Source organism: Crotalus tigris, unplaced genomic scaffold, assembly GCF_016545835.1.
Source record: "Crotalus tigris isolate CLP2741 ecotype Arizona unplaced genomic scaffold, ASM1654583v1 scf7180000017623.1712378, whole genome shotgun sequence".
In the NCBI taxonomy this organism is placed as follows: Eukaryota; Metazoa; Chordata; class Lepidosauria; order Squamata; family Viperidae; genus Crotalus; species Crotalus tigris.
The window spans coordinates 354,673-883,475 of NW_024096518.1; the positions used below are offsets into that span (position 1 = coordinate 354,673).

At 41.0% G+C, this 528,803-nt stretch overlaps 2 protein-coding genes across 10 annotated transcripts; one reads left to right on the forward strand and one right to left on the reverse strand.

Annotated features, from left to right (window-relative positions):
• Nucleotides 1-7,933: 7,933 nt before the first annotated feature.
• Nucleotides 7,934-252,802, forward strand: FRRS1L (ferric chelate reductase 1 like). 7 transcript variants are annotated; one of them, XR_005555308.1, is made up of 7 exons: nt 7,934-8,432; nt 73,137-73,221; nt 124,717-124,855; nt 132,521-132,767; nt 145,541-145,590; nt 246,313-246,433; nt 246,648-247,299. XR_005555308.1 is itself a non-coding variant. In XM_039332048.1 (6 exons), the coding sequence occupies exons 1-6, from the start codon at nt 8,189-8,191 to the stop codon at nt 251,744-251,746; spliced, it is 870 nt and encodes a 289-aa protein (XP_039187982.1). In that variant the 5' UTR covers nt 7,934-8,188; the 3' UTR covers nt 251,747-252,802. The 7 variants fall into 7 exon arrangements, 6 of the variants coding, with proteins under 6 accessions (XP_039187982.1, XP_039188009.1, XP_039187992.1 ...); XM_039332048.1 differs by lacking the exons at nt 246,313-246,433; nt 246,648-247,299 and adding an exon at nt 251,642-252,802; XM_039332075.1 differs by having other exon boundaries at nt 246,313-247,299.
• MOCOS (molybdenum cofactor sulfurase) lies at nt 196,471-448,703 on the reverse strand. 3 transcript variants are annotated; one of them, XM_039332014.1, is made up of 15 exons: nt 448,486-448,702; nt 395,609-395,698; nt 378,629-378,695; nt 365,186-365,824; nt 362,643-362,719; nt 324,180-324,379; nt 296,872-296,988; nt 288,860-289,315; nt 252,812-252,974; nt 222,929-223,010; nt 212,030-212,151; nt 211,474-211,579; nt 201,623-201,749; nt 198,004-198,108; nt 196,471-196,739 (listed from the first exon to the last, which is right to left on the reverse strand). In XM_039332014.1, exons 1-15 carry the CDS (start codon nt 448,616-448,618, stop codon nt 196,602-196,604), a joined length of 2,622 nt encoding a protein of 873 aa, XP_039187948.1. In that variant the 5' UTR covers nt 448,619-448,702; the 3' UTR covers nt 196,471-196,601. The 3 variants fall into 3 exon arrangements, with proteins under 3 accessions (XP_039187948.1, XP_039187955.1, XP_039187965.1); XM_039332021.1 differs by lacking the exon at nt 395,609-395,698 and having other exon boundaries at nt 448,486-448,703; XM_039332031.1 differs by lacking the exons at nt 288,860-289,315; nt 296,872-296,988 and having other exon boundaries at nt 448,486-448,703.
• Between the last annotated feature and the right edge of the window lie 80,100 nt (nt 448,704-528,803).

Genomic DNA, 528,803 nt, shown 5'->3' on the forward strand with positions numbered 1-528,803 from the left:
TAAACCCAAATAAACCTTAAACCAATATCATTACACTCAATAAACAAATTATGACATACTTTAACTCCATTATATATAAAAAACAGAAAGGAAAATAAAATAAAAAAAGATAAAAAAATTAAAGAATAATAATAATTACACTTCTACATAAATATCTTAAACTTTAAATATAAATTATTCAAAAGCTAGATGGTATTTTCTTATATCATACTTATATTGTATAAAATTTATCCATCTTTTCCACACCAAGAGGTACTTCTCTTGCGATTGATCTTTCAAGAAAGCTGAAATTTTTGCCATTTCCGCTAGATAAGATACTTTAAAAAACCATTCTTGCAAAGTAGGCAAAAATTCCTTCTTCCAATATTGCCCTATTAACAGCCTAGCCGCAGTAATTAAATTTAACATTAAAATAATCTCTTTATCATCACAATCCGAAACAATACCCAACAAAAACAGTTGTGGAGTAAATTTTATCCTTCTTTTAAAAATTCTTTGAATATTCCACCATATCTTAATCCAAAAAGCTTTTATACTTTTACATGACCACCAAATATGATAATAAGTGGCATCCAAGCAACCACATCTCCAACATTTAGGCTGCAGGTTTGAATACATACGAGACATTTTTTGTGGATCAAGGTGCCATCTATAAAACATTTTATAAAAATTTTCCCGTAAATTTTGGGCTTGTGTAAATTTGACATTCCTCACCCAAATAATCTCCCATGTGTCTAATAGAATCGGTTCATCAAAATTTTGTGCCCACTTAACCATACAGTCTTTAACTAGCTCTGCTTCTGAATCCAATTCCACTAACACACCATAAATTCTTTTAATATGAGTTCGACTTTGATCTCTGATTTGTTTTAACAAATTCTCATCCTCTCTAAACAAGGCCACCTTATAATCTATCTTCCACCTTTCCGATAGTTGTCTATACTGAAACCAAAAATAGATAATATTTTCTTGTACTAATTCATCCATAGATTTTAATTGCCAATTTTTACCATCCCACTTAAGTAATTGTGTATAAGAAATAGTATCCATCTTAACTCCTCTCCTTATTCCTTCTATTGCATGCCATGGAATAGCCCATAATGGAATTCTTGAGTCTTCTATAATATTTCTTCCAAACCCGAAGTAAAGAAATTCTTAAAATATGAGATTTAAAAACCCTATCGACCTTTTTATTATAAATTAAATAGGCATGCCATCCAAACAGTAAATCCCATCCCTCCAGAAGGAGTATATCTGCATTTGTTAAGTTAACCCAATCACTAATTAATGTCAAAACCACAGCGTCATAATACAATTTCAGATTCGGTACCTTGAGTCCACCTCTCTCTCGTATATCTTGTATAATTTTAAGTTTTACTCTTGGTTTTTTCCCTGCCCAGATAAATTTATTGATGCCTTTCTGCCACTCATCTAAATTTGCTTCTTTCTTTAAAATAGGTATCATTTGAAATGAGAAAAGAAATTTTGGCAAAACATTCATTTTAATCGCTGCTATTCTCCCCAAGAGGGACAATTGCAGCTTTTTCCAATTATCCAAATCCTTTTGTATTTTAACCCACAAGATTTCATAATTATTTTTGTACAGTTTTACATTAGAAGCTGATAAAATAACCCCCAAATATTTTACCTTATTAACAACCTCAAAACCTGTCAATCTAACCAAGGTCTCCTTATCCAAGTTGGTCATATTCTTAGGCAATATTTTAGTCTTATCATTATTAATTTTAAAACCTGAAACTTGTCCATATTGATTTATCAATTGTAACAACTCCATTACAGAATAAATTGGTTGAGATAATGTAACTAGATCATCTGCAAAAGCCCTTAATTTATATTCTTTTTTATTAATTTCTATTCCTTTTATCTTCGATGATTCCCGAATTTTGATCAATAAAATTTCCAAGGTTAAAACAAACAGCAATGGGGACAATGGACAGCCCTGTCTAGTCCCCTTTTCAATTGGGAATACCTCTGATAAACCTCCATTTACTGTAAGTTGTGCCGTTTGTTTTTGATAAATGGCTCGAAGGGCCTGTAAAATTTTATCTCCAAAATTCATCTCCTCGACCAATCTTAACATAAATTGCCAATTTAATTGATCAAAAACTTTTTCAGCATCTGAAAATATCAGTCCTGCAGAAATTTGATTATTCTTATCCAGATATTCTATTAAATTAATAATTTGTCTAACATTATTTTTCATATACCTTCCAGTTATAAAACCAGTTTGGTCCATGTGTATTAATTGATTCAACACAATCATAAGTCTATTAGCTAAAATTTTTGAAAAAATCTTATAATCTACATTCAAAAGAGATATAGGTCTATAATTCTTTGGAAGCGTAAGATCTTGGTCTTCTTTTGGGATCAAAGATATAAAAGCTCTGCCCCAAGACGAGGGGGTCTCTAAACCCTGTAATATATTATTAAAAAGTTCCCTTAGAGATTCTATCAACTCATCTATCAAAGTCTTATAATAAATTGATGTCAGTCCATCAGTACCAGGTGCTTTACCTAACTTTAATTCTTTAATTGCTTTCACAATTTCTTCTATAGTAATCAATCCATTAATTTCTTGTTTCTGAACTTCTGTTAGTTTAGGAAAATGAGCATCTTGTAAATATTTATATATATCTAAAGCCTGTACTTTCCTACCCATATATAATTTTTATAATAATCTAAAAAAGATTTCTTAATCAATTCCTTCTGAAATACCAATTTACCTTTATAATTTATTTTGTCTATAATTCTCAACTTTTGTTTCTTTCGCAATTGATAACCCAGCCATCTCCCTGGCTTATTAGCATTACAAAATGTGTTCTGTTTCATATACAATAAGTTAGTTGCAGTCTGATCTGCCATTAACATATTAAATTGCGATTTAAGCAGTTTTATAGATTCCTTAATCTTCTCATCTGTAGGATTCAAAATTAAAACTTTTTCTTTTAATTTAATCTCATCTTCCAACTCATTATGTTTCTGCACCTGTTTCTGTCTATGAATCTTATTCATTTGCATCAAAACCCCACGCATATAAGCTTTACCTGCATCCCATACCATTGACATTGAAGTACCCTTATGCATATTTAAAACAAAATATTCCTTTAAATGCTCTTTAAGTTTCTGAACATTCATTTCTTGCCTAAACAAATTTTCATTCAACCTCCAAGATCTTCTCTCCTCTTTTTCAGTAACCAGTTCCATCCATACTGGACTATGATATGTCAATGTCCTTGGAAATATCTTTACATTCTTTACCCTAAAATATAAATCCATTGTAATAAAAAAAAGTCAATTCTTGAAAAAGATTGATGTCTATCCAAAAAAAAAGTGAAGTCTCTCTCTTCCAAATTATGTTCTCGCCAATAATCTTGCAACTCCCAGTCCTCTTTCAAATCAAAAAAGGCCTTAGGTAATTTAGCCTGTTTAAAGGAAGTAGAAAGTCCTTTTTTATCTCTACATGTATCTAAAACTCCATTCCAATCTCCCATTAATATAACAGATCTATAATCCAATAAAATCAATTTTTGATGTAACAACCTATAAAATTGTTCCTGTTGTTGATTTGGTGCATACAAACCTACTATAAGTATTTTCTTACCATACAGTCCCACTTCAATCATAACATATCTCCCTTGAGGGTCAGAATCTACTAAACGAGCTGATAAATTTTGCTTAACATAAATGACTACACCCCCTTTCTTCCCAAGAGCAGAAGATACAAAATGAGATCCCAATCGAGCATTAACTAAATATTTTTGATCCTTAGAGATAATATGCGTTTCCTGCAAACAAATAATGTCATTATTATGTTGCTTCAAATAGTGAAATATTTTCTTTCTCTTTTGAGGGGAATTAAGGCCATTAGCATTCCATGTCCCTCATCCAAAAGCCTAGAGAAGACTGCTTGAAGATCTGCCATTGAAGATTGTACCGAAGATCTCTTAGGTCTTGCTCCTCCCACAGGCTCAGAAACAAATTCTTGTGAAACTTCTTTGATGTCTTTCTTCTGTTGTTCCTTTTCCTTATGTCTATGCGCTGCCCAAGTCATTCTTTGCTCTTTCATCTCAGCTTGTTGAAACCACTCAGCCTGTGATTTTCCAGCTTTCATCAATACAACTTCTTCAGACTGTTGCTCAACCTCCTTCCCATCCAAGACTTTAAACATTACAGGTGGTGATGAGCATGCTCCCAGGACCGAAGTATAGAACTCCTTTGCTTTAAAAACAGTATTAAGTCTATAACGTGTCCCCGCATGGCTCACCACTATTCCAGTCGGAATATCCCATCTGAATGGCATTTGCCTTTTTTTAAGTTCATCTGTTAAAAAAGCAAACTCTTTTCTTCTTCTTAAAATTTTAGATTTAGGATCTCCTTTAAAATTATAACATCTTGTGCAGCAATCTGGAACCTCTTATTATAAAAGGCTTGTATGATTTCATTGCGTAGAGATCTTTTCCCAAAATAGATTACCACATCTCTTGGCAGGTTTCTTTGCTTTGCAACCCAGGAGTTGACTCTAAATATTTTTTCAATTTCTCTAGATATTTCGTCTTTTTCTCTGTCCAAAATCACAGCAAAATCATTTACTACCATCTCTTTCAGGTCTTGTTGCATATCCTCTCTCAGGCCCCTGATTCTTAAAGCAAATTCCATCTCTCTATATTGGGACATAACAATTTCATCTTGTGAAATTTCCACCTTTTTTCCATTCCTTCAAACTTTTCCTCCAAGACCTCCACCTTGTCTGCAACTTCTTCAACTCGAGAATCCAATTTTTCAACCACAGAGGCAAGTCCTTTTAAAGCCAAAACTATATCTTGCCTCAAAATGCTATTGTTCTCCACTAAAAGCTCTTTCATTTCACCTCTAATTTGAGATATAGCATTTCCCATTATATCTTGCATATCTTTTACCATTATTGGTTGCAGAGGAGAAGATAGTGGTGTGGGTTTAGGTTGTTGTGCTGGTAATATCGCAGGAGAAGAAGCCACCTTAGGTACTGTAGAAGTTGCTTGATGCTTTGAAGCCATCTTCAAAAATTTATTCCTTCTTTCCTCCTTCTTAAAAAAAAAATACAAAAGATACAAAAAAAATCCCTTAAAAAAAAGTTAAGCAGAGAGGGAAAATAATCCTCCTAGAACCCAAGTCCACTTTCAAAAAATCATTATAAGTAATCAAATCCGTTCCGTTCCATTCCGATCACTTAAAAAAAAAAGCCTGCCGATCACCATTTTACTTTCCCTTTCAGCAAAAAAAGGGAATAAAAATAAACCTTTAAACTAAAAGTCCAAATAAAATCAAAGAAAAATAAAATCCTCTATTCAGCTCTGTCCGCTTTTAAGATAATTCACCAGATCACTTTAATCGCGGAGGTGGGAGCGGCGTCTTGCTTTGTCCCTAGAGACAAAGACAGCTGAGAAGCGGAGACAATCTGAACTCCGTGGGAGCACTCTTTTCACCCCCCAAAAAAATTTCTTTGGGGGATTTCAGAGGCTCTACCACTATTCAGATGACACCCCCCTCCCTCCCTTTGCCCGGGAAGGAGGTTTGAACCGCAGAACAGCTGATGCCTGCTGTTCTTAGCGGTTCTAACACTTTCTCAGGAGGACGGCTACAAGGTAGCCGCCATCGCCAGCGCTAATCCACCAGATTAATTAATCCACCATCTGTTATTATTGTTGAAATTATGGATCAATTTGTGGGTGTGAAATACCATGTAAAAATTAAGAGGGGTGGATTCTACTTCTAATATTACTGAATACAACACACCAGAACAGCCTGGGAAATAAAATTTGTTTGTGGGAGTTAAAGGTAGATGACAATCATGAAGCAGTGATGGACATTGCAAAAGGAATCAGGAATGTGGCCAAAGCTCCTGAACAAAAGTATGAAAATATGTGGGGTGATTGGAGTTGGTTAACAAATTGGCTTCCCAATTTTGGGTGGTTAAAACAAATATTTATAGGACTAGTGTTTATAGTTGTGATAGGTATTATGTGTTGTGTCTGTCTCCAATGTTTACCCTGCTGTATTTCATTTTGCACCAAAACATTGGGGTCAGTAGCGAAAAACATCTCTGGAGAAGATGTACAGATTCAATTTATGTTATCTAATATAAATAAAAATGAAGATTCATCAGAGTATACAGAAGTACAGGGGGGATTGATAAATATACATCAATATGATAAATCTTCAGAGACAGTTAAACCTACAATACAATGGAAACTAACTGAATAAGAAAAATACAGATGGTGAGAGTCAGGAAGAGATTAAGGAAGTAAGATAAACCATATAGGCAAAAATAGTTGGGTCTGAGAAAGGAAGAAGAGAAGCTATAAAAATATATAGGAAATGGCTAGCCAAGAAGGTTGAATGGAGAATAGGAAAATAAGCTGAATAAGATAAAAAGAGAGGCACACTGAATTGAAAAGCAGGAAAAGAACTTATTGTTTAAAATGGAGACATAAATATATACTGAGTTTAAAATAACTATTTACATGTCTAATTTTTCTTATTCTTATTGTATATGTAAATATGATTTAGTATGTTATCAGGAAATGTGTATAGGCGGACGGAAAGAGTGTAACCTCATACTACCTCAGCCAATGGGGAAAGAGGAGGGCTGTAGCGGCCGGTGATAGGGATGAATAAAAGAAGGAGATATTTTGGGTTTAAACCTTGGAGAGAACCAAGCTTTGATAGCTTCTCTCCCCGCTTATTGCAATAAACGAAACAAAAGGCCTTCGCTGTGTCTTGGCTGGTTATTGGTCAGGCGAGCTTGCTTCTGGTCATGAAGGAAAGTAGCCAGGAGCACATAACAGTTATGAGAGGAAGAATTTTTGTATTTTAAGATTTAGGATGTTAAAAATAAGGAATTACAAAATTTATTTATTTTATTAAGGTTAATATATAGATATTTCTGATATGTGTTAAGCTGATGAAGGAGTTTTTGGGAGGAGACAAAATGATTAATTTGTAGATTTTTAATATAGATTTGTTTTGTTTTAATAGCTCTGCTATTTTTCTTGACAAAACTAAATTGACAAAGCTTTGAAGAGTTGCTTAAAGATATGGGAAGAATAGGTTTTTTCTTGTATTTTTTTAAAAAAGTTACTGGGTTGAAAGGAAAGGAATATGAAATTGATTTATTTAAGGTTAAATTATATATGTTCTTATTTCTGGTAACCATTAATAGACTTTTGCTGATTAAGACAATGATGAGGCTTTACACAGTAATTTGTTTATAGGTAAGAGATAAAAGAAGAATAGATGTTCGAAATATTAGCAAACTTTTCATTTTCATAATTTTCTTTGTATTAGTTATCTTTGCAATTTTAAACTTTAATAAATTTTATTTAAAAAACAGTTTGAACAAAAATATGATTGAGCAAAACTGAAACAAATTGCCAATGCTCCTGAATTCAAATATTCAATGGATTAAAAACAGAGATAGCACTGGACTCTCAGTCTTTCTTGATATAAGACATTAGTACACATTGTTAAAATTTAGAATGTTTTATTCCTAATCTATATTTTTCCCCTTTCTTGACTATCTACAAATGTCTTAAGCACATAAATAAATATGATTAAAAATAGAAAAATGAAGAACCTTTTAGGATTAAAAACTCTACTGGTAAAAATATGTTTCTTTTCAAGATTGTGTGTGTGTGTTAAAATTTTTTTTAAAGTGCATTATCTTAAAAAGATTGGGGGAGCTTGAGCTAATAAATAGCTTATTAATAAATTTACTATCATTATGCACAAAACTATATACTGTACTTGGCTGCTTCTCATGGAATATAGATAGGTGTAATTCAGTATCATTGTTAGCGTTCCAGTTCTGTGCCTGCTATTCTCCCCCCCCCCCCCATGGAAGCATGGTTTCAATCTCAAATATGTCTTCCTCGGCTGTTCATTTGGTTGCACTACAGATGACTAATCATCTCGACTACCAATAAGTATATAGCCATTCATACTCATGTAGATATTCAAGCAACAATTAGGAAGTGGTTTGCAAAAAAAAAAAAAGGCTGAAGCCTGGTTATGATAATAAGATCTGAAGCTAATACAGTAGTTCGGCTGAAGTCTTGCAAAGGGTGGAGTAGAAGCCCAGAAGAGGCGGTGGCGACGCGCAAGTGCTCTATCGGACTTAAGAATTGCCGCCATGGCCGCATTTGCAGCAATCTTGTCCTGGCTGCATTGGTGCAGCTTGTGGATGCTGCTTGGGGCCGCTTCCACTGCTTCCTCTTGGGCCATCATCGCGGATGAGAACACCGGCAATGAAAGAAGATCTGTACAAGGCCGCGATGCAAAAGGGAATCAGCCTGATGAGAAGCATCAATCTCACGATTCCTCATATGGCACTTTCGCCAGCGAGTTTTACGATACGCGCTTCCTCTCCGACGAGGGTGAGAAGTTATCCAAATAGAGAGAGAGGTAGAAGCACTTCAGAAGGAAGGTAGAAGGGAAAAATTGAGGTTATCTAATTTTACTGGATGCAACGTGCTACGTCTCTGTTGCTGTTGAAAAGGGAATTGTGGTATTGTCAGCCACCGGCTGCCGTGGGGGAAGGGCATTCCGTATATGATCATAATTCTGTCTTGCCTTTTGGAAAGGCAAGGTTTCAGCGGAGGGGTGAGATAAAATGGGATAGATACATTCGATTCAGTATATAAGGGACAATATATAATAGAAAGGTTGCAACAAAATGATTTTCTCACAGTTAATCTACCCGATTCCTTTCCCCAGATGCTCAATTTCTAATGGTTACCATGGAAACAGGTAGTTGGAATGTTGGCATAATGTTATCCTAAGAATATTTTCTGAATCTGAAAATCTAGGGTAGGTTAATAGAACCATTTTGTCAGAGTAGCATACATCCAATAAAAATGTTAAAATATGAAATGTATGCAGAGTATAAATTATAAGGATTAGGTGAAACTAGTCATGTTTGCTGTGCATGATTTGAGTGCATGATTTCTGTTCCTGCTTCAGTATGATTCTGAAGAATTTAAGTTAGTTTGCTCTAAACATAAAGAAAGCCAGTATGCTTAAGTTATTGATAATTGTAATATACCTGGGGTGAAAGAGATTTAATGAGGATATTCTTTTTGACCAATTAGATACAGAATTCTTTTACATTCATAAGTCCAAAAGGAAAGTGATAAAAATTGGGCTACCTTGCCAAATAGGAAAACCTTTGCCAATTATTGGTTAAGTTTGAGTAGATTCTACTATAAATGTATCTTCTACTGATATAGTATAGGCAACAGTACAGGTAGTCCTTGCTTTACAATCACAATTGAGCCTAAAATTTCTGTTGGTAAGAGACATTGTGAATTTTGCCTCATTTTATAACTTTTCTTGCCACGTTTATTACCTCAATTCCTGCACTTGTTAAAATTAGTAACATGGTTAAGTGAATCTGGCTTCCCCATTGATTTAACTTGCCAGAATGTTATGTTGAAAAAAATAATAATAATCAGGTCCAGTCCAAGCCAGGAATAAATAAAATGGAGAGTCCTTAGGAAAGAAAGTTCTGTTCATTGAAGAACAGAACCAACAGCATGTGGTTCTTGGAAAGCTGACAAAAATGGAACTGGGAATGGTGGGTTTTATACCTTCTTTGAGCTTTGTATTTAAGGTTCTTCCTGTTCCTGTGGCTTTGTATTTGAGGCTCTTCCTGTTCCTGTGCCATGTATTTTGACCTGAGCTTGAGTGTGCCCTTTTGGTATTCTAACGGTGGTGGGTTAATCCTATTATATCTTAAAGATCATGTCCTGTTTCTGTGGGGCTGTTCCTGAAGACATTTTGCTTAAGAATAGGTGGCGCCAAATCTGTATTTCTAAAAGCTGGTCTGCTTGGTGGAAGGAGATTGGGGAGGGGTTTCTGTCTTAAGATTTTTCTCCATTATTCCTTTGGGGAAATATAATATTCTACCTTTTTAAATATTCTCCAAAACATTTCTTTCTCTAGGAGGGTGTGTGTATGTGTGTGTGTGTGTGTGTGTGTGTGTGGGTGTGTGTGTGCTGACTTCCAACAATCCCACTTTGTGCCATATAAGTGTGGCTAACGCACTTTTACTGGCACAAGATTAAGAATTGATCTGGTCAGGGAGACTTAATGGGTGCTTATATGGGGGGGGGGGCTTCCAGGATGTGGAGAAATAAGCTTTTAAACTGTTAATGCAAAGGGGAAGTTACTGATAGAGGCAGCAGAAAAGGATTCCTGCAGGGCCTCCCAAAAGGGGAGCTTTCAAACCATGAAGGTTTAGAAGCCAAGACAAAAGTTCAGTTAAGTAGAAAAGAAATTTATAGTGTTCAATATTCTGTGCCAATTCTTTTAGATGTTTGATGTCACTTCCTCTGAGTTTCCAGTGAGGTTTGCCCCAAAATTGTTCACAGCCATGTTTTGCCTTATTAAATAATTACTGCCAGCTCATTTTCAAGGGTTGCTTACTGAGCCTGCCTTAGCTCTTAGTTTAGTGCATACAGGTTTGTGATGTCCAATTAACGTTAGCCAGTGTGCAAGCTTGGCTATTAATATTTCTTAAATTGCACACAGTAAGCCTTAGGACTCCCACTATGAGTCCACCAGTGCAACATATTCAGGACTTGGGTTTATTTATTTATTTATTTATGAGACTTATATACCGCTTTAAGTGCGAGCACTCTCTAAGCGGTGTACATCAGTAAGCAATGTATATATATATTTACATTGCCCCCAACAATCTGGGTCCTCATTTTACCTACCCCGGAAGGATGGAAGGCTGAGTCAACCTTGAGCCGGTGAGATTTGAACCGCTGACCTGCTGAACACAGTCAGCTAAAGTGGCCTGCAGTACTGCACTCCTGCTACCTCCTCATTAAGGGCATATGAATTGTAAATTGCCTAAGGGGGCATGGTTCCCTCCCCCATGGAATTTGCAGGAAGGTATGCATGCAAAGAGTGCCACAGAGCAAAAACCAGGGAGCTTTATGTGGAGGTAGGTGAGGGGGATAGTCTCAGTGTGATTCTAAATGGTGTGTGTGTGTATGTGTGTCTCTCTCTGTGTGTGTGTCTCTGTGTGTGCAGCTACTTCTACAAGACTTGCAATACAAACATCCTGGACAAATTTTCCCTCCCATCAGACAGAAATCCAAGGTGTTCAAAACTTGTTGTGCCAATCACTTCCAAATGCCATCCCTCCATGAGTCCATTTAACTGGCTGATTACATTAAGGTAAATGAGGAAAGAAAAAAGTTTATAATGAGTTTCTGCCCTCCCCCCATAGTCTTTACAGTTGTCTTCTGAGGCTTCATGTGGGGGCCAATAGATCCAGGAGTCCTTTCTTTTTCTGCAGCTTTCACAGGCATCTGGGCGATATAGGATTTGGGAAGATTTGTTCCACTCTGCTTGCGTGGTGACTTTCTAGTGGATGGCTGGATCCAAACCCAATTCCCTGGCTCAAATGAATGGAGGATCTCCTCTGCAGACAATGTCTGTGTCAGTGTACTCTGCTTCCAAAGGCTGTAGAGTTATCTGTGCAGGCTGAAAGATATGAGAACAGGCCCCCTCCCCCCTTTGTGGGTGACTCTCCAGAAGAGGCATTGCTGGTCAGACATGAGGAATGGAGAACAGAGGATAAGAATTGGAGAAGTGGAATTGGGGGTGTGTGTGAATAGCTTGAGGGCACACTTTGAAAAGATATTAAAGTTAACTTTACAGATGTTAAATAGACAGATGAAATCCACTTACACACATACAGTAAATGCAAGAATGAAACTTTTCATGTAAATAGAATAGAGCTGGAAGGGACCTTGGAGATCTTCTAGTCCAGCCCCCTGCTCAAGCAGGAGAACCTATACCATTTCAGACAGGTGACCGTGTAGCCTCTTCTTAAAAATCTCCACTGATGGAGCGCCCACGATTTATGGTGGCAAGCTGTTCCACTGGTTAATTGTCCTCACTGTCAGGAAGTTTCTCCTTAATTCTAGGATGCTTCTCTTTGTTCAGTTTCCAAGCATTGTTTCTTGTCCTGCCCTCTTGATGTTTTGGTGAATAACATGACCCCCTCTTCTTTGTGGCAGCTCCTCAAATACAGGAATATTGCTATCATGTCTCCCACGTTTCTTTTTTTTTTTAGACTAGCTAAACCCAAGTGCTGCAGCCGCTCTTTGTATGTTTTAGTCTCCAGGCCTTTGATCATTTTTTTTTGTAAAAAGTTTTTATTTCAATTTTCAATATAATTAATACTTTCAATACATTATATATGAAAAAAAAATAAAAAAGAAATATACCTTTAAAATAAGACCTTAGGTGTCGCTCGTCTATCTCCCCCCGACTGCATCCACCCTCTCAACCTTCCTTCCTACTTCCCTACTCCTTCTCTCCTCTCATCTCGTCTCTCCCCTCATCTCTTCCTCCCATCCAACTTCCTTCCATCCCTTCCTCCTCCCTCTCATCCCTCTTTGGATACAGTTCAGGGGAAATACCCAAGCGGAACCACCCTCTGAATTACTCTATTTTATACATTAATATTTCTATATATCTGACCTACTTAATCCCACCCATCCCCTCCCGCCCTACCCCCCCGCCTCTCGGAGCAAAATACAGGGTTATTGTAAACAAAACAAACACAAGCTATAACTTTTAAAACAAAAAATGTATACAATAAACAAATTCATACTTAACCCTTAACTCTCTCTAAACTTTAAAAATAATAATATAAACATAATATATAATACTATCAATCGAATATTATAAAATTCTATAAATAATAATTATTACATCAAGAAAAAGTTAATCATAAAATAAATGGAACTTTAAAGTTCCATATTTATTCTGAATATAATCTATCCACCTTCTCCACACTATAATAAATTTTTCTTGTGTATGGTCTTTTAAATAAGCAGAAATCTTTGCCATTTCCGCTAAAGTAGAAACCTTAAGTATCCATTCTTCTAAAGTAGGCAGCGAATCCTTCTTCCAATATAAACCCACAAGTAACCTTGCTGCAGTTATTAGATTCAACATTAAAATAGTTTCATTAAAATCTAAATCCATAAAAATACTCAATAAAAATAATTGAGGAGTAAACTTTATCTTCTTTTTAAAAATCTTTTTGAATGTTCCACCAAATCATTATCCAAAAAGCTTTAACCTTCTTACAGGTCCACCAAACATGAAAGTAAGTTGCATCAGTACTACCACACCTCCAACATTTGGGCTGTAAGTTAGGATACATACAAGACAATTTTTTGGGATCCAAATGCCACCTATAAAACATTTTGTAAAAATTTTCCCTCAAATTTTGGGCCTGTGTAAATTTAACATTTCTAATCCAAATATTCTCCCATTGATCCAATAAAATCGGTTCCTGGATATTCTGAGCCCATTTAATCATACAATCTTTTATTAACTCTGTTTCCGAATCCAATTTTATTAACTCATCGTAGATTCTTTTAATATGAGCATGATTCTGATCTTTAATCTGAATAATCAAGTTTTCATCTCCTAATGTTATTCCAATTTTCTTATCTACTGTCCACCTATCCACAATTTGTATGTATTGAAACCATGAGTATAAAGTATTTTCTTGTCTTAATACATCTAAAGATTTTAGCTGCCAATTGTTACCTGACCAAATTAATAACTCCTTATACGAAATTTTATCGAAATTCATTCCCTTAGAGACTCCCTCAATTACATGTCCAGGAATCCCCCAAATAGGTATTTTATAATTTAACCTATAATAAAACTTCTTCCAAACTTGAAGAAAAGCATTCCTTAAAATATGTGATTTAAAAGCCCGATCTACTTTCTTATTAAAAATCAAATATGCATGCCAACCATACAATAGAAAGAACATCTTTATTTGTTAAATTAAGCCAATCGCTTATCAAAGGTGGCTGCATCATAATATAATTTCAAATTGTGTGTTTTAAGCCCACCTTTTTCTTGGGCATCCTGCAAAATTTTAAACTTTACCCTTGGTTTTTTCCCAGCCCAGATAAATTTATTAATACCCTTTTGCCACTTGTCCAAATTTGCATCTTTTTTTAGAATAGGTAACATTTGAAACAAAAAAAGAAACTTTGATAGAACATTCATTTTTACCACTGATATTCTCCCCAACAACGACAATTGCAACTTTTTCCAGTCATTTAAATCCTTTTGAATTTTTGTCCATAATAATTCATAATTATTCTTATATAATTTACCATTAGAAGCTGTTTTATATATACTCCCAAATATTTAACCTTTTTCACCATCTGAAAACCTGTAAGTTTAACTAAAATTTCATTTTCCTTATTAGACATATTTTTAGATAACATTTTAGTTTTATTATTATTTATTTTAAAACCAGAAACTTTTCCATACTGAGATATAATTTCCAACAAGTGACCAGCTACTTGAGTAGGTTGTACTAAAGTTAAACGATCATCTGCAAAACCTCTCAATTTATAATCATTCCTGTTTACTTTTATTCCCTTAATTACCGTTGACTCTCTAATCTGAATTAACAAAACCTCCATCGTTAAAACAAATAACAGTGGAGATAATGGACATCCTTGTCTTGTTCCCTTTTCAATATTAAAAGTCTCAGTCAGACCCCCATTGATAATAATTTGAGCAGACTGTTGCTGATATTTAGCCTTAATAACATGTAAAAACTTATCTCCAAAATTCATTTTCTCTATCAATAAAAATAAAAATTTCCAATCTAGTTGATCAAAAGCTTTCTCAGCATCTAAAAATATAAAAGCCGCAGGGATCTGATTATTCTTATCCAAATACTCTATTAAGTTAAGAATTTGCCTTACATTATATTTCATATATCTTCCTGTTATAAATCCTGATTGGTCACAATGAATCAAATCCTTCATTATCTCCATTAATCTATTTGCCAAATTTTTTGAGAAAATCTTGTAATCCACATTTAAAAGAGATATAGGTCTATAATTCCTAGGTTCAGTAAGATCTTGATCCTCCTTCGGGATCAATGATATAAATGCACTTCTCCATGAAGGGGGAACTTGAGCTCCCAACAAAATACTATTAAAAAGCTCCTTTAATGGCTCCATCATTTCCTCAGATAAAATTTTATAATACATTGTCGTCAATCCATCTGTACCTGGAGACTTTCCCACTTTTAACTGCTTAATAGCAAAACCAATTTCCTCTGAGGTAATTGAACAATTCATCATAATTTGTTGTTCATTAGAAAGTTTAGGAAAATGCGCTGATTGTAAATACTTTTCTACTTCTTCAACATGTATATTATCACTAGCATATAATTTTGTATAAAAATCTAAAAAACTCTTTTTAATCAAATTATATTGAAAAACCTCAGTACCTTTATATTTTACTTTCTCTATAATTCTTGCTTTCTGTTTCTTACGTAATTGATAAGCTAACCACTTCCCAGGCTTATTTGCATTACAAAAAGTATTATGTTTCATATAACGTAAATTTGTCGCCACCTGATCTGCCATCAACATATTAAATTGTGCCCTAAGCGTATTTATAGCAACCTTTAACCTATTATCTGTCGGATTCAAATCAAAGGCTTCTTCTTTTAATTTAATCTCTCCTTCTAATTCTTTATGTTTTTGTGTCAAGTTACCCCTAAAAACATTATTCATGTGAATCAAAATTCCCCGCATATAAGCTTTACTAGCATCCCACACCATAGACGTTGATGTTCCCTTGTTCATATTTAAACAAAAAATTCCTTCAAATGTTCTTTACATTTTTGTACAAACTCCTCCTGAGTGAACAAATTCTCATTCAATCTCCAGGATCTTCTATTCCCATCTTCCACAAATAATTCCAGCCACACAGGGCTATGATCCGAAAATGTCCTAGGAAAAATCTTAACCTTCTTGACCCTAGAAAAAAGATCATTGGAAATTAAAATAAAATCAATCCTTGAAAATGATTGATGTCTGTCCTAATAGAAAGTGTAATCTCTGTCATTTATATTCCTTTCACGCCAAATATCAATAAGTTCCAACTCATCTCTCATATCAAAAAATGCTTTAGGTAACTTAGATTGAGTAAGAGTTTTGAAAGTACCCTTTTTATCCTTTCTTGAATCCAAAACTCCATTCCAATCTCCCATCATAATTACAGATTTGTAATCCAACTGAGTTATTTTTCCATGCAAAAACTTATAGAATTGCTTCTGTTGTTGATTAGGGGCATATAATCCAACAATAAGAAATTTTTTGCCTCGTAGTAGTAAATCTATAAAAACATATCTTCCTTGAGGATCAGATTCTATTAATTCAGCCAATAAATTTTTCTTCACATAAATTACAACATCCCCCTTTTTCCCTGGAGCTGGAGCCATAAAATGTGATCCCAAATGAGAATTAGTCAAATATTTAGAATCCTTTAAAGTTATATGAGTTTCTTGCAAACATATTATGTCATTGTTATGTTGCTTCAGGTAATGAAAAGCTTTTTTTCCTTTTCTGCGGTGAGTTCAAGCCATTAACATTCCATGTCAGGAGCTTTGCCATCCCTACCAACCTGAAGCTTGAAGATCAATTGTTGAAGATTTTTTTGGTCTTGCTCCTCCCACAGGCTCTGTAGTAGTAGTAGTAGTAGTAGTAGTAGTAGTAGTAGTAGTAGTAGTAGTAGTACTTACTGTTTTTTCACTATTCTTCTGCTGCTTCTCTCTACGTTTATATGCAGCTCTTGTCATCCTTTGTTCTTTTATCTCCAAATTCTGTGCAGCAAGTTGACCTTGTACTTCTCTAACAATCAGTGAAGTTGCTCCTCCAATTATCTGCTCTTCTTCAATTTTACTAGCTTATAAAGATGAGGAGGAACTTGCCTTCAAAACAGAATTATAAAATTCTTCTGCCTTTGAAACTGTAGTTAATCTATAACACTTTTCTTCATAAATCCCAGCTATTCCAGTTGGAATCTCCCATCTAAACTGAATTTGACGACGTTTGAACTCCTCAGATAGAAAAGCAAAATCTTTACTTCTTCTTAAAATTTTTGGAGGTATCTCTTTTAAAATCATAACATCTTGAGCTGCAATCTGGAACCTCTGTTTATAAAAAGCCTGTAAAATTTCATTACGTATAGATCTTTTTGAAAAGTAGATAACCACATCTCAGGGTAAATTTCTTTGTCTGGCAACTCATGAATTAACTCTGAAGATTTTTTCTATCTCATTCCGAATTTCCTTCGGTTTCCAACCCAGATTAAAAGCGATACCTTTAATAATTACCTCCTTTAAATCTTCTTGCTGATTTTCTTTCATCCCTCTAATACGCAGCGCAAATTCCATGTCTCTATACTGTGAAATAATTAATTCATCTTGTGTCATATCTATCTTGTTCTCAGCTTCTTCAACTCTACTTTCCAATCTTGCTGCATTTTCAGTCACCTCTTCCATTTTGTCATCAATTCTCTCAATATGCATGGCTAAACCTTGAAATGCTAAAATTATATTTTCCATCAATTCTTTACTTTTTTCCTCCAATAGTTCTGCCATAACAGCCCTCTGTGAAGCCATTTTACAATCCAAAAGATCATCTACCTCCTCTTTAATATCCAAAGCATTCTTTTTTAAAGCTTCTTGTAAATTTTTAAGTGAAATTGCAGGTGGGGGAAAAGGAGGAGGTGTCTTTGGCTTAGGCTGAGAGGCAGTCTGAGTCTGAATCAATGGAGAGGAAATAGAGGCTTTAGGCACCAAAGAAGCCAAACGTTCTGAAGCCATCCTTATAACTTTACAATCTTAGGATTCTTGCCTCTATATACAAACTGTAACAATTTCAATAGGCTAAGTCCATTACTCTGAAGAAACTTTGTTGCAAAAGTCAGAGAAAGTGAAAGTCTTCAAACAAAGACAGAGAATTCTTCCGCCATTTTTTTCCTTTTTTCTTCCCCTTCCACACTCTTCTTGTTAAAATACTAATTAGGGAAGATATTAATTCTTGAGTTAAGGTTGAAATACGAAATCAAAATACTATTTCTCCTGTACTGCTCCGTCTGCTTCTGAGTTTACTCACAATTCCTCTTGATTTAGCAGAGATGTAGGCAGGGTCTTGCTCCGTTCTCCCATCCGGAGAACAAAGGCGTCCCAGGATGCGGAGTAGTCCCAGACTCCGAAGGAGCTCTCACTCTTCGTCTCTCAGAAAAAATTCTAAGAGACCAGAGGAGTTCAACTTCTATCTGGTGAGAGCCACAAAACAGCTGATTGTCATTGTTCTGCAGGCTCTTACACATACTGACGGGCGGCTTAGAGAAAAGCCACCATCACCGCGGCACTAAACACTGGAAAAGCCAGGCCTTTGATCATTTTCTTTGTTCAGTTTCCAAGCATTGTTTCTTGTCCTGCCCTCTTGATGTTTTGGTGAATAACATGACCCTCTCTTCTTTGTGGCAGCCCCTCAAATACAGGAATATTGCTATCATGTTTCTTTTTTTCTTTAGACTAGCTAAACCCAAGTGCTGCAGCCGCTCTTTGTATGTTTTAGTCTCAAGGCCTTTGGTCATTTTAATTGCTCTTCTTTGAATTTTTTTTCCAAAGTCTCAACATCTTTTTTGTGATATGGTGACCAAAATTGGCTTCAGTATTCCAGGTGTGGTCTTACTAGGGTTTTATAAAGTGGTACTTATACCTTGAGTGATCTTGATTCTATGCTTTGTTTATGCAACCCAGGATTGTATTGGCTTTTTTGGTTGTTGCTGCACATTGCTGGCTCATGGTTAAGTGATCGTCCACTAGGACTCCAAGGTCCCTCTCACAGTTATGGTTTTTAAGCCAGGTCTTGGCCAATCTGTACTTCTACCTTTGATTTTTCCTGCCTAAATGTAAAACTTTGCTTTTCTCCACATTGAAACTCATTTTGTTGGATAGGGCTCATTGTTCAAGTTTGTCAAGATCATTTTGGGTCCTGAGTTTGTCTTCTGGGGTGTTGGCTATTCCTGCCAGTTTGGTGTCATCTGCAAATTTGATGAGTTACCCTTCAATTCTCTTATCTAAATCATTTATGAAGATATTGAAGAGTACTGGGCCTAAGACAGAACCTTGTGGTACCTCATTGCTTACTTCTCTCCATGTGGATATAGTGCTTTTGAGGACTACTCTTTGAGTACGGTTTGTCAGCCAGCTGTAGATCCATCTGGTGGTGATGATGTCTATTCCAGTTTTTTCTGACAACTTTGAGCTTTTCTTAAAAGCACAGAGTGGATGAAAAAAGGGAACACAGTTCTGTTCATACTGTTTTGCTGGCCAAGCAAACTAGGGTGAAGGTATTTGTTAGAGAATTTTAATTTCTCTATTGGTGAAAAAATAAAACAGAAGCTCTCACAGTTGACTGCATTTAGCTGATTCAAATAACTTTATATTTATATAAAAATATTTATAATACCATCCTTCTTTACAACAACATAGCTTAATGAAGACTTCTTACAGAGAGATACAGAGACAAAACTGAGACTGAAAATCCAGCTCCTAACTCAATACTCTTTTTTGCACTGACTCAGTAGCACTTTCTTCACATTGGCTGACTGAGTTACCACATGACTCTTCCTGTTCATGAATATTCCAACAATATTTTTCTTTCCTTTGTTTATTTTAACATTATTTTCTAACAGATTTTAAAATCCTTGTCTGTTTGGATTAGAGACATTTAACAGTTACATTTACCTAACATACAAAGACTTTGACATAAAGACAAGGGAAGGAGAACAGAAAAGGGAAACAGAACTCTTAGATTTTCAAGTTCTGGTCATTGCTACCATAAATCTCAGTTTAGGGAAGGCAAAAATCTTAGAAACATATCACGTGGTTGCATAGAAGAGAGAGAGGAAGGAAAAAAAAACCCGATACTCACACATATATATTTTTCCTTTTAAGTACTTTTATTTAGCCAAATTGGTTTCTCAGCAAAGCCCTGAGCAAAGCCCATTTCATACCTCCCTTGCTCATTTCTCTTTCATATTGGCTAGGACAGGTACTCGTTTCTCATCCCACATCTCAAGCAAGTCTCCTGGGTGGGGGGGATCTGGACCTGATCCTCGAGTTACAGCTTCCCATGTTTCCCTTCCGATGTGGGGTTCAGTTGGCTTAGCTGGGTCTTCCCTTGTGGCCAAAATCTGCAGCTCTGCCTGTCAGTTTTCAGACAAAAAAATGAAGTCAGGGAGGACTCTGGTTCTTCACGGAGTATGGGCACCTCCTTTCAAGGGAACATCACCTTAAGTTTTTGGACCAAGAAGGGGTCCAGGTGGACTGCTGCCCCCTACGCATTGTGTACAGGCACCCCCTTCCACTGCCTTCAATTTTCAGACTCAGGAGAGTTTGGGAGGACTTGCTGTATGGGCACCTCCTAATCTGGGTTTTGCTCATTGATTTCCCAGCTGGTTGCCCAAATCCAACTTTCTCATTTTTCCTTCCATTTTTACACAACCTGTCCGTTTTCCTTAACAAAAGATCCTGTGCTCTGGCCAAACCTGCATGCTTTCCAGGATCTGTCACTTGAACAGATCCTTTTTGCGGTTAGACAGGCCAGAGAGACAGGATCCAGCTATGATTGGGAGAAGGGTCCTCTCACACAGACAGGCATACACACATTTCCCTCACTTCCTGGGCTTTAAAGTTAAAATTTAGAGGTACTCATCTTCTATCCAAAGCAACCCTTGAGCTCAAACTCAAAACTCCCTTTACTACCCTTACTTGCTTCAGATGGGCAGGTCTGGGAAACCCACCCACAGACACAAGGAGTCTGCTGCTGGCAAGGTGGACTCTTACCCAGGCCCAGTACATTGGTGAGGTTAACTTGAAGTCCCATCCTGGGTGGCAAATTGTGGAAACAGAAATCACTGATCTAAAGCCTCCCATCAGCTTGCAAACATTTTGTGCGGAGACTGGAAGCTTCTGGGCATCATTATCTTATGCAGCAGAGATGCTGGAAAAGAGACAGCTGGAGAGGATTTGGGCAAGATCTGTTAGATCTTAGCAAGATAAGTGACCTGGTGCGGCAGGATGGGGGGGGAAGCAATTGTGAGGACAATGAGGTATTTTAGTTGGTCAGGGGAGGCCTTGGGTGGTCTGAAGCAGGTAGCCTGTTCCATTGCTAGGCCCCCCCATGGCCTTCCCCACCCTGAGATACGTCATGTGTACTTAATGAATTGCACATTCGATTAAAGAGGGAGTGATTATGTTCAAGCTACACCATTCACTACTACAAATCCTCAAGTTACAAATGGAATGGGCAGGATCCATTACATTTATAATTCGAGGACTACCTGTAAAAGTTTCATTTTGAGCTATCTCAGTGTGCCAGTTTGAACAACTACTGTAGGATTCCACAGACAAAAATTCCTGAGCAGCGAATTTAAACTTCTCAAAAAGAAACTGTTTTCATGTGGCCCTAAGCAAAACAGTTAATATAATAAAGAGGTGGCAACCTGAGTAAGAAAAAAATATAGTTAGGGAGTGCTTGGCTACCTGTTTAAGACTCCAGAATTAGATCAATTATATCTGAGAGTCTTGAAGAAATTTCATTTTTTTTCTTTTCAAGTGACCAGTTTAATTGAGCATAGGAATGTGGTAGACATGGCAAACATGATACCGCAGTGTCAGTCTTTCAAGGTGGGCATATCAAGGAATGTTACTTCATTGCCAACGCATATTGTCAGAACCCCTATTTTTCCCTCCCTATTATTATTTCCCCTATTATTCTTTCTCCTCATTTTCAGGTTCTGCCATTCTAATGGGGGGAAGGGGACCCACAATGTACCCAGATTAAAAGCGATATCTTGAATAATTACCTCCTTTAAATCTTCTTGCTGATTTTCTTTCATCCCTCTAATATGCAGCGCAAATTCCATGTCTCTATACTGTGAAATAATTAATTCATCTTGTGTCATATCTATCGTATTCTCAGCTTCTTCAACTCTACTTTCCAATCTTGCTGTGTTTTCAGTCACCTCTTCCATTTTGTCATCAATTCTCTCAATATGCATGGCTAAACCTTGAAATGCTAAAATTATATCTTCTAACACTAGAAATATGGTTTTATCACTTTTTCAGACAAAGAGAGATAGGTAGAGTTTTGAAGGGATTATTCAGGCGGTCTTGAAAAAGTGGAACAATATATAGAAACCAGAACAATTATTTCAGTGAGAAAAGATGTATTATCTATTATCTATTTAGAAAACAATGATGAATGTCATTATAAGAAGGTGAGGAGAGTATATTTTATTTATATCCCACCTTTATTAGTTTTACAAATAACTCTGGGTGGCAAACATATGTAACAGATCTTCCTCCTATTTTCCCACAACAATAATCCAGTGAGGTGAATTGGGCTGAGAGAAGTCACCCAACTGGCTTTCATAGCTATAATGCTAGGTAGCAACTGCAGTAGATTGCTGGCCCATACTCAAGTGATGGTCCACTAGAACATTTAGATGGGTCTAGGACAATTGGCCATAGCCACCTGGCCCTATCCACTTCACTCTGGCTCCCCCACTCTAACTCAGGGCTTTTCAACCTTTTCACCTATTGTACCACTTTTAGGATATGGCAACATCTGAGTACCATCAGTCGCCTAGCAAGGTGTCAAAAACTTGATGACAAAAAAAGGAAAAAAGTAATAAAAGTACAGGTAGTCCTCAACTTACATCAGTTTGCTTAGTGACTCTTCAAAGTTACAATGGAATTGAAAAAAGTGCCCCCCCAAGCCACAGCCGAGCAAGACACCTGTCTGCTCACCTGGCAGCGCTCTTCCTCCTGTCCAAGGTTTTCATTGCTGTGAGTATTTCTATTGAGAATTGGCAGTGGGGGTGGGGTGGGGGGTATTTGGTTTTTATCCCCCCCCATCTGCTGGGTGGTTGCAGCAGGTTTTGGTCACTTTACATGACTCTGGGACACTGTGACCATCATAAATATGAAACCGTTGCCAAGCATCTGAATGTAAATCACAAGACCCTGGAGATGCTGCAACATTCCTGCTGATCAGCATTTCTTCTGGGCTCAGCAGAAGCGTCAGGATTAGTACTGCTTTCCAGCTGATTGGTGCTTCTTCAGGGCTCAGCAGAAGCACCAGGATCAGCACCAAGCTCCAGCTGATCCTGGTGCTTCCATTGAGCTCTGACAGCCCCGAAGAAGCAGCGATCAGCTGGAAAGCGGCACTGATCCTGGCGCTTCCACTGAGCCCTGACAGCCCTGCAGCTCCAGCCATCTCTCGCTCAGGCTTGTGCGGTGCTGCCACTAGTTCAGCTCATTCCCCTCCCCCACTACCACTTTTCTAGGATGGTTGCGTACCACCTGCCAGGTGCGAATGTACCACAGATGGTACCCATACCACTGGTTGAAAAGCCCTGCTCTAACTTATTCAACATGGGCATTCATCCCCAGCTGCTCCTTTCCTCTCTCCTTGCAGGCCCAAGTGCCTTCTGGCCTGGTATGGCAAGCTCTCCCCAGGGAGAACTAGTGCTGCCTCCCTGTGCTCCTCGTTTTCATGCGCTAGACCCTCCTTCAGCCCATGGCCTTGGCTTCTTTGATAAGAAGCCCAGCCACCCTCCAAACTCTGCCTCCTCAAGAGCCATGCACCTTGTTGCCTGGGGCTCCTCAGCTGAGAGTGCCAAGTTTCACTTGTGTGGGGAAGCAGCTCTTGCTGGAGCTGCTACTTTTCCCAAAAAAGGGAGATGAATGTGCCTTTAGGACGCTCATACTCTCTTCCAGGCACACTGACTACAGGATTGAGGGAGAAGTGAGTCAGAAAACATTTCCTGCAGGTGTCTCCTCTAGCCCTAACACTCTTCCTCAGCTCCTCTGCATATCCAGCCCCTTCCAGGCCACTCTCTGAGGCTTCCCAAAGGCTTCAAGGGCCAACTGAGCCCAGCTGTTCCCAAATTTTGTCCCAGCTACTGCAAAGGCCACCAAAGGATCAAGATGTGGCTGCCTTGGTCAGTCCACTGGAGTGGTAGGAGGCTGAAACAGTTAGGCAGCCGAGGTTTGGGAAAGCAGTAGGGCGTTTGCTGACTTGCATGATTGTCCGCACAATCTGACAACCATTCTGCAAGCAAGCAGTGTGTCTGCAGTTTGGTATCAGTCCCTTGGACAGGAAAGTCCTGGGAGAGCCTGCTCTGTGGCTTGCTGCCAGCTTTGCTCGCCAAATAGGGTGGCAGGCCCATTTGTAAGGGCTGCTTTCAGCCATGTCAGTTTGCCTGTATTTCGAAAACCATCTCAGCCTGCCCAAGGAGCCTAATTCCCTGCTTCTTTAGGAGGGGTTTCACAAGCCAAAGAGGGGCCTAGAGATCAAAGCCTTCCCTGGGGATGAAGACTGCAGTGGAGGTATCTGGAAAGAAGGCGGGTGACTGCAGCAGGTAGAAGACCCCGGGCAGCGCAAAAGTGGATGGGTGAGGTTGTCTCTCCCCACTGCCTTAACCAGAGTTCTAAGGGTTAAAGAGCTTTGGAAACACTGGACTTTGGGGCCTTAGGAGACAGCGGCTTCCCACTGTGATCCCCAAGGGTCCCTGCATGATAGCGAGGAGGAGCAGCTGGGGTGGAATGCCCACAGTGAGTCAGCTGGGGCAGGGGGCTAGGGTGAAGTCGGTGGGGCTGGGAGGCTGCAGCCAATTGTCCCATTCCTTAGCTCTCTCACAGTTACTGTTGTTGAGCTAGGTGCTGCCTATTCTGTAACTATGCATTTGATTTTTTTTCTGCCTAAGTGCAGGATCTTATTTTTCTCACCACTGAGTGGCATCTTGTTGGATAGGCCCAATGCTCAAGTCTGTTAGGATCCTTCTGAATCTTGAATGTCTTCCAAGCTTCTGCAATCCCTCCAGCTTGGTGTTATTTGCAAAATTGATAAGTTCCCATTCTATCCCTTCTAGATCGTTTATGGATGTTGAAAAGTACTGGGCCTAAGAAAGAACCTTGAGGTATCCCAATGCATGTAGTTGTAATTTCATTGAGGGTTACACACTAGTGCATTAGTCAGCCAATTGCAAATCCATCTGCTGATGGTAATGTCTATCCAAATTGTTCTATTTTAACAAGAAGTAGGCTGTGGCTTACTTTGTCAAATGCCTTATTGAGGTCCAAATATATTATATCCATAGCATGTTGCAGGTCCATTAATTTAGTCACTTTATCAAAGAAGGCAATAAAGTTTGGTATGATTTGTTTTTAACAAAACCATACTGATCGTGTTTATTTGTTAAATTTATTTGCTGCCTATCTTAGTAATCACGTTCATTTCCAGTATTTTCCAAGGAATTGATGTCAAGCTGATTGGTGCATAACTTCCTGGATACACCCCCCTTTTTTGTATCACATCAGCTCTTTCAATCCTTTAGTATTTCCCCTGTGCTATAGAAGCTTTTTAATATTATATTTAGTGTCTCCAATATTACACTTTCAAAGCCCTGGGATGTAAGCTATCTGGTTTAGGTGATTTGCATTCATTCAGGCTAGAGAGTTATTTTCTTACTACATCCTTGCCTATTTTGGCTTGTATACCTGTTCTATATCCCTCAGATACTTCACTTGAATGTATCTTGGATGCTTTCTTCATGTTGTTGGTAGAAATTCTAGCCCACTGAATAACACCAAACAGCAAGTTGAAATTAGACAGAGATTTATTGGCTACAACGGTTTGCAAAGCGTGGTGGACTCCAAATAAATATTTGAGCCACACCTAGTCACAGCTAAAACACACATTATATACATTCTATCCCGACGCCTTGGCCCCTCCTCTGAGGTTACAATCTTATCAGGATCGCCTAAACAAAATACATTATCCCTGCCCCTTACTATTTTGCTTCACCTATTCCCTTATATGTACTTTATCATGAAATCCTATAGCTCAGTGTGGAAATCCTATAGCCTACATGCAGAACTCTTACAAGGTACGTGTACATGTAGAAATTGTGTAGAAATCTTGCAGTCTACGTGTAGAAATTTTATGTAGAAATCTTTCTGTCTGCGTTTAGAAATTTTACAGAGTACGTGTCACTTAACTTTACTTTTTATTCTAAAATTTTATTCCTAACAGATCCACCCTTTTTCTTTTCATACTTAATAAAATTTTAGAATCTTTTTAAATTCATTTCAATTTCTTCTTTGTGTTTATTCTCTATTATGTCTGCGTTGTCGTTGATTTCCTTAAAGGCTAACAGTGTCTGTATCTTTTCCTCCCGTTTGATGCCATTCATTATATTTGTTATAGTTGTATGGACTAAATTTTTAATCATAGGAATTAGGCAGGGCAAACACATTAGTCCTAATAATATTATGCCCACCATGAATAATGCTTGTTTCCAATTGTGAAAGATTCCTCCCAAAAATCCCCCTTCATCTAAAAGACCATTCCAAGTTTGGACTGGAACATGTACAAGTTGTCTCATTTCAGTGGTTAATTGCTTCACCACTGCACCTGTTTCATCTATTTGTAGGCAACAATTTGTTAATTTAAACTTCCCACATACCCTCCTTCTTTAGCTAATATATCTTTTCTTTCTTTATAGTGATATAAGTTAATGGATCTGTTCCTGTTCCATCTATCCCAAATCCATAACTTACTATATCAGAATGGTTCTTAGTGATTTCTAACTCCATCGTATTAGTTCCATATATTCTTTTAAATTTGGTAAACCATTACATCCTGGATAACCTCCTCCAGTGTAATCACACACACACAACTCCACCCTGAACATTTAATAGATCCCCCACAAAGTAACCATTGATTGGGGTTTCCATTTGCAAAGTTCAAATTGGTGGGACATATATTTATGATTTTGTTTATATGCTGAGATCCAACTAGAGTCTCCACACTTTGTGGCGAGATAAGATAAACTTAATACTGTGCATGCATCAAATTGTATCAAAGCCTTTTCTGTCCCTTTTTCTAATATTTTAGTAGAATTAACGTGTATTAATCTTTCTTCACCTTCAGGTCTCTGTCTCACTCCTACTTTAGCTAAACCCACATATATACTGAAATTCAAATATGTTGGCATTGATGGATCATAGCATTGTATCTTTTTGTCTCTTCCCTTACAAACTGAATATTGTGTTTTATTTAATTGACATATAGATTGAAATATACACCCCTTTGGTGGCATTGGTAATGCAGGCTTCACATCCTTCTGCTTCTGTTGCTCTTCTATATCACTCCCTAGAGAGGGAGAGATATACAGCCAGGGACAAATGTTCACATTTTATATTAATTTATATTAATTATATTTTATATTAATCTTCTTCTAAACTGTGATATTTTATGAAGGCTTCTCGTTGTTCTTCCTGGACTAATTGGATTGAAGAAATATCTTTTAGAATATATCTTACCACTCCAGTCAATATCTCACTATATTCCTCAAAAGGTTTCAATTTCTTTTCAATGAGTACTATATTGTATGGTCCAAAATGTTCTTCACATCCAGTACATCTTACACAGTCAATACAATACAATGGAAACAACAACAATCAACATGGCATTTACAGCACAGTACCAACACATTTAAACAGGAATTTTACAAAGTATCAATTTAAATGAGTCGTCACCCGGAACACAGGTCCACTGTCCTTTTGGTTCAGCTACTGGTCCCATCACTTGCATATAATGAGTCCACCCTTTTTCTTTCATCCAAACTGCAGTTTCAGAGGTCAGCAACACATGGAATGGTCCTTCCCACTTAGGTTGCAATTTCTCCTCCTTCCACATTCGGATCAGGATCCACTGTCCCACCTCAAACTTGTGGACAGGAAATTCCAAAGGGGGTATTTGGATCAGCAAGCCTTGTTTCCTGCAATGATCAAGATACTGCGACAGTTTATGCACATAATGTCTTATTACTTTATCCCTTGTTACTAAAGAGTCCATGGAAATGTTTCCAGGCATAAATGACACACCATACAACTCATAAGGAGACAATCCTAAATCTTTCTGTGGTTGTGTTCTTATTCACAACAATACTAAAGGTAAACATTTTATCCAAGTCATTTGAGTTTCATATTGTGGAATTTCCCACTTGAGGTAATTTAAAATCAACTTGAATACATTGAAATAGCCTCACCATTAGATGTTATAGAACATTATATATATTTGTCTACATATCATACTTATCGTATAACCAACCATATATTAATCATAGAAAAGTATCAATTATCCCTCCCCTAGCCATTCCTTTGTCCGTATGTATTTACAAACAGATTACTTAGTAAAGAGCCAACAAAGGAGCGCTCACCAAACTCTGCTTGAGTTTATTTGCATACAAATCTTTATTCAAAACAACATAGCTCATTTATAATCCCAATTTTTTTTCTCAACTCCTTCATTTTAAACAAGATTGAATTATAATTCCTTCAATTCTCTTAGGTATTATTATTTATTTATTTTTATCAGTGTGTCCTGCACAGAGATAAAAACATTAAAAAAATAAAAATAAAACAACAACAACAAAAAGCAACTCCACAAAATAAATAAATAAACAAGCTTAATGAAATATTCTGAGTTACTGAAATAGTTTTGTATCAAACTCTAGTATCAACTCTTTGGTTTTAATATAAAGTTAGTCAAATTCCAATTTAATCAGATTCCATTCAGATGGAAACAAATTTCCATTAAATAGGTTAAATCATTTATAAATCTAAACAAATCAATTCAAAGTCATTTCTATTGGTTAATGGTTATATAGGTGTATTCCAGTTCTTCTCATATTTCATTTATTTAAAAAAAATATAACCTTATTTCTTACTGCAAGAATGGGTATTAAATTTCATATCCAGCTCACCTTCCTCAAACTAGAATTCTAAGCAGGAAAAAAAAGTTAAAAAGATCAGACCCCCTTTTCTTTTCTGTCTTTCTTGCTCTTAAAGCAACACAGCCGGCTGGGGGTAGGGGGAAAGAGACAGGAAAAGAAGAAGAAATTATGCAACAATTTCACCACTAACAAAATAGTTTTCTCTTCACATGCATTTTCCATTTCACTTTTACAGTAACAAAAAAAATCTGCAGCTTACTGTTTCTTCTGGGGGAGAAACTCACGCACACACACACACACACACACACACACAGGATCAGCATATCCACACATTCACTTCCATTCAAACTGCTTGTATAAACACTTTCACATACAGATATTTCATTTCATACTTTCTCCTGGCAAATAAATAACTATTATTGTAATTTTAAGGAACTGTTCAAAAGCCAATGAGCTCCTTTCCTCTCCCAATTTCCTTTGCTCTTAGAGCTTGCCTATTAACTTTCTTGCAAAATGAGACATCCGGCCGTTATTTGTTTCCCAACAGTGAAAACTCTCCAGTAGCCATACCTTTCAGAAACACGTCTTCTAAAACCCTCATGGAGTGTTTGGATTACTTCACGTGTTATGGCTTTATTCAACACCTGCTATCCATCAGGTAATATCCATTTTCCTTCTGTATTCTTTTCCTTTTGTTTTATTACTTGGTTTATTGTGGCAACCATCATTTTATTCTGTTGCCTAAATTTCTCTACATATACCTTTTGTGCTGCCTTTAACAAGTCATCTATACTTTTCCCTGTCCATCCCTCCAATTTTTGTAGGTTTTTTTGCTTATATCCAGCCAGGATTTTATCACAAATTGTATTTTTACCAGAAGAGTATTTGCTGGGTCATCTGGATCAGTTCCAGAATACTTCCTCATTCCGTCTTTCAGTCTTTGGAGGAATGTAGCTGGAGATTCTTCTTTTTCTTGTTCTATCATTAAAGTTTTACTCATGTTCTGTGCTTTTGGGACAGCTTCTTTTATTCCTCTTATCAATAATACTCTCATATCTTCCATGTTTTGTCTATCTGCAGCATTATTATTATCCCAATTTGGTCTTACTAAAGGGAACTTTGCATCTGCCAAAATTGCCCCCTGTGCTTGGGGGTTATGTTCCCTTGTCCAAATGTCTCTTGCTGCTCTTTGAATTAACTGTCTCTCTTCTGCTGTAAATAACGTGCTTTGTATCACTCCTAATTCATCCCATGTGTATATGTTTGCTCCTAATAACAGATCCAGTTGCTCTGCTACCCCTATTGGATCTTCTATCATGCTTTTCATTTCTTTCTTGAAGGCACGTAATTCAGATGCCTTTAAAGGCTCATGTACAAAACTGATACGAGCCTGTCTTTGACCATCTACTCCATTGGGTACTTCTCTTCAAGGAAAAGCCTGTAGTGGTTTATCCTTAAAGGGAAAATTTTTTATATCTTTCTTCAATTGTTCCAATTCTTTTACTAATACCTTATAGGGTCCACCTCTCACAGCTCCCTGGGCTTGTGTTACAGGAGCTGGTAGGGGTGGTGGAATAGGTATTTGTACATTTGTTGGTTGTGGTAGATTAGGATTATAAAGTGGGGGTAAATATTTCATGGATTTTTCATCATCTTCTTCCTCTATTTCATTCTTCTCTTCTTCTTGTAAATATATTGAGGTTATTTTATGAGGGCTAGGGCCACTCATAGTCAAGGTGACCCATTTACCTGGGTTCCAAATTAAAACATAGTCTAACTCATTGACTAATGATTTACATGTTTTCCTTGACACATACTCATATAAATTCTGACAAGCAAAATAGTCATTTGTTCCTAATCTAGTCCACTCTACTTTTTCATCTTCCCACCAGACAAAACAACACAAATTAACCATATCTTCCTTGGTTATGTCTAATTTACTAATTATTTCATTATACGGAGGTTTTCCCCAATTACTCAACAAAATCCCTAATGGACTTTCTTTATCTATATTCAATTTGGGGTTCCTTCTTACTTTTTTCAAACACTTCTTTCCTGGAGTACTCCCTGTGTTGCCCATACTGGTTTACCGTCCTGTGTATTCTAATTGAGACTTCACGTAAATTCCTTAATTCACTTCCCCCTGATCCCCCTAGATATGCACTCGCATATCAGAGGTCCACTTTCGCTAAGTGGATACTTGGGATGTCACACACACACTGTCTCAAATTCACACAGGCCTACCCAGTCTTCCCACCGACTGCCTAGGCAGTGTATACTGGCCACCCCAGAACACTTACCTAGGTCCGTGCACGGAGTTGCCCAGTTCCCAGAAGCCAGCAACACACACACCGGTTCAATTCGTATCTCTGTCTAATATCAACTCTATGGATTCGCCGAGGAAAGTGTTGCTGCTCCTTTACCAACAAGATGAGATAGACTGTCGAAATCAACAGGGCATGCCTTCCACATCACCTTCTGGATCTGGTGCAGACAAACGATCCCGGTCTCGAGCCCCACGTTAGGCGCCAAAACTGTTGGTAGAAATTCTAGCCCACTGAATAACACCAAACAGCAAGTTGAAATTAGACAGAGATTTATTGGCTACAACGGTTTGCAAAGCGTGGTGGACTCCAAATAAATATTTGAGCCACACCTAGTCACAGCTAAAACACACATTATATACATTCTATCCCGACGCCTTGGCCCCTCCTCTGAGGTTACAATCTTATCAGGATCGCCTAAACAAAATACATTATCCCTGCCCCTTACTATTTTGCTTCACCTATTCCCTTATATGTACTTTATCATGAAATCCTATAGCTCAGTGTGGAAATCCTATAGCCTAAGTGCAGAACTCTTACAAGGTACGTGTACATGTAGAAATTGTGTAGAAATCTTGCAGTCTACGTGTAGAAATTTTATGTAGAAATCTTTCTGTCTGCGTTTAGAAATTTTACAGAGTACGTGTCACTTAACTTTACTTTTTATTCTAAAATTTTATTCCTAACAATGTTGACAAAGAACCTTTATAAGATACAATTGTCAGCCAGCTGCAAATAATCTGGTAATAGGATTTTGGAAAGAAAAATCTTCCATCAGGGTCCAGTTCAAGCCAGGAATAAACAAAATGGAGACTGCTTTAGAAAAAGGTTGTAATTTATTGAAGAGCAGAGCCAGACAGAAACATGTGAAAACTGACCACATGTTGCTGGGAGTGGTGTTTTTTATACTTTCTGTGGTTTTTGAGGTTGTTTCCTGTTCCTGTTTGAGGCTTTGTATTTCCTGTGTCATGTACTTCGACCTGAGTCTAAGTGTGCCCTTTTGGTATTGATGGGTTAATTCTATTATGTTTCCTGTCCTTAGAGTTTGGGTGGGGTATGTTTATTTTAGGGGTCTGTCTTCCTAATCTCATCAGCTTCTAGCTTCCTGGCTCCAATCTTCCTGAATGGATTATTACATCTGCATTTCTAAAAGCTGGTTTTTGCTGAGTTTCTGCTTGAGGCTATTAAGAAAAACTGGCCTTGCTTTTCTGCCTTTAAACTCTTTTGGGGAAATATATTCTGCCTTTTTAATATTCCCCCAAATATTTCTTTCTCTGGATTCATCCCACAATCCCCCCTTTGTGCCATAAGAGTATGGATGACATACTTTTACTAGCACAAGATTAAAAATTGATCTAGTCAGGGAAACTTGATAAACAACCTTTAAACTGTTCATGCAAAAAGAGGAAGACCCTAATAGAGGCAGCAGAAAAAGATCCCTGTAGTAACTCCCAAAAGGGGGAGCTTCCAACCCATGGAGATCTTAAAGTCAGGGCAAAAGTCCTTTTAGGTGGAAAAGAAATTTATATTGTCCAATATTCTGTGCCAGTTATTTTAGATATTTGATACCACTTTGAGCTTTCCAATCAGATCCAAAATTCTTCACAGCCATGTTTTTCCTCAGTACATAACCACTGGCTGCCCATTTTCAAGGGTTGCTTACTTCCAGAACCTGCCTTAGCTCTTAGTTTCGTGCATCCAGAGTTTGTGATGTCCAATTGAGGTAAGCCAGTGTGCAAGCCAGGCTATTAAATTGCACACAGTGAGCCCTAGGATTCCCACTCTGAGTCCACCAGTGCACATTCAAGGCTTAGGTTTTGGAGATCTCTTTCCTGCTACCTTTACAGTGAGTGCATATGAATTGCAAATCTCTTGAGGAGGCCTGATTATTCCCTCCCTCTTGGAATTTGCAGGAAGTTGTGCATGCAAAACTTTAGTGGCACAGAGCAAGAACCAGCCTAAAGAGCTTTACTGAAGGTAGGTGAAGGTGATAGACTCAGTGTGATTCTGAATGGTGTATGAGCATGTGTGCGTGCATCTACTTCTACAAAACAGGTAATACAAGCATCCTGGATAATTTTTCCCTCCCACCAGACAGAAGTCCAAGTTGTTCAATACTTGCTGTGCCAACCATTCCAAATGCCATCCCTTCATGAATCCATTCAACTGCTTAATTACAATACAAATGAGGCAAGGAAGAAAACCTTACAATGAGTTTCTACCCTCCCCCCATAGTCTTCCTGTTGTCTTCTGAGGATTCACTTGAGGGCCAATGGCTCAAAGAATCCTTCCTCTGCAGCTTTCACAGGCATCTGATTGATGTAGGACTTGGGAAAATCTGTTCCATTCTGGTAGCATGGTGGCTTTCTAATGGATGGCTGGATTCAAACCCAATTCCATGGCTCAAATGAATGGAGATAGCATCTGGGTCTGAGTCAGTGAGCTCTGCTTCCAAAGGTTGCTGAGGTCATCTATGCAGAACTGAAAGACATGAGAACAAGGTCTCTTCCCCCTTTTCTTGTTGACTCACCCAGGAGAGGCATTGCTGATCAGACTTAGGCAAGGGAGAATAGAGGATAAAAAATGGAGAAACGAAATGGGGGGGGGATAACTTGCAGGCAGAGTTTGAAAAGGCATTAATACTGTAGATAAGCAGACAAAATGGGGACACCACAGATGAGGAGAAAGGAGAGGCTGGATTCTGGTAAGAGAACAACAAAAAAATGAAAGGTTTAACTTCTAAAATTGAACATTCGTAACATGTTTAAAAGGACTTAAGGTCAACAGGTATGGGCACCTCCTTCACCCGCCATCAATTTTCAGACCCAGGGGAGGTCTGGGAGGACCTCTGTTTTGTGCAGTGGTATGGGCACCTTCCTTAAAATGGGCTTTACTGACAGGGCCTTACCAGCTGGTTGCCCAAATCTGATTCTCTCACTTACTTTTCCATTCCATTTTCACACAGCCTCTCCCTTTTCTCTAACAAAAGGTCCTGTGCTCTGGCCAAACCCCCATGCTTTTCAGGGTCTGCCACTTGAACAGATCCTTTCGATGGTTAGGAAAGGCCAGAGGGAGCAAAATCCAACTGTGATTGGGAAAAGAGTCTTCTCATTCACACACACAGACATACACACATTTCCCTCACTCCCCTGGGCTTTATAGTTAAAATTTAAAGGTACTCACCTTCTTTCCAATTTGAGCCCCTGAGCTCAAATTCTGGGAAACCCATCCACAGACACAAGGGGTCTGCTGCTGGCAAAATGGGGCTTACCAGTCTCAGTGCATTGGAGAGGCTAGCTTGAAGTCCCATCTAGGGCGCCAAATTTGAAAAGAAAAATATTCATCAGGGTCCAGTCCAAGCTGGGAATAATTAAAATGGAGACTGCTTTAGAAAGAAGGTTGTAGTTTATTGAAGAGCAGAGCCAGACAGAAACATGGCTCTGGGAAAGCTGACCACATGTTGCTGGGAGTGGTGTGTTTTTATACCTTCTAGGGCTTTTGAGGTTGTTTCCTGTTCCTGTTTGAGGCTTTGTATTTCCTGTGTCATGTACTTTGACCTGAGTCTGAGTGTCCCCTTTTGGTATTGGCTCTGACCTTCCTGAATGGATTATTACATCTGCGTTTCTAAAAGCTGGTTTCTGTTTAGTTTCTGCTTGGGGCTATTAAGAAAAACTGGCCTTGAGACTTCTGGTTTTCCACCTGCAGTGCATGGCTGTGCAAGAGCGGACCTCCGCTCCCCTCGGCTAATTTCTTCCTGCTTGGGGGACCCTAGATGGGTTCAAAGCTGCCCCAGAGAGGTGACCATGAAGGAGGGGCACCCCGTTGATCACGAAGCAATGGCAATCTCTTCATTTGATCTGGGGAAAGCCCTCCGAACCCGACAGGAGAAAGGCTAGTGTGAGATCAGCATGTAGCCCAGGCTGCTTGCAGTCAAAGTCCCAGAGCATGAACCTAAACATCGGTGAACAGCATGCTAGGAATTGATGAGAGTACTGATCTGCTTTCTTCTATCTACTATCTAAATCCTTGAAAAGATCTCCAAATGAGAAAACCTCCAGAAGTGAAGGGAGGAGACTATATCCCCATTCCCTTACAGACGGAAGCAGCGAATTAATATTAAAGGAGGGAAGAAATATATTAAAATTTGATTTAAAATACTTCAGTCTGGACAAATTTAGGAACTAAAAAACTGTCAAGATTATACCCTAATTTTTTTTTGATGGAATTATAAAAATATATAACAAAAATAACTTTTTGGTTGAAAGAAAAACTGAAAAAAGAAATAACTTCTGACATCTACTGGAGAATCAGAGAAGAGAACACTTAGTAGATTGACTAGAAACAGAAAAAGTTGTTCCTTTGAATTGCAAATAGCCTTGAAGACAACTGGCAACAAAGGAAGAGCCAGCTGTAAGATTAAAAAGTGTTTGAAAGAAAAAAAACAAAACAAAAAGAAACACACCTGGACTGTTGCTTAAATCTAAGAACTGCTTATGGAAAAGAAAAACCTTGGCTTTTTGGCTAATCTTTTAGAGAAGAATCTGTAGGAAGGATTTAAAATGGTTTAACATACTGAACCGTAATTTTGACTGACTGATTAAATTTTTTTTTATTGAAAGTTTATAAAATTTTACAATAAAATACTCCCCCCTCCCAACCCCCCAACCCCCTCCCCCGTACTTCCCAGAGCTGAATACAGGGTTAAAAACAAGAAAAAACATAGAACTTAAATGAACATTAAACAATTATACATACATCCAAAAAACAAAATTTTAAACACTTTAACTCCAGTACATAAAAACAAAAATTACCATCCTTAAACATAAGTTATTCAAAAGCTTACCCTTAAATATACATTATTCAAAAGCTAAATAGTACTTTCTGATATCATATTTATTCTGTATAAAATTCACCCATCTTTTCCACACCGAAGTATATCTCTCTTGCGACTGGTCTTTCAGATAAGCCGAAATTTTTGCCATTTCAGATAGATAAGAAACTTTAAGAAACCATTCTTCTAAAGTAGGCAAAAAATCCTTCTTCCAATATTGCCCAATCAGCAACCTTGCTGCTGTAATTAAATTCAACATTAAAATAATCTCTTTACCATCACAATCATCAATAATACCTAACAAAAACAATTGTGGTGTAAATTTTATCCTTCTATTAAAAATCTTCTGAATATTCCACCAAATCTTGATCCAAAAAGCCTTTATATTTCTACATGACCACCAAATATGATAATACGTTGCATCCAAACAACCACATCTCCAACATTTGGGCTGCACATTTGGATACATACGAGACATCTTTTGTGGATCAAGGTGCTATCTATAAAACATTTTGTAAAAATTTTCTCGTAAATTTTGAGCTTGAGTAAATTTAACATTCCTCACCCAAATCATCTCCCATGTGTCTAATAAAATCGGCAATCAAAATTTTGAGCCCATTAAACCATACAATCTTTAACTAATTCTGTTTCTGAATCCCATTCCACTAATACACTATAAACTCTTTTTATATGAAATCGACTTTGATCTTTAATTTGTTTCATCAAATTCACATCCTCCCTAATAAAACCCACTTTTTGATCTATTCTCCACCTTTCCAATAATTGCCTGTACTGAAAGCAAGAATAATTAATATTTTCTTGCGCTAATTCATCCATAGATTTTAATTTCCAATTATTCCCATCCCAATTAAGGACTGACTGATTAAATTTTGACTTTTGAATTAAAGCATTGATGAAAGATTATTTGAAGGGGGAGACAACATGGATATCACATATATATCAAAAAATGACAGGATGCCACATTTAATATTTTCTCCTGAAGGATGTACCCTGGAAAATAAAGGGCCTCCAGAAGCAATATTTCAAGGCAAGATAAATGCTTTCCAGGAGGAAATATATGTAATGTTAGGGCAAATACAAATGACAATAGACTCAGACAATGAGAAAATCTGAAAGAACTTTGATGATTTAAATAAGCATATTTTTAATCTGTAATTAAAAAACACCCAGGAAATAACAACAAAGGCACAAATAAAAAAGACAGCAGACTACAAATTAGAAGAGTATGATCAAATTGATGAAACAACAAAGAAAAAGAATTACAATTTGACACAAACAGGAAAAAATCTTCAAGGTTCTGATACAACAAGAAAAATGGAATTATCAGGAGAACCATCAAAGTTTGGGAGACAGAAAGTATTTATCTTATTTTCTTCATCTTTTGTATTCCCAACAACATTTGTAAAAATACAGGAACTTCTGGGTAAGCGGTTTACATCAACTTGGAAAATTACTCAGCAAAAGAAGAAGACCAGAGACAGATACAAAAGATTTGACTCGCCTTACATGAATAAATATTTGTTTGAATATGGCTAGAAGAACAGAGAATTTTGAACACAAAGGGGCCTTATAACAAGAAGGATAAGAGATTTAAGTAATATAGTATGTTTATAATATATGAAATGTTAAAATAGTAGGTTGATGTAATTTTTATTAATATATAAGTGAAATATAAACTGATTAAAAAGGATGTTATATTTAGACATTATAAGATAGATAAAAGGTATAATATTTTTATAACTCATGATATAAAATATTGGGAGGATGTACCTAAATGGGGAAATTGGGACAGTTAGATAACTAATATGAAGAAATTATGACTGATAAGAATTGGATTGAATATAAGGGAATTTAAGCGAGCAAAATTTATAAAAATAGGATGTATGCTGAACTAATGAGATGATGGTTATGAGAATAATATAAGCTGAAAAAAATGTTATATATAGAGATTATTATTATTTGTATAAATATAAAAAAATGCCTATATCTAATCATTTATACATTGAAAATATTAAGAATTAAATTTTGCCTAAGGTTGAAGATGGAGAATATAAATGGGAGAAGGGAAGAACAAAGAAATGTATCATTAATTAATATATTAATTATGGAATTATCAAATTTAATTATTGATTGTTAATTAATTATTATTCTTTTTTTCTTGTTAAAATATAAACCAAGACAACACACTGTACACCAGGCATGGAGATTGTTATAGTTAAAAACTAATAAAATATCTAAAAAAAAAAACTGGGCTTGCTTTTCTGCCTTTAAGATCCTTTGGGGAAATATATTCTGCCTTTTTAATATCCCCCCAAATATTTCTTTCTCTGGATTCTTCCCACGGGATCATTTATCTCACATTATTCAATTTTATCAGGAATGTCAACTTTATCAAATGCCTTACTGAAATCTAAATATATCAACAATGGTCTCTTGGTCTAGTAATCTACTCATTTTGTAAAAATGAAAAACAAAACAATTTGTTTGCCACAACATATTCTCCAGCATGCAGATGTAGGTGGGTTATTTCAGCCTTCCTGCTCAGAGAGACTAAGTTCGAAGTTCAGCCACGCCTCCTTGGGGCTGTCCTTCCCCAGCTTTAACTTAGTCTTTTGCTCAGAGCAGACACAATTTTGGGTAGCTCCTCTGCTAGTCAAGAGTTAATTATTTTATTTTATTTTATTTTATTGATTATGTAGATAGTTATTTTTTGTTGTTTGTTTATTACTGTTAGCAGTTAGAATTGAAGGTGTTTAACCAGGCAGAGCTTTTAGCCAGCAGAGGCTCATGGACCTCTGGAGGCGATCGCTCCAACTCCGTCGGAACTACGAAGAGCGCTGAACAGCTGTTCAGCGCTAAAACGGAGCCTGAATTTGGCGCTTAGGAGCGGTTTGCTTTCTAGTCGATTCCAGCGAAGTGCGGCTCAGTTGGGAGGCTTTATTCTTCCCTCGTGGCCACGAGGCTCCAGCAGGTGCAAGCCTGGATCCGGATCACAGCGGAGGCTGCGCAACAACCACAAGTGTTTTCTGCCTTATATATAAAGAAGGGGAAGGAGCAAGTGTTGCAGGATTCCCCAGTATTGTTGTTATCCGGTGATTTTGGACGTTGGGGAAGTTCTCCCTGGGGTGTTGCCATTTTGCAAGTCACGAGGCTTGCGGCCGCCATTTTGAATTCCGCCTTGGGCATGGTAACCATTGTAGGCCTCATCCCAGGCCTGAGTTTCCTACTATACCTACTGTGCTAGTCTCCTAAGGGGGAAAATTACACTGTATCTTATTGGATTACCTTATTACTCCGAATGTAGGAGGAGTGAAATCAGAACATATACACATAATACACTGTTATAATTAAGGGACTATTAGCATTACCTGTTCCTATAGCTCATAGGCGCTGTTGTCAGCAGGGCCTAACCAGGCAGTTCTAGTGGACTGTCTGGCTGTTTGCCATTGCTGTTGTTCGGAGCGTGGGAACTTCCCTCTCTGACAACCAGATCTGCTTATTTTTTCCCCCATTCCTGGATATCTCCTACTCGGAATATCTTGAGAGCGATGGCAGACAGTGAAACTTCTCAGACATCGCAGGATTCTGGAATCCCCCCACACAACCAAAGCGCAGATCTTCCGAATTGAATGTGGGGGGAAAGAATAAGGCTAAAACCAAGCATTTAACTACCAAGGAACCCTCCAAACTGCTGAGAGAGAGGCCTCGAGGAGACATCAGGCACTAGAAAAGGAATTTTCCAGAATAGAAAGGCTCAGGTCCAGTGAGGCTGAAGTGATTCCCCCTGTTTCACTGGACCGGTCCCCATTTGAGCCTGCAGGTGTGCCTTCTTATGATGCCCCCAGGGCTTGGTCTCCTCAAGGGGAAACTGAACAAGTTAGTCTCTATTCCTCTCCTTCTCATCCTCCTTCTCCTCCACCTCCTTCTGTTTCTTCTGCTTCCATCACATAGCCAGTTCCAATGGCCACACATTCCCCCACAGCAGTTGGTGCTCGTTCCACAGATCAGGCCATGTGGGCAGAACAGTTCCAGAGCTATATGCATCAGGCATTCAACCAATTTATGGCTTCTTCAATGTCAAGGGTTTCCCCAGGCACCACCGCCTCCGCCCATACCTGTATCACAGATGGGGCGTGTTCAGATACCAGGTTCTGGTGTATCTGAAGCATCATCTCAATTAGAGAAGGTGAATCGGTGGACCTGGAATCGGTGGATATTCCCATGTCAGAGGATGAGGAGGCGGCCCCAGACCTGACTCCTACAACGGTCTTTTTGATCCATCCCTGTTCAGATTTTTACTTCTGAAGGCCTGTACCATGGCCAATTTGGCCATGGAGCAGGAACCCAAACCATCTACCTCTGCTACACAGGAGTCTAATCCCTTATTTGTGGAAAAGGTAGTAGAGGATAAACAGATTCCTTGTCTGGCCATATTCCTTACTACTGTGGAAAAGCAGTGGGCCTCATTGGCCACTTTGCCTTCTCCCAATAGCACAGATAAGAAACTTTTTAATGTCTCTTCCTCCTTTGACTCTCTTCTAGAGGTGCCTACAGTGGACACTCAGCTCACTTCTCTGTTCTCCACATCCACAATCCCTGGAGACATGGCAGAGAATCTGAAGGCAGAGGATAAAAGGTTTGAATTTTCCTTCCACAGAGCTCACCAAGACTCGGCATGGGCAATTAAGGCAGCAACGTCCTCGTCCTTTTTCGCATTATGTGGCTTCGTGAGTTACAAGCTCTGATTCTCCCTGAACAGGTGCATACTCACCAGACATTAGGGAAACTGGTAGCAGCGTCAGAATATATGGCTGACTCTTCCCTACAGTCTGCCAAGTTCTCTGCTAGGTCCATTGCGGCCACGGTTTCTTCACGCAGACTCCTGTGGCTCACACTCTGGAAGACAGACTTGAAATCAAAGTGGCGCCTATCAACGGACACTTATAGTGGGAAGCAGCTATTTGGTCCAGTTCTTGAACTGCTCCTGATAGAAGGGAAGGATAAGCGCAAGGTTCTGGCGCACCCCTCTAAGAAGGTGGATAGAAGGCCTCAGCAGGAATTTCGCAGACAGGCCTTCCATGCAGGGGGTTCTTGGGAGCCCAGGCAGCCCTTTCGGAGCGGGCAAACCTGGGATTGGTCCAGGAGCTCTCGCTTCTTCTCCCCCAGGCAGGATCGGCAACAGGACTGCCAGGGTTCTGGAAATAAGGCCCAGTTCCAGTCCAAACGTCCCTTTCAAGGGGCTGGGGGTTGCCCCTTCAGGAAATCCAAGTGATGTTCAGCGACACTTGGGAGGTCACCACCAACGACACCTGGGTGCGGGAGACCATAAGATACGGTCTTGCTTTAGAGTTCCTCTCCATTCCATCAGACCACTTCATTCAGTGCCCCACCTCAAGAAACGCTCAAAAGTCCGAACTAGTGTCCAAGGCCATATCTCATCTACTAGACATAGAGGCCATAGAACCGGTACCACGGGGTGAGATAGGAAAGGGGTACTACTCCATCCTATTCATAGTTCCAAAGGCCTTGGGAGGTTGGAGGGCGATTCTAGACCTAAAGGGGCTAAATTACTTCCTAGCCTACAGGAGATTCAGAATGCAGTTCCTCAAATCAATTCTGGCCAGCATCAGAAAAGAGGATTTTCTCTCCTCCATAGATTTGACCGAAGCGTATCTTCACATTCCCATCCTCCCACAACACTGCAAATTCCTCTGGTTTTGTTATGCACACTGGCATTACCAATACAGAGCACTACCCTTCGACCTCTCTTCGGCTCCTCAGGTATTCACAAAAATATTGGCAGTGATAGCAGCCCACCTCAGATTGGTGCCGGTGCACGTACAATGTTACCTGGATGATATAATCATCCTATCCAGATCTTTCCATTCCACCCAATCGGACCTACAGATCACGATAGAGACACTGCAGGAACATGGATTCTCGATAAACTTCAAAAAGAGTCACATAGTCCCTTCCACTCGAATCCTCCACCTAGGGACTATAATAGATTCCGTCCTGTACAAGGTTTATCTCTCTCAGGAATGCAAGGACAGCATCAGGTCGCTCGTCCAAGGGATCCGGAGAGAGAAGGTAGTCTCACTTGTCCAGTTGTCTCAGCTGTTGGGCAAGATGGTGTCCTGTCTGGGCATTGTTCCATGGGCCAGACTGCACTCCAGAGGCCTCCAGTGGTTCCTTCTATCCTTCCAGAGACGGAACGTGAGTGCCTCAACAAGGAAGGTGAGAGTGCCACACCACATCCTTCGTCCCTCCTATAGTGGACATCGTTGGCATTGAACAGGGGGTCCCTATTCAAGGAACCTCCCAGACTCAAGCTGACCATGGACGCCAGCCTATTCGGCTGAGGGGCACATCTCCAGACACACATGGCACAGGGTCAATTGTCTCAGTCAGATCTCACACACAATATAAATTGGCTAGAGTTGAGAGCAATACATCTAGCCCCCCATCACTTTTCCGAGATTGTGGCGGGGAACCATGTCCTGATAATGACGGACAACGTAGCAGCCAAGGCACACGTCAACAGACAGGGAGGGACCCGGTCATGGTCCCTCATGCAGGAAGCACTGGATCTGGGGCTGTGGGCAGAGTCCAACCTGAAGTCCATCTGTGCGGAGCACATATCAGGAGAGGCAAATTGCCAAGCCAATTCACTGAGCAGAGCAACAGTCGACCACTCAGAGTGGAGGCTGGACCCGGCTCTGTTCCTGGAAATTTCAAAGCGGTTCGGACAACCACAAGTGGATTTGTTTGCCTCGGAGGCAAATTCCCATCTTCCAAGGTATTTCACCAGGTTCCTGTCGCCGGGGGTGGAGGGAACAGATGCCCTCTGCAGCAAGTGGCCGAAGGAACTGCTTTACGCCTTTTCCCCGCTTCCACTCATTCAGGCTACCATCCGCAAGGTCCTTCTGGAACAGGCGGAGTAATCTTGGTGGTCCCACACTAGCCAAGACGGCCGTGGTTTGTGGACCTCGTGGACATGTCGATATCTCCTCCGTGGAGGATTCCGCCGAGCTGCATAGCATTCAGTCAAGGGAATCTCCAACATCCGGATCCGCAGTGGCTCCAACTAGCCACTTGGCAGGAGAGTTTAGACAGACAGTCCTATTCATTGGAGATCATATTCATGATACAAGCCTCAAGGAGACCCTCCACTAATAGAATTTATGACGCCACGTGAAGGAATTTTTGTAAATGATGTATCACCCATAGTCTTAGATCTTTAAAGGTTACTATTCCTGACATCTTAGAATACCTTTTAGAGGGGTTGAATAATAATAACATAGTACTATCTGCAGACAGATTGCGGCCCTGTCAACAGTCCTCACGTGTGACAACTTTCATTCCCTGTCTCAACACCTAGCAGTTGCTGCTTTCCTAAAAGGGGCAATTAACACTAGGCCCCCAATGGTGCACCGATATCCTTCATGGGATTTACCAAAGGTGTTACAAGCCCTCTCAATGACACTGTTCGAGCCCATAGGGTCTTGCTCACTTTATTTCCTCTCTTTGAAGGTTGCCTTTCTGGTAGCTATCACGTCGGCTAGGCGTATCTCGGAACTGGCTGCTCTCTCGGTCAGAAGTGATCTGTGTATGTTTCTGGATGACAGAGTGGTCCTTAGATTGGACCCTTCTTTCGTTCCAAAAGTCAATACATGGTTCCATAGGTCCCAGAACTTGGTCCTTCCTAGCTTTTGCCCAAATCCAACCCATCGTCTGGAGAGACAATGGCATAAATTGGACGTGCGCAGGGCCTTGCAACATTACGTCAAGTGGACTGCCACTTTTCACAAATTGGAGGCTCTGTTTGTGTCTTTCCAATCCTCTTCCATGGGAAAGAAGGTCTCATCCTCAACCATAGGGAGGTGGATTAGGGCATGTATTTCCCACGCATATAGATCCCAATCCCTGCCTGTACCGAAACATATCACAGCCGTTCCACATGCAGCGCGGCCACATCAGCGGCCTGGTCTACGCAAGCTTCGGTTGAAGAAATTTGTAGGGCAGTGACTTGGTCTTCTCCCTCTTCATTTATAAAGCATTACAAACGTGATAGATTTGCTGCTGCGGAAGCCTCATTTGGCAGAAGGGTATTGCCTAGACTGTCCCTCCCGGCAGGGACATGGGTAGCTTTGGTATGTCCCACCGGTGGATGCTACATCTGCATGCTGGAGAAGGGGCGTTGTCTTACCTGAACGCCTTTTCTCAGCATGTAGATGTAGCATCCACACCCACCCTTAACAGTCAGTCTAGGCAGGTGTGATTGCGTCTGATTTGCTTCGCCTCGTTAAAACTGGGGAAGGACAGCCCCAAGGAAGCATAGCTGAACTTCGAACTTAGTCTCTCTGAGCAGGAAGGCTGAAATAACCCACCGGTGGTTGCTATATCTACATGCTGAGAAAAGGCGTTCAGGTAAGACAACGCCCTTTTTAACAAATTCTTACTAGCTTCTAGTAATTACCATACTTTTGCAAATAAATTGGATGGATGGATGAATTAATTAATGAATTATTGAATGAAAACTCAAAGGCCTGATCCTTTCTAGGAATTTTCCAGGTATTAATGAAAAGCTGATTGTTCTTTAGTGTTCCTAGATCCATTTTTTCCTTTTAAAAAGATAATTATGGTATTAGCTTTTCTCCAGTTTTCTGGCACTTCTTTGGCATTCAGGGAGTTTTCAAAGATTACAGTAAGTCATTCTGAGATTATATCTCAGTTCCTTATACACACAGGGATTTAATCTGGCCTTGATGACTTGAATTCATTCAAAGTTGCTCTCATCTACTTCCTTGCTTACTTTGAATGCGAAATAGGAATTAAGCAGTTCAGTCTTCTCCTTATTTCCCATAACCATCTCACCACTTTTCTTTAATTAATAGACCAACAGTTTTTATTCTTCTCCTGTTCTACATATACCAAAAGAAACATTTTAGAGTTTTTTTGGGTATTCATTGCAAGACTCAGATTATTCTGAGTCAAAGATTCCTCACCTTATCCTTACAGGTTTGGCCTATTCAAAAATGCTCTTGTCTTGCTATATGCTATTCGTGCCATTGCACTCTACACCAGTTGGAGCTTTTGAGTGCTTTTCATTGGTAGCCTCATGTAGAGCGCATTACAGTACTCCAGATGTGAAACAACTAGGGCTTGAATGACTGAGCACAGGGACTCCTGATCCAGGAAAAGCTGCAATGTTGCACAAAGGCTCTTCTAGCTGTGGCTACCACCCATTCTTCGAGCAGGAGTCATGAGTCCAGGAGAACCCCCAGATTGTGGACCAGATCTGTCTGGGATAGCGCCATCCAATTCAAAACTAAGGATGTTGAAGACCCAGATCTTGAAGGTCCATGCACCTAAAGCTATTTGGTCTTGCCAGGGTTCAGCTGAAGCCTGTTGTCCCTCATCCAGGGTACCACAGTCTCCAAGCACCACAAGAGGACAGAGACATCACTTGGCTAATGGTATGGAGAAATAAAGCTGAATATCGTTAGCATACTGATATCTCAACCCATGATGACAGATAATCTCACCCAGTGGTTTCATATAGATGTTAAAAAGGAGCAGAGAGAATACTGAGCCCTGCAGCACACCACAAAAGAGCATCCATGAGCTGGATCTCTCATTCCCTATCAACAATGATTGGAATCAGCTTTGGAGAAATGAGCCAAACCAACATAGCCCCAGATTCTGGATCCAAAAGGCTATCATGGTGAATGGTATTAAAGGCTGCTAAGAGGTCAAGGAGAGCAAGGATGGTTGCAATACCCTTATCCAGGTCTTGCCAGAGATCATTCACAAACATGACCAATGCCATTTCCAAAAACTGGGCCTGAATGGTGACTGAAAGGGTCTTAAAAGAGGTTTCATCCAGAATGCTCTGAAGCTGCTAAGCAAACATATTTTTTACTATCTTCCCTAAAAAGAGAAGATAGGAAACTGGACGAATATTGTCTAGATAGGTGGGATCAAGCAACAGTTTTTAAGGAGGGAGTGACAATAGTTAACTAGATCTTAATTATTGTCTGTAAAATGCCGAGGACATTTTCCTCAAGTATTGCTGAACTCTGTGCCTCCTATGCCACCTGCACATGTTCCCTGGCAATTTGCACACTCTCTTTTACGTAGCAACAACCGCTTCAAATCTCTCTGGACTTGTGCTTTGGTGGCCACCTGTACACGTTCTCTGGCCACTTATGCAACCTGTTGAGCCTTGCTTAGCTTATTCTGCACTTCCCCAGCTATTGTGGACCTTTTCTGACCATTCATATACCCTGAGGCAATATCTCTCACTTCGCAGCACCTGTGTCAAGTTGCCATACTGTGTCCCATTGTCCATACTTCTTCACATACTCTTCCTGATTTTCACTGATATTCATTGCACTCAGGCCATGCAATTCATGCATCTTTCCTGGCTACTCATCCACTTTCATGCACTTCTCGCACTTAGTTGCAGCCTCCCCAAGCCTCAGCTTGCTTACACTGTGCTTATTCGGCCAGCTGCACAATCTTCACCAACCAACAACATCTACTTACTTACACTCCCTGCCAGTCTGCTTGCAAGCCTCCTGAAACTTGGACTTTACTGATGGCTTCCCATTTACTTTGTTTGTTGGAAGCTGGTAGGAAGTTGCAAGGAGATCTTGATTAACATGATGATCCTTGCTTTAATGATAGCAATGGGACAGTACAAATTACCTTTGTTAAGTGATATGGTAACGTGTTGCCATTATTTATAACCAGAAATCCTGACTCTTGAATGTACAGTATATAATTTCACAAAAATTAACAGCACTGATTTCTGCTTACTTCCAATACAACAGTGTAATATGGGCCACTATTACACTGTATTAAGTACAATATTAAGTACATTTGTGGCTTCAACATTTTGCATTATGTTTAGTTATTACAATCCATTTCTATAACACCACAATTATTAACTCTTCAAACTAAAATTTAAATTCCATTTTTTTTCTATTTTGAGCATAAAAATCAGAACTGATTCCCTAATAGAAGAGGACTAAGTACACTCTCTTTGTTTGAAATGATCTTGTCATCTGAGCCAAATCCATTTTCCCATTGTGAGAAATAATATATCATTCTATTATACTTATTAGATTTTCTGCAGTATCATCTATAACAACAGAATTCATAGTATTCTTTCAAGGTTTTTGATCAAATTTTTAAAAACTCTAAACATTTCTTTAAAAATGTCTTTACAGTTACAATTACGTCTAATACATCATTTAAAAAAGAAGGGTTTTTTCTCTCAAATTATAATTCATTATTATTTCCCCATTGCTCAAATGTTATAGAGAACAAAAAAAATCAATCTTTTTTCTTTGCTTCTTCCTCTTAAACATAAATATTTCTGAAATCAGTTTCAATAATATTTTATAAACTTTAACAATAATTTACTCATCCATTTTCAAACCCACTTTTTAAAGTACAAAGCAATGAGTTAGATCTTTCTTTTAATTATATATATTGAACTGATAAGAAACCCATCTTGACATCAATTAGCCTTTTGAATTTTAGTCAGTCTCCCCAGCAAGTGCTTATGAAAGCTTTCTTCTTCAGAATGCCCATTGTATTGAATATAATTTTTTTTTCTCAATAGATTCTCAGATAATGGATTTTAAAACAGATATATCAGCATTGTCAATCTCCCTTTAAATTTTGAAGTAGAAAACCAAAATGTGTTCTCTTGTAGCTTGTAGACTTAATTGCAATTCTTCTTTCAGCTGCACAGGGAGAGTTGTAATTAAACCATCTTCACAGTAGAAACTGTTACTATCAGATCGATAGTAAAAAAAAAATTGAACCCCTTATGATATCAAATACTTACGTAGTAACCTCAGTAGTTTGATAACTTTCCACACCTGATTGTACTTCTGAATTATCAATCTTTTTTCCAATTACTGGAGTATTTTGTTCCTCTTTTGGAACAAAGTTTAGATTATATAGACATAGTCTGTCTATAAAATGAATTATTTTGTTACAGTATTCCTCCAAGATATTTTAAATTCTTTTGACATTATTTTGTTTGTTTTTGGTTTGGTTGTTTGTTACTAGTCTTTGACTCACTGCATGGCTGCAGCCATTTTCCCTACTCATTTTCAGTTGACACATAGCACGGAGGGAGGGGGGTTTACCAGGTGCTTCACTAGATAAAACAGACTTTCTCCCTTGGGAACCAAGGTCATCAGCTACTCTTGGGACTGCAGGCTAGGGGTTTCATTCAGCCAGTCAAATCACCCGTGGCCACTCAAGTGCTTTTCAAGGAAAAGAAAGATGGCTCTCTTAGATTATGAATTGATTTCAGGTCTCTCAACGTTGTCAGTATGGAAAATATAGATGTGGAGGTTCTTAAAAAAACCCTGCAAACTATCCCCGAAGCAAATTCAGTGGGCTCAATACTTCAACAGTTTTAATTTCATTTTAAAATATTTTCCTGGAGGCAAGAACTTTTTGGCTGATGCCTTGTCTAGAATGCCCCAGTTCAAGAGCAATCGAGAGGAAATAATTCCTCTGCCACAGTCCGCTTCCCAAATTATAACCAGATCACACACACAGAGATCCCCTGCTGGTCCTGATGATCGATCGCTAAAAGAATTGAAGGAGAATTTAGAGACTGATGCCTGGCTTAAAGATAACAAATCTATATTGACTTTAAGGGGGGATTAGCTTAGAAAGGTTCTAAGTTATACCTCCCTGAAGGCCTCAGACTCCAGGTATTGCAACAGAGTCATGATGTTAAGCAAGCGGATCACTTTGGATTTATAAAAACATTGCAACTAGTGTGCAGGCAGTTCTGGTGGCTGAGAATGAAAAAGGACATTGAGAGTTATGTAAAAGGTTGTGCCTGTAAGGACCCCACTTTACATCTTAAGAAGACAGAACTCTTGGAATATCTTTTCCAACAGGCATCTTTATTAAGAGTAGATGGTTGCAGGCATTCTAGACAGGATCTGAGGGGCCAACCCCTACCATTCAATGTTTTAAATGTTCCCAAGCAGCCCCCACCCCACCGTCCTTCCAGCAACGATCCCAGGCATTACATTTCCACCCCTTTTTCTTCACTGCCGGCAGAAGGGAGACTTCAGAGAGAGAGTAGATGAAAGGCTATGGCCATATTGTTATGGTCAGTCCTCTTGATAAGAATCATATCCAATCCTTTGTAGTTTAAATGAAGGAAGTAAGAGTTATAAACCCCCTTGTTCCCTCCTCTCCTTTCGTAATATGATAGAATCCACAAAGAGTAAGAAATGGGTCTTTTTTCAGAGTAGGTAGCTAGAAATGAAATATAATTGGATTCTGACAGTACCACTTGTGTTACCATGAAGAAGCATCCTGGAAAACCACCAGGTTTATTACAGCAAGTGGCCGACCCCTCTCAGCCTTGGGAGGAGATAGCCATGGATTTTATAGTAAAATTACCTGAGAACCAGGGAAACACTGTGATATGGACTGTGATTGATCCATTTTCCAAACAGGCACATTTCATCACTTGCTCAGGACTTCTCTCTGTCCAGAAGCTAACCAAACTGTTTTTGAAGCACATATACTGACTCCATGGTACCTCAAAGAGGATTATTTCTGATAGAGGGGTCCAGTTTACTGCAAAGTTCTAGGGGGAGTTTGTTAAACTGATTGGGTCCTCCCAGGGGCTTTCATTTTTTTTTTTCATCTGAATACTAATGGAATTGCTGAAAAAGCTAACACACTGATGGAACAATACATCAGATGTTATGTAAATTATCAGCAATCTAATTGGGCTGACTTTTTACCTTTTGCAGAAGTAGCCTACAATAATACTGTGCAAAGTAGCACTGGTCTCCCCCCTTTCAAAATAGTGACAGATTGAGATTTTGTGCCCATGCCTGAGTTCCCACAGGAGCCTCCTACTTCCCAGACTTTGGACCAATGGGTGACATCTTTCCAGGGGGTTTGGTTGAACATGAAGAAGGCATTGACCAAAGCTACCAAGGTTTACAATAGAGCAAGTAGACAAATGACATTCCCCTTTCAAAACCCTTTTTATGTTGGACAATTGTTTTATCTTTCAACAAAATATCTATGGTTAAAGTTGACTTTGGACCAATGGGTGACATCTTTCCAGGGGGTTTGGTTGAACATGAAGAAGGCATTGACCAAAGCTACCAAGGTTTACAAAGAGCAAGTAGACAAATGACATTCCCCTCAAAACCCTTTTTATGTTGGACAATTGTTTTATCTTTCAACAAAATATCTATGGTTAAAGTTGCCCAGCAAAAAATTGGGACCAAAATTCCTTGGTCCTTTCCCCATTATCAGGACCATAAACTCTGTGGCGGTGGAATTAAAACTTCCAGATTGTTGGGGAAAGTTCACCCAGTGTTTAATCGCAGTCTTTTGAAACCTGTGTCAGAATCCACTTTAAGACCTATTCCAAAAGAGCCACCTGGTCCAATAGTGGTAAAGGGAGAGATGCTTTATGAGATGAAACGTATTCTGGATTCTAGGCTGTACAAGGGAAAGTTCAATACCTTGTCCAGTGGAAAGATTATCCCCTTTCAGAGATTACATGGGTGAAATGTATAAATGTGAAGGCAGATAGATTGATAAAAATGTCTTATTATAAATACCCTCACAAGTCCCAAGGGGATGCCTAACCTGATTTTTGTTTCCCCTGCAGGGGACTCTTTCTTTCTAAAGAAGAGCCAACTGTCAACTTTGAAAATGAGCATGGCTGCAGCTATTTTCCCTACTCATTTTCGGTTGACACATAGCATGGAGGGAGGGGGGTTTACCAGGTACTTTGCTAGACAAAACAGATTTTTTTTCCCATGGGAACCAAGGTCATTGGCTGCTCCCGGGTCTGCAGGCTGGGTGTTTCATAAAAAGCCCACCAAGAAGTTGTATTGGGGAACGTAGTAGCATGCATAGCTTTAGGAGTGGGATTTCTTAATTTTGTATTGTGGATTTTTATGTGTCTAATCAGACTTGGTTACACTTTTGACGTGCTGATACTTTGTATCAGTAAACATGTTCCTTGAGAAACTTGCAATCCTCAGAGTTCTGCTTTATTTGTCTCTGTCTGTCAGAACCATGACACCCTCTTGTGCTCAAGGAATAACTCTTTAAAATAAAATATATGTCATCAGGTATATTTTGGGCAGTTTCAGTTAAAATGAAGTGGAAGATTTTAATCTCTCACAACAAACAATTCAGAGTTGCAAAATATAAATCCCAATGGGAATGGCAAATTCATAAAAAGACAATATTAAACCACAATTTAAATTTTTTATATTTCTCCAACAAAGTTAGAAAAAAAGTATTCCCTGCTTCCTTATTTTAGCTCACCACTGGCAGCCCTTCTCATTTAGCAATAATGATTCCCTAAAATATGACAAATCTTCAAAAAAGACAAGCAGACTACGACTGCATCTGTACTTCATTTGTACTTCCAACAAAAAGTCAATATTCAACGAGGAAACAGGATTTTAGAAATAAAACACAGGCTTTAGGGAAGGTGAAGTTGAGAGAACAGATTCCTAGACCACAGTTCATTACCTATATGAAGGGCTTCTGGCAGAGAATGGGCTGCAGCTCATAAGAAACGGGAAGAATGCATTTGGAAAACAACTCAGTCAGCTTATCGAAAGGGCTTTAAATTAAAACTGAGGAGAGAGGGTGACCAATCTTTAGGATCTTTAGGACCTAATCACAAGCATAAACCCAAGACAACCAGTTAAATGAGATAGAGAACAGTGGGAAGGAATGAAAACTCAGATACAAAACAGAAGATATAGAAACAAATCCGGGGTCAGCCATAAAGGACATACACTAACACTCAGATTTTGAAGAATAAATAGGATGAACTTGAAGTACTAGTACACAAGAGCAGATATGATATAGCTGTTATTATTAAAACTTGATGATATCAAACTCATGACTAGAATGTACTGCTAGAAAGATACAAACTGTTCAAAAGAAACAGGCCTAACAAAAGAGGAGGGGGGCTGCATTATATGTAAGTATTCATATAATACTTTGTTGTTGTTGTTGTTAATTGCGAAGTCGTGTCCAACCCATCGCGACCCAATGGACAACGTTCCTCCAGTTCTAAGTATAAGTATAATAAGTATAATACTTAGAAATATATAAAACCAAGAATGAAATCTCTGTAGAAATATATAAAACCAAGAATGAAAGCCATGTTAAATACATATGGGTTAATATTAAAGGAAAAAATAAAGAATGACATTCCCATAGGTATATAGTACAGGCCACCCAATCGAGCAGGAGAAATAGATGAACTTTTTGCTAATCAGTTAACTTATGTGTGCAGGAAACATACCATAGTAATAATGGGAGACTTTAACTACACTGACATCAGTTGGGAGAAAAACTCTGCACCAAGTGGGAAAGTTGAAGAGACCCAAGGGCTAATTCTGATTGCACAAGACCAAATCTTAAGAACAAATGCATACAAAGCCAGAAGTGACAAGATAGCAACAGACAGCAAGCTAGACTAGTTAGATACTGCAAGTAGATTGCATAGATTGACTACAAGCAACGGCATGACAAAGCAGCAACAATTGGAAGATTGGAAGATCTGCAAGAATTATCATTTAGTCAAGCAAGAACTAGTAAGACCATTAAATATAGAAAATCATAGAAAATGAAGAAGGTAAATTGTTCTGGGACTTCAGAATTCAAATAGTCAGGCACCTGCCACATAAAACTCCAGACTTAATCATTGTCAATAAGAAAAACAAAAAAGGCTGAATAGTGGATGTGGCAGTACCTGGAGACAACAGAAGAGAAGAGAAAGAACTGGAGAAGATAACAGAATATAAATACCTCCAAATAGAAATAGAATGACTGTGGCAGAAGAAAGCAAAGGTAGTACTAGTAATAATAATAGATGCCTTGACTGGTATCCCAAAACAATTGGAACACCACTTGAACACTATCAGCATTGACAAATTCACCATTAAAAGACAGTTTTATTTGGAACAGTGTACATCTGCAATGATATCTGTAACACCATCAAACATCCACATTTACCTATTCAGATCCTTGAGGACTTGATAGGTAGACAAAATGCCAAATCCAATCTGAAAATCTGACTGACTATACACCATAATAGTAATAATAATAGTAATAATCCAAAGAAATAAAACAAGAACATATCTTGGTTAAAGAAGGTGAATAAGAATAAACAAGAAGATGAAATGAAATAACTTGTATGAACAGCAAAAATGGTCGGGAAAAAGCAAGGAAGATCAAGAATTGGTCAGCATCAGGTGAAGATGAATTGCATGGATTTTGATAGAAATGCCTGATTAGAGTGTGCCAAGCAGTTTAACAATACACTGCAAGAAGGTAAAATTGTGGAGTGGCTAATATCTGGCAAAAACTACCTGATAGTGAAAGATCCAGCAAAAAGGGCAGCACCAGGAAACTAAAGGCCAATTATCTGTTTACCAACAATTTTCAAATTACTTAACTGGTGTGGTAGCTGATGCAATCCAACAGCATCTAATTGAAAAAAAGCTCTTTCCACCTGAGCAGAAAGGAAACTGCCCAAACAACAGAGGAGCAAAAGATCAACTTGTAATTACTATTAGCACTGATGATGGTATCTAGTTTGGATAATGAAACATCTGCAAGAAAACTACCAAGCTTAGAGAGCACGAAGGACCCCTCAAGTCCTTACTGACAAGATGATTGGAAAACCTCCGGAGAAGGAAGATGAACTTGAATGTAGCATGGATTGATTAGAAGAAGGCATTTGACTTCCTGCCAATGATTGGAATAATTCAGTGCCTAGAAATGACAAGAGTTGGTAGAAATATCAGAGAGTTTGCACAAAGATCAGTGGCACAATGGAAGATACTGTTGCTGGTCAATGGTGATGATGTTGTTAGTTGCGAAGTCGTGTCCAACCCATCGTGACCCCATGGACAACGTTCCTCCAGGTCTTCCTCCAGGTCTTCACTGCTTCAGTGACTCCATCTAGCCACCTCATTCTCTGTTGTTCCATTCTTCTATTGCCCTCAATCTTTCCCGGCATCACACTCTTCTCCAGTGAGTCCCTCCTTCTCATTAGGTGGCCAAAGTATTTGAGTTCCAACTTCAGGATCTGGCCTTCTAAAGAGCAGTTAGGGTTGATCTCTTCTAGGACTGACTGGTGTGAATGCCTTGCAGTCCAAGGGATTCGCAAGAGTCTTCTCCAGCACCATAGTTCAAAGGCCTCAATTCTTTTGCACTCAGCCTTTCGTATGGTCCAACTTTCACAACCATACATTGCAACTTGGAAAACCATGGCCTTGACTATACGCACTTTTGTTGGCAGGGTGATGTCTCTGCTTTTTAGTATGCTGTCTAGATTTGCCATAGCTTTCCTTCCAAGGAGTAAGCGTCTTTTAATTTCTTGGCTGCAGTCCCCATCTGCGGTGATGTTGGAGCCCAGGAAAATAAAATCTGTCACTACCCCCATTTCTTCCCCATCTATTTGCCAGGAATTGAGAGGGCCAGATGTCATAATTTTGGTTTTCTTAATGTTGAATTTCAAGCCAACCTTTGCACTCTCCTTCTTCACCCCACATCAAGAGGCTCTTTAGTTCCTCTTCATTTTCTGTCATTACAGTGGTATCATCTGCATATCTTAGATTGTTGATATTTCTCCCGGCAATCTTAATTCCAATTTTTGATTCATCTAGCCCTGCCTTTCTCATGATGTGCTCTACATATAAGTTAAATAGGTAGGGTGACAGTATACAGCCTTGCCGGACTCCTTTCCCAATTTTGAACCAATCAGTGGTTCTGTGTCCAGTTCTCACTGTTGCTTCTTGACCTGCATACAGGTTTCTCAAGAGACAAATAAGATGGTCTGGTACTCCCATCTCTTTAAGAACTTGCTACAATTTATCGTGATCCACACAATCAAAGGCTTTAGCATAGTCAATGAAGCAACTGTAGATGTTTTTCTTGAACTACCTAGCTTTCTCCATGATCCAGTGTATTTTGGCAATTTGATCTCTAGTTCCTCTGCCTCTTCGAAATCTTCCCTGTACTTCTGGTAGTTCTTGATCCACATACTGCTGGAGTCTAGCTTGTAGGATTTTAAGCATAGTTTTACTAGGATGTGAAATGAGTGCAATAGCTCAGCTGGAATACTGTCACCTCCACTAGCTTTGTTGTTACTCAGCTTTCCTAAGGCCCATTTCACTTCACATTTTAGGATGTCTGGCTTGAGGCCAATGACCACCCCATCATGGTTATCTGGGACATTAAGCTTGTTCTTGTATAGTTCTTCAATGTAGTTTTGCCACCTCTTTTTAATCTCTTCTGCCTCTGTTAAGTCCCTGCCATTTGGTCCTTTATCATGCCCATCTTTGCATTAAACGTTCCCTTCATATCTCCAATTTTCTTGAAGAGATCTCTGGTCCTCCCTATTCTATTGTCTTCTTCTATGTCTTTGCACTGTTCATTTAAGAAGGCATTCTTATCTTTTCTAGCTATTCTCTGGAATTCTGCATTCATTTGGGCACATCTTTCTCCTTCTCCTTTGCCTTTCGCTTCCGTTCTTTCCTCGGCTATTTGCAAAGCTTCCTCAGACAGCCATTTTGCTTTCTTGCATTTCTTTTTCTTTGGGATGGTTTTAGTTGTACAGTGTTACGAACCTTCGTCCATAGTTCTTCAGGCACTCTGTCTATCAGCTCTAATTCCCTAAATATATTTGTCACCTCTATTATATATGGTTTAGTTCATACCTGAGTGGCCTAATGCTTTCCCCTATTTTCTTCAATATAAGTCTACATTTTGCAACGAGAAGCTCATGATCTGTACTGACTGTATAGAGCTTCTCCATCTTTGGCTGCAGAGCACATAGTCAATCTGATTTCTGTGTTGACCGTCTGGTGATGTCCATGTGTAGAGCCATCTCTTGGATTGGAAAACGGTATTTGCTATGACCATTGTATTCTCTTGATAAAATTCTATCAGCCTGTGCCCTGCTTCATTTTGTTCTTTAAGGCCAAACTTGCCTGTTATTCTGGTTATCTTTTGGCTTCCTACTTTAGCATTCCAATCTCCCATGATGATAAGGACATCATTTTGGGTGTTAATTCTATAAGGTGCTGTAGGGCTTCATAGAACCGGTCAATTTCATCCTCTTCAGCACCAGTGGTTGGGGCATAGACCTGGACTACTGCGATATTGAATGGTTTGCCTTGGATTCGAACTGAGATCATTCTGTCATTTGGGGGATTGTATGCCAGTATTGCTTTTCCTACTCTTTTATTGACTATGAAGGCTACTCCATTTCTTCTGAGGGATTCTTGCCCGTAGTATATTTGATGGTCATCTGAGTTAAATTCACCCATTCCTGTCCACTTTAGTTCACTGATTCCTAAGATGTTGATGTTCAGTCTTGTCATCTCTTGTTTGACCACATCCAGCTTGCCTTGATTCATGGATCTTACATTCCAGGTTCCTATGGAGAAAAGATCTTTACAGCATCAGACTTTCCTTTGACCACCAGATGCATCCACACCTGAGCATCCTTTCGGCTTTGGCCCAGTTGCTTCATTCTTTCTGGTGCTATTAGTACTAGCCTTCTGCTCTTCTCCAGTAGCATATTGGACACCTTCTGACCTGAGGGGCTCATCCTCCAGCGTCATATCTTTTTGCCTTTTGATACTGTCCATGGAGTTTTCATGGCAAAGATATTTGAGTGGGTTGCCATTTCCTTCTCCAGTAGATCACATTTTGTCAGAACTCTCTGCTATGACCTGTCCATCTTGGGTGACCCTGCACGGCATAGTTCATAGCTTCATTGAATTACACAAGCCCCTTTGTCATGACAAGACAGTAATCCATGAAAGATCAGTGGTGATAGATTATGAGAATTTAATATTAAGAGAAGAATTTTCCAAGAGCTCTCTATTGGCACTATTGTTTGTCATCACACTGATTTTTCTGTCAACAATAAGGAATAATTCAGGCCATGGCTATCAAACATCAAAAACATCTGTCAGGCCATCCAACCTCCTTTACATGGATGAATTGAAATTATATGGAAAAATATCATCTGAAATAAAGTAATTCCTCAATATTGTCATATATAGTGCCATGATATTGCAGTGGAGTTTGAACTGGACAAATGTGCCATGCTTATCATCAAATGGAGAAAAATAAATGAAAAGTGAGGGAATTAAGATGCCCTATGGAAATCATATCAAGAGTGTATGAAGATGATAGCTACAAACACCTGGGCATCCTTCAAGCTGACAACATCAAAACACTGAAGTCAAGAAAAGGGTTACAAGAGAGTGAAAAAAATCTTAAAGTCCAAACTCAATGAAGAAAATACCATCAAGGCAATTAATATTGGGCAATTCCAGTCATTAGATATAAAGCTGGAATAGTACCCTGGACTCAAGCAGAACTAAAAGTGGCTCAGAGTCACCATGTAGGGACAAAGACTGTAAAAAGAATTGTAAGGACCCACTTCAACCCACATCTTAAGAAAGCAGAACTCTTGGGAACAATTTCTTCCAACAAGAACTTTTATTAAGAGTAGTTGATAGCAGGCATAATAGACAGGATCTAAGGGATTCCCCTACAGATCAACATTTTAAAGTGTCTCTAAGCAAACCCCACCCCACAGTTCATCCGGTGGTTCAGATCGGCAAATCCCCAGGTGTTAATTCCATCGATGGGAATGGAAAGATAACATCAATTTGGCTCCGTTCATGCATGATCATTCCACAGCTCTTCACACCTTATTCTGAGGACGGAGAAATAAACCAAGTCCCAGAGGTTTGTATCTCTCCCCCCTTTTTTCCTAGCTGCCCAGAAGGGAGGAGAAGTTCAGAGGAGTGCATAGTATAGGAGACATTTGTTACATTGTAATGGTTAGTAGAAATGAAGGTGAATAAACAAAAGGTTACTTTGTAGTGAATAGAGGAAGTGAAAATAATAAACCCGCATGCATATCCCCCCTCCCCCTTGGAAGTATGGCAGAATCCAGAGAAGACTGAGAATTGGTTTTAGATCAGAGGAGATAGATAAAAAGGAGATATAACTGGATTCTGACATGAATGAATGAATGAATGCCCTAAATAGGAAGACTAGAAAAATAATGACAATGAATCATGCCCTTCATCTTCAGAGTGACGTTGACAGACTCTACATATCAAGGAAAATATGTGAGTATAATAAGTTGCAGGTGTTTGATGGTTGAAAAAGAAAAAAGAGAATTGGAAGAATATTTGAAGGACAGTGAAGAAGATGCACTGAAAGTAATATACCAAGAGTACTTAATGAACACTGGAGACCAAAATGGTCCACAAGACCAAATGAAGAACAGAAAAGAGGCATGGGAAGATAAACTGTTACATGGTCAGTACATTAAAAACATGACAGGTAATGTAGATAAGGTGGACAAAAATGCCAAATCCAGTCTGAACATCTGGTTGACTGTGTATCAAAATTCAAACTATTAAGCCCTATAAATGCTAAAATAAAATACCAAAATATTTAAATACTTGACACTAGTTGGTTAAATTATAAAATTATTTTTAGTAGATTAGTAATTCAGTATGGTAATGTATGTATGTAAATATGCTTGTAAGTTTGTGTGTGTGCATATGATCCATGTCAAAAGAATATAATATAAAACAATGTAGAAGCATAGAATATTTTCTATAGTTAAAATTAGGGGAGACTTCCAGTTTTGTGTCGTAGTGATACAAATGCAGGGAAGCAGGGCTCTGCCTCCCGCGCCTGATTTTGTCCTGCTGGGGCCCTGAAAAGGGCCTAAAGTCGCCCTGGAGACGCAATGAAGAAGGAGGGGACCCTCATAGATCACTGAGAGATGGCAGTCAATCTGTTTGATCTGAGGAAGCCCTCTGAACCTGCAGGGGAAAGACTGGCTGCAGTCCGGTGGCCAGTCTGAAGCTACCAACAACCAGGGAAAAAAGCACTAACCAGCAAATTGTGAGCAACATGTTTCGAACTGAGTGAGAGTATTTTTCTTTCCTCTACTATTTTAAAAACTTTCCCTGGAAAAAGAAATCCCAAAAGCAAGGAAGCTCCCAGACGCAAGAGGGAGGGGTTTTTTTACTCCTTCCCTTAGAAGAAAAGTGGCAGTTTAACATCTTTTTGGGGGAAAATAGACAGATTATAAAATTAATTTGGAAACAACATAAAGAAGTAACGCTGAAAAAATTTGGGGACTTAAAATATCTTGAAAATCCTATTTTCTTTGAAATACCGGACTGAATTTTTGAGAAATAAGTCCTGGTTGAAAGCTTGAAAGATAGACATTCTAGTGGGTGAAAAAAGGAACAGCATTTATTTCTGTCTGGAACTTGGCCTGAAGCCCAGACAAGATAGTAAGCTAGGCTTTTTGATGTTCCTGAATTTCTCAGCCTTGCAGACTGCAGCTGGAAAAGAAGAAAAACTCTTTCGGCTATTTTTCTGCATGATGGATTACAACTAAAACTACTTTGAAGCCAGCTGGCTTTCTTGGATTATAAACATTGCTTGGTTTGTAGCTTTAAGAACTACTTAGAGACAGAGGAAAGCTGATTCTTGGTTCTTCCCTTTGGGAGAGGTCCTATGGATTGTCAATTTTGAATAGTAAGACCTTCAGGATTCCGGCTGACTGTAGACCTTGGACTTTTGGATAATCGCTTGGGGTTGTGTTGAAAGACAAAAGTGGATTATAAATATTTTCCTCCTCCCTTCCCTTTCTTTTTATGGGGAGTTTACTGGATTATAGATCTTCAGTTTCAAAAATTATTAGAGATAGAGGAAATCTGATTTTTGATGGTTCCCTCTGGGGGAGGCCCTATGGATCATTAACTCTATACAGTAAGACCTTCTGGATTACAAATTTGGGCTAATTGATAACTCTAGACTTTTAGATAATTGCTTGGAGTTGGTATTGAAAGACAGAAGTGGATTACAATTTTTTCTTCCTCTCTTCCTCTTTTTGGGGAGCTTATTGGATTATAGAGACTATAGATGAAGATCACAAGAACTATTTGAGATGAACTTAAATGATATATTGTGATATTGATTATAAGATTGCTGGTTTTGCATAAGGCTGGTATTTGGGAAATATACTAGAGTTGAGAAGGTTTGGAGGATGGGAATAAAAATGAGTGTTTCTGATTTAGCTAAAACTATCAAAAAAAAAGAAAACCCCACCCTCAGCTCCATCTTCTACTGTCTCCATCCTGTGTATCAGAGATAAATTGAATCAATGCTTCAGCACAAAAAAAACCCCACAACTTCCAGAAGGAAATGCAAGCCACACTATAATTAATTCAAGAGGCAATTACCTCACATAAAGAAGATACAAAGAGAAACCATGAGGAGACAAAAGGCAATCTGGATAAAATGAATGAACAAATCCATAACTTAAATTCCCAGTTAGAAAACTTTCAGCAGATGATTACAAAGAATGAGCAAAGGATCCAGTTTCAGTAGAAACTGGCCAAAAGATGGAAGAAATAAAATACGAAAACCAAAGATTGATGCAGGCAAATAAAGAACTGGAGGATTCAGTGGCAGTTTTGGAAATAGAAGAGACATCTATTTTTTAAGATTTCAGAACATAATATAAGGAAGATAACAGAGCTGTTGGCTGGAGTGTTGGAAATCAGGAAACAGGAAATGGAAGGAGAGATTGATCAGTCATTTAGAGTCAATTCAAGTTATGCAAGGAGAAACAAAGTCCCTAGAGAGGTACATGTTAAACTTGTTTTAAAAAATCAATAAGAGATGAGATATTGAGAAGAGTAAGAGATGATCCATTGCAATATAAAGAAAAGGAAATTGTAGTTCTTTTTTTATTAAAAGTTTTAAAAATTTTATACAATATATATCCCAAATCCCTCCCATCCCTCCACCCCCCTCCACTTCCCAGAGCTGATTATAGGGTTACAAATCAACAATCATAATCTAACTAACATTACCCAACTATACAAACAATCAATTCCATAACATACTTTAACTCCTTTTCAAAATAAATATTAACAAATTAAAAACAAAAATAATAATATAATTAAACGATAATACTAAAACAAATATAAATTCAACCATATTAAACTATTAATAATCATCTAAAATTTACTCATACTGTAAGCTAGATAATACTTTTTAGTCTCATATTTATTCTGAATATAATCTATCCATCTTCTCCAAACCGAGATATATCTTTCTTGTGAATAGTCCTTCAAATAAGTGGAAATTTTTGCCATTTCTGCTAAATTAGACACCTTAAGTATCCATTCTTCCATAGTAGGCAAATAATCTTTCTTCCAATATTGCCCCACCAATAATCTTGCAGCTGTTATAAGATTCAACATCAAATTAATTTCTTTAACATCAAAATCTACAATAACACCTAACAAAAATAATTGTGACATAAACTTTATCTTTTTTTAAAAAATCTTTTGAATGTTCCACCAAATCATAATCCAAAAAGCTTTTATATTTCTACAAGTCCACCAAATATGAAAATAAGTTGCATCTAAGCTTCCACACCTCCAACATTTGGGCTGTAAGTTAGGATACATACAGGACAGCTTTTGAGGATCCAAATGCCACCTATAAAACATTTTATAAAAATTTTCTCTTAAATTTTGAGCTTGAGTAAATTTTACATTTCTAACCCAAATTGTCTCCCATGTGTCCAATAGAATCGGCTCTTGAATATTTTGAGCCCATTTTACCATATAGTCTTTAACTAACTCCGTTTCAGAATCCAATTCTATTAAAACATTATAAATTCTCTTTATATGGGCTCGAGTTTGATCTTTAATCTGTTTTACCAAATTCACGTCCCCTAAAATAATACCAACCTTTTGATCTAAACTCCACCTAACTAACGATTATACTGAAACCAAGAGTGTACAATATTTTCTTGCTTCAACTCAGTTAAAGATTTTAATTGCCAATCCTTCCCTACCAAACTAAGTAATTCCTTATAAGAAATCCTATCCAAATTCACAGCCTTAGATACTCCCCCATCGCGCGTCCAGGAATCCCCCAAATTGGAATTTTATAGTTTAACCTATAATGATACTTCTTCCAGACATGTAATAAAGCGTTTCTTAAAATATGAGGTTTAAAAACCTGATCTATTTTTTTATTATAGATTAAATATGCATGCCATCCATATAATAAATCCCATCCTTCAAGAAGGAGTATATTTTTATTTGTTAAGTTAAGCCAATCGCTAATCAATGTTAAAGCCACTGCATCATAATACAATTTTAAATTAGGCGCCTTAAGTCCACCTCTTTCCCGTGCATCTTGTATAACCTTAAACTTAACTCTTGGTTTTTTTCATGCCCAAATATACTTATTAATACCCTTCTGCCATTCTTCCAAATTGGCATCTTTTTTCAAAATAGGTATCATTTGAAACAAAAAAAAGAAACTTTGGAAGAACATTCATTTTAACCGCTGAGATTCTCCCCAGCAAAGATAACTGTAGTTTTTTCCAATCATTTAAATCCTTTTGCACTTTTACCTATAATGTCTCATAATTATTTTTGTACAATTTAACATTAGAAGCTGTAATGTATACTCCCAAATATTAAACCTTTTTCACTATTTCAAAACCTGTTAATTTAGCTAACATATCCTTTTCCTTCATAGACATATTTTTCGGTAACATTTTATTGTTATTTACCTTAAAACCAGAGACTTTCCCATACTGGGTTATGATTTCCACCAAATCCCTTACCGAATCTGTCGGTTGAGTTAATGTCACAACCAAATCATTGGCAAAAGCTCTCAACCTATAATCATTCTTATTTATTTTTATTCCCTTTATTGTAGATGATTCTCGAATTTTAATAAGTAAAATCTCCATTGTTAAAACAAATAACAATGGGGATAATGGACATCCTTGTCTTGTACCCTTTTCAATTTTAAATGTTTCTGTTAATCCCCCATTAATTATAATTTGTGCCAATTGTTGTTGATATATAAGAGCATACAAAAATTTATCTCCAAAATTTATTTTCTTTACAACTCTCAATAAAAATTGCCAATTTAACTGATCAAAAGCTTTTTCAGCATCCAAAAATATCAAAGCCGCAGGGATTTGATTGTTCTTGTCCAAATACTCAATTAGGTTAACAATTTGTCTCACATTATATTTCATATATCTCCCAATTATAAATCCAGATTGATCACTATGGATCAATTGCTTCAAAACATGCATTAATCTATTTGCCAATATTTTTGAAAAAAATCTTATAATCTGTATTCAAAAGAGATATAGGTCTATAATTCTTAGGCTGGGTAAGATCTTGATCCTCCTTTGGGATCAATGATATAAAAGCCCTTCTCCAAGACGGAGGTACCTCTGCTCCCAATAAAATACTATTAAAAAGTTCCTTTAATGGTTCTATCATTTCTTCAGATAACATTTTATAATAGATTGCTGTTAATCCATCTGTATTAGGAGCCTTACCAACCTTTAACTGTTTAATTGCCCAAATAATTTCCTCAGAAGCAATTAAACAATTCATCTCATCTCGTTGATCATTTGAAAGTCTAGGAAAATGTGCTGCCTGTAGATACTTTTCTATATCTGAACCTTGTATGCTTTCACTAGCATATAACTTTGAATAAAAATCTAAAATACTCCTTTTAATCAAATTTTGTTGATAAACCTCTTTAGTTTTATAATCTATTTTCTCTACAATCCTTGACTTCTGTTTCTTCCATAATTGATAAGCCAACCACTTACCAGGCTTATTTGCATTACAAAATGTATTATGTTTCATATAACTTAAATTAATTGCAGTCTGATCAGCCATTAACATGTTAAAGTTTCTATATTTATAGAAACCTTTAACCCATTATCCAATGGATTCAAAATAAAAGCCTTCTTTTTCACTTTGATCTCTTCTTCCAACTCTTCATGTTTTTTCGCCTGTTTGTGCCTATGTTCATTATTCATATGGATCAGAACCCCTCTCATATAAGCTTTGCTAGCATCCGAAACAATAGCCATTGAGGTACCCTTATGCATATTCAAAACAAAAAAAATCCTTCAAATATTCTCTACATTTCTGCGAAATCCCCTCATATCTAAATAAGTTCTCATTCAACCTCCAAGATCTTCTATTCCCTTCTTCAGCAAATAACTGCAACCATACAGGACTGTGATCCGACAATGTCCTAGGAAAAATCTTGACATTCTTGACCCTAGAAAAGAAATCAGTAGTAATTTAAAAAAAATGAATTCTAGAAAATGATTGATGCCTATCCAAAGAAAAGTAAAATCTCTGTCCTCCATGTTCCGTTCTCTCCAGATATCTCTGAGTTCCAAAGCATCCTTCAAATAAAAAAAAACTTTAGGTAATTTAGCGTGATTGGAAGATTTAGAAGATCCTCTCTTGTCCTTACTTGCATCTATAACTCCATTCCAATCACCCATCATATTAACAGATTTATAATCCAGATGAGTTAGTTTCTGATGTATCAACTTATTAAACTGTTTTTGTTATTGATTAGGGGCGTATAGTCCAATGATAAGAAATCCCTTACCATATAATAATAGATCAATAATAACATATCTTCCTTGTGGATCAGAATCAATTAATTTCGCCGATAAATCTTTCCTCACGTAGATAATTACACCCCCCTTTTTTTCCAGAGCAGAGGCTATAAAATGTAATCCCAACTGGGAGTTAATCAAATACTTTTGGTCCTTTGAAGTAATATGAGTCTCTTGCAAACATACAACATCACTCTTATGTTGTTTCAAATAGTGAAATACTTTCTTTTCTGTGGTGAATTCAGACCATTAACATTCCATGTCAGAAACTTTGCCATCTTTAGTGGCCTGAAGCCTCCGGAACACTACTTGAAGATCAGCTGTCAATGATCTCTTCGGTCTTCTCCCTCCCACGGGCTCTGAAGTAGTCGAGTGTGTTGTAGATTCAACATCCACTTTTTGCTGTTCTTTTTCTTTACATCTATGAGCTACACGAGTCATTCTCTTTTCCTTTGGATCATTTTTTTGTCTCCAAACACTGTTGCATAGATTCAGCCTGTAAATCTCCTACAACTAATGATATTGCACCTTCAACCAACTGTTCTTCCAGCTTTTCTTCAATTCGCTTAGGTCGTGGAAATGGTGGTGAGCCTGCCTTCAGGACAGAGGTATAAAAATCTCTCGCTTTTAAAATTGTATTAAGTCTATAACGTGTTCCAGCATAGTTCACCACTATTCCAACAGGTAACTCCCATCTGAACTGAACCTGTTGTTTTTTTAAGCTCCTCAGCCAAAAAAGCAAAGTCCTTTCTTTTTCTAAGAATTTTTGGCGGTATTTCTTTTAAAATTATAACATCTTGAGCTGCAGTTTGAAATCTCTGCTTATAAAAAGCCTGTATAATTTCATTACAAAGTGATCTTCTGGAAAAATAAATAACCACATCTCTTGGTAAATTTCTCTGCCTCGCAATCCATGAATTAACCCTAAAAATTGTATCTATCTCTCTCAAAGTTTCTTCAGGTTCACATCCCAAGATGGAAGCTAAATCTGCTGCTATTTCCTCTCTCAGGTTCTCTTGCAAATTCTCCTTTAGCCCTCTTATTCGCAAAGCAAATTCCATGTCTCTGTATTGTGACATAATAATTTCATCCTGTGTTATATCAACCTTATTTTTAACTTTACCAACTCTGTCTTCTAATCTTTCAGCATTTTCTACCACATCATCCACATGCTCATCTAGATGCTCTATATGGGCTGCCAACCCTTGAAGTGCAAGCACTATGTCCTCCCTCATTTCCCTATTTTTATCCTGAAAAAGCTCTGCCATGTCTTCTTTAATCTGTCGTGCTGTTTTTCCCAAAGCATCCTGTATATCTTTAAGTATAAATGCCGGCGGTGGGGGAGAAGGTGGGGGAGACTTAGGCTTGGTTTGCTGTACAGTCTGAGTTACCGGAGAGGAAATTGAGCCTTTAGGAAGAACGGAAATTTCGAGGCGTTTTGAAGCCATTTTCAAACTGTTTAGAACCACTTCTTATAAGTCTTGTATGATCTTATAAAACCAACAATTACAAAAAAAGAAAAAAAAGAAGAAAGGGGAGAGTAAAAACAAATCCCCCCAAATAAGAAAAGAAGCTTGCTTTTTAAATGAACAACCAAAATCCGTTACATTGTTTAAACTTTGTTGCCAGGTAAAAGTCTTTCTTAACAATGTCCTATCAGACAAAGAAACAGCATTCCTACGCCATTTTTCTCTTCTTCCTTTTATTAAAATTAATTGGTGGAGAAGATTCTTTAATTATTTTCTGAGTTAAAGTCCCAAATTCTCACAAATCTGATCCCTCCTGATCAGCTCTGTCTGCTTTTAATTTTACTCACAGATCTCTCTAAAATGCAGATGTGGAAGCAGCATCTAGCTTTGTTCCTAAAAACAAAGGCGTCCTGGGATGCAGAGAAAACCTCGGACTCCGAGGGAGTTCTCAGCCTTCGACCTCCAAAGAAAAGATTTATGGATGTCCTGGGGAACTCAACCTCTATCCAGGAAAACTCACCACCTCTTCTTCTCCCGGGGAGAGAGGCTCCAAGCCGCGAAACAGCTGCTGTTCGCCATCTCTGCAGGCTTTAACACATTCCCAGGGCAGACGGCTAAAGAAAAGCCGCCATCGGCACGGCGATCACCACCGGAAGCTCAAGGAAATTGTAGTTCTGAAGCAGATACCAAGGAGGATAAGGGACTCACAAAGAGAATATCAGTTTCTGACCAAAAAATTAATTGAAAAATGAGTGCACTTCAGATAGCTGATGCTGGAGGGGATCCTAATCAATTGGGACACAAAAAGATACAGATTGGACTCTGTTTTCAAAGCAATGGAATTTCATGAGAGACATAGAAAAGAAAAAAGTTCGGAATTCCAAACACAGTGGGAATCTAGAAAACAGGAAGAGATAGCAATAGAACAGGTGGCTAAAGAAAGAGAAGAAGAAGAAATAGAAAACAAATCAAGAAGAGGGGGCAAAGGGAAGAGAATAGAGACAGATAAGAATAACTAGAAGAATAAAATCTAAATATAATTGAAGAAGATGGAGAAGGATAATGGGATTCTCTCAATGAATATAAATGGATTGAACTCCCCCTCAAAAAGGAAAAAAAATTACACAACTACAAAAACTAAAAATGGACATAGTCTGTCTCCAAGAAACTCATATTAAGAGACAACATTATAAATTTTTGGAATGTCCAAAAATTGGGAAGCTTTATTTTTCATCATCACAATAAAAGAAAAGAAGAATAGCTTTATATATTAAAGAAACAATGAATCCTAAACAAATTTATTCAGATGAAAAAAGAAAAATACTAATAGTGGAAATTATGATAGATCAAAACAGATATTGATGGTAGTAATTTATGCACTGAATAATAAACAAGAAGAATTCTACCAAAAACTACATAAGAAAATGGTGGAAACAGAATATCAAAATATTTGCCTAGGAGATTTCAACGCAATTGTAGATAGAAAGATAGATTATAAAAGTAGTAAAATAGGGGGGAAAGGAAGGAATATTTTACCTAAGGCTTTTTTTAAAATGGCAGAAGAAGGATATGTGGAGAGAAAAGAACCCTCCAAAATCTCAATATACATTTTACTCAAATAGACATAAATCATGGTCTAGAATTGATATGATATGGATATCTCCTAAAATGGGTAGACAACCCAAAACACTCAAAGAGCCACTTGGACATGTTTCCCACCGAAAACAAAACACTGGGAGCCGCAAAACCTTTTTAGTATCTAAAATGAAGATAACACTGCATATATCCTTTTTTTACCTTTAATGTATCTGTGTTTGTGTATTATATATAAAATAAAGGTAAACAAGGATATATGAAGTGTTATCTTTATTTTAGATGTCAAAACGGTCTCTCTCTGTCTCTTTCTTCTCTTTCCTTTCTCTTTCCTCTCTCCCCCTCCCTCTTTTCTCTCTCTCTCCTCCCTCTCTCTTTCCTGTTTTCTCTTTCCTCTTCCTCTCTCTCTCTTTCCTCTCCCCCTCTTTCTCTTTTCTTTCCTCTTCATCTTTCCTTTTTCCCTCTTTCCTCTTTCTCTCTTTCCTCCCCCTCTTTCTCTCTTACCTCTCCCCTTCTTTCTCTTTTTCCTCTCTCTTTCTCTCTTTCTCTCTGTTTCCTCTCTCTTTCCTCTCTTTCCTCTTTCTCTGTTTCCTCTTTTTCTCTCTCTTTCCTCTCTCTTTTCCTTTGTTTCTCCTCTCTCTCTCTCTTACGGCAGCATTGTGGGAATCCCCACTGCCCCGGCCTCCACGCGTGCTCAGCCAAATGGGCAGGGAGGGGGAGCAATATGGGAGGCAGTGGCTCCAGTGGCGGTGGCGACCTGGCTGCATTGTCAGGGGTCCCTGCCACCCCCGGCCCAGCCGCCGCCCCCACCAGGACACCACGCTGCCCAGCCTCGCCCTTCGCATATCGATGGAGCCGCAGTGGGGACAGTGCCCACCTGAGCCGCCAGGGTGGCAGCAGGAGAAAGAAGGGGAGGAGGAGGGTGAGGAAGCAGCCACCACTGCCCCAGCTGAGACTCCACACTGCCCGGCCTCACCCCCCGTCCACTGATGGAGCCGCGGTGGGGGCTGGTGCTGCACGGCCCCTGCCAGCCCCTCTGCCAGCCTGGCTGCTCCCTCCCAGGCATCCCTCTTGCTCCAGCACCTGCCTGAGCCACCTGGGGGCAGCAGGAAGAAGAAGAGGAGGAAGGCGAGGAAACTGCCACTGCCACCCCAGCCAGGACTCCGTGCTGCCCTTCGCCCATCCGATAGAGCCGCAGTGGGGGTTCGTGCCGCACGGCCCTGCCAGCCCCTCTGCCAGTCCGGCTCCTCCCCCCAGGCACCCCTCTTGTCCCGGTGCCCGCTCGAGCCGCTTGGGGGGCAGCAGGAGGAAGAGGAGGAGGACGAGGAAGCAGCTGCCACCGCTCCAGCCGGGACTCTGCGCTGCCTGGCCTCACCCTCCATCTATCAATGGAGCTGCGGTGAGAGCTAGTGCCACGCGGCCCCTGCCAGCCCCTCTGCCAGCCCCTCTGCCAGCCTGGCTGCTCCCCCCAGGCAGCTCTCTTGTCCCGGCGCCTGCCTGAGTTGCTTGGGGGTAGCAGGAGGAAGAAGAGGAGGAGGGCGAGGAAGCAGCCACCACCGCCCCATCCAGGACTCCATGCTGCCCAGCCTCACCCTCTGTCCATCAATGGAGCAGCGGTGGGGTTTGGTGCCACGCAGCCCCTGCCAGCCTGGCTGCCCCCCCAGGCACTCCTCTTGCCCCGGTGCCCACTCAAGCTGCCCAGGGGGCAGCAGGAGGAAAGAGAGGAGGAGGGCGAGGAAACTGCCGCCGCCGCCTCAGCTGGGATTCCCAGCTGCCCGGCCTTGCCCTCCACCCATTCGATGGAGCCACGGTAGGGGCTAGTTCTGCGCGGCCCCTGCCAGCCCCTCCACCAGCCCGGCTGCTCCCCCCAGGCACCCCTCTTGTCCCAGCGCCTGCCTGAGCTGCTTCGGGGCAGCAGGAGGAAGAAAGAGAGGAGGGGGGGTGAGGAAACCACCGCCCCAGCCGAGCCTCCGTGCTGCCCTCCCTCCCCCTCCGCCCATCTGATGGAGCCACGGTGGGGCTGGTGCTGCGCAGCACCTGCCAGCACCTCCGCCAGCCCCGCTGCTCCCCCCAGGCACCCCTCTTGTCCCGGCGCCTGCCCGAGCCACCTGTAGGGCAGCAGGAGGAAGAAGGGGAGGAGGAAGAGGAGGGCCAGGAAGCCGCCGCCAGCGCCAGGCCCCAGGATAAGGCTCTCCTACCATTGCTGCATCTCCTTCTTTCTTCCCGGCAGCCTAGACTCCAGCGCACCTTCCCGGCCAGCAGGGCCAATGGTCAGGCTGGCTGGGGATCGCAGGGGCTGGTCTCCCTTGGGCCGCGGCTTGAGGGAGGGCTGGCCCGCTCAGTGAAGCCTCCAGCGGACCGTTCCCAGCAGGAATCCCAGGGCTTCCCCGAGCGGCTCCAAGGCCATGAGGCCCTGGCTGCGCTTCTCTCAGGGGGTGGGGCACCTGGGTGCAGGGCCAATCAGGAGCCCTGCAGGAGGTAAGTCCGCCTGAGAGAGAGAGAGAGAAAAAGAGAAGGGAAGCAAAAGTGCCTCTGTGTGTCTCTCTCTCTCTGTAAATGGCAGAGGAGGCTCTGAAGCCACAGGTGATGGCTCAAAGAGCCACATGCGGCTCCGGAGCCATGGGTTGCCGACCTGTGTTCTAAACTAAGAATAAACATACAAGAGATTGAGATAGAAACCAATGTATGGGCAGATCATAATCCGACAAAGAAAAAAATTTAGATGGTCAATGTAATGTATTGAGTTAAATTGATGAAACAGGTTGCTGGGAGCTGTGTAGGAACAATTAGCAGACCATGTGGTCTGCCAGCCAGACTTTATGTCTACAGACTAGTTAGTATGCATTTAAGCGGGAGAATACTTTAATCTGATTGGTTGCCGCCTCCTGAGCTGAGTGTATAAAAAAGGGTGGAGCATGAGCTTTTCAGTTTAGGTTTTACCTTTGCAATAAAGAAAGTTCTGTTTCACCTGCTGCCTCTTCAATGCCGCAACGAACAGAAAACACAACAGTCACTGAATCAATCTTTACTGAAAGAGAAACAATTTATACAAATAGCAGCAAATTTATTTATTTTATTTATTTATTTATGAGACTTATATGCTGCTTTAAGTGCAAGCACTCTCTAAGAGGTGTACACCAGTAAGCAATGTATATATATATTTACATTGCCCCCAACAATCTGGGTCCTCATTTTACCTACCTCGGAAGGATGGAAGGCTGAGTCAACCTTGAGCCGGTGAGATTTGAACCACTGACCTGCTGAACACAGTCAGCTAAAGTGGCCTGCAGTACTGCACTCTACTGCACTCTAACTGCTTCTTTAAAGAAAATAAGAAAGAAGAAAGAAAATCTATATAAAATGTTTTACAGATGGCATTTACCACTCGTGAGGTTAGCAGAAATGTTTAAAAACATGTCTAGCAATTGTTGGAAATGTAGGCAAAAGCCAGGCACGTACTACCACCTTTGGTGGACATGCCCCCAAGCAGCGGTTCTCAACCTGTGGGTCGCGACCCCATTTGGGGTCGAACAACCATTTCATGGGGATCGCCAAACAACGCAGTTTGCCATTTTTTCCCCTTTTCCTTAGCTGTGCTACTCCCTTTTATTCTATCGACTTTTGAAAGCCAATAGAATAGATTCTCTTGAATAGAATCTAATTCTATTGGCTTTCAAAAGCCAATAGGAATTGTCCAGGTTGTCTCTGCCCTGCTTGAGCCCGCCAAAAGTCCCATTCTGCAAATGGTGCTGCAAGTTGTCTGTAGCCAAGGCGAGCTGTCTGGAAGTTTCCACCCTTCCCTGCTGAGCAATTACTAAAAATGTAAGTAAAAGAAGGCCAGAGGTGGGAGGTGGGAGGCCGGTGGGCACAGGGAGGATTGCTGGCGCGTGTCGGGCCCCGTGGGTGCCTTACCTCCCTTGGGCTGGGCCAGCTGGTGGCCTAGCTGGTGATCAGCCTGCTCCATCTCTGCTGCTTGCCAGCTACGCCTTGGCCAGCGCAGGGGGCAGCACCGCGCATGCGTGATGCTCCCAGGCAGGGAAAGTCATCGACTTACGACTGGTTGTGTAGTCCTCGACTTACGACTGGTTGGGGGTCGTGGCATTAAAAAGGTTGAAAACCACTGCCCCAAAGCAAAAAAAAAAAAAAAAAAATCTGGTCAAAAATACATATGTGGTTAGAGAAAATGTTAAGAAAACAGCTAGATTTTAAGCCAGAATTATTTCTTTTACGTATAACTCAGAAAATTATGATAAAGAATGTATATGTGTATATTTAATGTTACATGTATTAACAGCAGCGAGAATTGTATTTGCACAGCATTAGAAAAATGAAGAAATACCAGCTGAAGAAGAAATAATTAAGAAAATTTTGGACTGCGGAAATGGATAGGCTTACATTGAAAATGAAAGGGAAAGAAGATATAGAATACTTTCAAACATGGGATGTATTTTACCAATGGCTAGAAAAATGGAGAGAGAATAGGAATTTGAGATGCATTATCAAGTTAAATATGTGGACTCAGACAACACATTGTTTGCTAAGCACTAAAGATTTGTAATTATAAAAAATTAATAAAATATTTTTTTTAAAAAAAAATTAGAATGCTTTCCACAGTTTTCAGCATGAAGCAATGACAATGAAAGAAAAATTTTCAATTTTCCTGGCAATGTAAGGATTGTAGTCTGACTGTAAAAATCAAATTATATTATTCTCAGAATTTCTATATACAAGCACATTTAAGAGAGAACAGTGCTGTTTGTGTAAAAAGGACATCAAAGGAATATATGCCTAGAATCTCAGATTCCTCCAGATCATAGGGACAGATCCACTTTGCACAAGGCATAATATTATATCTTCCCCTCAGTATTACAGATGGTAAGTCATTAAAACAAGCAAAGAAAAAGGCTAGTGGCAGGTAATAGTGAATAGCCAATTTCCTGGTATAAAGGGTCTCTTGCTAATAATCTGTCAAGATTGATATACATAATTCACTCTGCTCTATCCTGAGACCTAGGCCAAACACCTTCTGTGGGTGTGTAGCTCTAATTCTTAAGCTCTAATTCTTAATGGCATTAAAAGCACATTGGCAAAAACATTTCTGAATTCTGGCTTTCTAAAAATACATAATCTGACCAGGAAGAATGTGGTTTGCAGGAAATTGATGGAAAAATGATGTATGAACAGAAATAGAAAGGCCTTAGATCTGAGGGGAATATGAGATGGTTTATTGGTTGTGTACAAAAAGACAGTGAACATATTTCATAACAACTTTAATTTAGATCCTTTAGTTTAGACCAGAGGATTGGATGATGACTTTAAAGTCTTTTCCAATTATCATTCAATGGTTCTTTCATGTAGATTATGAAGAAATGAGAACACTTTTTATTTTAACATCTGACTATGACTCTTTGCAGGGTGATTGCTGACTCCAGTAAGAAACAAAATGTGGGATATAAATTTGATGACTTTATAAAATACAAATTAACATTTAGTATTAAATTAAAATGCATTGTATTAAATAATTAATATGTTGATTCTGATTCTTAAAGGTTATCCATTTCCTACTGCTCCTCCAGTAGATCCATTTGCAAAAATTCGAGCGGATGATTGTGGAAAAACAAAAGGATGCTTTAGGTCAGTATGGTACAATGAAAATTTGTTAATTGTTTCTTTTTTAAAGAAACCAATCTGACCTATGAACAAGGTCACTGTATGAATTGCTGTATCCTATTAGCAATGACTTATCGTAACTGAGCCCATGTGCAGTTTTCCAGTTGTGGTTCATTTATTTAGACAACTGAAATGTAGAGTTCTGCATAGATTAAAAAACTTTCTAAGAACAGAACTATATTTAAGAACAGAACACCTTTGCATTGTATTTTGATAACCACAAAACTTGAAATTTTGAGTGTTTTTCCATAGGGAACAATAGGAACAAGGCCGTTGCTACCTTGATGTGTGTCCTAAGTTCACAAAGGTTGAGTAAAATTTTAAAATATCTACATAAATTAAACAATTTTTGGTAACTTGTCTATCTACAGAACTAAAGCACTTAGCTCAGCAGTGGTTTCATTTCAGTAGAGCTATGAACTACAAAATACCAATAATTGTGGATTTGTTAAAGCTTCTCCCCTGTTTCCATTTGGCGAACTGATTGTAAAGTTCAACAAACAAATAAAGTAACATTGTGTTTGAATTTGATAATCTGAAAACTCACCATCATAGAAACAGTAGTTGCAAAGCCCATGCACAGTTTATATTTTGCTTTGTATAACCTGGCTTGAAAAGAATACTGCATCCATTTTGATCACCATGATAAAAAAGGATGTTGAGACTTTAAAAGGAGTGCAGAGAAGGCAACAAAGATAATTAAGGGAGTGAGGCTAAAGAATATGATGAATGGTTATAGGAACTGGGTATATCTAATCTAACGAAGAGAAGAATTAGCGGTGACGTAGTGATCTTCCAATATTTGAGGGGCTGTCACAGAGAAGAGGGGGTTGACTTATTCTCTAAACACCTGAGGCAAGACAAAAAGTAACTGATGGAAAACTATCAAAAAGAGAGGTCCAATCTAGAATTAAGGCAAATTTTCTGACAGTGAGAACAATTAATCAGGCCTCTAGAAACTGGGTGCTCCATCACTGGAGATTTTGAAGAAGAGGTTGAACAGCCATTTGTCTAGAATGGTATGGGCTCTTCTGCTTGGGCAGGGTCTTAGACTAAAAGAACCTCAAGTTTTTTCCTTCCAACTTTGTTATTCTGTATTCATCTGAAGACATCTGGAGAATTCAAGAGTTCCTGATAATATATAATTTTATGGAATGAAACTCCTGCTTTTGGCCCCATCTTGGAACAATGCTTCATTGAAATGTTTTATCCTGAAATTGAAATACTGAAAATGGCCATGTTAAGGTCAGAATATGTTTTGTACATCCTCACTAAAATGGTCTAGGATCAATAATTATTCCTCACTAAAATGGTCTAGGATCAATAATTACTTCTCACTTAAGATGGACTTGAAAGCTTGTTCTGAAAATCTTATTGTTTCCTGTCACCTTACAGAAATGGCTTTTTTCGATCATATCATTATAGAATTAAATTCCACTGCAAACTATAGTTGTCCTGATCTCTGTTGTTCACTTTTAAGCCAATATTCAACTATATTATTTTGGCATGTGTTTAAACTTAATTTTCTTTTCATTGTTTTCTCTTTATTCTTATTTATTTATAGTCTGAATATTAAATGTTATTGTGTTTTATCTTGAGTGGGACATTCTCTGTCATAAATTAGGAAATATCTAATGGTTACGATAAAGAACACTATTAAGGACCAGCAAGACCAACAGCTTAAGGCTGTTCTTTACAAGAATTTTCATAACACAGTAAATTTTATAGAATTTTTAACTAAAAATTTGAGACATGGAGCAACTGTAGTTAAATATAACTAGGACTATTATACCTGAATTGTAAATTTCCCAATAGCTATTAGGTTGTCAACCGAGATATTTATGTATTTCTTCCTAACTGGTCATTATCTGGATCATTGCAGCCCCACAGATGATAAAGTTTATGAAAGAATATATTGGTTGTGTAATTACTGATCTCTGTATAGTATGATCAAACTAATTAATTAGACATACTCCAATGAGGAAAAAAACCTGCTTTGGATTTGTGACTTTAAAGTACATTTGTTTGCTATAGGTACACTGACAGTTTTTATACACAAATATAATGATACACTACCAGCATGGCAGCTGTCCCCCATCTTGTGTAGATGGAATACACTGAATCTCTTTTATTATTATCTCCTTTATTAAAACTATGCTCCTGATATATGCAGGAACTTTAAACAATCCTTGACTGTCTAAGAGATTACATCAGGTAGTACATGAGGTCATATAAACATGAAATATGTATATTATAAATCACATGGTATATCATATGTCATGCCAATTGGAGCTCACAAAAGGAAACTAATGGCTGAGGAAATAATGGAGAAAAGTTTATATAAAACAGTCTATTCTAATGTCCCCCTTTATGGATTACTGCCTTGTTGTGGCGAAGGGGCTTGCGTAATTCAATGAAGCTATAAGCTATGCCGTGCAGGGCCACCCAAGATGGACAGGTTATAGCAGAGAGTTCTGACAAAATGTGATCCACTGGAGAAGGAAATGGCAAACCACTCCAGTATCTTTGCCATGAAAACCCCATGGACAGTACTAAAAGGTAAAAAGATATGACGCTGGAAGATGAGCCCCTCAGGTCGGAAGGTGTCCAATATGCTACTGGGGAAGAGCAGAGGGCTAGTACTAGTAGCGCCAGAAAGAATGAAGCGACTGGGCCAAAGCCGAAAGGACGCTCAGCTGTGGATATATCTGGTGGTGAAAGGAAAGTCCGATGCTGTAAAGATTTTTTCTCCATAGGAACCTGGAATGTAAGATCCATGAATCAAGGCAAGCTAGACGTAGTCAAAAAAGAGATGACAAGACTGAACATCGACATCTTAGGAATCAGCGAACTAAAATGGACAGGAATGGGTGAATTTAACTCAGATGACCATCAGGTATACTACTGTGGGCAAGAATCCCTCAGAAGAAATGGAGTAGCCTTCATAGTCAATAAAAGAATAGGAAAAGCAATACTGGGATACAATCCCCAAAATGACAGAATGATCTCAATTCGAATCCAAGGCAAACCATTCAATATCACAATAGTCCAAATCTATGCCCCAACCACTGGTGCTGAAGAGGATGAAATTGACCGGTTCTATGAAGCCCTACAGCACCTTATAGAATTAACACCAAAAATGATGTCCTTATCATCATGGGGGATTGGAATGCTAAGGTAGGAAGCCAAAAGATAACCGGAATAACAGGCAAGTTTGGCCTTGGAGTACAAAATGAAGCAGGGCACAGGCTAATAGAATTTTGTCAAGAGAATACGATGGTCATAACAAACACTCTTTTCCAACAACCCAAGAGACGGCTCTACACATGGACATCACCAGACGGTCAACATAGAAATCAGATTGACTATGTGCTCTGCAGCCAAAGATGGAGAAGCTGTATACAGTCAGTAAAAACAAGACCAGGAGCTGACTGTGGCTCAGATCATGAGCTTCTCGTTGCAAAATTTAGGCTTAAATTGAAAAAAGTAGGGAAAAGCACTAGGCCACTCAGGTATGAACTAAATCATATTCCTGATGAATATACAGTAGAGGTGACAAATAGATTTAAGGAATTAGATCTGATAGACAGAGTGCCTGAAGAACTATGGATGGAAGTTCGCAACATTGTACAAGAGGTAGCAACTAAAACCATCCCAAAGAAAAAAAAATGCAAGAAAGCAAAATGGCTGTCTGAGGAAGCTTTGCAAATAGCTGAGGAAAGAAGGGAAGCGAAAGGCAAAGGAGAAAGAGAAAGATACACCCAATTGAATGCAGAATTCCAGAGAGTAGCTAGAAGAGATAAGAATGCCTTCTTAAATGAACAGTGCAAAGAAATAGAAGAAAACAACAGAATAGGGAGGACCAGAGATCTCTTCAAGAAAATTGGAGATATGAAGGGAACGTTTCATGCAAAGATGGGCATGATAAAGGACCAAAATGGCAGAGACCTAACAGAGGCAGAAGAGATTAAGAAGAGATGGCAAAACTACACAGAAGAACTATACAAGAATGAGCTTAACATCCCAGATAACCACAATGAGATGGTCACTGACCTCGAACCAGACATCCTAGAATGTGAAGTGAAATGGGCCTTAGAAAATCTGAGCAACAACAAAGCTAGTGGAGGTGACAGTATTCCAGCTGAGCTATTCAAAATCTTAAAAGAAGATGCAGTAAAAGTGCTACACTCAATTTGCCAGCAAATTTGGAAAACTCAACAGTGGCCACAGGATTGGAAAAGGTCAGTTTACATTCCAATTCCAAAGAAAGGCAATGCCAAAGAATGTTCAAACTATCGCACCATTGCACTCATTTCACATGCTAGTAAAGTTATGCTTAAAATCCTACAAGCTAGACTCCAGCAGTATGTGGATCGAGAACTACCAGAAGTACAGGCAGGATTTCGAAGGGCAGAGGAACTAGAGATCAAATTGCCAACATACGCTGGATCATGGAGAAAGCTAGGGAGTTCCAGAAAAACATCTACTTCTGCTTCATTGACTATGCAAAAGCCTTTGATTGTGTGGATCACAACAAATTGTGGCAAGTTCTTAAAGAGATGGGAGTACCAGACCATCTCATTTGTCTCTTGAGAAACCTATATGCGGGTCAAGAAGCAACAGTGAGAACTGGAACAGGAACCACTGATTGGTTCAAAATTGGAAAAGGAGTCCGGCAAGGCTGTATACTGTCGCCCTGCCTATTTAACTTATATGCAGAGCACATCATGAGAAAGGCAGGGCTAGATGAATCAAAAGTTGGAATTAAGATTGCCGAGAGAAATATCAACAACCTAAGATATGCAGATGATACCACTCTAATGGCAGAAAGTGAAGAGGAACTAAAGAGCCTCTTGATGCGGGTGAAGAAGGAGAGTGCAAAAGTCGGCTTGAAACTCAACATTAAGAAAACCAAAATCATGGCATCTGGCCCTCTCAATTCCTGGTAAATAGATGGGGAAGAAATGGGGGTAGTGACAGATTTTATTTTTCTGGGCTCAAAGTTCACCTCAGATGGGGACTGCAGCCAAGAAATTAAAAGACGCTTGCTCCTATGGCAAATCTAGACAGCATACTAAAAAGCAGAGACATCACCCTGCCAACAAAAGTGCGTATAGTCCAGGCCATGGTTTTCCCAGTTGCAATGTATGGCTGTGAAAGTTGGACCATACGAAAGGCTGAGCGCAAAAGAATTGAGGCCTTTGAATTATGGTGCTGGAGAAGACTCCTGCGAGTCCCTTGGACTGCAAGGCATTCAAACCAGTCAGTCCTAGAAGAGATCAACCCTGACTGCTCTTTAGAAGGCCAGATCCTGAAGTTGAAACTCAAATACTTTGGCCACCTAATGAGAAGGAAGGACTCACTGGAAAAGGGCCTAATGCTGGGAAAGATTGAGGGCAATAGAAGAAGGGGACGACAGAGAATGAGATGGCTGGATGGAGTCACTGAAGCAGTAGGTGTGAACTTAAATGGACTCCAGAAGATGGTAGAGGACAGGAAGACCTGGAGGAACGTTGTCCATGGGGTCGCGATGGGTCGGACACGACTTCGCAATTAACAACAAAATCCTAATGTCATACATGCATACATAGCTAATATTTCTGCCTGGAACCCTAACAATTACTTCACCTTGGAACTTCAGGCACCAACTTCTGCTAGACTCCAACAACTGTGGGACAGTGGGATATACCTCGTCCAGGTAAGGGAGGGAATGGGTGGAAATATGTGGTAATGCGTAAGTGCTCTCTTTACATTTTTCATTTTCTTAATTGTTGTGATCATTTTGTCTAATATTCTTTTATTTCTTAATAATGTTCTCCACGCATTGGGCAGATACTTACTTCTACAAGCAGGAAAACCCTAGTTGGAAAAACAAGTTGGTCTATACAATCTACTTCAATCCAATGTTCCTGAACATATTTGTTGGATCACAGGCTGAATGCACATAGTGAAATCTATAGTTGTGGCACACAGTATTTTACTACAGTCTTCAAAGAAGAAGGAGTATGTATATTCACAATTACTATACTATTCCCCTTATTCTATAAAATAATCCATTTGGCACTCAAAACTTTTCACTTTCCAACAAGCATTTGTGCAATTATGTTCCTGCTATTGCCTCCAGCTTGTTACCTTATCAATATCTCCTTTTGTTTTCCACAGGTGCCATTTTGCACAAGATTGATTCCATACCACACCAAGGGTAGAAAAATGACCAGAAACTGTGACCAGAATGCTTCCAGCTAGTTTTTTTTAATGATTTTGTTAAACTATTTGCTCCAGAGACACTTGGTATTTTGAAAAACTCATCACAGATATTTATCCTGTAGTTGAACTATTTAAACCACAGAACTTGTACTATAGAAGGAACATTGTGCTCTTTGTCAACCCAATCATTCAGAAGATTTAGTAAAGTGACTGATTGATGGTTCCATTTGTGCCTTTTCCTTTCAGAATATTTGCCATTTTGGATGCTGATCCCCAGAGACTGACATTACTTTATTTATTGTGGTCAATAGCAGTTTGAATACTTCCAAATGGGATCTTGATTCAGCTGGCCACAGGAAGGGAGTTGTTTAAAAGGCAGAAATGTTTTGGGTTCAGGGGCCTTTTGTGGGGGAGCAGTGTTGACTTCTGGAGATTGATGGACAGGTTCCTGCAGTTTTTTTTGGCATGATTGTTTCTTAAGATTAGAGAAAATCTATCTCAAGATCACTTAGCTGGATTATACATAAGGATCAAACGGGTTTTATAACTGGAAGGTATATGAAGAATAATGTCAGACAAATTATTAACTTATTAGAATATCTAGATAAAAATAATCAAGTCTCTGCAGGATTGATATTTTTGGATGCTGAGAAAGCTTTTGACCAACTGAATTGGCAATTTATGTTAAGATTAATTGATAAGATGAACTTTGGAGAAAAAATTTTACAAGCTCTTGGTGCTATTTATCAAAAACAAACGGCACAACTTATAGTTAATAGGGGTTTGTCAGAGGTTTTTACAATAGAAAAGGGGACTAGACAGGGATGTCCATTGTCACCTTTGCTGTTTGTTTTAACTTTGGAAATATTGCTGATTAAAATTCGAGAATCTCAGCAAATAAAAGGAATAGAAGTTAATAAAAAAGAATATAAACTAAGAGCTTTTGCAGATGACTTGGTGGTTACCCTATCCCAACCTACTCACTCCGTAGTAGAGTTATTACAATTGATATACCAATATGGACGGGTTTCAGGTTTTAAAATTAATAACAATAAGACCAAAATATTACCCAAAAATATGACTAATATGGATAAGCAGACTTTGGTTAATTTGACAGATTTTGAGGTTGTTGATAAGGTAAAATATCTGGGGGTTACTTTATCTGTCTCTAATGTAAAATTGTATAAAAATAATTATGAAAGGTTGTGGGTTAGGATACAAAGAGACTTGAAAAATTGGGAGAAGTTGCAATTATCTCTTTTGGGAAGAATTGCGGCGATTAAAATGAATGTCCTGCCTAAGTTCCTTTTCTTATTTCAAATGATACCTATTTTAAAGAATGAGGTCAATTTAAATGAATGGCAGAAAGGTATCAATAAATTTATTTGGGCAGGGAAAAAACCAAGAGTAAAGCTTAAAATTATACAAGATATTCGTGAGAGAGGTGGACTCAAGGTACCAAATTTGAAATTGTATTATGATGCTGTGGTCTTAACATTAATTAGTGATTGGGTTAATTTAACAAATGTAGAAATACTCCTCTTGGAGGGTTGGGATTTACTTTTTGGATGGCATGCCTATTTAATTTTTAATAAAAAAGTTGACCGGGTTTTTAAATCTCATATTATAAGGATTTCTTTACTTCGGGTTTGGAGGAAATATTACAGAAGTGATTCTAAAATACCATTATGGGCTATACCTTGGCATGCGATAGAGGGGATAAGGAGAGGAGTCAAGATGGATAGTGTTTCTTATGCACAATTGCTTAGATGGGATGGTAAAATTTGGCAGCTAAAATCTTTGGAAGATTTAGCACAAGAAAATATTATATATTCATGGTTTCAGTACAGACAAATAGCGGACAGATGGAAGATAGATCATAATGTAGGCTTGCTTAGAGAAGATGAAAATTTTGTTAAACAAGTAAAAGATCAAAGACGAACTCATATTAAGAGAATTTATGGGTTGCTAGTAGAATTGGATTCAGAACCAGAATTAATTAAAGAATGTATGATTAAATGGGCACAAAATTTTGGGGAACCAGTTCTACTAGATACCTGGGAAATCATCTGGATGAGAAATGTTAAATTTACACAAGCCCAGAACTTAAGGGAGAATTTTTATAAAATGTTTTATAGATGGCACCTTGATCCACAAAAAATGTCTCGTATGTATCCTGACTTACAGCCCAAATGTGGGAGATGTGGTTGTTTGGACGCTACTTATTACCATATTTGGTGGTCGTGTAAAAATATAAAAGCCTTTTGGATTAAGATATGGTGGAATATTCAAAGAATTTTTAGAAGGAGGGTAAAATTTACCCCACAATTGTTTTTGTTAGGTATTGTTACCGATTGTGATACTAAGGAGTAGTATTGATGTTAAATTTAATTACAGCCGCAAGTTTGTTAGTAGGGAAATATTGGAAGAAGGAATCTTTGCCTACTTTGCAAGAGTGGTTTTCTAAAGTATCCTATCTGGCGGAAATGGCAAAGATTTTGGCTTTTTTAAAGGATCAATCGCAAGAGAAGTTCTTTGTGGTATGGGAAAAATGGATAGATTTTATACAACATAAGTTGGATATAAAAAAATATTATTTAGTTTTTCAATAACTTATATTTAAATTTTAATATTTTGTAGACTGTATTATTTTTTCTTTCTCTTTATATTTTTTATTATTATTTTACTTTCTTATATTTCTTTTCCTCTTTCTTTCTCTTTATTCTTTTTCTTTTTAACTATTTTTTTTTCTTTTCTTTAATATTTATGTTTTTTTTATATATACCGTAAATGCCGGCGTACAAGGCGACCCGGCGTATAAGACGACCCCCGTCTTTATAGCCGGGCCGCATTCCTAGAACGTCGTCTTATACGCCGGAAACTACCAGTATTTCTGGCGTATAAGACGACTTGGCGTATAAGACGACCCCCGTCTTTGGCGCCGATTTCAGCACTCGCGGAAGTCGTCTTATACGCCGGCATTTACGGTATATATATTATTGTTAATTATTCTATTAGTTGTTTAAGTAATGTATTTAGACTTATCTATGGTTTATACTTTTTTTTTTAAGAATTCAAGAAACTTTAATTAAGCCTATATTCAGCTCTGGGAAGGTTGAGGGAGGGAACGGGAGGGCTGGGGTGGGTTGGGGAGGGTTGGTTTTTTTTTCTTGTAAAAATTTTAAAGATTTTCAATTAAAAAAAAAAAGATCACTTAGCTGGTTTCTTGCCTAATGTGGATTAGAATTCATCATCTCTTGGTTTCTAGCTTGATGGTTTAATTATCATACCAATTTGGGTCTTTCAGATGATCATGGATTCATTCAAAGTGTATAATTATAGTGGCTGCTTTTGGTGTATATGGTATAGTTAGATAAGGATTGGTAAATGGATTCTTGCTAAGATACTGTAGGTATGATGGATTAACCAAAAAAGTTTTTGTGTTGCTTTGTCATGTTTTAGCTGCATGAAAAGACTAAAATAAATGGCTGGGTGTTCCTTCTGATAGGCTCAATATGAATAGATTTGAGTTATTCCTATTTTACATAAAATATTCTTGCTGGATTAGGCTAAATCCCATAGCCAGGGATTTAGTGGTTAAACACCAGGCTAGGAAGTGGGAGATTATGAGTTCTAATTTTGCCATAAGCATGAAAGCCAGTTTGATGACCTTGGTCCAGTCATTCTCTCACAGCTCAACCTACCTCACAGGTTTGTTGTTGTGAGGAAAATAGGAGGAAGAAGATGTATTAGATATGTTTGTATTCTGTGAGGCAGAATACAAACATATAAGTAAATAAAAATTTTAATTTAGCATTTTATTTCCCACAGTGATCAACTAGATCCCCTGCAATGCTTTCAAAGAGGAGACAGAGACACATTTTCATACTATTGTTCCTCTTCAGTTAATTTTTGGGGCCAAAGTCATCAACATATATTTATATTTATTAAATTCATTGGCCATCCATTTTACCACAGAGTAACTCTGGGTGGCTTACAATATTAAAATGATAAAATTATACAGAACCAATATATAATACAAGGTACAATAAATATAAAACTCAACCTTAACTAAAAATGGGGAGGGAGGGAGGGAGTAGGATGAGCAGGAGGGGAAGTGGATCTGTTATTAATTTGTCAACCATCTCCAATGTGAAGACCTCCCCATTGGAACCTTAAGTCAACTGGTAGAACCAGGTCTTAAACTCTCACAGAAGGTCAGGAAGATCACTAGGGGGGGGGGGGGACAAAATGTTCCAAAGGGCAGGAGCAATGGCAGAGAAGGCTCTTCTGGACTCCATCTACTGGAATACCCTAGCTAATAGGGCCCACAGAATGCCTCATCTACAGCATGGGTGGAGTGGCCAATCCTATTGAGATAAAACAGTCCTCCAAGTAATGTGGACCCATGTCATTAAGGGCTTTAAAAATGATTGCCAACATCTTGAATAGCACCCAAAGCAAACTGGCAGCCAGTATTACATGGGTCATTCTTGGTACCCCAAAAACTCTACAATACTACACTCTGCATCAGCTGTACCTTCTGAATGCTCTTCGAGAGTAGCCCCATGTGGAGCATGTTTCAGTAATCCAAATGCAAGATGACTAGGGCTGACATCAACTGAAAATGCCAGGTTTACAACTTACAGAACTTAGAATTAAGCACATCTGCATAAAGTGCTTTATTACAGTTGACAAATTAAGAATAGAACAGAGCTGAAAGGGACCTTGGAGGTCTTCTAGTCCAGCCCCTGCTCAAGCAGGAAAACCTATACCAGTGGTTCTCAATCTGTGGGTCGGGACCCCATTTGGGGTCGAACGACCATTTCACAGGGGTTGCCAAACAACACAGTCCGCCATATTTTTCCCCTTTTCCTTAGCTGTGCTACTCCCTTTTATTCTATTGGCTTTTGAAAGCCAATAGAATAGACTCTCTTGAATAGAGTCTAATTCTATTGGCTTTCAAAAGCCAATAGGAATTGTCCAGGCTGTCTCTGCCCTGCTGAGCCCGCCAAAAGTCCCATTCTGCAAACGGTGCTGCACCAGTTGAGTAGTCCTCGACTTACGACCGGTTGAGTAGCCCTCGACTTACAACCGGTTGAGGGTCGCGGCATTAAAAAGGTTGAGAATCACTGACCTATACCATTTCAGTCAGATGACTGTCTACTCTCTTCTTAAAAGTTTCCAGTGATGGAGCGCCCATGAATTCGGAAGGCAAGTTGTTCCATTGGTTAATTGTCCTCACTGTTAGGAAGTTTCTCCTTAATTAAAAGTTGCTTCTCTCTTTGATCAGTTTTCAATCATTGTTTCTTGTACTGCCTGCTGATGCTTTGGAGAATAATTTGACCCCCTCTTCTTTGTGGCGCCCCCTCAAATACTGGAATACTGCTACCATGTCACCCCTATATCTTCTTTTTAGACTAGCCAAACCCAATTCCTGCAGCCATTCTTCAAATGTCTCCAGGACTTTGATCATCTTAGTTGCTCTTCTCTGATTTTTTTCAAAGTCTCAACATTTGTTTGTAGTATGTTGACCAAAATTGGTTGCAGTATTCCAGATGTGCTTAACAGGGTTTTATAGAGCAGTACTAATACTTCACATGATCTTGATTCTATGCGTCTGTTTATACAACCCAGAATTGTATTAGCTTTTTTGGCTACTGCTGCATATTGCTGGCTCATATTCAAATGATCATCCAGTAGGACTCCTCTCACAGTTTCTGTTTTTGAGCCAGGTCTTGCCTAATATCTATACCTTTGATTTTTCCTGCCTAAATGTAAAACTTTGTTTTTCTTCACATTAAAGATCATTTTATTGGATAGGGCCCATTATTCAAGTTTGTCAAGATTGTTTTGGATCCTGAGTTTGTCTTCTGTGGTGTTGGCTACTTCTGCCAATTTAGTATCAAATTTGATGAGTTCCCCTTCTATTCCCTCATCTAAATCATTTATGAAGATATTAAAGAGTACTGGGCCTAAGATGGAGCCTGCTTACTTCTCTCCGTGGGGATATAGTACTATTGAGGACTACTTGTTGAGTATGGTTTATTAGCCAGCGACAAATCCACCTGATGATGATGATATCTATTCTCCCTCTTTCTAGCTTACCAAAAAGTAGCTTGTGATCTACTTTGTTATCTCATTAAGTTTAAGTCACTCCTTCCTACTTATCTTCATAGAATAAAATCTTTTTCTTGTCTAGAAGTTTTACCCAGGAGTTTCTTTTTATCATGGAATCCTCAGCCTTGTTAATGTCCTTAAAGAGAAAGTCCCAAATTTGTCTTTTTTCTCAGGCTCTTCTTTCAGTTGTGTTGTGAGCTTTATATTTACATCATAATCCTTAGTCTTGTTAATGTCCTTAAAGAGAAGGTCCCAAGTTTGTCTTTTTTCTCAGGCTCTTCTTTCAGTTGTGTTGTGAGTTTTATATTAACACCATAATAGTAAAAGTTATTATCAGGTTCTTTCAAAACTGTAATGCGCTGCTTTACATTTTCTGCCTTTTCCTCTATTTGTGAAATTGCCTTGGTAATATCATAGCACTCTCCACATGTTTGCATCTCAGTAATTTGAGAGGATTTTTTTCATCCTTAGAGCACAGCTGGTCAACAAATTGGTCAACAAATTGGCAAATTTTGTTTAAAGACCTTTCAAGAATATTTCTAATATTCTGTCCATCTTGACTTCCACTTTTAGTCAGAATCAGAAAATTTTTGTCACTCACAGCAGAGAAAATCAAGCTACATGTTAGTACAATATTAGACTAAAATCACAGCATTCATTCTTTATATGTCTCTGTCAGCTTTTTTTTTCTTTCTTCACCACGCTTTCTTATTTGGCTTGCCTTCACAGCCTTAACAGCCCCTTGTTATTTGAGACAAAGAGAAATCCTTAAAATAGCGTGAGTCTTCAAAAAGGCACAGAAGACTGTAACTAAAAAGAACCTCTTTTTAACTTGGTGTAAGGACCCACCTCACTTTACATCTTAAGAAAACAGAACTCTTGGAATATCTCTTCCAACAGGCATCTTTATTAAGAGAAAATGATTGCAGGTGTTCTAGACAGAATCTGAGGAATTCTCTCCCATCCTTCAATGTTTTAAGTGTTCCCAAGCAGCCCCCCACCCCACAGTTCTTCCGGGTGGCGATTCCCCCCCTTTTCCCTTACTGACAGCAAAAGGGAGATTTCAGAGAGCGAGTAGATGGCCATATTGTTATGGTCAGTCCTCTTGGTGAGAATCAACATCCAGTCCTTTTGAAGTTTAATGAAGGAAGTGAGAGTGATAAAACCCCCCTATTCATCCCCCTTCCCCTTTGTAGTATGACAGAATCCAGAGAGAGCAGAAATGGGTTTTTTCCATAGTAGATAACTAGAAATGAAATATAATTGGGTTCTGATATCCTGCCCCCTTAAAAATAAGAGAGATCCACCTGTAAAGAAAACAAAACAGGTATAAACGTTAGTCTGGCTTGTTAGGATACTCTGTATGAAACTTCTTTAATAGCATCAGGGCTCTGATATGACATTTATGGACCCACTCGTTTTGTGAGGTAGGGAGGTGTTTCCATGCTATTAGGTATTGAGTTGCCCCATGATATCTCCTAGAATATCTAGGATTCCCTTTATCTCGAAGTGTTGTTTGCCTTCCATCATGATTGGAGGTGGTGGTGGTGGGGATTTTTGGCCGTAAAGGTGACTGATGTTCTCTTTTCAGCAAACTGCAGTGAAAAATTGGGTGTATTTGCCTAAGATTTTTGGGTAATTCTAATTCTACTGTTACTAGGTTTACGATTCTTGTAATAGGAAAAGGCCCTATATATTTCAGTTCAAGTTTTTTACAGGGTTGTAGGGATTTTAGATACTTTGTAGATAAGTACACCATTTCTCCTATAATGAATGGTGTAGGCTCAACCCTTTTTTTATCGGCTTGTGCTTTGTTTGCCTGCCTAGCTTCATCTAGTGCTTTTCTAACTATTGGCCAGGTGTTTTGTAATTGTTCTATCCATTCTTTCAGTGATGGGATCGCCGGTTCATTTGGGGTTAGTTCTAGCATGGGGTTGAAACTTTGACCTGTAGCTATTTGAAAAGGAGTGTAACCTGTGCTGGAGTGGACTGCATTATTGTAGGCCACTTCTGCAAAGGGGAATAGGTCCGTCCAATCAGACTGTTGGAAATTAAGAAAACATCTTAAATATTGCTCAAGTACTGAGTTTGGATGTTCCACTTGTCCATTCCCCTGTGGGTGATGGCTAGATGTCAGTCCCTGAGTGGTCCCTAAAAGGTATAAAAATTCCTTCCAAAATGCAAATGTAAATTGCACTCCCCTATCAGATATGATGCGTTGGGGTGCCCCATGCAATCTGTAAATATGCTGCACAAAATGTTTCGCTAAGGCTTTTGCGGTGAGAATCTTTTGGCAAGGGATAAAGTGCACCTATTTGGAAAACAAGTCTGTGACTGTCCAGACGACAGTATTCCTATTGCTTTCTGGTAACTCCACTATAAAATCCATGGCTATTTCCCTCCAGGGGGCTGAGGGATTTGCCACTGTTTGTAACATTCTTGGCAATTTCCCTTGCAACCTCTTTGCAGTTGCACACTTTGGGCAGCTGGCCACGTAACTTTCTATGTCCTTTTTCACGGATGGCCACCAAAATTGCCGTTTACTTAAGTGTAATGTTTTTACAAATCCAAACTGCCCTGCTGATTTTGTGTCGTGGCAAAGCTGCATGAATGTGACTCTTTGGGTTGTTGGTATATATAACTTTCCCCCCACCCAAGGCAGTCCATCTTTCATTGTGCAAGCGTATTTATTTTTCTGGAACCACTTATTTGTTTCCAAACTTTTCCGGAATTCAATTCCGGTTTGGCTACCCAGCTGCGGTTTTAATTTAGCTTGGGCTCTGGTGGTTACTGGCACTGCCAGTTGTGATTCTATCATCATCTGTTTAGAGTCAGTGACTCATGTGCTGTTATATTGGGGCATGTGAGAATGAAAATTGTGGTGAAAATGCTGGGACCAGCGGGCTTGTTTGGGGTTGAGCTTCCTGGGCGCTTTCAGGGCATCCAAATTTTTGTGGACTGTCCATACCTGGAAAGGGATTTTATTGCCTTCAAGGAAGTGGCGCCACGTGAGTAATGACCAACTTAACCCATATGCCTCTTTCTCCCACACAGGCCAGCGCTGCTCCGTTTCGGTGAGTTTCTTGGATATATATGCACAGGGTTGCAATACCCCATCGTTTTATTGTAATAGTACCGCTCCCACTGCCACATCACTTGCATCCGCCTGTATTAGGAACGGTTTATCTATGTCTGGGTGCCTCAGTACTGGTTCAGCAGAAAAGAGTCTCTTCAATCTCTCAAATGCCGCTTGGCACTCCATTGTCCATGTTAGTGGCTGGCTAGATTTTACTAGCTCCCTTTGTTTTTAGTAACTTCATGAGGGGCAGGGCTATCTGGGCAAATGAGGGGGATGAATTGGCAGTAAAAGTTTGCAAACCCCAGGAAACTTTGCAGTTGCTTTCTTGTGTGAGGTGGTGCCTGTTCTAACACTGCTCTGACCTTTTCAGGGTCCATTTCAATGCCCTGCGGGGATATGCAATAACCTAGGTAGTCTATTCTTTCCTGGTGGAATTTGCATTTCGATAGTTTGGCATGTAGGTGGGCGGCTCACAGTTTCTTTAAAACCACTCTGACTAGGTTGACATGTTTCTCTTTTGATTCGGTGAAGATAAGAATGTCGTCTAAGTAAACCAGGACCCCTTTAAATAGGTGCTCCCTTAGAACGTCATTGATTAATTGCATAAATACTGCGGGCCCCCCTTGTAAACCAAATGGCAAGACTTTGAATTGGTAGCACCCAATTGGACAGTTAAATGCAGTCTTCCACTCATCCCCTTCCTTAATTCTCACACAATAGTACGCTTCCCTTGGATCTAGTTTAGTAAAAAAAAATTCTTTCGAGAGGTGTGATAACATGTCTTTCATGAGGGGTAGGGGGTTGTATTTGTATTTACAAGCCTACAATCCACGCATAAGCGTAAAGAGCCGTCCTTTTCTCTAAAGAGGACCAGAGCAGCCACTTTAGGCTTGGCAGGTTCAATGAACCCCCTTTCTAGGTTTTTCTTTATGAATCATTCCATTTCCTCCTTCTCCTTTGGGCTCATGGAGTATAATTTGAGTTTTGCTCCAGGCTTGAATTCTATGGCACAGTCTGTGGGTCGGTGGGGGGGAAGCTCATCTACCCTCTCCTCACTGAAAACTTCAGCAAGATCTCTATATTCCTCTGGTATTTCTGGTAGCCCCTTTTCCTCTCCCATGGATGCTTCTTCCATTCTTAATTTTGGTAGCTCCCCTTGGGGTTTTAAGCCCATAGGGTCCCCTTTCAGGAAGTTGATTTCTGCCATCCTTCAATTCACCCAGGGGTTCCATTTCTTTAACCATTCCATCCCTAAGATCATTGGGCATTCCATGCCTGGGGTCACTACAAACATTATGTCTTCCTCATGTTTGCCCAGTGAGAGGTGGATTGGTAAAGTGGCTAGGGTAGCTGGCACCCCCTCTGCTCTGTACCCATCTAACTGGCCAAATGAGATTGGTTGTTCCAGTCTCCTTGACGGAATGCCCAGGTTTCCCACTAGCATTGGGCTAATGAGGCAGCGGGTGCAGCCAGAGTCTATTAAGGTTTTCACCTTGACAGCTTCAGGCATGGGGGGAATTAATATAGTCACTATCTTGAAGAGGGGTGGAATGGGTCCACTTACCAGGGGTTCGCTCTCCGAGCTGTTGTCTGAGGCATCCCCCGCCCCTGTGGTGTAGGCTGGAGTTCTTTCCCCATGATGGGCAGAGGTAGGGGATTTCACAGCCTCCATCACTCTCATGGCAGGTTCTTTTGGTTTAGCTGGAGACTTCCCAGATTTGCTGGCCTGTGATCAATCTGGGTTGTGCTGGGGGGCTTTTGAGCGGCATTCTACAGCCCAATGCCCCTCTCTCCCACACTTGAAACACCCCATTTGCTTCTTGGCCATAGCCAATGGTTTCACTGGTTCACGTGTAAATTCAGGCAGTGAGTGGCTCCATTGTTTTCCTCAGTGGTGCCTCTTCAGTAGGTCGATCTCTGCTTCCTCTGCCAGGACGTACCATTCATCAAATTGGTGTGGGTCCCTTCGGGGCAGGCAAGCATCATATAGGTCGTAGTTTGGTCCATCTTTGAAATGGCTAAGGAGGATGTCTTCCGGCCAGTTCAGTTTGCTGGCAATGGCCCGGAATTCTTGCGTATATTCAGCTACCGGGCGTTTGCCTTGCCTCATCGTTTTTATCCTTTTCTGGGCTTTGCGATCAGTCAGGGGGTCCTCAAATCGCCTTCTCAGAGAGGAGATGAAATAGTTGAAGTCGTTGAGTTCTGGGGCACTGGAGTCGTGCAAATTCACCACCCAATCTGCGGCCGGTCCGTCCAAAGCAGATTGCACGATCCGGATATGGGCACATCGCTGGGGATGTGCCGCCCATATTCCTCCATGTAGCTGAGGACTTGGATTAGGAAAAACCCCAAGCGTGTTGGCTCCCCCTTGAATCTCATGTCCAGGGCGGGAGTCTTTGAATGGATCGGTGCCTTTGTTGTCGGTGGTATTGTCTTCCATCCAGATCACCATCTGTGGGTCGGCAGGGAGTGGGGACTACTAAATCAGTGGACGTCCCTGGGGCTGCAGGTTCCACTTCCCCCTCGGTGTCTCTCCAGTTGCGGCTCCAGTAGCTGGTGTGGCCGTAGGGCGCAGAATTCTCCTCTCCTAGAAGCTGAGGGTTCTCTTCATCAAGTTGATAGCTTTCTCTAGGATTCAGCTCGTGTGCGGTGCCCAACCTCCTTCCTCTTTGCTTGCGTACAGGGATTTCCCCATCTCCTGCTTCCATTCTGGTTGGTTGGCTCCCCGTCTCAGGGTCACCTTTCTTGATTTCTTTTCCTACTCGCCTTTTTTTCCAATGCCCATTGACCACCAAGATTTGTAGTTATATATCTCCACCACCTCTTCTCCTGAGGAATCTGACCTTTCAGATCCCAACATCTGGCAGGTTTTCAGTCGGGGCAATGGCTACCCCTCTGGGGGGTTTTCTCCCTTCCCTGCTCCGTCATCTGACATGGTAATTTTTGCAAAGTCCCCCGGCAAGATTCTCCCTTCCAGGTGGACTAATTTTGCAGATTCTGTCTAATGTAAGGACCCACCTCCCTTTACATCTTAAGAAAACAGAACTCTTGGAATATCTCTCCCAACAGGCATCTTTATTAAGAGAAAATGATTGCAGGTGTTCTAAACAGAATCTGAGGAATTCTCTCCCATCCTTCAATGTTTTAAGTGTTCCCAAGTAGCCCCCCACCCCACAGTTCTTCTGGGCGACGATTCCCCCCCTTTTCCCTTACTGCCGGCAAAAGGGAGACTTCAGAGAGCGAGTAGATGAAAGGCGATGGCTATATTGTTATGGTCAGTCCTCTTGGTGAGAATCAACATCCAGTCCTTTTGAAATTTAATGAAGGAAGTGAAAGCCATAAAACCCCCCTGCTCATCCCCCTTCCCCTTCGTAGTATGACAGAATCCAGAGAGAGCAGAAATAGTTTTTTTCCATAGTAGATAACTAGAAATGAAATATAATTGGATTCTGACACTTGGTTTGAAAAGAATAATAGTCTTTGAAGGTGATTAAGACGGGAAAGGCACTGAAAGGACCAACGTCAACTAGATCTTCCAAGAAAGCAAACTCTTGAAATAGGCATTGTCTCAAAAGGAACTTTTTATTGAGAGTTCGTGATGGCAAGAGAGCAAAGAAAGGTCTGAGATTTGGTGCATAAAGGATTATATCAAAAAGGCATTTCACAACTCTTCCTCTCAGTGTCCAACTGTCCAAGTGAATTCCATCCAATCCACAGGTGTCACCATGTTATGAGAAGCTGGAGTTTCAGTAAGCTTCTCAAGGTTTCTCTTGGTTTCATTTCTCAACAGTCCCAGGCTTCGTTGTCGTATTCCTGTTTTCTGTTCGTATTCCTCTCAACCAGAGGGAGGTCTCTTGCAGAGAGCAGAGCAAAGCAGATAATAGTTCACCAAGCAACCATCCCCCTCTCAATAGAATGGCAGACCCCAAAAATGGATACATAAGCAAAGCAGGGAAGGATAGGGAAATGGATGAGGTAGATGTGTAAATAGAATGCAAAAGCAAGCAAATATAATTGAGGGGTCCTGACATATGGCTCTCCTAATAGAAAGACAAATTCAACTGTAAAACAAAATGGGGAAAAAAACCACAAACATGTTAATCAGATTTGTCAGAATACTTTTTGTGAAAACATTGGAGCAATCTATAAGCTCTAACATATTTCCTATAAACCTATTAATTTTGTGACACTGGTAATCTTTCCAAGTTACTAAATATTGTGTCAATCCATGATGCTTGTGAGAATCTAAAATGTCTTTAATTTTAAAATGTTGCTCATCTTCTACCATGATAGGCAGATGGGTAGGAGAGGCAGTGGGTCGCAACTTAGAGACGACTCCAGGTTTTAACCAACTGTAGTGGAACACAGGGTGGATTTGTCTCAAACTCTGAGGGAGCTCCAACTCCACTGTGACAGGAATAATAATGTGTTTGATGGGGAAAGGACCGATGTACTTGGGACCCAATTTCTTTGATGGTTGTAATGATTGTAAAAACCTAGTGGAGATATAAACTCTATCCCCTACATGGAAATGCTTAGGCTCTATTCTCTTTTTGTAAACCTGTGCCTTATAGGCTTCTTTGGCTTTATACAAAGCTTTTCTAACTACTGGTCAGATATTCTGCAATTAATGAACTCAATCCTTAAGGGATGGGATGGTAGGTTCATTACAGGCAATTCAGGCATGGGAATAAAACATTGGCATTTGCCACTTGGAAAGGAATAAACCTGTTACTGGAGTGCACTGCATTGTTATAAGCCACTTCAGCAAACAGTAGTAAATCGGTTCAATTATCTTGCTGATAATTAATGAAAACGGAGGTATAGTTCTAGAACTGAGTTCATTCGTTTAAGGATGATGACTAGATGACAGTCCCTGGTCAGAACCCCAAAGTCCAAAAAAGCTTTGCAAAATTTAGAAGTGAACTGAACCCCCCTATCTGAGATAATGCATTTTGGAGCACCATGGAGATGATAAATATGCTGTATAAACAATTTAGCCAAAGTCTTTGCAGATGGGCTCTTCTGACATGGGATGAAATGGACTTGTTTGGCGAACAAATCAGTGAAAACCCAAATGACAGTGTTTCCTGCACTTTCAGGTAACTCCACAATAAAATCCATGGAGATTTCTCTCCAGGGTGCTGAAGGGCTCACTACCAGCTGCAGGAGGCCAGGCATTTTTCCCTGTCTCTGCAGCACAAATAGGGCAACTGGCCACAATGTCTTTTTTTAAAGAGGGCCACCAGAATTGTCTCTTGAGTAAATGAAGGGCCTTCACAAACCCAAAATGTCCTGCTAACTTTGAATTGTGGCAGGCCTGCATGATTATGAGTCTCAGCTTTGCAGGTACATACAACCCTCCTACCCAGGCTAAGCCCCTTTGCAAGGAGCAGATATTTTTATGATTGAGAAACCCCAGTGGGGTTGTAGCTCTACCCCCGCCTTTGGGTCTCAGGGTAGCTTCATGACCTCTGAGGTCTTCAGGGCCATATCTTTCGAGCACTGGCTGGATTTGCTGCTTGGCTTCCCACTGAAGGTATGATCCCATTTCCTAACTGGGATCTTGCTACAGCACTCTGAGGCATGGTGCCCTTCTTTGAAACAAGCAATAGAGTGCGGTTGGATTGTGGAGGTTTTGTTGGACTCTCCCTTTCTCTCGGGCTGGCTCCATCTCCCCAGCTTCATGGGATGGTACAGGTTCTGAGTTTGGTCAATTTTTACCTCTTCGCCCAGAAGACACCATTTGTAGAGGTGGTCAGGTGTCCTATGGGCCACACAGGCATTGTAGAGGTCATTGTTTAGCCCATCCTGGAAACAGAGTATCAGGATGTCTTCGGGCCAGTTCAGGCAGCAAGCCAAATCTCGAAATTCCTCCGCGTATTCAGCTACCAGATGATACCCCTGCTTTACGGTCTTGATATGATCCCTGGCTTTTCAATCTGCTAGGTGATCTTCAAAATGATATCTCAGCGTGATCATGAAATGGTTAAATGGTTTGGAAATTTGGGAGCATTGCAGTTGTACAAGGTTACCATCCACCTGGCCGTGGTTCCTTCCAGAGCTAGGGTGGCAACCCAGATTTTGGTGCCATCATTGGGCAGAGATCCAGGTGAGGAAATGAGCCAAGAAGAAGCCTAGCTGCTGGAGATCCCCATCGAATTTGACTGCCAACAGGACCAACTTTGGTCCTCAGGGAGAGTTCTCTCTCTCTCTGGGCAGTCATGGGATATGAGCTCTCCAGGGGGTGTGGCTCACTGCTGCACTGCTGCAATAGTCTCCACTGTCTGTAGCATCCGCAGCTCCTGCTACCATCTCCACTACCACTACATCTCCTTCTCCACTGCCGACCTCCTCTGTTTATTCTTCCTCCTTCTCTGGGCAACTCAAGAACTTGGCTTTCAGATCCTCGAAAGTTTCCACCATGTAATGCATGGCTCACTTCAGGATTGCCTCCATCGGATCTGAGTGCAGGTCCGGATCTTCCTCATTGGATGGCAGCCCCGTCTTTTTTTTAACCATCCTTAGTCTGATATCTTCTGATTGTTCAGGAATTGCTCAAAATCTTAATTTTAGTTGCTTAATGTGTGCTTCCAAAATTAATCTCTCATCCAGATTGTCTTCAAACAAAGTGTTTGTCTTCTTTAATTTGTGTTCCGTAAGATTGACTCTATCTTTCACCTGTTTGACATCTCCAGTTAGGTGTTGGATTTCCTCTGGGAATTCCTTTGCAAGAACATAAATCTTAGATTCAAGCTTTAATTCCATTGTTTTAATTAATTCATTATTAATCATCCAAAAAGGATTTTAAAATATATATATCACCTGATAATCTCTCAGGTTTTTCTGTCTTCTTGCAGGTAGCCATAATTGAAATTTAAAATTTAAAATTAAAAGTTATAGAGTTATAGATTTATAGCATAAAATCCAATGGGTTTAATAATGTTAGTTAAGGGTTAAAAGAAAAGACAGTTCAATGTTTTTTTGGCTCCCTCTTGAGGTAGATCAACCTTATTATACAAGAAAAAACAAAGCTTCTTTGCTTAGAAGCCCTGTGCTGCTAATCTAATCAGAAACCATTGAAATTGAAACTGTTTCATCACGTTCTCATGGCAAATACAAAAGAACATTCGAGCAGTTCTATTTTTTTTAAAAAAAACTTATGCAAAATCTGCTAGCAGTATAAAATCTTTTAAAGAATTTAAGTTCAAAAGTTTCCTAGGTAGTTTTCATGTTTTAGATTCTAGTAGTTTCTAGTTTCTTTGTTTTGTCTTGGATAAATCAACTCCTCCCACTTCACCATCTTAAAGTCACAAAGCTTCAGAAATGACAATAATTCCACAAAAAAGGAAACTGCAAGCTGCAACTAGAGAAAGCCTCTTTCAGCATGAAAGGTAAATATACAGAAAAACTTAGTACCTAAGAAATGGTAGCACCCTTTATTATCCATTATGAACTGGTTCTGCCACAGTGAACTTGTGTGGCTGCCCAACCCCAGTCAGGGACTCACCCCATTACTTTTTCTTCCTCAAGAAGCAGTCTGAGAGGGTCTGGCTACTTGGAGGAACAAAAGGGTTGATTTCCAAAGCCTCCTCTTTCCCAAGGAGGTTTCTTCTGGTTTAGAAAGCATTCTAAACCTAAAACTGTGGAGAATCTGTAACAGAGTCAAGAACTCTGCTACATCCAAGGGTGGCTTCTGCCGGAAGTTGATAATGATGAATTTTTCAAGACAGAGAACAAAATGTCAAGAACTGTTATAAACTGATATTTTGCAACAGGGAAAATATTTAATATTTAGACATTTTTAACTTTTTAGCAAACAAAGAAAAAAGTAATGGAAATAGAGACTGACTTGCAAAATGTGTCAAATTTTTAGCGTATGCCCAAACAATTGTTAGAAGTAAAGTCTTCATCCTGGTTCATCCAAGCCGGGAATAAATAAGCAAACATGGTGACTGCTTTGGGAAGAAGGTTACAGTTTATTGCAGAAAGATGGTTCTTCAGGAAAGTGCAGAGGAGAGAGAAGGGCTGAGCACATGGGGCAGTAGGCTTTTATACCCCCTCTAGCCTTGTTTGGAATAGTTTCCTGTTCCTGTGGCATGAACCTTGAGGCTGTTTCTGAGTGTTTGTCTAGGCCTTGATATCTGTGGTTTAATTCTATTATCATATCCTGCTTCCCAGGTGATGGGGCTGACTCCTAGAGTTTGGGTGGGGTATGCAGATCTTCTCTTTTGTCTTCTTGATTGCTCTGGCTCCAACTTTCTGATGGTTTTACATTTGCATTTGTATGGGCCTAGCTCTTGCTTGGGGCAGAGAGATAGATTTGGGGCCAGGTTTGGTTTTAAAAAGTCCTTTTGAGGAAAAATATATTTTTCTGCCCTTTTTAATATTTCCTTCTCTGGCCTAACTTTCATCAATCCCCGCTTTGTGCCTTAAGTGTGAATTTATGACACACTTATTGGCACAACATTAAAATTGATCTGGTCAGGGAGACTTGGTAGACAAGCTTTTAAACTGTTAAGCAAAAAAAAAAAAAGAGAAATAAGACATTAATGGAGGCAGCAGAAAAAGATCCCTTTAGTGGCTCCCAAAAGGGAAGCTTGCACCCATAAAGTTCTAAAAGTCAGGGCAAAATTTTGTTAGGTGGAAAAGAAACTTATAGTGTCCAATATTCTGTGCCAATCATTTTCAAATGTTGGATATCACCTTTAGCTTCCAGCCAGGTTTGCATACCCCCCAAAATTCTTCACAGCCATGGTTTTCCTCAGTACATGGCTGCCCGTTTTCAGGGGTTGTTTCCTGCCTTAGCTCTTAATTCAGTGCATCCAGGTTTGTAATGTTCAATTGAGGTTAGCCAATATGCCACGCTATTAAATTTTTCTTTAAATTGCACATAATGAGCTCTAGGAATTCCAATCTGAGCCCAACAGTGCAAGATATTCAGGGCTGAAGTTTGGGATCTCTTTTCCTGTTGCTTCCTTAGTCAGGGCATATGAATTGCAAATCACCTGAGGGGGCTTGGTTCCCTCCCCCTTGGAATCTGTTAGAAGTTGGTCCCACAAAGCTTTGGTGCAATAGAGCAAAAATCAGCCTGGGGAACTTTACTAAAGGTAGGTGGAGGGGATAGACTCAAGTGTAATTCTGAATGGTGTGTGTGTGTGTGTGCATGTATGTGCAGCTACTTTTACAAAATAGTCAATACAAACATTCTGGATCAATTTTCCCTCCCACCAGATAGAAGTCCAAGGTGTTCAGTACTTGTTCTGCCACCTATTCCCAAATGCCATCTCTCCATTAATATATTCAACTGGCTTGTTACAATACAAATGAGTTTCCACCCTCCCCCCACAGTCTAATTTTCTCTTCTGAGGCTTCACATGGCACCACCTTCCTTCTGCAGCTCTCACAGGCATCTGGGTAAATGGTAGGACTTGGGAAGATGTTCCCCACTCAGATTGCATGGTGGCTTTTTAGTGGATGGCTGGATTCAAAACTCAATTCCATGGCTCAAATGGATGGAGGCAGCATCTGGGTCTGTGTGTTCTGCTTCCAAAGGCTTGGGAGAGGGTTTCAGGGCTGAAAAATACAAGAACAAGGTCTCCCCCCGCTTTCTGGGTGGACTCTACCAGGAGAGGCAGACAAAAGGTATGGAGAACAAAGGGCAGGAAAAGAATTGGAAGGGGGGTAGCTTGCAGGCAGTTTGAAAATGCTGAAAACTCCAAATAATTTTAAAAGCCTAATATTTTAAGATGTGCAACTTGCCAAGGGTAGGAGAATCTGCCTTTAACATTTATTCTAAAATAGATCACATTATTTTAGAGATTGGAAAATGCTTATGTTTCGGAAAGTTTCATAGTAGTTTCACCAGTAAGTGATAGGATAAGAAAAGTAACTTTAAAAAATTATTTCCCCACACAAGCAGACTTGAGTTTCAAAAGGCTCTTGTAGATAGACACACATTTTTCAAGAAAAGGATAGATAAAACACATACAGTGAATGCAAGTGAAACTTTTCCAACAGATAAACTTAAAACAATCCCTCCTGGTACCTTAAGGTTGTTCTTGAGAGTACACAGAGAGAAAGAGGAAAACAAACAAACAAACAAACACAATTCTTTTTCTTCACTCTGTTTGTTGGCCAGACAAACAGAGTGAGGTTTTTCCTTTTTGTGGCTTATTTTAAGCAGAATTTCTAGCAGAATTTAAAATTCTTTTTCCTTTGGATTTGAAACAGTTAATAGTCCCATTTACCTCTCACGCAGACTTTGACAAACAAATATACACAAAGACAAGAGAACAGAAGTCTTAGTTTTACACATCCTAGTCATTCCCACCATAAATTTCAGATAACTCAAGTTAGGGAAGGCACACATTTTAAACATACCACGTGGTTGCATAGAGAAGAGAGAGAGAGAGAGAGAGAGAGAATCACTATTTCTTATTTTCCCTTTTAAGTACCTTTATTTAGCCAAATTGGTTTCCCAGCAAGGCCCTAAGCAAAGTCTGTATTTTTTTTCTTTTCCCCCATATAGTTTCTTTACCTACCTCTTTTCCATTCCGGCCTGGACAGGTAACTGGTTCCTGTCCCAGGCCACGAGCAAGCTCTCAACCGGGAAACCTACTTCCGCCCTTGAATTAGAACTTCCCATGTTTCTATAATGGGATTTCCCTACCACTAAAGGGCACGATCCGTCAGAAGTCTCCTTGTGAGACTTCTTCCTACTATCACGATTTTGTGAGTCCAAAAAAAGGGGACTCATGGAGCTTCTCTGGATCCCTCTCAGAGTTCGTGGGCTCCTCCGAGGGATCCTCCACGTTTTCAGACCAAAAAAGGATCTGCAGAGACCTTCCAGTTTCCCTCAGAAGGTACGGGCTACTCTTCCACCGGCCGGCTTTACCCCACCATTTACGGACGCCTCTAATGTCCGTGGGCACCTCCACTTGCTCTCGGAGGTAGGTGGTCGCTCCCTTCCTGAGGCTTAATTTCCTAACTTTGCTTTGCTTACAGGGCCTTACCAGCTAGTTGCCCAAATCCAATTCTTTCATTCACTCATTCCATTTCATTTTCACACAGCCTCTCCCTTTTCCCTAACAAAAGGTTCTGTGCTCTGACCAACCCCCATGCTTTCCAGGTTCTGCCAATTAAACAGATCCTTTCTGCGGCTAGGAAAGACCAGAAGCAGCAAAATCCAACTGTGATTGGGAAAAAAAGATCTTCTCACTTACCCAAACAGAAATACACACGTTTTCTTTGTTCCCCTGGGCTTTAAACTTAAAATTTAGAGGTACTCACCTTCATCTTCTTTCCAAAGCAGCCCTTGAGCTCAAACTCTCAAAACTCCCTTTACTACCCTAGTTCCACATGGGCAAGGCCTGGGAAACCCATCCACAGACACAAGGGGGTCTGCTGCCGGCAAGATGGGGCTTACCAGTCTCAATCCATTGGAGAGGTTAGCTTGGAGTCCCATCTGGGGTGCCAAATTGTTAGAAGTAAAGTCTTCATCCTGGTTCATCCAAGCCGGGAATAAATAAGCAAACATGGTGACTGCTTTGGGAAGAAGGTTACAGTTTATTGCAGAAAGATGGTTCTTCAGGAAAGTGCAGAGGAGAGAGAAGGGCTGAGCACATGGGGCAGTAGGCTTTTATACCCCCTCTAGCCTTGTTTGGAATAGTTTCCTGTTCCTGTGGCATGAACCTTGAGGTTGTTTCTGAGTGTTTGTCTAGGCCTTGATATCTGTGGTTTAATTCTATTATCATATCCTGCTTCCCAGGTGATGGGGCTGACTCCTAGAGTTTGGGTGGGGTATGCAGATCTTCTCTTTTGTCTTCTTGATTGCTCTGGCTCCAACTTTCTGATGGTTTTACATTTGCATTTGTATGGGCCTAGCTCTTGCTTGGGGCAGAGAGATAGATTTGGGGCCAGGTTTGGTTTTAAAAAGTCCTTTTGAGGAAAAATATATTTTTCTTCCCTTTTTAATATTTCCTTCTCTGGCCTAACTTTCATCACTATGTATGTATCAAACTCTAGCCACTCTGAAACTCAATGAAGAAAGCGAGAAATCCAAACCTAAACAAGAAGACTACACCAAAATAAAACACAATAGGGAGCAAATAGCTTCTAAAAAATGACCCTGTATGTGAACATAAAGAAGAAAACTAATACACCCAAACTGAACACAATAGGGAATAAATAGCTTCCGTAAAAAATGAGCCTACATATGTACCTAAAGAGCAAGACCAATGTAAATGTGTTACTTTTAGAAGAAAATAACCAAAAGCAAAGCCCCTACTATCTACCCCTAGCCCATACCAATGAACCCCCTCTGGAACTGAACCATTGCTTTCATGGCCTCCCTCTGGAAGAAAATATATAAGCACTCACAAAGGAGCATTCATCAATAGTTTCTTTTAAAAAAGCACAACGCAGTATTCCTGTGACAGGAAAAAAGTATTCCAGACTTCCCTGGGGGAAAAAAAGGTGAATATTGGTGATAGGAGATTCAGTTCTTAGGGGAACAAAAACTAGAGTCTGTAGACCTGGCAGTCAAACTAGGGAAGTATATTGTCTCTCTGGAGCAAAAATCAAAGATGTCATTGAATACCTTACTAAAATAATCAACCCCAGGATTACTACCCTTTTCTCCTAAATATGGGGACCAAAGACTGAACAATGAATCTGAAAGCAATAATGAGATTACTAACAGCTAGGGAAGAAAGTTAAAGAATTAGGTGTTTTCATCTTTGCTTCCAACAAAAGGCCAAAATCCAATGAGGAAGCAAAGGATTTTAGAAATGAATCACTGGCTTAAAAACTGGTGTCGTCAACAGAACTTCAGCTTCCTAGACCATGGTCTGCATTACTTACATGAAGGGCTACTGGCAAGGGATGGACTGCATCTCAGAAGAACTGGAAAGAATATATTTGGAAAATGACTGGCTCATCTTATCAAAAGGGCTTTAAACTAAACCATCCCAATCAAGCAAAAACACTATATAATCAATTACATAAGGAGGTAGGCAGTAAAGCGAAAAGAAATAAAAAAAACGAAGTAGAAAAGGATGGAAATCTCAGTTACGAAGTAGGAGATATAAGAAACATATGCAAGACACATAAAGGACTCAAATGCCTGTATACTGATGCTCAAAGTTTAGGGAACAGACAGGTGAACTTAAAGCATTAGTACAGAAATGTCAAACACAAGTCCTGGGGGCCAAGTGCGGCCTGCGAAGCCATCCTGGAAACAGGGAATGGCCCCCGCTGCCTTGGCCCTGGCCCAGGCCAGCCGAGAGCCAATGTACAATTTTGTGGTGACCATCTATGCTGAAATACATTCAATCTTAGCTCCACAAGGCCATCTAGAAACAGCAAGGAACCAGCCCCTGCTGTGTCAGCCTCACCCCCTGGGTGCATGCTGGGGAGGTGTCAACCTTTGTGAGGAATGAAGAAATAGACCATGCCATGGTGCTTGCCCTGGTCCCACCGCCTTCTGCCAGAGACCCTCAGATCTGTCCCACTCCTGCCCAGGCCCCCACAGGCACCCTTGACGCAAATGATGTAGAGCTGGCCATGCCCACCCAATAGGCCACACCCACTCCATCCATGCCCACCCAGTAGGCCGCATCCACCTGGGCCACATCCACCCGGCCCCCAGAAGGTAACCGCAATGCTGATGCAGCCCTCAGTGAAATTGAGTTTGACACACCTGCAATAGTACATGAAGATAGATATGATATAGTTGCCCTTACTGAAACTTGGTGGGATGAAACCGATGACTGGAATGTACTTATGGAAGAACTTCAGGCCTTTTTGGGACTCCTTAATTTTTATCACACCTTCCTCCCCCACAAGGCCACAGTGGCAGAGCCGTTACACTGGCTCTTGGACAAGAAGGCTCAGTGGAAGTGGACGAGCATCCACGAATGAAGTTTTGTAACAGTTAAATCACTGTTGTCATCAAATGCGGTGTTAACCAATTTTAATGAGCAGCTGCCAATTAGCATCACATGTGATGCATCTCCATATTGGATTGGAGCTGTGTTAAGCCATCTTAAGGCTGATGGGACACAAGTTCCCATAGCTTATTATTCTAGAACTCTCTCTTCAGCAGAACGCAATTATGCACAGATCGACATGGAGGCATTGGCCATCGTGGTGGGTATAAAAAAGTTCCATAACTATTTGTATAGCCGCCAGTTCACGGTCTTCACAGACTACAAGCCACTTTTGGGGTTGTTCACTACGAACAAGCAAATACCCCAGATTATTTCTCCTAGGATATTGAGGTGGTCAATATTTCTATCCACTTATAGTTATTGTCTGATTCATAAACCGGGCAGAGATGGGCCACAGAGACAGCCTTAGTAGGTTGCCCCTACTGCTCTTAGAGCCAGACCCTGCTCCAGCTAATCGTATCCTGGCTATCCAGGATTTGCCGGAGTCTCCCCTTAACGCAGGGGATGTAGCTGCTGAGACAGCTTCAGACAACATGCTGAGCCATGTGTTGAACTGTGTGCTCATAGGATGGCCGGAAACATGTCCGGGGCCTAACTTTCAGAGTTTTTGGAGAAGGAAGAACGAGTTATCCGCTCGTAAGGGTTGTATTTTGTGGGGCAATCGGGTTGTAATCCCAATCTCACTGAGGGCTAGAATCCTTGATTCTCTGCATGAGGGACATCTGGGAATAGTCCGGATGAAGGCACTGAAGTGAAGTTACCTTTGGTGTCCTGGGCTCAATAACGATATCGAGCCCCAGGTCGACAGCTGCCTCATTTACCAGCAGTCAAAACCAGAAATGCCATATGCCCCAGTCCACAGATTGGAAACAACACAAGCCCCATGGTCGAGAATCCATATTGATTTAGCAGGCCCCTTTCAGAGACAACTCTTCCTCATAGTCGTGAACAGCCATTCCAAGTAGTTGGAGGTCGCTCCAGTATCCACTATGACTACTGCTAGGACCATCCAGGTTCTGTACAGCATCTTTGCAGCACATGGGCTCCCTGATGTCATAGTCTCAGACAATGGGGCTCAATTTACTTCGGCAGAATCCAGTCCTTTTTAAGGGCTAATATGATTAGGCATGCCACCTCAGCTCCTTTTCACCCAGCCTCTAACGACCAAGTAGAACGCATGGTCAGAATAACCAAGGAATCCTTGAAGAGGATTGCAAGTGGCAACTGGCACCATAGGATGACAGATTTCTTACTCTGCCAATGCACAATGCTCTGCATTTCTACGGGCAGAAGCCCAGCTGAATTAAGATGGCGAGCTCATAGACTGGGAGCTAACAGCAGTTCTGAGACGATCGGAGCGGGCAAAGAGGCCACCAGAATACTTAAATGATTACATAAGATTTCTGTCATTGCAAAATTGAATGCTTATGTATTTTCTTGCAAACTTGAATGCTTATGTAATTTCTTACTACTGAAATAGTGTAATGTCATGCTCAAGTATATGCCATTTTTGCCTTTGGAACTATTTAAACGTAGTTTAATTGATCTAGGGGAAAGGGGTATAATGTATTGAGTAAAATTTGAGAATTGTGTTGTTAAGAACTGTGTAATAACGGTTAGGAGGCCACGTGGCCAACAAGCCAGACTTTCTGTCTGGTAACTAATTATTATGCATTTAAGCAGGAGAATACTGTGTTCCTATTGGCTGCCACCTTTAGATTGAGTATGTAAGTATGGGTGGAGCATTGGTTGTTCAGTTTCTGTTTTGACCTTTAATAAAGAAAGGAGTTTTTCACCCGCTGCATCTTCAATGCCGCATTGAACAGAAAAACATAACATCATGTCATTGCATTGCTTAGTGACAGCAAACCAGGCCGATCCAGTTGCTGGCGTAACTTCAAGAGATATGATTTAAGTGGGAAGCAGTGACAGTGTAAGGACCCACCCCACTTTGCATCTTAAGAAGACAGAACTCTTGGAATAGTTCTTCCAACAGGAATCCTTTATTAAGAGAAAATGGTTGCAGGCATGCTAGACAGGACTTGGGGTCCAAGCTCTCCCATTCAAGGTTTTAAGGGGTTCCCCAGTAGTCCCACCCAATCAACCCCCCTTCCCAGTGATAGTTTCAAGTATCACAATTCCACCCCGTTTCTTCTTTCTTCCGTCTGGATGGAGACTTCAGATAACTACATGAAAGGCAAATACTCTTCTTTGTTAATGCTAATGTTCTCTGGTGTTAACGCTTTGAGGTTACAATAGGTTACAATAAACACACATTCAGCATTCAGCTCTTTGAAGTCTACTGAAGGAAGTGAGGGCCATAAAGCCCCTTTGTTCTCCCCCTTCTCTCCCTCTTATGGCAGAATCCAAAGAAGGCAGAATTGGGAGTTTCTATATTTGATAATTAAAGATGAAATATGATTGGATTCTGACATCCGGCCCCTCTTAAAAATAAGAGAGATCCACCTGAAAGAAAACACAAGTATAAAATTTAGTTAGGCTTGTTAGGATACTCTGTGTGAAACTTCTTCAATAGCTTTGGGGCTCTGACGTGACGTTTATGGACCCACTCATTTTGTGAGGCAGGGAGGTGTTTCCAGGCAACTAGGTACTGAGTTGTTCCATGATATCTCCTAGAGTCAAGGATCTCTTTTATTTCGAAGTGTTGTTCCCCCTCCACCATGATTGGAGGTGGTGGGGGGGGGATTTTTGGCCGTAGAGGTGACTGATGCTCTCTTTTCAGCAAGCTGCAATGAAAAACTGGGTGTATTTGCCTGAGGTTTTTGGGTAATTCTAATTCTACTGTTACTGGATTTATGATCCTTTTAATTGGAAAAGGTCCTATATATTTTGGTCCAAGTTTTTTACAGGGCTGTAGGGACTTTAGGTATTTTGTAGATAAGTACACCATTTCTCCTATAATGAATGGTGTAGGCTCAACCCTTTTTTTATCGGCTTGTGCTTTGTATGCCCGCCTAGCTTCATCTAGTGATTTTCTGACTATTGGCCAGGTGTTTTGTAGGTTTTCCATCCATTCTTTCAGTGAAGGGATCGTTGGTTCTTTTGGGGTTAACTCTGGCATAGGGTTGAAACTTTGGCCGTTGGCTATTTGAAAAGGAGTGTAGCCTGTGCTGGAGTGGACTGCATTATTGTAGGCAACTTCTGCAAAAGGAAGTAAGTCCGTCCAATCACTCTGTTGGAAATTTAAAAAACATCTCAAATATTGCTCAAGTACCGACTGGCACCGTTCCGCTTGTCCATCTCCTTGAGGGTGGTGGCTAGATGTCAATCCCTGAGTGGTCCCTAAGAGGGATAAAAATTCCTTCCAAAATGCAGACGTAAATTGCACTCCCCTATCAGAGATGATGCGTTGGGGTGCCCCGTGCAATCTGTAAATGTGCTGGATGAAAAGTTTTGCTAAGGCCTTTGCAGTGGGAATTTTTTGGCAAGGGATAAAGTGCACCTGTTTGGAAAATAGGTCCGTGACTGTCCAGATAACAGTATTCCCATTGCTTTCAGGCAATTCCACTATAAAATCCATGGCTATTTCCCTCCAGGGGGCTGAGGGACTTGCCACTGGTTGTAACAGCCCTGGCGATTTCCCTTGCAACCTCTTTGCTGATGCACAGGTTGGGCAGCTGGCAACATAACTTTCTATGTCCTTTTTTATTGATGGCCACCAAAATTGCCGTTTAATTAAGTGTAAAGTTTTTACAAATCCAAAATGCCCTGCTGATTTTGTGTCATGGCAAAGTTGCATGAAAGTTAGTCTTTGAGTTGTTGGTATATATAACTTTTCCCCTACCCAAGGCAATCCGTCTCTCATTGTGCACACATGTTTGTTTTTCTGGAACCAATCATCTGTTTCCAAACTTTTTCTGAATTCAATCCCAGTTTGGCTGTCCAGTTGTGGTTTTAATTTGGCTTGGGTTCTTGTGGTTACTGGTGCTGCCAGTTGTGACTCTGCCATTATTGGTCTAGAGTCTGTGGTTCGTGCGCTGTTATATTGGGGCATGCGAGATAGTGCATCTGCCAGGAAGTTCTTTCTTCCTGGTAAATGTTTGAGCTTAAATTGGAATTGGTGAAAATGCTGGGACCAGCGGGCTTGTTTGGGATTGAGTTTCCTGGAAGTTTTCAGGGCTTCCAAATTTTTGTGATCAGTCCACACCTGGAAGGGGATTTTGTTGCCTTCCAGGAACTGTCGCCATGTGAGTAATGCCCAACGTATCCCATAAGCCTCCTTCTCCCATACGGGCCAGCGCTGTTCTGTTTCCGTGAGTTTCTTGGATGTATATGCACAGGGTTGCAATACTGCATCATCATTTTCTTGTAATAGCACAGCCCCCACTGCCACATCACTTGCATCTGCCTGTATTATGAAGGGCTTGTCCATGTCTGGGTGCCTTAGTACTGGTTCGGCAGAAAAAAGTCTCTTTAGTCTCTCAAACGCTGCTTGGCACTCCATTGTCCATGTTAGTGGCTGGCTAGGTTTTACTGAGGATGTTCCCTTCGTTTTTAGTAAGTTGGTGAGGGGCAAGGCTATCTGTGCAAATGAGGGGATGAATTGGCGGTAAAAATTTGCAAAGCCCAGGAAACTTTGTAGTTGCTTTCTTGTGCGGGGTGGTGCCCATTCTAATACTGCTCTGACCTTCTCTGGGTCCATTTCAATGCCCTGTGGGGATATGCGATAGCCTAGGTAGTCTATCCTTTCCTGGTGGAATTCGCATTTTGAGAGTTTGGCATATAGGTGAGCGGCTCGCAGCTTCTTTAAAACCGCTCTGACAAGTTTGACGTGTTCTTCTTTTGTTTCGGTAAAGATAAGAATGTCGTCCAAGTAAACAAGGACCCCCTTAAACAGGTGCTCCCTTAGAACGTCATTGATTAATTGCATAAAGACTGCAGGGCCCCCTTGTAATCCAAATGGCAAGACTTTGAATTGATAGCACCCCATGGGGCAGTTAAATGCAGTCTTCCATTCGTCCCCTTCCTTGATTCTCACGCGATAGTAAGCTTCCCTTAAGTCTAGTTTAGAAAAAATTTTCCCTTTCGATAGGTGTGACAGCATGTCTTTCATGAGGGGCAGCGGGTATAGGTTGCTTTCACTGATTGTGTTCAGGGCCCTATAATCCACGCATAAACGTAAAGAGCCATCCTTCTTCTCTCTAAAAAGGACCGGGGCAGCCACTTTAGGCTTAGCTGGTTCAATGAAACCTCTCTCCAGGTTTTTTTTTATAAATCTTTCCATTTCCTCCTTCTCCTTTGGGCTCATGGAGTATAATCTGGGTTTCGGGAGTTTTGCCCCAGGCTTGAATTCAATGGTACAGTCTGTGGGTCGGTGGGGGGGAAGCTCATTCGCCCTCTCCTCACTGAAGACTTCAGCAAGGTCCCTATATTCCTCTGGTATTTCTGTTAATCTTTTTTCCTCTCCTATGGATGCTTTTTCTATTCTTGATTCTGGTAGCCTCTCTTGGGGTTTTAAGTCCATAGGGTCCCCCTTCGGGAATTTGATTTCTGTCGTCCTCCAATTTACCCAGGGGTTCCATTTTTTCAACCATTCCATCCCTAGAATCATTGGGCATTCCATACCTGGGGTCACCACAAACGTTAAGTCCTCTTCATGGTTGCCCAGGGAGAGGTGTATTGGCAGAGTGGCTAGGGTAGCTGGCACCCCCCCTGCTATGGATCCATCTAGCTGGCCAAATGAGATTGGTTGTTCCAGTCTCCTGGATGGGATGCCCAGATTCCCCACTAGTGTTGGGCTAATGAGGCAGCGGGTGCAGCCAGAGTCTATTAAGGCTTTCACCTTCACAGCTTCGGGCATGGGGGGGATTAATATAGTCACTGTTTTGAAGATGGGTGTGATGCGTCCACTTACCAGGGGTTCGCCTTCCGAGCTGTCATCTGAGGCATCCACCGTCCCTGTGGTGTAGGCTGGAGTTCTTTCCCCTTGGTGAGCAGAGGTGGGGGTTTCTGCAATTTCCATCATTTTCATGGCTGTTTCTTTTGGCTTAGCTGAATACCCTCTGGGTTTGTTGATTGGGGATCTGTCTGGGTTGTGCTGGGGGGCCTTTGAGCGGCATTCTACAGCTCGATGCCCTTCTCTTCCGCACTTGAAACACCCCATCTGCTTCTTGGCTGTATCCGATGATTTCACCGGTTGGTGTGTCAGCTCAGGCGGGGGGCGGCTCCATTGTTTTCCTCGGCGATGCCTCTTCAATATGTCGATCTCTGCTTCCTCTGCCAAGACGTACCATTCCTCAAGTCGATGTGGGTCTCCTCGGGGCAGGCAAGCATCATATAGATCATAGTTTAGTCCGTCTTTGAAACGGCCAAGGAGGATGTCTTCTGGCCAATTCAGTTTGCTGGCAATGGCTCGGAATTCTTGTGTATACTCAGCCACTGGGCGTTTGCCCTGCCTCATCGTTGTTATTCTTTCACGGGCTTTGCGATCAGCCAGGGGGTCTTCAAATCGTCTTCTCAACGAGGACATGAAACGGTTGAAGTTACTGAGTTCTGGGGCATTGGAGTCATGCAGGTTCACCACCCAATCTGCAGCTGGTCCATCCAGGGCAGATTGCACGATCCGGATGCGGGCTTTGTCGCTGGGGATGTCCTGCCCATATTCCTCCATGTAGCTGAGGACTTGGGTTAGGAAAAACCCCAAGCGTGTTGGCTCCCCTTTGAATTTCACCTCCAACGGTGGACGTCTTGGAATGGATCGGTGCCTCCATTGTGGGTGGTAGTGTCTTCCGTCCAGATTTCCATCTGGGTCCGGTAGGGGGTGGGAGCTCCTGGATCAGTAAATGTCCCTGGGGTTGCAGGTTCCACGTCCCCCTCGGTGTCTCTCCCTTTGTGGCTCCAGGAACTGGGGCGGGCGTAGGGCTCAGGAATCTCCTCTCCTAGGGAGCTGAGAGTTCTCTTCATCAGGTCAATAGCTCTCTCTAGGATCCAGTCTGAGTACGGCATACAGCTTCCTCCCTCTTCACTTGCGTGCAGGGATTTCTCCATCTCCTGCTTCCATTCTGGTTGCTTGGTCCCCCGTCTCAGGGTCACTTTTCTTGATTCCTTTCCCCACTCGCTTTTCTTTCCAACGCCCATCGACCAGTGAGGCTTGTGGTCCTGTGTCTCCACCACTTCTTCTTCTGAGAAATCTGGCCTCTCGGATCCCAACGTCTGGCAAGGTTCCAACTGGGTCAGCGGCTCTCTTTCCAGGGAGTTTTCTCCCTCTCTTGCTTCGTTGTCTGACATGGTAAATTTTTGCAAAATCCCCCGGCAAGGGTCTACCTTCCAGGTGGATTAATTTTGCAAGTCCTGTCTAATGTAAGGACCCACCCCACTTTGCATCTTAAGAAGACAGAACTCTTGGAATAGTTCTTCCAACAGGAATCCTTTATTAAGAGAAAATGGTTGCAGGCATGCTAGACAGGACTTGGGGTCCAAGCTCTCCCATTCAAGGTTTTAAGGGGTTCCCCAGTAGTCCCACCCAATCAACCCCCCTTCCCAGTGATAGTTTCAAGTATCACAATTCCACCCCGTTTCTTCTTTCTTCCGTCTGGATGGAGACTTCAGATAACTACATGAAAGGCAAATACTCTTCTTTGTTAATGCTAATGTTCTCTGGTGTTAACGCTTTGAGGTTACAATAGGTTACAATAAACACACATTCAGCATTCAGCTCTTTGAAGTCTACTGAAGGAAGTGAGGGCCATAAAGCCCCTTTGTTCTCCCCCTTCTCTCCCTCTTATGGCAGAATCCAAAGAAGGCAGAATTGGGAGTTTCTATATTTGATAATTAAAGATGAAATATGATTGGATTCTGACAGACAGTTCTAGGAAAGAAGGCTAAAGAAGACTCTTGGAAGTCTGGCACAGACAGTATGTGAGTTGTGGGAGGGGTTCTGCAGTACTGTGCAAACACAGGGTGATCAAGAGAAGGAGCATGTGGGTCAGTGCAAGCACAGGAAGGATGAAGGAAGGAGGATGCAGGTCAATGGGGCTCGTGCACCAAGTTCTATCCAGTTCTGATGGACTAGTTCACCAAGTTGAAGTCCAGACCATGAAGCTACATGAGTCAGACCATGACTCAAAGACTCTCGTGAAGAGGCTTTACACCAGACCGATCACTGACTTGGTACTGCTGCTGAGGAAGACCAAACTTGAAGATTGATCCTCGATCTACGCATATCATATTTACCTTATAATTGCATTGTTTGATGTAATGCCTTTGTTTATCTCAGTTATAGTTATGCACATTTTGTATTTACCTCATAATTGCATTATCTGATGGCATATTTTTACCTATTCTAGTTAATAGTTAATAGTGAAACTTGCATTGTTTGATGCTATGTTGTTGTTTTTTGCTTATTCTAGTTCAATGGTTCTCAACCTTCCTAATGCTGCGACCCTTTAATACAGTTGCTCATGTTGTGGTGACCCCAACCATAAAATTATTTTTGTTGCTACTTCTTAAATGTAATTTTGCTACTGTTATGAATCGTAATGTAAATATCTGATATGCAGGATGTATTTTCATTGTTACAAATTGAACATACATAATTCTATTCTATTCTTCTATTCTATTTTATTCTATTCTACTCTACTCTACTCTACTCTGGTCTATATTCTATTCTATTCTGTTCTATACTATACTATACTATACTATACTATACTATACTATACTATACTATACTATACTATACTATACTCTCTTCCATATTGTCTATTCTATTGTCTCTTCCATATTGTCTATTCTATTCTACTCTACTCTACTCTACTCTACTCTACTCTGGTCTATATTCTATTCTATTCTATTCTATTCTATTCTATTCTATTCTATTCTATTCTATTCTATGACAATTTAGGATCGTCTTCTTCCTGGTTATTCGAAAAAGATTCAGTTATAGAAATGACAACTTTCTGATAATTCTCTACATCTCCCAGCTTTGCATTTGGAGTGAAATGAATCCCAAATTGCCCTTAGTATATTTTATTATTTTATTTCAAAATGGTCAGAGAGGAGGGTAATTTCCCTAAGAACCGCCCGCTGTGGCATTCGAGGAGCTCCTGTTTCTCAGCCCCGTCCCTTTCGAGGAGGAGAGTTCAGGTGGGGGGGACCAGAGGGAAAGCATTCTCTTCTCACTAAGCAATGCAATGACATGATGTTATGTTTTTCTGTTCAATGCGGCATTGAAGATGCAGCGGGTGAAAAACTCCTTTCTTTATTAAAGGTCAAAACAGAAACTGAACAACCAATGCTCCACCCATACTTACATACTTAAGCAGCATGAGAGTTGGAAGAGCAAGAGGTTCCCCTTTCCATCCTTGCTGCGGCGCTTGCAGTTTTATGGGTTGGTACTTTCACGCTCACGGATTCGAAACGTCACAATGGCTCAGAATGTTCAGAATGTTACATTCTCTCCTTCCTTCCTTCCCTCTTTGTCCCTTCCTTCCTTCCCTCCCTTCCATTGTTCCTTCCTTCCCTCTCTCATTGTCCCTTACTTCCCTCCCTCTTCGTCCCTTCCTTCCTCTCCTCCTCCGTGCCCAGGAAGGGAGAAGGGGAGGGGGACAGGCTGCCAGAGGAGAGCTCTGCCTAGCTACTTGCTCAGCTTTGCCAGAAAACATGCCGCTTGCTAAGTTAGCAGAAGCCCCAGGATCAGCGTCGGGCTACAGCTGGTTCGCGCTTCTGCTAAATTAGTAAGTGGCATATTTTCTAGCAAAGCTCGAGCATGTTTGCTGGGCAGGAGCCAAGGAGAGCTACTACAACTGACCTACTTCTTGGCTGCTCTGCAGATCAGCTGTAGGGTTCGCCCCGATCCTGAACAAGAGGGAAGGAAGGAAGGATGTAATGATCAAGGGGAAAGAGGGAGGGAAGGAGGGACAAAGAGGGAGGTGAAGGAAAGGAAGGAAGGAAGGAAGGAAGGGACAATGGGAGAGGGAGGGAAGGAGGAAGAGACCAAGAGGGAGGGAAGGAAAGGAAGTTCTAGCCAGCAGAGGCTTGTCAGCCCAGCTGCTGAGGAAAGAAGAGCGCAAAGCTAAGGAGAAGAAGGTGGTAATTTCCTCCCAAAGGGGGCTCCTTTTCTCCAGCTCTTCCCTGGGTTTGTGGGGAATTTCTCATCACCAATGCTGACAGGTGCTCCTTCAAGCTTGCCACGAGCTTTCTCGCCCCCTTTGCTTCTCCCCCCCCCACTTTCATGAGAATTGTGGCATCCTTGGAAAGCCGATCGTGCTTTGAAGCTTAGGAGAGGAGGAGGAGTCCCTTCCCTCCCTCTTTCCCTGTCAAGCCCCGGCGGGCTTGACATGAACGGGCGCAGGAGGAATCGAGGACAGGCAAGGTGGCAAAGGAGACTGGTGGCCATCGCCAGACCTCCAAGCTGACAAGCGTAAGTTCGGGGGGTCGCCAGCTGATGGGCGCAGGAGTTGGGTGCTGCACCAGAGAGGGCAGGGCCTTGCTCTGTGCCTGAGCTCTTCATGCTCCCCCTGCAGGGCACATTTGGTAGAGTTTGTGCAGACTGCTGCCAAGCAGCATATTTCCCACAAACAAGTGAGGTGGAGTGAAGGGGGGGAGAGAAGGCGGTTGATAAGCCCTGCCTAAGACCATATATCTGTTTTCTGATGGTCTTAGGCGACCCCTGTGAAAGGCTCGTGCAACCTCCAAAAGGGTCGCGACCCACAGGTTGAGAACCGCTGTTCTAGTTAGTTAATAGTGGAAGTTAATAGTATTAACTATTTCTAGTTAATACTAGAAATAGTATTTCCAAGTGGGGAGTGTGCTAGACTGGTGTGTGGCCATCTGGCCAGAGTATATATAAGTAGCATTTAAGGGGTTAAATGCTGTCTCCTTAAGAGATGGCTTCTGGGAAATGTAGTTTAGTTGTTGCATGGTTATATCTGTGTTCTAACTGGCCAATTCTATGTCTTAATTAGCCATTGGGAGGGACTTCAATGTTTATGACAGGATTTCCTGGCTACATGCCAGTATGAAAAGTTTTTGTGTAGAACAGCCACGAGACCCTTTGCTCCATACGAACATGGGGTGAATCTACCTTTAATTTTTTATACCACAAGATCGGACAGATTATGAAACGTGCCTCAGAAGAACTCTTCTTAACTGTGAGTTATTGTTTAGAGATTCCTGAAGAATAAATAATCTGAATATTAATCTGTTTTTGGAATTAATCTGTCTGTGACAAACAGGAATAAAGCAAATCTCTTGTTTGGAACAGAACAGCTTTCTTTTTTCCCGGGCTACCTCCAGTTAGCGTTGAGGGGGAAAGAGGTCTCAGACCTTGCTTTTTGGAATGCGTAAGAATTTGGTTTCCCCCTGGCTTCTGGTTTGTGATCGTGGCACCGGTGGACGCATGGAGAGACCGCTCTCTCCGCCCTGGAGAGAGGTTTCCCTCCGTCGGAAGACCGTGGAAAGGATCGAAAGTTGCTCTGGAGGGGTGACTACCACTGAGGAGGACCCTTGACATCGTGGAAGGGCGGCAGCCCTTTCATTTGATCTCAGGCAGCTTCTTTGGGCTGATGAAGAAAAGATCGGCCATTAACATGGCCAATCACCAAGCCGTTCCAGCCAAAAGCACTACTAAACACGATGAAAGCAATGTGGAGGAATTGGGTGAGACCTTACCTTACCTTTCCTGCTTCCCAACTTCTTGTTGTTAATTGCGAAGTCATGTCCGACCCATCGCGACCCCATGGACAATGTTCCTCCAGGTCTTCCTGTCCTCTACCATCTTCTGGAGTCCATTTAAGTTCACACCTACTGCTTCAGTGACTCCATCCAGCCATCTCATTCTCTGTCGTCCCCTTCTTCTATTGCCCTCAATCTTTCCCAGCATTAGGCCCTTCTCCAGTGAGTCCTTCCTTCTCATTAGATGGCCAAAGTATTTGAGTTTCAACTTCAGGATCTGGCCTTCTAAAGAGCAGTCGGGGTTGATCTCTTCTAGGACTGACCGGTTTGAACGCCTTGCAGTCCAAGGGACTCGCAGGAGTCTTCTCCAGCACCATAATTCAAAGGCCTCAATTCTTTGGCGCTCAGCCTTTCTTATGGTCCAACTTTCACAGCCATACATTGCAACTGGGAAAACCATGGCCTGGACTATACGCACTTTTGTTGGCAGGGTGATGTCTCTGCTTTTTAGTATGCTGTCTAGATTTGCCATAGCTTTCCTCCCCAGGAGCAAGCGTCTTTTAATTTCTTGGCTGCAGTCCCCATCTGAGGTGATCTTGGAGCCCAGAAAAATAAAATCTGTCACTACCTCCATTTCTTCCCCATCTATTTGCCAGGAATTGAGAGGGCCGGATGCCATGATTTTGGTTTTCTTAATGTTGAGTTTCAAGCCAACTTTTGCACTCTCCTTCTTCACCCGCATCAAGAGGCTCTTTAGTTCCTCTTCACTTTCTGCCATTAGAGTGGTATCATCTGCATATCTTAGATTGTTGATATTTCTCCCGGCAATCTTAATTCCAACTTTTGATTCATCTAGCCCTGCCTTTCTCATGATGTGCTCTGCATATAAGTTAAATAGGCAGGGCGACAGTATACAGCCTTGCCGGACTCCTTTTCCAATTTTGAACCAATCAGTGGTTCCGTGTTCGGTTCTCACTGTTGCTTCTTGACCCGCATATAGGTTTCTCAAGAGACAAATGAGATGGTCTGGTACTCCCATCTCTTTAAGAACTTGCCACAATTTGTTGTGATCCACACAATCAAAGGCTTTTGCATAGTCAATGAAGCAGAAGTAGATGTTTTTCTGGAACTCCCTAGCTTTCTCCATGATCCAGCGTATGTTGGCAATTTGATCTCTAGTTCCTCTGCCTCTTCGAAATCCTTCCTGTACTTCTGGTAGTTCTCAATCCACATACTGCTGGAGTCTAGCTTGTAGGATTTTAAGCATAACTTTACTAGCATGTGAAATGAGTGCAATGGTGCGATAGTTTGAACATTCTTTGGCATTGCCTTTCTTTGGAATTGGAATGTAAACTGACCTTTTCCAATCCTGTGGCCACTGTTGAGTTTTCCAAATTTGCTGGCAAATTGAGTGTAGCACTTTTACTGCATCGTCTTTTAAGATTTTGAATAGCTCAGCTGGAATACTGTCTCCTCCACTAGCTTTGTTGTTGCTCAGATTTTCCCAACTACTTTCCTGTAAAAGCCTTTGGAAATACTTCCCCCCCCCTCTTAATTCTGCGGCTCCTGCCTACTCTGGGAATATAAAGCTAAGGAGAAAAAAAAGAACAACTAAAGTAAATGGCTAAATATTTGGACTTGTAATTTCTGGATACCTGGATTCCCAAAAGGTTTTTAATTTTTGCTAAGGTGGAAAAAAAATTATTTCTTTCTTTCTTTTTTAAACCAGATAAAAGCTTAACTTTACATGTTACTGGGGACATCTTGTGGCAAAAATTGGTACAGCAAGTGATTTTTTTTCTGACTGGGAGACTTGTGAGACTAAGATTTGTCCTTGACACTATCAAAAAAGATAACTTGAAACAGCTGGAAATAATTCTCTGTAGTGGAGGTGGACATTTATTGACTTTTATTAAAAATAGCCTCCATTAAAGGACTATCTATAAACACCATAGAAATGGAGGAATACCACCCACAGCTTAACTACAAATTTATACTTGAAAAAATCCTAGAGGCTAGGAGCTAATAAATTCCAGACTGAAAGATAAAGGCACCACCTTAAAGTTACAAAATGCAGCCCAGACTTCAACTGATGAACTTACAACTCAAAAGGCAATAGAAGAAGAATTAACACTAAAGTGGACTTTAAAGAATACCACCTACAATCTACTCAGAAACCTTTATTTCATTTTAAAAAATCTGCAATCCTAACAGCAATAGAAACTGAAGAAAGCAATACTAAGATGGAAGGTGCTGAAAATTTACATACACAGTACACTGAAATTTTAGATAACCTAGATGACCAAATAACTACAACACTGAATATGACTTTTTATTTAAACCAGCTGAAACTAGAAGAAGAAGACCAGCCTGAACTCATGACAAATATACTAAGCCAAATATGGAGACTCAAACTATCAGGCCAACAATCTAATGACTATGAAGGGACTAGCTTCCTTGACAAGTTGATAACTGGATGGTCTCCCTTGATTCAAATGATATATGCAGGAATGAAGGGAGATCCACCCAAGGATTTAAAGGCTCTGCTATGGAAGCCTGTTTGGCACAAAAGGAAGGCCAGAGTTATACTTAAAAAATGGTTTTCTTTATGTGACCTTTAATGGAAGAGCCTAAATTTTTACTTAATGGGCTAAGGAGATTTTAAAAAACATTAATTGATTTAATATTTAGGATTTAGACCTATAAGGGAAATAAATTAGTTACTAGAATAATAGTTTTGAATTATAATATAGAAGATGGATTCAGATGATAAAGATTATTTTATTAGTAAGTGATGATATTAGGATGAGAAGTAGAATAAAGTAAGAATTTATCTGAATAAATAATAAGTGTATTTTAGATATGATAATTATTTTGTAATGAACTAAGGGAACCATGGGCTATCCAAAACCTAAATACTATGGACATTAAGCCAACTGGAATACTGTAACTGAAATAGATAAAATTTAAAAACAGGATATGGAGGCATATAAGTCAAAAGATATTGATAAATGTTTCAATTGATTGAGTTATAATAGCAATGTATTAATTTGAATGTGAGATAATAACCAAGGGAAACAGAGAGGAAATTTTTGATGATGTAAATTGACATATGTATGAAAGAGCGTGTTATTGGACTATGGATTACCCAACCACCATGTTGCTTCCTTAATACCTGAAGCTGTGTAAAATTAGAAAATTAATAAAACTTGTTTTAAAAAAATATTCAACAGAAAGGTAAAGAAATCTGCTATTTCTGAATCTAAGTCGCTATCCTTAGTTTACTTTCTGTTTTCTGCAAATATAATTGACAAATATCTTATTGTCTGCTGAACTATTCTGAAACATGACATTAAATGCAACTAATTGTACTTTTAATCTGAAAAAAAAAAGAATTTGGTTTCCCCCTCACAGTTCTGTTTAATTTCTGCATCTGGGTGTTCAACTTTGAGCATATTGATTATATCAAGTTATAAATCTCAGCTCTTGGCTAACTAAACATTGTTGCGGTGGTTTTGTTGCTTCAGAGACCTGGATGGAAAAGAGTAGACTCAGGCTTAATGCTAGCAAGACCAAGTGACCTTACATTTTGAACCATCTGGAATTGGAGACCTTCTGCCTTTGGTCCTGGTTGGGGTTGCATTATCCAGTATTTAATCTGTAGATCCTCTAGACTTATAGCTCCTGTTGGATCAACAAGTAGTGGGTATGGAGGTGTTTACCTATGGCTTTGAGACAGGAAGCAATTGCTCAGTCCTGGGAAAACAGAAGAAATAGGAAAGAGATCAGCCCTACCTTGATCCTGTTGTCTTTAAAAGGGGGTAGTGGAGGTTTGGGACGGCTTTCAAGATTCTATTAATATTTCTGATAACAATAAAGTAGCATAACTGGAATCCCTGCAATGTTTTTTTTTCTAAACAGTTTATTAAATTTTATAAGGGTAAAGGGGAAGTGGGGTCAATAAGGGTATGACAAGGGGTGACAAACAAAAAAAGGTTAGACCAGGGGAAGGGATATGTACAATAGTGGGGTTGTCCCCCACAATAAGTCAACGCTTCAGCAAGTAAACCTGTCCGGGTATACATATTCAATCATAGTAATTAATATAAAATAGCAATACTTAATATAATATTACTAATATATTCTAATTAATTATAATAACTTATAATTAATAATTATTGTTAAAATCACAAATAAAAAAAGAAGAAAAATTCATAGGAATAAACATGAAATTTAAATACAAAATATCAATTATCCCATTAAGTTTCATATCCTTTTCTCATTCTATCATATTGCTAACCATTGTAAAATTTATCCCATATTTTAAGATAGATTGAATCTTCTTTCTCTTTCATTTCTAAAGTTAATCTGTCCATTTCTGCACATTCGAGTATTTTTCTTATTATAATCTGGTCAGATGGTAGATTTTCATTTTTCCAGAATTGGGCAAATGCTATTCTCGCAGCTGTTAATACATGTAATATTAAGTACTCATTCTTAATGAGCGTAATCCATTCTTTAAGCCAAAGCAAAATAGCTGCTTGACGGGAGCCCAAAGGCCCCTCTGTCTTTAGATTCTTGTAGTAATTTAATTCTTGCTTTTTTTCCCTTGCCATATAAATCTCATTATTGTTGCATTTAAATCATCAAAAAATTTCTGGTTTAATTTGATGGGGACCGTCCGAAATAAAAAAAGTATCTTAGGTAAAATGTTCATCTTAACAGTCGCTATCCTTCCTAACAATGATAGTTGAAGGCTTTTCTACTTTTCCAATCTAGTTTTATTTGTTTCAATAATCTTTCATAGTTGTCCTCTTTTACTGTTATATATTTTGATATTAAATAGATACCTAAATATTTCACTTTTTTGGCTATCTGGAGATTTGACTTTTTAACAAGTTGAAGTTTCTGTTTCTCTGTTAGATTTTTTGTGAGTACTTTAGTTTTTTCCCTATTTATTTTCAACCCAGCCACTTCTCCAAATTTCTCTATTTTCTGCAAAAGTTTAGTGGCTGTTTCCAGTGATTCCTCTAAGATAAAAACCAAATCGTCTGCAAAAGCCTGTAATTTATATTTCTGATCTTTTATCTCCAGTCCTTTAATCTCCGAATCTTGTCTAATATTCCTAGCCAGCACTTCCAATGTAAGAATAAATAACAAAGGAGACAGAGGGAATCCCTGTCTTGCACCTTTTTAAATATCAAAACTGTCTGTATAATCTCCATTTAAAAGTATCCTTGCTGATTATTTATTATAAATTGCTTGGATTGTGTTTATAAAATTTTCACCAAAGTCCATCTCCCTCAACTGTTGAAACATAAATTGCCAATTGAGATTATCAAAAGCTTTTTGATAATAAGAGCCATCTGTTTCCCCGGATAAAGGATAAAACTCCGGGACCTGATGGTTTCCCAGCAGAATTTTATATAGCTTTACAAGATATAGTAAGCCCAATATTGAAAGATCTCTGTAATGAAACCTTTTTGGTGACAAAAATACCAAATTCCTGGACAGAAGCCAATATTTCTCTTATACCTAAAGACGATGCTGACCTCACACAAATTAAAAACTACAGACCAATATCATTAAATGTGGACTATAAAATATTCACAGCAATAATAACGGAAAAAATGAAGAAATTCTTGAATGAATTTATTTACTCAGACCAAAATGCCTTTTTGCCTAAAAGACAGATAAAGAATAATTTAAGAATCATTTTAAATGTATTGGAATATTATGAAAAGCATCCGGGGAAACAGACAGCTGTCCATGTAATTTCCACCATTAATATTCTCCCTTCTTCATCAGTGTAGATTTGTTTTGGATTCATCTTTTCTTTTATGTAAAAAGCTATCCCTTTTTTCTTTTGTAGTGCCAAAGGGAAAAAAAAAGATTGCCTATCTTTGGTTGTTCTAAAATTCTAAAATGTTGTCTTTTAATATGTGTCTCTTGAAGGGAAATTATGTCCATTTTCAGCTTTTGTAATCTATTAAATATTTTACTCCTTTTTGATGGGGAGTTAAGACCATTTATATTTATTGAAAAAATTCCAATCTCCTCCATAGTTTCAATTATATCTAGACCTCAATCTTCTAGGGGAGCTTATCTGCCTCTGGTCTTTCGATCTTACATCTTCCTCTTTTTTGGTTCTCCCTCCTCTGTTTGTTTTGGTGCTCCTGAACCCATCATTTCCTCCCGTTTCTTGGATTCAAAGTCGCCTTTTTCTAAAAAGGCTCTGTGATTGTTATAGAATTCCTCTGCTTGTATTGAAATAGCCAATCTATATCTTTTCAAGTCCCAAAAAATTAATAAGCCTTCTGACACCAGACATCTAAAATTCACTCCCTTGTTAAACAGTTTCCTTATTAAAAATTGATATTCTCTTTGAGCTTCTCTTATTCTTCTGGGAATCTGTTTAAGAACTACAAGTTCTTTGTCTTTGTATTTCACTGGTTGGTCTCTTATTGCTCTCAAGGTCTCATCACATGTAAATCTTTTAAGAAATCTTACATGAACCTCCCTAGGAACTCTATTTCTTCTTGCATAGCTTGAATTGATTCTAAAAACCTGATCTATTTCTTGTTTCATTTGATCAATTTCCATTCCAAGCAATTCCGCTAATAGCTCGCTCATCAGCTCTAACAAGTTCTCATCCTTCTATAATATTTTGAAATCTTAAAAAGTGTGCTGTGGTCTCCATCTCCATAACGGCCATGCTGTCTTCCAGTTTTGCATTAGCTTGCGCCAATCTCTGATTTTCCTCTTGCAAAGCTTCAATTTTCTGGTCAACCACCACTGACTTATCTTCTATTTTTTGCATTCTTTGTTGGGTATCTGTCATCGCCTGTGGAAAGGTTTCCATTTTTTAATCCATTTTAAGGAGATCATTTTTCAAATCTTCATAATTTTTTTCCAAATCTTTTTTTCATTTCCATTTTAGAATCTGCAATTGCTTGGAGAATGGCTTGAGTGTCCTTTTGTTGAGTTTCCTGTTGTAAAAATGTAATAATAATTTTGGGGGGGCTGGACTCACTGAGATTGAAGCGGGGGCCGAGGAGCCCTTCCTCACCCCTTTAGCTAAATTTGAAGCACTTATCTTCTAGTTGTTGTACTTAATTATAATCCATGAGGCAGCCCGATGGCTAGTTATAATCCACCAGGTGGCCCGATAGCCAATTGTAATCCAGTGTCCTCCTATTACCAGGAGACAAGGCCAAGCGAAGTTTGAACAAAAAAAATAAAACAATTCCTTTAGGGGAGTAAAAAGAAGAACTCCCATAACCATCCAAAACAGGAGCCAGAATAAAAAGAATAGAGAAAAATAGAAAAAGGAAACAAGAACAACAACAAAAATCTCCAAAAACAAAAAGGAGTGGTGATATACTTATCTCCAGAAAACAAAACAACAGAAAAGTCAGATCCTCATGAAAAAAAGAAAAAAGAGGGGAGACCCCAAAAGGAGACCTCCCCCCCAAAAAAACAGGATAAAAATTACCAGGAAAGAAAAATTAATATCCGGGTTATAGTTCAATTATATTTTATCCACATCCCAAAAAAAGGAACCCAAAAAAAGGAACCCAAAAAAAGGAGTTCCCTTCTTCTTTTATAGATTTCCTTGCTATAGGAAGTATACAGCTAGCCAACAGGTCAGATAGAAAACTAAGCAGTCTCTCTCTATATAACTTTTACAGAGAGATAAGAATGTCTAGGCATGCAGCCAAGTGTCTGGGTGTTGAGCCAAGTTTAACAGCTGAATACACTGAGAACAAAGACAAGAAAAAAAGTGCTAAAATGTAGCCACCAACGCTGTCTCTTTCAAAGTTTATTCAGAGTGAAGACACAGTTTTAAAGTTTTAAAAAGAAAAAAAGGTAGTTAGGATGGCTTTCCCAAATACAGTATCCTTTATTTTTGAATTTCTCTAATAAAAAAGAAACTTTAAAATAGTCCCAATTAAATTTCTTTCTTAATAATGGAGTCGCTTACACTGCCACCTGTGCGGGAGGGGGGAGAAAAAACCCCTCCTTCCTCCCTTCAAGTTTCCAGCTTTAGTTAAAGACAGGTTATTTATCTCAAAAGAAAATCCATTTTCCACAAAGAGCAGAAGAATAGTTTCACCTGGACTGGCTGCTTGCTTTCAAAATCAGCTGTTTTCTGCCTCTAAAGATTAGCTGCTAATGGCGACTCGCATAAATGTGATCTGCCCTTCTTTTGCTGGTTCCAGGGGCTGCTCTGGGTTCAGAGAGCTGGCTACCGTCAGCTCCTGTTCCCCAAAGGTTCACCCTTCAGCAGCTACCCCTCCAGAGTGACTTTTAGCCCAAACAGGCTCGCCAGAGAAGGAATTTTGGACCCAGGGAATGGGCGATCGTTCCCGAGGGTCTACAGTCAGCAAGATCACCGGAAGTCCCTGGAATCCCTGCAATGTTTGTTCCTTGGACTGGCCTACTCAGAGCTGACAGCAAAGATTGTATCTATTTCTGACTTGGGAGGTCTTGCTCATAATCACTCACTCATGCTTTAATCACTATACTGTCTCAACTCACTGCAATGCTGTGCTTGAAAACCACTAGGAAACTGCAGCAATGTAATGGCATCTTGGTTTTCCTTTATATTACATTTGCCCCCTATTATGTTACTACTGCTCTGTGAGCTGTACTGGTTGCCAGTGAATTTAAAGTACTGATTGTCAGCTATAAACCTCTTCATCAACCAGTTCTTTGAGCTAGCTTGTTGCATCCAATTCTGCTTGCCATGATACAAAAAAGATCTGAAAGACCTAGAAAGAATGCAGAGAAGACCAGAAAAAAGATAAGGGGTCTGGAGACTAAACTATATGAACAGTTAAAGAAACTATGAATGTCTAGCCTAACAAAGAGAAGGATTAGGAGTGACATGGTAACTGTCTTCCAGTACATGAGGGACTGTCACAGAAAAAAGGTGGTCAATTTATTCTCCATCTGAGAAAGCTATGGGTGGAAGCTGATTAAAGAGAAAAGCAACCTAGAACTAAGGAGAAATTTCCTGACAGTGAGAACAATTAATCAATGGAATAGCTTGCTTCCTGGAGTTGTGAATGCTTCATTGCTGGAGGTATTTGCTGGAGATTTTCAAGAAGAAAATGGATTTGTCCTGCCTTAGGCAGGAGGTTGGACTAGAAGACTTCCGAGGTCTCTTCCAGCCCTATGATTCTATGATAAATTGTCAAATATGTATACAAAGTATTGACAAATGCTGAGTTCAATTAGCTCAGCTCATAGACTAGTAGAAATAACAAGGCAAAACTGCCTGTAACAGTACCCTTCATGACAATGGAGACTTTCCCAAAATATTCAAAGCAAAGACATACACTTTAAAATCTACTTTAAAAAAATTTGTTGCCCAAATTTCCAGAAATAAGAGAATATGAAAATGAAATATATTCCAACGTGCAGTATTGTATGGACGTATTTAGTACAGTGTCTATTGTAAAGTCAAACTGAGGGATCAACTACTCATGCTCCCCTATTGAAACAACTAAGTTGTTTCAAATAAAAATGTTGAGCATATTAACACATGCTTAAGGGCCTGTTGCCTATTAGATACATCAGGAACCATCAAATTCATCAACAAAAGCATATTGATGGAAAATAGTTATCTTATGTGTTCTAGCACCAAGCTTTAAATTGCAAGGAGCAAAGGAAAGGCTCTGGAAAAATCAGTGTTGGGTCATTATGATTAAATAATCTCTTTATTGTTATTTGGTGTGTAACTTTTAAGGTTTTCAAAGACTGCACATCAAATAACAACAATAAGAATTCAGCCTTCTGAGTAGTTTTGTGTAACAACTTCAAAATGATATTTTAGCAAGTCAATATTTTTACTTAGTGCTGCTAATTAAAAAGGCACTGCTTCTGTTCATAATTTAAATGAAATGAGCCCCTGGGGTCTTCCAAATGATATTTGAGAAGTGATCACTATTTTATTGGAACAACTGACAAGACCACAGAAACAGAAAATAATTTGTTGTATCTATTGTTCCAATAGAGTACTATAGGATTTTACTTTTCTAGCTCTGATTCCAATACAAACTGTGATTCCAACACTTCATTGTTATTCACTATTCAAATTGAATTTAATATACCCACTATGCTTTATGTTTTCTTATCAGATACTTTGACTGATTTTATAGAAATTATATAGACTGGGCACATTTTGTCACATTTTTATTTTCTTCCCACCCTCAGGGGTCAGGATTCATTCATAAGGTAATGAATTAAGAACTGATATGTAAAGTAGTAAAAAAATAACTAAAACTATAACAAATAATTCAATAAAACCTTAAATAAATGGGAATAAAGTTAGTAGTATACTAAGTCCAATATTTCCTTGAAATATTGAAATAATTGCCAATTTAATGTTGTTTAGTTGCAAATGCAGATATAGTGCAACAGGAAAGTTCTTTGAATGGTCTCCATTTCCTTTATCACATATAGGTATGGTAAACCTGGATGCGCTGCAGATACATGCGACTATTTTCTCAGTTACCGCAGAATAGGAGCTGACATAGAGTTTGAATTGAGTGCTGAAGCTGATGGCTGGGTAGCTGTAGGATTTTCTTCAGATAAGAAAATGGTAAGAATGTGTTCTTTGCTCAAATAATGACTGATTTTTTGGGGGGAAAAAATTTCAAATTATTATTCGAATACAAATAATGACAAAATGTAGTAATTTGGTACATGTAGCATTTCTAATGATGGGACAGAATGACAGAAATGTGATAACCAGTTAAGGATGACAAACAATTTTAAGTAAATATTTTTCCTTTTATCCCTAGAAAGTGTTTCACTTAATCAATAAACCTGTTCTTATTTATAATTTTTGGCCATGGCAAATGTGGTTCTAAAATCAGTTAGAACCTTGTATATTTGCATTTTTTTATGAAAAGAATATCTAATTAGAGGGGAACCTCTACTGTTTTTCTTTCAATTTCTTGTTATTTTAACAATCACATATAAAGAACTTCCTTTCTTTATGGAATATTCCTAGGCCTGCCTTCCTTCCTTCCTTCCTTCCTTCCTTCCTTCCTTCCTTCCTTCCTTCCTTCCTTCCTTTGTTTCTATAGCTGCCAATTTCAGTAAATGACTCTGGTTAGCTTACCATTCAGAACATATATTACAATAAAAAATTAAAAAACATTTTAAAAAATAAAAACAGTTAAACCAATAAAAAATATTAAAACCAGCAACAATACTTTAAAACATCCTATTCAAGATGCACAAGTGCAAGATATTTGGTCTGTTAACAATGTAGCCAGGAAACAGGGCCGTGAGCCCATTCAATGCTCCAGGCTCGGAAACATATCCAAGTTTTTTAGGTCTTACAAAAGGCTAACAGGGTTGGGGCTATTCTAATCTCTGAAGGGAAGATGTTCCATAGAGCAGGGTACCATTGCAGAAAAAGCTTGCCCAGTCCCAAGGCATGTAGGACTTTATAGGTAACCTTGAATTGCACCTAGAAACATACTTTATTAATTTATTTATTTCTAAAATTTATATGCCGCCCAATCCCAAGGGACTCAGGGCGACGTACAAAATTAAAACAATAATCTGACAATAAAACAGTAAAATAAATACATTCTTACAGCGTGTCCGATCATATCCCGCCCCCCCCGGGGACATCAGCCCCAGGCCTGCCGGAACAGGAGAGTTTTAATGGCTTTCTTAAAGGCCGGCAGGGTGGGAGTAGTTCCAACCTCGGGGGGAAGTTGATTCCACCAGGTCGGGGCCACCACAGAAAAGACCCTTCCCCGAGGGCCTGCCAGCCGACATTGTCTGGCCGACGGGACCTGAAGGAGGCCCAATCTATGGGACCTCACCGGTCTCTGGGAACTGTGCGGCAGTATGCGGTCCTGTAAGTAACCTGGCCCTATGCCATGAAGGGCTTTAAAGGTGATAACCAACACCTTGAATTGTGTCCGGAGACCCATAGGAAGCCAGTGCAGCTCACGGAGGATAGGTGACACGTGGGCGTACCTTGGCGCGCCCACAATCGCTCTCGCAGCTGCATTCTGAACCAACTGCAGCCTCCGAATGCTCTTCAAGGGTAGCCCCATGTAGAGCACGTTACAGTAATCCAGTCTTGAGGTGACAAGGGCATGAGTGACCGTGAGTAAAGCCTCCCGGTCCAAATAAGGCCTCAACTGGTGCACCAGGCGAACCTGGGCAAAGGTCCCCCTGGCCACAGCCGATAGATGTTGTTCCAAATTTAGCTGTGAGCCCACAAGGACACCCAAGTTGCGTGCCTGCACTGAGGGAGGTAAATTTGCCCCCCCCCAGGACTAATGATGGACCATCCAGTTGACCTTTGGGAGGCAAGACCCAGAGCCACTCGGTCTTGTCAGGGTTGAGTCTAAGCCTGTTCGCCCCATCCAGACCCTCACATCTTCCAGGCACCGGCACATCACGTCGACTGCTTCACTGAAAGGACACGGGGTGGAGATATACAATTGGGTATCATCCGCGTACTGATGATACCTCACCCCGTGTCGCCGAATGATCTCACCCAGCGGTTTCATGTAGATGTCAAAAAGGAGGGGGGACAGGACCGAGCCCTGAGGCACCCCATGATCGAGGCGCCTAGGGGTCGATTTCTGTTGGCCCGCCAACACTGACTGCGACCTGTCAGAGAGGTAGGAGGAGAACCACCGCAATACGGTGCCGCCCACCCCCACCTCTCCAAGACGACGCAGAAGGATACCATGGTCGATGGTATCGAAAGCCGCTGAGAGGTCAAGAAGCACCAAGATAGAGGAATGACCCCTATCCCGGGCTTGCCAGAGGTCATCGGTCAGTGCGACCAAAGCAGTCTCAGTGCTGTAGCCGGGCCTGAAACCAGATTGAAAAGGGTCCAGATAATTAGTTTCATCCAAGGATCGCAAGAGTTGAGATGCCACCACCTTCTCTACAACCTTCCCCACAAAGGGAAGGTTGGAGACAGGACGAAAGTTCTTCAAAACAGCTGGGTCCAGGGAAGGCTTCTTGAGGAGGGGCCTCACCACCGCTTCCTTTAAAGGTTGCGGGAAAGACCCCTCCATCAAGGAGGCGTTGATTATCGCCTGGAGCCAGCCTCGTGTCACCTCCCTACTGGCAGAAACCAGCCAGGAGGGGCATGGGTCCAATAAACAGGTCGCGGCATTCATTGCCCTCACGGCCTTGTCCACTTCATCAGGGGTCACAGGCTCAAACTCGCTCCAGATAACATGACTAAGACCAGCCCCCGGCAACTCGGCTGGCACTGCCCAGTCGGAGTCCAGGTCTCTCTGAATCTGAGCGATTTTGTCCGAAAGAAACTGAACAAACTCCTCAGCTTTCCCCTGCAAGGGTTCCTCCGCCTCCTCCACTTTAAGAAGGGAGCGGGTCACCCTAAACAAGGCGGCCGGGCGAGATTCTGCGGACGCAATAAGTGCGGAAAAGTGAACACGCTTTGCCGCCCTTATCGCCACTAAATAAGTTCTAAGATAGGCTCTTAATAGTGATCGGTCAGATTCAGAGTTACTGGCCCTCCAATGTTGCTCTAGACGTCTCTTGTGGCGCTTCATCTCCTGGAGTTCCTCAGTAAACCAAGGCGCCCTCCGGGGACCACCACCACAGAGAGGTCGCAAAGGCGCAATTCGATCCAGGGCCCCGGACGCCGCCTCATTCCAGGCCGCAACAGGGACCCGGACGAGTTGTGGACAAGGGAGTCAGGTATTTCCCCAAGCTCCTCCTGGAACCGATCTGGGTCCATTAGGCGCCTGGGGCGGAACCACCTAGTCGGCTCCCTCTCCCTGCGATGGGGGAGTGATGCTCTGAAGTCCAGCCTCAATAGGAAATGATCTGTCCATGACAAGGGAGAGATCTCTATTCCCCTTAATTCCAGATCATGTCTCCATTGCCCCGAGAGAAACACAAGGTCGAGTGTGTGACCACCCCTATGAGTTGGATCCTGGATTACCTGGGTCAGGTCCTTGGTTGCCATGGAAGCCATGTACTCTTGCGCCGCCTCTGAGCGATCGCCGAGTGACGGCAGGTTAAAGTCCCCCAGTACCATAAGTCTGGGGAACACCACCGCCAACCGGCTACTGACTCCAGCAACATAGGCAGGGCTGTTGCAACGTAGCTGGGAGGTAGGTACGTCAGCAGCAAGCCTAACTGAACCTATGAACCCAACTTCAATAGGAGGGACTCACACCCAACAACCTCCGGGGCAGGAATCCCACGAGGACTCAAGGACCTCCGAGCGATGACTGCCACTCCCCCACCCCTGCCCTGATGTCAAGGCTGATGAAGCACCACAAACCCGTCCGGGCACATCTCCGAGAGGGAAACACCCCCCTAAGGGCCCAGCCAGGTTTCGGTTATACATGCCAGGTCGGCCCCACTGTCCAATATTAAATCACGGACAAGGGGGGCTTTGTTGACAATGGACCTGGATTAAGCAACAGCACCCTACAACTAGGGCCCTGTACTCCCCTGTCACCAGTACTACAGAATGGGCCTCGTTCCCCAAAGATGGCCTGCCCCTCGGCTCCCGCCATATCTGCCCATCCCAGTCATAACCGGGATGCTCCGACCTTCTCCCCTCCCCGGAGTACCCCCACCCTCACCAACCTTCTCCTTTCCTGACCGGACTAGCTTTCCATACAGACCAAGCCCAAGGGTAAGTCCTGCCCCCCCCGCTTTTGCTATTGCACTCAGCAGAGGGAGCACCAGGCTCCGCCCCCGACTCCACCATTCTCATACCCCAAACACTCAATACACATTCACACTCAATTAATATACATAAAAATAAAAATATTCACATTCATACGCCCTAAATACAATAATAAAATTTATACCTAACAGGGCCACCATTCATCTACATACATACACATATCCACAACAAACATTCTCTAAAAAATATTGCCCCTCCGTGTCCCAGGCTGGTAACCAGTGCTGCTCCTATAGGAGTGGTGTTACATGTGCTATATATTTACTTCCCATGCAGCTGCATTCTTGAAGTTTCTGGATGCTCTTCAAGGGCAGCCCCATGTAGACTGTGTTACTATAGTTTAACCTGGAGATTATAAGGGTGTGAGTTACTGTGAGTAGGATTTCCCAGTCCTGGAGGCGTGCGAAGGCCCTCCTGACTATGGCTGCCACCTACTTTTTGAGCAGGACCTGTGAATCCAGGAAGACTCCCAGATTGTGCACTGGGTCTGTTTGGGGCAGTGCAACCACATCCAGAATCAGAGATGGGGGTCCCTATACTTACAGCCACTACATCTTGCTAGAGACGAGTCAGAGTCCATTTCACTTCATCCATTTCCCAACAGCCTCCAGATACTGAAGTGGCATCACTCAAGGGTCTGGAGTAGATATATAAAGCTGGATAACTCATCCCAAACCAATGGGTCACCTCACCCAGCAGCCTCATGTAAATGTTAAATAGAAGAGAAAGCAGAGCCCTGAGTCATCCCACAAAGTAGGGGCTGCAAGCTAGATTTCTCTCCCTCTATCAACACTAACTAGAGCTGGCCATAGAGGAAGGAGAACCAGCACAATATGCCATCCACCTCTACTTCCCAGAGCTGGCTTAGAAGAATACCATGATTGATAGCATTGAATGCTTCTGAGAAGTCAAGAAGAATCAGAATGGATGCACTATCTCACTCGCACTCCTGCCAGAGGTAATCTATGAGTGCTGTTTAAGTCCCAAACCCAGGTCTAAACCTGACTGAAGGAGTTCTACATAATCTATTTCATCCAGAGTTCTCTGAAGCTCTGAAGCAATGCAACCACTATCACCACCACCTTCCCTAGAAAGGGAAGATTGAAAACTGGAGAAATCTATGCCCACTAGCTAGGTCATGCAATGATAAAGGATCTACTTAAAAGGACCATTGCATGACCTAGCTAGCGGGCATAGATTTCTCCAGTTTTCAACCTTCCCTTGCCCAGACCCACTCAGGCGTCCCCTCCAGTGAGGCCTTAATTAGCCAAGAGGGATAAGAATCTAATACACAGGTGGTGGCCAGACTAGTAACTGAGAGAGCCCTGTTCATCTCCTCCAATTCAAATTCTTCCCAGATTGGCTTGCAAGATGTAGTCCCCATCACTTTCATAGATACTGCATTGGAGTCCAGCATAGATAAGATAACTTTTATTGTCATTTTTTACTGTGGGCAGACTGGCACACATTAAAAATTAAATTCTATTGTCTGCTCTCAAAAGTGTACACTTACATACATAACACATATATAAACATACTATATACAACATATGTACACCTAAATAAAGATTAATCACTGTCTATCTTGAATACGTAATGGAAAGAGGAAGCTTGAGAGTTCACAAGCTTAATACCATATGGAACAAAACTGTGACTGAATCTGGATGTTCTGCTTTGGATACCACAAAGCCTTCTCCCAGAAGATAACAAGGAAAACAGGTCATGAAGAGGATGTGTAGTGTCCCAGATAATCCTGCGGACCCTGCTCAAGCAGCGTTTATATGAATGAATGTGATTGATTTTATCTGCCAAATGTGTCTCTAGGCTTGTTCGTATCACCATGTAATTCCAAGTCAGCTCTCCAAACCTATCCCACACCAGCATTTTTATCCACTGTCTTATAGCTGCTATTGTCCCTGCCACTGTCATCAACTGTCACATTTGAAACCTCTTTTCCTGACCAGAGTAGGACCACATTTTGGTGCTTCCCCGCTGCCTCTTCTTCACCAGATCTTGCCAGTATTTTGGCTTGGCTCAGCGTCTCTTGACTCCAAATTTCACCCTTAGAAACTTTTTGATGTTGCTGCCTCAGCTGATACAAATGCAAAAGTAAATGCAAATGCCATTGGCTTGGTTCAGCATCTCTGACCTCTGAATTACAAGTGGAGGCTTGGATTCAGCATGCCCTTGCTTGTCCCTTCTCCTTCTCCCTAGCTCTAGGCCTCAGTTCTATGACTTTAGCCTAGCTCTGATCGCTAGTTGCTGAACTCTTTACTTGTTTCAGTGTCAACCAGCATCAGGGCAACAGTTTCAGCCACCAGCCTAACCACTGGGCAACCATTGGGCAGAAAAACAAAGAGGATAGAGGCAAGGGGTAAAGGTAAAGAGGTAGGTGTGGGATATGGGAGTGCAGTCAGTCAATAGGGGTCCTTCTCACCCACTTTACAATGGGGAACCCTGCACTTCCCTTCCTTCCTTCCTTCCTTCCTTCCTTCCTTCCTTCCTTCCTTCCTTCCTTCCTTCCTTCCTTCCTTCCTTCCTTCCTTCCTTCCTTCCTCAATGAAACTAATAAACTTTATCTACAAGGAGAATATAATCAGTGATATCTTGGTCAATGTTTAACAACCAGCTCTGATGGCTCCATATCCATTGCCACACTTGCTTTCATACAGCTGATAGGTGCACTAAGCACCAGTCATGGGTACTGACATCTTTATTTGTAAGGTTACAAATAAAGATGTCAGTACCCATAGGTAGCCCTCACTCAATGACCATTCAGCAACCATTCAAAATTATTATGACATTGGAAAAATGGTAATTATGATTGGTTCTCAGAGTTACAGCAATTGCAGTACCCCAGATTATATGATCAAAATTCATGTGTTTCCCCATTTTCAACCACAACATACACTTTAATTTACTCCAACTGCCTATCTCCTCCCATCTCTGACCTTCTGACTGCCCTGAGTCTTGCTTATCTCTACTATCTATGCTTTGCTGTCTTCTTGCTCCCACTGCTGACAAGACATGTCCATCTGAGTCAGCTGTTGTCCCTTAGTTAAGCCTTTGCAAGGCCTTCATGGTGCCCACCCTCATGTCTTTTGGTTGTCCGGCAATCCACTGCCAACACCATCATCAGCTACTTCTGCTATCTCCCATTGCTCTTAATTGAACTTTGCCATCTTCTTCCTCCCTTGAAAGGGCCAGCAGCTGCCTGGGCCAGATGCACCCCAGCAGCAGCATGAGGAACAAGACAGCCAGGATCAGTCGGGGGGGGGGGCAGCAGAGGGAGGCAGTGCCACAGTGCAGGGTGGCCAAAAGGCAGAGATGGCAGAGAAGGTAGGTAGGTTGGAGGATTTGAATGAAGTAGAGTGCGGCAGGCAGGAGAAGCATGATATTCTCTCATACAATTATAACATCTCAGCAATTTGACTCTCATCTATAATCTGACTCATTCCCCAATACTGAGATCACTTATGCCAAGATTACCTATCTTCATACTTCAGTAGAAATCTTCAAGTGAAATTCTTAGTTCATTTTTCAATTTAGGGTGGAGATGATGTTATGGCCTGTGTTCATGATGATAATGGAAGAGTCAGAATACATCACTTCTACAATGTTGGTCAGTGGGCAAAAGAAATCCAAAGAAACCCTGCCAGAGATGAAGAAGGTATTTTTGAAAATAATCGTGTCACATGTCGATTTAAGCGCCCAGTGAAGGTTCCCAGGGATGAAACTATCGTAGATCTCCATCTGAGTTGGTACTATTTATTTGCTTGGGGCCCAGCAATTCAGGGTAAGTTCATTTTTTGTTTGTTTGGTTATCCTCCTCCTAGAGAAAATTTATGTGGTCTTTAAGTGTCAATAAAAATTGATGGCACTTAATCAAACCAATCAATTAATTCTTAATTTATGTATTTTTACAAAACACACAGTAGAGCATGTCAAACACAAGGCCCGGGGGCCGGATGCAGCCCTCAAAGTGGTTTCATGTGGCCCGCGAAGCCATCCTGGAAACAGTGAGGGAACGGCTCCCACTGCCTTGGCCTTGGCCCAGGCCGGCTGGGAGGGAGACAATGTACAATTTTGTGGTGGCCATCTATGCTGAAATGCATTCAGTCTTAGCTCCACATGGCCGTCTGGAAACAGTGAGGAACCAGCCCCTGCTGCGTCGGCCCCACCCCCTGGGTGCATGCTGGGGAGGTGTCACCCTTTGCGAGGAATGAAGAAAAGCACCATTGCCTGGAAGTGGCCAGCAAATGGTTCTGGCTTACTTCACATATCCGGCTTGATGGGCTCTGGGGGAGGAGTTTTGGCAGGCAGTGGGGTGCTCTCCTCACAGCGCCGAGAGGCTGAGCCGGGTGGCGCAAATCTGATGAGAAGTGCAATGCCACCTAGCCCCCAGCCTGCCCAGTTTCAGCAGGCAGCAAAGTGCAAAGCTGGCAAGCTTCGCACTGCCTGGCTCAACCTCTTGGCACTGTGAGGAGAGCGCCTTGCTGCCTGCCGAAACTGGGCAGGCTGGGGGCTGGGCAGCATTACGCAGGTAACATTGACTCTCACACTGCTCATGGCATCCCCTTCCCCAGAGCCCACCAAGCCAGATATGTGAAGTAGGTGAAGATATGTGAAGATATGTGAAGTGCTGGCCACTTCCAGGCGATGGTGCATTTCTTCATTCCTCATGAAGGGTGATACCTCCCCAGCTGCTTTTCTTGCCTGTTTTTCTCCCTCCGTCATCTCAAATATTTTCCCACCACTTTGTACTTAGGAAGGAAAGAAGGAAAGGAGAGGGAGGGTCTGAGGGAAGTCCTGCCTTAATCCTCCCTGCTGCCCTTTCACCATCCCCTTGCCCCCTCCTCCTGGCTTAACCTGGGGGTCTCCCATCCTATTGCTAAGGAAGCTTTGGTTACAAAGCTGGGTCTCCTCCCATGGAGAGGGAATGGGCCTCCCTCTGACTTTGCCTTGGTACCCATCATGAACAATCTGGTTAAGGAGAGCAAGCACAGCAGCAGCAGCCTTCAGGAGGAGGTAAGTGCAGCTGGGCGCCCCCTCGGGGAAGTGGGGCTGGGCTTGGTGCCACGGGTGCTCGAGGGCCAGGCTTGGCATTTGACCTCTGCTGCCCAGGGTTCCAGACAGCCTGCACCACCATCCAGCCTCCCCCCATAGCCTGAGAGGAACAGTGAGGCTCTTCCAGTGGACCATACATTGGCACTTGCCCTGATCCCACCCCCTTCTGCCAAAGACTCTCAGATCTGTCCCACTCCTGCCCAGGCCCCCACAGGCACCATTGTCGCAAACAATGTAGAGCTGGCCATGCCCACCCAGTAGGCCACACCCACTCCCTCCATGCCCACCCAGTAGGCCGTACCCACCTGGCCACATCCACCTGCCCCCAAAGGGCAACCGCAATGCTGATGCGGCCCTTAATGAAATTGAGTTTGACACCCCTGTAATAGGGTGTCCAATTCTTTTTTAGCAAACTCAAAACCATGGCCTTTTTTGTCTAGTTTAAATCTTTCCTTCATTTGTTGGTATGTAAACCAGTGACAAGCGTGACCTTCTAGTTCTAATTTTTCCCTAGACTTGAGGATGGGGTCTCCAGAATTGAAAGATACTATTTTATCATATATCCACCAGATCTGTTTCATCACCATTTCTTTTCTTAAAAAAGCTTCTTGGGGAGATAGCCATAGGGGCAATTTCATAAAAAAAAACACCTTGTTTTATACTTATTCCAAACTCTTAATATGGTGCGTCTAATAAAGTGATTATTAAAATGAACATTTACTTTCACTTTATTGTACCATAAATACCTATCCCATCCAAACCTTAATTCATGGCCATCCAAATCAAGCAGCTTCTTATTCTGGAGATTCACCCACTCTTTTAACCAAACCAAACAGCATGCATCAAAATACAATTTCAAATCTGGTACACCCAGACCCCCTCTTTCCTTGGCATCTTGCAATAACTTTGATTCTTGGTTTCTTTACTTGCCATATGAATTTAGAGATATCCCTCTGCCACTGTTTAAATGGAATGTCCATTGCAAGTATTGGTATTGTCTGGAACAGAAAAGCATCTTTGGTAAAATATTTATTTTAATTACTTAAATTCTGCCCAGTAATGATAAATGTAATTTGTCCCATCTTTGTAAATCCTTTTTTATATTATTCCAAAGAGGTACATAATTATTTTGAAACAATTTTGTGTTTGTATTTGTCAGCATAACCCCCAAATATCTCACCTTTTTCTCAATCTTGAAACCAGACCTTTTACTCAATATATCACCATTCTGGGAGGACATATTCTTGATCAACATTGTTGTTTTCCATTTATTTATTTTAAAATCTGCTAGAACCCCAAACATTTAATTTTCTCAACATATATTCTGTCTTATTTTTGGGGTCCTGTAGGAATATAATCAAGTCGTCAGCGAATGCCCTCAATTTGTAAACTTCTTTCTTTATATTTATACCCATTATTCTCTCATGTTGTCTAATGTCTCTATTCAAAACTTCCAACACCAAAATAAACAACAAGGGAGACAAGGGGCATCCTTATTTCATACCCTTTTGAATGGATAAGTCAAATCACCATTAATAACAATTTTTGCTTGCTGTAATGTATAAAATAGCTTTAACTCCTTGAACAAAGCTCACTCCAAAGTCCATTTCTTCCAGAACTTTAAACATGAAAGCCCAATTTAAATTGTCAAAGGCCTTCTCTGTATCTAGGAATATTAAAGCTGCCTCTTTCTCATTGTGGTATTGTAAGTATTCAGTGATATTCAGAGCAATCCTCACATTGTCCCTTAACTGTCTTTTTAGTAGAAAGCCAGATTGGTCTTCATGAACCTGTAAAATCTTCTTTAGTCTTTCTGCCAAAATTGCAGCAAACAGTTTATAGTCATTGTTCAATAGTGAAATTGGTCTATAATTCTTTGTCTTTGTAGGATCTTGACCCTCCTTCGGTAATAACACAATATTGGCTTCCTTCCATGTTTGGGGTATCCTTCCCTCCTGAAGTATATCATTCATTATGTCCTTTAGTGGCTGTAGAAGTTCCTCCTCGAAGCACTTACAGTATTGACTTGTAAGGCCATCTGGTCCTGGAACTTTACCTGGTTTCATTTTTTTAATAGCTTCTGATATTTCGAAGGCTGTTACTTGGTCATTCATTAGTTGCTCTGGAGTTGTGATAACTGAAGTAATCTTTGTCTTAAAAGATGTTCATCTATTTTAGACCTATCTAACTCCTGTTTTTTATACAAGTTAGAATAAAAATTATGGAAAATCTTTTAACAAGTTCATTATTAATTATTATCTTATCCCCTTCACAAATTTTCTCAATAATTCCATTTTTCCTTTCCTTCCTTAATTTATATGCCAACTATCTCCCTGGTTTATTTGCAAGTATGTTTCACATACTTCATTTTTGTTTCTATTTCTTGAACTGTTAACACGGAGACAATTGTTGCAACAATTTAATTTGATGTGAAATTTTTACATCCATAGGTTTCTTTTGCAACTCAATTTCTTTCGGTCTTATCTCATCTAATATTTTTTTGCATCTTTTCTAGGGATTTCTTCTTATCTAGACAATTATACTGTGTAAAATAACCCCACATAACACCCTTGCTTGCATTCCACACAGTTGTTAAAACAGTTTCTCTACCTAAATTATTATCAAAATACTCTTTTAATATCTTTTTACAATCTCCTTTTACAAAATAACTTCATTTAGTCTCCATCTATAATTCAACCTCTGGCTATCATAACACTGGTTATGTTATGATCAGAGAAGGATTTAGGTAAAACATCACTCCTTTGAGTTTATCCCAACGAAAGGGGATCTTTCTCTTCTTTAAGCTATTGATAAGAAAAGCATAGATTTGCCTTTTTCTCAAAATTCTCAACAGGATTTCCTTCAGCACAATAACATCCACACTTTCCATTCTCAGTTTTGATTTAAAATGCCAATCCAAAACAAGATTTCTTGTTCTTATAAAGTGAACTAACACATCCCTTGGTAGTTTTCTCAAGTAGCAAATCTGGAGTTTACTCTGAAACATGTTATCTATCTCTAGATTCATATTTTTTTCTTCCCAATTGGTCAGCTGAGTCAGGACTTTAACCATCCTTAATCTAATATCTTCTCCTGACTGTTTGGGAATAGCTCAAAATCTTAATTGGAACTGTTGTATCTGACATTCCAAAATTGCATTTTGGTCCAAATCAGCTTCCAGCAAATTATTTACCTTCTCCATTTCATGTTCCAAAAGGTCAGTTCTCACTTTCACCTTCTTAATCTCTCCAGTCAAATGCTAAATCTGGAGGGGAGAGAAGAGAAAATGGAAAGAAAAATTAGGAATTATTTAGGCTTGTCAGGATATTGGTTGTGGAAACTCTGAGTGAGGCGAGTGAATTTTACATGGGATCCATTTGGATTCAGAAGTAGGGAAATGCTTCCATAGAATTAGATATTGGAGCACTTTGTAAATGATCAGCCAAGAATTTTGTACGGATGACATCCAGTCGGCAAGAGAGCTATCCTAGGGGGTCTGCCATGGGAGTTTTGGTATAGCCACAAAATCTTGCCCTATCACCACATGTAATGGTGCAAATCCAGTGCTGGAGTGCATGGCATTGTTATAGGCCACCTTCTTGAAAGGGAGGAGGTCAGACAAATTGTCTTGTTGATAGCTGACATAACAACGGAGGTATTGTTCTAGGACACCATTTACAGCCTCCATTCATTTGGGGATGGTGCGAGGAACTAAGCCCTTGGGATGTTCCCAATAATTTTAAAAATTTGCTCCAAAAGCAGGATGTAAACTATATTCCTCTGTCAGAAACTATCCTCTCTGGGGCACCCTTGAGTCAGTAAACATGTTGCACAGAGTTTGGCTAAGGTTCATGCCGAGGGGAATTTTCTGACCTGGTTAAGTATATTTGCTTGGGAAAAAGCTCAGTGACCATTGGTATGACGATATTGCCTGAACTATTAGATAGTTCTATAATAAGGTCCATGGCGATTTCCTTCCAAGGAGCAGTAGGGCTAGCCACTGGCTGTAGGAGACTGTGGCATTTTGAGTTGTGATGCACACAGGGCAGCTAGCCACATTTCTATGCCCTTTTTCATTCTTGGTCACCAAAATAGGGGTCCTACTAAATGTAAGATTTTCAACCAATCAGATCAGAGTCTTTTCTGAGGGGAGGAGAAGCCAGGATGGCAGAGCAGTCCATACCAGAGCTGGACAGGGGCAGGGCCGGTGCATGTCTCGCCTTAGGCTCCACTCTTCAATCAAGCCCCATGTTGCACGCATTTTGCGGCTCCCATTTTTTTCTTTTGTGAGGGAAACAGGTTCAAATGGTTCTTTCAGTGTTTCAGGTTGCCGACCCCTACTCTATACCATTTCAGATAGATGTTTGTCCAGTGTCTTCTTAAAAACCTCCAGTGATGAAGCACCTACAGTACAATTTCTAAAGGCAAGCTGTTCCACTGGTTAATTGTCCTCACTGTTAGAAAGTTTCTCCTTAATTCCAAGTTGCTTCTCTCCTTGATTAGTTTCCATCCATTGTTTCTTGTCTTGACTTCTGATGCTTTGAAAAATAAGTTTACTTCCTGTTCTTGTGCCAATCCCTCAAATACTGGAATACTGGTATCATATCACCCCTGGTCCTTCTTTTCTCTAGACTGGCCATATCAAATTCTTACAACTGTTTATATGTTTTTTGTTTCCAGGTTCTTAATCATCTTAATTGCTCTTTGCACCTTTTCAAAACCTCAACATGTTTTTTGTAATGTGGTGACCAAAACTGGATGCAGTTTACTAAGCATTTATAAAGTGTTACTAATACTTCATGTGATTTTAATTCTATGCCTCTGTTTATACAACAGATTTATACAGCTTTTTTTGGCAACTGCTGCACACTGCTGGCTCATGTTTAAGTGATTGTCTACTAGAACGCCAAGGTCCCTCTCACAATTGCTGTTTTTGGACCAGATTTCACCTAATCTATACTTGTGCCTCTGGTTTTTCCTGTCTAGGTATAAAACCTTGCTTTTCTCCACATTCAATTTTATGTCGTTGGATAGAGCCCATTTTTCAAGTCTGTCAAGATCCTTTGGGATTCTGATCTTGTCTTTTGGGATGTTGACTATTTCTGCCAGCTTAGTGTAATCTGCAAATTTGATGAGTTCCCCTTCTATTCCCTCATCTAAGTCATTTATGAAGATATTGAAAGGTACTGGGCCTAAGATGGAACCTTGTGGTTCCCCACTGCTTACTTTCCTCCCTGTAGATGGAGTACTATTAAAGACTACTTGTTGAATACAGTTTGTCAGCCAGTTACAAATCCATCTGGTGGTGATGCTGTCTATCCATATTTTTCTAGTTTACCAAGAAGTAGGTTGTGGTCTACTTTGTCGAATGTCTTGCTAAAGTCTAAGTATCCTATGTCCACAGCATTTTGCTTGTCTATTAATTTAGTCACTTTGTCCAAGAATGAAATAAGATTGGCTTGGCATGATCTGTTTTTAACAAACCTATGATACTAGTTATACCTTTATTTGTTTCTAGGTGTGTACAGATCTGTTTTTATTTTTTCCAGTATCTTCCCAGGTATTGATGTTAGGCTGATTGGGCAGTAGTTTTCTGTGTCTGTTCCCCCCCCTTTTTTTTTTTGAAGATGGGAACTACATCAGCTCTCTTCCAATCCTCTGGTAGTTCCCCGATGCTCCAGGGTTTTTGAAAGATATTGTACTATGGTTCTGAGATAACATCTGCCAGCTCCTTCAGAACTCAAGGATATAATCCATCAGGCGCTGGTGATTTGTATTCATCAAGGTCAAACAGGTGTTCTCTTACTATTTTCTTGCTTATTTTAATTTTAATTTTTATTGTATCTTTTACAGTTAGGTTTTTGATATAGTTTCTTTTCACATAATGCAAAGAACAGGTTAAGCAGCTCTACTTTCTCTCTACTTCCTGTTATTTTCCTTGCCATTTTCTCTCTTTAGTGGACCTTAAAGTTTCCTTAACTTTTTTCTTGTTATTTATATGTTGAAAGAAATCTTTTTAAAATTATCTTTGACTTTTGTTGCACGTCTTTGTTCATTCTGAGCCTCTGGTTTCCTGACTTCATCTTTGCTGATTTGGGCTATCTGCTGATATTCTGCCTTAGTTATGTCTCCCTCTTTCCATTTTTGTACTTATCCTTTTTATCTTTCAGTTTATTAGAGAGAGAGATTTTTACAAATGCAAAGTGTCTGTCTGTCTTGGAATCATGGCAGCATTGTAGTATTAGAATTCTATAAGTTGCTGGGATGTAGAACTTGATCCCTATCCACATTAAACTGTTGCATAGTGTTGCAACATTTGAGTGAGGTAATCGGGTAGCTGGGGTTTCACCGTGTTTTCTGCCCAGGTAATCACAAGAGCTGTTGTGAAGGGATGATGGAGTTAACAACTTCTCCCTGGTTCTGTTGTATTGTGGTTGTCGAGACAATGTGTCAGCCAGGGACTATCACCATCTGGCAAATTGCACAGGGAGAAATTAAGCTAGTGAAAGTACAGCACCCACCTCATTTGTTTGGGAGAGAGAGCTTTCATGGTATTCTGAGTATCTCTAAGTTTTGTGGTTCGTCCACACCTCAAAAGAAATCTTACTATCCTTAAGTAAATGTTGTCAAATCATTAGGGCCCAGCATACAGTATAGGCTTCCTTCTCCCATACTGCTCATCTGCACTCAGCTTCCGAGAGTTTCCTAGAAGTGTAGGTGCATGGTTACAGGACCCCTTGGGTTTTTTTGGAGGAGGACAGCCCCTACAGTGACATCACTGACATCCACCTGAATGACAAAACGGCTTATCCAGGTTGGGTGTTTAAGGATGGGCTCTGCAGTGAAAAGTCTTTTGAGCTTTACAAAAGCTGTTTGGCACTTCATAGTTCTTTTGAATGATTGACTCAGTCGTGGTTTACTCGCCCCTTTGGTTTTTAGCAAATTGGTGATTGTTAATGTAACCTGGGCAAAAGCAATGATGAATTGCTTTTTGGAAACCCCAGAAAGTTTTGTAATTGTTTCCTAGTGTAAGGAGCTTCCCATTCGAATGTTGCTCACACTTTCTCTGGGTCCATCTTCATGCGAGATACGGTATCCCAAGTAGTCCAGTTGGTATAGAGATGTGCTGTGCTGCACAATTTCTGAAAGATTGTCCTAATGTACTTAACCTGCTCGTCCATGGTCTTGGTGTAAATCAGAATGTTGTCCAGATAAACTAGGACAGCCTTATATAGGTGTTCATCCAGTACTTCATTAATTAGTTCCATGAAGATGGCAGGGCTCCCTGTAGGCTGAGTGGGAAGACTTCAAATTGGAAACACTCCAGCAGGCAGTTCTCCATTCATCCCCCTCCCTGATACAAACTCTATAGTAGTTTGGGGAAGATTTTTCCTTTTGCCAACTGGTTCATCATGTCTTTCATCAACAGCAAGGGATACACATTTTCCATGCAAATTGCATTAAGCCTGCAGTAATCCTTGCACATTCTAGGAGACCAGTCTTTCTTCTCTTGAAACAGTACTGGGGTCAGGCAGCCATGCATAATTTTCCAAGTTGGATGAACCTCGGGCTAAATTCTTTTCAATGAAAGACTGGAGTTTTTCTAACTCTCTGGATGTAATCGAGTAAAGTCTGGCCTTTAGTAGTTTGGCTCTGGGTAAGATCTCTATTGCACAGTCCATGGGATGGTGGGGGGAGGGGAGCACATCCAACTCTCATCTACTAAACACATCCTCCAGTCCCTGGTATTCGCTAGGAATAGCTAATTGCCTCCTCCTGCTCTTAGTCTGAAGCTGTGCTTTTTCCTTTTGCTTTCTTAATAAGCCGCACATGGCTACATGGTTTCACTTTCTCTGTGATTTCCTGTCCTGAGGATTTTGGGTGGATTTTCAATGCTTTCCTTTTCCAGTCTATGGATGGATTCCGTTTTAGCAGCCATGCCAGTCCAAGTACCATGGTGTGGTCCATGCCCAGGATCATGATAAATCAAATAACCACTTCATGGCTCCCCATCTTTGCTTCTATCAGCATAATCATAAACATTGCTGGCCTTCCCACTTGTGAGCTGTGTGAAAGCTGCTGGGATTTTTTTGCTCCTTGAAGCTGCAGTCCAAGCTTCTCCACTACACTTGGGTTAACTAGTCCAGCAGGGCTATTATTATATCTTTGCACCCTGAGGAAGCCACTGTTAGCTCTACTTGGATCATTACTAGGATGTTGGGGCCACTTAGATTGTGTCTCTGCTGTCCTTGTCCTGATCTACTGGTGGGCCTCTGATCGTAGGATCTTTGCTATTGCTGTATGATAGAGTGAACTCTATGATCTCCACTCCTCTCAAGGCTCCCTCTCTGCCTTTAAACATTGCTTTGGCCTTCTTAGGTGCTTCTCAGGCTACGATGGGGGTCTGGCATTGTGAGGAGCAATCGACCGTTTGGTGGCCCTTCTTGCTGCACTGAAAGCACCCAGGCTGCATTGCTCTTCCCAAGCTACCCCTCCCCATTGTCCAGTCACATTTAGAAAAGATGTTTTAATAATGTTCCCTGTTGTTGTTGGTAGATGGATAAGTGCTTCATTCCATTCCCAGAACCATGGTTTTCAGACATCTCAGGACAGCATGACTATCACGTTTAGTTTTCCATATCTTGCGTGCAGGTTCCCCTTCTGATTTCCCCATGAGATCCCCTCTCCCCATAAAGTTTGACAGACTGGCATCTAAGTGAATAGAAGTGAACAAAGGATGGCAGCTCTGACACACATAGCCCATCTATTATAATTATCTCCTTGTTTGTAAAGTCCATCCATTTTCTTTTTCCTTTGATGTCAAATAATCAACATTGGCCTAAAGTTTTGGTCTAATTAATTTCATATAAATTAAAAGAACTTTTGCCAATACTAATATTTCAAAATTATACCTTTAACTGTCTCAAATATGTTTTTTTAAAAGGTAACTGGACTGTTTATTCCTTAAAGAAGAAGAAGAAAATGTTTTATGTCTCATCCAAGAAACTTCATCAATTGTGATTTATTGTCTATCTGTCCGTCTGTCTCTCTTTCTCTCTCTCTCTTATCTATCTATCTATCTATCTATCTATCTATCTATCTATCTATCTATATCTAATCTTCCACATTTCAACACTGCCCATCTCACCTAATAGACTTTGGGAGGCTTACAATTAAAAAGTGAGAAAGAAAATTTTAGCTTTCTTTGTCTTGTCAATATCAGACCCATGATAAGCCAAATGCATGGTACCAGTCATCAGTCATTTACTCAAAAAGGTGTGTATTTTTAGTTAGATTCAAAGCAGTGAAAAGATGATATTCTTTTACTGAGGAATAATTCAGATCATGAACTAAGTACTTTGTTTTGTCAGTCAATGAGTCCATGTTTTGAAGTCTACTTTTTTTAGGCAATTATATTTTCCCATCATTTATGTATTAAATTTATATGCCCATTTCACTATCAAGTGACTTTAGGCGGTTTAATATGATATGATGCACAGAATAACTGTTAGTTGCTTAATTTTTATTGTGTATATTCAGACTACCCTGCTGTTCCCCACATGATAACTATATAGGTAGTCCCCAACTTACAGCCATTCAAACTTACAACAGCACTGAAAAAAGTGATTTATGACCATTTCCCACAACTACAACTATTGCAGCATCCCCATGATCACATGATCAAACTTCAGATGGTTGGCAACTGACACATATTTATGACAGTTGCAACCTTATGATAAGTAAAGTCAATGGGGAAGCCAGATTCACTTAACAACTGTGTTACTAACATAATAACTACAGTGATACATTTAACAACTGTGATAAGAAAGGCTGTAAAATAGGCAATCCTCACAACAACTATCTTGCTTAGCAACAGAATTTTGGGCTCAATTATGGTTGTACATTGAGGACTACTTGTATTGCCATATTGATCTTAAGGTTAAGTAGCAATGAAAAACCAAGGCAGTTTAAGTGGACACAAATATTTAGGCAGTTAAGGGTTGAGTTCCAACCACTTAAGTTCAACAAGAGAATAGGCGGAGGTGCAATTTCCTGCTCAATGTAAATGCATACAAGATCAATGGAAAAAATCACAATTATAAGTAAGCAGTCTGTAGTTAACAGTTTCCATTATTTTTTTCTTTTTTAAAATATATATTTCTAGAATTATGAAAGAAAAATGGTCTACATTGGATAACAACAGTTGAATAACAAAAAGAGAAACAACTAAATATAAACAAGACTTAAATACATTCTCAGAAAACTCTCTCCCCTTTCCTTCCATTTATTTCCCTAACCACTAACCACAACTTAGATACTTAAACTTTACATTATACATTATTGTTAGTATCAATTTAAATCCTTTCATTCATTATCCTATTGATTCCACAACTTTGTTCCTAAAAGCAGGTTTTAAATATTCTAAATTTGCCATGCAATACAATGAATAGTTTGTTACTTATGGCTGAGAAACTTGAAGACTCTGAAAAAGGCAGATAGGAGAAGGGTGGGTATCTTTGAACTGTGGTGTTGGAGAGTTTTATGCATTCCAGGGACTGCAAAAATAACAAAGAAGTTCTAGACTAGCGGTCCCCAACCTTTCTGGCTCTGAGACCAGCTGTGGCAGGGGACAGAGGGGATGGTTTCACAAATGCACCTGCCACTTGCATAAATGGAGCTTTGTGTGCTTGCATGCTCGTTCACCATTTGTGCAGCTTAGTTCCCAATGAGGCACAGCCTACTACCAAGCCGCAGAGTGGAGGTTGGGGACCCCTGTCCTAGACCAAACTTTACCAAAAATACCACTTGAAGCCAAGATTGCTGTCATACTTTCGTCATATCACGAGAGCCAACTCACTCAAAAAGTCAATCATGCTGGAAAAGGGAGAAGAGGCTGCCCTAGTACTCACTGGCTGAACACTATAAAGGATGACACTGGGATGACTATAGCAGATCTAAAGGAGGCAGTGTGAGGTTGAGGGGCATGGAGATTCCTAATCCATACAGTGGCTGAGGGTTGGACATGACTGAATGGCTGATGATGATAATATATAGTATATACAGGAACCATTCTTGCTTAAATTTGGCTAGATTTCTATGATGGATGTAAACTGGCAATCTTTCCACTGCTGCATATTCTCCAGTTTTGGCATCCCAGTCTGGTATTGTCAGCAAAGTTCCTCCTTTCCAATGTTGTGCCAAATTTATTTTTGTAGCTGTTAGCATATCTTTTAATAAATTATGATATTTTTCATTTATGCTTCCTGGAATTATGCCTAATTATACCTATTTGTAGTTCCAGTTCAAAATTTGTTCTTTAGGATTTTCTTAATATTTTGAAGAATTTATTTCTAATACTTTTAAGGGATAGACAAACAGACACACACACACGCACATGTAAACCACCACATAGGGTAAAATGTTCCTTCTTTTTTATGGCATTTCCAATATTTATTGTTAATATGATTTCTTTTATATTTTCTTTTGTTTAATCTATTTTAGGTTCTATAACTCGGCATGATATAGATTCTCCACCAGTTTCGGAGCATGTGGTCAGTATTTACAAGTATGAAGATATTTTTATGCCTTCAGCTGCCTATCAGACTTTTTCATCTCCTCTTTGTTTGTTACTTATTGTTGCTCTGACATTCTATATATTGATGGGAACCCCATGACATCCCGTATAATATTATGACAGATTGAAATTATTTGTCAGATAGTGTTGGTTAAAATTCTACTCTTTTCTATTAGAATTTATATTAGAGGACAATTTAATCATTCAGATTGTGAACAATAACCCTGAGGCATAAATATGTCCCAAATAATTTCAAGATTTGAAATATGTGCCAAATAATTCCAAGATTTTGAAATCAATACAGCAAGTGTTTGTACTTAATTCTGATATATAATTAGCCTATGTTTCCAAACAGATTTTTGGAAATATAGACTAAATATATATTAGAAGTGTTCAGTAAGGTGCAAACACTTGCTGTATTGATTTTCAAATCTTGGAATTATTTTATGCTGCTTACTCGATATTACTTAGACATTTACAAATGTGTAAGTAATACTAAGTAAACAATATAAAACAAGGTAAGATTGCCTGTAATATAATGTAAATATTCATAACATTTTACTGTTTGAAAAAAAAACTACAGTATGATAATGTGATATGAGAAATATATACAATTAAATTTCCTAATGTTTAATTAGCTTTCATCCAAGGAAATATAAATAAGATGTTGGTGAAATTAGATATCATATGTTATGTTATGTTAGTTTTTTGCTTTGAGAGCCATAGTGACTACTTCCAAATAAAGTAATATTTAGGTTTATATCAGCAACCTTTTTAGTCAATGTTCTATGCTTGCTGATGTTTAAGAAATAAACAATGACTTATATTTTTGGTAGCTGAACTGAATGGTGTATGTGCTTGCTCTGATCTGCATCTGGATCTGATAAAAGGATTGACTGGTATTGCCTACTGAGCTCTTCCTAGTTGCTTGAGTGTCCTCCTTTGGAGCTCTTGGAAAGGGAGCTAGCAAAGTTTTCCTGGTTTCTGCTTTGAAGTGTGCTGGACATTTGCTGGGTATGTGCTTAGTTGATTTACAAGTTCTACATTTTGTTGCTATGTCAAATGCTTTAGTTTTCATCAGGCACAATCTAGCTATGTACCCAAGGGACTCACAGTTGTGATCTTCTTTGCTTCTCTTAACAGAGCTTTTGGTTGCTCCAATTTTTAGGGGTTCTCCTCTGTTGGATTCCATAGAAGTAATTAGAAGGGGCATGGGGGAAGAAAGGTTGTAAATTCTTTCCCCCTTACTTCTGCCTCAGTTCTTCCAATAAGGTGTCTATTATTATACAATATTGATATAGCTCTTAAGGTGTTTGAGATGTCTTGCCTCACCAGCTCATCTTTCAAAACTTTGTCCAGTTTTCTCTTAATTGATCAATTACATTAATTTGTTCCATCCTATATCACCAGTAAGTAATTTAAAATATGAATTATAGTTTATTTTCCTCTGGACAAGATTTATGACATCTTTTATGGCCTCCCTGTCCCCTCCTATGTAACATATATATGAAGCTACTGGGCATCTGATGGTTTGTGATAAGGTATCATCCATATGCTGATGATATTTAGCTTTATATGAGGGCAATTCGGAAATAACCTCCATTTGATTATCAATCAGAGACATTTGCAGATACAGAACTTTTATTATACATATTAGAAAACCATAACATTACATTACTTTTTGACATAATCGCCATTTAATTTGAGGCACTTGTCATAATGTCCTACAAGGTTTGAAATTCCTTATTAGTAGTCTCTTGGCATCAAATCTGGGCTATGAGGATGTGATCAAAAATATCCCAACGGAACTGCTTCCCCCCCCCCCGGTAGATGTTTCAGTGTGAAATTGAACTGGTGCAAATGTTGCAATCACCATGCTTGCTTAGGGGTAAGTTTCCTGGGTGTTTTTAATGCTTCCAGATTCTTGTGGTCAATCCATATTTGGAAAGGAATTTTGTTCTCTTCCAAAAAGTGTCACCATGTGGTGGAATATTTAAAAGGTTTTTAAGAGAAAGATAAAGTTTACTCCGCAATTATTTTTGTTGGGTATTATTGTAGATTTTGATGTTAAAGAAACTAGTTTGATGTTGAATCATATAACAGCTGCAAGATTATTGGTGGGGTAATATTGGAAGAAAAACTCACTGCCTACTTTGGAAGAATGGATACTTAAGGTGTCTAATTTAGCAGAAATGGCGAAAATCTCCGCCTACTTGAAGGATCAATCACAAGAAAAATATATTTTGGTTTGGAGAAGATGGATTGATTATATTCAAAAGAAATATGGAACTGATAAGTATTATCTTGCATATGTGTAGATGTTAGATAATTATTAATAGTTTTAATTATATTTTTGTTTTAATTTGTTAATATTTGTTTTGAAAAGGAGTTAAAGTGTGTTATGGTTTTGTTTGATAGTATAGTTGGTTTATGTTAGATAGATTATGTTTGTTTATTTGTTACCCTGTAATCAACTCTGGGAAGTGGGGGAGGGGGAAGGGGTGGGAGGGGTTTATATTGTAAAATTTTATAAAACTTATAATAAAAAAAAGTGTCGCCATGTGAGAAGAGCCCACCTGACTGCGTACGCCTCTTTTTCCCAGACTGCCCACCTCTGCTCTGTTTTGGTGAGTTTTCTTGATGTGTATGCACAGGGCTGTAATGCCCCTTCGTCGTTTTCTTGTAGCAGTAAAACCCCCACTTTTACATTGCTGGCATCTGCCTGAATTACAAAGGGTTTGTTGGTGTCAGGCTGCCTTAGGACTGGTTCTATGGAAAACAGCTTTTTCAGTCTCTCGAATGAGGCTTGGCATTCTATTGTCCATTTTAACGGCTGGCTTGGCTTGGGTTTTCCCTCCCCTCTGGTATTTAGTAAAGTTTGTGATAGGTAAGGCTATTTGGGCAAAAGAGGGAATAAATTGCCAATAGAAGTTGGCGAATTCCAGGAAACCCTGTAATTGCTTCCTTGTGCAGGGTGGTGCCCATTCGTGTACTGCCCGGACTTTCTTAGGGTCCACAAATGTTATAGTTTCTCTGTGGTTCCCCCAGGGTGAGCTGAATGGTAGCATTGCTAGGATGGTGGGCATCCTCCCTGCTATGGATCCATCTAATTGACCGAATGAAATCGGTTTCTTCAGCCTCCTCACTGGAAATCCTAAATTCCTCACTAATGTCGGGCCGATAAGGTAGCGCGTGCACCTGGAGTCAATTAATGCCCTAACTTCTACAGCTTCAGGCATGGAAGGGACTAGCAGAGTTACTGTCCCCTGGTGAGGGGCGCTATGGGTCCACTTACCAGGGGTTCATCCTTGGAGTTGTCATCAGATGAGTTGAACGCTCCTGCTGTGTAGGCTGGAGTTCCCTTCCCTCGCTGAGCTGAGGCAGGGAACTCAACGGTCTCTGTGCCTTTTATGGCTGTCTTCTTTGGCTTCGCTGCTGGTTTTCTGGACTTTCCAGCTGGAGTCTGGTGTGGTGTTCCAGCCGGAGTGTGGGAGTGGTTCGGTGGCATGGTGTCAAAAAGAACTCAGTGGTTCTTTTGGAGCTTGACGGCTGCTTTGCTGGCTTGCAGGTTGGCTCTGGCAACAATTTCCCCACAGTCTCCCTCCTCTGCATTGCCTCTTGCATTGCTAAGTCGATCTCGGCTTCCTCAGCTAAGATGTATCAATCTTGCAGTTGATGAGGGTCTCCACGAGGAAGGCAGGCATCGAAGAGGTTGTAGTTTAAGCCATCTTTGAAGTGACTAAGCAAGACGTCTTTTGGCCGATTCAGTTTGCTGGCCAGGGTTCAGAACTCTTGGGTGTATTCTGCCCCTGGCCATCTACCTTGCTTCACTGTGTTTATCCGTTCTCAGGCTTTCCAGTCAGCCAATGGGTCTTTGAAACTGCACCTGAGGGAGGGTTCGATGATTCCTTCAGATGGGTCTGGAACCTCAGGTTAAGACTCCCCTCCGGTTCCTATCTTGCTGCATCTGATGGATGGTGCCTCGGTAGGGTTTGGCTTTCTCCTTCTTCATGGAGTCGAGGGCTATCTTCATCATGCTGATTGCCTGTTCCAGCAGCCAGGTGGAATGCCTCGAGCGGTCCTTCTCATCCTTGCTCAGATGGAGAGATCTTTCCATCTCCTTCTTCCAACCTGGTTGATGACTACCCCATCTGAGTGCCACCTTTCTAGTTTTCTTCTCCCAGTCATCCTTCTTCCCGATGCCCATCGACCACATAGGCTTGTGGCATTGTTCTGTCACCACCTTTTCTTCCGTGGAGCTTGAGGATCCGGAACTGAACTGGGGTCTACTTGGTGGGAGGTTTCCCCCACTGTAGCTGTTCCTCTCTCTTTATTCTATTGTCTGACATGATTTGTTAGGTCCCCTGGTAAGGGCTTTCCTTCCAGGCTGACTGCAGATCCTGTCCAAAGTTAAGGCCCACTTCAAAACCTCATCCTAAGGAAGCAGAACTCATGGAAGCAGTTTCTTCCAAAAGAAACTTTTATTAGGAGAAGCTGACAGCAGGCATAATAGACAGGATCTGAGGGTTTCCCGCTCAGATCAATAGGTTAAAAGTATCCCAAGCAAACCCCACCCCAAAGTTCATTTGGTCAATTCACATGGGCCAATCCCCAGGTGCTAAGTCCATTGTGGGAAAGAGCAGATAACGCCAGGCTGTCTCAGGGTTGCAGGGATGTTTTGTCGGCTCTCCACACCTTCCCTTCTGAATGTGGAGATAAACTGGAGGCACATTCCTTTCTTCTCCCCCCTCTTTCTAGCTGACATCAAGAGGAGAGATAGTTCACAGAGGAAGTATGCAGAAACAGCAAAGAGTCACAGTGTAGCGATAAAGGAAATCAGAGCAATAACCCACAGTGCTTCCCCCCTCCCCTCCAGGGCATGGCAGAACCCAGAAGTATAGAAAGACTAGAGTATGAGTTAGATAGAAAAAAGCCCCCTTAGAATATGGGTTCTGACAACCACACTGGAAGTCAGCATGTTCCAATGCTTATTATGGATGGCTTGTCTGAGTAGACTTCTGAATTGATGGGCGAACCATGCTCCATGAATTTCACTAGCAGCAATTCTTTGGCATCTTCACATTTGGCGGGATTTTCTATGACGCCACTTCCAGTGTGGTATTGTTCATGTTAGAGAATTTTAATTTCTCTATTGCTGAAAAAATAAATCAGAAGATCTCACAGTTGACTGCATTTAGCTGATTCAAATAAATTTCTTTATATTCATATCAAAATATTTACAATACCATACATTCTTCTTTACAGCAATATAGCTCAAATGAAGACTTCTTACGGAGAGATACAGAGACAAACCTGAGACTGAAAATTCAGCTTCTAACTCAATACCCTTTTGCACAGACTCAGTAGCACTTTCTTCACATTGGCTGACTGAGTTACCACATGACTCTTCCTGCTCATGAATATTCCAACATGACCTTCATGACAGGAAGAGACATCAGACCTATTGACTTAATATATTCTCCATAGTGAACACTACCCAATGGTTTAGTCATCATATCTGCCAAATTATCCTCAGAAGAACAATGATGTAAACTAATCAATTTTCCTTTTACAGCTTCCCTGACATTACAGTACTTAATGTCTACATGTTTACTTCTGTTCTTCACCCTGTCACCAGTTGCCATTTTTATACAGGCAGCATTGTTTTCAAATACCTTTACAGATTCTTTTACACTAATATTTAAATCTTGCAACAACTGTACATACCATGTTACTTCAGAACACAATTCAGATAAAGCAATAAACTCTGCTTCCGCTGTTGAAATAGCAACAGTTGTTTGTTTTCTGGACTTCCATCCAATCAGAGTCCCTCCAAACAATATTATAATTCCAGAATTTGATTTTCTTGTGTTTATGTCATTTGCATAGTCACTATCGACATAACACTTTAATTTCAATTTCTCAGTAATCTGTATTTGAAGACCCAAATTTATGGTTCCCTTCAAATATCTGAGAACCCTTTTTACACTCATCCAATGTAACTTTGTAGGTGCAGCAGTAAAATGACTCAAAATGCTTACTGCGCAAGCTACTATATGTCTGATCTGGACCAATGTGATAGATATAACAAACTCCCTATTGCTGAGTGATATATCTCTTGATCACAGGTTTCACCTTTGTCCGCACTTAAACTATTATAAAAATCTGTACTCATGGGTGTGGGAGCAGTATTGCTATCTTTCACACTATATTTTTCCAATAACTGCTCAATTTTTCTCTTTTGACTGAGAATATAACCACCTTTTTCATTTTTCTGTATCTCTACACTGAGATATTTTTTTATTTCTCCCAAATTCGTTAATTCGAATTTCTTTCCTAATTTATCAGCAAATTCCTTGACTTGTGATGCATCCTTTGCGATGAAGCAAAGATCATCCACAAATGATAACAGTAGACAATTCCCTCCTTGTAACTGTCCAGTATATATACAATTATCAGCTTTGCAACTCTTAAATCCAAAATCCTTTAAAGCAGTAGATATTCCAGTTTCTGGCTGACTACTTCAACCCATAAATAGCCTTGTTTAATTTATACACCATGTTAGGTTTTGCAATTTCATATCCTGGTGCTTGGATCATATAAACTTCTTCCTCTAACTCAGCATTGAGGAATGTGGTTGTGATATCAAAGTGCCAGATTTTATGCTTGTATGCCGCTGCCAACATCAGTGCTAATCTTATACTCTCACTTTTCACAGTTGGCGCAAATACTTCATCATAGTGCATATTTAATTGTGAAAAACCTTGTGCCACTAACCTGGCCTTATACTGTACATCATTATTTGGCAATACCTTTTTTTTATATAATCACTTACAACCCACAGCTTTGGTTCCCTGATTTAAATACTTCATGGTCTCCCATGGATTTCATCTCGTTATCCATGCCCTCCTTCCATCTTTCTTGTTCAGCTTTTGGTAATGCCAACACCTCTTTATAACTTCTTGGCTCATACCACACATTGCAAACCTTTACCTTGCTGGCAGAATACCTGTCAGGCGGAATTCCTTTGTTACATTGCTCTGACCTATGTGGTAATAACTGCTTCTGTGTCTCAAGTCTATCTGGCTTCATGTCTTGTTCAGCCTCTTTTCCCTGAACATTGACATCTTCAATAATCATTTTTTCATCATTAGATGAGTTATTGTTGTTAAATAGATCACTGTCATTAAGTGAGAGATGTACCCAGAATTTGCATTAATTGTGTTCCAATTTTGTTCTGCAAAATTAGCAGACCTTGAAATTACAATTACAATTACAATTCTTTTACTTCCTTTTGACCCTGGCTTATAGCCCACAAACCTGAGCTTTCTTGCCTTTTGCTGTCCCTTTCTTCTGATTGCTTTCGGAATATGTACCCATGAAGTATTTCCAAAAATTCTCAAATGTGCCAGTGATGACTTTCTTCCATATAGAATGGCATATGGAGTATTATTAATGGAGGAACTCCACAGCCTGTTAACTATATAATTGGCAGTCAATATGGCTTCTCCCCAATATGACCTGCTCATACCAGAATCCTCTAATAATGAATCTTTCATTGTTTGCAAAACACCATTCCTTCTTTCAGCTACACCATTCTCTGCTGCTGTGTAAGGATTTGTACGTCTGTGTCTTATCCCCAACTGCCCCAACCATTGCTGGAATTTAGTTAACATAAATTCAGTACCTCTGTCAGTTTGCAACTGACACACTTATTGTCTGTACCTTCTCTCTACAAAACTTACCTACTTTTTGAATTGGTGTAGCGCCTCTATCTTTCCTCTAAGCAAGTAGCAAAACGAATACCTGCTATAATCATCAACAATTACCAGTGCATATCCTCCGAAACTGGCTTGCATAGGTCCCACCAGATCTGCATTGACCAGCTCTAGAGCTCTTTTTGTTTGTCTTGTGCTATATTTACTATCTGGGAATGCCTTTGACTTTGATGTTTGCACACTGCACAGTCCAAATATGTTTTGCATCCCTTCAAATTTAGCCCTTCTGCAAACTCTTACATTTGCTGCAAAACTTTAAAGCTTGCATGGCCAAGTTTTCTATGTAGAAGATGAACACACAAATCATGCTCTGCAACATTCTTAAATATATGGTAACATTGAACTTTTTGTCCCTGCAATACATATAGATTATCTTCCTTTATGCCTTCTGCACAAATATTCCCATTCTTTTTGATGAGACACTTCTCATTTACAAAAATGGTCTCAAAGCCTTGTTTGTCTAAATTAGACACACTTAACAAATTATGTTCCATCTCAGGTACACAAAGCACATTGTAAACTTTGATTCCAAATATGGAATTTTTACATTGCCTCTTCCAATGACTTTTGCTTTCTGGCCATTTGCCAAAGCCACAGCTTCTTGTGCTACCGGAACAAACCTGCAAAATAATTCAGAGTCATTAACAATTGTTTGACTTGCCCCACTATCTATTAGCCACTTGTCTCTGTTGTTGCTATAGCAAACTTTTGCAACACCAAAATGTTCCTTTTTCAAATTAGTCTTTTTTGCTTGCACAAATGTCCTTCGCTGCAAATTGTTCCTCTGCAAACAGTTCCTTTTGTGTTTGCTCCACAAAAGTAGCAATTCTTTTCTTGCTGAGCTCTCTGCTTGCAAAATCTCTCTTTTGCTGCAACTTGGTCCCATCTGCTTGTTTCTTCTCTGGAGACTTGCAGTCTGGATCCCTTCCTCAGGAATTTCACCTCCTCGTGGCTGTTCCTAAAATGTTGCTTTTCTTCTTCATTAAGCAAACATGCCTTTAAAGCCTCAAAATTTAATTCTTGCTCTTCTTTACACTCAAATATTGCAGTTTTATCTAAACTGTTCAACACCAATAAAACCTTCTGGGACTCTGGGAATTTCAACCAAATCTCCTTTGCAGTCTTTAAATTTGCAACATTTAGAAATTGTTCATCATCTAAATTCAAGATGAGATAAGCCATTGCTTGATCATGACTTTTCTGATCAGCAGCTGCAAACACTTGTGGTGGATTTTCTAAGACAGTGGTTCTCAACCTTTTTAATGCTGCGACCCCAACCGGTCGTAAGTTGAGGACTAAACTGGTTGTAAGTCGAGGACTAAACCGGTCGTAAGTTGAGGACTACCCAACCAGTCGTAAGTCGAAGATTTTCCCTGCCCGGGAGCGCTGCGCATGCATGGTGCCGCCCCCTGCGCAGGCCGAGGCGTAGCTGGCAAGCAGCAAAGACGGAGCAGGTAGACCACTGGGTGGGCCACCAGCTGGCCCAGCCCAAGGGAGGTAAGACACCTGCCAGGAAAGGGGAAAAAATGGCAGACAGTTTTGCTTGGCAACCCCAGTGAAATAGTCGATCGACCCCAAATGGGGTCGTGACCCATAGGTTGAGAACCGCTGTTCTAAGATATACCACAGCTCTTTTGCTTTGAGCAAACATTCCATTTTTGCAGCCCATATAATGTAATTCTTCTGGCTCAAATGAGGCACAGAGTTTTCCTTAAATTCCATTGCCGCCATTCTGCTAATTCTGCCCTGTTCTTATACTTTCTAAACACAGGCAATTTCTTCCAGCTTTAAATTACAATGTACTCCTTAGTATGCTCTGGGCCCATAACCTGTTAGAGAATTTTAATTTCTCTATTGGTGAAAAAATAAATCAGAAGCTCTCACAGTTGACTGCATTTAGCTGATTCAAATAAATTTCTTTATATTCATATCAAAATATTTACAATACCATACATTCTTCTTTACAGCAACATAGCTCAAATGAAGACTTCTTACAGAGAGATACAGAGACAAACCTGAGACTGAAAATTCAGCTTCTAACTCAATACCCTTTTGCACAGACTCAGTAGCACTTTCTTCACATTGGCTGACTGAGTTACCACATGACTCTTCCTGTTCATGAATATTCCAACAGATGACGATAATGCTTGCGTGCACACTGCTAGATGCACCCAAGAACTTTTGAAGCAGTTCTGTTGGGATGGTTTTTTTTAAATAATATTTTATTAATTTTCCAATTTTACATTTAAGTATTTAAAAAGCAACATGGTGGCTGGTTTAATCAATAGTTCAATAACATACAAAAATCTTTAATACGAATCTCAAGTTACAATATCAAATATTTCCTCTATTTTTCCCTTAATATCTACTATCTCATATTTAAGCTAATACAGTTCTTATTATATCAACTAAGTAAAACATCATTATTACATTTATCAATACATTTTTAGCTTATACGTATCTTAATTACTTTTACATTCAATCTTCATAGACAATCAATGTCCTATTATTGATTTTTCCCAATGTTTAGTTTCTCATCAATATCCAAATTTAACATTTGATATTTATAATTTCCAAGCTTTAGGTAACCAAAGTTTCCCTTATCTCAATTCATAACAGAATCTAATATTCAAAATACAAATCTTATCTATTTGAATATAGTCTTTTTCTATTTCCTAAAAGTTATCTATTTCCCACCATATTAAATCATTTAATTAATAATGTAGTATCCCCTTTAATAAATCAAAACCATTATATATTGTTTGGGTTATTCAATAAATCAAACATATTTATATTTTTTTCTTTTGGGTCTAATTTTTAAATATTAAACAAATAGAATCCCTATTTTCAACTAGTTTCCAAATATTTTAAATTTAATGACCAAAATTCCCCTTAACTCAACTTCTCCCTTTAACCCTCTAATTAGTAATATAAAATCCCCTCTAATAAATCAAAACCCCAATTTTCTTCAGCCTTATTCTGGCTTTCTTCCTTTGCCAACTAGCCTTCCATGTCAGTGCTTTTAAATCATCAAATAGCTCTCCCTCTATTATTATATATATTATTTGAAATAAGGGAGACCATTTAGTTGCCATTTTTGGAAGGTCTAGCCCATTTGTATTCATTAAATCATCTCCCTGTTCCCCATGATTGTCCTGATATGTTTATTTTCTTTTCAATCTGTTCTTTCGCAAATTTTTTCTGATTTATATAGAAAGTCTTTTCCATTTTCAGTGTTGTCACTCCCTTTTCTGGATTTTCCATTAACTGTATTTGTTGGACAATTGAGTCCTTTGTCTTAGTATTTGATTGTTCCACTTCTTCTGTTATCTTCTGTGTTATTAGTTCTTTGGTTGTAGTCAAAATTTCGGTTTGTGTATCTAAGCTAGCATCTTGTTCTTTTATGTTGGGTCTTATTTTGTCACAAGCTGAAAGAATGGTTTCATGTATTGCTTTCAACATGGAAAGGATCTTTTCTTGGTCTTCATCCATATTCTCTTAATAATGTGTTAAGTTGAGGACTTTAAAATCAGATGTTAAAAATAATTTTATAACTAGGTATGGGACCTTTATTTCACGTGTTTATAGGTAGTCTTTATAGTAGAAGTCGTTTGTCAAGTAACATTTTATAGTCCAAGTTATTTTATCATCTCATATAATAACCAATGTTCCTCAAATAAAGAGATAGGAAGGCAATTCCTCACATATAACTCTGAAAGTCAGTAAAGGTTTACATTCATAGTTCAAGCAGGCCAGTTATGCCTCCCAGAAGTTCTCTTTACAGCCGAGTTTCTCACTGGTGGTATTCAAGATCGAAAGAGTTTTATCTTTATACTGGGCTTCCAACCAAGTCTCTTTTAGGCAATAACAAGTTGTAATACCAAACTTTGCCACAAGATGTCACCAATGCAGTTTAAAAACTTTTATGTCCCCAATTTTTATAATAGCTTTATTATAAATTTATTTCTTTTCTTTTTAGATAAAAATCAGCATATCCAGTAGAAATAGGAATAAGAAAAAAATTTTAGGAAAACATTTTAGCCCCTAAATTTCAAAAGTATATGCATCCAGTTAGATTAAAGTTGTTTTTATAATTGCTTTGTTTCCCCTGGGTAGTCAATCACCATTATTCTTAGAGGGTGGGGCAGGAATTCCCTTCCCTCTCTCCTCACTGGGAGAAAAGTACTCAGGGCAGCTTTTTCAGGAAAGATATTTAGAGTCTTAAAGAGAAGATCAGATCTCACCCAATTTCATCTGCATTGCTTTAAAGGTGCTTGGTAGTAATTTTGACTTTGGCTGTCAGCAGCTTAGTGACGAGCCATATTGCTATGGCCGGTCTTTCCCCCGCCAGTTTGGAGAGCTGCTCTGGATCAAGTGGGAGGGCTACTCCCCTCCTGCGATCAAGTAGGGGTCCCCTCCTCACTCGTCATCTCTACGGGGTGACTTTCGACACTTTCCAGGGTCCCCCAGTGGGATGAAATTGGATGCTGAAAACGTAGTTCACCTCCACGCATCCAAAAACACCAATGGCAAACTGAAAGCCCTGTTGGGATGTTTTTGATCACCCCCTCATAGCCCAGAGGTAGCTAAAATAAAAAAGTGTGGAGTAATTTTTGTTTCTTATTTTGATGGTGAAACATGAGGATTTATAAAGTTGTGGTTTTATTTTGTCAGTTTCATGAATTTGCCACTTTTTATTTGACATTGTGAGTTTGCACTATTGGATTGTTTGTTGTGGGGGCTGAAATCTTCTAATAATAATAGATTCTGATTGGCCAAGAGATGCCACTTGATCTATAAACAGTTTTATTTAAAAAAAAATTTGACCATCACGGAGCTACAGAACAGACGAAGATGAACCAACACAGAAGGCATCTCAACTAAATAAATGCAAAAATTATTTTGAATAGTTAAACAAACAATTCACTTTGTAGATCAACTATGTTCCAACGATGTCACAAAAGAGGAGCAAGAGGAATAAATTACTTAAGTAATTGAAAGAAAGAGGAGTAATCTAAAGATACAACCAAGGGCAGAAAGTTATCAGACTACTGAGGCTACGGCACAGGTATCTGACAATTGTAATTTAACTGTAATTTTGGGATATATGTCTGACAGCAACAGTGCTTACCATGAAGATTTTCTAATTACAAGGTTTTTTTAAAAAATATATATAGAATCTCTTGAGAAAAAGAAAAGTTTTTGTTTACTTAATAAGCATTCCAAAGAAGAAAAATGTTTTATTTTATGGAGTTATAAGCTGGAGGGAGTGACCTAAATTTAGAACATAGAATAATAGAGTTGGAAAGGACAAGAAAACAAGAAAAAGTGGATTTGGGTAAGATTGTGATATAAGCTGTTTTAAACAGATCTTACTTGGTTTTATTTCTATTGGAGTATTGCTTCTGGTTTTTATGTTTAAAATAAAAAATGAAATTCAGAATTTAATTTGAAGATTTAATAATTGTGCAGTTGAAGAACTGGCTTGTAATAATTACAGAATGTAAAAAGTTGAGGTCATAATTGTTTTCATGGCTCTGTCCGATCCTAGTTCGGAGGAGGAGGAGTTAGAGCCAAGACCATTCAACAGGAATGGAACAGTCTTCGCAGAATGAGCAGAGTCCAGGGTCTTAGAATGAGGCAGTCCCAGGGCCATCCAGCAGTGTGTGTGGGGAGACAGCTGACCAGATGCAGAGCTACCTGCAGAGTGGATCACCTGCAGAGGGCCAGCAGAAATGGCAGGCTCCAGACCACCTCTGACAAGGAACAGCTGCCTTGTTGCTACCAAAATGGAGTGGAGGGAAGTACAGAGGTTGTGAAGTTGTAAGAAAGCAGCTCTGACTCTCCTCACAAGGAACACTTGGGGAAGAGTGATTTAACCGGATGCTGGGGAAAGTGTGTTTGCTTTGCTTTGATGCTTACCTTCCTGGCTTATATGAATACTGTCCTGTGAATCTTGGATTGTTTCTTGACTCTGAACTTCAGATTTCATTTGTGGATTTTGGACTTGGTTCTCTGACTTCAGATTCTTGTACTGTGCTTTGGTTTTTGGAACCCTGGACTTGTGTTGTTGACTAGTGGATATTGTGACTTCCCTTTTTCCTTGGGCAGCTAGGACTTAGTTCATGGAACCGGGGAATTTGGACTATGGGAAAACTGAGGGTTGGGGGGGGGAGCTTCATTGGCATCACTGGTGAGTCACTTGGTGCTGTGTTAAGTATGCAATAAATGGACTCAAACTCTGCCTTGCCAATGTAATTTGGGTGAAAACAATTGTAGTAGTATTTTATTGTGTTGGAAAGAGTTAGAAGTCAATACCTTTTTTCTTTTCTCCTCTATTTTTTCATCCTGTACTCCCCCCCCTTTAAAATTTTTTTATTGTATTTTATGCTATAATAAGACTGGAAGGATCCATTGCTGTCACCAATTTTTTCCAAAGCAATCTCTTTTCTGAAAGAAATATTGCTTAGTGCCTTCACTGCCTCCAGGCCTCATCAATGCTTCTGCCTCCATTGCTGCTAGCTACCAAACAGCTGATTGGTTGGCAACTATTTCTTTTTGGCCCACAATTATTGTTCATGTACTCCTTCCTAATTATTTGCTACCTATTTTCAACCTGTAGCTAAACACAGAACATTCTATTTTGTCTGACAGCTTTGATGTATTAATTTACAGATCTATTCTCCTTATGATCTCATACAAATTATCTAATATTCACTATAAATAATTTTGTTTTTCAGCCTGTGTGTAAAAGAACATCACTGTATATAAAAGAACCAAAAATCTCTAACATCATTATAAACCTTCTTTACACATTGATCTATAAATGCATTAAATGCATTCCTGTCTTTCTCTCTGTTCATTGTTTGAACCATTTGCTAAGCATTCATTTTACTCTTTGCTTAGAATGCCTTGCTTTGCTATTATATAGTGCACATATTGCAGTCAGCAAGCAATCCTCAATTCTACATTTATATAAAATATTACACCGAACTTGATTAAACAATTCTCTAAATCAATAAATATACAGTAATGTTTTTTCTTACATTTATGCATTTTTCATAAATGATATAGGAGAGCAAAATCTGTTCCTCTCAAATATTGCTCATTGTAATTTTTTAGAATAGAATAGAGCTGAAAGGGACCTTGGAGGTCTTCTAGTCCACTCTCTACTTAAGCAGGAGAACCTATACCATCTCAGACAAGTGACTGTCTAGCTTCTTCTTAAAAATCTCCAGTGATGGAACGCCCACGATTTCTGGAGCAAGCTGTTCCACTGGTTAATTGTCCTCACTGTCAGAAAGTTTCTCCTTAATTCTAGGTTGCTTCTCTTTGTTAAGTTTCCAATCATTGTTTCTTGTCCTGCCCTCTGGTGCTTTGGAGAATAATGTGACCCCCTTGTCTATATGGCAACCCCTCAAATACTGAAATACTGCTATCATGTTGTCCCTGTTTCTTCTTTTCTTTAGACTAGTCAAACCCAAGTCCTGCAGCCATTCTTCGTATGTTTTAGTCTCCAGTCCTTTGATCATCTTAGTTACTCTTTTCTGATTTTTTTCCAAACTCTCAACATCTTTTTTGTGATATGGTGACCAAAATTGGCTGCAGTATATATCTTATTGCATCTAAGGCAAATGCCTATCCAAACTTTTTTTGAAGCCCCCAGCTATGGAGCACCACAACTCTTCATGATTAATTGTTTTTATTATTAGGAAATTTCTTCTTGATTCCAGTTGATGCAGTCTAGGTCTGCACTGGCTTTTTTTTTTTTTTTTTGGCAGCTGCAGCATACTGCTGGCTCATATTTAAGTGATGGTTCACTAGAATACCAAAGTTCTATCACAGTTACCATCACTGAGCCATTACCACCTATTACATAGTTGTGCATTTGGTTTTCTTCTTAGGTGCAGGATCTTGCTTTTTTCATTACTGATCCAGTAATTTAATCACTTTATCAAAGAAGATAATGTTCATCTGCATAACCTGTTTTTAGCAAACTTGTGCTGGCTTCTAGTGATCACTTGGTTCATTTCTAGGTGCTCACAAATTTGCCGTTTTATGATCTTTTTTAGGATTTTTCTAGATATTGATGTCAAGTTGATTGGTCTGTACTTTCATGGATTCACTTTTTTCCTCTTCTTGAAGATCGGAATCACATCAGTACTTTTTCAATCCTTTTCGCAGTTCCCCATGTTCCAGGGATGTAAGATTTTGTTTAGGGTCTTCAAGGTTACATCTGCCAGCTCCTTCAGTACCTTAGGATATGAACAATCTGATCCTGGTAATCTGAACACATCCAAAGTAGATAGATATTTTTTAACCAATTTCTTATCTATTTTGATCTGCATTCTGGTTCTATCTCCCTCTGTACTGCTCTCCTTCCTGGCTGGTATTTCCCAATACTTTTTCACTTCATTTATTTTCTTCATCTAATTATCCCAAAAATCCACTCCTAACATTACAAAATAATGCATGTCTGACAATCAGAAGCACTTGCTTGTATCCTTCACACATTCACCCATCTTTCATCTTAATCAAATCAGTTGTGGTTTTGGATTCATTTTTTCCATGTGTATAAACAATGCTTAACTACAGAAGTGAAACAGATTTTTTTATATAAGCACATGATTACGAGTCACTATTCTCATTCATTCTTGGGCATATTCCTAGCCCAATGATTTTCAATGAACTGTCATTTTCTTCCCACCCATTTATCTAATAGCATGACTTAACCAAAGAATCAGTAATGCAGAATACTATTAAATTTTCTCCAAAATGCATCTCTACTTCCCTCCATACTAACACACAAACTTAAAGCCACCAAAAGTTATAAAGTAAGAGGAGGGACTAAAGCTTCAAAATGCCCAACAACGGGATATTCTGAAATACTGTAGGTGCAAGATCTCATCTCTAGAAGGGGTTCATATAACCAGTCACTGTAATATAACTCTCTCTATTCCCAAGAAAACGAAACAAAAAGAAAGATGGCACATGGGTTCCTAGGGGGGTTTCTATCCTGACCTGCATAGAGACCTAAAGCTTTTCACATGTGAATCTGGAGGACAAGGATATCCTACATCATTCTAAGTGGCTACTGGAAGGAGATGACATCTACGAAGACCTCTCAAAGTTCTTCGTTACAAAATAACGATGAGGGGATGTAACTCATAAGACAGTCTAGTTGTGATCTCTCTATTCCAAAATATTTACAGTAGCAATATTACTCTATTAATAATTATATGCTCATTGAATTGATTACTGGAAGAGAGGTGGGTGCTAAATAAAGTTGGCCCTTTATTCTCTAGTTTGTAATTGTAAGCCCACTGAGTTTTAAATACACTGGAAGAGATTCTATGGCTTGTTTTAACAAAGTAGGTAGGGAATCTAGGGTTTTTTTTAAAATTTTTATTGAATAACAGAAAAAAAATAAAAAATAAAACATTGAACATGGTAAATCAGATTTGACAAACATCTCAGTTCATATTCACAATTAATTACTAATAAAAACTCTATACAATAACATCAATCTAATCTCAATCTTAACTTATCTCATTACAATGACTTCCATATTTTTCCCCCCACCATCTATAAAATTTGTTCCAAATTTGGTAAAAATCCGTTTCATCCTGATTTTTAAGTCTTTTAGTTAACCTATCTAATTCTGCACAGTGCATAATTTTATGAATTAAGATTTCCTCACTAGGTATAGCCATAGCTTTCCAGTTTTGAGCGAATACAATTCTTGCTGCTCTAACCACATGAGTGAATAAATACATATCCTCTTCACTAACATTTTTTTCAAGAATTCCTAACAACAAGGTCTCAGGCTTATACTGAATGTTTTGCATACTCATTTCTGTTACCCATTCCCAAACCATACGCCAATATCCCTGTGCTTCCTTACATGACCACCAAACGTGAAAAAAGTGCCCCTTTCTTTTTTGCATTTCCAACACAAAGATGAGTATCCTTTGTACATTTTGACTAATCTTGCTGGAGGGAGATGCCATCTGTAAATCATCTTATACGAATTTTCTTTATATGATGACGCCAATGTAATTTTATTATTTCGCATCCATACCTGCTGCCATTGATCCAAATTAATGTTGTGTCCTAGATCTATCGCCCATGTCACCATTGTTTCTTTAACCTGTTCTTCAAATAGCCTGTACTCCAATAGGTGTTTGTAAATATTCTTTATTTGTTTTTTTTCCGGACCAAGCAGAATTTTATCTAGCCCCGTATCTTGTCTATAAATACCCCATTTATGTTTGTCTTTCAAATATCTTGCTTGGATCTGGAGGTAAGACCACCACTCTATCTCTATTCCTTGTTGTCTTAACTCTTGTTTAGATTTTAAAAGACCCTCTTCTGTCAAAATGTCTTTATACCTGATAACCTTATCTTTCCTGAGCAAATTGGGGTATATAACTGCCTCCAATGGTGATAACCAACTCGGGATCTTTATATAATATTGAGATTTGACAGTATTCCAACTTTTAATTAACCCTTGCCAGACCTTGTGTTTTAAAATATATTGATGGTTTCTACTTTGCCCCTTCCACATATGAGCATGCCATCCCTGCTGAAGATCATAACCCTCTAACTGAATACATCTTTGATTCTCTAAGGTTATCCAATCACTAATCCAAGACTGGGCCACGGCTAAGTAATATAATTCCCAACCAGGGAAGCCTAAACCACCCCTTTCCTTGGCATCTTGTAAAGCCTTTAATTTTATTCTAGCCTTCTTACCAGACCATACAAATTCTAAAGTTATTTTATTTAACTCCTTAAAAATTTTCTTATCCAAGTAAATTGGAATATTCTGAAACAAAAATATCAATTTGGGTAGGACATTCATTTTTACAGCAGCGATTCTCCTGAGTAATGAGAGGTGTAAATTTTTCCTACATTCTAGATCAGCGGTTCTCAGCCTATGGGTCGCAACCCCATTTGGGGTCGAACGACCATTTTAAGGGGGTTGCCAAACAACGCGATCCGCCATTTTCCCCCCTCAAAGGTCGCCGCCGCGCATGCGCGCTGCGCATGGGGCGCATCGGGGCGCCGCCGCACAAGCGCGGCACGTCCGTGTGACCGGGGTCGCCATATAAAAAGGTTGAGAACCGCTGTTCTAGATCAACTTTAATTTTTTGTATTAATTTAAATAATTATCTTCTTTAATTGATGAACAACATGCAGAAATGACTATTCCTAAGTATTTAAATTTAGAAACTACTTGTATACCTAATTTAACCTTGAGGGATCCTTTTTGTATATGAGTCATATTTTTAGTGATAATCTTTGTTTTATTTTTGTTTATTTTTAAACCTGCATAATCTCCGTGAACTTCTAAAATTTCAAATAATTTCTGCCCAGAGTGTTCTGGGTCTTCTAAAATAAGTGCTAGGTCATCTGCATAAGCCTGACGTTTATATATTTCTTTCTTAATCTTAAGTCCTCTAATCTGTCTTTCTTGCCTTACCGCTCTAGCAAGAATTTCTAGAGTATAGATAAACAACAATGGCGAGAGAAGGCATCCCTGTCTAGTACCTTTCTGTATGTTAAATCTATCAGTGGCCACCCCGTTTATTATGATCTGTGCATATTGTTTAGAATATATTGCAGTTATAACATTTAAAAAATTTCCTCCGGCATCCATTAATTTTAATTGTTGTATCATAAATTGCCAATTCACATTATCGAAAGCCTTCTATGCATCAAGGAACAGAAGTGCCACTTGCCGATCGTTATGTGATTCATAAAATTCTAGGATATCTAAGATTGTTCTCATATTCTGTTTAATCTGTCTGTTTGGTAAGAAGCCGTTTTGATCTATTAAATATTTTTTAAATCGCTCCGCCATTATTGGGTTTATGATCCTTTGCTTTGCTTTGATGTAGATACTTCATTGGGGCAACTGAAGATTTGTTCATCTTCTTGGATAAAACAGATGCAAACATGAACTGAAACATTCTACCTTTTCATCATTCTCCTGCTTGCTACACTTTCAAGCACTTTGTAATTTTTTTTTTACTTTCCGGGGAAGATGGCAGACTGAACACTGCTTGGCCATGGAGTGGTAGTCAGTCTGCCATCTTCCTCTGGAAGTCAAAATATTTTACAGAAGGCTTTAAAGTGTAGCAAGCAGGAAAATGGTAAAAAGATAAAATGTTTTAATTTGTGTTTTACATCTGTTTGGCTAAGCAGTTAGAAAAGAGCCAAGCCAAAGTGATTCCTACGATCTGGAACAAAGAGAGAGACATGAGGTTGCTTTAGCTGTTTCTCCTTACACTTGTTCCTCTTCCTCATGGAGAGATTGCAATACAGCGATCTCTAGCAATTGTGAGGGAAATCAGGAGATGGGGGAATTAGCCATATATGCCTGCAATAGAGCCTTTTAAATGACACAGGGTTGTCTTCCCTTATTAAATGTTACAAAGAAAAAATGTTTTTGAGATTGGAGTTAGACAAGCAATATATAATAGCAATTAAAAACATATTTGAAGAACTGTGCAGGGATCTTCATCATGGTTGATTCAATCTTATTGGCTATGTTGCATTCTCTCAGGTTACAGAACTAGATATGCAGCAAAGTTTATTTGAGGAAAATATGAATAAGAGTCTGGAAAACAAATTGGCACCAAATATAAAAAGAAATGAATGAGATCTCAGCTCAGGTTTCTATTTCTGGCCAGTCTTGAGACAGATTGCCTCACTAGCCTTGAGGAAGATTGCCTTTGCTAGCTTTCTAGTTGCACCTTGCATCAGCCAGGCCCACCTGTCAACAGTTGCAGGAAAAAGTGGACCCAGGATCCAGGGAGAAAACACAGGCCTCTCAGAAGTGACAGGAAGAAAGGAAAATGTCCATGCATTGCTGGGCCTATCTGGCTGAGATCTTCCATCCCACAGTGGATTTCTGTGTGCCAGTGGGCCTAAATGGCCAGAGCCTCCTGGATCATGGGGTGGATAATTGCAGTGCTCTTATGTTTTTAAGGGCAGGTGTGCTGTCAAAAGCCCAAATTTTGATCATGTCACCCTGAGGATGCTGCAATGCTGAGAAATTTGAGCATGGGTCGTTAGTCCCTTTGTTCAGTACCCACATAAGAGGGAGGAGCCAAGATAATGACACAATAATTACTTATTAAAAACAGCTCCTGGGTTGAAACAGGCCTTACTATTTTTGGCTTAACCTGATGCCCCCTAAATGCCACCCAGGGGCAAGAACCTGCAATAGTCTCAGCAACATTACTAGAACTCTATGGAGATTCTCAGTCATCCAGGTCATAGTTGTCGCAAGAATGCTTTTTCACAAGGCAACTAAACTTTCTTGTTTTTCTTTTTTCTTTGAAGGAATGGAAGAATTTATACTCCTTGCAGACAGCTGGTCATTTGCATTCTTTTAGAGAGTCATTGATGCCACCTGGAGGTTTATCTATGTCAATTGCATTTAAAAGAGAAAGGCTACTCTTTCGAAGACAGCAAAGTCCACATTTTGGACAGAGAGGAACGCTGGTTTGAAAGAGTGGTCAAAGAGGCCATCTATGTCAAAACTGAACGGCCCTCTCTCAACAGCAGGAGAGGAATCTGATATCATCTATCTCCAGTCTACAACACAGTCCTTTCAGCAGTTGCAAGAAGGCTCCACAACCATTTTCACTACTCAGGTGACCCTGATGACACAGATAAACCTCCAGGTGGCATCAATGACTCTCTAAAAGAAGGCAAATGACCAGCTGTCTGTAAAGAGTATAAATCCTTCCATTCCCCACCATCTAGTCAGAGCTGAAGAAGCTTCTTGGATGAGAAATGAAACATCTTCAAAGAAAAACAAAAAGTCCAGTTGTGAAAAAGCATCCTTGGGATTATTAGAACTCATAAATCTAACCAAGCAGAAAAACAGATGAGTAACAGAACACAGAATAACAGAGTTGGAAGGGACCTTACAAATCTTCTAGTCCAACCCCATCTTCAAGCAGAGACCCTATACCAGGGCTTTTCAACATTTTCATCCATTGTACCACTTTTAGGATATGGCAATATCCGAGTACCATGAGTCGCCTAGCAAGGTGTCAAAAACTTGACCCCCCAAAAAAAGGAAAAAAGGGATAAAGTACAGGTAGTCCTCGACTTACAATAGTTCGCTTAGTCAAGTGACTGTTTGAAGTTACAATGGCACTGAAAAAAGTGCCCCCCACCTGCCTGCTCACCTGGCAGCACTCTTCCTCCTGTCCGAGGTTTTCATTGTTGTGAGCATTTATGTTGAGGATTGGAACCAGTTGGGGGGGGTGGTTTTTATTCCCCCCGTCTGCTGGGCGGTTGCAGCAGGTTTTGGTCACTTTACATGACCCTGGGGCACTGTGACCATCATAAATATGAATCAGTTGCCAAGCATCTGAATGTAAATCACAAGACCCTGGAGATGCTGCAACATTCCAGCTGATGGATGCTTCTTTTGGGCTCATCAGAAGCGTCAGGATCAGTACTGAGCTCCAGCTGGAGCCTGGCAATGATCCTGGCGCTTCCTCTGAGCCCTGACAGTCCCAAAGAAGCGCTGATCCTGGTGATTCCACTGAGCCGTGACAGCCCTGCAGCTCTAGCCATCTCTCGCTCAGGCTTGTGCAGTGCTATCACCAGTTCAGCTCATTCCCCTCCCCCGCTACCACTTTTCTAGGATGGTCGCATACACCTGCCAGGTGCCAATGTACCACTGGTTGAAAAGCCCTGCCCTATACTAATTCAGACTATCCAATCTCTTGTTAAAAACCTCCAGTGATGGCATACCCACAACTTCTGGAGGCAAGCAATTCCACTGATTAATTGTTCTCACAGTTAGGAAATTTCTCCTTAGTTCTATGTTGGATCTTCCTTGATAAATTCCATCCATTACTTGATCTGCCCTCTGGCGCTTTGGAAAATAGGTTGACCCCCTTTCTTTGTGACAGCCCTTTACATACTGGAAAACTGCTAACATGTCACCCCTAGTTCCTGCAACTGTTCTTCATATTTTAGCTCCCAGTCCTATACACATTTTTCTTCTCTTTTCAGCACCGTTTGTAGAGTCTCAACATCTTTTTCTGTGTGATGGTGATCAAAACAGGCTACAATATTCCAAGTGTGGTCTTACCAAAGCATTATAAAAGCTGTATTGACTCTTCACACAATCTCAATTTTACTTCTCTGTTAATGCAGCCTAGGACTGTGTTGGATTTTTTGAGAGCCATAGCACATTGCTGCCTCATTTGTAGTAGTTGTCCACTAGGACTCCTACATCCCTCTCACAGTGAGTTATGTGCCACCTAGACCTGCAGGTTTGGTTTTTCTTGCTTAGGTGTAAAACCATACTAAATTGCATTTTGTTGCATAGGGCCCAGCATTCAAGTCTGTCAAGTTCCTTCTGGATCTTCAGTCTCCTAAAATGTTAGCTACTCCCCCCAGCTTGGTGTCATCTATAAAACTGATAAGTTCCCCTTCTATCTCATCTAAATCATTTATGAATACTGGACCTAAGACAGAACATTGGAGTGCCCCACTGCATCCTCCATGTAGATGTAGTTCCACCAAAGACTACATATATGGTGAGTGCAACTGGTCAGCCATTTATGAATCCATCTTGTGGCGATGTTGTCTAACCCACAATTTTCTAGTTTGTCAAGTAAGATAAACTCTTACCTCCGCACTGCAGAGGCAACTAAATGTGAATAATGGATCCATGGCCTCAGGCTTCCTTCATCTCCAAAGACTGTAATAAGGCAGAACTGAACCAGAACACTGGCCACCTCTTCAATTTAAATTATTTCCCAGGGCACAAAGCAAACCTCCTGGAGCATGGTCCCAGTAATGTCCCCAACAATATCAACTACACCTTTCCAACCTTGCCTGTTGTCTATAGAAACACTATTTTTATATTGCAATGATTAAATTAAATTGCACTTAAGGCTGGCAGCCTTCAACAAACCCTGGACCTACAAGTACCCCAGAACAATTAGGGATTAATATATCAACAGTCATATCAGCATTTGGCAGTTGATGTATCTAGACATCTGGAAGCAGTTAATTTAGTTAAGTCCTGCCATGTGCTCGAGTAACATCATTTCCTCCTGGATATCCATTGAAATAGCAACAGATGAAAAAATCAGAGGCTTTGTCAGAATCCAATTATATTTCATCTCTAGTTATCAACTATAGAAAACCCCATTTCTGCCTTCTCTGGATTCTGTCATACGATGAAGGGAAGGGGGTGAACAAAGGGACTTTATGGCCCTCACTTCCTTCGGTACACTTCAAAGGAACTGGATGCGGATATCACCAAAAGGACTAACCATAACAATGGGGCTATTATCTTTCATGTATTCCTCTCTGAAGTCTCCCTCCAGCCGGCAGTAAGGAAAAGGGGGTGGGAGTGTAATGCCTGAGACTGTCGCTGGAAGAAGGGGGTGATTGGGTGGGGCTATTGGGAAACCCCTTAAAACCTTGAATGGGAGAGCTTGGACCCCAAGTCCTGTCTAGAACGCCTGCAACCATTTTCTCTTAATAAAGGATGCCTGTTGGAAGAACTATTCCAAGAGTTCTGTCTTCTTAAGATGCAAAGTGGGGTGGGTCCTTACAGGCTTATCATGACTTCTCTGTATCAGTTCCTAAACCAGGGGTCTTCAAAACAATGGAGCCGCTCCCCGCCTGAGTTGACACACATGACACACTTGTGGACTTCAACTCCCAGAATTCCTCAGCCAGGCATGCTGAATGGATTTCATTGTTCATTACAATGTGAGGCTACCAATGAGTTTGGATCTTCACGTCTGATCTTGTACTTGCGTTCTTGCAATCTGGTGGTTAGCTCTTCCCTGTTTGTCCTACAGTATATAGTCACAGAGGCAATCCATGCAGGGGATCCTGTAGATTACATTAGAAGTATCTCCCACCTCCAAGCTAGCTTTACAGCCTATGGGCAGTGTGCGATGCTCACTTGCAGATCTTGGAAGCTGCATTCTACTGCTTCCAAAATGTTTTTGATGTATGCCGGGATGTGCCTTATTGACTTTCTCTTCCATCATGACATTATACTCAACCAGGAACCATGGACATTTGATGACCTATCATTACATGGATTTCATTCATACGAGCAAAACAAAGAGTAAAGCATGGAAGAGCAAAAGTTGACTTTGGGGTTCTAGTTTTTACTACAAGTAGTCCTTGACTTATGACCACAATTGAACCCAGAATTTCTATTGCTAAGCAAGACAATTGTGAGTTTTACAACCTTTATTGCCACAGTTGTTAAGTGAATTGCCGTAGTTGTTAAGTTAGTAACATGGTTGTCATGTGAATCTGGCTTCCCAATTGATTTTGCTTGTCAAAAGATCACATAAGGTGATCACATGACCTGGGATAGTGCAACCATCATAAATACATGCTAGTTGCCAAACATGAGTTTTGATCACATGACCATGGCGATGCTGCAATGATCATAAGTGTGAAAAATAGTCATAAGTCACTTTTTTCAGTGCCATTATAAATTTGAATGGCCACTAAATGAATGGCTGTAAGCTGAGGATTACCTGTACACTATGTACCATTTCAAGGCCTCTCCCTCCACTCAAGACAAATGCCATGGCGATATTAATACAATTTAACTATGGTGCCCTGCTAATAATAAATGCTTATATGCCCTCAGTGTCAGCAATCGTTTTAATATTGGAAGTGACCACAAAATGGTACAAGCTAAAGTGAAGGTTGACCATAGAAAAAAGGTGTGAAAATGACAAAGACGTCACAAAAAACAAAAATAAAGAGTGATAAGCTGTTGGGGGAAACAATTTTGAGATTAATCTATCAAATTGCTTTGCTCTATTGCAAGATTTGGAAGAGATGAACATTATGGACCAAAATGAACTAATAGTCAAAAACATTCTTAAATCTGCAACATCTATAGCACTATCAGAAAAACGCTTGGTACAGTCAAAAATCTCTGATGGAACTATTGGCTTAATGAAAGAAATGACAGGAAATGAAGAATACTGGAGGTTTCACTAATAAACTGGAGTATGTTGCACTTTGCAAGACCATAAGAAAACTGTCCAAGAAGAAACATGTCAGTTTCATGTGAAGCTTGTGAAAAAGGTAATTGAAGAAAACAAAGGGATTAATAGAGAAAATGCAAGCTTATAAATACAAGAAAGAAGGTTTTTGCAGTAAAACATGAAGATGGCTCTCTGTGTAGAACAAGATAGGAAATGTTAGAAGTAATTGGAATATTCAGAGCTATACAAAGATCAAGATCACTCAAAAGCTGAAAGCTGTTTGCCACAGTTTATACAAGTTACTAGCAAAACTATATTCGAGATGCCTCAGAGAGGAAAAAATATCCAATGCATAGAAAAATGCTGGAGTTCTTATACCCAGAAAGGGGCCCAAGATGATTTAAAGAACTATCTCCCTATAAGCCTCCTTTCACTCATTTACAAGGTTTTCACCAAGAAAATAGCAAAAAGAATATTGAGAACGTTAAATGATGCACAGCCAAAGGAGCAGGCAGGATTCAGAAGTGGCTACAGCACAATGGATCACATCCAGATTATTCAGCAAATCATTGAAAACATAACAAGTACATCGTGCCTCTGTGCATGGCTTTCATTGACTACAAAAAAGTGTTTGACTCAGTATTCTGGCAAGCAATAATTAATGCCTTGCTCAACCTAGATACAGACACTGCTTACATAAACTTTCTACAATCAATATGTGAAAAAACAATGGTGACTATTTGCCTTAATGATCTTAAAGTGAGAATCAACAGAACGAGGTACTGTATATAACAAAGCAATATAATATCACCTATCCTTTTCTCACCCTGCCTTGAAGAAGTATTTCGCAATTTAGACTGGGCAAAAGATGGAATAAAAATAAATGGCGCCTATTTAAATCACTTAAGATTTGCAGATGATGTTGTTCTCTTCTCAAAAGACCCGGAAGAGTTACAAAGACACATACAAGAGCTGCATAAAGCAGGAGAATCATTTGGCTTAAGAATAAACCTGAAAAAGAACCAGGTTATATTTAATAAATTCACTGAAGAAATTTTTTTATATATATCTGGAGAAGAACTAGACCACTACATAGGCCTTGACCAATGGATCTCAATGGAAGATGACACAATAAAGGAAATGGAATGGCGTGTTAAATGTGATTGGCAGTCAGTCAGCAAGCTAACCATAATTTTCAAGAACAACCTCCCCTTATGCCTGAAGAGCAGTGTGTGCTACCTGCATTAACATATGCCAGCGAAACATGGACACTAACCTCAGAATCGGTACAAAAGCTATAAGTGGCACAAAGAGCCATGGAAAGATACATGCTCGGCATTACAAGACAAGATAGAAAGACTTGCATATGGATTAGAGAACAAATTGAAAGTATATATTATCAAGAGAGTAAAATAATTGAAATGGAAATGGTCTAGGAAGAAGAATTGATGGCAGGTGGACCAAGGCAGTCATAGAATGGAACTCACTTGATAAAACAAGATAGACTGATGATATCAGCAAGTATTGCGGGTCCAAATGGCAAAAGAAAGCTCAGGACCAGATAGACTGGAAACATGTGGAAGAGGTCTTCATCTTGCAATGGATAGACAATGGCTAAAGTGATGATGATGATGATGATGATGATGCCCTCAGTGAGGCAGAAATTCCAGACAGAGCCTTATGAATTGAACTGGAAACATATGTTACTTATTAATGAAATTCAAATAGTCCTAGGATATAACCTCAGTGATAGATTGGACCCTAATGATCATAATCTCCATGCAAAATAGAACTGCCCTTTCTGACCTTGAAGACAATGAATTGTTTATTCAGATATTGCTCCAAGGTTTAAAAATCAAACACTGCAAGCTTCTGCCTGGCTCAAACAGCCTTTATGTTAAACATCAACATACTACTATAAATCAGGCCCTTGAAAGTGATTATCTAGCTGTACTTATCTATCTGGCTGCAGCATGAGTGCAATTGACTATATAATTGCCTTTCATGACCTTGTTCCTTGTATCAAACCTCTAGAAATCATACCTAAGTTTGATAGCAATCATTTCCCAATTTACTTTATTTAAATGTTTTCACTCAAGAAATACAATTTGAGGATGCTACTATTAATGTCAGCAGGAAAAATTAATGTCAGCAGGAAAAACTTACCAACAAGCGAAGTGGACTCTACATTTAAACCAAATGATAACTAAACTATTGGCCTGAGATCATCTACAGTGTCTACAGTTTGCCTGGTATCAGCTCAGTCTCCTCATGCACTCTTGGAGAACTATAGCATTTTTATCCAAGATCTCTACCAGCATTTAACCCATGTAATAGTGCACTGTCAAGACAACAACAGCATTACTGCACTCCAAATCATAGTTTCACAAGCACTGTGTTAATATCAAAAAATCTCCCACCAGCATTTACCAGGCCTATATATCCAATACAACAGTTGCTCAGGGCCTTCTCCAGGAAAAAAGATGTTGGCATGCAAGAAAAAGGAAACTATGAGAAACAACTGGATAGGGATTTCCAGTTTCGCATTGTATCAAGATAGATGTAGGAAAGCAGAGCTCTGCCTCCTGTGTTCAATTTCGTCCTGCTGGACCTCCAAAAAGGGCCTCAAGTCACCCCGGAGAGGTGACAAAGAAAGAGGGGACCTCGTAGATCACGGAGTGATGGCGGTCCATCCATTCAATCAATCCAAGGAAGCCCTCTAAACCAGCAGGTGAAAGATTGGCTGCTGTTTGGCAGCCACTCAGAAGCTACTGACAGCTGGGGGGGGGGGAAACCACCAACTAGCAAATTTAAGCAACTAGCGTTTCAAACTGGGAAAGAGTATTTTTTTTCCTGCTCTACTTTAAAAAAAAAAATTCCCTGGAAAAAAGAATTTCAAAAGGCAAAACTCCTAGAAGCAAGGGGGGTTCTTGTTGCCCCTCCCCCCAGAAGAATGGCGGCAGTTTACATCTTTGGGGAGAAAAATAGTCAGACTATAAAACCAAATTAGAAATAATTTAACGTTGTAACATTGAAAAATTTGGGAGACTTAAAATATCTTCGAAACTTTATTTGCTTGAAAAAATGTCAAACTGAACTCTTGAAAAATAAGTCTTGGTTGAAAGACTTTTATTGACATCTAGTGGTAGAAAAGAAGAACAACACTAAGACATTTCTTTTTTCTTTTTTGCTTTGTACGATGTTTGGAAAGAATGGCCTGAACTTTTCAGCCTTGCAGATTATATATCTCTATTCAGAGACAGAAAAAAAATGACATTTGATTATTCTCTTTGGGAGAGGTCTAATGCAGCGGTTCTCAACCTGTCGGTTGCAACCCCTTTGGGGGTCAACGGTCCTTTCACAGGGGTCGCCTAAGACCATCGGAAAACACATATTTCCGATGGTCTTAGGAACCGAGACACCGCTCCTCTATCCGTCTCCAGGCAGATAAAAACAACACAGAGAATGGTAAGACTTAAAGCATCAAAGGAGCAACTCCCCACTTCTTAGGTAGAGCTAGCAAAAGCCAACGACTCAGCCCGCCTTCTCCCAGCCTTTTCACCAATCAGAAGCCGTGGCCCGGACATTGGCGTCCATGACGTATCTTCCCGGGGAATCTGTGAAGCCGGCGGAGCTCCTCCAGATCGCGCTTGCGTGCAGGCGCTTGCGCCTCTATGGAAGAAGGAAGATGGCTACTGGGGAGTTGAGTGGGGGTGAGGCAGGAGGAGGAGGGAGGGAGGGAAGGGTTGTTAGCTGTGCAATCAGCACGCCAGAGGCCTTTGCCACGGAGTGGGTTTCTTTTGTATTTTGATTCCCTCCCTTTTGGAGGGAGCAATGGACATTTTATGATCTGGGGGAAAAAAAATCTGGTGTCTGTGAATAAAAGCGCCGGTGATCATTTTTTCTTTCCCCCAGCTCGCCTTGATGCGTTCAGTGCAATTGCTTTTTAAAATAGCGCTTTTGGATTGTATTTTTTTTTAATCTTAGCTTTTCTAAAAAAAAACAGAGGTTGGTTTCTGCCCTTGCATGGGGGGATTGCAAGCACCTTAATTGAGTCTCCCCACCCCCATCCATGGGATTTTCCTCAGGGTTGCTAGGACCTGCACTTAAACTCGGAATCGCCCGGCTGCAAGTGAAGAGAAGGGAGTTGGCGTGGGCAAGAAAGCCAGCAAGCCAGCCTGCCTGCCTGCCAGCCCGAATTGTGAGGTTCCCTTCGCCTTTTTCGTCGTGAATCAGGAGCAAGCTAACCTCGGGATTTTCCCTCCTCCCACCTTTAAACGGCTTCCTTTTATTCTGCCTCCTGCCTGGTCGGGATCCAAAGGCGAGGCTTCGATTGGGGAAGTTTATACTCCACTGCCAGAAATTGTTAGGAAAAAGGAAAAGGAGAGAGGGACTTGTCAGAAAACATTTAGATGAGAATCAAGTACGCTCAGTGGAAGGTGAAAATGTTGGAAGGAGGGAATGAAATAACTGGAATCTGGGACAGCTGTAAAATTGTATCCTTTTGTTTTGGGAAACTTCCATGAAAAAGTAGTCACGTAACCCCTTGCTTCATCCACAAAATGTTAGAGGGGTTCTGATTTTTTATTTATAACCCTTTTCCTTTCTTCCATTCTCTTGCTGTTTTTCCTTCAATTGGTCATGTGATCAAAATGTGGATGCTTGGCAACTGGCCTGTATTTATGATGGTTGCAGTGTCCCAGGGTCATGTGATTATTTTTAGCAATCTTTTGACAAGCAAAGTCAATGGGGAAGCTAGATTCATTTAACAACTGTGTTCCTAACTTAATAACTGCAGTGATTCACTTAACAACTGCAGCAAGAAAGGTTATAAAATGGGTGCAACTCATTTAACAACTGCCTTGCTTAGAAAACAGAAATATTGGGCTTAGTCGTGGTAATGAGTTGAGGACTACCTGTAGTTGTGGAATTCCTTTTGTTGGATGGTTCTATCTTCTGGAGTCTAGAGTCTGATCCTGCATATCAGATATTTACATTATGATTCATAACAGTAGCAAAATTACAGTTATGAAGTAGCAATGAAAATACTTTTATGGTTGGGGATCACCACAACATGAGGAACTGTATTAAAGGGTCGCGGCATTAGGAAGGTTGAGAACTACTGGTCTAATGGATTATTAACTTGGAATAGTAGGGCCTTGAGGATTAAAATTTTTGGCTGACTGATGATTTTGGCTTATTGGATAACTTTGATATTGGTGCTGAAAGACAAAAGCGGATTATAAATTTTTACTTTCCCCTTTTTTCTTCTTTTTATGGGGAACCTGTTGGATTATAGATCCTAATCTTCAAGAACTATCTAGAGACAAAAGAAATCTGACTCTTGGCAATTCCCTTTGGGGGAGGCCTTGTGGACTATTAATTTTACATAACAGGACCTTTTGGATTACAAATTGGATTGATAATGCTGGATTTTTGATAATTATTTGGAGTTGAGATTGAAAGACAGAATTGAACTATAAATTCTCTTTCCTCGTTTCTCCCCCTATTGGAGGAGTATATTGGATTACAAGAGATTACAGATAAAGACTACAAGAAATTTTTGAAATGAATTTAAATGACATATTGTAATATTGGCTATAAGATTGAAGGTTTGGTATAAGATTGATAACTGGGGGATATATTAGAATTGAGAAGGTCTGGAAGATGGGAATAAAAATGAGTGTTCCTAATCTAGCTGAAATTAGCAAACATCATCCTCAGCGATATCTTCTACTACCCCCAATCCTGTGTATCAGAGATCAATTGATGCAATGTTACAGCAAGAAAAAACCAACAGCTTCCAGAAGGAAATGCAAAACACATTACAACTAATCCAGGAGGCTATTACTTCATACAAAGAAGATACAAAGAGAAATCATGAAGAGACGAAAGATAATTTTGATAAAATGAAGGAAAAATTGAATTGAAATCCCAATTGAAAACTTTCAACAGAAATTCACTCCTTTGTCAATCAGTTTCCTGGTTAGAAACTGGCAATCTCTTCAACCCTCTCTTATCCTTCTGGGAATTTGCTTGAGCACTAGTACTACTTTTTCTTTGTATTTTAGCGGTTGATCTCTTACTGTTCTCAAAATCTTATCTCGTGTAAATCTTTTAAGGAATCTAACATGAACTTCCCTGGGGACTCTGTTTTTTCTGGCATAGAATTAACTCTGAAGACCTGGTATATTTCTCCTTCCATTTGGGCCTTTCCCATTCCTAAAAGGTCTGCAAGTAGCTCAATTATCAAGTCTGACATGTTCTCATCCTTATCTTCTATTATGTTTTGAAATCTTAAGAAATATGATGCTCTTTCCATTGCTATCACCACCAAAGTATCTTCTAGTTCCGCGTTTGTTTGGGCCAATCTTTGATTCTCATCTTGTAAAGATTCTAATTTTTGATCAACTTCCACTGATTTGTCTTCTATCTTTTGGATCCTTTGTTGATTGTCTGTAATTGCCTGTTGGAAGCTTTCAATTTTTTTATTCATTTTATCGAGATCCTTTTTCAAATCTTCTTAAGTTTTAGTCGAGGATGCTGCCTGAGCTGCAATTGCCTGTAGTATTGCCTGGGTGTCCTTTTGTTGCTGTCAGATTGTGGTGATTGATTTTTAGTAGACTGGATTCGTGGAGGTCGGAGCAGGAGCAGAGGATCCTTTTCTCCTAAGTTTAATCAAGTTTGACGTGCTATCTTTTAGTTGATGACTTATATTATAATCCACCAGGTGGCCCAATGGCCAATTGTAATCCAGTAAGCTCCTATTGCTAGGAGGGGAAATCACAAAAATGTTGAAAAAGAAAAAATAGATCCAGCCAGGAGAGAGAAAAAAAGCCAAAAAATATCGAGAAGAAAAAGCAAGCACAAAAGGAACAAAATCAACAATAAAAAAGGCAAAAAGAAAAAAACTTCCAATAAAAAAGAAATATTCAAGAGAAGATTCAAAAAAAAGAAAAAAGAACAAGAAAAAAAGAAATAAGCAAAAGGAAAAAAAGAGGAAGATATCTAATTTTTGATCCACCAAGTTCTGTTCAAAGGCAGGGAAAAAAGAAAAAAATCCTTGATATTCAGTTCTTCTTGGCAAGATGTTTCTAATCCAAGGAAAGAGATGACTCAAAATATCATATATCTAAACTAAATAGTCTGTGCTGCATAGCCAGGCCAAGGCAGGGGAAAAAAAACCTCCTTCAACAAGTTTCAAGGTCATAGATAAGGATGTCTGGGCATACAGCCAAGTTTCTAGTCTGAGTAAGCACCAGACAAAAGGGGGAAAAAGTTTTCAGTGTAACCACCAGGGGATACAATGTATCCATTCCCAGCCCCTTAGGTAGAAAAAAAGGAAGTCCAGAGTGAAGAAAAAAAAGTTTGTGAGATTTTTAAAGTAATAATTAGAGTGGCTTTCCGAATTAAAGCAGGGAAAAAAAGATTGTCTTTTTAAAAACAGCAAGCTTCCCAAGTTTCTATTAAGACTTAGACAGTTTTACTGTGTTGAGAGTTTATTTTTTAAAATGCAAAGTAGCTTAAACTGCCACTTGTATATAGGGGTGGGGGGAAGAAAAACTCAACCCCCTGCCTAAAGGCTTCACGCTTAAGCTAAAAACAGGCTATTTAAAAAAAGTCCACCTTCACCAGGAAAGAAGAGCATGTTCTCACCAGGCTCAGCTGCTTGCTGTCAATCTATGCTATTTCTCCGTCTCCAATGATCAGCTGTTAATGGCAGATTGCATGAATGTGGTCCGCCTTTCTTCTGCTGATTCCAGGGGCTTCTTTGGCTTCAATGAGCCAGCTATACCACTGGTCTGTGGTCCTCAAAATTTCACCCTTCAATGACCACCTCTCCCGGGGCGGCATTCAGCCCAAACGGGCCCACCAACAGAAGAAAATTGGCCCAGGGAACGGAGAGTCTTTTCCCGGGTCTAGCTTCAGTAACATCACCGGAAATCTTTTTGGCTTAATGTCATGGTTCCGACAGATGAAACTCTTCAAAGAACTTCGAGGCATTGTTTACCTTAAACAATCTTTATGGGAATAACATAGCTTCGGCACTAACATAGCTGAAGCCAAAAACTGGATTCCCCTCCCCTGACCACATATCAATTCCCTCCTCCAATTAACAGTCATAAATCATATTTTCCAATTAGTTTGAAATGCAGGCTTTCCCTCCTGTTCTGCAACCCACCAATTCTTATCATCTCTTATTTCAAGCTCTGAATTCACACACTAGTACAATCTTGTTATATCTAACTAACTCCCATCACAACATTATAAATTTCTGGAATGTCCAAAAAAGCTTTTCTTTTCATCAGTACAACAAAAGAAAAGAAGAGTAGCTTTTTACATTAAAGAAATAATGAACCCCAAACAAATTTATGCAGATGAAGAAGGAAGAATACTAATGGTGGAAATGACGCTAAACCAAAAACAGACATTAATTGTATCAATTTATGTACCAAACAACAAATAAGAAGAATTTTATCAAAAATTACATAAGAAAATAGTGGAAATGGAATATAAAAATATTTGTTTAGAAGGAGACTTCAATGCAATTGAAGTAGTAAAATAGAGAAAAAAGGTAGGAACATTTTACCTAAGGCTTTTTTTAAAATGGCAGAAGAAATCTGTATACTGGATATATGGATAGAGAAAAACCCAAAGAAATCTCAATATACATTTTACTCAAAAAGGCATAAATCATGGTCTAGAATCGATATGATATGGATATCTGCTGAACTAAGAATGAACATACAAGAGATTGAAATAGAAACTAATGTATAGGCGGATCACAATCTGATAAAGATGACATGGAGAGGAACAAACAAAAAATTTAGATGGACATTGAATCAATCTCTACTGAAAGAGAAAGCATTTATACAAAAATAGCAAAGGAAATGGATTTTTTTTTAAAGAAAATAAGAAAGAAGATACATCACTCCAAAATATTTGGGATACACCCAAAGCACATTTTAGAGGATTAGCCATAACTTAAATGGCAAAAAAGAACAAGGAAAAAACCCAAGAACAAATGAAGCTAAAGGAAGAATTGATACAATTAGAATTAGAACTACAAAGAGACCCACAAAGAAGACACTTAAAAAACAAATGGAGATAATAAAACACAAATTAAATTTAATAGAAGCTGAAGAAATGGCCCAACAAATTAAAAGAACAAAACAAAACTTTTTTGAAAATGCTAATAAGCTGGGTTAATGGTTGGTCTATAAACTGAAAAAAGATATAAAAAAAAATAAATAAATTGCAAGATGTGAGAGGCGATCTACAATACCAAAATGATATGATAAAAATAATTAAAAATTGTATAATTGAAGCCAATATTACTTTAATACCAAAAGAAGATTCAGATTTGACTCAGATAAAGAATTAGACCAATATTGTTATTAAATGTGGATTACAAATTTTTTGCCTCAATAATAGCAGAAAGACTAAAGAGATTTTTGATTGAATTTATACATCCAAACCAAAATGGATTTTTACCAAAGAGACAAATAAAGAACACCTAAGAATAATTTTAGAGACCTTGGAATATTACAAAATGCATCCAGGGAAACAAATGGCATTAATTTTTTAGATATGCAGAAAATTTTTGATAATGTCAACTGGCAATTTATGGTACAACAATTAAACTATATGGACTTTGGAGAAAACTTTATAAATATAATTAAAACAATCTACCATATACAAATGTCTAAAATAATTGTAAATGGAGATTTTACAAAGAATTTTAATATTAAAAAAGGCAGAAGACAAGGGTGTTCACTATCTCCATTATTATTTATTTTAACTCTAGAAGTACTGAATAGAAATGTTAGACAGGATCCAGAAATTAAAGATATGGAGATAAAAGATGAAAAATATAAATTACAAGCATTCACAGATGATTTGGTATTTATATTAGAAGATCCCTTGGAGACAAGGCCTAAATTATTGACAACGATTGAAGAATTTGGAGAAGTAGCAGGATTGAAAATAAAAAGAGATCAGGCTAAAGTGATAGTTAAAAACCTTACAGATAAACAAAAAAAAATCAACTATTAGAAAATTAAATATCTGGGGACGTACTTAACAGCAAGGTGTGTGACATTAAAAGAAGATAACTATTTTAAACTACTAAAACAAAATCAGATTTGGAAAGATGGAAAAATTTACAATTATCAAATCTTGGAAAGAATAGCGACAGTGAAGATGAATATTTTACCAAAAGTACTTTTCCTATTCCAAACAATACCTATAAAATTAGAGAATTTTTTTTGATGAGTTAAATGCATTGATTTTGAAATTTATCTGGTAAGGGAAAAAAGCCAGAATAAGACTTTAATTGCTACATGAAGCAAAAGAAAATGAAGGATTTGGGCTACCAGACTGGGTTCTGTACTATCAAGCAGCTGTATTAACATGGTTAAAAGAGTGGATAACCCTTAGACACAAAAGACTACTATATCTAGAGAGACTGACCTATAACTTGGGTGGCATGCTTTTCTATGGTATGAGAAAAACAAAATTCATAAATACCTTCAAAATCACTATATAAGAAATGCCTTGCTTCTGACATGGGAAAAGATAAAAATGGAAATTTATATGAAAATACCAGGATGGATCTCGACAATGGAAGCGTTTGTGCACCCAAATTTAATCAACTATGAGAAACTTGTGACATATAGAGACATTTTGAATACTGATGGGAAATTATAAACTAAACAAGAACTGGAAGAACAGGGCCTTGAGCTATCATGATGGCCATACTTGCAAATGCAAATGAGATGCTAAAACATATGGTTTTTATAAAGACTATTATACTATTGTCATCAGATGAAAAACTGATTTTAAAAGTCTATAAATTTTTGTTAAACCTGAAGATGGAAGATGAACAAGTTAAAGAAACAATGATAACTTGGGCAAAAAAAATTGGGCACAGTATAGAATTAGAAAAATAGCAAAATTTGTGGGAAAGAAACTATAAAATAACAAGGGCAGCTACTTATAAATCCATATAAAATGTTTTATAGATGGCATTTACCACCTGCAAGATTAGCAAAAATATTTAAAAACATGTCTAATAACTGTTGGAAATGTAGGCAAAAGCCAGGCACATACCTTTAGTGGACATGCCCTAAAGAAAAAAAATTCTGGTCAAAAATACACATGTGGTTACAGAAAATGTTAAGAAAGCATGTAGATTTTAAGCTAGAACTACTTCTTCTAGGTATAATTACAGAGAATTATGACAAAAATGTATATATTTAATATTACATGTATTAACAGCAGTGAAAATTACATTTGCACAATATTGGAAAAATGAGGAAACACCATTGGAAGAAGATATAATTAAGAAAATTTTGGATTGTGCGGAAAGGCTTACATTGAAAATGAAAGGGAAAGAAGATACAGAATATTTTCAAATGTGGGATAATTTTTATAAATGGCTAGAAAAACAGAATAGAGAGTAGAAATGGAAGTTGTATTACTATTAGTGTCAAATATGTGGACCTAGACAACACGTTTTTATTAAGCACTAAAGATTTATAATTATAAAAACTTAATAAAATATCTATAAAATATATCTAATAGTGTTAGACTGCCATGGAAATGAGAAGTACATTTTGGGGAACTATATATAGACACCTCTATTAAAAATGAATGATCTAAACAAATTATAGGAATTTTTTACATTTGGCCACCAGTAACAACAGACATCAAGAATCTTGTTGCTCAGCTAAGATCAGGAAAAGATCTCAGGAGAAAATCTAATCAGACCTTTGCATTTTGTGGCTTTGGGCCACATCCGGCCCTTTGGCTGTCCCTGACTAGTCCACTGAGATCAGTCAAAAATTAGAAATCAAATATAAATAAGCATATGCCATACACATAACTGAACTACTATTATTTTGAAGGCAAGTTTTTTAAAAAAAATATGTATGTTCATGCATGTTCCAGGACTGGCTGGAAAAAGAAAACATATTTGCAGAGAAATAAGCTGGTTTTAGAGAAAGCTGGCCTACCATTGATTAATGTCTAGTACTCCATCATCTCATTTAAAAAATTGCTCCTTCAATACAACCTCTTTATATGCCACTTTAATGGATTTTAAAACAGCATTTGATTCTTTATCTGTGACATCATATATCAGTTTTTGTGAGGACTTATATGTACTGACCAAAAGCCTACGCATGTACAATAACAATAAATCTTGGTTCACAGCTAAGATCAAGCAGCTACACCATGCCAAAAAGGAAGCCTACAGGAAAGGAGATAGAATGCTCTGTAATCAAGCCAGGAATGCATTAACAAGGGAGATCAGAGCAGCAAAGAGAAATTACACTGAAAAGCTGAGGAATTAGCTTTCAACAAATGAACCATCAAATGTGTGGAAAAGCTTAAAAAATATCACTGGCTACAGGAGACCCCCTCCTTACTGAAGGGAACCAGCAACTGGCAGAGGATCTGAATGTGTTCTTCTGTAGGTATGAGAGGAGACCACTGTCAAATATTGCTCGTTCTCCATCTCACATACAACAATAGCCAAGTCTCCTACTCTTGATTCCATCCCTCTGGGCCCTCCGCCTCTGATGATCCTAGAAAAAGAGGTTCGAGATCTATTTCACAGACAAAAGACTGGAAAACAGTGTACCTCTTTCTTGAAAGTCTGTGCTGGCCACCACCTTCCCCTGCATATTTAATAAATCACTGGACTGTGTTATGTCCCTCTTGCTTCAAATGCTTTACTATCATCCTGGAGCTGAATGACTACAGACCAGTTGCTCAGACACCTGTAGTCATGAAAACCTTCAAAAGGTTAGTGCTGGCCCACCTGAAAACCATCACAGATCTGCTGCTGGTCCCTTTGCAATTTGCCTACCCTATAAATAGATTGGCAGATGATGCTGTTATTATGGCACTGCACTACATCTTATATCTTAAATCCCCAAGGACGTATGTAAGGCTCCTTTTTATAGACTTCAGCTCAGCATTCAAGACCATCATTCGGAGATTGGGAGGAGGAGTGAATACGTACGACGTATTCCTTGGGAGCTCCCTAAGAATCATCGCTTTTCAGCTGTTTGGGGAGTTCTTCCTAGTCCTAGACAGACCAGAGCTGTCCTGTAGGGACAGTGAAGAAGAGAAGGATAGTTTGGCAGCACAGGAGGGATCGCAATCTCCTGGAGAGCCGAACGGAAGATCCCAGACCAGCAGCTGTCAGACAGCCATTGTGAGCTGTCACAAGCCGGGCATTTACTTCCAAGAATCAGAAAGTAAAATTGGAGGATCGCCTGGGTGAGCTGATCAAGAGATTGTAAAAAGGAGGAAAACTTTCTCTCTTAACTGCTGGAAATGCTGGGGGGTGGAATAAAAATAATTTGAAGCCGTGGAGAAAAGGAGGGGAGTGGACCCTTAAGCTGCTCCTGTTCCTCCTCTGGAATTTCAGCTGTGAAAAAAGTGGAAGGCAATAAATCAATGTAAAGACTGTGGAATTTAAAAAGCCTACTGAAAACAATTGGACTAATAGAACTGATTTGAGAGTAAATAACTGTTGGAGGTCTAGATTGTTTGCTTTTTCCTTTAAATGAGTTGCTTCTTTTTCTTCAGCTTCCTTCTTCTAGAGCAGAAGATTAAGTGGCCTTGAACAACATCTGCTGGGCTCACTAATAAGAAGTGAGACATTAATTACATTTAACACAGAAATTGTTTCTTGTTTTGGAGAACAGTAGACTGCCTTATGGAGGTTTTATTTTCGATCTTCTCCTTTTTTTCGGATTAAGACATGAAGAGCCTGAAATAAAGAAGTGTAAATTTTACTTTTTCCTGCCCTTGGACTTTTGAGGTGGGATTTTTCTCCTATTTTTGTTTCTTTCCGCCTCTTTTTGGAACATATTGGGACTATAATAGCACACTGACATTTGGATTATAACTCATTGGATAAGATGAAGAAGATCACAACACACCTAACAACAGCCCCCTCAACACTACAGAGTCCAGTGGTGCAGAAAATACTGGATTCTACAATACAACAAGATAAATTTAATATGGAACTGAAAAATATGATACAGGCATTACATACAGACTTCAAGGAAGGGTTAGGTAAATTAGAAGAGGAATTAAAAGAGGTCCAAGAATTGATGGGGAAAAGTGAACAAAGACTGCAACAAGTGGAAGGGAAAACTGAATTAATAGATAAGAGAGTAGAGGAGATGGACAATCAACTGACATTAACAATAAGAACCAGGAAAAAACAATTATCTCTCTAGAAATGGATAGAGCTGATTATTACTTAAGATTCCAAAATGTTGAAGAAGGGAGAGAATCTAGCAGACGTGATGGTGGAAATATTAGCAGAAGCACTGGAGGAAAGCAAGGAAAAGATAATTAATGATATAGATGAGATATTTAGAATACATACTAGATATGCAATGAGAAATAAGCTTCCTAGAGAGGTCCATATAAGGTTTACTAAAAAAGCATTAAGGGCAGATATATTACAGAAACTGAGAAATGTCACAATAAAATATAAAGGAAGAGAGATAGTGATATTAAAGCAGATTCCAAAAAGAGTGAGAGACTTGAGAAAGGACTATCAATTTTTGACAAAAAGGATAAATTTTAGATAGCTAATACCAGAAGGAATAATGGTAAACTGGCAAGAACAGAGACACAGACTAGATACATTAGAGAAAGCGGAGCTTTTTTATGATCACTATTTTGGACAGCAAGAAGAAGAAAGGCTGAGAGGGGAAAGAGGAATTAGACATCAAGGAAATCAGACAGAGAAACAATGGGGTGAGTATAGCAAAGAACAGGAGGAAAGGGCATTGGTAGAAGGAGCAAGGGCAAAAGAGGCAAAAGAGCAAAGAGAGATGAGAATGACGAGATCGGCTAAGACCTTAAATAAATAATCATGGAAGAAGAGATAAAAATGATTTCGATAAATATAAATGGATTAAACATGACCATAAATAGGAAAAGAACACTAAATAAACTGGGGAAACTAAAAATGGACATAAGTTGTTTACAAGAAGTTCATATTAGGAAACAACATAAAAATTTATTAGAATATCCAAAATTGGGAGAATTATACATCTCACTTGCAGACCAAAGTAAAAGAGGTGTGGAATTATATATTCAGAAAGCAATACAAACTAAATTGATATATTCAGACGAAGAAGGACGAATCTTAATGGTGGAAGTAATTATGAACTGTAAAAAATCATTATTGGTAGCGATTTATGCTCCAAATGAAAAATCAAGAGAATTTTTATCTAAAATTACATAAGAAAATAATAGAACTGGAATATGAAAGCATATGTATGATTGGAGATTTTAATGCTATTGTAAAGCCTGAGCTGGATTATAATACAACAACAACAACAACAACAACAACAACAAAAATAGACTCCAAGAAGAACACTTCCTAAATCCTTCTATAATATGGTGGATGAATTAAATATACTTGATGCTTGGAGAGAAAAATATCCGGAAAAGAAGCAATATACGTTCTATTCTAACAGATACCTGTCCTGGTCGAGAACTGATATGACATGGATGTCAACAGATTTATTTACAAATATACAAAATATATCCATAGAAACAAGCACATGGGCGGATCACAACCCAGTTACAATCATATGGAAAGAGAACAAGATGGACATTAAACCAAACTATATTGAATGAAAAGGATTTTCAGCAATATATGAAAAAAGAAGTACTTTTCTTCTTTAAGGAAAACAAAAAAGAAGATACTTCACTTCAAAATGTTTGGGATACGGCAAAAGTGTACATGACAGAACTTATTATGACTTATTTGGGGAAAAAGAACAAACAGAAAAGACAAAATAAGGGAAAACTGGAGGAAGAATATAAGACACTTGAGAAAGAATTACAGAAAGATACACAAAACAAAAAGATTAAAAATTTAATGGAACTGAACAAACATAAAATGAACTTACTAGAAAATGAAGAAGTGGCAATGAAAATAAAGGCAGCTAAGCAAACCTTTTTTGAGCATGCAAACAAACCAGGGAGATGGTTGACATATAAAATTAAAAAGGAGAAAGAGATATATTAAACAATTGGAAGATGCTGAGGGAATTTTACAACATCAAAATGAAGAAAAGAAAATAATAATTTGGGAATATTATGAGAACTTATACAAGCAACAAACAGTTTCAGATGATAGGATAAAACAATTCTTGGAAGAAACAGAGATACCTAAAATGCCGGAGAAATTTAAAAAGTTATTAGAAGGGGAAATAACAATGATGGAATTAATAGAAGCAATCAACAGACAAAAAATGGTAAAACACCAGGACCGCATGGACTACCAGCAGAGCTATATAAGACATTGCAGGAAGTATCAGGCAATGTAATGTTGGAACTTTATAATGAACTTCTTTCTGAAGCTAAGATACCAGATTTGTGGTCCGAAGCTCTTATTACTCTGATACCAAAGGAAGAAACAGAAATACAGAAAATGAAGAACTACAGGCTGATTTTCCTACTGAGTGTGGACTATAAAATATTTGCATCAATAATGGCGGAAAGACTTAAAAAGTTTTTAAATGAATTTATACAATCGGATCAAAATGGCTTCTTACCCAAAAGACAGATTAGAGACAATATGCGAATTGTATTGAACACATTAGAATACTACGAAACACACCCCAAGAAACAGATGGCATTGGTGTTCCTGGTCGCACAGAAGGCATTCGACAATGTGAACTGGCAATTCATGATAAGCCAATTTCAGACTATGGATTTTGGGGAGAAATTTATAAATGTAATCAAAACAATTTATAATAAACAATCAGCCAAAGTAATGATAAATGGAGATATGACTGAGAAGATCAACATTATGAAAGGAAGAAGACAGGGATGTCCCCTATCTCCACTGTTGTTTGTTCTGACATTAGAAGTATTAAATAGACGTATAAGACAGAATAATGACATAAAAGGGATGAAAATTAAGAGGGAAGAATATAAGCTACAAGCATTCACAGACGATTTAGTATTTATTTTGGAGGAACCATTAGAGACAGGACCTGTATTAATAGAACAAATAGAAAAATATGGTGAGGTAGCGGGGTTGAAAATTAATAAAGATAAAACCGAAATGTTAGTGAAAAATATTACTGAAAAACAAACAAAAAAAAGAACTGGTGGGAAAATTAGATATACAGATTGTAAGGAAGGTTAAATATTTAGGGATCCACCTGACAGCAAGATGCACGACAATTAAAGAGAATAATTATCATACATTGAAAAGACAAATTGAAGTAGATTTGGATAAATGGAAAAATGTACAACTATCATTAAGGGAAAGATTGTGATAATCAAAATGAATATATTACCACAATTATTTTTGTTTTCAACAATACCAATAAGATTAGATAAGAAATATTTTGAGGGGCTTAATAAAATAATCTTGAAATATATTTAGCAGGAGAAAAAAAGGCAAGGATTAAACTAAAAATGTTACAAGATACAAGATTGAGAGGTGGGTTTGGTCTACCTAATTGGGAATTGTACTATTAGGCTGCAGCATTATCATGGATGAGAGAATGGATCTTACTGAGGAATACAAGATTATTGACATTAGAAGGACATGATTTACAGATGGGATGGCATGCTTTCATATGGTATGGAAAAAACAGAATACATAGCTATTTCCAGAGACACCATATAAGGAATTCTTTATTTGTGGTCTGGGAGAAAGTAAAGAGAAAGCACTATTTGAAGATTCCAAATTGGCTCTCAACTATGGAGGCGCTAATACACCCCAATATGCTTAACATGGGAAACATGATAAGATATAAAGACTTACTAACAGATATGCGGGAGTTGAAACCAAACCACCATTAGAGCAGTGGTTCTCAACCTTTTTAATGCCGTGACCCCAACCGGTAGTAAGTCGAGGACTACCCAACCGGTAATAAGTCAAGGACTTTCCCTGCCCGGGTGCACCGCGCATGCGTGGTGCTGCTCCCTGTGCCGGCCAAGGCGTAGCTGGCAAGCGACAGAGACGGAGCAGGCCGACCACCGGCTGGGCCACCAGCTGGTCCAGCCCAAGGGAGGTAAGGCACCCACCGGGCCCCACGCGTGCCAGCAACCCTCCCTGCACCCGCCGGCCTCCCACCTCCCACCCCTGGCCCTCTTTTACTTACATTTTTAGTAGTTGCTCAGGAGGGAGGGGTGGAAACTTCCAGACAGCTTGCCTTCGCTGCAGACAACTTGCAGCACCGTTTGCAGAATGGGACTTTTGGCGGGCTCAGCAGGGCAGAGACAGCCTGGACAATTCCTATTGGCTTTTGAAAGCCAATAGAATTAGACTCTATTCCAGAGAGTCTATTCTATTGGCTTTCAAAAGCCAATAGAATAAAAGGGAGTAGCACAGCTAAAAGGAAAAAGGGAAAAAATGGCGGACTGCGTTGTTTGGCGACCCCTGTGAAATGGTCATTCGACCCCAAATGGAGTCGTGACCCACAGGTTGAGAACCGCCGAATTAGAGGAACAAGGAATAAAGATGGATTGGTACATGAGAACGCAAATACAATCTAGATATGAAAAAGATGTTAAAATAGATGGTGTTAATTTGGGGACAACAGAGTTAGATGAAATATAGGAACGGAAGAAAAATGGATTTAAAAAATGTATAGTTATCTACTACATATGGAGTTAGAGGAGGAACAAGTGAAAGAGACAATGATAAAATGGACAAGGATTTTTGGATACACAATTGAATTAGATGGCAATAGCTATGGGAAAGAAACTATAAATTGACAATGGCGACTGCGTATAAAGAAAATACGTACAAAATGTTTTACAGATGGCACGTCTCCAGAAAGATTAGCTAAAATGTTTAAGGACAGTCTATGAAATGTTGGAGATGTCATCAGATACCAGGTTCCTTCTACCATATATGGTGGATGTGTGTAGAAGCTAAAACTTATTGGAATATAATTAGAACATGGATAGAAAAGATGATACAACAACGTATAGAACTAAGACCAGAAATATTCCTGTTGGATATTCTACCATGGAAATACAATAAAGAGAAAACATATTTAATTATTGATATAATTACAGCAGCCAGGATTGTGTTTGCACAGAATTGGAAAGCACTGAAAGCCCCCCCAGAGGGAGAGGTGATTGGGAAAATACTGGAATGTGCAGAAATGAATAGACTAATAATGACGATTAAAGATAAGACAAGAGTCAGACTACTATGAAATCTGGGGAACTTTTTATGATTGGCTGAAAAGAGAATACGGTTAAAAGATAGTTAAATCAATTTAGATGGAAGAAGGAGCAGATAGGGAGGGAGACCCAGGTGACACAGAATTGAATAACTGGAGATTGTATAAATATTTATAGAAGTATATACCAAGAAGGTTAGATAAATAGAAGTATTAATGTAAGAGAAAATTAATCTTATTGTATATAATACAGATAGGGAAATTTGGAGAGAGGAGTTGCTCAGACATTATCCCTGAATTGTATCTGAAGAGGGATGAGAGGGAAGAGAGGAGAGAGAAAAGAGTAAAGGAGGGGGAAGGATGTAGGAAGGTTGGAGGAGAAGTGTGGAGAAAGGGGGGGAGAGTGGTGAAGGAAAGAGGAGAGAAAGAAGAGGGAAGTGGGGAAGAAAGAGAAGAAAGGGAGAAAGAAGGTAGAGAAGGAGTGTGGATACAGTGAAAGGGGAAATGGGCGAGCAACACCAAAAGTCATGTATATGTATTTATTTCACTTTATTAAAAGTATCTTATATATAAGAATGCAAAAAGAATGTATGTTAACATCTGATAAATATCACGGTATATATATGGGGGAGAGTTTGGAAAAAAAATTTAAAAAAGAAGAAAAAAAATACCATCATTCCAGAAATTCTTCTCTAAATTGAGTCAGCTAGCTGTGCCTGACCACACTTATAGATGGATTTTAAGTTTTCTAACAAACAGGAAGCAGCAGGTAAAGCTAGATATTACTTGTTCAAGGGGCTAATTGCTAATTGCCAGGGGTGTGTGTTCTCTCCATTATTCTTTTCTCTCTATACCAATAACTGCCTCTCAAAAAATCCCCAAAGGAATAAAGCAGGGGCAACTAAAATCTAAATGTTGGGCTTCTCTCCAAGAATTCTACTCAGCATTGCATATGATCAGGCCAAAGCTCTTATTAAATAGGATATAGAAGGCACCTAGCTCCAACTGGACCTGGCCAGGTCCCCAACCTTTATTGACAATGAATACAAAAGGTATTTTGCCTTGCCCATTATATACTTATTCAATCTTGAAGTACCGAGCCACCAGAGGGCCTTCATCCTTTCTTCTGAGCTTTTCTTGAAGGCAGATGCAGAAAAATTTTCCACCTGAAGGGGCAATACCTCTGTGACTTGGACTCTTGTGTATAGAAATAACAAAGCACACAGTGCTTATACTATAGATATTTCTACTAATCTTATCTCATCAATATAGTGTTGCTAGGTTTTTTGCAGAAGTGAAAAAAATCTGTCAAATGATGGCCTATGCCTCAAACCTGACATAATGATTTGTTAGTTGCGTGTTTTGTATTATATTGTTATCTCCCTATATAATTTTTTTTAGATTGCTGGTTTTACATATATGTTATAGTTTTTTAATTTTGTGTATTTTGTATTTTTTTAACTTTTCAAATTCTTGCTTGTTTGTATTCTACGCTTCCTATGCTGGTTTATGATCATAATAAAATTTGATTGAGTTCTATTGTTATACCAATTACTGAACGATAGGTCATAAGTTGAGGCCTTTCTACACCACAGGTGTCAAAACTCAATCACGTCACATAATGTATCGTGACGGTTTGAAATTTTTTTGCCTTTGCAAAGCCAGAGTGGGCATGGCCTCTGTGTGTCACATCTGGCCCAAAGGCCGCCAGTTTGACACCCCTGATCTACACATTAAAATATTGGGACCTTTTAATTATTTTTTTGTTATAGTTAAGAATTGTGATGTAGAAAGTTAAATTTTATACTTTATATTTATTTATTTTCAGTGTTTATATGCCGCCCAATCCCAAAGGACTCAGGGCGGCGTACAAAGTTAAAACAATGATAAAACAATAAAATAAAGCAGTCATACTGCGAGTCCGATCATATCCCGGCCCCCCGGGGACATCAGCCCCAGGCCTGCCGGAACAGGAGGGTTTTAACGGCCTTCTTAAAGGCCGGCAGGGTGGGAGTAGTTCAAACCTCGGGGGGGGAAGTTGATTCCACCAGGTCGGAGCCACCACAGAAAAGGCCCTTCCCCGAGGGCCCGCCAGCCGACATTGTCTGGCCGACGGGACCTGAAGGAGGCCCAATCTATGGGACCTCACCGGTCTCTGGGAGCTGTGCGGCAGAATGCGGTCCTGTAAGGAACCTGGCCCGATGCCATGAAGGGCTTTAAAGGTGATAACCAACACCTTGAATTGCGTCCGGAGACCCACAGGAAGCCAGTGCAGCTCGCGGAGGATAGGTGACACGTGGGCGTACCTTGGCGCGCCCACAATCATTCTCGCAGCTGCGTTCTGAACCAACTGCAGCCTCCGAACGCTCTTCAAGGGTAGCCCCATGTAGAGTGCGTTACAGTAATCCAGTCTTGAGGTGACAAGGGCATGAGTGACTGTGAGTAAAGCCTCCCGGTCCAAATAAGGCCGCAACTGGTGCACTAGGCGAACCTGTGCAAAGGTCCCCCTGGCCACAGCTGATAGATGTTGTTCCAGATTTAGCTGTGAGTCCAGGAGGACACCCAAGTTGCGTGCCTGCACTTAGGGAGGTAAATTTGCCTCCCCCAGGACTAAAGATGGACCATCCAGTTGGCCGTTGGGAGGCAAGACCCAGAGCCACTCGGTCTTGTCAGGGTTGAGTCTAAGCCTGTTCACCCCCATCCAGACCCTCACATCTTCCAGGCACTGGCACATCACGTCGACTGCTTCACTGAAAGGACACGGGGTGGAGATATATAATTGGGTATCATCCGCGTACTGATGATACTTCACCCCGTGTCGCCGAATGATCTCACCCAGCGGTTTCATGTAGATGTTAAAAAGGAGGGGGGACAGGACCGAGCCCTGAGGCACCCCATGATCGAGGCACCTAAGGGTCGATCTCTGTCTGCCCGCCAACATTGACTGCAACCTGTCAGAGAGGTAGGAGGAAAACCACTGCAATACAGTGCCGCCCACCCCCACCTCTCCGAGACGACGCAGAAGGATACCATGGTCGATGGTATCGAAAGCCGCTGAGAGGTCAAGAAGTACCAGGATAGAGGAATGACCCCTATCCCGGGCTTGCCAGAGGTCATCGGTCAGTGCGACCAAAGCAGTCTCAGTGCTGTAGCCGGGCCTGAAACCAGATTGAAAAGGGTCCAGATAATTGGTTTCATCCAAGGATCGCAAGAGTTGAGATGCCACCACCTTCTCTACAACCTTCCCACAAAGGGGAGGTTGGAGACGGGACGAAAGTTCTTCAAAACAGCTGGGTCCAGGGAAAGCTTCTTGAGGAGGGGCCTCACCACCGCTTTCTTTAAAGGTTGCGGGAAAGACCCCTCCATCAAGGAAGCATTATCGCCTGGAGCCAGCCTCGTGTCACCTCCCTACTGGCAGAAACCAGCCAGGAGGGGCACGGGTCCAATAAACAGGTGGCGGCATTCATTGCCCTCACGGCCTTGTCCACTTCATCAGGGGTCACAGGCTCAAACTCACTCTAGATAATATGACTAAGACCAGCCCCTGGCAACTCGGCTGGCACTGCCCAGTCAGAGTCCAGGTCTCTCTGAATCTGAGCGATTTTGTCCGAAAGAAACTGAACAAACTCCTCAGCTCTCGCCTGCAAGTTCCTCCGCCTCCTCCACCTTAAGAAGAGAGCAGGTCACCCTAAACAAGGTGGCCGGGCGAGATTTTGCAGACGCAATAAGTGCGGAAAAGTGAACACGCTTTGCCGCCCTTATCGCCACTAAAATCATAAGATAGGCTCTTAAAAGTGATCGTTCAGATTCAGAGTTACTGGCCCTCCAACGTAGCTCTAGACGTCTTTTGTGGCGCTTCATCTCCCGGAGCTCCTCAGTAAACCAAGGCGCCCTCCGGGGACCACCACCACAGAGAGGTCGCAAAGGCGCAATTCGATCCAGGGCCCCGGATGCTGCCTCATTCCAGGCTGCAACCAGGGACCCGGACGAGTTGTGGACAAGGGAGTCAGGTATTTCCCCAAGCTCCTCCTGGAACCGATCTGGGTCCATTAGGCGCCTGGGGCGGAACCACTTAGTCGGCTCCCTCTCCCTGCGATGGGGGAGTGATGCTCTGAAGTCCAGCCTCAATAGGAAATGATCTGTCCATGACAAGGGCGAGGTCTCTATTCCCCTTAATTCCAGATCATGTCTCCATTGCCCCGAGAGAAACACAAGGTCGAGTGTGTGACCACCCCTATGGGTCGGATCCTGAATTACCTGGGTCAGGTCCATGGTTGCCATGTAAGCCATGAACTCCTGCACCACCTCTGAGCGATCGCCAAGTGATGGTAGGTTAAAGTCCCCCAGTACCATAAGTCTGGGGAACTCCACCGCCAACCCGGCTACTGACTCCAGCAACGCAGGCAGGGCTGTTGCAACGCAGCTGGGAGGTAGATACGTCAGCAGGAAGCCCAACTGAACCCGTGAATCCAACTTCAATAGGAGGGACTCATACCCAACAACCTCCGGGGCAGGAATCCCACGAGGACTCAAGGACTTCTGAGCGATGACTGCCACTCCCCCACCCCTGCCCTGATGTCGAGGCTGATGAAGCACCACAAACCCGTCCGGGCACATCTCCGAGAGGTAAACACCCCCCTCAGGGCCCAGCCAGGTTTCGGTTATACATGCCAGGTCCGCCCCGCTGTCCAATATTAAATCACGGACAAGGGGGGCTTTGCTGACAACGGACCTGGTATTAAGCAACAGCAGCCTACAATTAGGGCCCTGTACTCCCCCGTCACCAGTACTACAGGATGAGCCTTTTGAGGGGCCGGAACAAGGAATCGCTCTAACATAGCGAGTCCTCGTTCCCCAAAGATGGCCTGCCCCTCGGCTCCTGCCATATCTGCCCATCCCAGTCATGACCGGGATGCTCCGACCTTCTCTCCTCCCCGGAGTACCCCCACCCTCACCAGCCTTCTCCCTTCCTGACCGGACTCGCTTTCCATACAGACCAAGCCCAAGGGTAAGTCCTGCCCCCCCTACTTTTGCTATTGCACTCAGCAGAGGGGGTACCAGGCTCCACCCCCGACTCCACCATTCTCATACCCCAAACACTCAATGCACATTCACACTCAATTTATATACATGTTAATGTTAAAATCTTAAGAGTTTTGGATTTTTTGCTGATAACTGGATGGAAGAAGAAGATGGGTTATGGGATGAAAAATTTTATATTTATTAGCTAAGAAAAGATTATGCAATTGCTAATACTTGCCATGATGAGGGGAAATAGCTTTCTTAAGGAGGGAGGGAATTTCTTTTTATACTATTTTTCCTTGTTTCTTTGCATTTTTCTCTTTTTCTTTTCTTCCAGTTTGTATATCTTATATTGTTCTATTAAAACTGTATTATTATATAAAATTATACAAATAAAATTATAAAAAATAATAAATATAATTATTTCCAGTAAACATTTGCTAGCATAATTTTAATAATAATGCAACTTCTTACATCCCGATTTAGTAGAGCTTCTCATCTTCCTAGTGAGTATCCATAACCATCCTGATACCATCTGCTGTTGTCTCCTTGCTTTCATTTGTTTTCCTTCCTGTTGTATTTTGGTTGGGATGGCTCTGGAAAGAGCAAAACTGGGCAGAGTATACCAAATGGGTATAGGCATTCATTAGGAAGTTAAGAAGCTCTACTAAATCAAGATCCAAAAAGCTGCAATGCTATCTAATACAAAAAAAAACCTGCTCTTATTGGGAATGCTGATGTGTGGGCCGAATAGCTATTCTTAAGCAGCCAACTTTACATTTAACATTGTATTAAATAATTGCTGTATATAAGAATTACATAAAGATATAAATAATTGCAAGAAAGAATGCAATTTTATTAGATTTAATCAAAATTGCTCAAAAATAATCACAGCATACTACCCATATTGAGGACTGAAATTTCAAAACAAACATGAGCTCTTTGCAAAACAGATATATTTGCTGCTTAGGCTGATTTATTCTCTTCTGTTGAGGTTGAAGATGTAGTGTTCTTTAATACAAGTATCTCAGATCCTACTAACAAGCTATTAGGAAGGAAGAATTGTGTCTCAGAGTGATTTTCCAGGTATATTCCAAAGTTAGTCTGAAAAAAAGATACAACACATCATCAGCTTACATGATGAAATCAAGACTTCCAGAACTAGACTCCAAAAATCTAGACAAACATTAAATGAAAACAAATAGTTTGATTATTGCAGTCTACTTATAGTAGCCATAATGAAGTAGATTATGCAATATCAACCTGCAGTTCTCCTGCATTGGATAAATAAAATTCAGGAACAAAGATGAATATACTAGATAATAGAAAAGGAGATCCACATTTTAAATGATACTTACAACCATTTTTATTTTAAATATATTCAAATTTATGCTGATTTTCTAAGTGAATATTATAATATTTGCAGTGGCAATAATTATTCAAAGACAAAATGGCCTCCCTTTGTGTATGTATTCTAGCTGAATTTAAACACACACACGTTCAATTTGATTTCTGCATTCCTGCAGATAAATAATGGCTCCTTCCTATTCATTATTTCTATCATTCTCTGATTTTGTCAGATACCACATTTCTGACCAAAAATGGTACCACCTCCAGAGGTTAATCTGGAAAATTTAAGAAATTGCCCAGAATTTTCCTCAATATGTTTTATTAGAGGGATCCCATGGCTGAAGAAGGTGATACTCAAACTGAACATTTCAGGGTTTTTGTGGGGGGGGGGGAGTGGAAAAGCTTTACACAGAGAATTTAACTCTGACAGAGATAGGCAGTTAAGAAATAGTATAAATAAATGCGGAAATGTGTGGAAAATAAACAAACAAGCAAATAAATAAATAACTGGTTACTGCATGTATATAGCTCCTTTCTCTAGTTGGCTCAGTTATATTTATTTATGAAACCTATGTGCCACCCATTTCACCTACAGGTACTATGTGGCTTACAATCAATTAAAACAAAAAATAAAATATTTACAATAATAAATAAATTGAAAATGAGTTAAAATTAACAAAGATGGGAAAGAAGGGATCAAGATGCACATGGGCAGGAGGTGGGTTAGTCTGTTAACCATCTCCAGAATGACATTGTGTTCCCAGGCTAGGACAGGTAGTCAAGGACTACCTCTTTCTCCTTTGTTTGTACTTCCACATCATTAAATAAAATGATATTCTCTTTAGAATTCTTCCACTTTTTAAACCGGTCACCTTTGTCTTAAATATTCATTTAAACACTGTATAGATTAAATAATGACAAAAAGTTTAAGATAATATTTTTACAGTAAAGAAAACAAGCAGTGAAAGAAGAAGATTGGAAGATTGGATCATTAAAACACCAGTACTTGTATACTGACCCTTCTATCTCTAATGGATGACAACTTTTGCAAAAAATCCTTGTTTCGCTCTCCAGTTTGTTGATTAATGCAGATAACCAGGCATCTGTGACATGGTCCTAAAATCTGAAATTTATACAGAAAAAAATTCTGAAATATTACTCAGAAAAAATGCTGGGCAATCTAAGCAGGAAGTGTCTAGCAACTATTTTTGCTAGGATTGTGCCAAAGATCACCTAAACTATTTTGGTGCTGAATCAGCTTAGAAAGTGGTCAAATATGTCTTGATTCAAGACAAATGCTAACTTCTCCTAACTTAGTCAGATAATGGGGTATTAAAAGATAAAGCTTTCCCCTATCCAGTTGTGTCTGATTCTAGGGGGCTATTTCTTAGCTGAGGGAGCCAGCGTTGTCCAAAGACACTTCCATAGTCATTTGGCTAGCATCACTATACATCGAGGCACGTGGAATGCTGTTAGCTTCCCATTGATGTGGTACCTATTTACCTGCTTGCATTTGCATGCTCTTGAACTGCTAGGTGGGGAGGAGCTGGGGCAAATAACAGGAACTCACCCCATCATGCTGTGCATGGGTCTCAAACCCGGGCTATCAGCTTTTCAGCTGACAAGCTCAGCATCTGTCAGAACCACCAATTTCGGCTTGGCACCTTGCCAGCATTCTGCTATTGATCAGGGACTGCAGGGGGGAACAAAGGGGCAATAAAACAGTATTCTTTTTATTGTGGGAATTAGGATGGGGGGATTGACAGTTGAGGAAGAGTAGAGTGGTTTGGAATCTGGTTCATGCTGGCATGCTGGAATCTTCAAGGCCATTTGTCTTGAGTGTGGAATTTTATCAGCCCAAACTTCAGAGTTTCTCACAACATGCGGCAGTGCTGGAGTGGCTGTGCCTGACTGGACTATGGGGGGAGAGGGCTAGAGCATCTTTAACCACTGAGCTAACACGTCCCTATTAATAGGGTATTAAAAGAAACCTAATTAAGACAAAACCTTCATGAAATTTGACAGCCAGCCTGACCTTTCTCCCATTCCTAATCCAAGCTACAGAAAACATTATGAATTACTCAACAGAATAATAGAGTTGAAAGGAACCTTGGAGGTTTTCTAGTCCAACCTCCTGCTCAAGCCATTCAAAACAAATGGCTGTCTAACCTCTTCTTATCCTCCAGGGATGTAGCACCCATAACATCTGAAGGGAAGCCGTTTTTGATTAATTATTCTCACTGTCAAGAAATTTCTTGTTAGTTTTAGGTTGGATCTCTCCTTGATAAGTTTCTATCTGTTACTTCTTATCTTGAATTCTGGTACTCTGGAGAATAGATTGACCCCCCTCTTCTTTGTGACAGCCATTTAAATATTGGAAGACTGCTGCTGCTCTCCTATGCAGAGTAGGAGAATTCCTTAGCCAGCATGTCTGGCTGGGGAATTCTGGGAGTTGAAGTACACACCTCATAAAGTTGTCAAGGTTGAGAAACACTGCTCTAGCAAAAGTGTGCAATGGGAAGCTTATCACTGCTTATAGCTTCCTTAAGAAGACTGCTTATCTTTCTTGAAATAAGATGTCAGGACTTCATTAATTGATACAAAGCCATTCACAGCCTTCAGCTTATTTGCATTTCATTAAGAGTCATTCCTTATGAAAGGTTACTCTTGGTTTGATACCAGAGAACAAAAGGGAGAAATAGCTGAACAATTAGAAAGTGCAAATCAAGGTTGATCTACGGCCCTATAGTTTTTAAGGCTATTTATTGCAAAACCTAGTTATGCTGGTTGTCTCTCTCTTCAAGATGTTTTTCAACAAATTTTCTCCCCATTAATAGTTCACTATTTATTTATAGGCTGTGACCAACTGACCACATTGGCACACAAGACATTTATAAGGAGAATAGGACAAGAAAATCCTGCTGATGATGTTACCAGTTTTGGTAATGAAATGTTCAGAAATTATATTGAAACAAGCTTGGAAAACAAACCACAGCCAAAATCTAAAACCAAGCTACAAGTATTATTTATTATTTATTTTTATCCTAATTTGGTAAAAATAAAGCCTTTTTTAAAATTCAGCATAACAACTTAATGGTGGTAATTATCTCTAATTATTCTACAAAGTAGCATGTGTCAAATTACTAAATGCAAAGAAGCAGCTTTGAAATTTTAAAGGAAACAATTTTTAAAAAATGATATTTGGAGACTTATTGAGGCGGAGAAAGTTCAGGACTATACATTGTCTTTTATTTTTTAAAAAATAATACATAACATTTAATCTTCAATTCTTACACAAGTATGCAAATGAAACTTTTCCTGAATTGCATCTAATAGTGCCAAAACCATGTGTTCGCCATCTCTTTTTTCTTGTTTCTTAATGCTGCCTTCATCTAAGTTCTAGTGCATAACTGAGAAAGACTTTTGTCATTAGCTATATTAGTGTTAAAATAGTGTTTTCCTTTATCCCAACACAGATTTTGCTATGGATACAATGAAATATGATTCATTAACCAGTTTTCAAGGTAGTGTCAGGTAATATTAAGGGACAGAATCATCCCAGCACCAATTTGCATCATAGGATGGAGTAGTTATACCTTATCTCTTCCTATTTCTGAGTACTGTCTTTTGGTTCATTCTGATTTTGATAACAGGAGAGTCTAATTTTTTCTTCAGCTCTCTGAAGAGATTCCAAATTCAGAGATTTAGATCAGATTCAACTAGAGTTTTGAACAACAACCAAATTGTAAGAAGATTCAAATATTTTCTCTACTAAAAGGTGGTATTTGGGACACTTTAGCTTAGAAAAAAGTGAGGAAAGAACCTGACTGAAAGAATGTATAAAATCAAACATGAAATTTTAAGAATTCTTTTTGTCTCAAAACATTAAGATTAGGCATCATCCAGTAAAACTGACTGGAAAAAGGATTAGACAAGTATTCACAGTACTTTTTCACATAGTATAGGTAATCCTAGACTTACGATCAGTCACTTACTGACCATTTGAAATTATGACAGACCTACTGAAAGATATGTACAATTTTGAAGTTATAATGGCCAAACATACCTCTTGGTAATCTGGTCACATTTTGGGCATTTGGTAACAGGGTCACCTTTACATTTATCTGCAGCATCCTGCAATAACATGATTGCAGTTTTTGATGTTTTCTGCTGGATTCTGGTATTTACTTCTGGTTCCCGGCAAAAATTGCCCATTGTGTAAAATGGATTTGGCTTAATTCTCATCATAAGTTGATGACTCCTTGTACATGATTAACCTATGAATTAATTACCACAGGATGTGGTGACAGTTACTAACATAATTGATTTTGAAAGAGATTTAGATAACTTTATGAAAAACAAAGCTATTGATCTTGAAGATTCAGTGTTACCCTGGAGTTGAGAATCACATGTCAAATATCAGTTCCAGCGGAAAATAGCAAGATATGTTTGCAGTTTCTGTTTGTTTAATCCAACAAGATTAGTTTGAACTGTAGTCTATGCAGAAGATAAAGCAAGCTGCTCTTTTAATCTTTATAAGTAGCCAATATTATTTTCTAAGATCACTTTTGGTTTCTTGCATTTGTCTTTCTCATTAGGCTTTGCAAATACAAAAGAGAACTACAGCCATTCCATACTCTGAAATGTAGAGAACCAATGGCAATTTGATCCCACAAGTCTTCTTCAAATGGCTCACTCGTTCTGATAACAATGTTGGCCCGAAATCGATAAATTAATTCCTGAGGAAGAAATGATTCACCTAGGCTGTTTCACAGAGACAAAGAAAAAAATAATAGTTTAACTGGAATAAGACATAATTTTAGTTTAGTTAACTTAATAAAAGTATAGTTTATTATTTAAAATGTAATAGAGGCTAAGATATACAAGTCTAACTGTGAAAGAATATATTAATCTTTGGAACAATTGCAAATTAGAGGCAAAGTTACAATAAAAAGTCCACATACAAATACAAAAATAGTAAGTTTTAAATTGTTAATGCAAATGCTATTAGAAGTAACCCTCAACCTATGATAGCCTGCCCACTATGGGTACAACTGGTGAAAACCATGAGACAGTTTTGTTTAATGACATCCCTCCTTTCCTGATGTCACCATAAAACGAATGTGTGAGTTGTTAAACAAGCATTGGGTACTTCATGGGTGGGGGAGGTCCTGGGAGGCCTGCCACCCAGCTGGATCTATAAACGAGGCAGATAAGCAGCAAAAAGCCAAAAAGAGCCCAGCAGAGTGGAAGAACCTAGCCAGATTAAGGGCCAATGCCATGTTCCAATGGTGGAGAGGCTTTCAAACAAGCTTCTGTGTTTAGTTGGCCATCAGGAGACTGCAAGCCTCTCCTGGTACTTGCTAGGCTTTAAGGAAGCCAATAACCTGCATGCAAAAGTGGTAGCTTCAGGACAAGCTTTCCAAAAGTCTTCCTTGCTTAATTCCCTCCCTCTCCCAGAAACCCATATTTCTTCAATAAAGTACACAAGAAAAGCTGGGAGGGGCAACTTTTTTTATCTTTCTCTCCCCCATATCCAATTAGGTGCTGAAACCAAACCCTTCACCTCTGGCCACTGATCTCGATATTTTTTAACCATTCCATTTGCTAAATTTACTGCAAGTCTGGAAAAAGGTGACAAAATTTGTAAATTACTTACCTTGAGGAGTAACTGCCAGGCTGAAGTATAAAGGGAGGAAACAAAGCTGAAGAAAACATTCAGCTCAAAAGAAAAACCACTTTGACATAATGGTTTAAATCATCAGGCTAGAAACTCGGATACTCTGAGTTCTAGTCCTGCCTTGGGCAAGAAGTCAGATTAGTCATTTTGAACCCATCTCTCTCTCAGCCCTAGGAAGAGAGCAATTGCAAACCAGAACTACAACAAATTAAATTAGAAAAGTAAAAGTGAAGGCTTCCAGTTTTGATGTTGCAGCAATGCAGACACAGGCTCTCTCTTTTGCGTTTGATTTCACCCCGCTGGGGGACCCTGGAAAGAGTTGAAAGTCACCCCATAGAGATGGCAAGCAAGGATGGGGCCCTTATTGATTGCAGATGTGTGTATGTGTGTGGCAGCCCTCCTGTTTGATCCGATGAAGCCCTCCAAACTGGCAGGGGATAGACTGGCTACATTCGCGTAGCCAATCAGAAGCTGCAGTCAATGGAAGACAAGCAATATCAAGCAATCTTACAGCAACGTGGATGAAACTGGGTGAGATCTAAGCCTCTCTTTATGACTTTAAGACTTCTTCCTGAAAATCTGCCCAAAGCACTCTCTCCAAGGAGGGAAAATTCGTTAGCAAAGGAAGAAAGCTAGAGTAAGATTGAAGGAAACAGAAGCTTTGACCTATTAGAAGGGATGTTATATTACCAATTAGATGTTTGAATATGGTTAAGAATAGATTGCTAGAAATAGAAGTATTATTATTATAACTAGACAGATAGGATTTGTAATCAGAATATCATATCTTGGTATGAAAATGGAAATAAGAATATGGTAAGAACTTTGAATAAGAGAAGCTTTTGGTTACCCAAAAATAACTTGTTCTGAAGTTATAAATGATTGGGATATTTTAAACATGAATGGGGAATTAAAATTGAAAAAAGCAAAAATAGGATATAGACTGAATAAATGGACATTGAGTGCAAATACAATTAAGATATGCTTTGTTAGAAAGGATATTCTAAACTGATATTATTGACACTATTAGAAAAATGTAACAAATGTTGATAGGCAATTGTATATTTACTCACAACAATAAGAATTGTATTTGCTTAGTGTGGAAAAATGTCTATTACCAGAAGAAGAGAGGATGTACTAGAGACTGTAATATTGGATTTAGTTTGAAGAAGCTTACATGTACCATGGAATCACTAATGGACTCAGTCATCACGTTGTCTATTAGACACTTGATTGTAAAAATAGAAAATTAATAAAATATTTATAAAAAAAGAAAAGTAAAAGTGAAGAAGGAAGAAAGGAAAGAAAGAAGGAAGGAAGGAAGGAAGGAAGGAAGGAAGGAAGGAAGGAAGGAAGGAAGGAAGGAAGGCATACAAAACTAAAAGTACAATAAGAGACTAAAATATAGGTAGTCCTTGACTTATGACAATTGGGACTGGAATTTGTCATTGCTGTTAAGCAATTGTTCAGAGAGACGCCTACTGTGACTACTTTGCACAATCCCAGCACTCCCAGTTGCAGTCATTAACTCCAAGTTTTTAATCAAATAGAGCAAAAAGTGCTGTCTGCTGGATTTGAGAACAAAAGGAATACCCGATGGAAAGTTTTAGCTCCATGTATAGCTGAAACCTCTCTCAGATGTAGTCCTTTTGCTTTCAAATGATCTCACAGCCTACCAAGGGATTTCCCTTTTCTGCAAACCATGAAAGGATTTCAGCTCCCTCCCCCCCCCTCCACTTACAGACTTTCCTGTTGGCTTCCTAAGTTTCTGGGGAAGCTGGCAGAGAAGATTGCAAATGGCAAACACATGATTGTTGGGCACTTGGCAATCAGTCATAAATGTGAGCCAGTTGCCAACTGTCCCAAATACAGTCACATTACAACAGGGTGTTTGTGTGTGTGTGTGTGTGCAAATGTTTATGATGGCTGGAAATGCTTTCTGGGCTTTGTAACTTTGAATGATTGTTAAATGACCATTGTCATAAGTCAAGGACTATCTGTAGAAGAAAACAGAAAAAGAGCTAGGTATTAAATATATATATATAAAAAAATAAAAATGGCTTCTGGTATTTTTCATAATGACTATTAAGTACAATTATATTTTATCCTCTCTCTCTAAAGTTACTGCATGACTCTCTTCTTTCTATAATGTGTCCTGTCCATTATCAAATCACAGTTCATTTTTTCATTTTTATGCAAAAAATCCTTGAGAGGTTTCAGTCACTAATATTTGTACATGTTGCCTTTTCTCTAATCACCAATGCAAATCCTTTGTGAAAAATCTTGCCAGCTGTACAGGCTCATCTGGTCAGTCACCAGGAATGAAGACTGACTTGAAGGTGCATCTACTCATTCCCACACACAAAGGACTACTTGGTAGGTAGAAATAGGTGTAGAATGGAAAAGGGCTGGGAGATACGGAATGCCATCAGAGTGTTGATGGCAGGAGTTGGAGGGTGAGCTGCTATTTGGGAATGAGGTTGTGATATTCAGTTACCTCTTCTAGCTTTCCAGTCTCTTGTTGAATTTCTAGTACTTTAACATTGAGAGGTTAAAGAGAAGAATGGAATGACCAAGCCCTCAGACACCCTTCTATACCCCCTAACATTGATTGGAACCATCCACAGAGAAAGGAAAGGAACAACTGCAAAAAGTGCCTCACAATCCCAACCCCCAAAGCTGAGACCTCCAGAGGTCATCCACAAGCATAACCAATGCTATTTCAGTACTGTACCATGACTTGAACCCAGACTGAAGTCCAAGGATGGTCTCTTGAGAAGGAAGTGCCACTGCTTCTTTCAAGGCAGACAGTACTACCCCTTCCAACTCACTGTTTGCATCCAACTAACTTCCAGGAAGCCTTAATCAATCATAAGAGGCATAGATAGAGGACACAGGTGAGCTAACAGCCAAGAGGACCCAGCCCACTTCTTCAGGATCAACTGATTCAAATTCCTTTCAGATAATAGGGCTCAGTTATATCTTAGTCACTTCTAAAGGGTTTGCTCAGAATCCAACTCTAAGTGAAGTCAAGCAATTTTGTTTTTAGAGATTCTGAGCTGATTTCTCACAGTAGCCCTGCAAGAATTCCCGCATTTCCTACTTACCCAGGAGATCCCTCATTACTTAGAAAGGACCCAATCACCCAAAATGTGACTACTATTCTTATTTATAAAGATATTGAATAGCACTGCAGGGAAATTTGGGGCATCCCATTTACTTTGCAGAACCACTTACGAGCAATTTTCAGATGCAAATGTTCAGCTAGTTGCAAATTTAATGGGCTGAACTTTCTAGTACACATATATCTCTTTTGTGCACAGTATATACATTATATAAATAGAGGCCTAAAAACAATTTGGAGAGTAGCAGTGTTATAAATCATTCTATAGCAGTGTTGGATTAACAAGTGAAACATCCAAATCTGATTAATCCATTGCACTGCAGTTGTAGGAAAAAAATAGGAGGAAGGAATATTAGATATGTTTATCATCTTAGAAAGGTGGGAGAAGCTGGAGAAAATCACAAACTATAAAGATCTTCAAATAGAAATAGAATGACTATGGCAAAAGAAAGTAATCATAGTACTAAAAGTGATAAGCATCTTGGGTGCAATCCCAAAACATCTGGAGTACCACTTGATAACCATTGGCATTGACAAAATCACACATCAGTCAATTATAAAAGATAGTTTACTTGGAACAGCTTATATCTTGCAATAATACTCTCAAATACCATCAAACAACAACATCTACCTATACTTTGGGAAAGACTTGATAAATAAAAATCCAGTCTACACATCTGGATGACTATACATTGACTTGTTACAACAACTTCAAGCAGAGCTAAACAGTCTGAGATGTTTTAATTTAGATTTCTACAACGGTATGATTCTATTAGCAATAGCAAAAGCAATTATTCATATTCAGATGCTTCTGAATCTGAAGTACAAATATTAAAAAGTTAATAACTTAATATTGTAAGATAAACTCTCTATAATGGTATTACTTAGGACATTTACTTAGAACGTTCAAGAAACTTAATATCAAGTTAACTTATCACTGAATTACTGTACAAGGAATGTTGTTAAATAAAAATAAATCATGTTTACATGGAAAAATGGCATATTCAGTTTTTATAAATTAGGAAAAAAGATGCATGTATACATGCTTGACAGAAAATACGCAAATTTCCTGTCTTTGCAGCTCTGTGAAATACTATGTGAATAGCATTTAGTGTATGTTTGCTTTCAGCTTTAGAGTGGCAGATTTCAGACTCCCTCATCCTCAGTGCTTCAAGTAAAAATGTGAAAAGGGGGGTTAGTGAAGAATGTAATTTCTCTAACAAGTATGCCTCTCAAAATCAATTACTAAAGAAAAACTAGAAATTCACTGAATCAACTAGCCCAAATTTGTAAAGATAATGTCAAGAAGGTGAAGGCTCAGAATGAACTAAGATTTGCAAAAAATGCCAAAAATAACAAAAAAAAAAGTTTTCTTCAGTATATAAGGAGGAAAAAGAAAGTCAAGGAAATGGTTAGTTCACTAACAGGAGAGACAAGAAAGTAATGGGCAGCAAGGAGAAAGTAGAACTGCTTAATTCCTTCTTTGTATTTGTCTTCATGAAAAGGAAAAAATATTCCAATCTATCAAAAACAACCTATCATGTAAGACAGAACAGGGATATAGGTCAAGTCAAACAAGGATTTGGTAAGAAAACATCTATCTGCTTTGGATAGATTCAAATTTCCTGGAACAAATGGTTTGCATCCCACAGTACAGAAGGAGTTAGCAAATATGATCTCAGAACCACTAACGAAATCTTTCAGAACTCCTGGAGCACAGAAGAAATATGAGAAGACTGGAAAAGAACTGATATGTTCCCAATCTTCAAAAAGGGGGAAAACTGGACCCAGGAAACTACAAGCCAATCAGCTTAATATAAATATCTGGGAAAATCCTAGAAAGAAAATCAAGCAGCAGTTTTGTAAGCACCTAATAATGAACAAGGTGATTGCCAGCAGTCAGCATAGTTTTGTTAAAACAGATCATTCAAATAAATGGACCAAGGAAATGCCAGTGCCAAAAAAGTCCACAATTACAGGCCTCAATGATTACCGCCCAGTTGCACTGACATCCACCATCATGAAATGCTTTGAGAAGCTGATAAAGAATACTATTGTATCTAGCCTCCCGCCAGCATTTGATCTGCTTCAGTTTGCCTACCGATCAAATCACTCTACGGAGGATGCTATTTCTTCCGTTCTCCATCTGAGCCTGAAGCACTTAGAGGAAAGAAATACTCATGTGTGTTTGTTGTTTGTTGACTTCAGTTTGGCGTTTAACACAATCATTCCCCAGCATCTAGTAGACAAACTGGGCCTTTTAGGCTTAAACACTCCTTTGTGCAACTGGATTCTTGATTTTCTTACCAACAGGCTCCTATATGTACGAGTTGGAACAAATACCTCTAACACCATTTTCTTGAGCACATGTTCTCCTGAGGGCTGCGTCTTAAGCCTGCTGCTATTCACCCTGTTGACCCATGACAGTTATGCTAGGTTTGCCACCAACCATATTGTAAAGTCTGCAGATGATACAACAGTAGTAGGCCTTATTCAGGATGACAAGGTGGAAGCTTACTGCAAGGAGGTTAAAGGGTTGGTGAACTGGTGATAAGGAAAACAGCCTAGTTTTAAATACCGGAAAAACCAAAGAGATCATTGTTGATTTCAGAAAAGGCAGGCACAGCCACGCTTCTCTGTGTATAAATAATTAATTCACCTGTGGAGATGGTTACCAGCATCAAATTCCTGGGTGTGCAGCTAACGAGTAGGCTGACTTGGTTGCTCAACAATGAGAAACTGGTGAAGCGGGCACAGCAACATCTGCATTTTCTGTGCCGCATGAGAAAAGCACATCTTCCTTCCCCTGTCCTGACCTCTTTCTATAGGGGGACAATCGAGAGCATCCTGTCATACAGCATCACAGTCTGGTTTGGAGGCAACACTGCTTCAGACAGGAAAGTGGTGCAGAGAGTGGTGAGAATGGCCGAAAAGATCATTGGCAGTTCCCTCCTTCCCATCCAGGACATAGCACAGAAGTGCTGCTTGAGCAGGGTCTGTAAGATCCTCTTCACGACCTGTTTTCCTTGTTACCTTCTGGGAGGAGGCTTCGTGGTATCCGAAGCAGAACATCCAGATTCAGCCACAGTTTCATTTCATACAGCATTAACCTTGCGAACTCTCAAGCTTCCTCCTTCCGTTGTATATTCAAGATGGACAATATTTAATATTTATTTGCTACATATATGTAGGGATATGGGTCTATACATATGTTATTCATAGTATGTTTAGATGTGTGTCATCTATGTGTTTCACTTTGAGAGCGGGCAACTAAATTTCATTTTTGATGTATGCTGTTGTGCCCACAGTAAAAAAATGACAATAAAGGTTGTCTTATCTTATATGCTTAGACTTCAGTAAGGCATTTGATAAAGTAGATCACAATCTAGTGATAGAAAGGACCACCACCAGACGGATTTTCAGTTGGCTGACCAACTGCACTCAGCATGTAGTCCTCAGTAGAACTAAATCTATAGGGAAGGAAGGATGCAGTGAAATACCTCAAAGTTCTGTGTTGGGCTTAGTACTATTCAATATCTTCATAAATGATCTAGATGAGGAGACAGAAGGGGAGTTCATCAAATTTGTGGATGACACCAAGCTGGGGGAATTGCCAACATTCTGGAACTGTCAGAATCCAATTATATTTCATTTCTATCTACCTACTCTTATGAAAAACCAATTCTTACTCTATTCTGGATTCTGTCATACTACGAAAAGGGAGGAGGGTAAGCATGGGGGATTTATGACTCTCACTTCCTTCATTAATTACAAAGTGACCATTTATGGATTCTCATCAAGAGAACTAACCAAAACAATGTGGCCATCGCCTTTCATCTCACTCCCCTTTGCCAGCAATGAGGAAAAGGGGGTGGAACATACAACGCTTGGGATCTGGAAGAAGAGGATGAGTGATCATGCCAACGGAGTGGACTGATGATTGAATCGCCCGGAAGAACTGTGGGGTGGGGGCTGCTTGGAAACACTTTAAAACATTGAATGGTGGGAGAGGATTCCCCAGATCCTGTCTAGCATGCCTGTGATCAGCTTCTCTTAATAAAGATTCCTGTTGGAAGAGACATTCTCAAGAGTTCTGTCTTCTTAAGATGTAAAATTGAGGTGTGTCCTTACATTAGATAGGATCTGCAAAATTAATCCACTTGGAAGGGAGAACCTTGACAGGGGACTTTGCAAAAAATACCGTATCAGACAACAGAGCAGGGAAAGGAGAAAGCTCCCCGGAGAGAGAGCCACTGCCCCGACTGAAAACCTGCAGATGTCGGGATCTGAGAGGTCAGATTCCTCAGGAGAAGACATAATCACAAACCTCAGTGGTCAATGGGTGTTGGAAAGAAAGATCCCTGTTGGAAGGGACATTCCAAGAGTTCTGTCTTCTTAAGATGTAAAATTGAGGTGAGTCCTTACAAGAACATAGATTTAAGAGTCAGAAGAATATTGACAAACTTGAACATTGGGTCTATCCAATAAGATGAAGTTCGATGATAAGAAAAGTAAAGTCCTGCACTTAAGCAGAAAAAAACAGATGCACAGGTATAGGGTAGGGGCAGTATGTAGCTCAACAATAGTGCCTATGGGACAGATCTAGGTGTCCAGATGAGCCACCACTTAAGTACCTATGAGTCACCAATGTACTACATCTCCCAAATATTTGATGCAGTCCTAGGCTGCATCAACAGAGGGATAGCATCAACATCACAGGAAGTGATACTACTACTCTATTGTTGTTAATTGCGAAGTCGTGTCCGACCCATCGCAACCCCATGGACAACGTTCCTCCAGGTCTTCCTGTCCTCTACCATCTTCTGGAGTCCATTTAAATTCACACCTACTGCTTCAGTGACTCCATCCAGCCATCTCATTCTCTGTCAAACCACTCCAGTATCTTTGCCATGAAAACCCCATGGACAGTACTACTCTATACTGCATTTATTAGATCACATTTGGAGTACTGCATCCAGTTCAGGCCATCACCATATAAAAAAGATCCTGTGGTCCTAAGAAGAGCAACTAATATGATGAGGAGCCTGGAGGCTAAATCATATGATGAATGGTTAAGGAAACTAGAGGTATTTAGCCTAACAAGGGATGCCTTAGGGGAGGTCTAATAGCCACTTTCATATTTGAAGGGCTGTCACGGAAGATGGGATCGATTTATTCTCCATAACACCTAAGGGCAGGACAAGAAACAATGGGTGAAAACTCATCAGAGGGAGAACCAACCTGGAAATAAGGAGGAATTCCCTGAGAGTGAGAATGATTAAATGGAACAGCTTTTCTCCTGGAGTTGTGAATGTTCTATCAATGGAGGTTTTCAAGAAAAGATGGGACAACCATTTGTCCTAGATGGTATAAGAATTCTTGTGTTCCACCCCTATGAAAACAAACTATAATGCAGGAATGCCAAGGTGCCTAGAGGAGGGCAAATGATGAAAGCAATGTGACTGTATTGTAATGCAAATTCCTCCCTTTTTGTATTTGTCAGACTTAAAAGGGACATTATTGTGATACAAGCTGTTTTTATGTTGATAAAAATGTCAGATCCTGCACACTCTGCATGGTTGAATTAAGTATCTTGGACTGAAATATCTTGGTTATTAAAATGGCATAAAATGCACAAGGCAAAGAAATTTGCTTTTTTTATTTTTAGAAAACTGAGTACTTACCTTGCAGTAACCTGTTCTCTCAGTTGTAAAATACTTGTCATATTTATCAGGAGATACTGTGCTTCATTTACTAAGGAAAGTGAAGGAATTGCAGCTGGAGTCTCTTCTAAAATATGAACAGTGTAAAGTGATATCAGAAACAGTGAAAATAAAAAATCTGTTTTCTAGTACAGGGCTTCTAGTTACTGAATTCATATAGTGAAACATAAATATTGCTTCTACTTAAATATTCTCTATTTGAAGCCATCTATTAAATACATTTTTACCTTAGGTACATCTATGTTCAGTTCCATTATACATAATATCACAATTGAGCCACAATTTGCAAATTGGACAGCCTTTCATTAATTGGAAACATTTTGCTTACATAATATGCAAGGTGGGGTAAACTAAAAACATTAAAGTAAATTGCTCTTAAGTATATTTTAGAAATCCTAAAAATATGTTCATATATTATTACGGTGATTGGATTTTTATTTATAATTCATTATCTAGCTCTTATGTCTTTAATATTTGCAATATTATTCATTCTCTAATAAATATACAAAATAATTACCTTTTTTATTCTTAGAAGAATTTCTTTTGAAGTTTGAACTCTGTCTAATCAGGCGACACTGTCGACCGAGAAACTTTGTAAACCAATCAGCTAGTCTCTCCCCACAATCATATGTCTGTACTCTTTAATAAACAAAAGTAAAACAAATGTGAGAATCCAAAGTCTACTTTGGCTGTAAAACTAATTTAATTATAATATTTAATTTAATATTCATTTATTGCTACGCAGAATTTTGCTATAGCTGTTATAGCTACATTCTGCATTCAGATGCAAAAATTCTTTCAGGAGATCTATAATCATCTTCTTCCTTTGAGGTTTCGACTCCTGGTGACCACCTGGACTATTCCCTGCAGTTTTCTTGTTAAGATTTCAGAAGTGGTTTGTCCTTGCCTCAGTTCCAGGGATGAGAAAGAGTAACAAGTCCCAAATCACCCAGCTGTGTTTGTACCAGAACTAGAACTCAGTCTCCCACTTTCTAGCCTGATACCCGAACTACTGCACCCAACTGGCTCAATTCCATCAGAAGGCTGAAACTAGTTTTACTGAGATTGACTATAATAACAGAATCATGTGAATCGTGTTATGCTGTTCCTCCTCCTAATTCAGTGAATAAGCTATCTAAGTCACTCCCAAATATTATCTTTCTTTTGTGTACTTAAAATATTTTTTACTCCTTGTCACCTTAACAATCAATCCTGCATTTCTCTGAAAAGGTTATCTTCCTTGTTATCTATAGTCTTATAGTGCTGTAATTATTTTCCTTTAATTCTTGTTTTCTCAGTTCAATCTGCATCTGTAAGTTCTCCAGTTATAACCACAATTGAGGCCCAAATTTTCATTGCTAAGAAAGACAGTTTTAAGTGAGTTTTGTCCTATTTTAAATCCTTTCTTGCCACAGTTGAATCATTACAGTTGTTTAGTTAGTAACATGGTGTTCTTATTGACTTTTCTTGTAAAGAAAGTTGCAAAAATCACCTGGAATCTAATACAGTAATCTTTGACATACGACCATAATGGGATTCAGAATTTCTGCTGCTAAGCAAGGGAATTGTTAAGAGTATTGCACTCAATATTGCCCTTTTTTTTGCCATGGTTGTTAGGTAAATCATTACCATTAAGTGAATCATTCAGTCATTAAGTAAATCTGGCTTCCCCCATTGACTTTACTTGTTGGAAGCTAGCTGGGAAGGTTATACATGGCAATCACATGACCCCTTGGACACTGCAACCTTTATAAATACAGGCCAGTTGCCAAGTAGCTGAATTTTGATCACATGACCATGGGGATGCTGCAATGGCTCTTAAGTGTGAAAAATAGTCATAAGTCACTTTTTTGTAATATATTTTATTGATTTTTTAAAAACATAAATCACTTAATAATTGGTGAACAGTGTGTTGTCTGGGTTTACATTTGTTAAACAATCACTAACAATTGATTTCTTATAATCCACAATCCACATAATGATTTCCTCTTTTCCCAAAAATGTCCTCTTATGCAAACACTGAGTTAATACAATTCTCGTTGTTTTGATAGATATCAATTAAATATATAATTTTTCCCAATTTTACTAAAAATAATAATCACATCAATATAATATTTCTTTTCTAGCCAATCATTCTGGTTGCCTTATCATAGATCCTGTTACACTTCCTTATTTTAATTTATTTCTCTCACCAAATTCAAAGTATTCTTACTGATTAAGATTTTCTCAAAAATTAATTACATTTAAAAAATTAAGTCTATTTTTTCATATGAACCATCTCAGCACTTTTATATTTAAGGAATAGACAAAACAGAAGAAAGAAAGAAAGAAAGAAAGAAAGAAAGAAAGAAAGAAAGAAAGAAAGAAAGAAAGAGAGAGCAAGAGTAAAGAAACATAAAAAATAACATACTACTTGAAATATATATCCCTCCTAAGCTAATATATCTTTGTTTCCAAGATTTCTTTTTCTTTTTAACCATAATTAAAATATGTTTAATCTTTCAATATTCCATTTAGTACATCTAGTCCTCTAGTCCTTTAACTCTTATTCAAACCTTTTTTTTATCCATTACAATTTTCTTAAATTCAATCACATTTAAATATCTAAAATATTTCCTTTATCTAGTAAGCCATTTCAACTTTTTTATATTACTCATATCAAGAAATAGAATAAAGAAGACGGGGAAAGCATACTATATTATTTAAGAGATTCATAGAATGGTATATAATATATAGTCCAAATCTTTTCTATTTATTTAACCATATTAAACAAATGTTTCTTTTTTAAGTATCTCTCTGGTAAGTCCCATCATTTATTTTCTTAGTTTCCTCTTTAATCTTTTTCCTTTGCCAGTTATCTGTCTTGATGAATGTGTTTTGCTGAGTCAAAAGGTCTTTCCATATGTTCAGAAATGTTACTGTAGATATAAAACGTAAATCAGATGAAGTGTCTTGGTACTGGGCTTCTGCCATTCCATGTTTGTTGAAAATCTTTTTCTTTTTCTTTCTCTCTGCTTCTCTTATCATTTCCTTTCTCTCTGATGTTCCTGACATTCTACAGTCCATTTTATCCACTCTGTTTTCTTGTCCTCAGATTTATTTTGTAGTCTTAAGAGATAAGTTGTTTTTTTCCTATTCTGGTAATTTTTTTCTCCACTAGGACTAAATCATGTTTCCTTGTTTTGTTAAGTTCCATCTTTAAATCTCTATTCTCAATTTTGTATCCACTAATCTGTTTTATCTGCTCCTTCTCTGTTGTTGTTTTCTGGGAATTTTTTTGTTGTAGAGTTAACTTGGAAATAGATTGATTTGTATTTTCTTTTTTTAAAAAAAAAAGTTTTTTATTTACAATACAGTTAAAAAAGAAAACATTGGACATGACAACATTCCAGTATAAACATTTCTGCCAAATTATTTCTCTTCTTACATTTAGTTCTTTATCTCTATAGAATATAGATACATATGGGCTTTTTATACAATACTTAATTCATTTCTCTATTTGCTAGCCTAAGATTATATACATTTCCATATCAATGCTAATCTATAACCCCAACAATCCTCCACGACTCCAACCAATAATAAAATTTGTCCCAGATTTCGAAGTATTCAGATCCACTATTATAACACCTCTAGAAATATCAGAGGCAATTAAGAAACAAAAAAAATAACTTTGAGCACGCAAACCAGGAAGATGGCTGGCGTATAAATTAAGAAGACAGAAAGAGAAACTATGGATCATTAATTTGGAAGAGGAGAAAGGAGAGATTCAGGGGGAGGAGACTATAAAAAGGGGAATTGCTCAAAGATACTATGAAAAATTATATAAGAGAAATGAGGAAAAAATGTAGAAAGGATAATAGAATACTTAGAGAAGGCAGATATACCGAAGATACCGGAGGAAATAAAATCTATGTTAAATGGGGAAATAAGAATGGCTGAAATAACCAGGGCTATAAGTAAACAAAAGACCAATAAGGTGACTGGCCCAGATGGAATACCAGTGGAACTATATGAAGAGCAACAAAGTGTACTTAATCAATACCTACTAGAAGTTTTCAACACCGTATTAACCAAAGCTAAAATACCTAAGTCCTGGACAGAGGCAAACATAATATTGATTCCAAAAGAAGAAGCAGAAAAAACATGGATACAAAATTATAGACCTATATCATTATTGAATTCTGACTATAAAATTTTTGCCTCAATAATGGTGGAGAAATTCAAAAATTATCTAATTGATTTCATACATTCTGATCAAAATGGGTTTTTACCAAACAGGCAGACTAAGTGGAACATAAGAACAATCTTAGACATTCTTGAATTTTATAAGTCGCATAGTGATCGTCTAGTGGCACTTCTGTTCCTTGATGCACAGAAGGCTTTTGACAATGTCAATTGGCTATTTATGATCCAACAATTAAAATCAATGGATGTTGGGGAAAAAATTTTAAATGTGATAACCGCAATATATTCTGAACAAAAGGCCCAGATCATAATAAATGGAGAGGCCACTGATAAATTCAGTATACAGAAAGGCACAAGACAAGGATGTCCTCTCTTGCCATTGTTATATATATATATATATATATATATATATATATATATATATATATATATATATATATATTAGAAATTCTTGCTAGAGTAGTAAGGCAAGAAGAGCAGATTAAAGGATTTAGGATTAAGAAAGAAACATACAAACTTCAAGCTTATGCAGACGACTTAGCATTTATATTAGAAGACCCAGAACAATCAGGGCAGAAACTATTCGAAATATTGGAAGAGTATGGAGATGTTGCAGGTTTGAAAATAAATAGAAATAAAACAAAGATTATTACAAAAAACATGATTAATATACAAAAAGAAAACCTTGAGGCAAAATTAAGTATACAAGTAGTTTCCAAATTAAAATATCTAGGGATAGTTATTTCAGCACGTTGCTCATCAATTAAAGAAGATAACTATGGCAAATTGGTAAAGAATATAAAAGTAGATTTAGACCGCTGGAAAAATTTACATCTCTCATTTCTCAAGAGAATTTGCAGCAGTGAAGATGAACATCCTACCCAAAATGAGATTCCTGTTTCAGAACATCCCAATTCAATTAGACAAGAAATTTTTCAAGGAGTTGAATAAATTAACCTTAGAATTTGTGTGGTCAGGAAAGAAGGCAAGAATAAAATTAAAGGCATTACAGGATGCCAAAGAGAGGGGAGGTTTAGGTTTCCCAGATTGGGAGCTATATTACCAAGCAGCGGTCCTGATGTGGATTAGAGACTGGATAACCTTAGAAAATAAAAGATATTTACATTTAGAGGGTTATGACCTCCAGCAGGGTTGGCATACTCATATATGGATGGGGCAAAGCAGAAACCACCAATATTTTTTAAGATATAAGGTTTGGCAAGAATTAATAAAAAGCTGGAATACAGTCAAACGTCAATATTATACAAAGATCCCGGCTTGGCGAGGCAAGTCACATATCCCAATCTGTATAGGAAAGACAATGCTATTGTATATAAAGACATTTTGACAGAAGAAGGTTATTTAAAACAAAAACAAGAGCTAAGATAACAAGGAATAGACCTGGAGTGGTGGTCTTATCTCCAGATACAAGCAAGATACATGAAGGATAAGCAAGAATGGGGTATTAACAGACAAGATACGGTGTTAGATAAAATACTGCTAGGCCCAGAGAAAAAACAAATTAAGAATATTTATAAACACCTGTTGGAATATAAGCTATATGAGGAGCAGGTTAAAGAAACAATGGTGACATGGGCAATGGATCTAGGATATAATATAAATATGGATCAATGGCAGCAAGTATGGGAACGAAATAACAAAATCACACTGGCGATATCATATAAAGAAAACCTGTATAAGATGGTTTACAGATGGCATCTTCCTCCGGCCAGATTAGCCAAAATGTATAACGGATACTCACCTATGTGCTGGAAGTACAAAAAAGAAAAGGGCACATTTTTTCATGTATGGTGGACATGTAGAGAAGCACAGGTGTATTGGCTTATGGTCTGGGAATGGACAATAGAAATGACTGGGACAAACATTCAATACAAACCTGAGACATTACTATTAGAAATACTAGGGGAAAATGTAAATAAAGGTGACACATATTTAATCATTCACGTGGTAACGGCGGCAAGGATAATATTTGCTCAAAAGTGGAAAGCAATGGAAGTACCAAGCACTAATAAAGAAAATTATGTATCGCGCAGAACTAGACAGGATAACTAAAAGATTAAAAAATCTTTTAATCTTTTAAAAAACAGAATTTTATCGAATCTGGAATAAATTTTATATGGAGGGAAAAAATGGGCGTCAACAGCAAAGATATAAGTTAAGACAGAGACCAGAAATGTACAGTTGTATATAGATATATCATATGTAATTAATGTATAATATGAACTGACAAGACGGAGATGTATGTCAAAGATGATTTATCATGTTCAATGTTTTTAATCTTTTTTTCCTTTGTACCCAATAAAAAATAGCCCCAGGCCCAGATGGTTTATCAGCAGAAATACATAAAATTTTGCAAGAATCTTTTAAGTCCAATATTAATAGAATTATTTAATGAGGTCCTAAAAATGCAAAAATATGGGAAGAAGCAATTCTTACACTGATTCGTAAGGAAAATTCAGATTCGGCGTTTATCAAAAACTATTGGGCCATTTCACTATTAAATTCAGATTATAAAATTTTCAGAAAGAAAGACTTGAAAGATTCTTAGTAAAATTCATACATATGGATCAAAATGGTTTCCTACCTAAAATATATATAAGAAATAATTGCATTGGATGTATTAGAATATTATGAGGTTCACAATGAAAAACAAATGGGATTAATTTTTCTTGATGCACAAAAAGCATTTGATAATATAAATGGGATTTTATGCTCAACCAACTGGTATATAGGGACTTTGGGGAGAATTTCATAAATAAATTTAAAGCAATTTATTCCAAACAGGCAGCTAAAGTAATAATTAATGGAGAAACAACTGAAAGTTTCCAAATTCAAAAAAGCACAAGGCAAGGCTGTCCTCTATCTCCATTACTGTTTGTATTGCCCCTGTAGGTATTAACTAGAATGATTCGGAAGGATGAGCAGATTAAAGGACTAGAGATTAAGAGATAAATATTTAAAATGCAAGCCTTTGCAGATGATCTTGTATTTATAATTGAAGAACCACTACTATCAGGGACAAGGCTAATGGAAGTATTGGGTGAATATGGCGAAATAGCAGGTCTAAAGATAAATAAAGAAAAAACTAAAATGCTCGTTAAGAATATGAGTAGAGCATAGAAAAATGAATTAGTTGATAGATTAGGCATTCAGACTACAAAGAAAATAAGATACTTAGGGATACAACTAACAGCCAGATGTGTCACACTTAAAGGAGACAATTACGATAAATTAATGGAAGAGATAAAACCCATTTGGATACCTGGTCAAATCTACAGCTCTCTTTTATGGGAAGAATTGCTGTAATTAAAATGAACGTGCTACCCAAAATACTATTTTTGTTTCAATGCATCCCAATTAAATTAGATAAGGAATTTTTTTGAAATTTTAATCAAACCATACTTAAATTTATTAGGCAAGGGAAAAAAGCAAGGATTAAATTAAAATTATTGCAAGATTCTAAAGAAACGGGCAGATTAGGTCTCCCGGATTTGGAAAAATATTATCAAGCTACAATATTAATATGGGTGCGGGACTGGATACAACTGAAAAATAGATTATTAAAATTGGAAGGTCTTGATATGCAGATTGGGTGGCACGCTATGTTATGGGACGAGAAATACAAGGTTCACCAGTACTTCTGAAGGCACTACATTAGACAGGCGTTAATAAATGTATGGGTTAAAATTAGGCAACAAAACTATATGCATGTACCCAATTGGATTTCGACATTGGAAATGCACATACACCCAATGTTTATACAATTGGGGAAAGTAATAACATATAAAAATATATTAGATGAGAGAGGAGAATTGAAATCGAGCAAAAATCTTCAAGATGAAGGAATAGAATTGGAATGGTGGGCTTATCTCCAATTGCAATAAAGATACAGGAAAAATAAAATACAGTGGGGTATAAAAACAGAGCCGATAGAGGTAGATCAGTGGTTCTCAACCTTCCTAATGCCACGACCCCCAACCATCTGGTCGTAAGTCAAGGACTACCTGTATTTCCCTGCAGGCGGGGCAGGAGGAGGCACGCACACTCCGCCTCCTCTCCTGCGGCTGGAGCACATGCTGGGCAGGCCGAGGGTGCACGCAGGCCATCGCCCAGCAACCCTCCCTGCACCCGCCGGCCTCCCACCTCTGGCCCTCTTTTACTTACATTTAGTAGTTGCTCAGCAGGGAGGGGTGGAAATGTCCAGAAAGCTCTCCTTAGCTGCAGACAACTTGCAGCACCGATTGCAGACTGGGACTTTTGGCGGGCTCAGCAGGGCAGAGACAGCCTGGAATATTCTTATTGGCTTTTAAAAGCCAATAGAATTAGACTCTATTCAAGAAAGTCTATTCTATTGGCTTTCGAAAGCCAACAGATTCTATTGGCTTTCAAACGCCAATAGAATAGAGTCTCTTGAATAGAGTCAAGAGGGAGTAGCACAGCTAAGGAAAAGGGGGGGGGGAAATGGCAGACTGCGTTGTTTGGCAACCCCTGTGAAATGGTCGTTTGACCCCAAATGGCGTCGTGACCCACAGGTTGAGAACCGTTGAGCTAGATAAAATATTATTAGGAACTGAGGATAAAATGATTAAAAGAATATACCATTACTTTCTAGATCAGGCAATTTATGAAGAGCAAGTCAAGGAAACTATATTAATGTGGAGTAGGGATTTCGGTTTTAATATTGACCTGCACCTCTGGCAAGAATTGTGGGAAAGAAACAAGAAACTCGCCTTAGCTACTTCTTATAAGGAAAATCTTTATAAGATGTTTTATAGATGGCATTTCCCACCCACAAGATTAGCTAAAATGGGCCCAAATCTCTCACCCATATATTGGAAATGCAAAACAGCAATATGGACATATTATCATATGTGGTGGGAATGCCATAAAGCTTGTGATTATTGGAATAGGATAAGAAAATGGTTGAAAGAAATATTAATGTTGGAGACAGAGTTAAAACCTGAACTTTTTCTATTGGGCATAACTACAGGGAAATATGATAAGGGGACACTTTATTTGATATTGCACATCTTGACGGCTGCCAGACTGGCATTCGCACAAAAATGAAAAAACAAAGAAACTCCAACAGAGGAAGAAATATTACATAAAATACTATCTTGCGCTGAAATGGACAGATTGATTTATGTTTTCAAAGTTATTTTGAATTTCTTTGTGGTTTAAAATCATTGTTGTTTGAATTAGTTGCAGTATACTATATATCTCCTCCTGCGGAGTATTTATGTTTTCTTGATATGTTCTTTCTATATATCTCTGATCCATGATGGCCAAGAATTAGAGTTTTTCTCTTCCTTTCTTTTCTCTGCAAATAGCTTTAGAGTCCTGGTTAAATAGATATTTGTAATCCAAATAGTTCAAAAAAGATTTTTTTTTTGAAATTTATAATTCTTTCTTTGAATACAGCCCAGATTATTGTGCTTTTTTTGTCACAGCTGTTCTTTGTTGTTAAAGCTTTGAAGGTCACAAACACAGATAAGCTTTTCCCAGGTTTTGCCAAGTCTTACATGAAAGTCATAGTTGTCATAGTCTTCATCCACCACTAGATGTCAACAACTATTTGTTTTTCAATTTCCAAAATGAACAATTGTCTTTAGAATGAGAGTCTTAACCATTCAACAATATTAGATTTATCCAGATTTAAGTTTTAAATTTCAGGTTTTATATTTATATCACTTTGATATATTTTGATCCTTCATAAAAATATTAATTTGTTGCTTTTGTTAGTATAAGGGTGGGGTGGAAATCCCCCTCCTTCCCTTTCGGAGGTATTTTGCTTCTTGGGGATCTTTTCCAGGAAATTAAATATAGAATAAAAAAGAGAAGATCAAATTCTTCACCCAGTTTCAAACATGCTGTTCACAGTTGTGTTGGTTAGTGCTTTTGGACTTTGGTTGCAAGTAACTTTGGCTGGTTGCTGAAGTACGGCCAGCTTTTCTCCTGTCAGTTAGAAGGTTTTCCCCAAGTTGAACGGAACAACCGCTGTTGTTTCAGAGTCGCTGGGGCACCCTTCTTTCTTCATTGCCTCTCTGGGGCGACTTAGACCCATTTAGTGTCCCCTGGGAGGGTGAAATTAGCCACGGGGGTGCAGAGAATCCACAAGCCCGCAACTGGACGCTACCACGCAAAACAGGAAGTCCACATGTCACTTTTTTCAGTGCTGTTATAACTTCAAATAGTCACTAAATGTCTGGTTATATTCTGTATTTCATGCACAGGTAATACAATACAAGTTACAACAGCACTGAAAAAAGTAACCTCCTTGCACTTATGACAGTGGCAGTATCTCCTCAGTTAAAATTTGGGTGCATGGCAACTAACATGTATTTATGACGGTTGCAGTGTCCAAGGGGTCATGTGATTGCCATTTGCAATCTTCCCAGCTGGATTCCAACAAGTAAAGTCAATTGGGGAATCCAGATTTGCTTAATGAATGGAAGATTCACTTAACAACAGTGAATCACCTAACAACCATGGCAAAAAAGTAATATCAGATGCAATTCTCTTAACAACTGCCTTGCTTAGCAGCAGAAATTCTGATCTCAATTGTGGTCATAAGTCAAGGATTACCTGTGTAGTTTCCAGGCAATTAGGCCTTTTCCTCAGAATCAATATATTGATATCACTGTCTCTTTTGTAGGGCTAGCTACATAATTTGTTTCTGCTTAGCAGCATGCACTTCCTTTCTGTCTTAGCTTTACCATAACTATCCATTGTTTGAAAGTTAGAGATAATTAAAAAAAACTGATTAAAGAACTGTTTGTGTTCTTTTGTCTCCCCTTTTCTTTCTTGAGATAAAAGAGGAAAATGAAAAAAGATCTGAAAAAGAAAAAGATCCTTACAGTTCTGATTTTAAAGCAATGAATATTTGATGCAACTATATCTTTTCAATTTAAAAAAAATTAGTTTAAAGGACTTCCAAAGTGAAAAAAATCTGCATATTCATTCAAGGCTTCAAACTGCGTCCTCTATAACAAGTTACTCTATCCTACTACGGCTACTTATAAGACACATATTTACATACAGACACAGAGACATTATGAATATACAGTTCATTCACGTAACTGGTATTAGTGAGAAATTATAATGAAATAATTTCACTAATGTTACATCCAAAGGTAGTTTCTAGTCTTCTTTCCATTATGAAATGTTTTTCATTATGTAAATTTTTGCTTCTTGCACATGTCCTACCCACCTGTGAGAACAAACTTTGCTTTGACAAATTTCTGTTAAAGTTCCCCCGTGTTCATCTAAGGATACAGAAATGGGATTCATTCCTACAAAAAGAACAGAGAAAAAAAATCACTACCAAATAAATAATTTTTTTTACAGGACCAGTTTTAACTTCAATTCTCAAGAAAGAGAATCCACCATCTGTAGATCAGGCAGTCAATCCAGAGAGGTATATTGTTTCCCTGGAGCAAAAATCAAAGACGTGGCTGAGAATGTAACCAAAACAATAAAACCCAAAGATTACTATCCTTTTCTATACTATACGTAGGGATGACACGAAAATGGACGTGAAAACAATATTGAATGATTATGAGCAGCTAGGCAAGAAAGTCAAGGAGTTAGGTGCACAAGTAGTTTTTCATCTGTACTGCTAACGAAAGGTCAACATCCAGTAAGAGAACAAAGCATTCTAGAAGTGAACCATTGGCTAAAAGGCTGGAATCGCCAAAAGAACTTTGGATTCTTGGACCATGGTGTGCACTACCTCTAAGATGGACTTTTGGCAAGGGATGGACTGCATCTCACAAAAACTGGGAAGTATGTTTTCAGAAAATGACTGGCTCAACTTATCAGAATGGCTTTAAACTAAAATTGAGGGGGTAGGGTGACCAATTTTTAGGATCTCCAGGACCTAATTCCAAGCAAAACCCTAGAAAACAAATAAAATAATGAGGTAAGGAGGGATGGGAAGGATGACAAACCCAAACACTAAATAGGAGATATAGGAAGCAAACCCAGAGTCAGACATAAAGGTCTCAAATGCCTATTTACAAATGATCAAAGTTTGGGGAACAAATAGGGTGAACTTAAATTATTAATACATGAAGGTAGATGTGATATAATTGGAATTACTGAAACATGGTGGGACTGCAACATACTGATAGAAGGATACAAACTGTTCAAAAAAACCAGACCCCATAAAAAAGGAGATGGAGTTGCATGTATGTAAAACACCACTATATTGCTACAGAAATGCATGAGATGAAAGACGAAACTTCCTAGAATGCATATGGGTCAACATAAAACACAAATAGAATGACATTGCCATAGGTGCCATATGCCAGGGCTTTTCAACCAGTGGTACGGGTATCACCTGTGGTACATTGGCACCTGGTAGGTGGTACGCGACCATCCTAGGAAAGTAGTAGTAGGGGAGGGGAATGAGCTGAACCGGTGGCAGCACCGCACAAGCCTGAGCGAGAGATGGCTGGAGCTGCAGGGCTGTCATGGCTCAACGGAATTGCCAGGATCAGCGCTTCTTTGGGACTGTCAGGGCTCAGAGGAAGTGCCAGGATCAGCACCAGGCTCCAGCTGGAGCTCGGCGCTGATCCTGGCGCTTCTGATGAGCCCAGAAGAAGCATCCATCAGCTGGAATGTTGCAGCATCTCCAGGGTCTTGTGATTTACATTCAGATGATTGGCAACTGATTCATATTTATGATGGTCACAGTGTCCCAGGGTCATGTGAAGTGACCAAAACCTGCTGCAACCACCCAGCAGATGGGGGGAATAAAACCAACCCCCCCACTGCTTCCAATCCTCAACAGGAATGTTTTACAACAATGAAAACCTCGGACAGGAGGAAGAGCGCTGGGCAGGCAGGTGTCTTGCTCGGCTGTGGCTTGGGGAGCACTTTTTTCAGTGCTATTGTAACTTCTAAGAGTCACTAAGTGAACTGTTGTAAGTTGAGGACTACCTCTACTTTATCACTTTTTTCCTTTTATTTTTTGATCATCAAGTTTTTGACACCTTGCTAGGCGACTTGTGATACTCGGATATTGCCATATCCTAAAAGTGGTATAATGGGTGAAAAAGTTGAAAAGCCCAACCATGCAGAAAAAATAGATGTACTTTTTATTAACCAATCAACAAATATATGTAGGAACCACATGACAATAGTAATGGGGGACTTAAATTACCCTGACATCAACTAGAAGACCAATTCTGCACCAAGTGAAAAATCAAATAGGTTCCTGACCAACCTAACTGACAATTGTGTTGTCCAAAACGTAGAGGAGGGAACTAGAGGGACAGCCATACTAGACTAGACTTAATTCTCATGAACAGAGAAGAAGTGATAGAGGGAGTTGAAACTGCAGGAACCTTGGGTGAGATTGACCATGTCATACTGGAATTCAATATAATGCAAACAAAAGCAATAGAACATAATGATACCAGAGTCTCAGATTTTAAAAAGCTTATTTTAACAAACTCGAGAGAGCTTGGGAAAGATTCCATGGATGAAAATCCTAAAGGGGAAAACAACTCAAGAAGCTTGGGGAACTCTGAAAAATATGATTATAAAAGCCCTGACCAGCACAATACCACTGAAAAAAGAAAAACAAGAAATCCAAGAAGAAACCAGCATGGCTAGATCATCTATGGAAATGTCACTTTTTTTGTCTTTTATGTTGACCCATATACATTCTGGAGAGATTTTATCTTTGATCATTTCTGTAGATATGTAGTGTTCTCTTACATATAGTGCAACTCCTGTTCCTCTTTTTGTAGACCTGTTTCTTTTGATCAATTTGTATCCATCCATCAGTCCATTTCATTCATGGGTTTCGTCCCACCAGGTTTCTGTAATGCCAACTATGTCATACCCTCCCTTTGTATTATTGCTTTTAGTTCACCCTGTTTGTTCCCCAAGCTTTGAGCATTTGTATATAAGCATTTAAGACTTTTATGCCTGTCCGTGGGTATGTTTCCTGCCTCTCCGGATTGTTGAGTTTTTTTTTTCATCACTACCTACCTCATAGTTTGATTTGTTTTCTTGGGATTTATGATTGGTTTTGGGTTCTAGAGATTCTAAAGATTGGTCACCCTCCCCCCTCAATTTTGATGAGTTGGGCCAGTTTTTTTCTGATTACATTTTCCCCTGTTTTCATGAGGTGCTTTCCAGGAATTCTTCGCATAGTAAATGCAGTCCATGATCCAGGAAACCAAAGTTTTCTTGGCAACACGAATCCTTTAGCCAATGGTTTATTTCTAAAATTCTTTTTTCCCTCAATGAGTCTTGGCCTTTCATTGGGAGTACTGATGAGAACATTACTTATGCTCCTAGCTTCTTAACTTTATGGCCTAGTTGTTTGCAATCTCTCACTATTGCACTCAGATTCTTGGTGGTGTTATTCGTCCTAATGTGGAGAAGGAGGAAAGGCCTAATTATTTTGGTTACATTTTCAGCCACATCTTTGAGACAACATATCTCCCAGGTGTCATGGTTCCGACAGATGAAACTCTTCAAAAGAACTTCGAGGCATTATTTACCAGTGCTCTTCAACATCTTCATCAACGATTTGGATGAAGGGATAGATGGGGAACTCATCAAATTTGCAGACGACACCAAGCTGGCAGGAATAGCCAACACTCCAAAAGACAGGCTTAAGATACAGAAGGATCTGAACAGACTTGAACACTGGGCACTAACTAACAAAATGAAATTCAATGGTGAAAAAAGCAAGGTTCTACATTTAGGCAAGAAAAACCAAATGCACAAGTACAGCATAGGTGGCACCATGCTCAATAGTAGTAACTGTGAGAGGGACCTCGGAGTCCTAGTAGACAATCACCTAAATATGAGCCAGCAGTGTGCTGCAGCTGCCAAAAAGGCCAACACAGTGCTAGGCTGCATTAACAGAGGGATAGAATCAAGATCACGTGAAGTATTAATACCACTCTATAATGCCTTGGTAACGCTACACTTGGAATACTGCATCCAGTTTTGGTCACTATGATGTAAAAAAGATGTTGAGACTCTAGAAAGAGTACAGGGCAGAGCAACAAAGATGATTAGGGGACTGGAGGCTAAAACATATAAGGAACGGTTGCTAGAATTGGGTATGAGAAGGACAAGGGGGGACAAGGGGGGACATGATAGCAGCATTCCAATATCTCAGGGGCTGCCATAAAGAAGAGGGAATCAAGCTATTTTCCAAAGCACCTGAAGGCAGGACAAGAAGCAACGGGTGGAAATTAATCAAGGAGAGAAGCAACCTAGAACTAAGGAGAAACTTCCTGACAGTGAGAACAATTAGTGGAACAGCCTGCCTCCATAAGCAGTAAATGCTCCAACACTGGAATTTTTAAAGAAGAGACTGGACAGCCATTTGTCCGAAATGGTGTAGGGTTTTCTGCCTGAGCAGTGGGTTGGACTAAATGACCTCCAAGGTCCCTTCCAACTTTACTACTACTACTATTATTAAAAAATCTTTTATTCAAGTAGCATGATTTCGTACTACATAATCGAAGCCAAAAACTGATTTCCCCTGTCCTGGCACATAGTATCAAAGCATAATTCCTTCCTCCAATTAAGAGTCATAAATCAGATTCCCCAATTAACTTGAAGGGCAAGCTTCCTCTCCAGTTCTCCAGCCTGCCAATTATTTATCAGCTCTGGGCTTCATAACCTTGATTTTCACGCTACATTTAATGTTGTTATATCTAGCTAGACTCTCATTCACATCCCCCCTCAGCATCATCTAACTCAGTGATTCTCAACCTTTTTAATGCTGCGACCCCCAACTGGTCGTAAGTCGAAGACTAAACCTGTCGTAAGTTGAGGACTAAACCGGTCATAAGTCAAGGACTACCCAACCGGTCGTAAGTCGAAGACTAAACCTGTCGTAAGTTGAGGACTAAACCGGTCGTAAGTCAAGGACTACCCAACCGGTCGTAAGTCGAGGACTTTCCCTGCCTGGGAGCGCCACGCATGTGTGGTGCCGCCCCTTGCGCTGGCCGAGGCATAATTGGCAAGCGTCAGAGACGGAGTAGGCCGACTACCAGCTGGCCCAGCCTAAGGGAGGTAAGGCACCCGCCGGAAAAGGGGAAAAAAATGGTGGACAGCCTTGCTTGACGGCCCCCGTCAAATGGTCAATCGACCCCAAATGGGGTCGCGACCCATAGGTTGAGAACCGCTGATCTAACTCTAAAAACGAAAAGAAAAAAGATGGCTACATTTCCATCTGTTGTCAATGCAAAACATCCAATGTTAGCAGTGTTGATATTTGCCCTCCCTTACAAAAAGGACAGACCCTGTAATGTAAACAAAAGCACAGGTTAGGGATTGCCTCTCAGTTTATTAGGGTGTTTCTTATAGAACCTATTAATGAATTGGTCAGCTTTTACATTGTTAGACTTCACCCAAATGGCCTCAGACAACGAATATCTCTTCCATTGTACTAAGTACTGCAGTTTCCCTTTAAAAATTCTAGAATCAAGAATACGTTTTACTTCATATTGAGTTTGTCCTGCCACCACGAGGGGTCTGGGTGCCTTCTTAGGGGGGGTTCTTAAAATGGAACCCCGATAAGGTTTCAACAGGCTACAATGGAACACAGAGTGAACTTTTCCTAAGAGCTTAGGGAGTTTTAATTCCATTGTGACCGGGTTAATGACCTTTACAATGGGGAAAGGTCCCAAGAACTTCGGTCCTAACTTACTAGGTAATTTGAGCCATCAATATTTAGCTGACAAATAAACCTTTTCCACAACTTCAAATGTTCTTTGAGGAGCCCTTTTTTATCGGCTTGCTTTTTGTATGTCTCAGAAGCCTTTTTTAAAGTAGTTTTTGTGGATTTTCAAACTTCTTCCCACCCCTTCACCCATTGATCAAGTGTCTGGGAAGCGGAGGGCACCTGGAGGTATTCGAGTATCGGGCTGAACTCTTTCCCTGTAACCATTTTAAAAGGTGTGAAGCCGGTTATTGTAAGCCACCTCTGCGAAAGGGAAGTCCAGACTCTAGGAGGTGACACCATCATTGGTTCCTGGCCTCCCCACTGTAGATGTTGCATCCCCAACTGTTGCTGCCTCCCCATGGTGGCTACCACATCCTCACTTGCTGCAAGCCTCCCAGCAATTGTTGAACATCTGGGGGTTGTTGCTACCTCCATAGCTGTTGTTGCATTGCCAGTGGCTGTGGCACCCCCAATTGCTGTGCGATCCCCACCAGTCTCAGTGGCTGCTGTAATGGTGCCCCCAACTATTGCGAGCCTCCCAGTGGTTGATGCATAGGTGGGAGCTGCTGCTGTCCCCACTGCTGCTGGCCTGCGGGGGATTGTGGTGCCCCCAGTTGTTGCAGATGCTCCTACAGCTGTAGAGGCAGTTGTTGCTGGATCCCCATTGGTTGTGACACCCTCAGTGGTTACTGTAAGTTCAGAGGCAATGGCCAGTCCCACAGTTGCTGTAGTGCTCCCCGCAGTTGCTGACCCTCTGGCGGCTGTTTCATCTCCAGTTGTTGCAGGGCCCCCATCTGCTGCTGCACATTCAGGGGCTCTGGCCATCCCTAGTTTGGCTGCTGCACCGCCAGTGACTGCTGGCTTCCTACCTGGGAAGGCTGTGGCATGCCTCATTGCTGTATATGGCCCGGGCTGGGTAGCCAGTAAGCATGTCGATCCGGGTTTAGCTGTCCCAGTGATGGCTCGGGCTCTTATCCTGTCAATGGCGATCTGAGCTTTGGGAGGGGTGATGACTGGAGCTGTCTCTCCCCGCAGGGCTGGAGGCTGTGGTCGATGGCTTCAAGGATGGCAAGGCTGCCTGTTCTGCACTGGGGGTTCCCCTTGGTAGATGGTGGCTGCCTTGCCAATTATATGATCACTCGTGTATGGGGAGCGGGAAAGTTGTTCTCCATTCTTCATCTCTAGCTCCTCAAATGTTTCCACCAACTTCTTCACTGATTGACTATGGGCTGCGGACGGGTACTTCCACTCACTTGAGTCCTCAGCGGCAGATGATTTCATGGTTCTCCACTGCTTTGGGGAACGCGACGTGCAAGAACCCCCTCTTTGCAGCTCAACCTTGTCTGCCTTTGAAGCACTTGATGGTGGCAAGGCCGTGTCGGGTCTCTGCTGGGTAGGGTCCACTCCGATGATCAGATCAGCTGTCCTTGCAGCTTGGGCTTTGCCCCCAGCTAGGAGGCCTGAAAAAATTCCTTCTCCACTAGTGTGCTGGCTGTCACTCCTCCCTCTGGGATAGCAGCTGCCACCAGGTTGCTGGTTTCAGGAGCTCTTTCTTTTGCCATGTTGATACCTTCCCTGAATCTTTGTCAGCTTATCCCTCAATTCTAAGGACAGCGACTGAGCCTCAGGATCCCAAGATAGTTAAGGAAAAATTGGAGTTTTTGGCTTAATGTCATGGTTCTAACAGATGAAATTCTTCAAAAGAACTTTGAGGCATTGTTTACCTTGAAGAATATTTTTTTCAAATAGCATAATTTCGGCACTACGTAATCGAAGCCAAAAACTGAATTCCCCTCCCCAGGCACATAGTATCAAAGCATAATTCCCTCTTCCAATTAACAGTCATAAATACATTCCCCAATTAGCGCAGGGTTCCTCTCCCGTTCTCCAGCCCGCCAATTCTTTATCAGCTCTGGGCTCAATAACCTTGATTCTCACGCTAAGTTTAGTGTTGTTATGTCTAGCTAGACTCTCATTCACATCCCTCCTGCATCATCTAACTCTAAAGGGAAAAGGGAAAAAGATGGCTACATTTCCATCTGTTGTCAATGCAAAACATCCAATGTTAGCAACGTTGATACCTGGATTGTGTGTCCGGTCTGCAGCTGGATGATTCTGTTCCTTTGAGGATAGAACCTCGTATTACCAACACTCGCCTTCCTTTTTGGGGAACTGCAATCTGGAGTGATTTTCTGTTTATCACAGATGTGTTTGTTGACTTTTTAGGAATATTTGAAGTCGTTTCTTTGCTAGGTATCTGCATGTTTTGAGGGGGAAGTTGTGGGTCTGCATGTTTCCATCCAAGGGGAGAAATCGATTGCTCAGTTTTAATGGGGCTGCTTCTGGTTGGGTTGGATTGGGCAGAAGGGATTTTTTAGTTGCATGCTGCTTCTTTCTTTGAATATCTAGACAGACTTGAATACTGGGCCCTATCTAACAAAATGAAATTCAATGTAGAGAAAAATAAAGTCTTACACTTAGGCAAGAAAAACCAAAAATATACATATAGATTGGGTGAAATCAGGCTTCATAGCAGTAACTGTGAGAGGGATCTCGGAGTCTTAGTGGACAATCAATTAAATATGAGCCAATAATGTGCGACAGCAGCCAAAAAAGTCAATGAATCCTAAGTTGCATGAACAGAGGGATTCAATCAAGATCACATGAGGTATTAATACCACTCTATAAAGCCTTAGTAAGACCACATCTAGAATACTGCAACCAATTTTGCTCTCCACACTATAAAAAAGATGTTGAGACTTTAGAAAAAGTGCAAAGAAGAGCAACAAAGATGATTAGGGGACTGGAGACTACAGGTTACAGGAACTGGGCATGGCTAGTCTAGTGAAGAGAAGGACCAGGGGAGATATGAAAATAGTGTTCCAATATTTGAGGGGTTGTCATAGAAAAGAGAGGGGTCAACCTATTTTCTAAAGCACCTGAAGGCCAGACAAGGAATAACGGATGGAAACTGATCAAGAAATAAGGAGAAATTTTCTGACATATTACTCAAAAAGCAGCTGCTGTTGGATTGTCCCTTCATTTCCCACTGAAGCTTTTCCTGGTTTTGATATTACTTTATCTCTTACTTCATTACTTTATTTTTTACTGGGCATCTCCACTTAGTCTCCCAGCAGCTGCAGATATGGTCAACAGGAATGGGGGATGGTTGCAGAGTTCCAATAACCTTTTCTCTGAACAACTCGAGAATGCTTTGAGGGCTCCTGTCCCCCTTCCTCTTCCCCTCTCCCTTTTCCCTACCTAGGGAACTGGGCAGACCAGGAAATACCCACCTTATTTGCTGGACATCAGGGAGCTGTGGCTACTGTTTTGCTCAGCTGCTTGGTAGAATAGGAATTGGCAGAGAAGCAACAACATTGATAAAGCTCAAGCTCCTGAGCTTGGCTTGGGGCACAGATAGCAGCAGCAAGAGTTGTGCTGCATAGATTGTTACTGATGCAAGACTGGAACTGGGATCAAACTCAGAACAGCAATTAGTCCTAGAAACACCAGATGTCTGGATTGCAGCCACAGCCCACACAGAATGCCACCAACCCACTTGTATGGAGCTAGTTTGCCCCCTATGGCAGTGACGGCGAACCTTTTAGAGACCGAGTGCCCAAACCTTTTAGAGACCGAGTGCCCCAACACCCGGGTGGGTGTGGCCCATTGGGTGGGCGTGGCTGAGGTGGTAACGTCAGACAGGGTGTGACTAAAAAGTTCAATCAATCAATTCCAACTTTATGAGATCTTTTTTTTTCCTGCGAGAAGTTGAAATTTACATCAGGACATTATGACAAACATGCAAAGTTATTCATGCGCTTTCACTACAGATGAAGTCAATACTGTTATCAAAACCATCAAATGCAGTAAATCACCAGGATTTGATGCCTTCCTCCTGGAATTCCTGATAAACTATGGGCAACACACACATAAATCAATCACTTATGTCAGGCATGTCAACTGCCGGCCCATAGGCCGGATGCATCACGCCAAAACCACACCCACCCCATTGCCAGCAATGGGGAAAAAGTTGTGATACATTGCACGATGTCACATGACATCGCAAGTCGAACATGCCTGACTTATGTTTTACTCATATTGTTTCCAGTAGCTGCTTACCAACACATTTTAATAAGGCACAAATGGTATCAGTTTTAAAACTAGGCAATTCAAAAAACAAAAGAAAACTACCACCCAATAGCCTTTTAAAGCTCTTGCTATAAACTCTTAGAAAGACTATTCTTAGCAGGATCAGTCCTACAACTGAAGAACATCTCCCGGTGGAACAAACAGGATTTCAACAAAATTGAAACTGTAAAGAGCAGGTGCTGAGCCTACCAAGTCATATTGAAGCAAGATTCTAATGAGGCCCTAAAACCACAGTTGTTTTGTGGACCTGACTGCGGGGTATAGCACAGTCTGAAAGGAAGATTTATTATACAAATTACAACTGATCATCATCTCATGTTAAAAGACTATGCATCTTATTAATAATATGCTGAGCAAAAAGATTTTTCAAATAATAATGAGGGGGGGGGGAAGTGAGAAGATTAAATAATGGCCTAATACAGGGCTCTGTGCTGGCTCCCACAGATGACCAGGCCCTAGCAGCCCAAATGAAACATATGGAGGATGGTGACAGCTCCCTCACAGAAGACTAAAGCTCTGGGGAAGTTCTTTGCTGACTGGAAGCTCATCCCAAGCATGAGTAAAACAAAAACAGTGTGTTTTCACCTTAATAACAAAAAAAGCAAAAATAATACTGAAGGTATACTTCAATAACAGCCTGCTGCCTAACAACTCCTTTTGAAAATAACTTGGCGTAATGCTGGACCGAACTCTCCCTTACAAGAAATACAACAGCAAAAATTAATACTAGAAATAACATACTTCAGGGAACCTCTGCTTCCATGCTCAGAACATCAGCATTGGGATTGGGGTATTCTACAGCTCTGTCTGAATGAACAGCTGTCATATAAACAAATTGGAAGCCAGACTAAATGATACAATGTGAATCATGTGAGTATATCAAGACCATGCCAACTGGAAAGTAAACTGGATTATTGAACGTCCAGATTCCAGAAAAAATATATCTGACCCAACACAAAAATTAGCAGCTTTTAATGTCACCCACCAGCATTTGAAAACTCTCAATAGGATTGACACCTTGCATGGCACACCTTGAGACTCTTTGTTTAAGTGGGGTAGAGTATCCTCCCCTGAATGTGACTGTGGTGCTCCTCACTAGACACTGGATCATATATATTTTTAAAACAAATTTTATTGGTTTTTTAATTTCTTAGAACAACACATTCAGGACACACCGTGGTGCTAGGGTAGTCAAACATCCCAAAACAAAACATATATACTTAATACAATCAATACACTCAATATTCCCTCTCTTTTTCCCTCAAATAGCATAGTATATTTAAAATTTTCAATTCTAGCTTAAATTTATTCAACCTGAACCTGTTTTTAAGTTTCATTAATTTACAATACCATAATCAAATTAACTTTAAATAAGAATATTTTCAATTCAAATATCCCTTCCACGTATGTTCTACTTTCCTAGTTTTATCAAGATCTTATTTACTTCTTCCATTAATCTCCCTTATTTAGAATAAAATGTTAATCCATTCTGTACCTATCAAATCCATCAATTAATCCATCTCTTCAAGCTAGAAAGATAATATCATACCTTAAATCATGTCATTCCATTAAACAGAATTCAGGTCTCCAGTTAATTATCATAATTTTCATAGAAATAAGCCTTACATTCTAAAAGGAGCATTCTTAATATTCTAAATTGTCTTTAATTTATTACATAAAAATATCTCATTTTTAAGCAAAAATATTAATCTATCCAAAACACATCTAAATGTATATATTTATCAATCTATTCCAGTAGTTCTCAACCTTTTTAGTGCCGTGACCCCCAACCGGTCATAAGTCGAGGACTACCCAACCGGTCGTAAGTTGAGGCCTACCCAACCAGTCATAAGTCGAGGACTTTCCCTGCCTGGGAGCGCCGTGCATGCATGGTGCCGCCACCTGCACCGGCCGAGGCATAGCTGGCAAGCGGCAGAGACGGCACAGGGTGACCACCGGCTGGGCCACCAGCTGGCCCAGACCAAGGGAGGTAAGGCACCCGCGGGCCCCATGCGCGCCAGCAACCCTCCCTGCGCCGTCGGCTTCCCACCTCCCACCCCTGGCCCTCTTTTACTTACATTTTTAGTAGTTGCTCAGCAGGGAGGGGTGGAAGCTTCCAGACAGCTCGCCTTCGCTGCAGACAACTTGCACCAATGTTTGCAGAATGGGACTTTTGGCGGGCTCAGCAGGGCAGAGACAGCCTGGACAATTCCTATTGGCTTTTGAAAGCCAATAGAATTAGACTCTATTCATGAGAGTCTATTCTATTGGCTTTCAAAAGCCAATAGAATAAAAGGGAGTAGCACAGCTAAGGAAAAGGGGGAAAAATGGCGGACTGCGTTGTTTGGCGACCCCCGTGAAATGATCGTTCGACTCTAAATGGGGTCCCGACCCACAGGTTGAGAACCACTGATCTATTCTATACATATCTAATCCTTCAATTAATAGATCTCTTTGAACTGACAAATTAATATCAAACCTTCAATCATTTCAATTCATTAAATATAGTTTAAATTTCAACCAGTTAATTATCATAGCTAAACATCCATGTTATAAAACAAACAAGTCATCTTAATTAATTAACATTCAATTAATTATTAATTCACTCCAACTCTAAAACATCATTTTACTTCAAACTCATAATCTCAGTGACACTGGATCATATATTGACTAGCCACCATCTGAGAGCTTATATACCGAAGAAAAAGTATATCTTCCACAACTAACAAATACTGCATTTAATTGAATAAATGGCATAAATATTAATAGATAAAACACTTTTTCATGAATCAACATATTTCAAAATGTAAATATAATTTATATATAACTTATTGAATTCCTCATGCCTTATAAAATTGACTAGTATTACTGTATGTCTCTTTTTATATATTTTTACTATTGTTATCCATGTATTTGTGCCATATGCTAAATAAAAAATAAATCTTACTTCAGGAATGCTTAGCCAACTGCCTTTATCATCTGGCTAACTGTTCAACTGCTTTCTTTAAAGTTCAATGCTACCATCTATGACACTGTGCTTTTCCTATTGTGAACAGAGCTCTATCGTTATAGGAAGTCCTTGCTTAACATTCAGCGACCATTCAAAATTAGGAAATAATTATGCCCAAACTAAGAAATATTACAGTGCCTCCACGGTCATATGATTAAAATCCAGATGCTTGACAGCAGGCATGTCCTTATAATTGTGGGGGTACTGCAACCCACCTGCCTATCTCCCCCCATTTAGGCCACCCTGTGTCAATGCTGCTAACATCAGATGTTTTTGCATTGACAACAGATGGAAATGTAGCCATCTTTTACCTTTTGCTTTTAGAGTTAAATGATGCTGGGAGGAGGAATGTGAATGAGAGTCCAGCTAGACATAACAACACTGGACCCAGCATGAGAAACAAGGTTATTGTAATCAGAGCTGATAAGAACTTGGCCAGCTGGAGAATGGGAGAGGAGCCCGCGCTTCAAGCTAATTGGAGAATGGGATTTATGATTGTTAATTGGAGGAGGGAATTATGCTTTGATACTATGTGCCCAGGGGAGGGGAATTTAGTTTTTGGCTTCAATTATGTATGGCTTCAATTATGTTATGCTACTCAAAATAAAGATTCTTTAAGGTAAACAATGCCTTGAAGTTCTTTGAAGAGTTTCATTTGTCGGAACCATGACATTAAGCCAGACATGTCAAACAGAAGGCCCATGAGCTGGATGCGGCCTGATATGTGGTTCCGTCCGGCCCGAGTACCTGCTCTGGAAAGAACAAACGACCGGACCGCTGCACCTCAGACTGGCCCGCTGCACCTCAGACTGGCCCAGGTGCTGATCTTCAACCTGGTTGTGTCCATCAAAGCCAGAACGCATTCAGCATTAAATCCACGGGGCAGCCCCGCCTTGCTCCTTGGGTGTGCGCGCAAGCAGAGTCCAGTGTCCCTGCTGGCTGTCTTGTCCTGCAGGCTGACTTCACCAGGATGCCAGCACTAGCCATCTCCTGTGCACACACCCGGGGGATGGGGCAGAGGTGGCGAGGCAGCTCCAGTGGATCTTAGGCTGAGCGCATTCTGGCTTTGATGGCTGCAACCAGGTTGTAAATCAGCACCACCATCCCGTACCAGCACCTCCAGCTTCACAGCCACGAGGCTTTCTTTTCACCAGCACAGACCTCCCCCACATGCGGGATAGTAAGACCAGCAGCAACATGGAAGCGCTGGTCACTTTTTCCCCTCCCATCATCCGTTCCTGAACATGGAAGAAGGAAAGAGATGTGAAGGAAGGAAGAAAGTATAGCAGAGAGGGGAGTTGGGGAGGCATCGGCATTGGCTGGGATCAATGCTGGTTGAGAGACTTTGCCAGAGCTCTGCAGATTCAGCAGAGAGGTCAGGAGCTCCGGCGGCTTCCGCGGTGGCTGGCAGCAGGGCGGGGCTCTTGGGGAGGGATTTTTAAAGCCGAAGAGGAGATTGACTGGGGGAAGAAGATTTTATTTTCTCTTTTCCGGGGAGACAAGCCAGAAGGAGGGAGAGCAAGGTAGGAAGTTGCGAAAAGGCTGTTTATTCTCTCTCCAAAGAATAAACTTCCTACCTCACTCTTCCTCCTTCTGGCGTCCTGTTGGCTGTCTTGCCCTGCAGGCTGACTTCACCAGGATGCCGGCACTGGCCGTCTCCTGTGTGCACACCCGGGGGGCAGGGCAGAAGCGGCAGGGCAGCTCTTTGCTGATTCCAGTGGATCTTAGGCTGAGCGCATTGTGGCTTTGATGGACGCAACCAGGTTTAGATCAGTGCCATCCCCCCACCCCCACCAGCACCTCCAGCCTCGCAGCCACGAGGTATCCCTTTCAATAGGACCGCCCACATGATATAGGAATGACTGGCAGCAGCATATTAGTGCTGTCAATCTCTCCCCCTCCCATCACCCCTTCCTGAGCATGTGGGAAAGAAAGAGATGAGAGGGCAAAGGAAGGAATGGAGAGGGGAAGGAAGGAGAAAGGAAGGGAGGGAAAAAGGGAGGAAGGAAGGAAGGAAGGAACAGAGGAAGGAACAGGGAAAAAGGAATGGAGGGTGAGAAAAAGGATGGAAGGAAGAGAGGGAGGAAGGAAGAGAGAGCGGGAGGGAGGGAGGGAAAAAGGGAGGGAGGAAGAAAAGAACAGGGAGGAAGGAATGGAGGATGGGAGGGAAGAAGGAAGGAACAGAGGAAGGAAGGGAGGAAGGAAGGAAGAAACACAGGGAGGAAGGAATCGAGAGTGCGAGGGAGGAAGGAACAGAAGGAGGAAGGAATGGAGAGTGGGAGCGAGAAAGAAAGGAACAGAGGAAGGGAAGGAGAGAGGGACCATGTCCCAGCACTCGCCCCAGTCCCACCCTCCTCTGCCAGAGACCCTCAGATTTGCCCTAGTCCTGCCCAGGCACCCCTGAAGCAAGTGATGTTGAGCTGGCCATGCCCACCCAGTAGGCCACACCCACCCCAGCCACACACACCCGCCCCCTGAGGGCAACCACAATGAAATTGAGTTTGATACCCCTGCATTAAGCCAAAAACTACAACTTTTTCCTATCTTGTTGCTATCCCTAGAAAAGAGGGGTAAATTAACAAAGATTCTGGGAAGATCTCAGTATGGAGAAAGAGAGAACGCCTGAAACCAGCACCCCAGCAGCGGCTGCTACCCTAGAGGGGGGAGTGACAGCCAGGACGCTGGCAGAGAAGGAATTTTTTCAGGGCTCCCAGCTGGGGGCAAAGCCCAAGCCGCGAGGACAGCTGATCTGGTCTTCGGAATGGGTCCAACCCAGCAGAGACTCCAGACACCTCAAGACGGCCTTCCTACCATCAAGTGTTTCAAAGGCGGATGAGGTTGGAATGCCAAGAGGGGATTCTCACACATTGCATTCCCCAGACCGGTGGAGAACTACAAAATTGGCTGTCACTGAGGACTCGAGTGAGAGGAAATACTTCTCTGCAGCTTGTAGTCAATCAGTGGAGAAGTTGGTGGAGAGATGAAGAGCAGAGAACAACCTTCCTGCTCCCCCTACAGGAGTGATCTTGATGATCGGCGAGGCAGCTACCAACTCCTACCAAGGAGAACCCCCCTCCAGTCTCCCCTGGGCAGATCAGGCAGACTCCCTGTTCTCGAAACCACTGACCATGCCCTCCAGTCCCACAGGGAGAGACAGCTCCAGTTGCCGCCCCTCCCAAAGCCCAGATCACTGCCGACAGGATAAGAGCCTGAGCCATCACCGAGACAGCCTAACCCCAGATCAACATGCTTACTTGCCACCCAGCCTGGGGCCCGTGTAACAATGGGGAATGCCACAGCCTTCCCAGGTGGGAAGCCTTGCAACAACTGGGGATGATGCAGCTGTCAGGGGGTCAGCAATTGGGCTGGCTGCCATCTCCGAACATGCAGCAACTGTGGATGGGGCCTGCAACTGATGGAACAACTGCCTCCGGGGCTGCAGGAGAGCCTGCAGCAACTGGGGGCACCACAAACCCACACAGGCCAGCAGCAGTGGGGATGGCAGCAGCCCCCACCTATGCAGCAACTGCTGGGAGGCTCGCAATTGCTGGGGGCGCCATTACCATGGCCGTGGAGACCTATGAGGGTCGCACAGCAATTGGGGTGCTGCAGCTGCCTGCAATGTAACAACAACTGTGGGGATGGCCACAGCCCCCGGATGCACAACAACCACTGGGAAGCTTGCAGCAACTGGGAGTGCAGCAGCCACCATGGGGGCAGCAACAACTGAGGATGCAACACCCATAGAGGGGAGGCCAGCAACCACTGATGACACCACCTCTCAGAGCCACCTTCAATGGGGATCCGGAGAAGCTGATCTTTTTCCTCAATCAGGTGCGCTCTCACTTGAACTGCTGTGCCTACTTCTATCTGAACCAAGCCACTATGGTTGATGTGATTGCATCCAGTTTGGAAGGAGAAGCATCCGAGTGGCTGAACAATCTATATAATGAGCAAACACCTGAGTTAGAAGACCCCCACCTCTTCCTCCTAGGACTGAGAGCAAGGTTCGAGGACCCATCCATTGCCCTCAAAGCAGAGGAGCAAGTCCACAAAATAAAACAAGCTGGCAGGCCTGCCCTAGAATACGTACGAGAGTTTTGCAAGATAGCAGAATAGAGAAGTGGCCCAAGCAATGCCTAGTCCATCATTTCAAGGAGGGACTAGATTACCATCTCTCCCAAGCTTGTATCTATCGAGCAGTCCCTGATCAGCTGCAAGAGTGGTACCAGGCAGCAGTAAGACTACATGTTCAGCTCACCCACTATCAAAAACCACCCCCCCACAAGAAGCCGAATCGAGGCCAAATCAACCCAAACAACAGGCAGCCCCCCAAAAGCCTCCAATCGCTGCAGCTACAGAGTATCCCAGACCACCTGCTGGGCAGCGATCAAGTGTTTCAGATGTGGACAATAGGGACATCGAGCAGCGAATTGCCCAGTCCCTTATCCCCTGCACAGAATAGACTGGGACCACCAGTAAGGAAGATACCAGTCAGGCAGCCAACGAGAAATCCAACTGCATCGTGAGGAACCCATTGCCCAAGTTATGTCCCCCATGCAGAAGAGTGCTGAGACCCAAGCCAGACCTGCCGCCGCTCTATCCTCCTACAACAGCAACGATGGAGAGAATGACCCGATAGTGAGTTGACATGTCCCACCTTTGTTGCTACCTGCCAAACTCATAATCCCTAAGACGGGGGCACAGGTAGATTTAAAAGTACTAGTCGACTCTGGATACTCCCGGTGTGTCATCAGCTTGTCAGTTGCCCTGTGAAGTTTGAGCAAGCCGATGGCCCTCTAATGGGCAGAACTCTAGTCATGCAATTGACCAAACCCTATGCTTAGAAATAGGTGAGCACTGGGAGTTCATTCGTTTCCTAGTGGCTCCAAAAATGACTTGAGGCTGTGATCCTAGGGCTAGCTTGGTTGGGTAAATGGAAGCCGTTCATCTGGTGGGAGAAGGGGTTGAGAACTGTAAGATTACCCATAAAACCCAAGCCCCCAACTTGACAGATGTTATAGGAGATTTTAGCACACCCAATGAGCTAGTGCACATGGCTGCCTTATCGCAACCAGGCGAGCCTCTCATCCCCAATGGGGGCATTTAGTGAGAATGAATGTGATGCCCTGCCTTCCCACAGACCCAATGATTGCTCCATCAAACTGTTACCGGGAGCCAAACTCCCATGACCAAGAATGTATGCTATGTCCCCCCTTGAAATAGAGGAGATGCAGCGATATGTGGAGAAAAACCTAGTGAGGGGATTCATCGAATGGGCCAAGTCTGTTGTGGGAGCCCCGGTGTTGTTTAAAGAAAAAAAAAGATGGGTCGCTTCATCTCTGCGTGGATTATAAGGGTCTGAACGTGGTGAATGTGGAAAATAAATTCCCCTCACCCTCCTGAAGGACTTACTAACCCACCTGGCAAAGGGGAGTGACTTCACTAATTCAGACCTGAGAGAGGCATATTACCGGGTGAGGATAAAGGAGAGAGATGAGTGGAAGATTGCTTTTAACTGTCCCATGGGGAGCTATCAATTTAAAGTTATGCCGTTTGGACTACAGGGGCCCCCAGCTATCTTCATGCAACTGATTAATCAGGTTCTACATGACAAAAGGGTTCTGGTGTATCATGATGACATCCTGGTATACAGCACAAATATGACTGACCACGTAAAATTAGTAAGAGAAGTGCTAAAGAAACTGTTAAATGCCAAACTTTATGTCAAACTATCAAAGTGTGAGTTTCACCAGACCCGATTAGATTATCTTGGCTACAGAATTTCCAGTGAGGCATTGAAATTAACCCGACAAAAGTGAAAAAATTCACTGAGTGCGAGAGGAGGTGGGTTGTTCACAGCAGCACTGGCTTCACACCTTTTAAAGTGGCTACAGGAAAAGAGTTCAGCCCGATACCCGAATACCCCCAGGTGCCCTCCGCTTCTCAGACACTTGATCAATGGGTGAAGGGGTGGAAAGAAGTTGGAAAATCCACAAAAACTACTTTAAAAAAGGCTTCTGAGACATACAAAAAGCAAGCCGATAAAAAAGGGCTCCTCAAAGAACATTTGAAGTTGTGGAAAAGGTTTATTTGTCAGCTAAATATTTATGGCTCAAATTACCTAGTAAGTTAGGACCGAAGTTCTTGGGACCTTTCCCCATTGTAAAGGTCATTAACCTGGTCACAGTGGAATTAAAACTCCCTAAGCTCTTAGGAAAAGTTCACCCTGTGTTCCATTGCAGCTTGTTGAAACCTTATCGGGGTTGCACTTTAAAACTTCCCCCTAAGAAGGCACCCAGACCCCTCGTGGTGGCAGGACAGACTCACTATGAAGTAAAGTGTATTCTTGATTCTAGAATTTTTAAAGGGAAATTGCAGTATTTAGTACAATGGAAAGGATATTTGTTGTCTGAAGCCACTTGGGTGAAGTCTAGCGATGTGAAAGCTGATAGATTCATTACTAGGTTTTATAAGAAACACCCTAACAAACCAAGAGGCAATCCCTAATCTGTGCTTTTGTTTATATTACACGTTTTATCCTTTTTATAAGAGGGGCCGGATGTCAACACTGCTAACATTGGATGTTTTTGCATTGACAACAATGGAAATGTAGCCATCTTTTACCTTTTGCTTTTAGAGTTAGATGATGCTGGGAGGGGGAATGTGAATGAGAATGGGAGAGGAAGCCTGTGCTTCAAGCTAATTGGGGAATGTGATTTATGACTGTTAATTCAAGAAGGGAATTGTGCTTTGATGCTATGTGCTCAGCAGAGGGGAATTTAGTTCTTGGCTTCGATTATGCACTGCCGATGTTATGCTACTAAAAATAAAGATTCTTTAAGGTAAACAATGCCTTGAAGTTTTTTGAAGAGTTTCATCTGTCAGAACCATGACACTCTGCATATTACTAAACTTTGCCATTGCGCCAGACCTGGCCCTGAAGTAGAAGCCTGGGTCTTTGACAGTCTCAGTCAGCTGTCACCACCCCAGGTCTCATAGTCAGACCTAGTGTCACTACTGCCACTCAAAAATACTGCTTTGTGCCATTTCCCAGGGCACATGAAACTTGGGGAACAATGTTAATGCCCCTGTCACCAGGACTCCCAAGAATCTGTCATTCACTGTTTATTTTCAAATGTTTTTCTCCAGCTGTTAAGAGACCTATACAGCCTTCCAATGCTTTGAAAGACTTTTAAAGTCTCATTAGAACTAGAAAACAGGGTGGTTTTGGGAAACAAGGCCCAGTGTAACTGGCAGCTGGCTTGGATAGATGCAGGCTTCTCAACAGCATGAGAAAAATGCTAGAAGGTAAGTAGCACGCAGCAGGCCATCAGAACTGCTGGGGGATGGAGGCAATTGCTCCTTGGAGAATGGTGCAATTACCATAACATGACCCACTAACTTCAAGCTTTTATTTTTTGCTATGGAGAGCCTCACATAGCCTATCCAATGCTTTGGAAGGCTTCCAATGCTCACTAGAAATGGATATGAGGTAGTTTTTAAAATGTGCAACTAGAACCTGGATAAACTGGATAAGTGCTGCCCTCCTAACAGCAGGAGAAAAATGTCTAAAGATAAGCAGCATGTGTCAGATCCTCAAGAGTGCTGGGTGATGGAGCAATCCTGCTCTTTCCCATGACTCACATGCCTTGAAGAATGGTGCAAGGCAGCATTTGTGCATGGCAGCAGCAATGCTAGGGCTGCTTACTGGAGATGTAGCAATTGGCTGAGACTCTAGTTGAAGCTCAGGTTTGGCACTGCAGCAAGGCCACTGTGTAGGACAGCCTTGGAAAAAAGATAGGCAGGAGGCTCCTCTTCAAGATTGCTGCTGAACGGTAGAAAATTTTCTTTTTCCTGCTGACAATCTGTTGATTTTGCTGGCAATGCTGGTTCTCTGGCACTGCTGCTTCCTGGATTTGAATAGCAGCACTTAGGAATGACCCAAGATGGCTTTTGGATGGCTGTGGACCCACCTGGGAAGGGGAATCTTGAAGATTCCCAGGAGAAGTTGGAAAGTCACTGGTCATCCATCCTCCTCTTTAGCAGTTTATTATCTTAAGCATGCCTGAGTTTTAAATTCAATTTTTTGAATTTTTTGTTTCACTTTGCTTTTTATCTTTAAAAGTTAACTGGCTGGTTGAATGCTAATTTATTTTAGGCCCCTGCTGGACTTTATCTGCTTTTTTTCTTTTTCACTTTATGTTGTTGTTTTGAATAACATTTGCTTTTCTGTAAGGAAACACGGTATGTTCTTGGATAGTGAACGTGCTTTATTAAATTTACATCTATATTGGACCCTCAGCTCAGGGTTTTTGCATTTTATTAATTTGCAAAATATATGGAGCTTATTTCTTTAATTTTTCTCTTAACTTTGGATAGAAATATTTAGAAAATCATCCGTTTCTTTATCTATTTCTTCTCTTTGTTTCATGTTCTTTGTTCCTTCTGTTCTCTTATTTATTGTTGCCAAGTTACACATAACAACAATGTATCAGATTACAGACAAGCAAATGTGGCTGATATCTGAAAAAAGACCATTTAGTAACATGCAATTTTTAGTTGAAAGCTTTTTTAAAAATTTTAGATGAAGTGATAATGGCTGTGGAAATATTATTGTGATAAATTAGGTTCACAAAAGAAATGTGATTTGAAAGTAGTAGATCCATTGGAAAGAAATATGCACTTTACAGCGCATAGATCTCCCTGAAATTCAAGCCTCCATTTTTTTTACAACAGCAGCAACCTAATTGAGTAGAGAAGTGATAAATTGGTTTTCCCTAGGACTGAAGGACATTGGGGAATAGATTTACCACACTTAATGGCAAACAATGCCATCTAGATTTTTGGGGAAGAAGACAGACCAACCTTGGAGACTGAATTTATTATATTAAACCAAACAGCAATTGATAAGAGATGGTATTAAAAAACAAGCATGAATATTTGATCCAGGACAAATTACTATTCACTCTTGAGATGATTTGGGATAGGTAAGATGCTGTGGTATATTCTCTACAAGTTGATTACAATAACAATTTGTTAAGATAGAAATTTAAAACTTAGTCTTGCTTTTTTATTATTACTGTTGTTCTTGTTAACTATGTTGTCATTAATATAACATATAGATGACAAGTTATTAATTTGCAAATATATTTAGTAGTTTAAATATTTTGGGCCTGTTTTGCAAGGGTGGGAAACTAATATTGTACTAATTATTAATCAGTATTCAACTAATAGGGATAATATGTGTATATGTATTAGTTTTTTAAATGTCTTGTTTATTTTGTGTTTGTTTTATTTTTTTGTAGTTTTGTATTTTAACTTTATTTGAATAAAATAACAATGGAACCAAAAGAAAAGAAAAAGAAAAAAGATAGGGAGTTGGGCAATATTCCTTAATGGCAGTGGCAGGGTTAGGGCTGAAAGTCAAGGCCTGGGGCTTTCGCTTGCTAGGACCAGTGCTTCTGCTGATGAATGATGCATTGCAGTCCTGGGTTGTGGCAGCTGTGCCTTTGCATTATACTCCAACAGATAACCAGGTCATGTACCTGTGCTGGGTCTCCCAGGATATCCCTCACACCCTGAAGCACCCTCACTCTGTTTAATAACAGCAATGTGACTGCTGTTGTTGAATGAAGCAATTCAATCTCACTTAACAACTGCAATGACTTACAATTGAAATTCCAGTCTCAGTTGTGTTAAGACTACCTATACACAAGTATCACTTATCATGTCTAGAGTCGCCTTGCAGCAAGATGGGCAACAAACACATTTAATAAATAAAAAAGATAATGTTTCTCAATTTTGGCAACTTTAAAATATGTGATTCTTGACTCAGTTCTGTAAGGGTGGGAACTAGGGGAGGGAGAAAAAAGAAGATTTCGGAAAGATCAGGAGCTAGAAACTTTCAAACCACCACAGTACTTAAAAAAAAATGTACAGACCACTATATCATTATTCACAGCAACAACTGAGGAGGATGGAAGAGAAGGTACAGACACAAATGAAGAGTGGGTGGGGTTGGTAAGACATGCTGCACTGAGAACAAGTGCAGACATATGCCCAGAGCAACAAAATCTGAGATAAAAATTCCTTTCTTCCTTGTCATAGAACAATGTTTCCTGAAGTCTGATTCTGTGAAAATTGATTACCAGGGAGTATCTCTTAAGAGATGGACCAGAAAAACAGTGTTCCAGAACAATTCTAATTGTCACCTACAGTTAACAAGTAACAACTACCACTCCAATCTGAACGGAGAGGTATCAACTCAGAAAAGTTAGAATGCAAGTGAAGAGAAACTGGTGCTGAATAGGATCAAATAAAACTTAGACCCCAGTATTACTCCTTGCCCAGCAGAGTTTTGCCAAGTGGAAAGGGGCCTGTTGTAATCTGGTCAAAAGAAAGCTATAGTTTTACAGCATTGGTAATATGCGTTGAGAAATTTGTGATAAAGTTGCTTGCATTTGCCATAACAGCCTCTGCAGGTAATGCATTTATAGAAGTGGAACTTACAGAAATGCCCTTTCTTGGCTTATAAAATCTAGTAAGAAAGGGCTTTAGATTGGGTCCAGCATGACATACAAGAGGGAGGGAGGGAGGGAAGGAAGGAGGCAGGGAGCAGGGAGAGCAGTTGCAGCTTCTTTAAAAGACACAATGATCAGAAATCACATATGGATCCAGAAGATGGAAACAATCAGTAGCCAATATTCCCTTCCTAAATAAACAGATTGATCAGTGGCATCCGATCTACTCCATGTTCTCTTTGGTGTTCTGAACCAAAATATGGCCAGGAAAATGGATCAGACTGAAACTCAATTCAGACAAAAGAAGACAAATATTGTTTGTTGGTAAGTGTCAGAATCCAGTTATATTTCCTTTCTATCTATCTTCTCTGATATAAAACCAATTTTATACTCTCTCCTGTCATATTCCTAAGGGGGAAGGGGGTATGCATGGGGGTTTATTACTTTCACTTTCTCTATTCACTACAAAGTAACCTTTTGTTGATTCGCTTTCGGGTCTGCTAACCATCACAATGTAACCATTTGCCTTTCATCCTAGGCCCCTCTGAATCTCTCCTCCTTACCAGCCAGTGAGGAAAAGGGTGTGTGTGAAAAGATGCAGCATCTGGGATCTCTGTGAGGAGCTGCTGAATGATCGTGCCCAATGGAGCCAGATTGATATTATCTTTCCTGGATTTAACACCTAGAAATCTGCTGGTCTGAATCACCCAAAAGAACTGTGGGGTGGGGGCTGCTTAGGGACACTTTAAAACATCGATTTGTAAGGGAATCCTTCAGATCTTGTCTATCATGCCTGCTACAGTATCAATTTCTCTTAATAAAGGTTCCTGTTAGAAGAGACTGTTTCCAAGAGTTCTTCTTTCTTAAGATGTGGATTGAAGTGGTTCCTTACATTAGACAGGATCTGCAGTAATAGTCAACCTGGAAGGGAGAAACATGCCGGGGGACTTTGCAAAAAATACAATGTCAGACAATGAGGCAGGAAAGGGAGAAAACCCCATGGAGAGGGAGCCTTCCCCCCGACCGAAAACCTGCCAGCTGTCGGGTTCTAAAATGTCATACTCCTCAGGAAAAGAGATGGTGGAGACATATAACCACAAACCTCGGTGGTCAATGGGCGTTGGAAAGAAAGGCGAGTGAGAAAAGAGATTGAGAAAGGTGACCCTGAGACGGGGCAGTCACCAACCATAAGAGCCGAGGTGGCGCAGCAGTTAGAGTGCAGTACTGCAGGCCATTTTAGCTGACTGTGTTCAGCAGGTCAGCGGTTCAAATCTCACTGGCTCAAGGTTGACTCCGCCTTCCATCCTTCCGAGGTAGGTAAAATGAGGACCCAGATTGCTGGGGGCAATGTAAATATATATATACATTGCTTACTGGTGTACACTGCTTAGAGCAGTGATTCTCAACCTTTTTAATGCCGTGACCCCATAATACAGTTCCCCATGTTGTGGTGACCCCCAAGTGGGTGTAGCCACCAGTAAGAGGGAGTAGGACAGCTAGGGAAAAGGGAAAAAATGGCGAACAGCATGGTTTGGCGACCCCCGTGAAATGGTCATTTGACCCCAAATGGGGTCCCGACCCACAGGTTGAGAACCACTGGCTTAGAGAGTGCTTGCACTTAAAGCGGTATATAAGTCTCATAAATAAATAAATAAATAAACCAGAATGGAAGCATGAGATGGAGGAATCCCTGCACGTTAGCGAAGAGGAAGAAAGTTGTGCACAGCACTCGAACTGGATCCTAGAGAAAGCTATTGACCTGATGAAAAGAACCCTCGACTCTCTAGGGGAGGAGAATTCTGAGCCCCGTGGCCATAGCAACACCCGGAGCTGCAGCTGGAGAGACACTGAGGGGAATTGGAACCTGTAGCCCTGGGGACATCCGCTGATCCAGTAGCGACCATTTCAGCAGCCCCCACTCCACGCCGACCTGCAGATGGCGATCAGGATGGAAGAGAATGCCACCGATGGCGAAGGCACCAATCAGGTGCCTTCAAAGACTCCTGTCACTGAACATGAAATTCAAGGGGGAGCCGATGCACTTGGGTTTTTTTCCTAACCCAAGTCCTTAGCTACATGGAAGAATAAGGCCAGCACATCCCTAGCAACAAAGCCCGTATCATGCAATCCGTTTTGGATGGACCAGCCACAGATTGGTTAGTGAACTTGCATGATTCCGATACCCTAGAGCTCAATGACTTCAACCGTTTCATGTCATCTCTGAGAAGGTGATTTGAGGACCCCCTGGGTGATCTCAAAGCCCGTGAAAGAATCAAAATGGTGAGGCAAGGCAGACATCTGGTAGCCGAATATACGTAAGAATTCCGGGCCATTGCCAGCAAACTGAACTGGCCAGAAGACATCCACCTTAGCCATTTCAAAGACAGCCTAGTCCCCAGCCAAGCCAAAAGAACCCGCCATGAGAGCGATAGAGGCTGTGGAGCCCCCAACCTCTGCCCAACATGGGGAGGGAACTCCAGCCTACGCTGCAGGTCTGGTGGAAACTCAGACGACAGCTCAGAGGGCGAACCCCTGGTAAGTGGACCCATCACACCTCTCCTCAAGATAGTGACTATATTAGCTCCCTCCATGCCCAAAGCTGTCAAAGTGAAAGCATTAATAGACTCTGGGTGCACCCACTGCCTCATTAGCCCGACACTGTTGGGGAATTTGGGCATTCTGGTAAGGAGGCTAAAACAACCAATCTCATTTGGCCAGTTAGATGGGTCCATAGCAGGGGAGGTGCCAACTACCCTAGCCACTTTACCAGTCCACCTATCCCTGGGAAACCATGAGGAAACATAACGTTTGTAGTGACCCCAGGCATAGAATGCCCAGTGATTCTAGGGCTGGAATGGTTAAATAAATGGAACCCCTGGGTAAATTGGAGGATGGCAGAAATCAATTTCCCGAAGGGGGATCCTATGGACTTAAAACCCCAAGGAGTCCTACAAAAATTAAGAACGGAGAAAGAATCAATGGGAGAAGAAAACGGGCTACCTGAAATACCAGAGGAATACCGAGACCTTGCTGAAGATTTCAGTGAGGAGAGGGCAGATGAGCTTTCCCCCACTGACCCATGGATTGTGCCATAGAATTCAAGCCCGGGGCAAAACTCCCGAAGCCCAGACTATACTCTATGATCCCTAAGGAGAAGGAGGAAATGGAAAGATTCATAAATAAAAACCTAGAAAGGGGTTTCATCGAACCTGCCAAGTCTAAAGTAGCCGCCCCGGTCCTCTTTAGAGAAGGACAGCATTTTATGCTTGTGAGTAGACTACCACCTATTGAATGCAATCAGTGAAAGCAACCTATGCCCCTACTCCTCATGAAGGACATGTTATCCCACCTCTCAAAAGGAAGAATTTTCACTAAATTAGATCTAAGGGAAGCATATTACCGCGTAAGAATTAAGGAAGGGGATGAATGGAAAACCACATTTAACTTTCCAGTGGGGTGGTACCAATTCAAAGTTTAGCCATTTGGATTACAAGGGGCCCCTGCAGTATTTATGCAATTGATCAACGAGCTACTAAGGGAGCACCTATTTAAGGGGGTCCTGGTTTACTTAGGCGACATCCTTATCTTCACCGAATCAAAAGAGGAACATGTCAACCTAGTCAGAGCGGTTTTAAAGAAAGTGTGAGCCGCCCACCTATATGCCAAATTATCGAAATGCGAATTCCATCATGAAAGAATAGACTATCTGGGTTATTGCATATCCCCACAGGGCATTGAAATGGACCCTGAAAAGGTCAGAGCAGTATTAGAATGGGCACCTCACACAAGGAAGCAGCTACAAAGTTTCCTGGGTTTCGCAAATTTTTACCGCCAATTCATTCCCTCATTTGCTCAGATAGCCCTGCCCCTCACAAACGTACTAAAAACGAAGGGAGAATCCTCAGTGAAATCTAGCCAGCCCCTAAAATGGACAATGGAATGCCAAGCGGCATTTGAGAGATTAAAGATACTCTTTTCTCCTGAACCCGTAATGAGGTATCCAGACATGGATGAACCCTTCATAATACAGGCAGATGCAAGTGATGTGGCAGTGGGGGCTGTACTGTTACAAGAAAATGATGAAGGGGTATTGCAACCATGCGCATATACGTCCAAGAAACTCACCGAAATGGAACAGCGCTGGCCCATGTGGGAGCAAGAGGCATACGGGATACATTGGTCATTACTTACGTGGCGCCAGTTCCTTGAAGGGAATAAAATCCCTTTTCAGGTGTGGACAGACCACAAAAACCTGGAAGCCTTGAAAACCTGGAACCTCAACCCCAAGCAAGCCTGCTGGTCCCAGCATTTTCACCAAGTCCACCTTACGCTCAAGCACTTGCTGGGGGGGGGAGAACTTCTTGGCAGATGCACTGTCTCGCATGCCCCAATATAACAGCATGCGAGCCACCAATTCTAAACCACTTATGGCAGAATCACAACTGGGAGCGCCAGTAACTATGAGAACCCAAGCTAAATTAAAACCGCAGCTGGATAGCCAAACCAGAATTGAATTCCGGAAAACTTTGGAAAAAGATAAATGGTTCCAGAAAAATAGACATGTGTGCATAATCAAAGATGGACTGGACTGCCTTGGGTGGGGGAAAGTTATATATACTAACCACCCATAGGGTCACATTAATGCAGCTTTGCCATGACACAAAATCAGCAGGGCATTTTGGATTTGTAAAAACATTACACTTAATTAAAAGGCAATTTTGGTGGTCATCCATGAAAAAGGACATAGAAAGTTACGTGGCCAGCTGCCCAACGTGCGCAACTGCAGAGAGATTGCAAGGGAAATCACCCGGACTATTACAACCAGTGGTGAATCCTTCAGCCCCCTGGAGGGAAATAGCCATGGATTTTATAGTGGAACTACCAGAAAGCAATGGAAACACTGTCATCTGGACGGTTACGGACTTGTTTTCCAAACAGGTGCACTTTATCCCTTGCCAAAAGATCCCCACCACAAAAGCCTTGGTGAAACTTTTCGTGCAGCACATTTACCGATTGCATGGGGCAATCCAATGCACCATATCTGATAGGGGAGTGCATATCTGATACGTCAGCATTTTGGAATGAATTTTTATCCCTCTTAGGAACCACTCAGAGACTATCATCTAGTCATCATCTTCAGGGAGCGGTCAATCAGAATCATCAACCCAAAAACAGTAGAATTAGAAGTGCCCAAAAATCTCAGGCAAATACACCCAATTTTTCACTGCAGTTTGCTGAAAAGAGAACAACAGGCAGACTCACTTTTATACCTGTTTTGTTTTCTCTACAAGTGGATCTCTCTTATTTTTAAGGGGGCAGGACGTCAGAATCCAGTTATTTTTTCTTTCTACCTTCTCTGATATAAAACCAATTTTTACTCTCTCCTGGATCCTGTCATACTCCTAAGGGGGAAGGGGGTATGCATGGGGGTTTATTACTTTCACTTCCTCTATTCACTACAAAGTAACCTTTTGTTGATTCTCTTTCGGGTCTGCTAACCATCACAATGTAACCATTTGCCTTTCATCCTAGGCCCCTCTGAACCTCTCCTCCTTACCAGCCAGTGAGGAAAAGGGGGGGGGGAGATGCAGCCTCCAGGATCTGTGTGAGGAGCTGTTGAATGATCATGTCCAATGAAGCCAAATTTATGTTATCTTTCCTGGATTTAACACCTAGAAATCTGCCGGTCTGAATCGCCTGGAAGAACTGCGGGGTGGGGACTACTTAGGGACACTTTAAAACATCGATTTGTAAGGGAATCCTTCAGATCCTGTCTATCATGCCTGCTATCAATTTCTCTTAATAAAAGTTCCTGTTGGAAAAGACTGTTTCCAAGAGTTCTGCTTTCTTAAGATGTGGATTGAAGTGATTCCTTACAGTAATTATCTGTATAGCTGAATGCTGTTCTGCCTGTCCCAGAGAGGTCTGCGCTCACCTTAAAGGAGCAGGTTTGCAGTTTGGGAATGCTCCTACAATATATCCATCCTTGTTACTATAAATCCAAGTAACAAGATGTTATTCACAACTGTGATTATACCTTACAAGGTAGACCAAGAAGCAGATGCCATATTGAATACAATGACAGAATCTTGCAGGCCTAATAAGCTTTTCTCTCTTTTTCTTCATGTGAATGACTGTTTGAATATTTTCAGACCCATAACCCGTTTTTTTTTTGTAATGTTTACCTATTTATTGCCTAATAACAGATTTTCCCTCTCTCCATCAAGATCATTGTCTTTACTCTCTACACTTGGACAGAGACACCCTTGCAGCAGTTTATTTATGTTGCAATAATTTCCTAGTCAGTTTATTGCAATATACTGTATGTGGGGCAACCTTTGAAAATGGTGTGGAAACTTCAGTTAATTCAAAACAGAGGCAGCTAGACTGCTCACTGGAACTGACATATACCAATATATTATGCCAGTACTTTGCCATCTTTCCACCCATTGGGTGCAAGTCAGTTTCTGTATCGAATTCAAAGTGCTAGTTTAATAAATCTAATATTTCTCAAGAATATCTTAAAACAGAGAGTGATAATTGATTTTAATTTGCTATGACTCAATATTTTTTTCAAGAATACTAAACACAATTATAGAACCACTATTTCCTGACTTATGATCTATCTAAAATGAAAATCTTATAGGATGAATATTTTTGATAACCCTTTCACAGTCGAAGAAACAACCTGTATGTACCAACCTTCTGCTTTGATGATTATCACATTTTGCTCCAGATCAATTAAAGGTTGTATAAGACAAAGTCGTGGTTCCTGTTTCTGAGTAATACAAACTCCGTTCTGATTTGTAACCATCCAGTTTCGGTCATACAGCAAGCCTTGATTTCCAATGGGCCACTGCATAACCTGAAGAATGTAAAGGAAAATGGAGGTGTTATTTAGTCAACAGACAGTAAGTAATATTTTTTAAAAATTGATATGTATGTGTATTTGTTTTCAGCTCATTACAACAGTAAGGTATGTATATTGTCTTATGTACATGGCACACTTTAAGGCAGTTTAACTTCTTTCGCAGTTTCAGGCTTCTTTCTGGGTGAATAATCAAATTTCAATCTCCTGCCATTTAGAGATAGGAAACAAGAAAACTATATAGTAAATTTAAAAGACTTACTAAATCATTTAAATCCAAAAAAAAAAAGGGTTTGGTTTGTTTTTTTTAAAAAAGTATTTATACTCCAAAGTCATTGACTAGTCCAGTGGTTCTCAACCTTTTTAATGCCGTGACCCCCAACCGATCGTAAGTTGAGGACTACTCAACCGGTTGTAAGTCAAGGACTACTCAACTGGTGCAGCACCATTTGCAGAATGGGACTTTTGGCGGGCTCAGCAGGGCAGAAACAGCCTGGACAATTCCTATTAACTTTTGAAAGCCAATAGAATTAGACTCTATTCAAGAGAGTCTATTCTATTGGCTTTCAAAAGCCAATAGAATAAAAGGGAGTAGCACAGCTAAGGAAAAGGAGAAAAAAATGACGGACTGCGTTGTTTGGCGACCCCCGTGAAATGGTCGTTCAACCCCAAATGGGGTCCCAACCCACAGGTTGAGAACCACTGGACTAGTCTATATATTCATGCTATAATCTCACCAACTTCATGTCATTATCCTACATTCTTCAATTCAGTCTAAAGTTCTTGGAAGATACTATTAAGCTAGGTTGATGGCCAATAAGAAGTTTCATTCTAGTGCTTTAGCAATCTAAAACAAGTTCTGGTTTAATTTTGAAGTAGTTATCCCTTATTGGAATATATAAAAAATGAAATAGAGTTCCTTTTTGTTTTTTTTCTTCACAGAAAAGAACCAAAATAATCCTATATTGAATGTTAAAAATATTAACCAAAAGGAAAAAAGCAATGTGGAGTATTTCAGATATATGGACCTCAGTTTTTAACAGTCCTAGCAGCAAGGTGAATAGTAAGAGTTGTATATGGAAAGCAACAGTTACCTGTTCCTAAACTATTTGCTTTATTTCTTTCTGCTGGCCTTCTGCTTACTGTAATGCATTCCTAATGGTATCATTTTTTTAAAAAAAAGTTGAATAAAGAAGTCATAGACTATTCATACATTTCAGGGAGAGAAAAAAGCAAGTTTTCTAATGCTATAAGTCAATTGTGAGGCAATGGTAAGATTCCAATGTGATAAACACAAGTTAGACCGGGATATTTTGAACTCTTTGTAAAAATCAATATCTTAATATAATTTTAATTATATTTGAGTTATTTACTTCAATGTATATGTTAACATAATTTTGAAAAGAAATTTTCTCTTGGTCTAATTTCTCTTGGCCTAATTTAAATAATCATGCAAGTTGCAGAAATTGCATTTTAAACAAAAACTTACATATTTTGTTACCTATTACATCACCTTCATGTAAATAGTCCTACACTCTGGAATCCATACATAATTAGAAAAATGATTCTGGCAAAATTATTGCCAAAAGAAGGCAATTTCTATACTGAATGTGTTGTTTTTTTTAATTGGCAGCAAAAAGCTTAATTTCAGATTATCATTTATTATCAATTGGAAAAGCATATTTCAGTGTTTCTGTAAGTCTTCTGTAAGTCTTCTATATTGTTCAATGTATATTCAACACATTGCAATCATTTTTGATGTTATTTTGTTCATTTTAGTTGCTAAATCAGTCCTTGACCCATTAATGTTTGGGTGTTGTGAAATTAATAGATGAGCAAAAGACACAAGAGTATGACACAAAGAATCTTTTATTAAATTATTTGATAATTGTATACTATTGCACATAACAAGGGTTTCAGTTGCCTATTTGCTGACAATTCTGGCAATGCATTTATCTGTCATATTTCTTCAGTTTCAGTGGAGGACCATGTCCTGAAAGGAGTCGTTCATAAAACATATCTCTGGACTTTCCACAAGCCATTAATACACTTTGTTTTAAAAATAAAAAAAACAATAAAACTTGTCTTAAAAAAAAATAAACTTCCAAATGGTTGGATGGCATACTCCCAATTGGGCAAGCAGTCACCAATGAACAGCTTTGAGTACCGTATATGCCGGCGTATAAGGCGACTTCCGCAAGCATTAAAATCTGCGCCAAAGACGGGGGTCGTCTTATACACCGAGTCATCTTATACGCAGGAAATACTGGTAGTTTCCAGCGTATAAGAAGACGTTCTAGGAATGCAACTCGGCGCCAAAGACGGGGGTCGTCTTATATGCCGGGTCGCCTAATACGCCGGCATATACGGTAGTTGTTCTGGGCTCCAGTCAAACAGATTCCACATGGTGTTGGAAATGAATGTAGTTATCTTCCATGTCCTCTCCTGCCTTGATGACCTATGTAATTGTCCTTGAATCAGTTCAGACGAGGTTACAGCTCCCCTGGCAGAAATTCTTCTAGAGCAGGAACATATTCTTCCAAGTCCAACCAGTGTTGCTATTGAATTCATGAGCAGCTTCACTTGTTACCAAATGCTTCCTCATACTCTGAGTGAAGTGGAAGAAACCACCTTTTAGAGCTACTTCTGGGAAGCACTCTCTGATGGCATTCATGGCAGCCATTTCAAAATAGCAGTAAATGGAATGTGGCTCGATATTAGTCACCAGGATTTTCATAAAGCCAAAGAGCCATTTATAAGTAGCACACTGTTTATCTGGCAGGCGTGCATAAAACAAGGTGCATGCCCCCATACTATTTTTGCTAGGATCACATGAACCTAAGCAAAGAGCTTGGGAACAATTGCAAAAGTGCTGTCCGTGTACCAGATTTCGGAGTATTGCAGAATGCACTGCTAATTACTTCTGCCAAATATTAGGATGCTCCTAGATCCTTCTCCAAAATTGCCAAGTAAGAATGGCTCTTTTCACCCAATGTTAGTGAATAGGGTCCAGGCTGACTGGGTCCAAAGGTGCTGTCTGTAATTGGTTTTGCCTCTACCAGAATTGTTTTGTTTTTTTTACAATACTGAAGTTCCAGGTATTATAGCATAGACTGCTCAGCTCACGTTAGCCAGGCAGGTATGAATAACTTGAGATGGCCCTTCCACTATCTCTTTGGCTTCACACCTCATCCGGTCATGAATCTTGCCACTTTCACATTCACTGCTGAAGGATAGTGGGAATCGATCTCTTTATTACTTTTCCATTTCTGGTGTGAATTTTGGCCTTGCATTGATCACACTACTCACAATTCCAAAATATAATGGTATAAGGACATGCCCCAGGTGATCCTCTCAAGAGAGCACAACTCTTGACTCTGTAGGGTTAATCAAAAGAACTTTTACTGAGAGGAAGTGGTTGCAGTAAAGAGTAGCAGAATCTAACAGTGCCACACAAAGCACAAAGCTATTCCTCCCATTCCAAAACCCAACCCCCCTGACCAGTCCACTGGCAGACAATACAATGCCGCAAGGTTGTTTTGAGAGTGCTGAGGTATAGGCTTGATAATGAGTATCCTTAGGGCACAGCAACCTTGGAATCAGACTGGAATCGGCTAAGAAAGAGTCCATCCCATCTTTGAAGACCATCCCCCTCCTAATTCCCATGTGGTTACAACAAAGTAAAAGCATGCAAAGAATACTCTCCCCAACCTGCAGAACAAAACATAATAAAGGGGGGGATTAGAGAAATTATTTAGGTTTGTCAGGATATTGATTACAAAAACGTTTCACTAGCCTAGAGGCTTTAACATGCCAATGATCCACCCACTCATTCTGGACAATAGGGAAATCTTTCCATGCTACTAAATACTGAAGATTTCCCCTATGCTTGTGAGAGTACAAAATCTCTCTGACCTCAAAATGTTGTTCCCCCTCTATTGCTATGGGTTGAGGGATAAGGGGAAGAACTGGTCTAAGGGGTGAGGAAATTTCAGGTGTCAATAAACTGCAATGAAAAACTGGTGAACAAGACAAAGGAACTTTGGCAAATCCAATTCTATTGTGACTGGGTTAATATGTTTGATGGGGAAAGGCCCCACAAACTTAGGTCCCAATTTCTTGGAAGGTAAATAGCGTGTGGAAAGGTAAATTAGGTCTCCAACACTGAAAGGCTTAGGCTCAATTCTTTTCTTGTCAGCTTGAGCTTTATATGTATCACAAGCTTCTGCAAGGGCCTTCTGTACAATAGGCCAGATATGTTATAGTTGGGTGACCCATTCTTTTAATGGTGGCATTGTAGAGTCATTTGCAGGGAGTTCAGGCATAGATTTGAAGTCCTGACAAGTGGCCACCCAGAAAGGGGTGAACCCCATGGTACTATGTACAGAATTATTGTATGCCACTTCTGCAAATGACAAAAGGTCATTCCAGTTATCTCATTGATAATTAATAAAACATCTAAGGTATTGTTCCAAAACTGTGTTCATATATTCACACACCCCATTCGTTTGGGGTGGTGACTGGAATTCAGTCCCTGGTCAGTATCAAGTAGGCCCCAAAAGGCCCTCCAAAACTTAGAAGTAAACTGCACTCCTCTGAGATGATGCATTGGGGTGCTCCATGAAGTTGATAGATGTGATGCAGGAACAATTTGGCAAGACCTCAGGCAGATGGAATCTTCTGGTATGTAATAAAATGCACCTGCTTGGAAAACAAATCAATCACCACCTAAATTACTGTATTTCCTCTCCAAAGTGCTGGCAACTTGGCTACCATCTGAAGTACACTCGACAATAAATAAGTGGGGTTTGGGTTGGAGTTTGGGAACTTGGTCTCTAAAAGGTTCGCCATCACTGCCCTAGGAAGCTTTGCAATTGCTTCCTAGTGAGAGGTAGTGCCCATTCTAGCACTTGGACCTTTGTGCAGTCTATTTCAATTCCCTCATATGGGATGTGATAACCCAGGTAGTCTATTTTGCTTTGATGGAATTTGCATTTACTGTAGAGAACTTGGCGTATAATTTGGTGGCACATAACTTTTGGAGAACTCCCCTCACTAGTTTCACATGTTCTGCTTTGGTCTCAGTATAGATCAAAATGTCATCCAAATACACCAGCACCCCCTTGTACAAATGCGCATTAGGACTTCATTAATCAACTGCATGAAGACAGCAGGAGCTCCCTGTAGTCCAAAAGGGAGCACTTTGAATTGGAAACAATCCAGTGGGCAGTTGTACATGGTTTTCCATTCATTCCTTTCCCTGCTTCTTATAGGGTAATACACTTCCCACAAATTCAGTTTAGTAAAAATTTGGCTCTTAGCCAGATGGGCTAACATGTCCTTTATCAGGGATAGGAGTTAAACATTCTCCACACATACCGTATTTAACCCTCTATAATCCACACATAGACGAAGAGACACATTCTTCTTTTCCAGGAATAAAACTGGGACTACCAACCGGGGTCGTGCCAGTTGAATAAAACCTTGGGCTAAATTCCTATCAATGAACAGTCACAATTCCTCTGGACAGTTGCTTTTCCTCCTGGATCTAGGAGGAACAGTGCATCCTCCCATTCACATAAGGGTTCCACGTTTTTAGCCAGGCTAGCTCTAAGTGTCTTTCCATCCCAGGTGCCACTATGAAGCTAAGGACTTCTGAATGGGCCCCCATCTGCATTCCTATGGGCTCAGTGGCAAACGTTGCCAGGATGCCCCATGACAGACCCTTCTAGTTGGCACAGTGCGATTGGGACTTTTAGACTCCTCAGTCAGATTCCCAGTATCTTAACTAGTGCTGGATTTATTAAGCACCTAGTACAGGCCGAGTCTAATAGGGCCCTTAAATTGGTTTTCAACCCTGACCCAGGGAAGCTCAGTTCCATGGGAAGGGTCATGTCAGAATCCAATTATATTTCATCTTTAATTATCAAATATAGAAACTCCCAATTCTGCCTTCTCTGGATTCTGCCATAAGAGGGAGAGAAGGGGGAGAACAAAGGGGCTTTATGGCCCTCACTTCCTTCAGTAGACTTCTAAGAAACTGAATCCATTCCAAGACGTCCACCGTTGGAGGTGAAATTCAAAGGGGAGCCAACACGCTTGGGATTTTTCCTAACTCAAGTCCTCAGCTACATGGAGGAATATGGGCAGGACATTCCCAGCGACAAAGCCCGCATCCGGATCGTGCAATCTGCCCTGGATGGACCAGCTGCAGATTGGGTGGTGAACTTGCATGACTCCAATGCCCCAGAACTCAGTAACTTCAACCGTTTCATGTCCTCTTTGAGAAGACGATTTGAAGACCCCCTGACTGATCGCAAAGCCCGTGAAAGGATAAAAACGATGAGGCAAGGCAAACGCCCAGTGGCTGAGTATACACAAGAATTCCGGGCCATTGCCAGCAAACTGAATTGGCCAGAAGACATCCTCCTTGGCCATTTCAAAGACGGACTAAACTATGATCTATATGATGCTTGCCTGCCCCGAGGGGACCCACATCGACTTGAGGAATGGTACGTCTTGGCAGAGGAAGCAGAGATCGACATATTGAAGAGGCACCGCCGAGGAAAACAATGGAGCCGCCCCCCGCCTGAGCTGACACACCAACCGGTGAAATCATTGGATACAGCCAAGAAGCAAATGGGGTGTTTCAAGTGCGGAAGAGAAGGGCATCGAGCTGTAGAATGCCGCTCAAAGGCCCCCCAGCACAACCCAGACAGATCCCCAATCAACAAATCCGGAAAGTCTTCAGCTAAGCCAAAAGAAACGGCCATGAGAATGATGGAAATTGCAGAACCCCCACTTCTGCTCACCAAGGGGAAAGAACTCCAGCCTACACCACAGGGCCGGTGGATGCCTCAGATGACAGCTCGGAGGGCGAACCCCTGGTAAGTGGATGCATCACACCCATCTTCAAAACAGTGACTATATTAATCCCCCCCATGCCCGAAGCTGTGAAGGTGAAAGCCTTAATAGACTCTGGCTGCACCCGCTGCCTCATTAGCCCAACACTAGTGGGGAATCTGGGCATCCCATCCAGGAGACTGGAACAACCAATCTCATTTGGCCAGCTAGATGGATCCATAGCAGAGGGGGGGGTGCCAGCTACCCTAGCCACTCTGCCAATACACCTCTCCCTGGGAAACCATGAAGAGGACATAACGTTTGTGGTGACCCCAGGTATGGAATGCCGAATGATTCTAGGGATGGAATGGTTAAAAGAATGGAACCCCTGGGTAAATTGGAGGACGACAAAAATCAAATTCCCAAAGGGGGACCCAATGGACTTAAAATCCCAAGGGAGGCTACCAGAATCAAGAATAGAAAAAGCATCCATAGGAGAGGAAAAAAGATTAACAGAAATACCAGAGGAATATAGGGACCTTGCTGAAGTCTTCAGTGAGGAGAGGGCGAATGAGCTTCCCCCCCACCGACCCACAGACTGTACCATTGAATTCAAGCCTGGGGCAAAACTCCCGAAGCCCAGATTATACTCCATGAGCCCAAAGGAGAAGGAGGAAATGGAAAGATTTATTAAAAAAAACCTAGAGAGAGGTTTCATTGAGCCAGCCAAGCCTAAAGTGGCTGCCCCGGTCCTTTTTAGAGAGAAGAAGGATGGCTCTTTACGTTTATGCGTGGATTATAGGGCCCTGAATACAATCAGTGAAAGCAACCTATACCCGCTGCCCCTCATGAAAGACATGCTGTCACACCTATCGAAAGGGAAAATTTTTTCTAAACTAGACCTAAGAGAAGCTTACTATCGCATAAGAATTAAGGAAGGGGACGAATGGAAGACTGCATTTAACTGCCCCATGGGGTGCTATCAATTCAAAGTCTTGCCATTTGGATTACAAGGGGGCCCTGCAGTCTTTATGCAATTAATCAATGACGTTCTAAGGGAGCACCTGTTTAAGGGGGTCCTTGTTTACTTGGACGACATTCTTATCTTTACTGAAACAAAAGAAGAACACGTCAAACTTGTCAGAGCGGTTTTAAAGAAGCTGCGAGCCGCTCACCTATATGCCAAACTCTCAAAATGCGAATTCCACCAGGAAAGGATAGACTACCTAGGCTATCGCATATCCCCACAGGGCATTGAAATGGACCCAGAGAAGGTCAAAGCAGTATTAGATTGGGCGCCACCCCGCACAAGAAAGCAACTACAAAGTTTCCTGGGCTTTGCAAACTTTTACCGCCAATTCATCCCCTCATTTGCCCAGATAGCCTTGCCCCTCACTAACTTACTAAAAACGAAGGGAGCATCCTCAGTAAAACCTAGCCAGCCACTAACATGGACAATGGAGTGCCAAGCAGCGTTTGGGAGACTAAAGAGACTTTTTTCTGCCGAACCAGTACTAAGGCACCCAGATATGGACAAGCCCTTCATAATACAGGCAGATGCAAGTGATGTGGCAGTGGGGGCTGTGCTATTACAAGAAAATAATGATGCAGTATTGCAACCCTGTGCATATACATCCAAGAAACTCACGGAAACAGAACAGCGCTGGCCCGTATGGGAGAAGGAGGCTTATGGGATACGTTGGGCATTACTCACGTGGCGACAGTTCCTGGAAGGCAACAAAATCCCCTTCCAGGTGTGGACTGATCACAAAAATTTAGAAGCCCTGAAAACGTCCAGGAAACTCAATCCCAAACAAGCCCGCTGGTCTCAGCATTTTCACCAGTTCCAGTTTAAGCTCAAACATTTACCAGGGAGAAAGAACTTCCTGGCAGATGCTCTATCTCGCATGCCTCAATATAACAGCGCACGAACCACAGACTCTAGACCAATAATGGCAGAGTCACAACTGGCAGCACCAGTAACCACAAGAACCCAAGCCAAATTAAAACCACAACTGGACAGCCAAACTGGAATTGAATTCAGAAAAAGTTTGGAAACAGATGAATGGTTCCAGAAAAACAAAAATGTGTGCACAATGAGAGACGGGTTGCCTTGGGTAGGGGAAAAGTTATATATACCAACAACCCAAAAGTCACGTTCATGCAGCTTTGCCATGACACAAAATCAGCAGGGCATTTTGGATTTGTAAAAACTTTACACTTAATTAAACATCAATTTTGGTGGCCATCCATGAAAAAGGACATAGAAAGTTATGTAGCCAGTTGTCCAAAATGTGCCACTGCAAAGAGGTTGCAAGGGAAATCGCCAGGACTATTACAAACAGTGGCAAATCCCTCAGCCCCCTGGAGGGAAATAGCCATGGATTTTATAGTGGAATTACCAGAAAGGAATGGGAATACTGTTATCTGGACGGTCACGGACTTGTTTTCCAAAGAGGTGCACTTTATCCCTTGCCAAAAGATTCCCACCGCAAAAGCCTTAGCAAAATTTTTCATCCAGCACATTTACAGATTGCATGGGGCACCCCAACGCATCATCTCTGATAGGGGAGTGCAATTTACGTCTGCATTTTGGAAGGAATTTTTATCCCTCTTAGGGACCACTCAGGGATTGACATCTAGCCACCACCCTCAAGGGGATGGACAAGCGGAACGCTGCCAGTCGGTACTTGAGCAATATTTGAGATGGTTTTTAAATTTCCAACAGAGTGATTGGACGGACTTACTTCCTTTTGCAGAAGTTGCCTACAATAATGCAGTCCACTCCAGCACAGGCTACACTCCTTTTCAAATAGCCAACGGTCAAAGGTTCAACCCTATGCCAGAGTTAACCCCAAAAGAACCAACGATCCCTTCACTGAAAGAATGGATGGAAAACCTACAAAACACCTGGCCAATAGTCAGAAAATCACTAGATGAAGCTAGGCGGGCATACAAAGCACAAGCCGATAAAAAAAGGGGTGAGCCTACACCATTCATTATAGGAGAAATGGTGTACTTATCTACAAAATACCTAAAGTCCCTACAGCCCTGTAAAAAACTTGGACCAAAATATATAGGACCTTTTCCAATTAAAAGAATCATAAATCCAGTAACAGTAGAATTAGAAATACCCAAAAATCTCAGGCAAATACACCCAATTTTTCATTGCAGCTTGCTGAAAAGAGAGCATCAGTCACCTCTACGGCCAAAAATCCCCCCCCCCACCACCTCCAATCATGGTGGAGGGTGAACAACACTTCGAAATAAAGGAAATCCTTGACTCTAGGAGATATCATGGAGCAACTCAGTACCTAGTTGCCTGGAAACACCTCCCTGCCTCACAAAACGAGTGGGTCCATAAACGTCATGTCAGAGCCCCGAAGCTATTGAAGAAGTTTCACACAGAGTATCCCAACAAGCCTGACTAAGTTGTATACCTGTTTTGTTTTCTTTCAGGTGGATCTCTCTTATTTTTAAGAGGGGCCGGATATCAGAATCCAATTATATTTCATCTTTAATTATCAAATATAGAAACTCCCAATTCTGTCTTCTCTGGATTCTGCCATAAGAGGGAGAGAAGGGGGAGAACAAAGGGGCTTTATGGCCCTCACTTCCTTCAATAGACTTCTAAGAAACTGAATGTGTTTATTGCACATCAAAGAAAGAATTTGAATGTAACTAGCATCAAAGAACCTTACCCTGACAAAGGGAGCTAATTACCTTTCATGTAGTTTATCTGAAGTCTCTATACAGACGGAAGAAAGAAGCAAAGGGGTGGAATTGTGATGCCTGAAACTATCACTGGAAGGGGGGGGTGATTGGGTGGGACTGCTGGGAAACCCCTTAAAACCTTGAATGGGAGAGCTTGGACCCCAAGTCCTCTCTAGCATGCCTGCAGCCACTTCTTCTTAATAAAGGATTCCTGTTGGAAGAATTATTCCAAGAGTTCTGTCTTCTTAAGATGCAAAGTGGGGTGGGTCCTTACAGGTCACTAGTGTAACCAGGCCACTCACAAGGGGATCATCATTGGAGTCGGTGTCCGTCCACCCCTAGTTATTGTCTGGAGGAGTTGGAATTCCCTCAGCCTTTTTGGGCCATGGGGTGAACTCCACGACCTCCATTCCCTCTGGCTGCACCTTGGTGGTTTTCCCCACAGGAGCTCGCCTTCTTGCTTGGATGGACAGTCTTATACTCACTGGCTCAGTGTTCTTCCTGGCCACATTTAAAGCAGACTATGGATTGGACTTGTGAAGCCTGTGATTTACTCGCTTCTCTTTTTTCCCGGGGGTGATCTCTTCCATGATCTTGCTGCATGGTACTTGTTCTGGGCTTGGTCGATCTCTTCTTCTTCGGCCAGTTCATACCAGTCATGGAGGGTTGCAAGCCCCTCCCCCGCAACATAGGCATTGTATAGGTCATCATTTAGCCCATTTTTAAAACAGCTGACTAGGATGTTTTCTGGCCAGTCAAGTCAGCATGTCAAGTCATGAAACTCCTTGGTGTATTCTGCCATGGCTCTGTGGTCCTGATGCACAGTCTTGATGTGGTTTCTTGCTTTTTGGTCAGCCAGAGGGTGCTCAAACTGGTGATGGAGTGGTCTCATTAATTGGTCAAAGTTTCTCGCCTAATAGCGTCACCATCCAACAAGCTGCAGCTCCTTCCAGCACCAGCATGACACACCTCACTTTGGCACCTTCAGTGGGATTTCTGGCCTATGCTCCAGCATGTAGGTTAGGACATGGGCCAGGAAGAACCCCAGTTGTTGAGGTCCTTATCAAACTTCATGTCCAGTGGTGGGGTTTTTCATCTTCATGGAACTGCCACACCAGCACCCTCCAGGACATTGGCCCTGGTGGGGCCCTTCTGTGTTGTTCCCATGGCCACAGTGGCACTGGCTGGGGTTGCTGAGATTCCCATGGTGGTGTCAAGAGGCAAGGTTTTTCCACTGCTGTCCTCCTCTCGGGTTTGACAGGTGTCACCAGCAATCATTCTGGCTTGGGTTTCACATGCCTTAAGGTTTTGGAATATATCCATCATGAAGCACATGGATTGCTTCATGAAGAGGTCAGCGTGATCAGTTTTACTGCCTTCTTCTCCCTCATCGAGCTCTTCCAGTTCCGCTTGCCATTCGTGTCTTTGGCTGTCTTGGGTGAGGGTTACCCCTTTGGTTCTCCCTTCCCAGTCATCATTCTTCCTGACACCAATGGACTACCTGGGCTTTGTTGAATCTCCCAGGCCTGCAGCCTCCTCTGTCCATCAGAGGAGTCCACTCTGGACACTCTGTTAGAGGCTTCCCCTGCAGTATTCTGCTTCCTCCTGGTCACTGTGTCATTCTTGAGAAAAAAAAGACAGGAAGGGATGTGCAAAGATATATATCAGCACGAACATGCATTTCTCAGTTAGTGAAGTCTATGATCATGAAAGAAAAACATCAAAACCAGTTGTGCCATAGTGAAGCCTACTGAAAAATGGTTTTACCCAATGGCAGCAGATGCATCTGCAACTGCCCAAAAGGCACTCTTGTGTGTGCCTAAAATATGGTTACGTGGAAAAAAGTCCACACTGTGATTTTAAGCATCAATTGAATATTATAAATTGCTTTGCAGGATGAAGGATGTTCCAGCTATATGAGGTCTGTAGGAACTATGTGCAGCTTATGGACCAACAATAATCCCCATTGTGTGATGCCCCTGGCATTTGGTTTGGGGAAATGCACTTCACAAACAGTAAGCTTCTTCAGAAAGATATACAATTGCAACCAACATTTTCCATTTTTCACATTGATCAATTTTGTGTTTTCATGATGAATGTTTTGTCTGAACACTGTTTATTTTAGTGTTAATGGACAGATTTGCACTCCATGGCCCATGATGAGCTGAATATATTGTGTACTGTTACAATAAATAAAAATTTGTACCACTTTATAATATTCAATGTAGCAAGCGATGTTGAATAACTATATGTCAGATGCACAATACGAAACACAAGATGCATTAAAATGCAGACAGAATATTAAAACCATTAAGTCAAAGACAACTAACTGAACACATGAAAATACAAAAGTTAAATTAATTTCAATGGAACCATGGCCAAAGGTAATAAAATAAATTCAATCCAGAAATACAAGAGTTACAATAATTTCGATGAAAATGTGATCACCAGTAATAAAAGTACCTGAATGAAATGATTAATAGAAAAGCTAAACTAATTCTGAAGAAATGGATTTTCATAATAATAAAAGGAACTAAGTGAATTGAAAAATACAAAAGTTACATTAATATTGAAGAAATGATGGAATAGAATCATTAAAGAACAGATGCTAAGGGGCTGACAAAATGAAATGTGAATGACAAAAATTAAAATGATGTCAAACAATGGTGGATAACAATAAAATTATCTCATGCTGAGTTATCCTGCTTTGAATTGTCCCATGTCAAGTTGTCCCACATCAAGTTGTCCCATGTGGAAACTGGCCGTGTGGAGTTGGAGACAGTGAGTTGGCCAGGGTGAGTTGTCCTATACCCGATCCTGGTAAGAGATAGGTTGCAACTCACAAAATTCAACAGGTTCTTGATGTGACTTACAGATAACTTCATGATTCAAAAAGTGGATAAAGAAACTAGGTATCCAGCTACATTGGATTTAATACTTACTAACAGAAAAAAGTGGTAAGAAATTTGAGAAAGAATAATCACATAATTTTATAATTCATCACACTGTAGATATAATTTCAAGAGAGTTGCTTTTTAGTAAGCTAAATGGAAAAGGAAGAAGTTTACAGATGGTAATCTTCAAGGGAAAAACATTTCAGGAGAAATGGGAAATTCTGAAAAATGATATAATTAAGGTCTGAACATAATCAATATCAAAAAGAAAAAGAAGATTCTTGATAAGACTGGTGTGGTTATAAAAACACATCTCTAATAAACTGAAAGAGAATTTTTTAAAAATGGAAAGAGGGCTATCTAAAAGTGGCATACTTCGTGGTGGAGGGCAATCCATTCCTGGTGCAAGCATTAAAGGAGGTGATGCTAGCATTTGGGTGGTGGATTGGATCCCTGCTGCTGGTCTGATGGTCAGCTTTTTCATACAGTAATTGGTAGCACAGTGCATCAGTTAATAGAAGAAAAAAAAATCTGTACCTTTGGATTAGTTTTGACATTTAATGATAGCCACCTGCAAAAAATGGCAGCATTTTTGAAAGAGGATTTCTAATTCCTTCTTCTTAGGGCTGACAGAGAGTGATTGGCCCAAAATTACCTAGCTGGCTTTAAAATTAAGACAGGTTTAGAGCTTACTCTATCTCCTAGTCTGATGCTTAACTACTAGATCAAACTGGCTCTCAGAGAGACTATATTAAAAATTATTTGCTCTGGGTATCAAATTTGCTAGATACACAACTGCCATATAACAAAGGCAGAATTATCAGGAAGCAGCCCAAATAATCAAGAATGGAATAATGATGGCTAAAGTTCAAAGGCTTCTTATGAATGCCAAAAATAACAAAAATGGATTTTTTGGATATTGGAAAGTCAAGAAAATGGTTGGTCCACTGTCTGAAGAAGACAGAAGATGGTGATAAGCAACAACCAGAAGGTTGAACTGTTTAAGTCTTGCCCTTGCATCTGTCTTTTCATAAAAATAAAAAGTGGTCTAACCTATCAGAAGCTGCACTATGGGGTACAGAAGAGAAACACAAATCAAAGTAAGTAAGGAACTGAAAAGAGTATTCATCTTCAGCATACCTCAGTTTGCTGGCTTCCTGCCATAAAACGCAGGGGAGGGGAAAAGGAGGATGGGAAAGTAGGAATTGGCAGGGGGAGGAAGATAGAGAATGACTGGGTAATAGGAACCAGAGGTATCAATCTGGAATGAACCAGCCAATCAAGGACGGACTGTGAGAGTGGAATGTGAAACTATATCAGAGATGGACCAAACTTCAAAGCCGTTTCCAAAATATCTAAAATGAACGTGATTGGACATTGATGGACTGGCTAAGGGGAAAGGGCCAAGGAAGTGGGAAAAGGTAGGCTTTGCATGGAAATATTCAGACCCAGCTTTGCTTATTCTGTAACTGCTTGAACTCAGTGAAAGCGAACCTTCATTTCAGCATGGAGTCGAGGGTCTTTCCTATGGACCAAGTTGGGACAAGCCTGACATTAAGCAGGTTCTGCAATAACAGTCTACCCGGAAACACACATCTATTGTGGGGGTGGTGCATGGAATGTCTGCTCATGAAAGTGAACAGGAAGAGATGGAAGCTTGAGAAAAAGCTGCTTCAAGGCTACGAAGTGGCAGAGATTATCCTAACCTAGAAGAGGAAGCAGACGCTTTTGATGATCAACTGAAGCTCCAGTAATCGCTGGGGGGTCAGGTAAAAAAGGAAGATTGGGAGGAGAAGCCCTCAGGGGTAATGTTTACTTGAGGGAGCAGAGGGGAGCCTACCAAAGCCCAACACACTGAAGAAGAATGCGGAGCAGCGAAGGCAACAGACCCTCATGATGCCATCTTTAAGAAGCCATCAACTTCCTGAGGGATATCTCAAAAATCTCCAAACCCACAGAACCCAAGACTGGCCAGCACCATCACCTATCCAGATTGACAATGGAGCAGCTGAACCCACTACCATGGCCATGGCACTCCCACACCACCGGCATCAGCACTGTGGGCTGCAACAGTTCAACAGGCCCAGCCACCACCGCCAGCATGGGCCATCCCTCTATGCAGAAGAAAACACAGACCCCCAGTCTTAAGAGTGAAATTTAATGGCAACGCAAAACAACTGGTGTTCTTCCCAACTCAGGTCTGGACCTACATGCAGGAATATGGAGCCGACCAACTATAAGAAGGAGCAAAGGTGTGGAGCACTGGAAGAAGAAGCAGCAGAGTGGATGGTGGTCTTGTACAACGACAATAACTATGTAATTTTGACTGATTTATGGGGGGGTCCTCTAGGAAAGATTTAAGGACCCCCTGTCCGACTGAAAAGCCAGGACAAAAATCAAGATCATAATGCAGGATCGACAAACTACGGTCGCCTACACCTAAAAGTTCTGAAGCTTAGCATGCAGATTAGCCAACTAGTCACTAAATATACTGACTGAATGCTTTCAAAATGCCCTGAACGATGACACCTACAACACCTGCATTTCCAGAGGCGCCCCCCCACGGACCCTCCAAGGCAGGTATGTCCTAGCCAATGAGGGAGATTGACCTGTCGAGGTCCTGCAATCACCCAAACCACAGGTGGTAAAGATCCCTCCCCACAGAAAGGAGAAAATCCCTGAAACAAGGGGGATGGGATCTCAGACCATGCCACTACTCCACCATCTGCTTTAAGGGTGGAAAGGAAGGGTACAGAACAGCGGATTGTCGTGCACCCCATCCAATGCAGAAACCAGCCAATGGCCCCATAAAGAATGTGGGAAGAGCCCCCCTGAAAATGTGGGAAGAGCCCCCCTGAAAATGACCCGTGGAGGTTGTCGAGTTCATTCCATCACCCAGTGATGGAAAGGGAACTGTAATTGCATCAACCAGGAGCAACACGAGACAGACAACAACCTCTTGGTAAGTTTCCTCCTGATACCCATGACAATCCCAATAGAATTGGTCATGCCTTCCTCAGCATGTTGGAAGAATCTGATTCCCTATTGGATACGGATTGCACCAGATGCCAGGTCAGCCCTGGCTTAGAGGAAAAACTGGGTATACGACTCAGGGAACTTAAAGTGCCTGTGGCTTTCTGCCAACTAGATGGCTCAATAGTAGGGGGGGGCACAATATTTGATACCGAACCAATAGAGATGAAAATGAGACCACATGAGGAAATCCTGAGCTTTATACTGGCACTGGGCATGAATAACCCCTTCTACTGGGCCTGACATGGGCCTGAAGTGGAGTCCCTACATAAATTGGAAAAGATAGATATTAAAAATTTGGCAGAAGACAGATGGGGGGAAATTTAAAAAGAAACCATCCTTGCACTGCCTCAAGCTGCTTGGCAGGGAAATGAGAGGGGAAGTTGTTACAGAGGGACAAGAATGGACCAATCGGACCCCCAAATCCCCAAAGAATTCTAGGACCTACAAGACATTCCAGTGAAAAGGGCTCAGATATCCTCCCCCCTCACCACCCCACTGACTGCCCCATAGAGATATTACCGGGTGCCAAATTACCCAAGCCTAAATTATACTCCATGGCTATAAAGGACTTTTTGTCCTTTATAGATAAAAACTTGCAGTGGGGTTTTATCCAGCCAGTCCCATCACGAATAGCTGCCCCAGTGCTGTTCTGGGAAAAGAAGGCTGGGTCCCTTCTTCTATGCCTAGACTATAATGAATTAAGTGCTATTTGTGGGGAGAACGTCTACCCCCCTGCTGTTAATGAAAGACACACTTGCCACTTTGGCAAAGGGGAAGATCTTCAGCAAATTAAACCTCCAAGAAGCATACAACAGAGTACAAATTAAAAGGGGGACAAATGGAAAACCACTTTCAGCTGCCCTTTGGGATGTTTCCAATTTCGTGTACTCCCTTTTGGGCTGCCACTTGACTATAACCAAACTTTCCAAATGAGAATTTCACAAGCAGAAAATAGACTATTTAGACTATTGCATCTCCCATAATGGGATGGAGATGGATCCCGAAAAAGTATGGGCAATACTAGAATGGGCATTAGAAAACAACTTCAAAGCTTTCTGGGATTAGTGAATTTTTACTGGTAGTTCATCCTGCTATTTGCTCAAATAGCTCTGCCCATCACCAACCTATTAAAGACAAAAGAGGAGGCAAAACCCAAATCCAGGTAACCCCTAAAATGGACAGTGGAACGCCAAGCAGCATTTGAGAGACTCAAATGCCTATTCGCAGCCAAACCTGTTCTAAAGCACCCAGACCAAATGCTTCATTTATCATTTAGGCCAATGCTAGTAACATAGCCATTGGTGCTGTACCAGTCTAGAAAAATGTCCAGGGAGTTTTGCAGCCATGAGCTTACACCTTCAAAAAAAAAAAAACCTATCCAATGCAGAGCGGAGATAGGCAGTTTGGGGAAAAGAGGCATACACAGTATGGTGGATGTTATCTAACATGGAAACACTTTTTAGATGGTGGAAAAACCCTTTTCAAAGTGTGGATGGACCACAAACATTTAGAAACCTTAAAAACTCCTAGAAAGTTGTCTCCAAAACAGGTCCATTGGGCTCAGTACTTCAACTGTTCCAATTTTACACTACGACATCTCCGGGGGGGGGGACTTTCTAGCCAATGCTCTCTCATGGCTACCTCAATACAATAGCTCCAAAGTTGAAGTTGCTAGCCGAGTCATTTCCTCTCAACAGCTAGCAGCCCCAAAGATCACCAGGGCACAGATGAAAACCAAACCCCAGATACCAAATGAGCTACTGACAGCACTAAAAGTGGCATTAGAGAAAGACAAATGGTTCAGAACTCACAAAGCCGAATGCACCATATGAGATAGCTTAGCGTGGATAGGAGCCAAAATGTATATTCTAGAGAGCCAACGCACCCTGATCCTCCAAAGATGTCATGACTCTAAAGATATGGGCATTTTGGCTTCATAAAAATCCTGGTGAAATGCTAATTCTGGTGGCCTTTTCTGAAAAAACCTACATTGAAACCTATATGGCTAGCTACCCTATCTGCTCATCAACCAAGAGATACTGAGGGAAAACTCCAGGTCGTCTTCACCCAGTGGCAAAACCTCAAGCATTTTGGAAGGAAATCTTCATGGAATTATCAGAAAATTCAGGAAACACAATCATTTGGGCAGGAATCAACCTATTCTCTAAACAGGTACACTGTGTGCCTTACTGCAAGATCCCCTCAGCATGTATCCTAGTCAAGCTCTTCATACAACATACTTACAGATTCCATGGATCCCTAGAGTGAATTATTTCAGATCACAAAGTTCAATTCATTTCACAATTTTGGCAGAAATTCCTAAAATTGCTTGGCACCACCCAAGGGCTTAGTTCCTCCCATTATCTCCAAACAAATGGAGGGGGGTGAACACACAAATGAGGTCTTAGAACAATACCTGAAATGTTACATTAATTACCAATGAGGCAACCGATCTCCTTACTTTCACAGAGGTGGCTTACAATAATGCAGCACAGAGCAGCATTGGTTTTATACCATTTAAAGTCACAAATGGCCAGTATTTTGTGGCCACGCCAGAACTACTAAACCAAACCAATACCCACCTCATTAGCAGACTGGCCAGTAGTCCACAAAACAGTAGAAGAGGCATGAAAGACTTATTAAAAACAAGCTGACAAAAAAAGTGCTCCAAGCCAAAAGACTTTAACATAGGCAAGAGAGTCTATCTGTCCTCCAAATATCTCCAGTCTAGGCAACTTTTAGAAAAAAACTAGATCCCAAGAACATTGGGCCCATTGAACTATATTTTTCAAAGATCCTGGAACACTGGGGAACTACCAGAGGACTGGAAAAGAGCTGATGTAGTTCCCATCTTCAAAAAAAGAAAAAAAATGGACCCAGGAAATTACAGACCTATTAGCCTGACCTCAATACCTGGGAAGATTCTGAAAAAGATAATCAAACAATGAATCAGCGAACACCTAGAGGCAAACAAAGTCATTACCAAAAGCCAACATGGGTTTGTCAAAAACAGATCATGCCAGACAAATCTTATTGCATTCTTTAACCAAGTGATAAAATTAGTGGATCAGAGGAATGCTGTGGATATAATTTACTTGGACTTCAGTAAGGCATTTGATAAAGTAGATCACAACCTACTACTTGATAAGATAGGAAAATGTGGGTTAGACAGCATCACCACCAGATGGATCTGTAGCTGGCTGACCAGCCGTACTCAGCATGTGGTCCTCAATGGAACCGCATCTACATGGGAGAAAGGTGTAGTGGGGTGCCCCAGGACTCTGTTCTGGGCCCAGTGCTCTTCAACATCTTCATCAACGATTTGGACAAGGGGATAGATGGGGAAATCATCAAATTTGCAGACGACACCAAGCTGGCAGGAATAGCCAACACTCCAGAAGACAGACTTAGGATACAGGAGGATCTGGACAAACTTGAATACTGGGCACTATATAACAAAATGAAATTCAATGGTGAAAAAAGTAAGGTTCTACATTTAGGCAAGAAAAACCAAATGTATAGGTATAGTATAGGGGTACCTTGCTCAATAATAGTAACTGTGAGAGGGACCTCAGAGTCCTAGTGGACACTCACTTAAATATGAGCCAGCAGTGTGCTGCAGCTGCCAAAAAGGCCAACACAGTGCTGGGCTGCATTAACAGAGGGATAGAATCAAGATCACGTGAAGTATTAATACTACTTTACAATGCCTTGGTAAGGCCACACTTGGAATACTGGATCCAGTTTTAGTCACCACGATGTAAAAAAGATGTTGAGACTAAGTACAGAGAAGAGCAAGAAAGATGAGAAGAGCAACAAAGACTGGAGGCCAAAGCATATAAGGAAAAGCTGCTGGAATTGTGTATGTCTAGTTTAATGAAGAGAAGGATGAGGGGGGACATGATAGCAGTATTCCAATATCTCAGGGGCTGCCACAAAGAAGAGGGAGTAAAACTATTTTCCAAGGTGCCTGAAGGCAGGACAAGAAGCAATGGATGGAAACTAATCAAGGACAGAAGCAACCTAGAACTAAGGAGAAACTTCCTGACAGTTAGAACAATTAACCAGTGGAACAACCTGCTTCCAGAAGTGGTGAATGCTCCAACACTGGAAGTTTTTAAGAAGAGAGTGGACAGCCATTTGTCTGAAATGGTATAGGGTTTCCTGCCTGAGCAGGGGGTTGGACTAGATGACCTCCAAGGTCCCTTCCAACTTTATTATTATTATCGATCATCGCACAGTCAGCCAGATGTTCAGACTGGATTTGGCATTTTGTCTACCTATCGAGTCCTTACCCAGGACCTGGGATAGGCAGATGTGGATGTTTGATGGTATTACAGATATCGTCGCAGGATGGAAGCAGTTCCTAATAAGGCCGCCTTTTGCAATTGACTAATAGCGAATTTGTCAATGCCAATGGTGTTCAAGTGGTGCTCCAGTTGTTTTGGGATTGCACCCAAGGAGCCTATGACTATTGGTACTACCCTTGCTTGCTTTTGCCACAGTCTTTCTATTTCTATTTGTAGGTCTTTGTATTTTGTTATCTTCTCCAGTTCTTTCTCTTCTATTCTGCTATCTCCAGGCACTGCCACGTCCACTATCCAGACTTTTTTGTCTTTCTTATCGACAATTGTTAAGTCTGGGGTGTTATGTTGCAGGTGCTTGTCTGTTTGAATTCTGAAGTCCCAGAGCAGTTTAATTTTATCATTTTCTATGACTTTCTCTATTTTATGATCCCACCAGTTTTTGCTTACAGGCAAATGATATTTTTTGCAGATCTTCCAATGCACCATTGTTGCTACTTTGTCATGCCGCTGCTTGTAGTCAGTCTGTGCAATCTTCTTGCAACAGCTTACCAAGTGGTCCACTGTTTCTTCAGCTTCTTTGCATAGGCGGCACTTACTGTCTGTTGCTGTCTTCTCAATTTTGACTTTGTATGCATTTGTCCTTAAGGCTTGGTCTTGTGCAGCCAGAATTAGTCCCTCGGTCTCTTTCTTCAATTTTCCTGCTCTTAGCCATTGCCAGGTTTTATTATTATCTGCTTTCCCAGCTATTTTTTTCATGTATTGGCCATGTAGTGCTTTGTCTTCCCATGCCTCTATTCTGTTCTTCATTTGGTCTTTCTTGTAGGCCAGTTTGGTCTCTCCAGTAGTTAGTAAGCCTTCCTGATATACTAATTTCAGTGCATCTTCATCATTGTTCTTCAGATATTCTTCCAAAGCCATTTTTTCTTCTTCAACCATCTGATGTACTTGTAGCATTCCACGCCCACCTATTTGCCTTGGTAGATAAAGTCTATCAATGTCACTGCGTGGATGAAGGGCATGATTCATTGTCATTATTTTTCTGGTCTGCCTATCCATTGCTTTTAGTTCTGCTTGAGTCCAGTCCACTATTCCAGCTGTGTACCTAATGACTGGGATTGCCCAGGTGTTGATTGCCTTTATGGTATTTCCTCCATTGAGTTTGGATTTTAAGATTGTTTTCAACTAGATGCTGTTGCACTGCATCAGCTACTACACCAGTTAGTAATTTGAAAGTTGTTGGTAAGCAGGTAATTGGCCTGTAGTTATCTGGTGTTGCCCCTTTTGCTGGATTTTTCATTATTAGGTAGGTTTTCCCAGTTGTTAGCCACTTTTCAATTTCTCCTTCTTGTAGTATATTGTTGAACTGTTTGGCAATGAGTGGGTGTATAACAGTTAGATGTTTCAACCAAAACCCATGCAGTTCATCTTCACCTGGTGCTGACCAATTTTTGATTTTCTTTGCTCTTTTTTCTACCATTTTTGTTGTTATTACTAGTTCTTTCATTTCAACTTCTGTTTTATTTGCATCCACCTCTTTTAACCAAGCCGCATCCTTGTTGTATTTTTTTGGGTTATCCCATATCTGCTTCCAGAACTGCACTGTTTCTTCCTTGTCAGGTACTGACTGATTCCTTGCAGTTTCTCCATTGATGGATTGGTAGAAACGTTTCTGATTGGATTGAAATTGGAGGTTCTGCCTATAGTTTGCAATTCGAGCTTCATATCTACTGATTTTCCTGGCTATAGCTGTTATTTGTTGCTTTATTATTTCCAGTGCTTCCTTGATCTTCCTTGTTTCTAAGTGGTATTTCTTGATTAGGTATTCTTTGGTCTTCTTGTTCTTCAGCGTCTTTTCTTTCATCTGTTCTAGCTTGCTTGCATGTGATCTTAACTTACTGATCTTATTTTCTAGTCTAACCTTCCATTTTTTCTGGTGCACTGTTTGTTTGTTTTTCTTTTTTGTTGATTTTGCATCCCAGGTATTCTGTTATAACTGCAGCTGTGCTGTACATTAGTTGGTTTGTTTCTTGCAGTGAATTGGTGCTTATACTTGATATTGCAGTATTTGCATCTTTTAATGCTTGTGCTAGCTGTTTCTTTGGAACAAGCTTCAATGCAGGCAGCCTTATTCTGTTGTTTTTGTGCTGTTCTAGATGCTCAGTTATTCTTTGTTTCAATTCTTTTATTTCTTTAGTTAGAGGGTTTTGTTCTTCCTGAGGTAGAGGTGCCTGGTTTCCAAATGAGAACAGTTGTATATCTCTGCTAGATTCCTTCACTGCCAACTCCCCCTGGTTTGCCTCTACATTCTGAATTACTTCTGGTAAGGCTTTGATTTCTTTGCCCTGGGTAAACCTTTGCAGTTCGTCCAATTCTGTTTCTGTGAATACTTTATTTCGTGTTATAAATCGGCGTTGATCTGCTAGTCTCTGTTCTGTTATTTCTGATTCTGGATGTTGTTCTTTCCAGAACTGGTGCATTCGTTTTAGATATCCTCTTCTTGTTGGACTTGATCTGTAGTAACAGATCATTATTTCTTTGTTTTCAATCACTGTGTATCTGCGACGGGTAAACACCTTTTCTTCCAGTAGTTCTGCAGCTGCTGGCCCTGGTTGCTCAGCCAACAGTCCTGAGTCCTGTAACCCATTTTTCACCAGATATCCAGGAACTCCAATATCTAGCGCGGACCTTGTTAACCCGGGCGACGTCCGAGCCGGTATGGCATTCTGAAATTTACGTCTCACCATATTTTTTATGGGAGAGACACTCTTTGTCTGACTCCTCTGATGAGACCTGTCCAGTATGGTTGAACCTCTGGCATAGCTCTCATCTTCCTCAGAGTACACAAGCCCCACAACCACGTCAAGGTAGTGCCTCACTGGGGGTTATTATTATTATTATTATTATTATTATTATTATTATTATTATTATTATTATTATTAATCATCGCACAGTCAGCCAGATGTTCAGACTGGATTTAGCATTTTGTCTACCTATCGAGTCCTTACCCAGGACCTGGGATAGGCAGATGTGGATGTTTGATGGTATTACAGATATCGTCGCAGGATGGAAGCAGTTCCTAATAAGGCCGCCTTTTGCAATTGACTAATAGCGAATTTGTCAATGCCAATGGTGTTCAAGTGGTGCTCCAGTTGTTTTGGGATTGCACCCAAGGAGCCTATTACTATTGGTACTACCCTTGCTTGCTTTTGCCACAGTCTTTCTATTTCTATTTGTAGGTCTTTGTATTTTGTTATCTTCTCCAGTTCTTTCTCGTCTATTCTGCTGTCTCCAGGCACTGCCACGTCCACTATCCAGACTTTTTTGTCTTTCTTATCGACAATTGTTAAGTCTGGGGTGTTATGTTGCAGGTGCTTGTCTGTTTGAATTCTGAAGTCCCAGAGCAGTTTAATTTTATCATTTTCTATGACTTTCTCTATTTTATGATCCCACCAGTTTTTGCTTACAGGCAAATAATATTTTTTGCAGATCTTCCAATGCACCATTGTTGCTACTTTGTCATGCCACTGCTTGTAGTCAGTCTGTGCAATCTTCTTGCAACAGCTTACCAGGTGGGCCACTGTTTCTTCAGCTTCTTTGCATAGGCGGCACTTACTGTCTGTTGCTGTCGTCTCAATTTTGACTTTGTATGCATTTGTCCTTAAGGCTTGGTCTTGTGCCAGAATTAGCCAAAATTAATCCCTCGGTCTCTTTCTTCAATTTTCCTGCTCTTAGCCATTGCCAGGTCTTGTTATTATCTGCTTTCCCAGCTATTTTTTTAACGTATTGCTATGTAGTGCTTTGTCTTCCCATGCCTCTATTCTGTTCTTCCTTTGGTCTTTCTTGTAGGCCAGTTTGGTCTCTCCAGTAGTCAGTAAGCCTTCCTGATATACTAATTTCAGTGCATCTTCATCACTGTTCTTCAGATATTCTTCCAAAGCCATTTTTTCTTCTTCAACCATCTGATGTACTTGTAGCATTCCATGCCCACCTATTTGCCTTGGTAGATAAAGTTTGTCAATGTCACTGCGTGGATGAAGGGCATGATTCATTGTCATTATTTTTCTGGTCTTCTATCCATTGCTTTTAGTTCTGCTTGAGTCCAGTCCACTATTCCAGCTGTGTACCTAATGACTGGAATTGCCCAGGTGTTGATTGCCTTTATGGTATTTCCTCCATTGAGTTTGGACTTTAAGATCTTCTTCACTCTTTTGATGTATTCACCTCTAATCTTTTTCTTGACTTCAGTGTGCTTGATGTTGTCAGCTTGAAGGATACCCAACTATTTGTAGTAATATTCCTCATCCAGACTCTTAATGTTATTTTCGTGCGGCATCTTGATTCCTTCAGTTTTCACTACTTTTCCTTGCTTGATAGTAAGTGTGGCACATTTGTCCAAGCCAAACTCCATAACAATATCTTGGCTATATATACGGACAGTGTTGAGCAGCGATTCTATTTCAGATGATGTTTTTCCATACAGCTTCAGATCATCCATGTAAAGGAGATGGGATAGTCTGGTAGATGTTTTTGATGTTTGATAGCCATATCCTGAGTTATTCAGTATTGTTGACAGAGGAAACAGTGCAATAACAAATAGTAATGGTGACAATGAATCTCTTTGAAATATTCCTCTCTTGATATTAACCTCTCCCAGTCTCTCACCATTGATCTGCAACTATGTCTTCCATTGTGCATCAATCTTTGCACAAATTTTCTGATGTTTCTACTGACTCCTGTTATTTCTAGGCACTTGATTATCCAGTCATGTGGCAGAGAGTCAAATGCCTTTTTGTAGTCAATCCATGCCACATTCAGGTTGGTCTTCCTTCTCTTGCAGTTTTCCAAGATCATTTTGTCTATTAGGAGTTGATCTTTGTTCCTCTGCTATTGGGGCGGTTTCCTTTCTGCTCAGGTGGAAAGAGATTGTTTTCAACTAGATGCTGTTGTACTGCATCAGCTACCACACCAGTTAGTAATTTGAAAGTTGTTGGTAAGCAGGTAATTGGCCTGTAGTTACCTGGTGTTGCCCCTTTTGCTGGGTTTTTCATTATTAGGTAGGTTTTCCCAGTTGTTAGCCACTTTTCAATTTCTCCTCCTTGTAGTATATTGTTGAACTGCTTGGCAATGAGTGGGTGTATAACAGTTAGATGTTTCAACCAAAACCCATGCAGTTCATCTTCACCTGGTGCTGATCAATTTTTGATTTTCCTTGCTCTTTTTTCTACCATTTTTGTTGTTATTACTAGTTCTTTCATTTCAACTTCTGCTTTATTTGCATCCACCTCTTTTAACCAAGCCGCATCCTTGTTGTATTTCTTTGGGTTATCCCATATCTGCTTCCAGAACTGCACTGTTTCTTCCTTGTCAGGTACTGACTGATTCTTTGCAGTTTCTCCATTGATGGATTGGTAGAAACGTTTCTGATTGGATTGAAATTGGAGGTTCTGCCTATAGTTTGCAATTCGAGCTTCATATCTAATGATTTTCCTGGCTATAGCTGTTATTTGTTGCTTTATTATTTCCAGTGCTTCCTTGATCTTCCTTGTTTCTAAGTGGTATTTCTTGATTAGGTATTCTTTGGTCTTCTTGTTCTTCAGCGTCTGTTTGCATCTGTTCTAGCTTGCTTGCATGTGATCTTAACTTGCTTATCTTATTTTCTAGTCTAACCTTCCATTTTTTTTTACAAAAAAACCTGTTTGTTTTTCTTCTTTGATGATTTTGCATCCCAGGTATTCAATTATAACTGCAGCTCTGCTGTACATTAGTTGGTTTGTTTCTTGCAGTGAATTGGTACTTATACTTGATATTGCAGTATTTGCATCTTTTAATGCTTGTGCTAGCTGTTTCTTTGGAAAAAGTTTCAATGCAGGCAGCCTTATTCTGTTGTTTTTGTGCTGTTCTAGATGCTCAGTTATTCTTTGTTTCAATTCTTTTATTTCTTTAGTTAGAGGGTTTTGTTCTTCGTGAGGAAGAGGTGCCTGGTTTCCAAATGAGAACAGTTGTATATCTCTACTGGATTCTTTCACTGCCAACTCCCCCTGGTTTTCCTCTACATTCTGAATTACTTCTTGTAAGGCTTTGATTTCTTTGCCCTGGGTAAACCTTTGCAGTTCGTCTAATTCTGTTTCTGTAAATAATTTATTTCGTGTTATAAATCGGCGTTGATCTGCTAGTCTCTGTTCTGTTATTTCTGATTCTGGATGTTGTTCTTTCCAGAACTGGTGCATTCGTTTTAGATATCCTCTTCTTGTTGGACTTGATCTGTAGTAACAGATCATTAATTCTTTGTTTTCAATCACTGTGTATCTGTGACGGGTAAACATCTTTTCTTCCAGTAGTTCTGCAGCTGCTGGCCCTGGTTGCTCAGCCAACAGTCCTGAGTCCTGTAACCCATTTTTCACCAGATATCCAGGAACTCCGATATCTAGCGTGGACCTTGTTAACCCGGGCGACGTCCGAGCCAGTATGGCATTCTGCAATTTACGTCTCACCATATTTTTTATGGGAGAGACACTCTTTGTCTGACTCCTCTGATGAGACCTGTCCAGTATGGTTGAACCTCTGGCATAGCTCTCATCTTCCTCAGAGTACACAGGCCCCACAACCACGTCAAGGTAGTGCCTCAATGGGGGATGATGATGATGATGATGATGATGATGATGATTATGCTATAACTGCTTGAACTTAGTAAAAGTGAATCTTTCACTTCAGCCATGGAGTCGAGGGTCTTTCTTTCCAAAGGACTAAGTCAGGACAAGCCTGACATTTATGCTTAGTTGATTTGAATGAATCTAAATCTCCTGGACCAAATGATACACATCTCAGGATGTTAAATAAACTGGTAGGCATCATCTCAGAGCCACTAACTGACATCTTTGAGAAATTCTGGAACCACTAATGTGGTTCCAATCTTCAAAAAGGAGAAAAAATGAATGCAGGAAACTACATACCAATCAACATGACATCAATATCTGGGAAAATACTAGAAAAGATAATCAATCATTTGGCTTGTAAGTACTTGGAAATACTAGTAGCAGGGTAACAGGTGCGAATATGGATTTGTTAAAAAACACACCATGCCACACACATCTTATTGCTTTCTTTGCCAATGTGACTTAGCCCAAATGAATGCTATAGCTATAGTATAGTTAGCCTTTAGTAAAGTATTTGGTAAAACAAATTTTACTCTTTCCCCCAATATATTGGAACAATGTGGAATGAATAATCTAACTATCAGATGGATTCACAGTTGACTGAACAACTATATCCAGTGTGTTTCTTAAAGGGAGGGGTCTATGTTCATTGGAGGAGGTACCTCCAGGGTAGATACCTCAAGGTTCTGTTTTGGCCCCAATATTTTTTCAAGATCTTGATAAATAATGCAAATGAGATTGCTAAACCTCCCACAAAACTAAGGGAGACTGCTAATTTCCTAAAAGACAGGCTGAAGACAAGCTGCTAAACAATCTTAATAAACTTGGATATTGGAGCCAAGGCAGTTCAATATGGAAAAATATAATACTGTATATTTGGGCAAGAAAATCCAGATACCATACGCAAGATAAATGATTTAGCAGAAATACCTGTCAGAAGTATTTGGGAGTTTATTATAATAATAAATATGAGTTTGCAATATGCTGCAACTGCTAAAAAGAGCCAGTGTAATTTTTAATGGCATCATATAAAGAATGAAAGATGAATGTAAGGACCCACCCCACTTTGCATCTTAAGAAAACAGAACTCTTGGAATAATTCTTCCAACAGGAATCCTTTATTAAGAGAAAATGGTTGCAGGCATGCTAGACAGGACTTGGGGTCCAAGCTCTCCCATTCAAGGTTTTAAGGGGTTCCCCAGTAGTCCTACCCAATCAACCCCCCTTCCAGTGATAGTTTCAAGTATCACAATTCCACCCCCTTTCTTCTTTCTTCCGTCTGGATGGAGACTTCAGATAACTACAGGAAAGGCAAATACCCTTCTTTGGTATGCTAACGCTTGGAGGTTACAATAAACACACATTCAGCATTCAGCTCTTTGAAGTGTACTGAAGGAAGTGAGGGCCATAAAACCCCTTTGTTCTCCCCCTTCTCTCCCTCTTATGGCAGAATCCAGAGAAGGCAGAATTGGAGTTTCTATATTTGATAATTAAAGATGAAATATAATTGGATTCTGACATCCGGCCCCTCTTAAAAATAAGAGAGATCCACCTGAAAGAAAACACAACAAGTATAAAATTTAGTCAGGCTTGTTAGGATACTCTGTGTGAAACTTCTTCAATAGCTTCGGGGCTCTGAAATGACGTTTATGGACCCACTCATTTTGTGAGGGAGGTAGGTGTTTCCAGGCAACTAGGTACTGAGTTGCCCCATGATATCTCCTAGAATCAAGGATTTCCTTTATTTCGAAGTGTTGTTCACCCTCCACCATGAGTGGAGGTGGTGGTGGTGGGATTTTTGGCCGTAGATGTGACTGATGCTCTCTTTTCAGCAAGCTGCAATGAAAAATTGGGTGTATTTGTCTGAGATTTTTGGGTAATTCTAATTCTACTGTTACTGGATTTATGATTCTTTTAATTGGAAAAGGTCCTATATATTTTGGTCCAAGTTTTTTACAGGGCTGTAGGGACTTTAGGTATTTTGTAGATAAGTACACCATTTCTCCTATAATGAATGGTGTAGGCTCAACCCTTTTTTATCGGCTTGTGTTTTATATGCCTGCCTAGCTTCATCTAGTGCTTTTCTGACTATTGGCCAGGTGTTTTGTAATTTCTCCATCCATTCTTTCAGCGAAGGGATCGTTGGTTCGTTTGGGGTTAATTCTGGCATGGGGTTGAAACTTTGAACGGTGGCTATTTGAAAAGGAGTGTAACCTGTGCTGGAGTGGACTGCATTATTGTAGGCAACTTCTGCAAAAGGGAGTAAGTCCGCCCACTCGTTCTGCTGGAAACTAAGAAAACATCTTAAATATTGCTTAAGTACGGAGTTCATTTTTTCAGCCCCCCCATTTCCTTGTGGGTGGTGGCTAGATGTCAGTCCCTGAGTGGTTCCTAAGAGGGATAAAAATTCCTTCCAAAATGCAGACATAAATTGCACCCCCCTGTCAGAGATGATGCATTGGGGTGCCCCATGCAATCTGTAAATGTGTTGGATGAAAAGTTTTGCTAAGGCTTTTGCAGTGGGAATCTCTTGGCAAGGGATAAAGTGCACCTGTTTGGAAAACAAGTCCGTGACCGTCCAGACCACAGTATTCCCATTGCTTTCTGGCAATTCCACTATAAAATCCATGGCTATTTCTTTCTAGGGGGCTGAGGGGACTTGCCACTGTTTGCAATAGTCCTGGCACTTTCCCTTGCAACCTCTTTGCCGTGGCACATTTTGGACAACTGGCTATATAACTTTCAATGTCCTTTTTCATGGATGGCCACCAAAATTGTCGTTTAATTAAATGTAAAGTTTTTACAAATCCAAAATGCCCTGCTGATTTTGTGTCATGGCAAAGTTGCATGAAAGTTAGTCTTTGAGTTGTTGGTATATATAACTTTTCCCCTACCCAAGGCAATCCGTCTCTCATTGTGCACACATGTTTGTTTTTCTGGAACCAATCATCTGTTTCCAAACTTTTTCTGAATTCAATCCCAGTTTGGCTGTCCAGTTTTGGTTTTATTTTGGCTTGGGTTCTTGTGGTTACTGGCGCTGCCAGTTGTGACTCTGCCATTATTGGTCTAGAGTCTGTGGTTCGTGCGCTGTTATATTGGGGCATGCGAGATAGTGCATCTGCCAGGAAGTTCTTGTTTGGGATTGAGTTTCCTGGAAGTTTTCAGGGCTTCTAAATTTTTGTGATCAGTCCACACCTGGAAGGGGATTTTGTTGCCTTCCAGGAATTGTCACCACGTGAGTAATGCCCAACGTATCCCATAAGCCTCCTTCTCCCATGCGGGCCAGCGCTGTTCTGTTTCCGTGAGTTTCTTGGATGTATATGCACAGGGTTGCAATACTGCATCATCATTTTCTTGTAATAACACAGCCCCCACTGCCACATCACTTGCATCTGCCTGTATTACGAAGGGCTTGTCCATGTCTGGGTGCCTTAGTATTGGTTCGGCAGAGAAAAGTCTCTTTAGTCTCTCAAACGCTGCTTGGCACTCCATTGTCCATGTTAGTGGCTGGCTAGGTTTTACTGAGGATGCTCCCTTCGTTTTTAGTAAGTTAGTGAGGGGCAAGGCTATCTGTGCAAATGAGGGGATGAATTGGCGGTAAAAATTTGCAAAGCCCAGGAAACTTTGTAGTTGCTTTCTTGTGCGGGGTGGTGCCCAATTTAGTACTGCTTTGACCTTCTCCGGGTCCATTTCAATGCCCTGTGGGGATATGCGATAGCCTAGGTAGTCTATCCTTTCCTGGTGGAATTCGCATTTTGAGAGTTTGGCATATAGGTGAGCGGCTCGCAGCTTCTTTAAAACCGCTCTGACAAGTTTGATGTGTTCTTCTTTTGTTTCGGTAAAGATAAGAATGTCGTCCAAGTAAACAAGGACCCCCTTAAACAGGTGCTCCCTTAGAACGTCATTGATTAATTGCATAAAGACTGCAGGGCCCCCTTGTAATCCAAATGGCAAGACTTTGAATTGATAGCACCCCATGGGGCAGTTAAATGCAGTCTTCCATTCGTCCCCTTCCTTGATTCTCACGCGATAGTAAGCTTCCCTTAGGTCTAGTTTAGAAAAAATTTTCCCTTTCGATAGGTGTGACAGCATGTCTTTCATGAGGGGCAGCGGGTATAGTTGCTTTCACTGATTGTATTCAGGGCTCTATAATCCACGCATAAACGTAAAGAGCCATCCTTCTTCTCTCTAAAAAGGACCGGGGCAGCCACTTTAGGCTTGGCTGGCTCAATGAAACCTCTCTCTAGGTTTTTTTTAATGAATCTTTCCATTTCCTCCTTCTCCTTTGGGCTCATGGAGTATAATCTGGGCTTCGGGAGTTTTGCCCCAGGCTTGAATTCAATGGTACAGTCTGTGGGTCGGTGGGGGGGGAAGCTCATTCGCCCTCTCCTCACTGAAGACTTCAGCAAGGTCCCTATATTCCTCTGGTATTTCTGTTAATCTTTTTCCTCTCCTATGGATGCTTTTTCTATTCTTGATTCTGGTAGCCTCCCTTGGGGTTTTAAGTCCATAGGGTCCCCCTTCGGGAATTTGATTTCTGTCGTCCTCCAATTTACCCAGGGGTTCCATTTTTTCAACCATTCCATCCCTAGAATCATTGGGCATTCCATACCTGGGGTCACCACAAACGTTAAGTCCTCTTCATGGTTGCCCAGGGAGAGGTGTATTGGCAGATTGGCTAGGGTAGCTGGGCCGTTTTTTTTTTTTTTTTTTTCGTTTTTTTTTGGGTTGGGGGGATGGCACCCCCCTGCTATGGATCCACTAGTGGCCCAAATAGAGATTGGTTGTTCCAGTATCATGGATGGATGCCAGATTCCCCACTAGTGTTGGGCTAATGAGGCAGTGGGTTCAGCCAGAGTCTATTAAGGCTTTCACCTTCACAGCTTCGGGCATGGGGTGGATTAATATAGTCACTGTTTTGAAGATGGGTGTGATGCATCCACTTACCAGGGGTTCGCCCTCCGAGCTGTCATCTGAGGCATCCACCGGCCCTGTGGTGTAGGCTGGAGTCCTTTCCCTTTGGTGAGCAGAGGTTGGGGTTTCTGCAATTTCCATCATTCTCATGGCCGTTTCTTTTGGCTTAGCTGAATACTTTCCGGGTGTGTTGATTGGGGATCTGTCTGGGTTGTGCTGGGGGGCCTTTGAGCGGCATTCTACAGCTCGATGCCCTTCTCTTCCGCACTTGAAACATCCCATTTGCTTCTTGATGATACCGATGAATTTCACGGTTGGTGTGTCAGCTCAGGCGGGGGGCGGCTCATTGTTTCATCGGCGGTTGACTCTGCAATATGTCGATCTCTGCGTCCTCTGCCAAGACGTACCAGTCCTCAAGTCGATGTGGGTCTCCTCGGGGCAGGCAAGCATCATATAGATCATAGTTTAGTCCGTCTTTGAAACGGCCAAGGAGGATGTCTTCTGGCCAATTCAGTTTGCTGGCAATGGCTCGGAATTCTTGTGTATACTCAGCAACTGGGCGTTTGCCCTGCCTCATCGTTGTTATTCTTTCACGGGCTTTGCGATCAGCCAGGGGGTCTTCAAATCGTCTTCTCAACGAGGACATGAAACGGTTGAAGTTACTGAGTTCGGGGGCATTGGAGTCATGCAGGTTCACCACCCAATCTGCAGCTGGTCCATCCAGGGCAGATTGCACGATCCGGATGCGGGCTTTGTCGCTGGGGATGTCCTGCCCATATTCCTCCATGTAGCTGAGGACTTGGGTTAGGAAAAACCCAAAGCGTGTTGGCTCCCCTTTGAATTTCACCTCCAACGGTGGACGTCTTGGAATGGATCGGTGCCTCCGTTGTGGGTGGTCGTGTCTTCCGTCCAGATTGCCATCTGTGGTCCGGTCGGGGGTGGGGGCTCCTGGATCAGTAGATGTCCCTGGGGTTGCAGGTTCCACGTCCCCCTCGGTGTCTCTCCCTGTGTGGCTCCAGGAACTGGGGTGGCCGTAGGGCTCAGTATTCTCCTCTCCTAGGGAGCTGAGAGTTCTCTTCATCAGGTCAATAGCTTTCTCTAGGATCCAGTCTGAGTACGGTGCCCAGCTTTCTCCCTCTTCACTTGCGTGCAGGGATTTCTCCATCTCCTGCTTCCATTCTGGTTGCTTGGCCCCCCGTCTCAGGGTCACCTTTCTTGATTCCTTCCCCCACTCACTTTTCTTTCCAATGCCCATTGACCAGCGAGGCTTGTGGTCCCGTGTCTCCACTACTTCTTCTCCTGAGGACTCTGACCTCTCGGATCCCAACATATGGCAAGGTTCCAACTGGTTCAGCGGCTCTCTTTCCAGGGAGTTTTCCCCTCTTCTTGCTTCCATTGTCTGCACATAGTAAATTTTTGCAAAATCCCCCGGCAAGGGTCTACCTTCCAGGTGGATTAATTTTGCAAGTCCTGTCTAATGTAAGGACCCACCCCACTTTGCATCTTAAGAAAACAGAACTCTTGGAATAGCTCTTCCAACAGGAATCCTTTATTAAGAGAAAATGGTTGCAGGCATGCTAGACAGGACTTGGGGTTCAAGCTCTCCCATTCCAGGTTTTAAGGGGTTCCCCAGTAGTCCCACCCAATCAACCCCCCTTCCAGTGATAGTTTCAAGTATCACAATTCCACCCCCGTTCTTCTTTCTTCCGTCTGGATGGAGACTTCAGATAACTACATGAAAGGCAAATACCCTTCTTTGGTATGCTAACGCTTGGAGGTTACAATAAACACACATTCAGCATTCAGCTCTTTGAAGTGTACTGAAGGAAGTGTGGGCCATAAAACCCCTTTGTTCTCCCCCTTCTCTCCCTCTTATGGCAGAATCCAGAGAAGGCAGAATTGGGAGTTTCTATATTTGATAATTAAAGATGAAATATAATTGGATTCTGACAATGGCCTTGACTGAGATGGGCAAGAACTGTTACTTAGGCAAAGAACACTGAAAGATTCTTTAAATCTCAGGACTCAAGATAATATTCAGAAGCAGATCAGGAAAATACTCCCGATTCACTGAAACATCAGGAGAGGAGATAAAGCATAATCAGATTTGCAAGATTTTGTAATTGTAGCCTAACTCAATAAAATATCTTACTATTGAGTAGATTTTCTGGTCTGGTCTATTCTAGTGGCACTGACAAACAAGAAGTGATACTACTATTTTATACTTAATTGGTCAGACCACAATTGTGTTCATACTGTGTTCAGTTCTTGCTGCTACAATACAAAAAAACCTAGCAAGGAATTGGAAAGATTGTAGATAAAAGCAATAAGAGAGTTAAGAGCTTTGGAAATTAAATCCTAGAAAGATTGGTTAAAGGAACTTGGTATATCTTGTCTGAAGAATAAAAGGCTAAAGCAAGACATGTGGGTGGAAACCTAACAGAGAGAGATTAAAACTTTGGATCTAAGAAGGAAATTTTTGAGTGTGAGAGCTATTAGGAATGTTAACCAGCTTGTTTCTTGAAGTCATGGGGAAATTATCACTGGAGGTTTTCAAGAAAAGATGAAACAGTCAGAGATGATATGAGGATTCCTGAACCAGGCAGGGTAATAATAATAATAATAACAATAACAACAACAACAACAACAACCAGAATAATAATCAGAATAATAATAATCAGAATAGAGCTGGAAGGGACCTTGGAGATCTTCTAGTCCAGCATACAATGATATGTTCTTTTATTGGCACACAAGCTGAAAAGATCACAAATCATGTTCACATGATCAGAGGACACTGCAACTTGGTTGTAAATGCAATCCAGTTGCCAAGCATCTGAACTGTGATTATGTGACTATCAGCTAGTGTGAGAATCATAACTTTGAGGATAGGATGTAAATCACTTGTTCTAAAATTGTGGTAACTTTGACCTGTCATTAAGAGCTATCTATACTTCAAAAGATATCTGGGTTCTAAGTATTATTACATTGATTGAAATGAAAAAGGTTGAATATGTTTGCTGTATGGGAAGAAAATTGAGGCAGTGCTTCCAGCACTGTGGTATTAAAGATACAAGCCAAATAATCAAGTTTGTAATGCCCATCATGCTATCTACAAAAATCAAACATTTTTTCTAAATAACTAGAATTGACTAGAAATAACAAAAAATGAAATATACTGAACATCAACATCTCAAAAGAACATCTTTCAGGCTAAGAGCCACATTTAGCTTTTACTGATACGCTAGAAAGTAATACATATGACAAAGGAGGTGAAGGTAAGCATAAACTTAACACAAAATAATAAATTATTTTCCATGTATTTCATTAATTAGCCCTTCCTCCTATTCAAATTATAATTTAATTCTTACTTTGGAATTTCCACATCACAAGGTTTTTAAGAGTAATATGCAGCTTTTTAATGTTATTTACTTATTTTTATATTTATTTGTTATAACTTCTCTAAAAAAATTCTCCAGCTCTGATATTACACGTGACTATAAAATATTACTGAAAACATTTACCTCAAATGCAGCACATGATTTGATTGGGTACAGGTAAATATTGGTGACTGTAATTGTTTTTCTACCATTTGGCACTTCTATTGAGTTAGTAAAAACTTTAGGTATGTTGATTTCTGTATAGCTTTTAGTCAAAAGCAGATTTTCTTCTGGTTTTATCACTGATGCATAGTGGTGACTTAGCTGTAAATTCTTGATTATCCTTTCCAGAGGCTGTTCATTTGCATTCTTCTCACCACAAGTATTGCGATCCCATCTTGGAAATGATGTGATCTTTGGAACAATCTCTCTCTGGAGTGGACATTTTACTAAGTTGAAAGCAGATAATCTAATACTTATAATGAATTTCAGGAAGGCTTGAGCATCTTCAAATGTAGACATATAGCCAAATGAAATTCTCACAGACCCAGTGGGATGTCCATCAATTACATCTATGTCGTCTCCGCACACATGACCAGTCTATTTAGGAACAAAATAAAACATATTTTGTAAATTTTATTAAAATATGACATAGTTTACTAAAGTTACAGCAGAAAGATTCTCTGTAAACATAATCTAAATCAGGAGTGTCAAGTTGCCACGCCCATCCCATTGCCGGCATTGGCAAAACTCTCCCGATACGTTGCACGACGTCACAAGTTTGACATGTCTGGTCTAAATGCTTTAATGGCATAGTTGATTTGGTGGCCTCTCATCCAGAATAAGAACCATCTTTCTTTATCTAATTTTCCATTAGAATCACATTCCTCATTATTCATGATCTGTGAAATAACCTTCACAGAAACAGGAGGTTATGAAAGTTGTGAATATTGTGTTCTTAAATGATAGAGGAAGACAGAAGAGGATCAGCATTCTTTAACTTTACAGATCAATAGGGAAAACTAATTTCTGGAAGTAGCAGGAACTTGGGAATTAATTGACTATGAAATACTGGTATTCTTAATTTTAAAAAGAACTGAAGCTGAATCTAGAAAAAAATGCATATGTAAGATTACAGAAAAGGAAAATTTAATAATCTCAGAACAATGACAATACAGGTTTATGTAGTCATAATATATATCAGTGATAATATAGAATATGTTTACAATTCAGTATCAGGACAAATTAATCAGAAACACAGCTAGGTCAAAAATAATTCCAGTACAGTGATGGTTTTTCATCAACTGAAGCAAGGTTTTTATCATAAATCTTGCTTATCAAGGCCACTTTAGCTGACTGTGTTCAGCAGGTCAGTGGTTCAAATCTCACCGGCTCAAGGTTGACTCAGCCTTCCATCCTTCCGGGGTAGGTAAAATGAGGACCCAGATTGTTGGGGGCAATGTAAATATATATATACATTGCTTACTGGTGTACACCGCTTAGAGAGTGCTTGTACTTAAAGCGGTATATAAGTCTCATAAATAAATAAATAAATAAAATCATCAGGATCAGTCTTGGTACCTATATTTCTCAACATTTTTATTAATCATTTAGATGAGGTGCAGTTGATACAAACAAAAAATCCAAGACAGTGGATATATCATGGATATACTTTGCTTCAACAATGTATTAATTTAAAGGTATGCATCTTTATGCAGTCATATTATTCTAGTTTTTAATTTTCATTTTCCTCCTAAAATATTTCAATTTGTTTTTTAGTAATAGTAATTAGTAATAGTAGTAAAGTTGGAAGGGACCTTGGAGGTCATCTAGTCCAACCCCCTGCTCGGGTGATTTATCTTGGTCTGGTTTTTTTTTAAGTGGGATAGGAGAAATAATATTACACAAACTTGACAGCTTAAAAAAATGGATTAAAAATAATTTGAGAAGCAAAACTGAAATGCAGAGGTTCAGGATATAGCATAGCTGGATACTTGAAAAGACATTATAACTATAAGCCATTTGACAGAGAAATCAATTTGCTAAAGAGATTGTGGTTCCTTATCCTTGGATAAAAAGACAGCTATCTGTCAAGGGTGCTTTTATTTGGTTTCCTGGTCTCTTCCAACTTATAATTCTGTGGGTTTGAGAAACAGAAAAAACTATTATCAAGAACACTTCTTCCCCATGTCATGTTGTTGGGAGATGTAGGATCTATGAAAATAAGGAATGCAAAGTGTCTCAAGTTGTCTCAAAACTCATAAAATGTTAGTGTCATAAGAAAAATATTAAACATATCAAAATACAGTAGAAATAGAAAGTCTACTGCACATTGCTGTTAAATTTCAGGTTTTTGAGATGTAAAAAAAATCAGACCAATATAAATCACTTCAAAAATTTTTCCACCTTTAACATAAACTGTACAATTAAACTGAAAAACAAATTGAAATCTTTTAGGGAGAAAATAACAATAAAAAACTAGAATAATATGACTACATAAAGATGCATACCCTTAAACTAATATTTTGTTGAAGCAAAGTACATCCATGGTATATCAGCGGAACTCTATATGGGCTTGATCAGAGTCATTTTAATTGATGGCAGGTGTGTCCTGACTATTATTTGCCATCAATTTGAATATGATTTGTTAATTCTGAATACAACCACATTTCTACTAATATGAGGGTGTGAACACTTATACAGACATTTTAGTTGTTTTTATCTTTCTTCTAAAAGATTTCAGTTTTTTTAATGGACTTGTATAGCATATATGTTATATTAAAATGGAAAGAATTCTGAAGTGATTTATTTTGATATGATTTTTTTACATATCAAAAACCAGATATTTAACAGGGGTGTGCAGACTTTTTATATTATGTGTCTATGTGTATGGAAAACTTTAAAAATCTTTGTACCTCAATAATGTCTGGGTTGACCCATCATCAATATCAAAATCAAGCAAATTAACTCATCTATTTAATAGATTTCTATGCTTATGCAATCAAAAGCCTCTTCATGGCTTACATAGAAAAAGTACAAGCCAAAACATGCAGAGTACAAAACAAAACCATCACTAAGAATACAAAAGTAAAAAAAAGATAAAGAAAAGTAAAAAATAGGTGTGGTGATATTCACATCAGAAGAAAATGATTTGGTTCTCAAAAGTTTCCATCTAAACACATGAAGTTTAAATTAATTTGGGTCAGAAGTTCAAATGTATGTATATTGTTTACAATACAAATTTAATTGTGCAATCAGAAATTTATGATATTTTTTTCATAGCTAATTTAAACCATAATTATAGTTTGTTATATTAAATAGAATGACTTTGCATAAAGAGTTTTGCATTGCACATAAACTAGTAAATTGTCGTGCAGGTTCTGAGGTTTTGCTTGATAAAAAATACAGGAAATCAGAAGTTGCATTTAAGCTTTACGTTTTTATTAAGCTGAACAAAGATGGGCTCCTTTAAAAGAGAGAAGCCCTGAATGACAAGAAATATTTATTCTTTCTGATTACATAAGCAATCCATCCAGCAAAGCTGACAGACATACAACAAAGATTTCACCCAATAAGTCTGGCACACTGTAGATAAGAAGGGAGAAAGCAGAAGTAGCTAAAAATGTTCCCTTTTCGGTGTTTCCCTGAAGACATCGTATGTTCCTGGGTGAGTTAGGACATTGGGTGTTTTCCTTGCTATCCTTTCATGACCCTGCATTCATGACTTTACAAGTTCCCAAAGACAGCAGGGCCATCTGCACATATTCACAATTGATATTCCCTATGCTGTCTCCTAATTTTCATAGCTACTTTAAACCAAATTATAGTTTGTTACATTAAATAGAATGACTTTGCATAAAGAGTTTTGCATTGCACATAAACTAGTACAGGGGTAGGCAACCCAAAACACTCAAAGAGCTATTTAGACCTGTTTCCCACTGAAAACAAAACACTGGGAGCCGCAAAAGGAAGGAATGAAGGAAAAAAATAGAAAAAAATAAAACAGGAAGAAAAAGGAAGGAAGGAAAGAAGGAAAAAGAGAAAGAAAGAAAACAGGAAGAAAAGGAAGGAAGAAAAAGAAAAAGAAAGAAAATAGGAAGAAAAGGCAGGAAGGAAGGAAAAAGAGAAAGAAAGAAAACAGGAAGAAAAGGAATGAAGGAAGAAAGGAAAAAGAGAAAGAAAGAAAACAGGAAGAAAAGGAAGGAAGGAAGGAAGGAAGGAAGGAAGAAAAAGAAAGAAAACAGGAAGAAAAGGCAGGAAGGAAGGAAAAAGAGAAAGAAAGAAAACAGGAAGAAAAGGAAGGAAGGAAGGAAGGAAGGAAGGAAAAAGAGAAAGAAAGAAACAGGAAGAAAAGAAAAGCAGGAAGGAAGGAAAAAGAGAAAGAAAACAGGAAGAAAAGGCAGGAAGGAAGGAAAAAGAGAAAGAAAGAAAACAGGAAGAAAAGGAAGGAAGAAAGGAAAAGAGAAAGAAAAAACAGGAAGAAAAGGAAGGAAGGAAGGAAGGAAGGAAGGAAGGAAGGAAGGAAGGAAGGAAAAAGAGAAAGAAAGAAAACAGGAAGAAAAAGGAAGGAAGGAAAGCAGGAAAAAGAGAAAGAAAGAAAACAGGAAGAAAAGGAAGGAAGGAAGAAAGGAAAAAGAGAAAGAAAGAAAACAGGAAGAAAAGGAAAGCAGGAAGGAAGGAAAAAGAGAAAGAAAGAAAACAGGAAGAAAAGGAAGGAAGGAAAAAGAGAAAGAAAGAAAACAGGAAGAAAAGGAAGGAAGGAAGAAAGGAAAAAGAGAAAGAAAGAAAACAGGAAGAAAAGGAAGGAAGGAAAAAGAGAAAGAAAGAAAACAGGAAGAAAAGGAAAGCAGGAAGGAAGGAAAAAGAGAAAGAAAGAAAACAGGAAGAAAAGGAAGGAAGGAAAAAGAGAAAGAAAGAAAACAGGAAGAAAAGGAAGGAAGGAAGAAAGGAAAAAGAGAAAGAAAGAAAACAGGAAGAAAAGGAAAGCAGGAAGAAAGGAAAAAGAGAAAGAAAGAAAACAGGAAGAAAAGGAAGGAAGGAAAAAGAGAAAGAAAGAAAACAGGAAGAAAAGGAAGGAAGGAAGAAAGGAAAAGAGAAAGAAAAAACAGGAAGAAAAGGAAGGAAGGAAGGAAAAAGAGAAAGAAAGAAAACAGGAAGAAAAGGAAGGAAGGAAGGAAAAAGAGAAAGAAAGAAACAGGAAGAAAAGAAAAGCAGGAAGGAAGGAAAAAGAGAAAGAAAACAGGAAGAAAAGGCAGGAAGGAAGGAAAAAGAGAAAGAAAGAAAACAGGAAGAAAAGGAAGGAAGAAAGGAAAAGAGAAAGAAAAAACAGGAAGAAAAGGAAGGAAGGAAGGAAGGAAGGAAGGAAGGAAAAAGAGAAAGAAAGAAAACAGGAAGAAAAAGGAAGGAAGGAAAGCAGGAAAAAGAGAAAGAAAGAAAACAGGAAGAAAAGGAAGGAAGGAAGAAAGGAAAAAGAGAAAGAAAGAAAACAGGAAGAAAAGGAAGGAAGGAAAAAGAGAAAGAAATAAAACAGGAAGAAAAGGAAGGAAGGAAAAAGAGAAAGAAAGAAAACAGGAAGAAAAGGAAGGAAGGAAGGAAGGAAGGAAGGAAGGAAGGAAGGAAGGGAGGAAGGAAAAGAAAGAAAACAGGAAGAAAAGGCAGGAAGGAAGGAAAAAGAGAAAGAAAGAAAACAGGAAGAAAAGGAAGGAAGGAAGGAAGGAAGGAAAAAGAGAAAGAAAGAAACAGGAAGAAAAGAAAAGCAGGAAGGAAGGAAAAAGAGAAAGAAAACAGGAAGAAAAGGCAGGAAGGAAGGAAAAAGAGAAAGAAAGAAAACAGGAAGAAAAGGAAGGAAGGAAGGAAAAGAGAAAGAAAAAACAGGAAGAAAAGGAAGGAAGGAAGGAAGGAAAAAGAGAAAGAAAGAAAACAGGAAGAAAAGGAAAGCAGGAAGGAAGGAAAAAGAGAAAAAAAGAAAACAGGAAGAAAAGGAAGGAAGGAAGAAAGGAAAAAGAGAAAGAAAGAAAACAGGAAGAAAAGGAAAGAAGGAAGGAAGAAAGGAAGGAAAAAGAGAAAGAAAGAAAACAGGAAGAAAAGGAAAGCAGGAAGGAAGGAAAAAGAGAAAGAAAGAAAACAGGAAGAATGTAAGGACCCACCCCACTTTGCATCTTAAGAAGACAGAACTCTTGGAATAGCTCTTCCAACAGGAATCCTTTATTAAGAGAAAATGGTTGCAGGCATGCTAGACAGGATTTGGGGTTCAAGCTCTCCCATTCAAGGTTTTAAGGGGTTCCCCAGTAGTCCCACCCAATCAACCCCCCTTCCAGTGATAGTTTCAAGTATCACAATTCCATCCCCTTTCTTCTTTCGTCTGGATGGAGACTTCAGATAACTACATGAAAGGCAATTACTCTTCTTTGATATGTTAAAGCTTAGAGGCCACAATAAACACACATTCAGTCCTTTGAAGTGTGCTGAAGGAAGTGAGGGCCATAAAGCCCCTTGCTCTCCCCCTTTTCTCCCTCTTATGGCAGAATCCAGAGAAGGCAGAATTGGGAGTTTCTATGTTTGATAATTAAAGATGAAATATAATTGGATTCTGACAAAGAAAAGGAAAGCAGGAAGGAAGGAAAAAGAGAAAGAAAGAAAACAGGAAGAAAAGGAAGGAAGGAAGGAAGGAAAAAGAGAAAGAAAGAAAACAGGAAGAAAAGGAAGGAAGGAAGATATAATCTTCAGCAAAGCAGCCTCCCTGCAAAAGAAACACAAGAAACTCTTATGTGAGCAGACACGTGAGCAGCTTCCCCCTCAGCCTGCTTGCAAAAACCTCGCTCTGTCTTAATTGCAGGCAAAACCTGCCGAAAGCCCAACCAGCCTGTGCAGAAGCTCCAGCCCAGCTTCTTTCCCCCATTTTAGCTGGACAACCTCTCAAATCAGCCTTTTGTGTTTATTTATTGGGGGGGGGGAAGAATCTGCAAGCATGCCAACTGGGGTTGGAGAAGAGCAGCCAGCTTACCAGCCGATCCAGGCTGAGCCCCTCCTCCCAGCAAGCGCACTGGCCGGGTGACACCCAGGCTACTTTTGAAACAGAAAGCATCTGCTTTTGAAACAAAAAGAATCAGGCAAAGTGAAATGGCTTGCCTCCACACCGGTACGTGCACACAAGATGTTGTGGGATTTTTGCATGCAGTTTACTTGTTTCTGGGGGAAGGGAGGAGGAGGCACGGAGCAGCCAGTCAGAACCCAGATTGCTTGCTTATTGAGAGAGAGAGAGAGAGAGGGAAAGAAAGAAAGAGAGGGAGGGAGGGAAGACAAGAAAGGAAGAAGAAAGGCAGGAAGAATATGGGAAGGAAAGTAAAAAGAGAAAGAAAGAAAACAGGAAGGAAGGAAGAGGAAGATATAACCTTCAGCAAAGCAACTTCCCTGCAAAAGAAACACATTTGCACACAAGCAGCTCCCCCCTCAGCCTCGCTTGCAAAAACCGCGCCCTGCCTGACGTCGGGAGCAGTGGGCAAGGCAAAGGCTTTCCTGGGAGCAGGGAGGTCCCCAGCAGCATTTGGAAGCTGAACCCACTCCCATCAAACCCTTCGGCTGGTGACTCCGAGGCCATTTACAACGGGAGCAGCGGGCAAGGCAAAGGCTTTCCTGGGAGCAGGGAGGTCCCCAGCAGCCTTTGGAAGCTGAACCCCCTCTCCATCAAGCACTTCGCCCGGGTAACGCAAGGCCGTTTTGAAAAGGGCCTACTCACCTTTCTAACAGTCTGTGAAGAATGAAGAGAGAGAAGAGGTTTGTTGGCAGTCCCACAAACGGCTTGTGGGCAATCTCACAAACCAGAGAAGTTTGTCCAATGAATTCAAACTTCACAAGTTTTTTTTTCCATGAGAAGTTTGAATTGATTGGTTGAACTTGTTTAGACCCATTTTTTGGGGAAATTCACATGGGCTGGGAGTCGCAGGAGATGGCTCAAAGAGCTGCATGTGGCTCCGGAGCCGCGGGTTGCCGACCTGTGAACTAGTAAATTATATTTCTTTTTATGTTAATAATTTTTTTTATATGATGGGACTTCATTGGTATACTTGCTTAGAAACAGTGGGAAAATTAATGGAACAGATGCAGCATGATTCCATTTACTTTAGTGGGTAGAATTGATATACTGAACATATACAGACCTGTAGGTTCTTTTTGATATCATCATGGCTTATCCCCAAGTGCTGCTGACAAGCTCCAGTATTACAGAAACAGCCTGTGCGCATATGGATATTGTAGAGCCCAGCCAGTTTGTCCACCTTGTTTCAAGAGATTCCCCCCATTCCCCAAAAAGAAAGATTCTTAATACAAGAACAAATAAAGTTTTTTTCTATCATTAGAATATTCATGAAATATGAACAAAATCCTGTAATTCTAAATAGATTTTATAATTACTGTAGAGATTTAATTATAAAGTGCTTTTCCTTTAATATTACAATATCTGTGTAAAATAATGGCTGATGGTATTTAAATACTAACACAGAAAACAAATGTTCAATAATGAGTAGAATGAGAAATACATTTTTAAACAGTAAAATATACTACCATTATCATCACTACTACACACACATACACACACGCATGTAAACAATGAATAAAAAGGAAAAATACTAGATACATTATGCTAGTTAAAATAAACTAATATAACAAGAGAGAAAAGGAGGGAAGAGGAAAGAGAGAAGGATAATTAATAAAAAATAAAAGAGGAAAAATCCATATAACAGTCATTTGTATAGAATAAAATTAATTAAATCATTTACAAGACTACATAAAAATATATTGCTTCAGCTCTGTATATTTAGAAAGACTTTTCAAAACAATATCCTGAATTAGGACACTAAACTTCTTTGCTGTAACTAAAATTTTCATCTTTGCTGTGCACCAAGCTAAAAAGAGCCAGAACTTTTCCAAGGATGATTAATTCGATGTTTTAAGAATATAGTTCAATATCATGTTAAGGTCTAATTTATTTCCAAAATTATACTGACACAGGTAATGATCTGAAACCAAAATGAAGCTATAACTGGACTACTCACAGATCATATGTTAAACAGTCTTCAATTTTTTTATAATGCCAGCGCAAAAACATTTATTCTCTAATACATAATACCAAGAATGAAAAGCCTCTTGAATGTATTTGGGTAAATATTACAGGAAGAAGAAATGACATTGTTATAGGTATATACTACATGCCACTCAAAAGCAGAGGAAACAAATGAACATTTTCTAATCAGCTAAGTCAGTGGTTCTCAACCTGTGGGTCGGGACCCCATTTGGGGTCAAACGACCATTTCACGGGGTCGCCAAACAATGCAGTCCATTTTTTTCCCTTTTCCCTAGCTGTCCTACTCCCCCTTATTGGTGGCCACACCCACTTGGGGTCACCACAACATGGGGAACTGTTTTATGGGGTCACGGCATTAGAAAGGTTGAGAACCACTGAGCTAAGTAAAGTGTGCAGGTAACATCAATAGGAAGTAAACCCTGCAGCAAATTCAACAGGTTCTTGCTTTACCTAGCTGACAACTGTCATCTGAAAGGTAGAGGCGGGAAGAAGTGCTGGTTGTACGAATTATTGGAGAGTGATCATGTCATATTAGAATTCAATATAATACAGGCAAGGTAACTGGATGAAATCGAACAAATGTTTTAGACTTTAAGAGAGGTGACTTGAACAAGCTAAAAGAAGAACTAGGGAGGATTCCCTAGATAGAAATCCTAACAGGATAAAAAGTTCAGGATATTCGGGAAATTCTGAAAAACGAGGTAATAAAGGCCCAAACAAAACTATACCACAGAGGGGGAAAAAAACCCAGAATCTCCAGATAGAGAGGCTATCAGATCTGGCTTTGGTTGAGTCTCCAGCCTGTCTTCAGGTGTTCAAGATTCCCGTGATTTGTCAGTACCTTGATCTGGTAGTGAGGCCCTTCTAGATGGTGCCACCAGACTTGAAAGGCCACCTTGACTGCCAGCAATTCTTTATCCCAGATCCTATAATTATGCTCTGTGGGATTGTGCTTGCATGAATAATTGGTGGAAGAGTTACCTGGAGTCCGAAGAGGCTTGTAGCAACACTGTTCTGATGATGGTGTCCAAAACATAGGTCTCAACTACAAATAGTCGTAATAAATCAGGATGGTGAAGGATGGGATCTGTAGCAAAGACCAATTTTAGGGTCTTTGCAGGAAAACCGCAGGAGCCACTGAACATCTTTCATTCAGCGCAAGAGCTGCCAACACGGTAAGGCCTCAGTTTTCTCAGGTGATGCCAGCAAGTGAAATCCAATGCCCCAAAAAGTCTACCATGATCTGTGCGAACTGGCACTTTTCACACTTAGAGATGGTTTTCTCACAAGCATTGCAGTACAGTTCACTCATGCGTCCAATGTTCCTAGGTAATGATAAATACACCAGAATGTCATCCAGATGAATAACCATAAATGGGTCCAATAAATCTTGGAACATGACATTTATGATATGCATAAACATGGCAGGGGGATTGGTAAGCCAGAATGTCATTCAAGTATACTCAAAGTAACAGTATTGGGTTCAGGAGGCCATTTTTCATTTGCCCCCCTTCTGGATTCACACTAGATTATGCGCCACACAAATCCAATTTTGTGAAGATGCTCGCCACCATCACTGCTCCATTAGCTCCAGAATGAGTGGAAGTGGATACTGGTTCTTTACAGTGATGGCATTCAGCTTGTGGTAATCACAGAAAAGTCTCACCTTTGACTTCTTTTTGATGAAGAGGTTGGGAGCTGCAAAATGGGATGCTGGGTGAATGAATCCCTTTCACAAGTTCTTGTCAACAAAATCCTAGCATCATCAGTCTTTTTTGGAGTGGTGAGCCGTGGTCTGGCACCCCCCGCTTGCATTGAGTTCCTCAGGTGGTTGAGGCTCCTTTCAGGTCTTTGCTGGCATAGATGTTTCTGTCCCCATTTCCATGCCTCTGTTACTGGAGCTGCTCATCAATACGAAGACAGAGGTGTAAGAGCGCCTGTAAGGTACTGGGGCAGTCCATCCAGGCCAACTCATCCAGAAGCTCTGAGGACAGACTCTCCTGGAATTGGTCCATGAGGGTCTCCTCATTCCACCACAAGTCCTGGCTTATCAGCCAGAAATCAATGATGTAGTCCATAATTGGCCATTGCCCCTGCTTTAGCTTGTGCAAACACTAATTCGCTGTCTGGGGTCCTTGAATATGGCCTTCAATTTAATACAAAACCCCACCTAATCATCCAGGAGAAGGATCTGCACTGTGATCAGCAAGGTTGCCCACTGGGCCGGCCAGGAGGCTGATGACAAACCCTACCTTTTCCCAATCCATCTGGAAGTTATCCAGCCACAAATCATAAAGAGCTGGCACTGTCCCCAAAATGTGGGATACTGCTCCAAAGTCCCATCAAATTTGTCTGGCATAGATATCAGGCATTTCTGACAAGGATGAGCTGGGATTGCTGCTTGCATCTGGATCAACTGTGAGAAGAGCAGGACCACTTCCTGGGCAAGCTGTGCATTATCTGTCAGTAACTACTCCATCCTTTTGAAGAACAGGCTTCTCTGGGAGGGGGTGAATGTGAACTGGAACAACATGTGTGACTGCACTCACACACAGACACACAGCTTTAGATTAAAAAGTCTTTATTGAGCTGCCCAAGCCTAAATATACAGTCCCCAGTAGCCCTTCAACAATTAAAGCCCACACGCACCCTCTGTGATGATCCAGGGTCACGAATGGAGGCAAAGCAATTAGCTGGTCAGAATAATTGTCTTTGTAAGCACTGCCAACATTCACCCAACAGCCCCCAGATATGCTGGCACAAGTTCAATAAAGCAGTCAACTGAGTTAAACAGTTCTTTAAAGTAGAACCTACGGAGCCTTCTAGGCTCAGAGGCAAACACGGCCTTAAGGACATCCAAGGCCCCCTGCTCCTCCACGCCCCAGTGGAACTTCACCCCTTTCCTTAACAGATTGGAAAGGGAAGCGGTCAGGGTCGCAAAACGAGGAATGAACATGTGGTAATAATTCTCAAACCCCAACAGACGCTGCACATCCTTGACCCTCCGTGGAGGCTGCCATTCTTGCAGTCACTTGCAGTGACTTTACTTTCTCCGGATCCATCTCCATACCCTCAGGCGAGATGCGATGGCCCAGAAAGTTGATTGTGGTTTGCGCAAACTGGTACTTCTCATGCTTGGCAAAGAGATGGTTATCCCGCAATCGTTGCAACACAAGCTGAACATGGTTCCAATGCTCTCGTGGGGAGGACGAGTAAATCAGGATGTCGTCAAGACAGATGACCACAAACATATCCAACAGGTCCCTGAACACGTTATGCATAAAGTGCATGAACATTCCTGGCACGTTGGTCAGGCCAAAGGGCATAACCATGTAATCAAAATGTCCATAACACGTCCGGAAGGCCATCTTCCACTCATCTCCTGCTCAAACTCAGACTAAGTTACAAGCTCCCCGTAAATCCAACTTAGTAAATATTTTGGCCTGGCGGAGCCTCTCAATGAGTTCGGGCATGAGCGGGAGTGGGTACTGATTACGGATCGTGATGGCATTCAGTTTCCGGTAATGACCGCACAGTCTAAGCTCCCCTGACTTCTTCTTCATGAAGAGTACTGGCGCAGTCAATGGGGAGGTGGAAGGCCATATAAACCTCTTCTGGAGATTCTTGTCAATGAAGTCCCTCAAAGCTGCCAACTCCAGTTCCGACAGAGAGTAAATCCGGCCAACCGGCAATTTGGCATCGGGCACTAAATCAACCGGGCAGTCATAAGACTGATGCGGGGGCAACTGATCTGCCTCTTTTTCCCCAAAGACATCAGCATAATCCCCCAACTCTGCCAGTAGGTCCAGGTCCACAGAGGTAGCCACCTTCCCTGCGCAGACATGCAGGTGATGGGTGGCACACTTCTTGCCGGGGAACCGTACTACCCCAGATGACCAAATAATCTGCGGATCATGAGCCCTCAACCATTCCAAACCCAAAACCACAGGAAAGTGAGAAACGGTAGCCACATAGAACATGGCTTATTCCATATGCAGCCCAATATGCATGTGAAGAGGTCTGGTTGCAGCAACCACTGGACCGGAACGAAGGGGCCGCCCATCAATCGTTTCCATCAAGACTGGCAGTGACAACTGCTGCTGGGGAATGGACCATTGCATGACAAAATCTGAGTCCATGAAATTAGCAGTAGCCCCGGAGTCCACCAAGGCCTGGACCTCTACCGCTCCCTGACCAGGCACGAACACAGTTGCTGGTAACACAAGGTGCTTAACAAGAGTTTGCTGAGGTGGACCTGTGTCCGAGTGAGCCCAACCTACGGAGCCCTCTAGGCTGGGCCCGGACCGTTTCCCGCCACCACTTTGGGTGCCTTCACCGGGCACTTGACCGCCATATGGCCTGGACTGCCACAATACAGGCAAAGGACTTCATGGCGGCGGCGATCTTTTTCAGCTTGGGTCAGATGGGGTCGTGCAGCCCCCAATTGCATTGGCTCCTCCGGAGGTGGTGCCAACGGTGCCACTGTCTTAACAGGTGCAGGCAAGGCCTCCGTCCATCGTCGCGCCTGTCACTGCTGGAGTCTTGCATTGATACAGAGACACAGGTTCATGAGCTCCTGCAAGGAGCGAGGGCATTCAGTGCGTGCCAGCTCATCCAGGAGTTCGGACAAAAGTCCCTCCTAAGACTGGTCCATAAGCGCCACCTCATTCCACTGCAGTTCCTGAGAAACCAACTGAAATGTAGCAATGTAGTCTGTCAGTGAACCATGCCCCTGTCGCAACTCTCTCACCTGACGGTTTGCAGTCTGGGCCTTAATTGGGTCCTCAAACGTGGCCTTGAGTTGCTGGAAAAACTCTGCATAATTGTCCAGCAGCTGATTGGGCTGGGTCAGCAGGGGTGTTGCCCAACATGCTGCCGTTCCTGTCAACAGGCTTAGCACAAACCCCACCTTATCCCGGTCAGTGGGGAAGTCCTCCGGCCGAAGGCTCATACATAACTGGCCCTGCCCAAAGAACGATGGGAATCATGCCTGTGAGCCATCAAACTTGTCTGGCACTGGAATAGGGTTTCTGCGGTGTGGCCGAGCTGCTTGCATCTGTGCCATCTGTGCAATCAGGAGGGCCACTTGCTGTTTTTGCTGATCATTTTCCGCATGGAGCTGATCCGTGGTTGCCCTACTTGGTCTGGAGAAACAATTGGGAGTGGGCCGGGAACAAAATGTGATGACCCAGGGCCCCGAATGGAGGCAAAGCAATTAGCTGGTCAGAATGATTGTCTTTGTAAGCACTGCCAACGTTCACTCAACAGCCCCCAGATATGCTGGCACAAGTTCAATAAAGCAGTCAACGGAGTTAAACAGTTCTTTAAAGTAAAAGAGATAACAAACAAAGTATGATCTTTTCAACACCCAGCTTGCCTGTAACCTGCAAACTGCAAAACTGAGGACAGCGAGGAGAACTCAGCAGGAAACAAACTTGATCCAAAATGCAAACAGTCCAGGTACAAGAGCTCACATCACAAGAGTTCACGTTTGTTCCCAGCAAATGCCCCACCCCACAGCGTCTCCTTAAATACCTACTCCCCAGGGAACTCCATGTCGTCTTCAGAGTCAGGCTCGGACAGAGGCATGACACCCTCTGAGTTCCACCAGAGGTTCTAAGGAGCTAGCAAGAGGAGCGGTCTGAATTCCCGAAGGCAGGCAGATGCCAGAACAAAGGCATTCAACAAGGCAAGAGTTCCAAAGGCTTGAATTAGTCCATGGGGCAAGGCAAAACACGATAAGCAGGAATCACAGAGCAAGGAATCCACACATGTTGTTCCAACAACGCCCATCTCATTGGGCCGATCAAATAGATAATGCCAGTACAGCCTCTCACAATGGGCGAGGCTACCTTCTCACAAGTAATCTGGCTGACCAGGGTTGTTCCCATTGCATCTCCGCCCTGCTTTTGTTCTTTGTGTGAAGCCTCCAGATTAATTTGCTGCAGCTGTGGCTCCCTCTGCTCAGGCTCAGCCTGCAATCCTTCATTCAGGCTGTAGCTGCTCCATCTAGCTACAGCCCTCTGATCCTTGGTCCATGTCTCCATACAACCCCCCAAGGCAAGATGGCAGCACCAAGATGTCCCATTCTATTGTCTGGTGGGGCCTAGGAAAAGATCCTTATCTGCCATTGCTCCCACTCTGCGGAATATTCTTTCCCTGATGGTGAGGTGGGCCCTTATTTTCTTGGCCTTCCATAAATTTATAAAAACATGGCTCTGTGCCATTGCTTGAGACAAAAAGAGGAGCATACATGGAGCTGGTACATGCCCTGAAAGCCTTCCCCCCACCTCTAATTTTCAACATTCCTTGCCTGTTTTACATTTTATATATTACTTTTATGTATTATTGTTAGGAAGAGGGCTGGTTCTTAAATACCATAGATATATAGGTAGGTAGGTAGGTAGGTAGGTAGGTAGGTAGGTAGGTAGGTAGGTACCTACTGTAATTTAAGAACCAAACTGAAAACTAAAGGAGATAAGAGCATTTTTGATGAGTAGCAAGAAACAACTAAATAGAGATTGAGAAGAAATCTACTTGTAATAGATTTTAGAATTATCAAATTGTAATGGACAAATTACAAATAAAAACTTTTAAAAACCTCAAAAAACCCCCTCAGATATAAAGAGGTGATATACGAAGCATATCCAGGGTCAGCCACAAAGGACTCAGATGCCTATATACTAATAATCAAATTTTGAAGAACAAACAGGGTGAACTTGAAATACTAGTATACGAGGGCAGATATGATATACAGTACTGTGCAAAATGTTAAGCAGTTGTGCAAAATTGCTGTACATTAAGAATGCTTTCAGAAATAGAAGTATTAACAGTTTATTTTTTATCAATTAACAAAATGGAAGTAAATGAACAAAAGAGAAATACAAATCAAATCAATATTTGGTATGATAACCCTTTGCTTTCAAAACAACATTGTTTTTGAAAGCATTCTAGATTTACAGCATTTCTGCACAACTGCCTAAACATTTTGCACTAGTACTGTAGTTGCTATTACTGAAACTTGGTGGGATGAAACTCACAACTAGAATGTGCTGCTGGAAGAATATAAACTGTTCAAAAGAAATAGACCTAACATAAGAGGAGATAGAGTTGCATTATATGTAAGAAATCACTACACCTCTACAGAAATGTGTAAAACTAAAGAGAGAAGCCTCCCTGGATACATATCGGTTAATACTCCAGGCCAACCAACCAAGCACAAGAAATTGATCAACTTTTTGCCATTAACTAATGTGTGCAGAAACACACCAAAGTAGTAATGGGGACTTAACTACTCTGACATCAATTGGAAGACAAATTCTGCATCAAGTAGGAGACCAAACAGATTCCTGACAAGCCTAGTTGACAATTTTGTCATCCAAAAGGTAGAGGAGAGAACTAGAGGGTAAATTATACCAGGATTAATTCTTACTAACAGAGAAGATATGACAGAGAGGGTTGAAATTGCAGGAACTTTGGAGGAAAATGACCATGTAATATTGGAATTCAATACAATGCAGATACAAGAATAGAACAAAATTAAAACTAGTGTCTTAATTTTAAAAGAACTGATTTCAACAAAATTAGAGAGAGCTTGGGAAAGAAGGAAGGAAGGAAGGAAGGAAGGAAGGAAGGAAGGAAGGAAGGAAGGAAGGAAGGAAGGAAGGAAAATTTTAAAGGGGAAAACAACTCAAGAAGCTTGGGAAACTCTGAAAAATTTGATTATAAAAGCCCAGTCCAGCATAGTACCATTGAAAAAGAAAAATAAGAAATCCAAGAAGAAACCAGCATGGTTGCATAAAGAACTCTCTGAAAGACAAAAAGGACATGTGTAAAAAAAATTGGAAATAGGGACACATAACTAAGGCAGAATACCATCACATAGCCCAGCTCTGCAAAGAGGAAAGCTAAGGCTCAGAGTGAACTAAGCTTGCAACAAATGTCAAAAATAATTTAATTTTTTTTTAATTGGTAAAAAACAAAAAATAAAAGTCAAGGAAACAATTGGTCCACTAATGGGATAAGATGCAAGGAAGTAATGGGAGCAGGAAGAAAGCAGAGCTGCTTAATTCATTCTTTGCATCTGCCTTTACACAAAAGGAAAAAAATAGCCAAGCCTACAAAAAAAAAAAAAACAGAATCGTAAAAGCCAGACTGGAAATATAAATTAAATTGGCAAGAAAATGTTAAAAAAACATCTATCTACCCTAGATAAGTTCAAATTATCAGGACCAAATGGATTACATCCCAGAGTTCTGAAAGAGCTAGTAGATGTGATCTCAGAAACACTGAACCATATCTTTCAAAGATCTTGGAGCACCATGGAACTAACAGAAGACTGGAAAAGAGCTGATATGGTTTCCATTTTCAAAAAAGAGAAAATATGGATGCAAGAAACTACCTAGATCAACACCTCTACTAGACCAAACTAATTAGACCAGGGGTGTCAACTCAATTTTATTGAGGGCCGCATCAGCAATGTGGTTACCCTGGGGGAGACAAGTGGATGTGGCCAGGGTGGGCATGGCCTACTGAGTGAGCATGGCTGGGATGGGTGTGGTCTACTGGGTGGGGATGGCCAGGACTACACTGCTCACTTCAAGAGTCCCTGTGGGGACATGGGCAGATCTGAGGGTCTCCAGCAGAGGGGGGTAGGACCGGGGCAAGTACCAAGACATGGTCCACTGGAGGAGCCTCACTGTCCCTCTTATGCCATGCAGGGGGGCTGGACGGTGGCATGGGCTGCTCAGAGCCCTGGGCAGCAGAGGTCAAACACCTAGCCCAGCCCTCAAGCTCCCGCTGCACCAAGCCCCATCCCACCTCCCCAAGGGGGCAGCTGGTTGTGCTTACCTCCTCCTCCAGGCTGCTGCTGCTGTGCTTGCTTTCCTTAGCCAGGTTGCTCATGATAGTTATGAAAGCAAAGTCAGAGGGAGGCCCACTCCCTCTCCATGTAAGGAGACCCGGCTTTGTATCCAAAGCATCCTTAACAATAGATGGGAGACCCCTAAGATAGGCCAGGAGGAGGGGGCAAGGGGATGGTGAAAAGACAGCAGGGCAGGACTAAGGCAGGATTTCCCTCAGACCCTCCCTCCCTCTCCTTCCTCTCTCTCCTTCCTCCCTCTCCTTCCTTCCTTCCTTCCTTCCTTCCTTCCTTCCTTCCTTCCTTCCTTCCTTCCTTCCTTCCTTCCTTCCTTAAGAACAGATTGGTGAGAAAATATTTGAGATGAGGGAGGAAGAAAAACAGGCAAGAAACAAAAGGTGATACTCCCCAGTGCATGCCCAGCAGGGGCGGGGCGACATGGTAGGGGCTGGTCCCTTGCTGTTTCCAGACAGCCTTGTGGAGCTAACTGAATGCCATAGATGGCCACCACAAAATGGTACATTGGCTCCCGGCTGGCCTGGGCCTGGGCCAAGGCAGCGGGAGCTGTTCTGTCACTGCTTCCAGGATGGCTTTGCAGGCCACATGACACGACTTTGCGGGCCGGATCTGGCCTGGGGGCCTTGTGTTTGACATGTCTGAACTAGACCAATCAGCCTGACATTAATACCTTTTCCAGGGAAGATCCTGGAAAAGATAATCAAGCAACAGATCTACGAACACCTAGAACAGTGATGGTGAACCTTTTAGAGACCGAGTGCCCAAACAGCAACCCAAAACCCACTTATATATCATTGGGTGCCGGGTGGGCATGGCCCATTGGGTGGGTGTGGCCAATTGGGTAAGCGTGGCCCATTGGGTGGGCATGGCTGCGGTGGTAACAGCAGATTGGGTGGAATTAAAAAGTTTAATCAATCAATTACAACTTTTCGAGATCTTGAAATTGATTGATTAAACCTTTTTTTTTTGCACACCGCAGCGGAGGCCTAAAGCGAAAAGGTTTTATAAAACCCAGCTGAAGGCCCAGGACTGGAGTGATGGCACGCGTGCCCACAGAGAGGGCTCTGCGTGCCACCTGTGGCACGTGTGCCATAGATTCGCACCACAGACCTAGAAGAAGCAAAGTTATAATCAGAAGCTAACACAAGTTTGTCAAAAAAGGACCATGCCAAACAAATCTTATTTTATTCTTTGACAAAGTGACTAAATTAGTAAACTAATACTTAGTATACTTAGATTTCAGAAGGTATTTAAAAAAGCAGACCACAACTTACTTCTTGGTAAGTAAGAAAAATGTGGGATAGACAGTATCACCACCAGATGGATTCATAACTGGTTGACAAACCAGACTCAATGTGCAGTACTTAATGGAACTACATTTACAAGGAGGGAAGTGAGCAGTAGGGTATCCCAAGGATCTGCCTTAGGCCCAATACTCTTCAACATTTTCATAAATGATTTAAATGAGGGGATAGAAGGGGACTCATCAAATTTGCAGATGATGCCAAGCTGGCAGGAATAGTCAACACCTCAGAAAATAGGTTAGTGCCAGGCTGCATTAACAGAGGGATAGAATCAAGATCACGTGAAGTGTTAGTACCACTTTATAATGTCTTTGTAAAACCACACTTGGAATACTGTATCCAGTTTTGGTCACAATATAAAAAAGATGTTGAGATTCTAGAACAGGGGCGCGAACTGCCGGCCTGCAAACCGGACACCATCCCGATACGTTGTGCGACGTCACATGACATCACGAGTTTGACATGTCTGCTCTAGAAAGAGTGTAGAGAAGATAAACAAAGATGATTAAAGGGCTGCAGGCTAAAACATATGAAGAATAATTGTAGGGATTAGGTATGTCTAGTCTAGTGAAAAGAAAGGCTAGCAGTGATATGATAGCAATGCTCCAATATTTAAGAAGCTGCCACGAAGAGGAGGAGGTCGACTTATTCTCCAAAGCACTTGAAGACAGGACAAGAAATAATGGATGGGAACTAATCAAGGAGAGAACCAACCTACAGCTAAGAACTCACCTGACAGTGAGACCAAATAACTAGTGGAATAGCTTGCCTCCAGAAATTGTGGGTGCTCCATCATTGGAGGTTTTTAAGAAGAGCTTGAACAGCCATTTATCTAAAATGGTATAGGATCTCCTCCTTGGATAGAGAGTTGGACCAGAGGACCTCTGGTGTTCCTTCCAACTCTATTATTTTGCTCTGTTATTCTTTTTATGATCAAGGGTATCCATCCCATCAAACCAAAAGAAAGTCCGGAATGGTAGAGGATCTCTGGGCACAGCAGGGGTTTTGACTATTATTCTATGTTCTGTGTTCTAAATGATGGTGGAAACCAATATTTTCTTAGAATGTACTTCATATATTCAATCTGAATCATATTGAAGACTTTTCAGCATTCAACAAAATTAGAAGCCTTGATTCCAATTTATGTGTTACAATGTCCAAATTATCAATCATCAGGCAAATGTTGTCAAATCCTTTTCTATTTTATATAAATCCAAAGAGAAATGGATGGATTATAGTATTTTATTTTATTTTATTTTATTTTGTAAGAGCAAGAGCAGTAGCACTCAGACCTGTGTACTGTTTAGTGCTTTATAGCTATCTCTAAGTGGTTTACAGAATCAGCATATTGCCCCCAACAATCTGGGTCCTCATTTTATCAACCTTGGAACGAAAGAAGGTTGAGTCAACTTTGAGCCATTCACAATTGAACTGCTAACAGTTGGCAGTGAGCCTGCAATACTGCATTATAATCGCTGCATCCCAGCTCTTTTATTTATTTATTATTCAAATTTATATAATGACTCAGATCAATGAAAGTGACTAAGGGTAGTGCATTTTTGTTAAAAAAAAAAAAAGGAGCCAGAACTTACACATGTCATACAACCCACCTTGCCTACCCTACAAGATTCCATCCAAAAAAGGTGCCAGAACTCCATTCTGGGCGTTCTATGACAAAAAAAGCCTTGACTGGAGCTTCCGGTACGGGGCGACGGCGGCTACTTAGTAGCCGTCCAGCTGGGAAGGTGTCAGAACCGTGGAGCGCAGCGCGTATCAGCTGGCCCGCGGCTCGGAATTCCCTTCCTGGGCAAAGGGAAGGGATAGAGAACGCAGGAGTAGAGGTAGAACCCCTGAACCCCCTCTGGATTTATTCCTAGAGGGGGTGGAAGGAGTGTTCACTCGGAGCTCCTGCTGACCTCCGCCTCCCAGCTGTTTTTGCTTCCTTTTTGAGGTGGGCAGGAAAAAGTTCAATATATCTATATCCTAATAGGAATGCTTGTTGCTGATAATAGTTAATAGATAATATTAAGTTTGGCTGTGAAATGTAACCTAAATCATATAACCTGTGTGTCATAATTGTAGAGATGTGTTCATGCTATGTAGAAACCATTTTACAAGAAGTGTCAGTGTCAACTAAAAGTCACAGATGTTGTAAGATAGCACCCGTGTAGAGAGGTGTGGTAAGACAACCGTTTGTATGAACTTCTCCTTTTTCCTATGTGTGTTGTCTCAAGATATGAACTTCTCTCTTTTAGTGTGTTAAAGGTAGATAAGAAGTCATCTATTAGGTTAAGCGTGGGCGGCAAGCTGTATAAAAGTGACACCCTCAGAGTAACTCAGGGTTCAGAATTTGTCATGTGAATGCTCTGAACCATTGTGCACAAATAAAGCCTGTTTTCTCCAACCCTTCGTGGTCTTGTCTTCTGATGTAAGTATCGTGGTTTTTGCCACAACATTTTGAAGCAAAAGAAACCGCCGCCTCTATCTCCACGTCTACAGCGTCTTGGTGAGTAATTTCCGAAGCGGACAGAGCGGTTTAAAGGATCTTTTTTTTATATAGTTTAGTGTTTTATTTCTTTCTTTTAGTTAGTTTTGATTATCTCTCCTTTGTTCTTTTTTTTTTTGCTGGCATGGAGAGAGGAAATAAGATGGCGTTTTAAAAGTGTCGGAGTTTTTTTTTTTTCTTTCCTCTTTTCCTTTTCTCTTTTGTCTTTTTGCTTTTAAAGTTTTGGACTTAAATGACTGCTTTTGATTTTTTTGTTCCTGGTATTGGATTTTTTCTCCTTTTTTCCTTGGACTTTTAAGGATTACAGTGTTTTTGTCCTTTTTTAAAAAAAATTCTATTTTCCTCCTCCCCCCTTTTTTTGGGAAGAAGGGAAGAGAGAACTGCGTCATATAAAATGGCTTCAAAGAGACAGCCGCCTTCTATAACATCTAAGGTGGTCTCCTCTCCCACAGCTTTAATTGCACAATCACAACAACAACTTAAACATGTACCACCGACCCAGCCACCACCCTCCCCTCCTTTGCCAGGCCCGTCAGTACAAGAGATTAAAGGCATAATGGGAGATGTTGTATCTCAAATTAGAGATGAAATGAAGCAACTTGTTACACAGATTAAATCTGAAATTAAGGAAGAGTTAAGTGGGATGAAGGTCTCACTAGAAGATAATAACACCATTTTGCGGCAAGATATAGTTGCAGCTGTATCAGGCTTGGCTACGGTGGTGGTGAAGCTGGACTCGAGAGTGGAGGAAGTGGCAGATAAAGTTGATTCTTTTGAGGAGAAATTCCAAGATATGGAAAGGAAGATGGAGACTTCACAAGAAGATATCCTTATGTTCCAGTATAGACAGATGGAGTATGCCCTGAGGATCAGGGGCCTTAAGGAAGATATGAATCAAGACCTGATGGAGGTGGTGCTTACTGACCTAGCTATTGCTCTGAATATGGATAAAGGAGAATTACGCAGAGAAGTGGAAAAAATTTACAGAGTTAACTCTTGGATTGCCAAGCAGAAGAATTTGCCTAGAGATGTGGTGATTTATTTTACAAAGAAGTCTCTGCGTAATGAAATTATACAAGTTTTTTATAATAAGAGATTCCAGATTGCTGCCCAAGATATCATCATCTTAAAGGAAATCCCATCAAAAATTTTAAGAAGTAGGAAAGATTTTGCTTTTCTAGCTAATGAGCTCAAAGCCAGATTGATGCCATTTAGATGGGAGATCCCGATGGGTATTGTTCTGAGCCATGCGGGGATGCGTTATAGGTTGAATACGGTTGATAAAGCCAAAGAGTTCTACAACACGGTCCTGGGTGCAGGCTCAGTTCCACCTGTTCAGAAACCCCTGAGTGGCAAAGAGTTGGAGCAAGCTGAAGCACTTGGTCTGGTTTCTGCTGGGATGTTGCAAGCTGAATGGCAACGTCAAACGGAGGTCAAAGAGCAGAGAATGACCCGTGCAGCTTATAGACGTAAGGAGAAGGAGCAACGTAAAAGAGAGGCTAAAGAATCTTCTTCCGAAAGTGTTTCATCGCCGGTGGGAGGAGCAAGACCCAAGAGTTCTGCAACACAGTTAGGAATGGCAGATCTCCAGGGAGTCTTCTCCAGGCTCATGGCCAAGGGAGATGGCAAAGTTCCTGACCTGGAATGTTAACGGATTGAATTCTCCACAGAAAAGAAAGAAAATCTTTTACTATTTGAAGCAACATAACAATGATGTTATTTGTTTACAGGAAACTCATATCTTACTTAAAGATCAGAAATATCTAGTTAATGCCAGTCTGGGATCTCACTTTGTACCTTCTGCTCCTGGGAAAAAGGGGGGAGTGGTTATCTATGTGAAGCAAAATCTACCAGCTTGTCTGGTAGAATCAGATCCCCAAGGAAGATATGTGATGATTGAACTTGGTCTGTATGGTAAGAAAATACTCATAGTGGGACTTTATGCACCAAATCAGCAACAGGAACAATTTTATAGATTGCTACATCAAAAAATAACTTTGCTGGACTATAGATCCGTGGTATTAATGGGTGATTGGAATGGCGTCTTAGATATACAAAGGGATAAGAAAGGTTCTTCTCCTCTTTTTAAACAGGCAAAATTACCTAAAGCTTTTTTTGATATGAAGGAGGATTGGGAACTAAGGGACTATTGGCGGGAATGTAATCAAGAGGAGAGAGACTTTACCTTCTTCTCAGATAGACACCAATCCTTTTCAAGAATTGACTTTTTTTTTATTACAACGGACTTATACAATAGAGTAAAGAATGTAAAGATTTTTCCTAGGTCGTTGACGGATCATAGTCCAGTTTGGATGGAGTTGACTCAAGAAAAAGAGGAGAGAAGATCCTGGAGGGTGAATGAAAACTTATTTAGACAAGAAAAGAATATTCAAAAGCTAAAGGAGTCTTTAAAGGATTATTTTGCTTTAAATATGCATAAGGGGACTTCAATGTCAATGGTATGGGATACAGGTAAAGCATTTATGCGTGGGATCAGGATAAAAATGAATAATTCTCATAAGCGAAGGCAGACTCAAAAACGTAAAGAATTGGAGGATGAAATTAAGTTAAAAGAAAAGTCTTTGATTTTAAATCCTTCAGATGAAAATATTAAAGAATCTGTAAAGTTGTTAAGAGCACAATTTAATATGTTGCTGGCGGATCAAGCTGCAACTAACTTATTGTTTATGAAACAAAATACATTTTGTAATGCCAATAAACCAGAGAGATGGCTGGCCTATCAATTAAGAAAGAAGCAGAGACAGAGGATAATAAATAAAATAAATTATAAGGGCAAATTAGTCTTTCAGAAGGAATTGATTAAGAAATCTTTTTTAGATTATTATCAAAAATTATACAAATCTACTAATGTGCAAATCCTGGATATAAATAAATATTTAAGTGGGGCTAGTTTTCCCAAACTGACAGAGGATCAGAAACATGAAATTAATGGCTTAATTACTAAAGAGGAAATTGCGATAGCAATTAAACAATTGAAACTAGGGAAAGCACCGGGTACGGATGGGTTGACAGCTGTCTACTACAAAGTTTTAATGGAGGAGATGATCCAACAACTAGGCGATCTTTTCAATGATATCTTACAGGGTCAGAGATTCCTCCTCATGGCATAGTGCTTTTATTTCTTTGATTCCAAAAGAGGATCAAGATCTTACTTTACCAAAGAATTATAGACCTATATCTCTTTTAAATGTGGACTATAAGATATTTGTAAAAATCTTAGTAAATAGGTTTATGAGGGTTGTGCATCATCTTGTGCATAAAGATCAATCTGGGTTTATAACTGGTAGGTATATGAAAAATAATGTTAGACAAATCATTAATTTATTAGAATATTTAGACAAGAACAACCAAGTCCCTGCAGGGCTGATATTTTTAGATGCTGAAAAAGCCTTTGATCAATTGAATTGGCATTTTATGTTAAGAGTAATTGAAAAGATGAATTTTGGTGAAAAGATAATACAAGCTCTTACGGTAATATATCAAAAACAAACGGCACAACTTATTGTTAATGGAGGTTTGTCAGAGGTATTTACGATAGAAAACGGTACTAGGCAGGGATGTCCACTATCACCGTTGTTGTTTGTCTTAACATTGGAAATATTGTTGATCAAAATTCGAGATTCGCAGGAAATTAAAGGAATAGAAGTTAATAAAAAAGAATATAAGTTAAGAGCCTTTGCAGACGACTTGGTGGTTACTTTGTCGCAACCTATTAGTTCTGTAGTAAAGTTATTACAGTTAATTCATCAATATGGTTTGGTTTCGGGTTTTAGGATTAATGTTAACAAGACTAAAATCCTACCTAAAAATATGACTATTCAGGAGAAGCAGACTTTGGCTAACTTGACGGGTTTTGAAATTGTTAATAAGGTAAAATATTTGGGGGTGATGCTATCTATTTCCAATGCAAAATTATTTAAAAATAATTATGACAGGTTGTGGGTTAGTGTACAGAAAGACTTGAAGAATTGGGAGAAGCTGCAACTATCTCTCATGGGAAGAATTGCAGTGATAAAAATGAATATTCTACCCAAGTTTCTTTTGTTGTTTCAAATGTTACCGATTTTGAAGAATGAGACTAATCTAAGTGAATGGCAGAAGGGTGTTAATAAATTTATTTGGGCAGGGAAAAAGCCAAGGGTTAAGTTTAAAATTATGCAAGTGTAAGGACCCACTCCACTTTGCATCTTAAGAAGACAGAACTCTTGGAATAATTCTTCCAACAGGAATCCTTTATTAAGAGAAAATGGTTGCAGGCATGCTAGACAGGACTTGGGGTTCAAGCTCTTCCATTCAAGGTTTTAAGGGGTTCCCCAGTAGTCCCACCCAATCAACCCCCCTTCCAGTGATAGTTTCAAGTATCACAATTCCACCCCCTTTCTTCTTTCTTCCGTCTGAATGGAGACTTCAGGTAACTACATGAAAGGCAAGTACCCTGCTTTGTTATGATAAGGTTCTCTAGTGCTAATGCTTTGATGTTACAATAAACACACATTCAGCATTCAGCTCTTTGAAGTGTACTGAAGGAAGTGAGGGCCATAAAGCCCCTTTGTTCTCCCCCTTCTCTCCCTCTTATGGCAGAATCCAAAGAAGGCAGAATTGGGAGTTTCTATATTTGATAATTAAAGATGAAATATGATTGGATTCTGACATCCGGCCCCTCTTAAAAATAAGAGAGATCCACCTGAAAGAAAACACAAGTATAAAATTTAGTTAGACTTGTTAGGATACTCTGTGTGAAACTTCTTCAATAGCTTCGGGGCTCTGACATGACGTTTATGGACCCACTCATTTTGTGAGGGAGGGAGGTGTTTCCAGGCAACTAGGTACTGAGTTGCTCCATGATATCTCCTAGAGTCAAGGACTTCCTTTATTTCGAAGTGTTGTTCACCCTCCACCATGATTGGAGGTGGTGGGGGGGGGATTTTTGGCCGTAGAGGTGACTGATGCTCTCTTTTCAGCAAGCTGCAATGAAAAATTGGGTGTATTTGCCTGAGATTTTTGGGTAATTCTAATTCTACTGTTACTGGATTTATGATTCTTTTAATTGGAAAAGGTCCTATATATTTTGGTCCAAGTTTTTTACAGGGCTGTAGGGACTTTAGGTATTTTGTAGATAAGTACACCATTTCTCCTATAATGAATGGTGTAGGCTCAACCCTTTTTTTATCGGCTTGTGTTTTATATGCCTGCCTAGCTTCATCTAGTGCTTTTCTGACTATTGGCCAGGTGTTTTGTAATTTCTCCATCCATTCTTTCAGCGAGGGGATCGTTGGTTCGTTTGGGGTTAATTCTGGCATGGGGTTGAAACTTTGACCGGTGGCTATTTGAAAAGGAGTGTAACCTGTGCTGGAGTGGACTGCATTATTGTAGGCAACTTCTGCAAAAGGGAGTAAGTCCGCCCACTCGGTCTGCTGGAAACTAAGAAAACATCTTAAATATTGCTTAAGTACGGAGTTCATTTTTTCAGCCCCCCCATTTCCTTGAGGGTGGTGGCTAGATGTCAGTCCCTGAGTGGTTCCTAAGAGGGATAAAAATTCCTTCCAAAATGCAGACGTAAATTGCACCCCCCTGTCAGAGATGATGCGTTGGGGTGCCCCATGCAATCTGTAAATGTGTTGGATGAAAAGTTTTGCTAAGGCTTTTGCAGTGGGAATCTTTTGGCAAGGGATAAAGTGCACCTGTTTGGAAAACAAGTCCGTGACCGTCCAGACCACAGTATTCCCATTGCTTTCTGGCAATTCCACTATAAAATCCATGGCTATTTCTCTCCAGGGGGCTGAGGGACTTGCCACTGTTTGCAATAGTCCTGGCACTTTCCCTTGCAACCTCTTTGCCGTGGCACATTTTGGACAACTGGCTATATAACTTTCAATGTCCTTTTTCATGGATGGCCACCAAAATTGCCGTTTAATTAAATGTAAAGTTTTTACAAATCCAAAATGCCCTGCTGATTTTGTGTCATGGCAAAGGTGCATGAAAGTTACTCTTTGAGTTGTTGGTATATATAACTTTTCCCCTACCCAAGGCAACCCGTCTCTCATTGTGCACACATTTTTGTTTTTCTGGAACCATTCATCTGTTTCCAAACTTTTTCTGAATTCAATCCCAGTTTGGCTGTCCAGTTGTGGTTTTATTTTGGCTTGGGTTCTTGTGGTTACTGGTGCTGCCAGTTGTGACTCTGCCATTATTGGTCTAGAGTCTGTGGTTCGTGCGCTGTTATATTGGGGCATGCGAGATAGAGCATCTCCCAGGAAGTTCTTTCTTCCTGGTAAATGTTTGAGCTTAAATTGGAATTGGTGAAAATGCTGGGACCAGCGGGCTTGTTTGGGATTGAGTTTCCTGGAAGTTTTCAGGGCTTCTAAATTTTTGTGATCAGTCCACACCTGGAAGGGGATTTTGTTGCCTTCCAGGAACTGTCGCCACGTGAGTAATGCCCAACGTATCCCATAAGCCTCCTTCTCCCATACGGGCCAGCGCTGTTCTGTTTCCGTGAGTTTCTTGGATGTATATGCACAGGGTTGCAATACTGCATCATCATTTTCTTGTAATAGCACAGCCCCCACTGCCACATCACTTGCATCTGCCTGTATTACGAAGGGCTTGTCCATTCTGGGTGCCTTAGTATTGGTTCGGCAGAAAAAAGTCTCTTTAGTCTCTCAAACGCTGCTTGGCACTCCATTGTCCATGTTAGTGGCTGGCTAGGTTTTACTGAGGATGCTCCCTTCGTTTTTAGTAAGTTAGTGAGGGGCAAGGCTATCTGGGCAAATGAGGGGATGAATTGGCGGTAAAAGTTTGCAAAGCCCAGGAAACTTTGTAGTTGCTTTCTTGTGCGGGGTGGTGCCCAATTTAGTACTGCTTTGACCTTCTCTGGGTCCATTTCAATGCCCTGTGGGGATATGCGATAGCCTAGGTAGTCTATCCTTTCCTGGTGGAATTCGCATTTTGAGAGTTTGGCATATAGGTGAGCGGCTCGCAGCTTCTTTAAAACCGCTCTGACAAGTTTGACGTGTTCTTCTTTTGTTTCAGTAAAGATAAGAATGTCGTCCAAGTAAACAAGGACCCCCTTAAACAGGTGCTCCCTTAGAACGTCATTGATTAATTGCATAAAGACTGCAGGGCCCCCTTGTAATCCAAATGGCAAGACTTTGAATTGATAGCACCCCATGGGGCAGTTAAATGCAGTCTTCCATTCGTCCCCTTCCTTGATTCTCACTCGATAGTAAGCTTCCCTTAAGTCTAGTTTAGAAAAAATTTTCCCTTTCGATAGGTGTGACAGCATGTCTTTCATGAGGGGCAGCGGGTATAGGTTGCTTTCACTGATTGTATTCAGGGCCCTATAATCCACGCATAAACGTAAAGAGCCATCCTTCTTCTCTCTAAAAAGGACCGGGGCAGCCATTTTAGGCTTGGCTGGCTCAATGAAACCTCTCTCCAGGTTTTTTTTATAAATCTTTCCATTTCCTCCTTCTCCTTTGGGCTCATGGAGTATAATCTGGGCTTCGGGAGTTTTGCCCCAGGCTTGAATTCAATGGTACAGTCTGTGGGTCGGTGGGGGGGAAGCTCATTCGCCCTCTCCTCACTGAAGACTTCAGCAAGGTCCCTATATTCCTCTGGTATTTCTGTTAATCTTTTTTCCTCTCCTATGGATGCTTTTTCTATTCTTGATTCTGGTAGCCTCCCTTGGGGTTTTAAGTCCATAGGGTCCCCCTTCGGGAATTTGATTTCTGTCGTCCTCCAATTTACCCAGGGGTTCCATTTTTTCAACCATTCCATCCCTAGAATCATTGGGCATTCCATACCTGGGGTCACCACAAACGTTAAGTCCTCTTCATGGTTGCCCAGGGAGAGATGTATTGGCAAAGTGGCTAGGGTAGCTGGCACCCCCCCCTGCTATGGATCCATCTAGCTGGCCAAATGAGATTGGTTGTTCCAGTCTCCTGGATGGGATGCCCAGATTCCCCACTAGTGTTGGGCTAATGAGGCAGCGGGTACAGCCAGAGTCTATTAAGGCTTTCACCTTCACAGCTTCGGGCATGGGGGGGATTAATATAGTCACTGTTTTGAAGATGGGTGTGATGCATCCACTTACCAGGGGTTCGCCCTCCGAGCTGTCATCTGAGGCATCCACCGGCCCTGTGGTGTAGGCTGGAGTCCTTTCCCCTTGGTGAGCAGAGGTGGGGGTTTCTGCAATTTCCATCATTCTCATGGCCGTTTCTTTTGGCTTAGCTGAATACTTTCCGGGTTTGTTGATTGGGGATCTGTCTGGGTTGTGCTGGGGGGCCTTTGAGCGGCATTCTACAGCTCGATGCCCTTCTCTTCCGCACTTGAAACATCCCATTTGCTTCTTGGCTGTATCCGATGATTTCACCGGTTGGTGTGTCAGCTCAGGCGGGGGGCGGCTCCATTGTTTTCCTCGGCGGTGCCTCTTCAATATGTCGATCTCTGCTTCCTCTGCCAAGACGTACCATTCCTCATGTTGATGTGGGTCCCCTCGGGGCAGGCAAGCATCATATAGATAATAGTTTAGTCCGTCTTTGAAATGGCCAAGGAGGATGTCTTCTGGCCAATTCAGTTTGCTGGCAATGGCCCGGAATTCTTGTGTATACTCGGCCACTGGGCGTTTGCCCTGCCTCATCGTTGTTATTCTTCACGGGCTTTGCGATCAGCCAGGGGGTCTTCAAATCGTCTTCTCAAAGAGGACATGAAACGGTTGAAGTTACTGAGTTCTGGGGCATTGGAGTCATGCAAGTTCACTACCCAATCTGCAGCTGGTCCATCCAGGGCAGATTGCACGATCCGGATGCGGGCTTTGTCGCTGGGAATATTCCTGCCCATATTCCTCCATGTAGCTGAGGACTTGGGTTAGGAAAAACCCCAAGCGTGTTGGCTCCCCTTTGAATTTCACTTCCAACGGTGGACGTCTTGGAATGGATCGGTGCCTCTGTTGTGGGTGGTAGTGCCTTCCGTCCAGATTGCCATCTGTGGTCCGGTAGGGGGTGGGAGCTCCTGGATCAGTAGATGTCCCTGGGGTTGCAGGTTCCACGTCCCCCTCGGTGTCTCTCCCTTTGCGGCTCCAGGAACTGGGGCGGCCGTAGGGTCAGTATTCTCCTCTCCTAGGGAGCTGAGAGTTCTCTTCATCAGGTCAATAGCTTTCTCTAGGATCCAGTCTGAGTACGGTGCCCAGCTTCCTCCCTCTTCACTTGCGTGCAGGGATTTCTCCATCTCCTGCTTCCATTCTGGTTGCTTGGTCCCCCGTCTCAGGGTCACTTTTCTTGATTCCTTTCCCCACTCACTTTTCTTTCCAACGCCCATCGACCAGCGAGGCTTGTGGTCCTGTGTCTCCACCACTTCTTCTCCTGAGGAATCTGGCCTCTCGGATCCCAACATCTGGCAAGGTTCCAACTGGGTCAGCGGCTCTCTTTCCAGGGAGTTTTCTCCCTCTCTTGCTCCATTGTCTGACATGGTAAATTTTTGCAAAATCCCCCGGCAAGGGTCTCCTTCCAGGTGGATTAATTTTGCAAGTCCTGTCTAATGTAAGGACCCACCCCACTTTGCATCTTAAGAAGACAGAACTCTTGGAATAATTCTTCCAACAGGAATCCTTTATTAAGAGAAAATGGTTGCAGGCATGCTAGACAGGACTTGGGGTTCAAGCTCTCCCATTCAAGGTTTTAAGGGGTTCCCCAGTAGTCCCACCCAATCAACCCCCCTTCCAGTGATAGTTTCAAGTATCACAATTCCACCCCCTTTCTTCTTTCTTCCGTCTGAATGGAGACTTCAGGTAACTACATGAAAGGCAAGTACCCTGCTTTGTTATGATAAGGTTCTCTAGTGCTAATGCTTTGATGTTACAATAAACACACATTCAGCATTCAGCTCTTTGAAGTGTACTGAAGGAAGTGAGGGCCATAAAGCCCCTTTGTTCTCCCCCTTCTCTCCCTCTTATGGCAGAATCCAAAGAAGGCAGAATTGGGAGTTTCTATATTTGATAATTAAAGATGAAATATGATTGGATTCTGACAGCAAGACTTCCGTGAGAGAGGTGGACTCAAGGTACCGAATTTGAAATTATATTATGATGCGGTGGTTTTAACACTAATTAGTGACTGGGTAAATTTGACAAATCTCGAGATACTCCATCTAGAGGGATGGGACTTACTTTATGGGTGGCATGCCTATTTAATATTCAATAAAAAAGTGGATTGGGCTTTTAAATCTCACGTTATAAGAACTTCTTTACTTAGGATTTGGAGAAAATATTATAAAAGTGATTTTAAAGTACCATTATGTGCTATACCTTGGCATGCGATAGAAGGAATAAAAAGAGGTGTTAAAATGGATATGGTGTTTTATAGACAGCTACTCAGATGGGATGGACAAAATTGGCAATTAAAATTACGGGAGGAGTTAGCACAAGAAAATATTATTTATTCTTGGTTTCAATATAGGCAATTAGCAGATAGATGGAAGGTGGATTGCAAGGTGGGCTTTCTTAGAGAAGATGAAAATCTTATTAAGCAAGTGAAGGATCAAAGACAAGCCCATATTAAGAGAATTTATGGGGTGCTAGTTGAATTGGACTCAGAAACGGAATTAATTAAAGATTGTATGATTAGATGGGCCCAAAATTTGGTGAATCAGTCCCATTGGATACATGGGAAACCATTTGGGTAAGAAATGTCAAATTTACACAGGCACAGAATTTAAGGGAGAATTTTTATAAAATGTTTTATAGATGGCACCTTGACCCACAAAAAATGTCTTTCATGTACCCGGACTTACAGCCTAAATGTTGGAGATGTGGTTGCTTGGATGCCACCTATTACCACATTTGGTGGTCGTGCAGAGAGATAAAAGCATTTTGGATTAAGATATGGTGGAATATTCAGAGAATTTTTAGAAGGAGGGTAAAATTTACTCCGCAGTTATTTTTGTTGGGTATAGTTACTGATTGTGATACAAAGGAGGTTATATTGATGTTAAATTTGATTACAGCCGCAAGGCTGTTAGTAGGACAATATTGGAAGAAGGAATCCTTGCCTACACTGCAGGAATGGTTTTTTAAAGTGTCCCATTTGGCGGAAATGGCAAAGATTTCGGCTTTCTTAAAGGAACAAACGCAAGAGAAATTTCTTGCTGTTTGGGATAAATGGATAGAATTTATACAATTTAAATTGGATATAAAAAAATATCATATTGCTTTTTCATAATTTTTATTTCTATATACATATACATATATTTCAGTCTTAATTTTTTTTCTTTTTATATATAATTTTTTTTAATTCTTTTTTAATTAAGCCTATATTCTGCTCTGGGAAGCTCGGGGGGGGGGAAGGGGGGGTGTTTTGGGGGGGATGGGGAAGGGGATGTTATGTTTAGTTTCTTGTATATGTTGTTTTCTGTTTTTGTATTGTTGTATTTTTTTCTGTTTTTTTGTAAAAACTTATAAAAATTTTCAATAAAAAAAAAAAAGCCTTGACTAAGGGCAATGCACAATCAAAATAAAACCATATATAAAAACCACAAATATAACAAATATAAAAATCACATTAACAATAAAAACAGAGATACAGGCTCTGGGCAAAGAAAGAATTAAAAAACCAAAAAATTATTTAAAAATAAATAAATAGTTATATTCTGAAGAGATAATAATTTTAGGACTATGCAATTTGAACATGAATAAGTTGCTGCACATTTTGTTCAGATGCAGATGTAGATCAAGTCATGAGTTTTCAAGTAGAAAATGTTTCTCTTTTAAATAAAGAGATATCTTATTTATATATGCAGTTAATAATCTTTCCTTACTGGATGATTTAAGATTAAATAGGGAGTAATCTGGATGAAATTTTAAAGTAAAGCACACATTTAGAATTAAGAAACACATGGCACAACTATTCTCAACAGGCAACAATTCACTGTAAAAGAATTGCCTTATTAAGGAAATAATAAATTACAAAAATTAATTATTTCATCTCCTATGAAGAGAATTCCATTATTATTTGTAGTGGTCTGTTCCAATGATCAATAACACATTGTCCAACTTTCCTGTTATATTTGTCCTGAATCTTCTTTTGGTTAATTTCTGTTCACTAATTTTTATTTTGTTCTTTTTTTCAACAGAAAACAATTCCACCCCTTCTAATTTTTCCTTGCAATGTTTTCTTTCCAGACCTACATCAATTTGCCAATGATACTCCTAAAGTGCAGTATCCAAAAAATCAATAATATTCTAGATCAGTGGTTCTCAACCTGTGGGTCGGGACCCCATTTGGGGTCGAACGACCATTTCACAGGGGTCGCCTTTTGAAAGCCAATAGAATAGACTCTCTTGAATAGAGTCTAATTCTGTTGGCTTTCAAAAGCCAATAGGAATTGTCCAGGCTGTCTCTGCCCTGCTGAGCCCGCCAAAAGTCCCATTCTGCAAACGGTGCTGCACCAGTTGAGTAGTCCTCGACTTACGACCGTTGAGTAGTCCTCGACTTACAACCGGTTGGGGGTCGTGGCATTAAAAAGGTTGAAAACCACTGTTCTAGATCTATTATGATCAATGGAAAATAGAAAGGAGTGAGATACTTCCTTGATCTTAATATTATTTGTTTGTTGAGGCAGCCTAGGAATGTATTCCGTTTGAAGCTAAATCATGTTCTATACTACTGCTCAGCTTGTGATGTATGTAGGCAACTCAAATACTTTTCACATTTGCTGTATTTAAATATGGTTCTCACCATCCTATACTCATGCCTTAATTTGTCCTATCTAAATGTGTGACTTTCAATATATTCCTATTAAAATTCATTTTCTTGGTTTCTGTCCATTATTCCAGCTTATCAAAATCCTATCTTTGTGCCATCTGCAAATTTGGTAACTACATTTTTAATTTCATCCAATTACATATATTTATCTATGTTTGCTTGTTTGTGTGTGTGTGTGTGTGTGTCCGTCCGTCCATGCGTGCGCACGTGTGCATGCTTAGGAATTAGAATGGAGTCTTGAAGTACACAATTCAATACTTTTTTCAAGCCTAATGTACAGCTACTGCTATATTTATTTATTTATTTATTTATTTTCAGTGTTTATATGCCGCCCAATCCCAAAGGACTCAGGGCGGCATACAAAGTTAAAACAATGATAAAACAATAAAATAAAGCAGTCATACCGCGAGTCCGATCATATCCCGGCCCCCCGGAGACATCAGCCCCAGGCCTGCTTGCTATAATTTTTCAACCAGCTCTTTATGCACAGTATCACACTATTTTCTGTCTTGCTTCTTCCACCCAAATTGGATTAGTTTAAACATTCCAGATCATAATTGTAAGTTTGGAATAAATGAAGACAAAATGTGTATTACAAAGTGATTATGCATGATTACTACTTTCAGCTTCAAAAATATAGACATGTTTTCTGCTGTATTTTCTATGCTTATTTCACGACTGTAAAATTTTACTAAACTACCACAAATTCTTGGGAAAATGTGACACAAAGAGGCAAGCTATTTGTTATAAACTACCTGAAGAGAAAAAATTAGAAAGTATATTCTTGAGAAGAATATGGAAAAAATTACTATAAGAAAATTACAATAAACTGAAATTAGACAGAAAGAAGATCAAACAATCAGAAAGATGCATAACAGTAAAAAGATGCATGATGGCAACAAAAAAATAAATGAACTGTACCTGTGAATACCCAATTATATCTCCATTTTCATCCAACACATTAAAATTAATTATGGGACCTTGGATATCTGAATTGTTGAAGTCAGTATCACTATAAATGCGTACAAGAGGTGCACCATTAGCATATTTTAATGTGGAAAGAACTGTATAGGTATGGTAAGCCAAAGCAAATGTATGCTGTTTTATGTTTTCCATTCCACCTAAGAAAGACAAAGGCAACAATTATCACCAATGATCACCTAATTTGGTTACAAATAATTTTCACTAAATATAACTCTAATTTTATATATCAAATGATATAATAAATATAACAAAAGGACCATTTTTCAGAAAAAAGTAACACTCAACTAATGTATTACCTGGGCAAAAATTCCAGAATGTGTGAGAGTCTCCATAGATTCAACTCCATAGATACAAAACTAGCGGAATATTTTGTATAATCTCAATAACAATTCCATTCAGTAATCAGTTAATACATAGATCCAATCACAAAATGTTTAATTATTACAGTTAAATCACAACAAACATGTTACAATAGATCTTTTAGTACTTTAGTTTTCTTTCTATAAAAGAAAAAAAATGATTTGACAACATTAGATTCATATAATAGTTAGCTTAAAAATATGGGCAAGCAATTAAAGCAAAATCAGTGGGAAAGTAATTGAATTATCAAGACCTTGTACAAAAAACAAAAAACTCAAATACTTTTCATAATGAAACCATTAATCCAGATTATTTTAGAAAATTATATTTGTTGTGGATTAAACAGAGATCATATCAAAGTAAAGTGAAAAGCAAAGGGCATTCAAGACAGAGGAAAATGTAATCAAGTAAAAACTGACTTCCATGAAAGAGCAAGAAGAGACAAGGGGTTACAGCAAACATTTAGACTCCCCTTGCCAAGCTGTATATTTTAATAAATGTCTAAATGCACAAGTCTTGTTCATTTACAGATTCATAGAAAGAACATCCAGGGAGATAAGGTATTGGCTGAGGGCAATACCTTATCTCAGTCAGTTCACACCACTTCAGCAGAACCGGTAGCTAATTTTTTGTTGCCCAGGCCCAGAATGGACTTCCGGAAGCGGTATCCACACAAGAACCAGTTGTTCACATATCTGAATCTCACCACTGGCAGAGGGATAAGTCATCCCAAAAGACAGAAAAAAATGGATATTATGAACTGGGGATCTTAACCATAGATCATTAAATAGATTTATGTGTTCCAGAAATTAAAAATGAACATATAATTAATAAACAGTGTATTAGCTATTTTAAAATTAATGATGTAAAGGTAATTATATAAGGAATAGTAAATTCATGGAAGGGGGAAAACAAGAACAAGAGCAAGGACAAGAAGCAATGGATGGAAACTAACTAAACTAAAGAGAGAAGCAATTTAGAACTAAGGAGAAATTTTCTGACAGTTAGAACAACTAATCAGTGGAACAACCTGCCTCCAGAAGCTGTGAATGCTCCAACACTGGAAGTTTTTAAGAAGAGACTGGACAGCCATTTGTCTGAAATGGTATAGGCTTTCCTGCCTGAGCAGGGGGTTGGACTAGATCAACGGTTCTCAACCTGTGGGTCGGGACCCCATTTGGGGTTGAATGACCATTTCACGAGGGTCGCCAAACAACGCAGTCCGCCATTTTTTTCCCCTTTTCCTTAGCTATGCTACTCCCTTTTATTCTATTGGCTTTTGAAAGCCAATAGAATAGACTCTCTTGAATAGAGTCTAATTCTATTGGCTTTCAAAAGCCAATAGGAATTGTCCAGGCTGTCTCTGCCCTGCTGAGCCCGCCAAAAATCCCATTCTGCAAACGGTTCTGCAAGTTGTCTGCAGCGAAGGCGAGCTGTCTGGAAGTTTCCACCCCTCCCTGCTGAGCAACTACTAAAAATGTAAGTAAAAGAGGGCCAGGGGTGGGAAGTGGCAGGCCGGCGGGCGCAGGGAGGGTTGCTGGTGCACGTGGGGCCCGGCGGGTGCCTTACCTCCCTTGGGCTGGGCCAGCTGATGGCCCAGCTGGTGGTCAGCCTGCACTGTCTCTGCCGCTTGCCAGCTACGCCTCAGCTGGCGCAGGGGGTGGCACCACACATGTGCAGCGCTCCCGGGCAGGGAAAGTCCTCAACTTACGACTGGTGCGTAGTCCTCGACTTATGACTGGTTGGGTAGTCCTTAACTTACGGCCGGTTGGGGTCGCGGCATTAAAAAGGTTGAGAACCATTGGACTAGATTATCTCCAATGTCCCTTCCAACATTGTTGTTGTTATTGTTGTTATTATAATACCATAAAATATTTAAATTAACATACAAACTGAATTAGAAGCAATAATAATATGAGAGAACTTAGCATACTGTTGAATGACATAAAGGTAAAGAGTTCAGAAAGTAGCCTTTGCCTTTAAATGAAAGAAAAGCAGAAAATTGAGAGAGTAATACGTTTTAAGTTCAGTGGGAGAAAGAGATCAGCAGCCAGAAGGTGAATTCTGGTCTATGCAGTCTCCAGAAAAAGGAGACATAGTGACATCACCCCTTGCACTCTAAACTGCGAGGCAGGGCTATAGCCCAGTAGCCAAATATACTGAAGAGTTACAGGACCTAGCCTGCCGCCTCAAATGGCCGGAAGACATTCTGGTGAGCTACTTTAAGGATAGGCTGAACAATGACCTGTACCATTGCCTGCATCGCCAGGACAGCCCCTGCTCGCCTCCATGACTGGTGCATCCTGACTGAAGAAGCAGAGATCGACCAGGCACGGAACCAGTACTGATTGATGTGGAAGCGTTCTCTACCTGAGAAGAAGAAAAAGATGGCCAAGCCCCAGGCATGCTGCCACACTCGACCACCTGCTTCAAGTGTGGCAAAGAGGACCCTGGGCAGTGGAATTATGCGTGAAAATCCAAGCCAAGAAATGGGTCTGACTGCCAGGGGGAAAGCCAATGAAGCCCTTTGACACTTGGCATGGAATGGTCCCTTGTCTTGGGACTGCCTGGCTCAAGAAATGGAACTCATAGGTGGATTGGAGAAAGGGGCTCCTGAAGTTCCTTTAGGGGGGACAAGCCCCACATGACAGCTGCCACAAGGCAAGGAAGGAATCCTGCAGAGAAGCAGCAGCTGCCTTGAAAAGTGAGTTACTGCAGGGCATACTCCAAAAATCTATGGATTTTATGGTAGAACTGCCACAAAGCGCAGGAAACACAGTCACTTGGGTGGTTACTGACCTATTTTTAAAATAGGTCCACTTTATCCCGTACCAGAAGATCCCCACTGCAAAGGTTCTGACAAAACTGTTTCTTCATCATGTATATCAGTGATTCTCAACCTTTCTAATGCTGCGACCTGTTAATACAGTTCCTCATGTTGTGGTGACCCCCAACCATAAAATTATTTTCGTTGCTATTTCATAACTGTAATTTTGCTACTGTTATGAATCGTAATGTAAATATCTGATATGCAGGATGTATTTTCATTGTTACGAATTGAACATAATTAAAGCATAGTGATTAATGACAAAAACAATATAGCAATGCTCGATAGAGAAGCTTACTCTTCCTTGCTCAAAAATGTTGGGAGGGAGGGAAGGGAAAGGAAGAGATGGAGAAGGAAGGAGATTGAAGGGGGAAAGAAAAAAGGAAGGAAAGAGAGAAAGATTGAAGGGAAAGGGATGGAGATGGAAGGAAGGAAGATTGAAGGGAAAAGGAAGGAGATGGAGAAAGAAGGAGATTAAAGGGGGAAGGAAGGAAGGAAGGAAGGAAGGAAGGAAGGAAGGAAGGAAGGAAGGAAGGAAGGAAGGAAGGAGAGATTGAAGGGGGAGGGATGGAGATGGAGATGGAAGGAAGGAAGACTGAAGGGGAAAGGAAGGAGATGGAGGAGATTGAAGGGGAAAGGAAAGAAGGAAGGAAAGAGAGAAAGATTGAAGGGGAAAGGAAGGAGATGGCAAAGGAAGGAGATTGAAGGGGGGAGGCGCTGCCAAGGACGCACAAGCAGCTCTGCACAATTGCCCGGGGAGGAGGGGAGGCTCGGGTGGAGAGCCAAGCGGTGGCACCTCCGGGGCCTCGGAAGTCGCGCAGATGATCCGTGTGCCTTGCAGCCGCCGGCCGCTCTCTCACACCCGCCAACCTGGAGCCCCCATCCTCATCCCGGCACCTCTTGCTCTCTCCCAGCTGCCACACCGGGACCTGCCCACCCCTCCAGCTATCACAGCAGTGGGGTTGTGGGAGCCCCTTTCCATGCCACGCAGCCCATCGCACAAAAGAGGGGTGCGGCCTGACGCCAGCTCCCGCTCGGAAGGCGTCGCTTCTCCCCTTCCGGCCTGGCCGGCTGGCCTCCAATGCACATGAGGGCATCGCCGCTGCCTCACCCTCTTCCCCGCCCCCTGGCTACTTCTGAAGCCTGGAGCATGGCAAGCCGGGAAGGAGCTGCTCCTGCCCGGCAGCCCCACAGCCACACCGGGCGCCAGAGGGCCAAGGAGGCCTTCGATGGCGAGGGAGGTGGGCTGGGCAGTGCAGGGGAGTCCTGCGTGGTGCAGAGGGTGGCCAGGGGTGGAGCATGGCTGGGCAACCAGGAGGCATGGAGACTGGCTCAGTGCCGCAGCTTAGCTCAGCTGACAGCAGCGGCAGCAGTTTTCTCACCCTTCTTCTCTTCTTCCTCCTGCTGCCCCCAAAGCAGCTAAGGCAGGAGCTGGGAGGAAGAGGGGTACCTGGGGGGAGCAGCCATGCTGGCAGAAGGGCTGGCGGGCCGCACTGCACCAGCCCCCACCGCGGCTCCATTGATGGACGGAGGACCAGGTCGGGCAGCGCAGGGGCGGCAGGGATGGCAGCAGGGGCGGCCACTGCTGCATCATCGGGGGTCCCCGCCGCCCCTGCGCTGCCCAGCCTGGTCCTCCGTCCATCAATGGAGCCGCAGTGGGGGCTGGTGCCGTGCGGCCCACCAACCCGGCTGCTCCCCCCAGGCACCCATCTTCCTCCCGACGCCAGCCCGAGCCGCCTTGGGGGCAGCAGGAGGAAGGAGAAAAGGGTGAGAAAACCACTGCCACGGTCCCAGCCACCCCCCCGCTGCCCGGCCTCGCCCTCCACTCATCCGATAGAGCTGCGGTGGGGGCTGGTGCTGTGCGGCCCGCCAGCCCCTCGTCTATCCTGGCTGCTCCCCCCCAGGCACCCCTCTTGCCCCAGCGTCCATCCGAGCTGCCTTGGGGGCAGTAGGAAGAAGGGGAGGAGGAAGAGGGTGGCAAGGAAGCCGCCGCCAGCGCTGGGCCCCAGGAGGCAGCTCTCCTCTCCTACCTTTGCTGAATCTCCTTCTTCTTTCCCAGCAGCCTGGACTCTGGCGCACTTTCCTGGCCAGCGGGTCCAATGGTTGGGCTGGCTGGGGATCACAAGAACTGGTCTCCCTTGGGCCACAGCTTGCAGGAAGGCTGGCTTGCTCAGCGGAACCTCCAGCGGGCCGCTCCCAGCAGCGATCCTGGGGCTTCCCTGGGTGGCTTCAAGGCCATGAGGCCCTGGCCGCGCTGCTCCCAGGGGGTGGGGCACCTGGGCACAGGACCAATCAGGAGCCCTGCAGGAGGTAAGTCTGCCTGAGAGAGAGAGAAGGGAAGCGAAAGTGCCTCTCTGTCTCTCTCTCTCTCTGCAAATGGTGGAGGAGGCCATGCGGAGATGGATGCAGAGTGGTATCTCGGTTCCTAAGACCATTGGAAATATGTGTTTTCCGATGATGTTAGGCGACCCCTGTGAAACGGTCATTCGACCCGAAAAGGGGTCGCGACCCACAGGTTGAGAACCGCTGATGTGTATCATTTATATGGGACCCCACATCACTTAATTTCTGATAGAGGGGCACAATTTCCTTCAACGTTCTGGAGAACAATTTTGGACCTCTTGGAGACAGATCAAGGCCTGAATTTTAGTCACCATCCTCAAACGAGTAGAGGGACAGAACTAACGAACTTGGTGCTAGAACAATATTTACGATGCTTCATTAACTACCAACAAGACAACTGAACTGACCTCCTGCTATTTGCTGAAGTGGCTTATAATAACACTGCACACACCAGCACTGGCTTCACCTCTTTCCAAATTCTTCTACAGGGCACAATTTCAAGCCAGTGCCCAAATTGCCAGCCAAACAGCCCACCACCCGCTCATTAAAGGAGTGGACTGATCAATTAAAAAATACCTGGCTAGTTGTTTGCAAAGTTTTAGATGAAGCTAGAGCAGCTTACAAGGCACAGGTAGATAAGAAAAGGGTAGAGCCTAAAATATTTCATGTTAGGGATCAGGTATACTTGTCTACTCAGTTCCTACAGTCACTACAACCTTCTAAGAAATTAGGCCCAAAATTTTGGGGACCTTTCCCCATCAAACACATCATAAACCCCGTCATGGTAGAGTTAGAATTGCCCAAAATCTTGCAAAGAACTTTGGATATTCTATGGATTTGGAAGACTGGCAAAAACTTTGGGATAAAAATATTAAGCTTACAAAAGCAGTAGCATATAAAGAAAACTTATATAAGATGTTTTATAGATGGCACATGACACCAGTTTGCTTAGCAAAAATGTTTTAAAATGTTTCAGATATTTGCTTGAAATGTAAACAACAGCCAGGCACTTATTACCATGCCTGGTGGACATAGCACTATCGCTAAGAAATATTGGTTTAAGATCCATAAATAGTTGGAAAAGATGATGAAATTACAAATAGAATTTAAACCAGAATTGTTTTGTTAGGAATATTAAGACCTAATTATGGCAAAGAGAATGACTATTTGATATTGCATGTTTTAACAGCTGCAAGGATAGTATTTGCCCAAATTTGGAAAAATGAGAATCTACCATCTGACCAGATTATTATTACCAAAATTTTAGAGTGCAGAAATGGATAGACTAACATGAAAGAAAAAGATGATTCCATTTATTTTAGAACTTGGGAAAAATTTTATCACTGGTTAGAGACACATTAGAATGTGAAGGATTTAATATTTTAGAATAGATGACTGATTTTTAATCGAGTTCTAACTAACATTTTGATGATACGATTATTTTTCCTGATTTACTGATTTTCATTTGTTATTTTTGATTGTTAGGATTTTTTTTGAGATTTTATTAGTAGTGTTTACTTAATAGATTAACGTATTTATTTACTAATTGTTTTTAATATGTTACAGTTTAAGCTTTGTTAAAAATGGTTGAATATGATATTTACTCATTATTATGATCAGGATGGTTGCTTGTTTGTTGAAATATGTGATTGTATCTTTCTTTATTTTACCCTAATTCCTTATTTCCTTCCCCTCCCCCTTCTTTTTACCCCTCCCTTTACCATACCTGTATTGTTCCTATTTTTCCTCACCTATATAAATTTAATAAAATTTTGTTAAAAAAAAAAAAGAATTGCCCAAAATCTTAAGGCAAGTTCACCCTGTATTTCATTGCAGCCTTTTAAAGCCTGAAATTAACCTCACCTTCATGGCCAACAGCTCCCCCAATGCCGCAACCCATTACAGTAAAAGGTGAACGACAGTTTGAAATTAAAGAAATCTTTGACTCCCGAAAATACCATGGAACAACACAATACCTCATAGCGTGGAAACACCTCCCCATATCCCAAAATGAATGGGTCCACAAAAAACACATTAGAGCCCCTAGACTCCTTAAATGATTCCACGTGCTCTACCTGGATAAACCTAATTAATGATTTTCTCTCTTCTCTTCTCTCCTCTTTATTATTTTCTATTTTCTCCAGGTGGACCTCTCCTTCTTTTAGGGGGGCAGCATGTCAGGTCCCCATAGATCCCTATTGGGAGACTGCCATTTTAGTAAGAAGGGGGAACCTTGGGGCTTTCTGTAATATATCCATTTTTCTTTGTTCCTCTTTTGCTTTGATGTATCTTCCTTGGAAGAGAGTGTGGAAGAATGAGCCTGGGGCCCATCTGCTTTGTCTCATTTCTGAGAACCAAGGTCACAGTGCCTGAGAACAACTCTTTATCACCTTCCCAGCTCAGAGTTCTCACAGCACCTTAACACCTCTGGATTGGCTCTTATGGATTGGACAGTGGGGAAGGGCTTTGAGCAATTGAAGTTTAACCTAATGGTTCCCTGTGAGAAATTTAGATCCTGCCTACTTTCTCCGCAATCACTATCTCTCAATAAAAGTTCATTTTGAAATGCTGCTGGTTTCAAGAGTTCTGCTTTCTTTTTTTTTCCACAAAAGTTTTTATTTTTCAATTATCAATTACATAAACAAAAAAGAAGAAATTTCACAATTGACAAGATAGAATGAATACACCTAGATGTCGCTTGCCCACCCCCCCGAAACTGCATCCGCCCTCTCTTATACTCTCCCTTATTTCCCTCCTCCTTCTCCCTCCCCTCACCTCTCTCTCCCTTCCCCCTCTCCTCTCACCATACTACTTCCTCCCAAACCTTTCTCCTCCTCCTCTCTCTCCCCTCCCCCTCTCCTCTCACCATCCTACTTCCTCCCTAATCTTTCTCCTCCTCTCTCATCCCTCTTTGGATACAGTACCGGGGAAATGCCCAAGCAACATCTCTCTCATAAGTTATCCCTTATTATCTTACTTTGATCCTATCATCTAACCTACCTACCCCCCCCACCCCGACCCCCCTCCCTCCCAGTCCCAAAACCCCACCCACCCCAACCTCCTCTCCCCTCCACTTCCCAGAGCTTGGCACAGGGTTTTCAAACATATTAAACAAAATCTACTTAACTTTAACTAATGCAAACTAAATCTAACTAAACCTATCCAACTATACAAATAACAAAATCAATAAGTTACTTTAACTCAAATACAAAACAAATTTAAACAAATTAAAGAAAATCAATTATCGAAATCAAATAATGCCAAATTTAAAACAAAAATTGTTCATAATCAAAACAATACTTTTAATCATCTCTACTCTAATCAAAGTTTACCCATTAAATCCCATATTTATTTTAACTTTAACTAATACAAACTAAATCACAATAAGTAAAACAAAAATTATTCATAATCCAAACAATACTTTTAATCATATCTACTCTAATCGTAATTTATCCATAAATCCCACATTTATTCTTCATATAATTTATCCACCTTCTCCACACCGAGATGTGTATTTCTTTTGAACAATATAAACTTAGCTCTTAACTCTTTCCCCCCCAAACCCAAATAAATTTTGTGATAACTTCTCCCAAATCAAAACCTTACAACATTCTTATCCACTTTTAATATATCATAATATATCATAAGTACTCTCAAATATTAAATCACCAAATTAAAACCTATCAACTATTCTCTCGAGCAGAAATCATAATTTTAAGCTTTTAAACTTTCCTCTAAAGAACAAAAATTTAACTTTATACATTTATTAAAAGTTATAGTAAATACTCTCAGATATTAAATCCCTAGATTAAAGCCTATCAAATCTTCTCCCAGGCAAGGATCATAAATTTAAACTTTCCCCTAAATAACAAAGATTTAACAAAACTCCTTATAACTAGCCGGCTGATATTCCAACTTCTCCTTCTATTATCTATTGCTTAGAAGATGACGAAGAACCATCTGCTGTTCCATTATTTTACTTCTAAAAGCTGCGCGAGTCATGCCCAATTTCTTTGATGAATCTTCTGTTAAGGAGTACTGCTGCAAAGGTTCAACCTGCATATTTTCTTCAATCAGCTGCTCTTCCAGCTTTTCTTCCACCTTTATTTTACTTCTAAAAGCTCCACAAGTACTCAATTTCATTAATGAATCTTCTGTCAAGAGAGATTGTTGCAAAGGTTTAACCTGCATATCTTCTATCAATTGCTCTTCCAACTTTTCTTCTAATATCTCAGCTGTAGGTAATAAAGAGCCCGCCTTCAAAACAGAAGTATAAAAATCTTTCGCTTTTAAAATTGTATCAAGTCTGTAGCGTGTCCCCGCATAATTCACCACTATTCCAGCCGGTATCTCCCATCTGAAACGAATCTGTCACCTCTTAAGCTCATCAGCCAAAAAAGCAAAATGCTTTCTTACTTTGAGAATTCTTGAAGATAGTTCTTTCAGAAGTATAACATCCTGGGCTGCAATTTGAAATCTCTGCTTGTAAAAGGCTTGTAAAATTTTATTACGAAGTGATCTACTAAAAAAATAAATAACCACATCTCGTGGCAGATTCCTCTGTCTTGCAACCCTTGAGTTAACCCTAAAAAATTTTTCTGTCTCTCTCAATATTTCTTCAGGCTCAGATTCCAAAATAAGAGCTATATCCTTTGCAACCACTTGTCTCAAATCTTCTTGATTATTTTCCTGCATTCCCCTTATTCTTAAAGCAAATTCCATACTTCTGTATTGTAACATAGTAATTTCATCCTGAATTATTTCCACCTTATTTTCTATTTTATCTTCCAATTTTTCAGAATTTTCTACAGCAACATCAATATGCTGATCCAAACGATCTATGTGATCAGCAAACTTCTGAAGTACAGACGCTATATCTTCTCTCAATTTCCTAAATTTATTTTCAATAATTTCACTTATCTCTTTTTCAATCCGTCGTACACTATCTTCCAAAGCGTCCTGGTAAAACTGCTGGTAAAACTGAGAAAAGAGGTGGAAATTTAGACTCAACTTGCTGAGCTGTCTGCATTACCGAAGAGGAGATTGAGGCTTTAGAAACAAAAGCTCCAAAATACTTTGAAGCCATCTTAAAAAAAAAAAACTTTTAAAATCTTATAAAACCTTTAACAAAGAGAGAGAGAGAAAAAAGAAGACAAAAGGAGGGGAAAAAAGACAAAAGCCCCCTGTGTAAATAAAAAAAAGAAGAAAAAAGAAAGCTGTTACATTGTTTCAAAATAAAGTTCTGGTCCTTTCACTCTTAAAAACAACATCTCAGTGCCATTTTTCACCCCTCTCAAATAAGAAAAGAGAGAAGATGAAATCTTTTCCAGAGTTAAAGTCTCAAAATAATCACAGATATAATCTCCCTGGTCAGCTTTCAAGTTCATTTTGAAAGCAGATGTGTAAGCAGCGTCTAGCTTTGCCCCCCCAAAAAAAATTAGAGCAAAGGCATCCTGGAATGTGGAGAATGCCTCAGACTCCGTGGGAGCTCTCACCCTCCGACCACCAAAGAAAAAAAACTTTGGGGTCTCTCAGGGAGCCCTGCCACTATCCGAGGGAAACTCATCTCCTCCCTTTCACCCAGGGAGAGAGATTCCAAGCCGTGAGACGGCTGTTGCTCGCTGTCTCAGCTGGCTTTGACACATTCCAGGGTGGACGGCTGAAAACAGCCGCCATCGGCACCGCCGTCACAGGAAGCTCAAGAGTTCTGCTTTCTTAAGGGAATAGCCAAAGTGAGACTTTACATAATCTATGCTGATCTGAGTGCTGATTACTGGTGGAGAGGCCCTGAAGTCCTTTTCTCTTTTGGACTGGTTGATTGTCTCTTTTGCATAATCTACAGTTGTTGTTATGTGACTGTTGATGGCTGATTTGTCAGAGTGCCAGGCTTCTAGAAATTCCCTGACATTTCCCCAATTGAAACCATGGTTAAATCTGTCTATATGTTGTGAAATTAAAGAAGTTTTGTCATCCCTTTTGCCTGCCAGTTGGTATTCATGGATGCATTCTGCCAGTCTTCTGCCTGTTTGTCCTACACAGTGGTTGCTGCAATTCTTACGCTGTATGTAGTAGATGACTCCTGTTTTTCCTTCTGGGGTTGCTGAATCTTTTGATTTGCTTAGGATGTTTTGAAGGGCTTTAGTTGGCTATGCTGATTCCATGTGTCTATTTATCTATTTGCAGTTTCTGAGTTATTCTTAACGTGTGGCAGTGTAATTCTTTTTAGAGTTTGTGTTGGTTGTGCTGTATTGGGTTGAGTGGTGAAGGACTTTTTGATGAAGTTGCATGAGTATACATTTTGTTGGAGTGTGTTGTATAGATGCTCCATTTCCTTTTTCTGCTGTTTTGGGCTGCTGCAGTGTGTTTGGGCTCGTTTAAATAAAGTCCTTACACAGTTTCTCTTTTGGGCGGTTGGTTGTTACTTTGGTAGTGGAGTGGTTGTTACTTTCGTAGACTTGAGTTTCTAGTTTGCCATTGTGGTCTCTGCTGATCAGGATGTCCAAGAAGTGTAGCGAGATGTTGTTTTCCTCTTCTCTAGTAAACTGGATTCCTTTAAAAATGTTATTGATGGTTCTGTGGGTGTTCTCTAATTAGTCCTTTTTATTAAAGTGATCAGATCTACATATCTGATCGATATTTTTGATTGTATTTGTGGAAGTGCTATGGCTTCTAGACATTGCATGATGACTTCTGCTATAAGACTTGAAAGCAATGATCCCATAGGTATCCCTTTCATTTGTTGGAAAATTTGGCCATCAAATTGGAAGTATTTAGTAAACAGAGGTTTATGAGATCCATGATTCTGGGTGTTTGGATCTTCATGATTAAGTCAGGTGTACTGTGAAGCAATGCAGTCATGGATTCGTGGCTAATTCTAGGTCTATAGATGTGAACAGGGCTATGACAACAAACGAGACCATGATTTTGTCCTCTGAGAAACCTATATGCGGGTCAAGAAGCAACAGTGAGAACCGAACACGGAACCACTGATTGGTTCAAAATTGGAAAAGGAGTTCGGCAAGGCTGTATATTGTCACCCTGCCTATTTAACTTATATGCAGAGCACATCATGAGAAAGGCAGGGCTAGATGAATCAAAAGTTGGAATTAAGATTGCCGGGAGAAATATCAACAACCTAAGATATGCAGATGATACCACTCTAATGGCAGAAAGTGAAGAGGAACTAAAGAGCCTCTTGATGCGGGTGAAGAAGGAGAGTGCAAAAGTGGCTTGAAACTCAACATTAAGAAAACCAAAATCATGGCATCCGGCCCTCTCAATTCCTGGCAAATAGATGGGGAAGAAATGGAGGTAGTGACAGATTTTATTTTTCTGGGCTCCAAGATCACCTCAGATGGGGACTGCAGCCAAGAAATTAAAAGACGCTTGCTCCTGGGGAGGAAAGCTATGGCAAATCTAGACAGCATACTAAAAAGCAGAGACATCACCCTGCCAACAAAAGTGCGTATAGTCCAGGCCATGGTTTTCCCAGTTGCAATGTATGGCTGTGAAAGTTGGACCATAAGAAAGGCTGAGCGCCAAAGAATTGAGGCCTTTGAACTATGGTGCTGGAGAAGACTCCTGCGAGTCCCTTGGACTGCAAGGCGTTCAAACCGGTCAGTCCTAGAAGAGATCAACCCCAACTGCTCTTTAGAAGGCCAGATCCTGAAGTTGAAAGTCAAGTACTTTGGCCACCTAATGAGAAGGAACGATTCACTGGAGAAGAGCCTAATGTTGGGAAAGATTGAGGGCAATAGAAAAAGGGGACGACAGAGAATGAGATGGCTGGATGGAGTCACTGAAGCAGTAGGTGTGAATTTAAATGGACTCCAGAAGATGGTAGAGGACAGGAAGACCTGGAGGAACGTTGTCCATGGGGTCGCGACGGGTCGGACACGACTTCGCAATTAACAACAACATGGTCACATCCCTGATTGTTTGAAGACACTGTAGTGGAGAGTTAATGAAGTGATGGCTTCCTCTTGTGAGATGCCCAGGCTTTTTTGTTAGTTCTTTTGCAATGTTATATGTAAGGGTTCCTTGTTGAGATATGATTGGACAGAGGGGTATGCTAGGTTTGTGTATTTTGAGTATCCATAGAAGTGTGGAATGATAGGTCCACTGCTTCTCATCCACCACTGTTCTTCTTTGGTAATTTGGCCTTTCTTAGTGAGGTCACTAAGGATTCTCTTCATCTGGTTGTCTAGTTTTTGTATTCTATTGGTGTTCACACAGATGTAGATTTCTTTGTCCTCTAGCATTTCTTTTGCTTATTGATGGTATTGTCGTTTGTCCATAATCACTGTGATTCGATAGGATGATGATAGTCTGGTCCTTTTTTAGGTTTCTGAGGGTTGTTCTGTCTTCTGTTGTAAGTTGATTCTGTTCCTGTTGTATTCTGATCTGTGGAATGATGTTTTGTTTAATGTTTTCTTGCATCTCTGTGGAGAGATTGGTAGTTTTAAATGCCCCTTCTAGGGCTGCAAAAAAAATTCTAAGTGATTGGCATCACCTGTATAATTGAGTACTTTTTATAGAATCCTGGATAGTGGGCAGCTGGACATATTGACTCTACATTCAGGTTCTGATGTTTCTTTGGTTCTGGAATTGAGTTTCTACAAACTCATTATATGTGCAGGCCTAAAACTCTAGTCTTGTTTTTCTTTATTGTTATTGTTCTATCTGTTAACTATTTTGTCATTAAAATATTATTATCAGATCGTTCATCTTCAGCTTTACACTTTGCTGGCATCCTGCTATATAATGTAAGGGAAAAGGAGCGGGCAAAGGAGTATAGACTAGTAAAGATGAGCCTGGGAAAACAAAGGCAAATGGTGGAAGGGGGAGATACCTTTGACAGGTACCAGAGGTACCAGGACCAGAATATTTCAGCTTTCAAGGATGCTTGGCCTGAGAACATAAGTAGAACTGGTAGTGCCTTCCTTGGGGGCATAGAACCAGTAGTGCCTTCCTTGGGGCATAAAGTAAGCCTGGTTGCCCTCTTGGACCCAGACTACACCAGATATCTGGTCAGCCCTGGCTTAGTAAAAAAAATGGGTCTGCATCTAAGGAGCTTAAAGTGCCTGTAGCTTTCTGCCAATTAAACAGTCAATAGCACCCCCACCTGCCTCAATGGTCATCACTGAACTAGTAGAGATGAGGATAGGCGCCTATACAAAAAATCCTAAGCTTTATCATGGTACCAGGCATTGGTTTTCGTACTAGGACTGGCTTCTGAAATGGAACTCCTACATAAATCGGAGGAGGTGGCTCTTAAAGATTCACCAAAATGTTTACCAGTTATCTTTGATGAAGGACATATTGGTCCACCTGGCCAGCGGAAAGATTTTTGCTAAGCTAGATTTGTGGGAAGCCTACTACCGAATTAGAATTAGGGAAGTAGACAAGTGGAAAACTGCTTTCAACTGTCCTTTGAGATGTTTTCGATTTAGGGTACTCCCCTTTGGAATGCAAGGCGCCCCTGCCATTTTTATGCAACTCATTAATAAGGTGCTACACAAGCATCTATATAAGGGAGTCTTAATTTACCTTGATGACATTCTGATTTACACTGAAACCATGGCCGAGCATATAAAGTTAGTCAAAGTGGTGCTCAGAAAACTTTGTGCTGCTTATCTATACAATAAACTCTCCAAATGTGAGTTCCACCAGAGCAAAATTGATTACTTAAGGTACCACATCTCCCACAAAGATATAGATCCCAAAAAGTTAGGAGCTGTGTTGGAATGGGTTTCTCCCAAAGATTCCTAGGATTTGCCAACTATTACCACCAATTTATGCCCTCATTTGTGCAAATAGCACTTTCCATCGCTAACCTATTGAAAATTAAAGGGAAGGGGAAATTCAAACCCAGCCAACCCATGGAGTGCCAAATGGCATTTGAAAAACTTAAGCACTTATTTACTGGTGAACTGGTGACTAAAACACTCAGCTCCAAAAGCCCCTTTTGTTAACCAGGCAGATACTAGTGATGTGGCCGTGGGGACTGTACTGCTACAGAAAAATGAATAGGGGGTTCTGTAATCATGTGCTTACTCTACTAAAAAAACTCACTGAGATTGAACATAGGTAGGCAATGTGGGAGAAAGAAGCTTATGTAGTACGCTGGGCACTCCTGATCTGGAGACACTTTTTAGAGGGAAATAAAGCCCCATTGAGTTGTGGATGGACTACAAAAACTTGGAAGCCCTGAAAACTTCCAGAAGGCTATCTCCAAAGCAGGTCTGTTGGGCCCAATAATTTAACAGTTCAACTTTGCACTGCTGTATCTCCCAGGAAGGAAAAACCTCCTAGCTGATGCTCTCTCAAGGCTGCCACAATATAATAGCTCTAAGGCTGAAGTCAGCAGACCAGTCATTCCTTTCCAGCAGCTGGCAGCCCCAGCCATCACCAAAGGGCAAGAGAAGCTCAAACCCCAGATAGCAGACAATTTGCTCTCTGCGCTACAAGCAGTATTGGAGAAAGACAAATGGTTTAAAGCAGCGATTCTCAACATGTGGGTCGCGACCCCTTTTGGGGTAGAATGACCGTTTCACAGGGGTTGCCTAAGACCATCGGAAAACACATATTTCCGATGGTCTTAGGAACCGAGATACTGCTCCGCAACCATCTCCGCATGGCCTCCTCCGCCATTTGCAGAGATAGAGAGACAGAGAGGCACTTTCGCTTCCCTTCTCTCTCTCTCAGGCGGACTTACCTCCTGCAGGGCTCCTGATTGGTCCTGTGCCCGGGTGCCCCACCGCCTGGGAGCAGCACGGCCAGGGCCTCATGGCCTTGGAGCTGCCTGGGGAAGCCCTGGGATCCCTGCTGGAGGTTCTGCTGAGCAGGCCAGCCCTCCTGCAAGCTGTGGCCCAAGGGAGACCAGCCCCTGCAATCCCCAGCCAGCCCGACCATTGGACCCGCTGGCCAGGAAGGCACACCGGAGTCCAGGCTGCCGGGAAGGAAGGAGATTCAGCAAAAGTAGGAGAGGAGAGCCGCCTCCTGGGGCCCAGCGCTGGTGGCGGCTTCCTTTCCATCCTCTTCCTCCTCCCCTTCTTCCTTCTACTGCCCCAAGGCAGCTCGGGCGGGCGCTAGGGCAAGAGGGGTGCCTGGGGGGAGCAGCCAGGCTGGACGAGTGGCTGGCGGGCTGCACAGCACCAGCCCCCACTGCAGCTCTATTGGATGGGTGGAGCGCGAGGCCAGGCAGCGGGGGGGGGGCGGGGACAGCGGCAGTGGTTTTCTCACCCTTCTCTCCTTCCTCCTGCTGCCCCCAAGGTGGCTCGGGCTGATGCTGAGAGGAAGAGGGGTGCCTGGGAGGAGCAGCCGGGTTGGTAGGCCGCCCGCTATCAGCCCCCACTGCAGCTCCATTGATGGATGGAGGACGAGGCTGGGCAGCACGGGGGCAGCGGCAACCCCCGATGATGCAGCAGCAGCCACCCCTGCCGGCATCCCTGCCACCCCCGTGCTGCCTGGCCTGGTCCTCCGTCCATCAATGGAGCCGCGGTGGGGGCTGGTACTGTGCGACCCACCAGCCCCTCCGCCAGCCTGGCTGCTCCCCCAGGCACCCCTCCTCCTCCCAGCTCCCGCCCAAGCCACTTTGGGGGCAGCAGGAGGAAGGAGAGAAGAATGGCGAGAAAACCACTGCCACCGCTGCCAGCTGAGCTAAGCTGTGGCACTGAGCCAGTCTCCATGCCTCCTGGTTGCCCGGCTGCGTTCCACCCCTGACCACCCTCCGCACTGTGCGGGAGTCTCCCCTGTGCCACCCAGCCCACCTCTCTCGTCATCAAAAGCCTCCTCGGCCCTCTGGCGCCCGGCGTGGCCGTGGGGCTGCTGGGCAGGAGCGGCTCCTTCCCGGCTTGCCATGCTCCAGGCCTCGGAAGTAGCCAGGGGGCGAGAAGAGGGCGAGGCAGCGGCGATGCCCTCATGTGCGTTGGAGGCCAGCTGGCTGGGCCAGAAGGGGAGAAGCGGCACCTTCCGAGCGGGAGCTGGCGCTCAGGCCGCACCTCTCTCTTGTGCGACGGGCTGCACGGCATGGAAAGGGGCTCCCGCGACCCCACCGCTGCAATAGCTGGAGAGGTGGGCAAGAGGTGCCAGGATGAGGATGGGGGCTCCAGGTTGGCGGGTGTGAGAGGGCGGCCAGCGGCTCCAAGGCGCGCGGATCGTCCACACGACTTCCGAGGCCCTGGAGGTGCCGCCGCTTGGCTCTCCACTAAGCTCTCCTCCAGAGCCTCCCCCTCCCCGGGCAATTGTGCAGAGCTGCTTGTGCGTCCTTGGCAGCGCCTCCCCCCTTCAATCTCCTTCCTTCTCCATCTCCTTCCTTTCCCCTTCAATCTTCCTTCCTTTCTTCCATCTCCATCCCTTTCCCTTCAATCTTTCTCTCCTTCCTTCCTTTTTTCTTTCCCCCTTCAATCTCCTTCCTTCTCCATCTCCTTCCTTCCCCTTCAATCTTCCTTCCTTCCCCTTCTCTCTCTCCCAATATTTTTGAGCCAGTAAGAGTAAGCTTCTCCATTGAGCATTGCTATAGTGTTTTTGTCATTAATCACTATGCTTTAATTATGTTCAATTCGTAACAATGAAAATTCATCCTGCATATCAGATATTTACATTACGATTCATAACAGTAGCAAAATTACAGTTATGAAATAGCAACGAAAATAATTTTATGGTTGGGGGTCACCATAACATGAGGAATTGTATTAAGGGGTTGTGGCATTAGAAAGGTTGAGAACCACTGGTTTAAAGCCCACCAAGTTGAATGTATATTGCACAATTGCTTGGCATGGGTAGGGGCCAAACTATAGGTCCCGGAGAGTCCGTGAACCATTGTCCGGCAAAAAAATCATGACTTGAAAACAGTGGTACACTTTGGCTTTGTAAAAACTGTGCATCATGTAAAATGATAGTTCTGGTGGTTATCCCTAAAAAAAGACATAGAAAGCTACATAGCTAGCTGCCCTGTTTGTGCATCAGCCAAAAGACATCAAGGGAAGACACCAGGCCTCCTCCAACTAGTGCCAAAGCCCAAAACGCCCTGGAAGGAAACCTCAATGGACTTTATTGTGGAGTTAGCAGAAAGCTCTGGAAATACCATAATTTGGGTGATAATCTTTTCTCTAAAGAAGTACATCTTGTGCCTTGCCAAAAAATTCCCTCAGCATGAACCTTAGCCAAGCTATTCGTGCAGCATGTATACAGATTTCATGAGACACCAGAATGAATCATTTTGGATTGCAGCATTCAATTCATCTCACAATTTTGGCAAGAATTTCTCAAATTACTAAGCTCCTCCATCATCCCAAACTGAATGGGGTGTGTGAATGTACTAATGGTGTCCTAGAACAATGCCTAAGATGTTACATTAACTACCAACAACATAATTGGGCAAACAGCTTATAGTAAGGCTTTACATAGTAGTACTGGTTTTACCCTCTTTAAAGTGGCATTTGGACAGGACTTTCCCCAAAAGTAAGGCCTGCCCTGAAAATAAGCCCTAGATTGATTTTTGAGTGTGGGCCTAATATAAGCCCTACTCCAAAAATAAGTCCTAGTTTTGGGGCGAGGCACACATTTAAAAATCAAGCTAGGTGGGGGTAGGGGTGTGGATCTACCCCATGCACCATGCAGCCACTTACCTTGCAGCCAGGCCTCTTCTTGCCAGCCCACTTCTTTTGCAGCTAAGCCTGCATTTCTCAGTCACAGGCCTGTTCAGAAGGCCTGTGCATCCAAGAACTGAGCCATGGATTCAATCCATAACTTGGTTCTGCAAGACCTCTGCAGCAGAGGACTGAGCTATGGATTCAATCCATAGCTTGGTACTCGTCTATATAGGTCTTCTGGAAAGGCCTGACTGCAAAATGCAGGCCAGAATGCAGCTGCAGAAAGAAGCCCCAGAAGAAGTGGACCAGCTGGATGGGGCTGTTGATGCCAGAAGAGTAAGACATCTCCCCAAAATAAGACCTGGTCGGTTTTTGGGAAGCAAAAAAAAAAAAATAAGATCCAGTCTTATTTTGGGGAAAACATGGTAGCTATTCCCGAATAGTCATAAGCCAAGCCTCAAACAACAACTTTAGCAGAGTGGATTTCACAATTGCAAAACATCTGTCCAGTAGTCCAGAAAGTGCTCAAAGAAGCACGACAATCATATAAAAAAACAAGCCAAAAGCAAATGCTCTAAACCAAAGGAATTCAAAGTAGGCAACAAAGACTACCTATCTACCAAGTACTTAAAGTCCAGACAGCCTTCAAAAAAACTGGGTCCAAAGTACATTGGCCCTTTCCCTCTCAGCAAAGTTATTAATCCAGTGACAGTTCAGTTACAAGTACCAAAAACCATCAGACGCATTCACCTGGTGTTCCACTGTAGCTTGGTAAAGTAAGCAATCATCTCTCCCTTATGCCGCAAGATGAAGCCACTACCTGCCCCAATTTTGATTTTGAGCAACTTTTCAAAGTCAAAGAAGTTTTAGATTCACACATATACCAGCAAAAAATTCAGTGTTTAATAGTTTGGAAATATTTTCCCCCTTCAGAGACAGAATGAGTAGATGCCCAGCACATAAGAACTTCAAAACCTCTTCAAATGTTCCACAATAAATATCCAGACATCCACTGAATACTAATTCATCATTTGTCTTTCTCGTTCCCTCCCCTTTTCTTTTCTTCCCATATGGGACTAATGTCCCTGAAAAGAAGGACAGAATGTCAGGTCTGTCATCATCAGCTTTATGCTTTGCTGGCACCCTACCATAAAATGCAAGGGAGGAAGAGGGAGCAAAGAAATGTAAAGTAGCAAAGATGAGTGTGGGAATGTGAAGATAAATGGTGGAAGGGGTTGACACCCTTGACAGGAACCAGAGGTGCTAAGACTGGAATAATTGCAGCTTTCAAGGACATCTGGCCTGAGAACAGAATGTGGAACTCCAAGCTGTTCCAAAACATCAAAATGGCATGCAATTAGACACTGATGAATTGATCAAGGGGGGGAGGATCAGGAAAGGGGTAAATATAACCTTTGTGCAGGAATATTCAGATTTAGCCTTTCTTTTTCTGCAACAATCTTAGTAAAAGAACCTTTCATTTCAACTAAATGTAGTCGAGGGTCTTTTGTTCCTAAGGACCCTGAGCTGGGCAGGCCTCACAAGTACCGTATTTTCCGGCGTATAAGACGACTTTCTAAGCCACAAAAACCTTCTTAAAAGTTGGGGGTCGTCTTATATGCCGAGTCGTCTTATACGCCGGAAAATATGGGTATTCTATTTTATTCCTTTACACATGTGGTTTGGTACATTACTCATCAAGTTTTCTCTCCCCCCCCCCACTCAAAAAGAGTCCTTGATTGGTAGAGTGGTAGTGGGGAGAGCAATTAAACTCTAAGCTGTTTGTTTCAGCAATCCGTCCCCGCGGCTCACCTCTAGCAGGCGTGTGGTTTGCAGCTGCTTTTTGCTAACTTGAAGTCACAGGCTGGTAAATGCCTGTGGGTCTCAATCTGTCTCCTCGCTGTTTTGCACTTTCTGAGCTGGAAATCAGGGTGGGGGGAAGGATTGGAGGGAGAGGGAAGAGGGAAAGGAGGTGTGTTGTGTGTGTGCGCGCACGCTTCTCCTCGCTGCTTTGCATTTTCCGAGCTGGAAATCGGGGTGGGAGGGAAGGATTGGAGGGAGGAGGCGTGCATGCGTGCGTGTGGATGGGTGTGCGCGCATGCACGTTTCTCCTCGCTGCTTTGCACTTTCTGAGCTGGAAATCAGGGTGGGGGGGAAGGATTGGAGGCAGAGGGAAGAGGGAAAGGAGGTGTGTGTGTGTGTGTGTGTTGTGTTGTGTGTGTGTGCGCACGCTTCTCCTTGCTGCTTTGCATTTTCCGAGCTGGAAATCGGGGTGGGAGGGAAGGATTGGAGGGAGAAAGGAGGCGTGCGTGCGTGCGTGTGTGTGTGTGCGCGCGCACGCTTCTCTTCGCTGCTTTGCACTTTCCGAGCTGGAAATCAGGGTGGGGGGAAGGATTGGAGGAAGAGGGAGGAGGGAAAGGAGGCATGTGTGTGTGCGCGCACGTGTATATGTCAGAAAGACGGGCGGGGGCCGAGAGAGTTGCAGTAAATACTAGCCTGAAACCGGCTAGAATTCATGGTATGGAAGACCAAGAGGAGGAGATCCAGTCTCCGGAGATCCCGGTGCGCAGCCCGGGGGAGTCGCATGCATGCCACGCGCAAGCACACACACGCTCAGCACTGGCATAAAAGGGCGCCTGCAGAGGAGAGAATACTGTACTCATTTGGGCTTACAGGTGGCCAATGAGAACTCAGAAAACTTCGCTCCCTTTCCTCCCTCCCTCTCCCCTTCTTCAGCGAAAGGGTGTATTAGCTTGTCCATTTTTTCCCTATGGCATATAAGACGACAGGGAGGGCTGGGCAGGCAGGGAGAGCTGACCCACCCAATCCAACCAGGCTTTGTATACAACAACAAGCCAATCACCGGTAAGGTACATCGCTTGCCAGTGATAAGGTATATCGCTTGCCATGATTGGCTGGTTGTTGTATACTGGGTACGTACCAGTACAGTTTAGCACCAGTCTCTGTACCAGTTCATACAGTAGAGCACCAGTACATACAGTACAGTATACAAATGTCCAACAGTCAAGATGCCATCATGGCTCCACCAGCAAGAAGAAGGAAATATGAAGCCAGTTTCAAACTTAAAGTTGTAAACTTTGCCATGGAACATAATAACTGCGCTGCTGCAAGACAATATGGAGTAACAGAAAAGATGGTTCAGGACTGGAAAGCAAATGAAAAAGCATTAAAGAGTATGGCAAGGGGTAAGTGTGCATCAAGAAGAGGCACCCCACATTGGCCAGAACTTGAAAAACATGTAGCAGACATGGTGAATGAGCATCGCCAAAATATAGTGACACGAAATAAAATATGTTTGTCTGCACTTCAGTGGGCCAAATCTAACCCAGATCACAGCAACAGATTTAAGGCCACTGTATCTTGGTGTACTAGATTCTTGAAAAGGCATTATATGGTACTGAGGCAAAAGACAAAAATGGCACACAAATTACCTGCAGATCTTGATAGCAAAGTAATTAGTTTCCATCGATACGTAATACAACAGCGCATTAAACATGGCTATGCGTTAAGTAGTATTGGAAATATGGATGAAACTCCAATGAATTTTGATATGATTGGAAATAAAACTGTCCATCAAAAAGGTGAAAAAACAATTTTAATTAAAACAACAGGACATGAGAAGTCCAGTTTTACAGTGGTACTAGGATGTACAGCTGATGGTGCCAAACTGAGACCAATGATTATTTTTAAAAGAAAAATAATGCCGAAACTCAAGTTCCCTGTTGGTTGTTTTGTACATGTGAATGAAAAAGGCTGGCTGGATGAAGAAGGGGTAAAGCTATGGCTTGATAATGTATGGAGCAGGCGACCAGGTGGACTTCTTCAAAAACGTAGTCTACTGGTGTGGGATATGTTCAGGGCTCATTTAACTCCCAGCACCAAGCAAAGGCTTGCAAGAATAAACACAGATGCGGCAGTTATTCCTGCAGGATTGACATCGTTGGTACAGCCACTGGATGTGTGCCTAAACAAGCCATTTAAAGATCGCATTCGAGAACAGTGGAATGAATGGATGGTTAGCGGCGAAAAGTCATTCACAAAAGGAGGAAACATGCGTGCTCCACAGTTGGATGTTTTGTGCAAGTTTGTCATAAAAGCCTGGAATGATATTGATGCAGAAACAGTAATCAAGTCTTTCAAGAAGTGTGGCATATCAAATTCATTAGATGGTATGGAGGATGACTACTTGTGGCAAGATGAAGAGGAAGCTGAAGCTGAGACCACACCATCTGATACGGAATTCGATCCATATGATGACTGCCTTACAAATGTACCACAAGATGTCATTGATATTTTTATGATATCAGATGATGAACAGGATGATTTTGAAGGCTTTTAAAGGGAAACTGTCACGCAAGCAAAACCTGTAAAAATAGCTTGCAGTTATGATGGGCGTTGCTGACTCGCCAGGGACTTGCCCGGCACTTGCTCTTTCTATTGTTTTTTATCTTCCTCCTATCATCATCAGTTCAGTTTGGTTGACAGCTTAGAAAACAAACAGCATGGCAGCTCCCATGGGTTTATTGTCTTATCCTTCCTTTCAGCTTTAGAGTGAATTAGGAAAAGTTTAATCCACTTGCACTGTTTTATGTTTATATGTTTGATGACAGCCTTATGTTTATAAATGACAGTTTTTCTGCTAAGTACCTGCATGTCATAAGCATTTGAATTAAAATTACCATATTGAAATCAAATCTGATGTTTTTTAATTTTTATTTGGTGTGCGTTGGAAGAGGGGTAGTCTTATACGGTGAGTATAGCCCAAACTCTATATTTTAACTGGAAAAGTTGGGGGTCGTCTTATACGCCCAGTCATCTTATACGCCGGAAAATACGGTATATAATTGACAGGTTAATAATCTGTAAACGGATTTGATAGTTTAAAATCTTTTGGACCTATTTTGCAAGGGATGGCAAATTAATTTTGTAGTAATGTATTAATCAATATTCAACCATGGGAGATAATTTGTGCATAGGTGTTAGGGTTTTTTCTTTTTAATGCACTTTTTATGTTTTTGTATGTTTGTTTTCTTTAATTTTTTTAGAGTCTTTGTATTTTAAACTTTTTTTCCAAATAAAATTTGAATTAAAAAAAAAGAACAGAAACTTCGCAGAGTCACCTTGTGGTGAGATGGAGGGTAAACAAATTTAATAATAAATGAATTAGTATTAATGATGAAATCTCAAAAGGAAGCTGCCTCTAGATTTGAGAATTCTTTATATTCAGCGGGAAAAGTCTGGTTTGATCTCTATACGATCTCATGGGGCAGGCAGATATAAATGGGGAGAGGTTGATTCTTAAAAGCCTGGTTCCACACCATGAAGAGCTTTAAAAGTTAAACCCACACCTTGAATAAACCCAGAAAAAAACTGACAACCAATTCAACTTTGGAGCAGAATATAGCATGTGCTTTCTCAGAGCATACATAACTGACTACACCCCTTCATTCTATTCTGGTTGAAGCTTCCAAATACTCTTCAAGGTCAATCCTATGTAATCCATTGCAGTAATCCAATTTGGAGGTGACTGGGGCATGAATATGTTCTGTTATTAATAAATGTATGCAGAACTTGCTGGTACAGGAACAGGTAAAACTGGTGCATAAGATGAAGCTGTGCAGGAATCATGAATCTTGGAGTATCCCAAGGTTGTGCACTGGATCTGTCTAAAGTAATGCAATTCTTTTTTTAATAGGTTTTATTAATTTTTAAAAACTACAATCGTTAGAGCTGGATTCACATATTTAGCATTAACTTCTTCAATATAAATCTATTCAGTACTGCACAATCCAATCTTTTTTTCCTTGATCCTCCTTTCTTCCTTATATTTTTTCCCTTTTCCTCTTATTAAACAATTACAATTCTTAGTACTATTGATGTATACAAAGTTAGATATAGACATCTTCATCATATTTTACTAATATTATAGAAATAACAATAATATCAATTCATAAGTCAATATCCTGTTGTTCATGCTCTTGTTAAAGGTTGATTTCCCATCAATAAAGTATCTTTGTCAATTATGATTTTCTCAATATTAATTACATTTATATAGCTAAAAAAATTATTCATACCAATCTTCCTCTTATTTTCAAATTTCTCATATCAAAAGAAGGAAAAAAATCTGTTTTAATTCTAAATCATATCTTCCATTACAAAAATCTAGTTATATCTAAGGGTCATCCGTTCTTTTAATCATATTCAAGCAGGTATATTAAACAGATAGCGCCCCCCTGATAGATCAAATCCTCTGTTTTTAAAATATAACTCTCACTTTCTGTCTTTGCCAAGCAACTTTCCAGGCCAAGACTATTAAATCGCCCAAGAGTTTTCTTTCTATTTTTGTGAAAGCTGCTTGACATGCGAAAAACAATTTAGGTAGAGCAATTCCATCCAGCACCATAGATGACATAGTCCTGGAATCCAAAACCAATGCAAATCAGTCTTGCCATGGTACAGCTAAAACTTGTTATTCCCCATCCATGCCCTTACAGACTCTATATACCAGATATGACAGTCATGGCTTCACTTAATTCACCAGAGGTAGAAATATATATAACAACAAATGAGTTCAGCCTGCAGATGTTAAAAAGGAGAGGAGAAAGCACCCATCTCTGTGGCATCCCATATAGTAGGGGCCAAGGGCAGGACCTCTCCTCCTCAATCATCACCCATTGGAATCAATTCCCAAGCAAGGAGATAAACTGGCACAGCTCTGTGCCCTCCAGCACCATCCTTCTGAACTAGACCAGAATGATATCATGGTTGATGCTATTGAAAGCTGCCAGAAAATAAAGAAAAGCCAGGATGGATGCAGGACTATCTCTCACCCATGCCTGAAGCCATCCAAAAATGCTACCAATGTCATTTCTGTCTCATAGCTGGGTCTGAATCATGGTAAAAAAAAAAATATCTACGTAATCAAATTCCTCCAAGCCCTCTGAAGCTATTGCACCACGACTTTTTCTATCACCTTTCTCCCAAAATTGAATTATCCAGTATAGCAGTGGTTCTCAACCTTTTTAATGCTGCGACCCCCAATCGGTCGTAAGTCAAGGACTACTCAACCGGTTGTAAGTCGAGGACTACTCAACTGGTGCAGCACCGTTTGCAGAATGGGACTTTTGGCAGGCTGAGCAGGGCAGAGACAGCCTGGACAATTCCTATTGGCTTTTGAAAGAGAGTCTATTCTATTGGCTTTCAAAAGCCAATAGAATAAAAGGGAGTAGCACAGCTAAGGAAAAGGGGGAAAAAATGGCAGACTGAGTTGTTTGGCGACCCCCGTGAAATGGTCGTTCAACCCCAAATGAGGTCCCGACCCACAGGTTGAGAACCACTGCAGTATAGTGACATCCACTGATGATTTCTTGACGAGAAAGCAAACCACACCTCTGCAAGAAATAGAGGAAAAATCCCCTTACTCAAAAAAGGATTAACCACTGCCACTACCAGAACCCAGTCACATAACTCTAGGCATTTTAACAAGGCGGGGGGGGGGTTACTCACTTTATAACTCCTTACTTAACAAATTATCCAAGAAATTCTGATCTCTTTTATGTACAGCTATTACCATAACTTCCAAGGGGAAGTTATGGAATTGATTGATGGGGAAGAAATGGAGGTAGTGACAGATTTTATTTTTCTGGGCTCAAAGATCACCTCAGATGGGGACTGCAGCCAAGAAATTAAAAGACACTTGCTCCTGGGGAGGAAAGCTATGGCAAATCTAGACAGCATTCTAAAAAGCAGAGACATCACTCTGTCAACAAAAGTGTGTATAGTCCAGGCCATGGTTTTCCCAGTTGCAATGTATGGCTGTGAAAGTTGGACCATAAGAAAGGCTGAGCGCCAAAGAATTGAGGCCTTTGAACTGTGGTGCTGGAGAAGACTCCTGCGAGTCCCTTGGACTGCAAGGCGTTCAAACCGGTCGGTCCTAGAAGAGATCAACCACGACTGCTCTTTAGAAGGCCAGATCCTGAATTTGAAACTCAAGTACTTTGGCCACCTAACGAGAAGGAAGGATTCACTGGAGAAGAGCCTAATGCTGGGAAAGATTGAGGGCAATAGAAGAAAGGGACGACAGAGAATGAGATGGCTGGATGGAGTCACTGAAGCAGTAGGTGTGAATTTAAATGGACTCCAGAAGATGGTAGAGGACAGGAAGACCTGGAGGAACGTTGTCCATGGGGTCGCGATGGGTCGGACACGACTTCGCAATTAACAACAACAACATTACCATTAGATTAGATTTGAACATAGTTAAATTCTGCTACATTGTTTATAACATTAACAACAGTTGGCCATCAATTGATGATCCCATCACTAATTTTAATACATTGTTATAGAACATAGAATAAGAGTTGGAAGGGACCTCGGAGATCTAATCCAATCTCGTGCTCGACCAGGAGACCTTATACCATTTCAGACAAATGGTTGTCTAGTCTCTTTCTGAAAGCCTCCAGTGATGGAGAACTTCTGAAAGCAAGCTGTTACATTGGTTGATTGCTCTCACCATTAGGAAATTTCTCCTTAGTTCTAGGTTGCTTCTCTTCTTGGTCAGTTTCCAGTCAATGCTTCTTTTCTTGCCTTTTGGTGCTTTGAAAAATAGTTTGACCCCTTTGTCTTTGTAGGAGCCCCTCAAATATTGGAACAGTGCTATCATGTCCCCCCCCCCCCATCCTGCTTTTCATTAGACTAGATATACCTAATTCCTGTAACTGTTCCTCATATGTTTTAGGCTCCAGTCCCCAAATCTTTTTTGTTGCATTTCTCTGTACTCTTTCCAAAGTCTCAACATCTTTCTATATTGTGGTGACCAGAATTGGATGCAATATTCCAAGTGTGGTCTTACTAAGGCTTTGTAAAGCTGTACTAGAGCTTGATTCTATCCCTCTATTAATACAGCCTAGGAATGCTTTAGCTTTTTTGGCTACTCCCGCACATTCATGGTTCATATTTAAGAGATTGTCCACTAGGACTCCAAGATCTCTCTCATAGCTACAGGCATTAAGCAAATTTTCACCTAGTCTACACCTATGCAACACCTATGTTTTTTCTTGCCTAAGTGTAAAACCTTACTTTTAGCCACACTGAATTTCATTTTCTTAGATAGGGCCCAGTGTTCAAATCTGTTAAGATCTTTTTGGATCTTGAGATTGTCTTCTGGGGTGTTGGCTATTCCTGCCAAATTAGTGTCATCTGCAATTTTAATCAGTTCCCCTTCTATTCCTTCATCTAAGTCATTTATGAAGATATTGAAGAGTACTGGGCCTTAAATAGAATCTTGAGGTACCCCACTGCTTACTTCCCTCCATGTCCTCCATTAAGGACTATACATTGAGTACAATTTGTCAGCCAGTTGCAGTGGTGGTACTGTCTATTCAACATTTTACTAGCTTGCCAAGAAGTAGGTTGTGGTCTACTTTATCAAATGCTTTGCTGAAATCTAAGTACACAGCATTTGGTCATTTCATCAAAGAATGAAGTAAGATTTGTTTAGCATGATCTGTTTTTGACAAATCCATGTTAGCTTCTGGTTATAACCTTGTTTCCTTCTGGGTGTTCACAGATTTGTTGCTTATCTTTTCAAAGATCTTCCCAGGTATTAATATCAGTCTGATTGGTTCGTAATTTCCAGGATGTGTTTTTTTTTTCTTTTTTGAAGATGGAGACCACATCTTTTCCAGTCCTCAGGTAGTTTATTGGTGATCCAGGAACGTTGAAGGGTTCTGAAATCAGGTCTGCCAGTTCCTTCAGAACTCTTGGATGTAGTTTGTCAGGACTTAGTGATTTGAATCTGTCTAGAATGATAGGAGTTCTCTTACCTTATTTTTGCATATTTTAATCCTAACCTGTCATTTATGGTTCTATTTTTGGTAAATCTGAATAGTGTTTTCTTTCCAAATCTCTGAAGATAGATGCAAAGTATGAATTAAGCAGCTCTTTTCTCTACTGCCCATTATTTCTTTGCCATCTTCTCCCATTAGTTGACCGATTGTTTCTTTGATATTTTTCTTACGTTTTAAGTGTTGAATTTTTAAAATATTTTTTATGCCTGGTTCTGTTTTATTTATGCTTTAATTTTTACTGTGGTCAGTGACCATAATAAAAAATTGAATTGAATAACTGATCTCCACAAGAGCTTTGAATAAAATTAAAGTGTAAGAGATGACCCAGGCTGAGCCCAAGAGCAGATCAAACATTTCATCAGTCATGAGTCCCTTCATGCCCACAAGAGAGCCAAATCCAGCCCACCTTGAATTCCTTCTATTCTTATCTACTGTCAATTTCTTTTGACTATTAGTAGTTCAGATTCTTGTAGAGAGCTTAAACTTGCAGTTAGTCTTTCTATCTATTTTAACTGCCTGGATCTTCTGATTTCCCTGGCACTTGACATTAATCTGAACTACTGGCCTTCACCAAAAATTTCACAGACTCCAGAATACCCAAGACATTGCTTCAGATTCCAGAGCTGCAGCAATAATGGACAAGCAAGATCTCCACTTTATCCACTACTCTAGACACCAAGATGGCATTGAAGATGAAATCAGGAATTTTGCAGCCAATTTTCAACAAATGCAGACCCTGACTCAACAAGTGATTCCTCTGCAACCACAACCACTTGCTACACCTGCCCAGGCACAACCTGCCAATTCCTGCCACACTCATCCCCAAGACTCCCCATTGCCTACCACAAAGATTCACTGGTGGTCTGATATGATGAGAACATTCCTAGGCAGAGCAAAGTAATCATCAGCATCCAACCAGGGGAGTTTCCAACAGACAGATCAAAAATTTCCTTCATCAATGTTTTAATCAAAACACTCCAATGCCAAATGGGGACATCCACTCATCAAAACCAATGACTCTGCCATGGATAGTTTCCCAGACTTTCTCATTACGTTTAAAGAGCACTTTGGAGACTCTATTCAGATACAAAACCACAGAACAATGCATCAACCAGCTCCACCAGAGCAACAACTCCATAAGAACATATATTGAAGATTTCAAGCTGATTGCAACAAATCTAGATTGGAATGAGTTAGCTTTAAGATTACAATTCAAGAAGAGGCTCAACAAGGCCATAATCACACAACTGATGCAACAAGGTATTTCATGCAGTCTACAAGACCTCTATCAAGCCTTTATAATAGCTGAATCTCAACTCATAGAACTTAAGAGTATTTTTCAGCAGCCCCAGCCAACTGCTTCCATAGCTGACTCCTCCTGTCATTACCCTGAGCCTCCCTGCCCCCTTGGATTTGGATGCTGAAGAGCTGATGCAAAATGGAGTGCCAGATAAGCTCCAGGAGCAGAAGAACGGCAATGACACATAGAGCTTGCCCTTTGTTTCTATTGCACAGACAAGATCAAGAATTGCTTCACTAAAGCTCCCAGGAGAGGTAATAGATAGCTTGGCAATGTCTCCACTGCTCACCATCTGGAGAACAAGCCCCAAGGCCAGGAAACAAGAAATGCTCCCCCTCCAAGAGCTCACAGGGAGTTCACCCAAACACTGAATGGGGCTCAATTATCTCCATGCTCAGGTACGTTAATGAAATTTGATTCTACCCTGACACTTCTCAATGATCAGGAAACCACCATCCCTGTTTTGATAGATTCTGGGGCAACCTCCCACTTCATAAGCCTAGCCACAATCCAGAAACGTAAGATCCCCACAGTTCCCCTGAAGTCTCTATTGCTACTGATAACTATTGATGGCCAAATTCTAAATGCAGGCCCTATTAATCACGCCACAGTGCCTTTGAAATTAACAATTAATCAGCATTCTGAAGAGTTAACCTTCTTCAAAGCTGACATCAATCTTCCATTTGTGCTGGAAACCACTTGGTTATAACACCGTGATCCCTACTACTGTGGAAAAACCGATCTACTGTCTTTTATAGTGCTGAATGTCTTTCTCATAATGATCAGCCAATGAAAACTCCTCAAAAGCCCCCCAAAGGTTAACAGATTCTCAATCTGCTAAGTAAATATGCAGATTTCACTAATGTTTTGGGGGAGCAGGAAGCCTTGGCCCTCCTCACAAACAGAGACTGCAATTGCGCCATAAACCTGGTCCCTGGCATCAAAATTCCCACCAAGAGACAATACCAAATGTTTACTACAGAATTAGAAATTCTAAAACAATAGTTGGACTCTAATTTGCAAAAGGGATTCTTAAGACCCTCCCAGTCTCCTGCCTTGACTCCCACCTTCTTCATACCCAAGAAGCAAGACCCCAGCGGGCATAATAACATTGAGAAAACCTCAATGTAAGTTGTCCATGATTACAAAGCTTTAAACTCAATCACAGTAAGAGATCATTATCTACTATCATTAATTCCAGATCTATTAGATAGACTGCAGAAAGCATCCATAGAAGACTAAACCTCCGCAATACTTACAATCTCATTAGGATCAAAAAAGGGCATGAATGTTTACTATCTTTGATACCAAATATGGCAAATTTGAAAACACAGGATGCCTTTCAGACTATGTAATGCAGGGGCCATAATTTCCAGACTCATAAATCAAATCTTCATAGATTTAATAGATAATTTTGTTTCTATATTTAGATGACATTTTAGTCTACTCTGAGAATGAGTCTTAGCACACAGACCACTGCAAATGATGAAAACAATATTAAGAATAATATTACTATGAAACCAGAATTGTTTTTTAGGGAGAGGGAATTATGAACATTTAACTAAAAATATGGGAAATTAATACTGTATATGGTAACTGCAGCAAGATTACTGTCAGCGTCCTTACCGGTCCAGTCTCCTCAGACAAAACAGAAGAAGGACAGGGTGAATGGCACACAGGAATGCTTCAACAAATGCTTTAATCCAACAATTCCCAAACAAAATCAGCACTGGGAGTGTTTTGTTCCCAGTGTGTTAAATATCTTTCTTCCTTACAGCTCCACCCTTCCTACACAACAGTCCAGCATCTGGTATTTGTCCTTAAAGGCAACTAGGTTCTCCCTGGCCTGCCGTCTAGTCTCTGCTGGTTGGCGTTGCATAGTGGAGCGTCAGAGCTGTTCTCTGTTCTGCTAAGCCTCCGCTTCACCCCAGGCACCCCCACAGTCCTTGATGGTGTTGCTGCCTTTGCGTCACAGCCCTCAGCCAGTTAGAAGCCTCCCAGCCGACCGGCAGTGCTACAGATGGCTGCCGGCGGTGGAGAGGCCGTATGGGATCGCCAGCTGATCAGTGGCCCTGGAAACGGCCCAACTGGTCTCCCAGCTGTTTGGCGGGCCTCCCGGCTGTTTGGCAATGCTGCAAATGGCTGCAGGCCATGCGGAGGCCGTATGGGACCGCCAGCTGATTGGCAGCCCTGGAAAGGGCCCGACTGGCCTCCCAGCTGTTTGGCAGGCCTCCTGGCTGTTCGGTGGGCCTCCCAGCTGTTCAGCGGACCTTCCAGCTGTTCAGCAGTGAGCTGCTTCTTTTGGTTCCCTCCTCCCTTGAATGTCAAGCCCAGGGGGCCTGACAGGCAATTCCCTCTACCAGGGCTCCACCTGGAAGGCAAAGAGAAATGTGTAAGCACTTACTCACTATTAAGGACTGTTCAGCTGACCTCCCACCCAGCTTACTAGGGCACTGTCGATGGAATCTCCACGTCAATTGGGGGGGCATGGACATCTGATTCCCCTACCCAGGATGCCTCTGTGATAGGATCCCCTGTCCACCACCCTAGGTACTGTAATTGTCTCCGTCGGAGTCCAGCATATCCTGTACCTTGTACTGGTCCCCCTCGACAGACCCTGGTGCCTCTCCCATGGGCCTACAGGAGGAACCTTCCACCGGCTTCAACAAGCTACAGTGAAAGATCGGCTGTATCTTCCCCAAGAACTGGGGTAGCTGTAACTGTACGGGCACCGGGTTGATGACCTGTGTAACCCAGAACGACCTTAGATACTTAAGACCTAGCTTCTTATAGAGTACTCTCAGTCGTAGATATTTTGTTGACAGATATTTTGTTGGGGCCTTCGCTTCCTGTTGGCCTGTGTTTTAGAGCTCTCCTCTGCTTTCACTGAAGCCTTCTTTATGTTACCCCATCCCCCCAATGTGTGTTATCCAATCCTGAAGCTAGCAGGGCGAGGGGTCACCCTGGTTGTACTCAGGGATTGGGACGAAATGCAAGCCGTGCACCACCCGAAAAGGGGCAAAACCGGTGCTGCTATACACCACATTATTGTACGTCACTTCTGCAAATAGCAGTAGGTCAACCCAGTCCATCTGCTGGTACGATACATAGCTCCATAGATAGCGCTCCATTGCCTTCGTGTGTTCTGCTGCTCCGTTGGTGCTAGGTTGATACGCCAAACTGAGACACTGAGATGACCAATGCACCAGATAAACTCCCTCCAAATCGAGCCGTGAATTGCACCCTGCGATCTGAGATGATCCGCCGGGGCACCCCGTGCAAGCTGTACATTGTGTGAGAGTTTGACCAGTTTGCGGGCGGACAGCAACCCTTTACATGGGACAAAGTGGGCCTGCTTGGAGAAGAGGTCTATGATGGTCCAGATCACAATATAACCACGACTCTCCGGTAACTCACAATAAAGTCCATCGCAATGTCCTCCCATGGTCGGGTTGGGTCCGCTGCTGATTGTAACAACCCTACAGGCTTCCCTGTATGGGGCTTGGTGGTGGCACAAACATGGCACCCCTGAACGTGGGTCTCCACATCTGCTTTCATGTGCCGCCACCAGAACTAATGCCACAACAGATGTAGGGTTTTAAGGAACCCGAAATGTCCCTCTTGCTTTACATCATGGCACTGTCGTAACACTTCCTGTTGTAGAGCCTGTGGGATTTACAGCTTGTCGCCTTTCCGTGCTAAGTCATCCCTCCGGGTCAGTAGGCCTGGATGTTCCTGTAACCAGGGGTCATCCTGGATGGCCTTGTGCAGCTCCTGGACCAGGTTGACAGGCAGGTTGTGTGGTATCGCCCACTCTGTGGCTTACCAGTAGGAGGGCATGATTACCTGTACTACCTTCTCCTGCTTACTATCATATTGAGGCATTCGCAACAGAGCATCGGCAAGAAGGTTCTTTTCCCCTGGTACATACCTCAACCGGAAACAGAAGCATTGGAAGTACTACGCCCAACGGACAAGTTTGGGGGACAAGCGCCTCGGTGACTGCAACACCTCGAGATTCTTATGGTCTGTCCAGACTTCAAACAGTTCCTTCTCCCCCCTAGTAGGTGTCGCCATGTGGACAATGCCCACCATACAGCAAACACCTCCTTCTCCCAAATAGCCTATGCCCTCTCGGTTTCCGTCAGTTTCCATGACATATAGGCACAGGGCTATAATGCCCCCTGGCTGTTCTTTTGCAGTAACACTGCTCCCACCGCAATGTCATTGGCGTTGGCCTGTACCACGAATGGCATGTCGGGATTTGGGTGGAGCAAGACCGGCTCCCTTGCGAACAGGGCCTTTAGATCCTCAAAGGCCTTTTGGCCTGCCATGGTCCACGCTAGTGGCTGACCGGGCCATGGCTTCATTGCAGTTTGTCGTGTGTGGAGCAGGTCTGTCAGGGGTAGAGCTACTGCTGCAAAAGAGGGGATGAACTGCCTAAAAAAGTTGGCAAATCCCAGGAAGCTCTGCAGTGGATGGCGGGTCTGTGGCGCTTGCCACTCCAGCACGGCCCTGCCCCCAATATTCTGTAGCCCAGATAGTGCTGCCGGGTTTGGTAGAAGTCGCACTTAGAGAGTTTTACAAACAGGAGTGCTTTCAACAGTTTCTCCAGTCGGATGTGTTCCTCCATGGTGGCAGTGTATATTAAGATGTCACCAGATATACTAGCACCCCATGGTACAGGTGTTCATGCAGTATCTCATTGATGAGCTGCATAAGCACTGAGGGGGGCCCTGCAACCCAAACGGTATCACCCTGAACTGGTAGCTACCAAGGGGGCAGTTGAAGGCCATCTTCCACTCATCCCCTCATTTGATATGGACCCTATAATACTCCTTCCGTAAGTCCAGCTTGGTGAATACCTTTCCCTTCGCCAGATGGGCTAACAGGTCTTTCATGAACGGCCGGGAATACATGTTCTCCACACAAACCTCACTGATGCCACGGAAATTAACACACAACCTCAAGGAGCTGTCTTTCTTTTCTTTGAACAGAATGGGAGCTGCTATCCGTTAACAGGCCAGCTGGATAAAGCCCCTTGCTAGGTTCCGATCAATATATTGACACAACTCCTCCATCTCCCTGGGTGTCATTGCATACATCTGGGCTTTGGGCAGTTTGGTGCCTGGCACAATGTCTATTGTGCAGTCGGTTGGCCGGTGAGGAGGCAGGACATCATACTCCTGCTCGCTGAACACCTCAGCGAGGTCAGCATACACAGCTGGAAAGGGGGTTTCCCCCTGGTGCTCTCTTGACTTGAGATTGCCACCCTACTCCCTTCTCCATCTCCTTTGTCCGGTTCCTGGTCTGGTGGCTGGGGACTGATCCCAATCTGCAATTTTCAGTATCCCCCTTCACAACAAATTGTAGGCCCCCACTTGTCCAACAACACCAGTCCTAGATCACAGCCTTGATCATGGCAGGAATGATAAACTGGAGGACCTCCCAATGGGCCCCCATCTCTAGTCTGACAGGCTCCATTACAAGGGTAGCCACCCCTCCAGAAGGGATCCATCCACTGTTTGAATTTAATAGGGTTGACCAGCTGTTGCACCCCAATCCCGGCCTCAGCCACCACTCTCTTACTAATCAGGCAGCGGGTGCAGCTGGAATCAACTAGGGCCCTGTATTCCCCGCGATGCCCTGTCTGTGGACTTGTCAGTATGATGGGGACGGCAAATGGGCATACTGGCTCACTCACCATAGGATTTTCCACTGACTCATCCTCAACTGTCATATGCCACCAGCTGGTATCTGGTGGCTGTCATTGCCTTCTCCTCCTCCTGAGGCCTCCGTTGGGGGGTGGTCCTTTCCAATTGATGCACTGCCCTCAATCTCTCTGGTGTCTTCTTGGGTGTGGGTCCGCCCTTCCCAGGGGTCGGAGGGGTTCCCTGTGGAACGGAGACAGGACACTCCGCTGCCTGAGGTCCTGGCTGGTTGCACTGGAAACACTTGAATGATGGCCAAGGAGGCCCAGAGGAACCCGAACCCAGAACCTGGGTTCTGCGTCCTTCATCCCTTGGTTTCTCTACACATCTACATGGTACTGCCAGATCCTCCCCCTTCTTTCAGAACTCCTGCAGCCCTGCATCCAGGTCTACCACCACATAGAACCACTCCTGGAGCCTACTTGGGACACCCTGGCCGGCTCAGAATTGGTGAACCAATAGACGTTCTGGCCAGAAGCACATTCTACCAGCCGCCCGCCTGAATTCCCGAACATATTCTGTTGCAGGCCGGCCTCATTGCTTCTGCATCAAGATCTCCACCTCAGCCCATTGAACCCAGGAGATGTCCTCAAACCAGGACTGCAGAGTCTCCAAGAACAGACCGACGTCAGCTAGCTCCCTGGTGTGGTCACTGTAAAGGTCCGCCACCCATTCCACTGCTTCACCTTGCAATCCCATCATTATTGCTACCACCATAGCCCACTGGGATGGGTAGAAGCGTGTGTATCGATCCAGATGGTTTATGACCTGGTTGAGGAACATCGCCAGTCATTGCTGGTAGCAGCGGTAGACCCCACACCATCCCTAGACCCCATGGGTCACCAGGCATCCCTGATCCCCATAAAGTATCCCCCACAGGTACGGAGCATTGGTCCATGGACTCTACCGCTGCCTGCGTCCATTACCAACCTGCCTTCCCACAGAGGCCATGTTTGGTCTGCTGGTCCTCCCAGATCAGAGCCTACGACCTAGCCAGCCACCCTGAACCTAGGGCTGGCTAAACAAAACTGAGGTGGACCCGACCTTCGCCTCACAGCCCTCAGCCAATCGGAGGCCTCCCAGATGTCCAGATGTACTATGGATGGCTGCCGGTAATGCGGAAGCTGTACAGGACTGCCAGCTGATCAGCGGCCCGGAAACAGCCCAACTGGCCTCCCGGATGTTCATCAGCCTCCCAGCTGTTTGGCAGGCCTCCTGGTTGTTTGGCAGACCTCCTAGCTGTTCAGCAGTGAGCTGCTGCTTTCGGTTCCCCCCCCCCCAAAAAATGTCAAGCCCACGGAGCTTGACAATTACTCTATGAACAAAGATGAAAAAATAATGAAATATTCACAGTGGAAGCTTGGATTATAAACTTAACAGGATTTACCAAAATAGTTTGGTCAGGGTTAGGATTAGGGTTAGGGTTAGGGTTAGGTTTAGGGTTAGTTTTGTCAGGGGAAAAAAAAGATTAAGACCGTTTTGAAAGACTGGAAATTTTGTATAGGCTTTTTGTTGAAAGAAAAAACATTGAATTGATGATTTACAGATTTGGGAACTAAAATGAATTAAAAAGGAAGGGAAGGGTTTTGCAAAGGAAAAAAGAGAGAAAGATGGTACCAAAATTGGTAATTACTCAATAGAAAGTATGAAAGTCATAATTCTATATTTTCTTTTTCTTACCTTTATTCTTTATACTTTTATTCTATAATAGTTATTGCATTCAAATAAATAAATAAATAAATAAAGAGTGTCCTGTTGAACCACCAGTTAAGTATAAATCAGAAAGCCAGCACAGTCCTGGGCTGCATCAATAGACGGAAAGTGTCAAGATCAAGGGAAGTGAAAGTATTGCTCTATACTGAATTGGTAAGACCACATTTGGAATACTGCATCCAATTCTGGTCACCATAGTCGAAAAAAGATGTTGAGGGCCTAGAAAGAGTGCAGAGGAGAGCAACCATAAGGGGTCTGGAAGTTAAATTATATGAAGGAGCCTAAATCAACCTCTTGATAAGGAAAATCAACATATTTGCCTTAACAAAGATAAGAAATCAGAGGTAGAGCTTCAACTTTTTTTCTGAGAAGTTTATCAAATTTCAGCAATGCTTTTGTTTCTAATGGTATTATTTGAGCTAGCTAAAAACTATACTCAGAGGTATCAAAAGAAGCAGAAAGGAACCCTTTAGCAGTTAAAAGGCATGCCCATTTCTTCCAATGATAGTAAAGTGTCTCATTAGTAGGTGCTAGGATATGTTTTAAAAAGTTATCTAAAAACTGGTGTGTTCAAGTATTTCACTACTAGATTTTAAATTAAAGTTGGCTGTGAGAAGACATTGATTGGTCAGATTAGGCTGCATGCTATGGACTATATTTCTACTGAGAAGCACAATCCTACCTGTTATTTTTTCCAAAACATCAAATCCGTGCTTCACTGCAATAATATCAAGAAATGAAACTGTCCCATCCTCAAACCTGTATAAAGAACAAACAAGCAAAATATTAAACTACAAAAAACTTGTTTCCATCTGTTGTATTTATTAGGATACTATCTAAAAATATATAAATGTTAAATGAAACTGTCTATTAATTCTGCTCATCTTACTAGATCTCACTGTAAGGACCCACCCCACTTTGTATCTTAAGAAGACAGAACTCTTGGAATAGTTCTTCCAACAGGCATCCTTTATTAAGAGAAAATGGTTGCAGGCGTTCTAGACAGGACTTGGGGTCCAAGCTCTCCCATTCAAGGTTTTAAGGGGTTCCCCAGTAGCCCCACCCAATCACCCCCTTCTTCCAGTGACAGTCTCAGGCATTACACTCCCACCCCCTTTTCCTTACTGCCGGCTGGATGGAGACTTCAGAGAGAACTACATGAAAGGTAATAGCCCCATTGTTATGGTTAGTCCTTTTGGTGATATCCACATCCAGTTCCTTTGAAGTGTACCAAAGGAAGTGAGGGCCATAAAGCCCCTTTGTTCACCCCCTTCCCTTCATCGTATGACAGAATCCATAGAAGGCAGAAATGGGGTTTTCTATAATTGATAACTAGAGATGAAATATAATTGGATTCTCATGCACGCTGCAGGTCTTTTTTTTAATCAAGCAATGTGATCTGATGGGACTCAAGAAGTATGCTTCTCTACCAACGCTACCCTGTGGACAAGGTTAACCCCTAAAATCCAGACAACTCTGCTTCTACCTTTCAAAAATACTGAAGACCTGACAAATGTTAGGACAAGGATCTGAGGAAGTCCAACTCTGAGATGTTTTAAGAAGTAGAGTAATTGCTATCAGTTGCTAATTAAAACATGAATTGTTTCATGTTTTATCTGGTTTTGAAGTTATTGTAAGCAGCTCAGAGTTCTTTTAATCAGGCAACCCTATACATTGACAAAATAAGTTAATTTCTCAAATTCATAAAAAAGAATGAAAATCATATTAAAGCATTATTACCCATATATACATATACATGTGATTTACCAATTCATTTTGTTAAAAATGGAGTTCATATAATCTATGCAAGACTTGCCAAATAGATCAGTGGTTCTCAACCTTTCAAATGCCGCGACCCCAACCATGTGGTCATAAGTCGAGGACTACCTGTATTTCCCTGCGGGCAGGGCATGAGGCGCGCACGCTCCGCCTCCTCTCCTGCAGCTGCACGCAGGCCATTGCCCAGCAACCACCTCGGCCCAGGAGTGCCGTGCATGCGTGGTGCCACCCCCTGCGCGACCGAGGTGTAGCTAGCAAGCGGCAGTGAGAGCGCAGGGCGACCACTGGCTGGGCCACCAGCTGGCCCAGCCCAAGGGAGGTAAGGCACCTGCCGGGCCCCACGCACATCAGCAACCCTCCCTTGCACCCGCCACTGCCCCGCTAGCCTTACCTTGGCCACTGCACATTCGGTGCGGCGGCGGCCATGGCATGTGGCAGCGAGGGCGCAGGGCGACCACCGGCTAGGCCACCAGTTGGCCCAGCCTAAGGGAGGTAAGCCACCCACCGGGCCTCACGCGCGCCTCCAACCCTCCCTGTGCCCACCAGCCTCCCACCCCTGGCCCTCTTTTACTTACATTTACTAGTTGCTCAGCAGGGAGGGGTGGAAATGTCCAGAAAGCTCACCTTAGCTGCAGACAACTTGCAGCACCGTTTGCAGACTGGGACTTTTGGCAGGCTCAGCAGGGCAGAGGCAGCCTGGACAATTCCTATTGGCTTTTGAAAGCCAATAGAATAAGACTCTATTCAAGAGAGTCTATTTTATTGGCTTTTGAAAGCCAATAGAATAAGAGGGAGTAGCACAGCTAAGGAAAAGGGGGAAAAATGGCAGGCTGCGTTGTTTGGCGACCCCCGTGAAATGGTCATTCGACCCCAAATGGGTTCGCAACCCACAGGTTGAGAACCGCTGAAATAGATGATCATTAAAATAATTTCCAACCGTGCACTCTATAATTCTAATATTTAATAAATAGAGAGGTGAGAACTACTGTATTCTTTGTTCTTTGGACTATGGCTTAGATCAGATTTGGTATCTAAATTGAGCCAGTCACTGGGTTCCCAAGTAAGATAAGAACATTTAAAGATGATGCAAGATAGTCCTCGATTTATGACCACAATTGAGCCAAAAAGTTCTGTTGCTAAGGAAGAGATTTGTTAAGTGAATTTAGCCTCATTTAATGATTTTTCTTGCCACAATTGTTAAGTGAATCACTGTAGTTGTTAAGTTATTAATACAGTTGTTAAATGAATCTAGTTTTCCACTGACTGCTTGTCGGCACACAACTATCATAAAAGAGTCAGTTGGCAAGCATCTGAATTTTGATCATGTGACCATGGGGATGCTGCAACGGTTGTGTGAAAAATGGTCGTAATTTACTTTTTTCAGTGTCCTTGTAACTTCAAATGAATTGCTGTATGTCAAGGACTACCTTTATTTTATAACATTACCTTTCAGCCACTGATTGTCTTGGTGAATAAAAATCCTCTTCTGCCAAATAGGCAGCAGCAGTTCCTCCTCCAAAAAAGGTTTTCCTCAAGCAAGAAGCAATTTCATTTTTTACTAGTAATGCACCTATGCCAGTGGGGAATCCAAATATCTTATAGAATGATAAAGGAATGAAGTCTGCTTGATGAATGCTTAAATCTAAGGGAGAAGTGCTGACGTAAGATGCTGCATCCAAAAGCACAAACCACTTCCCATGGATCTGACTGGGACAGAGTTTTCCACACTGTATCTCTTCTATCCATGCAAGTGGGTATTTGACTCCTGAAAAATTACTCTGAGCAGGATAACAGAAGAGATGTGGTGTGCTGCAATTATTGTCTTTCTCTTTCACAATATTTGCTCCTGATAACATATCCTTTGGTTTTACTGGAACAAATACAACATTTTTTGCAGTAGTGATCATTCTCATGCCCACCACAGATGTATGGTTATCTGTAAGATAGCAAAATCGGCTGCCAGGTTCCCCCAAGTTTTCAGGCATCCAAGGAAAAGCTTCTGCAATGAGTTTGAATGAAGCAGTGCTTCCTGAAGTAAAAATGACAGTATAATCTTCAGTGGTTGTATTGAAGTGCTGTAGTATCCTGTAAAATAAATACAGAATCACAGACATATTGAATAGATATATTTCCATCTTATATTATTCTACTAAAATATTTTCTTGACTGATATAGCTTATTTAGTCATCTAAAATCAAATCAAATTGGGCAAGATATATAGCTACAAAATTTTTTAATTGCTGTAAGAATATGTGCTGTTCTGTTCAGTTATTGATAGGCCAAAAGTAAAAATAATAGGAGACATTTACTTCAATATGGGAGACAAATTAGGTCAAATGTGCTTTTCCAGAAAATTCTCAATTTGTGTTCCTGACATCATAAATTCCCTTGACTTGATACTAAGTAATACTGAAGGCCTAGAGCTCTTCCTCGCTATCATCTTGTTTTCTTCATCCTTCAGTTGGCAGAAATACCGCCTCAAGTCCCACACCACAGCCAACTACTCCAGGCACACACAGTTAGTAGCAACTAAGTTTTTTGCAATGATACTGGCATGATGGGGATGGTGTTTGGAAATAAGTGAACTCTGGCAGTAGAGTTTCTTCAATCCAGCACTGGAGTCTGCAGAGCACACAGAGAGGAGGAACTCTGGCACTGGGCTGGAGATAAAAAAAAAAAAAAAAAAACTTGGATCATAAAGACCTAAGCTTCTTTTCTCCAGGCCAATTCTTCTGTGTACAAAGGGAACTCTCTGTCTTTGATAGCCAACTATTTTGCTTTGTTTGCTTATTGATCACAATGGAGAGAGGAGGGATTGCAGAGAATCACAAGGGCAACTTAACATCTGCAATGATTGACAGCTAAGATTCTGGGTTTAATTGTGGTTGTAAATCAACTCCAACAAGTCTGAACTTGCCCTATGGACAGTACCCCCTGGAGATTTGGAGGGGCTTCTCTCTTTTACAGTTCTTCACAAAGTACTGAAAACTCCGCCTTTACCCCAGGCATTTGATTCAGAGCTCTTTTGTTATCAATCTGTTGTTTCAGTGAGCAGGGTTATTGCTTAACCTTGGGCTTGGGGAGCTATCAAGTGTTGGGTCTTCTGTGTTTTAATCTTTGTAAGCAATGCAAAGTCACTTGTGTGGCATGAGTGGTTATAGAAATCAAATCAATATATAAATATGAGATTTTAAACTATTATTAACCAAACTTACAGACATGAATATTTCAGCTCCATTTTCTGAATACAATAATCTAATTTTTGTAGAATTTAGAATTTCACAAATAAAAAATGTGAAATTTTAATGAACCTTTATTGTTACCAGAGGACATTAAACTAAAGCATCATCAAGACTTTCTTCAAAATCAAGTTTAATTTGTTATCTGCCATCAATATGTTGTTGACTTTTAGCAAACACACAGAGAACCTTATCTGGTTCTCTTCTAACTCATTGCTACTGAAAATAAGTCTATCAATCTTGCTACTGGTAGTCCTCTTCTATTTCAACTTTCCCAGCATTAGAGCATGTACAGACCTGGGTCATTGCATAATATGTCTGAAGTCAGATAACCTGGTACTGTATGTATTTGAGGAGACAATTGTTTATTTTCTTGATTATCCACAGTATTGCCAGAAGTCTTCTTCAATACCAAAGATCAAAAGTATCAATATTCTTTCTATCTTGCTTCTTCAAAGTCTAAATTTCCTTTCCTTGGCCACATCTCCTTTGCCCTCAGCCACCCACCTATAGCCAGCTTTCCTACTCTGCTGGCCCTTTCCCAGTCATTCTCCATGACCAATGGGCCCCTGGGCCTCCACCTCCCCATGTTCCTTGAAATTGCAGAAGTCGCATTGGCCTTGCCATTCAGCTTCCATGCTCCCTGTTGCAGAAGCTGCGCTGGCCTGGCCTTTCACCCCTCAGCACCCTCCATAATGCCAGAAGCCATGCCAGCCCTGCTTTTCCTCCCCTCTTTCATTGGAGCTGAGTTGTGAGCCAAATTGTCTTGGTAAAGCCCCCTTGAGGAACCCCTCCCTCCCTTCCTGGTCCTCCCCTAACCCCCTAATGCACTCTCGCCTATCTGCCCTCCCAGTGGCCCCTGCGGCTTCTACTCCTGCTGCCACTTCCCCTCCCTCTAGTCCTAGTGATAGATCTGCAAGGCCCCAAAACCTGTGGAGCAGCCACAGTATGTTTTTAAAAAATCTTGCATTGCACACTGCCCCTACAATCGCCCATCGCCAATCGCATGCTGCCCCTACAGAACTATTGCTTCTGCCTGCCACTCAATTGGCTGGGGGCTATTTGTCCCGTATAGCTAAAACCCTGGTCAAACAGCATCTAGGTAAGTGGGCAGGGATGAAGGGCGAGGAGTGGAGGGCCAGGGACTGATTGGCCGGGGAGAATGGCCAGGAGAGGGCCAATGGAGGAGGAAAGCTGGCTGCAAATGGGCTGAGGTAGGTGACTAGGGGCTAAGGAGACATGGCCAAGGGTGCGTGCCTAAATGTCCCATTCTGTGCTAATGCTACTGTTATGTGCTGCTATTGCTGCTATGCTAAGTGCTAATCTGTGGTGTATTTCTTGATTAATTGTTCCAGTATGGTTGATGATTGACTTAAAAAACAGATGCCATTCACTTCAATATCTTTGCTTCCAATTCTAAGACTGTTTATCTGTTGTCATTAGTTTGGTCTTCTTTACATTTTAGTCCCATTTTTCACTGTCTTCCTTTTACTACTAGGATTCCCAGATCTTTTATATTTTTGGCTATCAGTGTATTGTCTTCAGCCTTGTGTAAGCTTTCTTCCTCCAGCTTTAAAACTATGCTCATGTTCTTCCAACCCAGTTTCTTTAAGATGTATTCAGCATATCATTTGAATAAATAAGAGGATAATATAGAGTAGGGATGTCAGACTACTGGTCTGCAGGTTGGATGTGTCATGCTGAAACCACACCCATCCCATTGCTGGCAATGGGAAAAAAAGTCGCAATATGTCACAACACGTCACGTGACATTGCAAGTTTGACACCCTTGATAAAGAGCCTTGTTTGATTCCTTTGTCAACCTGGGGTCAGTTGATTTCACTGTGTTCTGTCCATACTGTGGCTTCCTGATCTGTATATAGGTTTTTGCATGAGGATGATGTATTTGGGGATTCTGATTATTTTAAGCATTACTTCTTTAAAGCCAGCTTGAACATCTGGCATGTCTTTTTCTATATAGGACTCTAATTTGTGTTGTATGATCCTAAGAATTATTTTGCTATAGTTTGCAGGTGAAATTAAAGACACTGTACATCATTCAGATTTGTTGGCATTTTGATTAGAAACTTTACTAATTCTTCTTCTGTTGCCTGTCATACTTCTGGGTTATTCCATCAGCCTTTTGACTTGCTAATGACTAAAGTACTGATCTAACTCCTCCATATTCTAGAATTAAAAATCTTATATCTTTACCATACTGTACTGTAATGCAGTATGTTCTTCCAACTTTGTTTGAATCAGTTACTATCTGCCCATTGGCGTCCTTTAGCTGCTAACATTTAGCATACCAATTTGAGGTTGTAACACTCAGAGACCTTTGGAAAGATTTTCCTTGTTTCCTATGTTTGTTTGTATCCTTTATGTCTTTATAGATGTTATAACACTGCTTTTTATGTTTTTAACAGCTGTCTGAAACTGTTAAGTTCCTTTCTGAGATGTTTTTCTTTCTTAGTTTTGGCTTTTCTTCTCTTCTTTTCTTTTTACAGTTTGTAATTTATCTCTTTTCACAGTCATCCTTAACAATTTCTTGAAGTTTATTCCATTATACATCTGGTTCTCTATCAACAAAGTTTCAGTCTTCATAGTGAATGTATTGTAGCCAAATCAATGTCCAGCTGAAATCTCCCTTCTAAGCAGAAAAGAGTCAAGAAGTAGGGAAGGAAGGAGAATATTTCATCCTACTAATTAAATCTGAAAAGGAAGTCTCTATAGAAGGCCTCACAGCTGACAATGCATACTGTAGCAGAGCAAAAGCCATGAGATCAAAGGAACTGCCCGCAGAGCTCAGAGACAGATTTATTGCAAGGCACAGATCTGGGGAAGACTACAATAAAATTTCTGCTGTAATGAAGGTTCCTAAGAGCACAGTGGCCTCCATAATTCTCAAATGGAAGAGGTTTGGCACAACCAGGTCTCTTCCAAGAGCTGGTTGCCTAGTCAAACTTAGCAATCAGGGGAGAAGGGCCTTAGTAAGAAAGGTGACAAAGAACCCAATAGTCATGTATGGAGATTGGACAGAATTCCAGAAGGACAACCATCATTGCAGTCTTCCACCTTTTTTTGGCAGAGTGGTTAGACAGAAGTGAGTGGGCTTTGCTCGCTATGCAAACCATGCTTGCAACCAGACATCAATAACAGAAGGGGGAAGGGAAGGCATTGTAATGCAAGGGGGGTATGGGGTATGTAAAGAAATGCAAGTTTACTAGCTCGAAGCCTGAGACAGATCTAACACCCCATCTAACACCTCATTGCCTGGGAAAGCAGAGAAACTATTCCCAAAACAATGCAAATGTGAAACAATAGACAATGGGAGGACCCGGGGGGGGGGGGAAAGGGAAAGGTTTCATATGCTGCCTGTATACCAAATTGTTTGAATTGGCTTTTCCACACTTCTGTACCCAAATGGAATTTTCCATAAAGTTATACTCTTGGTAAAAAAAATGTTCCAGGAGTCTCTTTGTTGTCTCAACCAGTGGGACAGTTCACATTAAACCAATTCTCACAGTAATAGCCTACTTTGATTATACCGGGAGGCCTAAGCCAGAATGTCAACTACTGAAAAAGACTTGAGGAGAAGAAGAGGTTCTGGCCAGGGAAACCCCGGCACCACTCCAAGCCAGGGCAGAGGGGCAAATAACTGGTGCACCTGAAAACAAAGCTCAAGAAGCCCAAGCTCTGCAACTGCAAGGGATGCTATGTATCAGGGGCCAAAGACCTGTGGAATAGGCTGCAGAAGCTGAAGAACCCCTTCCCCCACACACACCGGGGTCAATGTGGTGCGAGGAAGCAAGTGGAAGATTAAGTGGGCAGCCGAGTTGGATGACCCAATAGAGTGAAAGCTCTCAATCACTGCCCAAAGCCCATCTATGGAGCAATTGAGAGAGATGTTTGGAGGGATGGAGATTCGTGCAGCAGCAAAACCGGAACTGCCAAGGTTCTGGCAGTCCCAACTACTCCTGGCCCCCCTCTTCTTCAGCTGGAAATACCAGTGAATGCAGCTACAGTCAGAGTTCCAATACAAGCAGCAGCAGTAGCAGGCCTCACCATTCCTCCTCCCCCTCTTCAACTAGCAGCGTTAGTAGCCCCAATTGCAATCAGAGCCCTGGCACCAGCAGCCAGAGCTCAAGCCCCAGCACCAATGGCAGCATCCAGGATTCACCTCCTTTTCATGGCTTAATTTGTTGCATGCCCAGTCACCTAGCCCACTTCCTGGCTCAAGTTTGGTACCACACGGAGCATATGAAGCAATGTACCCATATGATGCAGCTTGGGTCCATGTCGTGGCAGTCAACCTGGAAGAGAGTGCTTCAGAATGGCTAGTGTTGTATGATGAAGACGCCCCAGAGCTGGTCAACCTCGATGCCTTCATGCAAGCTCTGTGGGAGCAGTTGAAAAACCCCATGGCAGCCAGGCGCGCGGAAGCCTGCATCCATGTTTTGAAGCAAGGGAAGTGACCAGCAATAGAGTACATTCAAGACACCTGGCCAGCCATTTGGGAGACTGATCTGAATGCCTTTTTGTCTACTACTATTACTGAGAGGGGCTGAACAAGGAGCTGTACCAGAACTGCCTACCCTGGGGAATCCCACACAACCTACAGGCATGTACCATTTGGCTACTGAAGTAAAGATCAACTGGATGGAGTTCTAGAGTGCACAGAGCAGGAGAGTTAGTCTCACTACTCAGCAGAGAAGTGAATGGCCCCTAGAGGAGGAAAAGGAGGTGCACTCCCAATGGGAGGGAAAGACCTTGCTGAAATCTGGATGGTTGCTTCTGCTGTGGAAAGGAGGGACAGCAAGTTGCTGAATGTCTCACATTGCTATTAGTGACCACCTTCCCAACCCAGATCCCACCAAAGCAGAAGGAGAGATCTCATGCAGGGCAGCAGGTCATAAGAGTTAATCTCTCCATCCGGTGAGGAGGGAATTCCGACCCCTGCCAAGATGGAATCAGTCATGTATGAGAGAGATAGCAAAGGAGAAAATGGCCCAATGGTAAGTGGCACCATCATCTATATGACCAGTAGGATCAGGATTTTCATGGCCTTATCAGGTATTAAGGGGATCTTAATGGCCCCGGTGTACTCGGGATGCACTAGATGTCTGATCAGCCCCCAAGTAGTAGAGAAACTAGGCATGAGGCTAAAGAAGCTAAAAAAAAACATAGCATTTTTTTAACTAGATGGTTCAGTAATGGGGAGCTACTAGCTACCTGCCTAACCAAGCTTGTGGAATTAAAAACAGAGACCCACACAGGGACTATTTGATTTATTGTGGTCCCTGGCATGAAAGAGGGCATGGTCCTAGGCTGATCATGGTTAAAGAAGAGGAACCCCTCCATTCATTGGGAGAGAAACAAGTGACAGATATGAAAGAAAATAACCAGCCAGCAGGGATTAGAGAAAATGCTAAGAAGCCCCCATGAACCTTCAGTTAAGAAAGTGAAAGCAGAAACTGCTAATAAACTACAAACAAACGATAGCTTAGAGCTGCTCATTCCTGAGGAGTATTGGCAGAGTCTTTAGTGAGAAGGAATCCAACACACTTCCACCCCATTACTCCACAGATTGTGCAACTGAAATTGTGCCTGAAGCCCTGTTACCAAAACCAAAGTTGTACTCAATAATGTCCAAGGAGATGGAGGAGCTCTGAGCATACATAGATAAAAATTTAGTCAGGGATTTCATTCAACTGGCCAGGTCAAGGATGGCAGCCCCTGTGCTTTTCAAGAAAAAGAAGAATGGGTCCCTTAGGTTGTGTATCGATTATAGGAGGCTATAATTCGGTGGAAAATATGTACCCTTCCCTTTGATGAAAGACATGCTGGGGCATGTCTGAGTGAAAATCAGGGTAGGTGACAAATGGAAAACAGCATTCAATTGTCCCCTGGGTTCCTAGCATTCCAGGCAATGCCATTTGGACTGCAGTTGATAAATGAGGTTCTAAATGAGTACCTATATAAAGTGGTCCTGGTGTATTAGGATGATATACTGATTTACTAACACAAAGGAGGAACATGTGAAAATGGTCAGAAGAGTGCTGGAGAAACTACAGAGGACTCAGTTTTATGCAAAATTGTCCAAATGTGACTTCCATAAGTCCAGACTGGACTATCTGTGGTACAGAGTCTCAAGAGATGGCATGGAGATGGACCCCGGTAGAGTCTGAGCAATATCAGAATGAGAACCCTCATGAACAAGGAAGCTCAGAGTTTTCTCAGTTTTGCAAACTTTTACTGTCAGTTCATCCCCACATTTGCTCAAATAGCCCTATCCATCATGAATATGTTAAGATTAAGAGAGAAGTCAAGCCCAGGCACAGTCAGCTCCTGAGCTGGTCACTCAAATACCAAGCCTTGTTTGTGAAGCTGAAGCATCTTTTTGTTGCCAAGCCAGTCCTAAAGCATCCTGACCTGGACAAGCCCTTTGTGATATAAGTAGACACCAGTGATGTGGCCATAAGAGCAGTGCTGCTTCAGAAGAATGCAAAGGGAGAGCTACAACCATGTGCTTACATGTCTCACAAACTGTCTAAGATGGAGAGACAATGGGCTATCTGGAAAAAAGAAGCCTGCACAGTCCATTGGGCTCTCCTAATGTGGAGGCAATTCCTGGAAAACAGTAAGATTCCTTTCAAGATGTGGTTGAACCACAAGAACTTAGAAGCATTGAAGGCTCCCCAGAAGCTATCTCCCAAGCAGATCCAATGAGCCTAGTACTTCAATTGATACTATTTTACACTCCACTATATACCAAGGGGGGGGGAATTTACTGGCAGATGCCCTATCCTGGATGCCGTAGTACAACAGTGCCCGAGAGGAAGTCATCAATTCAATCATCCCTTCCAAGCAATTCAGTCATCCTTTCCAAGCTGCACTGGCCCTCACAAGACAGCAGAGAGCATAACAATTGCCACTAACCAAGGATCTGCCGTTGAAGGAAATGTGGCAAGAACCCCCCAAATCCTTTTACTGTGCCCCCCCCCCAAATCACAAGAATAAAATTCAGGAAAAGAAATACAGAAGTAACATTTTACTCATGAAACCCCTGGCTATTGTGAAAAGCAGAAATATTGAATCAGGCTGGTTACTCACAAAGAGAGCTCAATGGAGGTATTAGACAGATTAAAGATAAGGGGGTAAAATTAATTATATTTGTTTGACAGCATAAGGAAAGGAAGGCGATAATTACGACCCCTCATGAGCTTTTGCGAAACAAATAAAACCAATCAAATAACAAAACATACAAAGAGAACTTCTAAATTATGAAATGCTGTGAAAACTTGATAAAAATCCATGTACTCATTAAAGCAATAGATCAGCTGTCCTAAAAGTGTATGTTGTTCTGCTCTTCAATAAACAAGAACCTTCTTTCAAAAGCAGCCTCCATTTTTATTCCCGGCTTGGAACTGGAACTAGTTTTTCTTCCCACAGAAGCTTTGGCAGGAGATGAATGGTTCCAACAGCACAGAGATAAACTATCCTTGAAGGACAGTTTAGCATGGATGGGAAGTAAACTATATGTCCCAACCAGCCAGAGGACTCTAGTATTGTAGTGCAAGCACAATGTGAAAGCAGCAGAGCATTTCAGATTCGTAAAGACCCTTCACCTAGTTAAATAATTTTGGTGGCCACGTATGAAGAAAGAAATAGAAACCTACATGGTCAGCTGTCCCAATGTGTGCATTGATGAATAGGTTGCCTGGCAAGCCTCCAGAGCTGCTACAGACAATGGTCAACCCCAAGGCTCTCTGGAAGGAAATATCCATGACTTTGTTGCGGAGTTTCTGGAGAATGCTGGGAATACTGTAATTTGGATCACTACAGTCCTATTTTCTAAACAGGACTACTTTGTAGCTTATCCTAGGATTCCCTCTGCTTGATCCTTAGCTAGGCTTTTTGTGGAGCACCTGTACCAATCGCATGGCATTCCTAAATGCATTATTTTAGATCGGAGAGTGAAATTCACATTGAAGTTTTGGCATGAGCTCCTGAGCTTGCTGGGGTCCTCCTAGGGACTTAACTCCACCTATCATCCCCAAGTGAATGGATCCTGTAAATATACAAATGAAGTCCTGGGGCAATGCCTTCAATGTTATGTGAAATACCAGCAAGACAATTGGAGTGAACTTTTTACCTTCACTAAAATGGCATACAATAACTCAGTACACCATACTACTGGATTCACCATTTTTCAAGTGGCCACTGGGGTGGAATTTGCGCCTATTCCACAACTCCCTCAAGAGACCCCATCCACAAAGTCATTGGCTGAATGGATTGAGACTTTGAAAGCTTTTTGGCTCATAATGTGCAAGGTGCTAGAAGCAACAAGAGAAATGAAGAAGCAGGCTGAAAAGAAGAGAGCACCTCAGAAGGAATTTAGGATAGGGGAACAAAGTTCTTGCAGTTGAGACTGCCCTACAAGAAGCTGGGTCCTAAGTATATAGGTCCTTTCCCTATCACCTGGATTGTGAATCCAGTGGCAGTAGAACTGAAATTTCCAAAAGATCTTTACTGTAGTTTATTAAAACCCTTCCACAGCTTACCACTGAGACCAGCTATTGAGCCACTTCCCTCACATATAGGTGGAAGGAAAGAAACATTTTGAAGTCAAAGAGATCCTCGACTCCCAAATCCACAAGGGGAAATTACAGTATTTAATTTGTAAAAAAGGTTTCCCCTGACAGAGGGGGAGTGGATAACAGCAGTGAATGTCCATGCCCCTAGATTAATCCACAGGTTTCATGCCAGATATCTGGACTGACTATGATTTGGTAAAGTGGTACCGGGAGACTGTGGTGTAATAATGTCTGTGTGTATGTTTTCTTGTAGGATTAATCTTCTTTCTGGAGGGTCGGCATATCATGGGTCAGCTTGCTATGCAAACCCTGCTTGGAACCAGACATCAGCACAGGAGGGGGGACGGAAGGCATTGGAAGGCAAAGGAATGCAAGTTTCCGGGCTCAAAGAGACAGGGTTATTGCAAGGCACAGATCTGGGGAAGGCCACAATAAAATTTCTGCTGCACTGAAGGTTCCTAAGAACATAATGGCCTCCATAATTCTCAAAAGGGAAGATATCTGGCACAACCAGGACTCTTCCACGAGCTGGTCGCCTAGTCAAACTGAGCAATCAGGGAGAAGGGCCTTAATAAGAGAGATGACCAAGAACCCGATGGTCACTCTGACAGAACTCCAGAGATCCTGTGTGGAGATGGGACGAATTCCAGAAGGACAACCATCACTGCAGCCTTCACCAGTCTGGGCTTTATGGCAGAGTGGCTAGACAGAAAGCCTCTCCACAAAGCAAAATACATGAAAGCCTACTTAGAGTTTGCAAAAAAAGCACCTGAAGGAGGAACAAAATTCTCTGGTCTCATGAAACCAGGATTGAACAATTTGGCCTCAATTCTAAATGCTATGTCTGGAGGAAACCAGGCATCACTCATCATCTATCCCAGGGGTGCCCAATCTGTGGGCCGAGCCCACTATTGGACTGTGGCTTACTGGCCACCAGGCCGTAGAACAAGCTGACCAGTGCACGGACATGTGTGTGCACACTCACCCCCACTCACGCTAGTGCCGCTGCCACTATGCAAATGAGGTGCCGCCATGCAAATAGGGCACCATGCAATGAAAATGACATTGCACAGTGAAAATGGGGCAGTGCTAGCGCCCACGTAGCAAAAACAGGGCAGTGCTAGCAAGTGTCATGCGGGCGCTAGCACTGCCCTGTTTGAGTCACATGTGCTCACAACCCCATTTGTGTGCACGCACGTAAAATGCTTCCCCCTCCCTTTCCCTCCAGTCCGTCAACCAAGAAAGGTTAAAGATCTTTAATTTACCCAATATCATCCCAACAGTGAAGCATGGTGGTAGCAGCATCATGCTGTGGGGATGTTTTTCAGCAGGAGGAACTAGAAGACTGGTCAGGTTTGAGAAAAAGCTGCATGGAGCAAAATACAAGATAGCCTCAATGAAAACCTCAGGACCTCAGACTGGGCCGAATGTTCATTTTCCAACATGATAATGATCCTAAACACACAGCCAAGACAACACAGGAGTGGCTTAGGGACAACTCTGTGAATGTCCTAGAGTGGCCCAGCCAGAGCCCTGACTTGAACTCTATTGTACAGTTCTGGAGGGACCTGAAAATAGCTGTCCACTTACAGTCACCATCTAACCTGATTGACTTTGAAAGGATTTGCAAGGAAGAATGGCAGGAAATCCAACAGTCCAGGTGTGCAAAGCTTGTCACATCATACCCAAAAAGACTTGAAGCTGTAATTGCTGCCAAAGGTGCTTCAACGAAGTACTGAGTGAAGGGTCTGAGAACTCATTCCAATGTGATATTTTAGTTTTTTCTTTTTAATAAATTTAATTTATTAAATTTCTAAAATTCTGTTTTCATTTTGTTATTGTGGGGTTATTTAGTATAGATTAATGAGAAAAAAAATTAATTTCAACAACTGTAGAATCAGGCTGACAAAAGTGAAGGAGGTCAGAATACTTTCTGAATGCACTGTATATTACAGTATGTTTATTGTACTTAAGTGTTTATATAGTACAGAGTTCAAACTCTATTTATCCATGGGACAGTTTTAATTACCACCACAATGAAAAAAATGAATTAGCAAAGGATGGAATATATGTCTAATGCCTTTAAAATATTTCTGAATTGCAAGAAACTGAAGGTATAGGTTTGTGTTTCTTCCTTACTCACACACATCCCTTAGTGTTTCTAATCAGCAATAAATTAAATCAACCGGACATAATATTTAGCTTTTTCACTGACTGATTGAATTCAAGATTCTGTCTCATTACTAATTGAATAATAATAACCCTGTTTTTTAGTTTTAGTGGCAGCCGTTTCACCTATTTTGTTGAAATGTTAGTATAAACCAAAATCTGAATAAACTCAAAGTAACAAACACTTATAAGAAAATAGATATTGTTATTTATCAACCTTTTTATATACAAATTAATAATCACTTTAATAGGAAATCCAACTGTGATTATCATTATTATGCCTCTTGCATAATACTTTAAATTTAGTAAGTGTATGGAATCAATGCATTGATCGTGAGACATAATTCTGAAAAAAAATTACAAAAGCAAAAAAAATCTAATTGCAATTACTGATCATCTTAAATACAAGATGCTGTGGTACTTGACATTGATGGCTAACTCCCATTTACCTTTGGATAAGAGAAGGTGACCATTCTAAATAGTCTATGTTAGCAGCACACAGAACCAAATAAGAACATGAAGGAATGGGGCTAGCAGTGGATGAAACAAATACGTGTACACACACACACACACACATACATATATACCTGTCCCCTTATTTACAGTATCATAGGAGCATTAAGAGACACTGACTTCACCATTAAGAAAATACCTGTTTTCCTGCTATTAATATGATAAGAGTGATGATTTTTGATACTTAGTCAATAACAGATCTGGGGACTAAGAAAAAAAAATCACTAATATATAATGTTTATCCTTGCTTCCATATAATAATACTTTGGATCATGTTTCTAACATATAAGAAACATAGCACATAAGAAAGAAAAGGACCCAAAAGCAACATGAAACAAAACATCTAACACATAAAATAAGGATTACATTACCTGAATCTAACATGTTCAATAGTATCATATGTGAGTTTGCTGCTGATATTCTGGCTATGAGGATTTCCTAGATTAAAAAAAAAAACAATGATTCATGAAAACACACTTCATTCTTTGTGAAATTAGTCTAAATTTTAATCCCTATATTTTTACACTTAATTAATTTTTATATTTATCCTCGTTTCCTCTCCAGGAGGGAACACTTCCTCCTCTGTTCTTCCTCAGAACAATCCTATATAATGAGTTTCTCCAACCCATAGCCAGAGATTGTTGAGGGTAGACTGGAACTTCATTCTTTTTCATATAAAAATGTTGTAAAATCCAGCACAACCATATAATAAAGAGATAGTAAATTATATCATCCTATTGAAACTGTTATCTTCTTTCATTATACCAATATTAGTATGACCTTCTAAAATCCTGAATTCTAACTCTTTCCAATATTAGAAAATGCCTTAAGGATAAAGCAGAACCTATCCCCTTCTTTCCAGTGTGAAATATGATTGTAATGCTTTTCAAAATCAGAAACTCGTAATATGAAATTCTTCAATAGTACTATGCAGAACATCATTATTTCTCCTATAAACATTCTCTAACAAATTATTATGGCAGGAAGGGTATAGTTGAGCTTTCTTTCTTTTTTTCATTTCCCCTCCACAACTGCAGATCCTACTACAGCAGACATGTCAAACAGAAGGCCCACGGGCTGGATGCCGCCCAATATGTGGTTCCGTCCAGCCCAGGGATCTGCTCTGGAAAGAGCGAAGGACCGACCTGCTGCACCATGGACTGACCCAGGCCAACTGGGCGCTGATCTACAACCTGGCTGCGTCCATCAAAGCCAGAACGTGCTCAGCATTAAATCCACGGGGCAGCCCTGCCCTGCCTCCTGGGTGCACATGCAAACGGAGTCTGGCATCCCTGCTGGCTGTCTTGCCCTGCAGGCTGACTTCACCAGGATGCCGTCTCCTGTGCGCACAACAGGGGGATGGAGCAGAGGTGGCGAAGCAGCTTCAGTGGATTTTAGGCTGAGCGCATTCTGGCTTTGATGGATGCAACCAGGTTATAGATCAGCGCCACACCCCCCCCCAGCACCTCCAGCCTCACAGCCACAAGGCTTTCCTTTATTTTAATTGAAAAGTTTTACAAAAAATTACAAAATATATCCCAAACCCACCCCCTACCCCCCTACCCCACTTCCCAGAGCTGAATACAGGGTAATAAATATAATAATCATAATCTAGCTAACATTAACCAACTATATAGATAAACAAATATAATGCACTTTAACTCTCTTTTACATAAAATTTCCACTGTACTAAATTATTAATAATAATAGTAATAATAATAATAATAATATTCTAAAATTTATTCATAAAATAAATGGAACTTTTTAGTCCCATATTTATTCTGAATATAATCTATCCATTTTCTCCAAACCGAAATGTATCTTTCTTGTGAATAATCCTTCAAATAAGCAGAAATCTTAGCCATTTCTGCTAAGTTTGACACTTTAAGCGTCCATTCCTCTATAGTAGGCAAACTTTCCTTCTTCCAATATTGCCCTACCAGCAGGCTTGCTGCTGTTATTAAATTCAACATCTAATTAATTTCTTTAGCATCAACATCTACTATAATACCCAACAAAAATAGTTGAGGAGTAAACTTTATCTTTCTTTTAAAAATATTCTGAATGTTCCACCAAATTTTAATCCAAAAAGCTTTTACATTTCTACAAGTCCACCAAATATGAAAATAAGTTGCATCCAAACTACCACATCTCCAACATTTGGGCTGCAAGTTAGGATACATACAACACAACTTTTGGGGATCCAAATGCCACCTATAAAACATTTTATAAAAATTTTCTCTCAATCTTTGAGCTTGAGTAAATTTTACATTTCTAACCTAAATTATCTCCCATGTGTCCAATAGAATCGGCTCTTGAATATTTTGTGCCCATTTTACCATACAATCTTTAACTAGTTCTGTTTCAGAGTCAAATTCTATTAAGACATTATAAATTCTCTTTATATGAACTCAAGTTTGATCTTTAATCTGTTTTATCAAATTTGCATCCTCTAAAGCAGTGGTTCTCAACCTTTTTAATGCCGCAATCCCCAACCGGTCGTACGTCAAGGACTACTCAACCGGTCGTAAGTCGAGGACTACTCAACTGGTGCAGCACCGTTTGCAGAATGGGACTTTTGGCGGGCTCAGCAGGGCAGAGACAGCCTGGACAATTCCTATTGGCTTTTGAAAGTCAATACAAAAGCCAATAGAATAAAAGGGAGTAGCACAGCTACAGAAAAGGGGGGAAAATGATGGACTGAGTTGTTTGGCGACCCCCGTGAAATGGTCGTTTGACCCCAAATGGGGTCCCGACCCACAGGTTGAGAACCACTGCTCTAAAGTAATACCAATCTTTTGATCTAAACTCCACCTAGCTAACAATTGATTATATTGAAACCAAGAGTGTACAATATTTTCTTGCTTCAACTCAGCTAGAGATTTTAATTGCCAGTCCTTCCCTTCCAAACTAAGTAATTTCTTATAAGAAATCCTATCCAAATTCACTCCTCTAGATACCCCCTCTGTCACGTGTCCAGGAATCCTCCAAATTGGAATTTTATAATTTAACCTATAATAATACTTCTTCCAGACACGTAATAAAGCATTTCTTAAAATATGAGATTTAAAAACCTGATCTACTTTTTTATTATAAATTAAGTATGCATGCCATCCATATAATAAATCCCATCCCTCAAGAAGAAGTATATTTTTATTTGTTAAATTAAGCCAGTTGCTAATCAGAGTTAAAGCCACTGCATCATAATACAATTTTAAATTAGGTGCCAAGGGCTCCTCTTTCCCGTGCATCTTGTATAATCAATACAAGGCTTTCACTGGCACAGACCTCCCCCACAAGTGGGATAGCAAGACCGGCAGCAACATGGCAGCGCTGGCAATCTCTCCCCCTCCCATCACACCTTCCTGAGCATGAAGGAAGGAAAGAGACAAGAAGGAAGGAAGTGTAGCAGAGAGGGGAGTTGGGGAGGCATCGGCGCTAGCTGGGATCGGCGCTGGTTAGGAGGCTTTGCCAGAGCTCTGTGGATTCGGCAGAGAGGTCAGGAGTGGTAGCTGGCAGCGGGGCGGGGCTCCTGGGGAAGGATTTTTTTAAACAATTTTATTAGTTTTCCATTTTACACCAACAAGGCTTAAGAACCAACGTGGAGATAGGGTTATCAATTAAAAACAATAACATTATAAGTATGCAGCTCATAAATATTCCTTAAAATTCCCCTCTCTATCTATTTAGGATATTATAATCAAATTAATACATTTCTAAAAACAAATTCATACATATAAATTCCATTAGTGAATAAAAATTTTCAACAACTCATTATCTATCCCATAAAATCCTATTTTACATATTATTAATTTTTCAAATATTTAAACTAAAACTAACACACTCTCTCTATTTAGGATAATATATTCAAATTAGTACATTTCTAAAACAAGTACATTCATTAATATATCACTAACTATAGATTCCATTAATCAATAAAAATTAATCAATAAAAAATTTAACAGCTCAATATCTATCCCATGAGATCCTGTTTTATGTTTTGTTAATTTTTCAAAAGTTTAAACTTAAATTGACATATTTATTTACTATTCAGGTACCCCAAGTTTCTCTTGTTTAAACATGTTATTTCCATAACTAAATTCTTACATCTCTCAACTATATTCTATTCTTATTCAATAATTCTCCAATTATTAATTTCATCTCTTCCATTATTTCCATCTTTTTTTCTCATTATACCACCCCTCATATTAAAAACACATAAAAAAAGAAAAAAGAAAAATAACACAAAGGGAAAGGAATATCAATAAACCAAGGAGACAAAATAAGGGACAAAAAAAGAAAGGAAAAGAAAAAAGGGAGAAGAAAAAATAAAACAAAAAGGATAAATAATAATAATAATGATAATGATAGTAATAATCTATCATTCCAAAAAACATATTCTTTATTATATTTCAATATTAAATTCTAAATCTTTTCGTCATGACCTCCCTTTTAGCAAAATCCATATCCAAATCAATCCAAGTCACTATAAATCCTTTACTACCCATCACTGTAATCTTAAATTCGATATTTATATCTTATTCTGGGTTTCTTTCTATTCCAAATGGGTTTCCATAATAAAGTCTCTAGTTCCTCAAATAGATCACCCATTATCTCTTGCCATGATGTGTGCACCAAAAATGAGTCTCCCACTATCCATTTTATTAAACTGATATAAAAGTTGTAGTTGTTCTCAATCACTCGTAGCTGAACGTCGTTTCCCATCTTTTTTAAAGTTGCATAAAGTTTAACTGACATCATTTTCTTTTTATATAAATATTTTATTGAGTTTTATAAAGGTAATAGAGAGGTTATAAAGGTCAAAAAGGATAAGACAACAGGAAATATACAAAAAGGATAAGACAACAGGAAATATACAAAAAGGTTAGACCGGTGGAAAGGGGTAACACAAAAGTGGGATTAATCCCACAAAATAACATCGCTTCAGCAAGTCTACCAGTCCAGGTTTACATATTAAACCTTAATAATTATTATTAAACAACTTTCCATATAATCATGTAAATAACAAATTAGTCAATAAATCTCATTCATTTCACTACTTAACAATACTTGGTATTAATTAATTATAATCACTTTAAAATAATAATATATTACATATTAATTATAGTTTACCATATTATTTAAGATCACAAATATACGAAGAGGAAGAAGAAGAAATAAGAACAAGTTCATACAAATAATCATGGAATATAAATACAAATTATCAATTATCTCTTTAAATTTCACAACCTTTTCTCACTCTAGAGTGCTTCTAACCAATAATAAAAATTTTCCCCATGTTTTAAAGTAAATTGTGTCTTCTTTCTCTTTCATTTCTAAAGTCAGTCTATCCATTTCTGCATATTCGAGTATTTTTGTTATTATAACCTGGTCAGATGGTAAATTTTCATTTTTCCAAAATTGAGCAAATATTATTCATGCGGCTATCAGCACATGCAATATTAAGTACTCATTCTCTTTTCCATAATTCAAACCTAATATTCCTAACAAACAGAGTTCTGGTTTAAATTCTATCTGTATTTTAATCATCTCTTCTAGCCACATATGGATCTTAAACCAAAACTTTTTAACATTAGGACATATCCACTAGAGATGGTAATAAATGCCTGGTTATTGTTTATATTTCCAACACATATTTGATACATTTTTAAACATTTTCTCTAATCTAACTGGTGTCGTGTGCCATCTATAAAACATTTTATATAAGTTTTCCTTATATGCAGCTGCTTTAGTAAATTTAATATTTCGGTCCCATAGTTTTTGCCAATCTTCTAAATCTATAGAATAACCAAAATTCTTTGCCCACACTATCATTGTTTCTTTCACTTGTTCTTCTTCCATCTTCCAGTTTAGCAAGAATTTATAAAGTTTCTTAATCAGATTTTCATCTGTTTTCAAAAGTATTTTATCTAGTGGTGTCTGTTCTTTGTAAAATCCCATTACTTTTACATCTTTTTCATATCTTGTTTGAATTTGCAAGTATGACCACCATGTTAAATCAATGCCAGTTTGTTGAAGTTCTTGCCTATCTTTAAGTTTTCCTTCTTTATCTAAAATGTCTTTATAGGCCACAAGTTTGTCATAGCTAATTAAAGTCAGATACGCAAATGCTTTCTTTGTGGAAAGCCACTCAGGTATTTTCATATAAATTTTCTTTTTAACTATCTCCCACTCTGAAAGTAATACATTCCTTATGGCATGAGTTTGGAAGTATTTATGTACTTTGTTTTTCTCGTACCAAAGGAAAGCATGCCAACCCAATTGTAAATCATGCCCCTCTAAGTAAAGAAGTTGTTTATTTCTCAGTGTGATCCATTCTTTAAGCCACAACAAAATAGTGGCTTGGTAATAAAGTCTCCAGTCTGGGAGCTCAAAGCCCCCTCTGTCTTTAGATTCTTATAGCAGTTTAATTTTGATTCTTGCTTTTTTCCCTTGCCATATAAATCTCATTATTGTTGCATTTAAGTCATCAAAAAATTTCTGGCTTAGTTTAACAGGAACCGTCTGAAATAAAAATAACAATTTAGGTAGGATATTCATCTTAATAGTTGCTATCCTTCCTAGTAATGATAATTGAAATTTTTTCTACTTCTTCAAATCCATTTTTATTTGATTCAATAATCTTCCATAGTTATCTTCTTTTATTGTTATACATTTTGATGTTAAATAAATACCTAAGTATTTAACTTTTTTAACTATCTGGAGATTTGTTTTTTCCACAAATTGTCTGAAATGGTGTAGGGTTTCCTGCCCGAGCAGGGGGTTGGACTAGATGACCTCCAAGGTCCCTTCCAACTTTACTACTATTATACTATACTATTTCTGTTTTTCTGTTAAATTTCTTGTAAGTACTTTAGTCTTTTCCCTATTTATTTTCAACTCAGCCACTTCTCCAAATTCCTCTATTTTCTGCAATAATTTAGTGACTGTTTCCAAAGGCTCCTCCAAGATAAAAGCCAAATCATCTGCAAAAGCTTGTAATTTATATTTCTGATCTTTTATCTCCAGTCCTTTGATCTCCCCATCTTGCCTAATATTCCTGGCCAACACTTCCAGTGTAAGAAAAAAATAACAAGGGAGACAGTGGACATCCCTGTCTTGTACCCATCCTAATCTCAAAATTATCTCTATATATCTCCATTTATAAGTATCTTTGCTGATTGTTCATTGTAGACTGCTTGAATTGCTTTTATAAAATTTTCACCGAAGTCCATCACTTGCAATTGATGAAACATAAATTGCCAGTTAAGATTATCAAAAGCTTTTTGTGCATCCAAAAATATTAATGCCATTTGTTTCCCTGGATGTTTTTCATAGTATTCTAACACATTTAAAATAATTCTTAAGTTATTCTTTATCTGTCTTTTAGGCAAAAAGCCATTTTGATCTGAATGAATAAATTCATTCAAAAATTTCTTCATTCTTTCCGCTATTATTGCTGTAAATATTTTGTAGTCCACATTTAATAGTGATATTGGCCTATAGTTTTTAATTTGTGTGAGATCAGTATCATCTTTGGGAATCAGATAAATGTTAGCTTCTATCCAGGATTTTGGTATTTTTATCCCCAAAAAAGTTTCATTACAAAGGTCTTTCAGTATCGGACTTATTATATCTTGTAAAGCTACATAAAATTCCGCTGGTAAACCATCAGGTCCTGGAGATTTATCTCTTTCTTTTTGTCTTTTTATAGCCTTAGTAATTTCCATCATTGTTATTTTCTCGTTCAACATATGTTGCATTTTCTCTGGTATCTTTGGAAGGTTTGCTTTTCTTAGGTATTCCTGTATTGCCTCCTTGGAAACCACCTCCGCCTTATAAAGTGTCTCATAGTAAGGTTTAGCAATTTTTTTCAACGCATCATTATGACAATGTATTTCGCCTTTTGAGTCTTGCAAATTACTTATCAATTTTTTTCTCTTTCTTTTTTCAGTCTATATGCAAGCCATCTTCCTGGTTTATTGGCATTTTCAAAGAAATTCTGTTTTGAATATTTTATCTGTTGTGCCCTTGTTTCCATCTCCAATAAATTTAGTTTGTGTTTTATTAATTCCATTTCTGTCTTAAGCTTCTTCTTTTGTGGATCATTTTGTAACTCAAGTTCTAAATTCCTAAATTGTCCTTTCAATTTATGTCTGTCTCTTTTCTTTATTCTTTTTTGCAAGGTACGTTATAGCCAAGCCTCTAAAATACGATTTTGCAGTGTCCCAAAGATTTTGAATCGAAGTTTCTTCTTTTTTATTTATTTGAAAAAAGATTTTCATTTCTTTCGTTGCCAATTGTAAAAATTCTTTTTCTTTTAGTATTGATTTATTCAATGACCATCTTATTTTTTTCCTAGTTTCTTTCAAAGTCATTTTAATTGGATTATGATCAGCCCAAATATTGGGTTCAATTTCCACCTCTAATATCATAGTCTTTAAATCATATGAGGTCCATATCATGTCAATTCTTGACCAGGATTTATGCCTATTTGAGTAAAATGTATATTGTTTTTTCTCTGGATTCATTTCTCTCCATATGTCTTGTATACACAATTCATCTTTCATCTTTAAAAAAGACTTAGGTAGGGTATTTTCCCCTTTTTTCCCTTGTTTATAGCTTTTATAATCCCGTATTGCATCAACTATTACATTAAAATCACCAAGTATGCAAAGATTTTGATAATTTAACTCCACTAATTTATCATATAATTGCTGAAGGGGCGTTGTCTTACCTGAACACCTTTTCTCAGCCCGGAGATGGATAATCCACCAATGGGTTTAGACTGTGTTCCTGCCCAATCAGATCAAGTCAGCCAAAGTTGCCACGCCTCTCCTGGGCTAGAGGATCCCAGTTCTTGACGCAGGCGAAGCCATGACTGACAGCAAGACATGTTGGCTCATAATTCTAGCCCTAGGCCTAAATAACCTACCAGGGCCAGAGTGGATTATCCATCTCCGTGCTGAGAAAAAGCGTTCAGGTAAGACAATGCCCCTTCTCCAGCACTGGAGATAGATAATCCACCAATGGGACATACCAAAACCTATTGTCCTTGAGGGAGGGAATCAGGCCTGCCCAGTGTGGCACTTTGAGCTAGTACCTGCTAAAGAACTCTCCTGCCAAAGGAAGCCTCTGCCGAAGCGAACTTGACGATTTTGTAATGTCTAATGAAGGGTGACAGAGATGACTATGTGGCTGCTCTGCAAACATCTTCAATGGACGCTTGAGTGTCCCAGGCCGTGGAAGTAGCTGCGCTATGGGTGAAATGGGCCGTAATGCGCCCTGGAACCAGCACTGAATCCACCCAATACAACTCTGCAATATAAGTCCTAATCCACCTGCCAATCGATAGAAAGGCCCTTGCTAAACCTCTCTCTTTAAACTAAGGGAGGTGGTGGGGAATTGGAAGGAAGGAACAGCAATCCTAACCCAGTGCTGAGCCCAGCACTGTTCAGGAAAACTGATAAATGGCAACAATGGAAAATCCACCAATGGAGACTATACCTGCCTAAGAGCCAAACTTGCACGTCTGTCCTGGGCAAGATCAAGTTGAGAACTGGGATCCTCTAGCCCAGGAGAGGCGTGGCAACTTTGGCTGACTTGATCTGATTGGGCAGGAACACAGTCTAAACCCATTGGTGGATTATCCATCTCCAGTGTTGGACAAAGAACTGATCTTGTTTCTCATTGGGAGCATATATTGAGACCTTCAAAATTTGTTTTTGATCCCATGTAATTTCCACCATGAGTATTCTCCCTTCTTCGTCAAGATAAATTTGTTTTGGATTCATCTTTTCTTTTATATAAAATGCTATTCCTCTTTTCTTTTGCTGTGCTAAAGAAAAATAAAGTTTACCTATCTTTGGTTGTTCTAAAATTTTTGAATGCTGTCTTTTGATATGTGTCTCCTGAAGACAGATTATGTCCATTTTCAATTTTTGTAGTCTATTAAATATTTTACTTCTTTTTGATGGGGAGTTAAGACCATTTATGTTTATTGAAAAAATTCCAATCTCTTCCATAGTTTCAATTATATCTAGATTTCAATCTTCTAGGAGAAGTGATCTGTCTCTGATCTTTTGGTCTTACATCTTCCTCTGTTTGCGTCTTTTTTTATTCTCCCTCCTCTGATTGTTTTGGTGCTCCTGCACCCATTGTCTCTTCTGTTTTCTTGGATTCGGCATCGCCTTTTTCTAAAAAGGCTCTGTGGTTGTTAAAAAATTCCTCAGCTTGAAATGGAGTATCTATTCTATATCTTTTCGAGTCCCAGAAGATTAATAATCCCTCTGGGACCAGCCATCTAAAGTTCACTCCCTTATTAAAGAGTTTCCTCGTTAAAAATTGGTATTCTCCTCAGGCTTCTCTTACCCTTCTTGGAATCTGTTTAAGAACTACAAGTTCTTTATCTTTATATTTCACTGGTTGATCTCTTGTTCCTCTCAAGATCTCATCCTGTATAAATCTTTTAAGAAATCTTACATGAACCTCCTGGGAACTCTATTTCTTCTTGCATAGCTCGAATTCATTCTAAAAACCTGATGTATTTCTCTTTTCATTAAATCCTTTTCCATTCCAAGCAATTCCTCTAATAATTCACATCACCTCCAACAAGTTCTCATCTTTCTCTTCTACAATATTTTGAAATCTTAGAAAGTGTGAAGCATTATCCATCTCCATCACGGCCAAGCTGTCCTCTAATCCTGCATTCACTTATGCCAATCTCTGATTTTCCTCTTGTGACGCATCAATTTTCTGATCAACTACCACTGCCTTATCTTCTATTTTTTGCGTTCTATTTTGAGTGTCTAGCATCGCCTGCTGAAAATTTTCCAATTTTTTTATTGAAAAGTTTTACAAAAGTTTACAACAAAACAACCCCAACCCCCCACCCCCTCCCACACTTCCCAGAGCTGAATACAGAGTTATAAATATGACAATCATAATCTAAATAACATTAACCAACTATATAAAAACCAAATCCATAATACACTTTAATTCCCTTTTAAGATAAAATAAACAAATTCTAAATAAGCATAACATAAATTAATATCCTAATTCTTAAACAATACGATATAATAAAAAATTCCACTATAATAAACTATTGATAACAACAAAACAACAATAATAATAATAATAATAATAATGATACTTATTATTCAAAAAGTAAATGAAACTTTTTATTCCCATATTTATTTTGAATATAGTCTATCTATCTTCTCCAAACTGAAATATATCTTTCCTGTGAATGGTCCTTCAAATAAGCAGAATTTTTTGCCATTTCTGCTAAATTAGACACCTTAAGAGTCCATTCTTCCATAGTGGGCAAATAATCTTTCTTCCAATATTGCCCGGCCAATAATCTTGCAGCTGTTATAAGATTCAATATCAAATTAATTTCTTTAACATCACAATCTTCAATAACTCCTAACAGAAATAATTGTGGTGTAAACTTTATCTTTCTCTTTAAAATCTTTTGAATGTTCCACCAAATCTTAATCCAAAAAGCTTTTATATTTCTACAAGTCCACCAAATATGAAAATAAGTTGCATCTAAACTACCACATCTCCAACATTTGGGCTGTAGATTAGGATACATATAAGACAACTTTTGTCGGTCCAGATGCTACTTATAAAACATTTTATAAAAATTTTCTCTTAAATTTTAAGCTTGAGTAAATTTTACATTTCTAACCCAAATTGTCTCCCATGTATCCAATATAATTGGTTCTTGAATATTTTGAGCCCATTTTACCATACAGTCTTTAACTAACTCCATTTCAGAATCCGGTTCTATTAAAACATTATAAACTCTCTTTATATGTGCTCAATTTTGATCTTTAATCTGTTTTATCAAATTCACATCCTCTAAGGAAATACCAACCTTTTGATCTAAATTCCACCTAACTAACAATTGGTTATATTGAAACCAAGAGAGTACAATATTTTCTTGTTTCAACTCAACTAAAGATTTTAATTGCCAATCCTTCCCTACCAAATTAAGCAATTCCTTATAAGAGATCATATCCAAAGAAAATTTTCCAATTTTTGATCCATTTTAAGATCGATTTTCAAATCTTCGTGAGTTTTTTCCAGATCTTTTTTCAAATCAGCGATATTTTTAGATTGAGCAGAAATTGCCTGGAGGATTGCTTGAGTGCCAGTCAATTGAGGGTCTTGTTGTAGAAAAGTGGTAATTGATTTCTGAATAGCTGGACTCACCGAAGTAGAAGCGGAGCTGAGGAAACCTTCCTCACCCCTTTGGCTAAATTTGAAGAACTCATCTTCTAATTATTATATTTATTTGTAATCCACCGAAAAGCCTGATGGCTAATTATAATCCACCAAATAGCCCAATGGCCACTTATAATATGAGCCAGCAGTGTGCTGCAGCTGCCAAAAAGGCCAACACAGTGCTAGGCTGCATTAACAGAGGGATAGAATCAAGATCACGTGAAGTATTAATACCACTCTTCAATGCCTTGGTAAGGCCACACTTGGAATACTGCATCCAGTTTTGGTCACCACGATGTAAAAAAGATGTTGAGACTCTAGAAAGAGTACAGAGAAGAGCAACAAAGATGATTAGGGGACTGGAGGCTAAAACATATAAGGAACGGTTGCTAGAATTGGGTATGTCTAGTTTAACGAAGAGAAGGACAAGGGGGAACATGATAGCAGTATTCCAATATCTCAGGGGCTGCCATAAAGAAGAGGGAATTAAGCTATTTTCCAAAGCACCTGAAGGCAGGACAAGAAGCAACGGGTGGAAACTAATCAAGGAGAGAAGCAACCTAGAACTAAGGAGAAACTTCCTGACAGTGAGAACAATTAATCAGTGGAACAGCTTGCCTCCAGAAGCAGTAAATGCTCCAACACTGGAAGTTTTTAAGAAGAGACTGGACAGCCACTTGTCCGAAATGGTATAGGGTTTCCTGCCCGAGCAGGGGGTTGGACTAGATGACCTCCAAGGTCCCTTCCAACTTTACTACTACTATTATTATTATTATTATTACCAGGAGACAAGGCCAAGCATGATATAAAAGGGAAAAAAATATCCAAATCCTTTGAGGGAATAGAAGTAATAAAAAAACTCTCAAAAACCATCCACAAAGGGAACAAAAATAGGCAAAAAAAAATAAGAGTAGAAAAAAAAATGTTGGGAGACAAAGAAGTAAAGCGAAAAACAAAAACCCGCCAACAATAAGTCAATCTGTAAAAAGGGGAGAAAAGAAAAAAATAAACCAGCTCTCAGAAAGAAGGTAGGAGACTTCAAATAAACAGCCAAAAAATAAAAGTAAAAATAAAATTAAAAGTTGTCAGAAAAAATGAATAAAGTCCAAATTATAATCCAATCAAACTTTAATTCCAGAAAAAGCAAAGACAAGATTTTCCTTCTTCCCTTGTATTTTCTTTTGTTATGAGAAATATACAGCTAGCCAGGCCATCAGACAGAAAGCTGAACAGTCTCTCACAGTAACCTCTAAACCAGTGGTTCTCAACCTTTTTAATGCCACGACCCCCAACCGGTCATACGTCGAGGACTACTCAACCAGTCGTAAGTCGAGGACTACTCAACTGGTGCAGCACCGTTTGCAGAATGGGACTTTTGGCGGGCTCAGCAGGGCAGAGACAGCCTGGACAATTCCTATTGGCTTTTGAAAGCCAATAGAATTAGACTCTATTCAAGAGAGTCTATTCTATTGGCTTTCAAAAGCCAATAGAATAAAAGGGAGTAGCACAGCTAAGGAAAAGGGGGAAAAAATGGCGGACTGCATTGTTTGGCGACCCCTGTGAAATGGTCGTTCGACCCCAAATGGGGTCCCGACCCACAGGTTGAGAACCACTGCTCTAAACAAAGATAAAAATGTCTGGGCATTCAGCCAACTGTCTGGGCATTCAGCCAAGTTGAATCCACAAGAAACCAAGGGAAGAGTAAAAAAAATGTTATCTTGTAACCTTGTAACCACCAGGGAAGCACTGAATCTTCTTTCCCGAGGGTTTTTTTAAAATAAAGATGGAGTTTTAAAAGTTATAGCAAAGAAAAAACAATCAGGTTAGCTTTCCAACTAAATCCTCTTTAATTTTTTAGATTTCTCCAGCCAGAGGCCCAATTTAAAATAGTCCCAATTAGGTTTCTTCCTTAGTTGCTTAAAACACCGCCAATGCAGGAGGGGGGGTGGGAAAAAACTTCCTCCTTCCTCCCCTCAAGCTTCCAGCTTTTCATTAAAGATAGGTACTTCCACCAAAAGTCCCGTTTCAACAAAGAGTAGAAAAGAGTCTCACCGGACCGGCTGCTTGCTGTCGAAATCAGCTGTTTTCTGTTCCTGACGATCGGCTGTTAATGAGGGATTGCATAAATGCAATCCTCCTTTCTTCTGCTGGTTCCAGGGGCTGTTTTGGATTCTCCGGCTCCCATTCCCCAAATATTCACCCTTCAGTAGCCACCCCTCCAGGGTGATTTTTAGCCCAAACGGGCCCGCCAGCAAAGGAATTCCAGACTAGGGGAGTGGATAATCTCTCCCCAAGGTCTTCACCCAGCGACAACTGGAAATCCTCTCGACATCATTATCCATTTTATTAAACTGATATAAAAATTGTAGCTGTTCTCAATCACTCGTAGCTGAACGTTGTTTCCCAACTTTTTAAAAGTTGCATAAAGTTTAATTGACATCATTTTCTTAATAGGTTGTAAATAAGATAATGTATAATCCTCTTTGATCAAGTATTGCTCTTCTTCTGTTGTTTTTTTCTCTGTCAGAGAGTCAGATGGTGTCTGCAAGTCAGCTTGTGCTTCTGGGATAAAATCCTCCATTTTCTTGCTATAGATCATTTGCTCATTATCATCCAGAATTTTTTCCAGTGTAGATTGATAATCTGAATGTAGGTTTGATTCTTCCATCTCAGAAGGCTGAAAGCAAGGTTGAAAGAAATTTCTTGGGTATAAGCCCCCTCTGCTGTTTCTTGGCTTTCCAAATGCTTACTTACACCTTGTGCTTTACTTTGTCATTGAAGTGCAATCTCTTTTGTGTAAGCAACTATCCTCTCGGTGTTTTCCAGGATTTTATCCAATATATACTTATAAGTGAAATTTAGACAAGTTTCTTCCATTTCTATCATATTTAAAGCCAGTGTCCTTTTGGAGAAGACTATATTCAAAAGAAATCAGTCAATATCTGCCTCTACCCAATTATACTGATTCTTTATCTTTTCTCTTTGTAATAACTTAAAAGCCAAAGTCAAACTCCAAAAGAAAGAAATGACAGTTGCGATAGTTTCACCAGAAGATATCCCCCAATGAATAATCAAAATTATTCAAATGTCCCCTTTATCCAGCCACCATAAGAATAAAAAAGAAAAAAACCAATATTCTCCAAACAATTGGTATGTTACATCTCTGTAACAAGGTTTCTTGGGGCTCCTAAATATAAAAAAATAAAATAATCAACAATAAAAAAAGTAAATTTAATTTCTTTTTTGCTTCTCTTCTCCTACCAAAAACGCCGTTTTAGCAAGATAGGGAAATTATTCCCAAAATAAAAGCTTTTCATAGGAAGAAAGAAAATAGAGGTAAAAGAAAATCTCACCGAATCTTCCACGGTGGTTCTATTTGCGTAGATGATCGTATGGCTTATGGTTGGCGCAGCTAAATGATCGGCCATTTTACTGGCCAATCTTTACTCCGTTGGCCCAAAGGAGATACTCAGACTACAGAAGATGACGATGCCCCTCTGCAGTCATCCAAGAAGCCTCCTCAACGGTAGTCGCTCCTCCAGAGCGACTTTTCGACCCACTCAGGGGTCTACTAGTGGAGGAAACTTGGCTGCTCGGCTGCATCGCCGCGACCTGTAACCGGAAGCCTGGGGAAGGATTTTTAAAGGCAAAGAGGAGATTGACTGGGGGAAGAAAATTTTATTTTCTCTTTTCCAGAGAGACAAGCCAGAAGGAGGGCGAGCGAGGTAGGAAGTTGGCGAAAAGGTTTTTTATTCTCTCTCCAGAGAATAAACTTCATACCTTGCTCTCCCTCTTTCTGACATCCCTGCTGGCTGTCTTGCCCTGCTGGCTGACTTCACCAGGATGACGGTACTGGCCATCTCCTGTGTGCACACCCGGGAGGCAGGACAGAGGCAGCGGGGCAGCTCCTTGCTAATTCCAGTGGATCTTAGGCTGAGGGCATTCTGGCTTTGATGGATGCAACTAGGTTGTAGATCAGCACCACACACCTCACCCCACCCCCACCAGCATCTCCAGCCTTGCAGCCACAAGGCATCCCTTTCAAAAGGACCGCCCACATGGTATAGAAATGGTAGCAGCATATTAGTGCTGTCAATCTCTCCCCCTCCCATCACCCCTTCCTGAGCACGGGGAAAGAGATGAGAAGGTGAAGGAAGGAACAGAGGGGAGAAGGAAGGGAGGGTGGGAAGGAGGGAGGGAGGAAGGAAGGGAGGGAGGGAAAAAGGGAGGGAGGGAGGAAGGAAGGAAGAGGGAAAAGGAATGGAGGGTGAGAGGAAGGAAGGAATGGAGGAATGGAGCAGGAAGGAAGGGAGAGTGGGAAAGAGGGAGGGAGGGAAAAGGGAGGGAGGAAGGAACAGGGAGGAAGGAATGGTGGGAGGGGAGAAGGAAGGAACAAAGGAAGAAATGGAGACTGGGAGGGAGGAAGGAAGGAACAGAGGAAGGAAGGAAGGAAGGAACAGAGGGAGGAAGGAATGGAGAGTGGGAGGGAGGAAGGAAGGAGCAGAGGAAGGGAGAGAGGGAGGGACCATGTCCCAGCACTCACCCCAGTTCCACCTTCCTCCGCCAGAGACCCTCAGATCTGTCCTAATCCTGTCCAGGCACCCCTGAAGCAAATGATGTTCAGCTGGCCATGCCCACCCAGTAGGCCATGTCCACCCCAGCCACACTCACCCAGTAGGCCACATCCATCCGAGCCCCCCCCCCCCGAGGGCAACCACTGTACTACAGACACTACAGTCTACTACTGTATTGCGTGCACACGCACTAATATATCAAGAGAGAGAGAAAGAGATGGGGGAGAGAGATGAAGAAACAGAGACAGAGAGAAGGAGGGAGGGAGGGAGGGACGGAGGGAGGGAGGGAATGAGAGAGCTGCTTAACATCTTGTTTATGAGGTTTTCCTTTTTTCCTTCCTTTTTATTTGCCTATTTATTAAATAAATAATCATCTTTAAAAAAACAATCTGGAAAACCACTAGATGACAGCAAAGGTCTGTTAAGCCTTATTTACTTTTCAATAAATAAACACATCCTACTTTAGAATAAAATCTTGAAATGCCTCGGAAATGCCTTTCCATTGTAAGGAAGAATAAAAATTATATTTTAATTTTACTTTACCATAAACATTTGTATTGAGGTCATCAGTGAAGGCCTTTAGCAAACTTTCTGGATAAAGAGTAGCACCCGCATGGTCAAGGTAAGTAATTTCTACAACAGAAAAGATGAAAATAAATTATAGCTATCAATTATTCCCCTCAATCAATTTCAATCTAAGCATTTTTGTTCCAAATTCCATTACAGGAAAAAAAAGGGGTTTTAAATATATACTTTTGAATATATTTCATTATTTAATAGAAAATAACACTATTGCAATAAAATAAAGTCAAACTAATTTTAGAATCATTGTACTATAGTGAAAATATGCAAATTATTATCCTTTCTAAAAAGATAACTGAAGACTATCTAAAAATCTAAATTGAGTATTATCCATAATCTGAGAAACATAGAGCAATGGTGCCTTTTTTGTATACTGAGATATGAATTTCTGCTAATGGTACAATCTTACAGGTTTTAATATCCAGCTAAACTAAGTCATTTAATTTTAGACTAATTATTAGACATATTATTAGATCATGGCCACAAAGACTTAGATAAGGGGATAAAGAGGTAACTCATCAAAGTTGCAGATGACACCAAGCTGGAAGGAATAGTTAACACTCCAGATGCAACAAAATGCAATTCAATGGTGAGAAAAATTAAGGTCCTACACATATGCAAGAAAAAACAGATCTACAGGTATAAAATACATGGTACTTGGCTCAACAGTAACAGGGTATTTTGTAGATAAGTACACCATTTCTCCTAGAATGAATTGTATAGGCTCAACCCTCGGCTTGTGCTCTGTATGCCTGCCTAGCTTCATCTAGTGCTTTTCTAACTATTCGCCAGGTGTTTTGTAATTGTTCCATCCATTCTTTCAGTGATGGGATCGTTGGTTTGTTTGGGGTTAATTCTGGCATGGGGTTGAAACTTTGACCGGTGGCTATTTGAAAAGGAGTGGACTGCATTATTATAGGCAACTTCTGCAAGAGGGAGTAAGTCCGCCCAATTGGTCTGTTGGAAATTAAGAAAACATCTCAAATATTGCTCAAGCACTGAGTGACAACGTTCTGTTTGTCCATCCCCTTGTGGGTGATGGCTAGATGTCACTCCCTGAGTGGTTCCTAAAAGGGATAAAAATTCCTTCCAAAATGCAGACGTAAATTGCACTCCACTATCAGAGATGATGCGTTGGGGTGCCCCATGCAATCTGTAAATGTGCTGGATGAAAAATTTTGCTAAGGCTTTTGCGGTGGGAATCTTTTGGCAAGGGATAAAGTGCACCTCTTTGGAAAACAAGTCCGTGACCGTCCAGATAACAGTATTCCCATTCCTTTCTGGTAATTCCACTATAAAATCCATGGCTATTTCCCTCCAGGGGGCTGAGGGATTTGTCACTGTTTGTAATAGTCCTGGCGATTTCCCTTGCAACCTCTTTGCAGTCGCACATTTTGGGCAGCTGGCCACGTAGCTTTCTATGTCCTTTTTTAAGGATGGCCACCAAAATTGCCGTTTAATTAAGTGTAAAGTTTTTACAAATCTAAAATGCCCTGCTGATTTTGTGTCATGGCAAAGCTGCATGAATGTGACTCTTTGGGTTGTTGGTATATATAACTTTTCCCCTATCCAAGGCAACCCGTCTCTCATTGTGCACACATTTTTGTTTTTCTGGAACCATTCATCTGTTTTCAAACTTTTCTGGAATTCAATTCCAGTTTGGCTGTCCAGTTGTGGTTTTAATTTGGCTTGGGTTCTGGTGGTTATTGGTGCTCCCAGTTGTGACTCTGCCACCATTGGTTTAGAGTCTGTGGCTCGCGTGCTGTTATATTGGGGCATGCGAGGTAGTGCATCTGCCAGGAAGTTCTTCCTCCCTGGTAAATGTTTGAGCTTAAATTGGAACTGGTGAAAATGCTGGGACCAGCGGGCTTGTTTGGGATTGAGTTTCCTGGGCGCTTTCAGGGCTTCCAAATTTTTGTGATCAGTCCACACTTGGAAGGGGATTTTGTTGCCTTCCAGGAACTGTCGCCACGTGAGTAATGCCCAATATATCCTGTATGCCTCTTTCTCCCATACGGGCCAGCGCTGTTCTGTTTCCATGAGTTTCTTGGATGTATATGCACAGGGTTGCAATACCCCTTCATCCTTTTCTTGTAATAGAACAGCCTCCACTGCCACATCACTTGCATCTGCCTGTATTATGAAGGGCTTATCCATGTCTGGGTGCCTTAGTACTGGTTCGGCAGAAAAAAGTCTCTTTAATCTCTCAAACGCTGCTTGGCACTCCATTGTCCATGTTAGTGGCTAGCTAGGTTTTACTGAGGATGCTCCCTTCGTTTTTAGTAAGTTAGTGAGGGGCTAGGCTATCTGGGCAAATGAGGGGATGAATTGGCAGTAAAAGTTTGCAAAGCCCAGGAAACTTTGTAGTTGCTTTCTTGTGCGGGGTGGTGCCCAATCTAATACTGCTCTGAACTTCTCTGGGTCCATTTCAATGCCCTGGGAGGATATGCGATAACCTAGGTAGTCTATCCTTTCCTGATGGAATTCGCATTTTGAGAGTTTGGCATATTGGTGGGCGGCTTGAAGTTTCTTTAAAACCGCTTTGACTAGGTTGACATGTTCCTCTTTTGTTTCGGTGAAGATAAGAATGTTGTCCAAGTAAACAAGGACCCCCTTAAACAGGTGCTCCCTTAGAATGTCATTGATTAATTGCATAAAGACTGCAGGGCCCCCTTGTAATCCAAATGGCAAGACTTTGAATTGATAGCACCCCATGGGAGAGTTAAATGCGGTCTTCCATTCGTCCCCTTCCTTAATTCTCATGCGATAGTAAGCTTCCCTTAGGTCTAGTTTAGAAAAAAAAATTCCCTTTCGAGAGGTGTGACAGCATGTCTTTCATGAGGGGCAGAGGGTATAGGTTGCTTTCACTGATTGTATTCAGGGCCCTATAATCCACGGATAAGCATAAAAAGCCATCCTTCTTCTCTCTAAAGAGGACCGGGGCAGCTACTTTAGGCTTGGCTGGCTCAATGAAACCCCTCTCTAGGTTTTTTTTATGAATCTTTCCATTTCCTCCTTCTCCTTTGGGCTCATGGAATATAATCTGAGCTTCGGGAGTTTTGCCCCAGGCTTGAATTCAGTGGCACAGTCTCTGGGTCGGTGGGGGGGGGAGCTCATCCGCCCTCTGCTCACTGAAAACTTCAGCAAGGTCTCTGTATTCCTCTGGTATTTCTGTTAGTCCCTTTTCCTCTCCGATGGATGCTTTTTCTATTCTTGATTCTGGTAGCCCCCCTTGGGATTTTAAGTCCACAGGGTCCCCCTTCGGGAATTTGATTTCTGTCGTCCTCCAATTCACCCAGGGGTTCCATTCTTTTAACCATTCCATCCCTAGGATCATTGGGCATTCTATGCCTGGGGTCACCACAAATGTTATGACCTCCTCATGTTTGCCCAGGGAGAGATGTATTGGTAAAGTGGCTAGGGTAGCTGGCATCCCCCCTGCTATGGATCCATCTAACTGGCCAAATGAGATTGGTTGTTCCAGTCTCGATGAAATGCCCAGATTTCCCACCAGTGTTGGGCTAATGAGGCAGCGGGTACAGCCAGAGTCTATTAAGGCTTTCACCTTCACGGCTTCGGGCATGGGGGGAATTAATATAGTCACTGTCTTGAGGATGGGTGCGATGCCCTCCGAGCTGTCATCTGAGGCGTCCACTGGCCCTGTGTTTTAGGCTGGAGTTCTTTCCCCCTGATGAGCAGAGGTGGGGGGGTTCCATAATCTCCATCATTCTCATGGCAGTTTCTTTTGGCTTAGCTGGAGACTTTCCAGATTTGCTGATCGGGGATCTGTCTAGGTTGTGCTGGGAGGCTTTGGAGCAGCATTCTACAGCTCGATGCCCTTCTTTTCCGCACTTGAAACACCCCATTTGCTTCTTGGCTGTAGCCAATGGCTTCATTGGTTCGCGTGTCAACTCAGGCAGGGAGCGGCTCCATTGTTTTCCTCGGTGGTATCTCTTCAATATGTCGATCTCTGCTTCCTCTGCCAAGACGTACCATTCCTCAAGTTGGTGTGGGTCCCTTCAGGGCAGGCAAGCATCATATAAGTCATAATTTAGTCCGTCTTTGAAATGGCTAAGGAGGATGTCTTCTGGCCAGTTCAGTTTGCTGGCAATGGCCTGGAATTCTTGCGTATATTCAGCCACTGGGCGTTTGCCTTGCCTCATCATTTTTATCCTTTCATGGGCTTTGCGATCAGCCAGGGGGTCTTCAAATCGCCTTCTCAGAGAGGACATGAAATGGTTGAAGTCGTTGAGCTCTGGGGCATTGGAGTTGTGCAAGCTGATCACCCAATCTGCAGCCAGTCCGTTCACAGCAGATTGCACTATCCGGATGCGGGCTTTGTCGCTGGGGATGCCCCGCCCGTATTCCTCTATGTAGCTGAGGACTTGGGTTAGGAAAAACCCCAAGCATGTTGGCTCCCCTTTGAATTTCACATCCAACGGCGAATGTCTTGGAATGGATCGGTGCCTCCGTTGTTGGTGGTAGTGTCTTCCATCTAGATCGCCATCTGTGGTTCAGCAGGGGGTGGGGACTATTGGATCAGTAGATGTCCCCGGGGCTGCAGGTTCCACTTCCCCCTCAGTGTCTCTCCCTTTGCGGCTCCAGGAGCGGGGGCGGCCATAGGGCTCAGGATTCTCCTCTCCTAGGGAGCTGAGAGTTCTCTTCATCAGATCAATAGCTTTCTCTAGCATCCAGTCCGAGTACGGTGCCCAGCTCTCTCCCTCTTCACTTGCGTGCAGGGATTTCTCCATCTCCTGCTTCCATTCTGGTTGCTTGGCCCCCTGTCTCAGGGTCACCTTTCTTGATTTCTTTTCCCACTCGCCTTTCTTTCCAACGCCCATTGACCAACAAGGCTTGTGGTCCCGTGTCTCCACCACTTCTTCTCCTGAGGAATCTGACCTCTCGGATCCCGACATCCATCAAGGTTTCAGTCGGGGCAGCGGCTCCCTTTCCGGGGAGTTTTCCCCCTTTCTTGCTCCATTGTCTTACATGGTAATTTTTTGCAAAAATCCCCCGGCAAGGGTCTCCCTTCCAGGTAGATTAATTTTGCAAGTCCTGTCTAATGTAAGGACCCACCCCACTTTGCATCTTAAGAAGACAGAACTGTTGGAATAGTTCTTCCTACAGGCATCCTTTATTAAGAGAAAATGGTTGCAGGCGTTCTAGACAGGACTTGGGGTCCAAACTCTCCCATTCAAGATTTTAAGGGGTTCCCCAGTAGCCCCACCCAATCACCCCCTTCTTCCAGCGACAGTCTCATGCATTACATTCCCACCCCCTTTTCCTTACTGCCGGCTGGAGGGAGACTTTAATAGGAGTACATGAAAGGTAATAGCCCCATTGTTATGATTAGTCCTTTTGGTGATATCCACATCCAGTCCCTTTGAAGTGTACTGAAGGAAGTGAGGGCCATAAAGCCCCTTTGCTCACCCGCTTCCCTTCATCGTATGACAGAATCAAGAGAAGGCAGAAATGGGGCTTTCTATAGTTGATAACTAGAGATTAAATATAATTGGATTCTGACAGCTTGCTTGTATGGGATCTTAACTTGCTGATCTTATTTTCTAGTCTAATCTTCTATTTTTGTGGTGCACTGTTTGTTTGTTTTTCTTCTTTGTTGATTTTCCACCCCAGGTATTCAGTTATAACTGCAGCTGTGCTGTACGTTAGTTGGTTTGTTTCTTGCAGTGAATTGGTGCTTATACTTGATATTGCAGTATTTGCATCTTTTAATCTTGTGCTAGCTGTTTCTTTGGAACAAGCTTCATTGCACACAGCCTTATTCTATTGTTTTTGTGCTGTTCTAGATGTTCAGTTTTTCCTTGTTTCAATTCTTTTATTTCTTTAGTTAGAGGGTTTTGTTCTTCCTGAGGAAGAGGTGCCTGGTTTCCAAATGAGAACAGTTGTATATCTCTGCTGGATTCCTTCACTGCCAAATCCCCCTGGTTTTCTCTACATTCTGAATTACTTCTGGCAAGGCTTTGATTTCTTTGCCCTGGGTAAACCTTTGCAGTTCGTCCAATTCTGTTTCTGTGAATACTTTATATCATATTATAAATCGGCGTTGATCTGCTAGTCTCTGTTCTGTTATTTCTGATTCTGGATGTTGTTCATTCATTTTAGATATCCTCTTCTTGTTGGACTTGATCTGTAATAAAAGATCATTATTTCTTTGTTTTCAATCACTGGGTATTTGCGATGGGTAAACACCTTTTCTTCTAGTAGTTGTGCAGCTACTGGTCCTGCTTGCTGAGCCAACAGTCCTGAGTCTTGTAACCCATTTTTCACCAGATATCCAGGAACTCCAACATCTAGCATGGACCTTGTTAACCCGGGCGACATCTGAGCCGGTATGGCTTTCTGAAATTTACATATCTCAGCATATTTTTTATGGGAGAGACACTCTTTGTCTGACTCCTCTGATGAGACCTGTCCAGTATGGTTAACCCTCTGGCATAGCTCTCATCTTCCTCATAGTACACAAGCCCCACAACCACATCAAGGTAGTGCCTCACTGGGGGTTGTTGTTGTTATTTTCCCTTTGTGTAAAGATGGATGAAAAAAAATGAGTTAAGCTTTCTCCCTGTTGCTTGTCACCTTCTTGCCACTTTCTCCCACTAATGGACCAATCATTTCCTTAACCCTTTTCTTGTTGTTTACATGTTGAAAGAAGCTTTTTTCATTATTTTGGACTTTGGTCGCAAGCCTTAGTTCATTGCAAGCTTTCCTTATTTCACCTTTGCAGGCTTGGGCTATTTGCTGATACTCTGCCTTAGTTATGTATCTGTCTTTCCATTTTTTATACTTATCTTTTTTGTCTTTCAATTTATCAGAGAGTTCTTTATGCAGCAATGCTGGCTTTCTTTTGAGAGCTGTTATTTTTCTTCTTCATTGGTATTGTGCTAGACTGGGCTTTTATAATCTCACTTTTCAAAATTTCCCAAGCTTCTTGAGTTGTTTTCCCCTTAAGGATTCTCATCCATGAAATCCTTCCCAAGCTCTCTCTAAGTTTATTAGCTCTCTTAAAGTCCAAGACTATGTTCTATTGCTTGTGCTTGCATAATGTTGAATTCCAATATTGTATGATCACTTTCCCCCTCCCCAGGTTCCTATAGCGTCAACACCTGCTATCATTTCATTTCAGTTAGTGAGACTTAAGTCCAATATGGCTGATCCTCTTGTCTCCTAGATTTCATTAATTCCAACAAGGAGAAAGAGAATGAATTGAGAAGAATGTATTGTTTGTAAACGTGAAAGAACTAAATTGTAATTCTGTTTAAAGCTCTAGCGCAGGGCTTTTCAACTGGTGCACGCGTACCACCTGTGGTACATTGACAGGTGGCAGGTGGTACGTGGCCCTGCCCAGCCCAGCCCAGCCCAGGGTAGTGGGAGAGGGAACATGCCGAAGTGGCACAGCGCAGCGCAGAACTTGCTTGAGAAGAGTCCTCAGGAGCTGCAGAGCTGCTGGGGTGAGGCAAAGGTCCCAGGATTGGCACTTCCAGCACACCCAGAAGAGAAAAGAGGGGGACAGAGACAGGAGAGGCTATAAAAGGAGGCAGTTTGTGTGGGAGAGGGAGAGAAAAAAGATGCAGCCTTGGGAGGAGGAAGAAGAGTCAGTTGGAAATGCACCGAATGTAAAAGAAGGAGGAGGAGGTGGGATGTAATAATAATGAGTAATAATAATGATGATAAAGTTGGAAGGGACCTTGGAGGTCATCTAGTCCAACCCCCTGCTCAGGCAGGAAACCCTATACCAGTGTTTCTCAACCTTGACAATTTTAAGGCATGTGGACTTCAACTCCCAGAATTCTACAGCCAGCATCGGCTGTCCAGTTTCTTCTTAAAAACTTGCAATGTTCGCGCATTCACTGCTTCTGGAGGCAAGTTGTTCCTGGTTAATTGTTCTAACTGTCTGGAAGTTTCTCCTTAGTTCTAGGTTGCTTAGAGAGGAAAGGACAAAAAACAGCCCGGGTTTGCACATGGGTGGCAGCGACAAACAGGTAAGAAACAGCTGGGGAAGGGTTGTGACATGAGAGTCCTTCCTTTCCTCTTTGTCCCTTCCTTTCCTCCCCCACTCCATGCTCAGGAAGGGACAAGGGGAGGGGGACAGGCTGCCAGCGCGGCTGGTGGCTATGCTGCCAATGGCCATGGCTTGAAAGGCCACTGTAAATTGCTGGACAAGAGCCACACAGCGTTAAGAGCAGAGTGGCAGGAATATATTTGTAATGAGGGAGGGAGAAAAACAGGCATCCCCCGAAGGAGACCAACAAATGGCCCTTGTCCTTTTCACACACCTGTGGACTCTGTGGGAGGGGATGCTGCAAGTGGCATGAGAGTCCACGTTACCTGTGCTACACCGCCCAGAACCCAGTCTGGTTTTGGCAGGCAGCGGTGCATCCTTCTTACCGTGCGGAGTGGCCAGGCGAGGCAAAATGGTGACATACTGAACCTGCCTATGTGCGTGCAGAGACTGAGACAGATGAGAGTGCATGCACCTCAGCCTCTGTGCACACACAGGCTGGTTCAACATGTGCGCACACAGAGGCTGAGGCAAAGAGCACATTGGCATGAAGGGGAGAGGGAAGGGACAAAGAGGTAGGTAGGTAGGTAAGGAGGGAGGGAGGGAAGGAAGGAAGGAAGGAAGGAAGGGACAATGTGAGGGAGGGAGGGAAGAAAGGTACAATGTGAGGGAGGGAGGGAAGGAAAGAAGGGACAATGGAAGGAAGGAAGGGACAAAGAGGGAAGGAAGGAAGGGACAAAGAGGGAAGGAGGGACAATGGAAGGGAGGGAGGGAAGGAGGAAGGGACAAAAAGGGAGGGGAGGAAGAAAGGAAGGAAAGAAGGAAGGAAGGGACAATGGGAGGGAGAGAGGGAGGGAAGAAAGGCACCTATGTCAACCCCATCCCCCTCCACCAGAGACCCACGATTCCTCCACATAAGTGATGAGCTGGCCACGCCCCTCTGGCCACTGACTTTGCTTGTCAAAAAGTTGCAAAAGGTGATCATATGACCCTGGCTCACTGTGACTATCATAAGTATGAATCAGTTGCCATGCATCCAAATGTAAATCACATGACCCTGGGGATGCTGCATAAGAATGAAAAATAGTCATAAATCACTTTTTTCAGTGCCGTTGTAACTCTGAACAGTCATTAAGCAAATTGTTATAAGTCGAGGACTACCTGTACTTTATAATTTTTTTCCTTTTTTTTGTCATCAAGTTTTTGACACCTTGCTAGGTGACTGGTAGTACTCAGATATTGCCTTATCCTAAAAGTGGTACAATGGGTGAAAAGGTTGAAAAGCCCTGCTCTAGCGAACGTGTTACAACCCAGGTGGTCAAGCCAAGATAGGCCTCTAGAGAGTCCTTTATTGCTCTCAATAAATGTTCCAGCAAACAGCCCTCCAACGACCGGTAAGGCTCCACCCCCACACTACCCTAAAGGCAACCATCTTCAGTCCCCCAAACAACAGCCCCCATATTACAAATAAAGTCCACAGAATATTTTGCAGCAATAATGCATTGCTGACTCATATTCAGTTTGTAATTCTGAGTTTTTGAGAAGATGGATATTATGAAAATCCAGGCATCCTTCATCTTATTTATAGAGAGTCATGGTGGTGCAGTAGTTAGAAGGGGCATTGTCTTACCTGAACGCCTTTTCTCAGCATGAGGAATGTAGAATCCACAGATGGGTTGATTTAGTCTTCTAGCCCAATCAGACCAAACAATCAAAGTTGCCACGCCTCTGCAGGGTCTGACCATGCCCCAGTTTCGAAAGGGCGAAGTGAATGATTGTGTGATGTGATGGCTCCGAACTGCTGACACTAACCTAACTGCTAATAATGATCAGGGAGGGGGTGGATTCTACATTCCTCATGCTGAGAAAAGGCGTTCAGGTAAGACAACGCCCCTTCTCCAGCATGTAAAGGAATGTGGAATCCACAGATGGGACATACCAAAGCCCCTATGATCCCACAGGTGGGAAGCAGGTTGGTTAAGTGTCGTTGCTGAAATGGACCACTTGTTGTAAAACCCGACGGCCAAAAGCGGCCTCTGCGGAAGCAAACTTGTCAAGTTTGTAGTGATGAATGAATGGTGAAGGGGACGACCACGTAGCCGCCTTACAGATGTCCTCTATGGATGCCTGAGTCTGCCACACCGCTGACGTGGAAGCGCTACAAGTAGAGTGCGCTGTCAGGTGGCTTGGGACAGGTAAAGAGTAAGCCTGGTAAGATTGAGAGATACAGGCCTTGATTCACCTAGCTATAGTAGAGGAGGAAATCTTCTGTCCCTTGGAAGCTGAGTGGAAAGAGACAAACAATGCCTCCGATTTGTGAAGGGAAGCTGTCCTCTTAATGTAATAACGCAATGCCCTACGCACTGCTTTTCTAGTGTGTGAGAAGGATTGGGACAAAAGTTTGGTAGTACAACGTCCTGAGCCCGGTGAAACAGTGTATTCACCTTGGGAATGAATGAGGGATCTAACCTCATCATCACTCTGTCCTGATAGAAGGTACACAGGTCTTCCCTAACTGAAACAGCAACCAGCTCTGACACGCGCCTCGCCGACGTGATAGCTACTAGGAAGGCCACCTTGTGGGACAAAATGTGAAGAGGACAAGACCTTATCGGTTCAAAGGGAGACCTAGTGAGTGCCTGCAGAACCCGAGTAGTTCCCAAGATGGATACTTGTGTACTACCGGAGGTCTGGTGTTGGAGACTCCTTTCATAAAGGACCAGACCCTGGGATGATGGGACAATGGAGTGGCGTTGGCACAGGTGAACACTGTGGAAAGAGCGGCCACCTGTCTACGCAAGGTGTTCGGCGCTAAGCCCTTACCCACTCCATCCATGAGGTATTCAAGAATCACTGGAATAGTGACAGAAGAGATAGACAAACCCTTATAGGTACACCAGTCATAGAATTTCTTCCAAGTGGCATCATAGATCCGGTTCGTCGCTGGACGTCTGGAAGCTTGGATCATAGCTATCACCCTTGAAGAGTAAGATCCACACATCAGGAACAGGCGCTCAGATGCCAGGTGGCTAGTTGTAGCCACTGCGGGTCCAGGTGCCGTATGGCCCCCTGCGTTAGAATTATCCTCTCTGGAGGGATTTGCCAAGGGGGAGCTATGGCAAGATTCATGAGATCTGTGAACCATGGAAGCCTCGGCCAATATGGGGCCACAAGAATTAGCTCTGCCCATTCCTGTAACAGCTTCCTGATGATTTCCAGGATCAATGGAAGGGCTGGAAATGCATATAGAAGGCCCGCCGGCCAAGGGCTGCAGAGGGCGTCTGCTCCCTCCAAACCCTGGGATGGGTACCGAGATAGAAACCGGGGAGGCTGGGCGTTCATCGGGGATGCAAACAGATCGACTTTGGGCCGACCAAAATGGTGAGTTATCTCCCGAAAGAGACGGGAATGTAGATGCCACTCCGAATGATCTATCGTAGATCGACTCAGAAAATCCGCCTGGTCGTTTTCTACCCCTGAGATGTGTTCCGCCTTTAGGGACAACAGATTCTGTTCCACCCATGACCCCAGACACTGGGCCTCGGACATTAGAATCTGCGATCGAGTGCCGCCCTGCCTGTTGACATGGGCCTTTGACACCACATTGTCTGTCAGAACCAGCACGTGGCGGCCTGCCAACTTCTTGTGGAAATGGCGAAGTGCTAGGTGTATAGCTCTGAGCTCTAACCTATTGATATTTTTCTTGAGATCCTGTTGGGACCACTGCCCCTGGGCGAATTGGGATTGCAGATGTGCCCCTCATCCAAACAGACTGGCGTTTGTGGTCAAGGTTACCCGAGTTGGTTTTCTGAACAGGGATCCTTTGGACAATGTTGGGGACAACCACCAGATGAGGGATGTGAGTGTCTGTGGTGGGACTCGCACCCTCTGTGGAAAACATGCTACACCCCATTTCTGGTAAGGGAGTAGAAACCACTGCAGTTGTCTCGTATGAAGCCTGGCCCAGGGCACTATGGCAATAGATGAGATCAGTTTCCCTAACAGCTGTGACAGTAGGATCACATGTTACATGTTTCTCTTTGCGCACTCTGGTGACCATCGTACGTATGCTGAGCTGATGCTCCTGAGACAGGAAAACTCAGCACTGGTTGGTGCCTATTATTGCGCCTAAGTGGAGCAAATGATTTGCTGGGTTCAGATGGCTCTTTGGGAAGTTAATCATAAATCCATGATCCTGGAGTGTCTTGATCATCAGTGCCACGTCTGATCGGGCGTTCAGTGCTGAGGACGACTGGATTAGGATATCGTCCAAGTAGCACTGAATGCAGACTGGTACCAACCTGAGCTGTGCGGCGAGAACTGCCAGGATTTTGGTGAAAACCCTTGGAGCTGATGATAGGCCGAATGGCAGGGCCCTGTACTAATAGTGATGGTTGGAATACCTGAATCTGAGAAAACGCCTGTGATTTGGATGTATGGGAATGTGCAGGTAAGCTTCTGTCAGACCTATGGATGTAAGAAAGTCCCCTGGCCGAATACTGCCCAGAATAGAATGAAGAGTTTGAGGAACTCCAGAGACAGTCCTTCTCTGATAGTGGTTAGAACCCAATTGTCCGTGGTGGTGCTTTCCCATTTGTGGAAGTATAGTGCCAGTCTTCCGCCAATGGGGGGAATCCGCCTCAAGTCACTTTGACTTTTGGAAAGGACGACCTCCTCTGCCGTGAAAGGGCCACTTAGCCTGGAATTGTGGCTTTGGCTTGTCTCTGTAGCTGGATCGGTCCGATGAGCAGTCCGGCCCTGCTTGAAAGGGCCAATACCCACTCCAGGTAGTTCGGTCTGAGCCAGACTTAAACGACGGACGCCGGTTGTATGGAGAAAAACATCTGCCCGTTTTTTTGACAATATGAGCTAGTACCTTCAACTTTTCTTTGTTATCAGTCAGGGAAGGAGTGAGAGCCTCTCCAAAAAGGCAACCCTTTTGATATGGTGCCGCAGCTACTCTCCATTTGTTCCTGGTATCGGCCTTCCAATTTTTTAGCCAGAACAACAGGCATGCGGCCACGTTGGAAGCTATGGCCCGAGCCGAATATTTGGCCAACTGCAGAGACACATCTGCCATGTATTCCAGTGCGGCCCTTAGTTTAGTGACATCCTGGTGAACCCTGGGGATATTCTGGCCTGTAATTCCCTGAACCAGATTAATGCGATTCTGGCGAAGAAGGAGTTAGATGTTGAGGCTCATATAGCCCAAGCCGATGCCTGATGGGTCCTTTTGAGGGAAATCTCAGACTTCTTGTCCTCAGCCTTAAGGGCCTCCGACATATCTCCTGGGATTTTGGTGTCTGACAGTATGGGGGAAAGAGCCTCATACACACCCGGAACTTCGAGGACATCGTTGAGGGAAGGGACCGTATCTAAAAGCTTACGATCTAATTCCCCAAGAGCAGAGAAACTTCCAGGAGATCCCCACTGATCCTGAATGGATTTGAGAAACATGGGGGGTCAAGGTATCTGTAGGTTTTCTTGACCGGTTCCAGAAACAGTGGGTCCGAACTCTGTCCAGAGTCCTGATCCATCGTCTGTGGTCTCACCGGTTCAATTTTTCTGGTGACATAGGCCTTTGGTAAAAAAGAATAGAAGGAATTTGAATTAAACACCCCTACCATAGGAGTGGCCTCCACCTGAATGTCTTCCCCGTCTGACCACATGCCTTCTTCCGGAATCTGTGCAGAATAATCCGATATCTCGCTCCCTTCAGATTGAGGTGGAGAACCATGATCTGAGATCACATACTCCTGCCGTTGCTACTACGTCTCGAGTTTGGGGGAAGCCAAAAGAAGAAGGAGACCGGCGGAAAGGAGAGTCCTGGAGAGAAAGGAGAGCCCCGGAGCTGGAAGACCGGCAGAAAGGAGCGCTCCGGAGATGGAGCCAGCCAGCCGCCATTGCCGTGCCGGCTGGAACCAGCCAGCAGCCATTGCCGCACCGGCACCAAGAGCAAACCGCCAAGCTGGAGGACTGGCGGAAAGGAGAGCCCCGGAGAGAAAGGAGAGCCCCGGAGCTGGAAGACCAGCGAAAAGAAGAGGCCCGGAGACAGAGCCAGCCAGCCGCCATTGCCGCACTGGCCGGAGCCAGCCAGCAGCCATTGCCGCGCCGGCACCACCCAGCTGGAAGCTTGTGGGAGGACCGCCGCCGCCAGAGGATGAGTGTAGAGGGAGGAGGAGAAAAAGTAGGCCCTTCTCTCCCCGTGGCCTCCGGCGGGCTACACCCCTTCACCGTGTGGTCATGCTCGTCGGTCTGGCTCTGCAAGACCAGTGGGGCCGCCACGCACCACTGGGGGCCTGGCTGGCGCTGTCCCGTTGTCGTCGCCGCCGCCGTTGCCGGGGGGGCTGGCCCTTTGTGACTTTTGGACTTCGATTCCCAGAATCTCTTAGCCAGTGTATGCTGACTGCATGATTGTTTTTTAATTTTCTTTTCGTTTTATTGTATTAGGGTGTGTATGGGTGTGAGTGATGGAGTTGGGAACGAGAACTGGTGCCCCCTCTGCTGAGTGTGTAAACAGAAGTGGAGGGGGGGCGGATGTAGTTCCCGGCTCGATTTGAATGTGAGATGTGGCCTGCCGGGAGGAGGGATGGTGGGAGGGAGACCTGCGGGGTGGGTGGGGAGTTTTCAGGGGTGGAGGTGGGCCGGAACATCCCAGTTATCGTAGGGAGAGATAGATATGGCGGGAGCCAAGGGGTGGGCCATCTTCGGGGACCAAGGACACGCTGCATTAAAGCGATTACCTGTTCCGACCCCTTGGACTCTTCTCCAATACCTCGAGAGGGGGATGTTCAGGACCCTGGCCTCAGGTTGCTGCTTCTTAATGCCAGGTCGGTTATTAATAAAGCCCCCCTCATCCGGGACTTGATACTAGATGAGGAGGCCGACCTGGCATGTATTATTGAGACCTGGCTGGGCCAAGAGGGAGGTGTTCCTTTCTCAGAGATGTGCCCAGACGGGTTTCAGATAATGCACCAACTGCGACTCCAGGGAAGGGGTGGGTGAGTGGCGATTCTTGTCCGAGAATCCTTGAGACCTCGCAGGTTCCCAGCCCCAGAGGTTGTTGGGTGTGAGTCTTGAGGTTGGATTCAAGGGTTCAGTTGGGCTTGTTGTTGACATACCTGCCTCTCAGCTATGTGACAACAGCCCTGCCTGAGCTGCTGGAGGGGGTAGCCGGGTTGGCGGTGGAATTCCCCAGGCTTATGGTGCTGGGGGATTTCAATCTGCCGTCACTCGGCAAATCCTCTGGTGTGGCTCAGGAGTTCATGGCTTCCATGACAACCATGGACCTGACCCAGATAATTCAGGGTCTGACCCATAGGGGAGGACACACGCTCGACTTGGTATTCCTCTCGGGGCAATGGAGACGTGATTTCGATTTAAGGGGTATAGTTTCTTCTCCCTTGTCATGGTCGGATCACTTCCTGTTGAGGTTAGATTTCTCGGTCCTACTCCCCCACCGCAGGGAGGCGGAACCGATTAGATGGTTCTGCCCCAGGCATTTAATGGACCAGGAGGGGTTCCAAATAGCGCTTGGGGGTTTTCCTGATTCCCTCCTCCACGAACCGGTTGAGTCCTTGGTCGCTGCTTGGAATAAGGTGGCATCAGGGGCGTTAGACCGGATCGTGCCTTTGCGACCTCACCGTGATTGTGGATCCCGGAGGGCACCTTGGTTTACCGAGGAGCTACGGGAGATGAAGCGTCAGAAGAGACGTCTAGAGCGATGCTGGAGGGCTAGTAACTCCGAATCCGACCGGACACTTCTAAGAGCCTATATTAGGACTTATTTAGTGGCGATACGAGCGGCAAAATGTTCGCATTTTTCCGCACTTATTGCATCTGCAGAATCCCGCCCCGCCGCCCTGTTTAGGGTGACCCGTTCCCTACTTAATGTTCAGGAAGCCGGGGAGCCCTTACAGGGTAGAGCGGAGGAATTTGTGCAATTCCTATCAGACAAAATCGCTCAGATTTGGACAGACCTAGACTCCGATTGGGCAGGACCTTCTGAGATGACTGGGGCAGGTCTTAGCTCAGTTTTATGGGATGAATTTGAGTCTGTGACCGCTGAGGATGTTGACAGAGCGGTGGGAGCAATGAGCACCTCCACTTGTTTATTGGACCCGTGTCCTTCCTGGTTGGTCTCGGCTGCCAAGGAGGTGACACGAGGCTGGCTCCAGGTGTTGATCAACGCTTCATTGAGGGAGGGGCCTTTCCCGCAATCCTTGAAGGAGGCGGTTGTGAGGCCCCTTCTCAAGAAGCCTACCCTGGACCCGGCTGACTTAAATAACTTCCGTCCAGTCTCCAATCTCCCCTTTGTGGGGAAGGTTGTAGAGAGTGGTGGCACTCCAGCTCCGATGGTCTCTGGATGAAGCGGATTATCTAGACCCTTTTCAATCTGGCTTCAGGCCCGGCTTCAGCACAGAAACCGCTTTGGTCGTGCTGATGGATGATCTCTGGCGGGCCCGAGACAGGGGTTATTCCTCTGTCTTGGTGCTACTTGATCTCTCAGTGGCTTTTGATACCATCGATCATGGTATCCTTTTGCGACGGCTTGAAGGGGTGGGAGTGGGAGGCACCGTTTTACGGTGGTTCTCCTCCTACCTCTCTGGCCGGTCGCAATCGGTATTGGTGGGAGGGCAGAGGTCAACCCCGAGGCCCCTTGAATGCGGTGTACCGCAGGGGTCAGTCCTCTCCCCCCTCCTATTTAACATTTATATGAAGATCATCAGACAGCACGGGGTGAGGTTTCATCGGTATGCTGATGATACCCAGTTATATATATCCTCCCTGAGCTCTCTCAGTGAAACGGCCGATGTGATGGGCCATTGCCTCGAAGCCGTGAGGGTCTGGATGGGGGTTAACAGACTCAGGCTCAATCCTGACAAGACCGAGTGGCTTTGGATGTTGCCTCCCAAGGACCATGTTGACTGTCCAGTGTTGACTCTTGCAGGGGAAAATATACCCCCTTCGGAGCGGGTTCGCAACTTGGGTGTCCTCCTTGATCCACAGCTGAATTTGGAACATCATTTGACGGCTGTGGCTGGGAGGACCTTTGCACAAGTTCGTCTGTTCCAGTTGGGACCCTACCTGGATCGGGAGGCTCTCCTTACAGTCACTCATGCCCTTATCACTTCATGTCTGAACTACTGCAATGTGCTCTACATGGGGCTACCCTTGAAAAGTATTTGGAGACTACAGTTGGTCCAGAATGCAGCCGCACAAGTGATAGTGGGTGCTCCTCGATACATCCATGTTACACCTATCCTCCGTGAGCTGCACTGGTTGGTCTCCGGGTCCAATTCAAAGTGTTGGTTATTACCTTTAAAGCCCTATATGGCTCAGGGCCAGGCTATTTGCGAGACCGCCTACTACCTCATAGTTCCCTTCATCCGGTTAGATCCCACAGGCTGGGCCTCCTTCAGGTCCCATCAGCCAAGCAGTGCCATTTGGCGGGGCCATGGAGGGCTTTCTCTGTGATGGCGCCCACCTCTTGGAACCAGCTCCCCCGGAGATTAGGACCGCTCCCACCCTGTTGGTTTTCCGTAAGCTGCTTAAGACCTGGCTTTTCTGGCAGGCCTGGGGTTTATAAAATCTGACCCCTGGATGACTGTTCTTGTGCTGTTCGTTTTGTTTTATGTGTTTTTATTGTTAGCCGCCCAGAGTCCTCTGGGAGTGGGGCGGCTTATAAATTTTAAAAATAAATAAATAAATAAATAGTTTCCGTGGGCATAGAGGGGTTTGATGGTCTTTGGACCAGAATGGCCCTCCCTGAAGCCGCCATTGCCTGAGCCACCGCCTATGAGATCATGGCTTGGAGCTGGACAGTAAATGAAGAATGTTCGGGGCCCCAAAGACCTGCCGCCGTCGGCGTGAAAGATGCTGATGGGATTGGGGGAGGGACGACTGTAGTAACCTCCCCGAGACCCACAAGACACTGAGGAAGGTCCTGGCTCAGCAGCTGGAATTGAATCTTGGACTTGTAATCTCAATTCTCGGTCAAAGAGGGACAGATGGTCCTGTTCATATCCCAGCAAAGAACCCTGGTCCAGGGTCTGCTCGGGAGACCAAGCCCATGTAAAAGGGGAAGGCGATGCTCCCCTGATGTGGATGCAAGAGGAGGGGAGGGGATAAGCTGTGTCTCTCCTGCCTGTCGCTGGGTTTGGAGAATTGTCACTCCAGCGCCCTATGTCTGCTATCTGCTTGCTTGTCATCGGCCTTAGAGGTTCATTTGACCTTGGCCTTGGCTTTTGCAGGTGTATCCTGACTGGATGGCTTGCATTTTACATTTCCACTGGAGGTGGAAGCCTGTGAAACAGTGTTATCTGCCATATTGAAATAAACAATAGGAAAGAAACAACAGGTGTTCACCAGGAGATCCCTGGATCGGGCCTGTACTGCAGTAGAAGAAAAGGCAGGTTTTCACCAGGAGATCCCTGGATCAGTCCTGTTCTGCAGGAGAAGAAAGGGCAGGTTTTCACCAGGAGATCCCTGGATCGGCCCTTGGTCTGCAGGAGAAAGGAAAGCCACGGCCCACCTGGGTGGTATAGGCCTGCACGAGGGTCTGTGAGGTCCGGCCCACCATTAAGCACGGAGTCACTACACGATATAAGCCATGCTACGCTCAGGGGCTGTCCTCCCCGTTCAATTTTTCAGGCCCACTGTAATAGAGAGACAATTTGGCCGAAAAAGTATCAAATGTCAATTAAAGATAAGTCTATATATGAATATAGATATATATCTTGTTTATTTTAATTCTGTTTTATTTTAATTAATTTTCAATTTTTTTACCCTCGTGTCTCACTTAGTGACGGCTAGGACAGTAAGTGCCGACCACTATGCAGACAGCGGAAAACAGGCAAGGCAAGCAGCAGTCCAATCTGTTGGCACTGGATATTTGAAAGGTACTGGTAAGTCACGCAGTCTGGAATATTACCAGATAAATGGCGTGAGAGACTCAAGGTATTTTCCCTATGTCCACTAGGTAATCTAAGACGACGCCTATTAAGCAGCTGACACACGAGGTAATGAAGACCTAAAAGAGTGTAATTAGAACTCCTATTCCCCCCCCCCACGTAGGGAGAATCACCAAATAAGTTAGTTGCTTTGTGACTGAAAAGGCTGTAATTAGGTCAAAGCAGTCAATTTAATGTGTGCAATCGGGCGGAGCCCAAAATGGTGGCCGCGACGATCTAATGAGAGATAAAACAAACTGAGAGAAAAGATCCTCTTCTGCAAGTAATCTGGTAATAAGTTCTTCTAGTCAAACAGTTCACCTGTGGGTTTTTTGGGTAATTTACAGCTGACAATCAACAGTAACAAGGAAGTACTTGAGTAATGTGAGGATCGAGCCTTCCAGAGGCTCAAAATGGCACCCGCAGGTTGTGTGAATTGGTAATGAACCCAGGAAGGTGAATTGAGAGTTTTCAGCTGAAAATTAATAGTTTAAAGCAGTGGTTCTCAACCTGTGGGTCTGGACCTCATTTGGGGTCAAACGACCATTTCACGGGGGTCGCCAAACAACTCAGTCTGCCATTTTTCCCCCCTTTTCCTTAGCTGTGCTACTCCCTTTTATTCTATTGGCTTTTGAAAGCCAATAGAATAGACTCTCTTGAATAGAGTCTAATTCTATTGGCTTCAAAAGCCAATAGGAATTGTCCAGGCTGTCTCTGCCCTGCTGAGCCCACCAAAAGTCCCATTCTGCAAACAGTGCTGCACCAGTTGAGTAGTCATCAACTTACGACCGGTTGAGTAGTCCTCGACTTACGACCGGTTGGGGGTTGCGGCATTAAAAAGGTTGAGAACCACTGGTTTAAAGCTTCACATTCACAGTGAAGATCCTGGGAGGGGGTGGGTGGGTGGATTGTAATGAGGAGGCAGCTGTCTGTAATGAGCTGTCTGCCTCTGAAAAACTCAACGGAGAAGGGAATTGATTAAAGAGAGAAGAAATGGTGCAGCACTGAGCCCAGAGCTGAACCAATCCTCCCCCCAAAGAAGGAAAAAAATAAGGATAGAGAATCCACAAATGGCAATAATTACCTTTCTGAATCTAAATTGGGAGCCAAATTCTCACGTCTCTTCAGGGCTGAGACCAAACAAAACTGGGGCATGGTCAGACCCTGCAGAGGCGTGGCAACTTTGATTGTTTGGTCTGATTGGGCTAGAAGACTAAATCAACCCATCTGTGGATTCTACATTCCTTTACATGCTGGAGAATGCAGTATTACAGGCTAATTCTACCAATTGCCAGCAATTCTATTCTCAACGGCTTAAGGTTGACTCAGCCTTCCATCTTTCCAAGATCAGTAAAATGAGGACCCAGATTGTTGGGGGCAATATGATGACTCTGTAAACCACTTAGAGAGAGCTGTAAAGCACTGTGAAGAGGTATATAAGTCTAAGTGCTATTGCTATTATTTTTGTATATTTGATTTGTTTCCTAAATGCTTTATCGCTATTAAATGTTATTCTGTATTTTCATTCTATTTATCTATCAAAATAAATTTGAATTATGATTCTTTATTTTAGAGTACTAGCTATTGTACTAAATTTTATATGCTCTCCAAATGCCTAAATTAACTTCACCTGATCATTATTAATACAAATGTTCTGGAATCAGACTTTGTAGCAAATACGGTAATATATTTAACATCTATAACTTAGTTTAGTATAGAATTAAATGGTTAAAATCATTGTTTTATTCATGAAATTGGAGTATATGCACATGTTCTAGTCCAGCATTTGAACATTCTATCATCCTGGCTGAGAACAGCGCAGAAGGCTCACTCTGCTGGACCTAAGGAAGTGGAGAGGAAGTGTAACCACTTGTCAATTAGATGCTTGTCCCTCCTGGTTAGTGAAAGCTTAAACAACAGTGGCCAGCAGGTGGGTACATGCAATGATAAATTCTTCACAGGAATAGGGACATTTCACTCCCGGCCATCTGCCGCAGCCTAAACAAAGTGGTCTTTCCTCCTCTGCTGGCCCTCTCCTGGTGATTCTCCATTGCCAATGGTTTCCCAGCCTTCAACCCCCAGCCCATTGTGCTGTCCCATTCCCCAAGGAACATTTCTACCCCAGTGATTTAGTGGGGGGACAAATAGCCGGGCCTCCTGGGGAGGTCAATCTGGCTGGGCCACTATGACATTGACAGAGTTGTCCCTAAGGCATTCCTGTGTTGTCTTGGCTGTGTGCTTATGATCGTTGTCATGTTGGAAAGTGAACCTTCAGACAGTTTGAGGTCCTGAATATTGTGGAACTGTCAGGTCCCCAAATCCTTATTGTTTTCCCTGCATATATGCTCTTGTTTGGAGCCTGCCATTCTGCTGGGAGGGGGGCTTTACTTTCGCTTGGGATAACTTTCGCTTTCTGCTTTTCCTCTTCCACCCCTATCCACTTGAGAAAAAAATCCCACTGGGGAAGCCCCGTCCATCTCTAAAGAAAATGGAGGGAGATGTGGATTATGCCATGAATTTGCCTCCATCCTTAGTGAGTCAGACTTGAAAACCCTCCCAATGGAATACCAAGATTTGGCTGAAGCTTTCAGCAAGCAGAGGGCAGACGAACTCCCCCCTCACCGACCCACAGACTGTGCTATTGAGATCATCCCAGGGGCGAAATTGCCAAAGCCAAAAATGTACTCTGACTCCCAGGGACTTAGACAAACTGGGGAAATTCATCAAAAAGAATCTGGAACAGGGTTTTATAGAGCTGGCTAGACTCCAGTTAGCAGCCCTTGTATTATTCAGAAAAAAGAAAGATGGCTCTCTTCGTCTATGCATGGATTATAGGAGTCTGAACTCTGTGTGCATGGAGAACATTTATTCACTGCCTTTAATGAAAGACATGTTAGTGCACTTATCAAAAGGGATTTTTTTTCCCAAACTAGACTTGAGAGAAGCTTATTACTGCATACAAATAAAGAAAGGGGATGAATGGAATACTGCTTTCAATTGCCCACTTGATTGCTCCAATTCAAATTTCTCCCATTTGGGCTACAAGAGGCACCTGTGGTGTTCATGCAACTGATTAATGAAGTCCTACATGATCACCTGTATAAAGGGGTTTTGGTTTACCTGAATGATATCCTTATTTACACAGAAACCAAAGATGAGCACATCAAACTGGTCAGAGTGGTACTAAAAAAGCTGCGTTATGCCAAGCTATACACCAAACTGTCAAAGTGTGAGTTCCACAAAGATCTTATTGATTACTTGGGGTATTGTATATCCAACAAGGGAATAGAGATGGACCCAAAGAAAGTGAGAGCAATCCTGGGCTGGGCTCCTCCAAGAACCAGGAAACAACTCCAAAGATTTCTAGGATTTGCGAACTTTTACAGACAATTTGCACAGATTGCCCTCCCAATCACAGACTACCACAATATAACAGCAAGAAAGCAGAAGTGACTAAACCATTTTTACATACTCGTCAACTAGCAGTTCCTGTAACCACCAAGGCCCAGTCAAGACCTGTGGCTCCTGTCAGAAAAACTTTGTTGAAGGACTTTAAAACTGCGTTAAAGACCGATGAGTGGTTTCAGAATCATAATAATCTCTCTGTATTATTAGCCTGGATTGGAGAGAAACTTTATGTCCCAGCTGCCCTAAGACTTAAAGTAATGTAAGCATGGCATGACTCAAAAACAGCTGGACATTTTGGATTTGTTAAAACTTTACATCTCCTTAAGAGACAATTTTGGTGGCCTTCATTAAAAAAAGACATAGAAATCTGCCTCACATATGCAATAGCCAAACACTGGCAAGGGAAATCTCCAGGACTGCTACAGCTGGTAGCAAGTCCACCAGCACCCTGAAGAGAGCTCACTCTGGTGGAACTGCCTGAAAGCGCTGGAAACACTATAATTTGGTCATAATGGATTTGTTGTCTAGACAAGTTCATTTCATTCCATGCCCCAAGATCCCAATTGCAAAAACTTTAGCTAAACTCTTTGTGCAAAACATATATCGTTTTCATGGGGTTCCACAACGTATAATTTCAGACAGAGGGATTCACTTTACCTCTAAAGTTATATTCACATCATCCTCAAATGAATGGGGGGGGACAAAGAGACTGAACTCAATTCTAGAACACCTCTCTTATTAAGGCCATTCTCCCCTGTTGCTCAATTTGACCAGGCAACCTGCTCTTGGAAGAGTCCTGGTTGTGCCAAACATCTTCCATTTAAGAATTATGGAGGCCACTGTGCTCTTAGGAATCTTCAGTGCAGCAGAAATGTTATTGTAGCCTTCCCCAGATCTGTGCCTTGCAATAAACCTGTCTCTTCGAGCTGGCAAGTTTGTATTCATTTATTCTCCTCAATGCCCCCCTTGCATTCAAATGCCTTCCCTCTCCCCTCCTGTTGCTGATGTCTGGTTCCAAGCAGGGTTTGCATAGCCTTCCCCAGATCTGTGCCTTGCAATAATCCTGTCTCTGAGCTCTGCAGACTGTTCCTTTGACCATATGGTTTTTTCTCTGCTACAGTATAGTATGCGTTGTCAGCTGCGAGGCCTTCTATAGAGAGGTGTGTGCCTTTCTAAATCATTTCCAATCAATTTACAACAGGTCAACTCCAATCAAGGTGTAGAAACATGTCAGAAATGATCAAGAGAAATGGGAGGCACCTGAGCTAAATTTCAAGTACTATGGCAAATGGGCTGAATACTTATGCCAATGTAATATGTCAGGTCTATCATCATAGTCTGGTGTCCTACCATCATGCTAAGGAGGAAGAGTGATGGCATGCTTGGGATTTTTCTGCTTCTGCTGTTTGCTTGGGAATTAGGGAGGGGGACTGCCTTTGAAGACAGGACTGACTCCTTCCCAGCCAGTTTTCACCAGGTTCCAAGGCCGTCATGCCCTGAATGTGAACTGTTATCTGCCTAGCACTTCAGCATTCTCAAAACAGCATCTCAGCATCACATTGCCATAGATTGGTCAGAGAGGTTGGGATTGGGAAATCAAAAGAATTGCTTTATGCTTTGCACAGGATCCTCAAATTCCGCCTGACTTTATTGCATCCAATTTCTCTCAGTAAAAGTTCTTTTGATTCAATGCAATGGATTCAAGAGTCTTACTTCAAGAGACTTTAAGATGGCGGTGCCTTGCTTGGCTGTGGCTGCTTCAGCTCTCAAAAGTGTGGAGGTTAGGGAGGGAAATGAATGATCTGGACTGAAACACTTTTCAGAAATAGGGAAAACTAAGCTGAGATGGCCTGCTAAACTTTCATACGAATGTCAGTCCATATTGGAGATGAAGAAATTCAGTGTGAAAGGAACAGTGGAGAAATCTGTTTGGGAGAGTCTGCATGGCCTCGGATTACTACAGAGGAGAAAATCAAGGACGGAGATGCCAGCAGTTGACACGAGGGTGAGAGATCAGCTGCAAGGTCTGGAGGAGCAGGGAGGAAGAAAGGAAGTTGCTTTTTGAGCAGTGAAGGCAGCATTTTGGACTGCAGGGGCAGAGTGGAGGAACAGTAATTGCAGCTGCGAAGTTTCCCTCTATTACTGACCATCTTCAGAAAAAAAGGAGGAGGTGTGACCATAAGAGGAAATGTGGCAAATGCAGAAGCCTAACATCTAAGCTAAAAGCTAGACCATAGAGAGTGTCTCTTCCATCTGTTTTGTTTGCAAATGCTCGCTCCTTAGAACCAAAAATGGATTACTTGAGGCTGGATTTAATAACAAACTGGGAGGTGAGAAATTGCAACAGAAACTTGGTTAAAGCCCTCTGTCCCAGATAGTGCTGTTAGCTTGATGGGACTTTCAACATTTCAGCTCAACAGGAGTTTTACTCTTAGTGGCAAATTCCGGGGAAGGGGTGTCTGTTTTTATATAAATGATAGATGGTGTAATAATGTCAAGGCAGTTTCAAGTCTGTGCTCCCCAGATGTGGGGAGCTATCAAATACAAACCCTTCTATCTGTTACCATTATCACAGCTGTGCATATCCCCCCTGATTCAAACAGAGAAGAGGCCTGAAGGTTCTTTGTCATACCATCAGTGACTTACAAACTACCCACCCAGAGGGTGCATTTATTGCAGTGGGAGACTTTAACCAAGTGGATTTGAAAACAGCCCTGCCACATTTCCATCAATATGTGGATTTTGCAACCAGAGGGGACAATACATTGGATCTTGCTTATTCCAACATCAAGAAGGCTTTCAAAGCTATCCCCCACCCTCACCTGGGCTCCTCTGACCATCTCACAGTGCTGCTTATTCCAGCATATAAACTTTTATTAGTCAAAGTGAAACCTACAGTAAAACAAGTGAGGGTTTGGACAGAGGGAGCGATAGAAGCATTACAAGGCTGCTTTGAGCGCACAGGTTGGGGCATGTTTAAGGAAGCAGCTACTGATAATCAACATACAAATGTTGAGGAGTATGCCATCATGGTGTCTGCATATATCCAGAAGTGCATAGAAGATGTCTGTGTTCTGAAAAGCATTGTTGTGAGGGTGAATGAAAAACTGTGGCTGATTTATGAGGTCCGCAAGATGCTAAAAGCACGGAAGGTGGCTTTCAAATCTGGTGACATGCTGGCACTTAGAACAGCCAGAGCAAATCTGAAAAGTGCCATAAAAGATGCAAAGCAAGCTCAGTGCCAGAAAATTCAGAACTTTTTTCAGGACCCCACAAACACCAGGCGAATGTGGCAAGGGATCCGGACCATTACAGATTATAAGGTGGCTCCATCGAAATGCAAGGATGACACAGACTTCCTAAACAAACTGAACACATTTTTTAGTAGATTTGAGGCATCAAATAGCACTCCTGCTAGAAATGCTGTGCACCATCCTGATGAGCAAGTGCCAAGCTTTGAGGTTACCTCTGTCCAGAAAATATTGCAGACAATTAACATTCGGAAAGCAGCAGACCCAGACAACATCCTTGTATGTGTCCTCAGGGAATGCGCAGAGGAGCTGGCTTGTGTTCTCACAGATATTTTCAACCTCTCATTGCAGCAAGCAGTGGTCCCATCATGTTTTAAGATGGCCATCATCTTGCCAGTGCCAAAAAAGTCCACAATTACAGCCTCAATGATTACCGTCCAGTTGCACTGACATCTACCATTATGAAATGCTTTGAGAAGCTGATAAAGGACATTATTGTATCTAGCCCCCCACCAGCATTTGACTCGCTTCAGTTTGCCAACCAACCAAATTGCTCTAAGGAGGATGCTATTTCTTCTGTTCTCCATCTGAGCTTGAAGCACTTAGAGGAAAGAAATACTCACTTGTGGTTATTGTTTATTGACTTCAGTTCGGCGTTTAACACAATCATTCCCCAACATCTACTAGACAAACTGGGCCTTTTAGGCTTAAACACTCCTTTGTGCAACTGGATTCTTGATTTTCTTACCAACAGGCCCCTATATGTGTGAGTTGAAACAAATACCTGTAATACAGGGCTGCATCTCAAGTCTGCTGCTGTTACCCTGTTGACCCATGACTGTTGTGCTAGGTTTCCCACCAATCATATTGTGAAGTTCGCAGATGATACAACAGTAGTGGGCCTTATTCAAGATGACAAGGTGGAAGCTTACTGCAAGGATGTTGAGGGGTTGGTGAACAGGTGTAAGGAAAACAGCCTAGTTTTAAATACCAGAAAAACCAAAGAAATCATTGTCAATTTTAGAAAAGGCAGGCACAGTCACACTTCTTTGTGCATTAATGATTCACTTGTGGTTACCAGCATCAAATTCCTGGGTGTGCAGCTAACAAGTAGCTGGCTTGGTCGCTTAACAGTGAGAAACTGATGAAATGGGCACAGCAGCGCCTGCATTTTCTGTGTCGCATGAGAAAAGCACATCTTCCTTCCCCTGTCTTGACCACTTTCTACAGGGGGACAATCGAGAGCATCCTGTCATACAGCATCACAGTCTGGTTTGGAAGCATCATTGCTTCAGACAGGAAGATGGTGCAGAGAGTGGTGAGAATGGCCGAAAAGATCATTGGCAGTTCCCTCCCTCCCATCCAGGACATAGCACAGAAGCGGTGTTTGAGCAGGGTCCGTAAGATTATCTGGAACACTACACATCCTCTTCACAACCTGTTTTCCTTGTTTCCTTCTGGGAGGAGGCTTCGTAGTATCCGTAGCAGATCATCCAGATTCAGCCATAGTTTCATTCCATACAGCATTAACCTTGTCAATTCTCAAGCTTCCTCCTTTTGTTATATATTCAAGATGGACAGTATTTAATATTTATTTGTTATGTACATGTAGGGGTGTGGATCTATACGTAAGTTGTATATAGTATGTTTAGGTATGTATCATGTGATTCACTTTGAGAGCGGGCAACTAAATTTCATTTTTGATGTATACCGTTGTGCCCACAGTAAAAAAAAATGTTAATAAAGGTTACCTTATCTTATCTTATCTTATCTTATCTTCACAGTAGGTGTGAACTTAAATGGACTCCAGAAGATGGTAGAGGACAGGAAGACCTGGAGGAACGTTGTCCATGGGGTCGCGATGGGTCGGACACGACTTCACAATTAACAACAACAACAACAACAACAACAATCTTATCTTATCATCTTATCTTATCTGGGGCATGTCTGATATTAGGTGGAATCTGTATTACTGATCAATCTAGAGAGATCTACTGTTCTACCATGGGGACCATGCACACAATGTCGGCTCAAGGCAGCAATCAGGAGGAAGCTGAATGCTTGGGGGAAGCTTCATCCAGGGCTCCCCCTGACCTGGACCTCTCCAATTAGATGGAATTGTCTGGAGACCTTGGTAACTTGTCGAGACCCAGGTGGTCCATAAGGAGGGAAGGAAGGGTCAAGGGAGTGAACTTCACCAATGGTAACCACCGAGCCTGGTGATGGGAACAGCAACCAGAGCTAGAGGAGTTCAAAGACAATGAGGAGGTAGATGGAGAATACAAGTATGATGACCTGATGATGGAGCAAGCCATGAAGTTCATGATGAATGCCTTCCAAACCTTCAAGGCACACAAGTCTCTTGCCAAGACCACAGCCATTGGCTGGCAGACCCAAGAGGACGACAATGATGGGAGAGCATTGCCGATAGCCACCATACCAGGTGCCTCAGTGACCCCATCTGCAGCACCAAGAGGGGCTGCCAGAGTGCCATCCTGGCCAGGGCTGCCCCAGCCAGGGGAAGAGTCGGAAGACCCCATCCCTCAGGGTGAAGTTTGATGGGGATCTCCAGCAACTTCTTGGTCCATGTCCTCACCTACATGCAAGAGTACAGCCCACAAATACCTACTGAAGACACTAAGGTGTCTTAGTGCTAGAAGGAGCCTTTGCACACTGGATGCCCCTGAGCTGAGGAACTTCAACCACTTTATGGAGGCACTCCTTCATTGATTTGGAGACCCCCTGGCTGACTGCAAAGCGAGGGACCACATAAAGACCATCTGCCAGAGTTGCAGAAGAGTGGCAGAGTACACCAAAGAATTCCAGGATCTGGCATGTCAGTTCACCAACAATGCCTGCATCAAGGGGAGGGGCGCTCAACCCTTCATAGCTGATATGTTTTGGCTGAAGAAGTGGAGATCAACTAGGCACAAAAATAACAGCTGGGTTGGGGATGGAGGAAATTACCTCTGGAGAAGAGACAGCAGGTGAAATCATAGAACCCACAGCCATGCTCAACTGCTTGCTTCAAGTGCGCTCAGAAGGGGCATCAGGCAGCACAGTGCAAAACCAGATGGCCTGCCAAGAAGGTACTCCCAGTCCCACTGGGAAAATGACTAAACTGCCACAATGATCCCAAGAAACTGCACTAAAAGGGGTGGAGGTCGTCAAATTCACCCCGTCTCCCAAAAGTGGCAAGGGAACTCTGATCCTGCTGACCGAAGGCCAGAGGCTGACTGACACAGACACCAACCCGATTATAAGTGACCCGATTATGCCAGTAATGGTACCCATAGAGTTAATTATCCAATCATCAGGTCTAAAAGCCAACCTACCAGCCCTCTTAGACTCAGGTTGCACAGATGCCTGGTTAGTGCAGCCCTAGTAGAAAAGTTGAGGATACGATTAAAACAGCTGAAGGTTCCAGTGGCAGTCTGCCTGCCAACTAGATGGATCCACAGCAGGGGACATCCCAGCAACATCTGTCACTGATCCCATAGAAATGCAGATGGGGGGTCCATATCAAGAGTTTAAACTTTATAGTGGCTCCCGGAATGGAGCGCCCCTTGATGCTGGCTCAAGAAGCAGAACCCTTACAAAAATTGGAGGAGGGGGTTGCTGAAAATCCAATGAGCTTGCCCAGCACATGACCCAGAGCAAGTTCAGGAAGCTATTCCATCAAGCTGCAAGCCAGGGGCTCTATCCTTAAAGAATGCTGGGACTTGAGAGGGGCGGAGCCAGCTGTCAGAGCAGGCGGCCCTGTGAATGGTTTCTCCAGCACCGCCAAATGCTCATCCTAGGTCCGTGGGGCTCATCCAAGCAGAAAGAAGCCTCATGGGGGCGACGGGGCGTTGTCTTACCTGAACACTTTTTCTCAGCATGATGATGTAGAATCCACCAGTGAGTAATCTCAGCCTTCCTGCTCAGATGAGACTGTCAGAACTTTAGCCACGCCTCCCTCTGGGTGTGTCTTCCCAGTTATTGACGAGGCGAAGCATCCGTGACGAAGTCTGACGCAATGGCTCCAATTATCCTGACACCTGCCTAGACTGCCGTAAAGGGAGGGTGTGGATTCTACATCATCATGCTGAGAAAAGGCGTTCAGGTAAGACAACACCCCTTCTCCAGCATGATGAATGTATAATCCACCGGTGGGACATACCAAAGCCGCTCATGTCCCTATGGGGAGGGAAAAGTCTAGGCTTGTGTCCCCTGAGAAGAAACTATTTGTTGTAGAACCTGCCTACCAAACGAGGCATCTGCCGCTGCAAACCTATCAATCTTGTAATGTCTTACAAATGAGGAAGCAGAGGACTACGTCGCTGCCCTACAGATCTCCTCGACCGATGCCTGGGTAGACCAGGCCGCTGATGCAGCCGCACTGCGCGTCGAGTGAGCAGTGATGTATGTAGGAACTGGAAGTGACTGAAAGAGATAGGCCCGAGCAATGCATGCTCTGATCCATCTACCAATAGTCAAAGAGGAGACCTTCTGACCCATGGCAGAGGGCTGAAAAGACACGAACAAGGCCTCTGTCTTGCGAAAGGCCGAGGTCTGTTTAACCTAATGGCGCAGAGCCCTGCACACATCCAATTTATGCCACTGTTGCTCCAGACAATGTGACGGGTTAGACAAAAATCTGGAAGAATCAGATCCTGGGACTTATGGAACCAGGTATTGACTTTTGGGATAAAGGAAGGGTCCAACCAAAGGACCACCCTATCCTCGAAAAAGGTACACAAACCGCTCCTGACTGAGAGTGCGGCCAATTCTGAAATCCTCCTAGCTGATGTGATAGCTACTAAGAATGCCACTTTTAAAGAAAGAAAATGAAGTGAACAAGACCTGAGGGGCTCGAACAGTGGAGACGTCAGGGCTTGTAACACCCTAGGTAAATCCCAAGATGGATAACGATGCACCACAGGTAATCTAGCATTAACCGCCCCTTTCAAAAAAGCACTAACTGCCGAGTGTTGCGATAAAGGAACCAGGTTGTCGCAGGTAAGGACCGTTGATAGGGCCGCAACCTGTCTGCGGATGGTACTAGGTGATAGCCCCTTATTCACACCTTCCAAAAGATATTCCAAAATGTTAGGAATGGTGACTGCTAACAGCCTTAGATGCTGCTTAGCGCACATGCAAAAGTTCTTCCACATGGCGTCATAAATCCTGTTAGTCGAGGGACGCCTTAAGGCTTGGATTATCGAGATCACCCCTGACAAATAGGATTGCCTAGCTAAACGTTCCTGCTCAAGTGCCAGGCGGCCAACTGGAGCCACTGTGGATCTGGATGTTGAAGATTCCCTTGGCTGAGAGCAACTTGGTCCGGGGGAATCCTCCACGGTGGCGAGAGCGATAGATCCACAAGGTCGGCAAACCACGGACACCTTGGCCAATGTGGAGCAATTAAGATTATCTCCGCCTGTTCCTGAAGTAGCTTGTGAATGGTTGCCGGTATCAATGGAAGGGAAGGAAAGGCGTAAAGCAGTCCCCCCGGCCACTTGCACCGGAGAGCATCTGTTCCCTCCGTCTCCTGTGCCGGGAACCTGGTGAAGAACCTGGGGAGTTGGGAGTTTATCAGGGAGGCAAACAGATCCAGTTGTGGATGCCAGAGTCTGATCAAGATTTCCCTGAACAGTGCCGGATCCAGACGCCACTCCGAGTGGTCGACTGTGACCCTGCTCAGGAAATCTGCTTGTCGATTTGCTTCCCCCGATATATGTTCCGCCCTGATGGAACCCAGATTGGACTCTGCCCACAGACCCAGATCCAAAGCCTCCAGCATGAGCAACCATGACCGGGTCCCTCCCTGCGTGTTGACGTGGGCCTTGGCTGCCATGTTGTCTGTCAAAATCAGGATGTGTTGTCCCACCACTAGGATGGAAAACTGACGGAGAGCCAAGTGTATGGCTCTGAGTTCAAGCCAATTTATGTTGTGAGCTAGATCTGACCGGGACCACTGACCTTGTGCCAGATGAGTCTGGAAATGAGCACCCCAACTGAACAGACTGGCGTCTGTGGTCAAGGTGAGTCTGAGAGGCTCTTTGAAGATGGTCCCCTTGATCATTGCGGATGAAGCACACCACAGAAGAGATGACAGAGTGTGATGAGGAACCCTCACCCTTCTTGTGGATGAACTGAGGTTCCGTTTCTGGAAGGGGAGGAGAAACCACTGAAGGTTTCTGGAGTGAAGTCTGGCCCACGGAACAATCCCCATGCAAGAAACTATCTTTCCCAGCAGTTGAGCCAGCTGGACCAGAGGAACTACCTTCTCTCTCCAAACCTGGTATACAAGCTTCCGGATGCTTATCCGGCGCTCCTGTGAAAGATAGACCTTGCAAAGATTTGAATCTATTATCGCACCTAGGTGAAGGAGGCACTTTGCAGGAATTGTGTGACTCTTCTTGAAATTCATGGAAAACCTTGATCCTGAAGAGTATTGATTGTGATTTCCAGGTCTGACTGAGCCGACCTGAAAGAACTGGATTGGACAAGAATATCGTCCAGATAGCATTGTACGCGCACCGTGATCATCCTGAGGTGGGCCGCCAATACAGCCAAAATTTTTGTGAAGACCCTTGGAGCTGAAGAGAGACCAAAGGGAAGAGCCCTGTATTGGTAATGCCGGTGCGGGTAACAAAACCAAAAGAATCTGCGGTGTTCCGGTAGGATCGAGATGTGCAAGTATGCTTCTGTCAGATCTATGGAGGAGAGGCAATCCCCTTTCCTGATATTGGCCAGAATGGACTTTAGGGTCTGCATTTTGAACCTCCTGTGGGTCAAGAAATAATTCAGGCTCTTTAAGTCCAGTATCGCCCTCCATCCCCTTGTGGTTTTGAGTACCATGAACAGAATGGAGTAAAACCCCTCTCCTTTCTGTTCCTGGGGTATCGGTTCTATGGCCCTGATTTCTATCAAATGGGAGATGGTTGTGGCTACCAATTCTGCCTTGGTTGTGTTTCTTGATACAGGACACTGTGTGAAACGGTCTGGAGGATTTGAGAAGAACTCTAGAGCGAGACCGTGCTTTATGGTCTCTCTGACCCAAGAGTCAGTGGTGGTAACCTCCCAAATGTTGCTGAACAGCACCAAGCGACCGCCTATGGGAGAGTTCTCCTTGGTGTCACTTGGACCGCCTGTAAGGACGGCCCCCAGAGCCCCGTTAGGGGCGTTTGGACTGATATTGGCCCTTGGCTCCAGTGTTCTGGTGGTCCTGTTGACGATCCTGCCTGGGAGGAAAGGATCGCAAGCCTCTGGGCCATTCCCAGGACTGCCTGGTCCGAAAGGGCTGCCTCCACTCCCAGGTACCACTGGGATGGAAAGTCTGTCTGCGAAAATCCTGCTGGGGCTGCCTATCCGACTTTTTGGAGGGGTGTGCCAGAATCTTACATTTGTCTTTGCCCTCAATTATGTGCAGTTCGAGGACTGGACCGAATAAATGTGTACCATTGTACATGGCCATCGACACCACTTAGACTTTAAGTCAGTCCGCCACTGTTTCAGTCACAGTAGTCTACGAGAGGCAACTGTGGCTGCAATAGATCTAGCAGAGTACCTGGCCGAATGAAGAGAAGCATCTGCCATATATTCTGACGCTGCCACTAACTTCCCCAGTGTCTGTTGTGTGCGAACCTGGTCAGGGGGGACGAGTGCCTGGAGTTCGCGGAGCCACATGATTGATGCCCTTGCGAAAAAAGATGAAGTCGCCGCCTTAATCGCCCATGCCGAGGTCTGATGAGCTAGGCAAAGAGAAAACTCGAACTTCTTGTCCTCCGCCTTCAGAGCCTCAGCCATATCCCCTGGAATTGCAGATGTGGAAAATAAAGAAGTTAGAGGAGTGTCCACAGAAGGCACTTCTAAAAGGGAAGCAAATGAAGAAGAAACATTGAAAAGTTTCCTTTATGTGCTATTGGGAAAAGGTAAAGTGGCCAGAGAGGACCACTGTTTCTCCACCGTAGTACAAAAGACATTCGGACAAGGAATCTGCTTCTCCTCCACAACCTGTTCTGCAAACAAAGGATTAGACTCCTGGCTAGTGGAGGTGGAAGGTTTGTCTTCCTGTGCCGAAGTGAGGTTGGCCATAGTACAGACCTTCATAAGTAGAGACCTGAAAAGGGAAGGTTCAAAAAGACCCAAAGTTGGCGCTTGTTCAGGCGCTGCCTCCTTATCCTTTGACATGGGCATGTTGGCTATCTCCAGGTCCACTGACCCCTCCTCACCTAATTGTGAGGAAGAGATACCGGAACCGGGAACTGTAGCACGTCCTGTTTGAGAAGGAGGCATGGATGGAGGCAGCGGCCATTGCAAGGGTCGTTGACTCCTAGAGCAGTGGTTCTCAACCTTTTTAATGCCCAACCCCCAACCAGTCGTAAGTCGAGGACTACTCAACTGGTGCAGCACCGTTTGCAGAATGGGGCTCAGCAGGGCAGAGACAGCCTGGACAATTCCTATTGGCTTTGGAAAGCCAATAGAATTAGACTCTATTCAAGAGAGTCTATTCTATTGAGTTTCAAAAGCCAATAGAATAAAAGGGAGTAGCACAGCTAAGGAAAAGGGGGAAAAATGGCGGACTGCGTTGTTTGGCGACCCCCGTGAAATGGTCGTTCAACCCCAAATGGGGTCCCGACCCACAGGTTGAGAACCACTGTCCTAGAGGATGAAATAAATTGCGTAAATGCATGGTGCATGAATGCCTGGAACTGATCTGACCACATATCCTGTTGGTCCATAGAATTAACCCCAGCCGAAGTTGGGGTATACGTGGCTTCAGGACCCTGTTGTGTAGATGAAGATGAGAAGCGAGGGGGACCAACCTGTTCAGTTTCCCCCTGAGGAGACCATGCCCTAGGGGCATCATGGGAAGGTGCATATGGAGGCTCAAATGGAGAATGGTCCAATGGAACGGGGGAACCACTTCAGCTTCACTGGACATGAGCCTTTGAGCTTTGGAGAATTCCCTCTCCGCCGCCTGATGTCTCCTCGAGGCCTCTCGCTCGGCTGCCTTGGAGGACTCTTTGGTGGATATGTGCTTTCTCTTGGCCTTTTTCTTTCCCCCCACTTCCAAATCACAACAATGGCAAACAGCCAGACAGTTCACTAGAACTGCCTGTCTAGGCCTTGTGGCACAGCGCCACAGACTAAATGGAACAGGTGGATTCTAAAATAAATTCCCCCTCGCTGAATTCACACAAGTAATGAAAGATATGTAACCTGAACTTCAATGAGTAGTTAGAACAATAATGCAATTACAATAAGATTGTAATTGCATGTGATTATCTTGATAATGCACAAAGTTGTCCTGAAACAGTGTTAAAATACTTCCCCCCATAAAGGCCTGACACAGCAGGCCAAGGCGACTAATAAAGCAGGCCCAATAGTGCTCTGAGGAACACAAGGTCCCTACAAAATGGCGTCTGCACCTAAAGATGCGTTCAAAATGGCAGCCGTGCCCTGAACACACGTTCAAAATGGCGGCTGCGCCTGTGCAGTCCCTCCTAAAAATGGCGACCACGCCGAGATCTGGAGAAGAGGAGGCTACAAGGCCCCCTGGAAGGGAAAAGCTTTAAGGGATCTCTCAATCTAAATAAAGTCCTCTTTCCCCCGTTCATCAAATATACTTGCTGTTAAGTCGCGCAGCCTCCGCTGCGATCCAAATTCGCCTGCTTCCAAAGGGAACCTGTGGCGTCGACAACATTTTGAAAGGGAAGCCCTCCAGTCTGCCTGAGCTCCGAGGAACTCCTGGTCGCTGCAAGCCAGCTGTTCTGCTGATCCGTGCTCCTGCTAATCAGCTTGATTGGAGCTATAAGCCCCACTTTAGATTGGCCTGTAGCCTGCTCCACATGAGCCTGTTAGGCTTGTTGAAGCCTAAAAGGTCTGAGTAATATTCCAATAAAATTTCCAATTTGAATCCAAATTTCAATAAAGAATAAATCACATTAATTTAGAGACTTTTGAATGTAAATAAAATCCAATTAGTGAATGAATCAAAAAAATTAACCTAGTCTAACTGAAGAGCCAAAAGAGTTGCGTCCTACTGAGCTGAGTCTAAGTCAATAACTGGGAAGACACACCCAGAGGGAGGTGTGGCTAAAGTTCTGACTTAGTCTCATCTGAGCAGGAAGGCTGAGATTACCCACCGGTGGATTCTACATTCATCATGCTGGAGAAGGAAGGTGTGGGCGATCTGCTGTTCTGCCATTGGTGGCAACTTGTGAAGGATAGCAGATAAACCTGGTACCGAGCGGATCGGGAAGAAGATGGCAAAAAATGGCCGCTGAAGCTGACAGCTGGACGGAGTAAGCAAGAAAATAGTGGAACGACAGTAAATTGGATTTGACTAAATTGACTTTTCCCAAAGCTTTGTGAGCGGTTTTGGTAGACGCATCAAAAGAGAATGCAGAAAGGAAAAGCTTGGAAAAAGAGAAGCTGAAGGAGTGGAAAGACAGCGGCAAGTGAAAATGGCAGGAAGAACGCCCAGAAGGGCCTGATGTGGAGGAGCCAGGCTGCACTGATTAAAGACCAGGTGTTTTAAAAGCCACACAAAAGGACAGGAATTAACCTTCATTTAAGCTAAGAACCTTGTCTTAAGGCCTCCGGCTTTTGCCTTTGTCTGCTGAGTGGATTGGCCAGTGGAAAGGTGTCTGATCGCTTTCTTTTAGTGTTTTTTTCTTCTCTCCAGAAAGAGATAGAGATTACATGATAGAAGGAATTAGAACGATATAGAGACTGACAACTTTGGAAAGTGTTGCTGAGGAGATAGTAGGTGACTATATGGACGTATAGAATGGTATGGTGTGAGACAGAAGAAAGAAGAAAAGAGAAAGGATATTAAAGAGAGATTGAAGGGTTTATTGGATTATATAAAAAAGGAAAATGCTGGGAAAGCTTAAAGTTAACAGCTGAGATTGAACTGTTAGAACTTGTACTTGCATTAGCATTATATTGATAGAGTTACATAGATGGAATATATCAGCGATATTGTTGTTGTTTAAACACCTGGAAGGAGAATAACGTAAAGGGGGAGAAAGTGGAAGACCGAAAAGAGGGAAGTGGAAAGTGGATATTTTGAAAGAAAAGTAAATTGTGGGAGAGTTTATTTAAAATGGCAAGCAATCCAAATTTAGGTAAGATTGGTGGGGGGAAGAAAAACGTAACACAAGGTTCCAACCCTATGAGCCAAAGATCATTAGATGACATGCTTTAAAGAGAATGTTCCAATCCACTTAAAGAATTGCAGGCAATGATGCAGGCAATCCAAGAAGTCATGATGAAGAACCATGAGGAAATCAAAACAGAACTAGAAGTAGTTAGGAATGGAGAAATGAGAGAGAAGATTCAGGCAATGGACGGAAGATTTGAAGCTTTTCAGCAGCAAATCACAAAAAATGAACAGAAGTTGCTGGCAGTAGAGCAAAGATTGGATAATGAAGAAAAGAAGGTGGAAGAGATGGACAAAAACTTAACTGAGGCTAATAAAGAGTTAATGACAGTGGTGATGTTACTGGAAGCGGAGAAGGTGACCCAATATCTTAGATTCCAAAAAGAGGAGAAGATCTTCCAGACAAGATGGTGGGTTTGTTGGCGGGAGCTCTGGAGATTGACAAAGAAGAGATGATTGCTGGAATTGACGAGACATACAGGGTGCAGACAAACTATGGGAGACGACATAACCTTCCCAGAGAGGTCCATGTAAAGTTTATAAAAAAGAAAATTAGAGATGAATTATTATATAGAACACGTGATGAACAGTTAGAATACGGAGGGAAACAAATTATTGTATTAAAACAGATACCAAAAAGGATAGAGAACTCCGAAAGAACTACCTCTTCCTGACATCCAGGTTACATCAAAGCAATGTAAATTTTAGATGGTTAACACCAGAGGGCTTATTGTGACTTGGCAAGAGAAAAGGTTTAGATTGGATACAGTAGAGAAAGCGGAAGACTTTTACAGGCAATACTGTGCTTCAGAGGAAGACCTGAGGGATCTCGGAGAAGAAAGAGTTGTAGTTGAAAAAAGAAGAGATATTGAAGAGGTCAAAATAGGCTAGAACAACAGGAGAGAAGCTCAAGAGGCGAAGGAAATAAGAATTACTAGAAGCACAAAGACACGACAAAAACAGGACAATGGGAGAGGAGTATAAGATTTGATCTACAAATATTAGAGGGTTGAATGCACCAGTAAAGCATAGGAAAGTTTTCAGAAAGCTTATCAAACTAAATGCGGACATTATCGCCTTACAGGAGGTTCACATAAAAAATGATCAAGAATATCGATTAGAACAACCTAAATTAGGTAGGCTATATGTTTCACTAGATGAAAAAAAAAGAGGAGTAGCTCTGTATGTTAAGCAGAAGATAATTTCGAAACAAATCTATAATGACAAAGAGGGAAGGGTCTTGATAGTTGAGGCTAAGCTGAATAAAAAAAAATATAATAATTGTTGCAATATATGCCCCAAATGGAGCTCAAGTATCCTTTTTTAAAATCCTTCATAATAAGCTGAGTGATATAGAGGGAGATGGTTTCTGTATAATCGGAGATTTTAATGCGATTGCAGATAAAACAAAAGACCATAAAAGTACAGAGGCAAGGAAAAGAAAAAAAAAACACTTCCCAAAACCTTTTTTGAGATGTGTACAGATCTTAGCTTACATGACATTTGGAGGGAAAGGAATTATGATAAGAGGGAATACACATACTTTTCTAATAGACACAGATCATGGACCAGGATAGACATGCTATGGTTTACAAAAGAATTAGCGTTGGAAATTCAAGAAATTGATACTGAACCTAGCCTCTGGGCAGACCATAATCCAAAAAGTTTTCACTTGAAAGGACAAAGGAGCAGGCCAAGATGGACTTTCCAAAGAGTGATTCTTAAAGAAAAAGAATTTAAGGAAAAAATGCACCTTTTCTTTCAAGCGAATGACAATGAGGATACATCCTTGCAGAATATTTGGGATACGGCAAAATCATACATGAGGGGTGTAGCAATTTCATACATGGCCAAGAGAAACAAAGAGAAAAAATAATATAGGATGAGGCTCATGGAAGAATACAAACAGGCCGAAACACAATTTCAGAGAGATCCTGAAAACAAAGGATTGAAAAACAAAATGGATTTAATTAAACATAAACTATGTATAGAGGATTCGGAAAAGTTAGCACAGAAATTACAGGCAGCTAAGCAAAATAATTTTGAACACGCGAATAAACCGGGAAGATGGCTAGCGTATAAACTAAGAAGGCAGAAAGAGAAGCAACGGATTATTAAGTTAGAAGACGAAAAAGGAGAGATTCAGGGGGAGGAGACTATAAAAAGGGGAATTGCCCAGAGATACTATGAAAAACTATATAAGAGAAATGAGGGAAAAAATGCCGAAAGGATAATAAAATACTTAGAGAAGGCAGACATACCGAAGATTCCGGAGGAAATAAAATCTATGTTAAATGAGGAAATAAGAATGGCTGAAATAATCAGGGCTATAAATAAACAAAAGATCAATAAGGCGACTGGCCCAGATGGAATACCAGCGGAACTATATAAAGAACAACAAAGTGCACTCAATCAATACCTACTAGAAGTTTTCAACGCTGTATTAACCGATGCTAAAATATCTAAGCCCTGGTCAGAGGCCAATATAATATTGATTCCAAAAGAAGTGGAAAAAACATGGATACAAAATTATTGTATTCTGACTATAAAATTTTTGCCTCAATAATGGCGGAGAGATTCAAAAAGTACCTAATTGATTTCATACATTTGGATCAAAATGGGTTTTTACCAAACAGACAGACTAAGCGGAATCTAAGAACAATCTTAGACATTCTCGAATTTTATGAATCGCATGGTGATCATCAAGTGGCACTTCTGTTCCTTGATGCACAGAAGGCTTTTGACAATGTCAATTGGCAATTTATGATCCAACAACTAAAATTAATGGATGTTGGGGGAAAAATTTTAAACGTGATAACCGCAATATATTCTGAACAAAAGGCCCAGATCATAATAAATGGAGAGGCCACTGATAAATTCAACATACAGAAAGGTACAAGACAAGGATGTCCTCTCTCGCCATTGTTATTTATATATACATTAGAGATTCTTGCTTGAGTAGTAAGACAAGAAGAGCAGATTAAAGGATTTAAGATTAAGAAAGAAACATACAAACTCCAGGCTTATGCAGACAATTTAGCATTTATATTAGAAGACCCAGAACAATCAGGGCAGAAACTATTCAAAATATTGGAAGAGTATGGAGATGTTGCAGGTTTGAAAATAAATAGAAACAAAACAAAGATTATAACAAAAAACATGACTAACATACAAAAAGGAAACCTTGAGGCAAAATTAGGTATACAAGTAGTTTCCAAATTAAAATATCTAGGGATAGTTATTTCAGCACACTGCTCATCAATTAAAGAAGACAATTATGGCAAATTGGTAAAGAATATAAAAGCAGATATAGACCGCTGGAAAAATTTGCATCTTTCATTACTTGGGAGAATTGCTGCAGTGAAAATGAACATCTTACGTAAAATGATATTCCTGTTTCAGAATATCCCAATTCAATTAGACAAGAAATTTTTCAAGGAGCTGAATAAATTAACCTTAGAATTTGTGTGGTCCGGTAAGAAGGCAAGAATAAAATTAAAGGCATTACAGGATGCCAAAGAAAGGGGAAGTTTAGGTTTCCCAGATTGGGAGCTATATTACCAAGCAGCGGCCCTGATGTGGATTAGAGAACTGGATAACCTTAGAAAATAAAAGATGTTTACATTTAGAGGGTTATGACCTCCAGCAAGGTTGGCATGCTCACATATGGATGGGGCAAAGCAGAAACCACCAATATTTTTTAAGACATAAGGTTTGGCAAGAATTAATAAAAAGCTGGAATATAGTTAAACGTCAATATTACACAAAGATTCCGGCTTGGCTATCACCATTGGAGGCAGTCACATATCCCAATTTGTATAGGAAAGACAAGACTATTATATATAAAGACATCTTGACAGAAGAAGGTTATTTAAAACAAAAACAAGAGCTAAAACAACAAGGAATAGACCTGGAGTGATGGTCTTATCTCTAGATACAAGCAAGATACATGAAGGATAAGCAAGAATGGGGTGTTAACAGAGAAGATACAGGGTTAGATAAAATACTGCTAGGCCCGGAGAAAAAACAAATAAAGAATATTTATAAACACCTGTTGGAACATAAGCTATATGAGAGCAGGTTAAGAAACAATGGTGACATGGGCAATGGATCTAGGATATAATATAAATATGAATCAATGGCAGCAAGTATGGGAGAGAAATAACAAAATCACATTGGCGACATCATATAAAGAAAACCTGTATAAGATGGTTTACAGATGGCATCTCCCTCCGGCCAGATTAGCCAAAATGTATAACGGATATTCACCTATGTGTTGGAAATATAAAAAAGAAAAGGGCACCTTTTTCATGTATGGTGGACATGTAGAGAAGCACAGATGTATTGGCATATGGTCTGGGAATGGGCAATAGAAATGACTAAGCAAAACATTCTATACAAACCTGAGGCATTACTATTAGGAATACTAGAGAAAAATGTAAATAAAGAGGACACATATTTAATTATTCACGTGGTTACGGCGGCAAGGATACTATTTGCTCAGAAGTGGAAAGCAATGGAAATACTGAGTGAGGAAGTACTAATAAAGAAAATGATGTATTGCGCAGAACTAGATAGGATAACTAAAAGATTAAAAAATCAGGAAGAAACAGAATTTTATCAACTATGGAATAAATTTTATAGATGGAGGGAAAAAAATGGAGGTCACAAATAAAGAGGTGTTAAGATAGAGACCAGAAATGTATAGTTTGTATATAGATATATTATATGCAATTAATGTACAATATGGACTGAGATGTCAGTCAAAGACGATTTACCATGTTCAATATTTTTAATCCTTTTTTTTCTTTGTACTCAATAAAAACTTTAAAAAAAGAATGCTGGGACTTGAGAGAGGTGTTCAGTGAAAAGGAATTGGATGAGCTTCCCCCTCGTCAACTTACGGAATGTGCTATAGAGATTTTACTGGGGGCTAAACTACTTAAGCCAAAATTCTACTCGATGACCCCAAGAGAACTATATGAATTGTGTTCTTTTATTGATAAAAATCTAGTCCATGGATTTATCCAGCTGGCATGACCTCAGGTACCCCCTCTTTTGTTTTGGGAGAAAAAAGATGAATTGCTTCACCTATCTGTGTACTATAGGGGGTTAAATGGTGTGTGTGTGTGTGTGTGTGTGTGTGTAAAACCTTTACCCCTTGCCCCTAATGAAGGATCTTAGCCCACTCGGCTAGGTGCAAGATTTTTGCTAAGTTGGATCTATGGGAGGCATATTATCATGTGAGGATCAAAGAGGGGATAAATTGAAAACCGTTTTTAACCGTCCATTAGGATGTTTCCAGTTTAAAATCTTCCCTTTTGGCCTCCAAGATGCTTCAGCCATACAACTAATCATTGAGGTGCTGCACAAGCACCTATACAAGGAGGTGCTGGTGTACTTAGACAACATATTGATTTACAGCAAGAGGAAAACCAAGCATGAGAAATTGGTGAGAGCTATGCTCAAGAAACTAAAAGCTGCTAAGTTGTATGCCAAACTTTCTAAGTGCGAATTCCATCAGAATAAAATAAACTATTTAGGGTACCTTGCATCTTGCACGAAGGAGTCGAAATGGACCCCCAAGAGGTATAGGCAGTACTGGATTAGGCTCTACCACACACCAGAAAGCAATTCCAAAGTTCCCTGGGCTTCACCAATTTCTTCCACCAATTTATCCCATCTTTTGCCCAGATTGTACTCCCCATCACTAATCTTTTAAAGACAAAAGGAGAAGACAAGTCCAAGCTTAGTCAACCTTTAAAATGGACAATGGAGTGTCTGGCAGCATTCAAGAAACTTACACACTTATTTGCAGCCAAACCTGTCCTAAAACATCCCATTTATCATTCAAGACACCAGTGATATGGCGGTAGGGGCCATACTCTTGTAGCAAAATGAACAAGGGAATCCACAACTCTGTGCCTACACATCTAGAAAACTGTCAGAGACTGAACAGAGAGGGATGTTTTAAGAGAGGGAGACTTACACTGTATGCTGGGAGCTCTTAGTATGGAACACTTCCTTGAAGGATAAGGTAACTTTTGAGGTGTGGACCGGCCCTAAAACCTAGAAGCACTGAAAACCTAATGGAAGCTGTTGCACAGTACTTCAGTCGGTTTGACTTTACACTACCTTCCAGGGGAAAAAGTTTTCTGGCTGATGCCCTATCACAAATGCCTCAGTATAACTGTACCAAATCAGATGTGGTCAAAGCATTAATCCGATCATGCTAGCTGGCTGCCTCAGTAACAACCAGAGAGCAAATGAGACAGAAGCCTCAAATAGACAACAATGTAAGAGCAGTTCTTAAAGCTTCATTATAAGAGGACAAGTGATTTCAAAGTCATAAAAATGAATGTTCCATATGGGATGGTCTAGCTTAGATGAGGGCTAAATTGTATGTACCAGAAAGCCAAGGTCCTGGGTAAAAGCCAAGATTCAAAAACTGCGGGGCATTTTGGTTTTGTAAAGACTTTACATTCAATTAAAAGGTAGTTTTGGTTACTGTCCTTAAAGAAGGACACTGAAAGCTATATGGCAAGTTGCCCAATTTGTGCCACTGCTAAGTGGCGGCAGGCGAAAACCCAGGGGCTCCTCCAATCGCTGGCTGAGTCAATAGCACCATGGAGAGAAATCTCCATGGATTTCATAGCAGAACTCCCAGAAAGCTCAGGAAATACAGTTGTATGGATAATAACTGCATAACAAAATGCAGGTGCATTTTGTTCCATGCCAAGTAATTCCCCTGGCATGTGTGCTAGCCAAGATTTTTGTGCAGTATGTCTACCAATTGCACAGAGCCCCACAACGCACAACCTCTGACAGGGGGATGTAATTCACTTCCAAGTTCTAAACCTTCTTGGGATTGATCATATATTCACCACCCCCAAACTAATTGGGGGTGTGAATATATGAATTCAGTGTTGGAACAGTACCTTAGGTACTACGTTATCAACAGGATAATTGGACAGATCTCTTACTCTTTACAGAGGTGGCATACAATAATTCAGAATACAGTAGGTCAAGGTTCACCCCTTTCAAAGTGGCTAGGAGACAAAATTTTACTCCTATTCCCAAGCTGCCTTTGAATGACTTCCCTGTGCCTTTCTTAAAAGAATGGGTCCCCCAACTATGGAATACTTGGCCAGTTATGAGGAAATCCCTTGCAGGGATTATATGCTGCCAGGGAAGCATATAAAAAGCAAGCTGACAAGAAGTGTTTGGAATTGAAAAACTTTGATGTTGGTGATCGTGTCTACTTATCTACATGATATCTACAATCTCGGCAACCATCGAAAAGGCTAGAACCGAAGTATGTGGATCCCTTCCCCATCAAACACATTATTAACCCAGTAATGGTAGAATTAGATTTGCCCAAATCCCTTCAACGAATCCACCCAGTGTTCCACTGCAGTTTGTTAAAGACTAAGATCATTCCCTCCTGAGACCTGAGTTGCTATATCACCACCTCAGTCTTTAATGATAGAGAGGGAACAGCATTTTGAGGTCAAAGATATCTCAGATTCCCACAGACATTAGGGAAAGGTTCCATATTTGATTGCTTGGAAGGATTTTCCCGAATCCCAAAATGAATGAGTTGACCAGTACCATGTTAAAGCTGCTAGGCTTTTTTTTATTGAAAAGTTTTACAAAAAATTACAAAATATATCCCAACCCCCCCTACCCCCCCTACCCCCTAACCCACTTTCCAGAGCTGAATACAGGGTAATAAATATAATAATAATAACCTAACTAACATTAACCAACTATATAGATAAACAAATATAATGCGCTTTAACTCTCTTTTACATAAAATTTCCATTATACTAAACTATTAATAATAATAATAACAACAATAATAATATTCTAAAATTTATTCATAAAATAAATGGAACTTTTTAGTCCCATATTTATTCTGAATATAATCTATCCATTTTCTCCAAACCAAAATGTATCTTTCTTGTGAATAATCCTTCAAATAAGCAGAAATCTTAGCCATTTCTGCTAAGTTTGACACTTTAAGCGTCCATTCTTCTATAGTAGGCAAATAATCCTTCTTCCAATATTGCCCTACCAGCAGCCTTGCTGCTCTTATTAAATTCAATATCAAATTAATTTCTTTAGCATCAACATCTACTATAATACCCAACAAAAATAGTTGAGGAGTAAACTTTATCTTTCTTTTAAAAATATTCTGAATGTTCCACCAAATTTTAATCCAAAAAGCTTTTACATTTCTACAAGTCCACCAAATATGAAAATAAGTTGCATCCAAACTACCACATCTCCAACATTTGGGCTGCAAGTTAGGATATATACAAGACAACTTTTGGGAATCCAAATGCCACCTATAAAACATTTTGTAAAAATTTTCTCTCAAACTTTGAGTTTGAGTAAATTTTACATTTCTAACCCAAATTATCTCCCATGTGTCCAACAGAATCGGCTCTTGAATATTTTGTGCCCATTTTACCATACAATCTTTAACTAGTTCTGTTTCAGAATCCAATTCTATTAAGACATTATACATTCTCTTTATATGAGCTCAAGTTTGATCTTTAATCTATTTTATCAAATTCGCATCCTCTAAATCTTTTGATCTAAACTCCACCTAACTAACAATTGATTATATATTGAAACCAAGAGTGTACAATATTTTCTTGCTTCAACTCAGCTAGAGATTTTAGTTGCCAGTCCTTCCCTTCCAAACTAAGTAATTCCTTATAAGAAATACTATCCAAATTCACTCCTCTAGATACCCCCTCTATCACGTGTCCGGGAATCCCCCACATTGGAATGTTATAATTTAGCCTATAATAATATTTCTTCCAGACACATAATAAAGCATTTCTTAAAATATGAGATTTAAAAACCTGATCTACTTTCTTATTATAAATTAAGTATGCATGCCATCCATATAATAAATCCCATCCCTCAAGAAGAAGTATATTTTTATTTGTTAATTTAAGCCAATCGTTAATCAGAATTAAAGCCACTGCATCATAATACAATTTTAAATTAGACTCCTTAAATTCTCCTCTTTCCCGTGCATCTTGTATAATCTTAAACTTAACTCTTGGTTTTTTCCCTGCCCAAATAAACTTATTAATACCCTTCTGCCATTCCTCCAAGTTGGCATCTTTTTTCAAAATAGGTATCATTTGGAACAAAAGAAGAAACTTTGGAAGAACATTCATTTTAACCGCTGAAATTCTCCCCAACAAAGATAATTGTAATTTTTTCCAATCATTTAAATCCTTTTGCACTTTTACCCACAATGTCTCATAATTATTTTTGTATAATTTAACATTAGAAGCTGTAATATATACTCCCAGATATTTAACCTTTTTCACTATTTCAAAACCTGTTGATTTAGCTAACATATCCTTTCCTTCATAGACATATTTTTCGGTAATATTTTAGTCTTATTGTTATTAACCTTAAAACCTGAAGCTTTCCTATACTGGGTTATAATTTCCATCAAATCCCTTACTGAATCTGTCAGTTGAGATAATGTCACAACCAAATCATCAGCAAAAGCTCTCAACCTGTAATCATTTTGTTTTATTTTTATTCCCTTTATTGTAGTTGATTCACGAATTTTAATTAATAAAATTTCCATTGTTAAAACAAATAACAATGGGGATAATGGACATCCTTGTCTAGTACCCTTTTCAATTTTAAATGCTTCTGTTAATCCTCCATTACTTATAATTTGTGCTGATTGTTGTTGGTATATAGCCTTAAGAGCATACAAAAATTTATCCCCAAAATTCATTTTCTCTACAACTTTCAATAAAATTTGCCAATTTAACTGATCAAAAGCTTTTTCAGCATCCAAAAATATCAAAGCCACAGGAATTTGATTATTCTTATCCAAATACTCAATTAGGTTAACAATTTGTCTTACATTGTATTTCATATATCTTCCAGTTATAAATCCAGATTGATCACTATGAATCAATTGCTTCAAAACTTGCATTAATCTATTTGCCAATATTTTTGAAAAAAATCTTATAATCTGTATTCAAAAGAGATATAGATCTATAATTCTTAGGCTGGCAAGCTGCTAGGCTTCTTAAACAGTTTCATAACCTATATCTTGATAAATCTAAATAAACTGTCATCTTAACACTTTTGTCTACTAGTCTGTGTTTTGTTCTGCAGGACTAATGTCACTGTCAGGGGGGCAGCATGTCAGGTCCACCATCATACTCTCGTGTCCTGCCATTGTGCTAAGGGGGGATGATGATATGCTTGGGATTTTTCCACTTCTACTATATGCTTGGAAATTAGGGAGGGAGACAATCTTCAGAGACAAGACTGACTCCTTCCCAGCTGGTTTTCACCAGATTCTAAGGCTGTCGTGCCCCGAGTGTGAATTGTTATCTGCCTAGCAGTTCAGCATTCTCAAAACATCTTCTTTGCATCACATTGGCTACCGGTGGATTGGTCTGGGGGGTTGGGATTGGGAAATCAAAACTGCTTTACACTTTGTATGGGACCTCCAGATTCCTTTGTACGGGGCCTCCTCCTGACTTTACTGCATCCATTTCTCTCAGTAAAAGTTCTTTTGATTCTACTCAATGGATTCATTGAGTCTTACTTTCCTGAGGGGCCAACTGGGGTAGGTCTGACACTGTGAAAAAGAAAATCCTGCTAAAATTCACACTTTCCCTAAAAGGAAAAGCACTGGATGCTGTCCTATATTAAAATAGCATCAACCCTTTATAGGTTATAGGCCCTGGAAAATGCAAACAGTGCTAGGAAAAAGAAAATTGTGGATGATGCCCTGCCAAGGACTCAAGAAGACTTCTCTATCAAGCCTAAAATTCTGGGATCGTATGGTGGTCTTCTATCCAAGTACTCTGTGCTTGCAAAGTGTCCAGTGAAGGCAATATGATGGATTAAGACTAGGGATGTGGGTACTCTCACATCACCTATCTCACATGTTATTGTATGAAAAGGCAGGATAGAGCCCATCTTAATAAATAAATAAATAATCCTACCACCACCTAATATGCACAAAAGAGGCCAGAGCTATGTGGTTTTCTGGACCTTCAACTGTATAGAACAACCATGCCAGCATGGTAGTTTTGGCAGTGGAAATCCATAGAGACACATTCTTCTCTTCCCGGTTTGCCCAAAGCCTGTTAGAACTCTGCATATGCTCAGAGACACTCTTCTCTTTGACCCTATGCCCAAAGCCTAGGAGCGGTCTGCATCTGCAAAGAGGCACTATTGTCTTTCTGCTTTACCCAAAGTCTGAGAACTCTCTGCACATGTCCAGAGGCAGTCTTGATGTTTTGCCCAAACCTGACAGTGCTCGGTGTATGCGCAGAGGCACTCTTCCTGCTTTGCCCAAAGTCTGGGAGCGCTCTCCACATGACCAAAGACACTCTTGTCTTACAGCTTCGCTCGAAGCCTGAGACCATTTTGTACTTGTCCAGAGACACTCTTCTCTTTCCGGTTTGCCTGAAGCCTGGGAGTGCTCTGCATATGCCTGAAGCCTGGGAGCTTTGTCCAAAGTCTGAAAGCTCTTTAAACATGCCCACTTTGTCTGAAGCCTGGGATCGCTCTGCATATGCCCAGAGGCACTCTTCTCACTTTGTCCAAAGACCAGGACCATTCTGAATATGCCCAGAGGCACACCTCATGCATCACCTAAGTATGAGAGTTCTCATCTCTATGCAAATGCAGACTGCTCCTAGGTTTGGGCATAGTGGGAAGATAAGAGTGCCTTTGAGCATATGCATAGTGGTAACAGGCTTCATGTAAGGACCCACTCAGCTAACCATCCAAGAAAGTAGAACTCTTGAAACAGGCATTGTCTCAAAAGGAAACTTTTATTAGGGGTTAGTGACAGTAGGGAAGGCAAGGAGAGATCTGGGGGAAATCCCACTTAAATGGTATAGTTAAACCAGCAATATTCCTCCTCCCACCAAAGTCATAATGTCCATTTGAAATCCAGCCAATCCACAGGTGACACGATGTTTGGGTAACTGGCACAGTTGGTGCGCATCTCAAGGTCTTCTCCAGTTTGTTTCTCTGTAACTGTCTCCCTTACCAGTTGGTGGGCAGTTGGGAGGCATCTTGGAGGCGTTGGTGGCGGCGGCAGGGATTGCATGCATGTGGCTGGCAGGGATTGCAGGGGCACGGGACGGGCATGCAGCTAGCAAGCGTCTGTTTGTAAAAAGTGTCCAGTGAAGGCAACATGATGGATTAAGACTGGGGACATGGGCACTCTCACAGCCCGGCCTGCCTCACTTCGCTGTCAAATATTTAATTCTGGCATTGCCTGGTGGTCTCCCATCCAAGTAATTTGTTTGAGGATCCTTGTGAAAAGTGTTCAGTGAAGGCAATATGGTGTATTAAGGCTGGGGACATAGACCGGGCCTATCTCACAGTGTTGTTATATGAAAGGGCAGGATAGAGCCCATATAAATACTATATGCAGTATTCCAGATGTGGCCTTACTAAGGCTTTATAAAGCAGTACTAATACTTCATGTGATTTGTTTCTATGCCTGTGTTTATATAACCAAGGATTGTATTAGCTTTTCTGGCTGCTGCTGCACACCTCTGAATCATGTTTAAGTGATCATCCACTAGGACTCCAAGGTCCCTCTCACAGTTACTGTTTTTGAGCCAGGTTTCACCTAATCTGTACTTGTTCCTTTGGTTTTTTCTGTCCATCTGTAAAACCTTGCTTTTCCTCACATTAAATATCATTTTGTTGGATAGGGCCCATTGTTCAAGTATGTCAAAATCTTTCTGGATTCTGAGCTTGTCTTTGGGGATGTTGACTATTCCTGCCAGCTTGGTGTCATCTGCAGATTTGATGAGATCCCCTTCTATTCCCTCATCTAAGTCATTTATGAAATATTGAAGAGTACTGGGCCTAAAACAGAACCTTGTGGTGCCCCATTGCTTACTTCCCTCCATGTAGATGTAGTACCATTAAGGACTACTTGTTGAGTATGGTTTTGTCAGTCAGTTACAAATCTATCTGATAGTGATCCTGTCAATCCCATATTTTTCTAGCTTATCAAGAATCCTGGCAAAACCAAATGGCTTTGGGTGCATGGAGCTTCAAGATTCAGGTCTTTGACATCTTTAATTCTGGATGGATTCCATGACCCAGTTTGAAGCTTAGGTGTTCTCCTGGACTCGCAACTCCTACTCAAAGTACAGCTGGCGGGCATGGCTAGGAGAACCTTTGATTAGTATACCAGCTGCGGCCTTTCCTGGATCAGGATTCCCTACACACACTCAAACCACAACAATCTCTTGCCTGGGCTACCACCAATATGCTCTATGTGAAGCTATCCCTGAAATGCATTGGGAAGCTTCAGCTACTGCAGAGTGCAGTAATATGAACAGTCTTTGGGGGCCCTAGAATGGCCTAAGTTACATCACTGGTCCTTGAAATGCATTGGCTACCTCTTTGCTTTTGGGTGCAGTTCAAAGAGTTGGTTATGAACCCTCCATGGCATGGGTCCAGGTTACTTGATAAACCATCTCATCCACTAGGACAGCCCCCCTCCCACTTGTGCCAGCAATGGCCTGCTAAGGATCCCATCAATCAAGGAACTCTAGCTGGCAGAGTATAGAAAAATCTTCTCTGCCATTATTCACAGTCCTTTGGAACAGCCTCCCCCCCCCCCACAGATTTGCTCACACTTTTCCGTAAGTGTCCAAAGACCTAGACTGCTAGTTGGCCTGGAGACCGAATGGGGAAATACAACACTGGAGATAGCTATTAGACTAATGGCAGACACTTCCCCCCCATGCATCCTGCTCCCTCCCCACCATCTTTTAATTCATATTATTGTTTTTTTCCTTATTTTTATTGTTTCCTTATTTTTACTATTATTATATTTACATTCTTTATAATTTTACATTTTACTGTTATAAGCTGCCCAGAGTAGCCCCATGGTGAGATATGAAATTAATTTAATAAATAAAATAAAACTACTTTGTGACTCCTATTGCTTTGCAGACACTACTTTCATACCATGGTACTGAACCAAAACAAATAAAAACAGCTTAGCATAAGCAATGAACAGAAGCAAGACTCTAACTACATAAGAGACTTAGAACTGAATCAGGTAGCATCCAATAGCATCTTGAAAGTAACATTTTCTGAAGAATCAAATCAGGCTCAGAACAATAGTACTGTCAACATATATCTAAAAGCAGTTAAACTTCTGTCTCTAGTCATTTTAATAGTGAGTTATATTTACTCTAGCACAAAATAATTCCATTATTCATTCTTAACAATTAACAAATAACATCTACAACATTGTACCATAATACAGCTCATCTTCTTTCCAATAAAATAGGTACAAAGTTGGATTGCTAATACCTCTCAATTTACTACAATTCACAATAATAATTTTTGCAACTTACTCTTAGCAAGGAACTCAGTCCTGTCTCTTAAGAATTCACTGAGTCAGCCTCAGATACATTTTTCTAAAATACTAACACGATTGTTGGCTCTGAAATTTGTGCCTTAACAGAACTTCAGATTCTTCCTCAAACATCAGACCATAGCCTTTACTTTTTTCTCTAATACCAAAACTTTACATATGGCAAAAGAAAAAAAAGAAATATATGTCATTATACCCAATTTAAGTAACTCACTGTATTTGTACATGATAGGAAAGCTGAACTTAGTTTGGGCAGCATAATTAAGCATAATTAAGACACGAAAACAAGAAACAGCAAAATATATGAAAAAAAGGCAAACTGCTTTAAACACCTGCCTTGCAGAATGCAAAATAATTTGCAGTCAGGAAAACATGCACTGTAACATGATAGAAAAAGGAGGGGCATTCCCAACAAATCACAAAGTTTCTCTTGGATACCTCCTACTGTGCTTCAAGCAGGTAGTTTCGTAGTCAGAACTGCAAAATGTTGCATTGTGACTTTCCCCCTACTTAATAGTTTTGTGCTATAACAAAAGGATAGGAGATATTGATGATAAACTTTTGGAAAGTTACTGGTAAAACTGATGAATGAGGGAGAACAATTTTATTATAAATCTAATCTGTAATCTCTTTACTAAAGTACTGCAATATATGCTAGAAAACAACATGGGAACTCCCCTTTCCTGCAAGACCCTGTCAAAATCCCCTTTCTTTCTCTCTCTCTTTTTAAACTCCAACTTCCTCTCTTTCTGCAACACTCCTTGGGCTGGAGTCTTCTAAATTGTTTGGGTCTTTTCCCCATCAATTTTAGCAGACATACCTGTCCAAAGAATTAGGAAGCTGAAATATAAAACACTGCCTACCTTGCTTAGGCAGCATACCTATTTAAAATTTTGGGTGGGGAACGTTATTATTTGGGAGTTAAACTTTTTTCAACAGTCTCTAAGAGATTATAAAAACGGGGGCTATGGCCTGTATGAGGCCCAAAAATGACAGGTGGATCTTTCCTCCTTAGAAGGAAAGATTTCTTCTAGCCAAGCTATCCAGTATGTATTATTAGCAAATGAGATAGTTCCTAATAAAAGAGAGGTAAAATGGTAAACTAATACTTCAGTGAAGATAACAAAGATTAACTACTCAATGTTTAAGGAAAAGGTGATCAGCCATCTGCCAAGGATGCATCCATTTAGATTGTCCTGCCAGAAGTTAGACCCAGTGATGTAAATATACTCTTTCATTTGCTCAGTCTTACTACCCATGAAATGGAGCAAGAGACAGGAGGCAAATCAGTTGCTAACATTACTATTCCAGAATAACAAAGCTCAAGAGATGAAAATTATTTTGACTTAACAGTTCCTTTCTTTTCAGACTCAAACGTAAGAAGGGCAGATTGAAATTTACTGTTTGATCACCCTTTCTCATTCACTTGGTTTTTTTCTTTAAAATAAATATGGAAATATAATATTTCCATCCTCAAAACCTTGGGGTCATACTTAGTAAGGTAACTGCTCACACAGCAGCAACCGCAGAATCAGAATACTCCGTTTCCTCTTCCCTGCCCAATTATTTTTCCCATCAACCGTCCTGCTGCCACCTCCACCTCATGTCAGGTTACCTCCTAGTCTCGGAAACTCTCTCTGGCACAATCTTTGCAGATCGTCTCCACCGTAACCATAAGTAGCACCCGAAGGGAGCTTGCTTTGAAAAGACTGGAAAGACAACAGTTTTTCCCACGGATTCTCAGCCATTGCAGTTAAAGATCTTTCTCGGAACAAGAGAGGAGCAATGAATGTTTACGACAGAACGCAACTCAACTAAAGATCAGCTTACAGGAGAGGCCGGAGGCCCTGGCTCCTCCCATTGGCTTCTCCCACGGAGATAGCAACAGTTCATTTCTTTTTCTCGCCAGCTCAGCAAATTAGATATCTCTGATTGCAGTCTTTACGGACAGAACAGAGAATATCCCTGTGGAATCTGAGAAAGGGAGAGGGGGAAAAAAGCTATTGCTTTAGAACATAATTTCCAAAAATGAAAATACAATATAAACAAATGGAGCTTTGCATGTGAGCAAAAGTGCCTGCAGTTCGCGCAAGTGGAGATGCACGCGCAGTCGTGCACTCATCTACCGCTTGCGTGGCTTGGTTCTAAATGGGCTATGGCCCACTACTGGCTGCGGCCCGAGGGTTGGGGATGCCTGCTTTATAACATTCAAACTCTCAACATACAACTCTGTACTGGTATAGATATAACTTGGCTTCTTGCCAAAAGACTTATAAACAAAATACAATGCACAGATATAGAATAGATGTCATCTGGCCCTATCATGAGAAGGATCTAAGTGTCCTAGTGGACAACCAGTTAAATGAGCCAGCAGTGTGCTGCAGCTGCTGAAAAAAAACGATGTAGTTCTAGGGTGCTTCAACAGAGGGGTAGTTTCAAAATCACAGGAAGTGTTAGTAATGTTTTATAACGCACTGGTAAGACCACATTTGGAAAACTGCATCCAGTTTTGGTCACCATGATACAAATAAGATGTTGAGACTCTGAAAAAAAGTGCAGAGAAGAGTAACACAGAGGCCTAGAGACTAATATGAACAGTTGCAGGACTTGAGTATGTCTACTCTAACAAAGAGAAAGACTGGGGGTGACATAATAGTCTTGCTATCACAGAGAAGAGGAGGTCAACCTATTCTCCAAAGCACCTGAGGCCAGGTCAAGAAGAAACTGATGGAACCTTATTATCAAAGAGAGATCCAACCTAGAATTAAGGAGAAATTTCCCGACAGTGAGAAAAATTAATCAGTGGAACAGCTTGCCTCCAGAAGTTGTGGGTGTTCCATCACTGGAGGTTTTTAAGTAGAAATTGGATAGCCATTTGTCCAGAATGACATAGGGTCTTCTGCTCAAGCAGAGGTTTGGACTAGCAGACCTTCAAGACCTCCCTTCAAACTTGTATTCTATTAAATAAAAATACAACATTTTGAGAAAAGCTTTTAGGCTGCCTCTCACAAGGCAATTAACAGTAACAGCTATATGTAGGAGAAATGCAAAGGTAAGAGTCCAGCTAATTTTGTGTGGTTTGTGTGATGATCATTGCCAACCCAACCCATATCACAGAGTTGTTGTGAGGAAAAAGAGGGCGAAGGAGTATTATGTATATTTGCTGCATTTAGTTACTTATAAAGTAATAAAATCAGGATAAAAGGTAAATAAACAAATGTTTGAGATTGACCTTCGACTTTGAAATGTGACTGACATAACTGTAGTTTATAGACTTTCACAACCAAATGCAGAGCACAGAGCACAGAGAGAGAGATTCACTCAGAATCAGGTTGACGTCAAATACTTAATTTTTGAGTCAGTGGTGCCACTGTGAGAGGTTGGACAAGCTATCAGGCAAATGGGATAGCAGTGAAAGATAAAATTTGTTTTAGTAATTTGCCTGAGCGTGAGTGTGCTTAATCATTGATATGATGTTGTGTAGCCTGTTTTTCAGCACTGAAATTCAAGTTGAATGCTAGACCTGATTTAAATGAAACAGCTTTTGAATTTTGACAGAGCTGAACAGCATCAGAGTTTGGCAGAGCTGAGAAAGCACTAATTTTTGAAAAAATAATTGCTTATTCTTTCCTTGACAACTTTTCAAAGAATTCTTTATCAAGAATATCTTTCTTCAGGAAGGATATTTGGGGTTGGAAGAGTTAATGTTTCCTTTGATGATCTTGGGTATCAATGCTCAAGGCTATCTTATCAGCTAAGTTAGCAATGCCAGTGTAAGGACCCACCTCACTTTGCATCTTAAGAAGACAGAACTCTTGGAATAATTCTTCCAACAGGCATCCTTTATTAAGAGAAAATGGTTGCAGGTGTTCTAGACAGGATTTGGGGTCCAAGCTCTCCCATTCAAGGTTTTAAGGGGTTTCCCAGTAGCACCACCCAATCATCCCCTACTTCCAGCGACAGTCTCAGGCATTACACTCCCACCCCCTTTTCCTTACTGCCGGCTGGATGGAGACTTCAGAGAAAACTACATGAAAGGTAATAGCTCCCTTTGTTATGATTAGGCCTTTTGGTGTTATCCACATTCAGTTCCTTTGAAGTGTACTGAAGGAAGTGAGGGCCATAAAGCCCCTTTGTTCACCCCCTTCCCTTCATCATATGACAGAATCCCAAGAAGGCAGAAATGGGGTTTTTTATAGTTGATAACTAGAGATGAAATATAATTGGATTCTGACATCCTTCCCCCTCAAATATAAGACAGATCCACCTGAAAGAAAACAAAACAGGTATAAAAGTTAGTCAGGATTGTTAGGATATTCTGTGTGAAACTTCTTTAAAAGCTTCGGGGCTCTGACATGACGTTTATGGACCCACTCATTTTGTGAGGCAGGGAGGTGTTTCCAGACAACTAGGTACTGAGTCGCTCCATGATATCTCCTAGAGCAGTGGTTCTCAACCTGTGGGTCGGGACCCCATTTGGGGTCGAACGACCATTTCCCGGGGGTCGCCAAACAACGCAGTCCGCCATTTTTTCCCCCTTTTCCTTAGCTGTGCTACTCCCTTTTATTCTATTGGCTTTTGAAAGCCAGTAGAATAGACTCTCTTGAATAGAGTCTAATTCTATTGGCTTTCAAAAGCCAATAGGAATTGTCCAGGCTGTCTCTGCCCTGCTGAGCCCGCCAAAAGTCCCATTCTGCAAATGGTGCTGCACTAGTTGAGTAGTCCTCGACTTACGAGCGGTTGAGTAGTCCTCAACTTACGATCGGTTGGGGGTCGCTGCATTAAAAAGGTTGAGAACCACTGTCCTAGAGTCTAGGATTTCCTTTATTTCGAAGTGTTGTTCGCCCTCCACCATGATTGGAGGTGGTGGGGGGAGGATTTTTGGCCATAAAGCTGACCGATGCTCTCTTTTCAGCAAGCTGCAATGAAAAATTGGGTATATTTGCCTGAGATTTTTTGGTAATTCTAATTCTACTGTTACTGGGTTTATGATTCTTTTAATTGGAAAAGGCCCTATATATTTTGGTCCAAGTTTTTTACATGGTTGTAGGGACTTTAGATATTTTGTAGATAGGTACACCATTTCACCTATAATGAATGGTGTAGGCTCAACCCTTTTTTTATCGGCTTGTGCTTTGTGTGCCTGCCTAGCTTCATCTAGTGCTTTTCTAACTATTGGCCAGGTGTTTTGTAGTTTTTCCATCCATTCTTTCAGTGATGGGATCGTTGGTTCATTTGGGGTTAATTCTGGCATGGGATTGAAACTTTGACCGGTTGCTATTTGAAAAGGAGTGTAACCTGTGCTGGAGTGGACTGCATTATTGTAGGCAACTTCTGCAAAAGGGAGTAAGTCCGCCCACTTGGTCTGCTGGAAACTAAGAAAACATCTTAAATATTGCTTAAATACGGAGTTCATTTTTTCAGATCCCCCCCCCATTTGATTGTAGATGATGGCTAGATGTCAGTCCCTGAGTGGTTCCTAAGAGGGATAAAAATTCCTTCCAAAATGCAAACGTAAATTGCACCCCCCCGTCAGAGATGATGTGTTGGGGTGCCCCATGCAATCTGTAAATGTGCTGGATGAAAAATTTTGCTAAGGCTTTTGCGGTGGGAATCTTTTGGCAAGGGATAAAGTGCACCTGTTTGGAAAACAAGTCCGTGACCGTCCAGACAACAGTATTCCCATTGCTTTCTGGCAATTCCACTATAAAATCCATGGCTATTTCTCTCCAGGGGGCTGAGGGATTTGCCACTGTTTGTAATAGTCCTGGCGATTTCCCTTGCAACCTCTTTGCAGTCGCACATTTTGGGCAACTGGCTACATAAGTACATAAGATACATCAGAGTCTACAGCGGGGAGTGCTGCAGTCTCGGTGTCTTCTTTGGAAAAGCGAGACTAACAATGCAAGAAGGCCACACCGTACCAAGATTATAGCTATGTGGTACCATTTTGGCTGTAAAGCTTACCAATTTGACAGTGAAGACGTTGTACCTTGAACTACAGTCTACCACCTTCTATGCAGACAGCAAGGTGATGTCAAGCTACATCTGCAAACAAAGCAGACATTTCTACATCTATGTAGGCAACAGAGTGAAAAGGATTGAAACATCTTTAAGCCCTGAACAATGCAACATGTGCCAACAAATAAGAACTTTGTTAACCAAGTGAAATGGCCCAACCTTGCCACACAGGTAACAGAATTGATCTGGCTAGAAAGTCTTGAGTTCTTGGCCTGTCCAAACAGACAGATGCCACAGAGACCAAAACATTATGCACTTCCAGCTTCAGATCAACGTGCCAAACTTCAACCTCAGGCACCCAGTAAACATCAACCGATCCACTTCAAACACCTGTCTAAGCAGAAGCACCTGAGATTAGGCATAGTTTTGATCATCTTGATCACTTGTCTTAGTGTCCCAAGAATTTACCTTACAGAAGCCTGCAGAGACCTACAGACTATTGAAGTCATTTGCCATGACCCAGTGATTGACAAATGTCTGAAAGCCAAAAATTGCCTTACCCATGCATCTCACATGGGCTAAGCTCGCAGAGGTGAAGCATGGGAGCACATGATTGGTTCCCCCGCCCGCAAATTCATGGACTCTATGTCATTAAAGAAACCCACACCCACACATGAAGTCCACACTACCCTGATGACAACAGTAGCAGCCTTCTTCAAGACTCCATCGGTGGTGCCAGACCCTTCAGTTCTTGAGTATCCTGAGTCTTCTGCAGCTGCTGTTGTTCCTGATTCTTCAGTTCTGGCTGTTCCTGAGTTTCCAGATGTTCCTGATCCTGATTCTTCAGCCCCAGCTGTTCCTGTGTCTCCAGATCCAGCTGTTCATGTTTTTCCAGGTTCTTCGGTTCCTGAGTATCCTGTGAATCCAGTTCCCCATGTTCCTGAGAAACTTAGGGTTCCAGTTTTTCTGTTCCAGATTTGGCTCCAGTTTCTTTTACAGGAAGAAGACCATGTCTCGCTGAGAGACAAGTATTGGCCCACGGAACTTACGCACTGGGCCCACCCACTTGATGAACTAGTTTGCCTAGCTGAGGTCCAGATCGTGAAGCCACATGAGTCAGGTCGTGACTCACAGACACTCGTACCAGACCAATCACCGATTTGGTCCCGTTGCTGATGAAGACCGAGCCAGAAGATCAAACCTCAAATTATGTATTGTCTTATACATTGTTTGATGCAACACTTGCTTATTTTTTGTGTAATTGTGCATGTTTTATATTTACTTTATAGTTATGCATGTTTGATACCAAGTTTTTACTTATTTAGTCACAAGTTAGTCGACAATGAGTATTGCATGCCTTAATGCTATGTTGTTGGGGTTTTTTTTGTTTGTTTTGTTTTTTGCTATTTCAGTTAGTTAGTAGTGGAAATATAAATTTCCAAGGGGGAGTATTCTGAACCGTATAGCTCTATGTAACCTCGTATAGCTCAATGTAACCCTAACTAGAGAGCATGTATCAGTATGTTAGAATATCTGGCAGTTAATGGGTCAGTGGGAGGAGTCTGTAAAGGGCATTGGGAGACTTCCTGGACACAAGCCAGATTGGAATGTCTTTGTCTAAAAGAAGCATGGGCCATCAGATGTCACCCAATGAGCCTGAGCCGTTATAAAGATGGTATGGAGGAGAGCACCATCCTTTTACCTGTAGAAACAGACAAAAGATGTATTTCCCAGAAGTAATAACACAGCATGAATGCAAGTAATCTTTGTAATCTTTCTGTTTGAAATATATTTCTTTTGTTATGAAACCATTTCTACTGAATTATCTATCTGACTTGATTTAAAGAAGGTGTTTTTAACTCAGAGTCAGAATACTCTCCTTTGCCCAAAATGGGGGAATTGAGAGATAGCTAGCCATTAGCACCCAAAGGAAACACTTTAGACATCAGAATTAGTCCAAACCCTAAAACAAGTGGGCAATTTCCTTTGGAAAAAGAAATCTTACAATTAAATATTACAAAGGAAACCCAGATCCATAAACGTGCCAGCACAGATGTAGATGAACCCAGGAAGGATGGGGTATATCTCAGGAAAAGAATCATTTAAGGGACAAGCCAAACCAAATTTAAAAGAACAAAGAAAAGTTTTTTTTCCTGTCTCTCATTCTTCCTCCCCCCACCCTGCCCTGAGCAATTCTGGGCAAACTGACAAGTTAAAAGAAACATTCTGAAGACAGGAAAACCACAGACACGTGTCTTAGAACAACAATTAAACCCATCAATCTCACTAGGTAGAATTTTGTAACACTAACAAAATAGACATAAATCGTATAGAAAAACACATTTGCATGAACAAAGACATACTTCCCGAGGATAATAATAATCGCTTCCGGTCCAAACAGACACAAACTAAATGGAATTAAATGAACAAAAATCTTTTCAAAAGCCAAATCATAATCTCAATAACTCAAGGCATATAAGAACAGGACCCTTCACCTTGGGAAAGCACTAGTCCAGAAACCATCCCTGTACCATTACTTCGTTTGGTTTCTGTAAATAAACCTACTTTCTGGTAGCTTGCTTTGTTCTGTGTCATTTCTTCTGCCTGAGCCGAAGGTCTGCTTCCAAGCTGGAGACCTGAACCACGGAAAATCTTCTCACAGAATCAAAAATGGATTACTTGAGGCTGGATTTAACAACAAACTGGGAGGTGAAAAATTGCTGTGTCATTATTGCAACAGAAACTTGGTTAAAGCTTTCTGTCCCAGATAGTGCTGTTAGCTTGATGGGATTTTCAACATTTCGGCTGGACCAAAGTTTTACTCTTAGTGGCAAATCCCGGGGAGGGGGTGTCTGTTCTTATATAAATGACAGATGGTGTAATAATGCCAAGGTGGTTTCAAGTCTGTGCTCCCCTGATGTGGAGTTTCTGACCATCAAATGCAGACCCTTCTATCTGCCTAGAGAATTCTCTGTTACCATTATCACAGCTGTGTATATCCCCCCCCCAATGCAAACAAAGAAGAGGCCCTGAAGGTTCTCTGTCATACCATCAGTGACTTACAAACTACCCACTCAGAGGGTGCATTTATTACAGTGGGAGACTTTAACCAAGTGGATTTGAAAGCTACCCTGCCACATTTCCATCAATATGTGGACTTTGCAACCAGAGGGGACAATACACTGGATCTTGCTTATTCCAACATCAATAAGGCTTTCAAATCTATTCCCCACCCTCACCTGATCTCCTCTGACCATCTCTCAGTGCCGATCATTCCAGCATGTAAACCTTTATTAGTTAGAGTGAAACCTACAATAAATCAGGTGAGGGTTTGAACAGAGAGATCAATAAAAGCATTACAAGACTGCTTTGAGTGCACATGTTGGGGCATGTTTAAGGAAGCAGCTACTGAAAACCAACATATTGAGGAGTATGCCACCACATTGTCTGCATATATCCAAAAGTGCATAGAAGATGTCTGTGTCCTGAAAACCATTGTTGTGAGGGTGAATAAAAAACTGTGGCTGACCTAGGAGGTCCGCAAGATGCTGAAAGAATGGAATGTGGCTTTTAAATCTGGTGACATGCTGGCACTTAGAACAGCCAGAGCAAATCTGAAAAGTGCCATAAAAGATGCAAAGTAAACCCATTGCCAGAAAATTCAGAACTTTTTCAGGACCCCACAAACACCAGGCGAATATGGCAAGGGATCCAGGCCATTACGGATTACAAGGTGACTCCATCGAGATGCAAGGACGACACAGACTTCCTAAACAAACTGAATACATTTTTTGGTAGATTTGAGGCATCAAAAAGCATTCCTGCTAGGAAAGCTGTGCCCCATCCTGACGAGCAAGTGCTAAGCTTTGATGTTACCTCTGTCCGGAAAACACTGCAGAAAGTTAACATTTGGAAAGCAGCAGGTTCATATAACATCCCTGGACGTGTCCTCAGGGAATGCGCAAAGGAGCTGGCTTGTGTTCTCACAGATATTTTCAACCTCTCATTGCAGCAGGCAGTGGTCCCATCATGTTTTAAGATGGCCATCATTTTGCCAGTGCCAAAAAAGTCCACAATTACAGGCCTCAATGATTACCGTCCAGTTGCACTGACATCCACCATTATGAAATGTTTTGAGAAGCTGATAAAGGACATTATTTTATCTAGTCTCCCACCAGCATTTGACCCACTTCAGTTTGCCAACCGACCAAATCTATGGAGGATGCTATTTCTTCCGTTCTCCATCTGAGCTTGAAGAACTTAGAGAAAAGAAATACTCACATATGTTTGTTGTTTGTTGACTTCAGTTCGGCGTTTAATACAATCATTCCCCAACATCTACTAGACAAACTGGCCTTTTAGGCTTAAACACTCCTTTGTGCAACTGGATTCTTGATTTTCTTACCAACAGGCCTCAATAAGTGTGAGTTGGAACAAATACCTCTAATACCATTTTCTTGTGCACAGGTTCTCCTCAGGGCTGCGTCTTAAATCCGCTGCTGTTCACCCTGTTGACCCATGACTGTTGTGCTAGATTTGCCACCAATCATATTGTGAAGTTCACAGATGATAAAACAATAGTGGGCCTTATTCAGGATGATAAGGTGGAAGCTTACCACAAGGATGTTGAGGGGTTGGTGAATTGGTATAAGGACAACAGCCTAGTTTTAAATACCAGAAAAAAGAGATCATTGTTGATTTCAGAAAAGGCAGGCACAGCCACACTTCTTTGTGCATTAATGATTCACCTGTGGAGATGGTTACCAGCATCAAATTCCTGGGTGTGCAGCTAATGAGTAGGCTGGCTTGGTCACTCAACAGTGAGAAACTGGTGAAGCAGGCACAGCAGCGCCTGCATTTTCTGTGTCGCATGAAAAAAGCACCTCTTCCTTCCCCCATCCTGACCACTTTCTATAGGGAGACAATTGAGAGCATCCTGTCATATAGCATCACAGTCTGGTTTGGAAGCATCACTGCTTCAGACAGGAAGACGGTGCAGAGAGTGGTGAGAATGGCCAAAAAGATCATTGGCAGTTCCCTCCCTCCCATCCAGGACATAGCACAGAAGTGTTGCTTGAGCAGGATCTGTAAGATTATCTGGGACACGGAACTTTCTGGTTTGGCGCTGACGGATGGCTGGAAAAAATGGAGCTCCGGCTGGTTTATGGTTTGTCTGGTTTCTCTTTGCCCAGCGACCCTCAAAGGGTCGGAAAGTTGCCCTGGAGGGGAAATGAAGAAGGAGGGACATTTCAGGAACTCAGATTAGGCAGTGGGCAATCAGAGTGGACTGAAGACCCCTCTGAAAAGGCAGAGGAAATGCTGCTGGGTGAGCTAAGGCAGCCCAAGTCATCTCCAGCTGGAAGGGAAGCACTGCAAAACAGCTGGTTATCAACTACGCACTGGGGCTGGGTGAGCCCGAATTTTCTTTCCTTCTCCTTGAGTATCATAAATGTTGAGCCCCTGATGGGAAAGAGCTGAAAACTAAAGATCCCCAGAAGGACAAACTTAAAGATGGCAGGCAATTAACAAAAGGGGGAGAGTGTTCTTTTTAAGAATATTGAACATTGATAAATAAGCCGAGGAGAACTTCTAGTGGTGAAAAAAGAAATGACAATACTAATAAATACTGGGGAAAAAAGAAGGAAATGGAAAAAATGTTTTCACAACAGTGACCTTGAGGAGACACCTGCAAATAACAAAGTGCCTTGTTGTGTAATTGAAAGGGAAAAGACTTTTTAAAGTTATTGTAAGGACCCACCCCACTTTGCATCTTAAGAAGACAGAACTCTTGGAACAATTCTTCCAACAGGCATCCTTTATTAAGAGAAAATGGTTGCAGGCATTCTAGACAGAACTTGGGGTCCAAGCTCTCCCATTCAAGGTTTTAAGGGGTTCCCCAGTAGCCCCACCCAATCACCCCCTACTTCCAGCGACAGTCTCAGGCTTTACACTCCCACCCCCTTTTCCTTACTGCCGGCTGGATGGAGACTTCAGAGAAAACTACATGAAAGGTAATAGCCCCATTGTTATGGTTAGTCCTTTTGGTGATACACATATCCAGTTCCTTTCTTCAGAGAAAACTACATGAAAGGTAATAGCCCCATTGTTATGGTTAGTTCTTTTGGTGATATACACATCCAGTTCCTTCGAAGTGTACCGAAGGAAGTGAGGGCCATAAAGCCCCTTTGTTCACCCGCTTCCCTTCATCGTATGACAGAATCCATAGAAGGCAGAAATGGGGTTTTCTATAATTGATAACTAGAGATGAAATATAATTGGATTCTGACATCCTGCCCCCTCAAAAATATGACAGATCCACCTGAAAGAAAACAAAACAGGTATAAAAGTTAGTCAGTCTTGTTAGGATATTCTGTGTGAAAATTTTTTAATAGCTTCGGGGCTCTGACATGACGTTTATGGACCCACTCGTTTTGTGAGGGAGGGGGGTGTTTCCAGGCAACTAGGTACTGAGTCACTCCATGATATCTCCTAGAGTCTAGGATTTTCTTTATTTCAAAGTGTTGTTTGCCCTCCACCGTGATTGGAGGTGGGGGGGATTTTTGGCCGTAGAGGTGACTGACGCTCTCTTTTCAGCAAGCTGCAATAAAAAATTGGGTGTATTTGCCTGAGATTTTTTGGTAATTCTAATTCTACTGTTCAATTCTACTAATGATTCTTTTAATTGGAAAAGGCCCTATATATTTTGGTCCAAGTTTTTTACAGGGCTGTAGGGACTTTAGGTATTTTGTAGATAAGTACACCATTTCTCCTATAATGAATGGTGTAGGCTCAACCCTTTTTTTATCGGCTTGTGCTTTGTATGCCTGCCTAGCTTCATCTAGTGCTTTTCTAACTATTGGCCAGGTGTCTTGTAATTGTTCCATCCATTCTTTCCGTGATGGGATTGTTGGTTTGTTTGGGGTTAATTCTGGCATGGGGTTGAAACTTTGACCGTTGGCTATTTGAAAAGGAGTGTAGCCTGTGCTGGAGTGGACTGCATTATTGTAGGCAACTTCGGCAAAAGGGAGTAAGTCCGTCCAATCATTCTGCTGGAAATTCAAAAAACATCTCAAATATTGCTCAAGTACTGAATGACAATGTTCTGTTTGTCCATCTGACTAAGGGTGATGGCTAGATGTCAGTCCCTGAGTGGTCCCTAAGAGGGATAAGAATTCCTTCCAAAATGCAGACGTAAATTGCACTCCCCTAGCAGAGATGATGTGTTGGGGTGCCCCGTGCAATCTGTAAATGTGCTGGACGAAAGGTTTTGCTAAGGCCTTTGCAGTGGGAATCTTTTGGCAAGAGATAAAGTGCACCTGTTTGGAAAACAAATCCGTGACGGTTCAGACAACAGTATTCCCATTGCTTTCTGGCAATTCCACTATAAAATCCATGGCTATTTCCCTCCAGGGGGCTGAGGGATTTGCCACTGTTTGTAATAGTCCTGGCGATTTCCCTTGCAACCTTTTTGCAGTTGCACATTTTGGGCAGCTGGCTACATAACGTTCTATGTCCTTTTTTATTGATGGCCACCAAAATTGCCGTTTAATTAAGTGTAAAGTTTTTACAAATCCAAAATTTTGTGTCATGGCAAAGCTGCATGAAAGTGACTCTTTGGGTTGTTGGTATATATAACTTTTCCCCTACCCAAGGCAACCCGTCTCTCATTGTGCACACATTTTTGTTTTTCTGGAACCATTCATCTGTTTCCAAACTTTTCCGGAATTCAATTCCAGTTTGGCTGTCCAGTTGTGGTTTTAATTTAGCTTGGGTTCTGGTGGTTATTGGTGCTCCCAGTTGTGACTCTGCCACAATTGGTTTAGAGTCTGTGGCTCGTGTGCTGTTATATTGGGGCATGCGAGGTAGTGCATCTGCCAGGAAGTTCTTTCTCCCTGGTAAATGTTTGAGCTTAAATTGGAACTGGTAAAAATGCTGGGACCAGCGGGCTTGTTTGGGATTGAGTTTCCTGGGCGCTTTCAGGGCTTCCAAATTTTTGTGATCAGTCCACACTTGGAAGGGGATTTTGTTGCCTTCCAGGAACTGTCGGCACATGAGTAATGCCCAACGTATCCCCTATGTCTCCTTCTCCCATATGGACCAGTGCTGTTCTGTTTCCGTGAGTTTCTTGGATGTATATGCACAGGGTTGCAATATTCCATCATTGTTTTCTTGTAAAGAACAGCCCCCACTGCCACATCACTTGCATCCGCCTGTATTACGAAGACCTTGTCCATGTCTGGGTGCCTTAGTACTGGTTCGGCAGAAAAAAGTCTCTTTAGTCTCTCAAACGCTGCTTGGCACTCCATTGCCTATGTTAGTGGCAGGCTAGGTTTTACTGAGGATGCTCCCTTTGTTTTTAGTAAGTTAGTGAGGGGCAAGGCCATTTGGGCAAACGAGGGGATGAATTGGCGGTAAAAGTTTGCAAAGCCCAGGAAACTTTGTAGTTGCTTTCTTGTGCGGGGTGGTGCCCAATATAATACTGCTCTGAACTTCTCTGGGTCCATTTCAATGCCCTGGGGGGATATGCGATAACCTAGGTAGTCTATCCTTTCCTGGTGGAATTCGCATTTTGAGAGTTTGGCATATTGATGGGCAGCTCGCAGTTTCTTTAAAACCGCTCTGACAAGGTTGACATGTTCCTCTTTTGTTTCGGTGAAGATAAGAATGTCATCCAAGTAAAAAAGGACCCCCTTAAACAGGTGCTCTCTTAGAACATCATTGATTAATTGCATAAAGACTGCAGGGCCCCCTTGTAATCCAAATGGCGAGACTTTGAATTGATAGCACCCCATGGGGCAGTTAAATGCAGTCTTCCATTCATCCCCTTCCTTAATTCTCACGCGATAGTAAGCTTCCCTTAGGTCTAGTTTAGAAAAAATTTTCCCTTTCGAGAGGTGTGACAGCATGTCTTTCATGAGGGGTAGAGGGTATAGGTTGCTTTCACTGATTGTATTCAGGGCCCTATAATCCACGCATAACGTAAAGAGCCATCCTTCTTCTCTCTAAAAAGGACCGGGGCAGCCACTTTAGGCTTGGCTGGCTCAATGAAACCTCTCTCTAAGTTTTTTTTTATGAATCTTTTCATTTCCTCCTTCTCCTTTGGGCTCATGGATTATAATCTGGGCTACGGGAGTTTTGCCCCAGGCTTGAATTCAATGGTACAGTCTGTGGGTCGGTGGGGGGGGGAGCTCATCTGCCCTCTCCTCACTGAAAACTTCAGCAAGGTCTCTGTATTCCTCTGGTATTTCTGTTAGTCCCTTTTCCTCTCCCATGGATGCTTTTTCTATTCTTGATTCTGGTAGCCCCCCTTGGAATTTTAAGTCCATATGGTCCCCCTTCGGGAATTTGATTTCTGTCATCCTCCAATTTACCCAGGGGTTCCATTTTTTTAACCATTCCATCCCTAGGATCATTGGGCATTCTATGCCAGGGGTCACCACAAACGTTATGTCCTCTTCATGTTTGCCCAGGGAGAGGTGTATTGGTAGAGTGGCTAGGGTAGCTGGCACCCCCCCCGCTATGGATCCATCTAACTGGCCAAATGAGATTGGTTGTTCCAGTCTCCTCGACAGAATGCCCAGATTCCCCACTAGTGTCAGGCTAATGAGGCAGTGAGTACAGCCAGAGTCTATTAAGGCTTTCACCTTCACGGCTTCAGGCATGGGGGAAATTAATATAGTCACTGTCTTGAGGATGGGTGCAATGCATCCACTTACCAGGGGTTCGCCCTCTGAGCTGTCATCTGAGGCATCCACTGGCCCTGCAGTGTAGGCTGGATTTCTTTCCCCCTGATGAGCAGAAGTGGGGGGTTCCGCAATTTCCATCATTCTCATGACAGTTTCTTTTGGCTTAGCTGAAGATTTTCCGGATTTGCTGATTGGGGATCTGTCTGGGTTGTGCTGGGGGGCTTTGGAGCAGCATTCTACAGCTCGATGCTCTTCTCTTCTGCGCTTGAAACACCCCATTTGCTTCTTGGCTGTAGCCGATGGTTTCACTGGTTCGTGTGCCAACTCAGGCGGGGAGCGGCCCCATTGTTTTCCTCGGTGGTGTCTCTTCAATATGTTGATCTCTACTTCCTCTGCCAAGATGTACCATTCCTCAAGTTGGTATGGGTCCCCTCGGGGTAGGCAAGCATCATAGAGGTCATAATTTAGTCCATCTTTGAAATGGCTAAGGAGGATGTCTTCTGGCCAGTTCAGTTTGCTGGCAATGGCCCGGAATTCTTGTGTATATTCAGCCACTGGGCATTTGCCTTGCCTCATCATTTTTATCCTTTCGCGGGCTTTGTGATCAGCCAGGGGGTCTTCAAATCATCTTCTCAGAGAGGACATGAAATGGTTGAAGTTGCTGAATTCTGGGGCATTGGAGTCGTGCAAGTTCACCATCCAATCTGCAGCTGGTCCGTCCAGGGCAGATTGCACGATCCGGATGCGGGCTTTGTCACTGGGGATGTTCCGCCCGTATTCCTCCATGTAGCTGAGGACTTGGGTTAGAAAAACTCCAAGCGTGTTGGCTCCCCTTTGAATTTCACCTCCAACGGCGGACATCTTGGAATGAATAGATGCCTCCATTGTTGGTGGTAGTGTCTTCTGTCCAGATCACCATCTGTGGTTCAGTAGGGGGTGGGGACTACTGGATCAACAGATGTCCCCGGGGCTGCAGGTTCCACTTCCCCTTCAGTGTCTCTCCCTTTGCGGCTTCATGAGCTGGAGTACGGTGCCCAGCTTTCTCCCTCTTCACTTGCATGCAGGGATTTCTCCATCTCCTGCTTCCATTCTGGTTGCTTGGCCCCCCCTGTCTCAGGGTCACCTTTCTTGATTCCTTTCCCCACTCACTTTTCTTTCCAACGCCCACTGACCAGCAAGGCTTGTGGTCCCGTGTCTCCACCACTTCTTCTCCTGAGGAATCTGACCTCTTGGTTCCCAACATCCGGCAAGGTTCCAGTTGGGGCAGCGGCTTCTTTCCAGGGAGTTTTTCCTCTTTCTTTCTCCATTGTCTGACATGGTAAATTTTTGCAAAATCCCCTGACAAGGGTCTCCCTTCCAGGTGGATTAATTTTGCAAGTCCTGTCTAATGTAAGGACCCACCCCACTTTGCATCTTAATAAGACAGAACTGTTGGAATAATTCTTCCAACAGGCATCCTTTATTAAGAGAAAATGGTTGCAGGTGTTCTAGACAGGACTTGGGGTCCAAGCTCTCCCATTCAAGGTTTTAAGGAGTTCCCAGTAGCCCCACCCAATCACCCCCTACTTCCAGCGACAGTCTCAGGCATTATACTCCCACCCCCTTTTCCTTACTGCCAGCTGGATGGAGACTTCAGAGAAAACTATATGAAAGGTAATAGCCCCATTGTTATGGTTAGTCCTTTTGGTGATGCACACATCCAGTTCCTTTCTTCAGAGAAAACTACATGAAAGGTAATAGCCCCATTGTTATGGTTAGTTCTTTTGGTGATATACACATCCAGTTCCTTTGAGGTGTACTGAAGGAAGTGAGGGTCATAAAGCCCCTTTGTTCACCCCCCTTCCCTTCATTGTATGACAGAATCCATAGAAGGAAGAAATGGGGTTTTCTATAATTGATAACTAGAGATGAAATATAATTGGATTCTGACAGTTATTTTTGTTGACTTTGGCTAAACCCAAACAGATACTGTTTTGGTTTTAGACTGTAAACTGTAAAATGAGTTCATCAAACATTACCAGACTTATGAAGAAAATCTCTTCTGCACCCTCTGTAGGACAATCAAGTCCAACAACACAGGGATCTTTTGAAGCAATATTGCAACATGAGAAAACAAGCACTGCTCAAAGTGAAACACAGACCTCATTAAAGCTGCTTCAAGTGATGATGCAAAGAAATCATGAATAGTCACAAAAAACCCCACCAAGAGACACAGAGTAAACTTGAGAAAGTAAATCAAGAAATCCTGGATATAAAGGAAAAATTTGAAGCTCAAAATCAAATGTTAATTAAAAATGAACAGAGAATACAGAAAGTTGAAGAAAAAACAGAGGACATTGATAAAAAGATGGAAATGTTATTACAAGAAAATGAAAAATTAGAACAAATAAACCAAGACCTAGAGGGGGCAATTAAGATCCTAGAAATGGAAAAGGTGGAACATTATTTGAGATTTCAAAATATTCCTGAGGATAGAGAAGAAAACATAGCATTGGTGATTATTGATATACTGGAAAAGGCTCTAAAGGCAGACCAAGGAGAAATTCAATTAGAGGTAGATGAAATATTCTGCATGAACTTAAGCTATGGAAGAAGAAATAAACTGCCAAGAGAGGTGAGGTTCATAAAGAAGACAACAAGAGATGAAGTATTGCGGAAAGTTAGAGATGAGCCAATACAATACAAAAATAAAGAAATTGCGGTTTTAAAGCAGATATCTAAGACAGTAAGAGATACTTGAAGATATTATCATTTCTTGACTACAAAGCTGATTGCCAAAGGCATAAACTTCAGATGGCTGATTCAGGAAGGCCTCTTAATAAATTGGAACAATAGAGCTTCCGCCGGGGAGCGACGTTGATGGCGGCTACTTCGTAGCCGTCCTCCTGGGACAGCGTTAGATCCGCGGTGTGCAGCGAAAATCAGCTGGCCCCACGCGGCTCGGAATCCCCTTCCCGGGCGAAGGGAAGGGGCAGAGATTGCAAGAATAGAGGTAGAACCTCTTAGCCCCCTCTGGATTTTTCTTTTGAGGGGACAGAAAGAGTGCTCCCTCGGAGTTCCTGCTTTCTCCGCCTCCCAGCTGTTTTTGCCTCTTCGGAGACAAAAGGAAACGCCGCTACCAGCTCCGCACTTAAAGTGTTCTGGTGAGTAATTTTTAAAGCGGACAGAGCAGTTTAAAGGATCTTTTTTTAGTTTAGTATTTTATTTTAAATTTTTTTTCTTAGTTGACTCTGATTCTTTTGGTTCTTTTTTGCTGGCACGGAAAGTGAAAGTAAGATGGCGTTTTGAAAGTACTTTGTTCTTTGTTCTTTTGTTCTTTATTTTTTTTTCCCCTGGAAAGATAATATGGACTTAAATGAATATATTTACTGTTTCTAATTTTCTCCTTTATCTTTTGATTGTGTTTTGGATACTTTTCTTGGCTTTTTTTAAACTTTAAGAATTTTAGTATTTTTTTTTCCTTTTTTTGTCTCCTCTTTCCTTTTAAGAGGAAAGAGAGAGAGAAGAACACTTTGAAAAATGGCTTCAAAGAGGCAACCGGCCTCTATACTTTTCAAGGTGGTTTCCTCTCCTACAACTTTAACTGTACAACAACAACTTAAACCTACACCATCAGTATTGCTTTCACCCTCTCCTCCTCTGCCAGGTTCATCTGCACAAGAGATTAAAGATATAATGGGAAATGCTGTATCCCAAATTAGAGATGAAATGAAGCAACTTCTTGAACAGAGTAAATCTGAAAGCAGAGGGGAAATGAAGGACCTTCTTAAACAGATTAAACAGATTAAATCTGAAACTAAGGAGGAGATGAGAGACCTCCTTAAACAGAATACATCTGAAAGTAAAGAGGAGATGAAGCAGCTGTTAGAAGATAATAACACTATTTTGAGACAAGACATAGTAACAGCTTTGTCAGGACTGGCTTCAGTGGTCGTGAAATTGGATTCCAGAGTGGAGGAGGTCGCTGATAAAGTTGATTTTATTGAAGATAAATTTCAGGATATGGAAAGAAAGGTGGAAACCTCACAAGAGGATATTCTCATGTCCCAGTACAGGGAAATGGAGCATGCTTTGAGAATCAGGGGCTTGAAAGAAGATTTGAATCAAGACTTGACAGAGATGGTGCTTAATGATCTAGCTCTTGTTTTGAATATGGATAAAGATGAATTACGCAGAGAAGTGGAAAAAGTTTACAGAGTTAATTCTTGGATTGCGAAACAAAAGAATTTGCCAAGAGATGTGGTGATTTATTTTTCTAAGAGGTCTCTGCGTAATGAAATCATACAAGCTTATTATAATAAGAGATTTCAGATTGCCGCCCAAGATGTTATTATCTTAAAGGAAATTCCATCCAAAATTTTAAGAAACAGGAAAGACTTTGCTTTTTTAGCTAATGAACTCAAAGCAAGATCGATGTCATTCAGATGGGAGATTCCTATGGGTATTGTTTTGAGCCATGTGGGGATGCGTTATAGGCTTAACACGGTTGCCAAAGCTAAGGAGTTTTATAATACAGTCCTGGGAGCAGGCTCATCTTTACCTATGATTCAGAAATCTTTGGGTGGCAAAGAGGTGGAACAGCAATCTGGAGGGCTAGGTCTGATTCCTGCTGGGAAGTCACAAGTGGAATGGCAACGTCAAACAGAGGTTAAAGAGCAAAGGATGACCCGTGCAGCACATAGACGTAAAGAAAAGGAACAACAGAAGAAAGAAGTTAAAGAATCTTCTTATGAAAGTGCTTCATTGCCGGTGGGAGGAGCAAGACCCAAGAGTTCTGCAACACATTCATCAATGGCAGATCTTCAGGCAGTCTTCTCCAGGCTCCTGGTCAAGGGAGATGGCAAAGTTCCTGACCTGGAATGTTAACGGCCTTAACTCCCCTCAGAAAAGAAAGAAAATCTTTCACTACTTAAAACAACATAACAATGATATCATCTGCCTGCAAGAAACTCATATTTTACTTAAAGATCAAAAATATCTAGTTAATGGTCGTTTGGGATCACACTTTGTATCTCCTGCTCCTGGGAAAAAAGGGGGATGGTTATTTATGTTAAGCAGAATCTACCAGTTTGTCTGGTAGAATCAGATCCCCAAGGAAGATATGTAATGGTTGAACTTGGTTTATATGGTAAGAAAATACTTCTAGTGGGACTGTATGCACCAAACCAGCAACAAGAACAATTTTATAAACTGTTACATCAGAAAATAATTTCGCTGGACTATAGATCCGTTATATTAATGGGGGACTGGAATGGTGTCTTAGATACACAAAGGGACAAAAAAGGTTCTTCTGCCCTTTTTAAACAGACTAAATTACCTAAAGCTTTTTTTGATCTGAAAGAGGACTGGGAATTGAGAGACTACTGGCGTGAACATAATCAAGAGGAGAGAGACTTTACCTTTTTTTCAGATAGACATCAATCTCTTTCAAGAATTGATTTTTTTTTTATTAAAACTGACTTATATAATAGGGTAAAGAACGTAAAAAATTTTCCTAGGTCATTGACGGATCATAGTCCGGTTTGGATGGAGTTGATTTATGAAAAAGAGGAGAGGAGATCCTGGAGGGTGAATGAGAACTTATTTAGACAAGAAAAGAATGTTCAAAAGTTAAAGGACTGTTTAAAGGATTATTTTGTTTTGAATATATATAAAGGGACATCAACATCAATGGTATGGGATGCAGGTAAAGCTTTTATGCGTGGAATTCTGATAAAAATGAACAACGTTCATAGACAAAAGCAGATTCAGAAGCGTAAGGAATTGGAAGAGGAGATTAAATCAAAAGAAAAGCTTTTGATTTTAAATCCTTCAGATGAAAAGGTTAAGGAATCTATAAAGCTTTTAAGAGCACAATTTAATATGTTGATGGCTGATCAATCCGCAACTAATCTTTTGTTTATGAAACAAAATACATTTTGTAATGCCAATAAACCAGGGAGATGGTTGGCTTATCAATTAAGAAAGAAACAGAGACAGAGAATAATAGATAAAATAAATTATAATGGTAAATTAGTGTATCAGAAGGAACTGATTAAGAAATCTTTTTTAGACTACTATCAAAAATTATATAAGACTACTAATGTACAAATCTCAGACATAAATAAATATTTAAGTGAGGCTAACTTTCCTAAATTGACAGAAGATCAGAAGCAAGAAATTAATGGTCCAATTACTAATGAGGAAATTGTGACGGTTATTAAGCAATTAAAATTAGGTAAAGCGCCAGGTACGGATGGTTTGACATCTATTTATTATAAAATTTTAGTTGAAGAGGTGACTCAACCTTTAGTTGAGCTTTTTAATAATATATGGCAGGGTGCAGAGATCCCTCCGTCATGGCGCAGTGCTTTCATATCCTTGATTCCAAAAGAGGATCAAGATCTTACTTTACCAAAGAATTACAGACCTATATCTCTTTTAAATGTAGATTATAAGATTTTTGCAAAAATTCTAGCTAATAGGCTTATGAAGGTTGTGCATCAGCTTATACATAAGGACCAATCAGGTTTTATAATTGGCAGGTACATGAAAAATAATGCTAGACAAATTATTAACATATTAGAATTAGAGTCTGGAGGAAATATTATAAAAGTGATTTTAAAATACCATTATGGGCTATACCTTGGCATGCGATAGAGGGGATAAAGAGAGGTGTTAAAATGGATACGGTGTCTTATACACAATTACTTAGATGGGATGGTCAAAATTGGCAGTTAAAATCTTTGGAAGATTTGTTATATGAAAATATTACCTATTCTTGGTTTCAATATAGACAATTAGTAGATAGATGGAAGATGGATCGTAATTTAGGCCTGCTTAGAGAAGATCAAAATCTTTTTAAGCAAGTAAAGGATCAAAGACAAACTCACATTAAAAGAATTTATGGGGTGCTAGTGGAACTGGATTCAGAATCAGAATTAATCAAAGATAGTATGATTAAATGGGCGCAGAATTTTGCTGAACCAGTCCTACTGGATACCTGGGAAATTATCTGGGTGAGAAATGTTAAATTTACACAAGCCCAGAATCTAAGGGAGAATTTTTATAAAATGTTTTATAGATGGCACCTTGATCCACAAAAGATGTCTCTTATGTATCCTGACTTACAGCCTAGATGTTGGAGATGTGGCTGTTTGGACGCCACTTATTATCATATTTGGTGGTCGTGCAAAAATATAAAAGCCTTTCGGATTAAAATATGGTGGAATATTCAGAGAATTTTCAGAAAGAGGGTAAAATTTACTCCACAATTGTTTTTGCTTGGTATTGTTATTGATTGTGATGCTAAGGAGGTTATATTGATGTTGAATTTGATTACAGCCGCGAGGCTGTTAGTAGGTCAATATTGGAAGAAGGAATCTTTGCCTACTTTGCAAGAGTGGTTTTTTAAAGTATCTTATTTGGGGGAAATGGCAAAGATTTCGGCTTTCTTAAAAGAGCAAACGCAAGAGAATTTTTTTTCTGTATGGGAAAAATGGATAAATTTTATACAATTTAAATTGGATATGAAAAAATACCATTTAGCCTATTTATAATTTGTTTAAAAACTTTACTTTTTCCTTTTCTTTTCCTTGTTTTTTCTTTAAATATTTTTTCTTTTTAAGGTTTATAATTCTTTATTTATATATATTTTGTTTTTAATTATCTTAATTATCTTATAATCTTGTTAATTTCTTTTAATTAATTAATCAATTTATATTCTGCTCTGGGAAGCTCGGGGGGGAGGGAGGGGGTGATTTGGGAGGGGTTGGGGGAGGGTTGTTTTGTTTTGTTTTGTTGCTGTTGTTACTGTTTCTTTTTTGTCTTTGTAAAAGTTTATAAAAAATTTTCAATTAAAAAATAAATAAATAAATAAATTGGAACAATACAAGATCGATTGGATTCAGTCTGGAAAGCAGAAGAATTTGAAATAAGGAATAGAGCAATTCTAGATAAAGGAGTGAAACAAAGACAAGAGGAGAGTAAGGAGCAGAAGCAAATGGAAGAGATGATCCAAGGAGCAACTGCACAAACAGGAGAACAGAAAGAGAAAGATGATCAGGGGGGTGAAGGTGAAGGAGTTTCTCTTGCTAGAGAACAGAGGATTACCAGATCGATTAGACCTAAATATAAATGTTGTTGTTCGTCCATCAATTTCGATGAAGACCTTGACATCTTGTGGGTTATGGGCCATCAACGACGTGTCCGTAGATGGCTAATAAGACCGATGTTAGCACAGAATGTTCTGCCACATACTGAACAAAGAAATGTAGACACTGTTAATTCAGCATTTGCAGCTCTGGCTTTGCGGAGTGCTCCCTTTTCTTGTGCCAAGATTGTCCTTCTGTGTTCATATGTCTGGCAACCCTGGTACACCAAGGTGCGCCATGTCAGTCGATCATGCTCCAGAAGTTCCCAAGAGATGGTGTTAATATCCAAGGACTTAAGAGAAGCTTTTAACGTGTCTTTGTATCGCTTCTTTTGTCCCCCGTGTGATCTCTTTCCTTGAGACAGCTCACCATAGAAGAGCTGTTGAGGGATGCGATGATCTGGCATCCTTACAACATGGCCCGCCCAGTGCATCTGGGCTTTCATCAACAGAGTGTAGACTGATGATAGACCTGCTCTGGAGAGGACACCTGTGTCTGGTATCTTATCCTGCCACCGGATCCTCAGAATTCTACAAAGGCAAGTCATGTGGAAGTAGTTCAGTTGCCTAACATGCCTCCTGTACACTGTCCGGGTCTCACTAGCATACAATAGGGTAGTTAGCACTGCTGCCTGGTAAACTTTAAGCTTGGTAGCAAGATTTATTCCATGGCGGTCCCACACGTTAGTCTGCAATCTGCCAAATGCAGAGCTTGCCGTGGCAATTCTACAGTTGATCTCGGTGTCAATTGTCACTGCACGGGAGAGGGTGCTACCATTGCTTGCAGCTTTTGTCCCTTTACTGTGATGGTAGGCTCTTGATATTGGGCTTTTGGAGCTGGCTGGTACATCACTTCAGTTTTCTTCATGTTGATGAAGAGCCCAAAGTTGTCACAAGCGGCTGCGAATTTGTCCATGCTGGCTTGCATTTCCTGCTCCGATCCTGCATTAAGGGCACAGTCATCAGCAAAGTGAAGATCTCGTAGCACAGTCTCCTTTACCTTGGTGACAGCCTGAAGTCTTCGCAGGTTGAACAGTTTCCCATCGGTTCTGTACCTCAGATTAACTCCCACTGAGCTGTTCTGAAAGGCTTCTGACAGCATGGCTGAGAACATCATGCTGAACAGGGTTGGTGCCAGCACGCAGCCTTGCTTAACGCCATTATTTACAGGGAAGGCCTCTGAGGCTCCACCGTTACTCAGAACACGAGCCGCCATGCCATCATGGAACTGTCATACCATCAGAATAAACCTGTCAGGGCACCCAAACTTCGACATAATGCGCCATAGTCCTTCACGACTAACTGTGTCAAAAGCCTTGGTGAGATCCACGAAGGTGGTGTATAGTTCACAATTCTGCTCCTGACATTTCTTCTGGAGCTGTCGAGCTGCAAATATCATGTCCACTGTGCCACGCTCTTTGCGGAAACCATACTGTGTCTCAGATAGTATACCCTGTTCCAGATGGTCAATCAGGCGATTTAGCAATACTCGTGCAAAGATCTTGCCTGCAACAGAGAGAAGTGATATTCCTCTATAATTATCGCAGACTTGTTGATTTCCTTTCCTCTTGTAGAGGTGCATAATGGACGCATCTTTCAGTTCCTGAGGAATGGAACCTTGTTTCCAGAAAGATCGAAACAACTGGGTAAATTTTTCAACACGCACAGCACCGCCAACCTTATAGACTTCCACTGGGATTGCGTCAGATCCTGGCGCCTTACCACTGGAATATTGATTGATGGCCTGTGAGGTTTCAGCCTCTGATGGTAGGGCATCCAGGCTATAGTTCATATCTACCTGGGGTATCCTGTCGATCGCCTCATTATTGATGGTGGATGGGAGGCTCAGCACAAAGTGGAAATGCTCGGCCCAACACTGTAAAATCAGGATCTTCTCAGTGATAAGAGTTGCACCACTCGAATCCAGAATTCCAGTATAAATAATGGAAATGGAAATGGACTAAATTCCCCATCAAAAAGAAGTAAAGTTTTCAGGAAATTACTGAAATTGAATATAGATATAATTTGTCTACAAGAAACATATATAAAAGAACAGCATTATAAACTATTGGAATGTCCAAAAATTGGGAAACTTTACTAGGCATCAGCACATCAGAAAAAAAGAGGGCTCGCTGTATATATTAAAGAGACAATAGATTCTAAATTGGTATATTCAGATAATGAAGGAAGAATCTTAATGGTAGAAATACTTCTGCACCAAAAGCAAACACTGCTAGTGGCAATTTATGCACCAAATAACAATCAAGAAGAATTTTATAAAAACTTACACAGAAAAATAATAGAAATGGAGTACCAAAATATTTGTTTAGTAGGACATTTTAATGCAATAGTGGATAGAAAAATTGACTATAAAAGTAAATAAAACAGGAAAAACTGGAAGAAGAAGACTACCCAAGACATTTTTTGATATGGTGGAGGAAATTGTAATTCAAGATGTCTGGAGGGAGATTAACCCACAAAAACTGCAATGCACCTTTTATTCAAATAGCCAAAAATCTTGGTCAAGGATCGATATGATCTGGATGACGGCTGATGTGAGAATGAACATACAGGATATTGAGATAGAAAAAGGCACATGGGCAGACCATAACCCTCTGAAAGTGACTTGGAAAGAATACAAAAAAAATTAAGATGGACTTTAAATCAATCTATATTAAAAGAAAGAGCATTCATAGAGTTAGCGAAAAAAGAAATGGAATTTTTCTTCAAAGAAAATAAAAAGGAAGATACAACATTACAAAAAGTATGGGACACAGCTAAAGCATATTTTAGAGGCATAGCTATAACATATATGGCAAAGAAAAACAAACAGAGAAGACAACAATGTGCATTAATAAAAGAAAAATTTGGAAAGTTAGAATCAGAACTGCAAAAAAATCCACAAAAAAAGACTTTGAAAAGAGCAATGGACATAACAAGACATAAATTAAATGTGTTGGACTCAGAAAAAGTGGCAGAGCAGATAAAGAGAGCGAAACAGAACTTTTTTGAAAATGCCAATAAACCAGGAAGATGGTTAGCTTATAAACTTAAAAAACAGAAAGAGAAGAAAACAATACATTTACTGTTAGATGGAAAAGGTCATCTGCAATATAAAAATGAAGAAATAAAAAAGATAATCAAAGAATACTATAAGGAACCATATGATAAGGAGGAAACCTCAAGAGAGAGAACTGTAAAATATCTGGAAGAAAATAATCTCTCAAAAATCTCAGAGACATTCAAAACTATGCTAGATGAAAGAGTCACAATGATGGAAATATCAGAGGCCATAAAAAGACAAAAAAATATGGGAAAACACTGGGTCCAGATGGGCTTCTGGCGGAGTTATATAAGAATCTCCAAGAAATACTAAGTGAACCACTGAAAGATGTTAGTAATGGACTTTTATTAGAAACTAGACTGCCATCTACATAGATAGAAGCAAATATTACTCTAATACCCAAAGAAGACTCTGATTTGACCCAGACTAAAAACTACAGACCAATTTCATTGTTCAATGTGGATTATAAAATTTTTACTTCAATAATGGCTGAGAGACTGAAAAAATACTTAGCTGAATTTATACATCCAGATCAAAATGGCTTGTTACCAAAGAGACAACTTAAAAACAATTTAAGAGTGATAATAGATGTATTAGAATATTATGAGCTACATCCAGGGAAACAATTGGCACTAATATTCCTAGATGCCCAAAAGGCATTTGATAATGTCTCTTGGCAATTTATGATTCAGCAACTACAAATAATGGATTTTGGACAGAATTTCATAAATATGATAAAAACAATATACAATAAACAATCAAAGTGATTGTGAATGGAGATTGTACTGAGAGCTTTGAGATAAAAAAAGGCACAAAGCAAGGATGCCCATTATCCCCCCTGTTATTCATCTTCACTTTGGAAGTTTTAAACAGAAATATTAGACAAGATATAGAAATTAAAGGGCTGGGGATAAAAGATGAAATATATAAATTACAAGCATTTGCTGACGATTTAGTATTTATTTTGGAAGAACCTCTGGAGATGATTCCTAAACTGTGGGGAAAGATAGAACAGTATGGAGAAATGGCAGGATTAAAAATAAATAGAGAAAAAACTAAGGTAATAGTTAAGAATCTTACAGATAAGCAAAAAAAAATGAATGTTAGAAACAATAGAGGTACAGATAGTGAAAAAGGTTAAATATTTGGATATATATCTATCGGCCAAATGCTCAACAATAAAAGAAGACAATTATATAAAGCTACTGAAACAAATAAAATTAGACTTGGAAAAGTGGAAGAATTTGCAATTGTCAGTGCTACGAAGAATTGCTACAGTCAAAATGAATGTATTGCCGAAGATTTTATTTTTATTTCAAACAATTCCGATAAAACTTGAGAAAAAATTCTTTAAAGATTTAAATTCATTAATTTTGAAGTTTGTTTGGCAAGGAAAGAAAGCTAGAATAAAGATGAAAACATTACAAGATGCTAAGGAAAATGGAGGTTTTGGGTTACCTGAGTGGGCTTTGTACTATCAAGCATCTGTATTAACATGGGTGAAGGAAAGGATAACTCTTAGAAACAAAAGGTTGTTATATTTGGAGGGACATGATTTACAATTGGGGTGGCACGTTTTTTTTATAGTATGGGAAAAATAACTTTCCAAAATCACTATATAAGAAATGCTTTGTTAACAGTATGGAAAAAAATTAAAACTAAAATATATGTAAAAATTCTAGAGTAGCTATCAACGATGGAAGCCTTTTTACAAACTTGTTAGACTTTGAAAAAAATTGGACATATAGAGATATTCCAAATACTGATGAGACTTTAAGATCGAGACAAGAACTGGAAAATCAGGGTATCAACCTGTCGTGGTGGGCACATCTACAGATGCAAAATAGATATGAAAAAGACGTGAAATTGTATGGATTTGATAAGATACTGTTAACTTCTGATGAGAAATTAATTAAGAAAATGTATAATTTTTTCTTAATTTTGAAGATGGAAAGTGAACAAGTCAAAGAAACAATGACAAGGTGGGCAGAAAACTTTGGTTATAACAATGGCAAAAATTGCAAAAATGCCAGAAAAAAATGGGGAAAAGTATGGGAGAGAAACTATAAATTGACAATGTCAACTTCGTATAAAGAAAATTTCTATAAAATTTATAGATGGCACTTGCCACCAGCAAGATTAGCAAAAATGTTTAAAAATATGTCAGATAGATGTTGGAAATATAAATATAACTCAGGCACATATTATCATATTTGGTGGACATGTGGTAAAGCAAAGGCTTATTGGAAAAAGATACATGTTTGGTTAGAAAAAATGTTGGGGGAACATGTGGAATTTAAACCTGAACTTTTTCTACTAGGTATAATGCCCAAAAAGACTAATAAACAAAACTTATATTTGGTTTTACACATCATAACAACAGCAAGAACAGTCTTCGCGCAATATTGGAAAAATGAAACAGTACCACCAGAGGAAGAAGTAATTAAAAAAATATTGGAATGCGTAGAGATGAACAGATTAACTATGAGATTGAAAGAAACAGAATACTACCAAATCTGGGAGTTATTCTACAAATGGCTAGGCGAAAGAACCAAGGATTAGGAATTGATTATGTATTAGCGCTTTTGAATCCAGACAGCACACTGGTTGAAAAATTAACACATGTTTGTAAGAGAAAAACTAATAAAATCCTTATAAAAAAAGGATTATCTGGGACACTACACATCCTCTTCACAACCTGTTTTCCTTGTTACCTTCTGGGAGGAGGCTTCATGGTGTCCGAAGCAGAACATCCAGATTCAGCCATAGTTTCATTCCATATAGCATTAACCTTGTGAACTCTCAAGCTTCCTCCTTCCATTATATATTCAAGATGGACAGTATTTAATATGTATTTGTTATGTATATGTAGGGGTGTGGATCTATACATAAGTTGTATATAGTATGTTTAGGTATGTGTCATGTATGTGTTTCACTTTGAGAGCGGGCAACTAAATTTGTCAAAAATAGATCATGCCAGACAAATCTTATTGCATTCTTTGACCAAGTGACAAAATTAGTGGATCAGAGGAATGCTGTGGACATAATTTACTTGGACTTCAGTAAGGCATTTCTATAAAGTAGATCACAACCTACTACTTGATAAGATAGAAAAATGTGGGGTAGACAGAATCACCACCAGATGGATCCAGAGCTGGCTGACCTGCGGTACTCAGCGAGTGGTCCTCAATGGAACTGCATCTATATGGAGGGAAGTATGCAGTGGGGTGCCCCAGGGCTCTGTTCCGGGCCCAGTGCTCTTCAACATCTTCATCAACGATTTGGATGAAGGGATAGATGGGGAACTCATCAAATTTGCAGACGACACCAAGCTGGCAGGAATAGCCAACACTCCAGAAGACAGGCTTAAGATACAGAGGATCTGAGACTTGAACACTGGCACTAACTAACAAAATGAAATCAATGGTGAAAAAAGCAAGGTTCTACATTTAGGCAAGAAAACCAAGTGCACAAGTACAGCAGGTGGGCACCATGCTCAATAGTAGTAACTGTGAGAGGGACCTCGGAGTCCTAGTAGACAATCACCTAAATATGAGCCAGCAGTGTGCTGCAGCTGCCAAAAAGGCCAACACAGTGCTAGGCTGCATTAACAGAGGGATAGAATCAAGATCACGTGAAGTATTAATACCACTCTACAATGCCTTGGTAAGGCCACACTTGGAATACTGCATCCAGTTTTGGTCACCACGATGTAAAAAAGATGTTGAGACTCTAGAAAGAGTACAGAGAAGAGCAACAAAGATGATTAGGGGACTGGAGGCTAAAACATATAAGGAACGGTTGCTAGAATTGGGTATGTCTAGTTTAACGAAGAGAAGGACAAGGGGGGACATGATAGCAGTATTCCAATATCTCAGGGGCTGCCATAAAGAAGAGGGAATCAAACTATTTTCCAAAGCACCTGAAGGGAGGACAAGAAGCAACAGGTGGAAATTAATCAAGGAGAGAAGCAACCTAGAACTAAGGAGAAACTTCCTGACAGTGAGAACAATTAATCAGTGGAACAGCCTGCCTCCAGAAGCAGTAAATGCTCCAACACTGGAAGTTTTTAAGAAGAGACTGGACAGCCATTTGTCCGAAATGGTGTAGGGTTTCCTGCCTGAGCAGGGGGTTGGACTAGATGACCTCCAAGGTCCCTTCCAACTTTACTACTACTACTACTACTACTACTACTACTACTACTACTACTACTACTATTATTATTATTATTATTAAGTTTCATTTTTGATGTGTGCCGTTGTGCCCACAGTAAAAAAAATGACAATAAAGGTTATCTTATCTTATGTAAGTTTCTTCTTAATTCCAGGTTGCTTCTCTCTTTGATCAGTTTCCAACCATTGTTTCTCACTCTTTCATCTGGTGCTTTGGTGAACAACCTGGCCTCCTCTGCCTTGTGGTAACCTCTCAGATACTAGAACACTGCTATCATGTCTCCCCTATTTCTTCTTTTCTTTAGACTAGCCAGACCCAAGTCCCACAGCTGTTCTTCATATATTTTTTTCTACAGGCCTTTGATCATCTTAGTTGCTCTTCTCTGAATTTTTTCCAAACTCTCAATATCGTGGGGTTTTTTTTGTGACATGGTGACCAAAATTGGCTGCAGTATTCCAGGTGTGGTCTTACTAGGGTTTTATAAAGTGGTACTAATACTTCGTGTGATCTTGATTCTATGCCTCTGTTTATACAACCCAGGATTGTATTAAGTTTTTTGATTGCTACTACACATTGCTGGCTCATAGTCAAGTGATCGTCCACTAGGACTCCAAGGTCCTTCTCATTGTTATTGTTTTTAAGCCAGGTCTTGCCCAATCTGTATTTGTGCCCTTTGGTTTTTCCTGTCTAAATGTAACACTTTGCTTTTCTCCACATTGAAATTCATTTTGTTGCATAGAGCTCATTGTTCAAGTTTGTCAAGATCTATTTGGATCCTGAGTTTGTCTTCTGGAGTGTTGGCTACTCCTGCCAGTTTGGTGTCATCTGCAAATTTGATGAGTTCCCCTTCAATTCTCTCATCTAAGTCATTGATGAAGATATTGAAGAATACTGGGCCTAAGACGGAACCTTGTGGTTCCCCACTGCTTATTTCTCTCCATGTGGATGTAGTGCCATTGAGGACTACTTGTTGAGTACAATTTGTTTGCCAGCTACAGATCCATCTGATGGTGATGTTGTCTATTCCACCTTTTCATAGTTTACCAAGGAATAAGTTGTGGTCTACCTTGTCTAATGCCTTACTGAAATCTAAGTATACTACATCCACTATATTTCGCTGGTCTACTAGTTTAGTCACTTTATCGAAGAATGAGATGAGATTGTTTTGGCTTGATCTGTGTTTAACGAACCTGTGCTGGCTACTAGTTATGACTTTGTTTGCTTCTAGTTGTTCGCAGATGTTTTTTTTAATTATCTTTTCTAGGATCTTCTCATTGATGTTAAACTGATTGTTCTGTATTTTCCTTGGACTGTTTTTTTTCCTTTCTTCAAGATGGGGACCACATCAGCCCTTTTCCAATCCTCTGGTACTTCCCTGGTGCTTCAGGATTTATGAAAGATGTGGTGCAACGGTTCTGAGATAACATCTGCCAGCTCCTTCAGAACTTTGGGATGTAGTCTGTTGGGTCCCAGTGATTTATATTTGTCAAGGTTGGATAGGTGTTCCCTTACCATTTTCTTGCTTATTTTAATTTTTGTTTCTAGTATGCACTGTTTTTTTTTTGGTGTGTTGGGCTATAGTTTCTTTTTGTGTGAAGATTGACACAAAGTATGAGTTAAGTAGCTCTGCTTTCTCCCTCTTGCCTGTGATTTCCTTGCTATCTTCTCTCTTTAGTTGGCCTAAGGTTTCCTTGATTTTTTTCTTGTTAATATATTGGAAGAAGCTTTTTTTATTGTCCTTGATTTCTGTTGCTATCTTTGTTTGTTCTGAACCTTTGCTTTCCTGACTTCATCTTTGCATGTTCTGGCTGTCTGCTGATAATCAGCTTTAGTTATGTGCCTCTCTTTCCATTTTTTGTATTTGTCCTTTTTGTCGTTTAGTTTGTTAAAGTGTTCTTTGTGCAGTCATGCTGGTTTCGTCTTGGATTTCTTGTTTTTCTTTCTCAGTAGTATTGTGCTGGTCTGGGCTTTTGTGATCACATTCTTCAAGGTTTCCCATACTTCCTGGATTGTTTTCCCCTTTAGGATTTTCATCCATGGGATTTTTTCCTAGGTTCTCTCTGAGTTTGTTAAAGTCAGCTCTTTTGAAGTTTAGGACATTGGTTGGATTGTTTTCTATTGCTGGTGTTTGCATTATATTAAATTCCAGTATGATGTGGTACTTTTGCCCCAAGGTTCTGTTAATTTCTATTCCCTCTATCACTTCTTCTCTGTTTATAAGGATTAGGTCCAGTATAGCTTTATGTCTTTTTCCAAGTATATTTTTGCCTTTTTTCGTGAGGTGTATCCCATCCTTTGCCAAGAGTCCTTTATGTAGGAAATACAGTCCATGATCCAGGAAACCAAAGTTTTCTTGGCAACACCAACCCTTTAGCCCAGTGATGGCGAACCTTTTAGAGACCAAGTGCCCAAACTGCAATCCAAAACCCACTTATGCATCATTGGGTGCCGGGTGGATGTGGCCCATTGGTTGCGTGTGGCCACTTTGGGGGGTGTGGCCCATTGGGTGGGCATGGCTGCAATGGTAATGGCAAACTGGGTGGGACTAAAAAATTCAATCAATCAGTTCCAACTTTGCAAAATCTTTTTTTCCTGCAAGAAGTTGAAATTGACTGATTGATTGAATCTTTTTTTTTTTTTTGCACACGGCAGCAGAGGCCTAAAGCGAAAAAATTTTATAAAAGTCAGCTGAAGGTCTAGGACTGGGGCAATGGTGCACGTGCCCACAGAGAGGGCTTTGAGTGCCACCTCTGGCACTCGTGCCATAGGTTCGCCACCATTGCTTTAGCCAATGTTTATTTCTAATATTCTTTTTTTCTATCAATGGGTGTTGGCCTTTCATTGGGAGAACTGATGAGAACACTACTTGTGCTCCTAGCTTCTTGACTTCATTGCCTAGTTGTTTGTAGTCCCTATTGTACTCAGGTTGTTTGTTGTGTGGTTCATTCTTAACTCAGTTTGTGTGATTCTCTGCTACATAACTACTTGTAGACAGGTTTAGCTGAATATTAGGTTGTTTGAATAAAGCCACCTATCAGTTCATAGAGCAAAAGCAAAAGTTAGTGAACAATTATTATAATGTGCAAATATATATTGTATATGGCAACAAAATCTTGATTATATATTTAAACTTAGTACAGCATTCTACTCTCACAGGCTGCTAAGCATAAAAATGAATACGTTCCCCATATCTTCCTTTTATGCTTTAAGTGCACAAACATTATTATGACTGCATTATTGGAGTTAATTAAAGATGTATTGGTTATTTGGAATAATAAATAATTCTTGGTAGACTAATTTTCTAGTTCTCAGTAAAGATCCCTTTCCATAATTCCCAGAACACATTAATTTCTATGTTGATATAGTTAAGCATGTGGTTTTTAACCTTGAAATATATGGGAACAATTTATAATGTTTTGCTTGGGCCTTTTATAATAAAGCAAGATAGCACTTGAGAGCACAAAAAGAAAAAGGAGCATAAGGGTGAAGCTTTGGGGACCACGGATTGGTGGTGGCTGTCTTGTTGGAGCCAAAGGAGCCCCCAGAATCGGCAGAAGAAAGGCGGACCGCATTCATGCAATCCGCCATTGCCAGCTGATCGTCAGAGATGAGAAGAAGCTCAGAATGATAGCAAACAGCTGAGCCGGGTGAGAATGCCGTCTTCTTTCTCATGCTGATTTTTGGCAAATAGCTCCTTTACAGCTTGGAGCAAAGCCTTTCACTTTTAGGAAGGGGTAGAGTTTTTTCCCTCCCCCCCTCCTGAACTTAAGTGGCGATTTAAGCTTCTGTGCAACTTTAAAACTCTTTATATAGTAAAGCTGTCTGAGGCTCAAGAGAAATTTGGGAAGGTCCTGTTTTTACAGAGGCTTTTTGCCTTTGTGTTTTGTTGGAAACCCACTGTAGCCTTTACTTTTTACCTTTTAAATTCTAAACTTTTTTTCTCTCTCTCTCTCTCCTAACTATTTTTTTCTCTTTCCCCTTTTAAATGTGCTGGGAATGGATACTTTGTGTCCCCTGGTGACTACATTGAGAATTTTTTCACTTTCTTTTGCTTGGAGCTGATTTAGAACAGGGTTTTTCAACTGGTAATACGCATACCACCAGTGGTATGAGAGCACCTGGCAGGTGGTATGCATAGTATGGATTGAAAAAAAATGTTAAAAAATGTAAAAAAATGTTTTTAAAAGTATAAAAGAGGATGAAGTGAAGCGGCAGCAGCGCCGCACAGGCTTGTGTCAAAGTCGGCTGGAAATGCACGTTGCCTGGGTCCTACTGAGAACCCAGAATCAAAGTGTGCAGCTCCAGCTGATTGGTGGCGGACTTGGGGTTAGCAGGCAGCCTCAAGCAGTCCTCAGTGGAGATTCTGCTGGAGCTGTGTGACACATTGCCTGGGTCCCCCCCACCCAACCACCGTTAGAGGACATGGGGTGGCCCTCCCCGGCAAGGCCCCGCCTCCTTTTCCCACTGCTCTCATGGCTGCCCTCCTGCCGCTGGGCTCGGCTCTTGTTTGGAGAGCAAGGCCCGTTTTCACCCGCAGGTCAGTGCAGCGATGGGGCTGGAGCCCAAAAAGCGCCCCTTTGCACCTGGGGAGGAGCTGGAGCTGTAGCAGCTGCAGCTGCAGCTGCATTTCAGCTCAGCGCTGAGGAGCCTCCTGGAGTCCAGCCTGGTGCTGAGGCTCTGCCATGCCCGTAAAAGAAATGCCTGGGCTGTGCATGGCTCCAGGCTGCAGCTGCAGCAATGAATGAGCTACTTCCCGGCTTGCTGCTTTTCTCCAGCTGTGGCTGCGCACAATGCACCAGAGGGAGTCTGGCAGCCGTGGCTCTTTTCCCACCCCCATACACTCCTCTGCTGCCTGGGCTCTCCTCCTCCTGTGGAAGAACAGTGGCTGTGCTGGGCTCCCGGCTGCACTGAGCACGACCGCCACTTCTTTTCAGAGGAAGCAGCCAAGGAGAAGCAGGAGGCAGGAATCACAGCAGCTGCTGTCACGCAGCCATCTGGCTCAGCAACTGCGGTGCTGGCAGCAATGGTAGCCAAACTCCAATTGCCTCCTCCGGGCTCTTTTATGTCCTCCCCGCTCCCATAGCGCTGGACAATGGGAGGGAGGGAGGTAAGGAAGAGACAAGAGAGGAGAAAGGAAAGGGAGGGAGGGACAATGGAAGGGAGGGAGGGACGGAGGAAAAGACAAAGAGGGAGGGAAGGAAGAAAGGAAGGAAGGAAGGAAGGAAGGAAGGAAGGAAGGAAGGAAGGAAGGGACAATGGGAGGGAGAGAGGGAAGAAAGGAAGGTGCCCATGCCTGTCCCACCCCCCCTCCACTAGAGACTCACAGATCCCCCCCACATCCCTGCCCGCACCCTCCATAGGTACCCTGCAATCTGAGTGATGAGCTGGCCACGCCCCCCTGGCCATTGACTTCGCTTGTCAAAAAGTTGCAAAAGGTGATCACATGATGCTGGGACACTGTGACAGTCATAAGTATGAATCAGTTGTCAAGCATCTGAATGTAAATCACATGACCCTGAGGATGCTCCAATAGCATTAAGTGTGAAAAATGGTCATAATTTGCTTTTTTCAGTGCCATTGTAACTTCGAGCAGTCACTAAGCAAATTGTTGTAAGTCGAGGACTACATGTACTTTATCATTTTTTTCCTTTGGGGGGGGGTGTCAAGTTTTTGACACCTTGCTGGGCGACTAGTGATACTCGGATATTGCCTTATTCTAAAAGCGAAAAGATTGAAAAGCCCTGATTTAGATTAGAAGTTTTGCTGCATACCCAGGCATTTTTTATCTAAGATTTTGAAATCCTGCTGAGAAAAGACTTGCCTTTGGTTTATTTGGCCTCACAAGACAGACTATATTGATAAATAAAGGGTACTTGGAGCCATCTGCTTCCTTGGATTATAATTATTGTTTTTTGGGAACTATAACAAGTTGTCTTAGAAGAATTGGAAATGAAGAATTTTTTTTTTGAACAAGAATTTGGTGGACTATAATTTTGATACTTTTGCTTTTTTCTTTTTATCCTTTTTATTCTGGGAGTATTTTCTTTTTTCTCTCCTTTTTTATTATCCTTTCCTCTTTTTTCTCCTGTGACCATTTTTTATCTTTTTCTTTTATTTTTATTTTTAACTATTTTTGTGGATTTTCCCTCCTAGCAATAGGAGCCTATTGGATTATAAAAGCTGACCATTTGGCTACCTAGTGGATTACAATATAAGATATAAAGGCAATGATGAGCGTTTCAAACCTATCTAAACTTGGGAAAAAAGATCTTCCACCCCTGCCTTGACTTCTGTAAGTCCAGTATATCAAAAATCAATTATGACAGTACTGCAGCAAGAAAAAATGGATATTCAACAAAGAGACACTCAGATAATTTTGCAGGCAATTGCAGCTTAGGCGGTATCCTTGACAAAAAACAATGCAGACTTGAAAAATGATCTTGATAAAATGAACCAAAAATTAACATAAATTCTCAAATTGAAATTTATTTGTTTTTTAAAAAAACAAGTTTTATTGGTTTTTTTAGTTTTTACATCAAAGTACTTAAGAAACACCGTGATGATGGGGACATCAATCATCCAAAAACAAAATTATACATATATAGCTCAGGTTAATTCATTAAAACTTCCCTCTCTATTTCCCTCATATAATATTGCATATTCAAATTAATACATTTCTGAATAAAGTTCAATCAATCAAGTCAGTCATCAATCACACTTCAGCTATAAAAATCCAAATCCTGTTTTTAAGCTTTACTAATTTGCAATTACCATATTCCAATTAGTCTTAAATAAACATATTATTGACACGTCGGGTATCCCTCATTTCCCCTTTCCCCTAACATTGTAATTATATCTAAAATGAATATATTATTCTAACAATAACATTCTTATATTTTCCACATATAATCGATTTCTTAATCTAATAAATCATTTATTAATACCATTTCTTCTCTTGTCACAAATCCCTCTTATTCTCTTTCCATTACAAACTAAATGTCTTACTTAAAGTAAAAATGTCAGTCCAAAAAATGCATTTCTACTCTATTTTAGATATATATTCTATCAAAATCTATGTCTATAAAAAGTCTTTTTAACCCATTAGGTAAAGTTTACCGCTCCAAATAATTATCATATTTAAAACAAAATATTATTACCAAAGATATCCTCTTACAGAATTTACATACTACATTAGTTATTAAATCAGTCCAGATCTCTAAGGCCTTTTTAACCCATTAAGTGAAATTTTAAGTCACGTTTTTAAATCTAACTCTGGCTTTCTTTCTGTGCCAAACCGGTTTCCATAGTAAAGCTTATGGGTCATCAAACCTCAATATCTGAATAGAGGTATTTCTCGACACTTCAAACTGGTCAAAGTTCTCTTCCCTTTCTTCCAGTGTCATCTAAATGATGTAATCGATTTTATTCCATGTTGTAATTGCTAATTGATTATCCACGTTATCACAGTTTTCAGTAACTTGTGTCTGGATATCAATTCCTGTTGTTTTTGACATTTCAGATATCTCAGTTAAAGTCATTCTTTGATTATCAAAATTCTCCATAAATTGTGTATGGGGTTGTGTAATATCCTCTTCTATGTTGATTGATCCCTTTTCTGTTGTTTCTTATTTTATAGAGTAATCAATTGAAGTCAAAAAATCAGTTTGAGGTTTTAGAACAAGAGTTTTTCTAAGATTGATTTGGTCATTACTTTCGACAATTTCTCCCAGTATAAGTTGATAGTTAAGTTGTAGATATGGTTCCTCCATCTCTTTAAGTTGTATATATTGTTGCGTACAGGCCTCTTTAGAGTTACTCTGTTCCTCCTTTGTTGTTCCTTGGCCTATAGCTTGATCCATTAAAATTTGAGAATCAATTTGTGGTTCTGAAATATCATCTTTAATTTTTCTCCAAGATTTCATGTACTCCGTAGCTTCCAAGATTTTTTCCAAGATAAGTTCGTAATCAAGCTGTGGGTAAGAGTCCTCCATTTCAATGGTGAAATAGTCTTTTGCTCTTTTAGTGAAGGCTATATTTAGCAAGAGTCAACAAATATCCAACTCCAAAATTTCTAGTACACACATTCATCACTCAGCTGTTTCAAGTCCTTTATCTTTTCCCTTTTATTGTGATTTGGAGGTCAAATCCATCTTCAAACAACAAAAGGGAATACAATTGCAATAACAAATTTGCCACAAGTTGTCCTCAGTAGACCGTAAAATCTTTTTTCCAGGTTATCTTATCTCATTAGAAAAACATAGGAGGAAAAACAAATATCTCCAGGATAATAAGTAGAATAATAATAATGTCCTATAATAAAAAATTTTCCAGGGCCCCTAGGTATCCCAAAATCAAATAGTCAATAAAAAATTAGTATTTTATTTCTTTTGTTTCCAGAGCTCTTTTTCCCAAGTACACAGACGCTGCTCTCTCTCAAAGCAGGGAAGTAGTTCAAAAGCTTTTTACAGGAAAGTAGTTAGGGCAAAGAGAGAGAAGGAAAGCCTCACCAGGATTCTTCACGGTGGTTCTTTATGCTTAGCTGTTCTGGCTTTTGGCTGGTGCAGCTAGATTATCGGCCATTTTACTGACCGATCCTTTCTCTGTCAGCCCTAAGGAGATGGCTCGGACCATGGAAGGAGCTGCCACCCTTCTGCAGTCAGACGAGGGCCTCCTCTGTGGTGGTCGCCCCTCTAGAGTGACTTTTCGACCCAATTAGGGGTCTACCGGCAGAGAGAAACCAGCCGGCGAAGAGACAAGTCTCTGTGAATGACTGCATATGCTGTGATCCAGAACCAGAAGTCAAATTGAAAATTTTAAACGAACGATTACAGATAACCAACAAAGGGTCCAAAAAATAGAAGACAAATCAGTGGAATTTGACCAGAAATTAGAATCCTTAAAAGATGAAAATGAAAAATTGGCCCAAATAAATGGAGAACTGGAAGATTCTTTGGTGGTGATAGAGGTGGAGCAAGCCTCATATTTTTTAAAATTTCAAAATATAATAGAAGACAAGGAAGAGGATCTCCTAGACCTGATAATTGAGCTACTTGCAGATGTTCTAGGAATGGGGAAGAGAATCGGACCAGATCTACAGAGTTAACTCAAACTATGCTAGAAGAAATAAAGTGCCCAGGGAAGTCCATGTTAGATTCCTTAAAAGATCCATAAGAGATGAGATTTTGAGAAAAGTAAGAGATCAACTGTTAAAATATAAAGACAAAGACGTAGTAGTGCTCAAACAAATTCCTAGAAGGATAAGAGAGACTCGAAGAGATTACCAGTTTTTAATCAGGAAATTGGTTGAAAAAGAAGTGAATTTTAGATGGTTGATCCCAGAAGGGATCCTTATCTACTGGGACACGAAAAGATATAGACTGGACACACCACTTAAAGCAGTGGTTCTCAACCTTCCCTTTAATACAGTTCCTCATCTTGTGGTGATCCCCAACCATAAAATTATTTCCGTTGCTACTTCATAACTGTAATTTTGCTACTGTTATGAAATAATTATGAAAGTGCAGGGCTTTTCAACTTTTTCACTGATTGTACCACTTTTAGAATATGGCAACATTCGAGTACCACCAGTCACCTAGCGAGGTGTCAAAAACTTGATGACCAAAAGAAAAAAAAAAAAACAGTTTGCTTAGTGACTGTTCAAAGTTACAACAGCACTGAAAAAAGTGACTTATGACCATTTTTCACACTTATGACCATTACACCATCCCCAGGGTCATTTGATTTACATTTTGATGCTTGGCAACTGATTCATATTTATGATGGTCACATTGTTCCAGGGTCATGTGATCACCTTTTGCAACCTTCTGACAAGCAATGTTAATGGGGGAAATCAGATTCACTTAACAACCATGTTACTAATTTAATCTCTCTCCCTCTTTCTTTCTCTCTCCCTCTCACTCTGTCTCCTTCTTTCTTTCTCTCTCTCTCTCTCTCCCTCTCTCCCCCTATTTCTCTTTCCCTCTTTCTTTTCTCTCCCTCTCTCTCCCTTTCTTTCTCTCTCCCCCTTTCTCCTTCCCTCTCTCCCTCCATCTTCCTTTCTTTCTCTCTCCCTCTTTCTCTCTCTCCCTCTCTTTCTCTCTCCATTTCTCTCTCCCTCTTTCTCCCTATTTTCTCCCTCTCTCTCCCTCTCTCTCCCCCTCTATTTCTTTCTTTCTCTCCCTCCCTCTCTCCCATTTTCTCCCTTTCTCTCTCTCCCTCCCTCCCTCTTTCTCTCCCTATGCCTCCCTTTCTTTCTCTCCCTTTGTCTCCCTTTCTCTCTCTCTCCCATTCTCCCTTTCTCTTTCTCTCTCTCTCTCCTTGTCACTCTCTCTTTCTCTCTCTTCCTCTTTCTCTCTCTCCCTCTCTCTATTTCTCTTTCCCTCTTTCTCTCCCTCTCTCTATTTCTCTCTACCTTTCAAAGATCCTTAAAATCCTTAAAAGTTATGCTTGGGTGTAAGACTTTTTCTTTTACAGATGGGGTGGGTTGGCAGACAAGTACTCAAAAAAAAAAAGTGCGAATAAGCATCCAGTAGCTAGCTTGAAGTTTGAATGACTTTTTTCTCTTGCCACCAGCTTCTAGGAGGAGCAAAAGACATCCAGCACTGTAACCAGGCGCCCTAGACTGGCCATTCCAGGGCTTCCTGCACCAGCTGACTTAGTTGTCTGCAACCTCCTGTTGTCACTTGAGGGGGGGAAGGGACACGGGCAGGAGAGATTCCTTCTTTCTCATCCGAGGAGGGAAGTTATGTTGGACCATCGACTCTGTGTCAAGCCCTGTGGGCCCAACATTTGCGGGCAGGCGGGAACGCTCTCGCCGAGCCACCACCTCCCCATCGCCCTCCATGCCAGCTGGCTCCATCACCAGACCTCCCAGCTGACAAGCACACGTTCAGGGGGTCAGCAGCTGATGGGCGCAGAAGATTGGCGCCACAGCAGCGTCCCAGCCAGCCACTTCTTCGGCTGGAGCAATTGCCAGGGCTTGCATAGTCGCCGGCGGCAGGGAGTGCATCAATGGCCATTGGGGACCACCCCATCGGTTCTGTGCCATGGAGGCTTGAGGTGTGGGACATGGAGCGGCGCAGTGCTGTGGGAGGTGGCAGGACAGGGGGAGATGTTACCTGCATCTTGCCGGCGGAAATCTGGAAGCCTGCCTGAATGAAGAATTTTAGGGTGAGTTGAAAGCGAGACAGGTTCCTAAGAATATGATGTGTGAGGCACGGGGGGCATCAGTGGCGGGCTGCCTCCCCAGAGCCGGAGTGGCTGGTGCAGCCACCCTTGCCCCCATACCTGCAGCTGCCCCGCCAGCCTGCAGCTGCCCGGCCAGCCCTGCTGCCCACCCCACACAGTCCTGCCATGTAGAGCGGGCCCCGCAGCTCCCACAGCATCAACTGCACACCACACTGATGGCGCAGAGCTTGCGGTTGCTGAGCCAGACATCAGTGCAGGGCGGCGGGAGGGCGCAGGCTGCAGGCAGGCCGAGGCGGCGGCAAGCGTCGTGGGCCAGGTGCTCCAGGGCAGCCTTGTAGGCACAGAGGGTGAGGCAGCGGCGGCACAGGTCCAGCACCGGCTAGGCCACCAGCTGGCCCAGCCCAAGGAATGTCAGCCACCTGCCATGCCCCATGCGCACCACCTTCACACCTAGCTCCTGCCGCTGCCCCGCCAGCACCACCTCCACTGCTGCCTTTCCTGTGCAGCCCCACTGTGTCAAGTGGGCCCCACGGCTCCCACAGCAGCAGCCACAATGCACACCGGTGGCGCACAAGGTGAGCACAAGGCAGGCGAGCACATGTTTTCCGTGCTTCAGTGCCAGGCTCTCCATGCTGCAGTGCGACATGGAGAGCCTGGCTGACACGGGTGATCACGAGGCAGGAGTGCACGTGGACTCCACTTTTTCAGCAGGGCAGAATTAAGTGCTGCTCCCCATCTCCCACCCCTGGTCCTCTTTTACTTACAAGTAGGAGATAGTGTAGTTGCTCAGCAGGGAGGGGTGAAAAGTTCCTGCAAACTTGCCTTTGCTGCAGACAACTTGCACGTGCAACGTTTGTGGGTTGGGTCTTTTGGCGCACTCATCAGTGCAGAGACAGCTGTTAACGACCAGGTCTGGACAATTCCTATTGGCTTTCAAAAGCCAATAGAATAGAGTCTATTGAATAGAATCTTAATCTATTAAATAGATTAAGAGTCTATTCAATAGAGTCTATTCTATTGGCTTTCAAAAGCCAATAGAATAGAGTCTATTGAATAGAATCTTAATCTATTAAATAGATTAAGAGTCTATTCAATAGAGTCTATTCTATTGGCTTTTAAAAGCCCATAGAATAGAGGGAGTAGCACAGCTCATGGAAAAGTTGAAAAAATCCATCAAAAAAAGGTGCCGGAACGCCATTCTGAGCATTCTATGAGAAAAAAAGCCAGGTCTTAGGTGACCCCTGTGAAATGGTCGTTCAACCCCCAAAGGGGTCACGACCCACAGGTTGAGAACTGCTGACTTAAAGCAATGGATTTTTTTGACAATCATAGAGTATTCTTGGAAAAAGGCGACCCAGGACCAAAGAAGCAAGAGGAAATGGCAGCTGAAGGAATGGCTAAACAAACAGAGGAGGAATAAGTTAAAAACACATATTCAGAAATGTTTGGCAGACTGGAGCTACCATTAGGAAGCCCACCAGGAAATATACTATCAAGCATCGAGTTTAACTTGGCTAAAAGATTGGATGGATTTGAAAAATACTAGAGTTTTAACAATAGAAGGACATGACTTGCAAGCAGGGTGGCATGCATTCCTACGGGATGAAAAACATAAAATACACAGATATTTTCAAAGATACATAGTTAGGAATGCATTGCTACAGACTTGGGAAAAAATAAAACAAAAACATTGTATAAGAATTCCAATGTGGTTATCTCCAACAGAAGCTCTGAAATACCCAAACCTATTGGATATAAATAAGATAATTAGATACAAGGAATTAGTAAATGAACAGGGAAATTTGAAAACAAAACAAGAATTGGAACAAGACATTGGCAGAGAGATTGATTGGTGGACATTTACACAAATTCAATCTAAATATACAGAGGACAAAAAATTATATGAAATCCCAAAAGAGCCGCAAGAATTGGATAAAATTATACATGGAACAGAAATAAAATTAATTAGCAATTTATACAAATACCTATTGAGATATAAAATGGAAGACGAGGTTGTCAAAGACATAATGATTAGATGGGCAAAAAAATTGGATATAATATAGAATTGGAGAAATGGGAAAAAATATGGAAAATAAATATAAAATTGACTATGTCAGTGGCATTCAAGGAGCCAAGATGTTCCAGAACAATTCACCAACATGCTGGAAATGTAAAAAAGTACATGGAACATATTATCATTTATGGTGGACATGCCCAGTTGCAAAAAACATACTGGTCTCCAATAAGTTAAAAACACATATTCAGAAGTGTTTGGCGGACTGGAGCTACCATTAGCTATTGAAGAAATAATAGGTCAACCCATAGACTGGAAACCAGAGATCTTTTTGTTGGGTATTTTAAACAGAAAACATAGTAAAGAAATACGGTACTTAATTTTACATATAATAACGGCGGCAAGAATAGCATATGCACAGTGCTGGAAAAATGAGAATATACCATCAGAGGAAGAAGTAATAAGAAAAATCCTGGACTATGCTGAGATGGACAAATTAACAAAAGAGATAAAAGAAAAGAAAGACACAGAGTATTATATAACATGGAACAAATGGTATGTCTGATTGGAGACTAGAAATAATAGAGGAGAATAAATATGGAAAGGTCAAAAGTGAAAATATGTGTATAATAATGTACAATAATAATAATATGAATTATTCTTAGTAAGAAGTAAAACATGAAGGAAGAAAAATGTAAATAAGAAATAACGAGGCTATAAGGACAAATATTCTAAAGAAGAATAAGGGGGGAAATGTAAATAATAGATTACCGTTGCTGTAAAAAAAGGAGTATATATTGTGTTTGTATGTGTGTTATGTTTTGCTTTGTTTTGTTTTGTCTTGTTGGTTAAAAATAAAAAAAATAAAAAAGGAAGCCCACCAAAGGTATTAATTAGGGGTTGTGATTTATGACACATTAATGGGTGGGGAGTTTAACTTTTACTTTGTAGTCTTTTGGGGGGATAACTTTCAGTCTTGGTTTCACCTTTAGTTTGTGCTGATATTATGTAGCCATTAAAACTGTTCTTTGAGGAGAACTCTTTCCTCAGAGTTCTTATTTCTAATGGAACCATGATATTAAACCAAGACTCCAAATTTCATTTTTCATGGGGTCCTGAGCCCCAGTCACCTACCCAAATCTTGGAAGGATGATAAAGACTCAAGGAAGGTGCAGAAATGGAAAAGAAAGGGGAATCAATCCCGAGCCTGAGGACAGCTGCAGCGTATGGGACGCAGGCTGCTACTTTTGTGGAAAGTGTGGTCCTGGCAGGTGGAGCGAGACCAGTCCTGTGAAGTCCCGATGGAGAAACTGACTCAGGAGAAGGAAGCCATCATCCTCAGGGGGTCTTGGCAGTCCACCGCTGCACTGCCATTAAAGAGCATACTGAAGGCTGCAGAGATTGAATTCCCACTGATTTCATCTCAAGGTCTCCCTTCACCTGTACCGATGAAGGCAAAGCAGCCAGCAGCTTGGGATGAATCCAGTGAATGGAAGTATCTGACAGTCATCCACAGCAATACAGTGGCTGAGGACAAGTGGTCGCAGGAACCTCTGCCGCCCCAACAAAGCCCTAGCTCTGTGGTGATCGAGCAGATCCCCTCCCCACTCCCAAAGCCTGACCTGACATTGAGCCCCCTGCACTGGCAGAGCCCCAATCACTACTGATGCCAGTCCAGTCCAGATTGACCCCGATGACAGGTCAGTTCCGAATATTACAGAAGTTCTATCAGCCCCGAGCGATGCAGGCATCCCCTTAGCCCAGATTAGTACTGTCGTTCACCTAGTCCCAGTCGTTACCGATGCCCTGTAAGCCCTGAGCACTACTGGCACTATGTTAGCCCCGATCATCGTTGGTGTCCTGCCAGCCCAGATTGCCACCAGCGCCCAGTGGGACCTGATCCCTACCGACTACATGCCAGCCCTGATTGCTGTTGGTGTCCTGCCAGACTGAGACTTCCACCAGGAGTTTTCCAATGAGGGGGATTGCAGCCACCCCAATCACAGTTCCCTGCTTACTGCAAGCTCTATGGGATCACTGGCCAGCTGACCCACCTCCTCTTAAACCCACTTTCAATGGAGATCCCAAGAAGGTGACCATCTTCCTAAACCAGGTGTGGTCTTATGTTAATCGCTATGAATGGGATTATTTGGATGAAGCCGAGATCATTGATACTATAGCTGCCAACCTGGAGGAGGAGGCTGCAGAATGTGTGGCTGGTTTATGAGAGGAGCAAGCACCTGAGCTATGGAACTTTGATATGTTCACGCATAGACTGAGAGCCAGATTCAAGGCTGAATCCCAAGCAGTACAAGAAGACTAAGACCTGCATGATACAAAGCAGAGGGGTCAGCCAGCAAGAGAATACATAAGAGAATTTAGGAGGTTGGCAGGGAGAATCAGGCAATGGCCCAAACAATTATTGATCCACTATTTTAAAATGGGGCTGGATTGCAACCTATTCCAGACGTGCATCTGCAGAGGTAATCCTAATCAACTCCATGATTGGTATCACTTAGCTACAGACATGGATATCGAGCTGACACGATACCACAAGCCTGCTGCTTCAGGACCTCAACCAAAGTGAGACCCAGTGAGGTGTCAATCATCACAGTGGCCTCCACCCGTCACAACGTGTGGATCCATTCAAGCCTCTGGTGGGCCCCAGATTAAGTGCTTCAGGTGTGGACAACCTGGACATCAAGCTGCAGAGTGCCCAGTTCTTTCCCTCCACTGAAAAGTGCAACTGCAGCTCTGGCGGAGCCAAAGAGACTGCTTCAGCCGATGCGAGAGTAGTCGAATTGAGCTAGCCAAGGGCAAGTTGTACAAGTCACCTTTCCTCCCCAGGAGAAGCAAGAGGAGCCAGCCGAAAACCTGCCTGCTCCAGATCCCTATGACAGCAATGATAGAGGGAAGATGACCCGATGGTGAGTCAGCCTGTCCCACCTTTTGCCTTTTCTGCCAAAATAGTGTTGCCTAATTCAAGGGCTCAGTTGGACTTGAACATTTTAGTCGATTCGGGGTGCACCCGATGATTAATCAACCTCCCTATCATACTAAAACTGTGCATTAGAGCAAAATTGCTACTCCTTCCCATGAGGTTTGAGCAGGCCGATGGATCTCTCATAGGGGGACTCTTGGCTACCCACCTGACTGAACTGGTGCTTTATGGTAATTCCAAAAATGATTGAAGCAGTGATTCTGGGGGTTGGCCTGGCTTAATAAATGGTGTCCCATGATTTGGTGGGAAAATGGAATTAGGACTTTAAGACTAACCACCGGAATGTCGCCGCCTACACCAGTCAGTAGCCCAGCTGAAAATCAGATGCAGTACCTGGAAATCTTTAAGTCTGCTATTTGTTCCCTGCCAGGAGAACTTATCATCCCAAGTGAATATAAAGACTTAGCAAAAGTGTTCAGCAAGGTGGAGTTGATGTCTTGCCACCCAACCGAACCACAAGATTTGAGATTTTACTGGGAGCAAAATTACCCAAACCAAAAATGTATTCAATGACCTCTTATGAATTGAAAGAGCTGAGATCGTACATCAATAAGAACTTAGCTAGGGGATTTATCTAAGCAGCAAAATCCCCGTAGCAGCCCCAGTACTGTTTAAAGAAAAAAAAAGGTCAACGAAGCTCTGCATGGATTAAATTGTGAGTGTGGAAAACATGTATCCTCTCCCCTTGACGAAGGACATGTTAGGCCATTTAGCGAAAGGAAAGGTTTTTACAAATTGGACCTAAGAAAGGCGTTTTACTGAGTAAGAATCAAGGAAGGAGATGAGTGGAAAACTGCTTTTAACAGCACCTTAGGAAGCTTCCAATTCAATGTCAATGCCTTTTGATCTGCAGGGGGGTCCTGCGGTATTCATGCAATTGATAAATCAAGTATTGCATAATCACCTCTATAAGGAGGTTTTAGTTTACCTTGACAACATCCTCACCTATATTGAGACATGGCAGAGCATGTTAGATTAGTATGCGGAGTGCTAAAAAAGCTATTAAATGCCAAACTTTACACAAAACTTTCAAAATGTGAGTTCCATCAAACGCGCCTAGATTACTTAGGATATAGGATTTCCAGTGAAGGTGTTGAAATGGACCCAGCTAAAGTGAAAGCAGTACTGGAGTGGCAACCCCCATGAACCCAAAAGCAGCTCCAGAGCTTTTTGGGATTTGCTAACTTCTTCTTCTTCTTTTTTTTTTTTGTAAAAATTTTTATTTTCAACATTACAATACATAACAATCTTACAAATACTTCAGATAAAAAATAAAACAAATTGATACACGCCACATTCGGTCTTGCCCACCCATTTTCCCCCAAACCGCATCCCACCTCAAACCAACTTACTTCTTTCCCTCTTTTTCTTCACTCACCCCCTCTCCTCCTTCACCTCAACCTTCCTACTTACTTCTCACCTTCTTCTCCTCCCTCTTGATGCGGTCCAGGGGAAATGCCCGAGCAGTTCCTCTCTCAAAATTAAAACATTAATATTATATACAATAAGACTATTTCTACTTTATCTGAACTACTTAAACTTCAACCCATCAACCCCCACCCCCTCCCCCCACCCCCTTCCCCCCAACTTCCCAGAGCAAAATACAGGATTATGCAAACATATTAAACATAATCTATTTAAGTTTACTAATTATACAATGAACAAAATCATAAAAACCCTTAACTCTCTTCAAACTTTGACATCATAAGTTTATAAACAAAATCATTACTCATAGAATAAGTGAAACTTTGTAGTTCCATATTTCTTCTGAACATATTCTATCCATCTTCTCCATACATTAAAATATCTCTCTTGTGAATGGTCCTTTAAATAAGCAGAAATTTTAGCCATTTCTGCTAAATTAGAAACCTTAAATACCCATTCTTCTAAAGAAGGCAGAGTATCCTTCTTCCAATATTGACCTACCAGTAATCTTGCTGCTGTTATTAAATTCAACATTAAGATAGTTTCTTTAACATTAAAGTCCACGAAAATTCCCAAAAGAAACAGTTTGGGAGTAAACTTAATCTTCTTTTTAAAAATCTTTTGAACGTTCCACCAAATCATAATCCAGAAGGCTTTAATAACTTTACAAGTCCACCAAACATGAAAATAGGTTGCATCCAAGCAACCACATCTCCAACATTTAGGTTGCAGGGTTCGGGTACATACAAGACAACTTTTTAGGATCCAAATGCCATCTATAAAACATTTTATAAAAGTTTTCCCTCAAATTCTGGGCCTGCGTAAATTTAACATTTCTAGTTCAAATTTCCTCCCATAAGTCCAACGAGATCAGTTCTTGAATATTCTGGGCCCATTTAATCATACAATCTTTAACTAACTCTGTTTCTGAATCCAATTTTATTAACTCATTATAAATTATAAATATGGGCACATTTCTGATCCTTGATATGAATTACCAAATTTTCATCTACTAAAGTAATTCCCACTTTTTTATCCAAAGTCCATCTCTGCACAATTTGCAAGTATTGAAACCACGATTGTAAAATGTTTTCTTGCCTTAACACATCAGAAGACTTTAATTGCCAATCAGTACCCAACCAAATAAGTAACTATACGAAATGTTGTCAAAATTCACCCCCTTAGAAACCCCCTGGATTGCTTGTCCAGGGATCCCCCAAATAGGTATTTTATAATTTAACTTATAATAATATTTTTTTCCAGACTCGAAGTAAAGCATATCTTAAAATATGTGACTTAAAGACCAAATCTACTTTCTTATCAAAAATTAAATATGCATGTCAACCACATAATAAATCCCACCATTCAAGAACAAGAATATCTCTATTTGTTAAATTGAGCCAGTCACTTACTAAAGTTAAAGTGGCCGCATCATAATATAATTTCAAATTTGGTGCTTTAAGTCCACCTCTTTCTTGAGCATCTTGTAAAATCTTAAACTTTACCCTTGATTTCTTCCCGCCCCAAATAAATTTATTAATACCCTTCTGCCACTCATCCAAATTAGCATCCTTCTTTAAAATGGGTATCATCTGAAACAAAAAAAGAAACTTTGGTAGAACATTCATCTTCACTACTGAAATTCTCCCCAATAACGATAGTTGTAGCTTTTGCCAATCATTTAAATCTTTTTGAACTTTAACCCATAAGCGCTCATAATTATTCTTATACAATTTTCCATTAGATGTTGTAATATAAACTCCTAAATACTTAACTTATTAACTATTTCATAACCAGTTGTTTCAGCTATAAAATCTTTTCCCTTCCTAGACATATTTTTCAATAATATTTTAATTTTATTCTTATTTACCTTAAAACCAGAGACCTGGTTTTGCTAACTTCTATCGGCAATTCATCCCCTCCTTTGCTGAAATTGCCTTGCCACTGACCGAGCTGTTAAAGACAGGGGAAATGGGTGGGAAGCCGCAACCCTGCCAACCACTTCCATGGCTCATTGAATGCCAAACTGCTTTTGAAAACTTAAAAAGACTGTTTGCAGCCGAACCCATTCTCAAACATCCCAATCCTGAAAAGCAATTTACCATTCAAGCCGACGCCAGCAATGTAGCAGTGGGGGCTGTTCTTTTACAAAAGAATGACAGTGGAAATTTACAGCCATGCACTTACACCTCCAAAAAATTAACGGACACTGAATGAAGGTGGGCAGTCTGGGAGAAAGAGGCTTTCACTGTGAGATGGGCTCTGCTTATTTGGTATCATTTTCTTGAGGGGAGAAACTTGCCTTTTGAAGTATGGACTGATCACAAAAATCTAGAGACACTAAAAACCCTTGCAAATTATCCCCCAAGCAAGTCCGATGAGCACAGTACTTTAACTGTTTCAACTTTACATTAAAATACATTCCGGGAGGAAAAAAAATCCGCCCTATCCAGACTGCCCTATCCAGACTGCCCCAATACAAAAGCTGTCAAGAAGAGATGTGAACTCTGTAATTCCGTAATCAGAGTTGGTCTCTCAAGTAAAAACAGGGGGCCCATCGCACACAAAATCAACTGATCCTGATAACCCGATTACTAAAAGACTGAAGGAAGAGTTGAAAACCAATTCCTGGTTCTTAGCAAATAAAACCATACTGACTTGATGGGACAGGTTAGGTTGGAAAGGATCAAAACTATATCTATCAGAGTCTCTCAGAGTTCAGGGTCTCCAACGCAGTAATGATATTAAACAAGCGGGTCACTTTGGCTATCTGAACACATTACATTTGATTCAATGGCAGTTTTGGTGGCCAGGACTGAAGAAGGATGTTGAAAACTATCTGAAAAGCTGCACAACTTGTGCAACCATGAAAAAACGTCCAGGAAAACCCCCTGGATTATTACAGCAAGTCGCAGATCCTTCTCAGCCCTAGGAAGAAATAGCCATGGATTTTATTGTAGAGTTGCCAGAAAGTAGGGGAAATACAATAACATGGACTGTGATAGTTCTTTTTTCTAAACAAGCTCATTTCATTGCTTGCACCAGTCTCCCCTCCACGAAGAAATTAGCAAGAATGTTTCTCAAGCATATCTACCAACTCCATGGAGCTCCGAAGCGGATTATATCAGTTAGGGAGGTGCAATTCACTGCTAAGTTCTGGAGGGACTTTCTGAAACTTATTGGGTCCACACAGGGACTGTCATTGGCTTTTCATCCATCAACTAATGGAGCTGCTGAAAAGACTAACTCGATGGTGAAGCAATATATCAGGTGCTCTATGGATTACCAACAGACAATATGGGCTGACCTCCTCCCCTTCGCTGAGGTGGCTTACAATAACACAGTACATAGTAGCACTAGACTCACTCCTTTTAAAATAGCTACTGGTAGAGAATTCATTCCCATGCCTGAGTTTCCTCAGGATCCTCCTGTTTCTCAAACTTTAGGTCAATGGGTAACTTCCTGGAAAACTGTGTGGAACAATGCAAAAGCAGCTCTGATAAAAGCCTCAAAAAGTTACAAAGAACAGGCAAACAAGAGGAGGGCCCCTCAGAGATCATTTCATGTGAATGAAAAAGTTTAACTCTCTACAAAATATTTAAGACTCAAACTGCCCAGTAAAAAATTGGGACCAAAATTCCTTGGACCTTTTCCCACTGTGCAGATTATAAATCCAGTAACTGTGGAGTTAAAGCTTCCTCCTCTAATAGGGAAAATTCACCCTATGTTTCACTGCAGCCTCTTGAAGCTATACAGGGAATCCACATTAAGACCTCCTCCCAAGTAGGTACCTGATCCTCTTGTTGTGGAGGGAGAGACTCATTATGAAATAAAACAAATCCTTGATTCCAGGTTGTGTAAGGGAAAGTTGCAATATCTAGTGCAATGGAAAGATTACCCACTATCAGAGGCCACCTGGGTGAAAAGTACTGATGTTTTAAATTTGATAGATTAATATATAAATTTTATGATAAGCATCCGAATAAGTTTAGGGGTTGATTTCTGGCTCTAAATTCTTTTCCTCAACAGGATTTCTCTCTCCTTTAGGGGAGCCGGCTGTCAGACCTTCAAACATTCTGAATACAGCATGTTTCTTCGTTCTTTGGCTGCCATAGCAATAGGAGGGGGGAAGCTGCATTCTTAGTTTAATCAAAACAATAACTTTCTTATGGGAACCAAGGTCAAGTCAGCTAAAGTGTTTGGCAGGCTGGAGCTACTGTTAGGAAGCCCGCCAAAGATGTTAATTGGGGATTGTGATTTATGACACATTAATGGGTGGGGAGTTCAACTTTTACTTTGTAGTCTTTGGGGGGGGGGATTTTCAGTCTTGGTTTCATCTTGTTTGTACTGATATTATGTAGCCATTAAATGTGCTCTTTGAGGAAAGCAATTGCCTCAGAGTTCTTATTCCTACTGGTCTCATCTATCAGAATCATGACATCTATTTCAGCCCAACTATCTCACAGGATTGTTGTTCTAGAGAAAATAGAAGAAGGAAAGTGTATTGTATAAGTTCACTACCTTGAGGTATTTGTAAAATTAATAACAGCAGGTTTAAAATAAATTTAAATAAATATTCAATTTAAGAGACTGGAAAAGTTATAGCAAATGAAGATTAATTGTAATTATTTTTACTTTTGTCTTCCTAAATTAAGTAGAGAAAAATAAAGCTATTACAGCAGTTGCATCTATTGATAAAGAATGAACATAAAAGATCTAAAAGTGACAGAAGGAGGCCTCAATATCACTCTCATTATTCGCCTCCCTATGAATGGAAATGTAACTTGCTCCTCACAGAATATCTAATGGGTGAGGAACTGGATATATGCCATGGATGACTATGTTTTAGAATGTAGGTTTGTTTCTTTTTTTAACCATTTTTTATTAGTTTATCAGAATATAAAATACAAAGGAAAATCAAAATAATGGGAAACTAGGGGAGGAAAATGTGGAAAAAAGAAAGTGGGGATAGAAAGGGAAAAAGAAAAAAAAGCATTGACTTCTGAGTTTTTTAGCACCTTTGGGACAACCATGACCTAGATGACTGAGAATCTGCATAGACAAAAATGTTCCTTGTAACCACAGACTCAATTTTCTACTTAGTTAACAAACTGTATACTAAGCACCTAAACCACAAATCTCAAGATTGGATAATCTTAGAGGGCATAATTAAAGATGAGCAAGCTGGATTCAGGGAAGGGAAATTAACAATTATTTTTTTTTTTGTAAAAATTTTTATTTTCAACTTTACAATACATAACAATCTTACAAATACTTCAGATAAAAAATAAAACAAATTGATACACGCCACATTCGGTCTTGCCCGCCCATTTCCCCCCAAACCGCATCCCACCTCAAACCAACTTACTTCTTTCCCTCTTTTTCTTCACTCACCCCCTCTCCTCCTTCACCTCCACCTTCCTACTTACTTCTCACCTTCTTCTCCTCCCTCTTGATGCGGTCCAGGGGAAATGCCCGAGCAGTTCCTCTCTCAAAATTAAAACATTAATATTATATACAATAAGACTATTTCTACTTTATCTGAACTACTTAAACTTCAACCCATCCACCCCCACCCCCCTCCCCCCATCCCCCTCCCCACCCCGACTTCCCAGAGCAAAATACAGGATTATGCAAACATATTAAACATAATCTATTTAATTTTACTAATTATACAATGAACAAAATCATAAAAACCCTTAACTCTCTTCAAACTTTAACATCATAAGTGGGAAATTAACAATTGATAGAAGTAAACAAAAGGTCTTCAAAAATTTAATATTGAAAGAGAATTTTAAAATTGAATTTGCTGCAATGGAAATTTACTGAGTGGAGAAGCAACTAGAATGGCTGGGAAACAGGAAAGGAGAGCATAAAGGAAGAATGTAAGAGAAACACATAGGCAAACTTATTATCTGGGTCTTCAGAATGGGAAAAAGAACTCTAAGAGAAGATAACTAGCAAAACAGGAAAGAACCTATTTTTCTAAGAAGTCATAAAAAAGGGGGTCAGAACTCAGGAAACTGAGCAGGTGCAATTAGTTGATTAATATTAACTGATACACCTTGCATGAATTATCTCTTAATTTTAATATACATGTGATGTATGATTTAGTATGTAGCAGAAAATATGTAGGAGGCGGTCAGAAAGAGTGTAACCTCATAGTACCTCAGCCAATGGGAAAGAGGAGAGATGTGGCAGCTGGGACAGGGCTGTATAAAGAAGGGAATATTTTGGGTTGGAACATTGGAGAGAACCAAGCTTTGATAGCTTCTCGCCCCGCTTATTGCAATAAACAAAACAAAAGGTCTTCACTGTGTCTTGGCTGGTTATTGGTCAGGCAAGCTTGCCTCTGGTCACAAAGGAAAGTGGCCAGGAGCACATAACACAATTAACTATATTTTGGTATTTTGCCATCTATACAAAAGTATACATATAAAAAGAAATTTTCTCTTTTTGAGGCTTTCTTGACTTGCAATAAGCCTTTGATTCAATATCCAGAAATGCCCTCTGGGATAAGTTAAAAATTATTACTATTGATAGTAATCGTCCTCTATCTCATACAAATATTATATTTAACTATATTCTACCGGTAATCCTAAAAGTGAGGTGTAATCCTCAAAGGACTTTATCTGGCTCAATAAATGTACAAAAAGGTGTATGCCAGGCATGTATCTTGGCCCATTCCCTTTTCAATATTTACATTCATTTCCTGATTGATCTTTTTGAGCAACCCAGATTTCCATCCTCCTACTTAGCACAACACAAAATCCTGATACTTTTTTATGCCAACAATGCCGCTATTATTTCACATGAAAGTGGATGTAAGAAATCTGTTATTAGTGCAAAATATTGTTTTGAAAATTCTCTGTGTTTGTCTGTAGCTCTATTATTTTTTGACTAACTCACTGGTTATATAGTATTTGAGATCATTTCTGAAGGAATTATTTCCTGTTGCTCCCTTTCTTAAATTAGGAAAGCTCTGCATTATGTTGTGGATGATTGTTTTAGAGATTTTTTTTCCCTACACCTTGGTAATGTCTGAGTGTGAGTTCTTTCTTTCTTTCTTTCTTTCTTTCTTTCTTTCTTTCTTTCTTTCTTTCTTTCTTTCTTTCTTTCTTTCTTTCTTTCTTTCTGCAAAAGACTCAAGGGATGTAGTTAAGAGTAACCGCTGGACAGAATGGTGATGCAAATTTCATTCTGCCTTTGAAATTGTATCTGAGTAGGAAAGGGGATTGGGTGTGATTTTTTTCTGTTTCTTTTAACCGTTTTTTTTCTGCTTACAACTTTTGCCTGAGAAGGGAGGAGCACTGTGGCATCCAATCTCTGCTTTCTCTCACAATAAAAAACAAAAAACCACGCAGTTTCTTTTTCCTGCTCTGGTCTGCAGGAATTGGGTATGTTAATAAATGTACTAGCCATTGTCCAATATCTATTGGGCTGCTATAAAAGAAATGTTCAATTTATTAATATATATTCTAAAAGACAGAACAATAAGCAATAGCTGGAGATTAAGTCAGGGAGTGGATCAGCCTAGAACTAAGGAAAATTATCTGACAGTGAGAATTGTTAATTGATGGGATGATTGTCTCCAGAAACTGTGTGTGCTTCATTATTAGAGGTTTCTGAGAGAAAATTAGACAACTATTTTTCAGTAAGGGGTTGGACCAGAAAACCTTTAAGGTCCCATCCAACTCTGGATTTATGTTTTGTAGGAAGACAGCACTCACCCACGGAGAAAGAAATATTCTGGGGGGAGATATTAAAAAGGACAGACTATTATATTTCCCAAAAGGAAATCAAGCCCAAGTCTCTCTGCCCTCAGCCAGAAACACAGCAGGTCTGTAGAAATGCAGATGTGATAATCTTTTCAGAAAAAGAAGCTGGAAGCTGATGAGATTAGAAAGACAAAAACCCCTAAAATCTACAAAGCTCACCCAAACTCTAAAGACATGATCTTTAGGACATAGGACTAACCCACCAATACCAAAAAGGGCACACTCAGACTCAGGTCAAAGTACATGACACAGGAAATACAAAGCCTCAAACAGGAACAACTCCAAACATAAAAGTCCAAGAAGGTATAAAAACCCACCACTCCCAGCTACATGTGGTCAGCTTTCCCAGAGCCATATTTCTATCTGCCTCTGCTCTTCAATAAACTACAACTTCTTTCTAAAGCAGTCTCCATTTTGTTTATTTCCGACTTGAATTGGACCTTGATTAAGATTCCTCTTTCAACAATTTAATAATGCATTTGAGGGCATTCTTGTCAAAGGAACAATCCTATGAAATTATTTTTTACATCATGTGTTTTTGGAACTCTTTGCTACTGCAAAAGAGATGATTAACTGCTGTATAATTTATTTATGAGACTTATATACCGCTTTAAGTGCAAGCACTCTCTAAGCGGTGTACACCAGTAAGCAATGTATATATATATTTACATTGCCCCCAACAATCTGGGTCCTCATTTTACCTACCTCGAAAGGATGGAAGGCTGAGTCAACCTTGAGCTGGTGAGATTTGAACCACTGACTTGCTGAACACAGTCAGCTAAAGTGGCCTGCAGTACTGCATTCTAACTGCTGTGCCACCTCGGCTCATTACCTAGAGGTAAACAAAGTCATTACTAAAAACCAACATGGGTTTGACAAAAATAGATAATGCCTGACAAATCTTATTGCATTCTTTGACCAAGTGACAAAATTGGTGGATCAGAGGAATGCTGTGGACATAATTTACTTGGACTTCAGTAAGGCATTTGATAAAGTAGATCACAACCTACTACTTGACAAGATAGAAAAATGTGGGGTAGCCAGCATCACCACCAGATGGATCCGTAGCATAAAGCTATAGTTTTGATAAATTTGAGAACTGGGATAATTGTTAAGATTTTCTCTTTGGAAAAAAAACATTGAGATGAAATATAAGAAATCAACCCTTTGTCTTAAGAGTGGAAAATGGATTTTGAATGACATCTAATAGTGGATTTGAGTATAGCACTACAACTAGATTCCTGGCTGTTTGGTGACTCCTAGCTTAATGGAGAAAAACTGGCAATAAAGGAAAATATTTTGGCATACCTATCACCCTGACCTTCTTGGATTATAAACACCTATTGAGCTTGGACCTCTAATCTCAAGAATTATTGGGAGAGAAAGAAAAATTTGACTTTTGACTACATTTGGCTGGAAGAGACTTTTGAACTGTTGTCAGGATGGTTGAACATTTTGAACACTGAACATTATGGATTACAATCTTGCCTTACCAACAGTTTTTGGATGCCTGAGACAAAGGTTCACTACAAAATATTGCTTTTAGGACTGGACTCATATTCTATAACCTATGGGATTATAAAGGCTATATATAAAGACCAGAAAAATAGATGAAACTTTGTTCTACTCTTATTAAGATTGGTGATACTAGACAAGGCTTGTATAAAAATTTTGAAAGATTATCTGGAGGGGGGAAACAAAATGGATGTTTTACATCCAGTTAAAAGTGGTAAGAAAATATACCTTGCACCTCCATTTGAAGTCCACACCCAGGCTAATCAAGGATCTCCAAGAATGATGCCTCAAGAAAAAATAAACACCTTTCAGAAGGAAATATACTCTCTGCTACAACTAATTCACCAAACAATTATTGCACACAAAGAGGAACAGAAATAAACCATAAGGAGACTAAAAACAATTTAGATAATATAAATGAGCAATTGTCCAAATTAAATCTACAATTAGAAAATTCCCAGACAACGACTACAAAGTATGAACAAATAAATCAGAAATTAGGAGATGAAGCAGAGGAAATTTACCCAGAGATGGAAGAGATAAAAAAGGGAACTATAAACTACCATATACAAATAAAATACTGCAAGACTTAGTCATAACAAAAATGGAAAAGGCGCTTTACCCTTTAGGTTTGCAAAATATACCTGATGATGAGGAAGAAGATTTTAAAAAATGGAATGTAGAGCTGTCAGGGGAAATGTCACAACTTAGGAAACAAAAAATGAAAAGAGAAATTGAGGGAGAAGGAAAGTGGGAGTTGCTTAAGGAATATAAATGGGTGGAATACCAAATACCCTATCTAAATTGTCTTCCTCATTCCAAACAATTTTTACAAAAATAGAAAGAAAATTCGTGGGCAATTTAATTCCCTTGGCCTAGAAATCTACTTGGCAAAGAAAGAAAGAAAGAGTTAGACTTAAAAAAAAAAGAAAATTTGACCTATTAGAGGGGGCATTATATGATTAAATATCTTTTTGAATATGATTAAAAGAATGGACTTCTGCTTCTGGATCAGACTTCCGCTTCCGGATCAGGCAGCTTCAGCTGTCGCTTTTCGTTGGCTGCCTTTCTCTCTACCAGTAGACCCTTATGCAGGTCTTAAATCGGGGGCAACCACCGTTGAGGAGGCTTTTGCTCGGCTGCGGAGGAGCGGCGGCTCCCCCTACAGCCTGAGCTAACTCCGTAGGGCCGATGGAGAAGAAGATCGGTCAATAAAATGGCCGATCACCTTGCTGTGCCAGCTGAAGTCAGAAAATCATCTAAGCATAAAGAACCACTGTGGTGAGTCCGGGTGAGACCTTTCCTCCCTCTCTCCGTCCTGAATTATTTTTCTTTCTACTTTGTTTTCTCTTTCTTTCTTTCTTTCTTTCTTTCTTTCTTTCTTTCTTTCTTTCTTTTTCTTTTTTCTTTTGCCTGTAAGAACCCTGTTAGAATTATTTCCTTGGCTTGGAAAAGCAGCTTCTACTTGTTTGGGAAGGAAGGTGTGAACAAAAAAATATAACAAAATTTTAAAAACTACATTTTTTATACATATTTTGGGGTACCGAAAAAAAAATTCTTAAGACCTGTATTATCAGTTTATGCTGTTTTTTTCTTGCTGAGTGCTATTATTATCTTATATTGGAAGAGTATTTCTTTTCTCACTTTTTCCTTAAAAAATAGAAAGAAAGGGGAAAAATGACTCTTGAAAAATATTTTTTAGCTTACTGAGGACATCTACTGGCCAAAAAACTAATATTGTAATTGTTGATTATTTGGAGATGAGAGGTTTGGCTTTCAAACTGTTTTTTTTTTTTTTGAGAGAGAGAGAGAGAGAGAGAGAGAGAGAGAGAGAGAGAGAGAGAGAGAGAGAGAGGGAGAGAGAGATAACTTGATCCAGCTGAATAACTTTTAAAATGGAGCTGCATTCACACTTAAATTGTAAACTTATTCTGGAAAAAAATTATGAGGCTAAAGAAGAAATATGTGCTACAATGAAAGCTTTTACTACAGAATTAAGAGCCAGAATCTCTCCTTTAAACTTCAAAATTGACTCTCAAACTACTTCTGATTATTCTATAAAACAGATTACACAAGAAGAGGACTTAACTGAAAATAAAGAGAAACTGACTTTGCCTGATAAGCAGTTTACCTATGGTTTTGAGGATCAGGAAAAGCAAAGACTGAGATTTGAAATGTCAAAGCAATGAAATTTTATGGTTAAGAGAAACCAGAGGGCCAATGCAAAGGCCAAGATGGTTTACATGGATTCAAATGATACTGCAAGCGATAAAGAGAGACTTATCAGTTGGAAGGGAAGCTGTTATGGAAACCTACCTGGCAGAAGAAGAAGCCCAGAATAAGACTGAAAAGAAGTGAAATTTAAAATTTTATGTCATGAATTAAAGGCAATTTAGAATTATGGACTGATTTAAGGACTAAGATTATGAGCGAGATGTAAGAGAAATGGGTGATTAATGGAAGATATGTATTAAATTGACTAAGAATGTACTTTTTGAATTGATGGGTTTATCGATATGAAAATTATTATTTTTAATAAGATGATTTGTTTGTTTGATGTCCAATGGATTGAAATGATTTAAGATTTGATATTATCTTTTAAGCTTAAAAAGTAAGAGAAAAGAGAGTGATTAATGGAATATATATATATTAAATTGATTAAGAATGTGGTTTTTTTTAAAAAAATTAGAATGATAGGTTTATTTGTAAGAAAATTATTATGTAATGTTGAGTTAACTTAATAAGATGATCTGTTTGTTTGATAACATGGATATGATTAGTTATGAAAATTAACTGGATGAAATTTGAATTCTGTCAAATGGATTGAAATGATTTAAGGTTGGACTTTATTTTGTCACTTTAAAGAGATTGATTGATTAGATATGTATAGGATAGATTAATATTTTATTTTAAATAAAGGATATTAGTGGAAGAAGAAATAAATAACATCTATGATAAAATTAAGGAATTAGAATATATTTGGAAGGGATACCCGAACTGATAAGGTTTGTACTTAAAGTTATTTTGATTATGGTAGTGTAAATTTATAAAGCTTTAAAAACAGGTTTAGGTTGAATAAATTTAAGCTAGAATTGTGTTATTTTAAATAAAATACGTTACTTAAGGGAAAAAGAGAGGGAATATTTGATGTATTGATTGAATTATGTATATATGTTTTATTTGCGGATGTTTGACCACCCTAACACCATGGTGTGTCTTGAGTACTTTGTTTTAAAAATTAAAAAAAACAATAAAACTTGTCTTAAAAAAAAAGAATGGATGACCCTTAGATGTAATTAGACTTTTATAATGAAAGATATGATTTAGAATTAAAATAGCAATTTTTTTCTTTTTTAATATGGGAAATATGAAAATAAAGAGGATGACTGTTATGAATAAAATTCTTAGCTATATAAATGTAATTAATATTGAGAAAATTATAACTGACAAAGATATTTTAAATATTGATGGGAAATTAAACTTTAACAAGAGCATGATAAACAGGATATTAATTTATGAATTGATATTATGTTATTTGTATAATATTAGTAAAATATGATGAGGATATTTATATTTAACTTTGTAGGCATCAACAGTAGCAAGAATTGTAACTGTATAATGAGGGGAAAATGGAAAAAATATGGGGAAGAAAGGAGGATCAGAGAAAAAACACTGGATTGTGCAGTACTGAACAGATTTATATTGAAGAAGTTAATATTAAATATATGAACCTAGACAACACATTGTTTACTAAGCACTAAAGATTGTAATTGTTAAAAATCAATAAAACATTAAAAAAGGAAATGGAGTTGTGTACACATGTGTCTGCCACTGTTTGCAATAGTCCTGGCACTTTCCCTTGCAACCTCTTTGCCGTGGCACATTTTGGACAACTGGCTATATAACTTTCAATGTCCTTTTTCATGGATGGCCACCAAAATTGCCGTTTAATTAAATGTAAAGTTTTTACAAATCCAAAATGCCCTGCTGATTTTGTGTCATGGCAAAGGTGCATGAAAGTTACTCTTTGAGTTGTTGGTATATATAACTTTTCCCCTATCCAAGGCAACCCGTCTTTCATTGTGCACACATTTTTGTTTTTCTGGAACCAATCATCTGTTTCCAAACTTTTTCTGAATTCAATTCCAGTTTGGCTGTCCAGTTGTGGTTTTAATTTGGCTTGGGTTCTTGTGGTTACTGGTGCTGCCAGTTGTGACTCTGCCATTATTGGTCTAGAGTCTGTGGTTCGTGCGCTGTTATATTGGGGCATGCGAGATAGTGCATCTGCCAGGAAGTTCTTTCTTCCTGGTAAATGTTTGAGCTTAAATTGGAATTGGTGAAAATGCTGGGACCAGCGGGCTTGTTTGGGATTGAGTTTCCTGGAAGTTTTCAGGGCTTCTAAATTTTTGTGATCAGTCCACACCTGGAAGGGGATTTTGTTGCCTTCCAGGAACTGTCGCCATGTGAGTAATGCCCAACGTATCCCATAAGCCTCCTTCTCCCATACGGGCCAGCGCTGTTCTGTTTCCGTGAGTTTCTTGGATGTATATGCACAGGGTTGCAATACTGCATCATCATTTTCTTGTAATAGCACAGCCCCCACTGCCACATCACTTGCATCTGCCTGTATTATGAAGGGTTTGTCCATGTCTGGGTGCCTTAGTACTGGTTCGGCAGAAAAAAGTCTCTTTAGTCTCTCAAACGCTGCTTGGCACTCCATTGTCCATGTTAGTGGCTGGCTAGGTTTTACTGAGGATGTTCCCTTCGTTTTTAGTAAGTTAGTGAGGGGCAAGGCTATCTGTGCAAATGAGGGGATGAATTGGCGGTAAAAATTTGCAAAGCCCAGGAAACTTTGTAGTTGCTTTCTTGTGCGGGGTGGTGCCCATTCTAATACTGCTCTGACCTTCTCTGGGTCCATTTCAATGCCCTGTGGGGATATGCGATAGCCTAGGTAGTCTATTCTTTCCTGGTGGAATTCGCATTTTGAGAGTTTGGCATATAGGTGAGCGGCTCGCAGCTTCTTTAAAACCGCTCTGACAAGTTTGACGTGTTCTTCTTTTGTTTCAGTAAAGATAAGAATGTCGTCCAAGTAAACAAGGACCCCCTTAAACAGGTGCTCCCTTAGAACGTCATTGATTAATTGCATAAAGACTGCAGGGCCCCCTTGTAATCCAAATGGCAAGACTTTGAATTGATAGCACCCCATGGGGCAGTTAAATGCAGTCTTCCATTCGTCCCCTTCCTTGATTCTCACTCGATAGTAAGCTTCCCTTAAGTCTAGTTTAGAAAAAATTTTCCCTTTCGATAGGTGTGACAGCATGTCTTTCATGAGGGGCAGCGGGTATAGGTTGCTTTCACTGATTGTATTCAGGGCCCTATAATCCACGCATAAACGTAAAGAGCCATCCTTCTTCTCTCTAAAAAGGACCGGGGCAGCCACTTTAGGCTTGGCTGGCTCAATGAAACCTCTCTCCAGGTTTTTTTTTATAAATCTTTCCATTTCCTCCTTCTCCTTTGGGCTCATGGAGTATAATCTGGGCTTCGGGAGTTTTGCCCCAGGCTTGAATTCAATGGTACAGTCTGTGGGTCGGTGGGGGGGAAGCTCATTCGCCCTCTCCTCACTGAAGACTTCAGCAAGGTCCCTATATTCCTCTGGTATTTCTGTTAATCTTTTTTCCTCTCCTATGGATGCTTTTTCTATTCTTGATTCTGGTAGCCTCCCTTGGGGTTTTAAGTCCATAGGGTCCCCCTTCGGGAATTTGATTTCTGTCGTCCTCCAATTTACCCAGGGGTTCCATTTTTTCAACCATTCCATCCCTAGAATCATTGGGCATTCCATACCTGGGGTCACCACAAACGTTAAGTCCTCTTCATGGTTGCCCAGGGAGAGATGTATTGGCAAAGTGGCTAGGGTAGCTGGCACCCCCCCTGCTATGGATCCATCTAGCTGGCCAAATGAGATTGGTTGTTCCAGTCTCCTGGATGGGATGCCCAGATTCCCCACTAGTGTTGGGCTAATGAGGCAGCGGGTACAGCCAGAGTCTATTAAGGCTTTCACCTTCACAGCTTCGGGCATGGGGGGGATTAATATAGTCACTGTTTTGAAGATGGGTGTGATGCATCCACTTACCAGGGGTTCGCCCTCCGAGCTGTCATCTGAGGCATCCACCGGCCCTGTGGTGTAGGCTGGAGTCCTTTCCCCTTGGTGAGCAGAGGTGGGGTTTCTGCAATTTCCATCATTCTCATGGCCGTTTCTTTTGGCTTAGCTGAATACTTTCCGGGTTTGTTGATTGGGGATCTGTCTGGGTTGTGCTGGGGGGCCTTTGAGCGGCATTCTACAGCTCGATGCCCTTCTCTTCCGCACTTGAAACATCCCATTTGCTTCTTGGCTGTATCCGATGATTTCACCGGTTGGTGTGTCAGCTCAGGCGGGGGGCGGCTCCATTGTTTTCCTCGGCGGTGCCTCTTCAATATGTCGATCTCTGCTTCCTCTGCCAAGACGTACCATTCCTCAAGTCGATGTGGGTCCCCTCGGGGCAGGCAAGCATCATATAGATCATAGTTTAGTCCGTCTTTGAAATGGCCAAGGAGGATGTCTTCTGGCCAATTCAGTTTGCTGGCAATGGCCCGGAATTCTTGTGTATACTCAGCCACTGGGCGTTTGCCCTGCCTCATCGTTGTTATTCTTTCACGGGCTTTGCGATCAGCCAGGGGGTCTTCAAATCGTCTTCTCAAAGAGGACATGAAACGGTTGAAGTTACTGAGTTCTGGGGCATTGGAGTCATGCAAGTTCACTACCCAATCCGCAGCTGGTCCATCCAGGGCAGATTGCACGATCCGGATGCGGGCTTTGTCGCTGGGAATATCCTGCCCATATTCCTCCATGTAGCTGAGGACTTGGGTTAGGAAAAACCCCAAGCGTGTTGGCTCCCCTTTGAATTTCACTTCCAACGGTGGACGTCTTGGAATGGATCGGTGCCTCTGTTGTGGGTGGTAGTGCCTTCCGTCCAGATTGCCATCTGTGGTCCGGTAGGGGGTGGGAGCTCCTGGATCAGTAGATGTCCCTGGGGTTGCAGGTTCCATGTCCCCCTCGGTGTCTCTCCCTTTGCGGCTCCAGGAACTGGGGCGGCCGTAGGGTTCAGTATTCTCCTCTCCTAGGGAGCTGAGAGTTCTCTTCATCAGGTCAATAGCTTTCTCTAGGATCCAGTCTGAGTACGGTGCCCAGCTTCCTCCCTCTTCACTTGCGTGCAGGGATTTCTCCATCTCCTGCTTCCATTCTGGTTGCTTGGTCCCCCGTCTCAGGGTCACCTTTCTTGATTCCTTTCCCCACTCACTTTTCTTTCCAACGCCCATCGACCAGCGAGGCTTGTGGTCCTGTGTCTCCACCACTTCTTCTCCTGAGGAATCTGGCCTCTCGGATCCCAACATCTGGCAAGGTTCCAACTGGGTCAGCGGCTCTCTTTCCAGGGAGTTTTCCCCCTCTCTTGCTCCATTGTCTGACATGGTAAATTTTTGCAAAATCCCCCGGCAAGGGTCTTCCTTCCAGGTGGATTAATTTTGCAAGTCCTGTCTAATGTAAGGACCCACCCCACTTTGCATCTTAAGAAGACAGAACTCTTGGAATAATTCTTCCAACAGGAATCCTTTATTAAGAGAAAATGGTTGTAGGCATGCTAGACAGGACTTGGGGTCCAAGCTCTCCCATTCAAGGTTTTAAGGGGTTCCCCAGTAGTCCCACCCAATCAACCCCCCTTCCAGTGATAGTTTCAAGTATCACAATTCCACTCCCTTTCTTCTTTCTTCCGTCTGGATGGAGACTTCAGATAACTACATGAAAGGCAACTTCCCTCCTTTGGTATGTTAACACTTCGAGGTTACAGTAAACACACATTCAGCATTCAGCTCTTTGAAGTGTAAAGAAGGAAGTGAGGGCCATAAAGCCCCTTTGTTCTCCCCCTTCTCTCCCTCTTATGGCAGAATCCAGAGAAGGCAGAATTGGGAGTTTCTATATTTGATAATTTAAAGATGAAATATAATTGGATTCTGACATCTATCCCCTTCCCCCACCCACCCATCCCTTGGCAAGTCCACAAAGCGAGAAAGGTTGGGAACTTTGCACTAATGGGAAAAGATGGCAAAGAAGTAACAGGCAGTAGAAAGAAAGCAGAACTACTTATTCCAAGCTATTTATAAAGATATCAAAGAGTAGTGGGCCTAAGATGGAATCTTGTGTTCCCCACTGCTTACTTCCCTTCATGTAGATATAGTACCATTAAGAACTACTCATTGAGTATAATTTGTCAGCCAGTTACAAATCCATCTAGTGTGCTCCAGGATTTTTGAAAGATACTATATGGTACAATGGTTCTCAAATGGTATCTGCCAGCTCCTTCAGAACTCTGGGATGTAACCCATCATGTTCCAGTGATTAATATTCATTAAGATCAGACAGCTGTTCTCTTATCATTTTCTTGCTTATTTTAATTTCTATTTCTAGTCTGTCTTTTACAGTTATGTTTTTGGTAGGTTGGACTATAATTTCTTTTTGTGTGAAGACTGATGCAAAGAATCAGCTCTGCTTTCTCTCTACTGCCTGGTACTTCCTTGCCATCTTTTCTCTTTAGTGGATTTATAGTTTCCTTGGCTTTTTTCTTGAAACAAACTTTTTTTAAAATTATCTTTGACATTTGTTGCCAGTCTTTGTTCATTCTGAACCTTTGCTTTCCTGACTTCATCTTTGCAGATTCTGACTATCTGCTGATATTCTACCTTACAGTAGTTATCTGTCCCTCTTCCCACTTTTTGTATTTATTCTTTTTGTCTTTCAGTTTATCAGAGAGATCTTTGTGCAGCCATGCTGGTTTCTTCTTGGATTTCTTGTTTTTCTTTTTCAATGTTATTGTGCTGGACTGGGCTTTTATGATCATATTTTTCAGAGTTTCCCAAGCTTCTTAGGTTGTTTTCCATTTAGGATTTTCATCCAAGGAATCTTTCCCAAACTCTCTGAATTCGTTAAAATCAGCTCTTTTAAAATCTAAGACTAATTGGTTGCTTATTAAGCTAAATCTGCACTGTGAGATGAGTTTAAGCTAACAAAATTCCCCAATCTTTCCTGCTTTTTGGACTGGTGGGGGGGGGCGAAGAGGGGATGGTTTCGCATGTGTGTTCACTCACCACTTCCACAGCTTGGTTCCAAATGGCTCAAGGCCTGGCAGTTGGGGATCTCTGAGCTAAAGGACTCCACAAACCATTTTTGTCTACAGCATATTGTGGGTTGAAAGGGAAGAGGAAAAATTAAGTAATCCATTTTATTTGCTTCTTGAATTTGTGTCAGCCTAGTTTTTGAAAACTTATTGGAGAGAATTGAAATAAGACAAATCCAACCTAAAATCGTATTTACAGTTATAAAACTCAAATTCTGGGAAGTATAGCAACATTGTAGGAACTAGTTTTGGATAACAATGATGCTTTCTGCAACAGATTTATTTGTTCCTATTTTATTTTAAATTTATGGTGTTTTAACAATACATTGTATTTCAATATTGGTTCTATTGTAAGATTAAGAATCCATAAACCTACCATATTCTCACAGTTCTAAAGTTGCTTTAAAGGATAATTGAATTCATATGCTATCCCTTTAAGATAATAATAATGTGGGGGAAAGGGTCTATTGTTTTTACAGAAACTGCAGAAGACATGCAGCTACCCTGTGAAGAAAATACATGGTATATATTTTAATGTCATGAACCTTGCTGCAATGTAAGAATTATATATAGGAAGGTCTCTGCTACACTGAAAATCAGTCTTAACCAGAATTTACTGAGATGATAGCAACTCTAGAGACAACCTCTAGGAACTAACTATCGTAAAAGATAATTTGTAAATAAGGGCAGGGGGCAACTGAATTAGAGTAATGGGAGATGTAATCAGAGGTGGAGATAATGTATTCACTTTAGAAGCTTTGGATAGGTTGTGACAGCATGATTACTAAGCCAATGAAGAAGAAGTGGGAGGTAAATTTGTAATGGCAATGGAGAACATAAAGAACGAATATTGATGATTTAGGGAATGTCCACTGTGCCTGTGTGCATGAGGAACACCCTCTTTTCAAAGTAGTACAAATAAATTACCATTGTTTTCTCTTGGAAGTTTTGGCTGGTGATTGTTTATTTCAACTAGAAAATGAATCCCATAATAATATTATTTAAATTTGTATTTAATTGTATGGGGCTAGCCATTATTTTTATATTAGATGTCATATTCTCTAGCCTGAATGCTTTTATCCAACTGAATACCTTTACACTAATTTCTGTCACTGTAATTGGTTGTAAACCCATCCTTATCACCTGCACTTAAAATTGCAAATATATTACACATCAGGTAGAAGGAAATGGAAATGTTTTCATATTTCATATTTCACATACCATCTCTTATGAAAAATTCTATAAAACTGTTTTGAATTAGTACATCTATTTTTTATAATTAAACAGTGAGATTTGCTTGAACTAAAATACTCCTTTATATTGGTTACACTCAAGTGTTGTTTCATAATGACAAGAAATTATCCCCCCTCCTTTATTTTCTATTTGTTTATTCTGCTTTTATTTTTGTTCCTGCATTTCAGGCTGTTTTTGGAAATAACTGGTCTTTGGATTCTGTAAATCTAATCTGTGTCAGGATGCTCTTATGTCTCAGGAGACAATGCTTTTCTATCAACAAAGCACCAGAAGAGATGACCATTTCTAAATATTATTCTAAGATTTCAAAATAAATATTTTTTATTGTTTACACTACTCTGCTTCCTAACACTTGTTACTTTTATTTGTATTTTGGATTAATATACTTCCACAAGATTTAGAAAGGATTATTATTTTTATTTCTGCTGAGGCTCATCTATAACTAGTTGAAGCAAATATAAGATCATTTGAATCCACTGTTCAATCACTAAAAATATGAAAAATACATCGCTTTTTGCACTTATTTTAAAAATCAGACTGTAATTTTCTGACAGAATATATTTATTGTGATTTTAATTTTATAAAGAAACTTGGTGTTTGGTGGGTTTGTCACAAATGTTACCTACAAGATATTTTGCAGCAACAACTGAAGATTTACAATCAGTGGAATTTAATTCTAGTGCTTATTGTGAAAAAGCATTTCAAAAGAATATTTAAATAACAAATTTATTTAATTGTCCCATGGTAATATTGAGAATTTTCATTCCGTTAACTGAAAGCTTAAAAAACAATAATTAGTAAGAACTATAATTATATACAAAAATTAAACTTGATTAAAGTTGGTGTCTAATACATCCTAAGCAATTTGATAATATCTTTTATACAATTCTCCATCAATCATTTTTTAGTAGTCTAAGACAACTCACCACATCTAGATTGGTGCAATCCAGTGTGTGTGGCCAGGTCGGTGTGCACTTGTGAGTGCAGCCAGGTCAGCACGGATGTCTCAGCATGGCCAGATCAGTATGGACAAGTAGGTGCAGCTATGAACAAATCAACCTGGCCAACTGGCAGGCAGACAACTCAGTGCCCCACTAGAAGAAACATCAGCCCTCAATGCGCTGGCTGATGGGATGTGGGGACAAGAAGCCATGGGAAAGAGGGTGTTGATGAAGGAAGTCATCCCAGAGCCCAGCTTATTCTTCTTTTACTTCAAAGAAAGCCAGATCCATGGAGTTCAGTAAGGTTTTTTCAGCCAAAGTTCAGGAAAGTAATCTGGAAGACAAATGCATGCTAAGTACCTTTACATAGGAATAATTCCAAGACACAAAAAAGAACTTGGCTAAGCAAATTCAGGGAAATGAAATAGAGTTAGGGTAGAGCTCATTAATAGTGCTGACCCACCCTGCTACCTGCACGCTGCACTGGGTCTTGGATATGTTTCACTATTTCGACTCTGACTAGAAACTTGCTATTGGCAAGATTGTGTTTTCCATCTGGCAGTTATATATATAACTTTTTAAACCCTTAAATTTAGACCCTTCTACAATTTGCTGGTGATTTCTCTTCTCTCCCAAGTTGTGAATAAAGGGTTGCACAAATTAAAGGGGCATGTATCCTCTCTTGAAAACAGAACTGAGAATGCACCCCCTTGAATAAAATAAAATAAACCCTTGGTGTACAACACTGGGCCAGCCCTATCCATGCAAGCCTACCTTTCATGGTCATTGTGTTAGAAAAAGAAGGAAAGGGGCTGTTTGGATACAAGTAGAAAGAAAAACAATCATAGGTGTTAAAATTGGGGAGAGGAATGGGTGGAATGGGGCAGTAGTCTCCATAGAGAAGAAGAAATGGGAAAGAAAGAGGTGGTATTTCATCCTGGCTCTAGTTGGGTTACCCCTCCCATCCAACCTGTTTTATCTAAACAACAACACCATGGCTAAAGCTGACTTCACACACACACACACACACACACACACACACACACAGAGAGAGAGAGAGAGAGAGAGAGACAGAGACAGAGACAGAGAGACAGACAGACGAGGATGTGAGGATGCTGAGAGCTGAATGTGAATTCAAATCCAAAGAAATGGAGAAGGGGAAGGAGGAAAAGGAGGAGGGGGGAGAAAGAGAAGGAAGAGGAGGAGGAGGCATCTCCCTGAGCTTTGTTCTGTTTTAATGAATGCATGTGTGTTGTCTGTTTTTATGACCCAGGGAACTGGAGAAAATACCTTGATTGTTATCTTCTGTATCAGTGGGAATTTTATTTTGTAGTTCATTGGTTCTTGTATTTGCACTTTTTTGTTATAGGAAATATGGGCATAGATGTGGAATCTTGTGCCCTCTGATTTGGTTTAGCTCCAGAATTGGTCCCTGTCTGTTTTTAGTTCTTTGTACTGTTGTGTCCAGTTCTCGGTTTCTCTGCATGTAATGATTAAAAGTAGTGAGCACAAGACACACACCCCCCAAAAGATCATCCACCTCCCAACATTGACAGGGCAAGGCACTAAAATAGTAAATATTGGCATTTGATGTAATGATTCAGATAGCTTGATGACGATGGCTACATATGAGATGTCTACTACTATTCTAAGCCAGAGAGAAAGAAAAAAGTTTTGTTCTGATGGATACCTCTATGTATTTGAAAGGCTGAGCGCAATTGAATCTTCCATTAGATTTTGGCACTGTGACCAACAGGAGCAATACAAGGCCAGAATTCACATCACAAATGGAGAAGTAGTCAAAAAGATTAATGATCATTCCCACTGTTTTTCAGCAGTGAATATGGAAGTGGCAAGATTCTAGACAGGGATGAAGCACAGAGCTGAAGAGACAGTGAAAGGGATAACTAATGTTATTAACACCTGTCTAGCCAACATGAGCCTCTTACTCCTCCTCCTCTGCCTCCTTTTGTTCCTCCTTCCCCTTGTTTGAAGAAAAAAAATCTTCCGTTCATTCCTTCCAGATCGGCGCTGATGAATGAAATGAAAAGTTGGGAAGTAAGCTGCTGGGAAAGGAGGTTTTATTTTGGAAGCTGGAGACTGTAGTGACAACAGCGTTGGGTTCTGGGTCAGCTGGCAGATTGGAAGGGTGAGTAAAATGATTTTATACCCTTCTGGACTTTGTGATTGAGATACCTGGTAGGTGGGGGTTTTTTTTTTTTTTTTTTTTTGTATTTTGATTGTCCCTATCTGGTTTTCAGGGTGGTGGACAGGGTCAAGTCTAGCGAGGAGAATGCGAATTTAGTGGGTTTTTATGTTTATCTAGTTTAACTCTGTCAATTCAGCCTTCCTCAGTCTAAAGCATGGAAACCACTTCTTGTTACATTCTTGTAGTTTTGTATCCATTTGCAGAATGCTCTTATGGGGTTGCCTGAGACTATTCTGCTTGGCTGAGAGGCAGGATTTTTATTTAGCCTTTGCAAATGGTTCTCTTTTTTTTCTATTTTCCTGGGATCATGGAATGGGGGGTGTTTTATAACTCTTTCTCCTCGTCCTTTTCCTCCTTCCCCTTCCCCATTTCTTTGGATTTGTGCAAATGGGGCAGGATTTATAACTCTAAATAAATGTAGAATTCATATTCAGCACTCAACGTCCTCACATGCTCCATGTGGTTTCTTTATTCTTTGTCTAGTTTGTGAACTCAATCCCCAAACTTTGCAAGGAATCTCTCATCACAAAAATGAGAGTGGAGAATGGCGAATAGGGCATTTATGCAAATGGGAGGAGAATGCCTCATCTTACTCTTTCAGCCCCTTATACTCCTCCTCCATTTCCTCCCTCCCAAGCCCCATTTCTCTGTATTTGTGAAATGGAATCATGGATGACCCCTTCACCTGATTCAGTGAGACTGCTGTGAAAAGATTTGTACTTTGAAGGATTTATAACTCTAAATAAATGTAGAATTCACATTCAGCATTCAGCCTCCTCGTATGCTCCATGTGGTTTCTCCATTCTTCCCCTTGTGCAATATTGTGAACCCACCCTCCAAAATTTGCAAGGAAATCTCTTTTTGGAAGAAATCAGGCTTGCTTACCCAGCTGGGAGAATGAAAGTGCTGTCACAAACAAACAAAGCCATGAAGTGGCTGCTCGAAAGGAGATCTCTATTTGGGGTTCAGAAATTATACAGGCAGCAATTTTCATTTCTGAGACAGCTGACAAAGTAACCTGATGAGTGCATGGAGTTTTATATAATTCTAGGGCTTTGAAATTGAAATATTTGGGGTTGTAAAATATTCCTTGAATGTGAGTGTGAAAATGCCAGATTGTCTTATATTATGGCTAAGTCTTTGAAGGCAGATGGGAAAGTAAATTTAAAAGGGTCTTTTATCGTTCTGCTTTGTAAAAGATTGTGGCTGTCAGCAGTTTTTGTGGATTTGAATACTCATGAATGAAATAATCTATCTATTCACTGGCATCTAGCTGCTTGAGTTCATTAGAGATATGAATAGTGCCTGAGGCTGTTTAGTGCTATTGCTGATAGAGAGACACCAGGCACAAATTGTTTCTTTTAGGAAAGTTTTCCTCTTTGATAGAGGCATCTTTCTATTAATCCTTTTGAATGGTAAATTCTTTGGGGAGGGGGTGCCTTTTTACAATCCCTCATTTTATGCTAATATTTTTTCAAAAAAATGCATAATTTTTAGGGTTTGTCAGAGTACATTTGATATTTCTCATTTATTTGGCACATCATAAGAGAGGTAGGATAGGCATCTCTTGGGTTTTTGTGGGATTAGGAAACAGCTCACCTAATTACTAAGGCAGAGTGATATGCACTGACAGAGACAGCAGAAAAGGATTCCCATGACTGTTATGGTTATAGCACCCAGGAAGAGTGCTTTCAGCCAGTGAAAATTTGGTAGCCAAGATAAGAGTCCAGATAAATTGAAGAGGAATTTGTCATACCCAATACTCTGTCTCAATTCTTCAAGGTGTTTTGTATTACTTTCTATTATTTCTAAGTTTTCAGTCAGGTTGAAGCAGCACATGCCTCAAAATTCCTCACAACCTTGATTGTGGATTAATAACAAATAATCAATGGTTGCTTTGTTTTCAAGCATTGCTTCTCAGGGAGCATACTAGGTTATTGATAATTCCCAACTAGGGATACTGCAAATGCTACATATTCTGTTTTTGTGAATACTACAGTTTTGGAGTCACAATTGAATGACAGGGTTTGGAGTTGTCTTTTCTGCCATTGCTGTAATGAAGGCATAAGGATCATTAACCTCCCTAGGGTACAACCCCCCCCCCAGTTGAATTAGCATGAAGATAAGAATAAGCCATGGTGCCATAAAGCAAAAACCATTCTAAAGGGAGCTTGACATGTCTGTAACTAAAGGGAATGGTCTCAGTGCAATTGCAGGACAGACCTGTGTTAATTAAATTTTGGCAATTTAGTAACTTAGGGACAGCACAGCCTTCCATCCTAAAACATATGGTTGAGTTAGTTACAGTTGCTTTGTTTAATATAATTGTTTCATCCCTAATGTCAGTATTAGATCCCCATTTAAAGATGGTGAAGTATGAATTTGCAAGGTGGAAATTCCTAAACTTGGTATAATTCTGAGTGGCCTGTGGGAGGGCAGCTACCCCAAAAAGGAAGTAGTTAGGATATCCTTGACGGATTTACCCCTGCTAGACAGAAATCAGTGGTATTCAATACTTCCTGTGCTAAATATTCCCAAATATAGCCTTTGTCAGGGAAGAATTTAGTTCTATAAAACTAAAACTAGTTCAGATGGGTTACAAGACAAATCAGACGTAGTGCTGCTATGAGCTTTCACCCTCCCCACATAGTTTTCCCTGTCCTCTTCAGTGTTAAACAGAGAATCCAGTGCCCACTTGTTTGTTTCTGAGTCTTTTCTGTGCTTTATGTGTCGGACCTTCAGTGCCGGATTTGGTTCAGTGCTGTGATTGAGGATGGCTGGCTTGATGTGGGATTAGTGGATCTAGCCATCTTTTTCAGCAACTTTCACGCTATCTGTGTTGTCAGGATTTCAAAGGGTCTGTTCCACTTCAGTTGCACTGGTAACTTTTGAGTAAACAACTTAATCCAGACACAATCCTGATTAAAATTGATGTTTTTTTCCAGTAGCAGTGTCTGGGTCAGTGCACTGTGCTTCCACAATCTGCTGAGTTGCTGATGCTGAGCTGTAAGATAACATAAGGCCACCTCCCCCTTTTCTAGATTTAAGGAATAGGGGGTTTAAATCTTTCAGGGTGTCTAGAGGCCATTTCAAATGGGGAAATGGCCAAATCTCGTCTAGGTCTGGTCCTAAGGTGAAATAAGGCTATAGGCAAGGCTTGGGGCCGTGTTTCCTGGCAGAGTGTACCCAATAGGGTTTTAAGTTCTCTGTTCTGGTATTCTAACCGCCCCCCCCAACTAGGTTGTAAGTTTTGAGGAATCCCTAAGATGTATAACACATGAGTGATTATTTGTCACACAAAATGTTTTCCCCTGTCCATGTCTAAGGCACTGGGTACTGCAAATCTAGGCACAATTTCTTTTAGAAGGTGGTGGGTTGTTTCAATTGCTGTGGCATGGCAACAGGGGAAGGCTTCTACCCAGTGGGTGAGCTGGTCCCAACATCCCAGGGCATATTGGAAGCCATTTGTCCTAGGCAGTTGGATGAAGTCTAGTTGTAATTTCTCAAAAGGGTACTGTGCCCAAAGTCTTCCCCCTTCACAAACAATTTTCCTGGAAGAGACATTATTAGCCTGGCATGTTTGGCATTTTCTTGCTATCTTGGCTGCCTCAATGTATGCTCCAGGTTCATATTCAAACTCTTCTAGCATCTACTATGAACTGGATCCAACAGTGATGGGGAGCATAATTGTTGGTATATGAGTCATAGAAAGTAGTGGGGAGCAATAGGCCTGCATCTGGGACTCTCCAAAATCCTTCCTGAAAAGTTGCTTCATACTTGTCTACCCGTATTTCTGCTTCCCTCTTTTCTAAGAAATCCTGGTAAGGAATTTCTGTGTGGATCTTAATGGCACGGGCCAAAATGGGTGGGGATAAGGGTTGTGTAGCAACCCATTTAGCTGTGTGATCTGCTTCTTGATTGTCTTTGGTAATTTGTGTGCTATCTCTTTAATGTGCTCTATAATGAATGACAGCTAAGGCTGAGGGCAATTGCATGGCTTGTAACAATTTGGAGACTAAGGCTACATGGGCAATTGGGTGTCCAGCCAAAGTGAGAAATCCCTGTTGCTTCCATTCCGCTCTTCTAGCATGATAAATTCCAAATGCATACCTGGTATCTGTATATACATTGGTATACCAGTTCCTCGCAGCATAGCATGCTTGGGTCAGAGTAACTAGTTCAATTGCTTATGTGCTATAAGAGGGAGGTAGTGATGAAGCCCAGGTGATTTCATGTAGGGAGATGACAACAGCTCCAGTGACTCTAGTTCCCTTGTTTAAATAGGAGGATCCATCACTAAAAAGTTCTAAGTCTGGGTTTTGTAGTGGTATATCTATCAAATCGGGCTGTGGCAATTCAGTGTTGTGAATGAAGTAGACAGTCATGTAAGGTACTGTCACAGTGCTGTTGGCAGTAGGGTGACTGGGTTCAGGGTGGTATATCATTCAAAGGTGATGTGGTCTTCAGAGAAGAGTTCAGCCTCATATTGAGCCAGCCACTGTTGAGTGAAGACTTAGGTCTGTGATTTGAGAAGGATTGCAAAGACATTGTGGGGAATTTTCAGTGAGTGGGTGACCAGATCCCTTGAACATTTAACAATTTCAACTGTTGCAGCAACTGCTTGCAAACAGGGAATGGCTCCCTGGGCTACTGGATCTAGTTGAATTGAATAATAGGTTACTGGTCTTAATGTAGGACTGAAGCTTTGTGCCAGCACTCCTGAACCCATCCCTTGTGTCAGTTGTCCAACTAGCAAATTCAACATTGAGGAAACTCTACAGCTTTGAGATGTCGTAAAAGATAAACTTTATTGGTACTGAAGAAGCAAAATGAGCTCTAAGTTTCCAGCATGAAAATCATTGTTCATAACTCCCACCCACCAAGTGTTCATGTTGCCCAATTAAATTTCTTTGGTCTGTTATGAGAACAGCCCACTTCTCTGTCAGACACCTGGTTTTGTGACCACAATTCGTATATGGCTTCTTAAAATCCCATTTCTCCCAAGCTTCCCCTCCCCTGTTTTTGTGACGAGTGACAGAGGTTAGCAAGCATCTTAGCAGTTCAATCTTAACACGCTGGCCCCTTGCAAAAAAAAAAAAAAAAGCATAGGGAAACAATAAATACAGTTATCCAACCATTCACACATTATTCCCTTGGATATTGCAGGTATTTCTCATGAAACTTTCGTATTAGTCGATCAGCCTTAACATCCTGGGCTCTCATCCATTCAACCTCAGCTAGGGGGTAGCCTTTCCACTGGACTAGGCATTGTAACTTCCCCCTAAAGATCCTTGAATCTAGTATTTTCTTAATCTCACAATGCTTCTCACCCTCAACCAGTATAGGAGGAGGTTCCTCTCTCCCAGGTCTCAGGCTGGACCTTTTGAAAGGCTTCAATAAGCTGCAATGGAATACTGGGCGAACTTGCATCAATTCTTTTGGCAACTGTAATTTTACAGTTATTGGATTAATTATTTTCACAACTGAGAACGGTCCTATGTATTTAGGGCCCAACTTCTTACAAGGCTGCCTGAGCTTGAAATACTTAGTAGACAAATATACCTGGTCCCCAATCTTATAACTCTCTTGGAGAGCTCTCTTCCAATCAGCCTGTTTCTTATACGTTTCCTAGCCTTATCCAATGTCTTCTGTACTTCCCCCCATGTAGTTTTTAAGTTATACATCCAATTAGCTAAGGACAACAAGGAAGGGGACCCCTAGGGTAGTTCTGGCATAGGCACAAAGTCTGCACCTGTCACTACCTTGGATGGGGTGAACTCAATACAGCTCTGTCCAGAATTATTGTAGACTACTATGTAGAATACTATGTGGTATTTCACATAGCAGCGTAAATATTGCTTTATCATTGAGTTAGCTTTCTCTTGCCACCGTACTGATACTCAAATGGAACCAAGAACTAAGCCACTGTGAGGACCCTATTAACTTAATAAATTCCCGCCAGACTTTGCAGTAAACTGCACCCCCCCCCAATCAGAGATGATGCATTTTGGGATTCCAGGCAGCCTATATATATGCTGCACAAATAGTTTGGCTAAGGTCCAAGTGATGGGAGTTGCACTTGCTTCGAAAACAGGTCAATCACAGTCCAGATTATGGTATTCCCAGAACTCTCAGGCAGTTCCACAATGAAGTCCATGGCTATCTCTCCCATGGTTTGTGGCAGTTAGTCCCCATTGCAACAGTCCAGGAGGTTTTCCTGGCAGTCTTTTCACAGAAGCGCAAATTGAGTACCCAGCAACGTAGTTCTCTATGTCCTTGTTCATCTTGGTCCACCAAAACTGTCTCCTGGTCAAGTGGAGGGTCTTCACAATACCAACATGACCCGCTGGCTTCACGTCATGACTCCTTTGCAAAAAGTGGGCCCTTAAGTTGAGTGGCACATAAAGTTTGGAACCCTTCTAGGCCAGCCTCTTTCATCGTCATGTCCCCTTCATGGTTCCTAAACAATTCATCCCCCTCCAGGACTTTCCTCAGTTTTTGAGTGATCTTATTACCAGTTGGGTGACAGAGAGCTGATAGATTTGGTTTCATAGAGCCCTGCGCTGCTAGCTGTCCCGAGGGAATGATGAAGTTAATTAATTCCTCCCTGGAACTCTTGTATTGTGATAGGTATGAAAGCGCATCTGTCAAGAAGATTTTTTTCCCCTGGCAGATACTGAAGGATAAAGTTAAATCAATTGAAGTATTGAGCCCACCGGATCTGTTTGGGGGACAATTTCCTTGGGGTCCTCAGGGCCTCCAAATTCTTGTGGTCTGTCCACACATCAAAAAGGATTTTGCTACCCTCCAGCAACTGCCTCCAAGTGAGCAACGCCCAACGGATCACATAACCCTCCTTCTCTCACACTATCCAGCGGCTCTCCATGTCATTCAATTTGCGAGAGGTGTAGGCACATGGCTGGAGTTTCTCTTCTCGGTTCTTTTGAAGCAGGACAACCCCACTGCTACATCACCAATGTCTGCTTAGAACAGTGGTTCTCAACCTGTGGGTCGGGACCCCATTTGGGGTCAAACGACCATTTCACGGGGGTCGCCAAACAACACAGTCCGCCATTTTTTCCCCTTTTCCTTAGCTGAGTCTAATTCTATTGGCTTTCAAAAGCCAATAGGAATTGTCCAGGCTGTCTCTGCCCTGCTCAGCCTGCCAAAAGTCCCATTCTGCAAACAGTGCTGCACCAGTTGAGTAGCCCTCGACTGACAACCGGTTGAGTAGTCCTCGACCTACAGTCGGTTGGGGGTCGCGGCATTAAAAAGGTTGAGAACCACTGGCTTAGAATATAAAGGGCAATGTTGGGTCCGGGTACTTAAGGGTTGGCTCACCCGTGAAAAACTGCTTGAGTTTTTCAAAAGCTGCTTGACAGTTCATAGTCCAGTTGAGTGCCTGGCTTGCCTTGGATTTCAGCCCTCCCCTCCCATTTTAACAGCTCTGTAATAGGCAAGGCTAACTGTTCAAAAGAGGGGATGAATTATCGGTAGAAGTTAGCAAACCCTAGAAAGCTCTGTAGCTGCCCTCCGTCTTTGGAGGGCTTCCTACTCTAATATGGCTTTCCCATGCAATACCTTAAATAGTTGAAGCCACTTTTGTGGAATTCACACTTGGATAGTTTGGCAAAGAGTTTGGCTGTTAGCAAGTTCTGCAGCACTTCCCTTACTAGCTTCACATGCTCATCCATTGTCTCTGAGTAGATGAGAATATCATCTAGGTAAATCAGAACCCCTTTATATAGATGATCACGCAGCACCTTGTGAATTAGTTGCATGAACACCACTGGCACTTCCTGCAGTCCAAAGCATCACCTGAACTGGTAGCATCCCAAGGGGCAATTAAAAGCAGTCTTCCATTTATCTTACTTCCTGACCCTCACATGATAATACGTCTCTGTTGAATCCAACTTGCTGAACACCTTGGACAGGTGCCCCAGCATATCTTTCATGAAGGGAAGGGGGTACATGTTTTCCACGCATACACAATTAATCCCCCTAAAATCCATGCACAATCTCAGCGATCCATCTTTTTTTCCTTAAAGAGCACTGGTGCCGCCATTTTGTATTTAGCTGGCTGGATGAACCCCTGGTTAAGTTCTTGTCCACAAAGGCTTGGAATTTCACCATCTTCCCTGAAGTCATAGAGTACATTTTTAGTTTAGGGAGTTTTGCCCCGGTAGCAACTCAATAACACAATCTGGGGGGTGGTGAGGAAGAAGCGCATCCAACTTCCGCTCGCTAAAGACTTCTGCCAGGTCCCCATACTTCTTGTGGCTCTATTGGGCTGCTCTTAGCTAACCTGTTGATTTTCTCTGCTTTCACTTTTATAGCCTATTATGTTCGCCTAACTTTTGGTGGCTTTTCTACCACCAGCCCTTTCTCCTCTTTAATCCTCAGCCGCCACTTGTTGCTTTCCCAGTCAACTGAAGGGTAGCAAAATCCTTTCTGAAGTGTGGATGGACCACAAGAATTTGGAGGCCCTGAGGACCCCAAGGAAATTGTCCCCCAAGCACGTCCAGTGGGCTCAACACTTCAACCGATTTAACTTTATCTTTCAGTATTTGCCAGAGGGACAAATCTTCCTGGCAGATGCGCTTTTATGCCTACCACAATACAAGAGTTCCAGGTAGGAATTAGTTAACTCGATCATTCCCTCGGGGCAGCTAGCAGCAGGGCTCTACAAAACCAAATCTGTCAGCTCTCCCTCATCCAGCTGATAATGAGATCACTCAAAAGCTGAGGGAAGTCCTGGAGGTATGTGGGATTGCTTTAACTTTGGCTTTAGCACTTTCAGTGTTGTATATTCAAAAGCACCGTCTCTCATCAGAAAATTGAGAATGAAGAACGGAGCACCCATTGAAACCATAAAAATCAGGGAAAGGAATGTGCGAGCATTTGTATAATGGGGGAATGCCTTCTCCTAATCCTCCTTGACATTGTTTCTCTCTTTTTCAGCTCAGTCTCAGCCACATGTTGATGTTTAGGAAAAACAGGAGGAAATGGAAAGGGGGGAGGATAACCATTTCCATAACCCAGGTTGGATGGGAAAGATAATACAACTGGAACCGGGATGAAATACTGCACCCCTCTTTCTTGTTTCTTCTTCTGCATAAAAACTTCTGCCCCATCCCCTCCATTCCTTCCTCCTGACTTTACATCTGATCGTTTTCTTGTGTGTTTGCTTCCAAACAGCCTGAGAGGTAAGCTTGCTGGGAAAGGACTGTCCCCCATATTGTACAACAGTTTATTTTTTTCCTCCTCCCAGTTGCAAATCTTCTCTTAAACCTTTGTCTACACTGGGGGGGGGGGGAGAGAGATCATCAGCAACTTATAGAAGGGTCTAAACTTAAGGGTCTGAAAAGTAAATTATATATGTATTTATTATTTTAAATCCTTAGACATTATAAATCCTTCAGCAATATTATCACTGAATCAGGGGAAGGAGTGAGGATGGTAAAATCATACGATATGGTAGTGTTTCTCTAAATGAGCAGGATTAGGGACTAGCTGCCTGGCACCTCTGCTGCCTGCTAGATGAAAAACCTATTCTTGGCAATTGCATGTTTCTCATCAGAATGGAAAATAAAATGTCAAAATGTATCCAAGACACAGTGCAATATGCACTTGGCAGGGCAGGCCAGTCCTAATTATGAGCGCCACCCTACCCTATTCCATTTCCTTGAATATGCCTAGCCAAGTTATTTTTTGTATGCTTGGAATTATTCCTACATAAATGTACTTAGGCATGCATTTGTTTTTTTCGGATTACCTTCCTGAGCTTTGGTGAAGAAGCCTTTCTGAACTCCATGGGGCTGACTTTTTTTGGAGTAAAAATGCAATAGGCTGGGCTCTGGAACGATTTCCTCCATCAACATTCCCCACACATGGCTGGCAAAACCCACAAGCCGTAAATGTTACCAAGTTGTTCCATTGAACTCTTATAGTGTTTAGTGCCCTTAAATGAGGAAGTTCCGTTCAGAAAAGGCAGACTATGGCTGGATCACACCTGCCACATTCAAGTCTAAATTCTCAGGAGTTTCACTGCACTTCAGGGTACTTGACGGCATGGCAAGGAGAAAGAAGCTTCTGGCATCTTATTAAGAGCTGCCTACTCGGTGAATAAGGCCCAGATTAAGCCTGCATTATCCTCCTGGCAAATGTTTGCCCTCCAGCAATGTTGGAAAACAAGAGGCAGGCTGCTGGAGCAGGAGCAAAACCACAGTATGCTGGGCTTGGCTGGGCTTGGAGAAAGTGGAAGATGTCCAGTAATGGGATTCAGCCAGTTCGCACCACTTTGGCAGAACCGGTAGCTAATTTTTGTTGCCCAGGCCCAGAATGGGCTTCCAGAAGCGGCATTCACACAGAGAACTGATTGTTTACATATT

Coding starts and splice junctions, on each gene's coding strand:
- MOCOS (XM_039332014.1), bottom strand. CDS start 448,618: ATGGCTGAGAATCCGTGGGAAAAACTGTTGTCTTTCCAGTCTTTTCAA. Junction 212,152..222,928: donor AGCAAAGTTTGTTCTCACAG/GTGGGTAGGACA, acceptor TGTTTATTAAAG/AGTACAGACATATGATTGTG. Junction 196,740..198,003: donor CATCCATTAGAGATAGAAGG/GTCAGTATACAA, acceptor TCTTTTTTTCAG/ACTAACTTTGGAATATACCT.
- FRRS1L (XM_039332039.1), top strand. CDS start 8,189: ATGGCCGCATTTGCAGCAATCTTGTCCTGGCTGCATTGGTGCAGCTTG. Junction 73,222..124,716: donor AAAACAAAAGGATGCTTTAG/GTCAGTATGGTA, acceptor TATCACATATAG/GTATGGTAAACCTGGATGCG. Junction 124,856..132,520: donor TTTCTTCAGATAAGAAAATG/GTAAGAATGTGT, acceptor TTTTCAATTTAG/GGTGGAGATGATGTTATGGC.